At 44.8% G+C, this 444,211-nt stretch overlaps 7 protein-coding genes and 1 long non-coding RNA gene across 24 annotated transcripts; 6 read left to right on the plus strand and 2 right to left on the minus strand.

The window, feature by feature from the left end:
• The first annotated feature begins 21,135 nt into the window (after positions 1-21,135).
• On the plus strand, positions 21,136-133,205 carry CACHD1 (cache domain containing 1). The gene is made up of 27 exons (XM_054834029.1): positions 21,136-21,686; positions 59,433-59,495; positions 71,251-71,399; positions 83,950-84,056; positions 94,421-94,547; positions 96,731-96,875; positions 98,510-98,726; positions 102,217-102,366; positions 103,466-103,699; positions 106,247-106,396; positions 106,946-107,069; positions 107,582-107,699; positions 109,440-109,608; positions 111,660-111,802; positions 112,355-112,536; positions 114,190-114,300; positions 118,174-118,296; positions 120,468-120,567; positions 120,692-120,808; positions 122,181-122,341; positions 123,054-123,140; positions 123,357-123,473; positions 124,423-124,574; positions 124,960-125,121; positions 125,945-126,022; positions 126,985-127,086; positions 131,509-133,205. Exons 1-27 carry the CDS (start codon positions 21,477-21,479, stop codon positions 131,745-131,747), a joined length of 3,837 nt encoding a protein of 1,278 aa, XP_054690004.1. The 5' UTR covers positions 21,136-21,476; the 3' UTR covers positions 131,748-133,205.
• Positions 133,206-143,865: 10,660 nt separating this feature from the next.
• On the plus strand, positions 143,866-211,363 carry RAVER2 (ribonucleoprotein, PTB binding 2). Of its 9 annotated transcripts, none has more exons than XM_054833126.1 (14): positions 143,866-144,151; positions 154,582-154,648; positions 189,101-189,570; positions 193,454-193,645; positions 194,535-194,661; positions 195,606-195,691; positions 199,051-199,155; positions 199,342-199,453; positions 200,615-200,847; positions 203,412-203,523; positions 203,895-204,040; positions 205,826-205,915; positions 206,553-206,681; positions 209,633-211,363. In XM_054833126.1, exons 1-14 carry the CDS (start codon positions 143,978-143,980, stop codon positions 209,777-209,779), a joined length of 2,190 nt encoding a protein of 729 aa, XP_054689101.1. In that variant the 5' UTR covers positions 143,866-143,977; the 3' UTR covers positions 209,780-211,363. The 9 variants fall into 9 exon arrangements, with proteins under 9 accessions (XP_054689101.1, XP_054689103.1, XP_054689102.1 ...); XM_054833128.1 differs by having other exon boundaries at positions 200,618-200,847; XM_054833127.1 differs by having other exon boundaries at positions 195,609-195,691.
• Positions 211,364-211,773: 410 nt separating this feature from the next.
• Positions 211,774-275,507, minus strand: JAK1 (Janus kinase 1). 3 transcript variants are annotated; one of them, XM_054833124.1, is made up of 26 exons: positions 275,277-275,507; positions 258,905-258,974; positions 244,861-244,940; positions 243,803-244,001; positions 241,766-241,889; positions 235,935-236,088; positions 234,195-234,358; positions 233,274-233,616; positions 231,584-231,757; positions 230,694-230,851; positions 229,849-229,972; positions 228,124-228,313; positions 226,031-226,137; positions 224,535-224,681; positions 223,650-223,737; positions 223,013-223,140; positions 219,950-220,085; positions 219,350-219,501; positions 218,233-218,383; positions 217,383-217,477; positions 217,012-217,204; positions 216,225-216,349; positions 215,538-215,710; positions 214,970-215,087; positions 214,486-214,596; positions 211,774-213,506 (listed from the first exon to the last, which is right to left on the minus strand). In XM_054833124.1, the coding sequence occupies exons 3-26, from the start codon at positions 244,864-244,866 to the stop codon at positions 213,405-213,407; spliced, it is 3,462 nt and encodes a 1,153-aa protein (XP_054689099.1). In that variant the 5' UTR covers positions 244,867-244,940; positions 258,905-258,974; positions 275,277-275,507; the 3' UTR covers positions 211,774-213,404. The 3 variants fall into 3 exon arrangements, with proteins under 3 accessions (XP_054689099.1, XP_054689100.1, XP_054689097.1); XM_054833125.1 differs by lacking the exon at positions 258,905-258,974 and having other exon boundaries at positions 228,124-228,310; XM_054833122.1 differs by lacking the exon at positions 258,905-258,974.
• Positions 275,508-288,487: 12,980 nt separating this feature from the next.
• LOC129209399 (uncharacterized) lies at positions 288,488-290,775 on the minus strand. The gene is made up of 2 exons (XR_008578062.1): positions 290,679-290,775; positions 288,488-290,005 (listed from the first exon to the last, which is right to left on the minus strand). It is a non-coding gene; the product is annotated as an uncharacterized LOC129209399 (long non-coding RNA).
• AK4 (adenylate kinase 4) lies at positions 290,397-305,036 on the plus strand. Of its 2 annotated transcripts, none has more exons than XM_054833754.1 (6): positions 290,397-290,754; positions 291,861-292,034; positions 298,128-298,247; positions 300,761-300,933; positions 301,272-301,390; positions 302,285-305,036. In XM_054833754.1, the coding sequence occupies exons 2-6, from the start codon at positions 291,890-291,892 to the stop codon at positions 302,397-302,399; spliced, it is 672 nt and encodes a 223-aa protein (XP_054689729.1). In that variant the 5' UTR covers positions 290,397-290,754; positions 291,861-291,889; the 3' UTR covers positions 302,400-305,036. The 2 variants fall into 2 exon arrangements, with proteins under 2 accessions (XP_054689729.1, XP_054689730.1); XM_054833755.1 differs by lacking the exon at positions 290,397-290,754 and adding an exon at positions 291,249-291,266.
• Positions 305,037-306,984: 1,948 nt separating this feature from the next.
• DNAJC6 (DnaJ heat shock protein family (Hsp40) member C6) lies at positions 306,985-357,790 on the plus strand. 3 transcript variants are annotated; one of them, XM_054833443.1, is made up of 20 exons: positions 306,985-307,190; positions 319,334-319,481; positions 333,630-333,780; positions 334,698-334,747; positions 334,854-335,002; positions 338,939-339,061; positions 341,242-341,375; positions 342,140-342,334; positions 342,740-342,857; positions 343,597-343,676; positions 343,857-344,050; positions 344,145-344,225; positions 345,114-345,560; positions 347,850-348,002; positions 349,336-349,404; positions 350,201-350,335; positions 351,832-352,092; positions 352,461-352,606; positions 354,539-354,715; positions 355,659-357,790. In XM_054833443.1, exons 2-20 carry the CDS (start codon positions 319,469-319,471, stop codon positions 355,758-355,760), a joined length of 2,778 nt encoding a protein of 925 aa, XP_054689418.1. In that variant the 5' UTR covers positions 306,985-307,190; positions 319,334-319,468; the 3' UTR covers positions 355,761-357,790. The 3 variants fall into 3 exon arrangements, with proteins under 3 accessions (XP_054689418.1, XP_054689417.1, XP_054689416.1); XM_054833442.1 differs by lacking the exon at positions 319,334-319,481; XM_054833441.1 differs by lacking the exon at positions 306,985-307,190 and having other exon boundaries at positions 319,259-319,481.
• Positions 357,791-359,064: 1,274 nt separating this feature from the next.
• LEPROT (leptin receptor overlapping transcript) lies at positions 359,065-365,078 on the plus strand. The gene is made up of 4 exons (XM_054833444.1): positions 359,065-359,210; positions 359,450-359,525; positions 360,351-360,537; positions 361,771-365,078. The coding sequence occupies exons 1-4, from the start codon at positions 359,195-359,197 to the stop codon at positions 361,885-361,887; spliced, it is 396 nt and encodes a 131-aa protein (XP_054689419.1). The 5' UTR covers positions 359,065-359,194; the 3' UTR covers positions 361,888-365,078.
• Positions 365,079-389,833: 24,755 nt separating this feature from the next.
• LEPR (leptin receptor) lies at positions 389,834-432,739 on the plus strand. Of its 4 annotated transcripts, none has more exons than XM_054834231.1 (19): positions 389,834-390,005; positions 395,463-395,521; positions 398,197-398,496; positions 399,579-399,696; positions 407,062-407,267; positions 410,028-410,173; positions 410,863-411,007; positions 413,106-413,402; positions 413,578-413,695; positions 416,583-416,782; positions 418,846-418,994; positions 419,244-419,403; positions 419,494-419,576; positions 421,051-421,267; positions 422,444-422,626; positions 423,200-423,295; positions 424,088-424,190; positions 424,927-425,002; positions 429,857-432,739. In XM_054834231.1, the coding sequence occupies exons 1-19, from the start codon at positions 390,001-390,003 to the stop codon at positions 430,682-430,684; spliced, it is 3,489 nt and encodes a 1,162-aa protein (XP_054690206.1). In that variant the 5' UTR covers positions 389,834-390,000; the 3' UTR covers positions 430,685-432,739. The 4 variants fall into 4 exon arrangements, with proteins under 4 accessions (XP_054690206.1, XP_054690207.1, XP_054690208.1 ...); XM_054834232.1 differs by having other exon boundaries at positions 389,840-390,009; XM_054834233.1 differs by lacking the exon at positions 389,834-390,005 and adding an exon at positions 392,967-393,165.
• Positions 432,740-444,211: the final 11,472 nt, after the last annotated feature.

Consider the following 444,211-nt stretch of genomic DNA (forward strand, 5'->3'; position numbering starts at 1 on the left):
CTCCCTGGCAGTGTTCAAGGCCAGGTTGGATGGGGCTTTGGGCAAGCTGGGCTAGTGGAGGGTGTCCCTGCCCATGGCAGGGGTGGCACTGGATGGGCTGTGAGGTCCCTGCCCACCCAAACCAGTCTGGGGTTCTGTGGTTCTATGATTAATTGCACATCGTGCCAATGAGTAGTGTGGAGCCAGAGGAGCGAAACCTGGTGCGTTGCCGCATCCCCCCCGTCTGCCTCTCAGGGCAGGGTTTGCCCTGCCCCGTGCTACAGCTTGTGCCCAGCGTAAGGGGTTTTCACATGCTCAGGTGACTGCTAGTGTTGCCCGAGTTTAAATTTTGTTGTTATTGAAATTCATTGTGGAGTTAAACAGCGGAGTTTGACTATGTGATTTTTTTTTTGTTTTTACTACAGTTGGCAAAGTCAATCGACTAAAATATTTTCCAGTGGAAATGAGATTTTTGCTTGTGTAAGTAATTCAGCAAAATCTGTTTCCTGCCCATTCTTCATTTTTTAAAAGCAAAATCAAAATTTGGTTTTGAATTTAACGGGAAGGTTTTGTTTGGGAAACCCTGCCCCGATCCCTCCTGGGAGCTGCCACTGCCATCTTTCCCATCTTGGTCCTCCTGGTTTGGTCTCCCCCGTCCTGTACCGGTGGTTTTTCAGAGAGGAGACACTGGGGTACCTGGCAGTGGATGCAGTCTGAGCGCAAAGCCCGGCACAAAATAAAAGGGAGAACAGGGATGACGGTGAACTTCGGCCCTTGGAGGGTGACTTGTGATGCTCTGGGCATTCAGAGGACAAATGAGGCTTTGCAAATGGTAGTGGGGTGTGGGGACAAGTTAGGGCCAGGCGGGTTTTTGGCAGAGATAGAAGTGTCAGATGGTACAAAGGGAAGAGCCTGTATCCACTCTGAAGGATGCAGAGAAGTTAATGGCACCAGACAAGCATTGAGTTTGGGGCTGCAAGTGTATATTGACAATAAGAATAGAATAAAATATTAAATGGCTGCTTGCTAAACAAGCACTAAACTAGATGGCGAATGAGTCAATGGTATTTTGAGGAGAAAATATAAATTACAGTGTCACATAAATTAAGTGCCATAATCCGGCAGGGCTCAGCTGAGATTGCACACAGCCTCAGTTCTGGCATTTCCTTCGTTTTGAATATTTATTTTTACAGTCTCAGTTCAATATATGCCGCATGTATCTGGGATGTGCGTACGTGCATAGGTACACAGGCATGAAATATGTATGGATTCATTAATGTATAGACCAATTAGCTTTTTCATAGTGTTTATGTGCTAGAAATTGGCCTCGTTAATCACTACGCCAAGGAGGGGAGTGAGTCAGTATGTTTGGCCAGTCTCCTTCTCCACTTTTTTCTTTTTTATTGAGTAAAAAAAAAGATAATGGTACACCTACTGATATCTACTGATTACCTTTAATAGATGTCTGTCTCACCCATTCTTAAATACCAGTGACGGGATCCACAAGCTCCACATTGTCTACTGCCGTACTTCAGTTGTATTCTATTTGCTATGTTTGTTTCTAGGTATTTAACATAAATCCCTCTTGCTGTGAATTGAACTGATTCCTTCTAGTTTTATTCTTAGTGGACATGGAAAGCAGTTGATAATGGTCTTATGTAAAATAACCTATGAGGATTGTTACTGTCTTTTATCTGTCTTCATTTTTTTTGTAAGCAGCAAAGTCAGTACTTCCCAACTTTCCTTATACATCTTATTTTAGAAATCTCTCAGCATTTCTCTGAACCTTTTCCTGGTTGTCTATTGTGTGGGTGCAGAATAACTATATCAATACGGCTACGACATTCCTCCTAATACCTGTCAGGCCAAGGAAATACTGGAAATACTACAGCAATACTCTGCTCACAATACAATACTCTTAAAAGCAGAACGAATGAGCGGTGGATCTCTGTTGCAAAGCTCCCTCCTCCTCTGCCAAGATACTCGTAGTCGCTTCTGGTCCCTTCATCTGGTGTTTGCTTTTGGGGAAATCTTTGCATATCAGATGCAGCCCAGCAGAGGGGGTGCAGATCTCCTTTTTAAAATAGGGTTAAGAGATGATTTGGATTGAAATGCATTAATTGCTTTTTATTCTTGCACCACCAAAGTTTCACTTTATAAAATAATGTTGGACCTGTATACATGACCAGATGGCTGCTGTCACCCAATGTCACCCACATGAATGTTGGTTGAAATATTTGGTTTGCTGAAGCTTGGAAACAGAGGAGCAGAGGTGCCTCATCAATGTTTAATCAGTGCTTAACGGGGCAATATTCTCTGTGACCTCTGATAGCGCTGCTTGAGCAGGAATTACAAAATTCGACCTTTGGAGAACAGCCTAGTGATGGTGCAGGTTCTTATTACGTGTCAAAGACAGGCAATTTATAAAGCAAGCTGAGAGCAGAGGTGAGCCTGCGAGACAGAAAGAGATTTTGAACTTTTCCCAGAGGCCAGGAAGCCATTTCAGGCTTTGGATACATTCCTCCCAGAGAAGTACCTGCGGCAACAGAGTTCAGGCTCTCGCCTGAAAACAAGTAACGACTAGAAAGAGTGCTCAGGGCTGCTTTTTCCACATATACGCAGCGATGGTGAGCCCGGCAGAAATGGGTACTGTATTAATTATCAAAGGAAATATCCCCTGAACTGAAACAGAAAATGTTTGGTAGAGTCAAATCGGTTCTACCAGAATATCGCAAAACATAAACAGACCTGGATCGTCCTCTGAATACAGTGGCAGACATCAGTGAAATTGTCTGCTGGTGCAAATGAAAAGAGACTGTGGATCATTAGATAAAATAAACCTGGAGTTTGCCTACATTGACGGAGCCCCTGAAGTCCTTGAGATGCTTCCGAGTTAAGTGTGCAGGCTACGAGCTAAATTAACAGTGGGATACACGTGAACTTTGACCGTTCCTCTGAATGGAGAGTTAAGAGAACAAGCGGCCTGACCGGACAGCTTCTCAAGCTGATGCTTGTTAAAAAGGCAGACATGTGCTATAACATGAAACACTCGGCTATAAACTACGGGAGGACCCGTTTGTGCCTTGCAGCTTGTGTCGTCCCTTGTTGCGGTATCTCGGCAGGGCTGGAGCAGCCGGAGGTTGGGAAGTCAGGTCCAGCTCTTCCCTTCCACGTGCAGTCAAGCATCGAGAAGCTGAAGGTTTCTTCTGCAGGGACCCAGTTAAACACGGGGAAACATTTCACCAGGCAGTGAAAGTTTTCACCTTCCTGGTTTTGAAGCTGCATTCCTTTGAATGCAGATGATTTAAAATAAACAACAACTTGGCCCACCTTTGGCATTGAACAAAAGGGGATTTAGCATAAACCAAGAAGCGAGTCCTCAGGACAAGCCAGAACACGCTGCCAACACCCCCGTCCTCACCTGCCCCGGGAGAGCTCAAGCAGCCAAGAAACCGACTGCAGTTTGGAGCACAGATGCTTTATCTTGCCTTATACCCCAATGATGGAAACACATCTCTCAACCTTTTTTTCCACGGCAAGGCAGCTGCTATTGGGCAACTACCGTTCTTGCCAGGCACTCTGCAGGATGATCCCCACGTCCTTCTCGCCTCCGAACTCACCACATCGTTGTCCTCTGTCTTACACAGAGAACCTCAACACTCCAACAAGCTCGATCTACTTTTGCTTTGCCCCGACACAAGTCATCGCGAGATGCATTGCAGGGATGGTTCGCGTCCTCGGCAGAGAAAGCCGAGGTGTATTTGCACACCAAAGCAAGCCGTAGTTGTAGCGCGTGTAAGTGCGTTAGTGTTGTGAAAGCAGGGTTGGAGGGGGGTTCCCTGGGCTGAGAGCGATGCCCCTGCCTCCCACCGCACACGGCAGCCGTCGCTCTTCATCACCGTGCTACACTTGTATGTAAACTCCCCCCATCACCTCTTCTTTTCCAACGCCAAATCAGCATTTTCTAGGGCAAATATAATCTTTCCATGTCACCAACTACGAGTCCCTTATTAGCCAGCAATGAAGGGTCGTGCATCATTCGCGTACCGTGCACTGCAGAGAGCTTGCAATGCTCCAAGATTCAAACAGGTAATAACAAACAAGAATTGACAAGACTAACGAGTCCACCGAAATTGTAAACACTTTGGGTTTTTTAGTGCATTTGATAAAAGTGGACTTTTAGCTCATTATTTATAATGGTTCCTCCATGAAATGGGAATTGCAAGCTTTCTGCAAGCTAGTAATAACTTTTTTCACTTTTATGGCATCTCTCCTCTGAAGATCTTAAAGTATTTTTAAAACATTAGCTAATTACCTGTGACAACACACCTGTCAGATGGGTAGATGAAGGGATAAAGCAGCAGCAACCTTCCCCCAGCGCTGGAATAGTGCTGTGTTTTGGCTGGCGCACGACTGCTGCTGCCAGCCGGGGAAAGAGCAGCTCAGGGAAGGGAACAGAGCAGGGTGTCTAACACGATGGGAAACGTAAATTCCTGAAGATGGAGTTTCTGAGGGGCCGCATGGGGTTACTCCTGTTGAGATTTGTCTGGTGGTATCTGGCACGTGGCTTCGTGACATCTTTAAAGTCGTGTTTGCCACGCTATTTCTTTTCTCCCCAACTAAAAGGAAGAAACTAAAGAGACGGCAGCATGGCATCTCCCAACCCCAGAGGAGGGCTCACAGCTTCAGCTTCCTTTCGTAAGGAAAACTGTTATTTTTGCAGTGCTTTGCACGGAAGAGCCGGCTCCGCTCATCCCCCTGCGTGGCTGAGAGAGGTGAGCTCGACGGATGGCTGAGGGCCTGGGGACTCTCCCCGCCACGGCTCTGCCAACCACAGCTGCTTTTGCTGAGCTCCAGTTTGGAAACCTCCACCAGACCTTTCCTCCTGGCACTAGAACGACCCCGAATATCACGGAGCATGTGGCACGTAGGGACGTGGTTTAGCGGTGGACTTGGCAGTGTTAGGTTTACGGTTGGACTCGATAATCTTAAAGGTCTTTTCCAAGCTGAATGACTCCATGATTCTATGCTTCATGGTGCTCGATTCAGATTCAGGCCCTTTGCCATGCTAATAAGGATTGACTTCTCAAAGACACTTCTTAAAGAAGGTGTTGCCCCAGCTTACAAAACCCCAAATAAGCAGTTTGCAGCTCTCTGTAATGAGATGGTCTGAAATATAGAACACCAAACATAGTGAAAACAAAACAGAAATAAAATCAGTACTGCTCACCCGTAATCATAAACTGTACCAAAACCAACCCCAACCACTGCTCTGCCCCAGCATTTGGTTTCCCTCCACACACAGGCTTAGATTTGACTTCTCCAAAGCACCCCCCACCCCCCAGGCAGCACATACCAGTTCTGCGCTGCGGTTGCCTTGTGGTGGTGTATAATTTTTTATTTGTCCTGCTCGTTGTTGCTAGGACCATAGAAAGGCAGGAAAGGGGGGTTGGGGGGGGGGGCACTCCTCGACTCGGGGCAGCTGAGCTCCTGGTTTTGCAAGGCACCACATCATCCAGCTGCTGTTCTGCACCGAGTGAAAGGTTTTCTTCTCACTATTCTTCCTTTTGGGTAAATGTTCCAAAATACCGGGTCTTGGCGGCTAGAGACGGTCTAACCTCCCGCCCAAATGCCTTTGGTCAATTTTTGCCCTTATGTTCTTTGTGCCAGCGTTGTTCCCGAACACAAATAGCTCTTCTCTCCTGCTCCTTCTCCCTTCCTCAGGTGTCACCTTCCGGATGTTCTTCCTATTTTTATCTGTTGACCTTGTGCAAGTTAGAGCTGAGTATTTTCAATGCGCTTACAGTACCCGCTCATGATGTTTTGGAAACTTCTAGGCTTTTTTGGAGAGGGCCTGGCATTATGCCCCCCATGATGCATGCTTGCAGCTTTGCTGTCTTCATGTGTTGCATCTGTGTCCAGAGCTCTGACAGCGATGGTCATGTGCATTGTCTTATAGCAACACTTCTCCGAGCAGCATTCAGTTTATTTCCACCATTTATTCTAAAATTTGTGCTGTGGGTTGGGTTTTTTTTTCCCATTTGCAAAACTAAACAATTTGTGTGAAAGTCAGACAAATTAACTTACAAGTGCCAAGTCTGTATTCGTTCAGAACTGCCCTTTGGATGCCTCCTGTGCTGGGTTCCCTGTCCGCATCGCAGCTGTCACAGCACAGGTCCCCCTCGGTGCCCAGGTGTCCGGCATGCCGTCGCGTTGCAGCTTGCAATCCTGTTGCAACATTGCCCTCTCATTGCAGCATGGCCATCTCGGTCCGGTGTTGCCGTCTTATTGCAGCTCGCAATCTCACGGCAGCATTGCCGTCTCGGTCAGTAGGTGTGCCGCGGGTGAACCAGGCACCTTTTTTTGATCCTGCCTATTTTCAAGGTCTCTGCAGAACGTATTTTTCTATAACTCTGAAGATTCTGAGGATGACTTCAGGGAGTCACGGAACCTTACCTGGGTCAACAAAACCCTTGATAGTGGCAGGTTCTCGCTGTGGGTGCTGCCACTTGCCCAGCCCAAAATCTACCTTGCAGCCTGGAAAGCACATCCAAAACTGTCTTGTCTTACAGGAAACCCGTACTGTGTGTGTATAAGGCATAGCGAGGATTGACTGAACGGGCTTGTTTTCATCTAGGGAAGTAAAAGCATCCTGAATTTGTTAGATCTCAATGAGTTTGCTTCAACTACCAAGCCACCTTTGAAAAATAAAAGTAGCCAATTTATTCCAATAGAGCAAAGGGTTAAAGCCTCGATTACAAAATCAGAAGTTATATTAAGAATAAATCACAGAAACTAAAAAAAAAAGAGACTTAGAAGGCACTTTGCAGTCATCCCTTGCTGTAGCTGCCACGCAGGGTTTCCCTGCAGCCCTCCGCAGCGCAGAGCAAGGCAGAGCACAGCCTCTGCCCTGGGTTTCTTTGAAGCCTGGCTCAGTCCCTAGGCAGAGCAGCGGCTCAGCACCGCGGCTCAGCACCGCAGCCCCCGCGCGGTCCCGCAGGATGGCCGGGAAGCCCACGCTGGCTGCTCGCAGGGTCCCTGCAGCCGGCACAACCCCTCTCCTCTTCTCGCAGGCAGAGTCACCTCTGCCAGCTGCCTGTAGCTTCCTGCCTCCTCCTTCTTCCTGCCTGTACGCGCAGGCTGTCAGACTCCCAGGCTCTGGTTGTGCAGAGGCAGTGCACAGCAGGCGGGTAAGACGTCCGTGGGCTTTGGGTTGAGAGCCCTGAGTCCATCCCCGCCCCTAATCCCTGCTCAGCTCGTGGCCTTTGGTTTGCTCAGCCCCACGGCTCCGTTTGCTCCGGCACTCAGGAATATTCCCAACCAGTCTACTCCAGTCGAACCAGATGAGCCAGAGATGTGTGGAAACCTCTGGTACCTGCTGCGGCGGAGGCCCGGCCAGGCTGACCGCGTCGTGGCGGTCGGCAGGATGCCCCGGCATGGTGGTGGTGGCTCCTGGGGGGGGGTGCTTTGCTCTCCATGAAAATAGAGCGGGGGGGATGTGGTGGTGTTTGAAGCTGCCAAAGCTCAAAATGCAATCTTCATTTTAATGAAATTATATCATCTTCTGTGCTACATACTTTCACATGTTGTGTCTTTACTAATGTCTTTTAAAATTCATTTCCCCTGCTGTGTCGGAGCCGCTGACCTCCCCTGCCATATTGCCTCCAGATGTCGGGGGGGGGGAGCAGGGCGAGCGATCCCCGCGAGCTCCTCACCCCCCGCTCGGCGGGCACAGCCCCCTACCCCCCCTTGCTCATCTGGTGTTTGTAGTCACTTTAAATGAGCATCATCCACGGAAAGGTGGTCCCCCTGCCTCCACCCCTGGCTACTCTTTCCCTTTCCCATCCTCTTTGAACTGTCTGGGGATGGTCAGGACTGAAATCACCTTTTTTCCCCGCAGCGGTTTAATGCAGACGGGTTGTTTTAATTGGGACCTGGGTCGCTGGGACGAGCTCTGCAGCTGCGGCTCAACGCTGGGGTGGCCGTGGCAGGGACCCACGGGGCGAGGAGGAGCCGTGCGGACCCACGTCCTCGGGGCTGGCGGCCTCTAGAGCTGCATAAAGTGGGAGAAATGTTGGCAGCAGTGCAAAAAGCTTTAAAAAAGTGAAATAACTGGAAGCCAGCAGGTGAGAGAGCCCTGTGCCTGCTCCCAGCCCACGTTGGGCAGCATCCCTGCTCTCCTCGCCGCGTCCCAGATAGCAGAAGTTTGCCAACATGAGGCTTTTCCACGGGCTCTTTATCTGCATCAATATTCCAGGCTGCTTTTTTATTTACTCCAGATGGGCTACGATAGTTTCCTATCTTCCTTCTTTGGTCTTTTTATCTTTTATTTCAATCCAAACAATTTCTGCGCTTCTTGCCAAACTATATATTGTATCACATTCTTTCCTTCTTCAGACACAATATCCTCCTTGACCCAGGCTGGCACGTTTCCACCTGCCCTGTTCTGTCTATTCCTTCTACAAACTCTTATTTCAACATTAAAAGCAAACCCAGACAGACGTGATATCCTGTTGCCTGTCATCCCAGTTACATAAAGTGTCTCTTCGACATCAGGGGGACAAATCCCCATCCCCTAACCTCCTGGAGCCGTCCAGGATGGACCGAGACCATCACTTTAATATACATGTTGGTACATACTTTTGCTGAGCATCCCTTTTAAGTGAATCCTCCGTTTGCACGTACACCCAACCTCTCTTCCAGGTTGACTCCTGCAGTTGCGTACTGCTGCGGGTGCCAAAAAGTACATTCTAAATTTCTAAATTGTTTCCGCTTAGCAAGTCAGGACAGCGTCTAACTGCGTAGATACCCTGCTGTCTCCCAACACCGTCTACTTTAGAGCAAAAAATATTTTTATTTTTTGTTCCAGTTTGTTATTTCTCATCTTCAGCGGCTAGAAAAAAACATTTGCGGAGACCCTTTTGAGTGTTTCTGTGCACGTTTTCAATATTGCCAATGTCATCTCTGCATACTTTAGTCTCTTGAGGGAAAGCTAAGGACAGCCTGCATATAGGAATAAATGAAAGCTACTCCTGCTGATGAAGAGTATTTGAAGTGCTGGTTGTACCATATTGTCATTTCTCAGCACCTCCAAATGCCAGGCAATGGTCCCATATAACCACGGGCACTTAATTTAACAGATTGTGCTGGATTTCCTCTCGACACTTCTGTTTTCTGTAATTTTTTAAAATTTATTTTGCACGGACAATGAAATGAAAAGTAGAAAAATTAATGTCTCCACCAAAAAAAGAGAGAAACTGCTCTACTGATAAGTTCAAACTGATTTGACTAATAAGTCAAATCTAATTCACGCAAATCATAATACTGAGGTAATTTACTATCATTTCAAAGTGGGTGAAAAGGTACCTTTGAGTAGTTAATCTGGTCCACAGGCTCATGAGGGGTTTTTTGAGATTATTGATGTGCAAGGAGGAAGAATCCAGTTTGACTCTTGACATATATGAATATTAATGAGTTTGCACTGGCGTAATTTGGACAATTTAAAATAAATTCAATATCAGCGTGACAAATCCTTAATACAGAGCTAGTCACACTAGGTGAAGACACATTTTAACTGTCTTCTTTTTTTCGGTATAATTTTTTAAAATATACTTTGCACAAATTAAAATTTTCTGCCATAGAAATGGCATTTTAAGCTGGGATAATTTGGGTCTATTTGTAGTTAAGGAAAATATTTTACTGTTGCTATGTGAGCAGCTTTGACTCGACGTTGTATTTTAACAGATACGCTTCCTATAAGAGAAATGCAATTTAAATTTCCTTAATTGCTAAATAATACATAAGAGAAGGGAAAGAATTAAGGCCTTTCCAGGATGAGACCTAGAGAAGTGCCAGCTGAAAGATGGAGTTCTCTGTGGCTTTGCTCTGCTGTAGCTGAGGCTGCTGTATCCATGGCCCCATCTTAATTTGTCATTCACACTGGAAAGCAACTAAAGGGTCTGCTGGGAGATCCTTTCATTGCTGCTGTTAAAAAAGGCCATTTTCTTTGCAAGCCATTTGTCTCTGCCTTGTTTATAACAGCAGGAGGTATGGCTACACATGTCTATCATATTTTAAAGGGCCATTGGTGATAAGATGATCAAAGGAATGTAGGTTCCTTGCAACCATTTCAGTCCAACAAGCTGTATATATCCAATACGGCGAATGGATTATTCTACTTTTCCTTCATTTTAAATATACGGTCATTTCCAATAAGACTGTCGGGTATGAACATATTCTGCAGAATATATACAGTGGCTGTGCAGCGTTATTGAGTGGATAATTAACCGACATGGGTATCAGCGGCATTTTATAAATGGCAAGTATTCCTCCACCTTGATGAATCATTAGCAATAAATTTGCAAGAGGCTTTGTGGAAAGTCCCCACCAATTTTCACAATGCGGTGACATTAATTTCCTATGAATTTGTTAGCAGGTAGAGGTAGACACCTGGAAACTGCCCACGCTTTAATGACTCCTACTAAAGCAACTGCGTGTGTTCGACATTTCATTTTGATTAGGGTAAAGATCACCTCCATCAATGCATGGAGAGCAGTGCGCTATATAGCATTCATCAAACAGTCACATCATGAAATGAGATACTGTTTCAAGCAGGTATTGAGACAAACCCACACCCGATCTAGACTTCATGGTTGCCATAAGGCAACTCAACATCCATGGTGGCAGCGCTCTACAAAAGGGACCCTCTAGACTGCAAAATATGGAGCCTTGCCACTTGCACTAAAGAGGATGCTCTGCTGATTGCTGGCCACACCAAGCCTATATATGCATATGGGTTCCTTGCCGGGAGGGCTAATGGTGCCCATACCCGCTAGCCAAATTACTGTAATATTTCCTGTGGAGTTGTGATCTCATTTGTACGTAGCTATCGTTGTGCCACATGCCTTTGAACTTCTTCCTGCTGCAATGAAGACATGGAAAAACTTTAGATGAGTTCAGTCACATGTTAACAAAGGATTAATTACAAATGTTTGGTTTCCTCCTTAACGCCACGGAGGGCCTTTGTACTTTTACCAGATTTTCAGTCTTTAATGGTCAACTCCCATCTTCCTCTTAAACGAGATATCCTCCAGGGCCTTTGAACACCTCCAGACTGAACATGCTCTCTTGACCACGCTTCCAAAATCTGCCAGCGTAGAGAGAAATTATAAGCAAAGTCAAACTATGATTACATTATGTAATGCATTTGCTGTCACCAGCCAATCTACTAAATGAACCTTTTAAAATGTTATTATCGTTTTTGGCTGCCCTCTGACCCTACTTTTGTCTTCACTCATGAGAAGGACTGCAAATAATGCCCTGAGACATTTAAATGCAATCCCTTAACAAGAGCCTTTTCATATGTGTTAGATTCAACCTTCACGATTAAGGGCATGAATAACCGGAAAATAAAGATCTGGTTCTTTGCCACATCTCAGCTGTTCGTTAGGTGATGGAGCTGAAATCTGTGATAAGAAACGGAAGGCAGAGCCAAACTGATAAGTAGTCTAATCCTGTTGATGGAAGAAGAAAAAGAAAACCAGCTGGGATTTTTCACTCTTTGTTTCTTTAATTAAGTCTAGACTATATGTGTTGTACAGCTTGGAAATATCTGGAAATATTTATCAAATTGCATTCTGATTATGATGTCAATAATCAAATTAAAAGAATGAATTTAGGAAAGAAGAAATATCAGATTTGCAGGTCCGTGTTGCTTAACAGAACATCCCTGAATGTCAAAGAGAGAAATGTTCTTTCTTCCCAGTTTGTAAAATTTATTCTAGCCAGCACTTGCGGTTCCCATGAAACTAGAATTTTGCATCACTCACACCAGAGAAGTGACGTGGATGAGAAGATTTCACTTCTTGCCTGCTCTTTCCATTTAAAAAAATAGAATAACCGTTTCAGCCTTCAAAAGGATTTTTTCAGCAAATCTCAAATAGTGTAAGAAAAAAGCAACTACAGCGTTTTATGATTTCTAGTCTGAGGGTTTAGTCTTCACAGATTGTACACAATTTCAGTCTATTCTTTTATATTTTCTTTTAAAATCCTATCTTTACTAAAACAGCTAAGGCTTCAAACCTATAATGACTTAAACGTGTGTCTAACTTTAGGGTGGAGGAGAATTTCTGATGAGTATCTGTGTATTCTAAATATAGTCAAATAGCGGCTTGATTGGAGTTTTCTGTTGGTACTTGCTATAACAAAGAAGAAATAGCGATGGATAAAGAGTAAGCCAAAAAAAACCCCAAAACTGTGCAGGCATGGAGGAACACATAATATTAATCAGATATGCAGAAATCACTCTTCTCCCTGCTTCTTCATTAGCCACAGCACTTAAACCAACGCCTCGTCTCATCACAAGTCCCATTTTGGAGGAACGTGTCTGTAGGTACCGTCTGTCATCAAAGTTGGCGGTGATAGTTACTGTTTTGTCAAGAAAAATCTTTTAAGAGAAGGTAAGTGACTGGATCCTCTGGATTTATACCCGAGGTGCATGTTTTGACTGTTATTTAATTAGCCATAAATGAGCTGTTTAATTAAGAGGTGGTTTAGAATACACAATCGTATTCCGAATGCAGACTTAAAAACCGCTTTCTTTGATGGCTTCTTTATTTATTTCAGTTCAGGAATACTTAATTAATTGATCCGTCAAAAAATGTTAAGTCTAAAGCGAGTGTGTCATTATCTGCTATTTTCCATCAAACTGGGAAACCTCTCGAAGAATTTTTTTTTTTTTAAATCTTGTAACATTACAAAAATTATAGATTCAAGTGCATTCCAACCTTTTGATTGGCAAACCTCTTTCTCTCACTGTTACTGGTAGCAAAATTAATTTACTATGCTTAAATGTGATCCCAACTCTGCAGATTTTACAATCCTGTCCACAGGATAGCTGCAATTTGCAGTGACAACACAGGTCTAGGATTTTGCAGGAATTCTACTAAGAAAAGTAGATGTCATATGTAACCACAGCGGTGAGATGAGATTATAGGGGATACTGTTCGGAGGGGTTTAAAGAAAAGGAATAGGTCATAAAAATGTAATAAAAGCTGTAACAAAACAAAAGATAGCAATTTGCTCTGGAAAAAACAAACAAACAAACAAACAAATAAATTTCTTAATTTTGGTGCTCGTTTGCACTCTGACACTGACTCACTCTGATAGCATTCCCCAGAAGAATGCAAATTCTACCTTTTCATTCATGTCTGGCAAGATAGCGATATTAGAATCAGTATTTTTCAGCTATTAGAATACACATTTCCGTTACTTCTGTAGGTCTTAATGAGCGGCCAAATTCCGAACCACTGAGCTGGATACACTGAAAACGTAACCACCTGTAGATGGTGTCATTTAGGCATTTATTTAGGTGCACATTAGGTATTCCTAAAAACGTAATAAAAGAAAATTCCACTTATTGACTGCCTAATTTCAGAGACCATAACCAGCTCAAGGTGCTCCTGGAGCACAGGCTACGGTGAGGATCCCGTGGCAGCCCGGCTGCTAAAGGCTAAAGAATTCCAGATGTGCTGGGCCAGAGAAGGAGGATGGGGAGGGTAGAACTCCAGGCACAGAGGAAGGTGTTCATTAGGCAGGAAAGAGCCCGGGATTTTGGCCTTTGTTCTTGGGATGATATTTTAATCAATGGTTGTTGAATGTGAAATGCACGACAGAGCAGAGCCCGGTGCCCAGGCTTGGGAACTTGGCTGCTGAGGGATGTATCCAGTAGACGAAGCTGTTGATGGAGGTGGACACCATCGAGCTGTCTCCTGAGAAGGTGATGATGCACCACAGAGATGACTATCACTCAACGTGGTGAGTGGAGCTCCACCCTGCCGTAACTTCAGAAAGGACTTCCCAGAACGGCGGGAGATGGAGAAAGGGAGACCTGGGTCCTGCTGAACACGCAATCCCGAATCACAGGAACGCTCCTCAGCAACTTCCTCCATGACTGGCTGCATCCCTCATCCAGCCGGGCTGGTGAAACCTGTTAGAGAGCACACTTTCACTGCGTGGCTCTCCTCAGAGTTGCTTACAACTCTTCTTGGGCTTTGATTACATGCTGGAGTTGAGAGATTTAAATTTCATGGCCATGTTTTTGCTCACCCACCAGGGATGACCGTGTTGGCAGGTGGCTCTCGGGGCGCACGGCTTTGCACCCAGGAGCACGCTGGATCCTTTGCATGTTCTTGGAGACAAAGATCTTCTCAGCCTGTTTGCCAAGTGCTCCACAAGCCACATCAGGAGGTCTAGCAGAAGTTGCTGCTCTGCCTTACAAGCCTTGCCTCGCCTGCAGCCGGGCCGTAGGGGACAGCGCTATTAATAGCAGTGCAATACCGCGTTTAAAGTGTCTGCTCAGCGTTTCGAGCGAGGTTCAGACTAGGGACCTCAAGGAATCCCCGTGACAGGGACAGCTGAGGTATATACTGTTTCCCAAGAGTTGGGAGAGACGGATGGCTCTCACGTTCTCCCTGTCACCATTACAAATACTTCCCTCCAACTGATCTTGCTGTGACAAAATGAAACTTGTTTGGTCCCATGGGAGATCATCCTCTGGCGCCCTTAAAAATCGCTGTTCACATCACTGAAAAACTGGCACCCCCCCCGTTATACGGCGGGTTCGTTGTACGTCAGGGAACGACTGCGTAGTGCTCGCTGTTATGTTTATGTTCCGTCCTGTGGCAAGACACGGTCCCCCGGCCAAGAGAGAGGATAACTGCACCTCGTCACAAGGCGGGAGTCTGGGATTGCACGGAAGGTACACCAGAACTTTTGCTTTTTTCAAATAATACAAATGAGGTAATTTTAATTTTGAGAATGAAGCCAAAGGGAAAAAAAAAAAAAACCAAAACCCACACCACATTTTGGTGCTGTGAATTCCATGGCATCAACAGGAAGATAAAAGAAGAGATGCAGGAGGAAGATAAAGAGTTAGAGTATCAGAATTATCACAAATATTGCCGGTAGCAGTGCCTGTTCCCAAGGCTGCCTGCCATTTCTCAACGATAAGATCCAGGTTTTCAGGTTTGGGGTTTTTTTATATTCGTGCTGGAAAGCTCCTAGCTATTTTTCGCTTTAGACTCCAAGCTATTCATGCTGAAGGGTTCAGCCAGTTCTACGACTGAGGTTATAGAAAACTATAAACAAAGCTGTTTCATTGCAAAAAGAGAAAAGTTGGGGTTGTTTAAGTTTTGCCACACTGGCCAAGAGTGTGCCCTTTGATACACCTGTGAAAATCCAGCCAAATTTAGCCAAATTATAAGCCTCTGAAAAACTGTGGCTTGCATATAATCAGTGAGTCTTTGCCAGAGTCAGGCAGCTCCAAGGGTGGGAGCATGCTGTGAAAAGCCAGTGACTCCCATAGCTAAGGTAGAGGTATGGATTGTTCACGTGATGGGTAAGAAGTTTGATGCTGAGTGTAATGAGAGGGCCAATCCTGTACTCTTCGACACCCGAGATGGATGATGTCGGTAGCTGTTCTAGCCTCGTGAAGGTTCCTAGCTGGCATCTGCTGCTGAGGCAGACGGGCGCGCGCTCCGATGCAGGGTACTGCTGATGCAAGATGATATTGAAATTGAAAACAAGTTTAAAAAAAAAAAAAGAGAGAGAGAAAGCATCTGATGCTACTTTTGGACACATTTTTCAGATTATCCTAAAGTTATAGAAAAAGTGCAAGTAACACAATATTTTGATTTTAGCAATAATCTCACAAATAGTATCTTCCCAATCATGTTTGCTCTTTCCATTCGTGGAGTGTAGCTACAGTGTAACACAGAAAGAGAAGAACCATGGAAGAATGAAGAGATCAAGAAATGTGAATTAGAAATGTCTGTCCTGTGTTTCACAGCATGGGCATGTCCTTTTATCCATAAGCATGAAAAATGCTTAATAATTCATACGGTCTTGATTCAGGACAGAACCATGGGTATTCAAAGAATTCCTTAAACATGTTTCAAACGTCGTCTGCCTCTTGTTCACGATTTGCTAGGAATACCACCCGGTGAACTATGTCACTCCTTGATGGATTTCCCTCCTGACCTGGGTGCCACGTTGCTAGATGAGGTTATCCCGGGTACCGAATAGGCAAAGGAGACATGCTGAAGGCATCAGGTTGCTGGGGTGAGGAGAGCTCATCGGCCTCGAGTTAGGATGAGGTGGGGGCCTCAGGTTGAATACTTTGACGTCTAACTGTGGCTGATGAACTATTAACATCTAACAGGTCGGTTCTTTACAGATAATTATGTGATTATGTAAAAGTCATGACTTATAAATTGCCATGGACTGCTGGACAACTGATTAAAAAAAAAAAACCCAAACCAACCAGGTCATCTGCTTTTATGGTTATATTAATTGCTAACCGTTTGACTGCAGCTTTCCTACACTGTCTTCACCGTCTATCACATTGTGATAAATCATGTCTATTATTTTTCCTATATCAGGAACTTCTGTTGTAACACCATGCTCCCACAGTGGCTTTGTTGCAGGAGAAACAAGATGTGCTGAGGTGCTCTTGTGCCCAGACCTCACCCCTGACATGCATTTTCGGACGTATTTTTGCACTTGCTTAAAAATTTCAGCCCTGCAAAGATGATAGTTTGAAGCCTACGAGTTTGTTTTCTTCCTTACATCATCTTTTAGCTAGAATTTAGTATAAAATTAGCTGATCTGAACGGAGACGGCACCAATAACGCCGCGATACAGCTATGCTGCTAGCATCAGGCTTTTTCAGTGCTGAGCCGTACAGCTGGGCACAATGCTCACTTTGAAATCCCACACCACGCACGTGATGGCTTTCATTAAAAATATTATCTGGTGATGATGGTGCCACGGAAAGAACGCTCTCATAGGCACACTTACAGACCCGGGCTGGGGAGGGAGGAGCCCGAGGCATGTTTTCCATTTTCATTACTGGTTGTAATCTATAGGGAATGACTGAATAGGTGGGCAGAGGTTGCACTGACTCCGAGACAAAACTCGGAGTTTAGAGTCTTGTAAGCGCTGCTGTGAAAACGGGCACGTAGAAGGAGAACAGACGTAAGAAGAGGGTTATACAAATGCTCTCCCCATCAGCAGTTAATGAAGGATGCTCCAGGAACAGTTATTTCTGACTTATAACACAGTTTGTAATCTGCATACAAGGAAACAAAGTTTAGAGAAGCCGTTTCCAGATGCATTAATCAATTGCTACTTCAAATATCCTACACTGAATCCAAGAATAAGAGACGCTCCCCTCGGCTTAATCCTAACACGTCAGTATGTTCAACACGTAACTCCCACGAGTCAGCAAAGATCAAACTTATTGAGAAAACGAGAACTGTAGCCAAAACTAACACAAAGATGTAACTTCCAGAGGAGAAAATGTTTAAAAATATAATGGGAGAGATGGGAAACCAAACACGAACACGAGGAAAGTAAGCACTTCAGGCTTGGCTTGTGTATAGCTGCAGCGTAGCAACAGGGCTACGGACTGGGAGAGAGGATCAGGCAGAAAGTATAAAGCTGCCGAGCAAACATTCTGTTTACCTCATAATTTTTTAGAGCGTCTATTGTATCGCTTGCAGGCGTGAAGATTAGTATCGTAAAAGAAGTGCCACTTTCAAGGAGATTTTCCAAAGGTCAGACCATGCCTTTTCAACATACGATGCTCCTGATTTGCTACAAGAGCGCGGGGACTTGCTACAAGGTGAAGCAAGTGCAGCAGCCCAGGGGTACCACAGAAGAGACCTCTGTATTCATACGGATTTGTACCTCTGTATACAGCTAGATCACAGTTTTTACAATAAAAATTAAATATTTATCTGTAAAGGAACGTTAGAAGTTACGTTAATAATGCAATGATCTCTACAGAGGGATATATGCAATTAATAAACTTTGATTTAGTACTTGTTGAATCATACACTACAGAAATAGTGCTTTTGTTTGGTGCCATCACATGTACCAGCTATTCTGGAGACATCTCACTTGCTCTGTTTCCCAGCGTTGCCATATACTGACCTATTCGGCATCTGCGTATGCTGCTGTCAAAAGCATGTTTACTCCCACTGTGGCGCCGGGATTTATATCTGACATGTGTTCCTCCAGCACCCAAACTCCAGATTCATTCTTTTCTTGCTCTTTAAAAAAAAAAGGGATATATTTCTAGTGTGGCCTCATTTTTGCAAATCTTAACGGCTGCATTATTTATGCCAGAATGCTGTTAGCACAGCAGAGGCTTCATCTCTTCTCTGCATCTTACTGGTCCTTTCCCTCTCCAGCCTGCAGCAAGTATACACTCCACTTCTGGGGATGCCAGAACCCTAAAGCACCAAGCAAGGGCTCTTCTTTTCTCCAAGGCTTGTTCTAAAGCAAGTGGAGACAGATTTAATCCATGGCTGTCTCAGCCTGACCATATGAAAGTCCAGCCTGGTTTGAGAGGGTGATAAACATCAGGTTGTCTGGATTGGCAGGTTTGACTGATGTCCCATGACTCCAAAGATCATATACTCTGATTTATTTATTTTTTTATATATATATCCTATTTTAGCTATCCTATTCTTTTTTCCCCATGGCATTTTGGAGAGAGTTGCTTCTTTAAACATTTTGATGTGTGAAAGCGAGCGCGTGCACAACTAATTTAGAAATGTCACCGCTGATGGTTACCTCGGTTGCAATTCTGAGTCGGATCCGCTTTCCAATATCCCGGAGCAGCTCCTGCGTAAATGCAGGAGGCGATGAGGCTGCAGGGTGGAAGGAAGGGTTGCTAACTGCTGCTGGGCTGGAAGCTGGCTGGCTCAACTGGGGAGGCAGCGGTGTAGGCACGAAGCGTATGGGAACTCCAGGAGGAGTCCAGGTTTGCCTCGAGGGCTGTGGCGTAAATGAGTTTAGGTTGTACATGAAAATGTTAAACCTGTTCAGTCGGTTCCCTCGCCATAAGCAGGATCCCGGGGCTTTGGAACCAGAAGGACAATTGCCTCATTCATTTCCTGAGGTTAGTTTTTTTAAAAAAAAAAAAAAAAAAAAAAAAAGACTATTTGTAGCATTCACCTTGTGATTCCATGATCGGGTGCGTGAATTGGATGACTTGGGTAACTGGAACCTGAGTGGTGGTGTTAATGCAGCTACCTACTGACTTAGCTCCAGCTGTGATCCTGATTTGATAAATTTTTATGTAACGAAGTTTACAGAGATGGAGTTTTATTTTCAAATGTGCAGCTAAGGTCAGAAATAAAGTAAAAATATACCAGTAGTTTAGCCAAGATATTTGAAAACCACTTGGCTTTTCACTGTAATTTAAAACCTTTGCGTCCTACATTAGCGAATCTAATAAAAAAACATAAAATGTAATACGAAAATGACTAGTGCTAAGAGCGAATTTGGCTCAGTTTTGCTGCTCTCTCGGGCCCAGGGAAAATATTCCAAAAGAAGTCCAAAAGCTTCAGCACAACGGAAAGACGATTCCTTGTCTTTCAGGTAGCAAATGCTACTTCAGCAACAGAAATACAAGATACCGATTACAGCAGCTTTAAGAGGCGTCCTCTTGGTTTAGATTGCTTTTGCTAAACCAGAAGTCCTCCTCAGGAAAACTGGGTGGTGGTGGGGGGAAAATTAGACCTAGAAATCACCTAAATGAACAAAAGCCAAGGATAAACTGGTACAGCTTTTGCATAGTAAGAATTAAATTTCATTTATTAAAACCAAATGAAAGAGAGTTTTGCTGACGCCCCTTACAAGAACAGTGGGAGGTAAAACCTGCCCGAGAGCTGCCAGCGGACGCTGCCCGGCCGCAGCCCGCTCCCGCAGAAGGGTTTCGGGTCTGACCCCGCTCCCACTCTCAACAAGCAGGATGGGGAATCGTTGCTGGCGCCCAACGCCTTGGAGAAGTCAAAAACCCAACCGTTAAAGCAGATAGAAACCACATTTCAAGAAAATAGAATAGGATTATAGAAAATAATGTGCCGCCGTATTAATTCTTGGATGAATTGTCCACTCGTGGAATTTACTGCTACGGGACACGAGTGGCTTTGGTAGGACTCTGTTAAAAAAATTAGCTAGTGAAGTGGATATCGAAGACATCTAGTCACTACATGTCAGATTTATTTAAAATTTATATAGATTCGCAGGGGGTTGACATAAAGTGCTAATTAGCGAAGAGTAAATCTAGAGGGAATGTATTTTGTACGTGCCTGGTATTTGGCATCTTGGGCTCACTGATTGCTGGGCAGGAACCACTGCCAGGTGCAAAATAAAAGGAGTCTTGCTTTCATTTGGCAAATTTTATTCCCCTGTACGTGTTTTCCTAAAACAACCCAACATGCGCATGAGGCTTCCGGCGTGTTCCTAATGAGGTGCATGGCGAGGAGGGAAGGTGTAAGGTGTGAGGAAGATGAGGGATTGAGAAAGATGCTGCTGTGTATCACCCGGTGCGGGGGGAAGAGGCTTCGAGGGCTGAGGGGGTTATGAGCAGAGGGGGTGGGAAGGGGGTTCTCTGCATCGCCCTACCGTGGCTTTTGTTCCTTCCCCAGCGCTTCCTCACTCGAAGGGGATGTTTCTCCAGGGGTCTCAGCTTGTTACGTTCTCCACGCCGCTCTTCCCGGGAGGACGGCTGTTGTTTGTGTGCCATCCAGTGGGTTAGGCTTTGCGTGCCTTCCTTTCGTTTATTTATTTTCCACCCCTGTTGCACGACAAACATTTTCTCAAGCCTCATGGCTTGACACGAGCCTGTGCTGCGCGGTGCCGCCTGGGGATGGAGGGATGGAGGGAGGGATGGAGGGATGGAAGGAGGGATGGAGGGATGGAGGGATGGAGGGAGGGATGCCTTGGCGCTCCGGGTTGCGAGAGCAGCCAGGAACATTGCACTCTGATTTAAAAGAAAAGAATTTAAAAAAAAAAAAAAAGGGGTAAAGAAAGTTTTTTTTAAAAAGTAAAAAAAAAAAGGTTAAGAGGAAAGTGGGCTGGCTTTTTAGGACCGCGCTCACGGCCGATTAAACAAACGCTTGCGGTTCATGGGCTGGATCTCCCGCCCGTGCCGTGACCCCCGGACGCTGCCCCCCCCCCCCCCGCAGCCCCGCTCCCCCCGCCCGGCTCCGGGGGCAGCGCGGCCTCCCCGCAGGCAGCGGGCGGGGCGGAGGGGCGGGCGGAGGGAGGGGAGGGGAGGGAGCGGGGGGGGCCCGGCCCGGCGTTGCCCCCGCCCGCAGCGCGGCGGCACCAGACGCTTCCCTCTCCCCGCGGCGACTCCGATCCCGGCCCCGCCGCTCCCGCTCCTCCTCCGCTCCGCAGTTTGCGTCTCTCCGCACAGCAGCCGCCGCTCTCAGTCAGCGGCGGGGCCGCGGCACGCAGTGTCCCCGGAGCCGGGCGCGGGGCGCAGCGGCCGCCCGCTGAGCCGCCGCCGTCCCCCTGCATGGCGGCCGCCCCGCAGCCCTAGCCGGCCCCCGGGGCCCGGGGGAAGGCGGCGCGGCAGTCCGGGAGGGTGGGGGGAAGTTGGCCGGAGGCGGTGCCCGCGGCTCTCCCGCCGCGGCAGCATGGCGCGGGGCGGCGGGCGGCAGGAGGCCGCCGCCACCGCCCGGGGCCGCCGCCCGCGGGGCCGGGGGCCGCTCGGCCTCCTCTGCCTGGCGCTGCTCTGCGGGCTGGGGGCCGCCGAGGCGGAGTTCTCCATCCTGGACGAGGCGCAAGTTTTGGCCACCCAGATGAGGAAACTCGCCACCGAGGAGCTGAGGGTCGTCACCATGCAGGTACGGCCCGGCCCGCGCCTCGCCTGGTTTTCCCTTCCTCCTTCTCTCCCTCCTCCACACGGTCTTCCCGATTCCTGTTTTGCCCTTTCTTTCTTCGTTCCTTTCTTTCTCCTCCCCCCCCCCCCCCCCCCGGTTCTTTTCTTCTTCGCAAACTTTCCCCCCCTTGCGCGGGCCGCCCGGCTCCCCCGGCCCCGCTCCCCTCAGCCCCGCTCCCCTCAGCCCCGGGCCGGCTCGGGCGGGCGGGCGGCTCCGCGGCAGGAGCGAGCGGGGCGGGCTGAAGGGGGGGGGTGTGGGGTGTGTGTGAACACGACGGAGGGACTCTTGTTTTATTTGTAATTTACACAATAGAAACGGGCAGAAACCGCTCCCCTTCCCCCGCCGAAGTCCCGAAGGCCGATTTTTCGGAGGGGTCGGTCCCCGGCCTTGGGGCTGAGCCCGCCGTGCTCCGGGGCGGCTGTCGGGCTTGCGGCTCGGTGCTGACCTGCCTCCCGCCCGAGCATCCCTTGCCTGCTGGCAGGGAGCTGTAATGAGTCGAGTCCTGCCCGAAAACGCTCAGGTCGGGGTAGAGAAATGCTTCCCGGCCCGAGCGTGCGTTTGGACAAGTTTATTCAGATGTTGTAATTCATTCCGGGATTTGGGTGAAGGTGGTGATGAGTTATTTGCATCTCGGCCTCAGAGGCTGCATCTTAATGGGGTGTTCTGCGTAGGGACTGGTCGGACTTGCAGAGTGTGCTGGTACCTGCGTTACAGCTATCGGCTACGGACCCTCCCTCGGGGGGGGGAAAGTGAAATCAGATCCCAAGCGGCTTTCAGGGGAAGGTATGGTCAGTAGCAAATGCGGTTTTAAAAGCCTCCCAAATTGAAAAGGAGACACTTTCATAGGATCAGCAGGGGTCTCTACCCAAATGGCCTTTTATCTCCTCTAAACTGGCTTCATTCTCTCACCTCCGAAACATCATTGTGTTGGCCGGCCTCCTAGGGCTGTGTTTTGTCCGGGAAAACGCTGAGCTGTCTCTTGTCCTTGATGCTAAGAAGCCGTGGATTTAAATGACCTCACTTAACAAGGTAGATTATTGATGTACTGAATTCAAGGAAGTCACTTTTTTCCCTATGCTGTGCATATGCATGTATGTATTTCCCCTCAAAGGATACAAGCATAATCCTGTAAATGGTGGAGTCCCTGGTTAATGCAAATTTAAGTCAGTATAATTGTATTGCTAAATCTGTTTCTAGTGTTAAAAAAAAATCTAATAGGGTCACCTCAACATATATGGTCTTTAAAAAAGCAACTCATAAAAATATACATGGTTACTATGCTGCGATACACTAGCTAACCGTAGGATGAGCCAGTTTTTCTTTCCAACAACGGATGATACAAACTCGGGGACAATCTGGATGCCGGTGCACAGGGATGCAAATAATGTTAAAACTGTGTTTACTATTAGCTGGATATTTAAGGCCCCAAGATAATTTAATGCGGTGAAACTGGCGGTTAAACTCTGAAAACCCTTTTCATACTGAGCTCTATTTTTATATGCTTAATATTTTGGCTGCCTTAACTCCCATCAAGCTAACGTACAGCCTGTCCTTTGCTCTCCCCTGTAACATTATTACAGCTGTTTAAGATTAAAAACCGGTGGGAACAAACCTCCCCTGATTTTAGAAGCTTCTTTGCTGACCTCCTACAGTAGAACAAAAAATGTTATGACATGTGTCACTGCAGCCCCTGCTTCTCTCACTTGATTTTAGGGCAGAAATTCCCTAAGCCTGCTCAGGCGGGGCTGGGTGTAGCTGGTGCAGGATTACCATTTTCTCCGCTTGTGCAGGGCTGTTGGCAAGCGGCGGTGCACCGGCAGGTGTCTGGTGCCAGGCGGTGGGTTGCCTGTGCTGCAGGACCGTCAGCGCAGCCGGGATGCTCGGGGTGATGCAAACAGGTGCCTGGGCAGAAAGGAGGGGCGGAGGATTTTGGAAGAAGAGTGAGAATGCTTTGGGGCTTTAATTGAGTATAAATCTAGGGGTGTTTCCCCGGGGTGTTAGAGGGTGATGTGGAGGCAGGCCCAAATCAGGACCTAGCGAGAGGAAGGATTAATATCTAACCATTTGGGAGCTGCGGTTTTGTTTAGTTTCATAAATTGTAGAAAGCGGCAGGATTTAGTTTCGTAAATTGTTTTATTTAGTCTCATAAATTCATAAATTGTAGGAAGCGGCAAGATTTAATGCTTCCCTTGCATGTTCCCTTTGTGCTTTGGTCCTTGCCAGTTGTGGCTCCCAGGTCCGTACATCCTGGTAACAGGCAGGAGGTGGTGTCACCAGCCGCTGGGATGGGACGTGATTGTGGGAGAGGGCTTTGGAGGAAGGCTAGGTCTGAGCTGGAGGTGGGGAGGAAGCATCCAATGAGTGAAGGAGCAGGTGGAAATGCTTAAATAGAGTGAAGGTGAGAGGTTGGTTTGGGTGTGTTTTGAGTCTGGAAAAGAGGAAATTGTAGACGGAGCCTCCATAAATGCAGGAAGGGAGGATAAGGTGGAGCCTCCAGAGCGGACACTAGAGGAGAAATGGAAGAGGTAAGAGGAGAACCACACAATTTCTGAGCCTTAAATGCGTGTGTAATGAATATGGAACTTTTGAGGTAGAAAACAAATTAGATTTCTGCTGGAGCAGCCATCGGTGCTACAAATGAGATCCGTCTCCTCCGTACAGTACCTAATTCCTGCAATACATTCTTCTTCTACCAGTATTTCACATAATTAGTCCAACAGCAATAAGGAATTAGTGTTTTTAATCTAATCGCATTATTTTGCTTTGTTGAGAGAAATGAGTTGCATGTACTGTCTGCATTGTAATATAGGCTGAAGCTATAGGAAGAATGAGGATGAGAGAGATCTCTGATGCCAGCATCAGTCTGACAATTGTTTTTGGCACTCACACCACAGCTTTCTATTTATAGACACTTGCATGAGTGCATCAGTGCACTATTACCTTTAATGCTTTGTTTTCTTGACCATGTAAGTGCTCTGATTTCATATATAAATTGATTCCTGGAATGGTACTGCATAGAGCAGCTGAGGATAATGTAATGTAGGTGACAACTTGGGAGATGCATCATTCACTGAATGTATTGGACAGCAGTTTGATGGATTCTTATTTAAGTTTCAAATTAAAATGTACACGTTTGTATCATACGAGGTGTTCACTTAGTGAGAACGCATGTCGTACGCTGTAGTGCAGAAGGACGTGTGGGTTACTGGGTATCTGTGCCTTACCTTCTTGGGTGTTATTCCTCCAGGAGTGGTTAAATACAGAAAGTTCATCGACTGTCTGACTTCCTCTATTGCACCGACTAATTATTGTTCCTACTCCGTTTGACAGTTCTGCCAAACCCACAGTCAATGACATTGCTGTATCTTAATATCACATGTTTTTCCTTTCGTGCGTCGGGGTATGGGGTGGTGTGTGCGCGTGCATGCCTGCGTCTTTTTTTGCCCTGAGCAATACAGCTGATCTGTTTACGGTTTTCCCCAAAGTTCGTCAATGCTTCTTCCAAATTAACCAGGAACAGCCGCACTGTGATCTCTTACTCTTCCCTCTCCTTCCCATGGGACGGGGAGTCCTGTGCTGTGACAGCGGCAGGAGGACAAGCTGCTGGTTTGCAACGGGTGCTGTGCCGGCAGCAGGACGCAGGTACTGTACCTACAGTCAGCCGTAATCGTTACCTTCCTTTTTGTTAGGCAGAGCGCACGTTGACAGCATCCGTATCGTTACAGGGAGCAGGTTGTGGCAGCAGGCTGCATCCTTGGAAGACAGCGTGCAATCACATCTTGCCAGTCTGAGCAGCTGTATTACTTGTCATTACTCAGTAGACTACGTCTTAAATAGCCCAATGTCATAATTTGCAGAGGGCTGGGGCTCGGTGAATGAGCAGCTCGCATGACAGTCCTGTAATACATTCTCCTGGGCACAGCTGACACTGGAGTAATTTAAAGCTGAGCGGCCCTTTATACTAAAATTATAACTAAATTGGTGGTTGTGGCATGACCTGGGCCGCTGGTGGAGTTTCACCATCTCTGTTTGATCCTGGCTTGTCTGATGTAGTTGGAACTACAGAGTAGGTTGTTGGTTGAAACAGCTGAAATTCTTTGGTTGGGAGGTGAAGGCAGGAAAAGAATAAATAAGAACTTCTGTGAGCATTTTATTTGGTTTTGGCAAGGTTTAACCCTCTAAATCTGCATGAGGCATTCAAGGTGAGGACTATTTTTTGATAGTGTGGGGCAAGGTAACATCTTCGCCTCCAAAATGGGGCTATAATACTTGCAGTGAGAGTTGAAAGGATTAAGCAATGCTTTGAAGATGAAAAGCATTAAGTGTTTCTGTAACTTTCAGAATGCATGTTGATGTTTCTAGCCAGATAGTAACAAAAGTTACAGGCCCAGAGGGCCTTGAATATTTTTGAAAGCAGCTCTGCCATCTTAATCATTTACGCTTACTCCATGAAGGAAGCGGAGCCCTTTCTCATTGTCTATTACTAATCTTGGAGGTTGGAAGGAAAAAAAGGCATTTTGATTCTGAGAACAGCAGTTTGCTGGTCATTTTTTTCCTGTGGGGTTGTTTTTTTTTTTTTTAATATTAATACTTGCTCAGTTGATGTAGTGATGTGTAAAATAATAAAAAGTGTAGTACGAGCTTCTCCAGGTTGATTGGCAAGTGTATTATTTATTTATTTTACTAATAACTTGTCTGGCCATATGTTTTTCAAGAAGAACAGATTGTGTGCAGACCAGAATGACATGGCGACGGGGAGATGTCTGTGCATTTATATAGGGAGGATGCCCTGACACCGTTGTGCTGAAAAAATCCACGTTCTCTGAAGATTTCTGGGTGATGGCAAAGAGTTGCAGTCACCAGATCTGTCCATTTATTTAATCTCTTTAAAAATGAACACTGACAGAATATGGTATTTTTTTTTCTAATGTGATGGTCTTCTGGCTAATGACAGTGGATTTATGAGTTAGAAGAGATAAATCCCATTTTGAGCTGCACTGCACACCAGTTCAAATGCCAGAACCATGGTTCTCCATCTCTGAAATTAGGATTTTCACACATTTCCCCGCTTCTTTCTGTGGGTATTAACAAATAAATGTTGTCCGTGACTGTGAGATACTTGCGTAGCACGTGATGCAAAGCATTGCAAGTCCTCCAGCACTGGGTCTGAAACCTGGACCTCTGTGAACCCTCAGCCAAACGACAGCACAAAAAAATGCTTCCCTTTTTCCCCCTTTATTTTCAGGTTGTTTCCAGCTTGTGAAGCTGAAATACAGTAGAAAAATGTAAGTAAGGAAGGCTGATAAATGCTTGACTATATCTTTTTGAAAAAAACACATTATTTGGCAGTAGTACTTACTTCAGTAATAATTACAGAGTAGAAACCAGTGGAGTAAAACCTCATCTGTTTTACATGATTATGCCTTGGTTTGAATCCAGCTACAGCAGCCTTTTTCAAGGCACTCTGAAAGCCCAAGACTGCAGCAGTTTTTCATCCTGTTCCGCATGGATTCTTTTTTCTTCCAGCATGAAACATTTCAAAAAAGATAGAGAGAGGTCCTGGTGGAAGGGCAGTGAAAATGGCTGCACATAGGAGACCGAATCTGAATTTTTAATTAGGCTTTGAGTTGTTTCTTCAAAGTGTCGGGACATTGTTAGTGATGTAAGTCTTGTTGCATTAGCGAAGACTGACATTTCACTTCAAACAGGGAGAATGCAGCTGTCCTGTGCAGATAAAAGTTGCCGAGTGTGGTGCAGCAAGGTGGGTTGGTAGATAATTACCCGTCCCCTGCACTGCTGCGACGACGGACCCTGCCAGTCGTGGCGGGGACCACAGGGGTTATTAGCAGCAAGAAATCAAAGTACAGCGTAAAGCGACTGGGAATCTCTCAGCTGTGGCAGCGCTGATAACACATATGTTAAGAAGGCACAAGAGTAAATACAGCATGTGTTAGCCAACTTTTTCCTTGGCTTAATTCAGCAGAGGAGGAACAGTTAGTGCCTGGTGATCTGAACGGAGCAGAGAAGCTGCTCTGCTGCTGGTAGCTTGGCCAGGCGCTGGTGAGAAAAATGTGGTGCTTATGGTCAAAATCGAGTGGTTCGCCTTCTTTCCGACAGAAAGGCAAGATATATTTGAGAATGGAAGGAAATGTGAGGTATTAAAAGATTTTTTTTTTATGTGTATGTGTTTACCAGTTGTTATTTTATGGCTGTGGATAAAAGGAAGTATTAAGTATTAATAGATTTTTTTTTTGTTTGTTTAACAATTGTTTTCTGTTCATCAACCATTGGTGAAAAATTGGCAAAGAAATGATTGGAACCTTGTCAGTTTGTGTGTGGAAGTGCCCAGCTATAAGGAATTATCCCAAATTTTTGTATGTCCTTTGTCAGGATGCTGCATAGTTTGAACTGCTCCGGGCTGGTATACAGGGCTCCCTGAGTGCGAGCCTGGCTCTCCGGGAAGCAACAGGTCAGAGCTTATGGGAGCTTTGCTGGGAACTTGAGTGAGGATTGGGTAGTGTCCCAGGAATGATTTATTTGTATGTAGTTGAACTGGAAAATATTAACTTTTGGGTTTTTTCCTGTACGTGGATAATATAGCTTAAAAATTGAAATTTAAGTAACTTATTTGATGCATCAACCTTTGTATGTCAGAAATTCTGCTGAGGTTTTGACTAATAGCTGTACCACCTCTTCTTGTACTGTAGGCTTAATGCAGAATGAAGTATAAAATTACAAAGTACGGAGGGACTGCATTCTGCAGTCATTGCTTTCCTGTAGTTTATTGTTGTTCAGTAACATGCAGTGTTAATGAAATCTGAAAGGATATCCTTGTGCTCTCTTTGCCATGGAAAGCAGAGTTTAATAACACTGATACTTACCCAGTGTCTGTTGTGAAGGCATGCCTTTTCTAATATAGAGTGCATGCTAAGTCATTGCTTGAGTCTTTCGTTAATTGTGTTCTTCCCTGGTACAGATTTCCGTATGATACTATATGCCTAATTTAGCAGAGAAAATCTGAGTTGAATTTCGAAATAATAATGGTGCCACAAGTCAGTAACACTTATTTCCAATCCCATGAAAAGTTTAATGGAGTCACTTTTGTCAGCTGCCTGTAAGGCCTCTGTCGAGTCTCTCAAGTGATTTTGCAAAAGTATATTTGCACAATTACAATCATTAGTAAAACCAAACTGTTATGTCTACTTTTACCAGCTTCTCAGCCAGAAGCAGCTGATAAAACCAGCTTTTCACTAGCGCTGTTTCCCATTGAGCACATGGTTTTGCTCAACTTTGACTGTGATTTGAAGCTGCAACCATTCTACTAGTAGAGCAGAAGCGCCCCAATGACTTTTTGAGAAAAGCTGTAACTTTACTTTCAGGAATTCTGCGGACCTCTCTAGCCAGTGCTCTCTGTCCAGTTTTGGCCATCTTTTGCACATGCTCCTGCAATGCAGTAGGAATTTTTGGCTATCCTTATGATCGTCACAGGTGGGAATGAGGCCAGGGAAAAAAAGGCTTTAAAATAGACACATCTGGAAGTTGCCATAAAGGTTTCTAGAAGCTGGAATGCCTGAAGCAGAATTTCTTGTGTGTTCGCCCTGGTAGGGTTATGAGAGTATTTTTGTGCCATTTTTTGTGGACTTCAGACTAGATTGTGTCTGAAGGTGAGTTCAGCATGACGGTGACGATATGACGGTACCACACCAAAGGGCTGGGGTGCTCCTACGACCTCCCTGTCTCTGGTTCAGTGCCTGCTTCTCTCACTTTCAGCAAAGGAAGTATTAGAAATATTTCCTCTTGGGCCATACTTTCACCTCAGAAGTAATATCGAACAAAACCTGGGGAGGTGTTTGTGGTGATGGGGTGGAGGGGAGAAGGGACAGAGTCCCAGAAATAGCTATAGTGGGAGCCTGTTTGCCTGGAGCAAGTCCAGGCTCTGAGCCAAGGCTGGAGAGGGCTCACCAGCCCTTGGGAAGATTGCGGAGAGAGCCAGGAGGGCTCTTTGCCTTTTTTTTTTTAAATTGGAAAATAAATGAACCCTGAATCGCGTGGGTCAGGAGCGTAAGATTTTGTCATAGCAGGCTTTCCTTTTGTGCGAGAGTAGCATTTGATACTAAAATGAATGGCAAGGTAGCAAAATATCTTGGTTTTAACCAAATAAGCAGCGGTCTTCACCAGTTCTTTCCCAGAAGCCGTGTTAGCACAAGGAAAATCAGCTGTGTGATCACTGCACGCTTGTGATCCTTTCCTCTCCTTCCCCCTAACCACGTGGTGGCAGCTGGATATGAAAACCGATGGAATAGTGCTACAGCCACAGGGAGAGGTGTTCAGCAGCATCCGGATGACGGCGTGGCTGGCGGTGAGGCAGAGACCATTCCATGTCTGCTGCGTATCAGTTCGTGTACTATGGCGTGGGATGGTTCAGCTCACCGATGCATCATCCCAAAGCTGGCTGCTGCTTTGGGAACAGGAAAAAGCCCAAATCCTTGGCAAAGACTGGTTGTGTTTGACTTGCACTGGTACTATTTTGCTTGAAACAGCAAGGAAGAGAAAAACTGGTTGCGTGATGCTTTGCAGGGTGAAGAAGATGCTGAGATGTCGTATGTGTTGGCAAGCATCAGGTGAGGAGTGCTTTTTGGGAATACTGTATGACAGCCACCTTGGTATGGCTGCAGAGGTGTGCACTTTGTGGGAGCAAAATTAAGTTTGCCTGAAGTGTTTGCTTTCAGTGGTAGCCTGTCTATTATAAATCAACAGGTAGGCAACAGTTGATGGAAGGTTGGTATAGAAGGAGGTGGTTTTCAGGATTTTTCTTCTCTTTTGTTCATGGTTAGTGAACAAGGACATTATTTTCCCTTGTTTTTTCTGATACAGAAGTCATATGAGGTTTCTGGCTTTTGATTTTGGAGACCTAAACACTCTTTGCAGGAAAAGAAGGAAACAGGATCCCTCATCGTTGCAAGGAGCAGCATAAAATGGAGGAGTAAAGGCCACTTCAACTAAGCGGATCATTAATTTTAGTTCAGTATGTTGTTAGCAGTGGTGGCTGAAGCGGGCGTGTGGTTTGCAGGTTCAGCTTCCAGTTGACAACAGCCGGCACGGTCAAGCCCTCATGGAGTGACGTATTCGAAAGAGGCCAAACCGACATTTTAGAGACAGATTTTGTGTTGTATGAAAGGCATACAAAGGATAAAATAAAAGGATATTTAATTGAGGATAATACATTTAACAATTTTAACAATGAAAGGATATTTAACTTAAATATGCTACAGCTGTGGTCTGGTAGTTGGACTTCCTTTGGCATATTGTTTGCCCAAAGAATCATGCGTAATGTGAATTTCTTAGCTGTCTCTCATTTATTTTGCCAGTGGCTATCCAGGACTGCCAGGTGTGATGTGGGATTTATTCTCTTGATCTGGCTTGGTGGAGTTCAGCTACAGAAAGCAGTTCAAAGGGAAAAAACTGCCCTTTCTGGTGCAGGCAGGAAGACAGGAATAAGTACTGAGGATGCCTCGTTTGTCACAGCAGTGGTCAGGCATTTGTTTTTAAACTGTAAATTTCAAAGTCTTTGATCTGTTAGATTAAAATTAGAAAATGTTTTTCCTGGATGCACAGTCTCTTGTGTCTTGCTTGTAGGAGGTCATGATTTAAAAAAAAAAAAAATTTGAAAAAAGTTAATATTCAAATACATCATCGGAGGAGGATGAAAATTGCAAACTTTTCAAACTTTTTTCACTTTAGATTAGCTTCACCAATGTCAAGGTCAGAAATATACTTAAGTAGCCTACCTTCTTTTCTGAGTTACTGCTCAGTAGTGTAATTTGGGAAATAAGGAAGTCTATCTTTCTTTTTCACTTTTTATTATTGAAATGAAACTACTATTTTAAATTATAATATTCTGGCTCTTCCTTTTGAATTCTGCTGCTGTTGTATTTTATGTAGCCCTCAATAATTTCAGTAGCTGCTCTGAGGGATGTGCATGAACGTCTTGAAGCTGGTAAAATCAGTTAGCTGCAGATCCAGCTGTTCTTGGCAGAGGTACCCGTGCTGTGCTGGGCTCACTGCTGGGAGTGTGGGGTTTTATTCCAAAATTTGTGTTTGGTTTTTAACGTTTTAGATATCGGCATGCTGATGATAGTGTATTTCCATTAAAACTACTGGATGCAAAGCCAAAATTAAAGTAACCCCAACATAACCATAACGGTAGATAACTAGCTTAATAGAAATGACTAGTCATGTATTTCTGTTTGGTAAGAAATTGAATCTAATGAATTTTAAAATACTAATTCACCATGATGTCACATAAATGTAATTTTACCTCCCCCCTTCGTATTTATGTATTTATTCAGTAAGTTGTTGACTGTAAGTCTAGAAATACATTTAAAAAAATACATTCTGGTAATTGCAACCTCAGACTTTCAAACGCTGCTTTTTCATACATGTCCAAGAATAGAAAGTCAGCCTCCAAAAATAAATGAAACCCAACATACATTGCCATGGTTTTCAGTGTTTGAAATGGAGGATTTCTCTTTGAGGAGCAGAGGTGCAGCAGCTATTTTGAGAAGGGAAGAAGACTTGGAATCAGGACAAAATGAATGCAGACCTGCTATGTGAAGGCTCATTTGAAAAGTAAGACCTGCTGAGTGTGCTCTCTGCTTCGAGTGTGTCGTCTGGATGATTTATTAGAGCCTGAAAATTCATGTTAAAGGGAAAGAGGAAAAAAATAAAGTAGTGAGAAAAGGATAATACAGTCATTAAAAATGTTAGTAGAGAAATGCATTGTTTTGGGATTCTTTGGAAATGTAATGAAAGCTGTTTCCCCCTCTGAGCCAAGTTAGATGAGAGCTGCTTTGCTAGATGTGCATATAGTGTAGGTCAGGCTTATTCCAGGCTCTTGCCTGGTTTTTATTAATCCACATCTTGGTACAGCTTTGATAGAAGAAAATGTTACTGTGTTTTCAGGGCCTTTGGCCCCAAGCCTTGACTCATTGGGAAGTGTAGGGCGTTCCCATGAAGTTGTACTTCAGGCTCTTGTGCAGACTGAAGTTGCAGCACAGCTGGGCTTCTGCTGCCTTCCAGCATCGCCGTCCCTGTCTCTTCAGACAAGCACTTAGACCTCCTCCACGCGGCGTGCGTGGGGCTGAGGTGGTTGGTTCGCAGCTCTGGTATGGCAGACGGACACACCTCATCGGTCAGTGTGAGAAATAACACGATTGTAACAAATCCCCTGAAATTTTGCAGTTGATGGAAGATATCCCTGAAGGACTGGCAGGGAGCTGGATGGACACCTAGAGCTGCAAATGAGTAGACCTGAAGATCTGCAGAGCACTGTCTGCATGACAAAACCCAGCAATTTTTCAATTGTCTGCTTTTCCTCTGTGTTCGCAACAAGAAGCTGGACTGGGGTTTTACTGCTGCTGCTAGGAGATGACATTTCATTTTAATACTGAAAACAGATTCATGGCCTTTTTGGGATTCTTGCTCTGAATTAAGGTTAGAGCCAGTGTTAGCATTGAGCCCTAAGTCTGATTGCCTGCATATCCAAAAAATATATTTAAAATATTTAAACCTTGCTATAGCAAGTCTGTGGGCTGGCAGTGTGGCTAGCTACAGATCCTGCAAAGACCGGTGTGTGAAGCTGGCATGCAGCCATGCCCACGCTGGTGAAGATTGTCAACTTGTAGTCTTGCTTTGATGCAGAAAGAAAAAAGATTCTTTTTTTTTTTTTTTCCTCTTTTTGGTGGACAGCAAATAACTTGCTTTCTCGTGAGGCTGGCAGGACTTTGTATCTACCTGACTTAGTTATTAAAAATCTTGGGAGATGCTGAGTCCCTGTGGGCAAAGGAAAGGGAGGAAAAAGATGTAGAAAAGGCTATAACAGAGAAAGTGGATAAAGTGGCTGTTTACTGCTTTGGTTTTGATGAGAGCAGGAGCAAGCACTCAGGAATGCTCCCCTGTTCATCCTGATGCCATGATGGATCTTTTTGAACCTTCCTGTTGCCAGCCTGCCAGAGCGGAGATGCTGCTCTCCTCTGAGCATCATGTTTGGGGCAGGTACGCCATCAGGGCCTGAATTGACCTTTCATTTTATCCCTGAATGATGCTGAATACGGAGTGGTCATGGTCTGAGGTGCCTACGTGTCACCAGATGAAGAAGTTAAAGCATTAAAACATACAAAGTACACCTCCAGCTGTCGTTATGGGGACCAGACCTATTTGAGTATTACTGCAGAGGAGTTGTGAAGCATTCCCAGCTACTCATTTTAAACCCCAGTTTTCTAGTAATAGACTTAAAAATCTTATTGTGTAGTTGAGTTAGTGACTGAGTCTTCACTTTATAATCGCTTTATAAAAATGTATGCACATTAACAGGACGTATTTAATAGACACACTGCCTAGATGAAAGGGCGCTTTGTGGAAGGAGGCTTTTGTGCGTTTCTGGATCTCTCAGCAATTCCTGCGGAGCTTCCCAAGTCTGGCTGACACCGAGCGGCAGAGGAAAAGACCTTCTCGCTTTCAGCTTGAATGGAGAATAATGGGGAGTGAGATGGGAGTGGGGGAGGGAACCCCGCTCCCCGACACGGGGGCGATTGGTATGGGCACTCACCAGCCGAGCATTTAACACATTTAGTTCTTCCTACCCCCAGCTGGGCTTTGCATTTGCAATGAGCTCTGTGCTACCCTGGCAGCACAAGTGGGTCTGCATCAACAATAGCCGCTTCCCAGCCTGCTGAAATTGAGACAACTTTTCTCAGCCCAGGTAGTCCCTTTATTTGTGGTTTGGTCCACAGATCAGATTTGTCTGTAATGGCTACTTACTAGAATAGCATTTGATTTTTATTTTGTTTATTTTTTTATTTTTTTAAAATTGAGATCTGATTTTTATCTTTCATCTTCTATTTAATCCCTCAGCTGGGTTTTGGTATTTTTTTCTGCCTGTGGTTCACCACAGATTCTTGGCAAGAAAAAGGTTTTTGTTCTCAAAAAAATAAGGCTGCAAGGTCACGGATATGTTCGGTTTGACCTGGCAAACGTCTTCATGACAACAAGAATGTAGTGGATATCTAATTAAGTTTCCACTAGCAAGAAAGAACTAAACTTCAACAAAAAAAGTCCTGAAGTTCTCTGCTAAAGACATCACCTTTTGCATTTTCTACTAATTCACGAGCTCTGTGGGGTTACAAGCAGAGAGAACTTCACCTTTGTCCTATTGCAAGGACCCCAGAAAATGTATTCCAATTTGGAAACATCTAAGTAAAGATGATTCCAAGAAGATTATTACAAAAAAAAAAAAAGCCACACACCTTTAATGAGAATGATGAAGCTGGACAGATGTGATGAGGTCCTTTGGAGTAGAGTTTCTAACTTGGTCAGACAGTCTGTCCCTGGTGGGAAAGGTAGGTGTACTCAGTCTGTGGAGTTACTGCTTGCTGTTGCTGTGCAAATGCTGCTCACGTATTTCTAAGAGAACAGCCAGATAGGAAGAGCCGAGGTGCTGGTGGTTGGGTACCTCCAAACAAATGTATGTTGGTAGCCGTAACTCCTGCGATGTACCTTATCTCTGGTTCTTGCCTTGGACCTCAGCCACCTGTCTTCATCCGATTCCTCATATTTGTCAATGGTTTTTCAGCTGCAGTCACAGCTGGAGACTCCATCACGTCAAGAAAGAGCAAAAGAAGGTCTATGTCTGGCGTGAGTTGAGTGTCTGCAGGTTCCCCCAAGGAGTAAAGCAGTTGGTTGTGTGTTGGCTGAGAGTGAAAGCTGAGGTCTGGGTTACACCCAGGTACCTTCAAAGAGGTAGGAAGGTATTAAATTGGAAAATGTTGCAAGAGGGACGCGCGTGGCCAAAGTTAAAGTGAATCAGGGGTGGAAGGCAGTGGGCTGGGCTCTCTCTGTGTTCCTGTATGACTTGAAAACCCTTCTTGTCTTAGGACAAACTGAGATATTATACATTGGCGTCATTGTTGTGATAGAGAATTTCATCTTAAGAATTGAAAAAAGTTTTTTGAGAGAAATCACTCAACACCTTTTTGCCAGCAGCCCCAGCGCAAGTACATAGCGTTTCTCTGTATAAAACCAAAACGAACAACCAGCCTGTTAATTTTTGGATGAAGGCATAATCCCTTTCCAGGTGTGCTTCTGAACTGATGCATTTCAGCTGCCGCTTTCCTTGATCTCCTCTTGCAGAAGTGATAGTAAGCTCCAAAATCCTTGATTCGGTTCTGCCTCTAAGACGAGGCTATCTGTCTTTCCCTGTTAGCCCCCCCATTTAACTCTGCTTAACGAAGTGCATTATGTGGGTATATGTGGAACCTTATGGTATGTGTTTATTTCTCCGTCTTTTTTCATCAAAACAGAAAATCTGGCAAAGGACTAAGGCATCCCTACGTCACTGAGTGATTTTTATTTCTATTTATTTTAAAATTACCTTTATTTACCACCCATCTTAAGGATAACAGCTTTACTAGTTCGTGAACTTTCCCATATTTTTTAGGTTTGAGTACTGGCCTTGCTTTATTAGATAGAATGAACCTGGAATTTCTAAGAGCATGTGGTTGTACTGTGTTGATTTGAAAAAGAAACGAGGAGTTGTATCCTGCAGGGTTCAGAAACTGGTGATGGCAGCACCGATTGCTGGAATCAGAAATTAGCCATTCCGCCAATAATGCAAATATAAATAAATTGGCATTTTTCTACCTACCATCTGCCCCTGCTCCAAATTTCTTCTGATTACAGTTCATCATAATGATGCAATTATTAAAATGATCAGTGGGATTGAGATTGATCTCGTAGAGAACAATTGTACCTTGCAAGGTGGGGTGAAAGTTTTACGTTCAGAACTTGGGGAATTAAATAATTTCTGATTAACATTGGCAAGGACTTCATCAGGAGCACAGAGCAGGGATTTCCCAGCAGTAACCAGAGTAGTCTATTTTAGCATGTTGCATGTGGGCTTGGGATGAAGGTTGGTGTTAACATCTTGCTAGCTTCAGATGAATAATCAAAAATACATCACTGTACATCTCACCTTTCACTGGGCGTTCCATCCGTGTGGGCTTGTTGCACAGACGTATTGTTACCTGTAACCTCAAGGGGCTGGTTGAAATTGGTCATGTTTGTGAATTTGGTGTCTTTCCAAAAGGTCTTTTGTGGCTTTACCAGTGAAGTGCAACTCTCTTGTAATAATGAAATTCAGCAAGCTTTGAACTGTTGTTGCAAAAGCAAGAGGTAATTGAGATGGTTAGTTTCTAAAAGGAGGTATTTGGAGTAGACAAAAAGCACCTGAAACTTCTGTGGTTTGATAGCAATCCCCTATGTAATCATCTAATGCTTTTCTATCCTACTTGCTCAGTGAAATACTGAGATATATATTTTTTTAAACATTTTTCATTAATGTCGTTGCATATTTGCTGCAGGTTTTGTCGTCTTCACATTTGATCTTTAGCTTCTTCAGGGGAGAGTTGAACATTGAATTGAAAATCAGGTTCCTAGTTTGTCAGGTGAAGATTTCTCATGAAGAATAATATATTTTTTTTAAGAGCTGCTGCATGCTTTGCAGACTGGGATAACAAGGATTCATTTTTTTTATTTAATGAGAAAAAAACCCCAGTATTATTGTTATTACTATTTTATTTTTGGTGACTAAAAACTGAAACAGGAAATGACCTGAGACACAGTTTCCATGACACCCTCTCACTTGAATCCAGTTTTCAAGAAGATGAAAGACCAAAGCAGTCTTTTGATAGTGAGCAGCTAATTGGGTGGCTGATAGAGGCAGGTTTTTCTATGTGGAAAAAAAAAAGGAGAAAAGATGTGGAACAGCTGTGTTTTGGTACATATGTATAATCCCAGATAAAACTCTCCAAGGACAAGGAAATATAGTAGTGTCTTAGGGATAGGAAAATTAAGAATCTTTGAAAACATAAATGTGGCTTTTTGGGAGTAGGTTGTGTTGAAAATAAAAATCTACTGGAATGAAGGTGTTAATAAATGGTGGATTTGTGAAATCAGAACAGAACCTCTTGCTCTGTGCAAAACGTGGTGGTGTTTTTTGTTTCTGTCTAGGCAAATCCCAAGAAAATTGCAACGTGCTCAGGTTTTTTTTGCTGTTTCCTTTGCTCAGTATGTTCCTACCCAGAAAGACGTGTGGTTAGATCGGCATGCAGCCAGGTCTGTTGTTACTGCAGCTCATCTGAGGGCAGTTCACGGACTTCTTCCCTTTTGATCATTGCTTTTCCTCCTCCTCTAATAGGGTATGTTAAAAGTGTCACAGTGCAAAAGTACAGTGTAGAAATAGGTCTTTTTTTTAAATATAGATTTAAATCTGAGAAGTCTCTTGTGCTGATAATGGGGATGCTGATCAGGGCATTAACATACATGTGCTCTCTACAATGAACAATCACCTTCCAAGACATAGCAAAGATGATAAATATCTAAAATAAAGTGAAAAACTTAGCACAAGGACTTCTTTTTTTTTTTTTTTTTTTGATAAATAGTTTGAATCTCTGGTAATAAAGCCAATTAAATGCTAGACAGTTTTAAATGAAGTTATTTTACTGTCTGGGACTTGATGCGATATGAAGTTAGCGCAGGTTCCCTATATCCATATAACTGAATAGAAGAAGAGAGTACAGGTCATACAGTCCTGCCTTGTTCACTTCTTCCTCTGCCATCCCACTTAGTTTGGGAACTCCAGATGTCTGGACAAATTATTTCTCCTCCAAAGTGGTTGTTCTAAGTTTATCAATGTAGGAGCCTGTTACTAATTGGTGTCTGGCGTCTATTTTTGATGGGACAAGTCTGAAGGAATCCTAATGAGTTGAAGAGTGAGATATGACTGATGAGGGTGCAGTTTCTGAGTAAAGTAAGTGTTTACTTCTGCTATAGCATCTGTAGGTGTTGCAGTGCTGTTGTATTTTATATCTCTTAAAACATAGGCAGTGTGCTACAATTGATGACTCATTTTGTTTACAAACTTTGTAAAATTGTTGTATTGAAGCGAGAAGTTTTTGTTTTAATTTCTTGAAAATAGAAAGTGCAAAGGGCATCTTATACTTGCAATCGTATTGAATATGGTTTCAGATTTACTCCAGTGAAGTAGGGAGCAAGTAACTTTGAGTTGTGGATTCAGACATGGGTTGTGGTTAGATGCGCTGGCAGATGACGGCACCAGGCGGCTGGCTGCTGTGCAAGGAGGAGGTCCTTCTCTGGGCACATGCTCCTGCCGTATCAGGCCTAGGGTTGCAGAGCAAGCTCCTGAGAACCCGCTTTATTTTCAGCGAGGATCTGCCTTGTGGCTTAGTTCTAATAGCAAACTATGTATTAAGGAGGGTTACAAAAGCGGTTAAGCTGATCCTGCCTGCTGAGAGGAGAGGGTCTTGCTTGCCTGTCCACTGCCACCAGGCCAGTGGTCCATCCCATGGGCTCTCTGAGCTGGCTGCACCCACCCTTGCAGTAAGACATGACTCCTTTCCCCCACCCTGAGATCAGCCTGGGCTTTCATGAACAGTTAGGTGGATTTTTATGCTTGTTCCTTCAGTAGGTGTTTTTCTGTCCAGATGGAGAAAGTAATTGCCTTAGCTAATATATTTCTTGCTGCTGTATGTGGGTTACCTCTATTTTCCCATGAAGTTCTGAATACCTGGAAGGGAAAGTTGTTGCAGGAATGTTTTGAGGTCACTGTCGCTTTGGGACCTTGTGTGCTCTCCATGGCCTTGTGGTACTTTGTTGGTCCTGGAAATGTTTCCAGCTGGTTAGTGCTATTTCCATGCATTGTTTTCTCTTTTGAACTTTTTATGCGGAATGTGCCATCTAGGTTGGCATACTTCAAACTAAGTGAAATAGTCTGGATTTTATCTCCTGAATATCAAAGCAAGCCTGTTTTGAATGCAGGAGATAAGGATCTCCCCATTGAAAGCTAAGCCAACAGTTGCTAGTCTTTCACAAAGACTTCAGTGGTTCATGAACCTAAAAATCTGCTGCACCGTTGGTAAACACCCAACAGGAGATGGGTCTGGAGGAATCTGGCACAGCTCTGGCTGATTGACATAAGACCTTTTTGCTACACCATCATGCGTTCGCAACTTCTGAAACGGTAAGGAAGCGGCTTACTGTCTGAAAGGGCTGCTTCAACATAAATAAATAAAACCCTCTAAAACCAGCTTGACTGCTAGTGTTGGGCAGCTCCTCTGCCTTCTCATATGAAGATCTTATTAGGCAACAGCTGTGGTCCTGCTGCCAGTTTTCCTCTGCAGATGAAGCCTGGGGGACTGCTCGTTAGCTCCATGCCTGCCTGTGAGAGAGGAGCATGTAAAATTAATACCGGGAGAAAGGGCTGCGGTCTGACACTGCGGGAGTGCAGGTGGGCTGGAGCGATGCGCAGGAATTAAACTAACGTGCTAATCGCGCTCCTCGCAGGAGGCTGGCTGCTCTGTGCAATTTCAGTATTTTCTGGTATAATAATCCCAGTGGGTTTTCACCAACTCTTTCCAGCTCTCTCCGCTGATAAAGCCTTTAATATTGTGGTTTATGTGAGAATTTTGGTGAGCATTTTGTGAGAATTCTGAGAAATAGATAGGTGTTCCCTGCCTTCAGAAACTGGGAAAATATTTATTTATGAACACAGTGTGGTGTTTGCTGCTACTTCTGTGTGACAGTGCAGTGTCAAGCGTGTCATTTCCCAGGAGCAGTGCCTGCAGCTGGCACAAATTTCTGTGCACTTTGAAATTTTGAAATCCAATCTCGTGCTTGTGCTGTCAGTATGGATCTTATGGCACTCCTTTATTCTCTCATTAAAGGCTTAAATTTTAATATCGATTCCAGAGTATATATTCAACGATTTTGCTCAGGAAATAGTCATTACATGTGCACAGTGAGAGGCTGAAATGGAATAAAGTCGATCTGCTGTTGTACGTGGGAGATGGAGGGTAGCACGCTCCCGTGCAGCTGTGACAGTCCTGTGGGTCCTGCGGCCCCGGGGATCATCCATCTTTCCCTGTCCCTTTCTTGTAACCAATCTGTTTTATCTGAGATTAAATGAAATCAACCTGAAAATGAAAAATGGTAGCAAGATGTTCCAGAAGCAGCAATTTAATTATGATTTTGAATTTCAATGTTAAAACAAGTATTTCATATAGATGCTGTTGCCAGAGCCCTGCTAAAATGCATTTATTCTCATGAGTACTTTATATGAAAAATGTTTGGCAGACAGGAAATGTGGAATCTTTTTTGCACCTTTTTTAACATTTATCTTCAGAACAGGGGGAACAATAACTGCTTAATAAGGGTGTTTGTCTTAAATGCAGCTATTCAGGAGGCTATAGAACAAATAAATTGGAGACTAAGCAAAACACAGTTTAGCTACGGGGAAGATAAAGTTGAGAGAAAAAATGGGAACCCAGGTCTCATTTTCACTAGTGCTGGTCTACATCACTGTGATGGTGTGCGTGCCTCAACGGACTTGCAAACACAATTTATTTGGGCTGGAAGGGTCTTGTGTGCTTCCAGCGAAGCACAAAGCAATGAGTAAACGAGCGTTAGGCTTAAAAACTGCCTGATGGACTTTATAGTTCATTAGCTGTACCACTTGGTAAGTATTGGTTTTAGCAGTCATCTTTCTTGCAACACGCTGTGTGATGATTTCTGAATTTCTGCCTGTCCAGTTGCATTATGCTGGTTTCTGGAAGTCAGATTGCACCGTGCCACCTCTATTGCATGCCAGCTCATCTCTTTGTGTAGCGAATTTGGGGTGGAACCTACCACTTTCCACAGTGCTGGCAGCTCAGTGGGAGTTACTGAGTGATTACTACTGAACATACAGTGGTCCGTTCTGTATCGAAGGCTTCACATCCCTCAGGCACTACCAACGTCAGTACGTACCGCATGGGTTTGGTGTTGCAGCTGTAGAACTTCAGAGGTTCCTTCCTTGGCTGTTTGCCCCATCTCTCTGCTGAGGTTTGCCTGACTAATCGTCATGTTAGTGCAGCTCTGTGGGGCTGTAGTATGAACTGGATCCTTGAATTGAATCCCTGGGATTGCAGGGGTTCAGCACAGCCCCAGTAAACAGTGGTGCTGGCACAACAGAAGTGCTAAGGTGGATATCAATTAAGGCAGATTTGCTGCTTATGCCCGCACGTGTATAACTACGGTAAGGTAAAAAAAAAAAAGTGTTTTAAAACTTGTCAGTTTTAAAGACGGGTGATCGCTGTATGCCAGTCTCAAAGCATTCGTCCTTCAGAGGCTCATTCTCATTTCTTTTTGGTATGAAAAGCGCGTTGCCAAGAGGTGCCTCCTTGCCCTGGCTGAGCTGCTGGGATTGAACTTCAGCAATAGTCATTGAGTGGGACTCCTCATACCGGAGTGAAGTGAGTACAGTGACAAAACAGATCTAAAATTGTTGTTTAACTATTTGTGTTCACAAAACATGAATTGGAAGGTTTGCTTATTAGCATTTAATACACAGAGAGATGTAAAAAGACCCTTAAGCCTGATAGCAGAGATTTCTTTGTGCCCCAAATGTGTGTCTAAAAAGTAGTCCGTAGATCTGATGGCATTTCGATTGACTCTGCTCTGCAGAGGTGAAGGAGAACCTTTCAATACTTAAAGGGGGCTTATAAGAAAGATGAGGACAAAGTTTTTAGTAGGGCCTGTTGCAATAGGACAAGGGGTAACGGTTTTAAACTAAAAGAGTTTAGACTAGATATAAGGAAGACCTATTTTACAATGAGGGTGGTGAAACACTGGCACAGGTTGCCCAGAGAGGTGGTAGATGCCCCATCCCTGGAAACATTCAAGGCCAGGTTGGACGGGGCTCTGAGCAACCTGATCGAGTTGAAGATGTCCCTGCTCACTGCAGAGGGATTGGACTCGATGGCCTTTACAGGGCCATCACACTATTGTGTGATTCTATGAGAACATTGCGGAACCCTACCCAGGGCTTGGGGGCAGTTCTGCTTAGTGCTGACCTTAGAAGAGGCAGGTTCCTTCAGAAGAAAGAGCTTGCACCTATCAAATATTTCTGTAGCTGAAAGCTATGTTACAAGCCCCTGGAAGATCCTCTTCAGACTTGGGCTTGTTGCAAGAGCCTACCGTGCCCCAGGTTAGTGCCTGCCTTCTTGCCTGGGAGAGATGGAATAAATGCTCAGAACACTCTTTGGTTTTTTTTAACCAATATATATGTTTACATTAGGGCTTTGTCAGCAGTTGGGTCTTGCAGGGTTGGGTTTTTGTTGTTGTTTTGTTTGAGTTTTGTTTGTTTTTCCTCTATACATCTTTCAGGTCTGTTTTGGTGCTTGACCAGGACATGCCAAACTCTTAAAGTAAAACTAACTTTGCAAGTTGTAAACTTAAAATGGCATTGACACTGTAGAAACCACTCGTCTTTTGTCCACTCTTTCAACAAGGAACACATTGAAAACTAATTCAGGAACCTTCTTTCCCCCAGTTTCTTCTACACTTTATGCATTTGATAGCTTTATTGTGTGAGTCTCCTACTCTTTCTTTGGTCGTGTAAGTGAGAGGAGCACTGATATTTCCCCTATAAAACAATAGATTAGAGTAGGGGGTGGGTGGTACAGCTGAAATTACCTTTTTAATTATCCAGATTAAAGATGACTGCATCTCTTTGCAAATAAAACCCAAAGATGCAATAGGTCATTCACATTATGGCTTCTTTTTTCCATTGCTTTGCAGGGGGCTGCATTTTGTGCAAGCAAAACTAAACCAGAAACTTTCCTGATAACTTTTGGGGGGCTGAGCAAGGAGGGGTGTGTAGAGTGACATAGTAAAAGGTTACGGAGGGTAGGAAGAAGGTACGTGTTTAATTTTGGTTTAGAAAAAAGGCTCTCTGAATTGTTCGCACTCCAGCATCAAGCGACTAAACCTTCCAAAACCCTGTAGAGCTGACAAACCAAACCAGGGCACCATCTGGAAATGATTCTCTGCTTCATTCTCTGTATTGCTAGTGTAATGAAATAAAAAAAAAAAAATCCAACTCCTTGTAATTGTTAAATTTTGTCATGCAAATGTGTTCTAGACTTTGAAAAAGATTGTAAAGGTTTTGCTCTGATTTTCATGCTTTGAAGAAAACTCCTATATCCTTGCTGCTTTGATTGAATAGAGGAGCAGCTTTCAGCCAGACATCAGCTTTTCAAATCACTTTTATATCAATAATAGCTTGTGGTTGTGAATAGGTGGAGATTGGATGCAAATACATGGAAAAAATACTGAATTAACAAAAGCAACTAGTGATTGCTATGTTTATCAAATGGAATGCCTTCATAAATTGTTTTAAACTTCTGTAATGACCACTCATCTTCAGATGGTACACTCGGATATTTCTTGGCTGTCTGCTGCATACTCAAGGAGGATTTGGTTAGTATTCCACTTTTTTGTAGTTTGATGCAAAGGTCACCACCTTGTAATTCTTAACATGTGGAACAGAGCGCATACTGTGGTACATTTTCTGTCCGGATAATTTATGTTTTTATTAGTTAACGCTTGTACTGGAAACTTCACTTTGTGGATGAGAATGGAAGCACAGCGGAGGAGGGAGCAGGCGGGAGCCAGGTCTGGCACGTGGGGGCAAGGGATGCTGCAAAGACAGGGGGGTCGCCTGGAAATGTGGAAGACACAGGTGTGAATTGGTGTGTTTACTTCGTACGTAGAGATACTGCTATAACTGCCACATCATCATTTTTACTTCAAAAAAAAAAAAAAAGTAATATAAAAGTCTGTAAATCCTCCACCGTAAGATACATCTGCTTCATATTGCCACATATTATTCATTGATTTGCAAGCGTAGGGAGAAACAGGAGCACACCATATTGTTTAAAACCCTGAATTAATGTATTACGAGACACTAGAGAAAGGACTTTGCCTTGCATGGAGATAGGGCTTTCAGAATTTTTCTTTTTGAGAAACCCAATATTCCGTGACTTCCTAACCCTGAAATTCATGCCATTACTTTGCATTGCTGTGCTGTATCACATCTATTTTAGGATGGACATGGCTTTTTGGAATCTTTTGAACTTTTATACTGCCCGAAGCTTTCGATTTTGTAACCTTAGCCTTGTGCTTGTATCCTTCTTATATTTAAGAGTGAAAAGACATAGAAAGAATTAAAGTCAAGTTAGGGAGGTGAGACAGAAGTGTTAAGCTGTTTTCAGTGTACGTCTGTCTGCTCCCAGTGTCTCCATGTAGCAAAAACTATATTGTGTAAACACATATTTAAATTGAGTCATGGAAAGCTTTTGGAAATTAAAATACAGATTGCATGCTGAAACAAGGAGGTAAAGTTAATTTGTAGGTATCAGAAATTTATTAATTTATTAAAGTTAAAATGTATTCATTATGATAAATTATCAGTATCAGCATAATGAAAAATTTCCTGTCCAATAAATCTTTTTTTTTCTTTCTTTCACTTTGACTGTCAGATACTGATACCAGTGTAGTAGTAACTGTGTTTGACAACACGAATATTTATTCCCTGAGTAGCATTAATCTACTTCAATTCTGTCTACATTCAAAGTAGCGTTAATGCCTTTATTTCTCCTTGGTGTCTGAACTCGCTAATCCTGATACCAAAGTGGATTACAGTGTCATTTCTGCGTGTTCAGACAGATGTGCAACACACAGATAATTGCACAGAAAAGCAAAAGAAAGGGAATTTATTGAGGTTGCCGAGCTGGAGGTGGTCTTTATACAGCCTTAAATCCTTAATTCAATTTCAGGTTTGCCAGTCAGTCCTGTTGGGCTTGTGTGCCGAATGAGGCTCGGCAAGCGTGTGGCCTTGCTTCGTGCTCGGTTTGAATGCTGGAAGCTGTGCTCCCACCGGAGGAACGTTTCGATGCCTGTTCAGCACGATTCGTCATGTATTCCTAAAGAGCAGAATTATTATATAATGCTTTAAAAGAATTACAGGTTTTAGTAAAATGCTGTTTGTTCTAATGCAGCAGCATGTAGCAAGTGTAGGCTTTCCATTGGCATCTTGTATTTCGGAATTTGGTAAAATTTAGCACGTGAAAGCTTGGGTTATTTACTGAAAATGAAATAAACTCTTATTTTGAGGAAGAGGCTGATATTAAACATTCTAATTTGAAAGCCCCTTCGATTTATACATATTTTATGTGCACTGAAGCATCCTCAAAAATTAAATATGAATGCATGTTAGGAAACCTTGCAGTACTATGAAACATTGAGATTTTATAATTTCAAGTGCAAATGTCTGCCTGGGGATTCTTGATTATTTTTAATGAAGATGACACTGTACACATGATCAGCATGAGTGCTTCTTAAATAAGAGAGTTCGTATAAGTAGTGTCTTCTGAAGGAAATCACAGCAGAGATGTATTTTGAGGAAATGAGCAGTCTTTTCTCCAGAGGTTCCGAAATATTTTATTTATACAAAGTTAAACATGATTTGAGATGAAAAAAAAGGTCAAATAATTCTCTTCTGTTTTGAAACAGAAATTGTTTTAATTGTGTTCATTTACCGGGAGCAATGGAGCTTGCTTCATAGTTTGTAAATGTTTTGTGAAAAAGCAGCTTGTAATAATATTTACTGAAGGAATGAAAAATAGTAATTGCCTCTGTCATTGTTTTAATTCTAACAATGTGTGTGTGCTTGAGTCCTTTTTGATCTTTTTAATAGGTACAACCCAACTGGCAATGACATCATGTCAGAAAAGGAATTAATATTACCATTATAAATTTCCTGGTGGGTTTTTTTTTTTTTTTTCTGAAAAGCTGGTTCCCTCCAGTTTAAATTCCCTTTTTACAGTGGAAATCTGTCCCCACATTCAGTTGTCTGCCTCATTCCTCCTGTCCTCTCAGTGTTGCGCGATGTTGACCATAAATTACAGGATTGTGTGGATGTGCAGGATTCCAGGACTATGCTTGTAAATTCGTAGCAACTATCTTGCATGTTTTCTGTATGTTTTTAGGTTGCAAAACACAAATTTCTTCTCAGTCAATTCTGGATTTTCATTCTGTCCTCTAAAGCTGGGGTAGCGCAGGTTTCAGTCGTCTGCCCTCATCCCCTCTGTGTTTGGAAGGCTGAATCAAGGGGTGAAAACAAGTCAAAATAAAGGGAAAACCTAATGCTATCTTAAAAAAAAAGCTGTTTTTAAACATCTTGAAATCTGTTTTCTTTTTCCATCCTTTTTTATCATTAGTGATCTGCAAATGACAGTGCTTTACAGTTTAACCATGAGCTTTTTCATTTTGACTGCAAAACCAGCGAGCTACAAAAGGTAATTCCTTGCAGCAGGTGATTGAGCACTCTCTCCCTTTGGAAGGTGGATGGTTTATTGCCGTGTTTTGACAAATGATTACGTCTAACCTTAAGGATACTTGTCCACAAAGAGCAGTTGCACAGGGCAGTGTGGTGGTGGGAAGGGACATGGGAGCTGCCTGTGCAGCATCTTCTGGAGCTCTTCTGTCCCCCAGAGTGGTGTTAGACCACTGTGCTGACACCTGGGTGGGCCCACATTAAACTGGTTAAATCCTCTGTCCTATTTGGTTTTTTTAATAATCTGCAGAAGCGGATGAATATTCAGTTAAAGGATTCCAGGTTTTCTTAGAAAAAGAACCTGCTTGCTTCTCTTAACCCAAAACCACGCAGCCAAAAAAACTCCCCATGAAACCATTTGCAACCTGCAGTATTCTTGCTCCTTTTCACGGCGTTTTCACAAAGAAACTGAACTTTGGCCTTTCGAAACTATTCTTATTTATTTCTAAAGGAGCACAGTTATTGAATATTGTCATACCTTTAAGATTAGAGGAGGAATTCAGGAAATGGAGGCCAGGCGATGCTACTCACTGTAGCATGTGTGTCTGCAAACTGAAGTATAAATTAGAAGAATTAGTCACAGAATCCCAGACTGGTTTGGGTGGGCAGGGACCTCACAGCCCATCCAGTCCCACCCCTGCTATGGGCAGGGACACCCTCCACTAGCCCAGGTTGCCCAAAGCCCCATCCAACCTGGCCTTGAACCCTGCCAGGGAGCCAGGGGCAGCCACAGCTTCTCTGGGCAACCTGTGCCAGGGCCTCACCACCCTCACAGGGAAGGATTTCTGCCTCACATCTCATCTCCATCTCCCCTCCTGCAGCTTCAGGCCATTCCCCTTGGCCTGTCACTCCCTGCCCTTGGCACCAGCCCCTCTCCAGCTTTCCTGGAGCCCCTGCAGGGACTGGAAGGGGCTCTAAGGTCTCCCTGGAGCCTTCTCTTCTCCAGGCTTTATAGTCTTTATACATCTTCTTTTAAATAATTATACCTCTTTTCAGTGAATCAAAAGGAATCACACTGAGAAACAAGTAATTGATTTACCTTCAATACCTGTATAGTATTTTTGTTCAGTGTTATGTGTGCATGTGTTTGGTGCTCTCATCAAATGATCAATCTTCATATCCTACAGTGAGTATATTTTGCAAAAGCTTCTTAAAAATAACAGCTTACAGAAGCTCATAGTAGTGCAAGTGTGCTGGAGCTGGAAGTAGTGTGTTTCTCTCTTGAAAACTCCAGGGAAACCAGTGGCAGATCTGGGACAGCCCCAGCAGAAACCTCCTCCTGCAGTGACTCTGAGGGTGTATGGCTTTCATGTGAAACCACAGGAATCTGACCGCATGGCGAAGAGTATCCCATACGTCGAAATAGCTGCAAAAAGCTCTTCCACTGACTAAGGAAAAGGTGCCTATGTGGAAACTAAAAAAAATCCTGCATTGTAATCTGAGATGTCATCTTTTGACAAGTGAAATGCCTTTAGAGATTTTTTTTGGGGGGGGGGGGGGAATTCTTACAGATTTCAACTGCTAATTTGTAGCATCCGTTTTCAAACATAGAAATCATTCAGAGGTTGTTCATCTCAGTATTGTTAATCAGCTGCTCATCAGAAGAGCGCATACTCTGATTTTTAAATTGAAGTTCAGTCTAATTTCTTGCTGTGTTTGAAAGATAAATATATTTATATTAATTTCAGCAAAACTAATTTTTGGAAGGCTGAAATAATTAGTTAGGAAATACTGTAGGCTGTTCACAACAGTGAATGACACTATTTTTTTCATGGTGTGTATTTATTATATTTATTTAAGATGATAAATACTGGTTTGCCAGTATATTTTAGAGCAGCAGATTAGAAATTCTGGTTTGTGTTCATATTTTTTCATAAACCTTTTATTCTACTTAGTCTTCTTTTCTTGAAATATAATTTATGCTAAATTTGCTGTGGTGGCAAGAGAAACAAGCAGAGCTGAGGTTGGTTTTGATGTTTTGAAGCCCTGGTTAAATGACTCCCTGCATAATGACAACATTTGTCAGGAAGCCTTGGAGACCAATATAGCATCTACGTAAATTTGTACTTAAATGTCAAATCATGGGCTCTGAAATAATTGCATATACCTGAATGCCCCTGCCTGAACATGGATAATGTTAAGTGAACTTGAACTGTCTAGTGCTCATATGGAGAAACGGACACATAGGAGATCTGTAGGATGTCTGTACTGGGGAGACCCGGTATAGACATGGAAAAGGGAGGTATGCCAGAGAGCCGTCTCTCTCCTTTTTTGTTAGGAAGACTTTCTTTGTCAAAACAAAGTGAGACCACTAAAAAGCTTGGTGTCCAGCACACCTTGATCTGCGACAGGTCCCTCTGGCCCAAGCCTTCTCCAGCTCAGCATCTGCCTTGGTGGAACTGTCCCATCTTCTAGGATGGGCAGCCAAGGACCCTGGAGCTCCACCCTTGGCTTGCAGCCTCTTCAGTTTGTTAAACAATGAGGGTGCAAGATAAAGGACTTTTCTTTGCAAAACATCTGATAATTTTTTGCTCCCGAAGGCTGGATGTGGAAATTCTCGTGGGACGACTTGGCTGTGGAGTGCTACAGAAAATGCTGAGGCAAGTTTTGCTCTTCTTCAATGCCTTCCCTCATTAAATCTGGAGCTTTCTCTCCCTTTTCTGGGTTGGAATCTACTCTGCTCTTGATTAACACTGGAGGTTTTGTTTGAGTTTTGGTTGTTGGGGTTTTTTTCTACTCACTCCTCTTTTATGTAAATGATGTCGTGCTATTTTGCTTGCTTTTTTTCTTTTTTAATTAGAAGAATAAATGCTTGCATTCATGCACAAATTGCTTTGAAGTGCTGTAGGAATTCAATTCATGAGCCTCCCCTTAGTCTCAATCTTTAATTTTTTTTTTTTCAAACCGATAACATCTAATGGCTCTGCTCTTTCCAGAAGATTACATTTGTTTTCTGTAGGTTGCTCTACCTCCTTCTGTGTCCCAAGATAACAAGTTAAACACAAGGAAGAACAGTTAATCGGCCAGCTCCCATTGAGTGTTCCTGCGAGGTTTTGTTTCGCAGAGGGGTGACTCATGCTGGACCACAGCTCTGTGAAAGAACGAGGGAAAAGTAGTCCTAGGGACTAACTGACCTCCGTTCAGCAGGAGCCAGCTGAAGGTGGGTTGCTGAATGCCGTGGGCCAGCTCTGCTCCTCTGGCCGTGTCCCGCAGAGCATGGGGGTTATTGCCCACCTTGGATGAGCCCTAGCGATCCACCTGCAAAACTGCTTTAGCAGTTTCTTCTAGAGATCATCTTCTTTGCTTTACTGACCTGGCAATTATTTGCTGTTTTGCATCTGTATGTTATTTTTTGGGGTCCATGTTAAAACATTTACTTCTGTTGTAGATCTGTTTAATCTTGTTGATATTGTCAGATGGTCTTCTGGCTCACAAAACATAATGGGGAGAAGTTGTCAGATAATTTAGTCCATTAGTGTACTTGCTCCTTGAGTTCATTCCACCCCTGTTTTGGAAGCAAGAGGAGTTGTGTTGGTTGATGGGTAATTCTCTTTTTCATTAGCAGCTACCTAGAGTGAAATGTTGTTTCCTAAAGCTCAGAGAGAGTACCAGGGGACTGCAGATTTCAAAGTCAGAAAGAGTGCAAATTAAACTAACTCTTCACAGCTTTTGTAAGCATCTGGTGATTGACGCACAGGTTTAGTGTGGGGGTCGTAGCTGTGGGACTGGCACCGTGTCCTCAGAGAACCGGAGAGCAGCTGAGGCGGGACAAGACCTCCTGAGGACCTCGTGCCCTGCTGGGCTGGGGCACCTGTCCTGTTGGGTTTGGATATCTCCAAGGGTGGGACTCCCCCAGCCCCTGGGCCGCTCTTCCAGGAGCACACAGCGTTTCCTGACACGTGAGCGTGCAGGCATAGGGAGAGCTTTGCACGTGTAACGAGTGCTGCTGCGAGAGCCTGTTCCTGCTCGCACGCTCTGGCTGCCGCTGCCCTGGATGCTGTTTCTGCTTACCGTTCGTAGGCAACCGTGGATCCGTTCCCTGTCTGTCTTTGGCTCCCACAGCTGCTTCATAAACGGGGTTTGGTTTGAGTGCTGTTTTGGGAGGCTACATCTGCAGGTGGGATATAGCCCCAGTATGTGCAGCACTTATTTCTTTCTAACCCATAAAATGTGCTAACATTAAACTGGAAGATTTTTTTTTAGTATATATGCTGTCCTGTAAACCTCTGTCAAGAGCTCAATTTTCTAGCCACAGCACCTGTATGAGCTGGTGTGCCAAACCCAGCCGTGTGAAAATGAGTTAACCTGCGCAGCTCAGCAGCTGGAGGTATCATCCTCTGCAGGCATCGCTGCTCCGGGACGTGTGCCTTCGTCGGGTGTGCGGGTCTCAGAGCGCTTTGTCGGGTTTGGTGAGATTTCAGAGCGCTTTGTCGGGTTTGGTGAGGTCTCGCACCTGAGAGTTGGTGCGCCTGAACAAACCTCTGCCTGGGCAGCGTGACAGGGGCAAGTTAAGTCAATTTTAAGCCCTGGGTCAATTTGAAATGTGAGTTATTTTCAAATAGCTTTACATCCAGGTTGGAGAGAATGATTAGGATAATAATTGATGCAAAGTGTTTATCTTCTCAGGTTAATTTTTTAACTTCTTTTAAAATTTATTTGAGAAATTAAACCACCTAAGAAGTAAGGAGCGCAAAGAGTTGCTCCCGCTTCCCTCTGCTCGAAAAAGGAAGGGTGTGGATTACATCAAAGAAAAACAATGCAAAGGAGGTGTGTAAGCAGGTGACCTTAAAACTCTTCTACTTATTAATACAAATAATATTATCATATGAGAGTACTCTTGTACTTTTTATTACAGACACTGACTCATACAGGAAGGTACTTATATACAGACAGTCTCTTTCAGGTTGCTATCTATTATTTTTCTCTTGAAAAAAGTGTTGGTGCCTTGCGTGGAAATGGCTGAGAACTGACTGCAGTGTGTGTTAAAGTTTTCAACTTTCGTGTCTTTCAGAGCGCAAGCAGTATTAGGCAGTTACTGTTAAGAAGCGCTGCGGCAGCAGTTGTAGGGGAAGGCTGTTATCGTGATATTTATCGTGTGTATGTTGATGGTTCCTGCTGAGAGATCCTGAAAAATGATACTCTTGGACATTTAAAGAAAACAGTTCTGTAATTACATTAGCATCAGCCCATTCATTTTATGCACAGAAGTTGAGTGTCGTGATTTATGATCTATAAATTCCTATGTTTAAACTTGTCATTCTTGGATTTTTTTTCTGATTCAGGTAGATCTCTTTAATACGTCACTCCAGCCTTAGCGTTCCTGTGCTGCAGCGTTTCTCCAAACAAAACCTAACAGCTTCTGCCTTGATTGTGTTAAACACATGAAGGGTGTGTGTCCCTTTGTTTTTTGGGGTTTTTTTTTTTACTTTGCTGTAAAATTAAACACTTCTAGCTGGAATGTTACATAAGTTGACCCGTGTTTCTTCTGCATACTTGCTGTATATTGAATTCATGACCAAATTGGACAAGCACAGTAATTGTACTAAAATGATGTCAAGCTCTTCTGGCTATAGAATTGCATCTATTTACATGTATTGGTCTGCTGCTTAAATGTTTCCCCATTTTTTGTTAGTCATTTTGACATGAGCTTGAAAACAAACCAGAAAAATGAAACCCAGAGTTTTCCCAATAGAATGAAGTTTCAGATTGATTTTGCTCCTGCTAAATGCTTAAATTTATGTTCTTTTTAAAGGGAAGATGACCAACAAAATGCACTGAGTTGAAAAATGTCCAGTAATCAAAAAGTTCTCAACCTGAAAAAACCCATATAAATATTTTAACTTTCACATCCTAGAGGCTGGAATGAGGAATAAGTATAGGGAGAAAAAAATCCAATCCTATTGAGAAGACCATCTGCTTTATATTTTAAGGTTGGGTAGCATAACTTTCCTTTTTCTGAAATACTCATGACAATGTATACGGCAGTATAACCTTAGTCAAGTTACATTGGCTAAATGAATAATCTTTTTAACATGTGGAACTAATTTTTCTTAGGATATTTTCCCCTCTCACTCTTTTTTCCTCCCGCTTCTCTGGTCCCTTGAAAAAGACGACAAAAAAATCTGCTGGTTCTTGATTGCATTTTTGGCAGTTACTCAGTTTTCCATAGTTTTCTCTCCTTGCAAATGGCTGAAGTTTTCCAAGGAGACACGTTTCTCAGAATTGTGCTCTACTTTGACTTTTCATGCAATGTCGTACCTACTTACCATCTCCCCTTCCGAATATGACTCTTGAAATGAACCTCCCGCAGGCTAACGGTAGTAGATTAATTGTAAGTGCTAACTGTGATGCTTTCTACTGTCAAAATTAAGATGAAACCTGAATACCAGTTCTTTTGTCATCCTCTGTGTTACACAAAGTGTTTTGCTCTAGTGCTGGCTGCAGAGCAGGGAGCAGAGATGCGATGGGCCAACTCAGCACGTGGCAGAAGGTAGCGACAGCTTGATTTGTAAATAGTTAATTGGTAAGCAACCTTCATTAAGGTGAAAATTGGAGAGAGAGATGATGCTTTCCTGCTTAAAACCTTCTCAAATACTGGGGAATGTATGTACCCATGAAGGTGTGTGTATGAGCACACAGAGATACACGTCTGCAAACGCACGTGTGCTTGCATCTTGAGTGCCAGGAGGTTCTGTGTTCGCTTTGCTTATGGAAAAGCTATGTCTGGTAGCTGCCGCTTTTTCTCACAATGGATTCCCCCCCGCCCCCAATTCCTCCTCATTCCAAGTAATCTTGCATAAATTTTATATGTAAAATAAGCAAAATCCTTTAAATGAAGCTGCCAAAGGAGCCTTTCAAATGATGGTGCGGTTAAACAGCACATGAGCACAGACCAACTTTGTCCATTAGTTACATAGAGAGCTTCTCCAAGCAAAATACAGGTGGTAGGAGATGAACTGGGCCAGGACAGCAGAATCACGAGCTCTATGAGTCTTTGCGTTTCCTCATTTTGTAATTGAAGATGCTGATCATGGTGCCTGCTCTCCAAGGAGAGACTGCCTGCGCTCAGACCCCCACGAAAACACCGACCTGAGCTCAGCTTGTGAGCTCTGCATCACGTTTCTCTTTGCCTGCCTGTCTGACAAAGATACCTGTTGCTGCTTGACAAATAACGCAATGAAAAAAAAAAAAGCATTAACTAGTTAAATCCTTCCTGAAAACTTGTTCTTTTCAGAAAGCCACAGAAAAAGAAAGGAATTTGCAGGGTGATGTTGGGATATTCCTTTTGGATGTGTAGCTGCCGCATCTGTCCCTGGACTGAGCAGGGTCTGTAATACCGGGCTGCTGGTGCCATTCCTCTCATCCAACCAGGTTTACTTTTTGCTATGTTTTCCTCCAATTTACTTTAGTTTCTTATATGTATATTGTAAATTCTTAGAGAAAAAACCATGAAGCATATCCTTGATCTCATGGGAACCCACTATTTAATGTTTCTCGGTTTTAGAAAATGGTAAGAAAACATAACGTGATACGGCTTCAGACACTGCAAAAATAAACTCCAGACAGAAGCCACAGGTTTCCCTCAAAACAATCTCACTCTGCGAGTTCCATCAGAAAAAGGATTTGTTATATATTTGTTTGCTCACCACTTTTTAAAACATTAACCTTTAAAATAAGAAACAGACCCTGGTTAGTAGCAGCTTGAAGTTTAAAAAGTATTGCAGCCCTGCTGAGCTAATACTGTGTATATTTGACACACGTACATTTTGTTACTGCTGTTTTGTGTACTTTTTTAATGTTGTTGAGGTTTTTTCATCCTGTCATTACCCAAATATGACAGGTAACAGCAGTCTACATCCTAAACCTGCTTAAAATCATGGGGTTTTTTTTCTTCTTTTTAAAGTCTTGCAGTATAGATGCTAAACCAACTTCAATATATTTACAGCTCAGTGGATATTTTGCTAATCCTGTATTTGTTTTTCCTGATTCTTTGTCTCTAAAAATGTTATTTTTGTCGGTAGGGAGATGGATTCGTATCTCGTCTGGCAAATAAAGTGATGTGCAAATGGTTGACTGCTCTGTGGAGCAGTTGGCACTTGTATTTGGTTGGGGACCTTGGAGATTTGGGGGTGGTGGCTTTTTTTGTTTATTTTGATGCAGCGCTGACAGACTGGGGGCTTTTGAAGTATTTTCTCACTGCAGTGCATTGCTGCTGAGTTTATTTTAATCTCAAGGACCTGAGGGAACAAGCCAGTTAAATATTTTACTTTTTATGCTAAGCTTGGTTTAGAGTCATCTCCCAGATTTGAAACTTCGTTGCCTTTGGCTTCAAATTGTGAATAAAAGTCTCCTAAGCCTTGTTTAGACACACAGCTAAGCTAAACCCGAGCTACCCCTTATCTCTGGCTTGGTGGGAAACCTGACTCCTTCCTACCGGAGGTGCAGGTTTGGGAGCTGTGCCCATTCATCACTGTCAGACCCCGCTTGTGGGAGGCATTAGCCGGCAGTGGCCCAAATATTCCCCGTCCCAGCCCCAAGGACCTCTGCCCTTGGGTCTTCTCATCGCTTCCCAATTTATCTTGCTTATCAAGTGTTTGTCCTGTTGTTCAGAGCTAAAGGCAAGGCAGGCTGGTGGCACCGACAAACACTTGGTTGCAGCTGAAGTCATTAAAGGATGTATCTAGATACCACAGAAGAATATTTTCTAGGAAGTTGGATGTGTTTTGAACCAGACAGGTACTTAAGAGCTTAGGAAAGCAAGAGTCTCTAATGTGTTGACAATGTGTATTTGTAAAACAAACCCCAGCTTTCTCAGGACTCCATCCAGGCTGCGGTCATCCTCTGCAGGCTCATCGGGACACATTGCTCGGCTCTCCTCGAGTCTGTGTCTCTGGGTCTGGAGCTGTCACGGATGGCCAGAAATCCTGCAGTGGTCCCTGCAGATACCGTGATTTTCTTTTTCTAGGCTTCTGTTTGTGTAGCTAAACGTGAGCACGGTGTTCAATAAAGGAAGGGGAAGGTTAGGAGCATGAGCGATGTGCTGAGCATCGTGCTGCAGGATTCAGGTGTTGCCGGAGGCGTGGGAGCCCCGGGGATGGTGCAGGGCCTTGTGCTCAGCCCCTGCCTGCCCCACAGAGTTTAAATGTGAGTATAAACCAGCCAGACAAGTGTTATTTCTCCCTGAGCATCTCCAATGTTAGAATAATTTGAAAAGAAAATTACAGTTTCACTGACTTGCTAATTTAGACCTGGCTAAATCTGGAATTAATATAATTTCTGAAGTTTGCTTTTGGAGCAAAGTATGGAAGATGCAGATGCTTCAAAACTCATAAGTTTTGATGAAGTTTTTCATTTTGTTTATTTCTGAATGTTGCGTTTGAAAATTGACACTTTGCAGTGGAAATAGCTGAAGTCATTGAAGCAAAGTTTGCTTGCTGTGCTGGGTAAGCCGTGGCAGCACTCAATCCTGCTTTCTAAACCAAATCTTGAAATTTAATTCGGAGTTTAGATTGAAAACCAAAAGTTAGCTTTTGTTTGCATTTTTTCTTTTTAAGTCAAAAACCTTTGTTGGAGTAGTTGAAGCATGGTCTGTGTGTGCAGGTACGCTATGGCACGTGTGGAACACGACTGTGAAACAACTGTTTGCAGCGCAGCACCTGAGATAAGTAGCGGACAGCGTAGAGCACGGAGTTTTGTCCTCTCCCGTGTGCCACAAGAACAAAGCTGGTGTCTTTTAAAGGTGTCGAGTTCAAAGGAATTTGAGAATTCCTGAGAAAATGTGAAATGTGAAAATTCCTTTTTCACATAGTTGACCGATGTTCAACAAGAACCTGAATATTTATGAAGGTTATGATAAACTTAAAATAGCTGATGATAGCACAGAGAGGGGGGCGAATGGAGAAAAATAAAATAAACTGGGCTTGTGGTGGTGTGTGATGAGGAGGGGTTGGAGCGGTGGCGGGGATGCAGATAGCTCTGTGTCTGGCCGAGCACCGCCTTGGCGGGGGGAAGGCTGGAGGCCGAACCGGCGCGGCGGCTGCAGCCTTTGTGCGTTGTGAGAGCGAGTGGTGATGGGTTACGGCAAATAATCCCAGGCGAGCATCTCATTAAACACGTGTGTAATTGTTCCTGTTGGAGTGAACTCAGCCTGCTGCCATCTGCTAAGCAGATTCAATTAAACAACGAGGGGTGGGAAGAATAAACTACAGATGCTAATGTGCTGTGTAAACTATGATGGGCAAGTTCTCCTAAATATTTAGACTATTTTTGTAAGTTTGTGGAGCTGACTTACTCTTGGGTCTGTGAAGTTCCCTTAACTTCATTTGGAGGTTGCTACTTACTCTGCTTTTCTAAATAAAGTCGGATCACTTTTTAAGTTAGCGAAATTAGCTTAAATACAACAGGGAGATGTTCTTGGCTTTGGGTGAAATTCTGCACAGGAGTTCTCGAATAACGAGCAGATATCCCGAGTAACGGGACTGTACCCGGGCAGGGGCTGAGTAGTTAACGCTGCGCCTCGGGGAGCTCGGTGTGTGACGGCTCGCATTTTCCTGGGTGGTTTCTCAATCTTTATTTAGTTTTTTCCTGTTGGTTTAGGCTGTGATGGCAGTTTGACTACCAGGCTCCTGCTCCCCCCTCTCTGACACACACAGAGCTTTTAATGAAAAAAGTGGAAGACACCGTAACGTTTTCAAGAACTTGGTTAAATTATAAATCAAGCAAAAATAGATTAAAAACCTAGCCCAGTGGCCAAATAAATTCCTGCTGGCACTGTGACTCTTATATAGTCATATATAATGTTCTCTGGCATTATTTTGAAAGTTCATAAACACGGCTAGGTGTTACAGGGTGGAGGAAGGGGTCAGCTTTGTGTTAAGGACAGAAAGCTCCATTCTCGGTAGCTGACAGTCTATTTCCTTCTCGCTCCTTTTGATGTCTGGAGACTAAATGCTGCGTGCAGAGAAAAATTCAATTCATTTAAAACATTTTGCATCAAAATGACATGCTTTAATGTATTTTCTTCTGATGTTTAAATTATCTTTTCATCTCATGAGGGGGAAAAAAAAAAAAGCCAACATGTTTGTAGTTAAAGTACCCAAGCAGAACTTTAAACAAAGGTCTGGAAGAAGAGGAAGTCTCAATGTATGGGGGGCTTTTAAGAGTAGATGGCTTTTTTCTTTTTTTTTTTTTTTTTCCTTCCCCCCACCCCCTTGGCTCTCTGAGACTCGTAAACCAAGGAGATTTATTGCTGCCCTTCCAAATGCTTCTTTCGAATTAAGAGTTCGAATTTCTGAAATTCCTGAAGTCCTCAGGAGGGAGAGGGATAAGGGAAAGTGATGATTGTAAGTGGAGCAGAGCACACCGAAGGGTTTTCCAGGCTGGTTTTGCCACTTATAGCTGCATATAGCTGTACTAGGAGGAAATCAGCTAAACCTGCATCAAGAAAACTCTTGGAGTTCTGGACCAATGATTACACTGGATTTGGATGAAATTTAGACTTCTTTAGCAATAATAACTGCAATTACTAATAATTTAGAGAGCTGACTGGCTTATTGTGTTGCTGTGAACGTGTAATTTCGCAACTATTGTGTCAAGGGAGGGACTCAGCAGGGTCTTTGTGAATCAATGTCCTTTGCCAGATGTGGCCATGCCTACAGATGTTCTTGCTGATATTCTGTCATGTGTTTGACTTAACGCCATTAGACATGGAATCCACTCCGTCAGTGAAGTCCCAGCTCCCCTTAAGGCTGGTAGAGAAAAATCCCACTGACTTTTTTTTTTTAATGCCTCCTCCACAATCTAGAAAGGAGTTCACCCTCCGGGTTCTTTCTACTTATATCACTGATTTTTCGGTATATTTGAGCCGACGGGAAGTTTTCCCAGGGGAGGACACAGCACTCTCACTTCTATCTTCTGATACATCCTTCTTTTGCCGTTAGTGATCCCGATTTGGCTGTGCTCAAAAGTGGGTTTCATTTTCCTCTTTTCCAGATACCAACTATGTCTAAATTTGGCTCACGGCCTCTTATGTGTTAGTTGAAAACAACAAGTACTTTTTAAAATAGTTATGTTGGGTTAAATATTTAGTGCTAGACAACAGTCACGGTTTGCGCAGGCAGTAGCTTTCAAATGCGAACTGGTTTTTTTAGCACCTTATGTCAGTTTGGTAAATTAACAGATGTTTTGAAAAAAAACCTGTTACATGTTTGCCTCCAAAACCAAACCCAGCCTCTTCCCGCAGATGCAGAAACAGGTATATGGAGATGTGATTCCCCTGGGGTAAGCCTGGCAACAGGCTCCCCAGGTGAAACGGTCCTTTTCCAACACCGATTTCCTCAACCCGTGCACCTTTTAGGAGCTGCTTTAATGTCATGTGTTAGGACAAAAGGTCTCTTACACATACTTTCTGATTTTTCTTGCAGAGGATATTCAACTCCTTTGTGTACACAGAGAAGATATCAAATGGAGAAAGTGAAGTTCAACAGGTGAGTCCGAAAGCCCCTTCCCACCTCCTGCTGCCCGCTGGCAGCACGACAAGGGCAGAGGCAGCTTAGAAATTACAGTTTGTCTCGATTTATTGTGGCCGCTTTCCTAGTGACCAGCACATCAGATAACGATAAATGGAATAGAATAGAAATGGAGATGGGGTACACGGGCTGATGATGCATTTGAGAGTTTTACATTGCTGTGGAAAGGCTTTCCATCCGCTTTTTGTGGGTCCTTCCCCTAGAAACAAAAGAGCAGAGACAGAGCTGGGGCCCTCATGTAATATCTCACGTTAATTGACTGATTTTCATGTTGAAGTCTCTGTCTTAAATTGTTTTAATTCAAAGCAAAACCACTAATATTGTTTATAAGTGTGGAAATTATGTCGGCTTGTGTAAATATGGGACACTTACAGCTTCATGCATAACAGTTGGGGTTGAGATTTTTGGAATTTTGTGTGGGTTTTTCTTATGGGAACACACTTGAACATTTAACTCTTCGATTTAAGATTGAGATAATATATCTCAACACATGGGCCGTTTGCATTTTAATACATGTATACATTTAGAAAATGAGTTTTGGATCAATTTTAAAACAGATCAAATAGATCTCGTTTTCTTCTTTAAGAAATTAAGGTACTAATTCTGTATGCTCACAGCTGCACCTTCGTAGGCAACCTGGGTGCCTGAACAAAGAACCAGCTTTTCCTTCCAGTTTAAGCATGGACTCACTTGCACTTCAGCGAGTAACCTGACCTTCCTAGACCCCTATCAAACCAGTTTTAATGTTCAGTAAAAACAAAAGTGCCTCAGAGTGGGGCTTTCCCCGGGGAAAAGGGAATCGCTCTTCAGTCACGCAGGTAGCCTGATTTCCGCATGAGCTGCTGTTGCTGGTTTCCAAGAGCGTATCAGTACATTGCATGCTCGTGTGCATTAAAACTGGTCATGTAATATTAACAAGTTAACACCCTAAGCTATGTGTACTGTAAATAGTAAAATTCCCAGACTTCCCCCCCCCCCCCAAGGAAAAAGTCAAAGCAGAACTGGATCAAATGGGATTGTGAATCCCTGCAAAGTATATTTAAACTTTTGGAGAGTTTGCATTGGAGAGCAGGGCTTAGCTCCTCTTCTGTTTCAGAAGTGTGGTGGCTTTTGATGGGATTATCGTCAACGTAGGAACTAAATTAATTTGCAGAAAGCCAAGTGGTTCAGGAAAAGTTCCACTGACACTGGCTTTCTGTTAAACCGAAACCAAGTCTTTGGTGTAGAAGCTTTGTCCCATACTGGCATTAAATTGAAGTGTGCAACAATGTTAACAGAAAAAATTATAAATATAAGAGCATGTGATTAATAATCTAGGATTTAAATGAGACTCTTAGATTGACCTCATACCAATTTTAAGGTGAATATCTTGCATGTGTTATCATAAAAATTACAAGGTTTGTGTTTAGGAAAAAGCAACAAAATTCACCTTTGGCACTGCTTGTGTCTGTGTTAGGTGTTTGTTTGGTGAGATACAGATGTGTGTGGGAAACAATAGAAGAAACCAGAGCAATGCATTCATTCTACTAAATTACCCTAATTGTGGTTTTAACGCTTGCTTGACCCTGCAGATAATAGTATCTCAGCACTGGTAATAGATGTTAGGCTCTACAGGACGTTTTCCCTAGCTCTGCCTGGGTAGAAGACATTTGTTGGAAGCTTTTCCTGAAGCTTGATCATTCTGTGGGAGTCTGTCCTACATACTCAGTTTGGCTGTAGAAACACGTTTCTGATTTTGAATCATCTACCTCACAGTTGAGATTACGTGTAATACAAGAGTAAAAGCGCGTGTAATATGGGAGGGGTAGATGAGCCAGGAGGACATTCCCTCTCTTGGTTTCGATCCCACTGCCCGTATTTGTTACAACACCAAGGTCAGCTTTACCACTTTGCTTCGTGAGTAAATTGTGAAGAAGACTTCCATGCCTCCAATAATTATCCTTATTCTCGCCTGGGTTTGTTTGGCTTCTGCTTTATATATAATTTTTTCCCATTTTTTCTTCTTCTTTTTTTTCCCCCCCCTGTTAAGCAGTCACCAGTATGAATGTCATGAGATGGGGGGCAGCAGATGTGCCCCTAATATTAGAACCCTTCAATTACTTTTTAAAATCTCCTGTCTTCCAAGAAGCCCCTCAAATTATTTTTCTTTTCTTGACAACCTCTAATTGGAGAACGCATAATTAAGAGGAGGTTATATGGAACTGAGTATAATGACATCCTGTTCTCTTCATATAAGTGGTACCTTTTTTCCCCTGGAGCTCCAGATATAGATGCCTGTGTATTTGAGTAGTTCATTTTGTATCATCGTTATTAATTTATACTATTCTGATGTGTGTTCCTGTTACTAATTTGGGCATACTTTTTTTTTTTTTGTTGATGTATCAGTGAAATACTGTAAGTAAAATACAAAAAAAAAAAATTTGAATGCCCAAATTACAATCCCATCAAAGAAATTTCCTGCTTGGAAAGGCATTGTGCTGTTGCTGATGCTAGGTGGTTGGTTCGTGATGCCCGAGGTCGGATGTGCACAAACGGTGATGGTTCAGTGGTGTGGCCAGGAGATGGGTGCTGTGCTTGGCATGATGCTGGAGCCCAAAATCCACCCTCAGGAGTCTTTGGCTTCCCTCTGAGCAGGCACAGGTGGGCACTTGCCTGCAAAGGCACCACAAAAGGGTAATTGTTGTTCGAGTTTAAATCTAAAACCATCCCGACATCTTAAAAGAAGGGTTCGCTGGCTTTGACATCGTGCTGGGGTAAGGTTTTTGTCGAGTATTTCTGGGTGGTCTGCACACCGCGAAAGGGCCATGTGGGCTAGATTATACGTATCGGATGGCTTTTGAAAGCCAAAAGTGTTTTTGGGAAACCAAGAAACTGGATTAAAACTTCTTTGAAGTCTCGACTATCGATTCTCCACTTAGGCAAAGACACTGCTTGTTTCCCAGCCGCAGATGTATGTATTCATCCTAAGTAGATATAAATAACTGTCTAAACACTGAAGGTAGTGTGATGAATTCGGAGCTGTCAGAGGAGAAAAACGAGGCCCTGGTGAAGCATAATTACTGTGGTTAAAAGCTCAACAGTGAAGTGGATAGAAGAATAATTGAGCACTTCTGTTTCATTAATAACCAGGTCTTTTAGCCCTAATGAATCACAAGCAATGTAACTGGAGTTTTATGAGTAAGAGTAGTACATCGAACGGGATCGTCTTGAGCAAATGCAAACAAATGTAAGCAAGTTGAAATCCCCTGTCGCTCATTCCTGGTTTTGTCATTCATTAACATTTTCTTAGCAACTTATACTCAAAGGCAATTAATTACGGTTTTATGTTAGCTGGGATTTTTTTCTGGCAGACCACTGAATTGTTGTGAAGGGTGGGTTTTTTTGGTTTTTGGGTTTTTTTAAATACCAAACTGTGTAAATAATGACTTTCAGTTTGTTGAGAAAGTGAAAAACTACAGCTGTTGGCCTTCAGGCTTAACTATTTAATATGCTTGGCTTTCTTCATGCCACACAAGGAGTGGTTTACCTTTTGACGTTAAACTGCTTACATTTTTAAAATCTACAGTTACAGAATTACTGTTGTACGTAACAAATAAAAGTGTTTTTGCTTTGAATAGGTTATTTAAAAATGGGATGGTGATTGCTCAAAATAACTTGGATTCCTTTCCTGTAAGTTATTTCAATATTGGAGAACTCTCATACGATATGAAAATGTAATGGTCTGAACTGGTGATATAAATAAAGTGGAAGATGGTTAGTTTTATTAGGGGAAAATCTAGATTAGCCGTTTTCAAGGAAGTCAGCGTGTGTTCAGCGTCCTGCCAGACATCTGGTTTCTGTGGTATAGAGAATATGAAAGTGGGCTCCAAGGAGGAGAGAGGATGGTGGCACAGTCTTGAGCAGGAGCATATTTACCAGCTTCTTGCAGAAAAGTCCCGATGTATTGAACTCTGGCAGAGAAGCTGGAGCACAGCAGCAACCGCATCTCTGCAGATAGAAATTCATAATTATTTCTTCAATCTCTGTCTGTCCGTGATTGCTGGGGAGAGAAACAGTAGCAAATAAAGTAATTAAATTAGTTGACATGGTCAGTTGTAAATATGCGTATGTCAGCTGAAAATCTCCTTGTTGGAATATTCCCAGGAATATTCACTCCTGCTTGAAGGCTGGGAAGGACAGGGGCAGAGGGAGGAATTCAGTTTAGAATAAGTGAATGCACGAGCAGTGAGGGACGCTTTTTCTCACTCAGTTTTTCCTTGTTTAATGTATCCTATTTCTAGCTAGAAGACTGTCATTCCTTTTACTTCTAGCTCATTCAGAGCATAATTATCATCCATAAAAATAGCAGTAATAACCTACAGAATCAGTTTTGTATAAATCTGCTCAGAGCTGCTAAGAAGGAAGTTAGCTGGGAGATTCAGGAACAGAATTGTGAGGAAAAACACTGGGTTTTACAGGTATGCATTTTTGTTTCTAACAGAGCCAGGGTACAAAAAGTTGGGTGTTGTTGGGGTTTTTTTGTTTTAGGTTTTTTTTTGGGGGGGGAGGGGTTGGTTTTTTGGGGTTTTTTTTTTTGAGAAATGGGGTGTGTGTGTGTATATATATACACACACACATATATATATATATATATATAAAAAAATCCCTGAAAGCTGAAATCTTCAATGTTTTGGGATTAAGCAAATTGTGTCTGCCACAAAAATGCCTTTTAGACTAATACAAAGCATTCTTCTTGCAATACAATATATTTTTAATTGAGAAGTGCTTATATTTCAGAGTTACAAAAGCTAAGACTTGATCCTAAGGGACTTTTTCCAACCTAAATGATTCTATGATTCTAAATCAGTTAGAAAACATCAGAAATCAAATGATATGTTACCTCATCTAAAGTGAGACTTGTATTTTATTTTTTTTAAACTTTGCTACAAAGAGCACCTACATGTATTTGTTGTCAATCTGCCATAGAACTCTTTATCCAAATTTGGGAATGTATTTTTTTCCATGTCTGACTATAAACTGAAAGAGCCACTGTTCAGACTTTTGCTTTGCATTGCTCTTATACTCCTGATTGACAAAAATTATTTCATACATTGATTTTGCTGTCATATTTGTGCGGTTCAGTGAAGTGTGTGTTATTCATTGGACTTAGAAATTTTTCACAAGTGGGATACAGCTGTTGAGGATTTTTCACCCTGGCAGGACTCATTTTTTAGATACCTTTGAATACATGGCACTGTATGAGTGAAGGGCACATGCTCGTTTGCTTTTGATGACTATTACAAAAGTAGCGTTTATAGACAACATCAGGTTTAGTCCTGAAGATATGGTAAAGGATGGAAGTTGTGCCCTCTAAAGTGAATTGGACACAGGTGCTCACTGAATTTGGGGGAGCTCTCTCTAAAGATCAAATGGCTGTTTTGCAGACTCTGTTGACTTTGTGGCACGTGGAGAGCAGCAGGCTAAGACGAATAAAAATCCCAGGTGGTGGTATTACTATGGGTTTCTTTCATTGGGCTCTTATGCTGTTGGGCTGCTGTCATCTTCTGGGTTTCGGGAGGACTTCCACAGCCCCTGTGAAACTCGTTAGATAATGCACCACTTTTTCTAAGCCTACTTCAAAGCCAGACCTCTCTTGGTTTGGTTTTTGGTTTTTTGCTTCCTCTGTTACCAACTGCCAGGTGATGGGATTCCATTCAGAGCTGTAGCTATTCCTTGTTCTTCTTTGTTTCTGTTTATCAGATGATTTGTATTCTATGAGTTGTGGCTGTTTTATAAGCTGTGAGACAGGACACAGCTACCTCTACTGTGTTTTGCTCTCTGCGTGTTCCTTGCGAAGGCCAGCATCACATCAGGCACCAGCTATGCGCAAGATGTTCTCTGTGTCTTCAGGGAATGTATTTGTTATAAAAATAATTAATGATATGTGAGTTTAAGGAGCTCCTTTGCGGTTGTGCTAAGGAAAGGACTCCTCATCACCTGATTTCTTTTACTTGCTTAGTTTTTTACTAAGATGGGATGTCTTTCTAAAATTACACTATGCCTCAGCCTGGAAGGATAGGCTTGCTGCAGGAACGCTTCTGCTGGTGAAGGACACGGGCCGTCAAAAGCTCACCTGCCTTGACAGCACCGGTACCTGTGGGACAGATGGATGCGTTTGCTCCCTCTGTCACCAAACCAGAAGAAAGCATCTCCCCTGCTGTCCTCCTCCATGGCGGGAGGAAGGATGCTCTTGGCCACTGTGTCATGCGTTAGTGCTCAGTGCCCACGGCTGACAGCTTTGACAGTCACACCGGTTCCTGCAAAAACAGCACAGCAGCCTCGGAGAAACCAAACATCATTCTCCTGAGCAGCATTCTTAGGAGAAACAGAGTCCTGGTGTGTCTGCCCTGGGTGCTGCTCTGCTCACTCAGGTTTTGTGGAAGCGGTAAGAGAAAGCTCTGCACTTGTAATCGCTTTCCTCTCGGCCAGCGAGGTGCAGCGTGGTAAGACCTAGCTGGCATGTCAGCGTGCAGCACGTTAGGCTCGGTTGGGTTTTGTTTGGTTTGGTTGGTTTTGGACTGGGCAAAGAGCTTTTGAACTCTTTTGAGAAAAGAGGGAGCAGGTTTTGTAAACGATCATTGATGAGACTTCGGGGCTCCTCGTACAGAACTGCTGTGCATCCCCGCCAAAGTGGAGGAGACCTTGCAGCACTGCCTGCCGCCCGAGTGCCGATTTAGGGACAGCCACTGCAACCCCTGACCTTTCAATATGTCACTCAAAGTATGGCAGCTGGTGACAGGTCTGGCTCAGATTTCCAGAGGAAATATATCAGCGTGCTGAAAACCCAGATTCTGCTGTTCAGCATGACATCTCCCTGGCCGCGAAAAGTGACATGCTCACACGATGCTGCGTTTTATGTTGATTAATTGTGAGCCTTGTGGTAAAAGGCAATGCAGACTGCGTATAACGTATTTCCAGAATGACTGTCAGGAATTGTGGCCCTTTCTCTGGTTTTTGTTGTGTGTCATGTTTGACGTCTTCCTTGGAGTAAGTCCTGGAAGCCTTGCTAAGGTTACTACCAGCAGAAAGCCTCAAATCAGTGCTGGTCTCTTTGAAGAAACGCATGTTAGAAAGTAGTTTCCCACATCCTGATTGAATGTGCAAGAATTGAATTTTCACCGTCGTCCAGATGATTAGGAATGATTTGAACCTGTTAAGGCAGAGGTGTGGGAAGAAGCTGGTGGCGATTCTATAATCCTTTCTCAAGCCATGTTCCTGCTGACCTCCATGCTCTTCTGGGTTTGTACAGAAGCAGTGGCTTCTTCAAGGTCTAAGCAGGTTAGGAATAAATATGTTAAAAAAATTTCTAGACTAGGAATCTGCAGGCGCACAGTAGCGTTATGATACAACAGGAGGAATGCTGGTGGATGTTGGAGAGAGTTTGTTCCAAGTTCTTCTAGTTCACAGGGGGTTTTAAAATAAAAATACTAACTAAACTCTTCAGTGTGTAAGCAATACTTTTTGAGGGAGCCTGGCAGCATTAAATTCCTGGCAGTGAGTCCGTTATGACATCCATGCCTGTCAGCCTCATTGATACATATTTTATGTACAGTCTCAAAAACATTAAAAATATCTTGGCTTTCAAGATACAGCCAGAAATAAAACCTAACCTTGGAGCTCTGCTTTCCCTCAGTGCTCCCTGAAAAGGGAAGACTTCAGAGCTGTGGAACTTTGAGGGGAACGAAGCTTTATTAAAAAAAAAAAAAAAAAAAGCTCGAGGGAACTATGCAAATGAGGAAAATGTCTCTGGGAAAATTAGAGACTCACTGATGTTGTGATGAAAGGTTGTCAGTGGAGATGGTGACAACCGAAGTGCATTACCCATGGGTGCTGCGGTAATAGAAACAGGTGTTACAGTCCAACCTGTCTGCAAACTGAAATGCTCTGGCTGCATGCCAGCTGCCAAAAAAAAAAACAAACCCAAAAAACCCCAGAGCTAATGGCTGCATTGTTTGGAGTGAGCACTCACTTCTTATTATTCGGTTCTTTAAAATTGCAGAAATCTGAAAAAGGATGAGAGGAATGTAGAGTGAGGCTTTTTTTCCCCCCTCTTTGTTTTTAAAATGAGGTGAAGAGCACTATAAGAATTGACTGGAGGATAATAGCATTTTGTGTCAATCTCGAGGCATCCAGATTTATTTTAGTCTCCATTAAAGCAGTTGAATTTGAGCATTTCTGTGGGAGCAGGAAATGTCTGTCACACTCGGTACCTACCCAAGGGTATACCCGAGTGCAGGATCTGAGCTCCCTGCCTCTATGTGCCTGATTCGGGACACAATTTTCCATTTTCCCTTAAAAATGTTTTAAACAGTAATGTTAGGACGGTTTCATAGTTCAATGCTCTATCCTTTCATTATTTGTTATCTCTTTCTGTACCGTTGAGGTTTTGTAACCAGTGTGGTGTGGGTCTTGCATTCATCAGTATGCAATGGCTGTTCAGCTCTGGGCAGGTGAAAAGAGGCAGGGTATATGTTGGAAAAAATAATGATCTTTTGATTAAAGATTTTAGGGTTTTTATTTAGAAAAATGAGAAGCTAATTTAAGGCTGCAGCTTTTATTCTGACAGGCTCTAGCGCCCGAGCGCATCACTGAATAATGTTTCTGAGCTAATGATGTGAGCGCGCGTGCATGCATGGGCACGCAAGCGTAGATGAGGAGCTAGGAAGTATGTATTATTTTTTGCTGTTGTTTTAATCACTGAGAACTGGAATGCCTGTTCACTGTCGTGGATTTTTGTGCTCCAGTGAAGCCCAGCCATGGAAGAAAAGTTCAGTTAGTTTGGTTAGGCTTCATCTGGATTGTACTTCTCGATTCGACAAATTAGATCCATTTGGTTTTAGTTAATTTTTCAGCTGATTGATGTGTTACCCTTAGTTTCTTAACATGGTTTATTCATTGTAAGCAATTTTCAATGGAAAATTGCTGTTAGATCATCTTGCCATTGGTGACTTTTTTGAGTCAGCTTTTTTTAAAGTGGTTTTGATTGTTGGAAGTATTCTTTTACTATCAGAGGGCGGGCAGTATTTTTAGGGTACTTCAGATCAGACAAACTCAGTTCTTCCAACCATGCTTATGCCTGTGGGCAAGGAATAGATGTCTCTAGCTCCGGGAGGCTTCGGGTCTCTTGTTGCTGCCGTGCACTTGACTCTCTGCCCCGACTGAAGTGTTGGATCCGATTTAATGAAAGTAATGTAATGACTTTGAGCCGTTCAGAGGTTTTTAGATGGGAGATGCAGTTTAGGTGCTAAGCATTTGCTTTTTATCAGCTTCTGAGGTATGGGCTCTTCTGAAAAGCAGATTTGTCAGATCTTCAGACTCCGCACAGCAGGGTAAAATTCAAAGGCTGTGGGGTGCTTTTATCGTTCAACCTAGAAGGTGAAAACCCATCAACACCGAAACCTCATCTTGTACAGCATTCATTTATCAGAGAAAAGTGGTGATTCCAAACAAGAGTCCTTTTGCTGTGATGCTCCATGTTAGTGTCGTTACTGCTAATGATGGTTGTGTGGTCATTTTTTTAAACAAACTTAAGCTGTCTCCCCTTTTTGTGATTTCAGGTAGGGAAACCAAGAAAGAAGCGTATAGATTCAAGTATCTGGTTTACATAGTGCTTAAGCGCAGGTATTTCATTGGCCCAAACTGACAGAGGAACCTTGTAATCATGAAACTTAAAGGCTTCGACTTAGGAAATTTGGCTTGTGTATGTTTGAGACCCTCCAGAAGAACAGACTTCTCAAGGACATGTTTGAGGAGTACAATCGGACAAAAAGAAAGTTTACTGGAAAATAGAAAAGGAATGACCCAGCAGCTTATTATCTAACAACTGGGAGCAATTTAATAGTGTTGGATGCTTAACACGGAGGAGACCATTAGTAGTCCTCTGGTGCCTTGGCAATAAATCATTCTACGAAACTAATTAGGTATAATTCTGCAAGTCATTTGAGCAAGGTCCTATTAAAACCTGTGCTCCTAGGAGACCTGTTGTTGAGCTGCAGCATTTGCTGGGAACAATGGAGCAAAGGCATTGCTGTTATCAGTGTGGGCCTCGTTATTCGCATAACGAAGTAAATCATGATGAAATATCCTGTTAATAATAGTTAGGAAAGACATTTGTCAGTCCAGGGGATCTGGAACAACCAGCGACATTTCTCAGCACACAAATGTAGCGGCACCGTTAAATCACCCTGTAGAGTTTGAAGTGTATGGGGAGCAGGAGAGATGAGTTATGAATTAACGAGCTAACTTCAGCTCTCCAGAAGGTTTGCAGAAAAGCAAAATGCATTGTTTCTGAGTATTCAACACAGCAGTATATTGCTTGGAGATTTTCCCCTTTCATTTAGGATGCATTTGACCAATGATTAAGTGTTACGTTGGTGTGAAAAGGATACCGAGTGTGCCAGAGCAAATCTTGTACACGCCTGATCTGTTTCATTAATTTCTCACTTTGAATGAAAGACCAGGAGCAAAAGTCTCGGTGTTTCTTGTAAAACCTGATGCTTCCTCATAACTGTGTTCACTGTCACGTTTGCTCAAATAACAGCCACAATTTTTTCCCTTCCAATTTTCCCCTGCAAAGTCATTAGTCAGGCTCGTTGTGACGTGCTTAATGAACTAGACACAAGTGAGCTCTTAGCCGACAGCACAGTAGCTTCAATAGGCCTGTGGTGTATCGCAGCAGGCTCTACCCTTGTTAACACCATGTGATTTTTATTTTTTTTTTAATTTTTATTTTTAGAGAAGGACTGAAGTACTCAATTTGCTATTTCTAAAGTTAGGCACTCTAATTTTTTTTAAAAGCCTGAGAATTGCTGGGGAGGGATGACAGTCTGTTTTCTGAAAAGAGAGAAAAACGATCATCTGGTCTTACAAGTAACAGTGTAACCTCTAAACTTAGTCCCGATTTATAAGTGGCTGCCTTCATCAGAGGGACCTCTGACAACAAAAGGCTGGTGGAAGAATTTCACCTGTGCGAGACAGTTGTCATTATTTTCATTCTGTTATAATATAATGTCAGTTACAGAATTTTTATTTTGTTCTTGTTTGAAGTTTGTAGTTAAACTATTGTAGCTTGTGACTAGCCACAGCGAGCTGCTAGCTCGATTAAGAAAATCACTAGGAAGATGCTCAGCTCAGAGCTCGTGGTGTCCCCCAGGAAAGCAGCAGGAGATACAAAGGAAAAAGCAAGAACTGGGATGGCTTATTTTGCCCAAATCACCACGAGGAGAACTACATGAAAGGAGTTGTGAAATACTTCTGTGTAGATCGACCTGACTGAGCAGGCTGTTTATTTTAGTCTTCATCGTGTCCTTGTCAGGCAATGCAAGAGCATCATATTGGAGAGCTTCAGTTGTAAACCAGTAGCAGAGATACCAGCATGCAGGGGTCAGTCCTTAATGAAAGGGAAATTCAATATAATGGAAGATTCACTTTCCATTCATGCAAAACTCGATGTTCAAGTACTCGTTGCTAGATGGTAAATGTATTTTTAGATGGTAAATGTATTTTATCTTACCATATTCTGTGGCCAATATTATTAATTACTTGACTTCACAGCACTTAAGCCACCAAAAGAGAAGTACAATGAACAAAGTAGACAACAGCTGTCTTTAATAAGGACCATGGTAATACAGAGAAACTGGCTTAATTTTCATCATCATCTTTTTTTTTTTTCCAGTTGGCAAAAAAAATTCGTGAGAAGTTTAACCGTTACTTGGATGTTGTGAATCGTAACAAGCAAGTAGTGGAAGCATCGTATACTGCTCATCTCACGTCGCCCCTGACTGCGATCCAAGACTGCTGTACAATTCCACCATCTATGATGGAGTAAGTACTAAATTCTGAAATTACTTATGCTGTCGTTTAATATGTGAAGAAAAAAGGTGCAAGTTTTTCTTTGCAAAATAACCTGTACTTTCTGCCGCTCTAACTCTGAAAAAGCAGGGAAGACAGTGCTCCTTATCTTGTCCTCATACTCGTTTACATTTCTATTAGAGGCATATTTAACGAGGAGCTCTAAACAAGGACTGGGACTCAGCTCTGATGGACTGTAAAATGAAACAGAAAGGAAAAAAGTTTGTTCAACTCTTAATTGCATGGAATAGTCTTTTATACAAACTGAGTCTGTCTATACCCAAGATACCATTTTGTTTACCCTGAATAACTCTTCGGAAGCTGGTCATGGGACTTTTTTTTTTTTTCCTTTGAAGTGCAGTAACCAAAATCACGAGTTGGTCAGTACATCACATGTTAAAAATACTGCATTGCAGTTTAATCAGTTGACATGCTGCTGTTTGATACACAGAAATTGAGTACGTTGCTTGGAAACGGAATTTGTTCATTTTACATTTGTTTTCTTTTTAAATACAGGAGTTTTGAATAGTCTAAATCCAATCTAATTGTCTTCAATCATGTTGTATTACGCTGTGTATTTGCAGGAAGGTGTGATAAAAGGTCTGATTTTTCCAATAACAGTGTAATAAATTCTTTTAAACAATCAAGGTTTTAAACACTTCCATATGTGCTAGAGAAGAACAAGAGTAACTTTCAGTTTATTATACAATGCAAACCTTGATTAGAGAGTATATTTTCATTGTTCATATCTGTCTGATTTAAAAACATTTTAGAGAGAGGAAGGTAATTTGGGTGATAAATATTAAAAGCATTTTCTGCAGTCTAACTATAAGACAGCTCATCTCTTAGTGATGGTGTTCTTTCATCTTTTCTGAAGTATGGCATTAACCTTTGTTTAAATAAGGATTTAAAATATGTGCTGCATTCAAATACGTGGTATGAATCTGCATCTGGAGAGAAAGGCCGCTTGCTTGTTTTGTGTTTGTTTTGATTGGCACGAAAGTAAGAAATCTCAGTAGGGTTAAGCCTCAGGTGGCTCTGAAGAAAGGGGTACGTTGCTGTTGGGGTGCGTGTTGGTTTAGTGGTCTCGGTGCAATTCCTACTGAACAAGGTGCCTACGTAAAATGCTGGCACACCTGGTGCTCACTGGCCAGGCTGTGGGCAGCGTTAGCAGAAAGGTCAAGAATCAGTTGAGGATGAAAACCTTTCTGCTCTCTGATTTCTCCATGCAGTAACACCTTCCAAGCAAGGGGTGAAGAGGAGGAGGAATGAGGAGATTTATCACCCCCTTGTCAGTATTACATCATTTTTCATTAAAAGAAATAAAAAAGAGAGGTCTGCTCTTAGTCTGGAAGCTTTCATGAATTTCCTTTCACTTTGTCCTCCAAAATTACTTAGCTTGGAAGTCCTTTAGAGGTTTCTTTACCGGTGGTGGACTTGCATAAGGATCCTTCACAGTAAGTGGTTTTAAAAAACGAACCGGAGGTCACAGCTGGCATAGCAGAGAGGTGAATTTTCTATTTGCAGAGCTCCTCATTCTGGCTGTACAATATGATTCTCATTATTTAATTACTTGGCTTGAGAATATTAAATCTGCTAAAGTGATTACTAGACCCATCTGTCAGTCTGCAGGATCTTCCAGACAGCGCTTCGGCAAGACCTGGTCGATACGTATGGTTGAAGAGTGGTGGCTTACCAGGCTGTCTTTAGGAAATTGGCTGCGAGGGCCAGCAGGACGAGTGCCTTTGCAGGCAGGCGTGTGGGAAATCACCAGTAGTTTTTGGTTTTGTTTTTTTTCTTTTTGTCCAGAGAAATACATAGACTCAGATATTTGACAGAAAATACCAGAAGTTAAGATACCTATCTTAATGGTCACATTTCGGGGAACTGGAACACAGCTTTGAGTGTTTGACCATGGATTTAGGAATTATTTTTAAAACATAGAACACAAATATATCTCACCTGGATATTGTGATCGAATTTTGAAGGCAACTGATTTACTTGAAGTCTTCCACCTTTAGTTTTTGGACTAACTTGGTCTGGCTATGAGGAGGTCTGCACTAGTGAGGAGTTAAGTTAGGTGTGCTTTTGCTACTCACAGCTTATGCCTGATGTTTAAAAGATGTGTGTTGGTGTTGGGCAGAAGAGTGCTGGAGTTAGAGCCACAATAATTACAAAAAGACACAGATTTGTCCATGCTATTTGCTGTTTTCAGGAGATAATTTGCTCTAGATTGTAACTTGGAAATGCGAGTGTCCTTAGGGCTATGGTTTTTCTTTCAGGAGGGTTGTGAAATATTTGTCTTACAACTGCTTAACTCCGTGTATTCTTTTCCTTGGTGTGGGGAGGTGTTTCATCATGTGGCCTCTCTACTTGAGTAAACATTTGGTGCAAGAACAGTGTCAGAAGCATGTTATCTTCAGGGTATATTTTTAAGGTAGATTTGAAGGCTTGTCCCACAATATTTAAGGTTGTTTATCACACAGTGTTCAGCCTCTAAATGCACGATGACGTTTGTAAATCTGAGGGCACTTTGTATTGTGAGGCGATTCCTCCATCAGCCTTTTACACCGCCGTCTGTCTTGATGATGTTGCTTTAGGAATGCAGCAAGTTGGATTTGTTTGGGAAAAATGACGTGGGAAGGTATTTACACTATCCGTGGAAAGTAGAGATGCTGAACTATTGCATAGAGAGAGAATTCATTTTGAAGGTTTTTTAATGGCTTAGTATCTTTATTTAGTTTGTATTTGTTGTTAGCATTAACAAAATTATCCATGTGTGGCCTTGTATTTGCTTGTATTTATCTTGAATATCTGAGCATTGGCTTAGAAGACAGTTTGCGGTGTCGCTCGAGATAAACTGTGAGAATTCCACACCTGATGACTAGAAACAAATGATAGGAAATATGACTAACAAAGCACGAACTGGGCTGTAAAACGAACCTGGCATTTAAATTGCCGGTTTAGTTCAGTAGTGACATATGACAAGGAAAGCAATATTTATTTTATTGCCGTTATGTGGTGTTGGCTTTTACAGTGAGGAGCCCAAATGAGTAAGTTTCCATGTGACTGTGATTCCTGTCCATAGTGCCTAGTTCTGAATTAAAATTAACAGCCTGGCAGTGATTTCGGTTGCTATGTTGTACCCCACATATATTGGCCTAACTAGTGTAAGTGCTAGCAATCATGTGTTTGTTGTCCCCACCAAGGTAGGTTCATGCAATGGAACTACGTTGTTTTGGAAAGTGGTGAAAAGGAATAAATTAGAATATGCAAAACCAACTTGATGAGGCAGTGCAGCTGGTGGTTATTGAGCGGTTTTGACAAGGAATTTTTCCATAGGCCTTAATTCAACAAACGTATAATCATATGCTTATGCTCACCCAGTTTACCAAAGCATTTAAGCATGTGCTCGTGGAAATGGAAATTAATCACACGTTTAAGTAGATACGCAAGTACTGCTGAGTAGAGGTGGACTGCTAAATTGGAGCAAGAGAGCATGGGGCTGTCTGTTTTTCTTTAGTTTGTGCTGTTCCTTTCTTCAGATACAGCTTTTTGCATTTTCCATTCTACTTAATCAAGACTTGGGAATGGAAAAAACCATGATGGCAGTGGAGGGAGAGACAGCAGTTGAGAAGAGCAACCAGGGAGCACAGACAAGTTCAGAAGTGGATGGTATGAATATCCAGTATCTGCCCTACCATCCAGGCTATATTTGTGTCCGTGGGGTCAGAGACTTGCTCCTGTTCCCAGGGCTTGTGCCGCATTGAGGAAGCGCCCATGGCAGTTGAGAAGAGGCGTCGCTCCAACCAGACGGAGTTAATATGGATAAAGTGCTCTGGGCTCTTAGCAGAACAGATGGGTAAACTGATGGGAGATAAGGAAAATGGTTGCCAAGTGACACACATCTTCTAATCCTCGAAGAAATCCCTGCTGGAAAAATAGGGCTTTGTGTTTCCTCACTGCTGAAGAAGCCATGAGAAACAGATTTCATGCTGTCTCCAGACCTTCCCTATCATGACTGAATTGAGTGGTTATTTACAAGACAATGTTTTAATTAAAGTATCATCTTCCTTGGTAAGAGGATAATACCTTTGTGTACAAGACGGTGTCTCCTGTTTGTCATGCCTGAGATGCTTCGTTCCCGAGAAAGCCTGGGTAGGTCGTTAGGAAGTCTTGGAACTGGAATGGCCTGATGTGCGTGGGGTGCAGATGGGGCTACGGCAGAGTGTCAGCAAGAGCGTAGGGGAAAGAATAAACAGTGTTTATTTATCAGAAGTACTGAGCACCTGCAGCTTCCCTGCACCTTCCGTGGGAACTTATGGGATACGTGTCAGTTGTGAAAAGTGTCTAAATAGGGACTTACTTAGGCAATGAGTTTTGGGAAATGGGTTTGGAAGTATTAGGTTTGTGTGGGGTTGTAATTTTGCAGGTCTGCGTGATCTGACTTATGAATGACAACTGACATAGCCTTCTTCATAAGGATAATGTTGGACTGGATGGCAACATGTAGATCAAATAGGTTTTTTATATTGAATATTTGCAGATAAAAGAAAATCAAACTCTTTCCACACAAAAAGAAGAGTAAGTCTGATAATGTGTGTAATGTTTGAGCATTCAAAATGCTTACCTCAGGAGAAGCTGTGATTGATGTTAGCTGGCTCTTGTAGAAGACTTTCAGAAGTAGGTAAGTTAGTTACGTTTGCATTGTAAGTACACGTGAAGATGCAGCTGCAAGTACGTACTTTACAGAATTGATGCCATAGAGTACGCTCCAGTGATTTTCTCGACATAGCAAAGCCCTGCGCATCTGCAGTGAGAGTACCTTCCAAAAAAAAGAGGCTCTAACTTCCTATTCAGATGCATTTGTGAGGAAACACACAGCTGCCTGTGCAGCTTTTCCAACAAAAAACCCAGAGACGATGCGACCCGCCATGCTCTCCAAGTGCATTGCACGTCCTCGGGTGTCTGTGAGAGAAGGTAGGAAAGGGTTTCCTTGAGTTACCTACGACTGGGACCTGAGTGGGGAGAGAAGGGCACAGTCGCAGCACCAGAAGCCGCCCCGCGTGGTGCCTTGCTGCTGCGAGGGCTGGCGTGGCTGACCGTGGCCCCCATAACCCTACACGTGCAGAGGCGACGTGAATATGCACGCGTGCTGGTGGAAACGTCCTCCTCTCTCTTTACGTCTACCCTGCAGGACAGAAATGAATGTCACTGCTGTTTTTTGTGGAAAGTTGTCATGGGTCTCCAGAAAACATGTGTTTGTGTGGCATTGCCGTTCATGAATGCTCTTGCTTCTGCTGCTAACGTATATGTTTCGAGGCAGCTGGAAATCTATTTTTGTTCTTTATTTAACTGTGCTGATAAGAGCTTAGGGAATGCATTTATCTAAATTTGTGAAAGGAGATGGAATGGAGAAATATTTCTTGGTAAAACATACTACTTGGCAGTGTTGCGTTGCAAACATTAATAGAGCTGTTTGAATAAGTGAGTTTACAAACCTATTTTCGAAAATCATTTACTCCCTGACTGTGATACCGCCTTCAGAAGTGGTCTGTTTTTTTCTTTTTTAAACAGATGGTTAAATATTTGCTAATGCAGTTCAATTTTATCGCAGCTCTTTCTGTGTTTATCTTTCCTCTCTGGAGCAGTTAAGTGGGAGATAACAGGATTCCCATTCACTTCCTTCAGTTGCTGCAATATCTGAAGAGCTGCACTTCCAAAGGAGAAGTGGGTGGGCCACACTAAACGAAATTTAAGATGTATTTGCTGTTCTTGCAGAGTATCGGACTACAGTAACTGCATGTGGGCTTCTAGAAAATGTAGGGAGTGTGCATAGTGCTAGTCTTGGCACGACCTTGTTTTGTCCATAAACTGCAGCAGGTATTTAGGAAATTGCTCTCTTGGACTGTTTCTTTTACTTTGTAAATGTGGCCGAGTTTCTCATGAAAGAGGGGGTTTTGGAATCGTTTGTGTTACTAGGTTGCAGTCCTCCTTCCAATAATACGCTTTCTTTACATCTGAGACCAAGTATACTTTGACTTTTTCAAGCAGTAGTTGAAATAATTGGAACAACTTCTATGCCTTGCCAGGAGAAACGGGTTAACTGAATCATCAGTAATTTTTTTTGCTTGATTTTTGTTCATAAAAAGCGTTGTTTTCCAGCATGCTGTTTTGATGCAGAGGGAGCCATATATTTAAGTATTTATTTATTTATGTAAAGTATGAGTGAAAATTTTGCCTTACAGTCAGGTAAACACGCCTAGTTGTGAATTTCCAAGGAAATGGTGACTTTTCAATGCACTTACATAATTTCATTTGCCTACTGAAATCAGCTTTAAATTTGTAGGAGTGGAAAGGGAAGTAAGAAATGAGTCTTAAAACAATGAGAACCCCTCAGAAGCTGCTCAAGTGTCATTTTTATACTCAGGTCCCTCATTTTTCCCTAAACTGAAACTGTACAAAAGAGGCTGATTTACACTGTAAATTCAGGCCAAACAAAATCCAATTGGAACTCACTTGAGCGCTGTTTTGATGTAAGATTCAAAGCTTCTGCAAATTTATTTTATCTTCTACACTTGCTGATCTCCTGCTTGTAAATCCTGTTGAAGGAGAATAAAAATGAGCGCGGCCTGATGGGAATTTAATGTCTGAAGTTCAAAGCAGTTTGCACATCAGAGCAAACGTCAATCAAATGAACATCTTGCAAGCTAGGCAGGGAGCGCGTTTCTCCGTGGGGAAGAGATCAAAGTGGGAGTCGCAGCTCTGTTTGCTCCCTCGGGATGCAGTTTCGATCGGTTGTTCATTAAAGTGAATCCAGAAGGAAGGGCTTTTTAGAGAGAGGCAGGGAAAGGGGGATGGGGTGAGCGTGTCTGTCTTGAAACTGAATTTCAGCCAATGTCTTTTGCTCTCGTTTAAGTAAGTACAAAAACTAATTGCGTCTAAATACAGGTTTTGGTGTGTTTTTTCTGGTAAGGATTTTGAGGACTTCCTAAGCATTGGCTGTGGTGTTACCGCCTAGAACATTTTGGACCAAATCTTGGAGGAGACCTCAGTCCGATATCGTTGTTGTCATTCCCCTTGTAGTCTTGCTGCCGGCAAAATTGGGAGCCGCTGGTAAAACTTGAGTCTCCTTTGTGCAGAGAAGGCGTGGTGAACAATGCTTGTCTGCAAATCTTAAAATGTTAAAGTTTTTGTGTTTTTTAACTTCTCCCAAAGCAAGCGATGGGAAGATTTGTATGGTTTGAAACTTATGTGGAAAACATGCAAGGTATAAATACATCGTAGGAAAGGTAAACCCGGTAGTTACAGCCAAGAATATATGCATTTACTGTAAATTCCACATGGCAGTGTTGAGGCTTTAGTTTTAATTGTTGCCTTAATGGTGAAGATTGCCAAATAGTTTAATAGTGCATTCTTAATTGAAACGACTTAAAGGCAACCCAAAGAAGCACATGGAAGATTCTTCAGTTAATTAAAATAATTGCGAATATTGCAATGTTAATTTGTCACAGTATTGCCTTTGCCCAGTTTCTGGTCTTGGTTTTCCAAGGACCTAAACTTGCGATGGGAGCTGGTCTCTCTTCAGGGTCCTTGTGTCATGGAACCAGTCACGCTTTAAAAATACACTCCATTGCAAGGGGCAAAAAGTCTGTTTTAAGGCAAACCGCACCTGAAAAGAGATTTGAGGTAGATGTCCCACATAGCTCAGTCCGGAGCAGTCCTTGCTGCAGGATGACAGGTCTGTCTGAGGGCTGGTCTTTAATTTATGGGGTTTAAACCAATTCTTCTTCTGCATATTTTATTTATATCATTTTCCCATTGAGTGTTTTCTCTTTTTGCTACTCGTGTGCTGCAGGAAGAGGAAGGAGGGGTGGGCTGGGCTGCAGCAATGTCTCGCTTTCCTTTTCCAGCTCTGCTGCGGATTATTTAGGCATATATATCTTCATTTTCCTGATGGGTAACATAATACCTGCTTACTAGGAAAAGCTGAGGGACTTAGATTTTTTCCATTAAAGTGCTTTGACATGCTCCAGTAAAAAGTGCAAAGTAAATAGGGTGTTTATAGCTGAAACACTGATCCCCGTGGCGACCAGTTTGGGGCTGCAGGAGCACCCGTGGTGGGGCAGTTGAGGGTGATAACTTTATTTTTGCCTTCCTAGAAGGCATGCCAGAATCAGACCTGGTGTTCATCTGCTTGAAACCCCATGTTAAATTTCTTTCATGACTGAGAGACCTGAAATTCAGTTTGGCAGCTCTGTGTGTGTGAAAAAGCGATGTAGCAATACACTCAACATTTTGAATCAAGGTACGTCCAACTTCTCTGCCAGGTAATTTAAAGCGAGTAGTTTGGGTAGTGCGAGAACTGCATGTCAGGATGCACGTGGTGCTTTGAGTGAGTGTGAGAGGTGGATTTTTGGCATAAAATAAAACTGAGACGAAGATTCCAGATGATTTTGAATTAAACCCCAGCATTTACTGCCCGTGTTCTGAGACATGAGTAATGTTAGTTGTTAACAAGGTATCCTGTTGCCATCACTAATAGATTTTGATGGGAGCACTGGGACAATTAGCTAACATCCTGAAAAGTCATTATCTTTCCCTAAGAGTTTGTTCTTTAGTATTCCTCGGTAATATTTCTTTAGCATGGACATGTTTAATTTGCAGTCTCTAGCTCTTCTCCATCTGGTTTTGCCCAAAGATAAACATGTTTTCTGTGAAACCCATCCTTTATCAATCAATCTTAGTCTTGAGATTCTTTAGCCAACAAAAAATCAACAACATCTTTGCTTGCTTGGTAGGAGCTGTAATTTTTTGAAGTGGTTACGTTTTAATGGGGATAGGAAAAGCCACAGCCTTGATCCAAGAACTATGTTCCTGTGAAATGTCAAGTCTTTTCCTCAATGGAGAGGACTTTGGGGAGTTTTCAGAGAGCAGGTTGCCAATAATTTCAACAAGCAGCTCCCGGCAGAGTGGATGAGCCCATGCAGAGCTCCACGCCGTCATGGTTTGGCTGCTTTCGGTGTCTGACATAGCATCCCTTCTTGATCTTGCAACCTGATGGGTGCGGGGTCTGATCAAGAGGACATGAGGCCTTTCTGTCTGTCTGTCCGTTTCTCTCCTTCCCTTCCTTGCCATGAAGAGCGAGGATAATGCAGAAGGTCATCAAAAGCTCTTTGCCTCTGTCTGAGTCTTGAATCAAAACACCAGCGCTGATGGAGTGCTGTTGATGATGCTGTTTTGGATAAAACACCAAAAACACCAAACATCTGCGTCCAATAAGGAACCCACAGTACTTTTTGTAGAGCAAGGAACTGAGCTGCCTGTTCTTGTTCCCGCTGTATACGGCATTTTTCACTTCGCTCATCGCTGAGTGCTTTTACTATGTTGAGCAGCTGCCACGATTAAAGATGTTTTTCCAGTGACGAGCAAGTTCATAATTGCATGTGTTAGGTGAGGACGGAGGAGAGCAAGCGGAGTTAAACGTTTGTGTTAATGTATGGTAATGTGACTGTGTCAAAAGACTGAGGTACGTAAAATATTTGTAAAGAGAAGAGAGAGAATTTGTGTACAGACTGCTCTGGGACTCCCCGATGCAAAAACTTGCACTCTCCGTGTACATTTGCATCTATATGGTAGACAATTTGCAGCTTAATTTTTTTTTTTCTTCCCCAGAATTGATATTTGTGTATTAAAAATATGCACCAAAATTGATAGAGCTATGTTTAAACTGCATTTATTCTACATAATTAAAAAAATATGTAGAGGGCAGTTAATTATTTCCAAATATACATGACTTTTTTTTTTAAGTCTTGGTTTGAGAAGGGATCAAAAAGTGTTGGTACCTCAGTAACTCTAGCTGTTCACTGGTAGTCTTGTCCATCTCCTTTAAGAATAATACAGTTAAAGATCCATGTAGTGTTTATGAATACAGATTATACTGTAATTTAAAGCATGTCAGTTTAAGGAGACTTTGTTTTCATTGGTACTTCTACGTGGCAGTGAAGATACTAAAATTAAGCAGTTAGTTATCACTAACGGTCACTTCTTGCCTATTGAAAAATTCAATTTGATTAGAGCCTTTCCAAATGGAGCCTCTAAGGCTGATGAGCTCTAGCTATGTAAAATGAGACTTCTTGTGACTCTACGAGAATCCTAAAATTTAATCTGATATTAAGACCAAAAAAGTCAGCGTCTGAGGTTTTGTTATGTATTTGTATAAAAGACTAATTTACTTATGTGTAATTCAGAAAATCATTAAGGAGTTTAATAGTAAGTTCTTGGGAAATGACTCCTATACTGGAAGGGCAAATTTCTAAACTTGTGAGAAGGCTATGATGCTATGCTCTTCACCGATAACAGAAGTTAAACCTCTGCTTTAAATGGGGGGGGAAGAAAAAAAAAAAAGAAAATCAGCCCAACCTTAAATATGATTATACTGACACAAAGCACAAACAAAAGGCAAACTCCTGGCCTGTGCATGCAAGAGCAGCGCTGCTCGCTGCGAGCTCCAGCGCTCCTCTCGGGAGCGCTGGTCTGGTTTTGTGATGCTAAAATTTCTGAAAGTGGATCCAGTCACCTGCAGAAGTGATATTCTTAAGCCTGATAACTAATACTTTTCTTATCCTAAGTTAGTTTTCACAGATTTCTTCTAAGTCATAAAAGCTTCTGCTACACAAAAGGTTCTCCTGCATCCCACGTGCGAGGACCCCATAAAGCGAGAGATGGAGGCGCACCACAGCACATCCTGCAGCTGGCTGGCTGGGGGCAGCTGCAGCTACGTCCCCGTAGGATGAAATTATTTTGAATTGGGCTGAAAGAAAATATATTGGATTAGGAGAGTTTAAGTTTGCTTAAAAAGACTTGCTTCCTGTGGTCATAACTTGAAATTTCCTTGTGGTAACCAATTCCATCTGTTGGTGGTTTTTGTTTCTGCTAATTGTTGTTTTAAGGGGATGATTTAGAAGTGCATTGTTTCATTGTCTGGTTGTGTCTGCGAACCCCAGCCCTTACAGCTAGCTCTCTGAAAGGACAGAACCACCAAATCAGTGGCTTTCCATTCTTACTGGGCACCATGTTTGTTGAAGTAGTTGCGACTTACTGGATTTCAGTTTCTGAATTCAAATCTTCAACCAGAAAAACAATCCTTGTTTTTCATAAAACTTTTCCTTGCAGTATTTTGGGCGCCCACTATGCGATAGCATATATATGTGGGTGTGTTTGTATGTATGTGTATGCATTTTTCTACGTGTATGTGTACATGCGTGTATGAAAATGTAACTTCAGTTTAAGCAGTTAAGTGCAGTTGACAATAAGCAACTAAATAAAGAACCTTAAGGACATACGTAATATACACGTGCATTGAGGTGAGTGCTATACAGATGTAAGCCAGTGATTGATGTGCCATTAATATTAATTAAGTAGGTCAGTATCTTTTGATGTAGCTGGTTTTTGTGTTATTTGCTGTTTTAATCTTGACAGTATTGAACGAAGCCCTACTCTGCCCAGTTTCTCCCCAGGACTTGTTTCCTATCGGCTCTCGTGCCAGAAGGGCTACTGAGGCTCATCTGCCAGGCTGGGGTTTATGCATCCTCACTTGCAGCTTGTTGTCATTTCTTAGGGATAGGTTGATGGTGGAAAAATTCTTTGATAGGAGGTGAACTGGTTTTTGAAGTACTGGAATAATCAGACAGTAAGTCAAATGCCATCAAAATCTTCAAGGTCACAAAAACGTTAGCAAGTATAGTTGACCAATTTAAATCATAAGTCCTTCAAAGCTTCAGAAGAGTTTCCAGTTATTTATAACTCTTTAAAACACTTTTTATTTAAATTTTGTTAAGACATTGGTTTAATGATATTTTATTGTCATTAGAACCATGCACTAGAATACTTTTTTGCATTAGAGTTACAAATGCATTTGAATTATTTAACCTAACCAAAATGTAGCAAAACTTCAGACTGTCAAGTTCCTTCTGCTATTTGGAATGTAAATCCCCAAGTTTTTGTACAGAGAACAGGTTTACAATTGCCCTATTAGATCTTTTTTGTAAAGACATAAGGAGGAAATCCTCTTCGTGCAAGACGCTTGGAATAAAATTTTAAAAGTGGAAGAGGAAATAATAGTACTGGTGAAAGAGTCTCCAGCAAGAAAAAGTTTGGTTCAGCAGCATGATGTTGATGATGGTATGCCTGGGTGCTAGGCACATTTCCCAAGCTGGAACCTCTGCTATTTAAATCTAAATGGAAGAGCACGCTCTCTTATGATCCTGTCTTTCAAGGAATATTGCAGAGGAAAATGCAACATATCATTGGAGAGAGCAGATGCAATCCAGCCGTGATAAGCTTATACCCTCTAGTTTTGGGTTTCAGAATTTTTCCCCTCGACCCTTAAAATATGTATTATGTTGGAGTTTCAAAAAAAATAATTATTTTTCATTGAACCTTCAAAAAAATGTGTTTCCACTGTAAGTGCTATGAAGGTTTAATAGATGTTGGATTGCTAATCCTCTCGTTGTCATTTCAGGTTTGATGGAAATTTTAACACCAACGTTTCTAGAACTATTAGCTGTGACAGACTGTCTACCACTGTCAATAGCAGAGCCTTCAATCCGGGACGTGACTTAAATTCTGGTAAGTAGAATAGTTATGGGTTTTTTCCTTCTGTTGTAGGGTTGTTGGTTTTTTTTTTTTCCATTAGACTTTAACATTTCCTTGGCCTAGAAAATTAGCATTGATTGCCATAGCAACAAGCTTTTATTTTTCCTTGAAACTGTCACACTGCTCTCAAATTGAGATTTCATGATTGAAAGATGATACGTAAAGTAATGCCCTTAGTCTAAGTGCTTTATTAAAAATGTCATGAAGATTTTATTCCAGCCTACCATGGATAATTTTGTTGTGGTTTATGTCCTTTTTTTTTTTTTTTTTCCCTTCTCTCTCTTCTCCCCCCGCCCCCCCAAAGACACTTTCCTTCCTAGGTCTGTCTGCTTTGGCATCAGGAGTGTCAGCTGCCGAAGGGCCCATGCAAAGAAGTTTCTCTGATCTTCTTAGCCAAGTTCAACTAATGTGAGGCTGCGTTTGCAGCGATATGCAAACCCTACAAAATATAAGGACATCCTAAAATATTTCCTTTCTTTGTCTTGTCAGAGCATTTCTATCTTGCCAGTCAGTGTATTTGCTTGACACACTTAAAGAGCTAGAAATACGCTTGGAACCAAAATACACATGACTTATCCCTGAAAAACTCAGCTCTTGGTCCTCCAATGCAGTAAGGTTTTCTTTTTGCATCCTGGTCAACTTGAATGAATACATGGGTTTCAGGTTTTTTAGTCATATTTTGTCCAGCTGTTCCATCTTGCTTTTCAACTTTTTATGACTTCTTAGTGCTCTAATTTAGAGAACACTATAGATTTTGGTTGTGGGTTTCATTTAGCGTAAGTTTTGGGGTTTGATGGTGTTTTGTTCTTTGGGTTTGTGGTTTTTTTTGGGGGGCAAGTGATGCAGACTGGAGAATGTGGTTTGTTTTTTATTTATTTTAATTCTCATGTGTCATGTCTTTTGGAATAAAATAGTGATTTATTTTAACTCGACTGATGAAGTGGCAGACCCACCAGTCTACCTTCACCATGCACCGATGCATTTGCATATCTTTCAACAAATAGGATGAAAGAACCCCAAATTTCTGTCTAGCCTCTCCTACTGTGTCCCTTCGTATAGCTTTGCATTGTTTGTGGTTAATTGCTGTCTTAATTAACTCTAAAAAGAAAAAAGTAAAAACCAAAAGCAAAACAAACCGTCCCCATAGGTTCCTTTCCATCCCATCCGCTGCAGACCACATCTTGAATGCAGGTGCTGGCCAGACAAGCTAATTTCCTGACATACATCTCATCACCATAATTTGTGTAGTGTTTTCCATCCTAAAGACAGGCAGTCTTTGTTCGCTTACTGTGATTTGCTGGGCTTTGTTTTACTCATAAGCTACCTCTTTATTAAAAAAACAAAAAAGCAAACAACTTCTTAAAACAATGGTTAAAATCAGATGCGGTTGTGGATTAATAAAAATAATTTTTGAAAGCAAGTTTTCAGGCACCATTACAAAAGCAAAGCATTGAATTAATCGCTTAAATAAAAAATAATTAAACCCCCCATTCTTTCTACTGCAGAAGATGGATGTGAAAAAAGTATTAAAGAAATACTCCTTCTTGAGTGGTGGAAAACAAATAAGCTATAGTTTCCCTTAAACATTTTTTACATTTCTGGTCTGAATTCTCACAGAAACAAAGCGAGCACATGTTCAGTCTGTTTGCTGTCCTGGCTCGACAGTACGACTCGAGTGCCTCCGCTTCCCTTGCCTCTGGCTTGAAAGCTTCCTGATGAAAGGAGTGTCTTCAAAAAATGGCATTGGCAGAAAAGGGCAGCAGAAGAGAAGAGGGAATTGGAGTGATGGTAGGAACAGGGAAGTGCTTCAGGATGTATTGACAGCAGACTCTCCTCCGGCCTTCCTGTTAGCAGCTCTCAGAAACACAGCCTTGGGGGGAGGTTTTTTATTAGTCAGAAAATGCCTGTAAGAGAACTGGAGTGGAAAGACTGGATTGATGCAGAAAAATGAGATGGAAACAGGTTTATGTGAGAAACAGGAGTTGATACTGGGTACACAGGCTTTCTGGGTGAGCTACAGGGAATACCTTTAGTCCTCCTTGTGCGGAGGAGGTGTTTGAAAGTCCGTGAGATGATGGTTCCCACCTTCCCTTCCCTGGTCATCAGTTGAGAAAATCTAAACCACGTGAGCTCCACCACCCCGGCCACGGAACAGGAGACTGGTGTGGCTTCAGGGAAGGCTCAGTTTTGGTCAGAAGGACGGAGTGCTGTCAGTGCACCAGCATCCTTACAGCTGTGAAGATGGCTGTCGGGTTAGAAATGGTTTTTGAAAGTACTTAGTGTCATTCGTGTCTCAACTCTTTTTTTTTCTTATTTCTGCAGTGACCTAGTTCTGTGAAACCACTTACCTTACGAGGTACACTTAGGGCAGAGCACTTTGTCTGCACAGGAGCTGTTTCTGAATAAATCTACGTGTGTGTATTCATTACCCTAAACTAAAACCACCTTTGAAAGAGGATAAAGATCAAACAAGAAAAAAGTTTCTTTAATCTTGTATTTTTCTTACTTCTCTTGTGTCTTCATGTAGAGCTAGTGAGGAATATCTGTTGCACTTTGAACTCAAACTCTACCTTAGCTTGAATTATTTTTCTGCTCTAAAAGCTGAAGAGTTGGTAGTATATCTGGGTATTTTGATTTGTGTTTTTTCCTCTCCTGCCTTACTCGATTAGACTTAAGGGTAGGGTAGGAAGCCATGGCTTCCCAAAAGTCATGTCATATCGGCTTTCCCACTGGATGCAGCATGATGGGGAAGGACCCCGAGTGCATCAACCTCCTAGAGAAAGGGTTTGAAAGCCCTCTGCTCCTCTAGCCCAGAAGCAGGAGCTCCCATACCTGTACTCTTCGCTAGTTTGCCCACAGTTTCTAAAAACAACCTGGCCTGTCCATCAACCAGGTTGTCTTCTTGAATGGGTTGATCATTTCATTCTCAATGTTAAAAAAAAAAAAAAAAAAAAATCCCCTGAGAGTCTCTCTTTTTCCGCCTGAGTTTTGCAGTTTAAATTGTCCGGCCTATAAAAAGCTCTCAGCAAAACATAAATTTAAGCTCTGCTGCGTTCAACCTCGATCTCAGTTCTTTAAATGTTAATCTTGGCCCGCTCTGCGCACAGCGTAAGAAAGTGGGATTAGAGTGGCAAAGCTGTAGGTGTTGGGAGGGAATGGAATTTGCACCGCAGACTCCGGGCAAGCCACAGGAGCGGAGCTTGGGAGAGCCCTCGGTGCAGGCAACAGCCTCGGCTTCTAGTCTGAACAACGTGTTAAGAAGGGTCATGTAGTCATGAAACTTCCAAAAATAAAGAGTGCTTTTTTTGCAGTGTTCTGTTGGATTTTTATAATATAAAGAGAAAATAAACATTAGTCTTTGGGAAGGGAAGAAGAAGAAAGAAATAGATGTACTTCTCTCTTTCTCAACCCTTAAAAAATAATTATTTGCCTTTTTTTTTTTCCTTGGTATTAGATGACTTTTTTTTTTAATGTCTTGAAAGGTTTTGTTTTATCTTGGCTTGAGTTTTCCATTTGGATTACTTTTAGCCATTACTACAAAATAGATAAGGAGAGAGTCTTTATTCTTCAGATGGAATCACAGGCTTTGGTTAGCTAGATTAAGAGATCTGTCCTCGCTGGTATTAATAGTCCTTTATTTATTAGACGACAAAATCTTACCCAGAGCCAATGCATTATGTTATCAAGATTCCTTGGGGTTTTTTTCCCTTTTTTAATAAACAAGGAACCAGTAAATCTTTCTTCTTCTCGTCCTTCAAAGTGCCGAAATGTCTGTTTGAAGTCAGGCAGCTTTACAGAGTGCTCTTCCCCAGCAGTCTGCGGAGATGGTACCGGGTTGCTCGATACATTTTGTCTGTGCCTTATTTGAGGTGTTGGTCATTTAAAATGTGGAGTGCCTTGGTCATGTTCCTTGTATTGCTATACGTTAAACTGGTAGCTCGGGTGAGTTAAAATAGTTGGGAGGTGTTTGAGCAGATGAGTTAATACCCCCCCTCCAAACCTTTTTAATCAAGGAAGCTGGGCTTATTCCTTAAAATGAAAGGTTTTTTTTAGTTCTTCGCCCTTCAGAGTCAAAACCCAAGGAGCGAGCTGGGTTCCATCCTGGCTCATGCCATCAGCAGAATTTTAATTGAGTTCGAACTGCAGCGCCTTTTATTTCTGGTGAAAACGCGTCAGCCAGAGTACAGTTTGACTCAGAAAAGCCTGGAGGAGATTTGTAGGTCTGGAGAGTTAGAGAATGTCTTCACTGGTAAAATAAACACATTCGCTTTCTGCCGTTGTTTCTGGGGAACGCTAAAGTAGCTTCATGATGATTATTTTTAATGGAAGTATTTGTCGTAGAACCACCGCAGTATGTGTGTTGCACAGAAAATTAAGCTTCTCTTTTTTTTTTTTTTTTTTTTTGCGGGGTGGGAACCGTGAGATCTGCAGCTCAATAAATGTAATGCTAAAGAGGACTATAAGAAACTCTTTTATAATGAGCAATTATGTTCAGTAGTTCCTTCTTTTTTTTTTCACTGACTGTTTGTGCTGTTCTTTGAAGATTAATTAGTTAATGATTTGACTATGCTTTGAAGATGTAAAGTGGTATCTAGAAGTGCTAAGTGTTATCATATCACATTCCCTTTGAAGTTTTATAAACTCTATCACATAGGGCTTTCTTTCTAAAGGTCCTTTCTGCCTTGTGTGATATTTATAATTAGAGAGAATGATCATTTCAAATACTCTCGTGTTAATACTTTCCAACTTTTTCTGTCTGCAGCAGAATTTGGGGTGAGATAGTGCCGCACTGCGAGTGGAGGGGACAGAGGTTCCGGAGTGACTTGGCAGTGCCAGCTCGTGGGCGCTGATATCCCTGATCTGTGTCTGGAATTAAGGGATTCCACCAAGATTTTTGTGTTTGTAAGACTTGGACTCTTGGCTTCCTCCAAGTAGTGTGATATCAAGACTGGGTCTTTATTTAGGAGGGATGCTCGTTTTAGAAAAGCAAAATCATTACATGTACTCAGTAATACAAAATACTTTGTAATTTGTATGAGAACAGGGAGGTGGGTACCTTCTTATACATGCAAAAATCACTTCAACCTGACCAGAAAATGACAAAAAGTAAATTACGTTTTGAGTTAAAATGGGAACCACAGGTCAAGCATGTGGAGCCTAGAAAGCGAGTACCAGTGAGATGCCCTGCATACATGGCTGCTAGTGCTGCCAAGGGTGTAATTTGGACAAATTTAGCCTTAGCTGTAGGCTAGACAGGCAACTTGCCTTACAATATGGTTTTTCTTGGGGTCTTTCGATTGTGTAACCTGTCCAGAGGTTGGCTTTGCTGGAAGGAGGAGGTGAGAAGAAAGTACAGGCAAGCAACTGAGGAAAGTTTGGGGTAAGTGAGGTTTGGCTAAAAAAGAGCATCTGCTGGGTGTCCTGGCAGGGACCAATAAATGAGGAAATACCTGCAGGGTGTTCTTACAGCTTTAGTGGATGGAAAATAAAAGTGCACTTAAAGAGAAAAAGTCCGTATTTTTCAGCCATGGCTTATCTGCTGGGAGATTGTCTACTGTGGTCGTAGGGGGGAAAAAAAAGCAAAACAAAAGCAAGGAGTTACGATAAAATCGATGGTCTCTGGGGAAGGCATTATTGGAGTAGCATACTAGCTGAAGGAAAACATGAGCAGAACTTTGTGAAAAGGAGGAACAGCAGAGAGAGGCACCGAGGCTTTGAGGTTCCAATGGCTTTATGGGGGAAAACAAACACTTCTAAATCCAGATACTCTCGTGGGGAAACAAATACAAATCACCGCCTTATGGGAGTGAGAAGTTTATCTTTAATATAGCAATGATTAAAAAAACCCCCGTTTAATTGTAAAGTCCTTTATTTTATTGCTGCCGGTGAAATTAAACTGGACAAGTTGTTTCATCCAGGCTTTAACTGAGTGTTCAAATACCTGATTTGAAAATACAGGTAGTGAAATACCAGAAATACAGCCTCTTTATACAAAGAAAACAGCGCCATACTTCACCCCCAGAACTATGAAATCCTAGTGGTTAGACATAAAAAGGAGGATTTAAGTGTTCGACACTCTCTTCTCCCTCCGTGCCTGCGAGGCAGTGCAACCCCGTGAAGCAGCAGTTCAGCCGTAGTGGTGGTGTGCCTGGACTTTGGCCTTATTTATGTCAAAGTAGAATTGTATTAGCTTTTTCTAAGTTTTTTTGCGTTGCAGTAGAATGGATAATGTTGATTGTCATACACGGCTAAAAGACAGTGTTGTTTAAAACCAAATATTTTTAAATAGTTATGATTTTTTTTTTTTGTTTTTCTTCCAAAATTTTGATAACTTTTAAAGGATTTTTTTCCAGGCTTCTCTTTGTGGCTTAATAAAAGGTTATCAAATGCTTTTCTGGATTCCCACCACTGTGGCCGTGCAACATGCTCCCACGTATGAGAGCTTGTGTGGGCTGTGAGCACCGGTGCTGCACGTTCTCTGAAGGGTCAGGCTGCCAAACCTCAGCGAGTTCAGAAATGGACCTGGGTTTTCCCAGGCAAGGTCTGAGAGAGGAGAAGAGGATGGGCGCTTTGGAGGGCGATGGGGCGGGGAGGGAGAACATAACGAAAGGCTCATAGGTCGAGATAAGGACAGGGAGATCACTCACCAGTTACTGTCATGGGCAAAATGGACTCAGCTTGGGGAAAATTAATTTATTACCAATCAAATCAGAGTAGGATCATGAGAACTAAACCCCAAATCTTAAAACACCTCTCCCCACCCCTCCCTGCTTCCCAGGCCCAACTTCAGTCCCCATTTCTCTCCCTCCTCCCCTGCAGTGGCACAGGGGGACGGGGAATGGGGGGTTGTGGTCAGTTCCTCACATGGTGTCTCTGCTACTCCGTCCTCCTCAGAGGGAGGACTCCTCACACTCTGCCCCTGCGCCAGCCTGGGGTCCCTCCCATGGGAGACAGTCCTCCACCAACTTCTCCAACGTGAGTCCTTCCCACGGGTACAGTTCTTCACCAACTGCTCCAGCGTGGGGTCCCTCCCATGGGGCCACAAGTCCTGCCAGCAAACCTGCTCTGACGTCGGCTCCTCTCTCCACGGGGCCACAGGTCCTGCCAGGAACTTGCTCCAGCGTGGGCTTTCCATGGGGTCACAGCCTCCTTCAGGTGTCTCCGCCTGCTCCGGCGTGGGGTCCTCCACGGGCTGCAGGTTGAATCTCTACACCCCCTCATCCTTCCTCCATGGGCTGCAGGGGGACAGCCTGCCTCACCATGGTCTTCACCACGGGCTGCAGGGGAATCTGCTCCAGCGCCTGGAGCACCTCCTGCCCCTCCTTCTTCACTGACCTTGGTGTCTGCAGAGTTTCTTACATCTTCTCACTCCCCTCTCCGGCTGCAGTTGGGCAGCAGCTCTTTTCCCCCTTCTTAAATATGTTGTTATCCCAGAGGTGCTACCACCCTTGCTGATGGGCTTGGCCTTGGGTCCATCATGGAGTCAGTTGGCATTGGCTCTATCAGACATGGGAGAAGCTTCTAGCAGTTTCTCTCAGACGCCACCCCTGTAGCCCCCCTGCTAGTAAAACCTTGCCACACAAACCCAATACAAGGACTTAAGAGAGATTTAGGGGGAACTTGAGTGAAACAAACAATATTCACAAATTTATTTGAGTTTTGGTTGCAAGATTATGGGTGGTTTCTATGAAAGTGTGAAAATTCCTGTGAAAAAAAATCCTGTTCCCAAGAGCATCACCAGGTTGAGTTTACCTGTGCACCAGGGAGAGGGAGAAACAGGCTTTGACATCTTTGTTGTGGCTGAACTGGTATTTTTTGGAGAAGGATGAGAAGGTGAGAGGTGTGAGCAGAGGATATCTCTCGTCCCTGACTCAGTCATTAACACAATGAGAAAACCTTCATCAACCATTTCATGTCTTGTTCATGTTTCTTTCTTGGTTCTCCTCATCTCATCCAGTGAGGCACCAAATTCTTCAAAGCCACAATCATGCAAAGCTGCATCTTTGTACGGAGTCCAGCATGGTGTAACCAGGACTTCCACTGGGTCTTTTAGGCACTGTGGAAATGTAAACAACTGTGTCAAAAGAAGGGGAAAAAACCCCCAAGATAATGTTTTTTACAGGGTAATTATCCTGAGGTGAATGTGGAGAGAACATCGTGGCCGCAGCCAGTCTGGGAAACTTGAGAAAGTGCTAAACTGTTGAGGATGTTGAACTTAAACTATACTCTACGTGGGTATTTTGTTGTAGAATGTCTGGCTAAGGCTTGAAATGTGTCCCGTGGTGATTTCCAACCCAAATATTGGTGTATTTGATAATGACTGAGATTTGGGAGATGAAACTGTCTGGCCTATTTTCAGTGTCAATCCTAGGGGAAATGCCAAAAGTTAATGCTCAGCAAAAGGTGAAGCACTGTAAATCAGAGCACCCCTCTGCCAGTTCTGGCAAGTTTTATAATCAAAGAACATAAAAGAAATGGTGAGGAAATACTGTTGTTTTGGGGTTTTTTTTTTAAATGCATTTTAAGCTGATGTGATCCATTTTAACTGTTAGATAAAAACTAAAGAATTCAAACATTGGAGTTTTATTTTAAATTTGCTGCGAGCAGAGACGATGATTTGCCCCGAGTGGAAGATAATCCTGTTACTGCCATGGTGGTGAGAGGGTCTGTGCCTCCCATGCTAACGACTTTCCGTCCCCTCTCTCCTGGGAGTGTTTTTCCCCTTGCCTTCAGGGACTCAGCGAGCTGCCTGATTTCACCGGCGTGGCAAAGCTGGCGAATGCATGGGATGAGCACCGATCCCTTCATCTTGCAGGGACAGCAGTCGAGGTGCACGTGCCGGGTGGCAGGTGGGACGTACCCATCGCATTACGAGGCAGAAATCCCAGTGCCACCTCTACCTCGGGCGACTGAAACATGATTGTCCCCGCCTGGGCTCCAAGTGCTCCAGATTTCCCCAATGTCCCTGCACTCTGTTGGTTTAGCTTGATGTATTAAATATCTTTATAAGTTATTAGTACAGACGGTCTCAACCCTGGGTAGCTGCTTTATTTGGTTGTTGGTTTTGGTCATTTTGTGTTTTTACTAACATAGTTTTGTTAATGTTGCTCAGCTATAGTTTTGGAAAGATTTTTAGTGTTTTAAAGATTAAAATGTGTTTACTTTCCTATTAAAATAAAGAGAATTAATGTGGCCTATAAACTACAAGAGGGTTTGAGATCTGTACCCTACGGTTATGTTCTGACCTCAGTTCCTGCCTGACTACACGATTTGGGAACATGTCATTTACCTTCTTTGTTCTTCACTTTTTGTCCATGCAATGAGTTACTAATAATCACCTGCCACAGAGGAGTTTGAGAGACTTGGAGGAAAGGTGTGATATACCTGCTAAGAACTGTTATTATCATTCTTTCTGAATTTTATGATCTTAAAAAGGGGAACCTGGTGGAGATGCTCACTGTGGGGATGGGGGGAACCAGCATGGAGCCACCACCCACCAGGCAGCGCCTGGGGAGTGTGACCACTGCATAACCCTTTGACGAAAGATGCTGTGTTTTCCCTGAAAAGGGGCTATTTCTCCTAACATGAGGGCACCACAGCTTTGTTAATTATGGCACAGGGATAATGAGAAACTTGGGGAAATTCTTGACTCCCAAGAGTGGGAGCTGTACCTATCTACCCTTATGCAAACAGGAGAGCACGATGAACAAAGAGGAAAGATTCTCCTTTTTTGTTTTAACATTTTCAACTATTTCTGTATGGTGAGTTTTTCCTCGACCTGCATTTGTGTGTAAACCTGTTTTTTGCTCAATGTTCACGTAGACATTTTTAAACAGATGTCACAATAGGTGGTGTTAACAGATGGGGTTACAGAGCCGTAAGCAGCAAACCTAGTTAATATTTTGGACTTATTTCAGTATAAAGAACACATGATTTTTTTTACATTAGGGTTTTTTTTTCTTTATGAAAACTATGTGGACAATGTGTTTATCATTACATATGTATGTATACATATTATATATAATTGCCTTAATCTCTTCCTTCCTTGCTCCTGCCTTGGCTTCTTGGGCCCCAATTAGGCTCTAGAGGTTCAGGAATTATCATCGCATATTAAACAAAATTTGTCAAGTCCGGTATTAAATTTCCAAAAGCCTTTAACTGTTTGCAAATCAGACATGAGGCTCTATCAATCCTCAAATAGAGCTACATGTAGGTGGTGTTGGGACCCAGGTTCTTCTCCAAGCACATCTGAGAGAGGCCTTGAATAAACATACCTCCAAGTTTGACCTCCCTTTGTAACTCTACTTCATTTCTCATTTTTTCTCTCCAACCTTCAGTTCTTGCTGATAATCTGAAGTCTAACCCAGGAATTAAATGGCAGTATTTCAGCTCAGAAGAAGGTATTTTCACTGTTTTCCCAGCCCACAAGTTCCGGTGCAAAGGCAGCTATGAACACCGCAGCAGGTATGATTTGTCTCCTTATAATTTAGTGGGCAAAGCACTAAAATTGGATTCCTCAAGCCCTGATTTCATTTCAGCATTAAGCTTTGCCAAATCGACAACATTCATGAGTAACTTTTAATGGGATCCCTTGGGTTTTCTTAAGTTTGTTTTTTAACACGCCAGTTTTCACTTTTAAGAAACTTTGATGTAAAATGAAATTACATACAGGTTCCTCACCTCTCCCAAATCAAATAAGCTGTAAATAGCAGTAACTTGTAAATTGTAGGTCTACCCATAGGCAAAATTTGACTTGTATTTGACTGATAGTTGACCCCTATTAATAAAGGAGTGAACATGTATTCTACTGATCTGGCAGGTGTATCGCTTTGGGGAGGGAGGTGGAAGGCTGAGAGACTGGAAGGGGCATAGGTAGGAGCATTTTCCCAGTCTCTACCCAAGGTTCAAGTGGCACGTTGTGGATAATGGGGAAGCAGCAACACTGGAAACTTTCTGTTTCTACTAAGAAAACTGTAGAAAAAAGGATCAAATGATGACATGGGGTTTTTTGCTCAGGGAACTATTCCTATTCTGTAGGCATGAAGCAGAGCAGCTGCAGTATTTTCTCCCTAGCCTTTGCTGTCAGTATTATGGGACTGGTCAAGAATCAAGGGTGGAGTCTTCTGAGAAAGTGCAGTGGCATTAGTATCTCTGGTCACACATTAGCTAATTGTACCAGTTAATCAGTCTATGCAGAGGAAATATCAGCACATCCAGGTACGTTTCTATGTAGCTGAGTGTACAGAGACTAAAAAGTGTTTTGGTTACCTGTCCGTGTTGAGCAATCAACTGTTTACAGATCTTATCTTCCATGTGTCATCAAAGCCTGAAGTGTCTGGGCTTGATTAAGTTCTCTGTGGCTTTGGAAAGGTGCGGTCTGAAGACGTGAGAGCCGGGGGTACCTCAGTCTTGGTCAGAATTTTGGCACTAAAACCATTGGTGATTTCATCCAAATGACACAGTCTCGGTCACAGTTTCTCCATGGCTAAATAAGGGATATCTTTTTGCTAGTACTCACTTCAGAGGGTAGTTTGGATGGATTAATTAGTTAATACTTAAGTGCTTTGAAGACCAAAGGCCCTATTTAAGTTCAAGGTATTAATACCAGTGTAGAGCTGCAGGCTGTTTTACAATTAAGAACTGATTTGTGCCAGTTGTTTATTGCAATGCCTTGTCTAAAATCCTCTTCATTTCCTTTGCTCGTAATAAGATTTCTGTGTCTGCCTTTGATATAATAAAATTTAGATCACAAAACTCACACTTGACTCTAACTACTTTTGGGTCTGGACTAAAGAGGGAAGAGTCCTGTTTCTTTTTAGTTCTTCCTCCTTGTTGAAGGTCTTCCTAATTTGCTCCAGGTTGAAACCTTGGTGCGAGAGCTTGTGAAATCTTTCACACACCTCTCACAATATTGAACTGGATCTGAGCACCGCTGCACTGAAAATACGGGTTTTTTTGATGCTAGCACAAATAGACACATGGCAGCACCGAGAGCCTTCACCCGAGTTAACTCAGATTGGCCATGGGGTTTAAAACTGCGCGGTCCAAGGGGTTGTGGAGCACGACCCACATGAAATGCGGTCCAGGGCACCAAGAAAAACCCTTTTCTTGGCCAGAAGCCTTCCCTTACTACAGTAAACCAAACACCCTATGCTAATGCAACTCTGCACAGTTGCACAGGTTTTTACTTGTCACGTAACCAGCAAATACACGCTATTACGCTTTTACGTGTGAGTAAGGTTCCCGGCACCCAAATTCTATTGTGAGGCATTTCTCGCTTGTGAATGCTTAATCCAAAACTTGATGTGAGCTCTTGCAAACAGTAATCCCAAACACTGCTGCTGCATCAGGAAAATTGTTTATTCCTAGCTGAAAGCAGTTGCTGTGGCAGAGGGAGATGGATCTGACACCTGATTTTGGTTAAAAAAATCAGAAAGGGAGTGAAAGTAAGGGCCTTTTCTGTACGTTCAGACTCTCAGCTCGTCTTTCCTAGTAGAAGTTTTCATAAAGGCAGAAATTCCATTCATAATTGGTTGTTTCTTCATGGGGTGTTTTTGTTTTTAATTCTCAACTGTTTTAACTTGTAAACGTTTTAGTGGAAACGACAGATGACTCATGGCAGTGGTTTGGGTTATGTTCTCCTTCAGGCCTGTCTATGTTTCTACTGTTCGACCTCAGTCCAAGCATATCGTTGTCATTGTGGACCATGGGGCTTCGGTCACAGAGACACAGCTTCAGATTGCCAAAGATGCTGCTCAGGTTATTCTGAGCTCCATAGATGAACACGATAAGGTAAGCTTTCTCCAAGCAATGAGGATATTTTTGTTGTTTTCACCCATGCTCAGTGTTCTCAGTTTTCACCCAACGCGGTGTTTTTAACTTGTGGTCCATGGGTTCATGGGGATCTGTGGTCTACCTCTGATGGATGATGAGGACTCGAACTCACTTTTGGAAGCCTGTATTACTGCAGGGGAAACACTTGTGGATCCGCAGGCTGAAAAAAGTGAAACCCACTGATCTAAGGCAAAATCTTGGTTCTGAGTAATCTTTAAAGGCTCCTTCCTCTGGGCAGGGACTTTAGGTGATGGTCAGCAGTGTGATACAGTGTGCAATTAGGAGAACCGTGCTTGGAGCCTGATGACTTCTGAAGTAGTAGATTCCTTTGAGCAAGTCATTTTACTTCTGAGGCTGTCTTTTTTTGCTTCTGAAAATGGAAATTATTCTGTTGCTATACTGAAGTGAGCTGAAACATAATTAGTGTTTGGAAGATTCCCAGACAACCTTGATACTAGCAAGAAAAGGCTAAAGCAACGGGCCAAGAAATCCGAATTGTATTTCTCGCTCTGCCACAGATACTCTACTCAGCAATGAGAAAGTCACTTAACCTGTAGTTGTTTTAAGGAGGGATTACAACCAGGGGCTCACAGGGTGCTTCTGCAGGACCACAAGCTTTGTCTTTACTTCCAGTTTTTCTCTATTAGTGGGACCTTGATCGTTCTTTCTGCTTGGGCTTTTTGTTTTTTTTCTTTCTTGATAGAGAGTTTCAGTCAAATCAAGTTGATTATAGTCTTTGCCTTAAGTCTTCTCATTAATAGTACAGGAAAAAGACTTCTAACTTCTCTGGTTTTGGAGAGTTTTAATACTGTAAAATAATGCTTATAGTTTAGCAGAATTAGTAGTACTTAAATTCAAGTGTCAGAAGTGTTTGTCTCAATGTAGACCTATAATGAAGAAAATAGATAAATAGATTTAAAAGACGTATTACTTGGACAGTAGCTCAGTGGTTATGAAACCTGTTCTACGGGTCATAATTACTGCTTAATTCTATGACTGTCTTGCATCAGTCGTAATTTATAATAAAGTATGCCACTCATTTAATAAGACTAGTATGTAATGTGTATATTAATGCAAGTGTTACCACTACACAGCTTAACTTATTTACAGGATAAAAATTGATGGTAGATTTGGCTCGCTTTGACTGAAGCATTAAAACAACATAAAGCCTTGCCTGTGAAAAGTTCTTAGAGGTTTTGGGTTTTTGGGGGTTTCTTTTTCCATTTTCTGTATGCACTCCGCTTTTCTATAGGCACTCAAGGCTTTCCTGAAAATGCTCTCTGCCAATTTTGTTTTCAGTTAGCTCTAGTTCACTTAGTCTTCTGCCCAGAACAGTATATTAACTATTAAGTACGAGCAGAGTGAAGCTGACTTTGTCTGGGAAACAAAGACTGAAGTCTCTTTTTCTTGAAATCACCATAAGTCTAATCCTTTTCAAATTTGATGTATTTATGCCTCAAGCATTTATTTTTTAACAATTGAATTTTAAATCCACGGAATCTCTTCAGTTAGCTTATCATTGTGTTTTCTATATCGGTGCGTAAAGAATTATAAATGGTAAGGTAATCCAATATAGTTTCTTCTCTTTCAAGATCTCTGTGTTAACCGTGGCAGACACAGTAAGAACCTGCTCGCTGGATCAGTGCTATAAGTCGTTTCTGTCTCCTGCCACTAGTGAGACAAAAAGGAAGATGTCCACCTTCGTTAGCAGTATAAAGTCATCTGACAGCCCTACGCAGCATGCAGTGGGATTTCAAAAGACTTTCCAGTTGATACGAAATACCAACAATGGCACAAAACTCCAAGGAAGTAAGTCTCTTCTTGTGCAATCCTGATTATTTCTGAGGCTTGCAAATGTTTTCTTATTTGAAATTCTCGCTTTGACAGAGGCCAAAGGAGTGCAGTATCTTGAATATTAAATAAAATAAAAAAGGAGGGGGGAAGCACACGTTTTTATTAAGTAGCTTTTACTTGATCTGAAATCTGCATGAGTGACTGTTGAATGCAGCCATTCCCTTTTCATTTATTTCTCTTGTTGGCCTCCTTTTCTTTTGAACTATAATATGACATTTCAGGATTGAATTGCCTGATAGCTGAATTATTTCCCAAATGTGTGCAGGGGGGGGGAGTGTCCTTTTAATGAAAATTGCTGTTGCTGCAGGTTCATTGACTTACTGCTAAAAAATACATGTATGGATAATCTGCCTAACTGGAATCCTACGGAAGCGGCCCTTGCTTCTCAGGGAAAAGGTTTTTTTGAGAATACCAATTATGGGTGATATTTTATGGAATGTGAGGTTGGCCTGGCTAAATTTTCCTTCATCTAAGAATATCCTTCTGAATTTTGGTGTATGAATTATGGGCTTTCTCCTTCCCATTCCCCAGATTGGGAGGGTTTTTCTGGGTTTTTTTGTATTGAGGATGTGGTGAAAGATGTGGAAAAGATGGATGTGAAATTGAGTGGCACGTTTCCTTGCCAGGAAGCCGTGGAAAGCAAATTCTTGAAGCTGTGCTCTGAACGTTCATTGGAGTTGAGTAACATTGCCAGTGCTGTGGCAGGGTGGAGAAAGCAGACCGGTCTCTATCGGTTTAGGCAATTTACGTAACACGGATCCCATGGCTTGGTCCTATGCCTGCTCCAGTGAGTGCAAATTCCTCAGTGTCCCGAAGGGCACCAGCTCAGATGCTGTACAGAACAGAAGAAAGTGAAAAAGGAAAGTCCAAGAAGAAAAGTGCTTTGGAAAAACTAAGGAAATGTGCTTCTACTTCGTGTGACTCCTTGGATTTATAAAATGGTGCTTTTGCTATTAAAGGTTCAGCCAACTTCTGAACTTTAGGCTGTAGATGTAGTGAAACATTGATCTGACTGTACACTGCTTAGCTGAAAGATAGGGTTGTCAAGGGCGGGTTTTTACCATCCTCTGGCAAAGTGATGAAAGGGTTGCAACTTTCTAGAAAATAAAAAAATAAAATCCAGTGCTGCTGAAGCTGGCTGGGATAAGATGCATTAGTCATCAGTAGTTATTCCAAGAACATCAGCTGTAAAGTCTTGCTGCATCCTCCTACATATCTTTAATGTTTGGCACTGTTTTTATATTAGGATTAGAAGGTTTGGGCATAGTATTCATTAATGTGAAAACATGTATTTTTACTAGGTTTCATACCAAACAATTATTTTGGGGCACAAGCACAGAAAGTTAAAAGGCAAATGCTTTGGATTTAGGTTTTCTCTAAGCATGAAAGATTTTGAAGACCTAATGTGTATATAGCAAATTTCAGAATTCACAGAGACACACAATAGGTTTGAGAAAAGGATGTTTATAAAACATGTCTCATTTTCTTGTAAATAATCTTTTCATCTTTTTTAAAAAGAAAAATAAACCTAGAAAAAAATATCATTCATTTCACTGGTGATTTTCTAACATCCTGTTCCCGGAGAACAATGCGTGGGTGTGTCAGGGAAGCTATTGAGATACAGCCTTGCTCCCGAATTCACACTGGAAAAATTAGAAGGGAACTTACTGGTATGAGGTGGAAGAATTGTGCTGTTGAACACGTCTGAATTTCCTGCCTCATGCCGGTTCCTATTGCAGTCCTGCTCAGCAGAACCTCATCCCAAAGTGTAAGAAAATGCTCTGCCACCGAGTACCAACGTTCCCTGAAAACTCTAGGTAAATAGATGGGGGGGGGGGGGTCTGTGTGTGTGTGTATATATATATATATATAAAAAAATAAAATTGCAGTGTAGATATATATATTATATACACGCACACGCTATAGATAGCTGCAGTAACGGTACACTGAATGTAAGGGCCTGGTCCTGCTATCAGAAGTGTAGTGTATCGCACAGCGTAGGGTGATCAGCTAATGAGTAGGATGCCCTGTTAGCACTGATCCCTAATGCAGACTTAGGACTGTCATATGTTACTCCTGCTAGCAAAACTTTTGGACTGCAGCATCATGCTGGGTACAGTATATAATAGCTATGCTACAGCCTAGGAAACACGTGAACAATGTTCCTTAAACTACTGTCAAAGCTGTATTAGTACCTGGCTTTGCTTTTTTTCCTAGTTTTAGCTTCTAAAAAAAAAAAAAAAAAAGGCAGAAATTCCCCCCCAGATTAACAGCACCTCTTAACTTGTTTGTATCAAAAGCGAATTCTGGCTGAAATTCTTCTCAAGTCACGATGACAAAATGTACACATCAAAACATTCATACCTATTCAAAAAAACCCACAGCAAACCCACAAAAAACCCAGGTGAGACAACCAAGTTGGTATATAACCAACTAACCTTGTGTACTTCAGACTATATGGTGGTGTGTGTGTGATCCCTACCAGTGCCTTAACTATATGCGTAAAATACTTTTAATACTGAGATGCAATGTGATGAAACAGGATGGTGTGTAAGCAGTGATTTGCATTTACATGTTCAAAGGCTTTGAGGCAGGCTTTTTGCCGAGAACATACTCAGCTTGAAAAACGTGTTTGACTTCATGTGAAACGAGCCGATGAGGAATGGCGGTGTGCCACGTCGCATTTCTCAAGCATTACGCTCTAACCTACACCATACCAAGCCTCAGGTGCCTTTCATCCTGCGGCGTCCTCTGCCTGGAGGACAAAATCGCAGCAGCGTTAATGCAGGCATGAAGGAGGAGTAGTGGGTGGAAAGGTCTCGTACAGGGATTTTGTGTTTCTCGCGTATGCCTGTTGGGGTGTCCGCCATGGGCAAACCTTACTGGAAGGGAGGAAGAGGAGGGCCCCGTGGTCAGCAGCAACAGCGATGCCGAGCTCCCTGCATGCAGCGGCAATGGTTGGGAAAGCACCATGCGCTTTTCGTGTAGGAAATTCCGTCAGATGCTCTCCCCTGGGATGCAGGTCTGCTGCGCCCTGTAGTATTGCAGGACGAGAGAAGAACGGTGGGTCAGGAGATGAAACTTGCAGGTTTTTTTTTCCTTTTGTTAAGCCCTCTCCATGGAGTTAGAGAAGCTTCTGCAGCACGCTGGGCTGGAAGGTGCCTGTGAGGTCTGCTCAGGAGAAACAAGCCACGGTGCTTCTGGGTAGCTGGTAGGCACCGAAGCAAACAGATGTTTGTTAAATGCCGTGAGCGGAAGTTTAAAAACGAAGGATATAATTTGTAAGACTGCAGCATGTTTATCCATTGTAGATTCCTGTGAATCTACGCAAATGAAGCTGTTGGCAGTGTATGGTTGTGGGCAGATGTAAGGGCTCTTGCCACATGACTTTCCTGAGTTAAAAATCTAATGCGCTTTCTGCATATATATGTGTAATTCTTTTTAGATACTGATATGGTCATAATTTACCTCTCGGCTGGGATTACATCGAAAGATTCATCGGAAGATGATAAAAAAGCTACTCTACGTGTCATCAGTGAAGAAAATAGTTTCCTCAATAACTCAGTAATGATTCTTACTTATGCGCTTATGAATGGTGAGAAATGGTTTTGTGTTTCCCGTGGATGAAAATTCCCTTTCATTGTACAGCTAGTTTATTAAGCTCATCCAAATGTAATTCCATGCCTTATTGGGAGCAGTTTGTTAAGGGGTTTTGGCCTCTGTAATCCAGAGGCTGCATCTAGATGTTACCTCTTTGGCGTATAAAACTGTGTGCCACTATATACTGTATATCTCAGTGCAGCTGCTCAGGATATAAAGCATTGTTGCCTAAATTGTCTAGTGGCAACCAGACTGAATTAAATTTGATAACTATTGCAACTGTAAACCTTCCTGACGCTGCCCCTGTTTCCTGGTCCAGCAAAACGAGAGTGTACGTGACTTCTCTTTCAGTCATTAGCCAAGGAGCATGAATGTAACATCAAACGTAATCTGAAGTGCTTTGATAATTTAGGATCAGCTTAAGAGTGAAGTTAAATATGAAGATCATGCACACGGTAGTTTGGCATCCTGTGCTTTTTCCAGCAAAGTATTTTTAATAAGAAGGCTGTATGTCGTATTACTAAAAATTCCTAGCCAAGGAAGCTAATGCTTAAGCTAATGTGTCATTTGACTGTAAATTTAAATACTCATTTAAAACCTAGTATGTACAAAAGTCTTTGATTTGTCTGCAGGAATTGAGCCCAAGACTTATGTAAAATGTGAAACTTTAATGTTTAAGCTAAAGAACAAAGCCTGTTATCTCCAAGGGTGTATAATATGCTCCTGGTCCTTTATGTGGACTAGCCACCAGTGGAGAACAAAGAGCTATCCTGTGGATTTACGGGTCACATAAGTCTTTGTTAGAAGATCTTTGTTTAAAGCAGTGATGTGAACAGCATGTTGAATTTTTGCAATGTGCAACAGTATGTGAGAGGCAATCTTATTAAATTTTGTACTAGCTAATTACTTTTCCAAAAGCCATACTAGTGTTTTAGCACTTTACCTTATTGCTTAAATAAGTGTATTCAGTCCTACAGTACAGTATATGTGTCATTTTGCTTTTATTGTCAGTACTTTGGAGTAAGATACTGAAGCCTTGATGGAAAGTAAGCTGCTTCTATCTCCTTCCTTCTATTTCTTGCATCTCTTTTCAGAGGGAGTGACAGGTTTGAAGGAACTGGCCTTTCTGCGAGACCTGGCAGAGCAGAACTCGGTGAAGTATGGGGTGCCGGACCGAACAACCTTACCTGTGATCAAGGGAAGCATGATGGTCCTAAACCAGCTGAGTAACCTGGAAACTACGGTTGGCCGATTCTATACAAACCTCCCCAACCGAATGATCGATGAGGCAGTCTTCAGTCTGCCTTTCTCAGATGAAATGGGAGATGGTAAGTGCTTACACTGAATTTAGGTATAAAAATGTAAGAGATTAGGTTCCTTATTGCTTACGTATTCCTAAATATACTGTAGTCTTACAGGGTGATGCTTTTAGGTGTGTTCCGAAGACAAATTTAAAATTAGCCTTTCATGCCAGTAGGTTTTTTGTCTGCAGGAGATCTAGTTATAAAAAAAGTGGTAATAAGACATGGAGTAGGTAGATTCAGATTGGATTCTCAGGGGTGAAATTTGTTCTTATACATGCGTATGTATACAGCATCCATAATTTAATTTGTGGAGAGAAATTCTTTGTATTTGAGAGAAGCAATCTTGTCACGTTGAAATGCCAGCCGTGACCGTGCTGCACCATCGCAGGGTTCGTTATTTCAGTACTTCTGTATGTCTTGAGGTCTTACAGGTAGACTCAGGGGATTGCATAGGCCCCCCCAGTGGAAGAGAGAAAAAGTTATTATCGTTTGAGAGCTGTGGATGTGACTTTGAGTCTTCCTTCCAGCTGGAGTTCCCTTTATCCTGTCTTTGCACCCCGAGCAGTGGCTCTTCACAACTCGTTTAGCACCCGTTCCCCGCTGCTAGGCCATAGAGATGGGGACACCGGACATCAGCAAGCAGACCTCTGTAAGAGGCAACCAGCTTAGCAAATGGCACAAAAAGAGATTATTAATTATTAATTATTGTCCAAAGTTTGCTATCTTTAGCTCTTCCTTTAGCTGCAGCACACTTGGTCTGCCCCCAGCGCTGGGCAGAAGAGGAAGCCTGAGCTGGCCGGTGATGGCCCGGCCAGTCTGGAGCGAGGGACTTGCAGAATTTAGTGGAAACCTGGTGACAGTTTTTCCACAGACCGTGAATGCATCCTGAAGAATATCGTAACACAGGAGATGTCTGCAGTCTGATTCTCCCATCAGTTTCTAATTCATGGTGTCGTGGTGGGAAGGTGCATGGATCTTCCCTTTTACCTTGAAATTAGATGCCATGTTAACAAAAACTGTGTGTTCAACTTTATCTGATCTCACTGCTGCATGCAGTATTGGAGAGACTGAAAGTGTAGATTAGTAATAGAGACTTCTGGGAGTGTACCAGCATGTGTATAAGATGATGCACTTGTAGAAAATGCAGAAATTAGTTCAATTTGTGCTCGGGGTCAGCACCAATGGGTGTGATCCTATTTCAGGAGGTAGGGAGCGGGCTCAGGCTGCTCCCCAGTGCTGGCAGAGCTCCCCCGGCTGGACGTAGACCTGGCCGCGGGTCCCACCGCCTGAGCTAATACTCGCTTAAGGATCATCAGTTGTAAGCTGCCGTGCTGCTGCTCCTTTTACCTTTGGGATCTGGTGCCCCTCCTAAAGCTGAGATACACGCTTGGAAGATCAGAGTTGTAGGGTTTACCCCTGCTAGTTCTTGGGCAGCTCACCTGACGTTACAGGGCACTGGAGCAGTGACAGAGAAAAGAGATGTGATCATCACAGTGATGCTAGGAAATACACTGGTGATTCTTATATTGCTTTGACAGTTCAGCAAATTCTATACTACTTCGTTCAAGACTTTGCATACTCTTAGTGTCGGCTAGTACGTAGGAGTAGTTGAGGGTTATGCTAAATAGTTTTCAAGGGCTGCTGAATTTAGGTTGCACGTTTGCCTTGTCTGTTGAGTCCCAAAACAAATTTAAGACTGTTCCTGAGCAAATCACTTCTGAGTCAGAACGCTCGCTACTTTCAGCATTTCCTAACCTCGGTAGATAAGCTGTGTTATTACTCTCTCACAAAGCCATATCCAAGCATAATGGAACATTTGAGCAACAGAAGGATTAGAAATGGTGCAATAGAGGTTTGTCTTACATAAATATCAAAGTGTACTTAAAAGCTTATGCATGCAAATGAATTTTATATTGCTTTGAAGGAAAAGAGTCACTGAGTTTCCAAATAGCACTGGTGTAGAAAGTAAGAGAAATAAGGTATTACCGAGAGTCCTTACCTCAGGCACAAGATGTGTCTCAAACCATTGTGTAATTATGGGTATGATTCCCACTACAAGTAGCCATACTGGGATTTAGTTAAGCAGAGGAGTTTTAATATTCTGAATATGCAATTATAATTCATCCCTATTGTTGCTTTACAAGTATGAATTCTCATCCTCCCTCCTCCCCCTATTTTTTAAATTGCCTTAAATGATGTTAAAGGAAGAAAATACTATCTTGGCTTTTAATGCAAATGTATTTCTTATCTGTAAGGCATCCACTTGTAGACTGACAAAAACCCCAAAACGTTAGTTGTGCTGTGTATTTTAATAAATTGATTAAATGTACCTTAGGTACTATCGGAAACATAGAAATTAACTAATTAAGGAGAGTGGCTAAAACCAGCCAGACATGACCTGCTCAGCTTCCCCGTGGGACTGCCAATTTTCGTTAATATTCCAGCAAGAAATACTATATAAAATTTAACTGCATAACATGTTGAAATGACAAAGTGCATGTTCTGTTTCCTCTGAAAATAATTAACTATATATTATTGCTGATGGTTTTATGTTATGTCTCTTATTCTAAGGCCTGATAATGACTGTAAGTAAACCGTGTTACTTTGGAAACCTGCTGCTAGGGATTGTTGGAGTAGATGTTAATCTCGCATATATCTTGGAAGATGTCACCTATTATCAAGACTCCTTGGGTTCCTACACGTTCCTCATTGATAATAAAGGTAACTTTTTGGCTCTGATAATCTCTTCTAGTCCCGCTGAGGTCATTAACCATCAAAAGGAAACTCTTAATTCTCATGTCTCTGAGTAGTGTATAAATAATGAATGATAATATTTATTAAAAGATTAATTGCGTGTTGTTTGGTTAGTTTTGCCTGAGAGTTGCTGGAGACTGTAGGTGGATTCATGACTTGAAATTTCCGTTCTGGAGTTTTGACGTGGAAATGCTTACTTGCCGTTGAGATTTTCTACCTGTGTAAGAGCCGAGGTTTTCTAGATTTGTAGGGCAAAAGGCAAAACTGCTGCATGTGTGTGTTCAGCTCTTTTCCTCTGATCCCAACTTCTTTTTATTGCTTGGTTCTTCGAGCTGTCTTTCATTGGCAGCTTACCTAGTTCTTCATCTGCAACTTCTTCGATGATAATGTTGCTTGTTCACTGACATTTTTTAAGCTTTTGCAAAAACTGTATTTACTGTATTCTTTTTTTTCCCCTATAAATATTCATCCTGGGCTAATGCATTCAACATGTGGGTTTGTGTCTTTATTTTTTAGGATACACTCTTATGCACCCATCCCTGACCAGGCCCTACCTGCTGTCCGAACCACCCCTCCACACGGATATTATCCACTATGAGAACATTCCTAAATTTGAGCTGGTGCGCCAGAACATCCTTAGGTAAGGAACAGGACATCAGCAAAATCCTTAGGGCACTAGAAGTATTTCTAGGGGAGTTTTAAGAGAATGTAAGGTAAAGTTCCTTTTCCTACAGTACCTGGATACTTGGATTTATTTTTTTTTCCTCCCCCAACAGTTCTGGTTTGGTTTTTCCTCCAACTTTCTTAATTTTATCATTTGGTGTGCTAAGGAGTGGTTTCCATGGCTGATCTGGGGGATACTCTTTCTAATCTCTCTCTTCCATGTCAGGAAAATTTTCCACTATTTGGTCTGGGTTTTTCTTTAGCCTTCGTCTTATCCGAGCACGTGTTTTAACTCGAAGTGTAATGTTACGTGAGTGCATTTTAATTATACATACACCTTTTCATCACGTAAGACAGATAACAGTTAATCTCTTCATTTCTTATGATATTTTTATGAATGTACAGTAGATGGATTTTGCTTAAGCAAAACCTTCGCTTAAGCTTACTCACTGTTTAACAAACTGCTGGATGTTATATCTGCCATTATAGCATTCCCCTGGGCAGCCAGATCATTACGGTTCCTGTGAACTCCTCACTGTCTTGGCACGTAAACAAACTGAGAGAAGTTGGAAAAGAAGCCTACAATGTCAGCTATGCCTGGAAAATGGTAAGGAATAAAAGTGACGCTGTCGCAGGATGGCATAGAGTAAGTTCATATGTTGAAGAGTACGTTAATGTATTGAATATAGCGAAGCATGAAGTATTGTTTTTGGTTTGAATTACTGGGTTTGAATTACTCAGAAACTGCATGAATGGGGGGGGGGTTGTTACAGCAAGGAGCCATTGAAATTACCATTTCAGGTTAGTTATCATGTCATCTTCGGAGATGTGTCTGTGTGGATACGTGCGTGCTCTTTCTTCATGAAGGCACTCATTTCATAAGGCGAATGTAATGTACGGTCACATAGCGATTACACTCGTGCTTTCCCAATGGAAGTAAGTCTATACTGGTCTGGATGTCATACCGCAAGCCAGGTGACACGTAAATACCTACCAGAGACCACATTTGAATACAGTGCTGTGGCAGTGTATTTAGTATTAAGTCATTCTTCTGCTGAATACTGTTGTTATGTTTGGGGCAGAATAGTATGGTCCATTAATTAATATAATTGGGAAAACACCAGCTTCTTGTTCTGATACTATCTTTTTTTCAGAATTGTATCAGTAGCCAGTAATGATGTTTGCTGTAATCTAACACTTTTCTTACAAACATTAGTTATATCAAAGCTTTCATTGAAAGTGAGTACAATGTGTATGCAACAGGCTATATTACCAGTCGTAAGAGCTTTAAGAGAGCTTCTAGCAGCTGTCTTCCTTTCTTCAGTTTAACTTTTGAACTTATCTGAACACTGATCTTAACCCAGGGGTTAAAATGGAATGTAAAGTTAAATATAATCCAGGTGAATTTCGCCGATGCCAGAAATAACTGGCTACTTTTTTGTGCCAACAAACTTAGGGGAGGGTACTTGTGGATCATTTCACAGTATTAAGTTAAATCCAACCTAAAAGATTAAGCTGAGCAGTTTTAAGAGATTAAATCTGTCATTGTGTGACAGAAATTCACATAGGAGGGTGTCTGGAGCTAATTTTCTAATGTTGTAATGCTACCTTAAATATCAAACACCCTTGCAGAGCAGCTGAGCAACTCCAGGTTTTGCTAGTCTGAGGTACTATAGGATACTTAAAATATACCAACCGGTACAGCATGTGACACATGCAGCACACAATTAAGAGTGGTAATGATAAAATCTTATTTTCAAGAGTTAATTTGTCTGTGTTCTTCGTGATGGCAATACCAGTGTGTTTTTATCAACTGTGAACTTGAAGCCTCTCCTCTGTTAATGACCTTTCAAAAAGTATCCACGAAACAGTGTTAGAAATTATTGCGAATTGAGGAATAAAATGAAGGTCTTGATGCAGTCTTTTTTCCTGAAAATGACGCGTTTTTATTTTGTGCATAGACTGTGGAAAAGTATTTTTTTGTAACACTTAGTGGCTGCAATACGTACAGGATAGTTACAGACTGGAATGCGGCTGTATGGAACGGAGTTGCTGTAGTCACGTCTCTACCCTGCACAGAGACCAATATGGCTTGGAAGTTTTCTCTGCACAGTTCTTCTCTCTGTTTTCTGTAGGATCGAGTCCATTTTAGGGTCTTTGAAAAGGAGTTTTCTGTTTTCAGAGAGAGTGGGAATTGTGATCGTTGAGAGTATGGTGAGGTGCAGTGCTGCCTTCCAGCACTGGCTGAGATGAGCAATTAAAGAAAAGAGAATGAATGCTAAATAGAAAATAAGTTCTGTAACACCTCCGCCTTTTTGTTTCAGTTTGACTTGCCCATGTTTTTCAGGTCCAGGACACATCCTTCATTCTGTGTGTCGTGGTAATACAGCCAGAAATACCTGTTAAACAGCTGAAGAATCTCAACACTGTCCCCAGCAGCAAGCTCCTGTATCATCGACTGGATCTGCTGGGCCAGCCGAACGCCTGCCTGCACTTCAAGCAGCTGGCTACCTTAGGTAAAGCTTTCTTGAAGTTCATCTTGACCACCTCGTGCATGTTTCTGTAGAGTGCAGCAGCAGAGAGTAAAACTCTTCTCACAAAACACTGGAAATACTCTCTTCTTGAGAGGCTTTTATTTCCAGGGCTAATTTTCTAATCAGCTGTTACCTTCTTATAGCTCTTCATTGATCGTAGCTACCCTGCTCGATGGTGAGCACTTGCATGGGTGAACGCAGTGGATCTGCTCAACAGAGTACAAGATACATGCACCCTGAGTCTTGCTCGATCCCAGAAAGTGGAGAGGGGAGAGAGCTAGAGATGTCTCGCCAAGCTTAAAACAAAGTTCTGTTCTCTTGGCTGTAAAGCAGCTTATTGACAAATAACATAAGCAGGATGAAGTCCTGGCCAGCCGTGCAGGACTGCTATTCTTTTGACTTTGGATTTATGCAAGTTTTTCACTGCCATAAGCAGTTAATACCATCGATCCATGTGAAGTCAGAAGTTAAATCTGTTGGGGGAAGTGGAGAACTTCAGTGTGTGATGGTTTCCAGACCCTCCTTACCAGCTGAAAAATTCTCAGGTTACTGACACATTCCTGCTCTTGATAAGCTAAACTGGTTCTACTCCACCTGGCTAATTTCAGTAGTCGCTCAAATGTTACTGAAAAGAGGGAGGGTCTAAGGTGTAGTGTCTGGAAAGGATAGAGAACTTAAAACCCGTAATATATCCTAAAAACATAGAGAAGTTTTTTACATAAGCACCATAAGTTGCGAGCTTTCATATTTAAGTATTAATCTTGAGGGTTTTGCTAAAAGCTGTGCTATATTATAAGAAGTTCTGAATGAAGTGCTTTTTTTTGTAGTAGGATTTGAAGGTCTCATGGTGGATCAGTGGCACAGTCGTGATATTTTCTTAACTATATTGCAGTGCCACAAATAGCTAAGTGAGATTAAACTGGAGGAGTTGTGGAGGAACTTGACAAACCTATGGAAGTTGCTTTGCCCAATTGTTTAAAATACAGGACTTTTTTCTTTCTTTAATGTGGTGCATAGTCTCGATTATCTTATGTCCAGAAAGACAAGATATAAATGGAAAATATCCAAAAAACCACAGTACTAAGCTGACAAGTGGAAAAACTTAATGCAAAGCAAAATGCAATCACATCAGAATATTTCGTCTGGGAAGCAGATGAAGGACTATAATAGAAGTTCGTAAGTGATGACTGCAGTACATATGGCTGCTGGATGTATAGTGATGTGTTTTAGAGGAATGTGAATAAAAGCAGAACGCTTCACATACTCCAGTGAAATTTTTCCTCTGGAAACCATTACATACGGGAAAATCGGGTTCCATGGGTCAAATATTCAGAAAAGGCATTATTCTCAACCTTCAGCCCTGCATCATCATCATTTTTCTTTGAAAAAGAAAAGAAACCTGGTATTGCAATTTCTGCACAATGAAAATTTACTTTCTAGTCTGTTCTGAAAATCACCCCAGACAGCAACACACTTACTGGTAAGCTCCCCCTCTGTGCTTGTAATTCTCCATTTGTTCATTATCTGTGACTGAAGGTGCTCATTTTTGTTTTCCTCTGCTGTATCCAACCTAAACATGGACAACAAATTTGTTGTTCTTTAGCACCAAGTCTTTTCTTAAGGGAAAACAGCCTCTGCAATCTTTCGAAAAGTAGTAATTCGGAAGTTGTTTAGACTTTGAGAACAAGGGCACTGAAGTCTACCAAATAACACGTGGAGATCAGATTAAGTGTCCTAACTTTGGGAGGACTTCTGTGTTTTGAAGCAAGAAAGGTAGTTTCTGTGCAACGTAAGCTTTGTCAGTGCCTGGGGAGGCAGGGTGTGCTGGTAAGTGCTCTGGTTTGGGTGGAAAACTTCACGTTTCCTACCCTTGCTCACAGCCCACCCGTGACCTGAAGGAGCTGTGTGCTTTGCATACTGCCGTGTGGGAGTGGAGGAAGAGGTAGAGGATACCCTTTCGTGGTACGAATGTGTTTCCTATGCCATGTGTGCAATTCATTGTCCTTAACTTGCCCATCTTTTGCTATTTTTAGAAAGCCCTACGGTAATGCTCGCTGCGGGCAGCTTCTCTTCTCCATACGAACATCTCAGCCAGCCCGAGACGAAGCGGATGGTGGAGCATTACACAGCGTACCTCAGCGACAACACGCGCCTGATTGCCAATCCTGGCCTTAAGGTACGTCCTCGGGGCTGACCAGACCCTGGTTTCCTGAAACGTTGATCTCCGGATGCTCGTAGGGTTCTGGAGCGGTGGCTGGGAGTGGTACCCCCGTGCCTGGGGAGGTGGCCGTGGGCTTCAAGGCCCAGAAGAGCGGAGAGAGGAGGGAGAGGGCTTCTTCCCCAAGACGGGGGAGGAGAAAGTCGATAGGCAGCTATTGAAATGAACACTAGCAAAATTAAAGCCGCAGTAAATTCTTAGCGGAGATGCCTTTGTGTTCTTAAGCATATAAATGAGAAAGTTCTATTTTGTGTGCAAGCGGAGCGCTATTTGTATTTACGTGAAGTAAAGAAGCAAACACTAAAAACCGCAGAGATAACGACAACAATATTTCATTATAATCTTTTCCTTTGCTTGGAATGTGCCAGATCCGTCTGGTGTGAGAAGACTTTAAACAAGTAATTGAGTTTAGATGATCTCCGATCGCTCTTTAGGAAACCCCGCGAGCAGCTTATTATCTTTTCGTGCGAGCCTTAGAGGAACCCTGCTAGGTCCGCCTTTGTTTTGCAGTTCTCTGTCAGAAATGAAGTAATGGCTACCAGTCACGTCACAGATGAATGGATGACACAAATGGAAATGAGTAGCCTGAACAGTTATATTGTGCGCCGTTACATAGCAACCCCCAATGGGGTGCTCCGAATTTACCCCGGTTCCCTCATGGACAAAGCATTTGATCCCACCAGGAGACAATGGTGAGTTTTTAGGGTCCTGTTATCAAAGCTTTGGATAATCTGGGAGGGCAATAAGGAAAATATTTGGTATCGATTTCATAGTCTGGGGATTTTTATGGCCAGCTAGAAACTATTAGAAATGTTTTCATCGTGGGTAAAAGGCTCAGTGCTTGAATACAGCTAGTTTAAAACCTTTATTGGTTCTGATTTCAACCCTTTTTATTTTAAGTGATAGTTTGTGTTTCATATCCCTGCTATGGCAGATGGGAATATAAATATTCAGAAAATGAGCATCCCCTTTAGGGATTAGCTAATTCGGGAGTGTTTTCAACTCCCTGTGCCATTTTTGGTTGTTAATATTTTAGTCTGTTTGTTTGTTTACAGCAGATTTCCTTGCTAATTTTGAGTAGGAATTTCTGGCTCCACTGTGCGCTATTAATTATGCACTAGCATCTGATTCGGGAAAATATTTGTATACATTACAAATGAGAGCCTGAGACATGAGAGCGCTCTGGAGTGTGTTTTGACGTGTGTGCTCTGTTGAAAGGAGCCAGCCAGGTGCTGCGACGCTGGGAAAGGCACGAGCCAGCGCCGCGTCCCAACCCTCTCCGGGGAAGGTTCGGAATTGCTCCTGGCCTTGGCCATGCTGTAGCTCTCCTGACCTGTATTTTCACTGAAAAAAATCATTACCACAGCTACTGATTAGCTTTTCTTCAGGTTTTCTTCCTTTTTGTCGTCATTTATGTTTTTGCTGACAGATAAGATGATGGAATTTTGCTCTTTTATTTTGTAGTGAGATAAACAAGGTGCATTCATGTTGTAAATGAACTGAATGCACTTTTACAATCCCTTGCCTCCATTTAAAAAGCTCTGAAATTATTTTCATTACTGGTTGGGTTTTTTTGCTTTTACACTTCACTGATTTTCTCAAACCATGGTATTAAAAAAACCTCCACGTACAACACGCCACAGTGTCTTGGTTTTGATATAAAGCCAAACGGCTGTGTTTTGGAAATAAGATGCAAGTAAAGCACGAGTAATAAAGTAGAATCGAGTCACTCTCACAGTGCAGTCGTGGGTTAGCATTCTGGGGTGGGGGAAAGCAAAGTAATAGATTTTTCGTACACAAAAGTGTTTTCCAACAGTTGGAATGTTTTATAAACTTTCTTATGACAGTAGGAAGATATTTGACATGATTGTGGCTCATTTTATGTTGACAGTAAAAGAGATTGTAGTTTGTAATCACTTTCTGACATCTTTCCAGATTTTCGTGTGTGAATTCTGCCTCTAGGTCGTCCGTTCTCCCGTGTTTGCAACATAATGATTTTGCCAGTGTTTGCTTTGAGTTTGAGACTCCGCTGGCACTGAGTCATATGTTGCTCTCGGGGAAAAATGTCTACAGTGACATTAAATGTATTCTATGCAGAAGTAAACTGAGCTTTTTTAATGCAGTTGTATGTACTGAGGAACCGTTTCCTGAGCAAATCTGGTTCAGGTCTGGATCCTGATCACACTTAGGTACTTGTTTAATATTAAGAAATGTTAATTTGGTAGCACATTGTTCACGGTGAGCAGAATGCAACGTTTGTGTTTCTGCAAAATCAAGGATACTGTCTTAAAGTGTACAGTAACCCTTTTTCACTAATTCTGGGTGTTTCTTCTGGCTGCCCTTAGGTACTTGCATGCAGTGGCTAATCCAGGACTAATTACCTTTACTGGTCCCTACTTAGATGTTGGAGGGGCAGGCTACGTGGTTACCATCAGCCACACGGTCCATTCTTCCAGGTAAGTTGGGGTTTGAGGTTTGCGTCAAGCAAGAATGCTCTCATTTACCAAGATGTGCTTTGGGTAGGAGAGGAATATGCCGAGCGACTCCTCCGTGTTCAAGAACTGAAAGCCAAAGCTGTTTTTAAAGTGCTTTGGATGAAATGTAATACAACCTTGTATAGATTCAGTGGAAATAGCGTATTGAAATACTGTGAAAAATCCATGTTCTGTGAATTTTGTGTTTATATATTTTTATGTATAAAGTTTATATTCTGTAGCTTTATTAATAGACGAATAATAACAGCATATGGAAAAAAAGATTGATCGGTGAGAACGTGCTCCTGGAGGAGCGTGAGATGAGATGTCGTGTATGCAAGACAAGGACCTAGGAGGAGGAGAGGGGTCGCTTTCAGAAGGCAGCTTGGGATACGTTCCCTCGCTGCCGGCAGTCAGACGCGTTTTCATCAGGACAGCTAATCTCTATGTTTCCTGAGGTTACTCACACTTCCACTTCTGAAGTTGTATGTACCAGGGTGATGTTTGGGAGTAAGAGGTGAAAGCAGATGTACGGAGCTGCAAATGGAGGTCAGTTGTAATGAAGGCTCTGCCCGTACTCCAGGAATCGGGGGAGCTCCTGCCTGGGCTGTTTAAATTTGGCATTTCTGGACAGGGGCTTTCAGGAGTAGGAGGAACTTGAGGAGAAGCCTGTAAACCTTCAGCTGCCCTTACAAGATCACAGAAGACAAATCAGAGTGGAAACAGTAGCCCGTGCCTTTGGATCAAACCCAAAATGAACATCATAGCCATATAGGAAGAAGCATTTTCTTTATTAATTATTCTTCTGCGGCTTAAAAAAAGGAAAGGGGAAATTCTAATGTATCTTCATTTGAAGTTGATGAAGAGAATCTCGGTGTTTCCTTTATTCTTAGTACAGTTAACATTACAACCAGGAGAAGTGGAGTCAGGTTCTCTAGGAACATCTTGTACCAGAACGACCCTTTTCCTTGAGGACCAGACTATTTTTTGTTCCCGCTCCCTCCTGGCCAGGCCCCAGCCTAGGGCTGAGGTCTGGTTTAAGATGTAGGCTGTTTAAAGGAGGTCGCCGTATAGAATAGGTACTAAACCTTTGTAGCATAAGCTCTCCCAAGTTTCAGAAACAGTTACTCGTTTTGTTTTTTACATGGAGCCTCTTCCAAGGTGTTCACTGAGCGTGTGGCATCTGCTCACGCTCCATGTAAAACCCCGCCAGTACAAAGGTAACTTCTGACGTTGTGTTGGCAAATACAGATCGCAGAGCCAGCAGAGCTCGGGACGTGGCTTTGCTGCTCTCCTCAGGGACATCTCCGCATGGTTTGGGATTTCCCACCACAGGACATCTGCCTGTCTTTTTTGGCAGGAATATTACCAGGCCTAATGCCTGCCTGGTGCTTCTAACGGAGGAACTTACTCAAGGGAAGTAAGCACTTTTGTAAGAAGACAAGTGCAATTCATCAAAATTCTCATTTTTATCTAGCAAGCGATGGTTCGGTTAGCTTTAAGAACTTAAAGCTCGTGTGGGTTATTAGAACATGATTAAAGAACGGTTAAACAAAGTTTGGCAGATGTGAGTGTGATTCCTGGGTAAATATGACCTCTAAAGCTTACAGTCACATGCGGTTATAATCCCCAAAGAGAAAAAAGAAAAAACCGGAGAGGTGGGGGAGGATTCAGTGGAGTCAGCAGCCATCCTTCTGTTAGAAACTGCCCTGTGGCTTTAAATAACAACCTTAGTTTATCTGGAACTGATGCTTTCCTCTTGTTCCCATTTTATGTATATCTTTCTTCTTTTTTTTTGGTGGCTGGGAATAGAAGAATCATGCAAGAAGTTATTTAATACAGCTTGCATTGGCAAACCAGAAGGATTTAATGCTTAAAAACGAGGCTAAAATATTTACGGCATTCCTAATGGCTTTTTGTCTGTTAGGACGGAGCAGTAACTTCATAGCTTGACGCCTTGTCCCACACAGTTAAACGTGTCTGTGCTGCTTCACTGTCATCCTTTTTTCCCCTTCCTTCTCCCTGGAATGGGTAACGTGAAAAATAAATTAAATGCAGGTTTTTAGAATACGTGTTTATAAATCTACAAATTAGATGTGACCACATCTTCACTGTACCTCTTTAAAAGCCAACAAACTTCAGTCCAGTAAACAGAGTTGGTTTTATATGGATAAGGGCTTGCCAGCAGCCTCTGCTTTGAGTAGTCCAGCTGTGCCATTCAGTATCTTGTTTTTCTAAATGTTTTTATTCCTGTCTTCAGAGATAAAGTTACTTAGAAAAGTAAATTCTAATTTAGATGGAGGCGTGACAGAGAGTCCCTTGTCATTCGGTCCAACCTCAGGCTACTGCACACCACTGCATCATATAATCATTTTCATAACCCGCCCTAACAAGTATTATTTTCCTCTATTATTATATTAGAAGGCTTTTGTTCCAGAACCTCCCTGCTCTAGATGCCCGGTTGCCCAGTGGGGATTCACGCCTCCGTTCAAGTGCTTTGATTCAGGAGGTCTTGACTATCTGCATGTTTCTCCTGAGGGGAAGGTGGGAATTTGTCAGGACAGGAAGTTTTGGAAAAATAACAACATAAATAGAATATAATTTCAATTTGGAGCTTTCAGCATCCAGATGTGCTGAGCCAAATGTCGGGACTGGGCTTTTGCCAGGAGAGCTCTTGCAATTGCTTCATTGATGGCGAGGAAAGTTGAAGCAATATGACTGAGCAAAAGTAGTGCTTTTTTACCTTTATAGAGCTGTAAGAAAATACATCAAAGACTGACAAACCAGTCTCGGGCTGACGTATGAAACATACCAGTTGCTAAGGCAACTGTGTGTATTCCCGAACTGGTGTATAAAAATAGGAACACAAGCGCATTTTCAGGAATATTGCAATTCACTGCTGGTGAGCATCCACAGAGACTCCAGGTTCTGCCCTTTCCCTAAATGTTGCCCTGCGCTGGGGAACAGCACTGAATCAGAACACTTGTGGGGTGATAGGGCTTTAAATGTCACCTGGCACTGCGGAGGCAGGGGCGGCAGTGTCAGGTTGACGGGAATAACGCCTGTTTCATTCCAGCTAGCACGGATAACTGGCCTGTTAGGGGGATGTGATTTGAAGCACTTAACACAGCCCTCATTAACCAGCGCCTAAATAAATACCCCCAGTTGCCCAGTGCAAGGTAACCTCGTTCATTCTGTACCTTGGCCAGCTTTTTTTTTCTGGCTGACATTCAGAATCGCTCCTGCGCTTTGGAATTTCAGGGATTTAGCAAAATGTCTATGGCAGCTTCATATTCAGGTCCCAACGCTGGGGGCTGAGCGAGAGGAGCTCAGAATGTAACACACACACACCCCCCCCCCCCCCCCCAGGGCGGTGGGGGTTCGAGTGCTGGAGATGCAGGGGCTGTGTTCTGCCTTCATTCGTGCGGGTGGGGAATTTTTAATCCTAATTTATGTCGCTAAATATTAAACGTCTGTAGGTGGTAGGGGTGTATGTAAGAGAAGAGCCTGCAGGGAGGAGGGTCGGTTCCTGGGTGTGATCCAGCCCTTGCTGGGTGTCTCCTGTCTCCCCCATGTTCTGGTTGTACGAGGTGCAATTTAAGTGAAGACATGTCAGGATTTGCGGCAAATTTGCGCTGTTTAAGACACTGTTTGCTCCATTTACAGCTGCTGTAACCGTTCGTTTAAACACAAACAGGGTGAGCTGAGCTTCAGCGTGGAGGTGTGGATTTGGGCTGGTCATTCACATGCCAGGGAAGCCAGTCCCCTTTTCAAGTAGGGAACTGAGTAATTAAAACATTAATTATTAATACAGCCATGAAAGCCTTTTTCCCTTTTTTCCTCCCCTCTTTGCAGTGCACAGATGTCTTCAGGACATTCGGTGGCAGTAATGGGCATTGACTTCACCCTGCGATACTTCTACAAAGTTCTCATGGACCTACTGCCAGTTTGTAACCAAGACGGAGGAAACAAAATAAGGTAAGCCCTTCCTTCTGGGAAATAAATACCTAAAGCCTTTATTTTCCCTTTAACCAGAATACCCAGAGGTACATTCCAACTTAACTTATTCTAGGATTCTGTTACTTTCACTGTGTGTTCTCCGATTTCCACTAAAATTTGTGCTTGTTCTTCTCATAAAGATGATGGGGCCTTTTCTGTTACTCACCAGCTAAGTAAACAGTCTGCAGGAATACAAAAATGGAAGATAACTGATTTTATTTTTGGTTATATTTAGACTTCACTGCAATCCTGGGCAAAACCCCCATTCTTTCTTAAACGAACACACTTCCCATTCTCTTCTGTTTGTTTTCATTTTACCTATTCAGTTACTGTGAGCATGAAAGAAAGATGTATTATCTCTAGTTATTTTAACTGTGATCATTAAAATATATTTTTGTTATATTTTTCTCAGAAATACATAGCACAGCACTAGTCAGAAGAAATCTGATTTAATCTGGAGTATCTAATTTTATTTAGACCTATGTGTATCTTAATTGTTCTTCTTTGCTTTACCCTTTTTTGAAAAATCACATGGGGGAGGTGGGGGTAGACTCTGGTTTGGATCTGGAGTAACTTGATAACATGGTTTGGGCATTGTTGGTGTTTCTTTGTTTTTAAGCCTTAAATTTGGGAAGGGAAGTGGTTTTCTGTCATCCTCCCAGTTCTTTTCTGGTTTGGTTTGGGTATATTTTTTTTGTATATTTTATGGTGTATAAAAAAAAAAATAATCGGGATTTCCGGTTTGGCATTCCTTCCCCTCCAGTTAAAAGCTATTAATAATCAGCGGGGTCAGAAGCTTTATTCTGTTTCTACGTTCCTTAAATGAGGAATTTCAAGCCTATTGTTAAATGCTTGGTCAGACCGTTCTAATGTAGAAGCCAGATCTAATGCTTGCAGCCTCTGCGTAAATGCACGCAGGTACTAAGAGACAACTATTCCAGCTCTCTGGCAGGCAGTTGGGGCTTTTTAATGTATCTCTACCAAGCTTTTTCTCTCTGCAGTCATTCTGGGGCTATCACAAGCATACTCGTTCTCCTGTTCCCTATAGCCTCTTTCAGAAAAGAGAGAAAATGCAACACAACACAAATTTCTGATGCAAAACCCGAACAGTTTGAGGCAGTAAAAAAAAAATAATAAATCCAACTACAAGTTTTCCTGACTCCTTTGTATACGTAAATCATACAGTCCCATCCATCCTGCGCTGATTGCTTTAAATTATAGCTGCTCTCTCCCTCCGGGAGGCGATGGAGGTAGAGCTTTACATTGCAGACTTCCATGGGAATCGCAGACTTTAAAGCCGCCCAAAGTGTCCATTGGCCCCAGGCAGGAGGCCGGGGCAGCTGTGGGGCCCAGCCGAAGCCCCGCTGTGCCGGGGGACGTGGCTGCCACCCCGCTGAGCTCTTCGGGAGCGTTGAGCGGCCGCATTAACCTCCTCCCATCTCCCTTCTGCGGCCACCGATTCTCTTGATCTTGATGCCGGCTGGGCCGTCCCCGGTGCCGCTTGCTCCTCCGCCTTCTCCAGCACGGCTGTCTGCGGCTATGGAAACGGGAGATGCCGAAAACATTAGGGATTAAAACCTCGCAGCACACTGGTTTCTAGATAGGGGCGCCGATCCGACATAATTTCCCTGAGATCACACGGGAAACTAATGGGAAGAGCTGAAAAGGGAGAGGGAGGGCTGGGAATGAAACAGGAGTGATCTATCTCCCCATTAAAATTGAATTCTAAGGCAGGGGGTCATTAAAGGAGAGTGTGAAATCTCTGTTTAATTGGCAGCATAGTAGATTAATAAACTCTTAAAGCTTTCCAAGTTCGTTATGCTTCATTTATTTCTGGATCTTCCTCGATCAGACCAGACAGCGCACTGATCGTTTTCCTTTCTGTCTCTAATTGGTTCCATTTTCAGGTCCCTGATGGTCCAGGCTTGCTGTAACAGTAATGGATTTAAAAGCTTATGGAAAATACCCGATATATTCTTTGCAACCATTTTGCAGTGAATTTGTTTAATGGCCTTGTTATTTTAATAAATGGAAGCCTTTAAAAATTCTTCCTCTGGCTGTAAATTTAAGGTCATGTTTTATTTCCCTGTATTTCTCGAGAGCCCGCGGAGGTCTGATGGGAAGCTCTCCGCTTTGTTTGTTGTGGGCAGGTGCTTTATCATGGAGGACAGAGGGTACCTCGTGGCACACCCGACCCTGATCGACCCCAAAGGACACGCGCCGGTGGAGCAGCAGCACATCACGCACAAGGTCCGGCTCCTTTTTTTCCTCAGTTTATTCCTACTTTTTCTAATTGCTGAGGTGGTAAGGACTGTAGAGAAGCTGCTGTTTGTGTCCAATTTAAAAGGCATAAAATCCTCCGTTTTTCACTTAGGAGCCTTTGGTAGCAAATGACATTCTGAACCACCCAAACTTCGTCAAGAAAAACCTCTGCAACAGCTTCAGTGACAGAACAGTTCAGCGGTTTTATAAATTTAATACCAGCTTAGTGGTGAGTGTGTTTTTTCTGTTTTGTTTTGCTTTTGAATGTACTTTGGTTGGGTTGGGTTTCTTTTGGTGGAAACGCGACTTCTTGCCAGGATCAGCAGACGAGGCCTGAAGCCAGCCTTCCGTGTGGATTGGCCTCCGTTTGCCCTCTCCAGCACAACATCGGTGATCTGGACTGCGCAAACTGCGCTCGCACGAGGAGTCACTTGACAAACAAGGGATTATGGATGGGATCGCGGGCCAACTGTGGTTGACGTCTGCAAAATCTCATCCAGCATCATGAAAATAAGTTCTCGGTCGCTGGGTGAGGAGTTTCCAGTAGCAGTTGGGATTTTTTTGCTTTGGATCCTCTCCTGATCTCTGGCTTCCAATGCTGACCAGTGATATGGGCAGGAAGGGTCTCCAATAACTTATCTTTTAGCTGGGCGACCCAATAAATGCATTTACTGGTGCAAGTTGTGCAAGCATTTGCAGAGTATCGTTGTCACACTGCAGTCTTTGGAGATGCGAACGCTCTGCAGTCCCCGCGGGTCGTTTGTGAGCGTCCTCTGGTGCCGAGAGGTCTGAGCCAGGGGCTCGCTGTCGTCTCTCGCTGTGCCGTGGATGCCGATCGCAGCGCCATAGATCCATCCTTGCAAGATCACTGCAGAATTATTCAAAAGATGTTAAGCTCTGTGGGAGAAGCTGCTCTTTAAGTAATACTTTTCAATTATTACTAGGAGGAGAAGGTGGGAAATGAGCATCAAAAATACTTGAAAGTTATGTCAGAATACGTTGATTTATGTCAGGTAGGCTTAAACATTTTTCCCACACTTGAAATGCAAAAGGGAAAGTGTATTACTCTAGAGGAAATTGTGTAGGACAGAGTAAAAACTCAAGACTGCGGCATGCAAATAGGAATCAGGAATGAGTCTGCCTACCAAATAGATCGCAGCTGTACAGTGCTGTGATGTATTTTTTATAGTACGTGTGCCAGGAAGTTTTCGACAAGTCGTGATGGTGCCTCCCGTCAGAGCGGAGCCTCTCGCGGAGGTCACCGCTGGCTGGCACGATGGGGACGGGTCGGTGTGCGATGCGGAGGGGTGAGGTGTCACCTGCTGTCGGCGGGATATCGGACTCAATGCTGCTGCCACGTCTCATAATCTTTACAAGCTAAGCGTATTTCTTCCTATTTTTCCACCCAGCAGTAGCTTGGAAGATGTGCAAAACTCTACAAGTTGATCAACAATTTTATAAACCTCTTTCTTTATGAAGGTGGCGCTCCCATGCATTTGTGTTCCCTCAGCTCAGTAGGTTTCCTTGGAAGGGGGAAAGTCTTCAACTCCCTAAAACCCAGGTTTCTTGCTACAGTGGTAACACGACTTCTTTTTTCCTAGGGTGATCTGACAAACCTTGTGCACGGCAGTCACTGCTCCAAGTACAGGCTGACGAGAATCCCAGGCACCAACGCCTTCGTGGGAATCGTCAACGAGACCTGCGACTCGCTCGCTTTCTGTGCCTGCAGTATGGTGGACAGGCTCTGCCTCAACTGCCACAGGTGAGCAGGAGCTGGGAAGTGAACGGGCCGGTCCAGGTTTTTACTTCTTCCCCCTTTCTTAATTTGAATTTTGTAAAAATACGCTTATTTTATAAGCTAAATGAAAACATGTATTGCAAAACTGAAGTGAAAAAACCCCTTACTTTACCTACGCTGTCTGTAAGGGGCACGGTGACTTGGCATACCTGTGATCCTTTGCCATGTTGCCAGTGTGGTAAAACACAGGGTAGTTTGTTCCGACACGATTTTTTGCTTTGGGTGGACAATGTTAAACACCGTGACAGATTGAGTTTCTCGGGGCGGTTATCTGTGGATCAGGCCCTTTGTGCTGGCACGTTAATACCTGTGATTTTCTGTGGATTGCTGTAGTTTTTCATCGAGGGCGTCCAGGTGCTTGCAGAAGATTTTGCCCGCACCAGCATCATTACGTGTTTGTTGCACGGGCGAGAAGGATCCTTACGTCTAGGCTCGAGACTTGTCCAGGGGCTCATCTGCTTTTTAAATTTCAGAGGTGGTAACAGATGAGAGAGGCTTTGTTATTACATTGTCCTCAGTCCCAGTGCAGAATAGAGTGATCCCTGTGTGCCTGGGGAAGGAGAAAGGTCGCCAAACAGCCTTCTCCGTGGTGAACTGCTGTTCCGGAGCTGCGCTGGGGGGTTAAAATCATGGTGCGATGTCTGATGCGTTTTCTGTGTGTTTTCTGCCCCTGAAGAATGGAACAGAACGAATGTGAGTGCCCTTGCGAGTGCCCTCTGGAGGTAAATGAATGTACCGGCAACCTCACCAACGCCGAAAGCAGGTGAGAACCAACCGCCTCGGCTGGAACTGTGTGTGACAGGCGTTCATGAATGAAATTACTTTTTGTTCACGCTAACTCAGTGTGACACAGGCTAGAATAGACAATATTTTTAGTACAATTAAGCAGACGATATGTAACAGGTAAAAATGATGTTTTTCACTGATTGTGCTTCAACTACTCTTGTAATACAAGGCTTTACTTTTTGCCCCCATATAGGAATCCGAGTTGTGAAGTTCATCAGGAGCCGATGACCTTCACAGCGATCGATCCCAGCCTCCAGGACGCTCTCCCACAGTGTATTAACACTCAGTGCAATCAGAGGACAGAGAGCGGGTAAAGTGGCGTTCTCCATCCCTCAAAATATACTGTCGTCTTGAAATAATTAAGTGAAAATAGCTCTTCCTTACATGTTTTAAAGAAAAAAAAAAAAGGGGGGGGGGGGAGTATGATGCCAGAATGAGATATTATCGGACACGCTGATGATGACATTATGCTGCAGCGCAGAGAGAAGACCTCTGTATTCGCGTTTGAGCCACGTAACACCATTAATAGCAAACAAGTGGCTTTGCTGTCGCACTCTGTGACTCAGAACCGAGAGCTGTGCAAGCGCAAGGTTTGCTGTTGAAAGGATGACAAGTTCTTCCTTTTAGCAAAATGGAGAGCGCTGCTGTGTTTGTCCGGAGGAGTGTGTGGACTAAAGCGTTCGCAGAAAGCAGACAGTACTTTGCGGCAGTGACTTTGGAGCAGGTTAGAGACGGTAGCTGCCCGTCAGCGTCTGGTTTCCTGCTTCTCTGTTCTACTCCTGCCATGACGTAGAGAAGCTTGAGGGCTTATTTTTTTTGCTAGTTATGAGCGGCCTCCGGGGAACTGAGATTGCTGGAACAGATCGTGCTCTGACCAGACTTTCCAAATCCTTTCTTCCGTCTGCCAAAGGATTGCAGAAAAAGGGTGGAACTGTAGTCAGGCTTCACCGTGCTGAGAAAGGCCTTGTTGGAGGAGTTACAAGTAGGAAGTTCTCCCTTTGCTCAGGCTGAATGATGGAGATAAAACCCAAAGCAAACAGACTTGGAAGATGCACGCTGGAGATGCAGCTTCCCAGTATAACTTCCCTTGTGGTACTTGAACATTTTAATGAGAAGTTTTTTGGGGCCAAACGTTACATACGTGAGGGTTTACGGATGATTTTGGCCTCCCTCTGTCTCACAATTCTAAGATAGACTGAGCTGTGCCAAAGGAGAAGTGTTGAAAGTAAATACGGTCTTCTTTCGGTTTTGCTTTCCAGGGATTGCTTTGGCGTGTTGGACTGCGAGTGGTGTATGGTAGACAGTGACGGGAAGACCCATCTGGATAAGTCCTATTGCGCCCCTCAGAAGGAATGCTTCGGTGGCATTGTGGGAGCGAAGAGCCCGTACGTGGATGACCTGGGAGCTATAGGTAACTGCCTTTCTGAACAGATGCTGCGTTTCACTGTTTGCATTCACGAATGTGCATTTTCAGCATCAGACCGTGCTTCACGTAGCACGTTTATCCTTTATGCTAGTGGCAAATTAGCACAAATAGTTCATCAGGCAATAAAGTTGCCTGTTGTGAGCCTTATATTTTTGAAAGTCTTGATGTGTGCTGAGTGTACTGCCCATTCCTGTCCTTAGGATGTACCTCTCTGAATTTCTCCTCCTATATAAAGTGTGCTGCCCTCATATGTGCAGTTAAGCACCTAGAAAGCCTTCAAGATCTTTTCTAATCTTCAGAGATGTTGATTTAATCCTTTCTGCAGAGCACTTACAGGGTGTTTTCCTCCGTTTTGTCCCTTTTGATTTAGGAGATGAGGTAATCACTCTGAACATGATCAAAAGTGCACCAGTTGGCCCAGTGGCTGGGGGCATCATGGGCTGCATTATGGTGCTTGTCCTAGCAGTGTACGCGTATCGGCACCAGATACATCGGAGGAGTCACCAGCACATGTCACCTTTGGCTGCACAGGGTGAGCTGATAACTCTTGAGAGAGAAACAGTAGGGTGGGAATTGGAAAAAAAAAAAAAAGACAAAACCCAAAAAACCAAAACCCCCACAAAACCAACCAAAATAAAAATCCCAAACCTCTTTCCTTGGTTTTGTTTCAAAGCTTCACCCCGGTTTATTTCCCTTTTGCCGACCCTTATGAAAGTCGGGTCTCGTCCAGGGTGCTTGTGTATTGCTGCCCTCTCCTGGGTGCAGCCAGACCTGCTGCCGCCCGAAGACAGTCTGCCCAAAAACCTTCATGTGCAATTCTTGTCAGGAGGCTGAAGCCACGCTTTTTCTAGAGCTAAATCGAGAAGCTCAGCTTCACAGCTGTCTGGACCTCCTCAGAGCACACCCATCGCCTATCTTTAGTGGTGCTTTTGGGAGTATTACAGCTTTCATGCCCTTTCTGCTTGGACGTGTCTTTTTTTAATGTGTGTTCCATAAAACCACTAAAGTCGGAGAGACAAAGCTGTGTTTGGGAGAAATAGTGGTAGAAAGATACAGAGGAGTGTCATCAGGGCTAATTACCTCTTGAGTTGATTATACCCTGGCTCTATTTTGAATCAGTTCACTTTCTTCAAAACTTTCAAGCCTGTTCCTTTCAGGGAGAGGTAGGTGTATCCATTTTCCTGGTATCCCTAGCCCCATCCAGCTGGGAAAAAGAGCACAGCAAGCTCAGACTGCATCTCTTCATGCAGTAACGCAAAGTGCTTCCACTGTATTTCCAGGGTGATGGCTGTTAGTAAGATGATCCAAAATTTTTCTTTTAACAGTTGCATTTTTCTGTTTGTAATGATGTATAGAAATGTCAGTGCGTATGTCGAACCTGGAAAACGATAGGGATGAGAGAGACGATGACAGCCATGAAGACAGAGGAATCAGTAAGTACCAAATCACTTTGCTGTAAAAAAAAAAAAAGATTAAATGAGCCATTTGTTTTCTTAGTACGCTACAATTAAAACCACATGAGGAAGCCCTGTGCTGATTAGCAGCAGAAAATGACAGAACAATGTTTTAACTTAGACTGTAACTTCCAGTGCACCTTTAGTCTCATGCTGAAAAATTACGTTTCTTACTTTTAAAAGGCTAATCTCGATTAGGTGTGGAGGAGGTTTGCCCCTTATGGCCCACCACCATGAGCACTTCCATAAATAGCTCTGATCAGCTTAAAAACTGCAGTCGTGACAGCAGAGGGTATGGAAAACTCCTACCTTTGGTGAGCCTTGGAAAGCAGAGGCCAAGTGTGGCATGTACATTCAGCAAACCTGGCGGTAAACCTCATTTGCATCGATTTGGGATGCTTGTACTTCTTTACCATTCGGTAAAAATGGCACTTTGCATATGCTGCTGGTGTACTGTAAGATGGACCTAAACTCTGGGAGAGCTCCAGAGTCAGACCTGATCCCTGTCTCAGGGCTCTCACCAAAACAGAACTAAAACAATACCCAAGATTTGAAACTGTGTCAACACTTGAAGGTTGAAAAAGAAGCGTATCTGAGTTTCATGGCTTGCACCTACTGCTTCTCCAAGTCCTTTTTACTTTCATTTTGAGTCATCTTTCAGTGCTGCCACAGGTTCTTTAGCATTGACCCAGTAATTCTGTAACTTGCGTTAATCCACGTGGATGAGGTGAATGAATTTGACCGGATCTTGATCTATTCCACATTTAAACACGTCTCTCTACTCCTGCTCCTCTGTCGCTTGACAGTCATCTTAGAAGAAGTAATATTTGAGAAGGATTAGTTTGCAGAAGGCCTGTTCCCCGGTGCCTGATTTGTCCCACTGATATAATTCAGTAAAAGCACTTTCTTTAAACCCAGTTCTGTTTGTTTCTCTCTTCCAGTTAGTAACACTCGGTTTATAGCAGCGGTAATAGAGCGGCACGCCCACAGCCCAGAACGCAGACGCCGGTACTGGGGGCGATCGGGAACGGAGAGTGACCACGGTAAGAGCTTGAATCGCTGCCCTGGCCCCAGGTTAATGATTGTGGTTACTCAGTTTCCTTCAGACATCTGGCACGTTGCAGACGGGGCTGCCAAAACCAAACCAAACCAGAAACCTTTGCTCCTTATTGCTTTGCAGTTAAACAGTGTTGACACCCGTCAGCAGCAGATACTGTCCAGCGAGGGAATTGGTTCTGTCGGAGCGGCACTATAGCAGCAGCTAAATGCCGTGCTCCCCGTCTGATTGTGGGTTCTGCCAGCTTCACGGGGTGACCAGAGTTCAGACTGACACACACAGTACTACATTTACTATGCTCTTTTTCCATCGCCAGCCCTAACAGTCTAGATGTTCAGCTGAGGTAATGGACCTCTCCCACTTCACAAGAGAAAGCAAATCCCTTGCAGTCAATTCGGCATCTCCACTGCTCTGCTCTTTGACATGACACGCACGTCTTCCATGAAATGCTAGCAACGTGTGCTGGGCACCTGCATTTGCTGGGCTGAAGCAAGCATGGATTTAGAGACCAGTGTGTCAGGTGCCTCCTTAGCCTTTCAGCTGCACATTCAGTGCATACCATCACCGCAGAGGACATCTTATGTCACCTTTAAGCGAATAACGATCAACATTAAGTATGTATCTATATAGCAGCAAAGGGTGTTCAGCCATGTGTGTTTGCCACACACATGCGCTTCAACCCTGTTTAGGTTCAGGGAATTTTGATACGTCTCTGAGACTAAGTCGTCTTAACTGTTGAAAGCTGTTAGAAGGGCGTCATGCTGTTGACTCATGAGGAGGCTAGACGGAGGGCTAGACAAGGCAGTCTGGCACAGATGTCAGCTCTGGCTGCGTGTCGTAGCGGCTGGGTATGTTACAGCAGACCTGTTTGATTACTGAGGCAGTGGTTGCACTGATGGAATTGCTGAGGGACAGGAAATCTGATGGCCAAATCCTTGAAACATGGATGAACAGATGTCTGAGAGACAATCTTGCTCTAGGAGGAATTACCCTGGATTTGGGGCCAGATTACCTGTGCTGAGGTAGATTTGCTAAACTAATGCTCCTTTGGCTCCATTTCTTGTAGTCCTAGCAAATCCTTCCCATCTTTCTAGTCGGGGTGAGCAGAGTAACCGTCTACCTATTCCTGAAATGTGCGCTTCTATTTTTAGTTCGTGTCATTCCACCTTCTTCAAAGGGCTGCCTATTCTTCCCCAGTTCCTCTCTGCCAGCTAGAAACCACGACTCAGCCCACGGGAAATGAGAACCAGCTTTGGGTACATAGCCGGGTATTTTTAACACACTTCTTTTAGGTGTCTGAAGTTGGAAACCTGACCGATGCTTAGCTGGAAGTGTCAGTACTATTTGGCTTAATGGACCTGCTGTGTGAAACACTTCCATGTGGATTCAATAGATTTCTTTATCTCTATGGAAAGCTCGCCAGCATTAAAAACACATGCTTGTTTTTTGCAAATAGACCCTCGCAGGTGAAAAGCGCTCTCTTCCTTTTGAAAATAACAACACTGATTATACAACAAGATGATGTGAAGAAGTTCTGCTTCTTCCAGATAGGATAGCCAGCGATCCTTCCTAGGAAGGATGTAGTTGGATAGGAATAGAGGTAACGGTAGTGGATCCCACCTGTTTCTTGTCTGGTTTTAAAAATCCAAGTAATATCTTAAAAGATACCACCCCAAAAAAAATTCAGTTTTGTTTTTAAAATCAGTGCTAGCGATTCTGCCCTAGCAAACTGTTGAATGCATGATTGTTTTGTACTGTTTGGGGTGGTACAGATCAGAGGTCCCCAAAGTTTATACACAAAGACCGTGACAGGGAAAGGGATTGTGGTGGGTTGACCCTGGCTGGGGGCCAGGTGTCCACCAGAGCCGCTCTCTCACTCCCCTCATTCACCAAACAGGGGAGAAAAGGCATAACCAAATGCTTGTAGGTCGAGATAAGGACAGGGAGAGATCACTCACTAATTATCGTCACGAGCAAAACAGACCAAACTTAGAGAGGGAATTCATCTAATTTATTACTAGGCAAAACAGAGTAGAGGAATGAGAAAATAAAATCAACTCTTAAAACACCTCCCCCCACCCCTCCCATCTTCCCGGGCTCAACTTCACTCCCGGCTTCAACCTTCCCCCCCTCAGCGGCACAGGGGGACGGGGAGTGGGGGTTACGGTCAGTTCATCTCACGGTGTTTCTGCCGCTTCTTCATCCTCAGGGGGAGGACTCCTCTCATCGTTCCCCTGCTCCAGCATGGAGTCCCTCTCACGGGGTGCAGACCTTCAGGAGCAAACTGCTCCAGCGTGGGGTCCCCACGGGGTCACAAGTCCTGCCAGCAAACCTGCCCTGGCGTGGGCTCCCCTCTTCACGGGTCCACCGGTCCGGCCAGGAACTTGCTCCAGCGTGGGCTTCCCACGGGCCGCAGCCTCCTTCAGGTGCCTCCACCTGCTCCGGCGTGGGGTCCTCCACGGGCTGCAGGTGGAATCGCTACACCCCCTCATCCTTCCTCCATGGGCTGCAGGGGGACAGCCTGCTTCACCATGGCCTTCACCACGGGCTGCAGGGGGATCTCTGCTCCGGCGCCTGGAGCTCCTCCTCCCCCTCCATCTGCACTGACCTTGGTGTCTGCAGAGTTTCTTACATCTTCTCACTTCTCTCTCCGGCTGCAAAAGCTCTCCCCCTCTAAGTGTTTTTCTACTTCTTAAATATGTTATCACAGAGGCGCTGATTGGCTTGGCCTTGGCCAGCGGCGGGCCCGTCTTGGAGCCGGCTGGCATTGGCTCTGTCAGACACAGGGGGAGCTTCTAGCAGCTTCTCACAGAAGCCACCCCTGTAGCCCCCCCGCTACCAAAACCCTGCCACGCAAACCCAACACATTCCACCCCTCGCCTCTGTGAATCACATATTTAAGAATTATTAAAACATATTCAACAGAAAAACTACACACACACTAATCACATCAACAAGGAAAAAGAAAAAGAATTCCCCCCACCAAAATCAAAGCAACACTATCACAACACTAAACAAGAGTAGACAATACACACAGAATCCACCTCTCGTCCCTTCACCACTATTTCACTCTCAATCTACGTTCAGTCAATGTTTTGCTCGTTACCTCTTCCAATTACTGTCCTTATCTCGATTTTCTTGAGCCCCACGTTGGGCGCCAAAAAGGACTGTGGTGGGTTGACCCTGGCTGGGGGCCAGGTGTCCACCAGAGCCGCTCTCTCACTCCCCTCATTCACCAAACAGGGGAGAAAAGGCATAACCAAATGCTTGTAGGTCGAGATAAGGACAGGGAGAGATCACTCACTAATTATCGTCACGAGCAAAACAGACCAAACTTAGAGAGGGAATTCATCTAATTTATTACTAGGCAAAACAGAGTAGAGGAATGAGAAAATAAAATCAACTCTTAAAACACCTCCCCCCACCCCTCCCATCTTCCCGGGCTCAACTTCACTCCCGGCTTCAACCTTCCCCCCTCAGCGGCACAGGGGGACGGGGAGTGGGGGTTACGGTCAGTTCATCTCACGGTGTTTCTGCCGCTTCTTCATCCTCAGGGGGAGGACTCCTCTCATCGTTCCCCTGCTCCAGCATGGAGTCCCTCTCACGGGGTGCAGACCTTCAGGAGCAAACTGCTCCAGCGTGGGGTCCCCACGGGGTCACAAGTCCTGCCAGCAAACCTGCCCTGGCGTGGGCTCCCCTCTTCACGGGTCCACCGGTCCGGCCAGGAACTTGCTCCAGCGTGGGCTTCCCACGGGCCGCAGCCTCCTTCAGGTGCCTCCACCTGCTCCGGCGTGGGGTCCTCCACGGGCTGCAGGTGGAATCGCTACACCCCCTCATCCTTCCTCCATGGGCTGCAGGGGGACAGCCTGCTTCACCATGGCCTTCACCACGGGCTGCAGGGGGATCTCTGCTCCGGCGCCTGGAGCTCCTCCTCCCCCTCCATCTGCACTGACCTTGGTGTCTGCAGAGTTTCTTACATCTTCTCACTTCTCTCTCCGGCTGCAAAAGCTCTCCCCCTCTAAGTGTTTTTCTACTTCTTAAATATGTTATCACAGAGGCGCTGATTGGCTTGGCCTTGGCCAGCGGCGGGCCCGTCTTGGAGCCGGCTGGCATTGGCTCTGTCAGACACAGGGGGAGCTTCTAGCAGCTTCTCACAGAAGCCACCCCTGTAGCCCCCCCGCTACCAAAACCCTGCCACGCAAACCCAACACAGGGATCCATTATGAACTTCCAGGAGAGGATGGGTTGGTTTGGGGTTTTTTTCTATTAATTAAAGAACATTAATTGCTTTAGTCTCTATAAAGCACAGGCTGTGTCTGATTCCATGAAGGGTGCAGCAGTCAGCACCGTGGAGTATTGACCTTTCAGCCTTGCTCTTAACCCTCAGTCCTGCCCGTTTGTTTTCTAGGCTACAGCACTATGAGTCCTCAGGAAGACAGCGAAAACCCTCCATGCAATAACGACCCACTGTCGGCCGGCGTTGATGTTGGAAACCACGACGAAGACTTAGACCTGGACACGCCGCCACAGACAGCTGCCCTGTTGAGTCACAAGTTTCACCACTACCGGCTGCACCACCCAACTCTTCACCACAGCCACCATTTACAGGCTGCAGTCACGGTACACACTGTGGATGCGGAATGCTAATGAATGACGACAGAAGAAACATAAGTCATGAACAATGTTCCATGCAGCACCGGGCAGCTTTGTTTCTATGCTTTTCACCAGGAATGATTTAACTACCTTCCTGAGTAAACTGTTAGGCATAAAAGCTTTACATTTTTAGAAATGTAAGGTTGGCTCTGAAATGGAAGGGAAATGCGCTTGATGAATGGACTTGCCAAAACATTTAATAAAATGGAGCAGGAGGCACGTTAGACCTCCGAAAACAGGGACGCAAGTTTATATACAGCAGCTGAAGCTTTGGGAGCCCTGTTATGCTGAGCCAAAAGGAGAGAGCGAGCTTGAAAGAGCCAGAGATGATTTGGTTTCCTTAACTGGAAGAGCAGAAATCTGTGCAGCTGAAGACTAAAAAAGTGCCAGATAGAGGCGGGGGGGGAAGGCTGCTGGTTTCTCTGCAGTTTGTTTTGCGCGTAGAAAGTTCACTGCTCCGACAATTGCTGTATGGAACCTGGGACAATGCATCTCAAGATTTTTAAGTAAAGGATTATTTTTCTACTATTTATTGAACTTGAAACTTCGGGGGGAGGGAGGGGAGAAAACACGTTAGCAATTCTCCACAACTACCACATATACTCTGTGATGGTGAAGCGGTTCTTCCGAGGAAGACATCTGTTTCTTATTAGCTGATATTCATCCACTGCCCCGCTCTGCAAAAGGGAAAATGAAGAAGTCGTTTCTGACGTGTTTACATTATGAATGCTTTCTTTTCCACAATTGTTTTCTGTAAATATTACAACCTGATTTATATTACAGTATTTTCTTCCTATTTGCAGAGGAGAAATCCTGCACTCCGTTACAAAAATTCTGAGAATTCTGCCCACAAACCTCCTGTCTTTACCTCTTTGATCATCCTTAAAGGTTTCCTGTGTGGAAGTAATAAAAAATTTATTTAGCATTAGTTACTGGATAATTCCAAATGAAATCTGTGCCATTCTGGTTCCGTAGGACGCTATCAAGATCAGAAGTAGGGCTAAACCAGTGGGTTGTAAAACTTGGGTTACTGTGGAAGGTATCTTTCTGAAATCATAATTTTAAGCTGCTGCTGTTTGGAATTTAACATTGCTTGGTAATTCAAACAAGGATTAATCAATCTGTCTACAACACAAGAGCATCATAATTATAAATTAGTTGTAAATCACAGTGTTGTATTTTTAGATTCACATTTTGTGATTACAATGATATAAAAACATTCTTGCACTGTGCATATGATAAACACCCATTTTATATGTAGTTTTTTTAAAAAAATCACTTGTTTTAATTAATATGGTACTTAATACGGTATTATGTAAAAAATTGGTTTTTAAACAGTACAGTAAAACAACTATATGTGTGATATCAGGATACCCCTTTATACTATGTATAAAATTAAAATCTCTAGTGAAATAAACTGTATATAAAGTATAGTTCTGTGGATAACCGGCTAGATTGAAATTATTCCGTCTCAATTTCCTTGAATTTTCCGTCTGAATGAGTCCTATAACAGGAGTGAAACACTTGGTCAGGTTCCTCTGGTTTTTATAAACAAACTTGAAAGATCTGAACTTTACATATAAATGATGGTATGGGCATGTGTTTTAAAGTTGGGTTTGGTTTTTTTTAGCCTGTTTGTCATTATTTGGGAAATGTTACGTTTTAGTAACAGTTTGTGCAAAACATCCAATGAGATGTTGTGTTGGTTTCCTAGTCCTATAGAACTCATAAAGGTGTTCTCACTAAAATTCAGAGGTAAATGAGATTTGAAGTTGTAGCTAGGACTTTATTTGTTCAAATCTGCGCATGTAACCCATTGAAATTCAGCCAAACGCTGTTACCACATGACAAAAGTGTCTCTGGAAGTTATTGACTTGTAAAGCGGAATTTAAATTGTATTTTGCCCATCTACGTACATATGAAGGAATCTCACTATGCAGCAGAAGTTGTTGAACTTGAGTGTTTGCTCCCCAGCTGTAGTTTTTTATGTCAAGCACCATTAGAATAGTTTCCTTGCATATAAAATAATCCAAACACAAATAAAGAAAAAGCACACCTTTGGCTTGATCTGCACTTGCCTGCCTGTTCTCGTGCTGATGTTAATTTAAACCAGATGAGGCTGCGGAGCACATTTGTAGTGAGAAGCAAGTCATTAAGTCCAGCTCTAATTAAAGTGCAGTGTGTTAACTACAGGTTGTATGTATACACTTATTAACCTACACTGGCATATTCTGTACTACTTATTTATAGTGGCAGAAATAATTTTTTTTCAAAATGTATCAAAGTAACATGAGTATGTTAGAATATGCACATACATTGTGAAATGCAATGATATTAGTTACTCTTTTGACTACAATACTGTTTCAGTGGAGAGATTTTTTTTGTTGTTAAAATTACAAGCCAGGCAGCAACTGCTTGCAGCGTTCTCTGTTGCAGCCGTTGCAGAAATGCAGGTAAGCGTTACGCTGCTCTTTGAACAGCTATCAGAAAGTCACAGCAATCGAAGCCCCTTGCTTTAACCTTTGCAAGCTTTTGTAGAGCTGCACCTCGCTGCTGCTTCATTACCTTTGTTCTAGGACATGCAAACTGTTATTGATTCGTGGGGTCTGGACAACATTGTGTATACTTGAAGTAATGAGAAGAGCCAAAGCTCTTGCTATTAAGGAATAATTAAGGGAAACCACACAGAGGTGTGCCAGATCACGTTGTCAAATGCTGACGGCTAACCTTGTGCTGGCAGGAATAGATGGAATGCTGGTAGAGATACTATTGTTCATTTAGAAAAAACAAACTGATAAAGGAGGGAACATGGATGTTATCAAGGTTCTAAGAAGGTGCATCATAGCTCTTCCACTTTTATTGCCCGTGTTGCTGCTGTGGCCTTCCCTCCCCGTTATTATTTTACTGTGGTGACTGAGGAGCAAGATCACGAGCAGTTAGCTGCCTGACTTGGACTCATGCCATGTATCCTCCCTCCCTCCACCTGGGAGACTTTATGGCCATTCCTTTTCCACTTATTTCTTTTTTGAAATTTAGTTGTATTCATTTCCTGTAGGTTCTCTTTCATTCTTCCAGAACAAGTTTTTTTTGAAATGAAAATGAGTGTTCCCTTTGATTTGTGTTCACTAATATTAAATTGACATATTTGAGAATTGTGAAGTGTATTGATTTTTTCCTGTAACAAGCAAGTCATCCATCCAAGCAACACTGCCCAGAGATAAGAGGCTGTTTACATGTTCAGAATATATTGCTTGAAAATTAATTGAAACAATTTTTTTATTTGTTTACATTATTACCTTGATAAAGAAATGTGACTTGGAAAGAAGAGTATGGTACAATTTGCCCACAAACATTTTATAAGGCCACTTAAGCCATGAAATCATTATCTTTGCCCTTGGCAATGAGAGAGAAGACAGATGAGAATTCATGAGATGTTCACATGTGCAGCAGTAGTTGTGACTATAACTGGTCAAAATGAGGTCTCCAGCTTTCAAATGCTTTATTCTGTAAAGCGCCCCAGAAATGGTGATGAGGACAGAAAGTAGATCTGTCGGAGTACAAATTATGGTAGTAAGCTGGCAACAAACACGGAAAAAGGGGAAAAAATAGGATGCAGAAGTCCTGGATCAAGTTAAGAGAGTGCAGGTAACCTAAAAGGCTGCATGCAAGTGCAGACATCAATTTGCAGTGTTCATAGCTCTTAGTGACACGTTTCATTTGTTTTTAAAAGAGAATCCCAGCTATGGCTGGGATTTTCAAAGGAGCCTGCACTAGGCTTTCAGCAATGTTTGGAATATTAATTCCTACAGCAGTTAATTTGGTAACTGTTGGGTTGTTTTGTTGTACAATCCCCCCTTTGCCATGGAGCCTAACTACGACAAAGTAATAGAAGTGCCATAAAGTATTTCATATTTCTTACTTGCAGCACTTCTGTGTGATGAGAGGTAATTATTTTTTCTATTTTATGTGCTCTGAACTGAGTCACGGAAGGACCTTGGCCCAGAAGGGCTCGCATTTCTGAAGCCAAGGCTACAGTGGAATTTAGACACTCAAGTAGTCCAAGAGTGAAGTCCTCCAACCCCTGCCTTGTTAGTGAAGTGCCAAGCGTAGCTGGTACGTTTGCCAGCGCTCGCGCAGAAACGCTGCCAGTTTCATCTCCGTAGGGAAGCCTGATGCCTCCCTGCCTCCGCACCGTTTATATCGCCTGCGTTGGTCTGTGCTTTTTGAGGTTGGGGTACGCAGATCCTCTGCCTGGGAACCCAAAGGAGCCTGAACTGGCAGAAATTTAGAGCACATCTGACGCTCTGTGTGAACAGGAGTTTCCAAAGTGAGCTGCTGCCTTTGCATGGCAGCCTGCACTACAACATGCACTTACTGGTTGCCTGCACCATTCCAGGCAAAGGTTTAATCACGTCTACCTCTCTTCTGCAAACTTCCAATGAGATTTTCAGTAAACAGTTGATCTAGTAATGCATTAAAGGAAAATAAATGTCTGAAGTACAAAAGTTTCCTTTAAATAATAAGACCTACTTGGTTTAACCATGGCTTTTGTTGTAATGTGACACAATTCTATGCCCATCAGAAAGTGGCAGTCGATACCATTTAGCAATAGTGATGGCCTGAGGAGAGGAGAAGCACGAATTCGATGGCAGAGGCGGAACGTGCATTAGATCTGGAAGTTTCACCTTCAGCTCACAGATGAATCGTAGTGGCCTTGTCTAAGTTCTGTGGAAGAAATTCACTGTTTCATTAGTGGTGGCAGTAGATGGTACTGCTCTCAGAACCTGGGAGCCAGCAGTAACAATTATGTTTTCTTCTATTTTATTCTACATTTTTATAGCTGACACTGGTAAAAACACCAGCTTCTTGGAGCGCTGCCTGAACAAGCGCTCTCTGCTGTTCTTGCCACTAATGGAACAAAAATGGTGATGGCAAGGAAGCTGTTAGCCAAAAAGCATAGTGCAGGATCTTTTCTACCCCACCCTCGACCTGGCAAAGAAACGTGAGGGCACAAGTACAACAGCCCCACGGATAAAGGGAACCACCTCAGCCTCCCAGATTGGCAAGTCAGCACTTTATACAAGTGGTATGTTTGCATGAAAAAAAATGCGCAGAAAGAGGTGGTGCCATGCCAGGCCAAAGCTCTTACGAAACTGGCCATGTCTCCTCTGTAAACTCAGGCAGTATCACACCAGTTGAACAATGGGCCAGCCTTGGATTAGATTGCCAAATATTTCCAGTTTGGTCAATGTTGATGGATTTTTTTCCTAATTTTAAAACTCTTCCACTGCACCTAGAGGTAATGAAACCAGACAGACACTCTGAGATAGGTTGGCACTGAGAAGTGCAGGAAACTGGGAACATGGTCAAATAGTTTTAGTATACTTATTTTCAGTTTTCTAACTTTCTGACACTTCAACAATTAATTTGCTCCCAATATCAATTCTCTTGGCATAATGTATGCATTTCACATGTAATTGTGAGAGATTAAGGGTTGAGTAATTAAACCATGTGATCTAGTTCCTGCAAAACAATATTAACCTTTTTAAGTGTATTTATTTCCATTGCAGTTTAACTGAGGAAATCTCTATAAACAGGTCAAAATGTGTTACTGCTGTAACCTCAGCCAGAGAATCTGGACAGGAGGGAGGGGATGGGTTGTTGGTTTTTTTTTTTTGCTCCCTGTGAAAACAGAACGAACATGTAGAAGCCAGACACTTCGGTAAGTGTGTTTATAGCAAAAAGTCATGTTGCATGACAGTTTCTATGGAAACCTTTTTATAACTGAATGGTAGAACATTTTTAAAGTCTCATAAATTTTTTAAGAATGCATTGGGAAAGTTTAGCTTGCATTACATCCTTTATGCCAGTTTTCCATATTTAACAAGTTACAGCGTTTTTAAGGACAAAATATTGTGGGGGTGTTTCAAATTCCAGCCCCCACTGGCAGGGATAAATCACTGACTGGCTTATCATATCAAAACTAATTGCTGGTAGGATGCCTGTTCACTCCCAGTAGGTACTAGCTATTCACTTAGTCAAAGATTTTCTTCAAGTTTATAGTTGGCCGTATCTGTAGGGGCTGTAAATGAGATAGTAAAGGCGATTTACCCTAGTGAATGCTTTAACTCAGTATTAGGATTTCACTATTTTGTGATGTGAAATGATTTCACAATTTCCTGTGACCTATCAATATTACTTTCCAGTTCCTAGAAAATAAGCCCTTATAGAGAATCCAAGACAGAATGATTTGAAACTACAATTTGCAGCATGTTAACCAGTTAGCCAATAAAAATACTCTGCGTAGGAATGTGGGGTTGTACCTGCTCTTGCTAGAAACCCAAAGAATTTTTTTTTAATACAAGAATTGCCAAAATGTACTTGCTGCCAATAAGTTATTACTAACTTTGAAGTGGACTCTGAATGCGGAAAAATAAAGCCTATGCAAGGAAGAATGGTGATTTAAAAAGCAGGGAGGGCATTGTTTCTGGAGAAGGTATTGCTGAGGTTCCCCTGTGAATACATTGGCCTTTAAGACCATTTATTGAAGTTGTAATTGTTGATTGATCTTATTTTCTTTCGTTCTTCATTATTATTCAGAAAGCTGGATTTGTTTTGTGGTGGTTTGTTTTGAGATTTACTCTTTTTTTGCTGTCTTTAAATATAACTTTCACACGGATTTGCTAATGATAGGCAACAAAGGTTATAAATTCTACCGCAAAGACTACGATTCCCAAAATAGAGCATTACCTTATGTTTCAGTGCAATGATTTCCTCAGAAGAATTACTCACTTTATAACTTATAGCTCTTACCTCTTTTATCTTTTTACTGTTTATTTGCAGACCACTGCGTTACAGAGTGGAAACTGAGGAGAAGTTGCTAACCACTCTGTTACTGAGATGATCCATCATTCCTAATGCACTTAGGAGCAGTGTTACACCAAGTTTAATAGCTATCAGGTTCCACTTAAAAAGAAAGTGTTCAGCTGTGGGCAAAGTCACTTGAAGTGTTTTTGTATCTGTGTGGAAGAACGTTTCAGGGGTAAAGAAACACCCCGTTTTGGTCATACACCTCAGTACCTGACGTATCCCAGTGAATGTGACCTATGTACAGGACATGTACGGCTCCCACAAAGGAGCGCGAGCAAAGTAAAAAAATGACTTTATTGGCAATGCAACTCGGAATGAAGCGTGTGGCTGTTGTGGTGTCTGAAGCAATCTGTTGCCCATCTGGCATCTCTTCAACAAGACGGGCACTGCTGGGATGTGATTTGATGGACCTGAAGTCTGATCCTATATTACTGCAATTCCTAAGTGCCTGCAGAATGAAACATTAATGAAAATCTCTCTAGTACTAAAATGAGCTTAGCAGTTAGTCGCGAGGACTTACTATGTCACAATACCTGTCTCAACAAAACTGCAGTCTAGACATGCTGAGTTATTCTTATGGTTAATTAGTGAATTGTAATCCTAACTGAAGCCTGCAACTATGCGGTAGCTGCACAGAGGGGTTACGAAGTTTTTGCTTCATCAGAATACTGGAGGTACTGGTTGCTCACTGTGCTGCTCTGGGTTGGTCATTTGATATCAAATTCCGTTTGTTTCTTTATGATCCCCACTGCTACTGCACTATGGAATGTTACACTGAGAATGCCAAATATATGTAAATTTTTTTAGAAAAATGGTGAAAGGAACTTCTTTTGGCGCCTCTAGTCTATTTTGGAGGCAATATGCATTTGTGAGGTAAACAAGCATCTAGATGATCATCACTGAACTAATTACTGGTGTTGACAACTGCATCTATATCTTTTGGTTTCAAAATTTCAGTTTCCTAATGAGACAAAAGGAGCGGCTAGAGGTTGAAACAGCGGCCATAAGACAGACTCAAGAGAATGGTATTGTTTACGCTTTGTTCACATCAAGTAGTGCTAGCAATCAGGGATTTTTATGGAAGCTTCGAATTTGCAGCAATTGATGGATTCCACACCCTCATTGCAGGAAAAATACCAATTGCATGCTTTCAGGTTTTAGAAAATTGTTCTGATTTCTCTTTCATATAAGAAAGTGCTTATCTAAAAGTGATACAGATACATTCCTAGTACCTCATATACCTGGGAACATCAGATGGGTCTTTGAGATCCAGCAGATGTTCTCAATCTTGGCTTTTATTTCATCTGCACAGATCTGAACTTGTTTATACTTTTGAACACGGACAATTACGCCTGAGTGCATCTCTAATTAATTCAGAAGGAATGGTTGTGACACAATTCTGTTTTAACACTCTCATCCCATAAAAATGAAAAAAATAGATACGGTTTGTATTAGTTCAAAGCTGCAGAAGCACGGGTAAATTAATCTTCAGCTTAGAAGAGCCAGAAAAGCAACTGCTGTGGATGGGTACATTACTCTTAATTAACAAGGAATTTAGTGAACTAAATTAAATTAAGGCAAAAAGTGGCTTATCTGTATAATAGCATCAAGTCAGCAGTGCAACCAAAGTTACACTTGCAGATCATTATACTTTTCTGCTATTTTTTAAACAGTGCTTTTTGCTTTTGCAGCAGTATTGAAACATAATGAAAGTGCATTAGAAAACTGAGGACTGTTTAGAGTGCAAAGCATAAACGTGTAGGGCTTTGTTTTGACAGCAACATAAAGTGAGTAACAGTGTGCTCCTACAAACATACGCATACAATGTCTGCATATAGAAGGGATGGTTGGTATTCAACAAGATTAAGTTCTTTAAGGAAAATACATACATTGGCTTACTGTCCTCTTCCTCTCCTGAGTGCAGCTGGGTGGAGATTGTTACCACTTGCGTTTCATCCTGAGCTGCACCATCTCAGCATCTCCTCGAAGATGTTTCCCAGTCCTGCAGATTAGAGCAGCAGAGGGTTGTGAAAGGATTCCCTAACCTGTGTCAGTTCTCACAGCATGGGTTAGCAAGGACTGATCAAGCTTACACAAGTTATTGTCACTGTTACAAAGTAGTTAGCAGTTATAAAGAACACAGCTGAGAGCTGAAGGAGGGCTGGCCAAAACCAGCAGAGAGGACAGTAACCTGTGTGACCAGCCTGGTGTTTTGGTACTTCTGGCAGAAGCTGCATGGTAAAATGGGAGAATTCCTGAAGGCAGAAGATGAACTTGGCAAATGAGAACTGCATAGCTAATGCATTGCTGTGTTTGTGGAGGTTCAACAGAGGCTAGATTGCTGGCTTGCAATGTGTGCAATATTTATATTTTAATTATTTTAATTCTCCAGGTACCTGCTTGAGGGTGTATTGTAGCTCAAAGCAGGGATGACATTTGAGTTCAAGAGGGAATATTTCCTCAGGTCAGATTGGTTATTGGTGCTGATGCCCGTTTGGTTGTCATACGAGGTGTTGCGGGGTCTACTTCCTTGTTCGTTTTCATGGACCACCTCCATGGACAATGCTGATACCTTTGATCTTTCCTGCTCCCTTCCCGCAGCACTTTGTAGTTGCCTTTTAGTGCGGGCAATTCCTTAACCTACCTGTGCACAGAATGAAACGTGAACACGAGGGTGAGAAAGATGAATACTTTTACCTACAAAATGCAATCTTTTAAATATGTATCTCTAAGCAAGAAAAATGCTTATATTTCTCTGGAACTATTTACAACTAATACTGCAGTAGTTTTATTGTTGCCATTAATATCAAACTATTTGTTTCTGAACTATTTCTTTTAGCAATGCACTTTAACTTTTAATGACTTTCCTTCAGATACACCTGCAGCCTATAAAAAGAACCCCAAACCAGTGTCCACCTTCAAACTGGAAAAATTAATGGTATAATTAATTACTCTGCTTTCACTACTTCATTAGCTTCACTAAACTGTATGATGTTTGAGCAGATCCATAATTTCTACTGTAACAGTTTAATCTGGTAATTATTTCTGAGGAGATAGTTACATGTTTCAGTATTCCTACCAGAGCAGTCTTTTTCATGGTCCCAGAATAATTTACATCACATAATCCGTGATATGCTTTGGATAGGTTTTGAGGAGACAGTATTTAGTATCTGTACTTCAATTTCATAGCTTGACCTGAAAATCGGTTTGTAAATAGTCACTAGCAGACTTTTCACTCATAATTTCTTTATCTTTTCCAAGGATAATTGTATAGGTAGCATGATTCATATGTTGTGAATCCTTAGGACTTAAGCCTATACCTCACAGCTTGTGCTGGAAAAGATATTTCATAGTTTTAAAATGCAAATCTTCATCTGAAACTTGAAAAAAATAGCAGCTATATACTTATTTTTCAGTTACATTTCTCAAAGAATGTTGACCCATGAAAATCTTGCTTTTCCAAGAATATGAAATTTGCTTTAGATCAGATCTCACACTAATAATTTGTTGTAATAGTTGTTCCTGTTTCTTGATTTAAGTATGAAGGCTAAGCTAATATTGTTCAGGACAGGCTGAATCTGGTTCTCAAATACTCCCATGACACATACATGAACTATTTACAAATGTCCTTCATACCTCTCATTTCCAAAAATTCATTAAACATCATGCAAATATTGAAGGATGAACAACATGACCTGTTTAAAAAAAAAATTAGGGAAAAAGAAGCCCTTGAACAGAAGCTTGTCAGCCCTGACAAATTTTTTAATAATACACAAAACCCAACAGAAAGTACTTTGATTGTTTGCTCAGTAGTTTTTAAATTCATTTTGGGAGTAATGAAGGTCCAAGATTCTTTGTAGTCTAAACTTGCTAGCATTGGTTTGGACCAAAGCAATTTCTAAAACCACTATTGTTTGGTGTTTTGTTTTGTTTTGTTTTTTTTTCTGTAACTGGTAATCCTGTCTCTGAAATGGCACTTTAAACCTAGTCAAGAATTATCATCCAGAATTAGGTTTTCTTGATAAAAATTTATTCACATAGACCCAATTTAACTCAAAGTGTGTTTCCAATTTCCTTTTTAAGACTACTATTTTTCAAGTTTGGATTCTCTTTTGCCTGCTTTTTGTGGTCGGCCTCATATCTAAAAATGGATACAAATATTTAAATTTTTCTTCATTCATTTATAGCAATGATGACAACGTTAAGAGCTAAATTTACTGTGCGGTAAATGACATTGCAAGTAACTATGCTAAGGAGAAATGAATTTTCTAAGAGAATAACCTATTTTACTTAATTAAAAAAATACTAACACAGTGAAACATTTTTACAGAGGGAGCCTTTGTAGAAAGTGAACTTTTATAGTGACCCCCAGAAATACTTTCCTTCTATTGGGATGTTGTGCTCCATTTCTTTGCGTGACAGTCACAAGCCCTGCTCCTACCCGTCTACCATCACACGGTGCTTTGCCAACAAGAAGGTGACTTTTGCTGCCAGCTCAGCACCCAGGCGTTGCTTTACCCATTTGGATGCTTAGTAATTTGTTTGGTATGTTTCTGATGAAGAACAAAATTAGAACGAGATCATCTTGGGCCATCATGCCTGCTAACCTCCGATGGCGCATTTGGGTTCGCTCGAGATCTGCTTTATTTTGTTGTCACTCTGAATTTCAGTCTCTCCGAGTGGACTCGTACCTGCGGAAGGTATTGACAGTGGGACTTTGGGGAACGATACCTTCTGGGAACGATGAGCCACATCCTGCCTCAGCGAGGGAGAGGGCCAGTGTCCAGGCCCTGGCCTCCTTGAGGTGTCTCCATCATGCTGGCTCTCAGGGTGATTTCCCTCATAATGGAGCCTCAAACTCTCCTCAGGAATGCCCAAGTCCTTCCCTAAAATCTGACTCGAGATGGGGTTCATTCACCCTCTGATCCCCATTTATCCCCACACAGGGCTCACAGCCTGAGGCCGTTCCGTGCACTACCGAGCTCCTCTCAAGGTTTCTCCGCTCCCCCAGCCTCGTCCTTCTCTCCTCACAGGAGCTTTGCGCCCCTTTCACCGCCTTTGCGCGGCACCGGGCCGGGGTGCCTCTTTCGGGGCTGGCGCGGAGGCCGAGCCCGCTACCCCCTCACGACGCTTCACAGCGGAGGCTCCGCAGACTTCAGCCTCCCCCGGGAGGGACAGAGAGAGGGCGGCGGGCGCGGCCAGCCAGCGGGGCGGGCCGGGCCGGGCCGAGGGCGGGGAGCGCGGCGGGGCCTGGCGTGGCTCCCCGCGCCCCGCCGTACCGTGCCCCGCGGCTCCCCCGCCGCCCGCCCGCCCACCGCCGCGTCTCCCCCCCGCTCGCTCGGGCGCTCTGCAAGATGGCGGCAGCAGCCGAACGCGGCGCGGGGCTGCCCGCGGAGCCGCCGAGGGGGGCTCGTCCGCCGCCGCTGGGGGCCGAGGAGGTGGCGAGGCGCCTGGCGAGCACTCGCCGGGAGCTAAGCAACAGGCGCAAGATCCTGCTGAGGAACCTGCCGGCCGAGAGCAGCAGCCAGGTACGGCCGCCGCTTCCCCTCAGCCGGCCGGCGGCGTGGCGCGCTCCCGCCGGCGCTTCAGGCGGGCCGTGCCCGGGGGCGGGGGGCCTGTCCCGGGGCGGGGGAGCGCTCGGAGCGGGGCTGGGTGCCATGGGGGAGCCGCTCCCCAGGGCCGACGCGAGGGAGGTGCGGGGCTGCCCGGCGGCCCGCGTTTGCCCTGGTTCCCGGGGGAGTTCGGGGGCTGCATGCAGCTTCCCTTCCTCCTCCCGCGGGTCCGCTCGGGCTTCTCCTCCCGACGCCTTCTTTGGCGGATGGCTTTGTTACCGCGGTGCCTGCGGAGAGCGGCTCCAGCTTGTCCTCCCCGCGGCGGGAACCGTCGCCCTCATCCACGGGGGACAACGTCGGGCTGGCAGGGCACGGCTCCACGGCAGCTTCGTGCCCATGCCCGCGGTTACCTGCCCGCCTGTGGAACCGGGGTCAGGCCCCACGGCGTGAGGGAGCAGCCGCCGTCCCGGGGCAAACCCGGGGGGTACGACAGGCAGCAAGGTGTGCAAATCAGCAAGCTAATGAGCGTGCTAATTGCACTTGTGTGACTAGAAGGGAAGCAACGGCGGGTGTGTGGCCCGTTAGCGGTCCTCACGGCATCCAGGTGGGTAGGGCAACTTTACTGTCCCGCAACTCATCCAGGTTCTGTGCAAGAGCAAAGCTAAAAAACTACAAGCCTGGAGCTTTTTTTGGAGGTGAGCAGTGCGTAGGCAGTGAAAGTGGTTTTCCGCAAGCTGTTGGTGGTTTAGGAAAATTCCGTTCAAATTACTGCAGTCCAGAGGAGAAAATCGGTGAACCCTTAAAACTAATGCATGTGAGTCAGATTTTGAGGTGGTTTAGTTGCAGTCACTTACCAGATCTCTACCAGCTCCAAATAGTCAACTTGATGCACGAGTATAAAAAAATGTAATTACAACTTGTGTTCTAAACCACTCCTTGTGTCTTTTGCCCTCTCCTTCTAAAGCACAGGCAATTTTACTACCCGCAGGTAAGCGCAGCACGTGAAGATGATCGTTTTCTCCATAACTCCGGTAGAAAGGGGCCATTCATTTTAGAGAGAATCTTTCAGCGATCAGTGTAATTTGATCCAGAGTACGGAGCTTGCTTGCCACTGCACTTCTTGGTGTTTTGTTCTCACGTAGGTGATGCCTTTCGATCTGTTCGGCCGTGCTGTAGTGTGATTGTACATAGTAAGGATTTTAGATATGACAGTTTTGCTATGATCCTGCATGGTGGTTTACACACAGAGCCTCACCTCTATTTATAGCAACCTAATGACCTAATAAATAGCAAACTCACAACTTGGAAAACCCTGCTAATCTTCATCATCTCTTCAAGAAGTCATCATGCGTGACTGTGTTGACAGAGGGGGCTTACTGACATATCACAAGATGCTTGCTGTGGATAGCCAGAACAGGATCACTTTGTCCAACACTGAATAATTGTGTTACTTGCTCCTGTTACATACAAGAGCAGGTACTACTTCATGAAATCACAGGTGGACTGGTTAAAAGTACATCTCTCCTATATGGAAGCCATCGGGTTTGGCGTTGCTTGGTCAGCTAAAGAATGCTACAGGAAATACTAGTGTGATGGTCCAATTTGGCAGCCGCAGAGTATTTTGGAAGTTTGCCATTTTGTTTTGATGATGTAAAAGTAGCACTTAGATGTCTTTTTCTCCATATATAAGGCTCTAACATTCACCTGTTAGTAGAACAGTACCACCATGTACAGATCTTGAAATACAGTTTCAAAAGATGTCATTTTAATCTTTAACATCGTTGAGCTATTGGTGTGGGTAGTCGTGCTATAGAGAGGAAGTTTCTGTCCTGGAGCAGTTTTGGAAAGGAGAAGTATGTTTGTGGTCAGACATGTTACATATACCTGTGTGTTTGCCTGTCATGCATTTCCAAAAATTACTGTGAAACTTAACATTTTTTATTTCAAATTAAACGCCCTTGGTAAACACTGTGCAAAGGTGTTTTGTCTGCTGTTTTCTTCTTGAAATGATTGGTTAGGCAAGTAAAATCAGATAAACTATTGCTAACCTGGCCAGTTTGTTCGCCATCAGAAGAGATGAACATTGTTAAAATGCAACAAGTTCTTCCAGAATAGGTTTTCATAAATGTCATAATTCATCTCTAATCATTGGGAAGTTGGGTTTGCTATTGTTCATTGTTATTATGTGAAGAGTGAGGCCAAGATTTACCAAAATAGTTTTCAAGCGAGAAACAGCTCTTCTGCTGATATAGATTGGTGGAGACATTCAGTTTTGTCAGAAGGTTCATCATCTTCAAAATGAGAACAAAGCTCCAATTTTTTTTTCGGGTAAAATTAGGTAACGAACATTTTCCTCTGCCTGTTGTAGCTACCTATTCACTTTTTTATTTATTATTGTTCTTGTAATCTTCTATTACCTTTGGAGTTCCACCTGTGTTAAACTGAAAAAATTACTCTTAAGGCCACAGATGAAATGTACCTTAGCCATGAAGTTTCTAAACCAGAAACAGAGTACCACAGATTTGTAGCCTTAGAAACCAAACAAACAAATCTTTAAGTGTCAGAAGCATTCAGCACTTTAGGTGCTGGGTGGCTATTGTTAAAGGGCAAAGGTTGCCCACATTTGAAATCTTGGCAAGTAGGATTTCTCTTGAATTGCTTTTGGCAACATCTGTGTTCCTAAGGAAATCCAGAGCCTGTTTTCAGGAGGGAGGACAGCCCGAAGGAAGCACTTTGCAGTCTGTCACACCAAGTAAGTCAGCATTCCCTTACGAGCTTTATTCATTGAGCGTCAGTATGAAACAAATCCAGAGGAGGAACAAATTAAGTCAAAATTATGTCAAGAAGATTCTTTCTGCATTGGGCTTTGTAGCTCAATCTGCAAATACGTATTTGCAGATTTAGTATTTCTTCAAGCAATTCTCTTACTACGGCCATGGAGAAAGGTATTTTTGTGACAGATCTGCAGTAAACATTTTTGTTAGTGCCTTCACTGTTCTTGAAGGCAAAGTCTCTGTTTACTGTTTAGTTGGCAAGTCAATCGATTTTGTAGTGACCTGTTGCACTGGAGTTTTCCAGACTTGCCAGTTACAGCCCCATATTCATCCTCGTCTGATTCCTGCAGCACAGTACCTGAACTGTGCACATTACCAAACATGTGGTGTGATAATGACCTAAAAATGGACATATACGCTGTTTCTGTGACTCTCCAAATCTTGAGATGAAGCACCATAGATATCTGTACAGCTATATTTTTGTTACTTTTTAGATTACTGAACCTATAAAATTAGATAGAAATGGACTTGTTACTGCTCTGATTCCTGTTAGTTGGGTCAGTGTTGTAAGACAGCTTACCGTATCAGCTCCTGTCTTAACTGATGTTATATGTTCCCTCCCTCCCTTAATCCGATGTTTTTCTGTCATTGTAGCTATATGTGAACTATACGAAAAATCTACTCAGTATTTTGTTCTGCTTAGTGGCCAAGATTGTCCCATTGGTGTCGGTCTTCTTTTTGAAAAACGTCAGATAGTGGGTCTGTTAGCATTAATATCCTCTGATGCAATGTTGTGGTAAGGCTGATGTTTGTGTCAAGAATCTTTGCAAAGACACTTAAAGGTAACCTTGGTTGTAGTCATTCGTTCGTTTTATTCTGCTTGGTGCTTGGTGATGAATTAGTAGTCTTGCTTGGACATCTCTTGCGATTGCCATGTTCTGTGTGCATCTCCCTGAACCATCATCTTTGATGAACTAACTAATCCATTTCGATAGCAAGGAACACAGTCTTATACGATGTTGAAAGTGCAGTGTTCAAAGGCGTGCATCACAAATGGAAGGTCCTTGGAACTATCATAAAACTGCTCTGAGTGCTCTGGGAGGCAGGAGGACTGCTGTGGGCAGAGGGAGGGAAGGAAGCTAACTTCTCTCCTTTGCTGGTGAAGAGTTGCCAAGAACTTCAGCATGACCAGAATGAAGTGAAATTGTGCCTTACTAAGCGGGAAGTTTTATTTTGCTGGAGTGTTGTATGGCAAGTCAGCTTCTGTTTGTTTTGGGTTTTGTAATTACCCAAATGAATTGTTTTTCGTTTCCCTAAGTCATTGTTTTTTCACTGTTAGTTGTTCCTTATTTATGACTGATTAACTTCCATAGGAGGAGTAGCTCATAAATGTGATGTAATCAGCAGTCTGGTACCCAGACACACCAGTTTGGATCCCGTGGAATTGCTGTTAGAAAGAAGAGACCTTGGGCTATCTTTCTTGCTAATGATTCCTGGGATTTGTAGCAAAATCTCCAGTCTTCACTACTGAGATTAGCTGACCAACAAGGGCTGTCAACTTTTTGATTCCCCTCTTTGCAGCTAAGGAGTCAGTGCTGTGGACAATGCACTTGCTTTCAACCAGCTTGCTTCTGTGCTTGATTATCTTTAAATGCTACCATATTACATTCACATTTCTGCTTTTCTCCTTTAACATCTGAGGCTATAAAATAAATCTTATAGAGGGGATGTTCTACTTTAATGTAGGACATGAAGTAAAGTAGGGCTGATTAATTATTTTAATACCCTGTAGTTTTTCTTTGGCACAACAGAATCTAAAGAAAGATGAAACAGTTAGGTGTTGATAAGGAACTGGTACAGTCCACCCGGGATGGGGATTTATTTTGTGTTTTGGGACCTGACGTACCCGTCCAGATTTTTTCACTGGTGTCTGTTCCTGATCAAAAGACAAATCAGTACTTAACATGATTCTGTTTCTGGTGAGGTTGTTGGTATATTTTTTTCCTTCTTTGTCCCTGGCTTAGCCACAATTTTTCTTTGTTCCTTTCTGATCGAAAGCCTTTAATGAACTGTGATGATTTGAGGAAGTACTCTCTCCCAATCTGTTGTATGCCAGACATTTAAGTAGAAGGGGCCTTTGTGTTTTAGTTAGTCCTCCGTCACACTGACTGAACATGAAAGGCATACTTACTGGATAGTGAGTAGCTCTGATGCCTTAGGATGTAGTGCTTTTTGATTTTCTTTATTGCTTTTCTTTTGCTTTGTGTTCTTGCTCTCTCATGTTACCTCTTCTGTGTCTTCTTCATCTTTCATTTAGCTTGCATATCACCCCGTATATCCAGGATGGTGAAATTAATTTCCTGTCCCATAGTGTTCCTCTTATCAACACACTACTATGTCTCTGGAAGATCACAGAAATATGTTTTTCATTCCATGTCCACCATAAGTTTGATGAGAAACTGTCGTTCTTCTGTCTTAACATTTTCTTATATTACTTTACTAAAGATCTTTGGAGGGTATGATCTTACAAAAGTGAGAGTCAATTCTCAAAGAAAAAGTTTCACTCCAAAGGCAGTTTATAGCCTAGAATTACAGGCATGATTTTATTTCAGGTTTCATAGTTTGTGACTGTGGAAATGAAGAGGGAATGTGCTGAGCAAAAGCTTTATGGCACACCTCAGAGCTCCGTGTTCCTAGATGCCTGGGCAGGTAGACATCTGCTACACCTCCTAGACTTGATCCTACAGCCATTGCTCATCTAAGAACTTTCTTTAATGCAACATTGAAAAAAGCTCGAAAAGTTGTCAAAGAAGAGAAGATACTGTATGGTATGGTAGAAGAGAACATACTATATGGTATGGTGAGCCCAATCTTTGTCTGAAATTTTGCTTGTTAGGAGCAGGGGAGGATTTATCTGGCAGTCGATGCCCAGTTGGTGTAAATCTGAGGACTTCCTACCTCTGTGGTCATTAGTAGACAGGAGATGTTTAAAATTATGCTTTGCATCAGTCCTTGTGCTTTGTTATCTAACCCTTTTGTTGGTGCTATGGCCTCCACTTCTTACTCTCCAACAGATGATTATTTTAAACTGTCTTGATGTTCTCCTGCTTACTACCTTTTTGTTTTTTCTTTTATTTTTTTTTCACAGCAGACTTTTTTTTTAATATCTCTGCAGTGAAATCCATGTGTCATGTCATGGACTCAAAGATTTAGTGGTCTAAAATTTGAATTAAATGAACACCCCATTATATCATTTGTAAATGTAAGGCTTTTTCCTGAGAACTCCTCCTCTCTCCTGCTCTGCCTGCAGAAATGAAAACAAAGTCTTTTTTTAGTTATGAAATGATTTAAAACTTCTTAGTTAGCCAAACATGTTATTTAGTTCAACTACTTAAAACATAATTGATTCCTGTTTCAAGAATATGCATGTGAAGTTTAGGCCTTCAGCTACTTACTGAGAGCCAAGTTATAGACCAGGCTCGTACAGTGTTTATATTGGAAACACCACTAAAGCTTACTGTAGAAATCTGGCCAGGAACCATTATAATTGTTAAATATTTTTGTTGCCAGAATAACACAATTCAGTATTACATCAAGAGAGAGAAAAATACTTTGGTTCAGGCTGCTGTAGGCTTTATCTACATGGTATGTTGTTCCAGGTGATGACTGGGTGTTTCTTGCCTGTTTCTCTTCTTGCACTATGAGATCCTGGGTATGAAAAGCTGATTTTATTAGAAATAGAGCTTTACTAATTTGATGTATAGGGCAAATGGGCCTGTTAATGACTCCCTTTCTTGTTTGCATTTAAAACAATGCAGGTAATAAAGCATAAAGACAGATCCTCTTTAAGGCAGGCATTCTTTCCGTGTTAGAGGTGCAAGTTTCAAATTGATAGTATGTAGTAAAAACTCATGTTGCCGGTTTTTCTACCCAAGACAAGACAGGACAGGCCCAGAACTGAAGTATTTCAAGACCGCATTTCTTTTAGTAGTAAATAATACAATTTTTAATGTCTATTCAGTATATTTACTAGTGGTTTCTCTTAAACTCCCTTTAATATATTTGGGTTTGCTTTTTCTGCTAATTTTAAAGTATGAACTGATTTTTTTCTAGTTAGGGTTTTCATTTTTACTGATGATAAAATTAACTAGCTTTCAAAGTCTGCTTTTAAGAACTTTGAAAGTTTAAGGGGCTGCGTAGTAGTTAGGCATTATTGGTTACATTTCTGTTCCAAGATGTTTAGTTAGAGCTGCTGGCATGGCCCACGTGTTTATGCAACTGCTGTTACTCCAAGCAAGCTCTCTCCTCCATTTTCTCTCCTCCGCTCCCTTTCTGCAGTACGTATCATCCTTGCTTTGACCAGGGACACATCCCCTGGGAGCTGCCTTGCTCAGGTACAACACACCTCCGTGCCCAAGAGTTGGTACAGAGTCTTACGTCTGGTTCAGGAGCCAAGTACAAGTCCATCCTGGGAGAGCAATAATTAAGGGCCAAGATAGGCACCACTATAAACAGTGTTTGTGTTGGAAACTTCATGGGATCCTTGACTGCTGTATGTCTGCCAGATAGCTTTAGAGCTGCTTACAATTTTTGTTGTCAAAATGCTGTAATCTAGCCTGACGTTCACTGCGTGACGCTCGTGGCAGCTATGGACCTTCCGCATGTTAGTGGATGTTGCCATTTGGTTTAGACTTGATACGACACAGTTAAACGATGATTATAGTGGTTATTGTCAGGCACTTTTTTTTAGACTAGTAGAGTCATTCATTTATAAAAGAGGAAAATGTCCTTTAGGAGAAGCAGTTTTGTAAACATTATGTGGAAAAAATACTAATAGTGGCCAGGCTTGGTCAACAGGTGGTTTGTATGTGGATATCGTGAGGTGGGCAGAGTGATGGCGGATGGGGGTGGAAGCCACTGCTCACACGTGGTACCACCACTGGGTTATTACTACTGCTTTGCTAAACCTTGCGTGCTAAATGGTGAGTGCTTGCGTCACCTTTCTCTTGTGGCTGCCCAGCAGAAGGCAATGCCATGGTAAGGCAGACCTGGGGAGGGCAAAAGGTTTTTCTGCTGCAGAGCCTGAGTAGAGGCTGACGGCTTCTCTGTGGGGGTGTGCAGTGGTGGTGGTAGGTCCTGACGCGGGGAGAGAGCTGGCGTAGCTGGGCCGGGGGTGCAGAGGCCGGGCTCCCCGGGTGCATGAGGTCGGGAGGCTGCTGCGAGGTCGGGAACAGGGAACGAACTGCAGCTGTTTGTTTCTGCTGTGCTCAGGGAAACAGCCCTCTGCTTACATTCCTTGCAAGTTAATAGGATCGCACCAGAGAATATACCTGACTTGGATGACCCATTTCTCCTCTCCGTGTAAACACTCCTTTCTGGCCCAAATACTGGCTAACTGCTTACACCACTATGTTCAGTGCTGTTGGTGCAGGGTGTTTGGTGGTGCATGGCTGAACCTGGTTAGGAACAGCAGGTAAAGCGTTCTTGTTGCGTTCCCTGGCAGTTCTACTCTGAGCTGTTGGGAATACAAACTGTTAACAACATTAAAATGGTAGTAGTGCTTGTTCTTTTCTAACAGACGTAAGTGTTGTGAGATGTTGAAAGTAAAGTTTAGAGAATTGCCCAAGTGCAAAAGCCAGCTTAGTAATTCTCAAAGTATTATGAAGAATCTGAGTCTAATGTACACAGATACTTACATATCTGTCTAATTTGAAGGAGTATACATTTGCTTAAGAGTTGGCATGGTGTGTTTTATTTTTGTAAATTGTCACAAACGGTCTTTATGTGAAAAGTACTTTCACTGAAATACTACACAATCCCAGTTCCACAGGTAAAAGTCTCAGCCCTGCCATGGGGGCTGTGAGAGCACAAGAACAAGCACCTTCCCGTTGCACAAACCTGGCACCATTCGCAACAACCTGTGGAAATTGGTGTTAAAACCTTTACAAAAATTCCTTTGCTTAAATTATGTTTTTGTTTTAAATCTTCCTTATGTTCACATCATTTTTTACATGAGACCTCATGATTATCCTCTGAAGATATGTTCACTATAGGCTATTGTCCCTCTCAATTAAAGTTTCAAACAGTTACTGGGAAATGTGGAATCATCTGATTCATAGACAACCTTCAAAAGAGTGTTCAGAGCTGTTTGAAATAATACTTCCTGCTACTTAATCATCATGTAAAACTTTCAGTGTTATTCTTGTAAAATACTATAGGGAAATAGAAAAGGTAAATACGTGCCTCTTTTTCTAAGTGGGACAGAAATCACTTCTTTAGAGTTTTCAGTGCCACAGTACAGCTGAGCTGTACACAACTGTGCAGAAAGTGTCTTCTCAGTCTCTCATGACTGAGAATGAACTACTGTCTAATCCTTGCTGAGAGATGTCCACAGGCAAATCGCCTACCTGACTTGAATCTTTGAATTGTGCCTGGCGTATTTTGCTTTTCAGAAACCATGTCCTTATCACATCTGATTAGATGATGCCTGGTAGCTTGAGAAACACTGCCATATTTTATTAATGTAGTATTTGACAGCTGTTAACCAGTGAAACTAGAGATTGGTGTTCACTTGACTGAGAGATATGCACCTGATACCGGTCACAGAGAACCCAATTAACCTCTAGGCTATATATATTGAATTAGCAAACTGGCAAAAAGACTGGGCTACTGGAAATTGTCTGCATTAAATTTTCAGACAAAGTTGGTTGATTATATTGCCTACTCAAATGGTCTTTCGCTATCGTGTATGGGACTTATCCAAGTAAAAGAATATATATATCCATGTTACTACTCATAGTTTCTTCTTGGGCATAGTTAATGTTCATCTCTGCATTCTCACCACCGAATTGATAATAGTTTGTGGTTTTTTTGTGCGGCACATGCATACACCTTGCTCTTGATGAGGAATAGGTCTAGCAAACTGGCACACACCTCTTAGACTTGCTCCTACCTCACCCCTCGTACACCCCTGTTCTCTCTCCGTTAATTAGCAGGAGCAAATAGTGCTCTTGGGATTGATTTTTCATTGAGCCTCTGTGCAGTAATTGTCAGAGGATACTTCCCAGGGGGTGTTCTGGGCAAAATTATCTGCTGGTTGAAAGAATATTCATTATTAAAAGAGCGAAAATCTGTTAAAGTGAACTTGAGCAGTTACAGGAAACTAAAGCAACTGTTCCATTTTATGACAGCGTTGCCTGCCCTCAGTAAACTGCATGATGTGAGATTGCCAGAATTTCTTGTCTGTGTGGTATTTTAACTATGCTAGCTGTACTTTGAAGAAATCATGGAGATTTTGCTATTTAACGAACTCTGATGTTATTCATCTTTATCAAAAGACAGTCAACAGAACACCCTGTTGTGCTTATGTGACTTGATATAATGAAAAGTAAATTAATGAAAGCCAGTAAGCTCATTTTTTATATGAGATAAAAACATTGCTGCAGTATTATAACCATCTCTTTTAAAAAAAATATTTGATGGTGTTTCTATGGTGAGGTTTTCTGTTTATTGGGAAAGTTTTTGTCGTTTGTGTTTTTTGGTGGGTTTTTTTTTTTTTTTAAAGATGAATTTTTGCACTTTTTTGGTCTGGTGAATTACTTGCCTTACAATACTTGTACTTTTCTCTTTCAGGAAATCCATGACTTATTTAAAGATTATGAAATCAAGTATTGTTATGTGGACAGAAATAAAAGAACAGGTAAGAACTTCAAATCCTCCAGTATCATATGTTTCAATTCTGTGATAAAACTAGTAAGAAACATCATCTGCTATGTATGAAGTCATCAACTTATCTGCTGTCATGTAACTTGATTGTCCCTCAGTGCCTTTTTTGGCTGCATAGTTTGTCACATTCTACTGAAGCCAGTGGGGAGTTGGAAACTTTACTGATGTCAGCCAAAAGTAGATTGGTCCACTGTGGTATCTCTCGGGCATATTCCCTTAGTGAGCGTCTCTTTGGGACAAAGCTAACCTCAACCCTCTGATTTCCTCTGAAAAACTAGTCCTGAGACTTCTCTTAGGACAAACCACATGTGCCGATGACATGATCAGCGGAAAACATAGCTAGCTCAAGATGCATTTCTGTCAGGTAATATAAGCCAGAAGCCATTTATTAAAGGAATACTTCAAGACTTTGCAGAAAATGTTGTCCTGAATTAAATCTTGAATTATTTAAGTCTGATTCTGCATTTACAAATTAATTGGCTAAATAGGGGATTCACAGATTTTTAGCACGTTAGAGGTACAGAAACGGAAAAATATTTCTTTACACATTCCCGTCCTTCCAAATCACCATAACTGCCATAGCCTAGGCTATCTCCTTAGTCGACCTTGGTTTCCAAGTCAAAATCTTAATACAATAGATGTGATAGATTTCTATCAGGATTTTGTGAGGATAATAGTGTTTGTTGACACCTGCCACTAAGGAGCAAAACTTTGTGGTTTATTTATGTTGGAAATCGTATTTGATACGGTGGTTTTTGGGAAGGTCCCGTGTCGACGCCTGTGTGTTCCGTCAAGCTGCTTGTGGACATGGTACACTGGTGGTGGGTGGTGGGTGCTCCCTTTGTCCAAAGCTGTGGACGCTGTTCAGCTGCTTGTGGAACGCAGATATGGTACAGATACGGTGGGTGATGTGGCTCTCTTTGCCTATATCTTCACGCACGTTTTAGGTGGCTGTAAGATTGTGATAAGGTATGGATGTGATGGGGGTTGGGAGCTCCCTTTGTCAAAGAACGTGGTTAGGTGTGAGCTGCGAGCTGCGTGTGGGACCTGGATGGGGTAGAGCTATGGTGGGTGATGCGGCTCTTCTTTGCCCATGTCTTTGGGCATGTTCTGGCTGTCTGTAGGGTAATGGCGGGGAAGAGATCAGGTGGGTGCTGCAGCACTGCAGTAGTCCATGCCTGTGGCCCCCTTTCCGTCTGTCTGTAAGATGATGATGGTGCAGAGAGAAGGTGGTTGTTGCGGTTCCTTTGCTGTCCATGGTTGCGGGCACCTTTTAGCTTGCTGTGGGACCTGGAGGGTGTACAGATATGTTGGGTGGCGCAGCTGCCTTTTGACCATGGCTGTGGGTACCTTCTCTGTGTCTGTGGGATGAGGATGGCGTACAGATACGGTGTGTTTTGCAGAGGTTCCCTGTCGACGGCTGCGTGTTCCTTGCAGCTGGTTGTGGAGGATGGCACGGTGGAGTGGTGGTGGGTGTTGGGTGCTCCCTTTGTCCCTGAATGTGGGTAGGTGTGATCTGCGAGCTGCGTGTGGGACCTGGATGGGGTACAGCTATGGTGGGTGATGTGTCACTCTTTGCCTATGTGTTTGGGCATGTTGTAGGTGGCTTTTGGATCGTGAGAGGGTAGGGATGTGGGGAGTGTTGTGGTGCTACCTTTGTCCAGGAGTGTGGGCCCTTTCCAGCTGTCTGTAGGGTGATGGTGGTGTAGAGAGAAGGTGGTTGTTGCGGTGCTCCCATTGTCCATGGCTGCGTTGCAGCTGCGAGCTGGCTGTGGGACCTGGATATGGTACAGATATGATGGGTGGCGCAGCTGTCTTTTGCCCACGGCGGTGGACACCTTCATGTGTCTGTAGGATGAGGATGGGGTGCAGATACGGTGCGTTTTGCAGAGGTTCCCTGTCGACGGCTGCGTGTTCCTTGCAGCTGGTTGTTGAGGATGGCACGGTGGAGTGGTGGTGGGCGTTGGGTGCTCCCTTTGTCCCTGGATGTGGGTAGGTGTGATCTGCGAGCTGCGTGTGGGACCTGGATGGGGTACAGCTATGGTGGGTGATGTGTCACTCTTTGCCTGTGTGTTTGGGCATGCTGTAGGTGGCTTTTGGATCGTGAGTGGGTAGGGATGTGGGGAGTGTTGTGGTGCTACCTTTGTCCAGGAGTGTGGGCCCTTTCCGGCTGTCTGTAGGGTGATGGTGGTGTAGAGAGAAGGTGGTTGTTGCGGTGCTCCCATGGTCCATGGCTGCGTTGCAGCTGCGAGCTGGCTGTGGGACCTGGATATGGTACAGATATGATGGGTGGTGCAGCTGTCTTTTGCCCACGGTGGTGGATACCTTCATGTGTCTGTAGGATGAGGATGGGGTACAGATACGGTGCGTTTTGCAGAGGTTCCCTGTCGACGGCTGCGTGTTCCTTGCAGCTGGTTGTGGAGGATGGCACGGTGGAGTGGTGGTGGGTGTTGGGTGCTCCCTTTGTCCCTGAATGTGGGTAGGTGTGATCTGCGAGCTGCGTGTGGGACCTGGATGGGGTAGAGCTATGGTGGGTGATGTGTCACTCTTTGCCTGTGTGTTTGGGCATGTTGTAGGTGGCTTTTGGATCGTGAGAGGGTAGGGATGTGGGGAGTGTTGTGGTGCTACCTTTGTCCAGGAGTGTGGGCCCTTTCCGGCTGTCTGTAGGGTGATGGTGGTGTAGAGAGAAGGTGGTTGTTGCGGTGCTCCCATTGTCCATGGCTGCGTTGCAGCTGTGAGCTGGCTGTGGGACCTGGATCTGGTACAGATATGATGGGTGGCGCAGCTGTCTTTTGCCCACGGCGGTGGACACCTTCTCTGTTTCTGTAGGATGAGGATGGGGTACAGATACGGTGCGTTTTGCAGAGGTTCCCTGTCGACGGCTGCGTGTTCCTTGCAGCTGGTTGTGGAGGATGGCACGGTGGAGTGGTGGTGGGTGTTGGGTGCTCCCTTTGTCCCTGAATGTGGGTAGGTGTGATCTGCGAGCTGTGTGTGGGACCTGGATGGGGTACAGCTATGGTGGGTGATGTGTCACTCTTTGCCTGTGTGTTTGGGCATGTTGTAGGTGGCTTTTGGATCGTGAGTGGGTAGGGATGTGGGGAGTGTTGTGGTGCTACCTTTGTCCAGGAGTGTGGGCCCTTTCCGGCTGTCTGTAGGGTGATGGTGGTGTAGAGAGAAGGTGGTTGTTGCGGTGCTCCCATTGTCCATGGCTGCGTTGCAGCTGTGAGCTGGCTGTGGGACCTGGATCTGGTACAGATATGATGGGTGGCGCAGCTGTCTTTTGCCCACGGCGGTGGATACCTTCATGTGCCTGTAGGATGAGGATGGCGTACAGATACGGTGCGTTTTGCAGAGGTTCCCTGTCGACGGCTGCGTGTTCCTTGCAGCTGGTTGTGGAGGATGGCACGGTGGAGTGGTGGTGGGTGTTGGGTGCTCCCTTTGTCCCTGAATGTGGGTAGGTGTGATCTGCGAGCTGCGTGTGGGACCTGGATGGGGTAGAGCTATGGTGGGTGATGCGGTTCTTCTTTGCCCATGTCTTTGGGCATGTTCTGGCTGTCTGTAGGGTAATGGCGGGGAAGAGATCAGGTGGGTGCTGCAGCACTGCAGTAGTCCATGCCTGTGGCCCCGTTTCCGTCTGTCTGTAAGATGATGATGGTGCAGAGAGAAGGTGGTTGTTGCGGTTCCTTTGCTGTCCATGGTTGCGGGCACCTTTTAGCTTGCTGTGGGACCTGGAGGGTGTACAGATATGTTGGGTGGCGCAGCTGCCTTTTGACCATGGCTGTGGGTACCTTCTCTGTGTCTGTAGGATGAGGATGGCGTACAGATACGGTGCGTTTTGCAGAGGTTCCCTGTCGACGGCTGCGTGTTCCTTGCAGCTGGTTGTGGAGGATGGCACGGTGGAGTGGTGGTGGGTGTTGGGTGCTCCCTTTGTCCCTGAATGTGGGTAGGTGTGAGCTGCGAGCTGCGTGTGGGACCTGGATGGGGTACAGCTATGGTGGGTGATGTGTCACTCTTTGCCTATGTGTTTGGGCATGTTGTAGGTGGCTTTTGGATCGTGAGTGGGTAGGGATGTGGGGAGTGTTGTGGTGCTACCTTTGTCCAGGAGTGTGGGCCCTTTCCGGCTGTCTGTAGGGTGATGGTGGTGTAGAGAGAAGGTGGTTGTTGCGGTGCTCCCATTGTCCATGGCTGCGTTGCAGCTGCGAGCTGGCTGTGGGACCTGGATCTGGTACAGATATGATGGGTGGCGCAGCTGTCTTTTGCCCACGGCGGTGGATACCTTCATGTGTCTGTGGGATGAGGATGGGGTACAGATACGGTGCGTTTTGCAGAGGTTCCCTGTCGACGGCTGCGTGTTCCTTGCAGCTGGTTGTGGAGGATGGCACGGTGGAGTGGTGGTGGGTGTTGGGTGCTCCCTTTGTCCCTGAATGTGGGTAGGTGTGATCTGCGAGCTGCGTGTGGGACCTGGATGGGGTACAGCTATGGTGGGTGATGTGTCGCTCTTTGCCTGTGTGTTTGGGCATGTTGTAGGTGGCTTTTGGATCGTGAGAGGGTAGGGATGTGGGGAGTGTTGTGGTGCTACCTTTGTCCAGGAGTGTGGGCCCTTTCCGGCTGTCTGTAGGGTGATGGTGGTGTAGAGAGAAGGTGGTTGTTGCGGTGCTCCCATTGTCCATGGCTGCGTTGCAGCTGCGAGCTGGCTGTGGGACCTGGATATGGTACAGATATGATGGGTGGCGCAGCTGTCTTTTGCCCACGGCGGTGGACACCTTCTCTGTGTCTGTAGGATGAGGATGGGGTACAGATACGGTGCGTTTTGCAGAGGTTCCCTGTCGACAGCTGCGTGTTCCTTGCAGCTGGTTGTGGAGGATGGCACGGTGGAGTGGTGGTGGGTGTTGGGTGCTCCCTTTGTCCCTGAATGTGGGTAGGTGTGATCTGCGAGCTGCGTGTGGGACCTGGATGGGGTACAGCTATGGTGGGTGATGTGTCGCTCTTTGCCTGTGTGTTTGGGCATGTTGTAGGTGGCTTTTGGATCGTGAGAGGGTAGGGATGTGGGGAGTGTTGTGGTGCTACCTTTGTCCAGGAGTGTGGGCTCTTTCCAGCTGTCTGTAGGGTGATGGTAGTGTAGAGAGAAGGTGGTTGTTGTGGTGCTCCCGTTGTCTATGGCTGCGTTGCAGCTGCGAGCTGGCTGTGGGACCTGGATATGGTACAGATATGATGGGTGGCGCAGCTGTCTCTTGCCCACGGCGGTGGACACCTTCATGTGTCTGTGGGATGAGGATGGCGTACAGATACGGTGCGTTTTGCAGAGGTTCCCTGTCGACGGCTGCGTGTTCCTTGCAGCTGGTTGTGGAGGATGGCACGGTGGAGTGGTGGTGGGTGTTGGGTGCTCCCTTTGTCCCTGAATGTGGGTAGGTGTGAGCTGCCAGCTGCGTGTGGGACCTGGATGGGGTACAGCTATGGTGGGTGATGTGTCACTCTTTGCCTATGTGTTTGGGCATGCTGTAGGTGGCTTTTGGATCGTGAGTGGGTAGGGATGTGGGCAGTGTTGTGGTGCTACCTTTGTCCAGGAGGGTGGGCCCTTTCCGGCTGTCTGTAGGGTGATGGTGGTGTAGAGAGAAGGTGGTTGTTGCGGTGCTCCCATGGTCCATGGCTGCGTTGCAGCTGCGAGCTGGCTGTGGGACCTGGATGTGGTACAGATATGATGGGTGGCGCAGCTGTCTTTTGCCCACGGCGGTGAATACCTTCATGTGTGTGTGGGATGAAGATGGGGTACAGATACGGTGCATTTTGCAGAGGTTCCCTGTCGACGGCTGCGTGTTCCTTGCAGCTGGTTGTGGAGGATGGCACGGTGGAGTGGTGGTGGGTGTTGGGTGCTCCCTTTGTCCCTGAATGTGGGTAGGTGTGATCTGCGAGCTGCGTGTGGGACCTGGATGGGGTACAGCTGTGGTGGGTGATGTGTCGCTCTTTGCCTGTGTGTTTGGGCATGTTGTAGGTGGCTTTTGGATCGTGAGAGGGTAGGGATGTGGGGAGTGTTGTGGTGCTACCTTTGTCCAGGAGTGTGGGCCCTTTCCGGCTGTCTGTAGGGTGATGGTGGTGTAGAGAGAAGGTGGTTGTTGCGGTGCTCCCATTGTCCATGGCTGCGTTGCAGCTGCGAGCTGGCTGTGGGACCTGGATATGGTACAGATATGATGGGTGGCGCAGCTGTCTTTTGCCCACGGCGGTGGACACCTTCTCTGTGTCTGTAGGATGAGGATGGGGTACAGATACGGTGCGTTTTGCAGAGGTTCCCTGTCGACGGCTGCGTGTTCCTTGCAGCTGGTTGTGGAGGATGGCACGGTGGAGTGGTGGTGGGTGTTGGGTGCTCCCTTTGTCCCTGAATGTGGGTAGGTGTGATCTGCGAGCTGCGTGTGGGACCTGGATGGGGTACAGCTATGGTGGGTGATGTGTCGCTCTTTGCCTGTGTGTTTGGGCATGTTGTAGGTGGCTTTTGGATCGTGAGTGGGTAGGGATGTGGGGAGTGTTGTGGTGCTACCTTTGTCCAGGAGTGTGGGCCCTTTCCAGCTGTCTGTAGGGTGATGGTGGTGTAGAGAGAAGGTGGTTGTTGCGGTGCTCCCGTTGTCCATGGCTGCGTTGCAGCTGCGAGCTGGCTGTGGGACCTGGATATGGTACAGATATGATGGGTGGCGCAGCTGTCTTTTGCCCACGGCGGTGGACACCTTCATGTGTCTGTGGGATGAGGATGGCGTACAGATACGGTGCGTTTTGCAGAGGTTCCCTGTCGACGGCTGCGTGTTCCTTGCAGCTGGTTGTGGAGGATGGCACGGTGGAGTGGTGGTGGGTGTTGGGTGCTCCCTTTGTCCCTGAATGTGGGTAGGTGTGAGCTGCGAGCTGCGTGTGGGACCTGGATGGGGTACAGCTATGGTGGGTGATGTGTCACTCTTTGCCTATGTGTTTGGGCATTGTGTAGGTGGCTTTTGGATCGTGAGTGGGTAGGGATGTGGGGAGTGTTGTGGTGCTACCTTTGTCCAGGAGTGTGGGCCCTTTCCGGCTGTCTGTAGGGTGATGGTGGTGTAGAGAGAAGGTGGTTGTTGCGGTGCTCCCATTGTCCATGGCTGCGTTGCAGCTGCGAGCTGGCTGTGGGACCTGGATCTGGTACAGATATGATGGGTGGTGCAGCTGTCTTTTGCCCACGGCGGTGGACACCTTCATGTGTCTGTAGGATGAGGATGGCGTACAGATACGGTGCGTTTTGCAGAGGTTCCCTGTCGACGGCTGCGTGTTCCTTGCAGCTGGTTGTGGAGGATGGCACGGTGGAGTGGTGGTGGGTGTTGGGTGCTCCCTTTGTCCCTGAATGTGGGTAGGTGTGATCTGCGAGCTGCGTGTGGGACCTGGATGGGGTAGAGCTATGGTGGGTGATGCGGTTCTTCTTTGGCCATGTCTTTGGGCATGTTCTGGCTGTCTGTAGGGTAATGGTGGTGAAGAGATCAGGTGGGTGCTGCAGCACTGCAGTAGTCCATGCCTGTGGCCCCCTTTCCGTCTGTCTGTAAGATGATGATGGTGCAGAGAGAAGGTGGTTGTTGCGGTTCCTTTGCTGTCCATGGTTGCGGGCACCTTTTAGCTTGCTGTGGGACCTGGAGGGTGTACAGATATGTTGGGTGGCGCAGCTGCCTTTTGACCATGGCTGTGGGTACCTTCTCTGTGTCTGTAGGATGAGGATGGCGTACAGATACGGTGCGTTTTGCAGAGGTTCCCTGTCGACGGCTGCGTGTTCCTTGCAGCTGGTTGTGGAGGATGGCACGGTGGAGTGGTGGTGGGTGTTGGGTGCTCCCTTTGTCCCTGAATGTGGGTAGGTGTGAGCTGCGAGCTGCGTGTGGGACCTGGATGGGGTACAGCTATGGTGGGTGATGTGTCACTCTTTGCTTGTGTGTTTGGGCATGCTGTAGGTGGCTTTTGGATCGTGAGAGGGTAGGGATGTGGGGAGTGTTGTGGTGCTACCTTTGTCCAGGAGTGTGGGCCCTTTCCGGCTGTCTGTAGGGTGATGGTGGTGTAGAGAGAAGGTGGTTGTTGCGGTGCTCCCATGGTCCATGGCTGCGTTGCAGCTGCGAGCTGGCTGTGGGACCTGGATATGGTACAGATATGATGGGTGGCGCAGCTGTCTTTTGCCCACGGCGGTGGATACCTTCATGTGTCTGTGGGATGAGGATGGGGTACAGATACGGTGCATTTTGCAGAGGTTCCCTATCGACGGCTGCGTGTTCCTTGCAGCTGGTTGTGGAGGATGGCACGGTGGAGTGGTGGTGGGTGTTGGGTGCTCCCTTTGTCCCTGAATGTGGGTAGGTGTGAGGTGCGTGTGGGACCTGGATGGGGTACAGCTATGGTGGGTGATGTGTCGCTCTTTGCCTGTGTGTTTGGGCATGTTGTAGGTGGCTTTTGGATCGTGAGAGGGTAGGGATGTGGGGAGTGTTGTGGTGCTACCTTTGTCCAGGAGTGTGGGCCCTTTCCGGCTGTCTGTAGGGTGATGGTGGTGTAGAGAGAAGGTGGTTGTTGCGGTGCTCCCATTGTCCATGGCTGCGTTGCAGCTGTGAGCTGGCTGTGGGACCTGGATATGGTACAGATATGATGGGTGGCGCAGCTGTCTTTTGCCCACGGCGGTGGATACCTTCTCTGTGTCTGTAGGATGAGGATGGCGTACAGATACGGTGCGTTTTGCAGAGGTTCCCTGTCGACGGCTGCGTGTTCCTTGCAGCTGGTTGTGGAGGATGGCACGGTGGAGTGGTGGTGGGTGTTGGGTGCTCCCTTTGTCCCTGAATGTGAGTAGGTGTGAGCTGCGAGCTGCGTGTGGGACCTGGATGGGGTACAGCTATGGTGGGTGATGTTTCACTCTTTGCCTGTGTGTTTGGGCATGTTGTAGGCGGCTTTTGGATCGTGAGAGGGTAGGGATGTGGGGAGTGTTGTGGTGCTACCTTTGTCCAGGAGTGTGGGCCCTTTCCAGCTGTCTGTAGGGTGATGGTGGTGTAGAGAGAAGGTGGTTGTTGCGGCGCTCCCATTGTCCATGGCTGCGTTGCAGCTGCGAGCTGGCTGTGGGACCTGGATATGGTACAGATATGATGGGTGGCGCAGCTGTCTTTTGCCCACGGCGGTGGATACCTTCATGTGTCTGTAGGATGAGGATGGGGTACAGATACGGTGCATTTTGCAGAGGTTCCCTGTCGACGGCTGCGTGTTCCTTGCAGCTGGTTGTGGAGGATGGCACGGTGGAGTGGTGGTGGGCGTTGGGTGCTCCCTTTGTCCCTGAATGTGGGTAGGTGTGATCTGCGAGCTGCGTGTGGGACCTGGATGGGGTACAGCTATGGTGGGTGATGTGTCGCTCTTTGCCTGTGTGTTTGGGCATTGTGTAGGTGGCTTTTGGATCGTGAGAGGGTAGGGATGTGGGGAGTGTTGTGGTGCTACCTTTGTCCAGGAGTGTGGGCCCTTTCCGGCTGTCTGTAGGGTGATGGTGGTGTAGAGAGAAGGTGGTTGTTGCGGTGCTCCCATTGTCCATGGCTGCGTTGCAGCTGCGAGCTGGCTGTGGGACCTGGATATGGTACAGATATGATGGGTGGTGCAGCTGTCTTTTGCCCACGGCGGTGGACACCTTCATGTGTCTGTAGGATGAGGATGGCGTACAGATACGGTGCGTTTTGCAGAGGTTCCCTGTCGACGGCTGCGTGTTCCTTGCAGCTGGTTGTGGAGGATGGCACGGTGGAGTGGTGGTGGGTGTTGGGTGCTCCCTTTGTCCCTGAATGTGGGTAGGTGTGATCTGCGAGCTGCGTGTGGGACCTGGATGGGGTACAGCTATGGTGGGTGATGTGTCACTCTTTGCCTATGTGTTTGGGCATGCTGTAGGCGGCTTTTGGATCGTGAGTGGGTAGGGATGTGGGGAGTGTTGTGGTGCTACCTTTGTCCAGGAGTGTGGGCCCTTTCCGGCTGTCTGTAGGGTGATGGTGGTGTAGAGAGAAGGTGGTTGTTGCGGTGCTCCCATTGTCCATGGCTGCGTTGCAGCTGCAAGCTGGCTGTGGGACCTGGATATGGTACAGATATGATGGGTGGCGCAGCTGTCTTTTGCCCACGGCGGTGAATACCTTCATGTGTCTGTAGGATGAGGATGGCGTACAGATACGGTGCGTTTTGCAGAGGTTCCCTGTCGACGGCTGCGTGTTCCTTGCAGCTGGTTGTGGAGGATGGCACGGTGGAGTGGTGGTGGGTGTTGGGTGCTCCCTTTGTCCCTGAATGTGGGTAGGTGTGAGCTGCGAGCTGCGTGTGGGACCTGGATGGGGTAGAGCTATGGTGGGTGATGCGGTTCTTCTTTGCCCATGTCTTTGGGCATGTTCTGGCTGTCTGTAGGGTAATGGCGGTGAAGAGATCAGGTGGGTGCTGCAGCTCTGCAGTAGTCCATGCCTGTGGCCCCCTTTCCGTCTGTCTGTAAGATGATGATGGTGCAGAGGGATGGTGGTTGTTGCGGTTCCTCTGCTGTCCATGGTTGCGGGCACCTTTTAGCTTGCTGTGGGACCTGGAGGGTGTACAGATACGTTGGGTGGCGCAGCTGCCTTTTGACCATGGCTGTGGGTACCTTCTCTGTGTCTGTAGGATGAGGATGGCGTACAGATACGGTGCGTTTTGCAGAGGTTCCCTGTCGACGGCTGCGTGTTCCTTGCAGCTGGTTGTGGAGGATGGCACGGTGGAGTGGTGGTGGGTGTTGGGTGCTCCCTTTGTCCCTGAATGTGGGTAGGTGTGAGGTGCGAGCTGCGTGTGGGACCTGAATGGGGTACAGCTATGGTGGGTGATGTGTCACTCTTTGCCTGTGTGTTTGGGCATGCTGTAGGTGGCTTTTGGATCGTGAGATGGTAGGGATGTGGGGAGTGTTGTGGTGCTACCTTTGTCCAGGAGGGTGGGCCCTTTCCGGCTGTCTGTAGGGTGATGGTGGTGTAGAGAGAAGGTGGTTGTTGCGGTGCTCCCATTGTCCATGGCTGCGTTGCAGCTGCGAGCTGGCTGTGGGACCTGGATATGGTACAGATATGATGGGTGGCGCAACTGTCTTTTGCCCACGGCGGTGGACACCTTCTCTGTGTCTGTGGGATGAGGATGGCGTACAGATACGGTGCGTTTTGCAGAGGTTCCCTGTCGACGGCTGCGTGTTCCTTGCAGCTGGTTGTGGAGGATGGCACGGTGGAGTGGTGGTGGGTGTTGGGTGCTCCCTTTGTCCCTGAATGTGGGTAGGTGTGATCTGCGAGCTGTGTGTGGGACCTGGATGGGGTACAGCTATGGTGGGTGATGTGTCACTCTTTGCCTATGTGTTTGGGCATGCTGTAGGTGGCTTTTGGATCGTGAGTGGGTAGGGATGTGGGGAGTGTTGTGGTGCTACCTTTGTCCAGGAGTGTGGGCCCTTTCCGGCTGTCTGTAGGGTGATGGTGGTGTAGAGAGAAGGTGGTTGTTGCGGTGCTCCCATTGTCCATGGCTGCGTTACAGCTGTGAGCTGGCTGTGGGACCTGGATATGGTACAGATATGATGGGTGGCGCAGCTGTCTTTTGCCCACGGTGGTGGATACCTTCATGTGTCTGTAGGATGAGGATGGCGTACAGATACGGTGCGTTTTGCAGAGGTTCCCTGTCGACGGCTGCGTGTTCCTTGCAGCTGGTTGTGGAGGATGGCACGGTGGAGTGGTGGTGGGTGTTGGGTGCTCCCTTTGTCCCTGAATGTGAGTAGGTGTGAGCTGCGAGCTGCGTGTGGGACCTGGATGGGGTACAGCTATGGTGGGTGATGTTTCACTCTTTGCCTGTGTGTTTGGGCATGTTGTAGGTGGCTTTTGGATCGTGAGAGGGTAGGGATGTGGGGAGTGTTGTGGTGCTACCTTTGTCCAGGAGTGTGGGCCCTTTCCAGCTGTCTGTAGGGTGATGGTGGTGTAGAGAGAAGGTGGTTGTTGCGGCGCTCCCATTGTCCATGGCTGCGTTGCAGCTGCGAGCTGGCTGTGGGACCTGGATATGGTACAGATATGATGGGTGGCGCAGCTGTCTTTTGCCCACGGCGGTGGATACCTTCATGTGTCTGTAGGATGAGGATGGGGTACAGATACGGTGCATTTTGCAGAGGTTCCCTGTCGACGGCTGCGTGTTCCTTGCAGCTGGTTGTGGAGGATGGCACGGTGGAGTGGTGGTGGGCGTTGGGTGCTCCCTTTGTCCCTGAATGTGGGTAGGTGTGATATGCGAGCTGCGTGTGGGACCTGGATGGGGTACAGCTATGGTGGGTGATGTGTCGCTCTTTGCCTGTGTGTTTGGGCATTGTGTAGGTGGCTTTTGGATCGTGAGATGGTAGGGATGTGGGGAGTGTTGTGGTGCTACCTTTGTCCAGGAGTGTGGGCCCTTTCCGGCTGTCTGTAGGGTGATGGTGGTGTAGAGAGAAGGTGGTTGTTGCGGTGCTCCCATTGTCCATGGCTGCGTTGCAGCTGCGAGCTGGCTGTGGGACCTGGATATGGTACAGATATGATGGGTGGTGCAGCTGTCTTTTGCCCACGGCGGTGGACACCTTCATGTGTCTGTAGGATGAGGATGGCGTACAGATACGGTGCGTTTTGCAGAGGTTCCCTGTCGACGGCTGCGTGTTCCTTGCAGCTGGTTGTGGAGGATGGCACGGTGGAGTGGTGGTGGGTGTTGGGTGCTCCCTTTGTCCCTGAATGTGGGTAGGTGTGATCTGCGAGCTGCGTGTGGGACCTGGATGGGGTACAGCTATGGTGGGTGATGTGTCACTCTTTGCCTATGTGTTTGGGCATGCTGTAGGTGGCTTTTGGATCGTGAGTGGGTAGGGATGTGGGGAGTGTTGTGGTGCTACCTTTGTCCAGGAGTGTGGGCCCTTTCCGGCTGTCTGTAGGGTGATGGTGGTGTAGAGAGAAGGTGGTTGTTGCGGTGCTCCCATTGTCCATGGCTGCGTTGCAGCTGCGAGCTGGCTGTGGGACCTGGATATGGTACAGATATGATGGGTGGCGCAGCTGTCTTTTGCCCACGGCGGTGGACACCTTCATGTGTCTGTAGGATGAGGATGGCGTACAGATACGGTGCGTTTTGCAGAGGTTCCCTGTCGACGGCTGCGTGTTCCTTGCAGCTGGTTGTGGAGGATGGCACGGTGGAGTGGTGGTGGGTGTTGGGTGCTCCCTTTGTCCCTGAATGTGGGTAGGTGTGAGCTGCGAGCTGCGTGTGGGACCTGGATGGGGTACAGCTATGGTGGGTGATGCGGTTCTTCTTTGCCCATGTCTTTGGGCATGTTCTGGCTGTCTGTAGGGTAATGGCGGTGAAGAGATCAGGTGGGTGCTGCAGCTCTGCAGTAGTCCATGAGTGTGGGCCCTTTCCGGCTGTCTGTAGGGTGATGATGGTGTAGAGAGAAGGTGGTTGTTGCGGTGCTCCCATTGTCCATGGCTGCGTTGCAGCTGCGAGCTGGCTGTGGGACCTGGATATGGTACAGATATGATGGGTGGCGCAGCTGTCTTTTGACCACGGCGGTGGACACCTTCTCTGTGTCTGTAGGATGAGGATGGCGTACAGATACGGTGCGTTTTGCAGAGGTTCCCTGTCGACGGCTGCGTGTTCCTTGCAGCTGGTTGTGGAGGATGGCACGGTGGAGTGGTGGTGGGTGTTGGGTGCTCCCTTTGTCCCTGAATGTGGGTAGGTGTGAGCTGCGAGCTGCGTGTGGGACCTGGATGGGGTACAGCTATGGTGGGTGATGTGTCGCTCTTTGCCTGTGTGTTTGGGCATGCTGTAGGTGGCTTTTGGATCGTGAGAGGGTAGGGATGTGGGGAGTGTTGTGGTGCTACCTTTGTCCAGGAGTGTGGGCCCTTTCCGGCTGTCTGTAGGGTGATGGTGGTGTAGAGAGAAGGTGGTTGTTGCGGTGCTCCCATTGTCCATGGCTGCGTTGCAGCTGCGAGCTGGCTGTGGGACCTGGATATGGTACAGATATGATGGGTGGCGCAGCTGTCTTTTGCCCACGGCGGTGGACACCTTCTCTGTGTCTGTGGGATGAGGATGGCGTACAGATACGGTGCGTTTTGCAGAGGTTCCCTGTCGACGGCTGCGTGTTCCTTGCAGCTGGTTGTGGAGGATGGCACGGTGGAGTGGTGGTGGGTGTTGGGTGCTCCCTTTGTCCCTGAATGTGGGTAGGTGTGAGCTGCGAGCTGCGTGTGGGACCTGGATGGGGTACAGCTATGGTGGGTGATGTGTCACTCTTTGCCTATGTGTTTGGGCATGTTGTAGGTGGCTTTTGGATCGTGAGTGGGTAGGGATGTGGGGAGTGTTGTGGTGCTACCTTTGTCCAGGAGTGTGGGCCCTTTCCGGCTGTCTGTAGGGTGATGGTGGTGTAGAGAGAAGGTGGTTGTTGCGGTGCTCCCATTGTCCATGGCTGCGTTGCAGCTGCGAGCTGGCTGTGGGACCTGGATATGGTACAGATATGATGGGTGGCGCAGCTGTCTTTTGCCCACGGCGGTGGATACCTTCATGTGTCTGTAGGATGAGGATGGCGTACAGATACGGTGCGTTTTGCAGAGGTTCCCTGTCGACGGCTGCGTGTTCCTTGCAGCTGGTTGTGGAGGATGGCACGGTGGAGTGGTGGTGGGTGTTGGGTGCTCCCTTTGTCCCTGAATGTGGGTAGGTGTGAGCTGCGAGCTGCGTGTGGGACCTGGATGGGGTACAGCTATGGTGGGTGATGCGGTTCTTCTTTGCCCATGTCTTTGGGCATGTTCTGGCTGTCTGTAGGGTAATGGCGGTGAAGAGATCAGGTGGGTGCTGCAGCACTGCAGTAGTCCATGCCTGTGGCCCCCTTTCCGTCTGTCTGTAAGATGATGATGGTGCAGAGAGAAGGTGGTTGTTGCGGTTCCTTTGCTGTCCATGGTTGCGGGCACCTTTTAGCTTGCTGTGGGACCTGGAGGGTGTACAGATATGTTGGGTGGCGCAGCTGTCTTTTGCCCACGGCGGTGGACACCTTCTCTGTGTCTGTAGGATGAGGATGGCGTACAGATACGGTGCGTTTTGCAGAGGTTCCCTGTCGACGGCTGCGTGTTCCTTGCAGCTGGTTGTGGAGGATGGCACGGTGGAGTGGTGGTGGGTGTTGGGTGCTCCCTTTGTCCCTGAATGTGGGTAGGTGTGAGCTGCGAGCTGCGTGTGGGACCTGGATGGGGTACAGCTATGGTGGGTGATGTGTCACTCTTTGCCTGTGTGTTTGGGCATGTTGTAGGTGGCTTTTGGATCGTGAGAGGGTAGGGATGTGGGGAGTGTTGTGGTGCTACCTTTGTCCAGGAGTGTGGGCCCTTTCCGGCTGTCTGTAGGGTGATGGTGGTGTAGAGAGAAGGTGGTTGTTGCGGTGCTCCCATTGTCCATGGCTGCGTTGCAGCTGCGAGCTGGCTGTGGGACCTGGATATGGTACAGATATGATGGGTGGCGCAGCTGTCTTTTGCCCACGGCGGTGGACACCTTCTCTGTGTCTGTGGGATGAGGATGGCGTACAGATACGGTGCGTTTTGCAGAGGTTCCCTGTCGACGGCTGCGTGTTCCTTGCAGCTGGTTGTGGAGGATGGCACGGTGGAGTGGTGGTGGGTGTTGGGTGCTCCCTTTGTCCCTGAATGTGGGTAGGTGTGATCTGCGAGCTGCGTGTGGGACCTGGATGGGGTACAGCTATGGTGGGTGATGTGTCACTCTTTGCCTGTGTGTTTGGGCATGTTGTAGGTGGCTTTTGGATCGTGAGAGGGTAGGGATGTGGGGAGTGTTGTGGTGCTACCTTTGTCCAGGAGTGTGGGCCCTTTCCGGCTGTCTGTAGGGTGATGGTGGTGTAGAGAGAAGGTGGTTGTTGCGGTGCTCCCATTGTCCATGGCTGCGTTGCAGCTGCGAGCTGGCTGTGGGACCTGGATATGGTACAGATATGATGGGTGGCGCAGCTGTCTTTTGCCCACGGCGGTGGATACCTTCATGTGTCTGTAGGATGAGGATGGCGTACAGATACGGTGCGTTTTGCAGAGGTTCCCTGTCGACGGCTGCGTGTTCCTTGCAGCTGGTTGTGGAGGATGGCACGGTGGAGTGGTGGTGGGTGTTGGGTGCTCCCTTTGTCCCTGAATGTGGGTAGGTGTGAGCTGCGAGCTGCGTGTGGGACCTGGATGGGGTACAGCTATGGTGGGTGATGTGTCACTCTTTGCCTGTGTGTTTGGGCATGTTGTAGGTGGCTTTTGGATCGTGAGAGGGTAGGGATGTGGGGAGTGTTGTGGTGCTACCTTTGTCCAGGAGTGTGGGCCCTTTCCGGCTGTCTGTAGGGTGATGGTGGTGTAGAGAGAAGGTGGTTGTTGCGGTGCTCCCATTGTCCATGGCTGCGTTGCAGCTGCGAGCTGGCTGTGGGACCTGGATATGGTACAGATATGATGGGTGGCGCAGCTGTCTTTTGCCCACGGCGGTGGATACCTTCTCTGTGTCTGTAGGATGAGGATGGGGTACAGATACGGTGCGTTTTGCAGAGGTTCCCTGTCGACGGCTGCGTGTTCCTTGCAGCTGGTTGTGGAGGATGGCACGGTGGAGTGGTGGTGGGCGTTGGGTGCTCCCTTTGTCCCTGAATGTGGGTAGGTGTGAGCTGCGAGCTGCGTGTGGGACCTGGATGGGGTACAGCTATGGTGGGTGATGTGTCACTCTTTGCCTGTGTGTTTGGGCATGTTGTAGGTGGCTTTTGGATCGTGAGAGGGTAGGGATGTGGGGAGTGTTGTGGTGCTACCTTTGTCCAGGAGTGTGGGCCCTTTCCGGCTGTCTGTAGGGTGATGGTGGTGTAGAGAGAAGGTGGTTGTTGCGGTGCTCCCATTGTCCATGGCTGCGTTGCAGCTGCGAGCTGGCTGTGGGACCTGGATATGGTACAGATATGATGGGTGGCGCAGCTGTCTTTTGCCCACGGCGGTGGACACCTTCATGTGTCTGTAGGATGAGGATGGCGTACAGATACGGTGCGTTTTGCAGAGGTTCCCTGTCGACGGCTGCGTGTTCCTTGCAGCTGGTTGTGGAGGATGGCACGGTGGAGTGGTGGTGGGTGTTGGGTGCTCCCTTTGTCCCTGAATGTGGGTAGGTGTGATCTGCGAGCTGCGTGTGGGACCTGGATGGGGTACAGCTATGGTGGGTGATGTGTCACTCTTTGCCTGTGTGTTTGGGCATGTTGTAGGTGGCTTTTGGATCGTGAGAGGGTAGGGATGTGGGGAGTGTTGTGGTGCTACCTTTGTCCAGGAGTGTGGGCCCTTTCCGGCTGTCTGTAGGGTGATGGTGGTGTAGAGAGAAGGTGGTTGTTGCGGTGCTCCCATTGTCCATGGCTGCGTTGCAGCTGCGAGCTGGCTGTGGGACCTGGATATGGTACAGATATGATGGGTGGCGCAGCTGTCTTTTGCCCACGGCGGTGGATACCTTCATGTGTCTGTAGGATGAGGATGGCGTACAGATACGGTGCGTTTTGCAGAGGTTCCCTGTCGACGGCTGCGTGTTCCTTGCAGCTGGTTGTGGAGGATGGCACGGTGGAGTGGTGGTGGGTGTTGGGTGCTCCCTTTGTCCCTGAATGTGGGTAGGTGTGATCTGCGAGCTGCGTGTGGGACCTGGATGGGGTAGAGCTATGGTGGGTGATGCGGTTCTTCTTTGCCCATGTCTTTGGGCATGTTCTGGCTGTCTGTAGGGTAATGGCGGTGAAGAGATCAGGTGGGTGCTGCAGCTCTGCAGTAGTCCATGCCTGTGGCCCCCTTTCCGTCTGTCTGTAAGATGATGATGGTGCAGAGAGAAGGTGGTTGTTGCGGTTCCTTTGCTGTCCATGGTTGCGGGCACCTTTTAGCTTGCTGTGGGACCTGGAGGGTGTACAGATATGATGGGTGGCGCAGCTGCCTTTTGACCATGGCTGTGGGTACCTTCTCTGTGTCTGTAGGATGAGGATGGCGTACAGATACGGTGCGTTTTGCAGAGGTTCCCTGTCGACGGCTGCGTGTTCCTTGCAGCTGGTTGTGGAGGATGGCACGGTGGAGTGGTGGTGGGTGTTGGGTGCTCCCTTTGTCCCTGAATGTGGGTAGGTGTGAGCTGCGAGCTGCGTGTGGGACCTGGATGGGGTACAGCTATGGTGGGTGATGTGTCACTCTTTGCCTGTGTGTTTGGGCATGTTGTAGGTGGCTTTTGGATCGTGAGAGGGTAGGGATGTGGGGAGTGTTGTGGTGCTACCTTTGTCCAGGAGTGTGGGCCCTTTCCGGCTGTCTGTAGGGTGATGGTGGTGTAGAGAGAAGGTGGTTGTTGCGGTGCTCCCATTGTCCATGGCTGCGTTGCAGCTGCGAGCTGGCTGTGGGACCTGGATATGGTACAGATATGATGGGTGGTGCAGCTGTCTTTTGCCCACGGCGGTGGACACCTTCTCTGTGTCTGTAGGATGAGGATGGCGTACAGATACGGTGCGTTTTGCAGAGGTTCCCTGTCGACGGCTGCGTGTTCCTTGCAGCTGGTTGTGGAGGATGGCACGGTGGAGTGGTGGTGGGTGTTGGGTGCTCCCTTTGTCCCTGAATGTGGGTAGGTGTGATCTGCGAGCTGCGTGTGGGACCTGGATGGGGTACAGCTATGGTGGGTGATGTGTCACTCTTTGCCTGTGTGTTTGGGCATGTTGTAGGTGGCTTTTGGATCGTGAGAGGGTAGGGATGTGGGGAGTGTTGTGGTGCTACCTTTGTCCAGGAGTGTGGGCCCTTTCCGGCTGTCTGTAGGGTGATGGTGGTGTAGAGAGAAGGTGGTTGTTGCGGTGCTCCCATTGTCCATGGCTGCGTTGCAGCTGCGAGCTGGCTGTGGGACCTGGATATGGTACAGATATGATGGGTGGCGCAGCTGTCTTTTGCCCACGGCGGTGGACACCTTCTCTGTGTCTGTAGGATGAGGATGGCGTACAGATACGGTGCGTTTTGCAGAGGTTCCCTGTCGACGGCTGCGTGTTCCTTGCAGCTGGTTGTGGAGGATGGCACGGTGGAGTGGTGGTGGGTGTTGGGTGCTCCCTTTGTCCCTGAATGTGGGTAGGTGTGAGCTGCGAGCTGCGTGTGGGACCTGGATGGGGTACAGCTATGGTGGGTGATGTGTCACTCTTTGCCTGTGTGTTTGGGCATGTTGTAGGTGGCTTTTGGATCGTGAGAGGGTAGGGATGTGGGGAGTGTTGTGGTGCTACCTTTGTCCAGGAGTGTGGGCCCTTTCCGGCTGTCTGTAGGGTGATGGTGGTGTAGAGAGAAGGTGGTTGTTGCGGTGCTCCCATTGTCCATGGCTGCGTTGCAGCTGCGAGCTGGCTGTGGGACCTGGATATGGTACAGATATGATGGGTGGCGCAGCTGTCTTTTGCCCACGGCGGTGGACACCTTCATGTGTCTGTAGGATGAGGATGGCGTACAGATACGGTGCGTTTTGCAGAGGTTCCCTGTCGACGGCTGCGTGTTCCTTGCAGCTGGTTGTGGAGGATGGCACGGTGGAGTGGTGGTGGGTGTTGGGTGCTCCCTTTGTCCCTGAATGTGGGTAGGTGTGAGCTGCGAGCTGCGTGTGGGACCTGGATGGGGTACAGCTATGGTGGGTGATGTGTCGCTCTTTGCCTGTGTGTTTGGGCATGTTGTAGGTGGCTTTTGGATCGTGAGAGGGTAGGGATGTGGGGAGTGTTGTGGTGCTACCTTTGTCCAGGAGTGTGGGCCCTTTCCGGCTGTCTGTAGGGTGATGGTGGTGTAGAGAGAAGGTGGTTGTTGCGGTGCTCCCATTGTCCATGGCTGCGTTGCAGCTGCGAGCTGGCTGTGGGACCTGGATATGGTACAGATATGATGGGTGGCGCAGCTGTCTTTTGCCCACGGCGGTGGACACCTTCTCTGTGTCTGTAGGATGAGGATGGCGTACAGATACGGTGCGTTTTGCAGAGGTTCCCTGTCGACGGCTGCGTGTTCCTTGCAGCTGGTTGTGGAGGATGGCACGGTGGAGTGGTGGTGGGTGTTGGGTGCTCCCTTTGTCCCTGAATGTGGGTAGGTGTGAGCTGCGAGCTGCGTGTGGGACCTGGATGGGGTACAGCTATGGTGGGTGATGTGTCACTCTTTGCCTGTGTGTTTGGGCATGTTGTAGGTGGCTTTTGGATCGTGAGAGGGTAGGGATGTGGGGAGTGTTGTGGTGCTACCTTTGTCCAGGAGTGTGGGCCCTTTCCGGCTGTCTGTAGGGTGATGGTGGTGTAGAGAGAAGGTGGTTGTTGCGGTGCTCCCATTGTCCATGGCTGCGTTGCAGCTGCGAGCTGGCTGTGGGACCTGGATATGGTACAGATATGATGGGTGGCGCAGCTGTCTTTTGCCCACGGCGGTGGACACCTTCTCTGTGTCTGTAGGATGAGGATGGGGTACAGATACGGTGCGTTTTGCAGAGGTTCCCTGTCGACGGCTGCGTGTTCCTTGCAGCTGGTTGTGGAGGATGGCACGGTGGAGTGGTGGTGGGCGTTGGGTGCTCCCTTTGTCCCTGAATGTGGGTAGGTGTGAGCTGCGAGCTGCGTGTGGGACCTGGATGGGGTACAGCTATGGTGGGTGATGTGTCACTCTTTGCCTGTGTGTTTGGGCATGTTGTAGGTGGCTTTTGGATCGTGAGAGGGTAGGGATGTGGGGAGTGTTGTGGTGCTACCTTTGTCCAGGAGTGTGGGCCCTTTCCGGCTGTCTGTAGGGTGATGGTGGTGTAGAGAGAAGGTGGTTGTTGCGGTGCTCCCATTGTCCATGGCTGCGTTGCAGCTGTGAGCTGGCTGTGGGACCTGGATATGGTACAGATATGATGGGTGGCGCAGCTGTCTTTTGCCCACGGCGGTGGACACCTTCTCTGTGTCTGTAGGATGAGGATGGGGTACAGATACGGTGCGTTTTGCAGAGGTTCCCTGTCGACGGCTGCGTGTTCCTTGCAGCTGGTTGTGGAGGATGGCACGGTGGAGTGGTGGTGGGTGTTGGGTGCTCCCTTTGTCCCTGAATGTGGGTAGGTGTGATCTGCGAGCTGCGTGTGGGACCTGGATGGGGTACAGCTATGGTGGGTGATGTGTCACTCTTTGCCTGTGTGTTTGGGCATGTTGTAGGTGGCTTTTGGATCGTGAGAGGGTAGGGATGTGGGGAGTGTTGTGGTGCTACCTTTGTCCAGGAGTGTGGGCCCTTTCCGGCTGTCTGTAGGGTGATGGTGGTGTAGAGAGAAGGTGGTTGTTGCGGTGCTCCCATTGTCCATGGCTGCGTTGCAGCTGCGAGCTGGCTGTGGGACCTGGATATGGTACAGATATGATGGGTGGCGCAGCTGTCTTTTGCCCACGGCGGTGGACACCTTCTCTGTGTCTGTAGGATGAGGATGGGGTACAGATACGGTGCGTTTTGCAGAGGTTCCCTGTCGACGGCTGCGTGTTCCTTGCAGCTGGTTGTGGAGGATGGCACGGTGGAGTGGTGGTGGGCGTTGGGTGCTCCCTTTGTCCCTGAATGTGGGTAGGTGTGATCTGCGAGCTGCGTGTGGGACCTGGATGGGGTACAGCTATGGTGGGTGATGTGTCACTCTTTGCCTGTGTGTTTGGGCATGTTGTAGGTGGCTTTTGGATCGTGAGAGGGTAGGGATGTGGGGAGTGTTGTGGTGCTACCTTTGTCCAGGAGTGTGGGCCCTTTCCGGCTGTCTGTAGGGTGATGGTGGTGTAGAGAGAAGGTGGTTGTTGCGGTGCTCCCATTGTCCATGGCTGCGTTGCAGCTGCGAGCTGGCTGTGGGACCTGGATATGGTACAGATATGATGGGTGGCGCAGCTGTCTTTTGCCCACGGCGGTGGACACCTTCTCTGTGTCTGTGGGATGAGGATGGGGTACAGATACGGTGCGTTTTGCAGAGGTTCCCTGTCGACGGCTGCGTGTTCCTTGCAGCTGGTTGTGGAGGATGGCACGGTGGAGTGGTGGTGGGCGTTGGGTGCTCCCTTTGTCCCTGAATGTGGGTAGGTGTGATCTGCGAGCTGCGTGTGGGACCTGGATGGGGTACAGCTATGGTGGGTGATGTGTCACTCTTTGCCTGTGTGTTTGGGCATGTTGTAGGTGGCTTTTGGATCGTGAGAGGGTAGGGATGTGGGGAGTGTTGTGGTGCTACCTTTGTCCAGGAGTGTGGGCCCTTTCCGGCTGTCTGTAGGGTGATGGTGGTGTAGAGAGAAGGTGGTTGTTGCGGTGCTCCCATTGTCCATGGCTGCGTTGCAGCTGCGAGCTGGCTGTGGGACCTGGATATGGTACAGATATGATGGGTGGCGCAGCTGTCTTTTGCCCACGGCGGTGGATACCTTCTCTGTGTCTGTAGGATGAGGATGGCGTACAGATACGGTGCGTTTTGCAGAGGTTCCCTGTCGACGGCTGCGTGTTCCTTGCAGCTGGTTGTGGAGGATGGCACGGTGGAGTGGTGGTGGGTGTTGGGTGCTCCCTTTGTCCCTGAATGTGGGTAGGTGTGAGCTGCGAGCTGCGTGTGGGACCTGGATGGGGTACAGCTATGGTGGGTGATGTGTCACTCTTTGCCTGTGTGTTTGGGCATGTTGTAGGTGGCTTTTGGATCGTGAGAGGGTAGGGATGTGGGGAGTGTTGTGGTGCTACCTTTGTCCAGGAGTGTGGGCCCTTTCCGGCTGTCTGTAGGGTGATGGTGGTGTAGAGAGAAGGTGGTTGTTGCGGTGCTCCCATTGTCCATGGCTGCGTTGCAGCTGCGAGCTGGCTGTGGGACCTGGATATGGTACAGATATGATGGGTGGTGCAGCTGTCTTTTGCCCACGGCGGTGGATACCTTCATGTGTCTGTAGGATGAGGATGGCGTACAGATACGGTGCGTTTTGCAGAGGTTCCCTGTCGACGGCTGCGTGTTCCTTGCAGCTGGTTGTGGAGGATGGCACGGTGGAGTGGTGGTGGGTGTTGGGTGCTCCCTTTGTCCCTGAATGTGGGTAGGTGTGAGCTGCGAGCTGCGTGTGGGACCTGGATGGGGTACAGCTATGGTGGGTGATGTGTCACTCTTTGCCTGTGTGTTTGGGCATGTTGTAGGTGGCTTTTGGATCGTGAGAGGGTAGGGATGTGGGGAGTGTTGTGGTGCTACCTTTGTCCAGGAGTGTGGGCCCTTTCCGGCTGTCTGTAGGGTGATGGTGGTGTAGAGAGAAGGTGGTTGTTGCGGTGCTCCCATTGTCCATGGCTGCGTTGCAGCTGCGAGCTGGCTGTGGGACCTGGATATGGTACAGATATGATGGGTGGCGCAGCTGTCTTTTGCCCACGGCGGTGGACACCTTCATGTGTCTGTAGGATGAGGATGGGGTGCAGATACGGTGCGTTTTGCAGAGGTTCCCTGTCGACGGCTGCGTGTTCCTTGCAGCTGGTTGTGGAGGATGGCACGGTGGAGTGGTGGTGGGCGTTGGGTGCTCCCTTTGTCCCTGAATGTGGGTAGGTGTGAGCTGCGAGCTGCGTGTGGGACCTGGATGGGGTACAGCTATGGTGGGTGATGTGTCGCTCTTTGCCTGTGTGTTTGGGCATTGTGTAGGTGGCTTTTGGATCGTGAGAGGGTAGGGATGTGGGGAGTGTTGTGGTGCTACCTTTGTCCAGGAGTGTGGGCCCTTTCCGGCTGTCTGTAGGGTGATGGTGGTGTAGAGAGAAGGTGGTTGTTGCGGCGCTCCCATTGTCCATGGCTGCGTTGCAGCTGCGAGCTGGCTGTGGGACCTGGATATGGTACAGATATGATGGGTGGCGCAGCTGTCTTTTGCCCACGGCGGTGGACACCTTCATGTGTCTGTAGGATGAGGATGGGGTGCAGATACGGTGCGTTTTGCAGAGGTTCCCTGTCGACGGCTGCGTGTTCCTTGCAGCTGGTTGTGGAGGATGGCACGGTGGAGTGGTGGTGGGCGTTGGGTGCTCCCTTTGTCCCTGAATGTGGGTAGGTGTGAGCTGCGAGCTGCGTGTGGGACCTGGATGGGGTACAGCTATGGTGGGTGATGTGTCGCTCTTTGCCTATGTGTTTGGGCATGTTGTAGGCGGCTTTTGGATCGTGAGTGGGTAGGGATGTGGGGAGTGTTGTGGTGCTACCTTTGTCCAGGAGTGTGGGCCCTTTCCGGCTGTCTGTAGGGTGATGGTGGTGTAGAGAGAAGGTGGTTGTTGCGGTGCTCCCATTGTCCATGGCTGTGTTGCAGCTGCGAGCTGGCTGTGGGACCTGGATCTGGTACAGATATGATGGGTGGCGCAGCTGTCTTTTGCCCACGGCGGTGGACACCTTCTCTGTGTCTGTGGGATGAGGATGGCGTACAGATACGGTGCGTTTTGCAGAGGTTCGCTGTCGACGGCTGCGTGTTCCTTGCAGCTGGTTGTGGAGGATGGCACGGTGGAGTGGTGGTGGGTGTTGGGTGCTCCCTTTGTCCCTGAATGTGGGTAGGTGTGAGGTGCGAGCTGCGTGTGGGACCTGGATGGGGTACAGCTATGGTGGGTGATGTGTCACTCTTTGCCTGTGTGGTTGGGCATGTTGTAGGTGGCTTTTGGATCGTGAGAGGGTAGGGATGTGGGGAGTGTTGTGGTGCTACCTTTGTCCAGGAGTGTGGGCCCTTTCCGGCTGTCTGTAGGGTGATGGTGGTGTAGAGAGAAGGTGGTTGTTGCGGTGCTCCCATTGTCCATGGCTGCGTTGCAGCTGCGAGCTGGCTGTGGGACCTGGATATGGTACAGATATGATGGGTGGCGCAGCTGTCTTTTGCCCACGGCGGTGGACACCTTCATGTGTCTGTAGGATGAGGATGGGGTGCAGATACGGTGCGTTTTGCAGAGGTTCCCTGTCGACGGCTGCGTGTTCCTTGCAGCTGGTTGTGGAGGATGGCACGGTGGAGTGGTGGTGGGCGTTGGGTGCTCCCTTTGTCCCTGAATGTGGGTAGGTGTGAGCTGCGAGCTGCGTGTGGGACCTGGATGGGGTACAGCTATGGTGGGTGATGTGTCGCTCTTTGCCTGTGTGTTTGGGCATTGTGTAGGTGGCTTTTGGATCGTGAGTGGGTAGGGATGTGGGGAGTGTTGTGGTGCTACCTTTGTCCAGGAGTGTGGGCCCTTTCCGGCTGTCTGTAGGGTGATGGTGGTGTAGAGAGAAGGTGGTTGTTGCGGCGCTCCCATTGTCCATGGCTGCGTTGCAGCTGCAAGCTGGCTGTGGGACCTGGATATGGTACAGATATGATGGGTGGCGCAGCTGTCTTTTGCCCACGGCGGTGGACACCTTCTCTGTGTCTGTGGGATGAGGATGGCGTACAGATACGGTGCGTTTTGCAGAGGTTCGCTGTCGACGGCTGCGTGTTCCTTGCAGCTGGTTGTGGAGGATGGCACGGTGGAGTGGTGGTGGGTGTTGGGTGCTCCCTTTGTCCCTGAATGTGGGTAGGTGTGAGCTGCGAGCTGCGTGTGGGACCTGGATGGGGTACAGCTATGGTGGGTGATGTGTCGCTCTTTGCCTATGTGTTTGGGCATGTTGTAGGTGGCTTTTGGATCGTGAGTGGGTAGGGATGTGGGGAGTGTTGTGGTGCTACCTTTGTCCAGGAGTGTGGGCCCTTTCCGGCTGTCTGTAGGGTGATGGTGGTGTAGAGAGAAGGTGGTTGTTGCGGTGCTCCCATTGTCCATGGCTGCGTTGCAGCTGCGAGCTGGCTGTGGGACCTGGATATGGTACAGATATGATGGGTGGCGCAGCTGTCTTTTGCCCACGGCGGTGGACACCTTCATGTGTCTGTAGGATGAGGATGGGGTACAGATACGGTGCGTTTTGCAGAGGTTCCCTGTCGACGGCTGCGTGTTCCTTGCAGCTGGTTGTGGAGGATGGCACGGTGGAGTGGTGGTGGGCGTTGGGTGCTCCCTTTGTCCCTGAATGTGGGTAGGTGTGAGCTGCGAGCTGCGTGTGGGACCTGGATGGGGTACAGCTATGGTGGGTGATGTGTCGCTCTTTGCCTGTGTGTTTGGGCATTGTGTAGGTGGCTTTTGGATCGTGAGTGGGTAGGGATGTGGGGAGTGTTGTGGTGCTACCTTTGTCCAGGAGTGTGGGCCCTTTCCGGCTGTCTGTAGGGTGATGGTGGTGTAGAGAGAAGGTGGTTGTTGCGGCGCTCCCATTGTCCATGGCTGCGTTGCAGCTGCAAGCTGGCTGTGGGACCTGGATATGGTACAGATATGATGGGTGGCGCAGCTGTCTTTTGCCCACGGCGGTGGACACCTTCTCTGTGTCTGTGGGATGAGGATGGGGTACAGATACGGTGCGTTTTGCAGAGGTTCGCTGTCGACGGCTGCGTGTTCCTTGCAGCTGGTTGTGGAGGATGGCACGGTGGAGTGGTGGTGGGTGTTGGGTGCTCCCTTTGTCCCTGAATGTGGGTAGGTGTGAGCTGCGAGCTGCGTGTGGGACCTGGATGGGGTACAGCTATGGTGGGTGATGTGTCGCTCTTTGCCTATGTGTTTGGTCATTGTGTAGGCGGCTTTTGGATCGTGAGAGGGTAGGGATGTGGGGAGTGTTGTGGTGCTACCTTTGTCCAGGAGTGTGGGCCCTTTCCGGCTGTCTGTAGGGTGATGGTGGTGTAGAGAGAAGGTGGTTGTTGCGGTGCTCCCATTGTCCATGGCTGCGTTGCAGCTCTGAGCTGGCTGTGGGACCTGGATATGGTACAGATATGATGGGTGGTGCAGCTGTCTTTTGCCCACGGCGGTGGACACCTTCTCTGTGTCTGTAGGATGAGGATGGGGTACAGATACGGTGCGTTTTGCAGAGGTTCCCTGTCGACGGCTGCGTGTTCCTTGCAGCTGGTTGTGGAGGATGGCACAGTGGAGTGGTGGTGGGCGTTGGGTGCTCCCTTTGTCCCTGAATGTGGGTAGGTGCGAGCTGCGAGCTGCGTGTGGGACCTGGATGGGGTAGAGCTATGGTGGGTGATGCGGTTCTTCTTTGCCCATGTCTTTGGGCATGTTCTGGCTGTCTGTAGGGTAATGGCGGGGAAGAGATCAGGTGGGTGCTGCAGCACTGCAGTAGTCCATGCCTGTGGCCCCCTTTCCGTCTGTCTGTAAGATGATGATGGTGCAGAGAGAAGGTGGTTGTTGCGGTTCCTTTGCTGTCCATGGTTGCGGGCACCTTTTAGCTTGCTGTGGGACCTGGAGGGTGTACAGATATGTTGGGTGGCGCAGCTGCCTTTTGACCATGGCTGTGGGTACCTTCTCTGTGTCTGTAGGATGAGGATGGCGTACAGATACGGTGCGTTTTGCAGAGGTTCCCTGTCGACGGCTGCGTGTTCCTTGCAGCTGGTTGTGGAGGATGGCACGGTGGAGTGGTGGTGGGTGTTGGGTGCTCCCTTTGTCCCTGAATGTGGGTAGGTGTGATCTGCGAGCTGCGTGTGGGACCTGGATGGGGTACAGCTATGGTGGGTGATGTTTCGCTCTTTGCCTGTGTGTTTGGGCATGTTGTAGGTGGCTTTTGGATCGTCAGAGGGTAGGGGTGTGGGGAGTGTTGTGGTGCTATCTTTGTCCAGGAGTGTGGGCCCTTTCCGGCTGTCTGTAGGGTGATGGTGGTGTAGAGAGAAGGTGGTTGTTGCGGTGCTCCCATGGTCCATGGCTGCGTTGCAGCTGTGAGCTGGCTGTGGGACCTGGATCTGGTACAGATATGATGGGTGGCGCAGCTGCCTTTTGACCATGGCTGTGGGTACCTTCTCTGTGTCTGTAGGATGAGGATGGGGTACAGATACGGTGCGTTTTGCAGAGGTTCCCTGTCGACAACTGCGTGTTCCTTGCAGCTGGTTGTGGAGGATGGCACGGTGGAGTGGTGGTGGGTGTTGGGTGCTCCCTTTGTCCCTGAATGTGGGTAGGTGTGAGCTGCGAGCTGCGTGTGGGACCTGGATGGGGTAGAGCTATGGTGGGTGATGCGGTTCTTCTTTGCCCATGTCTTTGGGCATGTTCTGGCTGTCTGTAGGGTAATGGCGGGGAAGAGATCAGGTGGGTGCTGCAGCACTGCAGTAGTCCATGCCTGTGGCCCCGTTTCCGTCTGTCTGTAAGATGATGATGGTGCAGAGAGAAGGTGGTTGTTGCGGTTCCTTTGCTGTCCATGGTTGCGGGCACCTTTTAGCTTGCTGTGGGACCTGGAGGGTGTACAGATATGTTGGGTGGCGCAGCTGCCTTTTGACCATGGCTGTGGGTACCTTCTCTGTGTCTGTAGGATGAGGATGGCGTACAGATACGGTGCGTTTTGCAGAGGTTCCCTGTCGACGGCTGCGTGTTCCTTGCAGCTGGTTGTGGAGGATGGCACGGTGGAGTGGTGGTGGGTGTTGGGTGCTCCCTTTGTCCCTGAATGTGGGTAGGTGTGATCTGCGAGCTGCGTGTGGGACCTGGATGGGGTACAGCTATGGTGGGTGATGTTTCGCTCTTTGCCTGTGTGTTTGGGCATGTTGTAGGTGGCTTTTGGATCGTCAGAGGGTAGGGGTGTGGGGAGTGTTGTGGTGCTACCTTTGTCCAGGAGTGTGGGCCCTTTCCGGCTGTCTGTAGGGTGATGGTGGTGTAGAGAGAAGGTGGTTGTTGCAGTGCTCCCATTGTCCATGGCTGCGTTGCAGCTGCAAGCTGGCTGTGGGACCTGGATATGGTACAGATATGATGGGTGGCGCAGCTGCCTTTTGACCATGGCTGTGGGTACCTTCTCTGTGTCTGTAGGATGAGGATGGGGTACAGATACGGTGCGTTTTGCAGAGGTTCCCTGTCGACGGCTGCGTGTTCCTTGCAGCTGGTTGTGGAGGATGGCACGGTGGAGTGGTGGTGGGTGTTGGGTGCTCCCTTTGTCCATGAATGTGGGTAGGTGTGAGCTGCGTGTGGGACCTGGATGGGGTACAGCTATGGTGGGTGATGTGTCACTCTTTGCCTATATGTTTGGGCATGTTGTAGGTGGCTTTTGGATCGTGAGAGGGTAGGGATGTGGGGAGTGTTGTGGTGCTACCTTTGTCCAGGAGTGTGGGCCCTTTCCGGCTGTCTGTAGGGTGATGGTGGTGCAGAGAGAAGGTGGTTGTTGCAGTGCTCCCATGGTCCATGGCTGCGTTGCAGCTGCGAGCTGGCTGTGGGACCTGGATATGGTACAGATATGATGGGTGGTGCAGCTGTCTTTTGCCCACGGCGGTGGACACCTTCTCTGTGTCTGTAGGATGAGGATGGGGTACAGATACGGTGCGTTTTGCAGAGGTTCCCTGTCGACGGCTGCGTGTTCCTTGCAGCTGGTTGTGGAGGATGGCACGGTGGAGTGGTGGTGGGTGTTGGGTGCTCCCTTTGTCCCTGAATGTGGGTAGGTGTGATCTGCGAGCTGCATGTGGGACCTGCATGGGGTACAGCTATGGTGGGTGATGCGGTTCTTCTTTGCCCATGTCTTTGGGCATTTTCTGGCTGGCTGTAGGGTAATGGCGGGGAAGAGATCAGGTGGGTGCTGCAGCACTGCAGTAGTCCATGCCTGTGGCCCCGTTTCCGTCTGTCTGTAAGATGATGATGGTGCAGAGAGAAGGTGGTTGTTGCGGTTCCTTTGCTGTCCATGGTTGCGGGCACCTTTTAGCTTGCTGTGGGACCTGGAGGGTGTACAGATATGTTGGGTGGCGCAGCTGCCTTTTGACCATGCCTGTAGGTGCCTTCTCTGTGTCTGTAGGATGAGGATGGCGTACAGATACGGTGCGTTTTGCAGAGGTTCCCTGTCGACGGCTGCGTGTTCCTTGCAGCTGGTTGTGGAGGATGGCACGGTGGAGTGGTGGTGGGTGTTGGGTGCTCCCTTTGTCCCTGAATGTGGGTAGGTGTGATCTGCGAGCTGCGTGTGGGACCTGGATGGCGTACAGCTATGGTGGGTGATGTGTCGCTCTTTGCCTGTGTGTTTGGGCATTGTGTAGGTGGCTTTTGGATCATGAGTGGGTAGGGATGTGGGGAGTGTTGTGGTGCTACCTTTGTCCAGGAGGGTGGGCCCTTTCCAGCTGTCTGTAGGGTGATGGTGGTGTAGAGAGAAGGTGGTTGTTGCGGTGCTCCCATTGTCCATGGCTGCGTTGCAGCTGCGAGCTGGCTGTGGGACCTGGATATGGTACAGATATGATGGGTGGCGCAGCTGTCTTTTGCCCACGGCGGTGGACACCTTCATGTGTCTGTAGGATGAGGATGGGGTGCAGATACGGTGCGTTTTGCAGAGGTTCCCTGTCGACGGCTGCGTGTTCCTTGCAGCTGGTTGTGGAGGATGGCACGGTGGAGTGGTGGTGGGTGTTGGGTGCTCCCTTTGTCCCTGAATGTGGGTAGGTGTGAGCTGTGAGCTGCGTGTGGGACCTGGATGGGGTGCAGCTATGGTGGGTGATGTGTCACTCTTTGCCTGTGTGTTTGGGCATGTTGTAGCTGGCTTTTGGATCGTGAGAGGGTAGGGATGTGGGGAGTGTTGTGGTGCTACCTTTGTCCAGGAGTGTGGGCCCTTTCTGGCTGTCTGTAGGGTGATGGTGGTGTAGAGAGAAGGTGGTTGTTGCGGTGCTCCCATTGTCCATGGCTGCGTTGCAGCTGCGAGCTGGTTGTGGGACCTGGATATGGTACAGATATGATGGGTGGTGCAGCTGCCTTTTGACCATGGCTGTGGGTACCTTCTCTGTGTCTGTAGGATGAGGATGGCGTACAGATACGGTGCATTTTGCAGAGGTTCCCTGTCGACGGCTGCGTGTTCCTTGCAGCTGGTTGTGGAGGATGGCACGGTGGAGTAGTGGTGGGTGTTGGGTGCTCCCTTTGTCCCTGAATGTGGGTAGGTGCGAGCTGCGTGTGGGACCTGGATGGGGTACAGCTATGGTGGGTGATGTGTCACTCTTTGCCTGTGTGTTTGGTCATTGTGTAGGTGGCTTTTGGATCGTGAGAGGGTAGGGATGTGGGGAGTGTTGTGGTGCTACCTTTGTCCAGGAGTGTGGGCCCTTTCCAGCTGTCTGTAGGGTGATGGTGGTTGTTGGGTTTGCGTGGCAAGGTTTTGGTAGCGGGGAGCTACCGGGATGGCTTCTGTGAGAGGCTGCTAGAAGGTCCCCCTGTGTCTGATAGAGCCAATGCCAGCCGGCTCGAAGACAGACCCACCACTGGCCAAGGCCAAGCCAATCAGCGCCTCTGTGATAACATATTTAAGAAGTAGAAAAACACTTAGAGAGGGAGAGAGCTTTTGCAGCCGGAGAGAGGAGTCAGAAGATGTAAGAAACTCTTCAGACACCAAGGTCAGTGCAGAAGGAGGGGGAGGAGGAGCTCCAGGCGCCGGAGCAGAGATCCCCCTGCAGCCCATGGTGAAGGCCATGGTGAAGCAGGCTGTCCCCCTGCAGCCCATGGAGGAAGGATGAGGGGGTGTAGCGATTCCACCTGCAGCCCGTGGAGGACCCCACGCCGGAGCAGGTGGAGGCACCTGAAGGAGGCTGTGGCCTGTGGGAAGCCCACGCTGGAGCAGGTTCCTGGCCGGACCGGTGGACCCGTGAAGAGGGGAGCCCACGCCAGGGCAGGTTTGCTGGCAGGACTTGTGACCCCGTGGGGGACCCATGCTGGAGCAGTTTGCTCCTGAAGGTCTGCACCCCGTGAGAGGGCCTCCATGCTGGAGCAGGGGAACGATGAGAGGAGTCCTCCCCCTGAGGATGAAGAAGCGGCAGAAACATCGTGTGATGAACTGACCGTAACCCCTACTCCCCATCCCCCTGTGCCGCTGAGGGGGGGGAAGGTTGAAGCCGGGAGTGAAGTTGAGCCCAGGAAGATGGGAGGGGTGGGGGGAGGTGTTTTAAGAGTTGATTTTATTTTCTCATTCCTCTACTCTGTTTTGCCAACTAATAAATTAGATGAATTCCCTCTCTAAGTTCAGTCTGTTTTTCTTTTTACAATAATTAGTGAGTAATCTCTCCCTGTCCTTATCTCGACCTACAAGCATTTCGTTATGCCTTTTCTCCCCTGTTTGGTGAATGAGGGGAGTGAGAGAGCGGCTCTGGTGGGCACCTGGCCCCCAGCCAGGGTCAACCCACCACAGTGGTGTAGAGAGAAGTGGTTGTTGCGGTGCTCCCATTGTCCATGGCTGCGTTGCAGCTGCGAGCTGGCTGTGGGACCTGGATATGGTACAGATACGATGGGTGGTGCAGCTGTCTTTTGCCCACGGCGGTGGATACCTTCATGTGTCTGTAGGATGAGGATGGCGTACAGATACGGTGCGTTTTGCAGAGGTTCCCTGTCGACGGCTGCGTGTTCTTTCCAGCTGCTTGTCGCGGATGGCATGGTGGAGTGGTCGTGGGTCTTAAGTGTTTCCTTTATCCAGATTTACGGACACCTTCTGTCTGTCTGTAGGATGATCATGGGTTGCAGGTACGTTGCATGTTTTGGTGCTTCTGTTGTCCATAGTCGCAGGTACCGTTGATCTTCCTTGTGGTCTTTTATGTTGTCCAGACATTGTTGGGGTTATGACTCTCCTTTTTCCCACAGCTGTGGTCAGCTGCTGTATGCCTGTAGGAATGTGATGTGCTATAAATATGACTGGTATTACTGCACTCCCTTTTTTCATGGCTGTGGGTAGCTTCTGGGTCTCTGTTGGATCTTGGCATTGCACAGTATGGTGGTTGTGGTGGAGCCTCTAATTCTTTGATTGCCTTTCTCTTCATCTGATAGTGTTGGCTAGTGTAGCCCTTTTTATGCCTTTCTCTGGCCAACTATGTGTGCTACCTCACAGTGACTTTGACCACCTCACGTGGTCTGTGATTGTGACATGGCCATGACATCAGCCGTGCTGGTGCCAGGGTCTTGTTTGGAGCCTAGCCCTCGGCTTTGCAGTTGAGAGGTTTGTGGAGCTTCCTGTGTCCGTGGCTTTGGGATGCTCCTTTGAAAACCAGGACACGGTAGAGGCAAGGACTGTCTTTTCTGTCCTGTAGAGCACTGACAGGTCTCCAGCTGAGTGACAAGGTAAGAGAGGACAGGAGCTGTCATCTGGCTGCGTCTCTTTTGAAAAGAGTCTGGCTGTAATTCTCAGAAGAAACAACAAAAATGAACTCATCCTCTATTGCTGTTGGCAGCCCCAGTCCCCTCCCCTTCCCCTCCGTATCTGCTCCTCTCTGCCCTCGCTCACCGGCCTTACCTGCCAGTCTGGGCTGGCGCAGCCCTTTCTGTACCTGTCTGGGACCAACCATGTCACCAACCCCTTTGTGACATGGACCACCACAAGCAGTCTGCTGATAGTGACATGGCCATGACATCACTGGAGCTGTTGCCTGGAGTTGTGCTGCATCCATGCAATACCACTTTTCCAGTAATCAAATGAGAAGACACTATTACATAAACAATAAAATGAAATAAAAAACAAGAATTGGTAGTGCTGGAGAAGGAAATGAAGTAACTGCATGATCAATGTAAAGAAGAGCAGATCAGCAAAGATTAAAAGAGTCTTAAAAGCAGCATCTCCTGTCCACTGCCCTGTTTTAAATATTTGCATGGTACTTGCTGCTGAGATTTGTGGATTTGAAGGCTATTCTGGAAGAAAGACGCTTGTTGAGTTTTCTGGAGGTGATCTTTCACACCTTTGGCATTGAAGTCATGTTCCAGTGCCCAACCCTGCGCCCATGAGTGGCTGGCAATGCTAAGGGTATCTCCGCATGAACAGCGAGGCTCACGTCTTTCTCTGAAATGAACCGAACTTTTAGCCTAGGACTGCCCTGTGCTGTGCACTTCAGTTGCTTACTGGAAGAAAACACGTGAATTAGCTTCCATCTGCTTGGTTCACTGCAGACTTTTAGATCTTTAATTCACAGGGTATGAGGCAACAAGTGCCAGCTGAATCAGAGATTTTTCCCTCTGAACATCAGGAAACACTTTTTCACTGTGAAGGTCACCAAGAACTGTTACAGGTTGCCCAGAAAGGTTGTAGAGTCTCCATCCTTGGAGATATTAAGAACCCATCTGGACATGGTCCTGTGCAACCAGCTCTGGGTGGCCCTGCTTAAGCAAAGGGTTTGACAAGATGACCTCCAGAGGTCCCTGCCAGCCTCATCCTGTCTGCAATTCTGTGATTGTGTGAAAGCTTTATAGACTGAAGACCTAAAAAAGATCCAGTAACCCCGAAGTGAGATTTTAAAGAAGTTCAATAGAATCAGCAATGTGTTGCCTTCGGTATAAAATGTAATTGCTTTTTGTTTCCCAAATGTAAAATTTTGGTGTGTTACAAGTAGTGAGGTTGTGTGTATCTGTGTTTCTATAGTCACTCTTTGAGTTAATTACTCATGACATCCAGTTGATAATGTCAAATTTTAAAATACCTATTACAGTGTATCTCTCTAGCTATTGCATCTTCAGGGTAAAATCCCAAACTCTTATTTTTCCTTAGACGGGTGGGTTTTGGGGGGAGGGAGAGGTATAGTAATTAGCTCTGTAGCTGGAGAAGAAGCTGTGATGAAGGTGATGTAACTTGTTTTGGTCTCTTACAGCATTCGTTACTCTGTTAAACGGAGAGCAGGCTCAAGATGCGATTCGGAATTTTCACCAACATTCTCTTCGGGGAAAAGAAATATCTGTGCAACTCCAACCAACAGATGCTTTGCTGTGCATTACTAATTTGCCCATTTCATTTACATTAGAAGAGTTTGAAGAACTTGTGCGTGCGTATGGCAATGTTGAGAGGTGTTTTTTGGTCTATAACGAAGTTACTGGCCATTCAAAGGGCTATGGCTTCGTGGAATATATGAAGAAGGACTCTGCTGCAAAGGCAAGACTGGAACTTCTGGGGAAACAGTTAGACGAGAGCATTCTCTTTGCACAGTGGATGGATGTGAACCAGCTGACGACAAATCTTATTCACTCCAAGTGCCTTTGTGTAGATAAATTTCAAAAAGACTACGTTGATTCAAAAGAACTGATCCAAGCTTTCTCACTAAAGTATAAACCTGTTTTCTGCCAGGTATGTTGAATTTGTATCTTTCGGAAGATCATGGTCATGATTTAAGTAGCTCTGTATTTGCATCTTCACTGCTTGCTTTCTTATCCTTTTATTTTTCATTTAAGTAGTGACTGGGTATGCATCTGCATTGCGCTATATGATGTGGTACAGATGCTTTATTGGTGTGAGCTTGCAGTGATTGATCAATGTCATCTGGGAATTCTGCAGGAGACCACTCCTGTGAAGCGTCAATAAAATGTTTATAAAACATTCCCTTCTCATTTTTTATTGAAAATCATTTTAGAGAGCTTTTAAAGTAAACAGTGATGGTTTTATTGCTCAGTAAGCAAAGCTAGAGTGTATGAATACCACAAGTGCAACAGTTTAGATGATGGAGAATACATATGTATGTATATAATTAATGTATTTAAGAAACCTCCAATGTGTTTTTCTCTCACTGAGGAAGATGTAGGCTTGGGATCTCATAGTTGCTGGGCTTGTCAGTGATAGAAGTGGTACATCTTTTGGAAAGCTTGCAGGTACAGAAGAGGTTTCCTTCTCATCTTCGTGGCTTGTGAGATACTAGAACACAAATAACATGTTGCTCGTAGAAGTGGTGCAGACCAGCGTACCATAAACAGGCAGTCAAAAGAAAGCTTTCTGCGTAGTCATGCAGTTGGGTATGATTTCAGTTGTTTTGGTTTGGTTTTTTCCCTTAAGTATTTGGGAAGGCTGCCCAGGGATTAGCTTCAGGGATAAGTAACCAGAGATTTTCAGCATCTAAGATGGGCAGGTCCATCAGGCTGTCTAGTCTGACCACCTGCAGGCCATCACATTTCCCCTAGTGCTCTTTTTGAGCCCCAGTAATTTGTAGTTGGCTAAAGCACATCCTTTATTTGCTTGATCCAAATACACCAGGAGATGCCTAAATTGGAAGTAACTCTTTCCAGTAACAGCCCATCTCTTGTTATTTTGCACTTGTGTCTGTTTTCTCAGTTGAACGTATCTGGCTTCAGCTTCACCTCACTAATGACTAGATTGAGGAGCCTTTGCTTCCCACTGTTTTCTTCCTGTAAGAAGGTATTAAATGCTGTAATCAAGTCACTTGCTCAGTCTTTGTTTAATTAGCTAAACAGATTGATCTTTTAAAAGTCTTTTACTTCAGAGCTTTTTTCCAGCTGTCACATAATCTGGAGGCTGTTATCAGCTCCCCCAACAATTTTTCAACATTCTTTTAAAATTCTGAAGTTCAAAGAATAACAGGCTGCTTTGATAAAGATGGTTTTCACTAACAGTATTCCACTGTGCAGTTAGAGGCACTTAAAAATTGACTTTTGCCTTCCTTCTTAAATCATAGCGATACATGGGTCACACCTGGCGTAGGCGAGGAGGGTCTATTTGTGTATGCATTAGATCAGTAAATGGCACTAAATCTATGTTTCTATAAAATACAGGAATTAAACAGTATGCTTTTGAATTAGGAAATAGGCAGCCAGTCAAAAATATATCCAAGAAAATATTCTTGGCACGTTGTCATATTACCTATCACTTGTATAAACACACTGTGTAATAGACTAATAGGTAGATTGTAGAAATATGGTAGCAGAAGAAAAATAGGTTTACTTATGATAACTCATGATTTATTCTCAGTCACATTTTCACGGGGCATCCAACAGGTACTGACTGGTAAGGGAGGCTCTGCCTCGAGGGGTGGTGGGGGGAGGCAGCAGAGGTGCTGGTTGGAGATGTAATGGGGGAGCGATGGAGGTGAACACCATGGGCTAATGGGAGAAGCAGCCCTCCAGAGCGGGAAGATATGAGGGTGGAGGTAGGTAAACAAGTAGTTCAAATTTTAGATGAAAAAGGGAATACAGTGGATGAATTCTCATCAAAATAGTGCTAATTAATTATGGTTTCATGAGTGAGATGACCTGAAAATTAAGTACAAAGAAAAAGAGAAGGAGGAAAACCCAAGAAAGTGTGGAAAACGCAGGGAGGGGGGTGTGATATGATGGACATAAGTGGAAAACTAGGAGAGGACAGGGTAGCAGAAACCTAGATGGGGAGGGAATTTCAATAAGGAATGACTAGGAGAAGTGCCTCATCTGGAAAACTTCCCCTGGAAGAATGAATACGTTTCAGAACAGCAATTAAAATGTTCATTCACACTCTTCTTATTTTATGTCTTCATGACTACAGTCTCTCTCTTCCTTCCATTTCTTAGTTCTCGGCCAATTCAGCCTTCACACCACTCCTGTGTTCAGATTGTCCTTCCAGTAGGGTCACGTTGGCCATTTTGCCCATCTCCTGGTATGGCTTCTTTAACATAGCTGTCTTGTGCTGCTTTCGTGGCTTAGTTCTGCTGGTAACTCTCATGCAATATTTCATCATGTAAATACAGTCTTTCACCTAAAATCCTTAGTTGAACTCATGAAATAAATGCTGGCTTATTTCATTTTATTCCAAAGTTACTATTTTCTGAAATCAATTTGACTTCTCCTGTATTGACAAAAGAAATGTTCTGTCAGGAAGAGCTGAAGCCAGATACTTAAACATGGGTCTTAGAAAAATGACATTTCCTAGGACTTACGTGAACACGTTTTGTCCTTTGCTTCAACAAAACGGACCAGAAAACTTCATTCCTTTCTTATGTCAACTTTAAATTGTCACTAGGAGGTCTCCACTGTTCTCTAGACAGGGACAGAGGGCTTTTCCTCAGTACCTGCTTACTTGGGAAGGTTAAAAATTCCTGATCTGTTTGCAAGAATACCGGTAGCTGCACTTTCACAGGTTAAGGGAGTTTTTAACTGTGCATGAAACTACAGAAACTACAATATGTCCCATAGCTGCAAACCATTCTTTTCACAAGTTCTTCAGGTCTTTACCGGTGCAGCTAAACTGATGTCAAAATGTAATGCTTCTCCACATAGACACACACACACACGTATACATAACATATGCATATCTATATGTGCATTTATATATCAAAATATATGTGTTCTGCAGAGGCCAGTCTTTAACAGTGACATTAAAGATCTGACCACCCTCTTCTTCTTCTAAATCTTTGAGATTTATATTTCAATTGTTAGTGTAAGTTTGTGGGACCTAATAGTTGGGAATAGGTTGTTTTTATCCAGAGAAATCTAGAGGAGATTTCCTCTCTTCCACATCAGAGCTAGTATCGGTATATCATTTCTGTTCATTTTGGGACCGGAGATTTTTGCCTAAGCTTCATTCCCTCCCATCTCACCCCTTTTTTTGTTTGATTTAAATCTGTTCATTCTGCTATAAAACTCTGCAAACAAAGGACGGAGCATTGTTTGACATGTAAGCCTGTTTCCAGTCTGCTTGATTGATCAGTCTGGCATCTTCTCTTGGCATTAAATACAACCACAGACTTCATATTCTCCTAAAAGGCAGTATGTATCAGTGGAATTTGCATTGTTACATGTTTCAGCAACTATCATGTAGTCTGATGAATGGCATTTTTATTCTTGTAGGCTTAAAAACTAAAAGATAATGAGTTTATAATTCTTATCCTACCAAAAAAAACCCCCAAAAGTTACTGTAGCATGCAGCTGTATTTGCAATTTCCTTCTTGCTCCTTTATTCTGAAAATACGTGTTAAATATGTTTCATAGCTCATGTTCTCCATGAGATTAGAATGAAGTGAAGGCAGTAAGTAAATCAAGTAGATAGAGCACGCACGCCAAATATAATACGAAGCTGATACTCAACTTATTTGAGAACACATTTGAGAAAGAAACATACTGATTTGGGTAGACATTAACATAGAATGTCAACTGTTTGCAAAGTATTTTGCAAGGGATAGGTGAAAATATTGCAAGGCAGTTCCTGAGATTATGCATTTTATTCAGTGTATTGTGAAATGTTGTTCTTTCAGTTTGCTCAGGATGAAGACAGTTGTATCGGTAACTTTGCGGTGGTCGAGTATGAAACTGCAGAGCAGGCTGAGAAAGTACAAGAAGTCACCGATGGCATGACTATCAAAGGAAGGAGAGTCCAGGTGTCATACTGTGCTCCAGGAGCGCCGGGCAGAAGCACATTAGCAGCACTTATAGCAGCGCAAAGGATGGTAAGATATTTGCAAATCTGTTTTCAGAATGAGTTTGATAGACCTTGAGCGGCCTGAGTTGGGTCAGAGGGATTCACCTGCTTTGCATTAGGAAAATGAGCGAAGGTTTTGGAAGCATTAGCCTTTTTTTTGATCTAGTCAGCCCAATTCAGTCTCCTTCCTAGGAAAAGCATGGCCATGTTCTGCAAGGAGGAAGGGTAAAATATGGCCATAAGATATCATAAAGTTATACTTATATAGCTCTGTGATATTAGTAAATTTAATTTTCTGTGTGAGAAATTGTTCCAGTTCAAAACAAAAGTAAGTGGAGTCATTTGACAAGCTAAAACTTGGTTTAAAACAGGCAAGAAATTGTCAATTTTAAGATAAATTTCAAGGTAGGAGAAATAGTTTAATTTCATGCTTGATATAGAAGAAAGCTTTTTACACCCACATGTCTTATCAAATTATTTCCGAGAAAATTGGATGTGATAAGTGTTACATGAAGCTGTCTTAAAAGTAGAAGCAGAACAGTCTCATTACTTCGGCTAGCTTTAGCCCACATCTTTATAAAAGAGATGAGTGGTACTATTATACGATAGTATGTGGCATTCATGCTAACACTGCTTTTCATATTCTCCTTTATTGATAACACTGTCTTGGTTTAAGGGAAAAAAAGAAATGTGTCTCAGGAAAAATGATATGCTTGGAGTTTTGGGAGAATAGATTGTTAGGTGTTTCCTTTGATGGAGAAGGAGCATGGAAAGGAGCGGGAAACAGGGAAGGACACATTGGGATTATTTTCTGTGTAAAATGAAATATGTACTTATCATCACACAAGTTTGAGGGATTTAAATGTATTCTTTGTTTTCTCCTGATTCTAACATTTTTGTATCTCTCTTAATTGGAGATGAGGAACAATAGGAAAGGCTTGCTTCCAGAGCCGAATCCGGTCCAGATTATGAAAAGTTTTAATAATCCAGCAATGCTGCAAATGCTACTGCAGCCCCAGTTGCGTGGACATGCTGTTAAACCTGGTAAGTTGTTTTAAAACAGAGTTAAAAAAAGAAACCCTGGCCTTGGTGATAGGCTTTCACCAAATGAGAGGCAGGAATACTGTTTTAAAATGTATGCAGACACTGTTTCAGTGTGTTTGTGTAGACATTTTCACATTTTATGAAAGCAAAAGCAAGAGGTGGATTGCTATACTATTGTGTTTGGGTAGAATTTAGTGTTACCTATAAAATGTCCTCATATTAACTCTGTGGTCTCCGAATGGTTATATTAGAAATGGGCTTAAAATGAAATGTCTTTTGCAGGCATCATTAAAATGGCAAGTTTAAATCTGATTCTAGATCTGAATTTTGCAGCCTGAGTCTTTCTCCTGTTGATTCCAAAGTAAATCGTTATTCACTTGGACGCTACCATAGTTGTACACAGCATTTCGTAACAGCATTAGCCAAAAACATTTCTCTGTCTTCTCATTAGGATGGATGTGAATAAACATATAAAACCCAATCTTATCACATTTTAAATGGTGAAAGTATTAGGAACGGGAATGAGAACAGATAATTTGTAGAGTCAAGTGGGGGACAGCTAAGAGTTTGTGACATAATCTACGGACAGAAGATACACAGAAATTGTGTGTGAAGTGACCACTTCAGTCAAGATACACTTTAGCTAATGCTGATGTTTCAAAGCGCTTTTGATAATGCTGTGGGCTTGCAATCAACTGCAGGCATTTCTGCGTCTTTGAGTGAAACCCTCAGCTTTAGGGAGCGCCTTGAGAGTACATCTGATCTCTCAGATGCTGTTAATTGCAGATCAAAGCTGGGTGTATTGAAAGGTTTCGTTACAGTGACCTTTAGTACACTGGAAAGTTTCATGGAAACCAAATCTAAAAAATATAGAATAACTCTTATTAAAGTTTTTTACTTGCCTAACTTATAAAACACTGCAACTTTTTCTTGTGTTTCTAAAGCAGTTCTTGGAGCATCTGCAGGTTTACCTCACCTTATCAATTCAGCAGTTGGCCCACCTTTTTTACAGTTGAATAAAGTTCATCAGGTATGTGACAGAATAACTTTTGTCAGAATAGGTATTTGTGGAGATCTTAGCATGAAAAACATTCTCAAAGTTTTAAGAAATTACAACTAAAATCAAGTGTTCTTGTTAAAGCTATCTTTAAGAAAAGCACTCTGTTAGGAGATGCCTATGGGGATGTAAGAGCAGACTGCTTACTGTCCACAAGTGAGTTATTTTATCTTAACTGAGCTTTTGATTTGCTAACACCTGCCAGTGTAGAGACAACTTGCCATTACTGGAAAAAAAAATCCTTTTTAAATTAGAGCTCGAGGAGCATGGCACATCCATTTCTCTTGGAGCTGCTCTACATTTCCTGTAGAGACTTGAATTGTTTTATCTTATTCAAGCCAACAAGCTTAGCATTGTTATCTTCATTTTAAAGCTTGCAGGGACCAAAATGTGCTATATATGCCATAAAAAAATAATGATTTGCAGATGTTACTTCTTAGTCAAGAAAACCCCTAGGTTATAAGCTGTTTAAAGCGTTCTCAGAGTATCTGTAATTCCAGATGGACACCAGAATTTCTGAAAGATACTATGAAGGATATTTGAGATGAGTTTGCCGTAGAAATTGGAGATGAGAATATGCTAGAGTAGCACCCACAACCAGAACTCCTCCCTGCAGCCGTGCACTTGGCCAACAGCCTGCCTGGCCTCCACTTAGTATTGAGGTTCTGTCAGAGAGTTCTCCAGCTCTGCCAGGAGCCAAAATTTGTCTTTAATATTCATGATGGGGATTTTCATAAGTACCTATCAGGGACTGGGGTCAATCGCTTTGACTTACTATTTCTGATGTTTCAGAAATTTTCTTTTAAACAATAAAATCCCCTTAAGTATTAGTTGTTATTTCTGCTGTTCTTTTGGCAAACACAGACTTAGAGATCTTAAAAAAGACCAAATTGAAATGCAGAGATACTCCTTATATTAAGTTTATTTAGCTTTTCTGGTATTTTTCTGCTAAAAACTGGTAGGTGAATATATTAATTTTGAATAAATGCTACTTAATTTTACCCCATCAAATGAGTTCCTTGTGTCCTGTACAATAAAAAAATACATCATTCTTTGCTTGTACTTCTTTTATTTAAATGACATTTTCAATTAGTATATTTAGTTACTGCTTCTTCAGTCTTGAAGAGTCTATGCTTCCTTGGAAGGCAATGTGACTGTTTTCTAATCACAGCTGGAGACAGGCATGTTTTACACAGCTAACAGTGTGATTGATGATGATCCGATGTTTCTTGGCTTAAGAGTGCTGCAGTCAAACAACTTGGAGTTTTCTCTTCAGAGAGACTTACGAGTTTTACTCTCTTCCACGGAGCTTCCTGTCATTTAATTAGCTCCAAGTCTGGTCTAATAGTCTGAATTTTATTGACAGTGATTTGATTATCCCAATTCCTTCTATTAGGCACATTTTTTTTGTTATTCAGTGACTTATTTCAGAGTATTCTCTAAAGCCAGAGAACCAGGTCACTAGTTTTATTGTCTGGAAATTCAGCATTGTCACAAGATAGAGGAACAGACAGTGGCTTGGCTTGACTCCCCGCTCCCCAGTCACACACTGATTCAGCTTCCTGTATATCTTGGTTTTGCTATTTTATATTCAAGGTTTTGTAAAGTAATATCATGAGAAGAAACAATATTTTTAGGATGATTATGCCACAACATTATAAAATAATTGATAAAAAAAGATTCAACAGAGGGGAATTTGAACAAATGGGTTATTCATCCAGTAATCTTTCAACTCTGGAGATTGCATGACTTTTAACTTCTTCCTTTTAATTTCTCTTAGTTACAATTATCGTGTGCCAAAATAATGCATTTTAAACTTTCTCAGTGGTGTATTAACCAACCTGATTTTCCATTCTTGTATTTCCGAACGTTTTGCAATTGAACTAATAGATTTTCTTCGTTGACTTAGCCAAGTTTAGAAGGAACAACCACTGGTATTGGTGACAATAAATAGCCCTGGATAATTTCTACTGGAAATCACACAGACAATTAAAATAGCAGATGCATAACTAATCTAGATATGGCCCTTTTTTGTTTTATATTGCACATTTCTGAGTCCAGAAGACCATGTTATGGGCATAGAGGGTTTTCCCTAGGGAATTTGAGGCTACCACACACAGATACAACCTAGGCTTGAAAATATGTGTGAGGTGTTTTGCAGGAGGCTGCAAAATCTGCAAAGCCATGCATTAGGAGAGCTGCCTTCTTTTTGGGTTCCATCTTCATTACTTGGTTTTGGTGATCTTTCCTGTATAGGAGATTTCGAAAAAATGAGGAAGGCTGTACTCGTTGTGATTTGACACAGTCAGTGTCCCGTGTATCTGTTCTTGCACCGCTGTACAAAAAGATTTGTAGAGCAGCCTATGTTTTGCCTGGCAAATCATGCTCAGGAGCTGCTACCAGAAAGGCAGTTTCAAGCCTATGTTCAGCTAGCATGAATCATAATGTGGTTTTCTGATACAGAGTGGACATAAGGTTTCTTTTAAGCCACCGTTGTAGCCAGAGTGCATACTGCTGAATATACCAGTAGCAGAGTTTGAATGTATGCCCCAAAGTTGTTGATAAGTGGCTCAATTCGGGTGGCAAACTGATCCAGAATTTTCAAATTAAAAATATGAATATTTTATAGACTTTGCAAATCACAGTGCCTACAGATCGTCAGCTTTTTAATGGCTCTGGAACAGAATTTCATGTAGATAGCTGCCACTAAAAAGGGGAAAAAAAACCATATCTAGATATTCCTGTTTGAAAGTAAAGATAACTGTTTGGCAACTTCTAAGTAAGGGATGAGAGTCCCTGCCAGTTACAACCAAGTCCTGTAACTGTATAGATATTTGGCAGAGATTATGTATTAGAATTGCAATGCAAGGCACAATGCAGATGTTAACCAACAATGAAGTCCTTATTCGTACAGCTCATAATCCCCTGAAGTCCTTGTGTCTCGTCTTTCTCGTTGGCACTGTAGGTAACTCTCCTATCTAGTCTGTCTGCGGAGACTTCAAGCACATTTACCTTTCCCTGTTAGCTTGGACACGGGCTGCAATGGAGTCTGGATTGTGTTTGGATCTCTGATCCTTTAAAAGCCGTCAGAAAACATACTTGTGGTTGTGAGGCAAAACAAAAGGGCTAGGAGGAAAAGAGGTTAAAAGAACTTGAAATAACTTTCTGTGAATGAAGCAAAAATTCAGTTCTTTGGAGGAAATAGTTACTTTCCTTTGTTGTACTAATTCAGAAACTAATTTAGATTTCTTTAAGCAGTATCATCTGAAAATGTTTCAAGAACGTACTGTTTTCCATGACTGTCAGCTAACACTTCTGTATTAATTCCACAGAGTTCAATTCTGGGGAATACATCTAACTTACTGCTGCAGAGCCCTGCTCACCTACCATTGCCACAGCAGCAACTGATGAAGATTGAAAACATTCAGGCTAATAGTGTAAAGTCATCACTTCAACTGTCTTTGGACATTCTTATAACTGCTAAAACAACTATTTTTTTTTCATCTAGTACAGTTTAACAGTTTAGTGTATCTAAAAAGATTAACTGAATGTGAAAGTTAAAATAATCTATCTGTAGCTATTTCTTATAATCGTTTACATGATTTTTCTATTCTTCCTTATAGAAACCAGGATTGCTGGGAGAACCTCCGACAATGCTACTTCAGACGGTACTGGGAATAGGGGTAATGCCATCAGTGAGCTCAGGCATGGGAACTCGTGGAGAAGCTCTCAAGTGTAAATGACATTTTATTTCATACCAAATCAGTAGAAATGCTCAGCTTGAAATTATGCACCTCACTTTCTCCCACTGTAGCAAAAGCAGTAATATGTTTGAACCTTATCACTGCACAGTAAGGTAGGCAGAGAGCCGGACAGTAATGCACGTTATATAGCTATATAGTTAAGCAAGATAACAAGTTATACATTTATATAACCAACTGTAACCTCCTGGTTTAAGCAGGAAACAAACTTGCCTTGTTGTCTGGCTTCTCTCAACTGTTTATCAGGGAAGAAAGAGTACACTGTGGCATTGGTTGAATATTTGCAGGTTGTTAAATATTCTGCTTGCTCAATTGCTACCATTTTTAGTACACTTGGAGTATGTTCTTATTTAGGACCAAAATTTGGGGGTTGGTTGTTTCAAAGCAGATAAATCTGAGTAGCTGAAGGGGCACTGCAAATAGGTTTTTTGCATTCATTTCATTAAGCAATAGAGCTTTAACATCCAGTCTGTGATGGACGTCAATAATTTTGAATGCAAATTTCTGTGCCAGGGATGCCCTCAATTTTTATGAGGAAAGATCAGTTGTGATACTGCTTAGTGCATCTTTGTCGTTTCCTTCACTGAGAGATGTACTCTGAGAGCCATGTATTCTGCAGCTGTAGATGTGGTCTGAGTAATGGTAGTAACCAGGAGCAAGGAAAAGCTTGCAGGGTGGTGGGAGCAGGGAAGAAACCTATTCTGAATGTCTAGATTTTAATTTTGGTGAATACTTTGTAGCTCTTTTGTTTGTAAAAAGAATTTTACTAATGCTAGTTGAGGTGGGGTTTTTCCCCTCTATTCCAATACAGGATCCTCTAGGATGCTGTTCACAGGTTTTTTGAGAGTGACAGGAGTCACTTATGGTAACTTACTATCATAGTGAATGTTTAGAAAAGTCAGAGTTTTCTTTTATGGAATTAGCTTGAAAAGAGTTGTTTGCTCCTGGATTGTAAAAGAATAAAAACTATTGTCAGAATCCAGTGTTCTGGGACGGCTGTAAAATAGATCTCTAAATGTTTTTCCCATCACTTAGTAAAAACCACAAACAAAATGTACTGATAAATCTTGTCTAACAGAAAAGTTTCTCCATTTATGGTTGACTGCAGCATCTAATCTGACTCCAATTCAAACAGCAGCGGCAGCAGCAGCAGGGATGGGCATGCTGCCATTCTTTCCGAATCAGCACATTGTTGGACAAGCTATACCAGGGCAAAATAACGCTCCAGATAAACAATCAACGACCGAAGCAGTTGTCTCGGGATCACAGCCTTATCATCAGACCTTAACAAATCTTTCTGCGGGAGCTTTGCGGGCTGGACATGCCAAACAACAAAATCAGCTAAAAAGTACTGATACGAGTTTGGGGGTAAGGAACATTGAATACAAATATTTTCTTTTTTTTTGAGTGTGGATTTTCTCTTTTTTATTTTAACAGGCTTAAGAGTTAACAGCAACTGCTTATTGTAGTCTTCACTATAAAATTTGCTAGATCACAGGATCATTCATGAGACATTTTAAGGTCATTTCAGTTATGAATAATAGGGAGAGAACAATAATGCTCTTTGGTGGTCCAAATGAATTAACAAAGGAATCTTTTTACAATGCTGGAGGGTTGGGTTTTTTCCATGCTTATGCCTCATAGTATTTGATGATGAAATTATCTCAAGGGCAATGTCCCTTCTAAGGACTGAAAATTGAACTTGTGGTTGAATTTCATGACTAATCAGGAGCAATTCTGGTGGTATGTAGGGCCTTTGGGTTTCCAGGTGGTGTCTATGTATGTGTGTGTATGTAAATTTTCCACTTTTAATCCGTACCCTCGTAGCCATAGCTGATGTATTCTTAGTCTGTATCAGTTTTTGTATTTCTTCCCTTGAAGGCAGGGGATGGGAGGATGATGGGATGGGATTTAAGTTGAACCAGAATGGTCTCGTTTTTTCAGAAGTTTTTTCCTGTCATTAACAGAATTTTTTTTTTTTTGTAATATACATAAATACTTTTACATTTATGACGAAACTTTTTCTTAATTCAGATTGAATCTATGTTTTCCTAATGCATTTTCTGAAGCATCTGCAGTGGTTGGATTACATACAGTGTTGGTGTCTGCCTTTGTTAGACAGCTTTAACAGATTCGGTCCTACTTCAGAAAGTACACTTTTTAATTTTTAAACCACTTTTTACTGTAATGAACTGGGATTTTACCTATGTATAGATACACATGGGTAAAATACATAGGGTGTATGTATATACATGTATAAAATCACTGGTTTATTTCAGCTTTTCACTTAGTTAAAAGGAAATGTAATTAAACCATTAGAAGTCTAGATAAATCATTTCTTTCTATGAATATTGTTTATCAGGAAAAGTTCTTTTTTGAGATCTCGGTAGATGCTTTAATTGTTTCCTTTTCTGCATCAGTAGACAGGCATTTGCAAAAATCGCTTCCTTGACAAGACAGCCACAGTCTGTATGCTGATACCGAACGGTCATACTGACTTCAGTTCCTGCTTTTGCATCCAGATGAAGAGTTTCAGCACTCTGATGAAGTTTTTTGTGTTTAAAAACTTGTCTCACTGTTTTTGAAAAGTTGTTGATTAATACTATTTTACCGAGAATAGTATTAATCTATTAAAATAACGGATTTTTTCCTTACTAGGCTTTGAAAAAGTGAATAGAATAGATGTAGAGTAGAATACTATATAAATATCTTTGAGCTATGTATTTTAGACAAGCTATGTAACTTGCTATAGCTTCTTTTTCTTTGTTTCTGATGTTCTTTCTAACATAAGTGTCATGGTTTAACCCGGCACGCAGCTACAACAACCACACAGCTATTCACTCACTCCCCCCAGTCTGTGGGATGGGGGAGAGAATGGAAAAGTAAAAGGTAAAACTTGTGGGTTGAGATAAAGACGGTTTAATAGAACAGAAAAGAAAGATAATAATAATAATAATAATAAAAATATACAAAACAAGTGATGCACAGCACAATTGCTCACCACCCAGAACTGATTGTTAGGTAGTTCCTGAGCTGTGCCTCCTCCCAGCCAACCCCCCAGTTATATATGGAGCATGACGCCGTATGGTATGGAATATCCCTTTGGGCAGTCTGGGAGAGCTGTCCTGGCCGTGTCCCCTCCCAGCTCCTTGGGTGCCCCCAGCCTTCTCCTTGGCAGGCTGATATGAGAAGCTGAAAAGTCCTTGACTGCTTGGCAACAACTAAAATATTAGTGTGTTATCAACATTATTCTCAGCCTAAACCCCAAACACAGTGCTACACCCGCTGCTAGGAAGAAAAATAACTCTGTCCCAGCCGAAACCAGGACAATAAGCTCAGGGGGATGTAAGCTGGCAGTGTACCCTTCCCAGTCCTTCATAGGAAAACACTTCTGGTGGTTTGGAGTGAGTCAGTCCTGACACTTCATTTCCACTCCTAAACATTTTCCCCTTTAAGTAAGGGCTCATAAAGAGAGTGATCAGTAAGATGTGTTATAACGGCAGATTGCAGACAGTGTCGCCTCTCCAGTCCAGGGTTCATCGGTTCTTTATTTGCTTGTGACTCTGGGTGAAAAGAGTTGAGTTTTGTCTTGGCCATGTACTTAATGCTAACTCCCTGCATCTGGGGTCATTATCGAGATTATGATTCATTTACTTGAATGTAAAAGGTTTTCTTTTGTTTGTTTGTTTGCTTGCTTTTTAAAATCCTTTAGTAACTTACAGTCTAAACAGAAACATGCCTACAAAATTATTTGGCAAGAAAAAAGTACAGGCAATGTGTCTGGATAGTTGTCCCCAGTATTTATTTAAAACATTTTCCTGTTCCATTTCACAGGGCTAAGCTTTTTTCAAAATCTGGCTGAGACACTTACCTTATTTCTGACAAATGTTGTGTGAATATAGTGCAAACTGACCTGTCCAATTGTTTCACAGACTCCCTTGAAAAAACAGACTTCGTTGCTAGGAGAACCACCAAAAGAAATACGTCTTAGTACCAACCCCTACTTGAATTTGGCAAGCGTGTTGCCTGGTATATGTCTTCCAGGTAAGCATTTAGTGGTTTTAGTTGCAAGTTTCCTTGACCAGAATGTGGCACATGGTTACTCTGTTTGGCAGGTAATTCCAGTGACCACAACATTTATCTTTAATGAAATACTGTAGTCTGTCTTAAAATTGCAATGTAATCTATCCTTAATGTTTTATTTGGGAAGGGTAAATTGATTTCAGAGTTAATGGGCTTAGTGATGTAGACAAACTTCTAGACAGCCTTTCATTTATTAGTAGCACTGATTAATTTTGAGCACAGCCTAATCTGAAGTAGCAAATTTCTATTTTAATCCCAGAATATTGCTAAACAAGAGTGCAACCTAATTTGTGCAGTTTATGCAAACTGTGTATTCACTGTGTTACAAACAGCAATTGCCAGCAAAGCCTCTAGTCCGCCGCAGCAGACCGGGCTTTCGAACAACATCGTGGATGCTGCCGTGTCTCAGGGAACTACATCACAACATGCAATGGAAAATTATTTTAATTACTCTCAACAGCATGGGGAGTACACACAGGTATGTTGTTTTGCAGCAGTGTCTTCTGAAGCCTGGTTTGTCACTCAGAGCTCTGGCAGCAGAATTTTTGGCAGAGATCTGCTCAGAGATCCCTCCCATAGTTGCTGATTTTTTTCTCTGTGTACTCTTAATGCTCTTCTTGGTACACATGTGGTCTGATAGCCCTGCATGCAGTTGAACAGCACTGCCCAACATCGTGTACCACTCTTCAGCGGTTCCTAGGCTTTCCTACAACAAAGCCCACCCTTCAGATTGAACCTCGTAGGTCCTCTTCACTGATAGTTTATCTCTTTCAGTGGTACAGCATAGATTTAGCACAAAGGACACCTAAAGGCTCAGCACATTCCCTGCTGCAGCATCATAACCATTGAAAGATTGCTTCTTGAGAACCTGAATTCAGTGCAGTCAGCTAAAAAATAACTTCTTACGACTTCTGGCTTGGCTTTTGTCTGTCTTCAAAGCCATGAAGTTTTTCCGTTTCCCTTCCCAAGAAGTTCTGAAGTTTTCTTGAACTTTGGCTAGATCCCAGAGAAGAGTGTGTTCTGTCTACCAGAAGTTCCTGTATAGCTTGGGGAATTTTTGCAGTCTCTGCCAGCTGGTTTCACTTCACCGTATGCCCCATTTGGTGATCAGAGCATGGCTGTTCAGGTGGAGGGCTGCCCTTTGGGAGTGTTTTGTTGTAGCACCGAGAGCAAGTACTGGGTTTCACAGACATTAGGACATTCTGTGAAATAGCATTTCCGTATTTTCATTAGCCATCACTAGTCTGCGTAGAAATATAACTGTATACGAAACAAATACGAGAACTGGATTGTAGTGCTGTCAGGTAATCTGTATAAAAATCTTGGGTCTGTGCTGAGACACCCACCCTGGCTCTGCTGTAGGTCTCCCCGCGCCCTGTCCCCGTCACCTCCTCCTCCCCAGAACTGCCGGATCTCTCCTCCTACAGCAGGAACAAGCTGTGCTCCCCTCTGCTAGGCTGCTGGCAAGGAAATCTCCGTTGCTCTAAAACTCCTGGGGTAGAGCGGGGCTGCCGTGGGAGCCGATTGGGTCTGGAGGACAGAGAGCGGGTGCACGGGTGGGCATGGGGGTGGTTTTGTATTTAGGGGGGTCTTGGCCTGGCCAGGAGGGGTAGAGGGGACGGCGTTGCTGCGGGGTTCGCTGCGGCAGGGACCTTTGCCAGGGGCCAGACCCATCGCCCAGTCAGATGAGATGTGGTGGCAGTTGTGGGTTAGAGAAGCAGGAGAGATGTCCTGTGGGCCGTTGTGCTGCGTGTTTTGTGTAAGCACTAACATAGTCTTGAATATTTTGTTTGAATCTGATTATTGGCTTTAAATTAATTTTGATGTCTCCTGGAGGTAGTTCCTAACCCCAAGTCCTTAAAATACTGTCAAAAAAAACCCCAAACCAGTAGTATTTGTCATATTAGTGTTATTAGTATTATCTTTAGTAACAGGAAGAACTCAAATGATGTCACTGAGGTGCAGAGATGCCGCATGTCATCATTCAGCCATATTTGTACTGTCCGTTGCTTCCGTGCAACAGAAACTGCATTGTACTTCCATCCACTGCCAAGGCAGTGGCGCCTCGTGTAGCTTTTAAGCAGTTAATGTAGTTTTAAATGTTTAGTTTGAACTTTGTCACTGGTGTTAAACATGTTATGATGCTTCTTGGAGAGCTTTGCCTTTTATTCATTCTCATGTCCTGTGAGGCCGTAAGAATTGTTTTCATTTAAAGTGATCTTAGTAGACAGTTAATGGGAAGAGGTTTTTTCCTCCTTTATAGGAGGCTGTTCAGCAGTGGTATCAGCATTATGCTCAGGCATATAACTCTACCCAGGCAAGAATCGATGAATTTGAAAATGAAGCCTCTGAGGTGAGAAATAATTTTATTTTCTTCCTGTCTCCATTGGCTGTTTCTCCCATCAGCTGTAAGGGTGCTTTTGGACTCTGGACACCTGCTTTGTTTGTTGATCGTGGCTGCTGCTGTCGGTACCACAGAAATAAGGGGCTGGAGAGCGTGGGACGAATGGCACTGCATGGTCACCTTCTGCAGGGCGTCCCTGCACGGTTACTCTCCAGGATTCATATTCACGCTTTTGACTATTGTCTGCCATAAATACCCTTCTCTCTAAAATCACACAATCCAAAGTAGTATCCTAGCAAGAAACAGCACACCATAACGTTGTTTCCCAGTGAGCCTATTGAAGGATTGTTTCTCACCCAGGCCTTTATATAGCCTGAGGTTTCTGTGACCAATGAGAAGCACACCTTTTCTTTTTTTTTTTTTTTAAGGAATTGTGTAAACTACACCGTCCCCTAAATCCTACATTTTGCTCAAGAAATTGCTGCATGCCTGAGCTGCTGTGAATTGTACACTCCTTTTGGCAATTGAGCGTGACTCAGATATTTTCATATCTGCTGAGTGCTCATTACTATATCCAGTAAAAATGAATTATTAAACCTATTTTCTTTCAACTTCTGGTTTATCATGGATCCCGTTCTGCATTTAGGAGTCTACAGGTGGATCTTACCCAGACTACAGTACCTGCTTGCAGGTCATGCCTACACTTTACAGTGGAGCCCAGGGATCATACCAGCCAGGCAGCTTGCAGCTTCCTCCACAAACCCCATTAAATAAGGTGAGAGGAGAGACCGAGCAGAGTGGTTGCAGATGCAGCCCGAGCCAGCTGCTGGTGGAAAAGCTTCTTATTTGTCTTATGCTGCCACCGAGTGGACTTCGGACCCATAACAAGCCAAGGCAGAGCTTTTCCACTGCACCCGTGCTCCTCGGGATCCGAGTTGCTCAGGATCACACGCAGTTCCTGGTGATAAATAAAAGCAGTGGTTGGGCAGGCGCGCCAGCACCAGACCCCCCCAGAGCCCTCCAGCACCCTGGAGATCAGGGCTCCTCACTGCCCACAAGGCACCAAAACCCGCAGGCAAAGAAAGGCTGGATGTTTGTGAGGAAACTTCTTGGAAAGATGGTATCTGTGAGGGTGAATGTGCAAAAATGCCCTGAAGGACGCACCTAAAGTAGGAAGTGAACAGAGGAGGAGGAGGAGGTAGTTCACACAGGGTTTAGGTGGGTTTTTTTGCCTGGCTTGTGGATGTTTTGCTGTGAGTGCTGCTGGGATAAAACCTCTGAAGCGGATTTAGCAGGTCATGGCAGCGTCCAGGTTACCTACAACTTGCCACTTCATAATACTGTGAACTGGGAGGAAAACCGTTTAAAAATGGCTTTCACTTGAAACATATAACAGATGTCAGGTGCAACCTGCTTCAGCCAGACTCACTGAGCAAAGCTTCCTTTGTCTGTTGCACCCACTGGACGCTTAGTTTTCCTCAATAAAAGATGCGGGACGGATGGGGAAATGCTACGGAAGCAGTGAGGACCAGCCTAAAGGAGCCTGGAGTCTGGACTAACAGGAGGCCAGTTTAACACAGGCAGAGACGGTGGGGATAAAGGCTTTGTTCAGTCTGAACAAAGGACTTCTCATTTCCCGAGTGCCTTAGAAGTCCTGAGGAATTCATACCCTCATGCCATAGGTAAATCACGTCGCTCCTGGTTTTATGGATGGGAGAGACCTTAAAAGCCAGATTGTCTTCTGTTTTAGAGCAGCTGCAGGCAAGTATGTCCTGCTGCCTTTGGGAGTCCAGCCCCAGCCACGCAGCCAGCAGAGCGATGACAATCTCTCCGAGCGCTGCTGGAGGGACGCTGAGCTGGCTCTCCAGCCTCTCTGGCCCTTTGCTCGGTGTCTGGGCATGCTGAGAGTCAGCGGTCACATCTGGGAGAGCTTAGGGGCCCAGCCTCCTGCACGGCTCTCCTCCATCACGGCGTTAAGTCCCTTTGCTGCGCAGAGGTTAGTAGCCCGATTCAGCGCATGACACTCTGGCATTCAGAAACTCGCATCTCAGGCTTGGCTCGAGATTCCCATTTCTTGGAGGAGCTTTGGAAGGAACGCACAACTGTACCAATTGGTGACTCCTGGATAGGAGACAGTGCCTGGTTGGAGCTGGCTTTGACGTGTCTTTGGATAAAGATGGCCAAGGCCTGAACACAGTGCCACGGGCTGTGAAGCCTCCAGCTGTGCGCAGCAAAAAAATTAAGTTTTCAGGTTCCTAACAGCTCTGTATTGGTTAAGAGTGTGTGCTCGTGTTTGTGTGTGTGCATGTGCCCGCTTGCTTTAACCCTGCAACCCATTTTTCCCCGTGTCTGTGAGCTGTATTTCAGAAGTTCAGGAGGAGCACGGTCAGAGATTTGTATGAACCTTGCAGTGGTGATGCTGCACTCTGCCACGCGAGCCAGGACGTGGTGGAGGGTTACCATGCGCGTGTGACGTCCCTATGGCTGTTAGAAGTGCGGGGGGGGACACACTAAAAGTCGTTCCTCAAGCAGGTTCCTATTTGTGATAATGGCAAGTGGACGCGGTGTTGGACTTAGCAGAGGGTAATCTGAGCGTTCAGCTCAGGGACGTGTGGTCGGCACGGCTGTTCTTTGGATTGAGTTAAGGAATTAGCATCCCGGTTTGTGAAACATGTTAAGGTTTCTGAAGTATTCACTCCAACATGAACCAAAAGCCCAAATCTTCTGATCTAGGGGCCAGACTTAACCCAGGATATGCGGCGTGGTTGAGCTGGATGTGGCGAGAGCAGGTTCAGGTGGTTGTTACAGGACAGATGCTGCAGGCTTTTAGAACAAGGCAACTATTTACACCGTTTGGTAATGAAATTAGTGACACGTGGCGGGAAAGAGAGCGTGATAGAGAGGCACTGATTAGGGTGGTGGGCTCTAATGTGTGTGTACAGCCTCTAGTGCTGTAGGGGCACGGGTAGTGCACCGTCCTGCTCTGATGGATCCCAGAGAGAAGCTGAACCCGAGCCTCATGTGTCAAGGAGCCCTCGGTGGTGGGGCAGCCTTAGGTCACCTGTTCCCCCACCAGAAACCCCTCCTGGGGCGCCTCAGGATTTTCTGTATTGGAGTGAGGCATTTTGGTTGCAGTTTTGATTAAAGAACCATTACTGCGCTCTCCTTCACTTTGGTACCATGTGTAAACTCATGCCTGCGAGCAGCAGATGGTTACCTGTAATCTGCAACACAAACCTGCTTTGGCATGGCTGGAAACCTGGTCCTTCAACATCTGACTTGCACTGATAGCTGTGCCAGGACAGTTTAACACATCCCAGCTCGCCAAGAGAAAAGAAAGCAGACCAAAAGGTGGCCCACTGGTGATTTACTTTAAAGGCTGAACATGTCTGGAGCTGCTGTGGCACTGCAGGGTAATAGCATGGCCATTACACTACTGCTTTTGAACCGTGTGCTGTGGAGCGGGGCCACTGGCCCAGCCAGCCCTTTGTCCTCACAAACTCGTGTGTATGGTGGGGCACCAGTGCATTTACGATTGGGTTTTTTTAGGGAAAGGGCACAAACGCTGACTCATGAGCTGTCTATAGCAGGGCCGTAAAGCCGATGGAGTCGGCCCTTTGGAGTCAATTACAGGCTCCCGATCCTTGGTAATTCCCAGATTGGAGCTTTATTTATTGGCACTGTTTGCTCTGGATCATGTGTCACTTGTTTTCTTCTTGTCCTTAGGTGGCTCCAACAAGAAGCGAGAAGCGAGGCTCTTCGTACCTCATTTCCTCCCCAGAGCCTGGCCCCGTGGAGTACCTTGGCCAGCAGACTCAGGGCTCTGCAGTACGTTACGCAGAATCCTCGCTAAAAAAAAAGCGTGTTTATTGAGACCTAAATAATCACTCCTGCCTTAGGGTGTGAAGGCAGGCTTCTTGTACCTCTGCTATTTATTGCTGCCTTAACTTCAGACAAATAATTCTTCTTTCTGTGTGGGTTATAAGTATCACAAGAGGAGCGACTATCGGGCAAATTTGCCGAGGAAACGGTACGTATCACTATGCAGTTAGCCGTTTCTCAGCAGTCTGACTTACCTTCCGAAAGGATGGGACGGTGTTTCCTTTGTCGTCTGCCACTGAACGTAACCGTGGGCTGAAGCTGACAAAGTCACGTGGTGAGTTTGGTAGCTTACTGGCCGAAAGCAATAAAACACGGAGGAGGGAATGCTGATCCTTTCTCTAGTCCTCAGGCTGAGGAAGTTAAAAGATGAAGTCCTGATAGTAATTTTTTTTTCTTATTTTTTTTTAACTCACAATGTGGGGGGTTTTTTCACCTTTTTTTTTTTTTTCCCCCAGGATTAAGAGTTCTGCATTTACAGCCTTTATATTTTTAGTATTTCTCTTAATCCTGGAATGGAGATATACCAAATGTATTACCAGAGCCTCTGTGACATTTTCAATAAATGTTTGTTAAAAGTAAGATGCTATACTGTGTGCTGCCTTGCAATATTGCATTTGATGCGGATAGGTGATACTTGGACAATGAAGTAACTTTTATCTGCTTTTAGGCCAAGAATCCACAGCTTTTGTTAAGAATAAAGTATTTAGTTTGTGACTCCATCTGTGTAAAACAGCATATGCCTTCCGCAGGCATGTGTGTCAGTAAGGCAGGGCTGCTGGTAGCACCTCTGGGGGCCCCCCACGTTGTTAGAGGTAACTGAAGGCAGCAGAACCCCACTGCCTGACGTAGAGCAGAATGCTGGCTTTAATCCTGCCTTCCTGCTCTTCACTGCAGGTTTGGTTTTGGTTTTTTTTTTTCTTTTTTTCCCAACATCTTAACTTTTGACACATGCTGCACACTGTCTCTGGGCTCCACTTCTCCTCACCTGTTACCTTTTGCACATGACTCTCAGTAGAAGGAAAAGCTATTTACTCACTCACCTGCACCAGGTGTAGGGCAGCAGCCTGCCTGCATGACAGCACAGACCTGGCTGCTCTGCAGCCGAGCAGATGGCACCATACAGACTTTGCTTCCCATAGTTGTAGTTATTTCCTTTTTCTTTTTTTTTAAAAAAGTCTTTGTATTTTTTTTAGCTTATTAAGCAACTCTGGCTAGAGTCCTTCTTTTCTGGTCTCAATCCTTGTAGCTGAAGCCTTAGAAATCATTACTATTGCAATCAATGTTTGTGACAGATAAATTTATGAGCCAGCCCTCTGGGACAGACAGTTGGGTTTGCTGCCTTGGCATCCTGTTGCAAATTCATTTGGACTTAATTCACTTAGCACTGGGGCCAGAACCCAGGTCCTTCAAACTTAAACTTGCTCAGTAAGACTGAAGCCATTTCTCAATACTGATTTAAAAAAAAAAAAAAAAAAAAAAAACCAAACCTTAAACTCTGCCTTTCAAGCTTTGTGATGTGATCAGATACATATTTTCAAAGCTTAAAAAAAAAAAAAAAAAAAAAAAAACACAAAACCAAACCAAGCCAGAATTGCAATCCCTCCTCCCTCAGGGGCCGGGTTGTGGAGCTGGTCACGCTCTCCCCGCAGGCAGCAGCTGCCCACGCAGCCAAATAGCAGCACAGGGTAGAGGAGCTTTTCTGGGATTCTACACATATGCATTGGTAACTCACCTGTAATATTTTGTTCAAACTGTTTGTATATGCAACTTTCTCAACTTGTTATGCTTTTCAATGAAAATAAATTGTTGGTACACATTTAAAGTGGATTTCTGTGGGAGGAAAACATCTCTGGACTACCCTTAAAGTAATTATGTAATGTAGGGAAAGGGTGTTTGAGGACAGCATGTTCTGATCACCATTCCTATGGAAGCCACATTCAAAAATCTTTCTGTTTAACTTTTTAATTAAAACAGCTATGCCCACGGAGAAAAAAAAAAAACAAAACTTTATTAATTTGTTTGTATAAAGAGTAACAAAGTGCTTACAGATTTAAATCATAAGTGACATACAGAAAAAACAAGTAATACTGTAAAAATAAATCTGACCTCTTGCAGCTCATAATTACAATTTTATATATATATTTAAAGACATCTTTCTGTTATTGCCAGAACCATCTCCTCAAAGCATTTTCAAAATCCAGGTGTTGTGGGAAAGCATTATCGCCCAAGTTTTAGGAGGTTTCTAGTTAAACCACTGTTTATCAAAGCCCAACAGGTTTTCAAGACAGGAGCGGAGTGTGCTCGCTTGACTGGCTTACACCTCAACCGCTGAATCTGGTCCTGACAGCAAAACGTGCCAGGTCCCAGCCTGGCCCCGCTGCTTCCCTTTTGCTTAACTGAATCCTGCACCAGCGGATGGTTTGAGTTCGTAAGTCAAATTAAAGAAAGGCCCACGGTGTTATTTAAAGAATCCTCATTGTAGGCCAAATGACCGGCTTTAGCAGTTCTCCTCTAAACTGAACTAACGTGCTGGCCAAAGAAATCATTGACCCGAGAACCAAGTGGGATGTGCCCCCGCTGGTAACGAAAAGACTGTTTGGTGTGGTGGGGGTGGTGGTCTCCCCTCCTCGGGACGCTCCCCCCCTTGCTCACTCCTCTCCCTCACGAATTAGTCTCTTAGGGGAGTGCCCCCCCACATTCTGTACAGATTCATTTTCTTTTCCATCCCCAATGCGTGTAATTAATTTCCCGTGCACATTTCACCGCACCATAGCTCGCTCACGGTGCGAGTGGAAAAGGCTTGTGTTCACAGCTGCAACAGCCCCATAAACGGCAGGAGGTCAGCGGGCAGAAGTGTGTGATGTGGGAGGGGAGGGCCGAGTCAGGGAAGGCAAATATCCAGAAATATCCAAATATCCAGAAACTGGGTTTCTCACCAAAATGCATAACTATACATGCCAACCCATGCTTTTGGGTGGTTGGTTTATTTGAACATGACAGTCAAGCAATTTTTTTTTAAAAATATATCTAAGAGCTCAGAACTGCAGGCTGGTCAAGACGAGCTGATTATTTTATCTTCTCTGGCTTTTTTTTTATGCCAGAGTTGTTGTTTTGTTACTAAAATTTAAGTGCCAAATATAAGGATATTTGTCAGCCAAACTTTTTTTTTTTAAAAACCTCCTCAAAAACTCCCTAAAAAGTATTCAATTACTGTATCAAGTCTTCTTACACTCACTAGTTGAGATACCAAGGAATAAGCGTGCACAGCAGACTTGGTTTAAATGCCACAGATTGCACAGAGAGCTGCAGCAGTTTCTGACATCACTCTTTCAGTTCATGTTCATCAAGGCAGTTCAAATTGTGACGAAACCATCAACAGATAACGATAAAACTGCCTTGCAATAACAGCAGCGAAAGGAGTTGAAGCTATTGTTTCTGCCATACCTTTTAATTAATTTGATCCAACTGTTGACTAAAATTGAAAAGGAAAACTGTTGGAAAAAGAATCCTTTAAACACATTAGCACAGTCAGAGTACAAATTACAGTAGTTAAAAAAAAAACAAAAGGTCTTAGGCATTTGAGACACATTTAAGTACTGACAGATAAAAAAAATAATTACATTTTACTCATAATTGTTTCAAATCCTTGAATAAGATTGTGAAAGGTTGTCCGTTCATCGTGCCTGAATATCCAGCACTTCCTCATCAGCTGGTCCACCTAACAACAAAAACAGAGACATTTTTAAAGGACGCGTGAAACATTTCATCAGTTTTTGCAGTAAATACAGTGGAGCAGGTTGTCACTACCGTGACATGAAGAACGCTGATGGAAACATGCCTCAGCTGTTGATCAGAATTAGCAAGTGGCTGTTACCCGTGGGGTGGGTTGGGTTACGTGAAGGTGTGTGTTTGTCTGGCGGCGCAGACAGTTGATGCAGTAGCGTAGACAGCTTAAAACGATGCGACAGCTTCATCGCAGTTTCAGAAACGGATGTTTTATCAAAATCACTGCTGTGCGCATCTCGGTAATGACTGGTTTAACAGCCCTCACAGCGCCCTTCACTGCTGGATGCCGCACTGGTTCAGAGGCGGGGACAGGCAGCTCCATAGCTCTGCTCTGCCCTGATGCAGAGTCGTGGCAGCTCCGCAGGGCAGGGCTCCTGTCCCACACGTGTCGCTTGCCTTCCTGTCCTCGCAAGTCGCAGCAGCAGCCGCCTGCCCTGCGCCGAGCTGCGCGTGCGAACCGGAATGTCCTGCCCTCGCCTCCCTGCGGGCTTGCGGCTCCGGCAGAGGCTGTGGGTCTGCAGCCCGTGCCCAGGGCACGGTTTGGTCGACTCCCGGATGTGCATTGGGGTCTGCTAACCGAGAGCCTGCTGAGGTGCGTCTGGGTTCCTGCACACGCAGGAATTCTCTGCTTCAAAAACCAGAATGACTCTGAATGAATGTGACACAGATCCAGACACTAAAGCAAAGTTCTTAACCCCTCTGAAGGGACATCATGAACTTGAGAATGTCAATGTCAAAAACCATTCTAAAATAAATAATGCTTTAAAAGCCTGGAAATGCCTTTTTAATAGCACACCTGGAGGTTTTCCTACCAAGATTAGCCAGGCCTACTCAGCCATGAACACGTGGTGCTTTTGCTGCTAATTTAGTGTCCAAGGAAGGAGGACACCATTATCAAATCCATCCCTTACCTCCTCCGGGCAGTTGGGCGGACGTGGCAAACGCTTTTCCTCTTGCAAGACCCGCACCAACCGTGCTACTGTCATCTGTCCCTGCGTGGGGCCGATCATTTTCAAGAACTCCTGTGAAAAGAGAGGAGTCAGCTGCGCACCCCTGACCCTGCGCAAACCCAGGCCCTTCCAATTTGACATTAAGATGACGTTTGAATCTCAGAATGAAAGCAAACAGTAGATGCCTGTCGTACAGAGACCGTGCACCATACCCTCACACGAGAAAACAGACGGTAACGTTTATAAATACAGTTTCCTCACAGGACACGCAGTCACCACAACTTATCTCTGCACAGGGTCTTTAGTGAAAGATAACCAGGAGGGTGGTTTTTATAAGATAAAGAGATTCCTTCCACTTCTTGTTTCCAAAAATACTACTAATAATAAAAAATTTAAAAATCTGATTTAAGCAGTTTGAGCAGCAATTTCTTTCACAACCACTTACTGCCATGGGACTGGACTCGGAATCGCAGTAGGTCAGCAGTTCATACAGCGTCACCCCAAACGACCAGACATCCGAGGCGATATAAAATTTACTCTGAAGCAAGCACTCTGGAGCATACCTGGGGACACAACATAATGGCGTTAAACTTTATTCCGAGACGCACAGATCTACTCATACGTGCACAACCCGTACGCATCTAAAAAAAACCCACTAGAGGCACGTTCTGTGTTTGTAGAGTCCTTGTACATAAACTGATGTGCCCACAGGGCCCGGGGTGCCACAGAAGCAGTAAACAAGGTACAACTGTTCCACAGCAAGTCAACTGTGCAACTAAAGGAGACAAAACCAAGATTGTGGGAAAACGGATCACGAAGCGCAGGAAGAAATAAACAGCACAAGAGCAGATAAGTATAGTCTACCAGGTGCCTCTTCCTTGCTCTGATGTTGTATCTTTGTTTAGGCCTCTAACCAAAACAGGAAAAATCTTCATGAAGCTTAAAAGCCCCAGTCTACAGGAGCAGAGACGTTATCCCGCTGCGCAGTCTGGTTAAAGAAAACAAGTTACTACCAAAAAACAGGGCTGTCGAGGTCGTCTTTGACAGTGTAGTACTCCTTGTCGGTCTCGATCGCTTTGGTGAGACCAAAGTCTCCAATCTTCACTCTGTTCTCGCTTTCAACAAGGACGTTTCTTGCTGCCAAGTCACGGTGTACGTACTGACAGGAGCCCAAATAGTCCATTCCCTGAGAGAGAAGAAAGCCTTTCATGGGAGTTTCGCCAAAACTTAAGTCACAGTTTTTCTCCAACTTCTCCTTCAAATGCTCCCTTGCTCATGTGGTAATGCTCTATCCAGGTTCCCATGGCAGGTTCTCCCTCTGTTGGCACTTTCCAGGGTCCTTTTTCTGTCACCCCCCTTTAACCCAAAGGCTGAGTTTAACTTGCACGTTGCTCCTTCCTCCCCTCTTGCCAGCACACCCTTTCTAAGGGCCATCCCTAATACTTCAAACTCTGCAGTAGGAACAACTTCTTCCCATAGTAAACTTTTATGCAAGGGAAGCTGGTAATTATTCCCTGGCTGATCTTTGTGCCAGTAGCACCTGAAGCACAAGGGAGACTGCTTTAGGATTCAGGTCCTTGGGGACAAAGAAGGGAGAATGGGTTTGTTCATCAAGCAAGCCTCTCTTCCCCTCCCCACCCCATTAAATTAAGTATTAAACTAATCAAAGAGTGCCAGGCTGGCTCTGGTGCCAGGCTCACCTTGCAGATCTGAACAGCGTATTTGAGAAGTTGTTTGAGATTGATTTTGTTCTTGTTCCGTGGGAGATACTCCTTTAGGCTCCCAGAAGGAAGAAATTCCATGATGAGTTTAATCCCACTTCCTCCTGAAAACAGAGGGTGTGTTTCATTTGCAGATACGTCATTAACACAGTAACTTCTGTACAAGCCCACAGCAGCGGTAGCAGTTACAACAGTCAGACACTAGGCTAACTCCCATTATCAGTCACTGCACCAATCCAGGGACAATCTCTTCCTGCCAGCGCAGTTACTGAACTTAAAGGTCTTAAAGTTTTCAAATACTGACTTAGAACAATCACTACTGCAAAGGCAAAACCAGAAGGCAATAGAGCTTTGTTCTATGAACAATACCATACGCCTCCAATAACGACCTCTGGGTTTACAGGGTTACGACCCAGCTGCACCAGCCAGCTCGCTCCTGGATCAGACACCGCCAGCCTGCCCAGGGGCTCGCTCCTTCCAATGGATTTGGTGAGAACATCAACACGGTGCTCACATCTAAGTGAGCTACGCACACAACGGTGCTCACATCTAAGTGAGCTACGCACACAACGGCGCTCACATCTAAGTTAGCTACGCGCACAAACGGGCAGGAGGAGGGACTTGAGAGATACGTTGCTGCTGCTTCCATGGAGACAAAACCTAAACGCCTGAGACCGAACTAAGACCGTTCTGCTTTTTAAAATGCTTCCTTTTCGAAGGAAAACCCTTTTAGCGTACACTATTAATATCATACATGAAGATTTACCATCTTCTGTGCAAATTCCCTTGTATTTGACAATGTTGTCATGATAAAGATTCCTCAAGATTTCTATTTCCTTCTTGAGATCAGCGATGTGATTCCCTCCACTCTCTGGCTTTAGAGATTTAACTGCCACTTGCTCCCCTGTATTGTCGCCTTCTGGGTCATATCTGCAGAGTTCAACCTTGCCAAAGTGGCCCTAATTGTACAAGAAAAAGATAGCATTATTTGTCACAATACTCGCGAACCACAGTGCCGCTGACACACTGTTTTGGGCATTTACGAGTCACATCTTCCTGTTGTGACCCAGGAGGCGCACACAGTGTAAACACCCCCAGGAACACTTAGCGGTGTTCCGTATCTGACGTTACTCTTACCTCTCCCAAATCACGGATTCTTTTCAAGAAACGTTTTTCAAAGAGTGTGGGATCAACCTCTGTAAAGGGCTTCTTCTCTGAGACGATATCGGGATCTGGGAGTGGAAAAAAAAAATAAGTGTGTCCCAGATCAGGCAGATTTCTGTAAGGACATCTTGGCCTTGACACTTCAAGGCATCCTTGCTCATGTTCAGTCTGCCACTGTGAATGTGTTTCTATCCCTATGGTCACAACTTTATTTAAATCCTGCCTGCTTCTTGACAGGGAATTCCTTTGCTTGTGCGTGCCAGTCCATCACGGGCTGATCTCCCTCACTTTGTGGGTTGCTCACTGGGTCTTCTTCCAGGTTCTGATTCTGTTTTCTCTCGACACACTTCCCACCCTGCAGTAGTTATTCAGCTTCTATGATTATTTGTACTAGGTATGGAAGTCAAATTTTGCCCTCACTACACACTGATCACCTGTTAATTGCTCTGTAGTAATTTCAAAGGAAACCGAGTCACCTGTGTTGATGCTCCGATTCAGTAAAAAGACTCCTATGGAAATGTCACGGAGCTCAAAGACTGCCTTGAAACTAACTTAAGCTGTTGTATAAAACACGGACCATTGAATGAAACGGCGGTAACACCAACACAACTTACACCATACATTCGGTATGACTTAAACACTCACATCCTATTTGCACTTATCTACAGAAAGGGTTAGTCCCATTGCTGTAGGGACACAACACGCGCCTGTCAGTACAGCCATACACCCAGAGGAATGCTGCTGCACGGTGCCCAGCTCAGCCAAATAAACCAACCTTCCTTATCCCTCCCTGATCCAGCCGAGAAGCAAAACCAGGCCTTACTTTGTTCCTCCAGTTTGTTGATGTCTCTCATGATTGCTCTGAAGAAGGGTCTCTGATGGGGGTCGTAGTTCATGCACTGTTTCATCAGGTCAGCTAGTTCCTTGCACGATGGCGTTGTCAACACAAAATGCCCCTCGTAGAACCTCTCCTTCTGTAAGGTGCAAATGGAAACTCCCGCGTCAATTTTAGCCTTTAACTTAATAAACCCATGTTCTGCATCAGGAGATGGGACCGTTGTGAACTGTTACTTAACTCTGCCAAGGAAATCCTCCTTTTCAGCAGTAACTAAACCATCTCCTACCAGTAAAGAATTATTATTGTGCTGAATCCGGTGCAGTTCGGAGCAACCACTTAGAACACGTGAAACTTCTAAAATGCGCTGAAGATTTCACCCTTCAGAAGTTATTTTTCTGCCAGGTTTGCCACGTTACTTATGCACTGGGACAAATGGCCACGTGGAAATGCTTTGCCAAGGAAACAACACAATACTGGCTGCTCCTCACAACCCCCGAGAAGGTTCCAGCTTCAGGGCAGATGGGATGAGGGTGGGCTCACGCATTTTCTAAGCTCTGCAGAACTACACCGGCCGCCTGCCATGTGCAGGGAGGGAACTGTAGCCAGGGCAGCAAGTTCCTGTCAGCTACCTCCTGTTAAAACAACTCAGGCAGTGACTCAAGTACTCAGTCACTTCCTTCAGACAAAAAGCAGCTGCCTTGCTCCATCGCTTTCCCAACACAGCAAAACTTCAAGCAAGAAAAAGCACGTTTGGAAGTTAGGCCGAGGTCCTCTTAAGCAGAACTTCAGTCAGTTTATAACTGGACGCGTGGGTTAGAAAAGGATGGGTGCGAGAGCATCAGAAGTTCTGTTTAATTGTTACTATGCTGAGTGTTGAAAATCACCAACAAGGTCAGGTTGAAACAATAACTAGCAATTTTTATAGTAAGGACAAGAATTCCCGCTGCAACCCATGGCAATTTAGGTGGAGCAGCGCCTTATTGAGTCCAGAAGAGCTGGTTTTCATGTAAGTTGAAAGCAACTCAAGCTGGGCATGGAAACTCAAATGCCAAAGCGGATGGATCTGGGATGTCAAGGTAAAGTTTATGTAATGTAGTTTTACCTCTGCTAACGTCTTGTCTTTCAGTGGTATTTCTCCATTATAGCAGATTTCCCACAGTGTTGTGCCAAAACTCCACTTATCTGCTGCAACGCTTAAATTTTTGGAGTCTTCAACACATTCAGGTGCAATCCAGGGGATTCGCTCGACACATTCTTAGATAAAACACAGAATCAAAGCATTTTGGAGTTAATATCAAATGACTAAAAAAGCCAGCCTTCTACCTTAATTATTCTAGCCTAACAGCTGTTTAACTAAAAAAATAAAGCTGCAGTATTTGTCCAGTTTTAGGGAAAACTTGATTCTCAAATCCCTGTTCTCAGAAGGATGTTCTGTGGCTCTTACAAGCTTGTGCCTTGAGCCATCCGGAAACCGAGATTCCCTGTGCACTGTCTCACTAAATTTAACATGACTTTTTAAGAAACACTAATGCAAGCACCCACCATCAGCAACACTCCTTTACTTTCCGTGTACTTTTCAGATTCACAAAAGCTGATTACTTCTATTCTAGAGCCAGTTCTAGCTGGCAGAAATGATACTTCTTCCTTTCCCCTTCCCCACCACACTGACACTGAAGAGAGAAATCTGATTCCTGTCCCGTACCTTGTCTGGTCAGCACAGTCACTGGTATTCCTGGGTCGCTCAGCTTTATGAAAGGACCGTACTCAGTGTCAATTCCTTCTCTTGCCAGTAGGATGTTTTTAGTACACACATTTCCATGTACCAAATCCTTATCCTCCTACAGTAAGGGAGGAAAAGAGTAGTGAGTGCAGTGAGCTAGCAGTGCTCTGCGAGTGCTCTAACGAACCCATAGCATAGGGGATCACTGTACAATACTCCCAAGCTGAAAACCAAGAATACAGCTTGGAAGAAATTATCCTAGAGAAAAACATGGAAAGGAAGAGTAAGGAAACATACTGATCACACTTAAGTATTTGTAGAGCTGAAGCATTTTGGAAAAAACATTGACATTATATTCTTTTTTCACAAAAAGCACACTGCAGAAAGGGGAAGCTGTGACAGATTCCCCAGGCACATACCAGAGCTGGTGGCAAATGCAAGCACATCGACTGTTTGGCGGGCTGGTAAAAGAGGAGCTCATCACCTGCTCCGAGAGCCTTTTTCCTTATTTAAAGCAACATAATGAATATAAAATTGTGTTGGGTTTGCGTGGCAGGGTTTTGGTGGCGGGGGGGGGCTACAGGGGTGGCTTCTGTGAGAAGCTGCTAGAAGCTTCCCCTGTGTCTGATAGAGCCAATGCCAGCCGGCTCTAAGACGGGCCCGCCGCTGGCCAAGGCCAAGCCAATCAGCGCCTCTGTGATAACATATTTAAGAAGAAGAAAAACACTTAAAGAGAGAGAGCTTTTGCAGCCAGAGAGAGGAGTGAGAAGATGTAAGAAACTCTGCAGACACCAAGGTCAGTGCAGATGGAGGGGGAGGAGGAGCTCCAGGCGCCGGAGCAGAGATCCCCCTGCAGCCCGTGGTGAAGGCCATGGTGAAGCAGGCTGTCTCCCTGCAGCCCATGGAGGAAGGATGAGGGGTGTAGAGATTCCACCTGCAGCCCGTGGAGGACCCCACGCCAGAGCAGGTGGAGACACCTGAAGGAGGCTGTGACCCCGTGGGAAGCCCACGCTGGAGCAAGTTCCAGGCCGGACCGGTGGACCCGTGCAGAGGGGAGCCCACGCCAGGGCAGGTTTGCTGGCAGGACTTGTGACCCCGTGGGGGACCCACGCTGGAGCGGTTTGCTCCTGAAGGTCTGCACCCCGTGAGAGGGACTCCATGCTGGAGCAGGGGAACGATGAGAGGAGTCCTCCCCCTGAGGATGAAGAAGCGGCAGAAACATCGTGTGATGAACTGACCGCAACCCCCACTCCCCATCCCCCTGTGCCACTGAGGGGGGGGAAGGTTGAAGCCGGGAGTGAAGTTGAGCCCGGGAAGATGGGAGGGGTGGGGGGAGGTGTTTTAAGAGTTGATTTTATTTTCTCATTCCTCTACTCTGTTTTGCTTAGTAATAAATCAGATGAATTCCCTCTCTAAGTTTGGTCTGTTTTGCTCGTGATGATAATTAGTGAGTGATCTCTCCCTGTCCTTATCTCGACCTACAAGCATTTCGTTATGCCTTTTCTCCCCTGTTTGGTGAATGAGGGGAGTGAGAGAGCGGCTCTGGTGGGCACCTGGCCCCCAGCCAGGGTCAACCCACCAGAGTCCTTTTTGGTGCCCAACATGGGGCATGAGAAAATCAAGATAAGGATAGTAATTGGAGGAGGTAACGGGCAAAACATTGACTGAACTTAGCTTGAGAGCAAAATATTGGTGAAGGGACAAGAGGTGGATTCTGTGTGTATTGTCCAGTCTTGTTTGGTGTTGTGATAGTGTTGCTTTGATTCTGGTGGGGGGAATTCTTATTCTTTTTCCTCGTTGATGAGATTAGTGTGTGTGTAGTTTTTGTGTTGAATGTATATTTTAATAATTCTTAAATATGTGATTCACAGAGGCGAGGGGTGGAATGTGTTGGGTTTGCGTGGCAGGGTTTTGGTAGCGGGGGGGCTACAGGGGTGGCTTCTGTGAGAAGCTGCTAGAAGCTCCCCCTGTGTCTGACAGAGCCAATGCCAGCCGGCTCGAAGACGGACCCGCCGCTGGCCAAGGCCAAGCCAATCAGCGCCTCTGTGATAACATATTTAAGAAGAAGAAAAACACTTAAAGAGAGAGAGCTTTTGCAGCCAGAGAGAGGAGTGAGAAGATGTAAGAAACTCTGCAGACACCAAGGTCAGTGCAGATGGAGGGGGAGGAGGTGCTCCAGGCGCCGGAGCAGAGATCCCCCTGCAGCCCGTGGTGAAGGCCATGGTGAAGCAGGCTGTCCCCCTGCAGCCCATGGAGGAAGGATGAGGGGTGTAGAGATTCCACCTGCAGCCCGTGGAGGACCCCACACCAGAGCAGGTGGAGGCACCTGAAGGAGGCTGTGGCCTGTGGGAAGCCCACGCTGGAGCAAGTTCCAGGCCGGACCGGTGGACCCGTGAAGAGGGGAGCCCACGCCAGGGCAGGTTTGCTGGCAGGACTTGTGACCCCGTGGGGGACCCCACGCTGGAGCAGTTTGCTCCTGAGGGTCTGCACCCCGTGAGAGGGCCTCCATGCTGGAGCAGGGGAACGATGAGAGGAGTCCTCCCCCTGAGGATGAAGAAGCGGCAGAAACACTGTGAGATGAACTGACCGTAACCCCCACTCCCCGTCCCCCTGTGCCGCTGAGGGGGGGAAGGTTGAAGCCGGGAGTGAAGTTGAGCCCGGGAAGATGGGAGGGGTGGGGGGAAGTGTTTTAAGAGTTGATTTTATTTTCTCATTCCTCTACTCTGTTTTGCCTAGTAATAAATCAGATGAATTCCCTCTCTAAGTTCGGTCTGTTTTTCTTGTGACAATAATTAGTGAGTGATCTCTCCCTGTCCTTATCTCGACCTACAAGCATTTCGTTATGCCTTTTCTCCCCTGTTTAGTGAATGAGGGGAGTGAGAGAGCGGCTCTGGTGGGCACCTGGCCTCCAGCCAGGGTCAACCCACCACAAAAATGCACCATCCCACTACCTGAGAAAGGACATTAGTTACTAATGCACATGAAATCTCTGCAGCATTAGATTGCAGCAGCTGTAGGCAATGCTTTTGTCAAGGTGCTTCTTACCAAGTAGCTTAGTGCACTTGCAAGTTGCTTGGCAACTTTGAATTTCCAAGGAGCTGTCAGAACTTCACTCTTCCGACGCATAAACAGATCCAGAGGCCCAGATTCAACAAACTCTTCAACCATGATATCTACAAAGTCAGATGCATAAAGTCAGGATTGCAATAACCAGTGTCTGGAGTGATCGAACAGGCCTGTTACCATCTTCCCCTCCCCTTCAGGCAAGCTGGTTATAACACATCTTTATTTCAGCACTCAGAGACCAAATTAAAAGGCGAAGAAGAGTGGCTTTATGTAGTAAATGAACAATAAACCCGGAACAAAGCATTTCAAAGACCACGGGGCAAAGCCTTCCCAGGAAAATAAGTTCAGCCAGAAGGCCGGTTTGTATTGACACCACCACTATCACTCCAGCATCCCAACCTGAAGGAATCACATCCTGAGAGGCACTTACTCAGAGAGTAGCAAGGACTGCTGCCTTGCTGTTCCAATTCCACTTCTGTCTGCACTGAAAAATCAAGTGGCAGCAGCTGCTAAACCCACCCGCTCCGTGCCAGCACTGAACTGAACAGCTGCCCTGCCCCTGCCAAGCCTGCCGCTTAAGCGTGCTGCTGCCTAGAGAGACGTTCACTGAACTCACTTTCAACGTCACGGACACAGACTCCATGGAGGAGGACAATGTGCTTGTGAGACACCTGTCTCATCATGCTGGCCGTTTCAAAGAACGCCTGTTAGAAAGTGAAAGAGGTTAGCCATTAAACTGCTGGTTGTTGTGGCAGTCACCCAAGTGTTTAACAAATACAGAGCATCAAGTAACAAAAACATTTGCAAAAGATCACTGTGCTTTCCAGTAACATAAAGGGCCAATGATGGTAGGGATGTGCTGTCCCACTGCAGCGGAGTGCTGTCAGAGAAGCTGTTCGCTAGGTAATGTAAGCAACCGCTGCTCTGCCCTGCACTCTCACAGACGTGCGTACGCTAGGTCTTAGCATCCCCTGCGTGACACGTGAGCCTCTCTTACTAGATGACGAGGCAAAACGCAGAACAAGCATCCTGCCTGGGGCCGTGTCAATGACAGAACTGGTGACAGACTCCCAGCTCAACGTGCAAGGCGGAGGTAAGTTCTGGTAGGCGGCCGTACCCTCACTGAACACCATGGCTCTGACACAGCTGCCAGACTGCAGGTGTGGGTATGACGGCACAGAAAGGGCTGGGTCCATCTTCCTTGTGCTTATGGTCTGCGTGCGTGAGGGCTGGAGGTCAGCACTGGCGTGCCCCAGCCAGACCCACTGCTGCTGCCTGACTGATGAGATCATGATGAGATCAGCTTACCAAGTGTCTCAATAATGCTGGTCCATGATGGATTTGACTGCCTAAAACGGTGAGATGTATCTTCAGCATTTCCCCATTCCCTTACACAACCCCCATTTTTTTTTTTTTTTTAAAAGGCTTTTCATAGTTAACCACGTACAGCATGGTGAGGCCCAGTATTTGTAGTACAACAAACAAAAAGGAGAAAACTTGCCAAAGAAATGTCTCTGTGGCTGGGGTCCAAGACTTTGAGGAGAACTTTAATCTCTTTTTCATTTTGATATCCTTCATTCTCATCATCTTTGCAGTTGAGAATCCCTGAGTAAATCTGTGTTCTTGTCCCTCTTCCAAGATGTTCGCCCTAAGATGTAACACACCATATATTTTTCAAACAGGACACGAAGCAAACAAGTGTAGATTTACAAAAATACTTGAATCTGCACTCTATTCTGCTTCTCCAAGTGGAGAGTGGACTTAGCCCTCCACTTGATCTAGCTACATAAAGACTTGAAATTATTACAGCAAGAAACCAAATGACAGCGTGGTTTTTCCTCACTTCAGTGGGCTCTCTGACCACACCACTGTAAACTCATTTGATATTAAAAGGCTATTAGATCTCCATTAACATCAGACAGGTTCACTGTGATTTAACGTCACTAGACTAAACACCAAATGAGTAACTGGCCTCTTATTTACAATAAGCTGCTATTGAGGCAATCTTTAATGTGTTTCCAAAAGTTAGAGGAAGTAATATTTCAATGGAACACTTTGTTTGGGAAAGCAATTTCCTCCTAAATAACAGAGGATTCCGCCTTGGGATACTTTTGCAGGAAGCCTGCATACTGACTGTAAATATACCAATCAAAAAACAATTAATTAATCTGCATCTGTCCTCCCCAGTCAGTGATGCAATTTAAAAAAACAAACAAACAAAAAAAACCACAAACACCCCCCCCCCAAAAAAAAACCCAAAAAAACCCCAAACCCCCCAAAACCAACCAACCCAAAACTTTTTATTTAACTGGAGAAGCTAACTGCATGATTTAAGAGCTCAGGTCTTTTAGAAACATTAAATGTCATTTGTGCATTTGAGCCACTGTGTGTTTTTGAAGTTTATTCAGGTCACCTGCATCACCAACTGCAAACTGTCGGAGAATTTGGGAAAATTTGGATGCTAAACCAGTTTGGAACACAAAACTTTGAATGGTAAGACTCTTCAGAGCTTTTGAATATTTCACTTTTTGGTTTGGTTTTTTTTTAACTGTGGGATATTATCTTAAACCTCAAGTTCCTTGTTTCTCTGGTATAGAATCATAGAATGGTTTGGGTTGGAAGGGAGCTTAAAGATCATCAGGCCTTAAAAGATACAGCCCTGTTTAAGAACAAACCAGGTAGAAAAAGCAGCTCTTAAGACTTTCATGATTTTTTAAGAATGACCTTAGAAGCACCTCTTTCCACAGACTTTAAAAAATTGCTCAAATATCAATCTGATTTCTAGTGAAAGGCATCACTTCCAAGCTTCTCTCCTTTTTCCCCACAAGGATATATAAACATTTAGATTCTGCAATAATTAAGATTCAAATGAAGTTTTGTTGAGGAGAAATGGAAGAACCAGCCAGAATGGGGTGATTTTGTATGACTTGACCGGGTACGGCGGGCTGCCACACTACTTTGATTATAAGAGAGAAACACAGTTAAGCAGCTGTTTACCTGCATGATTTCTTCCTTGAGGATTCGATGGAAAATCAGCTGCCCTAGGTGATAAACGGGCTGCCATTCCTGTGCCTTCTTGGTTGCAACTAGCAAGTTGGAGATTTCTGGAAGGCAGGGAGAGAAAATATTCTTTAAGACTTTGAAGATAACTGCATTCACCCTTTTCAGTCAATAACATCACTCACTGTATATGCTCACTGCAAGGTAAATCCCCAAATGAATGAGGACGAGGGAGAAAAGAAGAAACTTTGACTTAACTTCTGTTCAAGCAACTTCTATCCTGTCATTCAACAGAGAATTCACTAAAGCAGAGCTACGTATTTTATATTCTATACACAATGTTAATGTTAGCCATACTGGGGCTGCTATTAAGAAACTGAACAGTGTTTACTGCACAGAGAAATCCCCGGGACTGAAGGAGGCAATACCTCTGCTGTACATGAAGTACAACACCACACACTCCCTCCTGCCAACAGGTACGTCTCCTTTTCAGCGTGCAGATGGGTAAGGGGTCACTGGAGTCTCATTTCCTCTCTTCATTTCCTTGGAAATTGCTTGCACTCTGGGAAACAGTTCATTTCCAGAGCACTAGAATTAAACTAGGGAGTGGGAAATGAACAGAAAGAAAAGACTCTGAAGTCCGGTGCTTCCTCCCCACTGCTTCTGGCCAGGGAAAGGCATGGTTAGATCCAAAAGTCTTGCACGTGAATTTTGTCTTCCTGTGTTTGACAGCAGGCGTTATTCATTACGATACGATGCTTTCGGATGTCTGTGTGCATCTGGCCTTCCCATTACTAGGAGCACAACACATGCGTCAGGGCTAAATCATGATCTAGCACTCCAACAGCAATTGGTAGTGAACCATACACTGGAAAAACTGCTTTATTTCTGCATCCCCTAAACTTCTTTGTGAATAACCAATTAAATAGATTCAAAAAGAAGAAAAAAAAAAAACAGGGAAGAGAGAACAGGGAACAGCGTAGCTATTACACTGGATCCCATCGTAACTAATGCCAATAAAAAGCTGAAGTGAGCAGTCAACTCCTTGACCCGTTTTATTTTATTGCAAATACAGCTGTCAAAGTGTTATCAAAATGTTTAATCTCTCCATGCTCCGCACAATTACCAATGTTCTTCAAAAGGGTTGATAAGCTCAGTGTCTATCTACAGAGTACTCTCCTCTGAAACTGTCAGAACAAGCAGGTAATTAATGCAGCTCAGTTATTCCCCTTATTCTAACAGGAAACCATTATCTGATCAACACAATCACACCACTTGGTTTCCACTTTCATAGAAAATTCAGCTGCAAGACACGTGTAATTTATAGCAAACAGTTTTGGTTAAGCATTGGCATTAAAAGTTTAACAAATGCACGACTGTCCCAGCCCTCTAAAATCTGACCTCACAGATGGATCTACCGACTGCAAGGCTGTTCTGCTTGCAGTGGTGGACCAAGCCTTCCCTGCTGCTTCGTGAAGGTGAATAAACAACGGCTTGTGATGAGAGCAAAGAAGCTTCAAACCAGAAGCTGCCACACAACTGCAGGTCGCAACCCTCCTTTGCTAGAGGAACGCAACCTGATGCGTGGCGGCACAGCTTGGCATACGTGACTCAGTGGAGCAAAGGAAGAACCTTATATGGTCCCTGCTTCACCGCAGCATTGCGGCCCATGACTCTGAGTCAGCTGTGACATTTTCTTTTTAAACAAATCTAGAGTTCCACCTCTGCCGTCGATAGTGCAGGGCCAGCTGTTTAGCTGCAATAAGGGAAACGAGAACTTTTCTCACTGTCATTTGAAAAGTTCACACAGAAAAGGCTCATGAGAAGCATGGGCCCCTGAGCATCCTGTGCTGAGCTTGTAACATTGAAAGGAAACCCCTAAAACCTTGTTCATGGTGCTTGCTTTTGCTTTTTGACAAGACTCCTCCTCCACGGAAAAGGAAGAAACTTTACATATAATTTTTTAAGTGACAAGAGAGCTTCACACAACAATACAGAACAAACCAGAGACACTAAGAATGCCTCCTATTTCTGGAGTTTTGTTTTCTTTCAACAACAAAGTTTGTTGCTTCTCTTAAAGGCCAGACTACCTCTTGGTTTTGGTTGGCAGCACCTCTTCAGTGTAAAGCTTATGTTGTCTGTTCGAAGTATTTGTCCTTTCAGGTGATCCATCAGTTCTTTTAAGGATGAGAATGACTTGACTGAACCATGTAGGAAGTACCCGCCTTTCTTCACCTCAATCTGGAAGTTCTTGTACTGAACTGAATTATTTATCATCTGCTATTAGGGGGGAGGGGGGGGGAAAAGGCAAAATAACAATCGTTAAAGTGAAAGAATGTTTGTAAAGCCATAAAAGCTCCCCCAAAGCCTTTGAAATTATGCGTTAATCACTTGCTCCTAAGCTAGGGTCCTCTAATCAAATTCCAACAAAGTAGAAAAAGGCCCTAAAATTCCCATAACCTTCAGTCCCAGGAAGGCTCAATAACAACAGAGTGGAAGAAGAGCAACATAAAGATCTAATTGTCCAAGTCCAATTACAGCATCTATGTTTTGCAGAGCCCGAGAGTACGCAGAAGCTCTGACTCTTCAGAAGGAATTTTCTCTTCATTTGGTCAAGAATTGCAGAATCTGGACCCTGCTTACAAAATCTCAACTTAAAAATAGCAAAACTCCCTTTCACAACCCAGATCGTTCAAAAAGTGAAACAGAATTTCAGGCTGTTGTTCAAACCTTCCAGTTTCATTCAGTGGTATGGGGGAAGAATGACTAAATTTTTGTACTTATCTCTCTCAAGCCCATGCCCTTTCAAGTTCTACCCTCCTGCTTCCTCACCTCTACCATACTGCAGCTTTGCATCACCTCCCTCTTTCCTCTCTAAGCCTCGCAATGAGGCCGAACAACTTGAAGACAAAATTAAGTTCTTGCCTCAATGCCTCATTTGCCCGGTCTATTAGAAGGCAGTGTTGATCATATAGGGTTTTTTGCAAATGTCTACAGATTAACCAAATATCAATGCTGAGGGATGACTATTATTTCCAAGAGGTTTTTTCCATCATTTTGTTGTTTCTTGTTTCAAATGTCCCTTCTTGACCTCATAATTGATTCTATTAACATTTTTTTCTAAGAGAAAGAAAACCATTTATATGCTTTTACGCTATTACTGTTCTTGTATGAACACTTTAAATACCTTCCCCAAACTAGCAAGTCAGCTGCCACCTTCCAGCTGAGGTCAGTGAAATTCAAACTTCTGTGCAGTTCCCACATTCTTCTTTTCTACTTCTAACCATTACCATCTGGTTCCCTTCCCTATCCCACCTCATCAGCTTTTGCTTATCACTCATCTTTCAAGAGATACGTTCCACTAGCAAACTGTGTATATTTTCCCTTCTGTGATGCTCTACATGTCCTCATGCGCTATTCTTTTACAGTGTGTCAGTAGAAATACATTCATATAATTAAATCCATGTTCAAGAAACATTAGATAAGTTGCAGTGACAAATTCTGTATGTCATTCTCACACCATATGAATTTAAAAAGCTTAATTTCAATCATGTTCATGCACAGTTTTATTGCTATGAATGGAAGTGTTCTGGATGTGATACATCATATTTGCAGATACAGTATATTTGTAGAGATAGCACAGGAGCCCAGGGGAAATGAAGCTGTGAGTACAAGTATCTACCCTCTGCTGCATCAGCTATCACAGATAAGAGTGTCTGCCCTAAAGAACATAAATATATCAACCCGGATTACCGGGAGCTGCTAGTCTTTAGCTCATTATCAGATTACTGCTGAGAACGCCACACCTGACGTACCTCTGAGCCTTCAAAACAAGTCACTGTCATGAGAATGTGGTTAAAGTTCGTGCAGCTCCATCTCAACACATACATTCCCACTTCGTTCCCTTCCTGTCGCAGTTTGTTGATGGCGTATTCCGTGCTGAAAGAGTCAATGTACACATGAGGAAAACTAACAAATGAGCAGTTACATTCAAAATCTATTATTAGCAAATACACAGGAGAGTAAACCTATATCTGGAACAAAGATGTATAACAACTTAAAAATATTTATTGTTAAAGCATGATTTAATTGTGTGTATTACACATGCTCACATTTAGCTGCAGAAAAGCAAGGGAAGAAAAGTTTTACTAAGCTCTTAGCATGCTTAATGCTGAAATTCTGCATCCAAAACAGTGTGCAAGTAAGTTCTCAAGCTTTCTATACATTGCATCTTTGAATATAAAAGAAAAAGCCAAAAAGGTGAGCAGAAGGGAGAATAATTGCTTAGCTATTTAAAAAAAAAAAGGCAAAGGCTTTTTGCCTCCATCCAAGGACTCCCAGGATCAGCGTAGATACAGTTCAACTTTGTTTACCTAAAATAATCCCATCTGTTCAGCTGACAAGGACCTTTATAGCTATTAGTGAAGTAAGCCTCAAAATACACCCACAATGAGGAAGCACTGGTTTTACAGATGAGTACGTTGATGTGGAGAGAAACAGGGATATTTTTTCCATCTAATCATTAGAAAAAATAAGTTGTTCTACAACCTTGTTAGCTAACAACCTTCCAAATGTCAATTGCCTCAATGGATTCAATATGCAGTAGTATTAGAGGACTAATTATTCAAGTGGAAAAATAAAAAGCAAACATTTTACTAACGAGATGGGTCCATGGCATCCATTTTTTATGTTGTGCTCAATTAGTGGGGGAGCCACATCTGTGCAGAGATAATGGTGGGCATCTGCTGTAAGTCTGAAGTATCCATCTACCAACGATGCAAACGAAAGGGCCTCATCATGTGAGGACAATTTTAATTCCTAAAACAAAAAGATATTTTAGTCAAGAATTCTTATGGTTCCACTTAAACATTTCAGGAATGTTTTAATATCCAGCAATTGTTGCATGAAGTGGCTAAAATATTGTTCAGAAAACTACTGACATCCTCTATCCTCCCCACTCATTACCGGCTAGAAACTTCCATTCTCCAGCATGATTTATATTCTGCTGCAATCCTACATGAGATCTGTAAGGCAAACTCTTGTGCCAGCCTTTGTGAAACACCAGAAATTCTGGACTGGGGCAGTCACGTCGGATTTGAACCCAAGGGCACTGGCGGCTCCTTTCCAGATTCGTACAGCTGGCAGCCCACAGCAAGAAGAATTTGGTCTCTCTAAACAGACTCGACTTTCCCTCCCTCTGCAGTCCTCTCTGCATTTGTCTCCTTTCCCTCTGCCACCCTTGCTGAGCTCCTCTTTCTTGATGCTGCTTTTGGCTATCCAAGTCACGGGCTGAGAAGCATATCAAGGAGGCCACCAGGCACTGGTGGTACGCAGTAACAAGTGCAGAGAAACGACTGTGCCCACCAACTTGCTGCTCTTCTAACTAGCACTTCTGCATCTGTACAGTGCTGAGGACAGCATATTTAACTGTTAAATTTAAAGAGTCCCATTAAAAAATGTCCCTGAAGGAGGTTGTCACCTGTTGCCCAACAACACCATGTCAGTACAGCTTCCCATGGGAGGGGAACCTATCCAAGGTTTGGTTCTTACCATTCTTTTGTTATCCTGCTTGTTAATGCTAACTGTAGACTCTCTGATGACAATGTGGGTGATTTCAGGAAAATAGGAAAAATTGTTCCACGTGTCTCGAATTTTGTGTTTTTCTTCATCCTTCTTGGTTTTGCCATCAGACTTTTTCTTCTTGTCTTTCTCTGTCTGTACAGACTGCAAGTATATTTGGGAAAAAGCATACTAATAAAACCACGGGTTTTTAGCACAGTGTTTTTATGCTAAAACAAAAATTCATGCCAAATTAATCCAGCTATCTTATACTTGAATGCTTTTTGCAATGAATTATCAATTCATTTACAGGTTCAGTGTGTCTGTATTGCGAAGATATACTTCGGTCAAGAACTGTCCATAAGACAGTTTTCATGAGGATAAAAGAAACCAGCCATTTGCTAGGTAACCTACCTCTCTCAGTATGCTAGGAATAATGTTAGCAGTACAGGGCTGAAAGGGTTCTACTGAAATTTCTAAATTATGTACTTCAAATACCCTTTCAGAGCTCAGCCCAAAAGCAAGAGCCACATTCGTCTCGCACTGCACGCCTGAACTGCTGACAGCAGATCAAATTCTGTATGCAGACCACAATGAAGCTGAGCATTTACAGGTCAAAAATTATTGAAAATTATTAGTAACTACTTATTTAAAAAAAAAAAAAAAAACCAACAAAACCACGTTCAGGCTGAGCAAAGCTTCCTGCTAGTCACAAAAAGGTTCTCACTGAGATGAAAGTCTTTGGTTTAGGCATTTGAATAAATACAATCTATAAATCAGCAGAAACAGGAGCCTTACAAGAAACAGGCTGCACTTCTTGCACGCTTTTCTGCTCAAATATCAGTTCTTCCTTCCCTCAGCCCATTAATATTATCATTGAAAACAGAAATTCTCCATCAGAGATAGAGATAGTCAGGTTACATCTAAATGGAGTGAGGCACAATACTTTCTATGTTACAAAAGATAGCTATCAGCAGGGTTCTCATCACTCTGGGGAACTGAGGCAAGCAAAAAGAGGTCTATTTGTTCAAATATTACGTGTGGAGAAAAGCTGCAGAACATGCCATAACCCCTCCAAACCTAGAGTGTATTTAATATTTATGTACACAAAGTACAGAAGAGGTTAAGCAAAGTGATCTCAATTAGCAGCGCTGAAACAAGGAACAACATATAAAATATCACTGACGTGAGAAAGTTTAGCTTTAATGTCCCTGTATTTTATTTTATTCATGAAAAGTCTATGAGTATGAGCAAACAGGGCATCCGGGGCACCATATACAGAAAAAGCATTAACAGACTCTGATACCAAGCCAGAGCACCGAACTTGAAGGGCCTCCACAGACATTAGTCTTTCAAGACTTGTGTCTGGGCTGGCAGATACTGTACGAGCTATTTTCCCGATGAACAGGTTGCTCACAGAGGTTGTGGGATGTCCATCCGTGGAAGCTTTCAAGACCAGGATGGATAAAGCCCTGAACAACCTGGTCTGATCTCAAAGCTAACCCGTTGGACTAGAGAACGTCCTGAGGTCCTTTCCAGCCTGCATAATCCTATAACCCTATGAAAGAAGTCCTTTCAATAAAAAGCTGATCTGCAGTGTCTGAAGATCATGACCATTTTTTACCTGTTGTTATGCCCCCAAAAGCAATCCCCTAATTCCCATTTATCAAGGGATACTTACATTTGGCTTGAGCCTCCACTGAATCCCATTGTTTCCCGTTACGATGACTTCATATAGTGGGAAGATCTCATTGTCTCCACAATTAAATCTATTTATTTCATTCTCAGATGAAATCAGCAAAAATGAAGTCTCAAAAATTTCTGCTCCATAGTATTTAGTCAAGGTCTCCATCGTTGATAAGTATTTAACTTTCAGATCACGTGAAGACACGCTACTGTCGCAAATGGTTTTGTTGTTAAACTCTTTAAGGAAATGCTTGAAAACATTATTTATCCGAATCCTGGTTAAGAAATTCCTCTGTCTGATAGTCTTGTTCAAAGTTTCAGGAATGTAATGCTTATAACTGGAAGGAAAAACAATACTATGCGTTAATACTATTGTCTCCTATGCTTCTAACTCTCTAAAACGTCCAACTGCCTTACTTTGAAAGCTACAGAGAACAAGACGCAGTAAAAACACTGTGCAGTTGGTACTGTGGCATTGATTTACAGCATGAGCACCCAACAGGAATTCAAATAACAACCTCATCTGAAAGCTTTTTCGTCAGATGGATACAGGCCATTCAAATCAATAACACAATTTATTCTAACGGTTTTCTCATGAGGTCGCCACTTAACACCACTGCCATTTCTGAACCTGCTAACCCAGAGCCCTCAATTTACAGCAAGTCAATCGGTATCCAACACATTGGTACACCGGGTGCACTAGCTGCACAGGCTTCAAATACTCTCTGGGTAAGAAAAAATTCAGCTTTTCTAATACATATGCCTACTGACAAGCTTAGAAGACCCACTCAGCAATAGTAGCGTTGGAGCTTGTAACTCCTGTGCAGTCAGACTCTGGAAGTTAAAATGCTTAAAATCCCTTCTGGAAGTGAAGCACAGCAGACCCAGCAGTGACAAAGAAGTTATTCCAACTTACCTAACATCCTTGGGAAGCTCTGGGAGCTTCACGTTTTTCTTGATGGCATAATGAGAGATTGCAAGGACAGCCATTCCCAGACATTCGTTTTCAATTTCGTGAACCTCTTGATCATTTTTAGGATCACGGATCGGTGCCAGACCTTTCACTAAGTCATACTGACCCTTAATAGGAAGCAAAAAAAGAAAGCTACCAGATTTGGTATTTGTCAGAGTTTAGCTCTGAGCAAGCAATATGTCACAAGATCACAGGCTTGATCGAGCAAAAAAAGTCATCCAAAACTGAAAGCCAGGACAGGAAGGGGTAGGGGAAGAAAAGAAGGGAAGAGCTCTGCAACAGATGCAGTCTTCTCTTAGATCAGTGAAACAGAAACACAGGCAAGCACTGGGCACCCCACAAACCCTGCCTAATTAAGAAGAAACACCAACATTTGTGCCTGACAGAAGTCTTTTGAAATGATGATTTGTGGTACAGGTCTGAAAAATATTTGGTTACCCAAGAGCAAAGACATTTCTGTTGCCTTAGACTATCATTAGTGTTCTTCTGTTTGACTTTTTTTTTTTTTAAATATTATTCCCCAAAAGTAAAATCCTGCTTAATGCAGTATTGTCTGACAATATCCATTAGGATCCCTAGTCATTCCACAACTTAAAAGGTGTTTTCATTCTTTTTGGTGGCACTCAAAAAAAGGCGAAACAAAAAAAGACAGGAAACAGTTTTGCAGGATGTTTTCAAAACGTGATTTTGCAAAGTTGTGTATATGAACAGAAATGTTCATACACAATAAGCTGTAAGTTTGATTATGCAGAAAAAAATATTTGCTTATTTTATAAGTTTAGAATGCAGGTGGTACCATTAAAATGCACACATAGTTGTAGCTATGGTATAAATAAATAAAATGTGGTATTTTATTGTGGTTTCACAACAAAACAACAAGTATTCACTGGAGCAGCTTTGTGCTATCTCTTCTGAAGGACACAGCCATATTTCAAATACTGAAAATTCTGCAGTAATTATACTCAGAATTAACAGTAAACATACTTTTCTCTCTCCAGTGCATTTAATTTGTTCATTTCATAAGCCTTCATCAACTTCAATCTTCCCATTTCTTCGGCAAAACCAATTTCTCATTTGCAAAATCATTTGTGTGTATATGAACTTTTTTTTGTACAAGAGCACAAGCCTTCTGAAATAGGGACCTCGCTTACTCGCCATGTCCAGCGTGCTGCGTGTATCACCATCAAGTGGGAGGCACCACAGAAAGAAAGAAAAACTGCACATAAGCAGGCTGTGCGACAGTGGTAGTATCAGTCAGTAACACCACACAGTAAAAAAGACTCACTGAAAGAACACCATACCGTCAGTTTTAATACTGCTGCTGTTCATCTACAGGACTAGAGATGTCAGAGTCACTACATGCAAATGTTTCGCAAAAGAAAAGGTGATAGCGTTTATATCCAAAAATATATAAAAGAAAGTATGCTATAAAAATATAGCCCTTTCTGCACTGTGAGACAGACGGTTTCTTTACAGGTTCTGCATACGGGCAGATTGTTCTTCATGTAGCTAATTCTCTTCTCTCCACCACACAGAAGTATGAAGAAAACACTTATCAATACTAACAGGTAAAGTCAGATATACTTTAAAAAGGTTGAAAATAGGTCTTTAAAGCAGCTTCTACTGGATCAAATAGTTTTTGTGTGACTGCAATGGCAGAGATACTTGCAAGCAACCTCCTACCTGTGCAAAGATGTATTCTAATGAGCTTGCATCAAGTATAGGGGTTCCTTCCGGCACCAGCTTCTTCTCAAAAGAGTTTTTTGCCTTCCTTGGTGAATGCCTCCACACTGTGGGTTCGTTTTCACTAGTCCCATGCCAGTTTGTAAAGTAGTATCTTGCAAGAAGAGAGGAATAGACTTTAAAAACCTTTGGGGAAATCCTCCATTTACATTAGATACGTAATTTAAACTTTTAAAAGAAAATCAGTTACAAGTCAAAATCCATCAATCTTCTGTCCTGAGTTTGCAACTTAAAGTTGCTGAAACTGCACACCTGGCCTGAGGAACTGGGGAAAAAACAGCATGTTAGTTAAAGGCCTTCAGCGTTTCCACTCAACGGTATCTCACTCTTAACTCACGATACCACGACTGACTGCCTGTCCTATCTCTGCACGGTCCACCGAACAAGGCGGCACCACTCAGATGACAAGTACGTTTCCATCACCTCCGTCATAGCTTGAGAGAGTGTAAAGCATCTACCACGCAGTAACCGAAGGCTGGCACTGCTATTCCAAGATAAAACGGCTCAACTAAAGGGTTAACGAGATTTCAGACCTCCTCCTCTACAGGCACAGGGAAGAATTGTGCTATGTGTCACTCCCTGGAATTTTTGCTTCCCTTTGGTTTCCAATGGAGCTGGTGAAAAAGAGGCTAATTTAAATCACACGGTTTTAAAGAGACACAGTCAATCGTCTGTGTATATTACAAACAAGCTTTTTACTCCTACCTGTACACAAAGCTATTTAATTAAAAACCTGCTAAAGGAGTTGGCATCTACTGAAAATTAATAAAATTTTTGAGCTCAAGCTCTGTTAGCACCTTTTGAAGAATCTTTGCCTAAATTATTCCAGAAATTTGTGTTTATCTGGGTTCTAGTAACATTTAAATCAAGTAAAGTTTCGTTAAATCTGGTTTGAATCAAAGTGCCTTTTGCAAAGATTCATGCCTTGCACGTGATCATGAACTACTTACAATTAAAAGGTTACAGGAGAGTAGATTTACCCAACTGCTAAGTAGGAATAATTTCTGTAAAAATACGTCAATCTAATTCCAGAGAAGCATTCATCACTAGCAAGAGCAAACAATGCCGAATTACTGCACTGTGTGTGTATATATACATACATTACTGCATTAACACCAATGGTGGTGTGACATCAGACATTTCTGATGGACAGTGACTACTGAGCATCACATAATTTGTTTCACATCATCGTGACTTCTCAACAGTGAAGCTTTTAATGTCTACCTAAATTTGTGATCAAAGTCATAAAGAATTTTTGTGATCAAAATGAGATCAAACAGCTTTACACAGGAAAAAGACAAATGAACGTGAACATTAATAGACACTGCACATAAAAGAAGTAGTAAAGAAAAAGTGAGTGGAAAACAACTAAAGGGTTTAGGTAGAAAATGTTGAGGCATGTGATGGGTATATCCTACTCCCGAATTGGAAATACACATTCTCTGTATCGAAAGAAAAAGCTGAATAGATAAACTACCTTATAATCTACAAACACATTTTGAGATTACAAATAAGAAATCCGTTTAAGTAACAAATCACTACGCTGCCCAAGCAGTTTCATTTCAAAAATAATGCCATAAAAATTGCAAGAGACGTCCTGGAAGACAGGAAGCCAGTAAGTCGACTGGCAAATGCTTACGAACATTATGGTGGAGAACAACCCATATGCAAAAGTCTGTGTTTTAAAATATGTGCCTATATCCTCATAATTTGTCTCTGACTGGAACAGGAGTTCATGGATTAAGCCCCAGTTCTGCAATGGTTGAGACTGGTACGTATCAGTCTCAGTGCAGAGTCAGGATCTCAAAGAGCAAAACAAAATTAGTAACTTTTAGTTCAGCACCATGTGTTTTAATCACACATTATCTGTACAATAAAGTTGAACATTGAAATGAAGAATTATGTATCAAATTACTCTTTAAGAGATGAGACTTTCTGTACAGCATTTCTGTCCATCCTTTAAGCCCTTTTTAGTCCCCACAAAGCATACATCTATAGCATTAGCAGGAACGCCAACACACAACTATGCCAAAAACTCCTGACACATACTCTAAAATATTGCAGAACTCCTTTGGATGAAGCATAAAAAGCAAAGCAAATCCTTTTGCCTCCAGGAAATGACTTTGTTTCTGTATGCTCCTTTATAAGATGAGTGATAATTAATAACTCCAATTCTTTTGTATTTCCTGTAAATAATTATGGGCAAGGTATTGTGTATTGTTTGTAATTGAGAGGAGAATTTGCTCCTTTCCCTCCTTTCCCTATTAAACTGCACTGATTAAGAAAACACTTCCAAGTTAGAATAAAAATGAGAGGCCCATTGTTTGAGGAACCATATAAATAAAGAAGGGGAGTCTCTGCCTTGAAGAAGCCAATGGACTTGCAGTAAGGAGGAGAGTGATAATTACTGTTCCACTTTCACAAACAGAAAGAGGAGCACAAGCTTTCCAATTCAGAAGTCCCACAGGCGAGCTGGAAAGGAGACGGCATGCTCCCAAAACTCGGGAGCATGACCCACCCCTCCTTTAGAGTGCTTTAGCCCAGGGCAGGCACCTGCAGCATGGGCGAGAGCCCACGGGGGACACTGGGGAGACTGGGTGACCCCGGGAAGGAGCAGTTCTGCACCTCACCCGTTCAATCTGGCCAAGGAGCGGTGGAAATGCTGGAGGGAGACCTGCTGCTCTCTTTTGACCTGTAGCAGCTCTGGTAGTCCTTCTTTGCAGAGTTTCCAGACGCTTTTGTACTAGGTCCCTTCTCCATGCCAAGAAGCACTGCTACCTCTGGCTTAAACACAATCCAGCTATGAAGCAGTTAAACTCCTCCATCAGCTGGTGTGCTAATTACTCCAGGATATTACAAAATACTGTGGTTTCTTATGTTGTAGGCTGTTGGGTTGTTGGTTTGTTGTTTTTTTTAACTTGTGGCAAGTGAAAGATAGATAGGGCTAGTTACAAAGTTCCTAGTGAAAAGCAAGTCCTTTTAAAGTATTACCAAAAGCATACCAGCTGGCACAGATTGGATGGGGAGAGGAGGAGGACAGGAAGTCCACGCAGTTAGAAACCAAACCTAAAGCTTTCAGCAGAGGAAGAAAAATCAAACATCTAAAAGCATTTGAAACTATTCAAGCATTTGCACTATAATAGTTCAAATAACTAGATATATTTGAACTATATCTTCATTCTATACAAATATAATTTTAATAGGACATGACTAAATCAAACCTGTCAATGTCATGAAATTTCAGAAATAAGGTTGTCCACATAAAAATTATTTAGTCTCTAAAATGATTATACACAGTCTCATACACTATTAAATAAGCCCAGACCATTTTCCTTTTTCAAGAGGAATTCTGCCTCTTGCAGAGCTCAGAATAAACAATATTCATCTAGAGAGCTGTTTCACAATCCCATATTGCTCACAATTTTTCAGTCCCCAGCCCTGCGCTCTGTTCAGATGCCCAAGCCAAGACACACAATAGGTCAGAAACGAAAGAAAGGAAAATAGCACTTTACCAACACACTACAGTATTCCTAGGGAGACGGAAATCTTTAGATTTTACCACTTAACTCATATAGTCTCTTCTTAAATGCATGTAAGATTCTTTTAAATACATATTATTGGCCCAATGTCTGCCAGTTTTCATGCATGAAGTACCTCTGACAAAAGAGATGCCCCTGCCAAACTTCAAATCTCAACTCCAAAGCTTAAAAAAAAAAAACCCAAACACCAGAACTTTTAAATATAGAAAGCAGGGCATTTTCCAGCTTCATTCTATACAATGGTAGAACAGAAGAGTTTCCAGAAAATAAAATTCAACACAGAGTAGTTTTGCCCATATACCAAAAATGTGATAGAGTGACGAACAGCCAAAGAAGACTGAGGAGAGGGAGCTGTTCAAGCCATTTTAAAGAAGGTGGTGTTACCCGCAGTGCAGGTAAGGTGCGGTAGGAAGGAGAGAGTACCTGGAGACAGCTCTCATCATTCACCCAAAGCAGAAACATATAAACACCAACACAGCAGAAACTATTTTTTTAAGAATTGAGTTAAAACCATCATCATACTTCTAATCGGAGGACTAAATTCCCAAGGACCACTTATTTAAAATACCACCACCTTTTACTGAGAAAAGCAGACCACAACAAAGAACTTCAGTATCAGGGGAAAACGCCCCAGGTTCACATTATAGCAAGAAATTTTTTTATTATCCAGTATATGGTTAATCTGACTGATCTCTTACAGCAAGAAAGGGCACTTAATGCTCGGTAAGCGGCCATTAGAGTCCTCAGAGCTTCTTTTAGAGAGTCACTCCATTCCATTATGGTATGGTGTTTATCTGCCAAACTTAATCACAGCTGTTTAAAGCTGAGATTAGCCAAGGTTAAGTCATTAATACCACTAATAGACTGTGTTAAAGAAAAAAAGACTATAACATCCTCTTGTTCTTCTAAAAATAGGTATTGGTATTATGATAACTTGAAAAACAAAGACCTTTTTGTTAACTGTCAGTATTAAGTTTTTTCTCCTGAAAGTTCATCCAACAACAAAAAAAATTCCAGTCTGGCACAAATGTATGCAGAATTAAAACACCTTACAGTTCAAAGATCGCATTTTCAAAACTGTCTCTTTGTATCTGCATAAGCAAAGTGGTTGTTATTCTCTAACAAGCCTAGAAAACTGTTTGGATGCAACACCGGAGGTTTATACATGCCAGTTCTTTCATTAGCATGTACAAGCAATACTCATGTTGTCTAACTAGAGATTAGCAGGAAAAAGATGTTAAAGCGCATACAGTTATATTGCCACTTGAAGTTTTGTCTCGACAGCCCAAACTGACCACGTAAGTAAATACTACATTTTAAGGCAAAGAGGGAATATTACGTAGATGCTTATTTTCTTACAGTTGTACCTTGAAGAATCGACAAAAATGATCTGTGGACTTGCTTTAGGAAGATGGATAAAGCTTCTAGACTAGTTATTCCTGGAAGCAAAGCTTATTCCATGTATTTTGCTCCTACTTCACACACTTAAAAACTCATATTGATGCAAGAAGAAAAGTCAGAATAAAAAAAAAATCAAAAAAAGGTGGCAGTATAATGTGCAGAATTAGATTTCCATCAAATCCTATAAGGAGGACATCCTTCCTGTGAGAATGCTTAACAGTTGTCAGCATTACTGCTTTCATTTTCCAGTGGACGAGGGCTGCTGTACCCATTCAGCCCCAGAAATCTCCACAGGCTATGTGCTACACTTTAAGAATGCCACCTGAAGTTCAACCTGATGGTACAGGTCAGATAAAGACCCTGGGAACGATGATTTCTATTTTCTGATGCTTTCTCCAGTCCTAGTGGAGAATTTCAAAAGCAATAGCGTGTTGCTTTTTCAACAACAGTTAATAGCAAAATTCACATTGACTTCAGCAGGAGTACAGTTTACGTTGAAAAAGCGGAACATGCGAAGTACTGACATAATAGAGCAACATTTTTGAGCCATTTTTTTCAATTTAGCTTTTAGCTAGTTCAGTTGCCTACAGCTTTGTGGATACAGGTTTTTGTAGTTTTTCAACTTTTGGAGCTTTTTTCAACATTATATAGCAAGATAAAAAAAATAATCAGGAGACATTTTAAGCTTTTCCTGTTAAACTCTTATCTCTGCTGTGAAAAGCAAACTGCTTCTTTTGGTTTTGCTTTCCTGCTTCTTCAGTGAGTTCAGTAGTAAGAGTCAGAGTATCTACATATGGTTAAGGGATCATTTTTCAGATATTTTGCATTTACCTCATTCGATAATGGAGCCGGTGTGATGATTTTTCATCTACCTTAAAGATCTGGTTTGGCGCATACCAGAGCCTTTTGTTTTCATCATACAGCGCAAAGAGATTATGGCACAGAGGAGATATAGCTGTCAGAGAAAAGTAAACAAATGTATGAATCACAAGGCTACAATACATACGCACACCTCAAAAATACAAATGCATAAAAGCAAATACCTGATCATGCAAAAGAGACCATAAAAAGAAACTGATACTAGGATCAGTTTAAAACAAACATTAAGAAAGTTTGAAACTGCAAACTGTGTGTTGGTTCACTGGTTTTATCGCATATTAAACAGCATATCGTTTCAGTTACTTCTAACATTAAACTTAATCAGAAATCCTGATTTTGCCAAAGGTCTGAACTTAAGAGGAAATGACTTAAAAATCTTCACTTTTTCCAGATCACAGAAATGGGTATTTTAACAAAACCACTCAGAAATACCACAACTTTGTTCTCAGCTTTATTTTATTAATAAATTTTACTCCCATAGTTGAAACAGAAGGTTTTCGTGCAACTATGAAAATCCCCTCCTCATTAGCAAACAAGCAGCAAGCATAACGTATCATTTTTCCATTCTTTGCTAATTCAACAGAGGGTTTTCCGACAAAGAACAGACTTTGACTTGTATGTCTAGGCTGACCTGCTTTAACCTTCGCATTTACATCATCCCAGAGAAAAACAGGCTATGGCATGTTTATAGGTCTACTGTTGTCTGAATTCCTTGCTTCAGTCTGTGGCTCAACAGGAGGCAGTACCTTTTTGCAAAAGCCCTGGTGAGGCAAGCAGCTCTGTTGCAGAGCAGTTTGTTGGGGTCCTGCAGAATTCAGTGAAACTTTTTCTATTGTGAGTTGGGGAGACAGAGCAAAAGGGAAGGAGAAACCAAGGGAATATAAACTGAACAGCCGAACTGCCAAGTTCACAGAAGGTGGGGTTGGGCAGCCACTGCCTTCTGCAGGTCAAGTACGTAGATGCCATCAAGGGTTTCACTACTCAAGTTGTGATTTGCAGCAGAGACCAGCATCGCAGGCTTGCTGAAATGGGTAAGGCTTTTGTACTTCACTACCATGTGCTGTGGACTTCGTGAAAAGTGAGAGAAGGCAGACAGAAGTTCCCTTAAGGAAAGCTCACTTTCAGTCATTTCTTCAAAGGTTTTAAACTTCCACCAGAAATTACACCCATACAAACAGCAGCAGTTCACAGCTCTTACATGCCGACATGAACAGGTGGGTTTCAAGTACTCCACATTTTCATTAAAACTATTCAAAAAAAAGTGAGTGCTTATTCGATGAGGAAACAAAATTTGGAAATGTAAATACAAAAAGTACACTGGGACCCATGTTCATGAGGCTCAAATATAGATTAAATCCACTGAATCGAGTAGAAATTTTTTTTCAAATATTTTGCTGAGCCAAGGTCCACAGTGGCAAAGCAAGAAATCTTCATTATACATTTCCATATTACCACAATTGTGTGCAGTTCAGTTAACCTTAACTGGTGAATTATTAATATTATTGATATTGTAACACTCAGCAAGGAAATGTCAGGTAACAGAAGAGAAAACAGAAACTGGAAAAGTATCAAATGGGTTCTCAGAAGTAGCAAATTTTTTTCTCATTAGCCCTCTCCAAAATGTTTTATAACATGGGACAGATCTTGACAGGCTTACCAACTAGTATACGAGGTAAAAGAGCTTTGTGTTAACATATCTGTATATTGTCTACTCTTCTAAAAGAAGTCTAATCCCATCCCACCAAAATGAAAAAATCAGTACCTGTAACCAGGGTGGGAGATCATTACTTTATAGGAATCTTAAGACAGTCTCTTCCACTCCAAACAGTTTAAGAACTGCCCAAACAGCCCCTTGGCAAAGGTTTCCGTCCTAGACTATGTAACGTGATTTTTTTCTACAAGCATTGACTTACATGCAGAGAAAGATGCATCACTTTCAATACTGACAGGCCTTGCCACTGAGAACTGATATAATATCCATATACTCACAACATCTCTGGGCAGCTTCAATGCACAGCTCCTCCGAGGTAAACTCGCCGCTGGTGTAACAAATTGGATTTTTATCTTGCAGGTAGAAAAGTATTTCTAAACCCTGATGCTGAGCTTCCAGGTTTACTTCGCTCTTCTTTGTGCTCCTCATTTTTGCACAGAAAGCCATGGCTTTGCAATCTTCTTTTACGTTTAGATACTGAAAGCAGAGGAAAAATAGTTAAGCAAAACGTGAAGAAGAGTTTGAGTATTTGTCAGAACGCAAATCTGTTGCTTAATGAGGCTACTGCACACTATGATGGACTAGGCACAGCATTTCTCGAAGTCTTCACATTGGGAACCTGATTATTCAAAATCAGTACTTTTCACAAGTGAGGGGAAAAGCAAAAAATGTCAATGATTATTCTGTTTCTGGTAACTCTGTTCCAAATAATTCCCTTCTGTTCTGGTGGTTCCACAATGATTCTAGAAGGTTTCTGTTCTTACTGTAAAGCAGGAATAACTTTCACATCCTTAAGCACCTAACTGGCTGAAAAACAATACTTGAGGTTGGGTAATATAAACAGTACAATTTATATTTCCTTTAAAAAAAAAAGTTAGCTTCTATTTTTACAATCTGCTTAACAGCTAAATATTTCTGATTGATAGTTTTTTCCCCTCTCACCCTTTGTTTTTAAACTCCTGATACTTAATGTGTCACGGTGAAATGAGCTTTATTGGAGTGTTATTTTTTTATTATTACCTCTCTCTATCTCCAGAAGAAAAGAGTAGCACTAAGTAGGTTTAATGCAATAGCTTTTAGACTGCCAAGAATGCATAAAAGACAGCTCTGACTCAAAAAAAAAAAAAAAAAGTGTGTTGCATTTTATACCCAGTGCTTAAATAGAAAGAGTGGAAAGTAAATAGATGAACACACAGTCCAGGTATTATGGGGTCTGTGTTCCACATTTTACTAAGCTTTAGGTCAATTAATAAAACAAAACCACCAATTCTATAGTTTATGAAACTAATCCTCCCACCAAAAATCAAACAAAACCAAACCTCAAAAGCCAACACACCTGCATTTATGTGACTGACTGATCCTCTACACAACTGAAATGGATTATCTTCACGTTCTCCAAGACCAACTTGACTCCAGCTGAGAAAAAAAAAAATTAATAAAATTGTCAGGAATGGTTTTGTACAGTTTGAGGCACAAAATATGTGGTCAAGCTGATAAAATGCCACTTGCAATCTGAGGAAATCTTTCCATTAATGTAATTGAGAACCAGATCTAGTCTCAAGCAAAGCCAGTCATAGCAAGCATGTAGGAGGCTATGTAAGTCTACTGATTTCTTTTGACCCTTTGGGTGCACTGATTGACATGCAAACAAAAAAACAAGGGGAAAGCCTTGGTTAATTACTGGGTTTTTCATATTTTCAGAGCATCAACCATCAGTTTGGTGTTATATTCATTACAGTCCTTAGGTGTGACACCAAAGGAGCATTCTTCTCTTTGCTTTAGCTCCTTTGTGGCTTCTGAAGTCACTTCATTCTTCACATTTTTAACTACATTTTGCTAATTCCAGTTCTTCCCTAGTCTCTATTGTTTCTTCCTCTTCCAGATTATCAGTGGTTTTCTTCCTTGTTTTATTCTCCTTTACTCTATGAAAGGTGCAGAGCCTTGGGTGGGCGGCAGAGAGTAAGGAAGCTACTCAAGGGAGGATCATTGCAAGGGTCGTATTTCTCTCAAAGGAACCTTGTTCCCAAGAAGTGTGCAGCTGTGCCCAGCAAGATCATGGAGCAGATCCTCCTGGAAACTATTCTGAGGCATGCGGAAAATTAGGAGGTGATTGGTGACAGCCAACATGGCTTCACTAAGGGCAAATCACGCCTGACAAATTTTGTGGCCTTCTACAATAGGGTTACAGTGTTGGTGGATCAGGAGGAACTGATGTCATCTACCTGGACTTGTGCACAGCATTTGACACTGTCCCACATGACATCCTTGTCTTTAAATTGGAAAGACATGGATTTGACGGATAGACCAGTCAGTGGATAAGGAATTGGTTGGATGGTCGCACTCGAAGAGTTGCAGTCAACAGCTCAATCTCCAAGTGCAGACCAGCGATGAGTGGCATTCCTCAGGTGTCAGTACTGGGACCGGCACTGTTTAACATCTTTGTCGGCGACATGGACAGTGGGATTGAGTGCACCGTCAGCAAGTCTGCTGATGACACCAAGCTGTTTGGTGCGGTTGACATGCTGGAGAGAAGGGATGCCATCCAGAGGGACCTTGACAGGCTCGAGAGGTGGGACCGTGCGAACCGCATGATGTTCAATAAGGCCAAGTGCAAAGTCCTGCATATGAGTCAGGGCAATCCCAAGCACAACTACAGGCTGGGTGGAGAATGGATTGAGAGCAGCCCTGAGGAGGACTCTGGTGAGACCACACCTGCAGTATTGCATCCAGCTCTGGGGTCCCCAGGACAAGAAGGACATGGAGCTGTTGGAGTGAGTCCAGAGGAGGCCACAAAGATGATCCAAGGGCTGGAGCACCTCTGCTATGGAGCCAGGCTGAGAGAGTTGGGGTGGTTCAGCCTGGAGAAGAGAAGGCTGCGGGGAGACCTTAGAGCCCTTTCCAGTCCCTGAAGGGGCTCCAGGAAAGCTGGAGAGGGGCTGGTGACAAGGGCAGGGAGTGACAGGCCAAGGGAGAACGGCCTGAAGCTGCAGGAGGGGAGATGGAGATGAAATGTGAGGCAGAAATTCTTCCCTGTGAGGGTGCTGAGGCCCTGGCACAGGTTGCCCAGAGAAGCTGTGGCTGCCCCTGGCTCCCTGGCAGTGTTCAAGGCCAGGCTGGATGGGGCTTTGGGCAACCTGGGCTAGTGGAGGGTGTCCCTGCCCGGGGGTGGAATTAGATGGTCTTTCAGGTCCCTTCCAACCCAAACCATTCTATGATATTTAGGGGAAGGTAGGACAGCTCTGCTTGAGATACCGCTTGGTATCTCCACACCTCAAAAGCTGGTGCATTATAGCCTTTTGAGCAAATGGTTTTCTCTGGTCATTTAAAATCCTGACCACCGTATACACACATACCTGCCACCTTCTGAAAAGTCTGTATTTCAGTTGCAGAGTAACTCAGCCAGCGGCAAAGTGAGCAAATCCCCAGGCCAGCGCACCACCAGCAGAGGGGGACAATGACTCATCCTTCACGCAAGGGTTACAACCACAAAATTGGTGATTTTGGGTGCACACAGGCACAAAAATAAAACCATGCACCCACGATTGCCAAAACTCGCATCTAATTTCTTTGGATGAGGTCAATGAGCAGATCTGGAGCCCACAGAAAGTGGGCTCATGCACAGATGAAGCCCTCACAAAATTTTAGTATCAGAAAGATGAAAAGTTAAAAAATAGGGAGAGGTCATTCTGAAGGCACGTTGTTCAAAATCAGTTTGTTTCTGGTTTAGCTATTAAACCATTAAGACTTAATAAAATATTTGGTAGACAATAATATTTGGTAGACAATAATATTTGGTAAAAACTCAAGTTCCTGCCTATGACTTGCCACAGCCAAGATGTCAGTAAAAGCAGAGTGGTTCAAGCCCAACAGACATGGCATTTCTAAGGAAAAAAACTCTGAATGTATGACACTATTTGTTAAATAACCCTTTTAAACATTTTTATGCCTCAAAAATCAAGGAAAGAAAAGGCACAGGCATAAATTGAATACTTTAGAAACTATCTGCAAATCTTCCATGAACCAGAAGGAAGAAGTTAATCTGCTCTTGTGGAAGGAGCAGCCCAGGAAAGCCCGCCTGGCTCCGAAGCCTCCTGTGAAGCTGGGACATCTGCACCTGGCCCTGCCAAGAGTCCCCATTGACGAAAATACCCAGAAACACAAAAAGAGCTTCTCTTGAATAAGGAAACAGAGGATAAAACTGTCAGCTGGGAGATACGCCAAGATGTCAAATACCAACAGAAACCGGCTACAAGCTCTAACAGGCATTTTTAAGAAAACTTCTCACCTGAGTTCAGACAAGGCTACAGATACCACATCACTTCGACTCCCCACCCAAGCAGACAAAAGGATTGGGTGGGTTTTTACCCCAACTCCATTTTCTTGCTGTCAGCGGGACACAACTACATTTCTCCCAGCAGAGCTGTGGCAATTCCCAAAAGAGGGGCACTGCGACGCGGAGGAGGTGCAAGCAGAGCCACCGTGCCTGTCAGGAGAAATGCCCTCAGGTGCCTGTACATGCTGCCTGTCCCGGCTGGACCCCATGGGCCCAGCACCCTTTGTTTTCCATTAAAAAAAAATTTTAATGGGCAAAGGGAGAACACGAAATCCACACAGGTTTTGAGAAGAAAATCCCCTGCACACGTCCACACTTAACCTGAGGCAAACCTGCACACTGAGACCTGCTCGGATTTAAAATGCAAGTTTTGCTTCCTGCTTGTTTTGGGGAGTTCTGACAGGAAAACGAGACTCTGGCTGGCCCTGCTACACCACCGCCCCTCCGCCGACCACACTTCCACCATAAACAAAGACCATGGAAGCAAAATACAAAGATGGGAGGTCTGTTTCGGGGGCAAAAGTCCCTAAAATGTGAGGAGGGGAAAATCCCAGATAAATTCTGACCAAACCAGAACTCTGTTTGAAACACCATTTGCAAGCTCTTCCTCTTTTTTTTTCCCCTCTCAGCCAATTTAGTTTCTGTTTTCATGACAGGGGATGTTTATGATTGCTTATGCTAAGAAAGTAACAGATAAGCTTTCCTTAAGCACGCAGGGCATGCCATTTTTTTAGTATTCATAGTTTCTGTCAGCCCGAAAGTTCTCAATTATTATTATTTTTCAGCACACTAGGAAAGAAAGTTGTCACAGCCTGTACAGCATGGGGCATGCATCTAATCTAGCAATACCTATTAGGGACTCATTTAAAATAAAACCAGGTGCTCTACTTAACTTGATAAATTTTAATAAGAGAAGATGATACAACCGCAAACAGAGATGAAGCAGCACATTAAAATCCCAAATCACTGAAGGGGCCATGGCACCCCTGCCCGACCACCCTCCTACAGCAGCCCTGCGAAGCCACAACCACCACCACAGTAGACAAGGGTTGGACCACTCTCCATTAACTAAAGTTCGCTGGAAAGAAAAGGGGAAAAACTTTTTGTTGAAGTAGAACATGACCATAACTCAGAGCTCCTTCAGGCCTACAACTCTTGTCCAAGTAAGTCCGAGGACAGCAAAAGGTTCAGCACCTCCCTCCCTGCTGCCGACGGCACCCATGTCTTCTTCTGTCCTCTGCATCTGCTCACTAGCCTAACTCAGCTCTCAACACTCCCATTCGCTAATAACAAATAATTTAAGATTAACTGTAACAACTACCATCGCTGCTCTTTTCTGGGGATGTTTCTTTCCAGTCATACTGAAGGAAAAAAAACTTTTAAAGTATGATTTCTGAAAATTCAAGAACCCAAATGCTACAGGGCAGAACGAGGTTGCCTTTTTAACTGTATTTGAGTCCTTTCTGTGCATATGCAATATTTCATCATCTTTATGTATGTGATCACATGCTATTTTTTTTCCATGGGACTCTCTCACTGAATGTGCAATTCAGTATTTATTTTATTCTTCTATTCAGAGTGATCTCACCACACACTTTTTTACCTCTGCCGCAAAACTAGAATTACTAATTCCCCTTGGGTTTTTTATAGTATTCATTCTGCAACAAGACTGATCTATGCTCTAAAACTTTGTTTTAAAGACTGGGCTGAGAGCGCATATAATGGAAATTTTCAGCAAAAATAGTTAACATGCAAAGTTCTTTAGAGCTGAAAAACAGGGTGCATAGGATCAGGTATGTCAGCCAGCCTTCATTATTCACACGCTTATATTAACGGATGTTATATATCTCCATTTTTAGCAATCTAACTCTGAAAAGCAGAGGAGGCAGACTCCTGTTGCCTGTTGTTACTGACTGCTTCGGACTAGACCCAATACTTTATGAACCCACTCAATTCACCGTCGCACTATGAGAACTAACCGTGCTCGTTTCCTGTGCTTTTCCAATGCAAACTCGACTACTTCTCTGAATTTCGTGACGCGTCACCTATGTGGAAAGAAATTTTTCAGCTTGCTCAGAAAGCTGCGTGTTAATTTACCACCTTTATTGTCTCGTCTGCAACGGCTGGTGCAGATGCATGAGCACGCACACAAAGTCACATTTCCCTCTGTATTACTTGATCTTTCCAGCCTGATGTTACTTTGGATACAGATTGGGCTTCTACAAGAGGAATAGTGATGAACAATTTTTATAGCTTGCTTCTGAGCTATAAATGTGTACTTAATACTTTCTCATTCAGAGTTTCTGGTATAATAACAACTTTAAATGAGACAATTCTTGAGAAGCTTATAGCTGTTACTATATCCTTGTACAGTCAACACTAACCACTTTTCAGCTAAAGCGGTATCAATTTCCCTGAAAGCAAATATATTCACATTCAAATCATCATGGAAACCTACCAAACAATGACATGATTTTTATGTAATTACCATGTAGCCAACACTCCAAACCCTATTACATGCAAACTAGGGGAAAGTTTATTCCCCCCCCCCCCCAGCCAACCATCTAAAAAAAGAGCTTTATTACTAAGACTGATGATAATGGGACCGAAGGGGGATTCCAGCCTTAAAGAGATTTACATGGACAATCTGGTTTTATTCCTGCCTGGGACATGGTATTAATGATCCTTTTCCTTCCTTTATATTCTCCTCCATGCCACTCACCTACATCCCCTCCCTGTGCCTGCACTAGCATGCAGCTAGCGGTTTGCACCCTTCAGATGTGATGGAAGTTCACTGGCAAAGAGCCACGTCATCTTCCCAGCAATGAAGCAGATCTTCAGGAAACGCGGCCTCTTCCTGGTGGCACTGCACTGATTTAAGGGGTTTCCTGAAGTTCAGTTCAGATGTGTGGAAAAACTTTCAGGAAAAACTAATCGGTGTGGCAAAGACCTCCAAATCCACATTTTCTTGGAAGAGAAGGTGTTAAGAATGTGCAAAGTTGTTTCTTCTGGGCTTACCTGGCAAGGGAACCTCATCAGGTCACTGAACTGGACGTGGCAAGACTACGCATGTGCTCTACGTGCCCCAGTTAAAAGCTAAAACTTCAGTGAAAGCTAATGTAATGTGCCTCACAACTGGGGCAGACAGAGTGAACGGGGTCACATACGGCAGCTCCGCTAACGCACGGTAACTCTTTCAACTCAAGAGTCTTTGGTCAAACGCCCAAGCCAGAACTCTGCACAGCATTTAGGTCTACAAGGATGTACTGAAGCCCAGGGAACGGCTCTACCTTTTCCAAGAGAGGAAAACATGCTGTAGTCATTGCACGGATCCATCAGAAAGACAGGGGTGGAAACAAACACAGAAAGAATGGAAAAAAACCCACTACGACACTGCGACATTCTCTGCTGACTGGCAGACTACAGTGGGCTCATGTCACACAACTCACTCTGCCATGGATGTATGTGGCAAGAGCAGCCATCTGGCCAGGATGATGCTGGGATTTAAGAGCAAAAGGGGAATTCAGTCCAACAATGTGCCAGCACTTCTACAAAGCTTCAACACCTACCTTCCTCTTCCACAAAACACCCTAGTAATTCAAGCTCCCTTTACTCCCTGAATATTTAGGAGCTACCAGAAGTTTTCCTGAGCAGGAAAAGTCACCAGGAGGGAGATGAAGCACTTTCATTGTCCATGTCCTCCAGGTGAAGGTCTGGAACTGCAGAACAGCTCCTCTCTTTAACCGGACTGGAGCAAGAAGGGTCACTTTGTCCTGCTCTCCTGACTCTTTAAATCTGAGATGCCACCGTGCTGAAATGTTTGACAAGGAAACTTGATGTCTGGGGACTCACTATGCATCTACAGGCTCTCCTCCAAGTTCTCCTCGCAAGCCAAGAGTTTTATAAGCCACAATCCATTCCATCTCCACCTTATTCATTTAATTGATTTCATCTGCTCAGCAGTCTATGCACGTGGAGAAGAGATGAACCCCAGGTCCTGGACATGCCATCCTTGCACCACACTGTTCCACATTCAACACACTTCTGCTTATTATTTAGAGTGAGAGTGTACCTGGGAGGGGGCGGTTTGTAGCCCCTGTGCAAAACCTCTGCATCACCTTTAGCATAATACAGAGCTGATAAGTCCCATCAGGTATAATGACCATCCCCATGATCCACTGGTGCTCCTCAACAAGGGAATCCTACATTTTACTTGCTTTTAAGACAATAGAAAGCTCAGATTTATTATGACAGCACCCGGATTTCCGATTGTGTCTTAGATCTTTAGTAAGAAACAAACCAAAACAAGCAAACAGCTGATGTCTAGCAAAGTCAAGACTGGTGAGACAGCACAAGAAACATTATCAGCATGTCTCTTCTGCAAATGAGTAGAGAAGAAGGAGAAATTAAATGACTTGCCCACTTACCCAGGAAATCAGCGCCAGTATCAGTAACTAGCCTGGGTCTCCCAAGTCCCACTCTGCAGCCTCTAACATGAGAGGTAGAATTAGAAACAATAGTTCCTCCAAATAGCAACACCCTGAGTAGAAGAACTTCACACACGCTACAGCTTTCTAGTTCAAGCGTATGTAAAACGTGCAAAGGGGCTGGGACTTCTTGGTGACCACAGAGCTACTGCAAAGCTCCCCTCCTCCAAGACTCACCGCCTGTTCACAGACCACTCTAGCAAAGCTCCCAGCATGGTAACCACACACGGTCATTTCCCTCGTGTTCAGCCCTGTAGCCACTTCCTTGAGAGCAGCTACAGATGTTCTTAACCTTTTTCATTTTCATATCATATCACAAAATGGAGACTTTTGTCCCAGTTCTCTTCACCTCCTGCTTCCTCCTCCCCGGAGCACAGGGTGCACGTTACGATGGTGGCAGAAAGCAAGCCCCACACTCCCTCCTCACCCCCTAGGCACTAGCACACCTCTGTGTTTCCCCGCCATCAGCCACCACGTGCATGCAGGTCACCTGGTCTCAGAGAAGAAACGAGTGAGAGAGGAGGTTTTGCTACAGCAAAATTTCTTTATCCCAAAGGAGGAACTTGCCCAGCATCATCCTGCAACAGGGCTGAGCTGCCAAGAAGCGGTTCTGGCACACCAGCACCTCCCAAGGACCAAGAAGTACTGATGGCAAAGAGCAACCTCAAGTTGACCACAGCAGCGCTCCGAAGAACAAACTGAAATACCGGCACCTCTTTGCATTCTACCTTGTTTAAAAAAATAAGTGTCACTAACTTGCTGCCATAAGCAGTTAAACCACTTATAAAGGCCTTAAAGAGTTTTATCGATGTGGTCAACATCTACTCTGCATATGGCAAGGCACCTAAATCCCCTAGATTGCTTTATTCACGAAGATTTCTGGTAGTCGCGTGCTTCCTGTGGTGGCTTTGCACTTTGGTAAGTGTTTTTTGATGGTTTGCCTTTTTCTTTTTTTTCTTTTTTAATGTGGTGAGAAGATATTGTTAAAGTTCACTCTTAAGGACTCACCATTTAAAGTCATAAACAAAAGCAAACAAAACTTTACCAGATATCTTTACCTTTCTGTTCAGAGCAAACCACCAACAAAGACAACCCCTAACCAACAAACATTCTTTCTGTAACACAGTTGCAAACCCATACAATTTCATAGCAAGCTTGGGATTTGCTATCAATAGTAAGAGCAACTTGATCTTCATCTCTTACACCTCCCTGTGGTCTCTGCTCATCTTTTATTAAGTTAAAATCACTCTGCTGTAATGCTGGCAGCCCCAATACTGGAACACCGCATGCAATTCTGGTTGGAGAAAGTACGGCCAGATGGTACAAAAAGTCTTAGGGTTAAAGACAGCATTTCAGTTAAAGCCCTTTCTGTTAGGCACTTCATTCCAACGCAACGAAGTAAAAAGCTGAGATTTGAAGTGCAGAAATCTCTGTAAAGCAGCAGGTGCTCGGTAGCAATGGAGGTGCTAATTGTAGCTGTGTGGTCCCCTAAGTCTCAGTTCAGAAACATCTGTAAAAGCCATCACACGTGGTAAAACAGAACAGGAATGGAGCAACAAGAAAAATTTCAATGGGATTCCAGATCTGAGCACAGATCACTTCTGATCTTACTGACAGGGCTCCAGGTTAATCCAATTCGGCAAAAAACTTTGAGGTACAGCCTTACATACAGCTACCGAACAAAGTCACCAACCTCTTCCTCCTCCACCCGGCCTCACCAAGCTCCTCTAACAGCAGCACACTCCTCTCTCAGCTAGCTCAATCTAACAGATCAGCATGTGGCTATGCTGCAACCAACACAACCACTGAAACCAAGAAAGAAAAATATGCATCGTCAACAGTGATGAACTTTTAGGTGGCACCTCTGTTCTTCAGGCAGAACCTAATTCCTAAAAAACCTGCCACCCAGCAGAGTAAAACTCAGCAACAGAAAGAAACAGAGCTTAGCTTCAGTTTTTCTCTCCCCTTCCTTTCTCCCAGGATCTGCATAACAGAGGAATACAGCAAAACCAACTGCTAGCACTCTCACATGACGTTCTTTCACTGAGAAGGACTCAAAAGGGCTCTAGCAGGTCTCTCTCCACAGTGTGCAGCCCTGCTACCATCAAAGAAAACTCAAACTGAACTCCTGACTGTGCTTCCAGGTCTAGAAAGCTAAAAGCGCTGGTCCGAAAAGCAGCATTACCTCTTCCTCTGCCAGACACAAGCTGCATTATGATTTCTGCTGCATCATGCAAACCACCACCTACATTTGAAAACAGATTGTAGCTCTCCTCTCTGCAACTGTAAGCGGAGCGACTCCAGCTTTCCCTGCCCATCCCACTGGCCACCCCCCACCACCACGCACTGCGTGGGCCACCGGAGCATCCTGGACAATGAGCTACCAATACCTCAGTCTGCAGGGAAACTGCTCCTTCGTATCAATGGATCATTTTTCTTGCTTGCAAGATAATTTATAGGCAGATGTTCTCCTGCAAAAGAGTCAGCAAGCGTTGCCATGGAAAGCCACAGCCATCTGAGACCAATTTAGAGAAACAGATGAGCTCTACAGTAGCTATGCCAACGTAACCCAGAGCTTTGAAAAAATCAAATAGACTGACCTCCAACTAAAACCTATTTGCTGGGAAACAAATTAAGGAGAGTTAGTCAAGGTAACATTTCAACCTTGTCTTACTATACCTATTAACTACTCTATTTTGAAGAAGCTTTTGCTTTCTCGAACACTGTACTTCACTCTTCTCACCATAGGGAATGGCAGTCACCATGTCTGTAAATAAGAGGTGTATTATGGTGCTCACTAGTGCTAAAACAGTCAACAAATTGACAGTAAATGTTCTAATGGTAGTAGATGTAGCAAGAGGAGTTATTACTTAAAAACTGAAAGCATTCAGGTTAATTAACGTTCTAATAAACAGTATGACCAAAAAAAAAATAATAATCCAGATTTAGCCACGTAGGTGCACAAGAGACATGTTCAATGGAAAGTGAATAATATGGAGTTTTCCAAACCAAAAAGTCCCCATGGAAAGTTACTGGACTACACTGGTTCACTGCATATTGAAAAAAATGTTCTAAGCTTGAGGAGAGTGACCAGCTTAGCACTTCACATTAAAAACCAGTTAACCCAAGGAAGGGGTCTCCGACAGTCCCACCTCTGCCTCCACAAGTGACATCTGGGGACAGGACCCGTATGCTGGGACAAGAGAGCTGCAAGCTGTCAGAGGATCCGCTCACCAAACTGCAAGGAGCACAAAGTGGCTCAAACGTTGGATTTGCTTTTAGACCTTTTCTAAAAGGCAAAGGCTGGATGTAGACGTCAGCATACACAAGTCGGTGGGCTTCAGAACGGCAATGGTCTTGGCAGATAGTTCACTGTCATTTTAGCTAACGAGCCCCAACGTCATTTTCCAGACACTGTATTTTGTTATCCGTGCATGCTGAAACAAATTACCAAGGTCTGTTTGGCTCAGTTGTCCACCCTTTGGTGGGTTTTTCTTTGGCTTATGTGAAATCTCACTGAACCACGTTCAAGGGGTTGCACCAGGGACAGGTGTTCAGCAGGGACCAAGGCAGCGCCACGTCGGCAGCCTGATGACTGCTTTCTCACGCTGCACCGCTCCATTAAATGCATTTAAATGGCATTTCCCACTAGTTCCCACCAGCATGACAAAGATTAGAAGGAAGATCAGTCATCAGAAAGGGAAAACAAAGTCAAGTTCTGACATTGCTATTTGAAGCTAATTGTATTTTTAACCTTTAATTTAAGCAACTACTTCTCTACAGTGCAGTACATATCCACTGGCATGCTCATACCTCTGTGTTATTTTTCAAAGTATGCATATGACCAGACATAATAAAGATTTACTGCCATTGAGACATAATTTTTAATACAAGTGGGAAATATAGTTCTTTATTGCCCATCTATTGGGATAAACACACATAGCAATTACTTGTTATTATTGACTAATCACCAGAGCACACCTGTATTAATGGTTAGCTGTAAAGACATTTATCCCTATTAGTCAGAGGAAGGAATTGAGACTAGTTAATTGGCTTGTCTGAAGCAAAATGAGACACAACACCTGAAATCCCTCTTCTAAGTCCATTCGGTCCATTTTGTGGACTTTTTCTGCTCTCCTCACCACTTCACCAAGGCCAGAGCTTCTCGGGGCAGCTCGTCCACAAGGTCCCTTGCAAAGACTGCTGTGCTACACGCTGCAGCCTGACCACCAAGGACTTCTCATGCTTTGTTTCATGCATCCCAGAGGTCACCCAGGGGTGACTGCAAGCATGTGGAAAACAGAAGAGTACAGAGAGTGCTGTATAAAACAACCTTTAGAGAAAAAGGATCACAGTGATAAAACTTGGAACTGGTTTATTTTTAGTTTCTGCCTGAAAAGCTGTGGGGCAGGCACTCATCTTTTCAAAAAGCCAGAGCAGCTACAACTTTTCTCTTCAGCTAACAGCTGAAAAATGAATTTGTACTGACCTTTAGTCATCTTGGTCTCAGAAATGGTTTGTTAAGAAAGAAGCTGTGGTCAAAACAGGTTTCCCAGTTAGAGAGAGATGAGATGGGAGCCCGGCAATACTTGCATGTTGCTTTGTTTCCCATACATCCGGCTAAATGCAGACATCTGCCTTTGAGCTAGACACTCTATGTTCCTCTCAATCGAGACAATTAAGTCCATGATGCGTTTTATCCTGAAAGAGAAATCTGAAGTAGGCTGGATGAGGCTTCTGAGTCTTTGCTTTGACTGAGAAGGGATCTCAGCTGCATCTAAGCTTGTCTCTATAGACTGGAGATTCAAAAGCTGGATGAGCAGACTCTCCCCCAGGATATACGCCAGTTTGCTTGCAATTACTTTTATATTCTCAGGCTTTAATGAATCATTATATTGCCTACCTTACTTTAAAAAGAGGAAGTAAGCCATAAGTACCACTTGTAAAGGTGGTAAAGAAATGACATGGTACAGATCTCAGCCTAAATCCTTTTTCTCTGATCCCAACTGTGACAAAGACTGGAAAAAACATTATCGTTTTTCACAGCTGCAGGCTGTTTTCTTCCTAAAAATCATCAAATACAAGTAAATTGGCAGAAGCCACTTGAAACAAAGGAAGCCCATCACTGAAAGCCAAAGCTATTTAGAAAGTTGTCCGAGTAGCAACTCAAGCTCTGCCAAATGACAAGGATCCTTGTGCCTCCCTTCTGTGACCAAAAAGCAGAGTCTGGACTGCGGTGGCTGTCCGATTATGGGGTCAGCTAACCATTTTGGCCTCCTGTGTCCAACCCCACAGGTGGTGCTTGCTGCTTTTTCACTTACATGCGTGCGCAAACACCCCTAGAGTCATCAACTGCTCCTTTAAATGCAAACACGGTGTCAGTCATATCTTGGATGCCCTCTGGATACTAAGACAGCACACATCCTCCGTAGTTTCATACTGATTCTCCTACAGGACTTCAGGATATGGGATAGCTGTGATGTTACGAAGGCCAGGCTGCCAACTGCTGCAGTTAAAGTCTTATCTAACAGTTGTTTTCTGCTTGAAGTAGAGGAACACCCTGATACTCTTCTAGTATCAGTTTTATCTCCCGAGACAACTAAAGCAACCGACAAATTAGTGTTTAAGCACAGGCAGACTTTGCCACAAGCAGCTTGTTCTGCAGGAACGCCGGGGTGAGAAGGAACCTGTAAATCCAGTCATCGACTCCATCACCACCTATTAACACAGACAGAAGCATTTCCCCAGCTTGCACATACCTGAACTGATAATCTGAGCAAAGCAGTACGGTGTTTCAAGACACTGTACCAGTAATTATGGATTTTTTCAACCAATCAAAGTTCTAACAATTATTTCCAACAAGTTCTCTACTGAATTTCCACTATTCAGTTTAATTGTGAATGCTACGGCTTGACACAGTGTACTTGTTAACAATTAAGAGAACTGCTGGTGCAAGTCTTTTGTCAACTGAGCTATATCCCAGTATCACTCTGTCAAGCAAAATAAATATTTACACTCAATTCATTCAATCTCTTGGACAAATACATACGCTATTTTTAACTAACCAGCTAAACAGGAGTAAATTTTACATGTTTACCTCTGAGAGTTGTGCCAACAGTGGTTCAAAGGTGGTAAGACACGTCAGTGGCCTTAGTGTACAATGGTGAGCAGTGGGACTTTGTTTTTCTTTTCTTAGGGAGTCCTGTTTGGGTTATGGATTTGAGAGTTTGTACTGCAGATTGCATGATTACCCTACTGCTGACGGTTCGGTCCCAAAATGACTAAAGCTGCCCTTTACATTCATCCATACCAGACAGACTCTACTACGCTTAGTGTTTAACACAGAGGTGTGGCAATGCAGAGAATCTCACCCAGCACAATTTCAACCTGTCACTCTAAGTACTCTTCTGCCTAGAAAGTCTTACGCCTCTTCTGGTCTACCAATCCAATTTAACTCTTCTACAAAATTCTGGTAGGGCTGAATCATCTCATGTTTATTTACAGTTCACCAATTTCTCTTTTTAGATAACATTTGCATGTCCTATTTCTGCAGTTCCTACCTGGTAACTTGGTGGTCTTTCCTTTAACAACAAAATGGCCCTCCTGTGAGTCTTATACAACGTATGAAAGCTGGGGGAAAAAAAAAGTGTCAGTAACATTTATATTTCAGAATACTGAGCGGCACTCTTCAAAGCACAACTATAAAGTCTGTCCAAAGTCAAAAATTATAAGAGGTTACATAAACTTTTACATTTTCAGGAGCCTATCTGCATCCCCCGTAGTGTTTTTATATTATGAAAATTTACAGTAGCTCACTGTTTCTCAGTTTCCAGTTTTGGCCAAGAGCAGTTTCATAAAAGTTTATGGCCAATTCACTTTTCAGTCCAGGTATAGTTTTATTGCAGTTCTCTAGAAGCACACAGCAACAGACATTTGCTTAGCTGCAGTTCTGATGCCGCTCTCACAACAGCGGCTTTGGATGCAGGACCATTGCACTGCTGCTGTGACTCAGCATCAACAAATCACGGGGTCTTGCTTTGCTCCCCCACCACTGATGAGTCCCAAGATATTAGCTGTACATGCCACAGATCAGCCTTTCTTCCCAACAGGCTGATAACAAAAGATATCTTGCCTTCAACAGCCCGAGTAGGCCCAGTTTATCCACACTCAACCAAAGAGCCTCTGGTCTGAAGAACTGCGACCCCAATCTCCCTCCCCAGCTCCAAGACGAAGCCCAAGGAACTTGGCTGCGCACCAGGAAATTTTTTCAGCAGCAAGAAAGCAACTTCTAGGCAGCATATTGATCCCACTGCTGCTCCGCAGCAAACACCCCAACCCATGGCTACAGTCGTTTCTGCAACACCTTGCCAAGTGATGGGGAGGGTGGGGGAGAGGCAGGGGCAGACCTGTGTAACAGCGAATCCACAAGCCACACTCTTGCACCTTTCTCTGGCCCGAGCCCAAATCCTCACTCAGCAGCAATAAACAGGAAGCCACCGCTGAACTCCATGACACACACGCACACCCCAAGCAACCTCCTAAACTTCTTCCTCCTTCAAATACAGCTGTCAACATCTGTAAAGAAAAGAATACCTGTATCTGTAAAGAAGGGAGTCAGGGCTGCACCTTACTGGTCATCAGAGCTGCACGAGCTGAACACGCTGCTGTGCTGGGAAGGGCAGCACCCTAAGGATTATGTAAATTGCAAGCAGGGTTTTACAACAGAAAAGCTGTCACTCGCATATTCCGCTGTGGCTAAAACTCCGGAATATTTTTTCAAAATATATTAAATCACATCCCTTATGAACCAGACTTCCACCTGGTGAGGCAGAAAAGCACCTCTAGGTACTACCAAGGTACTCATCACCATCCCTCCTTGCCACTTCAGCTGTGACACTGCTCATCTGGTTGTAAGGTCTGGCCTCGATGCCCATTTATCTGTGTAGGTCTAGATGTAATGCTGCAAAACTGGACTGCAGTACTTCTGGAAGCATCAAGCAGAACAAGAATTATGCTAAGACCTAAAAATCTCAGAAAAGGCAAGACTGAAGACATCAAATCAATAAAATAAGCTGTTCCCATGAAAAGTGGCTTTAAGACCTTACTACAGCTTTTAACTACCTTTCCTGTAAAGGCTTAGTACAGTAATTGTAAGCAAATATTAAAAATAGCTAAGGAGGGACAGTCTTGTTCAATCGCTTTTAGCACTGACTCAAATGCGTATGACTCACCCCACATATCTCCTGCCGTATATATGTCCCCAGTGATGGCTCTAACATCTCTTGCTTTACATACTGGACACCACCACTGCCAATCTCAAGACCTCCAGGACAGAGGGGTCATGTGTCAATACTCCCCACTAAAGTTTCAGAATTTTCTACATGTTTTTTTAACCTTCAATGACCATTTCTAAGCCAATAATCCACAGGATTATGCTACAGGAGGACTGAAAACCAACATTAAAAAGGATGAGAAACTAAGGAGTTGTCACATTTAAATCACTCTTAAAAAGCTTGACAGGCAATTACCAAGCATCTCACTTCAAAAAATACTTTCTTACCCTCTCCTCCTCCTAGGTGCAGCCACACCGAGTTACTGAGTTGCCCTCTAACAGGATCATCCTCCTAGAAATCCTTAAGTTGTGTAGACAGGCTTTCTGAACGCAGTATCTCTGCTGTTCCTTGTTCAAACCACCCAAAAAATCAGAGAAAAACCCTTCTAAAGCAAGCTGTAGTCTTATTTACTGGAGTTTACAGGAACTAGTGGTCACATATAGGGAATTTCCACATAGTTCAGTTTGTAACTTTTATACTTCGACTGTACATTTATGATCGAAACATCAGAGAATGGAAAAGCAATTACAAAACCTTCATAATAGATGTACAATTTAAGCTAATCAGATATCGATTACAATTGTTTACTACTACTTCTACACTATAGGTGGCAACATGTGATCCTGTATATTATATATACGTAAGTAGTCCTCCAGAACTATTTATGTGCTCAAAAATCATATACACCAAAGTCTTTGCCAGATTTGCAGTAATATCCCCCAACCCAAATAACTTAATTTTGACACTCATGCCTTAAAAGAGATCATAAAGAAAATGACAAAGGGGAAAATGACAAAGGGAAGGAGAGGCCAGTGGCAGCAAAGCAACACGATATAGTTAATTAGCATATATATCCATCACAGGTTACATGAAGTTTTTATTACATCTTCACTTCTCACTGACAAAACAACAACAGTATGTCTCTTCTGGGGTTGAGTGGCTTTTTTGGACATCAAGGGAAAAGAAAATGCAGCAGGAGAATCACTAACTTGAAACCTTTAAGAAAAATATTTGGTGTTTTAGGGAAGTCCCAGGTTGCTGAGTCCTCTATTTACACTACTTTATTAGGTTTCTTATGCATTAATTATTCATAGTAACTTTTTTCTCTATATTATGTTATGCCAGCCTTAAAAAGTATCACTTTCTGCTCTTCTTTGCTAGGAAAAGCATAACATGACTAGTTTGGAGGATGTTTTCTGCATAACTTAGAAGAAAGAAAAGATAGATAAATGTTATGCCCAGACTGACCCATCTGCTGAACTATAGAACAGCATTTGCCCGCTTTGGAAACTAACAAAAACTAGCAGTAATAAAGTCCGAGCTCAAACTGTCAAGTCAGAAAAACAGGAACTGTGTTCTAGAATTGGGGTTTCATATTTCCCTTTTTGAACTTGATACCAGAACTAACAATATAATTTGTGTTTAAGAGACCATGAGACACCAAATCTTCTGAATTTAGGGGAGGAGGGTAAACTTAAAATCAATTATTTGCTGCAAGGACTCAGTTCTAACTTCAACTAAACAGAGAGAGTAACTTCACACCCCAGGTACTCCTTTTCATAGGTGTCTCTACGAATCAGAAGACACAAGAGGAGTGAATACAGCTGAAAAGGAAGGGCTACCAGAGAGGTCCTCCTGTGAACCCCCCTGCCAAGAAATTAGGAAAGACTGGGGGGGGGGGGGGGGGGGAAGAGAAGAGAAGAGAAGAGAAGAGAAGAGGAGAGAGGCAAGTCTGAGGAACTTTAAATCACACCTCTCCCCTGTTTTCACACCCTGCGATGAAATTGGATGTTTTATAATTACAATTCCAAAGCCTGGATTTCAAAATGAAAAACTACGGAGAAAAGGAACTTTTAAAAACCAGTTGAGCATTTCATGCTTTGCTCCAGGTCTGCAGCCAGACAATTTGCAAATACCACAGTGCAGCTATTCTGGGCAATAAATATTTAACTGTAGCGGGCAATACTTCCTCCAAATAATACTTAAGGGGGAAAAAAAAAGAATCTTTGGGGAGCAAATCTGTCTGTTAAAGCACATGCATTTCTGTAGAAAATAATGAAAAATAAAACGAGAAGGTGCACAGTGCGTACACAAACTGCCGAGTACACAGCCTGGTAGCTCAGCAGTCTAAGATGGCTACTTAAGCCTCAGTTCTAAATACTCTTAACCATAAAAGTACTTCCTTTTTTCTGCCTTTAAAAGCAACTTTGAAATTTAATTGCAAGTTAACATGCTGGAATCTTAAACAACAAAACTTCTTTCAGATTTCATTATGCTGTCGGTTTGTCCTAATGTACAAACATCCCCAGCCTTAAACTGTTCAACCCCTACAAAAATTAGGGTTACCACACCAGGCATTCCTCATCATTTACAGAAGCCCCGTGGATTTTAGGGGAGGCAAGAAGCTTCACTCCAAACCACTGCTCTGAGTCACCGTAATTGCCAGAAGGCACTGTTATCCCATGAAAAATCGACTCAAAGTGCATAAGCAAATGAAAAGAATCATAATGCTTGACTAGTTTCAGAATTTAGTTAAAAAGCCAGTCAAAAAACCCTATTGATCCATGGCCTAACACACTGTTCTAAATTTTGGGAAGTTTGCTTTTAAAAAGAAAGGGTATTTTAGTAAACATTAAACAAATATTATTGTATTGAAAGGTTAACTAGAGACTTCAGATACAGAACAAACTCACAGAAATTAGTTACAAGTGATTTCTACACTTTACTTTTTTTTTTTAAAGAAAAAATTATCATTAATTCCTGTAGTTACTTGGATGTATCACCCCTCCAGCAGTTTTCTTCAGCAATCTGAGAATTATCATACAAACTTCACAGAGAGGAAATACCCTGTTTTTCAAACAACTAATCAAAACCTTTCCTTGTGTTTTACAACCTAGAGATCTGGCTGTGACCAAGCTGCATTTTTGCCTTGGTGTTTACTTCTATATCGCCAAGTAAAATCAGTTCATTTTCTCAAATGGCTAAATGCACATAAATTGTACTTAACTAGAAATTGCAAAGCCAACACTTCTTTTTATGTGAATTCTGTGCGTATGCAGTGGTTATCTTTAACCTGTAAGGTTATTTGCAGTTAAAAACAGTCTACTGCACTTCTCTATACCATTCTAGAGACAGTCTTTATATGCAAATAGAAAAAAAATATATTTCCCTCATTCTTAAGGGGAAATAAACTCAAAAAAACCCCAACGTGCTGTCAGTCTACAGACATTCAAGTCAGCAGCGCAGAACTTGTCATTCCATGTCTGTGCATCACGATGACTAACACCACCACAACCCACCCAGCGAACATCACCTTTGTATCTCCCTGAACGCACACTAGAGGCTCCTGGCACCATTTCTTGAGTGTTTCGAGGATTACACAGATCACGCTCAAACCCAGCGGATAATCGCACAGCAGTACTCCATCCTCGCAGGCTTCTGAGGCGTAAAGCGGGAGGGAAAGAGGGGATTTCAGTACTCCCCACAATTTCTCCTTTCCACTCCAAAATGTGTCTGGTGCCAGCACTCAGGATGGGAGATCATCTTTGGAGATCTATTTAATAGTTTCTGCTCTGGCAGGATCTTCACCCACACGGAACGAAGATGTTCACACTGTGCCCATTCCACTTGGTGCCGCTTTGCGCAAACCACAGGCTCTTGAGCAGAAAAAGAGGTTCTCAATAATGCTTGTCAAAGGGCTCACGCACAATTTTATTTCTTTCAAATGCATGACACCTACAGTTACGAGAACCTCGAATTTCTCATTTTCTGTTTTCTTACCAAGCCACCAGAAAGCTGACTCTCAGCATCCCCTGTCTTCCAACAAGAACACTTAGCCTTTTTTTTTTCCCTTCAGTGTACAACTAATCTCTTTATCTCTTTTGAAAATCTGAAAGTCTAGTGGAACGAGACATGCAGAAAACACTCTCATGAACAAATTCACCTGAATTTAAGCAAAAAGGCCACAAGCCCTTTCCACAAAATCACCATGAGCAGAATTCAATTCCTAACATCTGCAAAGAGAGATAAATCCGTTTGCCACTATTTCCTTACCATTCCTAACAAGGAAGCAAATGTACACCTAAAGATTCAAGAAAGAGTCAGAAAAATTGCTCTGTATTTTTTTACTTTGATGATAACAGAAGACTTGACTTGTTTTAAACATATCAGAAATACTAGATTTTTTTTCTCCTCCTCCTCAAGAAATTCTGAGCGCTAATGGCTTGTGACCAGCAGCCACTGAAATAAGGGCAAAGGACTCCATTTAGGCTGCTTTAAACTCTGTTTTTGCTAGCTATCATCACATACTTAACCTAGACTCCTGAAAAACACTTTTGACAAAAACTCTGGAAGAGCCACCCTGTCATTTTAGCTAGGAATGATGAAAGCTTAATTGAGAATTACAGAAGCCAAAACCACCATTTTTAAATCTTGTAGATTCTTTTCTGTTTACCGTAACAAGAGAACAAACAGATGTGGCAAGGGAAACACAATAAGCATACTAGATATTCCAATAAAAGCCATTCCTTACTACTTATTATCATTTACTTTTTTTTTTTTTTTTTGAGGACTGAGACACACAGATTTAATCTGGCAATAAATCCAGCTACAGAATGAAATTTAAAATGGACATATCGAGGTGTTAATTTCATTAAACCACAACTTCCATGTCACAGAATGGCTGAGGTGGGAAGGAACCTCTTGCGATGGCTTGCTCAGAGCCCTGCTCCTATCCCGACTTGGGTCGTGAATCTCTCTGCAGACAGAGACTCTGCAACTGGTCCAGGGTTGGACCACCCTCACAGTACTGAAGGGTTACATGGAAGATGCTCCTGCCCCTTGATCATGAAAGAACTGTCTGGTGTACAAACTAAAATTATTTGTTTTCTTAAGCATGATGACATTTTGCTTTATAAAAAAGAAATTATGAGTTTTCTTTACCTAAATCCAGTGCCTTTGACTTAGAACAAGACCACAGCTATAAAATCTGAATATGAAAAAGAAAAGAGCACAGAATTATTGCAAAATTAATTGGCCTGAGCTCCTCCTCCCCTCCCCCTTACATTACTCATGCTTACACATGAAAAAGTACACGAGTTAATTTTTTAAGGTCACAGCTTCTGGAAATGAACAAGATGACATGCAAACTGATTCAAGAAGATATACCTCAGCTGTAAAGTAAGAAAACTTGATCTGGGACTCAGTATGCAAAATCAAGACGACTCTATAACAGCATGCCCAAGCCATCGATTTCTTGCAGAACACTTACTGCTGAAGAACACTCACCACACTCAGCTTCTCCACATTATTTGATTTCCCAGGCCAAATTCCCAATGAGGTACCACTTTCTCCTACCCCTTTGAAAGACATTTTATAGCTCATCCCTAATTATGGATGAGACTGGGGGGAGGGAATTAACCCATTTTAGCACATTTTATAATGGGATGTTCATGCAGTAGACTGCTTGCTGCTCTACAGAGCTATGCCATATCACCTACCCTTAAGAAGAGCTGGATTATAAACTAAGTCCTGAAAAATTAATCTCTGTCAACACAGAGATATAACATACTAAGCTTCTTCTTAAACCTTTGGTTGGGGCTCAGCAAATTATATGTTGTTCGTAGGCTGTGCCCTCTCTATGAGTACACACCATGAGACGCCCCACTAAAACCAGCTAAATAGCTTCGTAGGACCGTAAGTGTGTATTTGCTTACAAGATTAGGATCATGATGTCATTCTTGCCTGCTAATTAAGCCACTCTCAACTTTCCCTGTCTCTTAAACTGAGTAACAATAGGTCTTGAAAAACAAACACCTTGAAATGGTCTAGGAAAACTGCTGATGTCCACTGCTTTTAAAAACTTCTAAACCATAGCTAAGAGGATTTTCTTTTAAAGCATAATTCAGTTATTAGGACATACCCTAAAACATTTCTAAAGTTACTTTGACTGCAAGCAGATATACATGCATTATGCCACCAGCAGAGCCTGATGAAGATATTAATATTTTACTGGTGGTTACCAGTCTTTGCTGGCAAAAAAAGGAAGCGTACATGGTTCAGCTGCAGGGACGGTGGCTGTACCTTCCTACAGAAAGGGAGCAGTAAACATCTCGGGGATGGTACACCTCAAGCAGTCGTGTGCCTGTGTGCAAGCTGTCTTGGCCTTGAAAGCAGACCCAGTGCTGATTAAATTGCTTTAAAAATGTGAGCTGAAATGCGTGGTAAAACTTATTTCCAGCTGGAGCCGCGCAGAGAAGTTGCAGTTGTAACAAAAGCCTTTGCCAGCTTCAGCAAAATTATCAGGAAGAGATAGAGGTTTGCATCTCAGCTGTATTTTAAAGGCTGAACTCCCCACAAAGCTCAGGAGAAATCAACTTTATGTAATTACTCCACTGATATGCACCCATTTGTTTGTGCAAAACTGAACTTGCGCAGAACTCAAGACAAACAGGAGTTAGCAGTGTATATGTACACAAACAAGCATTGCAGTTTACAGTAACTGCTAATCAAACTTTATTAAGTAATTAAGTAACAAAGATATAATGGATTGAAAAAGTTCTAAGGAATTTGTCCATCAGAGAAAGCATGAAACAATCTGTAGGCATGCAATGAGACTGTGCCAAAATAGCAGAGGTGAAGGTAACGCGTGATCCAGATTTCTCTCCCTAAACAGGCAAAGTCCTAACATAGATTTATAGGTTGGCAGGTCCTGCCCTTGTCATGTAAAATTAATTCTCCAAGTATACAGAGCGAGAGGGTGGCTCTATATAAATGCTTCTCCGCACGCTAAATGACGCACAAAGCACGTCAATAGGTATATGCTCTGATGCAAGTCAGGTCTAGAGAAAACTATTTTGTGTACGCTGGGCTATACGAAGAAGTTAAACTGCTTCCACTGAAAAGCATATCGGTGTTTCTTAGGCAGGATTTTCACAGCACAGTGCCCAAGTTCACACATCCCTGCAGAAGGCAGGGGAGGGAGCTGATGAGAAGTCTGCTGAGTTGGAGCAGGTATCCATCAGAGCATGCTAATTGCTCAACCGAAGGGATGACATGCCATGACAAGAGCGCCTTGAGAAAGTCCTGCTGTGATCCACAACATGAAACCACAGCCTGGATGGTACCCCAGCAGCACGGCTTACCTCCTCCCTCTGCACACGCCCCCTAAGCTAAGAAAAACACGGGCTCATTTTTCACTTAATTCGACAGCAAACTTGCGAGAACACTGTTATTAAACCTGGAGATACCACACAGTTTAACTGCAAGGTACTGACTTTCAGTCAATACCAACAAAGGGCAAACAGTTAACTGTACACAGCCAAGCTAATGTGACCGGCATCTTAGGTTTTAGTTGTTTAAGGCTGTGCTAGCATATACTGAGTATTCAGGATTTTAAAGGTGCTTCTTTTTAAGCAAAGTGAGCCCTCTGGTTGCTGCTGTATCTTGCTTATATAGATGTAACTTGGCCATGTTGTAAGTCACGTGTACAGGAAGCTGAAAGGACTGTAAAACCCACAGAACTTTTTTTTTTTTTAAACTTGGCAGAAGATAGCTGTTCTTTTGTAAAAATAAAGCTTTAAGTCAGCTATCCCTATATGTCCTTTCACTTACCACCTGTGGCTTTGACAGTGAAATCAAACCCATGCTCTCCTGCATGAATCAATTCCACACTTAATAAGAGTTCGTGGCCATGAATTACTACTAAAATAAGTGCTGGTATAAAACAATACAAGCTGATTTTTTTCCAGGTGATGCTGGTGGTAAGACAAAGTCTTCCAGGTGAGAATCCCAGTTGGCAATGCTGGTGCTAGCAACTTGCATCTATGTACAACATGTTCACTGGGCTACGGGATCAGACAGGCTCCTTTTCTTTGACTATACCAGCACTTTCCAGAATCTGGATAAACTCTTGACTATTCCCTGTCGTTAGGGGACAGGGCTATTAGGAGACTTTCTAAAAATCAATACATAACAGTCAAATAAAATACATTTAAGCCATTCTCCGCCTAAGCCAGGCACTGCTGTTTCTAATAGAAAAAGAAAAAAGTCACGAGGTTATAACACCATTTCAGAAGAACGTGGTGTCCATTACAGCCTGTAGACCACTCAGACTTCACCATTAGAAACAGTGGAAGGCACCAAGTGCTAGGTTTTGGAATTGCAGCTGTTACTTCAACAATGAAGTCAAACGCACCTTTCTCTTCCTCCACCTTAAGAAAAAGAAAGAACGGTATAAGATTCAAGTAAGGGGAAAAAAATTGCAGTGTGATGCAACACAAATCAATAGCAGGAAAAAGGCAAGCAGTGAATTTGTAATCTTTTATTTTCAGAGGACAGGGTAACTCCTGTAGAACAGGGTGCTCCAGCACAGGTTACAGAGCTGTAAAGGGCGATAACAGGCTGACAGATACAGGTCAGGCTCGCTGATTTAACTGTCTGGTTCCTTTTGAACTTTTACACTCTCTAAATAGATGGGTTCTAGCAATTTCAAAATTATTAGCATCTGTTTTGCCATACTTTTGAGGAAAAGCGAAATACAGAAGTGTTCAGGAAGTGAAAGGTTATTTCTTGTGCATCTTCAGTAAACACGAAAGACACTGAGTGTACAAGAAAACCATATAAAGTGAGCTGCAAATGCCAGCTTATAGTTTTCTTGATCAAAAAAACTCAGAACTGAGGGCGACCACACTTTCCTTCCATGCAGGAGGCCACCAGCTTCAGTTGTGAGTGCTTGACATCCTAGGGACAAAAAAAAAAACCAAAAAAACCCAAAAAACAACCCATGCAAAACAGCAATTTAAATATAAAAGACTGAGCCTAATGCAACACTTAAGCTAGATGGTACGTTTTATACTTTTTTCCTTCCCTTAAACATCTAATGCCCTACAAACTAATATAGCTTTATTAAAAAAAAAAACACACAACAACAAAAAACCCACCAACTCACACAACCCAAAAAAAAACCAAACAAAAAACCTGGTATGAATTTGTTATTATACTCTGGTAAAATCCAGGGGAGTGCACAGACAGGTATTTATGGATGGCAAGCAACAGGAAGTTATTTAGACTGTACAAGGCTTTTAATGTTTGTTTTGTTTAATGTATGTCTTTGTGCTGCTAGTGTCTCAAAATGAGTACAAAAGTTAGTTCTGCCAAATTAATTTCCTGAAAAACTGAGTCCAGATACAAACAAATTTCTTGCAAGTGTTCCCTCTCCTCCCTCACTGCCTTGTCCAAGTCACAGATGTAGCATGGTCGGCTTCATTTTCCTTGTCAAAAAAAAAAAAAAAAAAAAAAAAAAATTAGAAGTGCCCTTCCTCCTGAGATGAAAGGGTTTTTTCCAGAACTGCTCTAGCCAGCACAGCCCTAGGCACGGCAGCTCTCACAGCAGATCTAGGTACAACCTCCTAGGACGAACAAGAATTTTTTCCTGTTCAAAACAGCATGAGTCAATATTACCTCAATCTCAACTTCCAGCCAGTAAAATTAAGTAGTTAAAAAGATCTGAAGTGGAAAACCAACAAAGTTATTTTGACAGAATATGCCTCAGACTGAAGGGTAATTATTAAGAGTACTGCTAATAAAATTAAATATTTCGGTACGCTGCTAAATTCCAACTGGGCCACCTGATGGGCAATCCAGACTCGGCTCAGTCTTCAAATAGCTGGAAACGACAGGAAACGAAACACTCAAGGAACAGTTTAAACAGCACTTGGTGTCCAAAACCGCTAAAAGCTTGCACTATATTCACGTACTGGTGCCTCAACAAGCCCGGGCCCCTCTCGGATCCACTCTGCAAACAAGGGAGACGGCATACCACAGTCTGAGGAACGTGCAGGTTTTCCTTCAGGAGTTTTCTCCTGGAAGTATGAATAGCAGTTGTCACTTCGATTTTGTGTTCAAAGAGAATTAAGCCTTTGGGGACTGGGGAGGGAAGGCAGCACTTCCAGGAGAGAGAGGGGGGAGAAAGGTGTTGAAGGAATAAACAGGCTGTTTAGCCAAAGTCAGGCACTGGCCAGTGACACAGCTGAGATTAAAGCACCCCATCGAATGCTGCATCCTATCCCATCTGCAGGCCAACTCCTTATCTTTGCGAACTTTCCTGTTCGCTCTCCTCCAGCACACACACAGGCAACCAAAGTCTTAACTCACGGTAAATCCTACACGCTTCAAAAGTCATAGAATATACCATTAAATACTGAATTTATTAAATTCATTAGCAGACCTTCCCTTATGTAGCAGACCAGCTTCAAAGGAGTAGAAGTCCAAAATACTTCACAGAGCAAAGCTACCAGATAGGTGCATTTATGATGGATGAATTTCTTGAAGCCAGTTGCCTTGTAAAAGCTTGTTCTTCACTAGCAGAGCCCCCGCTGCTACTTTGGGAGCTCCACAGCTACAGCAGAACAGTGACTTGGTATTTCTGGAAGACAATTTGTTTACTATCAGAACTGCTGAGGAAGCAGATTGAATAGCAACTCTGAGCCACTTACCCTAATACAAACAATTTTCCTATTCTTTGGTAGCTATTAACTGCACTTGTTCAGAATCTTAACTCTGTGGGTAAGTTCCTCCTCAAACAAAAACTTGAATTTGATTTTTCCCAGGCCTGCACCAATACCTTGCTCCATAATTCAGGATGATGTATACATCCTCCGCTTTTCCACTGACTTCCAGTTCTTTTCCTTTATTTCCTATCTTACCTTTCACATCCTGCAGGGACAGGAAAAAAAAGGTCTAACAGAACCATTTTATGGGCCAGCTGTTTTAAAGTGTAATCATAATCAAATAACATGCAGAGAACCATTCATGTCACTATTATCAAACAACTCGTACAGTGTCAGAGGATGGTAAAAGGCAAGTGGTACAGGCTAAGTAGAAGCTGCTCTTCCAGTTCCCTGTAGCTCAGTTTTTCTGTCAGTTATGCAACTTATGTTACATTTATATAACCAGTTCGGGGGGGGGGGGGGGGGGGGGGGGGGGGAGATAATTATTCTAGCCAGCAAAACAGTTTGAAGTTTTATAAGCCCTTCAGCATGAAGAAAAAAGTCAAGACCTGTTCCTTAAAAATCCACCTGTTCTCAACGGGTGAGGAAATTAAAACCACCAAATCACACTTCCTTACTTCCCCCCTCCAATCTGAATCAAGAGAAACTGCAACCAATATGCCCAAGAGAACTATCATCAACTGCTTCTTCCAGTAATCTATTATTTTTTAGCATTGTTTCAGTTTTTTGGAAGGATCGGGTGAATGGGGAAAACAAATACTGGACAGGGTACCTAAAGCGCTGCTAAAGACATCAAGCGACTGAGCAGAATCATCCCCCCCCCATCTGTCACTTCATGTATCGCATGGAAACTATAACTATAGATGGAAGTAACAATTTAGCTGCCAAACACCCCAAAATGCCATTCTTTTGAGAATCCACTTTCCTTCTTGATGAGGTTCAAGCGTATTTGTCTCACCCTACGAGCAAAACTGAGCAGCACCAGTCCACGTAAAGCTTTCTTTGCAAAAGGCAGGCTCTGAGCATTAACTGACTGAATCATGTGCTGAGCTGTAAAAGCCATTTTCTATCAATTCAGCAAGTGTTTGCCATTACCAATACCTGAAATCTAATTGCATTTTAAGTGCTTTAGAGATCCAGAGCAACTCTGTGTTTACAGGAATAATGCCCGGTCTTTAAGAAATTGCAAACTGTTGCACAGGCTACAAAAGAACAACTTGAATATCGCCAGTTTATCGTCCAGAAGAAAATATTTTGTCATTTTAACTGCTGTCGGACATGAGACGAAGCAGGAACCAAGACCCAGCTCAGCCTTCTTTCCATAACCTGGCTTCTCAGCATGCTTTCTGGTTCGTAGGTTCTCATAACAATCGTTTTCGCATCTAAATACAAACCAATCTTAAGGGTTTGGTTTTACGTGTAATAGCTTTACAAAACAATTCAAACACCTTCCTCCTTATGTAAACACAGAACAGCTCACTCTTGTGCAATTCATGCCCAGCGTAGCGTACAGATTCAAGGGTTCTCCATTTGGGTTTGTGCTGTATTTTGAACCTCTCTTCCTCACGCCAAGTCAGGCAGCAGCAAGAAACCCGAGGCCAGTTCTGGTGTTTCACTTCCAAATCAAGGGAGGATGGAGAGGTACGTGGCAGGAAAGAGGTGAAATCTTCCTGCCCGCAATAGCGGGCATCACCGTCAGGATGCTGCCTACGAGAACAGAAAGATTTTTCCCCTCTTCACGAAAAAAGGAAGCTGGTTTCTGTGAATTCAGTCTTTTATTTGCAAGACTGAACTACTACAGAATTGTCCGTCTAAACTTACTGAATTAGTATCACTTATTCTTCTAACCAAGAACCTTGGATTACTTCCAGCCTCCCAAAAGGTAAAAGAACTAAAGTTTAAATTGCAGACTCTGTTTGACTAAGAAAAAAAAAGAATTTTAAAGATATGTTGATTTTACCCACTGAGTCTGTCCAGTGACTGTTCAAGTACGCTTCAGCTTTTTGCTTTGCCATTGATACAGGTTTGCTTTCCAAAGCTTTTGTAGTAGACATTGTCTCCAGGTCTTGCTTCCCATTCATTTTTTAAATAAACACATTGAACAGACAAGTCAATTTGGACATACAGAAAGAGCATATCCCTGAACAGTTTGAGATTTACAAAATCTACCTCTCAAAAAAAGCCACTCTGAAATTAATTCTGAAAGATTTTTGCAGTGCAGAGACTTCCAGGAGTTCACAACGTTGTTCCAGTTCTGTGTTTATATTCTTGTGCAAATTTAAACCCACTCACCCTGGCTTTTTACAAATTTTTCACCTAACCTTTCCCAAAGGTCAAATGTTTACAGTTTTGCTCTGTACAAGCATAGTGCATTCTCTGTTCCACTGGGCTTTGAGGCAAACGGCCTGCAGATACTTCAACAAGTGAGATATTTAAGGATAAGTGAATCATTAAAAATGTATTAACAAAAACGCTTGTAAAACCTGCCTGCGATCGCGAACTTTTAACACTGTGAACGACAGCGAGAGCCTGATGCGATCTGTTGTTTGCTCAGACGCGAGCAGCAGGTCCTTAACCGGCTCTGTGTTTCAAAGCACCTGTCGTGGCGTCACCTAGCACAGACCCAGATCAAGGTGCAACTTCCTGTGTGTTTTAAAAACAAGTGCCAGGAGGAAATGCCTACCACTCCCCATATATGGTCAAAACTGAACTTAATACTGAGCTTCAGCAGCCGTGAATAAAATGGTCCCAATGTACGTACATTCTGCTCAAGAATAAAATTACAGGGAGCAAGAGTTCAATTGGGCTAACTGAAGTTCAAACACCGACGAAACTTTGAATTACTTTCACATACACACGCCTCCAAACAAAACAACAGCAACAAAAAGCTTTTTTGCACTGCACTTAACTGCCCTCCGGGGTCTTTATGCCTCAAAATACACCCCGCATCCCTAATCCAGCAGAACGGCTGCCCTGTTATCCACAGGCTTCCCCAGCACCACCCCATCCTCCTTCCAAGCACAGATTCAATGTCTGGTTCCACAGAGCCGGGTCCAGCCTCCCCTGCCACACCGAGCGACTGCCATGTTGTCTTTCTGCCATCAACCTACACGGTTAGCAGTGGGGCTGACATGCCTCAGGCTTTCATGCCCTGGTTCTCCTCATATATGAGCTTTCTATATGTATTTTGAAAATCACAACTCAACAGCATTATCCAAACACAGAGGTTGTTGTACCACACAGACGCATAAAGCAGAATTGCATTTTTGGGCGTATGGAGAAGGTGGAAAGTAGGCACAACTTGTTGACTGCCCTGTTAGGTGCTCCACAGCCCGGCCCGTCCTTTCGGGCGATGGATATCCAGCCAACAGCTGACCTGCCTGCACGACGGCCGTCACACCTCTCGGGGAAGGAGCACCTACAGAGGGGGATGAAAGATGGCCCACAAGTGTCTCTATCCCTAACAGAGGAACGGATGCCAGACTGACAGCTGGACCCAAACAATTTTTCCAAGCCTTTAATTGGCACAGAAGGGCAAGGCAGCAGTATCTCTAAGCAGCTCCACTGGCAAAGACCGAGGACTCCTGTAAGCTCATGGGGGCAGGGAGGGGGGTCCAACCTCGCTCATGAGCGCCGGGGTATTTTTTAATTTCACCCATTTCCAGCAGCGTACAGAGCCGAAGTTATTTCATTCCGGTTCCTCCTATCACCAAAACCCAGCCGCCCCCGCCGCGGCCGCGCAGGAGACGCCGCTCGATGAAACGTGGCTCCGAAACCCCCTTCACAGCCCGGCGCTGCCCGCACGGGCCCGGCCCCCGTACCCACCTCGGCCCCTCTGCGCTGAGGGGAACCCAGCGGCTCCGCACACCCGAGCCCAGGCGCCCGGCCCCGGGCCCGGCCGCCGCGCTGAGCCCGGGAAAGGGCCGGCGCGGCCGCCGGGGGAAGCCCCGCGTCGCTCCCGCTCCCGGCGCCGCCGGCCATCTCGGGAGCCTCCCTCAGGGGAAGCAACCGCCGCCCGCACCACCCTCCCCGGCTCCCCTCAGCTCAGGGCCTGGCCGGAGGGCGCGGGAGCCCCCTCCGGCCCCACTCACCGCTTCCGTCGCTCCTCGTCGGGCGGCGGGACGGGCGTGAGGCGAGCGCGGGGCGGCCGTGCCGCTCAGCCGCGGCCCCGGGGGGCTGGGGGGCGGCGCGGCTCCGCCCGGCCCGACCGGGCCCGGTGCGTACGAGAGCGAAGCCCACGGACGCTCTGCAGCGGCAGGGCGGCGGTCTCGGCACGGCGGTGGCGGCGGCGTCCGCCCGCGGAGCATGCGCCGGGCAGGACCCGCCCGGGGGGTGGTGTCGCGCCGCGGCCGCCTCCAGCCTCCGGCCGCCCGGGCTGAGGGGGCGGCGGCGGCGGCGGGTGGCTGCGAGGTGTGGGGGCACCGCTCCGCCGCCGAGAGGACTTGCGCCCGGGTGGGCGGCGGGAGGCAGGTCGGGCCCTCAGAGGCCGTCGAGCCCCGGCGGGGGCGGCCCTGCCCAGGCCGCAGCGGTGTGTCCGGAGCCCGGTCAGGGAGAAGGGGAGGGGGTTTACAATGGCTCTGCCTCTTGGCTGGTGTAAAGTGAGATAAAGCCTTTAGCGGGAGGGGTGGGAGGTCAGCACCCTGGGCTTAACGATAGGTAAAAAGGCCCTTCAGCCAACACGTATTGGTGCTGGAGTTGCGGGGTTGTCGTCACCTCAGTGCCGAGGCCATTGCTGGCGTCTCCCCGATGTCCAGTGTCCGCCGTGGCGCGGACTGAGCCACTGGTGTATTTGGATCACCTTTAAAAAACCTACAACCCTATCTCCAGCCTCACGCAGACGTGAATGAGCCGGTATACGCAACTTGGCGTTCACACCAAAAGGAGGAAACACGCACAATCCTCCCGTCTGCACAGAAAAGCGGTTTCTTCATTGCCGTTTCAAACTCTTCTCTAAGTCACAGGAAACAGCAAAAGGGGAAGTAATATCAGCAAGAAAATTATTCAGTTCGATAAAGTGATTCCCCCTTTCACGCACACGCACACGTATTTGGCATTTTCTTCTGAAAGAAGAGCCGCTCTGCTGCTGGCCTTTGAGGGAATTGTCCTCATAGCCGAATCGGTCATCAAACCCAAAAAGCCCTGTTAAACGTGCCCACGTTCGATGTGATGGTACTTTCACGTAATTCAGACTAATCGGAGCAGACTGATAACATCTTTTTGTCAAGGTCTTCTCACGCACGGCAGCACATGGGCGCGCAAGTCCATTTGCCATTACGCAGTGTTTATAGACTGCGCCGATACAGGGCTGATACATCTGCCTTCTGCCTCAGTCATCCTGACTTTTGAACCTATTCGCCAGAAAACCAACCCAAAGCTTTTCATCTCCCGCACGGGAGCTGGGAGACAGGGACTGATTGCGTGTGAATGCACATGCGTGCACGTCCGGGTGGTTGTAGTTTACAAAGTATAGGTAGATAATCGTTGATTATTTTTTCCCCTCTCCCAAGAGGAGACAAGCCAGCTCTTCCCCACCCATTTCCACAGCTGTCGAGGAACAGCGGAGCGTAATTTGGATGGTCTTGCACCGTGTTAAGCCTTTTTCCCCAGCCACAAGGCACGGTTGGGTCTGGATCGACTGCGCTTCGTGGGCACGTGGGAAAGCGCTGGCGTCTTGCTCTGTTTCCATCACCCTGGTCATCTTCACTCAAGTTAGAAAAGAGCCTGAGGTTGGAAGGAGAGAGGACAAACCCTGCAGAGGCGTGTGGCCGTGCCATGGTTCTCAGGCCTGACCTTTTCTTGCTGCCTTGTTCCCTGTCCCCCATAATCTGCCTGCAGGGGCTGTGCGTCCCTTGATGAGCTTTCATTCTTGCTAGCCCTTTCCAGCTTTACCTTTATAATGACAAAATCCGTTTTTCTCGGTGCGTTTTCATGCCCAGTAACATACCAGATCTTTATTATTTGTGCTTTACAGGCAGGGCTCGTTTCCCAGCACAGCAACTGATGCTGCGAATGTCCTTAAATCCTGAAGCTCAGAGCTGCAAATCAAAGCAAAGCCGAGGAGGCGGCTGTGACGGAAGGATTGCATAAGGGGCTTAGCCTGGGCCTGCCTGCGGCTGCCGCAGCTCAGGGAAGAGCAGCTTTACCTCTGCCTCCATCTAAATCGGTGCCCAGAGCCCAAGACCATGTCCAGGAATGACCCAGGCTCCCGAAGGCTACGTCCTTCAGCGAGAATTAAATTCTCACATGCTCACACGCCTCACTTTAAAAAAATGGGGCCAGGCTCCTACGGCACTGAAAGTCTTACAGAAATTGCGTGTTCAGTCTCCTAGTCCTGTCTGCAACGTGAGCTTCTTGCTTTTGCTCCTTAATTTCAGGGTGCTGGTGTCTGCTGATTTCTACTAGTTGTTCTCTGACATACAACTGGGATGAAATCAATGTGCTTCTAAAAATTACTCCAAGAACTATGTTAATAACAGGGCAGGATTTCCAACCTATCCCCAAAGCGGTCTGCTTTTACCACAGCATACCGTCCTATGGGAAGGATGTAATTTGGTATTAAAACCTTTAAAGTAGTTTTCTCTAAGTAATTAATCCCATGTCTTTGTAGCTGAACATGTTTTCTTGCTTACAAAGTGAATAGGCTTGCAAAGAGCTGCAGAAAAGGCCTGTGATGCAATATAAATTTTTCTTCTAAGTACTATACTGGGGTGCAGTGACAGCAGAATTATTTTCTATCCTACATACTTCTTTATTTTGCAACTTCCAGGATGCGCTGATATCCTCCACCAAAAAAAATGGCAACATACAGATGACTAGGCTTGACTGTCTTGGTATCCGTGAGTTAAAAATCAAACTAAATTCGAACATATTCTCTCTTGTAGCCTTCTTTAAATAAGAGGTAGGGAAGGATGCACAAATTATCCCTTACTTGCCTGCTCTGCAGTTTGCTCTTTAAGCTTCCAGAATCCAAACTTCACCTTTGCCTCTGAAATGGTGATGTTTTCACACTACTTTAAACAGTCTAAGTGTTTAGAAAGATTTTTTTCATGGCACTTCAAGCTGCACTGAGCAGCCCTGTATACGATCAAGCGCTTTAAATCACTGAGGCCATCAGCTTGGGGCTGACTGGACCTTTACGTAACTGTGATTTAACACTATCATCTCAGTTGTTGCAGTTTGTCATTGATTTGTTCCTGGCAGTACTTCTGGGGCCTGGTTCTTCTCATACTTACTAGCGAAAATCAGGAGGAGGTAATGAAGTCACAGGTGCTATGTAATGTGTAAAATGGGCCGCTGACTTTCAGTGTCAGCAATTCCTTAAACTGTTAAAGTATTAGAAGGTATTGTGAGACTCATTCTCTGTGCTCTTGTGTGCTTCCGCAGAGTGTCAGGCCATGTTCGGTGCTGCTCAAATTAGAATTTTTTTTTTTATTTTTTTTTCCTGAAAGAGAAACATTCTGCCATTTTTATCTCCAGGAAAAAAAGTAGGAGTTACAAAGGAGAGCAAGTCGAGCATTTTTTCCTCAAGATCAACAAAACTGGTTTTTTCACTCATTTTTTCCGACACCGAGAGCAGAAGCAGTTCTCAGCTGGACCCGTGCTGGGTTTGGTTCACCCTGCGGCCGGAGCGCTGGGAGCAGCCAGGATGCCAAGCCAGGAGGAGCAGGAGGACTGGGCTGACGGTCAGTGCAGAGTTGGACCAGGCAAAGGGGGTCACGCAGTGACAACTTTAGGTGCTCCAAACCATCCGGTGGGTGCCCTGCATTCACCCTGCAGCCTCCTCCCTGCCATGCCTCCCCATCGGCAAAGCGGAGAGCGCTGTATGCTGTCCCCATACAATATCTTGGAGACTGCGAGGCCCCCGGATGCTGCAGTGATGGGGTGGGACTCGCCACAGGAGCTGTATAAATAGATATGCAAGTGCACAAGTTCTTTCATCTGATCTGTTGCTGAATTTATCTTAAACTTCCTGTGCTCGCATGCGTGAAACCGTGTTTGTGACACTGTTTTCAGAGTGCTTGTCTCTGCTTGGAAAAGCAAGTGAGAGAATTTATTTTGAGACATCAGGAATGTGTGAATTGCTTCTCCATAATGAACTACTTGTAAATATGGTGCTCAACCGTTTTTTTTAAGCTAAGTGGGGTTTCTAATAATCTCAGTTTGGGGAAGGAGTGGTACTTCATCTCAGTAGTTGAAATTTACTTTCCAAAAAAAAGGATTACATTTTGTCCATCCATAGCAGTCCTTGTTCTGAAGGTGCCGTGGCAGCTGCTGCTGCAAGCCAAGCTGCGGGGGGATTTCCTGCACAGGGCTGAAGCGAGCTGGCAGAGTGGTGTGTAGGAGGTGTAAAACGTAGCTCCATTTCCCGACTTCCCTGGCCAGGGGGCTGGAGCTCACTTGCTTTGCTCCAAGCTCAGGAGTGTGAAGACACTGCCGCCGTGTCTGTGTCCTGCATCAGGCACATTCGTGTTGCTGCTTGCCTTCATCGTCTGTTTTTTTCCGGTTGCCAGATTTCTGGTTCTTCATTGTCCTCTTAACAAACTGAACCAACAGCATTATTTCCATTTTTTTCCAGATTTCTCTGCTGAAAAATACACCTTAGGTTTACCTGTTGCAAAGCAGAAACTGGGGTTGTGTAAAGAGCTGTAGAGCAGCTGCAAAGATGGAGTTACACCAGTGCCCGCGGCCGAGCAGCTGGCACACTGCAACCAGTGCAGCCTAAATCTGGCTTCTTGGCTCAGCCATCGCTGCTCTGAGACTTAATGGAGCAGTGTGGTAGTGGTGGGGATAGCGGTGGGGATGGTGGTGATGGTGGTGACAGTGGTGGTGGTGATGGTGGCCAGCTCCAAATCCCGCTTCTGATTCCCCCCTCCCCTGAAGTCAGACTCATTCGGTGAGCACCTTTTTATTGTGCTTAAAGCAGACAATACGCAAAGACAAAGCAATACTGTCCAAAACCTGAAATGCATTTTCTTCAGCTCATCTGCTTTCCAGCATGGCTGTCTCCAGAAGGATGAGTTTGGTGCTGGCACAGTTCACAGGTACCCACTTGCAGCCTGGCTGCCCGCCAGCCACACCACTAAAGCTAGACGTGCTTGCTTATATACTAGCTCCATAAATATATATAAAACCCAGAAAAAGCTACATGCACAACAGTTGGCTTTTATAAGGACAAATCTAGCACTAACTGGAACTGGAGATGTCTCTGCTGGTGGGAGGGATGAAGCAGAGCAGTGACCTCAACCAGAGCAATAATTAAATGTTTTAGGATTGGAAATGCCACGTTTATCACCCAAGCATTCGGCTTTCCGTAACGATACACAACATTGATTCACATCCCTCATGGTCCACAGATCACAGAGCTTGTTGACATGGCTGGGGGCGTTTCTCGGGTCAGTGTCCAGCATCCGAGACCAGGTGCCCCGTCTCTTTTGGGAGAACGCACGTAACCTGGAGCACGCAGCATTTCTAAAATCTTTAATGAATTACTAGCAGCCAGGATACACAGCCTTGCTTGGACAACTTCCAAAGCACGTTCTGTTGCTGCTGGTTTTCTCATGTATACTTTTGGAAACTACATTTCCTTGGTCTACATTATAAAGCAGCATTTTTCTGTGGCGTTTGCTGTATTCCCCCTCCCTCTGTCATAGAGAGATAGAGAATTAAGGTCAGGTTTCCAGGAGGGGTGTTGCTCACAATGGCACAGAGGGTTCAGAAATATGAACGAGATAGCAAACAAACTCCAGATCTGGAAAAATGTGGACTTTTTCCCAAGCCCATTAAAGATGAGCAATATCACCGTCAGGAGCTTAGTGCCCCAGTCTTTGCCTTTGTCGGGCTGTGCCGTTTAATGACGTGCATCGTGGATTTGGCAGGACCGTGTGGCTGTTGCGAAGGTGTAGGGGAAGAGAGAACTGAAAGATGCCAGTGATCTTAGGGACAGGGAAAGGCGAGGTTCAGGCTGGTCACCGTCGCCCCAGGTTGCGTTTAAATGGCACGGTCTACAGTAAGAGGATGATTGTTACGGTGCATTTGGTTATTGTTAGCTATGGGTTTCAAATGCACCGAGAGCATTCAGGTTGCAATACAAAAACCTGGTGAAAATAGCTGATTCTGCTTCATTCCATGAAACCTACGGAGGCGAAAAAGCAGTGTAGGATTTTTCTCCCATTTTATGTAACACTTGTTTTTCTTCATTTCCTCTTTAAGTGAAACACGCTGTATTTCATGCAATCGTTTTAAAAGGTTGTGGTGTGTTTCCTTTAACTTAGCTGAGTTAAAGGGGTGAAAAAGTGAAAAATCCTTAGATTAAGAAGGAACTAAATAGATACTGTGTTCCTCTAATAATTTTCAGACAAAACACGCACTGTTGATTACGATTAAAATGAGTTTTCCTTTAATGGGGATGCAAATGCAACTGCAGCAGCATGTCACATTTACATCCAAAATTAATTAGGCTTCATTAGCAATAAGCCTCTGGAAATTTTAATTTTCAGAGTCCCCTGGAGCACTGCAGAACGCAGCAAGGCTTTGGATGCTGGAGGGGCAGCATCACGTGCTGTCTTGAGACATTGTTGTTCTGCACGGGGTGGAAATTTTTCTAAAACAAACATGCGACATTTTTATCACCCTGGGAACATGAAGCCAACACGGTTCAAGAAATTTCTTGTATATGAAGTACACCAAATCAGCAGGTAATCCTGGGCACACATCAGGAACATTGGCATGGAGCCTCTCACGTTGTCTCTGCTGTTCTGTGCCCATCTAAACCAGCGCAGCCTTTATCAGCGCGCTTCCACGGGAAAGGTACTGACTCCTCCTCATCCGCTTCCTTCTGGAAGGATTGCTGCAGCTCTGGTGCTCCAAACCACTGACCCTAAAGGGCAGCTGTGCGTTCACATTTTTCTGTGTTTTTGTTAAAGTCGTACTCTCTCTCTTCAAGAGGTGAGACCCCCAGTTATGGAAAACAGTTACCCCTGTAACTGCAGAGTAATAATTAAAACTGCTGATGTCCAGACCTCACCGACTCCCCTACCAGCCCTTTCTCCAGGGCTCTTTGCTACAAGCCCTTTGCTACCGCCAGCCCAAACCCACCTGTGCTGGTGCTGCCCTGGTGTGTGCAGCCCTTGACTCATTTCCTTGAACTTTCCACCACCATCAGCCCCAGGTTGGTCCCAGCAGCAAGGATGAGACCCGTGGATGGTGCCTTCTTGGGTGGAGCAACACGATGGCCTTGGGATGGGGGCCGTGGCTCTGCTGTCTATCCGCCGACACCTCGAACAGGAATCGTTTGCTCTCTCACAGACTTATTTTTAGGCAGGAAGAATCTGAAGCTTGTGCAAATGTTTAAACACATGTCTCTGTTGAATTATTCACTGCGCTTTGCCTGCTTCTGGAGTTAATTAAAATGGAGGGCAGTCGATAGCAAGCTCTCACATTCACCGTAGGGAGGAGGCAGCAAAGTGTGGCAGAGGGAGCGCCGATAACCACCTGCCCTCTCCACCCGTCCTGCCCCGCAAGCTGCCACGCCGTAACTGCTGTGCTCCCTCAGCAGGACTGACCAGCAGCAGAGCACCAAATCTTGACGAGTTTCCCTTAATTTAAAAAGACTGGTGCGTGCACAGTGCTGGGCATTGACACGACCTGAGCTATGTTTGAGGCTGCGGTGCCTGATTTGAGAGGATTCAGGTGACCACCCAAACCAAGAGCTGTTTCCGTCCCAAACAGCATCACCCCTCTTTTTTTCCCTGTTTTCTGCTCCAGTTGAATGAGGCTTTTTCCAGTATCAGATGCACATCCCTGTGTATCAAAAACCCCGACTGAGCGCAGCTCTCGTCATCTTGAAGTCAATGAGGAACTTGGGCGTGGGACCAGAATTTCACCTATGATCTGAAGAACAGGTCTGAAGCAAGAGGGGTCTTTTCCCTGGCTCCAGCAGCATTTGCTCCCAGAAAGCTTGTAATGTTACCGCAAGATAAATGCACAATCTCGTGTAAGAGTATGTCAATCCACACAAACCTCTGTGCCCCTCTCCTCCTCCTGCGAAACGTTCTGAAGAGCAAATTACGTACCAAGTTGTACAATCTTGACTTTATCATCTGCCGAAATACAGAAATGATAGCAGTCACTTTGATGCTGTACCACACTGAAACATTCAGTTCCTGATGAGTACTTTTGTCCAAATCAGACATCAATTAAAGTCACAGTGTGCCTTTGTGAATCAAACTACCGACAAAAACACAGGGCTTGCATATTATCCAACAACTCAGCTAGCAGGTATCTCCAAAATGTGAGATACAGTCAGAAATATTTTATGCAGCAAGGAGAAATGATCGTGTCACACTCTGTTCACACAATAGTCCTGGGGACAACTTTTCCTGGTTAGAGGCATGTGTAATTGCCATTACTGTTACTGCACAGCGTCTGCGCTCAGCGGAAAAGGACCCCTCACCTGGAAACAGGAGCGAGAACGTAATCACAGCACTCCACTGAGAATAGCTAGAGCGGGAACGCAGCTCTAACACATCGATCCAATTCTACTAAGAAAGTGAAAATATTACCTCAGTTGAGCTGAGCATATTTGTAATGAATGAATAATGTCGAATTCTCCTTAAGCTCATGAAATTTTGCAGGCAAAGTGCCCTAACTGAGCAGTTTTTGAAGCTGGTATGCCAAGAAGATACCTCCACACCTGGCGAAAAATAACGTTGCATGGCTGAGCTGGTAACATTCCTGATCACGCAAACAGACTTCACCAGAGTCTTCATCAGCTTCGTTTCTTCATTCTACTTTGTCCAACAACTCCAGGCTCCCAGTCAGAAATTACTTAACCTGACCTAAAACCGAGTTCGTCATTGTTACATTCTGGTACGTCTAATATTTGCACGTATCGGGACGTTGCAATTAGGCTACCTCATTTGTAAAGATGTTTAATCAAGAAGGCCTGGATTAAAGTTCAAGTGGTCTGCGCTAGCCAGAGATGGTTTGAATGAACAGTAATTAAAACGCAGTCTGATTCATATGGGGCGCTGCTGGACTTTGAAATGACGCCTGCATACTTGAAACTCTGTTGGGAAGGATTCTTTTCATTTCAGTACAACTAAAATGAGGCTTTTTGATACTGACGCTTCACGCTGAACAGTAATAGAAGTCACACTTAAAAATAAAAAAAAGCATTTTGGGGAAAGGCAACATCTTCATACGGTTTCAAGGCTAAGCACTAGCAGACAATGGAGGTCTTTTATCCCGCTGCTGTCAGAAGCCGATAGCAGCTGGCCAGCTTGCTCGGAGCAGAAACTTCGACCCTTAAAAGGATGATTTGTGGATGAGAGCCAGGAACAGAACAGCCGTTCTTGTCTGCAGCCTCGCAGCCCCAAGGAGATGTCGCAGGAGCAGAACTGCTGTTCTTCTCATGCAAAATGTGGACGGGAAGGCAACGGCCTCCAGATGGGAAAAGGGACTTTCCTGATGAAAAAGCCTGAGAACCACTGGGTTAGAACAAATCCATCTGGAATGACAGCTGAGATGTGTCACTAGAAAACTGCTTTGCCTTGGGATCAAACCCATAAATTACAGAAAGTTTTATCAGAAAACGGATGATCCTCGGAGACCTTATTTTTGAGCAGAAAGTGATGCGATGATCACTGTATGCATGTTGTTTACATCTTGCTTTAACGCAGTTCGTGGGAGGAAGTGCTCCACTGCCAAAAAAGACTTGATAGTTGCATTGTTCGCGTGTAGCAATATTTAGACATAGCAAACCCACCAGTATTTATAAGTCTGTCCCATTACGATATCAGTAGGAAGCTACAGGAAAAAGAGATGGACTCTGTGTCCGCTGAGCTAGAGAGAGATAAAGGCTCCCAGTAAATCTGATCGCAGAGGTGTTGTTTTCAGGCACAGACAGTGTTTCAGTTCCTGTCCCATGCCAGAGCTCAAAGCTGTACTTGTTGTAACAGGAAACAAGAATCACGGTCTGAAGCCAGAGGCACATGTCATTCGAACAGGCTCTTTGCTCTCTCCTTCACCAGTACCTGACACGTCCTGCAGTGCACAGCGACCAGCTCTGCTGCACGTCCCACTAAACGAGCCGGGTTGGTCATTAACCCTCAAATCTGACCCAAGGCTCGGGAGGTGAGGAACCTTATTCCTTGGACCTGGTCCATAACAAACCTCGTATCTGCCTCTGAGCAGTTATCTTACTTCCCATGGGAAGGACAAGAACTTTTGGGTTTCTAGTACAAGTTAGCACCCGCAGCTCTGTATTCATCAGCGAACACCCAAAGCTTGGGGCAGCACCGGGAGGACCTGCCTGAACGCCCCGCTACTTCAGCTCCACACCCCGCTGACAGTTGCCTTCTCCCAGGAAAGGGGATGCACATTCCCCGAGCACCCACCGGCTCCTAAAACAACAGCAAAAATAGCTAAAAAGAGATGAAACCCAGGCTCGGCCAGCCTGCAGCCCACAAATGCTCCCACCCCCAAGATCCCACAGCCCCTCTTCCCTCCCGTTCATCCCGTGACCAAGACGTGGCACAGCACATGAAGGAGGATTGCAGGCGTGTTGCTGTCGTGCAGCTGGGGATGGCTGCAGCCGCTGCACCGGAGGAGATGACCACCTCTCCTTTTCGGGACTCCTGCCCAGGTCGAGGGGTCCCTGCAGGCTTTGGAAAGAGGCAGAGAGGAAGCCGAGGGTTGATTCTGCTCAGATTTTAATCTGTCTAGAACTTAAACTCTTGGTAGCAGGATGTCTTTTTTATCATTTGCAGAGTTTCTAGTACAATAGAGTCCTCCTCCAGAAACAGACTCAAGCCGTTATCGTAACACCAGTAATAATTTCCCCCGTTCAAATGACGCACGCTGGCAAAATGTTCCATCACGGCTGTACAGCACCAGCCCCGTCTGGGCCCACAGACATCGCCAGCAGCACGGTCTGGCAGAAACGCTTTCCAGTAAAGAAGATCAGAAAAATAACACAAACCGTGTAATTGCCTTCTTGGAGCAGATCGCTGGTGTAGCTAATCCCCGTCCTCACCCCAGAGCAGTGAGCAGCAGCCAGGACTGTGCAGGGAAGCACAGGGCAAGACTCTGGACAGTCATGAATCATCCAGTCCAGAAGAAAGTTTTCTAAACACTGCTGGGTTAATGACCACTTAACGTCGGTATCAAGAATAAATTGTGACCTCTGGAAATTGTTGTATCAGCCTCCAGCCTCCGCTGCCAGAGGGCTGTATGCCTTCGGGGGGGAAGATCTGGGGAACAGGCACTGCACTAACACATCTGCAAGTCTCTGCTTATTTTATGCAAAACCCCACTCAGATTTCACTTCCCAACACAACCTGGCCCACAGGGCCCCCTCTGCCGTCATGTCCCAGTACTATAGCCCGGCTCTACGCTCCCACACCCAGCACCCACGCAGAGCCACCAAGCAGGGACAGATAAACCCTCAGCCTCCCGGCACACTTTAATTCACATGGCACAAAAATCACAGATAGTAGCTTCAGCCAAGAGCAGGTTCCCTGAAAAACCTTGGTCTTTCCAGGTAGATTGATGAAATTGGTACAAAAATTACCCGGGAAATTTGCAGTCTCCCACTTAGCAGGGTGGAGAAGCCCCAGGCAAACCCTGCAAGGGGCCGTACCAGCTGCATCACTAGTAATGCACCGCGCTTGGTGCCAAGGGCTGCATCACCCCAGTGCAGCCCAGACTGTGACATAACCTGTGTCCCACCAGCTATTTCCATGTATTGAGACACGTGGCAAATGACTTGGGAGACGAGTTAGCCAAGACTGTTATCTTTAATAAGAAGTATTAAAAAGTACCTAAAAAGGGCTTTATTTTCCATATTGCTACGGAGTAATTTCTATTCATTCTGGTACCAAGTATTACCCACTGACCCACTACTTCATACTCCACCACGCTTTCTGAACCATTTTTGAAGATTCCCAGAGCACAGCATTTCTGGAAGATCTTCCCAGGCAAAACAGTCAATTAACAGGCAAAATCTCAACAAAATATAGTATTTTATTCAAATAAAACATAAGTTTTCTTAACCTTTGACTTTTCTGCAAAGGGGTACATTTGAGTACGCTCCGCTTCAGCAGGATGCCGCGCTGTACATACATCAGTCCGTCAGTCCCCGGGACGCGGAGAACTGGTGGCGCGGGGCCCCGTGAAGCTCAGATGGCTGCCATCCTTCAGTTATCACAGTACTGTACCTTTACAAGAGACAGCATCAGCACTGTGATAACTGAGCCAGGGCAGCCTGTCAGTCATTGCGGCCCCTCCGCAACACTGCCGAGCCCAGCAGGCGCGTCCTCCGTCTCCTCATCCTGTACGCGTCTCAAAAAACCCCACCCCAACCTCCAAGAGACACCCGGCTGCCAGGTGAAAGGCTCAGGAGCATTTAACAGAAGTGGCTTTGCATCACAGGTTTCAGTCCAGAAAATTATCTGGATAATTAGTGAAATCTTAGTGATCACAGTGGGTTCTGCAATGCATCTCAGTGTTTTTAAGTAGCAGCTTTTCCTGGCCAAATGCACCAATGCTGGATTTAACGGAGAAAGGGTCACTAGCCACTCTACAGCTATCACTAGAGAACAGGGGCACCCCCTTAAATTCACTGGAGCTAGAAAGAAGCATTTGGTTTATGCTACTCGAGTACTGAATGTCACGAACCAGACAGTCAGTGGGTATAATGGCAGAGAGCCAGGTAAGTTAATGGAGCTACACCGCTTGCAACAGCTGAGGAGCGGGATCAGTAACAGCGTGAATAAGAGGGTAGCACCACACCGTGACCACGCTGTATACTGCACCGAGCCTGCCAAGCTTTCGCCAGCAGAGCGGAATTTTACAGCACTGCGAACACATTCAGCTGGGCTTAATCAGAGTTTGTCACACACACTTCTGGAGCCGGCGTCGCAGACACCCGTTCCTACACCCACCGATGGCTTTGCCAGGAGCAGCGCCCAGCACCAGGCAGCCAGCTCTGATTCCCAGGGACCGCGGCGGGAGTAAGCGGAAGAGGGGCCTAAAGGCTTGAGGTGCTTCAAGCATGCAGCCGGCATTTTTAGGTCATAGGATCCAAATACAAAATTGTGAAATAAACGATTCCACCGCAAACTACTTAAATTATAAGCTTGCATCAACCTTTGTTTTACACATCCTCCCCCTTTTTTTTTTTTTTCCTTCCCTAAAAACAGGCATTGCTGAAAAGATCATTGAACTATTTCCACATACACACCTTTTTGGTTAAGGGAATTACATACATTTGAGTTCTGAAATGAGTTTAAAAACACAGCGGTTTTACATAGTAAAAGTTAATGTGTTATTAAGTTTTTATAAAGAGTTCATTTGTGATGTTGATGGACTTCACAAGTAGAAGTTGCTGTCATGTTTCTACCAGGAGGAAGCAGAAACTCCAGCAGTGGTATAACACTCTAAATAACTTACCTGGCAAAGAGCATGTCCCAAGATGTTGTGCAGACTGTTTTTGAAAGAGAAATATGTAACACTCCACTGGATCCAGCTATCAAAATGGTGTCTTACAAGTTTTTAACTCAAGAGGGCAATGGAGAGACAAATATGAAATATCTGAGGAGAAGCACGCAGTGGAAAAAAAATATTTGTACATTTTAAAACAAACTACAAACATACATTACATAAAAAGGGGACAGTCAACAGATTATGCAATACTGACGTAAGATGACACAGATGACTTAAGCATATATCCTAAAACTCGCAGATTTACCACCATTTGTAGATTAATCATTAAAGAATCTGCTGTTGCTGGGGAAAAAAACAACAAAAAAAACTTGGTAGAAAACACTAACAAATTCTGTGTGTACAATGGTGAGTTTTGAAAAGGAAGCAAGCTGCGTAACTGATGAACCATTTGCTCTCACTTTGAGGTATTTTTACACCACCATTACTATTCCAGTAGAAAAATCCTCCTGATTTTGGTACGGCATAAATGGAGGGTGGGGAATCCTACATTTCACAGGCTGAGGTGATGAGAGAAGAATCGCTATTTTATAGTTCAAGTATGCCTTGACCGCTGTTTCAAAATTTTAATCCATTCTCCAGCAGTTACTATGACGCTGTTCAGAGGGAGAAGATACATGTCTGCAAAGGTGAATAATCCCCAACACCCTCTGGCACAAAGACCATGTGGGTTACATGCATACTCTAAGGGGGGATGCCATTTTCTCCAGCGAGGATCTAGCTCTTAGTCCAACACAAATATGGTTTGTCTCCTCGCATCTAACACGCACGTGATTTTTGCTTTGCTTCAGTCAGGCTACAGATACGCAGACTTGATGCAAAAAGTCTCCGTAGGTTCCCCATTATCATCTGAAGAACCCTGTTTTTAAGCAAAACCCACATTAGTCTTGGAGTCTAGCACACATTTTTTTTTTGTCCTTGTTATTGCTAAGACGCTGCATATTTCCATATGCTTTAAAAAAACTCTCTGGTTTCCAGTGTTTGCTGCCAGTTCTCGTTTTTGAAAGCCTTGTAAGTTTGTCTGGCTGTTTCTTAAACTCTGGTTCCACCACCTGCCCCTTCAGGGCTACAATTCTATGTATTTTTCACTTGTTTCCTATGAACCAAAATCCTTCTAGCATCGCACCGACGGAATTACTCGTGTGCCCTGACTACAACCCACAAGGCTTCCAACTCCCCGCTCTTACGCACAGGTCAAGTATTTTCTAGTACTACAAGCCACTCTCACTCTGCCTCTGCAGCAGCTTATGAGGTGCACAGGTAGCAAACCTGATTTCCATCTTGATTAGCACGATACTAACAAAAAATCTGCAGAAGTCTAAAGGGGAAAGAAAATAAGACAGCAAGTTATGACAATAGAAGGGTCTGAAGAGCGATGACATGGCTTCGATGACGGGGACAGAGGCTGTGTGTGAGGAGGAGGAGGAGGGCTGGGACAAGGGCCGGTCCCTGGCGGGTCCCGGGGCCGCCACAGCTGCTCCCTCCCAACTTTCCTTCGACGACGCTTCCCCAGACGCGTTACCTGAAACCAGGGGGCAGGCGGCAGCCTTGGCAACACAGCCGCGGGCCGGGCCGGGCAGGCACGGCCGGCAAACCGCTCTCTCAGAGCCCTCCCCAGCCCCCGCGCCCGCCCGCTCGCCCCCGCCGCGGCGGGACGCCGGGAGCCCGGCCCAGGCCCCCCCCCCCCCCCGGCTTCGCCCTCCCCGCTCCCCTCGCCCCACTCGCCGTCCGTCCGGAGCGCTGGAAGCCACCCGGGGAAAGGTCGGCGGCGACGGCCCCGCTCCTCCCGCGGTCTCGGCGGGGCCCGGCGGGCTGCCGCACCCCCGCGACGGCGGCAGGCCCCGCCCGCGTAAACATCGCCGCCCGGAAAATAATAGTGCGCAACGGGGGAGCGCCGCGCCCCGGCCCCGCGCCGCCCCCCGGCGCCGCCGCCTCCCTCTCCCCCCCCTTCGCCGGCGGGCGGCGCGGAGCCCGGGCCGGGCCGGACCCACCTGCGGGCGCGGCGCTCGGCGGGGCCGGGGGCGGCATGACGCAGCACGGGCTGGCGGCGTGAGGGCCGCCATCTTGGTGTGTTTATGGCAGCGCCGCGCGGCCATGTGACGGGCGCTTCCGGGGGCGGGTGCGGCGGCGCGCGGGCGGGGAGGGGGAGAGAGAGAGAGAGAGGGAGAGAGAGAGACACCGCGCGCGGCGTGGGGCACGCACACGCGCGCCCGCGCGCCCAGCTAGGCGGTGTGGGGCACACGCGAGGGGAAGGACGCAGGCGTGTGCGCGCAGGACCACGCGTACGCGTAGGCACGCGGTCTTGCACACCAGCGGGCACAGGCGCACCGCCCGCGCCCCCGTGGGCCCTCAGCCCTGTCGCATCTCGCGGGGTTCTGGTGCCCTCCGGGGGTGTCTCGCCGTGGGTGCGAGAGAGCTGCCCTCGGCAGCAGAGTCACGCGTGCGCGCGCACACGTGTGCACACGCACGCACATACCCACAGCAGCACCTCCCTCCGCGGCAGCGCAAGGAGCGTCCCCACCCGGCTGTCACTAGCTCCGAGCACCGCGTGAACACGGCGGGCTGCGCGTCTGCGAGCCGTGCGTGTGCAAGCTGCGTGTGCACGCCGTGCGTTTGCGGGTCGTGCGTTTTTCAGGCTGTGCGGTCGCTGCCCCTGCCCCTGCACTTGCGGCCGTGGCCGCAGCCCCCCCGTGGCCACCCGGGCTCTGCGTGGGCGCAGCCACGGGCGCTTGGGGTCATTACCCATCCCCACGCCCACCGCAGTGCCGGCGTGCTGGCCGTGCAGGACGTGCAGGGGCCGCCCGAAGAGCCGCCGGTCCCGCCGGGTGTTTCCGTACAACCCCCAGCCCGGCTTCGGGGCCCCCAGCGACGCCCCCCCCCCTCCCCCCGCCGCTCCTTGCCGGGGAACCCCGGCGCCGTGCCGTGCCGTGCCGTGCCGTGCCCTGGGGGCCCCGTCGGGCCGCGTCCCGGCGCGGGTGGGCTGCAAGACTACAAGTCCCAGGGTGCCGCGGCCCGAGGGGGCGGGCGGGCGGGCGGTGCGGCCTGCCGGTGCTCCCCCCGCCCTGCTGATGTGTACGGGCCGCGGCGGCGGCTGGATGCGGGGGGAGCGGCGCGGCTCGGCACGGCGCGGCGGGGGGGGCCGGGGCCGTCTGACGCGCTGTCCTGACCCGCAGGGACCCGGGCCGGGCTCCGGCAACCGGCCATGGCCTCGAAGCTGCTGCGGGCGGTGGTGCTGGGACCCCCCGGCTCGGGTAAGGGGACGGTGTGCGAGAGGATCGCCCGCAGCTTCGGGCTCCAGCACCTCTCCAGCGGCCAATTCCTGCGAGAGAGCCTCGGCGGCGGCGGCGGTGAGTGCCCGCGGGGCCGCCCCGTCGGGGCGAGGGGGGCGGCGGGGACCGGAGCCGGGTCGGGGGTGGGGGGGTTAGCAGCCCCGGGGCATCTTCAGCGGGGCGGGGATGAGGACGGGGATGGGGATGGGGAACTCCTCCCTGGATAGCCACAGCTCATTCATCGCCCTCTCCCTCCGGCCAGAGCTCACGGAGCTCCCCGACAAAAGTGGGGTCCGATGCCGCGATGGCTGTGGGGTGGTCAGCAGTTTCATCCCTGTGCCGGGTGGGTACGGCTCTGGAGGCACCGGTGTGAATAACCCGCCTGGTCGCGCACCAGCGGTTAACGGCGGCGTGCGGGGACGTAGGTCGTGTGTTAATAGTAACTTCATCCTGCCTCAGGTGGCTGTACAGGAACGGGGTAAAAACTGCAAAGTGGTGGACGGCAGATGGCTGACACGCTGGTGCATGCTGTGCCTGTGCGACACCCACGGTGGGAGGGATGGATTGGGAACGTGCGTTCGTCCACGGAGGAAACCCTGCTGGGAAGATTGCTGCGGGTCACAGGGTGCTGTGCCGTGCCGTGCTGTGCCGTGCCGTGCTGTGACAGCCCCCGTGGCAAAGCCGGTTACAGGGTGCCAGCGTGTGTCCCCCAGTCCTTAGGAAAGTCCTTTCCAGAAAGCGGGGAGGTGGGTGGCAGCACCCACCCCTCACAGGTCACCCCCCCACCCCAAGACCCAGCTTTTCGGGCTTGTGGCAGAGAGTGCAGCGGGCAGCCCCCGGGCAGGGCGATCCTGCCTGCAGGAGCACGGCCTCACCACAGCGGCTCTCTGCTCCTGCCCGTCCCGTGTTTGACATCCAGGGCCAAAGCCCCTGGGAGAACTGATGGTCTTTGCTGTGTCTGCGCCCCGGGCAGCGCTGTCGGCTGGCGAGATGCTCCCTGGCCCTGGCGAGGCTCGGGAGTGAGTGCTGCACCCCGGTTTGCGCTCGGGTTCCTCTGCAGCTGCCATTAGGCAATCCCAGCGTATTTCTTTTTCCAACAGTTCCTTCTCTCCTCTGCTAATGTGTGAAAGACTGACCCAGAGGGGAAGCTGACTCACCGGGCAGAGGAACGGTAAACGGCATCGATACAAAACAAGCCGAGAGAACCTACAAGTGATTTCCCTTTTTGGAAGGGTAACAAAAAGGGGGAGAAAAAAAAGGGAGGGTAAAGTTTTGGAGAGCTGAGCGTTCTGGCAAGGGTGTTGCACACAGCCCTGCACTGGTCACTCATTTAAAAATATCCAGATTTCCTTTTATAAATATAAAGGACAATAATATTTCCTTTGGAGAGAGGCTCAAAATTAGGAAAATCCCAATCACTGCTTTGGCCGGAGGACAGAAGGCCTGGGTGAAAAGCAAGCAGAGGTGCAGCGTGCGGGAGCGCGGCAGCATGGTGAGACTGCGTGCCCACCCAGGAACTTGCACGATCCAGGTCTAAACAAGTGGCTTTCCTGGATTTTATATTTCGGTTCATACTTTTGCTGTAGAGTTGCTCTGGGGACTCCGGAGAAGGAAGAAGGGGCTGTGAACGGAGTCAGCTGAAGGTATTTCCCGAAGCGTGTGGGGTAAAGTCAGCTCCCCGAAGGAAGCAGCACTGAGAAATGTTTGTAAAATTACTCAGGAGTAAACCAGCCTTAGTTTGGTACAGCTGGCATGACACTCAGGTCCCACCTTTGACTCAGCCTCTGGTTACAGCTCTCAGTAAGCTGCAACTATTTGCTATTTTTTTTTTTTTTTTTTGCTGTTTGCTTTGGACAAGCTGTTACACGACGGCGCTGCGGTGTGCCAGCTCCGGGGGAAACCAGGTGGAAGTAGACTCTCCGCCCGAGTTTATCATCTGCGCCACTGGCTTTGCATTTCAGGGGAGCCGGGGCCCTTCGATACAAGCAGAACCATTACAGAATTGCCGTTCCAAAGGGACCCGTCAGTCCCGTGGTTTTAGCGTAATCTCGGTCCGAGGACAGCAGGCAGGCATCGATGCACAGGGGGTTTTCCCGCTTGCCACTGCGAGACGTCAAGATCTTGGAAGATTTAGAAACTGCGTTTTTGGTGCTAGGCGGGGGTGTCAGAAGGTGGTGAGTGATTTCCTTGGCCAGTACTTGCCCCGGCACCCAGGTGGTTGTCTCTGGCATTGGCAGCATCCCGAGGTCTTAGCAGGACTCAGCAGTTGATTTGCAATACGACTTAATTTCTTTTCCAGGCGGCTTTGGCTGAAGGTCTGCATCCCCCCCAGAGACATGTGGGTCATCTGTCCCACCGCTCCCTTTAATGTGCTTCGTGATGGGCTGGGAGCGAGGGTCCTGGATGACACATCCGTGTCGGGAAAGAGGTCCTGGGGTCCCAAAACCGGGGTGACATCTGGCCCCGGCTGGCCGGGGTTGTTGCAGCTTAACTGTGCTGGTGCACAGGCGGCTGCGGTCAGTGCCCCGTTAACCACCCGGCGCTTCTCCTCTCCGTTAACTCCAGATCGTGTTGCTGGAGCCTAAATAAAAAAAAAAATCATGTAGAAAGTTGTGCCGTGGGGGAGAAAGTCCGGGGTTACGGTGCAGGGTCTGGAGGCTGCCCAGCGCAGTGTTTGGGAACAGCTTCTCCTCCAGCCTGGTCCTGGGTGGCTGGTTTGTTGCTCCTGGCCTCAGGGGAGGGAGACGTCCCTCGGGGGTGGAACTCCGTGTTGCTTTGATAAGGAGGGGTGGCTGCAGATCTGGGTCTCCTTGGGGAAGCCACAGAGAGCCTGAAGTCCTGGGTGGATTAAACTCACGGTCATTAGATTAATGGGATTAAGCCCATGAGTCAAGAGGACTTTTTGCGCGGAGCTCAGCACTGCCAGGAGCACCCACTGCTCGCCGGGCTCAGGCAGCACGAGCACCGGCTAAGCAGCCCCTTGCTACCTGTAGTAACTGCAGAGCAATGCATGCAACCCCTTTCTGCACCCGGCCATGGCAAAGGGGATTTTGGTGCTTGCACCGACGCCGTGCAGCGCGGTAGGGGTGAGCCCAGCTCCTCACGCGGGGGGACCGGGATCTTCCACCCTGCTCGGGAAGGGCTGCCCAAACCCTGCTCCCCTTTGGCTCGGGGCTGGGGAGCGCCGCACCGGGGGAGCTTCTGTGGAGCAGGGTGGGCTCTGGGGCTGATGGCCGGCGCGTCTGGGAAGGGGATGGCAGATGTAAAAACTGGAGGTGAAGACTGCCTTGAAGAAACCCCGCGGGAGCAGGGCTGCGCTGCAGGGGTGATGCGCTCCGGCGCATCCGGGGTGTCGGGGGTCCAGGGACCAGGCAGCTCTACAGGTCCCTCATGCAAAATACATGCCCGTTCCTCCTCGGTGAGAGGAGCCACGTGTGCTTTGGAGGAGAGGCTGGAGGGGCTCCGGTAGCTGTCTGGAAGCAGTCAGCGCCCTGTGCTGGTGCGTGGACCCCCATGGTAGAGCATTCCCCCCCGTGCTGGTGTCAGCCCCCACATTGCTATGTGCACCCCACGCCAGTGTCTGCACCCCCATGCTGGTGCACGCTCCCTGTGCTGGTGCACGTCCCCCATGCTGGTGTGTCCCCCCGCCTGGCACGCGTGGCGGGCACAGAGGAGCAGCATCCCCGGCAGCAGGAGTCCTCCATCGCTGAGCAGTGGAGAGTTGCTGCCCGTATCGGGGGCGTGGGAAAACTGCAGCCTCTGTGATGCAGAGCTGTGGGCCTCCGCTGTATTTCCAGATTTCACAACTGTGGCTCGGTGTATTTTTGGTTTGCAGCACCAGGTCCAGCTCCAGCAGCCCTGCAGAGCCGCAGCCGGTCCCTTGGATGTCCTCGGGGCGGCCGCAGGACCTTCTGCTGCAGCTCCAGCCTCATCGCCGCTGGGCTCTGCCCTGGGAGCAGCTCTGCCCCGCCGGCCAGCGCGTTCCCTGCAAGCCTCTGGCAATGTGCAGACCATGTGGATAAATATTAAAAAATGTAGGCGGATGTTATAATATTTATGCCCTAGCAGGTCTCCGTGCTGGTTGCATAAGACATCGTGTATTATTTCCATCCCCGTGTCCTTTGCCTTCCCAGGCGGGAAGAACTGCCAGCAGCGCTGACGACGTATGGGCAGCAACAAAAACCTTGTCCCTGAAAAAAGGTATTTTCTGCTCTTGCTGCTTGGCAGCCACCGTGGCTCTGAGCAAAGAGCTGCTCAGCGGAGGGGGACGCGGTCATCGTCCCTGCGGTGACTCAACCCCGCGGGCTGGTGAGTCAGCGCCTGCCGCCTGCCCCGTTTCGGAGGCAGGTTTCCAAGTGGGGAGCGTGGCTCGGCTGGCAGCCCCGACCTGCCCCGCTTTCCTGCCAGGCATCCTCTGCAGATTGTTTCGGGAGCCTGTGAGGTTTCCTGCGCACGCCCCGACCCTGCGCTCCCAGGGCGATCCGTGCTGGCTGCATCAGGTTCCCCCCGTTAGATCAGATGAACTCTCTCCACGAACTGTATATCTTGCAAAAACCCCCTCCTGCAGCTCAGGAATTCAGCCCGCGCCCAGGTGCACGCGCCTGCCTGCTTCGCCATCTTGCCGCAGTCTGGAAAACCAGAGCCTGCTCCAAATGAAGGATCCTGTGGGGTTTTTTTAGAGAGGACTCATACTTTGGGAGGGCTAAAATGCGCTGTCCTCACCAGAAATCTTGCAAAAATTGATTGCAAAATTGTTCATTTCTGGTGACAAATGCTATTTCAGCTGCTGTGGGAGGAGAGCAGAAGAGGTCCTGGTCCAAGAGGAAAAGGCTGGACCTCTCCTGATAGCAGGATCAGGACTTGTCACACGCAGTGGCAAAGAATATTTGCATTTTCCAAACAGTTTCTTTGTGTCTCCGAGTGGCTAAAAGAAAATCGCAGGCAAACTGTCGTGTAAGAAAGAACTGACTTTATTGCATCTCTCCTTGAAGTAACATCTGCGTTACCCCAGCTGCAATAAAAATACAAGCAGCATAAACCCTTATTACATTGGTCGCTGGCAGCGGCTGCCCGGGTGATGCCAGGCTGCCACGAAGGTGGGTCCAGACCCGGTGTTACCTGTGCAGAAACCGCGGCTGGCTTCTCCTCCAGCGCCGTCGGCTCCAGCTGAGCGCTGCGGGGGAGAGCCAGGCAGGAGCCTGGTAAGGTATATTTACCTTGCAGTTACACCGCAATTATCTTCTCAAGGATTTGGTCTTGGAAATAATTTTCTTATCAGAACGTATCTGAAGTTTTAAAGCTCTTTGGATGGGAAACGGTCTTGTGCTTTCGGCAGCGATTTAACGAACACTTTGAGGTTTGGGGTTTGCGTGAGCTCGCTGGCGATGCCTGTTTACTGCCACGTTTTTGCACGTGCGATGGTGAATTTGTACCTCTGCAGATCATTTATAAATGATGACGCCAGCTTTTCCCCGTGGTGGTTGTACGTGGAAACTTTCTGCTTATGAGCCAAACGCTGCCAGATCTGCAAGCGTTGCTCAAACGCATCATTTGTCCTCAGGGTTTTACTGGAAACCTCCTCTGAGGCACAAGGTTTTGTAGCTGTGGCTCAGTGCACGTAGAAATAGGCATTATTAGCATCCTGTGTTTGGCTCTGACGTCGCTTTAAAACAAGCGGTGAGCCAGGCAGCAGGATGTTGGCCAGATCTGCGGTCCGGGATGGGGTGAGCATCCCATCGTCGCACGTACGGGGAGGTTGGCTGCATCCCTTGTTGCTGCTCCAGTGTCTTTGCGACATTTAATATCCATGCCAGTGTCACCCATAACCACACCGGTACCTTGTCCGAAACCGAAGGAGCTTCGTGCGTAGCACGTGGTGCGCGTGTCCGGCGTGGGCCCCTTGCTGTCAGCTGGCTGGCAGGGCTCGCGGGCTTGGCTGGTGCTCGCTGTGTCCCTGCACTCGGGTATTTTGGGCATTTCCATTTCTGCAGCACCAAAAGGACCGCGTGGCCCCTGGCTATCAGGAGCAGCAGCCAGGAGCAGAGGGATGCTACCGAAAGGCTCCTCGATCAGTAATTTGGGAGGAAAGGCAGAATTTGAGGGGGAGCGATATTTTTTAAGCGGAAATGTCATGCTTTTCTTTTTTTTTTTTTTTTTTCTTCTCTTGAACAGAAGTTGGCGTCTTGGCAAAGCAGTACCTTGAGCGAGGCCTTCTGGTGCCGGACCACGTCATCACGCGCGTGATGATGACGGAGCTGGAGAAGCGTCGAGAGCAGCATTGGCTGCTCGATGGTGAGTGCGCTGCCGGCGTCCCCTCTGAACGGGAAAATCCCAGCCCCCTTTAAAATGTTATTTTGCTATTAATGGTTTGGCAGCACCAGGAGAGAGAAAAAACAGAAGGTGCCTTTGTTGGTCATGGGAGGAGAGGCAGGAGCCGACCTGCTGGCAGAGGCATCTGCCCACGGGTCTTTCTTCCCTCTGCCCTGAGCAGCAGCACGTGCGCGTCCAGCTGAGCCCCTGGCACGTGTCCGGGAGAGGGAAAGGCAGGGAAAGGAGATGGGTGTTTCATAAAGCAGAGCCAGCGAGCAGAGCGGGGCTGGAGGCAAGCCAAGAAAAACCTCTTACCGCCTCTGTATGTGTGCGAAGGAGCTGCTCCTCCCGAGCCCGAAAGCCACCTGAGGTGCGGGTGGAGAAGATGCTGAGAGCAAACCAGCAAGGCAGGCGGCGAGAGGAGCAGCAGCACGTGCGCCCGGAGCTCCTGCAGCCCTCGGCGGTGACCCTGCGTGCCAGCAGCCGTGGTGCATCGCTGCCGGTGGCCCGGGAGCTGGCAAGTGCCGATGGCAGCTCTGGAAGTCGCTTTGGGGCTTGGTTAGGGGATGGGACAGGGCTCAGCAGGTCACGCTTACCTGCGGTGTTGGACACAGGCAAGTGTGACGTACGGGGACGAGCGGCCGTGGCTGTTGCAGGGGGAGAAACCCTCCCTTGCCAGTCTGCTGAAGCTCTTTCAAAGAGTCGGTGAATACGTAAATAAGACCAAGCCAGTTGATTTATAACAGACTTGGGCTTCCAGAGAGCTCTGAGGCTCCTGATAGGGAAAATACAAAATAGTTTACAACTAAAATAAGTCTGCAGTTTAGTGCCACGGACTGGAGGGCTGCTGGAGCCGGACTTCTTCCTCACGGGGCCCTGGGTGGCTCCAGAGGAGGTGTGGCTTGTGCTGGGGTTGGGGTCCGGCCGAGCTCTTCTCACCCCAGCGGGCACCAGGGGTCCGGCAGCGTTGGCACCAGGGGTCCGGCAGCGTTGGCACCAGGGGTCCGGCAGCGTTGGCACCAGGGGTCCGGCAGTGTTGGCGCCGGGGGTCTGGCAGTGTCACCCCACTGGGCTCGTGGGGAGGATGTCAGAGACCTCAAGCCCTGTAGGTTCAGGCTGCCTTGAAGATGCCTGTGAGTCCCCACTATTAAAATTTCATTATTCTTACCATAATGCCACTTAATTCATCTGGGAACATGGCGATTCACAAATGCTACAGCAACGAGCGCTGTGTAAACACGTACATATTTCGTCGTATTAAAACTCTGGCATTTCAACACATTGATGGGGGTTTGTGTCGACACGCTCAGATCTGGGTTTTTGCAGCTCGGGATGTCGATTTATCACGGTACGACCCCCAGCAGCCTGGCCTGGGGACCAGCTCCCGTTTTGTGCTGACTGTGTGTTGAGGGTGCTGCAAGGGTGAAGCAATTCCAGCTGTAGGCTGGTAACGAGGATTTCGGGAGGCACCTGCTTTGTGTGCTGACCTCTGCTTATACCAAGATGTTCGAGGGATGCGTTGACCCTGAAGCTAAAATCTGAATTCAGGCAGCAGCGATGCTGGCAGCCCTGCTCCATCACATTCTTCCTTTTAATTTTGGGGGAATTCACCTGCCTGGGGGTGCGAGCGGTGGCCGCAGTCAGAGCCCCAGTCCAGCAGTACGGTGACAAGAAGCGTATTTATTTCAAGTGGTCAGTTTGATAACATGAATAAGATAAATAACAGACTTCACTTGGTAAGACAGACTAAATGTATTCTCCCTCATAATGGCCGATTAATTCCCTGTGCTGATGTCCTGACAAGCTCTTGGCTAATAATACTCTGCTTGGAAAAAGCTTGGGAGGTCTTAGAGGATTTTATGGATGTAAAAAAAGGTTAAAAAAATGAAAAAAGGGTGTTGTCAGCAGAGGAAACTGGAGAGGGGACTGGCTCGGAGTCACCTGTGGTTGGGGGGTCTGGCAGCGAGAGCGGATGCTCCCACCGCTCGCTGGCTTTTCTGAAGAAATGTACCGCCCGGTACCTTCGGGGGACGGGGGTTTCGGAGAGCTGGGTGATGGCCCTACAAACCATTTTATTGCAGTATCCTTGATGTCCTCCATGTTAACCAGCAGTGTGTTACCCATCTGTGCACAGTGCTTTGCTTCCTTCAGGTTTTTCTTTGTAATTCCAGCATTTATCCCCATTTTGCTGTTGCCTGTGCCCTCTTTCTTGCCTCCAGCCCCTGTGCAGGGACGCCAGCCCTGCACCAGACGCGACTTTGCAGGAAAAAATGAGCCCACGGCGACCCGTGTGTTGTATTTTGGGAGTCGGTGCTGTAGGAGCTATTTTTTATTGTAGCCATATGGTGGATGCTTGCCTTTCACACCGCTTGCGCTATAGCGAGGAGCTGCGCCGGTTCTGTAGCTCCAGGGTTGCGGGACTGGTGGTTTTGACTCCGTCGGTGCTGCTTTCCTGCCTCTCCTGACAGCCCCTTTCTGCTGTGGTGCCTGCACAGGTTTCCCTCGGACGTTGGGGCAAGCCGAGGCGCTGGACAGGATCTGCGAGCTGGACCTGGTGATCAGCTTGAACATACCCTTCGAGACGCTGAAGGATCGCCTGAGCGCCCGCTGGGTCCACCCGGCCAGCGGGAGGGTGTACAACATGGACTTCAACCCCCCCCACGTCCACGTAAGAGCCCGTAGCGTCGCGGTAGTGCCGGCTGGGAGCAATTCACAGAGGGAAGAGATCAGAGAAGCTTTTCTCTGCATGAGCTCAGGTTGTAAAAAAGCGTTGGGGAAGAAGTCCCAGGTAGTAAGCACGGAGCACCGGCGGGCTTTGCCCTCGGGAGCCAGCCTGAAGGAGTTGTGCTAATTAGGAAAATGGGATTTATGTTAAATGCCGTCTGAGGATGCTCGATCGATGCGGAGCAGGACGAGGCATTTGGCAGCGGTTGTGTGGCAGGGAACTGCAACGTGGGCGATGGGGCCGGTGGCTGCATCCCCTTGATGGTGTTTGCCTTCCCGCAGGGCGTCGATGACCTGACGGGCGAGCCGCTGGTCCAGCGCGAGGACGACAAACCTGAGGCCGTTGCTGCCAGGCTGAGAAAATACAAAGATGCTGCAAAGCCAGTAATAGAGTTGTACAAGTGAGTTGGACCACGCGAATAAATCACGGCGTGCCCGTAAAAACAGGCACGAGAGCTGTTTCCACTAACCGCATCCCGACAGCCCGAGGAGCCCCGGCACTCTGCTCTGCCCACGCAGAGCTGTCGCTGAGCGAGCCGAGGGTCTGCGGGCGGCTGGGGACCGTGCCCTTGCGGAGACCGGCTCCGCTCCTGCATGCACCCAGGTGCCGATTGAAATAAACTCGTTTGCCCTGTGCTGTGCAGGTCCAGGGCAGCACGTGCTGTGCAGTCACCCTGCAAAAAATCGGTCCGGGGCCCTGAGGTGTTTACGTACGGGGTGAGTGGCAGGAGGGCAGGAGAAGGGCGAGACCCCGGGGCTGGCTTGGACGGGTCTGCTGTGGACCTTGGAAAGGTCACCTGGGCTAGTGGAGGGTGTCCCTGCCCATGGCAGGGGTGGGACTGGATGGGCTGTGAGGTCCCTGCCCACCCAAACCGGTCTGGGCTCCTGGGATTCTGTGCTGTGAGCACAGACACGTTTCAAGGCTCGTCCCTTCTGCGCTGCTGTTAGTTTGGGGCAGTTGTCCCCTGGCCAAGTTGGGAACGGCTGGATCGCCGTAGGGGGGCAATCCACTGCTGAAAGGGGGTGAGCGCCCGGGAGCGCTTTTAAAAGCAGAAGTGGTCGATGGGGGGGCCAAAAGCAGTCTCATATGGGAGGGGGGAGAACTGGGGCCCTGATTTTCCCACTCACTTCATCACACGAATAAATCCTGCTGATTTATGTCTCTAAACTGCTTTAGAGAGCGAGCGGTCCTTAGGGGTGCGAGGCTGAGCTGTTCTCCTGGGTAACGTGATTATTCGTGGTTATAGGGGTTTGGCTTACCCCAGTACTGACTTCTCCTTCCGTCTCTCTGCCAGGAGCAGGGGCATCCTTCACTCCTTCTCGGGGACAGAGACCAACAAGATCTGGCCGTACGTGTACACCCTGCTTTCCAGCAAGATCCCACCCGTTCTCTCGGACGAGGAGAACTAAACAGCTTGTGCCAAGGACCAAGAGTTAACGCCGTCACGGATTTGGTTTCTCTGCGCGGTGCTGGGGCTGCGCTCGGATTAGGCGATCGTGCGGTATCTAAAGTCCCTTCCCTGGGTGTACTGGGTGACATTGTTGGATACACAGTTATAGCCAGTATCAGGGCGAAAAGATCTTTGCTTATGAGGTCAAGTCTGCTAGAATAAGGGGTTTTTTTTTCTCTTCTGAGGCTATAAAGTATTCCTGCCTGCGGTCCAAGTACACGCACAGGGTAATGATCATACCAGGTTTACGCAGCTTGCCGTCGTGTCCTTGCCACCCCCTCACAAACCCCGGTCTCTGTTTGAACCTACAATGTGCCATCCCGTTGCTCCACAGTACCATTTACTGCAGATTACTCTCTAGGTTGGGGGGTTTTTATCTATAAATTATTTTCTATTAAATTTATTTCTCAGAGAAATAAAGCTCTAAAAAGCAAGACCTGGCCAAGTGGGAATTGGTGAGCGGCATGGAAAATGCGTACACTGCGAAGCTCAGAAATGTGAAGATCTCATTTCCGGCATTTAATACACATAAAAGAGGGAAAAGTTTGGAGGTAAAACACGCTCTTGTGCATCTTCCATGGAGAGAGATGAACCCCCAGTTATAAAAAGCTGCTGTACAGTCTAGTTTTTGTGAGCTGCTGTGACACTGAGCAGGATCTGTGCTGGGGATGAGTTGCACTCCTTTGTGCTTACCTTGTTTATAGCTTTTAATACTACGAGATACAGTCATGTTCTAAGAGCTTCTCCCAAAGATTTATTTTAATGCGTGCTTCAGTTTTGGGGAGAAATCAAGTCATTCCATCTTCTGTGCTGCCTTTGTCCCCGAGGTCCCCTGGAGATGGGGGGTGTTCCCTGAGCGGTTCCCGCTGCGGCTGCAGCATCCCTGGCAGAAGCGGCTCCCTCCCCACGAAACCCCCGGAGGGATGAGAGCCTCCCCTTACTCGGGACGCGTGCAGGGGCTGCCGAGGGCCGTGCCCAGGCATCTCCCCAAGATTTACAGCATCACCTGAGCGTGTCGCTCCTCTTCTTGTGCGCAGGAGCTTTGCGGCCGGGTGGAGTGGTTTTTCTCAACTGGAAGTACTGTAGCCCGCTTTAGTGGTAGGATGCAGTACCTAAGCAATGGGGATGTTTTTGTCTCCTTGAGTTGCCTTATTTTATAGACTACATATTTAAGAAAAAAAGCAAGATGTGTATTTTTAAAGGTTTTAAAAAAAAAAAAAAAGGCGCTGAATTTTAGCATCGAGTTTTGGGAACTCTGCACGAAGCTCTCGCTTTCGCAGAGCGTGCTGCAGTCTGCCATGGGTGGCTCAGCAGGAGGGCAGAAAACCTGTCGCTCCCCGACACCCGTTTGATTAATTACAGCAGCCTGGGCAAATTTCTGTGCCGAAATGTCACTGGTTTTATTTTTTCTTGGAGAGTGGCCCTGTGGCAGGGGAGGGGGAGCCGACTGGCTTTTCTAGGGGTGCCCGGGCTCCGTGTGCGAAACTTCAGGGCATCCCCGGGAGTCTTTTATCCCTGCTGAGCCACCCGTGTCCTCATGCTGTCAGAGGAGCCGCTGGTGTTTGCTCTCTCCGTCAGCGGCAGCTCTGCCCCGGCGCTCTCCTGATAAGGGAGCCAGAAGCCGTCGGGCATCTGCCGAGCGAGATCTCTGCCCGCGTGCTGCCTGCTCGTCGCCTGCCTGCGGGTGAAAGCGATGATGCACCGGGGAGGGCTGCGCATCCCGCTCTGCATGGGAATTTCCCGAGTGGGAGTGGAGGGACCGTGGGGTTTCGCTGCTGTCCCTGAGGCCCTTTCCGTCCCCCCGGAGCTCCCGGGCTGGGAGGACGCAAATCTTCCACCCTGCAATGAAATCCTATTTAAGAAAGATTTTAGATTTTCCCATGACCCTCAGATGAAGGTCTGGGCTGTTTTTAACCACAAATCTAGAAACAGCAAAAATTTGCGTGCTCTTTTCTTTCTAACAGTGTTGGGCAGGAGGGGAGGAGATGATGGGGGGGGTGTTTAGGCTATAAAAGCAGCCTGGCCGCGGCGGGCGGCTCTGCCGGGGCTGAGTGCCGGGCAGGGGGGCTGCTCCCTGCTTTCCCTTGCCTGACTCTTGTGTCTCATCCTCTGCTGCTGCAAAATGCCTCCTGCAGAGCGGCTGTCCCCGGCATCGCCCAGCGGCAGGACAGGGCTTGCAGATGTCTTTGCCCCCCAGCGCTTGTTTTAAAGGCTTTGAGCCCTGTAGTAGATGTAGAAGTCCCACGACTGTGCATGCGTCGAGCCCTTGAGATGGATTTTTCTACAGTTGTTGTCGTATGGTGCATTTTCATAGACCAAATACCGGCAGGGATGAGGTCCTGGAGCGACACGTGTCCCTCGCCTTTCCTCCCTGCCGCGCTCCCCTTTGGTACTTTACTGTGAATCTCACGCCTTTTCTAAAGTGACAGCAATTTTGTACCGACCCAAGATACTGTGTGGTGGGAGGAGGGTCTTCCCGCGCGCGGGGCACCGCTAGCATGTCACGCCGAGTTTTCTTCCTGGAGTTTCTTCCCGGTGAATCGCCGCAGCTGTGTTACTGCTCGAAAGATGTAAATAAATTTTTTTTTTCTCCTGCTTATCCCTGTGCTGGCGGTGTCTGTGTGTGAGTTATACCCGATCTCTGCCGAAAGCCGGGCTCTGCACGAGCCGAGGCTGCGGTATGTGCCTGCAGGTAGCAGGTCATTTTTGACCTGGGGTTTCTTTGCAGGAGCCAAGGAGGAAGAGGAGGAGGGAGGAAGCAGAGGAGTCAGAACATCCCCACTTGAACCCAAGAGAAAAATCTCTCAGTAAAGGGGATCCCTCAGTTTTTGGGCTGGGACACAGTACTGCTGTTTGGGTCCTGTCTTACAGCCAGCTCCGTTATTCCATATAATCCAAAGTACCGATTAAAAAGCCAGTTCTGACAGTGCGGATGAAGCCGGTTGCTCCTGCCCTCCCATCCTGGTTGCACGTAAAGTGGTTTTTATTTTCCTATTTAACTTCCCCCAGTAAAAGCATCAGGCACAGCAAGGCTCTGGCTATTGCCTGTGCCTGGGTAATCCACCACGTGGGTTTTGGCAGAGGGAATTAAAAGCCGTAAGCTGAAGTGCCTCCTCCCGTCGCTACCGGCTTGCAGATCCAATCGTTCTTTGCTTTTTTCTTTAATTCCCAAATAGCAGCTCGGGGCCCTCGGTCCCATGTTTGGAGTAAGCAGAGACTCAGCAATTATTAGGAGAAATGAAAAAAAAAAAAAAAAGGGTGATAAGCAGCGAAAGCACTGCCCGGGAGGTGAGAAAGCAGAGGGTCAGCCTCGGCACCCGTGGGCAAAGGAGCCAAACCCTGCGGGAGGGGTGCGGGTGATGCCGGGGTTCAGCGTCGCGGCAATCCGGAGGCAGGGAAGGGATGTATTCCCTCCGCGCGGCTCCGTCTGAGGGGGCAAGGGCAGATAAATACAAGGAGGAAAATGCTACGTAAGCTAGAAAAGGAACCCAGTCTGAACCTGCAAGTTCGCAGGTCAAAAAGCAGAGGAATACGTGAGGAGTGCCAAAATCAAACCGAGACCAAAGCCTTGGCTTTCCCCGAGTGCCATCAGCGGAGCTGGGGTGGCACGAGGGTCGGCGTCCCCGTCCCTACGGCCTGGCCGCCGGCGCGTGCCGGGGTGCCTCCGGCCCCCCCCAAACCGGGGGGCTTCTCCCCAGCTTGCAGGGGACGCGTGCCCAAAGCCGGCGCGGCAAACAAACCGCCCCGGCACCCGCAGGGCAGCACGTCCCTGCGGGGCTGCTCCGTATTTCTTTGAATTTCAGAACAACACTGGAAGCATTAAAATTCCAACCTTCCTCTTATAATTGTATATATTGTGTAATACCGATCCCGTCCTGTAAGGTTTGTAATATAATGCTTTTTATTTGCTTTCTGCACTCCACACCGCTTATTTGCAGCCCGGTTATTTTAACCTGTCCTTTCGCGTCCCTGCCCCCCGGGGACCTGTGCCTTGAACCCCTCTGTCACCTCCCCGTCAGTCATTACGCCGCTCCGCTTCCCCTGGGCGTCGTGCGGAGAGATTAAAGCTTCTGGGATGCTCCGATACGGTGGGGATGGGGGATACCCAAGGAAGATAACTGGAATTACCGATGACTGCTTGGAAGAAATGGCACCGATAGCTAGCTCGTAACCCCATTGCATCTGCAGTTATGCTGTGATAAAGATTTGGGGGCAATTAATCATGTTTATAGCGTCGGGTGGCGCTAGCCATCCTGGATACTCAGGGATGTGCCCCAGGAGTGCCTCCACCAGCACGCTGCCCCGGTCCCAGCTCCGCAAAACTTTGACACGCCGCATCCCCGCTGGGCCCGTCCAAAGGATTTAACCTTCTCCGAAAAGCAAAAAATCAGGGAAGAAGAAAATAAATAAATAAATAAATAAATAAATAAATAAGATCCCTTTGGTTTGCACTCGATGGATCAGACCTGCAGACTCCAGATCCCACTCCATGCCACATTTTAGAAGATGTGATATGTCTGCCTCCATCCTCATCCTTTCCTGAGCCTCTGTAATCCCAAATATATCCCGGCAGGGCCCGGAGCGGCACGCAGTTCCCAGGCAGCGGCGCCCCAGCCCATGGCCGTCGCCCCGTGACCCGGGACCGCCGCCGAATGACGAGCGGAAAGCCGGCGTGCGGGAGCGCAGCCAGGTTCCCTGCTGCTCTGCCGCAGGAGCCGGGAGAGGAGGATGCACGGATCTGAAAAGCAAGGTAAGGAAAGCCGAGCCATGAGCGGGGAGGCGAGGAAAGAAGAGCGAGACGGTGCGCGATCCAATATGGGATGTTGTTTACGGCAAATTTGTGCTGAGTAATCACTGGGAAGGCACGCTCGGATCCTGCAGCTTGGCATAAAGCAAAAATTCCTGCTTTAAAACCTTGTTATATAATAGGTCGGAGGGAAGGAATCGCACCGAAAACCGCTTCCCTTGGCAGCGTGGCACCTATTTCTGTCTGATGGCAAGTTAAGGTGCTGAAATTCGGCGATGCGTACCTGGGCATATAGCGTGTAACATCCTCGAGCTGCCTCCTGCTCTGGCTACCTCAGCAACTCCAGCCAGAACACGAGCATCTCTGCTTGCACCCCAAAATAGGTGTTTGTGTATTTTAGGACTGTAAAAGCTATTGGGGCATATTACCTTCAGTGGAGAAAAACCAAGTGATTTTCAGGCTTTAAATAACAGTTGTAGGTTATACCTGAACATAGCTGTACTTCCCACGGGAAGGGTAATTGGGTGTGCATGTGAGAATATAAACGCTGCTACGGAATACCCATATCCAGCCTTTTGCAGCGCATCCACTGCGAAGCTGACCTTCAAACCCCCCCGTTTTATTATGCTGAGACAAACACGGACCTGCATCCCCTTTAAAATCCCTACTCCAGGCCAGAAAAGAGAAAAAAAAAAATAAAAATATACAGCTAAATGCATACACCATTGCATTTGCTTCAGTCCTGCTGAGGCAGCCCCGGCCGGGTGCTCCGGGAGGGGACGGCAGGGACGGGCACCCACGGCACCGCTGCTTCAGGTAGGTGTTTATCCCCCCTTGGCATCACCTCGGGATCGCCGTGACTTTAAATCAGGAAATATTTCATGTCTTGCTGATGTATTTGTGGCTGTCATTACTATAGTCGTATTTTAGATACTGCCGAGGAGAGGAGGAGGAGAGGGAGGAGGAGGAGGGTGAGGAGTATTTTGGATGGGCCCCCACGTCTGCAAACTACAGACTTTATTCACCTTCGGCATTTGGACTAGGGCCTCCATCTTCTGCTAGCCCTTCAACCATGGATTTCTCTTAGTCATAGCTTTCCCTGAGAGGGGAAAAAAAAATTAAAAAAAAAATTAAATAAAATAAACCCAGCGTACCAAGTAATTCAGATGGCACAGGCAGCACGAAGGCAACCCAGGCTGCACTATATTTAGCCAGCCGTGACACAGCCGGCTTGTTTATGGTCCCAGAAACGCTCCCAGCTGATAGATGCAGCATTTCGGAGCGGCCGCAGCCTTTAAGGAGGAACCGCATTTTGTCCTTGAGCGCTGGCAGCACAAAGCGCCAACGTTTAATTGCTGACCCAACTAATCCGCCCCGCGGACGGCTTTGCCCTGCTGCGGATTAATCCCGGGGCCTCCCGCTGCACCCGCTGCGTTGCTTTCTGTGAGTCCTCAAAGCTGGATTTTATTTTGGGGGGGGCAGGATTTGCTAAAATCCGGCCCTCTTCGCTGCTGGAATATGGTGGCAGAGCCCGGGGGCCGCGTGGAAAAGGGAATCGCCGGACCGTAGTGGTGGAGAGTTTGGTACCCAGGTGTGCCGCCCAGGTTTTGGGATCAAAATTGGGCTGGCGGGCTCGGTGCCGACCCATGGGGTCGTGTTTTTACCACAGCCCCGGCTCTGCTGGGGTGGCTGAAATTGGCCTTGCGAAGGCAATCAGCATCACCAGCGCGCGAGGGATGTCGCGACGCGAGGGATGTCGCGAAGGACGTAACCCGAGCGTCTATAACGAACGGCCGGCCCCAGAGGGGTGGCTGCTCCTCTCCCGGGATGCTCCGGAGATGGGGAGATGTCTGAAACCGCTGCGGGGGCTGGTCTTCGCTGGGTGCGTGGCGTCCCGCGGCGCTCAGATTTGGAGAAGAAAGATCTCTGGCTGTAGGGAACATGGTCTGGAAATCCCAGCTGTGACCGTACCGGGCTGAGATACTGTAATTTCCATCCACCATAAAAATTAGATTATAGATGCTTTTTCAGGGGTGGATAAAGCAGCCGTGGGAACCTCTCAACATTAAATTGCTATAAATATTACTTTTTATTATTTATACTAAATTATAAATAATATTTTATGAACTCTTACGGTAGTTTACATGCCAATAGTGTATGAGGCCCCATTTGGATAGGCACTGGAAATGATATATAGACTTCTTTCTCCTGAATTAGTTCTTGTTTTCAGTTATCAGAAATAATAAGGACGGGAAATGGTATCATTTACATCCCTGAATCACGGCTGGGAGGCAGAGAGATGGAGAAAGTGGCCGTGCAGAACAAAATCACGCAGGGAGACTGAGGCAAGAGCCAGCATTTTCTCCAAATCCTCTGAAATGGGGGTTTTGCCACGCAGGAAACTTGTCAAGTTTATTCCCTTCCCCAGACCATGTTTTGAAGCAGGAAAAAAAAAAAAAAAAATGACCCAAACACTTGAATTCCTTTTCCAAGTAATAGTTTTCATGGGAAACTTTACAGAAGGAGCAATTTGCTTTCTAGCTAGCCGAGGTTTCTCTGCAGTACGCTGCCTGTGCATGGGTCTCTGCCCCGGTGCGGGGGCACTTGCCCAGACACCACGGGGTGGGATGCAGGCAGGTTCTCCAACTCTGCACGCATTTACTCCTGGCATTCATTTTCCACCCCGACAGATTTTTTTTTTTTTTTTTTTTTTTAAGGTATTTAAGCTGAAACCCATCCACACAAAACTCCCAGCCTGGGAGCCACACGGCGTAATTATTTTAAAGCCACGTGGTATAGACTAGCCCCGGCAATACTACTTTCCGAGTTAACGTACGCGATGATAAATTCTTTCCTGCCCTGAAAGATACGGAAAAGGAGGGCTGGATCGGGGTTGGGCCGTGAATTTCCCCCAGCTCCATCACCCGCCCCACGCTCAGGGCTGTTGGCAGCCTCGGGGAGAGCATCCCACGGCGCGGAGCAGCTCTCCCTGAACTCTTCCAGCAGCGCGGGAGGCATCGCCGAGAGAGGAAGATTGCTTTGAATCCTTTCTGCTGAGTCAAGCGCGTTTCGGCTGGATGTTCGCGGAGCTTTTCTATTGCCTGGAGTCTTGAAGGCATCCCAGCGATGCGTTCCCAGGCAAGCGCCCGAGCCGCGGGATCCACAGGAGGCTGATTCAGTTAGCGTCGTAGGGAACAGGGAGGTGGGGTTTACACCTTTCGTGGTGGAAATGGGTCACCTGGAGAAGGATTGGGGCGTTCACAGCCAGCTTTGCTCCCTGCCCTGCTTGAAGGGGCTGTAACGTCGCTGAGGACCAGACTTCTGGCTCCTGCGCCACGGAATTTACAGCCTGCATCCAAGGTCACGATGATCCGCTGCAAGCTACTCCCACGCCGCTGCGACTGGGTGTCTCTCCCCTTGAGTTACATCCAAGCTGTTCTTCCACAACCGCAGACCGCCGTGCGGATTGAAAACAGCAGCGTGGGAGAGAGCGTCCGCAGCCTTGTAGGCTCTGCTTGAGTATTTGGAAATGATGAGCGGTTATAAATCCGAACCCAAACCGCATCAGTCAGGTGTGATGCAGGACCTGTAAGCCGGTAGATGCTGTGAGCTGGGACAGACCTCATTTTTCATGTTTTATAAAGCAGCCAGAACAACCAGGCTCTAATAGTAACATTTTTCCTAATAGTATCATTTTTCCTATTAGTATTAGGTAAAAAATACGCTACCAAAATCTGTAAGAAGGTAGAACCACTTTAATGGGGATGTGTTGGGTTTCTGGCAGACCTTCCTGTGCTGGCAGACCCACCTGTATCTTCCTCCCCTTCGTCAGCTGGACCTCACTTACCTCTTCATCCAAGGAAAAAACCCCATCATTTTGAAGCTTGTAGTGAGGATACTCATCCCCTGGGCCAGAATCCCAAAGGAAACCCTCATCCTAAAACGAAGTAGCGATGGGAGTGGGCGAGGTGTGCAACAGCCATCGCCACGGGCTGGCAGCGCCGCCTGTAATTTCCCTTCTGTTTTCATGGAAAGACTCGCGGCGTCGAGGGGTCCTCGGTCAGAGCTACCCGAGAGCAACGGCCCGACTATTTTCGTTATATTCTTTGCTGCTGGCGTCTGACCCCGCGCATAGCGGCAGTAGCTGAAGTTACCCCGTGATGAATTGCTGGTATAGTTTTTCCTTGTTTTTTACCACCAGCCATTTTCCAATGCAAACGAGAAGAAATTCAAAATTACACTGTAGATTTTTGCTATGTGTTTAAAAAACTACGAAAATCTGGGCATCGTGTTGTTTTAAACACAGTGGAACAAAGCGCTAATGCACTCTGCATTATAATTGCATGCACTGAGTAATTCAGCTTTGCAACTCGTTGCAAGTTGCAAGCAGCCGGGTTTAATATCAAGCTGAGAATTTTTCTGAGGTACCAATTACGGGCCCACCTCTGTCTCGGTTAATGAATACAGAACTTCTCTCGTTGCTAATGGCAATGTTTGTGCGTTTCTGAACTCGTGCCTCTCGTTCTAGTGGGGATTACACATATTTGTATTTTGCAGGCTCACAAACGGAGGGCTATGCCCAGATTTTTCTTGGTATTTAGCCACTTACCTCACAGCGAAAGGGAAAGTAAACAGTAAAGAATTTCTGCCTCACATCCCATCTCCATCTCCCCTCCTGCAGCTCCAGGCCGTTCCCCTTGGCCTGTCACTCCCTGCCCTTGTCACCAGCCCCTCCCCAGCTTTCCGATTTTCTGATTTTCACCGAAACAATCTGATTTGGGCCTGAGGAATCGGACGGATGGCTGTACAGTCTCCAATCCGCCAACACTTTGCGGGCTGGGGACTTCCCGAGCGAACAGCGGTACGCTCCTGTTCAACGGCCCCTTACGGATGCGTTTTTCCCATACATTTCCCCACTCTCCCCGGGAAGCGTGTACATTTTTAGCATCTCCGGCGGGCTTTGGCAAGCAGCTCCACAGCTCGGCGTTGCCGAGGAGCCAGTCGAATCCTTGAATATTCTGAAACAAAGTCTCGGGCTGAACTGAGTGAGTTGTGTGCCATCCCTGACGGCACTTTAACAAGACTAAAAAGGCAAGGAATAAAAAATACGCAGACACAGCAATACGCTTAATGGCACGTGCTGTCACAGAGAGGAAAGGATGGGACAGAAGATAATAGCAGAGTCAAACACCAGTCACGTCCCAAGGCACTGGAAAACAAAATAGCGATAAGCGGCCGTGCGGGCTCACCGGCGTGCCCCCGTCGATGCAGCAGATGAGCAAAGCGGAGCGTATCAGCTACGTTTCACCACAGAAGAGGCTCAAGGCTTCCTGTGATGAGGGAAAGCAAAGGTTTAATTGACGAGCCCTGTGTCTAACACTTAAAAACAACTCTGAGACTTTCTCAGGACCACATTCGCTTTTCATTAGCGATGAAGACGACAGGAACGGCCAGTTTGGAAGGTCCTGAATATCAGGGGGGCTTAACAAAGGGTTAGATCATTCGAGTCCTTTCTCTCCACCTGGATCCCCCCCCAAACCAGCCCTGTTTGCCCGTGGCACACTGCATCCCACACCTGTACCGTAGGCTACGCCACCCCGCGTAACCACTGCTCACGGACAGGCTGCGACAGCTCCGTATGTCTCCACCAGACGCGGGCACGGCCATTCCCACACCCAGAAAAAGGAACCACACGGCTACCCTTGATTCCAGGCCAAATACCACTTATTTATCCTCAGCACAAGTCCAGACACCGCTTTGAAATCATATTTCTGGCTCCGTACCGAGAGCCCGTACCCATTTTGCTATCACGTGCCCCTTCCCAGAGCAGCGCACGGGAATCGATGCTCCTGGCCAGCCCACGGCACTGCCGGAGTAATGAATGAGGAGAGGAGAGGGCGAGAGGCGTGATCCTTGCTAGACAGGTCACATACGCCCCAAAGTCCTTTGTGCTTGACCCACATCTCACCTGAACGTGGAGATGTGAAGAGCTTATTCTACAGGAGTAGGAATTGCAACGGGATGGCTTCTGGGGTTTTATTTTGTCAGCTATCACCACCGCCGTGACAACGAGCTGTCAGGAAAGAAACCCTTACGCGTCCTCCCTGATTGCCTCCATACATTGAGAGCATGCATGAGTGGAGGCTGGTGCCTATGGATAACGCAGAAGAGCGATGGGAAGGCTCCTGCTAGAGGGAGGGTAGGACTCAACCTAAGTTCAAGGCAGTCCCAGACTGAGGATCTGGCTGGTTTTAGAGAAAATGATTGTGCAGAAGACACTGGTTTTTTCTAAGTTGGCCTCAGGGATGAGTTGTGAGGTAAATCCTTTGGCTGTAAATGTAAAAGTTTATTCGTTGCCTCTTGTAAAGGCTGACACTGGTTTGACAACTGCTGTTTTGATGGGGAGGCAGGAGGAGGTATTTTGCTTCTGGTTTTCCTAGGACAAGAAGTAAAGCAAAAAGTGTGCTACCACATAGTCTCCTGATGACCTTAGTTACCTGATGTGATTTCTGAATCAGTGTCTTTAAAAAAAAAAAAAGCCAACCAAAAACCACAACAAAAACCCTATCACCCTCTTCTGGGGTGGAATTGTTTTGGCTGTCACCACAGCTTTGCTTTTGTTCCTCACCACAGTAAGCCTTCACCAGGAGGGAGATGCAATACTCTTCTAAGGTGACACGAACCAGGTGAGTTGAATGCAGAGCAGCAGATGCAATCAAGAGGTAACACCTTCTTGAAGCTAATTCACATGGTGCTATATGGCTTTTATAAGATATTTGGTTTATGTTTGAACACACCAGGCCAAAAATAAAACAGAAGAATTAAGATTTTTTTTTATCTGTGGCAGTAATGATCCACAATGCAGCAGCATTATTTCTTACAGTTCATGCACGCTGCTCGCTGATGGTAACTGGGGTGGTCCTAGCCCAGCCAAGGAGCTTGCTGGTTGTAATCTGTTCAATCAGGTTTGCTTAACTGGGGTTAAAAAAGTGGCTCTTATTTAAAGTGTTGGCAGCTGTGGAGGCCTTGAGCATCCTGGAGGTGAAGATGTTGGTGTCAGTGCTCCCTGGAGAGGTGGGCAGTGGGACAGACCCTTCTCCTAAGAGTAGAGGGAATGGGTACTCACCAGGGTGAAATTGCTATGGGGTAGGTCCAGGAGGAAAGGCCCAAGAGAAAAATGTGGTGTTGCTCTTTCTTTCCTGCTGGAAGAGTGCTGTAGGCACTGGGGTCAAAGCTGGCTCCTGTGGACCACGGTCTTCCCTGCCTGGTGGGGCTGAGCTGCTGTGAGCAGGGTTGTGACCCCATGGCTCAGTGTGGTGGCTGGGAAGGGCTTTGGGCTTAGGTTTGGTCTGTGATTTTATCAGGATGTGAGACTTCTGGAGGTAAAAGTGGTGCTGGGATAGTCCCAGCTGTCAGTTCTACACCCAACTAGTTTTTAGGGTGGGAAAGATGCCCGTACTACACCAAATTTTTTGATGCCTAACTAGATTAAGTGTCAAAATCCCAAGCAACACCTAATGCGTAAGGCAATGACTGTGCTGTAGGTCTGCGTACTGAACAAACAAAAAAGGTGGTGGTGGTTATTTTTTCCGGCCCAAAATTGAAAGTTTATCAAATTGCTTCAGTTTATACAGGTGTTTAAGCCTCCTCCTGCTGGCAGGATGGCTCGTAGCACAGCTCAAGTCCCTGATAACGTGGGAGTGTGTGATGGGGTGGGTCGCTGGGTTGCTAAATAGGTCTCCAGAAGGTAACTGTGGCTGAATGCCATGGGTGCTCCTTGCAAGCTTTCCAGGAAGGCAAGAAGAGTTAAAGAGCTTGTGCTGGTTTGTTGGGTTTGGTTTTTTTGGTTTTTGAAAGCTCATTTTATAGAGTACTTGTTATAGGAATGTTGAAGGTAGACTGAATTCAGGAGTCTGTGAATTCAGGGTATTTGATTAGGATTTTAGTGCTTTGAGGAAGGAAAAAGCAAAAATGTTAATTCTCTAGAGTATGTTTTGATGGCCCAGTGTCCCACTGCAAGGAGTGAGGTGCAGGTAAGCACGAGGCAAGAGAAAAGAAATTATTGTAGCTTGGGCTGCAGAGAAGGAGCTGCTCTGTGCAGCAGTATGAGCAGTATGAAAATGGAAATATGAAATCTGCTTGAGAAATATGAAAACTGATTGAGCAAGTTTTGTTTTTTCTTATAAACACATGCAGCTTTTTCAGGCAGTGATAGCAGTCCATATCATATGGCACAGCTGGTACCTCCCATATACTTACCTATGTACGTACACCTGGGTTTGGACTTCTCGCAGGGAGAGTTCATTGTTCACGGTGGAGTAACTTTGGAAAAAATATTTAGTATATGGAGTTTTACAGGTGTTGCTCTAGATACTAAATTAATTTCCAAGCTGTATTCACAACCCTCCACATCTTGAATGCGTTCATGAAGAATTAAGAGTATAATATTTCACCTTAGCTGTCCATCTAGTTGGAGGAGAGGTGGAAAAAACGCAATTGTACCTCGGTATAGTTGGTGCTTGATTACAACTATGAAAAGAGACTTTACCCAGGAGAGGCTGCAACCCAGACAGAGAAAAACAGACAGAGAGTTAGAGGTTAGCAAATCAATTGACTTTTCCAAGGTCAGTAATGGGGAGAGAGTTTTTATCTCTCGAATCTTGAGCAACATACAATCCTCTTTAGCATGTCGTTAACATCTCCCACAGCCTTAATGGCACCTGCCAGCCTTACCATTCAACCAGCAGACAAACATCTATATCGTTGTGTAGTATCACTAGCCACCACTCAATAAATCTTCAAGGATGTTAAGGAATCTTTCTAAGTAGCTGTTTCCCTAGATCCTTCTTCTGTACTCTCGTTTTTGAAAGTCATGTGCAATTTAACACGTTACTTGATTTGGAGGTTCTGTATACAGCATTCTTCATACTGTAGACCTCCAAAAGAGAGAAAACATGTGGCCCTTCATTAGCCCAACTCATTGGGGGAGTGTTGAATATTACTTTATACATTCTCTTCAGCTGAACTTCCCATAGGGCTGGAAAATGCATGGATAAGTGCAGCTTCAACTGAATCCCACACAACGTACTTCCCTAATCCCATCCCTTTGCGTTTGTAGCAATGGTAATTACAGGCAAGGATGGGACTTTGAAGTCTGTTTCCTCCTCCCTCCTCTGCCCCAAGATCCCCTGGAGAGGCTGCACTGTCCCTACTCCCTGCCTGCGCTGATGCTTTGCAGAAGCCTCCTTGTACAGGCTGGAGCTTTGGGCTACGGTGGTGATTCCCCTTTGGGACTCCTTGGAGGGAAAGAAAGCTATGATCCTCCAAACTCTGGGACAAATGTGGGGAGAAATGAATTAATAATGGATTCAACAAAGAGAAGTAATTTTTTTCTTTTGAAGTATGACTGTACTCTGCCTGCTGCAGACACAACAGCAGCGTCAATGCTAGGTAGGAACTCTACAACTACTTGGAAGGAGGTTGTAGCCAGGTGGGTGTTGGTCTCTTGTCCCAAGTAACAAGCAATAGGATGAGAGACAACAGCCTCAAGTTGTGCCAGGGGAGGTTTAGATTGGATGTTAGGAAAAATTTCTTCACTGAAAAGGTTGTTGAGCACTGGAACAGGCTGCCCAGGGCAGTGGTTGGGTCACCATCCCTGGAGGGATTTAAAAGATGTGCAGATGTGGTGCTTAGGGACATGGTTTAGTGGTGGACTTGGCAGTGCTATGTCTACAGTTGGACTTGATGATCTTAAAGGTCTTTTCAAACCTAAACAATTCTGTGATTCTATGAAATGTTGAGCCAAAGACATGCTGTGAGGCTCCAGTGGGCAGCAGCTATGAGACAGTACCTGGGAAGTATAAATTCTGGACCTGCTCCAGTAGTCAGAGAAGGGCGAGCTATAATTCCTGCTGGAGTGAACCTCTCCTGTTGTTTGTACCCTTTTTCCATGAGAACATTTTCAGTAAGGGGCTTTCCTTTTGCTGCCTAATGCAGACAGACCCTTGCTCTCACTGGTGAGAGACGACTCCTGGAGTTAGGGTATGAAGTTTCGTCCAAGCTGAGCTACTGGAATTGATGGATGAAGGCAGCAGAAGCAGGCTAGAGACCACAGGTGACAGTTTAAGTCAGGGATAGGCTGTGTAGGGTCTTGTGTTGTGCCAGGTTTCCCAGCTCGTTCCCTCTAACAGGCTGCAGATGCCTCCAGCGTGAGCGTGCTTGAGGACTCATGGAAATGTTACACAGCCTTAATGTCCTCCTTCACCCGAGAGCCTGGTTTCTCATGTTTGGGCTGTTAGCTGAGCAAGCAAAATAAACGAACATCCACTTTGACCTCCCCCAAATTTCCCATTTTTTTTATCCCAGGAATTGTTGTATCCTAGGTTGAGTAGGAGAGACTAACAGATGTGATCCCTAGTAAAAACACCTGTGCTTTTATTTTTCCTTTACTAAGTTGCTGCATATGGGTGCCAAGAGGGAGGGGCACCCATTCCTCCTGGCGAGCATTGCAATCCGTATATTGCTCCGTACAGACAGATGTATCAAGAGCCTAGTAATGAGGGGGTATAAAACACACAGTTCTAACCTTGAGTTCAAGCTGTTACCGCTGCTAACTGCAAACCATTTACGTCAGGTTAGTTCATTTTAGTTTGCTGCTTATAAATCTGCTTGGATTTTTCTGAGAAAATTCTGGGTCACAGATGTACCTTGTCTGCACTGTAATATAAAATTGCAGGAGTTATATAAACAATAGCGCATGGCAAGGTATGGCTCTACCAGATGCCCACTGCCCTGCAGTGCTGAGCAGGAAAGTTTAAGCCAAGTGTCAGTAATATTTCAAGTTATGGTTATTGCTACCGAAGTGCTTATTGATGTTATTGCTTTAGAAGCAAACCCACACTATTTTTCTAAGCAGAGTACTTTGTGTCCTTTCTGTAAGAGATTGAAGGCATACTTGTGTCTGGATGCTATGGCTTCTTTTTGCCTTTGTTTTTCCTTAAAATAAAAATAAATCCATTTAGAAGAGTTTAATAATGATCATTTCCTTTGGAGCATCCCTCAGTTCCTCTGCTCCATGTAAAATGAAATTACAGTCTATTAGCCGTGGCTGCAAAATGTGTGGAGTGAGGTATGGCTTATTGGTTGCTCGAGGACACACTTTGTGTTGGTCTAAAGTCCTGTTTACATGTGAACAGCTGCAAATACATTGGTAAGACCTAGCAACAAAAATGGCTTAGCAATCAGTGGTAGTGCTGCTTCAGCTGGGCACCACGACTTTTAAGCCAGCAGTCATACAGGCAGGGGTCTGGGATGCTTCTGCATCCCACTGTGACACAGCGCTGCGGTGCGGGACCTCGCCAGTTACTTGCCCGCAGACAGACACGGCGTTACACTGAACCAGAGATGCTGTTGAGGTTTTGGAGGCTCGGTGCAGAACTGCTGTGCCATCTCTTCTCCTTTAGGCTGCAGGATGGGCTGTGTCAGCCCATCACTCAGTGACCTTGGCCCGTTCCCAAGGAATGCACCTTTCAGTGGTGTGATAGGAAGATTTTAATGTCGATTGCTATTTCGAGAACCTCTTCATGCCAGCTGTACAGCCTAAGCCTCTGAGCTGAAGGACCTCTTTTGGGAGAGGGATGCGTTTGCCGGAATACATGAATAACAGCCCGGGAGAAGGAAATGGTGTGGATCCAGCACTTTTTGCTAACTAATAGCTCTCAGAGCTGACGGTCGGGGGGAGCCTCCCCTGCCAAAGCCGCTCTGACCGCCACCGCTCCGCGGCCGCTGCGGCGTTTCCAGCACGGTGGCACCTAATTTATTTGAAGATGCTTCTACCGGCGGCCTGAAACCCCGCCAGCCCCGCCGTTTGGGCTGCGGCCTCCGCGATTGCTTCCGGGCCCCGGAGGGGCGGGAGGAGGCGGCACCGGGTACGGGGAAGGGAGGAGGAGGAAGGCGGGGGGGGGGGGGGGGGGGGGGAAGGAAGGCGGCCGCCCCGTCCCGCCCTTCCCCTCCCCTCGGGGCGGCCGGAGCACTTGTCTTCCCCTCCTGCCCGCGGCGTCAGAGGAGGTTCTCCGCCCGGTTCACCCATGAGCCTGCTCGGGAGCTACCGGAAAAAGCCGGGCAGTGATGGCTATGAATCTTTGCAGCTGGTGGACAGCAGCGCTGACGGCGGCGGGGCCAAGCCCGGGGCCAGCGCGGCGGCGGGGGCGGGCGGCCGGAGCCCGGCGCGGCAGCAGCAGCAGCCGCAGCAGCAGCAGCACCGCGCCGAGGGCGGCAGCACCATGGACAGCTCAGGTAGGGGCGGGCCCGCCGCCTCCACGGGGGTCCCCGCGACACGCGTGGGGTGTGTGTGGGGGGGTGGGGGGCTGTGCGGGGCGGGGGGCTGTCTGCCGTGGAGGGTCTGCTGCGCGATGGTGGAGTTGTGGTGGTGGTGGTTGTTGTTGCGTGGGGATGGGGAGCCTTTGTGGCCGGGGACAATAGCGGCCCTTTGTCCAAGCACGGGCGGTGGGGAGGGCGGTGGGATGAAGGAAATCCAGCCGAGGCTGGGGGGGCCGGGTGGGTAGCGCCACAGAAATCGGCGGCTAGTAAGTCCTGGCAGCTCCTGTTTTCAGCCCCAAAGAGGAAAAGGTTGTTCTGCAGCTAAAATGGATGGAGTGGTTTGGGATCTTTCCCCAACTGACTTATTTCCCGGAATCATCGTTACTTTTTTTACCCTCCCCCCTTCTCTAAAAACCACTCATCAAACTGAATTGGATTAATTCTGATAGATGATGCACTGCATGCACCATTTTTTTTTTAATCAGGGAGTAGGGGACCAGATGGTCTTTATGACTGGTAATGGGATAGAGAGCTCTTCACCTCTAAACCACAGGTTCAAATTTGCCTGGATCACCAGTAATCGACAGTACTCATCTGATGGCTTTTAAGGCATCTCTTGAAATGAATTGGCTCTGGTTCTGGTTGGTTAGATGTGCCCATCGCAATGAACATCTACAGCCTTTGCAGGGAACTTCTAAAGCTCAAACTTGTGCAGGGAAATGCCTTGTTCAGTTGTGGGGGACCAAATTTGATGTCTGCCTGTTATAGCAGGGTGGTCTTGCAGCAATACCTGTGCTGTTCCATGAAAGAAAGGGGTGGGCCCAAGGCACTAAGCAAGTACTTAAAACACATCACCTTTGTTTTAATGTGGTAACCTCTTCTCAAGGGGGGAAAAACCCCTAATGACCTATGTCTGGACTTGGGTGGGGAGAGTCTTACCTTGATTTCCCCCCCCCCCCATTTTCTCTGATGTATTGAGTCATGTATTCCTCCTCTCCCTTGCCATTTACATTTGCTTTCAAGAGTTCTTTTGGAGGTTGGCTTTGTCTTTTTCACTTTTTTTTTTTTACTCCTGGACTTTAGAAATGTATTTGAATTTGCTTCTGTGATATGTCTGCTACAGTTGCTTGTAATCATAGCATGTGTCAGTAGATACTTACTCACAGCAGGCTGCTGTGTAACACTTATGTGGATTCTTACATCAGCATCTGCTGAAACGGTTAGATATTGCGGTCAGTTTAATACCTATGATTAAAGCAATTACCTGAATGACTTTCCTAGAACTTTAAGAACCAAAGGCATTAGTTTTGTGGAAGGTGGCGTTCGCATCCAGCCAGGTGTGGGAGCGTGCCGCAGCTCGTGTCAAGTCACGGCTTTTGTCTAGAGTCAGCTCAGTCTATTATTTGAGTGTTGCTGTTGCAATCCTTCCCTTCGCGTTCTTCGAGCTGGCGTGCTCCCTGCCGAGCAAAAAAAAGTGCTCACGGATAGCTAGACAATACCTTTATTTACGGGTTTTGTGCAATATTCGGCCATTTCAACAATTCGGCTACTAACTATGATGAAGACATCCCAGAGCATTAATTGTATTAATGCCCTCTATCAGTTTCTAGGATGTTCTGCCCTTAAACACGTGGGCTTGGAAAAGGGCCGTCTCTGGGATTTGGAAGCTAACGGTTAAGAGATTTGTGTTAACCAGAGTTTACTTCCTTTAGTTCATTTTGCTACTCTCACTGCCTACATTTTACAGGCGCTGTAAATGACACACCTGACATGCAGTAACAAACCTCAGGCCTTAATATGGTCCTTGAATTGAGTTTATAGGATTTTGTTTTAAAATACCTTATCTGTTTATTAACACCTTTTGGCGGGTGTTTCTAAATCTTTGCATGAAATTAAAAAAAAAGCTGTATTGAGTGTGATGCTCTGTTCTAAACCCGAAGTCCATACTTGTATCTGCCTTGTTCATTTGAACACTTCATGCTGATAAATGCCTAATTTTTATCAGTTCATTGCAAAGTCATTTTTCTTTGCCAAGTATGAAATTATAAAAGCTTAAAGAACCATCCCCACCCCTCAGGTGTGCTTGTGATTTCTAGTGGTTTGATAATTGAAGCTGCTCGTGAATTGTGGGACGTGATTTCTCTGTAATGCAGAGTGAAGATGGGTAGTTATGTGGGGAGAGGGAATTAGGGAGCAGTGTAAGAGAAAGATGGGAAAATAAGATGCCTGGGGTTTTGGCTTAATAGGAGCAAGGAAAAAACCACCACCCACCTTCTCCGTTTTGGTTTTTTTAATTAGAGAGTATATTCATATTATAAGTATTTGAGACTCCTCCCAGTAACGATGCCAAAGTCTAAATTCCCAAGATGGGCAGCGGTAGAGCGTATTTCATTTGGGAAAAGAGACCTGAATTCCTCAGGAAGGAGAAAGAAGAAATAAATCGGTGACGTGTTACAGCGCAAGGGAGGTGTGCTGCTGGGTCTTGGTGGGGCAGGGGAGTCTCTCCTCTGCATAATTAGGTGGCAGACCCTTGAAGGTGAAATCCCTCAGCTGCCCTGACCAAATCGGAGCTCGTTATGTACTTCCCACATGCCTGACCTCCCTTACCTTTTAGGTTTTTTCTTTTTTTCCTTTCCCCCCCCCCCCCCCCGGTTTTAAATAAGGGCTTCATGTGTGGCGGAACAGCTGCTGCCTGAGTTATCAAAATGGCTGTTTGCCATTGAGGAGCGAAACAGTCCTGAGGTACAACTCCGTGTCACCGGGCAATTTGGGACCCTCGGTGCAGCCGGCGTCGGCTGGCTGGCAGGGTTACTGCTGCGCTCGAGCTGAGCCTCTCTGGGCGCAGTTAAATAGCATCTTCGATGCAGTTAAATAATCGGAGCATCAAACCTTCCTCTTCTCTCCCCACGTGTTAAGTTTCATCCGCACCAGGGCAGTGTGCTCTGGGCATAGAAAAACGGCTTTTGCTCTCTGGAAGATGTGTGTGTAGATGAATATTAAGCAATTATAGAAGTTAGATGGGTGAGGATCTGTGCTGAAAGCAAAGTGCTGGCAATTCTGGGGCAAATTGCCATTGTATTTGCTATTGCTGCAATGACATTAACTCACATGAGTTGGGAAAGCGGGCCCCTGTTGGGTTTTTCTATTAATTTTTTTAAACTAATTCAAAGTATCAGATTTTAAAGTATCATCATCTCTTAATGTAGGCTTGCAATCTCATAAACAGCTTCTTGCAATGAAAATGATCAGCGGTTACAGCTTTGCTGTAACTTCCGAGTACTTATGATTATTGGCTTAATATTTTTTTGGACTGCTATTGCTTAGTGTCAAAAGGGGAAAAAAAGGGGGGGGGGGGGGGAAGGCAGGACCCAAGAGCACAGTGTGTGTAGGAGGGGGTTGCTGTTGGAAGGCAGGATCTGATCGTGGCTGGAAAGGGAGCTGGGACAGGGGGGCTCCCGAGGGGCTCTTTGACCCCTCCATGCCGGGGCGCTGGGGGTGCAAGCACTGGGATGGAGGGCCTGGCCAGGCTGTGTCCAGTGGCTGAGCCTGGGAAAATAAGATTTTCAAAGTCTCTGGGACTGGTAAACACTTCTTGGTTCGGCTGGTTAAAAATTCTTCTGCCACCATCACCCATGCCATGCAGAGGAGCGCTAACGTGAGCTGTTTACCTGAAGCAGTGACAGCTGAAGTTGCTCCGAGTATAGCTTGGGTACCCGCCGCAGGCAGTGGAAATGGAAACTCCTGCACGCAGCGATGCCGAGTGCCCCCCTCTTAGGCTTGGGTTTAGCTCAAAGGAGCCGAGAGCAGAAATTTTTTTCCAGGTAGGGCGGCTGTGTCAGTGACTGCTGGTATCTGATGACGCCCGTATGATGACCTTGTCTTTGGTTGCTTTAAACTGTGCCAGTCAGAATGAAGTGTTGGTCAGGGTGTGGTTTAAACCTCAGATTTAAACCTCAGTGCGGTCTGTTCGTGCAGGGTTACGCTTAAGTTCTGCGATGCCTCGAGCGGGCGTTAAAGCTCTGTGCAACTTTAGCACATGCCCTTAACTGCTGAATGTTCAACTCCTGATGTAATGTTTTAAACAACTCCTACGGAATACGCTAGATGCAATAGAGTACCATGATGGTAGCGCATAAGTCTAACGGGACCTACGCGTTGCTGCCAACTGCCAGTTCCTCCAGAAAGTGTGCTGGACTTGGGTTGGAAGCTTGAGGATGAAGGGGAGACTTGAGCTGAAGCTGGCAGGACACAAACCGTTGCCAGTTCAAAAACCAGATTCCAAGAAGAGTAGCTATGTAGTACTCCTTCTGTCTATTTTTAAGTTGCTGAAAGTGCTCACAAGATGAGCAGCAGGCAGTGAAGAAGCAATTTATTTAGGTTTCTGCTGTGGTGTTCAATAATGCTTTCTTAGCAGCTGGATGAACACTGAAAGAAGAAGAGGTGCTAGGAAATAAGATATAAAAGTAACAGCAATGATACATGGTATGAAAGGAAAAAACTCTTTCTATGCTCTTCTGTGTTGTTTATAAACTAACTAATCCACACAATAGCTTCGAAACACTCAGACTGGCTTGTGCTACGTGCTTCCTCAGGCAGAGTAACCGCAAAAGAAAAGCGTTTTAAATAAATTGCAAGTGCCGAAGCTGAGATTTCTCGAACTGTTTTACACTTGTAAACATAATCTCTTGTACTCTGGTGATTCCTTTTCACTGAGTCAGAAGAGAGACATCTCCATGTCACTGGCACAGGGACAAAGACCATTGCTGACAATGTTGTCTTGTATTCTCTTCTCGCTGCATTTTCAAATGGGGAGGTTAGGTTTAATAACTCCTTTGTTTGGTGTTTTTTTGGACACTTGAATGGTTTGGTGTTGGCAGCCGTGCTTTTCTTTCTTTTCGTTGTTTTGACAGGGAGGAGAAGCGGAGAGAATGTCAATCAACTTTAAAGACCAATTTCATGGTTTGTGTAGTAGTTCAGTATTCCAGCCTCACACGCGTTTTGTTCGCTGTAGTACGAGCTCCGTAAGGGAAAATATAAAACAAATGAAACAAATTTGGCATAGCACTGCGGGGTGATCACCCTTCCTCCCCCCCATATCACTACTATTCTGAAAAAGGAAGCAAACCCCCCTTTTTGTGGAAAGCCTCCATATTACTTAGTTGACAGTGCAAGCAGCATTCTTTAGTTACTATTTCTCAAGCAAAAGCAGAAATATCTTAATTCTTCAAATTTCCTTGAAGTTTACATTTAGGCAGTCTCAAATGAACCTTCGAATAAAAAGTCTCGGGCTCATACAATATTAGTTCTAGCATTTTATCATAGAAAACTGCAAAAAGAAGATTCTTGAGCTTCTCTACCCTACGGCGCACTACGTGCTGCCAGCGGCTAAGAGTGCTTCTTGGGGGGCGGTCAGGGACCCTGTCCCAGCCCACACACGGGAAGGGACCGTGACTTCGAGTCAGAGCAGTACTCGAGGAGGGAGGCGACGCTGCCTGCCCAGATGTGCGTTATCCAGCAGCAGCACGAGTACACGGAAATCACCCTGCGATTCCTTAAGGTGTGAACCCAAACCTATTCCTACGCAAAGCATCTCCATGAGGATTTCCTTGGTTCCTCCTATCTCCTCTCCTTCCTCCCAGTGTCTATAGTATACGAGTCCCTTATAACGGCTTTATCTTCCCAGCCTAACGTCATCTGAAAAGGATGCTCGTACCTTTTAGGAGCGAGAAGGACAGAACACCACGGGGTGACCTCTCTGTTAGAGGTAAAGCGGCCAAGAGCTTCTTGAGCTGGTAGCAATGCAATCTGAGTCTTGAGGCAGTTTCTAGCTACTCCGGACAAAAGGTCTGGATAGGTGAGGTGCCAGCCAATTGCTGGAAAGTTGCAGGAAAAACCCCAAAGAAACAAAACCACCCCAAAGAAACAAAACCACCCCAACTACCCTCTTGCTTGAATAAATTATTGACGATGTCTTAATGCTCGGGATGTCTGTGCCACAAGATGGGTCTGTGCTGAGCCCTCCGTGCACTGAACCAGTCCTTACGATGGAAGGGGCAGATATTGACTGGGAAGCAGTGGTTTTGGCAGCTGCCTGCGCTGCCTGTCCTTGCCTCCTGAAAGCTGGAAACTTTTCCTGTGCTCACCTCCCGCAGCCCATCCTCTCCCAACCTCGCCTAGTATTGCTCATACAGGCGCAGTTTGTGTCGCTGCCTCCGTCTGCGTCTTATGCTAATTGCCTACTTAGGAAAGAAATATTCTGGCTTTCCCCCCCCGTGTTTCGGAGCTGGCCATGCTCTGGGGGAGCTCCCTGCGGCCGTGTTTCCTCTCTGGGTAGTCAGCCCCCAGCTCGCCTCTGGTGAATCCAGCTTTTACCCCCCAGCTCGAGAACCGCTGGGTTTTGTCTTGAGCAGTCTCATCGTTAATACGCTTACTGCAAAATAGCTGAACTGCGCGGTTTTGGGGGTGAGGGATAATACTGGTTTGTAATCCGTGTGATTTGTGCTCTGATGAGCCCTTATCTTGCATTAGGCTCCTTGGCTCGTGGTGCATCTCCTTCTGCTTCCCTGTGCCCTTGGACAGTCTGGGCATCCTTACAGCCTGATCTCAAACTTCCCTTTGGCCATGCTGAAGTCATTCCCATGGGCTTTAACCTCTTTCCTTGGGGATCACACTTGCTAAAGCAGCCTTCTGCTTGCATGCCTCCACTATAGGTCGTAAGGCATGAGGATGAGTGAAACTTGGGTTTGGGGGTCTCAGCGATGGTGTTATCAAATGGTAGGAGCCTGTTCTGCTGCTGTTGTGCCGCAGTTCCGCTCGGTGCAGGTTTTGCTGTTTATTTTTACAGAATAACACTGTAAGATATCTGTGCTCAGCCTTGTAGGGAATCTAACTCTGCCAGGAATCTGGGACAGCGGTGGAGGAGGGCACAGATGAGACTGGTACCAAAAAAAAAAAAAAAAAGAAAAAACAAATCAGTCTTCAGGGTCTGTGTGAATCTGAAGAACTTCCCAAGTAATTTCTGCAGGTAGAAGTGCTCTCCTTTCCTGCGAATGCCCCTTTATCGCTGCTTTAGCTGCTGCCGCTGCTGCTGATTTTCTCCCCAGCCCCTTTGCAAGCCACCGCTCGGTGCCTCTTAAAAAGCTGATGTAATTACGACACTTGAGCTACGTCTGATCTAAGAGAGGATCTAAGTGCATATAATAACATAGATGTTTCAGAATCTTTGCTTAAATGTGATAAATAAAGCTCAGCTGTCCAGAAGAGTGCTACGTGCTGGAAGGAACAGTTAGGGAGGGTCGGGCTTCAGGGCGCTGAGATTGTGCTCTCAAAAGGTAGTGGGTGTATGAAGCACTCGGATCTAAACGCTATCGATTATCACTGGATGCAAAGGAGCCGTCTGCCCAGAGATTTTTTTCGCTTGGAAATACCTGCAACCCTCCCGCTTGAAACAGGACTTTAAACTCTTCCAGTAGCGTCTGCCAATGGATTTGCGATCCCCTGAAAGGCAAAGCGCTGAGCATGGACGGTAGGCTCGGTGCAGGGGACGGCAGGAGCTGCGGATGCCGGGGGTACCCAGGGACGTGGGGACTCTGCTCTGCCTGGATGGGTTTGGCTGCCTGGCTGGTTTCGGCACACGTGTGCCCCTCCATATGTGATGTACCTATACGAAAATGCTCTAATAATGTTGTGGCAGGGGTACCCGCACCTGCGCTGCTCCTCCCCTCTGCACGCCGCGTGGGCTCTCCTGCAACGCCGAGGTGAAGCTCGTAAATGTGACGGCGGGGGCACGGCAGCCTGGCTTCGTATCCCTTAACGCCGGTGGGAAATCGCGTCCCGCCTTGCCTGGGCTTTGCTGGGAGAGCTGCGTGTGGGAGGAACGTGAGCTGGCGGGGCTGCCGGGGCGGGGGAGGCAGAAGCACAAATAGCATCATTTTTTGCTGAGTGTTCCTTAAAAACAATTCGGGCTTTGTTGCTGAAGCCACAACAACAGCGGCTCGACTCCTTTCAGTTCGGGAACCTTTAAAAGGGCCCTTTCTGCCACGGCGCAGGGCAGCCACGTCCCTTGCTCCCCTTTCTTGCCAGGCCCCGGTAATAGTCTGGGGGGGGAAAGACAAGCAAACAACCCTCCTCCCCCCAAAATACTTTGTGGAGAGGAAGGTGGCTGTGGTGAGTGGCCAAAAACTTCAAAAAATGTGGAATTTGGGACATGTATGCAGCAGCTAACAATTTTTTTTTCTCATAATAGTGTCAGGCTCTCGTGGTACCGTAGAAGAAGAATACAGAGGAGCATTTAATACTCCCAAGCTAACCCTTTGTTTTGGGATGGTGGGAGATGAAAGCTTCAGTGCTTTTCTAGAGAAGAACCGTGGTGAGGAACGGGGAAGGTCTAGCTCTTTCCTTGCTCCATCTCTAAAGAAAGCACAGGCAGTAGCTCTCTAAACAAAAAAAAAATAATAGTTTGACATTAAAGATGCTATTACATATAGTTTGGGCAGACTGAGGTAAACCCGCTTCCTTTCCTATGGTTTCATGTCTGCTTTTTGTCTGCCCTTTACAGGCAAAAAGGGTCTGTTTACTCTTGCTAAGTAACCTACGAAGCGCAGTACTTCACTGCCCGATCTTCAATTTCTAGACATCTTGCTTTCACCTCCCCGCTCTCAAGCTAAGTATTGCTTGATCAGCATAAATATTCAGACTGACACAGCCTTAAATGCCTCTTAAATGTCGGCTCATTTCCCTCCTAATTCTCTGGAGAGGTGGAATTCATGCCCTGTGGTTTGTAGGGTTTGTGGGTTGCCTAGGGGGTTGGGCTGGTGCTTAGAGACCCCCCAGGCAGATGAGGGCCATGACGTGCGGATCTTGCAGGGAAAGCTTCCAAATCGGACATTTCTTGCTTGTCCCAACCAGTGAGCATCTCCATCGGGTGGTGGTAGTGTGGTACCCTCTGCTGCTGGCTCTTCCCTGGTTCCGTCAAACCTCTGGCTGCCGGTGATGGTGGCTGGTGTCCCCATCACGCAGGGTCACACCCGCTGCACTCGCCTGTTTCTGGCCCCAAACCCCAGCCTTTAAGACAGCACTGGCTTAAGTGTCTTCGCTTTTGGCACTCGGCATGAACGCTGCTTGCGGGACTGCAGCAAGAGGAGTTGAGGCGAGTGGCCCTTCGTAGGGGTATGGGAGGAGGGAGGTAGCTTCCTTCTGGATACAGCGCGGTTTCTTTGTCTGGCCACGTGCAGAAGACGAGTTTCCTAGTTTGGCTAATATATATGCTTTGATGGCTTTGCTCTACTAAGGGAAGACAGATGACAGTGGGTCTCTTGACAATATCAATGAGTATCAGGCTCCTGCAAGCTCCCAACACCCCAAAGCCATCCTGCTAAAGCATTTCACGTCGCTCTGGTGTAACGCCTGTGCCTTTGGTGAGCAGGTGATGGTGGGGCAGCAGGCAGAGGAGCCGTGCTCAGCCGTTCCTGCACGAGTGCATCCTTCCGAACTTCCCTGGTGATCACAGCGTTCTCCTCCAAAGCTGTGGTGGGATGTGTCTGTAGGGATGCAGCGTTTGCTGCGCTGTCTCGGCAGTCTGTCTGCCTTGGGAGAAGTTGTCCTGCGCTACACGTTCTTTTCTGATACTCTGTAAAATTAGCTAGAGAGCAAGGAGAGAGCTTAAGTGTTTTAATTAAGATTTCTATACTCTGTAGCTTCCATCCTGTACAGCACGAGGCTGGTGCTGTTACAACAGGCTCCTTCAGTTGTAGTCTGTCCAGAGAAATCCCACCCTTCCGCTGATGATGAGAAAGAACTGAGATAGGAACACTACTATACGACGTATTTTAGTTTCGTAAGGAGATGCAGCAGGTTGACGCTTTATTTGGTGACTGCTGGGGGTTTATTCTGAAGGCAGAATAGTTTTTTCTCAGAGCAGGCATTAACTCAGAGCAAATACCTTCAGCCAGAACAAATAGAGACTTCACCTTGTCAGCCTTATGGATGAAGTTGTCTCCTTTTCACGCTGCTCCGTTGACTTGAAGCACTTCAGTGAGGAGATCATCGTTGCCATCACCTGACGGAGCTATTCAAGAAGAGCTGTCCCATGCATCTCGGGCACGCAGCAGTAAAACCGCTACATTAAAAGTTCCTTTATTAGGAAATGAAAAGGCTGCTGTGAGCAAGCCATCCCTCTGAAACCTGCACTACGAATACAGGTCAGAAACACGTCTCTGAAGCGCACTAAGCCTTTCGGGGAATATCCAATAACTGGGTTAATAAGGAGTTCTTGCTGTGTAAGGAATAGGATGCATCTCATATATGTCAATTCTCCAAATGAGACTTCTAGACAGCAACTCCAAGCCATGGTCAACGTTACCTGAGCCGCTACGTGACAACGTGCCGAAAGCTGGGATCCGAGCCGCGGGGCAGGCTCCTGGGTTGCTGTGCTGGTTTTGGCTGGGATACAGTTAATTTTCTTCATAGTAGCTGGTATGGGGCTGCGGTTTGGGTATGTGCTGGAAACAGTGTTCATAACACAGGGATGTTAAACCAGGACAGTTGCTCGCTTGCAACAAACTATTTGTACACAGAGAAGCTTGCGACTCCTGTTTCTGCTGTAGCAGAAGATGCTTCTGGAGCGTGGGGTTTGTGAGCGTTAATTTTGGCTTTGGCTGTGGCGTGAGCAAATGTGCGCACAGGATACAGTTCCTGGCGGGATGGAGGGGGTGCGATGTGCCCCGGGCACTTCATTTTAATACAGAAAGTGCCTTTTGCCTTTGTGTTAGAGAACTATTTCTCTTCTGAATTTACCACCCAACATGGGTAGGAAGATCGTTCCGAGCAGGGAAATGCCATTATGCTGCTAACTCAATATCCTGACCAAGCTAGTGGTGATCATCTTATCTGCATGCTGAAAGCTGAACCTCCTTCCCGCTGGGCTCCGAGAGGGACCAACGATGGGATCATCCCTTCAGACTCAGCAAGTGTCCCTGGTCGTCCTTCTACTGCAGAATGGGTCGTAGTCCTCTGCCCATTGCTTGAGGGAAAAACTCAACTGCTCTTTTCTCGGGACTTGTATGTTGAAGAAAAGCAAACCTATGAAGACAGCTGTCTCCGAGCATGGTTCAGGGCAGCGGTAGGTGATGCCTGGCCAGGTGGCTGATTTTCACAGGAGACTGGTAGGACCTCCCTGTGCTGGTGCCCCGTTCTGGTGGCTGTTGCACGCGGCCCAGGGAACCGCAGCCGTCCTTTGGAAAGGTCTGCAGTAGCTCTGAAGGTCTCCATCTACAAGAGGGACTTAGCACAGAAATGGTTTATTCAGCAAATGCAGGGGCAGGCTACCTTTTCTTTATCAACATTTTTTTGGCTGTTCTTGAGGCTTTCTGTATATATTGTCAGATTTTTGTGTTAATGCGTTAACCTTTTCTGCTCCTTTATACATCTTTACGTTTTGTAGGACATGCTGCTTAGCAGAGGAGCCTTTGAATGTATTTACTGCATTCTATAATGAACAGTCTGTGGAGACTGTATCGTTCCTAGTAACTGCGAAAGACTGTCTTTGTCAGCACTGAGGATGTCGCTCTGATCCCGAGCGAATTACCGCACCTGGTGTAGCACCAAACGCCGCTACGTCATAAGCTTCCTCAATAGCTACACAATAGCTAAGTAATACTTGCTGCACATTAAATCTTAAATACTGGTTTTGTGCTCTTGGTTAAGTAGCACCAGGCTGCATTTCTTCATTAGCCATCCTTTCTGTCTCTATTTTAGTGTACATCGTAAACTTGGAATTAACTGCTGCTGTGGCTTCTTTCAGAAATATAGTGAAATTCTCTTTCTCTCTCTCCCCAACTCCCTCGAGTTGATTTCTAAAGATTCTAGTTTTTCCATACTCCTGAAGCCTTCCTGTTGCTCTCCGACAGCATTTCCAACAATAAAACTTGTCCAGTACCATTGGTGCTTTGATCCGTTCGCCCCCCTTTCCTTGTTCCAAGTTACCACCTTTCTGCCTTCCTTTTTTCCAAAAGTTGACCTGCAGAACTGAAAGTACCTTTTGAACATTACCCCCTCCTTCCACCCCTGGCTCTCCTAGCACAGAGTAATACGAAAGCAAAGTTTTTGAAGAGAAATCAAACACTGATTCCATACTTGGAAGTCAATAAGCTGCTTTGATTTTTTTTTTTTTATCATACTTGAAGTAGATACTTGCAAGTGGTTTGGGAAAAGAAATATTCCTGCACCTTGAGAAAGCATCTTTTCTTCTGAAGCTGGCAGAGTGCAGAGGAGAAGATATGGCCCCTTATTTTACCGGTCTAGCACATGGATCATGTGCATGTGGCTCATGACCACATCAGAGTGCATTAAGCACCCTCTGTGCATAAGGGAATAAATAGCATCACTTTACCAATAGTCTCCAGTTTAAAAATATATATTATATTTATTGATAGCTCACTCCAGGTTTCAAAGACTGAATGCCAGTTAAATGGGTTTGGTAATCTACAGAGTAAATCAGTAGGAGCTTTTTTAGATGTAGGTTTGTTCATGTTTCTTTATAGTCTGAACGCCTCTAGAATATTTCTTCTGGTAATGATGATTATGTGAGCAATATTTCAGAAGCGTGTATCTAACGCCGCTCATGGCCGTGCTATAGAACCAGAGAAGTGCTGGCTGTAAGGTCTCTTTGTCAAAATATATAATGAACACTGGCAATGCCACCAGCCTGCCTTAACCATGATAAATCTTCCCCGTTTCTGGGTGCTGGACTAATTAATAATGACCAGCGTGTTCATTTTACAGATCAGCTGTCCCATGGCTCTACAGCAGGACAAATGTTCTCAGACTTGCCGGGTGCTCCGGGAAAGGCAACTCTTAGCAGATGCCATCTCGATTATGAGACTACCTGAGAGCGTGACGTGCATTTACATAGGTTGCTTGTTCCTTAATTTGCTGTGCTAAGAGGATCTAGGTCTTCCGAATAATCTGACATAAGGAGGTAACAAATATATATTTACAGAAATGTAGTTTGTTTGCTAAGATCAAAATAGTTGAGGCCTAGTGAACAGAAAGCAATTTAAGTTGTGAAGAGCTTAATTTGTAGCTAATAAGCAGTTAAATTATTTTACCAGGTTTGTGTCTAACAACTCAATTCTGCAGTAAAACAAACCCATATTTACTCAAGTCTACGGCCAATTTATTATGCTTCTAATCATCTAAGAATGATGCTATTAACACAGCCCTGCTATAATGAGGAAGGCTGTAACAAATTGGTTCTTGGATAAGACAGTGCAATAATTATTCTATTAGAATTGCAGAATGCAGACACCTGAGGTGTAAGGCCATCTCACAGTCCACCAAAATAACACCTTAAATGGCTCTTGCTCTACGTTCATCTCCTATTGACTTTGCAGCTTTGAGCCATTTCAAGCTGTGAAGGAAAAGCGTACCCAGGAGGTCAGCCCCACTCCGCTTTAGCCGTAGCAATTTGCCCAGTCCTGTACCAAGGCTGCAAACGTACAAATAGCCAAAAAGGTTCTCAGTCTCAGCTGGAAATTTTAATTTCTTAACTTCCTTCTTTTCTCACCAAACCCCAAACTTTTATCTTCTTCCACTCATGCAAATCTAACTGGACTCTTAAGTGACTTAAAATCACTCTGACTTCTCCTAGATCCATAGGAATCGATAGTCCTAAGACAACCTTCAGCCATCTAACCGCAGTCAAACTGGTAGCTGTGCCAGTGAGGCTGAAGAGCTGCTGTTTGTTCTCGGGCCTTTTTTTTACCCCTCTGGAGGTGGTTGTTGATTTGGTCTTGGTGCTGATCACCAAATTAGCTGCATGCTGAAGAGCTGGTCTTGCTTTGGGTTGGGTTGAGAGGTGAGGGAGCTTATATGGTGGTTGTCCATGTTGTACCGATACTAAAGTCAACCTACGTACGACGCTGAGAGTCAGTGATGGTTTCTGAGCTCAACCAGCAAGAACGTGCCATCTCTCATCTCTGGAAAGTGATGGCTTTACTTTTCCCCTGTGCTTGACGTGCAGCAGCGCATGTGAATAATGTTCGGTCTGATAGAACAGTGGTTTTGTTGGCTCTGTGGATTTGTTCCAACTAAGTGATGTTTGCTTTGGTTTTGTTGTACTTGAAGGTGCCTCGTCACCAGACATGGAGTCCAGCTATGGAGGAGGCTTGCTAGATATGGTGAAAGGAGGAGCAGGGAGACTCTTCAGCAATTTGAAGGATAACCTGAAGGATACCCTGAAGGATACATCTTCAAAGGTCATGCAATCTGTTGCCAGGTACAGTACAGCTGAAGCTGCCTTAACGCCGGTAAAATCACTAACTGCAAAGTGCCCGGCTGAGCTGCCTCCTTAGCTAGCACAGCGCAACTTCCAGCTAACCCCACGAAGGAGGTGAAAACCACAAGTGACTTCTCTGATTCTGTCTCGTAATTGGTATTTGGCCTCAAGGAAGCAGGAAAAACAAAGTAAAAAAAAAAAAAAAAATCTAAGCTTTGTAGTAAGCGAGGATCAACATCCTGAAATCTGGAAAAGCCCCCCCACCCCCCAGTGAAAGTGGAGCACTTGGTCTCTGGTTCCTTCATTGACCCCTGTGGGGTCCTTCTACTCAGCCACCACTAAACTATTTTGTCACTGAAAATTGGCTCATGTTGCATGCCTTCCCTTTGCTGTGCAAGGAGGCTCTTCTTGCTGATACAACTGTTCCCTTTGCTCCAGCCACCTTTTGAGTAGAAGAAAGAGCTGAGGTGACTTTGCTTTGGTTACCTCTGCTGGGGTTGTCCTCCATGCTCAGCACTCTATCCGCCTCTGAGTGATATAGGGCTGCAATAAATTTAAGAAATTTAATGCAGGTAAGACCTCAGAGGCTTTGAGGCATCTGCAAAGTGGCAAACTATTAGAGATTTCTCCTGAAAACTGGCATTGAAAATTAATGACAAAAGGGAAAAGGGACCTTTTTTGCAAGCTTCTGCATCCAGTTAATTGAGTATGTCGAAGGGAAGGCTGGGTCACTGTCTGCAGGAAGCTATTTGCACCCTTTTCTTAAGGCATAAGGACAAAGAATCAGTTTTAAGATCGTTCTTTCCTTGTGTCACAAGCAGATCTTTGTGGGAAAACACTCTTCCCCTGGGTCCCCTAAAGTGCTGTCTTCTGTAAACATGTGCATAATGTCTGTCTCCTACTTTGTCTTCTTTTAGTTACACCAAGGGAGAGCTAGATATTTCGTACATTACCTCAAGAATCATAGGTAAGTACTGCTTATTGGATAAATAAAACTTGTAGTATCCCAGGGTCCAGAAGTCCCTAAACTCATCATGGTGCACGCTCAGCCTGGCTTCTTCTTACGTTTCTAGTGATGTCTTTTCCGGCTGAAGGCGTTGAGCTGGGATTCAGGAACCACATTGAAGATGTAAGGACGTTTTTGGATTCCAGGCATCCTGACCACTACACCGTCTTCAACTTGTCACCCAAGTATTATCGCAGTGCCAAGTTTCACAACCGGGTGAGTGTCTTCCGCGAGGTTAACAAGAGCAGGGGGTAAAACTTTTGGGGGAAAAGGGCCCTGTTTCTGGCTATTCTGAGTGTGGCAGAACGTAAGAAGATGAAAAAGGAATTGTAGGTGTTTCTAAGCTGCTGTGGTCGTTTCTGGGTTTAGGCTGATGCCTGGGACCACGGGGATTAAAGGGGTGGAAAGTTCAGGGCATAATACTTGTGTTAGGAGCCTGTGAGAGCATGTGGCGTTGCACTAAGTTGAGCCCGTGCTGCTCTTGGCTCCTACGTCGCTGTTAGAAGCTGCTGCAGAGAAATGAGGAGTAAAATGAAAGTGCTTTGGAAGAAATTACTGAGAAGATAGATTATTTTCACGTTGAACCATCCTTCAGTTGTGCTTTAATCAAGCAGGAGCCCTTAGCAGCAAAGCACAGGGCTGGAAACTGGATCTAAGGGACGTTTTGGCTCTTCCATTGGCATATGACTTTAAAAACCAGCCTCCAGTCTCTGCCCCAGTTTCCTTCCCTAAAACCAGAACAGGATACGGGAGCATCGCAAGGCTCTGGTTCATTAATGGCTTTTAGAGGAAATCTCTATGAAATACTGCTGTTGAAATGCAAGATTAGATCTAATCTTTCAGAAAACTTCCTGTTCTTTCCCTCTCCCGCAAGGGAGTGATGATTTTTTTTTTCTTTAATTTCTTATTTTTCATTGCCTTCAACAAAAAAAGGCAACAGCAGTTGCCAGGCTTAACCCTCAGTCAGGGTGAGCGAATCTCATGCTGCATAAGCCTCATTTCATTTTAATTTGAGGTATCGCTGAATCTATCTTCAGCAATTGCTCTGCTCACCAGAAATCACTGACACTTGAAGCGAATTTCTCAGTGGCAATCGGTAACCAGCCATGACCTCAAATATGAGTAAATGAACGGGAAATACTAATTAAAAGATATCGAGGGCTCTGCATCTTCCATTTCACATGGTTCTGTTGTATCACTGTTGCTGTTGGTGGGAGGAAGAAGACAGATCTACTTTGAAAGCCCAGCATTAAACATCTGTTGGTACATTGCTTGACCTGGTCATAACTCCTCCACCCCCTGGGCTTTATCTCCTACCCTATCCAATGGCTAGACAGACGACTTCGCATCTCGCACTCGAAGCATGACTGGGTGCTTTGTAAGCTATTGCCTTGACATGCACAGGAAGAAAATGATGCCTCTTTGATTAAAATATTGTACTTTCAGGTTATGGGCTAGGAAATACTGACTCCAGGCATTTTTCAGGAAAATGAAATGTGCAGAACAGAATATGTGAGATCAGATGAAACATGAAACAATTACAAATATGAGGTTGAACTTCATATATATTGGAAAAAAATAGTAACAGGCTATCAAGGAGGTAAAAATCACATTAAGAGTATCTTCTGGATGCAGATGCCAGATGAGCTGAAGTTTTGAGATGCAGACTTGTTCTTTGAAGTGAAAGGCTTTTCAATTTCTATCTTGTTTAAAACTTGGGCCATTTTCCTGCCCTGACATGGCAGTGCGGGGCATGAAGCCCCAGGCGCCCAACTTCTTGTGGAGAAGAGGGGACTATGAACACTAAAACCTGCTGCTCAAATCTATTTGTGCTCTGCTCTCCCCCCTGCCTCGCTGCTCCGGCCGGAGAGGAGAGCTCACGGCTGCTCGAAGAAGTGTGAGCAGTTTGAAAACATGTAACTCAAATACAGTGTTAAACAACAAAACCAAACTTCAAAGTCTCTGACGGGTCACATTCTTGGCTGTTGCTGCCCTACTGCTCAAGTAAAACAAGCGCTGGCTGCTTGTCTCCAAAGCTCTAGAAGAATTCCTGTTGCTCTTCTGTACAGTTGTCCTTTCATGAGTGGTGGCGAGGTTGTTTGAAATAAATGGAATGCTACATAGCGCGTATTTAATTTCCTAATTGTGAACCAGCAGGCAGAGGTGTAATTACAGGCAAAGTAAATATATAATTATGTACTGTTGGGAAATGTATATTATTTACTTGATAAGTGATAATGGCTTTTCCAGATGCTTGAAAGTGTGTTGTCATGAGGTCTGTTCAGAAGATCGTCAGTGAAAGGGTCACTGGTCATATTAATTTTAACAGCCACTTGGAATGTGAATTGTGTTTTAGTGATCTAATTGCGAGTAGATCTTGTGCCTTCAGAAACCTGGTGCAAATGTATTTGGGGTTCAGAGGAGAAGACTTTCACTTGATATAGAAATAATAAAATAATCTGCATGATAATATAAAATATGTGATTTACAGTATTGGTACTCTGGCTTTATAAAAGAATTGAATACATGTTTCTGATCACTCTGTAATTTGGATTTTACGATGGTCCTGTGGCAGTGCCAGGTCCGTGGGACAGGAAGGTAACGCTGGCCGTTCCTGCACCGGGGGTTACCACACAGGGAACCTTTGGGTGTTTGGTGCCCCCTCGGCCCTTCCTGAAAATGCACAGAAAAGGCAGAGGAAGGGGAAAATCAAGTGTATACAACAGGAGCAATGAGATAAACTACAGCTCTCGAGACAGGAGAAGATGGGGGATGAGAATGATGCTGTAGAGAGGTAAACAGGGAATGGTTCTTCACTGCCTTCCAAAGCTTGAGCATGGATTGACTCGTTGGGTAGCTTCTACAATGCAAACCTGCACCGGCTCACCAAGCGCACAACTGAATTCCAGGATTTTGTGGAGATGACAAACTTTCCTGAGCCTAAAAAGCAATTAGACAAATATCTAATTAGATATTAGATTTGACCAAAAACCTCCTAAACGTTCTGCAGAGGCAGGCAGGAGGACGGATGCGCTGGGTTAGGCAGCGCTGCCGGTGCGTTCCATCCCTGGATCCTCCATGCGTCACTGGAGCCAGCGCTTGAGACAAACCATGGCTTGGTAATTCCCTGGTTTGAGTCAGGATTCCCGTTTCTGCTGTAAGATGTTGTGCAGGTGTATGTAAGAGAGAACCTTACATACAAGTTTTATGAAACCTGGAGCACTTGCTTCTGCTGAGAGATGAAAGGTCAGGTGTGGAAATCGTATGGCTATTTAAGAACAGCTGGGTAAAGCATCTCCTTCCTGCCCCCGGTTCTCACTAAGCAGGATCCAAATGTCAGCCGAGAGAGAGAACCAATTCTTTGTCTGAGGACAAGCTTCATGATGTTTCTCCTTTAAATTTCTTCTAACCAGAAACGCCTTTTTAAAAAAAAATAAAAAAAAATAATTAAATTAAATTAAACCCAGATGAAACGGCGATGTCCGTAGAAGGCTGCTTGATGTGCTGTTTCAGACTGCAAGGACTGTTCTTGAGAGAAGTGTTCTGACTCAGAACTAGTACATTGATGAACAGTAACTAGACATACTTTAGGATTTGTGTTTTTTCAGCTCTAAGAAGTAATTAATTTTTCTGGCTCATATGTTAACTATACTCAGATATGATTTTTGTTTCCTTTAGCAGAAGTTTCCCTTTAATCAGTCTAATATCTGTTGAATAGAGCTTGAAAATCCTGTGACACAATGACTGAGAACAACAGATGCTCAGTATCCTTTGAAAATCAGAGCCATAGTTTTTAGGGACAAGTTGTACAAAGGCATTAGACACAGCAGAAATCAATGCGCTGCTGCGAGACTGGAGTGTTACGAAAGGCCGCTCAAGATAATCTGACTTGGAATGTAAATTTTTTAAAAATGTATAGTCAGTGACAATACATCAATATAATGTTATTTAACTGAGGAATTTTTTTTTGTTTCCTCGTAATTCATGAAAGTCACAGAGCAGAATTATGCATGAGAAGAGATGGAGTAGGTTTCAAGCACGTAACTCTAGGTTGTAAGAGAAGTACGTTTCTTGGCAGAAGGTGTTTATAAAAGCATGCCTTGCTTAATGCTCTTATGAAGCTGCCTTTTGTTCACTGTGCGATTCCTGCAGGTATCCGAATGTAGCTGGCCAGTACGACAAGCGCCCAGTCTGCACAACCTCTACGCTGTCTGTAAGAACATGCACAACTGGCTACAGCAGAACCCAAAAAATGTGTGTGTCATCCACTGCATGGTAAGTACACCGGAAAGGAACCATGTTTTTAGAGCTATGAGTCATAAGTCATATTGCACGTTGCGTGTCTGGAGTCTGCATACAAGGATGGTGGCAATTTCTAATCCAAAAAGAAATGTAATAAAACTGACCCCGTGGAAAGGGGCTTCATCTGCCATGTGCAGGTACATAGCTAAGCTGGAAGACCTAACGCTGAATGAGAAGCAGGAACGCAAAGCAAGAGAGGTCACAATCGTTCTAGCAGTGAACTGCTAGAGGTGACGAGGAGCAAAAAGGTTTGAACTTCACCCGAGCTGTCAGCCCGCTACGGCTTTGCATTTTATTGTAAGTAGTCACAGGACAAAATGCAGCCTCTAGACTGAAGGTTGCTGATGGAAGTTGGGGAGAAAACACGTAGTTGGGAATTCTGTTGAACTGTGAAACTGAGGTTGTTAAAGTCTCTTGCGGTCGCTACTTGCCAGGCCTGGCTGAAGAAGTCCAGTTGCCTTCTGCTCCTCTTTGTGCACCACAGCTGAAATGGTTGCTAAATCCCCTGTAAGGGTTACTCGGTGCTGAGCAACGTGTAGATAGGATGGACGCAGGACAATGCTGTAATTCTGTATGACTAACTTGTAATTTACCCCATACAACCTTTAATATTGACAGCAATGCCCAAAAGGAGAGCTGTAGTTTGCTCCGGGAGCCTAAATTAAATCCAGGAGGCTGTCAGCCCTGATCGGCATAAACTGGAAGGAATGGGGGAAATGACTGATCCCAAACTGCATAGACCTTACGTACGAGCCAGGCGTTTCTGCCTTGCGTAGGACAGCCAGCGGCTACAGGATATAAATTCCATTCAGAGACGAAGATGCAATTGATGCCTCCAGTCCTGGAAATCTAGCTCAAGAATCAAATTCCTTTTCTGTCCTTTGAGCAGTGAGTGTCTGAATAATGTTGTGAAGGACAAGGAGCCCTTTTTAACACTCTCCAAGGAGTCTGCAGAAGCCCGCTTAGTTTACATCAACTTGAGACATCTTTCCAGAGCAATTGGCAGGGGCTAAACCTTAAAAAACCCAAATATCCTGTTAACCTCGAGCATGTGCTGAGGCTCAGCAGGTTACTGGGGTCTGGGTCAGCTCTGGTATGGCAAATCCTACAGTATGGCTGGAGTGCCTAAGAGGTGCCTGAAATAAGTACTTGCAAGGAGCCTGTGTAACTTTTAACTTGTGTTTCAGACGTTGAGGGTGACTGCCTGCCTGATGGGGCAGTAGGTTTCCCACTCCTTCTTGTAAATGACTTCTGGGATCTTCTGTCACCCTCCGACAAGCAGGCGATGAGCTGGGTGGCATGGTGCTTCGGCAGCACCGAGCAGGCTCTCGTACCCGTCGCTGTGCCAGGAACGTGCATCCAAAACTTAGCAGGCGTCAGACCCAAATTTTGGTGGAAGCTGGTGGAAGGGCTTTTTGTTCGGCTCAGCAGAGTTGGGGTATGGTCCGTATGGCTCATTGCCTCATACGTTCCTGGGTATAGCAGGGACCCGGGGCACTGGGGACACTTTGATTCTTGTTTGCTTTTTTTCTGTATTTTTGGTCTTTTTGTATCGGTTTGACTCAGCAAGCATGCTGCCCTTCGTTATCGCCCTAAATAAAATGTAGACTTGTCCAGGAGCAATCTGTAGGTTGAGGGCTGTGGAGCTGTTTGGGTGAGGGAGCCTTGAGCTGGATTTTTGTTGTTGTTCGTGGACTCTCCTAGGTTAAATTTCTATTAGATGACTGCCTGCAGCTGTGGGACAGGTGTACTCTGACCCCTGTGGTCAGTACCAGGCCTATGTTTGAAATAATTAGAATATTACAGCTTGGGAGCAGCCATGAAACATCAACATTTGTAGACAAAATGTACTTCTGGGCTTTCAAAACCATCGTCAAAACCATCTTCAGCTTTTGCTGCTTACTGGATCTTGTCTTAGCTTTGATCCAGGCCAGTGCCACTCACTGAAGTCCTAGGTATTAAACAAATGACACAGCACTGGAAACTCCTCATTCTCATGTGATCTCATTCGTAGTCTTTCTGGAGAAATTATTTTATGTGATTTAAGGACGTGCGGAAGGTGTTCTGCTGAAATTTAAAGGATGTCTCTGGTACTTATACATTTTCTTTTTTTTTTTTTTTTTTTTTCCTCCCCCCGCCTCTTTCCTTAACAGGATGGCCGTGCAGCCTCAGCCGTTCTGGTCAGTGCGATGTTCTGTTTCTGTCACCTCTTCTCTAATCCAGGCCCTGCTATGCAGCTGCTGAACACAAAGAGACCTGGAATTGTCCTGTGGCCATCTCACAGGAGGTACAGTATGGCTGAACACTACACAAGCGAGCTGTATCCCTCACGCTACAAACTGCCCAAGCAGTAGTCATGCGTTAGCTGTCGTACTTAGCGTTGACAGCTCTTAACTGATGTTTGTGGCCACCTCCATTTTACCCACGTTGATATAACAGTAACGGAGGAACAAAATCAAATATTAAAATAGCTTTGCTCCCTAGTTCAGGAGAGCTGACAAACCTGTAGTTAACAGGGTGAATCCCTGTAGTTAACCTGGGTGAATCCCTCTCCCTATTGCAACTTCATCCTTGCAAGAATTTACACTGTAAAAATGTCTTTTTTTTTTTTTTTTTTTACAATTTCCATTAAGCAGAGGAAAAACCGCCTGTCAGAGCAAACCAAAGATATGGTGTTACGTGTGTAATAATAATGGTCCTTCAGCACATGACTAACAAAGTGATTCATCCGCTATGTGTGTGTAAAATAGAAGGGAAACTTCTACTGGTAAACCAGAAAAAGCGTTGCTCAGTACCTTTGCTCCTAAAAGGTGAGGAGAAATGATCTTCAGCTCAGAGCTAAAGGCCAGCCTCCTTCCTCTTCAGCTCCAGTTCCTGTAATTAAACAGAAATAGAAGTGTAGATTTTGTGCTAGCTGCAAGGATGCTGGAGTACGTGGAAACTCCAGCCCTGGAACACAGAAAGAATCGCACTTTCACTGGATTTCATGGTACAGAATGAAAATTGCTCACCTGGGATGGAGATTTTAGTAATGGCTTTCTTTGTCTGCAGATACATAGGATACATTTGTGATCTAATAGCGGACAAGCCCGTCATTCCTCACTGCAAACCACTTACTATCAAGTCAGTCACCCTCAGTCCAGTCCCTTGTTTCAACAAGCAACGAAACGGCTGCCGGCCCTTCTGCGACGTTCTCAGCGGAGAAACCAGAATCCTTACCACTTCCCAGGAGTATGAAAGAATGAAGTGAGTTTCTGGGATCTCCTACCATCCTTAGGAGCTTAATGCGAGGAGGCTTTTGTTTGGCTGTGACGTGTCTAATATCCATGCTGTGGTCATTGCTGGACTGCCCGATAAATGAAGGACTGCATATATTAATTGAAAACTAGTGCCTAGTGTTGAAATAAACTGCCAGAATGAGTCTGAAGTTGTGATGCGGTGCGATACCTTCACAGAGATAGTTCAGTGCCGTGTTGGTTTCCTCTGAAATGTTGCTGTTTCAACTAAGCCCGACACTAAGCAGAGCGCTGAACGCAACTTCTGTTTGCTTGGCCTGAACAAGATGACAGCTGTTATGTTGACGTTGTTGATGGGTGGTAATGGCATTGTGGAAGGGACCTTAACTGGATTTCCTTCTCTTCCCCCTCAAAGAGAATACCGTGTGCAAGAAGGGAAAGTCCTGATTCCACTGGGAGCCACTGTCCATGGAGACGTCGTCGTTTCTGTCTACCATATGAGATCGACCATCGGGGGACGCCTTCAAGCAAAAGTAGGAGTTTAACTTCTCTTGCACAGTAGAGGCAATGCAGCTAACTAAGAGATGGCTAAATATGGGGTCTAAGAATACACATGGCATTTGTGATGGAAGTTTCCTTACTTGATAGCAGACATAACACAAAGTTGAGCAGTGTCAAGTGACAATGAAGAACCTCATATGGAGAAGTCCATAATGCCGCTGATACTTTAATCCAAGATCTCAATAATTTTCCTGATTACATGTTTGAAACCTTAATATTCAAGTTGCAGAGTATCCAATTAATGTTTTTTTGCTGCTCAATTTGTTATTGGCACTGCTTGCTGTATAGATGATGCTCTACTGCAAGGGAAATGGTCTTATATTTTCCTGGGGTACAAACCTGTTGCTCCAATGTATTCAGTGGAAACAGATAATCGATTTCATTTAACTGCTAAGGTGTCAAGTAGATCCCAGAAATAAAGACAAGCAGGGAAAGAAGGCATATTCCTGCACGCTGTGAAGGCACTCTGCTGTAGGCACCAGCAGCAGGGTTTCAGGCAGATGGAAATACCTGGGTTTGAGAAGGAAAAGCTCTGCTTTCTGTAGAACGAGCAGAACGAATCAGCTTATATAGCAGTTATGATGAGTCTATATAGTAACTGGTAGTAAGGTAGACTTAACTGTCTGCATGTGCTATAAATATTTCATTAATTTAAGCACTTGTACAGTCTGGTGCTCTGTGGTTTTGTTTTGTTTGGTTTTTTTTTTTTAGATGACCAACACACAAATATTCCAAATTCAATTCCATACTGGATTCATAGCCCTGGGAACAACCACACTAAAATTCACCAAGTAAGTATTTTATGCTGAACATTAATCAAACCTCAAGCATAAAAACCTTATGAAGGCTGAAGGAGAATGTTCATAGATGAAATGTGAAGAGTCTCTGTGCATGCCTATCTTGAAAGAATTTATATAGCTTTGCAGAAATATCCTTTCTTTTGTAACTGAACAACTCTTGTCTCAATTTAGGCCTGAACTGGATGCCTGTGACTCTCCAGACAAATATCCTCAGCTCTTTCATGTTATACTGGAGATAGAAATACAGTCTACTGATAGACAAACTGAATTAACTCCCCCGTGGGAGAACTTCACAACAAAAGACATCAATCCCACCATTCTCTTCTCCTCTCATCAGGAGCATCAGGACACTCTTGCTTTGGCGGGTAAGAGCTGCATAGATTTATTCAATTTACATGCCCACCTGCATGCTGAACTTTATTTTGCTTGATTTTATTTATTTGGTGCTCTCTACTGCAGGTAGAGGTCCCACTGATTCACCCCAGGATAACATAAGAAATGTTGGACAGAGTGCATTCTTCTCATCTCTCAGCTGGCAAGGTATGCAGACTTGGTCTTCCAAGTAAAATTTGCTTCAAACAAGACAAACAACTTTTTTTTTTTCCTTTTCCCCCCCCCCCCCCCTCCTCCCTGGAGCACAGAGTCACGCTGAAGGATCTGATTGTAACATATCTTTCCCATTATATCACAGCGTACTGCTGGTCACACCCTTATGTTGCAATTGAGTGGGAATTAATTTCCTGCAACGTCCTCTTCAAACATTGCCTGCTTGTGCCATAAATGATAATTATCGACATCGTTCTAGCGTAAAGCTTTGCCATAGGTCTACTTGACACTAAAACCAAATTTAAGCCGCTTTTCCCTAATATTGCACTTTATAAAAGTGCTATGAGAACATAGCACTGAGAGTTTGTCGGAGAGGCCATTTAATAGCGCGGAAAGCCTCAAAAACGGCACTGCCGAATGCAGCATCCCTCCTCCGGCACTGGCGCCGCGTTAGGCAGGAGCCTGGTGTAAGAGGTCCCTGCAGGCACAGCTGGGAGGGTGGTTTATGTCCCTACTCCTTTACAACGAGCCTCGTTTGGCCTGGATTTTGAGGTATGGCTGGAGAACGTCCTGGATGCTTGGTCCTGACCCAGAAACTTGTTCAGTTTGTATCTGCGGGCGTTACGCTTGCTGGCTCTTCAGGCTTGAGGAGAGTCAATTAACCTCCGTCTGTGTTTCCTGATCAATAAATCTGGCTCCTTATGATACAGGGTAACAAAAACTTTAGGTTAATCTTTGCAAAGGACTGTCATTCTAAAATCCAGCAAAATGCGCCTGTAGGTTTCTCAGTAGCTTTTTGTTCTGCGTGTAAGCTGATTTTTATGGGACCTTTGTGATGACAAAACTAACAGCTACCTAATTTTATCTTTAATCATCATTTAGATCAGAAATCTGACAAAAGTAGCTCTCACCCCACCTCAGAGGATCGAGCAGCGTTGGTGCATGAGGAAAGCGAACAGTCAGATGACGAACTCTTGTCCCTTTCCAGTCAGCACAGTAATGCCAGTGGTGACAAGCCTCACGGGACACCAAAACACAGCAAAAAGCAGCAAGAGCCTCCAGCACCGCCTCCACCTGAAGACGTGGACCTGCTGGGCCTGGATGGTAGCCCTATGAGCAAGAGTTTTCCCTCGCAGCCCACTGCTGCCCCCTCCAACTCAGACTTGCTGAATGATTTGTTTGGGGTTGGTGGGCCAAGTTCCCAGAGTCAAAGTGGACAGCCTGCTGCTGAGGAGGTCTTCCATGTGGGAGGACCTGGATCTGTGCAGTCAACGCCTCGGCGTTCCGCAGCTTCGGCATCCCCATCCCCGTCCCCAAGGGTAGGAGAAGGTAATAGTGGCTACACCGAGTGTGTGGCTTGGGGCGTGTACTTTGAGCATCCCACCTGGGTGAGCTGCTCTGGGCTGTTGGGTTCCTCTTGGGTACACTCATTTCATGAAAATTAAGAGCTGTGAGGGATCCCAAGAGGCCAGCCAGCTCCTCAGGTGTTGGTGCATCTTCACACTGATGCAAGAACACAAACCAGATTACCTAGTTTGTTCCCTAAAGTCTGTACTGGAGCTCACCCAGGTGTTTGGCTCGTTATGTTGACAGCCACTGGAGATCATCAGTTTTGCTCTTACTATGTGTCCAATAATGCATATGAGAGGAATAGGTATTCATTTAAAAAAGAAAAAAGCCTCTTAGGTTTTGGCTAGACTGATAGCAGTTTGGATTTATTTTCTCTTTTAATTTTAGAGGGTTTGGAGCTATGATACTGATCCTGGTTTACGAAATATGGCTGTGCGGTTCTGTTGTTTCTGATCTTTCTGCAGACAAGATAGGCAATATGAGAAGATCTTCTGTTTCTTCAAAGACGGATGGAGATCAGGCTGGCAGGAGTGGTTGCATAGATATTAGAAAGAGGGATCGTTTGGAAGGTTAAGTGAACAGAGGAGAGCAAGTGAAACAGGTGAAGAGCCCAAGTTGCTCAGACTCACTGAGGGCCTCTGGAATAGAGGGTCAGTTTGGCCAAAGGCAAAATGCGAACAAGTGGCCACATCTGACAGTGGGTCTCTGTGCAGTGCACCAAGCTGCACAGCGTTCCTGTGTTTGGTTTGGCCTAATCCTTTACGTTACAGCGTAAGAGCTGGCATTGTCAACGTGTACCTGATTCAAGGAGAACAGTATGCTTACTTAACTCTTTCTCAGCAATAAAGCATTTGCAGCGCCTGCCAACTTTCATGTACAGAAAGAGTATTTATTTGATTTTGTTAAGGAGGCGCAGGCTTGGGCAATGCTGGGGCTGACGCTGGTAGCACCTACCACAAGATGGCCATGCAGCCAATTTCTGAAGCCTTTTCTTGAGTCCTCCTTTCTTGGCTAGAATAAAAAACCTGTGGGCTTGGGGAGGTTTGTCTACTAATACTCTCAAAGACCAGGTTTACCTATGGTGTTTTTCAAAGCAAAAGGGACAGGAGCAGTTATCATCTCCTTGTACAAGACTTGTGAAGGGAGGGAAGAGGAGAACGAGGACTTGGACACAGGAGACGGGAGAAGAATAGAAGTTTCAGTGGAAGAAATTGGGCCAGTTGTATATGGAGAAGGTTCATCTTGCTGTGGCTGTGGTATGCTCAGCCCGAGAGCTTTCGCCCGGGCGTGGGAAGGATGTGCAGACATGCACCTCACCAGGCAGAAGATGCAGCACCAGTATCAGGAAAAGATTTCTGGATGTTATTGGTGAGCAGCATAACAACAGGAGTTGTATGATGCTGCTTTGCAAAGGCCAGATTGGTGCTTGAAAGGGAGAGGGAAGGTATTGCACAGCTAAATTGTCCCAAACGAGGGAAGCAAGAATAAGAGCTTGCAAGAAAAGTGAAGACTAGTAATATTTTGAGTATCCTAAACAATAACATAAGTAATGAGTAGCATCACTAACAATGCATAGTGTCTCAGGATTGTAACTCTCTTACAGTAGTATATATTGCATCTCTGTTCAAGATGCTCTTTACCTTAAAATTGTTGGCAAATAAGAATTTGCGTGACTTCGTGGGGGTTTCTTCTGGCTAGGTTTGTTGGTTTTTTACATGAAAGACAGTAGGCTAAACAAATTGATCAAAAATGGAGTTTGAGAATGAACTGAATTTTCGTAACAAGCAATAGTATATAGGAAAGATACTGGTTATTTTCTAAAGCTGTTTCTAAAAGACAGTCCTTTTACCCTCAACATATATAACCTTTGACAGCCTAAAATCATCTTGGTCTGCATTCAGCTCTTGAGAGGAAGCAGGAATTGTGCCAGGGTGCTAACTGCAAGCTCCAGGCTGCCCCTCACCATCCATTTATGTATTGGCAGTACCTTGAAACTTCATCTGAAGTATCTAAATACTCACTTTGCTCTGAAATTCAGCCCCTCTCTTTGGCAAAGACGGATGGGATCAACAAGTGCGTTGCCACGACCGAGTCGTGTGGCGCTCTGTCCCGTAGCGTTTGACTAGGGCCCTCACACTTTCCAGATGCTGTCTCCTATTTGGTATCTGCAGGTATCAGGTTTTCTTCTCTGCACACCAGTGTCTTTTCCCCTGAAGCACATTCATTGTACAAGTTAATGATTTAGTTTTCCCAAATATGTTTTCACAGCAACTGCCTTTGATCCATTTGGAAGTAGCCCTAAGCAAACTGGTCCAGACCTCCTGGGTTCCTTTCTTGGTTCATCAGCTGTCTCTGGTGATCCTTTTCTTCAAGCAACAAGAAGTCCTTCACCAACTGTGCACAGCGATCCCTTTCACATGGGTAAGAAAGTGAGGCTCTTCTAGTGCATTTAAGTAAACATGGAATGCCGCTTTTAAATAGCGAAGGAGCTATGGAGTACAAACTGATGCTTACCATAAAATGACTCTAAACCACAGAAACCCCACTAAACAGGAAAGAGCTTTTTGTCTCTAGACTTAAAGCATATTCATAATTTGCAGTGTGGCAGGATGGGACTTGTTTTGCTCAAGTCTTATACTTAATTAATAAGCTATTTGTATGCAAGAGAAAAAGAGACCGTGAAGGATGTCTGCCTGCATGTTCCTGTGGTTATGAGGTCTCATTTGAACCAAACTACCATTAATTGAGGTAAATAGAGCATGGCATGTTAAGCTTGCTAGAGAAAACACACGTCCTTTGGTGATTTTAGCTACAGGCATCTGCTTTCTTTAGATCTGAAGGTAATCCTGGCCAAATTCACAACTGAATTTGAAGAGAAGGGATTTTTTTCTTTATATGACTTTTTTCTTCTCTTACTTTGTTTGAAATGTCCCTTAGTTGTCCCCTTCTCCCCCGGTGCCAAAACTTAATGTTGTAACTTTCTCTGAAATGCGTTGAGGTACAAATTCGTTTGTGTCTGATCATCTAATGCATGTCCCTTGGGTGCAACAGTCTTGCTGGAAAGCCAAAACAACAAAGGAGGGAACTAGTGTGCTGCTGGCACTGCTCACATCCTTCCTTTGCCAAACTCGGGTATTGGATATTAACTCTGTGAATAAGGCGGTTGGGTCCCACTTGGAGCTGGCCGCACTAATGAGAGGAATTTAAATGGTATCCCAGCGTGATGAGGTATTAAATTACAGTGCTAGTGTCTCTGGATAATGAACTGCTGGCAGGGTGAACTGCGTAGATGTACGGGCTTTATTTGATACAGGATTAAAGGAAGGACTGTGTGTGTTCTTTCTGGTTTACATCTGTGTGGGCTGTTTCACTGTGGTTTTCTTCTCTCCATCCTTGCCCTTTGCATGTAGAGTATTTCCTTGGGTTGAGATGTATTCAGAAACCCCAAACCCCACGTGTTATTCTGGTGGTAAGGCTTTTATAAATAAGTATATAAAGCCTCTGACCAAAGCCACCATAAAATGAACACTGTAAATCTGCGTCCTTCCCAATTACTTCTGTACAGTATGAGATCAGAAATAAACATTAAATTTGTAATGCCCATTGTGGTGGTGAGGTTCACTTCTAATTAGCAAATAGCGGTTGGACACAATACTGTCTCTCCTGCTGCTTGCCCCCTACCCTTCCTAGACACTGGATGATGTTGGTTTTGCTCTGTTAGTTTGAGATATTTCTATGTAATCATTCTGCTTAGCTTCTAGCACACCAACGGTTTCCATACAGCCAGATGTTTCCGGTGGTTGGGACTGGCCCAACAAACCAGGTATGTATCATAAAAATTCAGGACACTTAGCAAAAAAAAAAAACCCCTTAAGGAGCCCTGAGAGAGGAGATGCAGATGGAAGATGTTACCAATGACTGTAGAGAACAGGTTCCCTCCTGCTGCTGCTTGGCATTTTGACTAATCCGACAAAACTTCCATCGGGATGTTAGTTAGTCTCATCTCAGCAGCAGCAGGTATGCAGCCTGACATCCTGGTCTCCCAGTCATCCAAGTGAGGATCTGGCTAGAGATTACCAAACTCTTTCTGTTCAAAAATCTGGGTTTCCTTCCTCAAGAAACCAGGGCCTGCGGTGGGACAGAGGCTCAGTGAGGGTGTATATACTCGTGTTTCATTCCAGTGTAGAGCCAAGAGAAGAACCTGGGATGTGTTATGTTTTCCTGGGATGCCACTGAACAATAGCATGATTCTTTCTAATCTTGGGAAAGTATGTATGTCCTACCAAAAGTTGCTTCCTGAAGGCTTCTAGTTCTTAAAATAAAGGCTTCTGGTTCTTAAAATATATCCATTTATCACAATTACTCTGTCATCATAGACAGTCTGGGGAACATTTTTGTTGCTGAGTCTAATTGTGAGTGGGTGTGCAACTAGTCTGGGCCAACGCTGAGTTGAGACTGCTTAGGAACCTGACAATAGTACACTTAATTTTAACAGCAGTCTTCTAACATCATGTGACTGAGCACTGGGTAAGAGCTGCACTCATGTAAAACAGGGATAAAAACTGAATTATTTTTTCCTTTTCTCCTTTTTTTTTTTTCCTTCTTCCCCAATGTTTAAGGTGGCCTAGGTGTGGGAAGTAAGTCAGCTGCCACCAGTCCTACTGGATCCCTCCATAGCACTCCCACTCATCAGCCTAAACCCCAAACACTGGATCCATTTGCTGATCTGGGAACTCTTGGAGCAAGTTTAGCAGGTTTGCATCCCTTTTTTTAAAAAAAAAAAAAAAAAAAAGTACCAGCTCTGTTTTAGAGAAATAGGATGAACAGCCTGATATGTGACAGAGCTCTGTGGGTCCTCTCAGCCTACCTGCATGCCAGTGCTGCTTTCCAGCTTTCCTTTCTACCTGATTCTCTGTAAGCTCTCACAAATCTGTGCTTTTACTGCTCCTCTATCAAAAAGCTGCTAAGAACTTGTTAGGACCTCTGTAGCCTGTACGGATTGCAAAGCATGTCTCGTAAGTCTGAAGAGTCTCTGGCTAAGGATGCGCTGGGTCTAACTCTGACTGGAGAACCGTTGCTACAGACCTTGGAGCAGTGCTTGGGAGCAGACTTTGGGTCTTCCAAACCACTGAGGTCCCTGAGGAATTGTTTCCTTCTAGACTTGACTCATTTTTGTCCTTTGTGAGGAAACCTGTAGAACCTCACTGGTCTGCCTCTAATTTGCAGCACTATCTAAGGGTGCAGCCTGAACCCATTTTCATTTGCACCTGGCTACAAAGGACTGTTTGCTTGACTGCTTAGACAAGCATTTTCTCCTTGTTTTATCTCAGAAAAGGATCAGCAAACCCTTGACCCCTGTGTTAAAAAGGCATGTCTGACAAATTATTTAAGTTTTCCTTAAAACCCAGCATGTCAGCTTCTCTGACTCTGGTAAATAGATTTTTCTTCCCTTTGTCACTGCCCTCAGCTCTTTGCAAGCTTTGTGGTTTTAGCTGATGTTTGTTTTCTCCTTTGCGTCAGTACCAGCATGGTTCTGGAATTAGGTATCCCAGTTCCCTCTGCTGGATCACTAGCTGCTCTGCAGGAGCAAAATAAAAAGTATGCCAAGACCCATGTCAGAGCCATGAAGGTGTTTTTAAAACATGCGTTCTGTAGCAAAGTTATGGAGCTTAAAAACAAATGACTTGGCATCCACAGGATACTTAACCATGTTTTTGTTGTTCATGACTAAGTTAAAAGCACTTCATTCAGTTTCCATGATGTGTCTCAGAGCTCAAAGTTGAGTGTGGATGTTAGTCTCAAATAATAAAGCATTAACACTGCGTACCTCCCACCACAAACACAGAGGAGTATCTCCTAAATAAGATGCTGGAACACACAGCTCTGTGGGATAGTGTTACATCAGCACAGCATAAGGAAATACTATTTCAACATATGTCAACCTGATGCTGCCACCACAGCACACAGGAGCTGTAGTTCCCAGTTAGCTGCACGTAGCTTTCCCTGTGTTTCCCCGACGAGCTGCTACTCCAATTCCTGTGCAATCCTCAAAGGCAGGTTCTGTCTTTTAAGCAGCTTACGGAGCAGTGACGGGAAAGTTGAAGGGCTTTGCTTGATGTTGCAAAAATAAGTTTGTGGCAGAGCTGAAAATAGAAGCCAGCTGCCTGGGGGATTTTATTTAGGTTCCCTTTTTGGAAGGCAAGTCCTGTTTGCTAATGCACACCGTCATTCCTTTCCCCCTGCCCTGCAGGTGGCCCTTCGTTTGCCAGTAAACCAACCACGCCAACAGGCATGGGCGGAGGATTCCCCCCCTCGCCGCAGAAACCCTCTCCCCAGCCCATGGGCGGCAGTGGCTGGCAGCAAGGAGCCGGCTATGGCTGGCAGCAGGCGCAACCCAAAGCCCAGCCAAGCATGCCTCATGCCTCGCCCCAGAACAAGCCCAATTACAATGTGAGTTTCTCAGCAATGCCGGGAGCACAAAACGAACGCGGAAAAGGACCAGCTAATGTTGGTAAGCTTTTCAGAGTTCAGCATCCAAAAGGTTGGCTCCTAATATTGCTTCAATGTTCAAACACCCTAAGGGGGGGGGTGTCAAAGCAAGGAAGTCATGCTGATCATTTGATGATATATCAAGTTCAACACTAATTGTCCAGTCCTAGACTCTAATATTTAGGAAATCCTGTATTCCAAATAGGCTTCAATAATAATAATAATAATTCAAAAGTAACATTAGCCCAAACCTCTTTTTTGAGAACCTGCACGCTCATTAGCACTAGGAGATTGTTACAGTTGTAAGTGTGTGTGGGTGGCTTGGGTAGAAAAACAGCATTAAATAAACCTGTATTGTGGGAATAACTTCAAATCTTCTTGTTTTTCAAGATTCAAAACCAAAAGTGTCTGCAGATTTTGAAGATCTACTATCTGGTCAAGGTTTTAATGCCCATAAGGACAAGAAGGGCCCCAAAACAATAGCTGAGATGAGAAAAGAAGAAATGGCTAAGGAGATGGACCCTGAAAAACTCAAAGTAAGCAATATTTTTGTTTATGCTCTTAACAATTCACTGTCTTTTGTTCTCATCATGCCGGAGGCTGCTTGAAGCACTGTCCGGGAAAGGTGGAGGGGGCAGGAAGCCACTAGCCATCCTGTGTGTGAGGCAGCTGAGCAAATCTTTCAGGTCACATAGTGCCAGAAGCTATCCTCCTGTTTTAGCACTCACTTTCGTGCGGAGCCTCCACAGCGTTGCTGCGTCCCAGAGACCACGTGCTCTCTCTCATGCTTGCTCTCCAGAAAGTAGGTGTCTGAACTTGATGGCATCATCAACCACTGTGCTCCCCAGTTGTGTGCAATGAGCTAGTGTGACCAGAAAGACAAAGTCAAACACTGCAGGTGTTGGGAATATCTGGAAGAATCTCCACTATCTCATCAAAATGAGAGATGCTACTTAGCAAAAGTGGTGAGTTTGTGAAAACTCTCTTCTGAAATAGCTTCTCACGAATACACCAGGTAAGAGCAGTGACCGGCTCTGCCAGTCCTGCTGCCAAACCCAGGTTTTGGTGAAATGAGGATGTTCTCCCCATGATGAGATTGCCTTGGGGCAGACAGTGATTAACTTCCTACTATTTGTTCATATAGTAAGTTCTCCTGCCTTCCCTGGAGATGTGAACTTCCTTTGGAATAGATTTAAAATGCCAAGGTTACATTTCTGTCCTAAACCAGACTCTGGAAAAACAGTGGCTTGCTCAGCATTACTGTCAGGGCTGCTGGTCTTCCACATCAGTCCAGCCCTGATTAGCAGGCACAGCTAATTGAACTAATCCTCTGTCTCATTAATCCTGCCTGCTTTGGAATTCTCTCATCTCACCTCAATAAATTCCCAGACTACATATCTATTATGAAGGGAAAGAAATTCAGTCTGTCCTGCTCTACATTTGCAGTGTGAAGCCACAAATTACAATTACAGAAGGATACAGAGCTGAGAGGAAAAGCCCAAGCAAAAGCCAAGAAAACTTCCAGAAAACAGAATGAGTGATTTTTTTTTTTAATTTATTATTATATTTTTTTAATCTTGTGGAAAAGCTTTAACCTTTGGAAAGCATGTGCCAGCAACCACACTGGACACAGACGTCAGCCACTCGTAACCAAGCTGGACAGCTGTTGGGCCATGAAGCAGGCAATACTTTTTCCCAATTCATAAGCTAAACAACTTCAGCGATTTCTGTGGTACTACTTAATGTGTGCAACACCCCCCAGCACACTGAAGCACCCAGCTGATTGTCCCTTCCCTCTGATGCATTTTATTTCGAGTCACTTCTTCAGCCTGGAACTGTTAAATCTATTTATGCTTTGGTTTTCACATTTACTTCCCTTTCCTCCTCCCTTTCCCCAGCTGTAGGCTATGATGACAACCACTAAGGGGAACTAAATCATCTAGGCAAGTGCCCTACCTGTTGCTTTATTTAACTGCTGGATTGCAGGTAGCAAATAGGCATGTGGAGAGAATTGAGGCTTCTGACTTAGAACTTAAAAAAGATTTGTATTGGAGCCAACCTTCAATGTGAGTCTTTAGAAGGCTTAACTCTAGAGATGCACAGAAGATACACTTCCACAGCAGAGTTCTAGTTGACCTTACTTTAGGTGTGCAATTAAGCTTGCTAAAGAGCCCTACAGTTAAACATTTCATCTATCTTTTCACTGTTCCATCTAATGACTGTTCATAAGCGTTACCAACTCAGTATTTTTAGCAGGGATGTTGCTCAAGGTGTGTCTTAACTTTCAAGCAGTGTTATAAAAATTAATGACAAAGTAGAGACTGACAAATATCATCCAAAGGTTTTCTAAAGCTTGGAAAGAAATGTAAGATGCTCCTCAGAGTCATTTGCTATTCAAATGAAGAAGCTTTTTCCTACTGGAATATCTAATGTAAGGCATAAATTGAGACTCACATTCTTCTCTCCAGGTCCTGGAATGGATTGAAGGGAAGGAGAGAAATATAAGAGCCCTGCTGTCCACAATGCATACAGTCTTATGGGCAGGGGAGACCAAGTGGAAACCTGTTAGTATGGCAGATCTTGTCACGCCAGAGCAAGTGAAGAAGGTCTACCGGCGGGCAGTGCTTGTCGTTCATCCTGACAAGGTAAGGTTCTCCTAGTTTCACGTTGTTCAGAAATTGTCACTGTTCTCTTAATTATAGTGTTGAATGTGATTGCTTAATGTATTGGTGCAAACAGCTTTGTAGAAGGTAGTAGGTCAAGTTTTTTTTTGCCAGTTTCTGTGAGAACTCTAACCACTCCCAGCCCCAAGACTATGCTTAGTATGTGCTGCTCCAAGCAACAGCAATTCAGATCTTCAGCTTTTGTCACCCTCACTTTGACTGTAAGCCATACTGGTAGGGAACAACAGCCCAGAATATTGTGCCTGCTAATGGAGATGAGGGTGCGATAAAGGTATATGAAGGGACAGGGGTCTTAAATTCAAACTTCTAAAATGGAAGAATCAGGTTATCTGATTATCCAACTTGTGGCTTGTGGTCTCGCTGCTTACGCTTGCCAACCAGAGCGCAATGACGCTGTCTGGGAAAGCCCTGTGGTGGTGATGATGCTTCCGCTTTGAAGGGAATGGAGGCCCTGAGAATTTCAGGGCAGTGGGCAAGGCTTGAGAAGACGTGCGCTGCCCAGAGGCTTGCAGGAGTACCGCTTTTATCAGGTAACTGTGTCAGGTGGCAGCTCTTCCCCTTCAGTGCAGGTAAAATGCCTCTTACAAAGCCTAGGTTAGATATTTTTAAATTTTTTTTTTGCCCTTGGGACCACAGTGCTTTATCACATTTGGGGGTTATCACTTCTGAGGAGCAGAAGAGCTGAAGAACCAAGAAATTCTTAAGCTGTAAGCAAGGTAAGCAGCCCTCAACTGTAGCTTATTCCTGTGAAAGAATAAGTGAAAACCATTCATGGAAAGTCAATGATAACTGCTTGAGAACCTAGCTGCTCAAATGTCAACTTTTTGTAGTCTGATTTGGTAGATGTGTGGTTTTATAGTCTGGTTTGGTAGATGTGATATCTCTCTTTCTCTTTTTATTCCAGGCTACTGGGCAGCCATATGAACAATATGCAAAGATGATATTTATGGAGCTAAATGATGCCTGGTCAGAATTTGAAAACCAAGGACAAAAACCCTTGTATTAACTACTTTCTCAGTCTCCACTACAGACCTGTGCTAGTGCTTATATAGTCTCTTGTCACAAATGTCACAGATCAACCAAACTCTGGCTGGAAATTCAGAAGTTTTGTAAAACTAAGAGCCTAATACTTATCATGGAGAACAAGAGAAAGGTTTCCTTATACTTGTAGCAAGAATTCTGAGCTCAGAGGAACTCTAGCCACCTGGCTTGCCATGTGAGAGCCACGGGGTTACAGTTTCTTGGAACTTTTCTATTTTTCTTTGGATTCAAGTGGGGCGAGAGAGGACACATTCTAGGAAAAGGCGGAATTGTTCTGTCTCTGACACAGTGTAGCTAGTGAATTTCCTATTTATTTTTTTTTGTGTGTGTGATATGGCAACACTTCAGTTGAGTTCAATAACTGGTGGTGAAGCCCAAACTTTGATGTACTTTCTTTCTAGGTTTGGATCAACCTTTATCAAATTTAAGTGCTCAGATGTGGTTTAGGCGCACTTCTAACAGTCACCATTTGCTGCTTAATTGCTCCTACAGTGTAGTATGCCTGAATAGAGACAAAGCTGAATCCTGGGTTAGATCAGTGTGGCAGCTGACTGCTGCTGCTTTATGCATTAGTACTGTACTTCACCTCACAGAACAGGGAATTGGAGGGGAAGAGTGAACCCAGATTTGTAAAAGTGAAGAATGATCATGTACCCATGCAGTTCTCATCAGTAGCTTGAAACCATCAAACAAAAGAAATACCGACAAACTAAATCTCTGCTGTTTTAGAAACTTCCCAGTCTATAGGTAACAATTCCCCTCCTGAGGATTCGGAAGACTTTTTCCAGCCCACTTGTATCACCTCTATGCCTTTATCAGCTCCAGAGCACTTGGCAAAGGCTCTTGGCAGGATGCAACCTGTTGCAACTTCACTTTTCAGACCATGGTGTGCAAGCTGTCATGTAGGCATCTGTGGACCAGGTCTGATTTTTGAGGTAAATACAGTACAAATTGATTATCTTAAAAGTTTATATTGGACCAAAGCAATAATATCACAGAGAAATATCTCTGATGCTACAGCTGGAAGCATCTTTCCTAGTTAAACGAGTTACGTTCTTCACCCCAAATTCTGGCATTCTCCTTTTGTAGAATAATAAAAGCTAGCAGTTTCTTTACCAACACGTTGTATCTGTATTTGAGCTTTGAAAGGGCGGGTATGTTCAGAAGATGGGCAGGAAATCATTTGTATTTACTGCTTGAGGAATAGGTTGCCATCCAATCCGAGTCTTTAAAGCTGGTGGTTTTTAAAGACAATCCACTTGTCGTTGCACTTATGTTTTCAAGTGGCAAAACTTTTACTGCAAAGACAGTGTGTCAAAGTACACTGCTTTCTGTATAAAAGTCATCCTTTTGTTGTATTGGTCCATTATTTACTACCATTAATTGAAAATGTGAAACCAACACATAGGTCTCCTTTTGTATAAAAGACCTTAAGATAATAGTAACAAACTGGATGTTATTTATTAATGTTTTGATCCAGTATGTGCTTGTCTTATTTAAAGAGATAACTGGAATGTGAATCATGTTCCTGTGATTTGTTGGTTTATTGTTTCTCATTCACATTTGTAGATATTGTGACCTATGCCTATATAATAAAAAGGATCTCATTACTATACTGTACTTTTTTAATGATGAAAACTACATTAGCTTTGTATCAAGTTTGTCATGGCACATAACTCTGAATACTCATACCTTCACAAAATACAACTCCATCGTTAAACTTTATCTACCAAAAGAAACCCTACCCCACTTAAGCTTTGATTACTTCCATCCCTAATGTTTTTATGGATGCATGAAAGTATTAGGATGTATGTATATCAAAATAGTTAACTAAAAAAAATTAAAAAATTTCTTGTCATATCTGGTAGTGACAGAGGTTATCAATGTTCAGGTTTACTGTTTGACTAAATTATTGTAATTTTTGTAAATACAGTATATACTCAATGAAATTGTGACTGGTCTAAAACATTTGTATATACATTAAAAAGCTCAAATTAACATATTCAGGGTGGTTTTTTTGTGCTTGTGGGGAAAAACCTCTACCTTCTTCCTTTAAACACAGTTCAGACTAATTTCTCTGCAAATGCTGGGTAAACAGCGACGAATCCATGTGTGTTAAATGGAAACTTCTTTTGTCTGCAACATCTTCTGCGCATGACGAACGCCTCTGTTGTTGCTCTAGTGCGGGGTTAGGTGAGACCTATGATATCCACAAAGGTAACACGAAATTACTTGCTGGAGAGACAAATACTTTCTTTTACTACAACTCATTTCCTCAAGAGCAAACACTTCCGTTCCCATTACTGCGAGCAGATTGTAAGAACAGTAAGGGTTTAATTTAGACAACTTTTTTGCAATGGAAAAAGATGCAGCCTTTCATGTGTAAGAGCAAAATCCTTCGACTCAGCTGAAACAGAAAACAGTAACTTGCTTCTGCCTTCTGCTTGCTTAGACAAGGTAATTCACAGGTCAGCATTCCAGGTGCTTTTCCCAAATTAAGACATTTTGGAAATAATTTGTCGCTACCTATTCTTATGCCACTATGCCAAGCAAGTCAGCACATGCTAAATGCCTCAGGTGAACACTTTATTGACTTAAACCCTGCTGGTTTAATTGGGCATTCTTTTTGGTACTAAATTATTTAAAAAAATTATTAAATTGGGGGAAAAAAAGCTGTATCAGAGGGTATGAAGCAAGATGATCTGATAGGTAGAGATGGGAGATATCTAAAGAAAACCTATCTGGGCAGGTATAGCGAAAGGTATGTGCAAAATTTCCCTCAAAAAGGCTGGTTTTGGGTCAAAAAGGGGGTCCCAAAAATCTGAGGCTTGAAAAATACCGCTCAATTAAAAAAAAAAAAAAAAGGTGCCCTTCTTGCCACAGATTAGCAGAAGACCATCCTGATCCTGAGAAGGTACCACATGAAGTGAGCAGGCAGCTGGGCCTGGTTTTGGGGTGAAAAAATGGCTTTTAAGGGCCAGCCTGTAAAATGGCAGTGACTGATGGGTGGGGGCTCTTTAAATCAGTGTTTATGTATTTAAATCGTGCCTGTGCGCACATATATACATCTATATACACACCTTGCGCATAGACATGGACGTATATTTGTGTGTATATACGTTAAACACCCGCCCCAAGGCCTGACTCGGCGAAACACCGCCCCGTAACCATGGCGACGGCCCAGCCTCTTCCCCACAGCGAGGCGCCGCTCGCGCCTTCAAGTGCGCACCGCCCCCTTTTTCCCGCCCGAGGGCGGGGCAGCCGGTTCAATCGCCTCAGAGGTGACTCTGGCCCTTTAAGGCGTCCGCTTACGTGCTGTAGGAGTGGGTGGGGTAAAAGGGCCGGTAGGCGGAAGTCGCTCGTCGCCACCTCAGCTCGGCGTCGTTCAGAGCCCCGGACATGGCGGGGATCAAAGGTACCGAGGGACCCCGACCCGCGGGCGGGGAGCGGCTCGGAGCTGCCCTTCGGCAGCTCCGAGCCGCTCCCCGCCCGCGGGTCGGGGTCCTTCTTCTTCTAAGAGGAGCGCGACTGGGTTGTGCTTCCACTTCCCAGGCATCTCCTCAGCGGGGGGGAGCGGGTGGGCGTCGCGGGGAGGGGTAACCGGTAAAGCGGTGAGGTGGTTCCCGCCTCACCGCCTGCCTTGTGCCGTTGCAGCTCTTGTGGGGCTGTCCTTCAGCGGAGCCATCGGGCTGACGTTCCTCATGCTGGGCTGCGCCCTGGAGTACTACGGGTGAGCGGGCTGGCTTCGTCTGCAAAACTTCCCCTTGTTTTTGTCTGTTAATTGAGGTGTTAATCTCATTTAATTGAGCTGTTTGGCTCTAGATATCTTCCAGCAGTCACCTGTTTTCTGGTTCTTGACACACGGCAGTTTGTTGTGATTAAATCCCACCTCCCTAGCCACTACTTGCGTTTCCGTTAAAAAATGACTGAAAACAGCTCTACGCTTTCTCAGGAAAAGCGGTGCCATCTTGCTAAACAGTCATTTTTAACCTTGCACAGTTCTTGTCCTTACTTCCCTGTTTGTTTAAGCAACCCTCCTACTGCAAGACTCCAACTGGGACGTCTGTTACGCTTAAAAATCCAGGTGATGCTATGGGAGCATTCATAAAGAGGTGAGCGTGCAAGGGTGTGCCTTCCCAGTCGGCTTGTGTATACTCCAGAATCCCTCTAATTTGGGAAAGCTCTTGGTTCCTGTCCTGCTTGCGTGCATTTCCTGTTCCCTGTGTGGTGACTGTTGGTTTTGTGAGGCGGTGGCGTGAGCTCAATCAGTGAGGCAATGCAAACGTAAAATAAATTAACGCTTGGTCGTGTGAGAGAGTGGATCCGAGAGTGGATCCTGCTCTGCATGAGGCCGTGCGAGTGCTTGTGCCAGCGTGCAGGGAAAATGAGGTAGGATTGCCCCTTTGGGTGGAAGGTTTGTGGTTAAATCACGTAATCCACTCTTCAAACCGTGAAGTAAGATTACAGCAATTGCAATTACTTTTTCTAAACAGAAGATACTTTTTTATTGAGGCATCTGTGTAAACTGATGATATATTTCCTTTTTCCTCCCCAGTGTATACTGGCCTCTGTTTGTCTTAATATTTTACTTCATCTGCCCCATTCCCCACTTCATTGCAAAAAGAGTAAGTGACGACAGTGATGCAGCCAGCAGTGCCTGCAGGGAATTGGCTTATTTCTTCACAACTGGAATTGTCGTTTCTGCCTTTGGATTTCCTATAATCCTTGCACGGGTTGAAGCGGTAAGTTCTGCTTGCTAATTTTTATTTTAAGACGCCAGTTACTGAGTATAATCTCTAAGTGCACTGTTGCTGTTTGTAAATCCTGTCTTTAATTCCACTATTGTGATGTTTCTAGATTCTGATGAAAATAATCACTCTGCTGAAATTTTGTCTGTCAGTGCTGCTTTTTGACCTGAACAAAGGACTTGCATAACTGAAAAGTTTTTTAGCTGTTTTTTTTCCCCAGCTTTGTTTTGGTCCTGTACGGGATATTATCTCCACCTACATCTCATGCCTCTCTGTCTCATCAACTTCTGTACTGCTTCTTGCACCACCTTCCTTATTTTTCATCTCAGAATGTCTGCCTTCTCCATTTAGGATGCTGAAAACTCAGTGACTGGAGCACGTTATCAGTTAAAAGATAAAAGGCCACAGTTCCAGAGCTGTCCTTCTGGTTTTCAAAGCATTTCCCAAGCTCATGCTTTGTCCCCTCAAAGTCTGAGGAAATTCTGCTAGCTTCTTTTCTGTTTGCTTTCTGAACTGCTCTTCGGTGGTGAGGTTTTTGTCACGTTTGTTTGCAAGGCAAAGAACTCTTTCATCCCATCTCCCGAAATACCCAATGACGTTTTTATGTTGCGTTGTTTTTCCCCTTCAGTCTTTCAGTTTTGCTTAAAACTTGTGTGCTTAGTTTTAATTTATTTGTAATGTGCAATTTCCCTGACGCTGCATTTTTGGGTTAGTGGACCTGACAGTAGGCAGAACCAGAAGTGACCACGCGGGGGAACTCTAATTCATAGCTCTGTCTTTTAAGAGTGCTTGTCGCTTCTTTGAGTAAACTTTGTTGGGCAGATCGTTAAAGCAAGCTCTTTACCTGTAAGACCACGTACTGTTTTCCATGCTTGTTACTGGCGTTTATTTGAAAAGCGATCTTTTATTTTTGTTGCATAGCAGTTAAAGGAGAGCGCTAGTTTCACTAGATTTTTTTTTCTGTGACTTAGTGACTTGTATGGCAAGGTAATTATTTTGTTCTAAAACATAGCATTATTAGCCTGTCTGTTGAAGACTTGTAATAATAATAAGAGTGTTGCTAATTGAATAATTAGTCACATAAATTGAATTATTTACTGTCTTTTATCTTTATGCTTTTGGCACCTTTCTGCAGTACTTAGTTTAGTTTATCTAATGCATATAAATAACTGGCCTGAACCTGTCTTATAAGAACTGCTTTGATTGTTTCATTTCCTTGCATTTCAGATCAAATGGGGAGCCTGTGGTCTGGTGCTGGCTGGCAATGCAGTCATTTTCCTTACTATTTTAGGCTTTTTTCTTGTGTTTGGTAGAGGAGATGACTTTAGCTGGGAACAGTGGTAGGACATCGCTCTGATGCTGGTAATACTTTACAGCATGTATCACCATATGTATACTCTGTGTGTGTATATGTGTATATATTATAACATATGTGTGTGTGCGCACGCTGAGATGTATGTATGTGCATCTGCATGTAGTTTTACATTCTCAGATCATAACATGCTTTTTTTAAAATGCATTTCAGCCAAAGGGAAAAGGCCCTTGTGACAGCTGTCCTCACGTATTCAGTAAAAGCTGGAATCACCATTGCAAATTTGTCCCTGAATAAGTTTACAAAACATAAGCTGTTTTACTCATTTTTTCACTATATACACATTAACTTTTGGTTTAGTCACAGTAGTATCATTGATACATGTGATACCGGTCAGCATGCCTGTTGGGTTTTTTTAACCATGTAATCAAAATAGGCTAATATAAAGATTATCTTACTTGGTATTGTTCAACTTGATTGATCTTTCTGCTTTGGTTAGGGATGAATGAGTACTTGCTTTTCATTTGGGTAATTGTAATTTTAGTATTTTTTCTTGATAACATAAAATCAAACATAGGTTATGCCAACTCTTTTACTACCTAATGAAAGAAAAAGAAAATAACCCTGGTTAAAAATCCTTCCTTTCACTTACGGTGTTCATTTAAAACAAAATTCTCCCCCAAGATACTCAAGCTTTGTCCTTATTCAACTTACCAGCTGTGGATATATTTTGAGAATAATATACTTTAATGCCTCTTCAATGCTTAGAGCTGACATTACTTCTCTTATGAAGGTTCACAAAAGAAGAAACTAGCTGAGGACACTCACAATCACAATGTAGTATATAACTTTGTATTCTTATGTGTGAAATGCCTGAATTGCAAAGAAGTGAGTGTTCTGCTGGGTAGGACTTGTTATCTCCTCAGTTCTCATTGCTTTTAAAACATACTTAATCAACTACTATTTTTTTTGTCTGTAAGAAGAGATTGTTACAGTAAAACACTATATTTTTAAATAGCATTATCCTAGTAAACGTTCACATAATTGCACTTATAAAAGTAACCTTTATCACTCTTTTGACTTGTTGAATCCTGCAAATTGTGGAGGTCTGTAATTTTGTCAGAATGCATTCTGATACAACCCTAACTCTAGAAGACGTTTCAGTAATCTGCAAAGGGGTGAAGGAAGAGACGCCTTAGTTTATTCTTTCATAGAAAAATGGACATAAAGAGAGGTTTCTGCTCTGTGAAGTAAGAAGCTCTTTTCCTGCATAGGGTATGGTTTACTATTGCAAGTTCTTCAGTAGATTGCAAATGAGTGTTATAGTTGTGTGAGTTAGTTCACAGCTGACTGCTGTTGCCCTGTATAGCTTTGAGGGACATTGTGTAAGGAGGTAATAGAATCTGCCCTACACAATGTGGCAGCTTCACCAACACAGTGCTTTTTGCCCCCTAAGTTGTATGGAACTACTTTTGCTGCTCTCCAAACCCTCTCAGTACTTGTGTACTGCAGAATGGTGTCCTGCGGATTGCTGGGCAGAGCAAAGGTTCAAACAGGAATGAATGTTACATGAGCGCTCTGATACTGGGTACAGAAATCATTCTGTGGTCCAAGTAATGTAATATCACTTAAGTAGGAATGGAATATCGGGTTTCAGGAAGGTTAATTACATGTTTTAAATTTAAACTCAGATGTGTGTAAGGTGAACAGGTCAGTGCTGAGGAATGCTGAGTAGCTCGAGTTTAGACTGAAGTGTGTCTAGGCTGTCATTCTTGTAAAAGAAGATTTACCATTAAAGGACAGTTTTTTCTGGATGTTAATGCTTCATCAAAGACATAGCAGGAATATACTTGTAAAGATGCTGTGCGTAAGCAAGTTCTCTTACAGTGTCGTCTTCTTGACTTTAGATGAAGTCTGTTGGATCCTACGGATTTGTAAAGTACTACCGTGGAAATTACTTGTTCTTATTATGAGCCAAGTTGTTTAGAGTAAACATAGTTTCCATGTATAAGTCCTGATTTGATGTTTGAAGAAGTTGCTTTTTTTCCTACACGGTGGCATTTTTTCATTCAAATTAGGGAAGTAAAACAGCAACAATAATACACAATTTAAGTTCCTGATCCTGTAAATGCCTAAAGTCATTGCTAACAGTTCTGTTTAACTCCTGTTAAAATACTCATGTGCTTGCAGGGTTAGGTTCTTGAGTTCATTTTTATTCCTTAGAATTTATGTCCCGAAGTCTGCAAAACTACTCAATTACTGATGAAATTTTACTTTCAAGACAGTGGCGTGAAAAATAGCTGAGATCAATTTTTCTTTAAATTAAAGAATCATTTTTTTTATAGAATCTGTTCTAGATCTATTGGTAAATAGTGCGCTTGTGGCAGATTGGGAGACAGGCAGTAAAGATATGACAATCTAAAATGAAAAGGAGGACTAGAAAGTACAGTCTTGAAGAGAGGTTGCTTCCCTGACAAATTATTCTATTGTACTGTATTTCCTTTGGTATTACTGTGGTTGGTGGGTACCTCATGAAATGGCAGGTAAATGTTGAATGGAGAAAGTCAATGCGCTTTTTTTTCTTCTTTTGAAGCAGCTACATGCACTAATCCTTAATGTGAACTTCACGCGGTTTTCACCATGGACTTTTATTTTTAAATGTTTAACTTTAAAAATTGTGTTTAACAGTGTTTAAATCATGGAAATCTTCCTTGACCTCTTCAAATTTGCTTGAATGAGTCTTCGATATCAAATAGTCAGGGTAAAAAAAAAAAAAATTCAGTGCTTTTTTTTTTTTATCAAGAGCTTCACTCATTCACACAAACCTGGTGCTTTGTTGGCCAGTACTGGGCATACTGTCACTATCTCCCAGTAGCAGTTTACTGTGGTTTCTCTGGAATTGTTTTTCTATATGGAAGTGAATACTATGTATCCAAAGTGCCTTAATTTCAATACTATGCTGATTTTGTGAACGCATATACATGGTAATATCACTATGTTTCATAATCAGCTGAAAATCTGTTACTGCATTTTATAAAGCTTCCTTGTCAACTAACCGTGTTTTCTGTAATTTGGAATGCAGTGCAGCTTTTGTAACTTTTGTAAACACTATTTTTATTTTCTGTGATTGCCTGGTTAAAACATGGAAATTAAAACATATTTTACTTTTTGTCTAATAAAACTGACTTTTGGAATTGTCTAATAAACATATCTGATGCTTAAATATTTGTCTGTCTTAAATTTCAAGAGGTGACAACACACTTGTGTAAGCAGAAAGATAAGAGAAATAACATATCCAGTGGTGCTTTTGTAATGGTATTGTAGCTGTTGGGCATGGCCACAGCAGGAGGTTAATGAGCAGTTCAAGTGTCTCTTGTACTGGTGTTGATATTTCTTAATTGCTTTGTAGTGAATTGGTGTCTTCAAGTGGATTCTCAGTATTGGGACCCTTGGGGTCTATTTTGCCACGTGTTCTTTCTCCCAGAGCTCCTTCACATCTTTTTCGGGAGATACGTAGTAAGTGCTTGCGGTTCTTGGCTCTGCAGAGGCTTTGGTACCTGGCTTCTGGAAGGTCAGTCAGCGCTGACGAGGTCAAAACATGGGAGAACGAATTTCAGAAGCCATGATCTAATTGCAATAGGTGGAATTACTGTTAGATCATGCATTATCGTAGAGGTTGCATTCAAATACGCAGGTAAATTATCATCACTTAGCTCTTATGTACATGGTAAATCTGTGAGCTTTTTAAAGGCATTCAGAAAAAGATGGTATGTTTTGTGAAAGCACCCACCATCAGGAGAAGGTGGCTATAGTCTTTGTTCTGAATAGCTGGTGTTGTCTGTTCACAGCACTGATTTGAGCAACTGAGCTTTGGAGAAGGTGAGTATATTTGCGCTTTGAATCAGTTAGCTGCTGGCTTTGCCCTGTTTTGCAAAATGACTGTACTGCCTAGCCCAACTCATGCTTTGCACCTAAAGTAACTTTAAGCTTGGGTCCTGAGTTCCCTTATTTAATCTGGTTCTGGATTTGCTAGTATTATCTCGTATAAATTTTATTTCCTATCCCTCCCACCCTTGTTCTTGTAGCTGCTCCTTTTGTAGTTAACAGAGCAGTTCCCTGTCAACTTATACTTAGCTGGAAGAGAAAAATAAAATATGCATAAGGGGTCTGGAGCAGGGGGCACTGGTCACAGTCTTGCGCTGGTTTCGTAGTCTGTTCTGGCCTTTAAGAAAGCTAGTAATCTTTCTAACTGGTTATGACCTTGGGTAACTTTCTAAAAACTTTAAACAGACTTTAATCCCATGAAATCAATGTAAGCTAATTAATACCCAGGAGTTAACCAAATAAACATGTAGATTTTTATTGTTAAACTGCAAATTATGTGAAGCTCTAAAATGATCTCTATAACCCCAATCTCAATTGTTAACACAGCATGACTTTTAAGATACTGCATCATTTACTCTGCAGGGATTGTTTCTGATCTATGATAATGGATGAAAAGACTATTTCATGAAGCTGGATACATACCAGGTGCTAATGACTAATTGATTTGTGTAAGTGGCCCCTGCAAATACATGACCAGTATGTACTGGAGGGCTTTACAGGGAAGTGTCTTCTGATAAAACATGTGAGGAAGCATTGACTGGTGAATTGTGATTAAATTTTAAGAATCAGCTGGATGCTCTTAGAGAAACATCTTCTCCAATGGCCTGTTCCTATATTTATCTCTTGTTTTATTGTTTTGCTTTTGCTCTTTATGTTGAGGTTTATTTCAGCTGTGTCTCTGAGTTATTTTCAAAAATTGGTTACAGTTGTTTATGCCCCGTGACTAACACTTCAGCTGGAGGTACTTCACTTAATTTTTTGGAAGTACTACTTCCCGTAGACTAGTTCTAGCTTTTTTAACAAATGTTCTGGATACAGCTTCTTTCTAATGCCTCATTTTAACTGGGCTGGTTGATTGTTCCCTGCTTCCTCACCCACGAGGGTGATCATCCCTTGTCTGCCTGTGCAGATGGCTCTCTTCTGCTGGCCCTCAACACTCGCAGGTCCGTATGGCCATCTATGAGGCAGGTACTGCTGCGGAGAGGATGGGTTATAAAAAGGTACCTTCCCTGCAAAAAAAATCCTTAGATGATAGGAGGAAGATTGTTTTCAAAGTGAGGATAAACCTATGGCTTTGTTTAATGAAGTAATTACATATAATGAACGTAATTGTGCAAAAGTGCACATCATATAGTCTTGCTTTGGAGTCTTTGCATACAGGGAAGACTTCTTCTGTGAAACATGCTTATAACATTGCTGTCTAGTAAAATGAAAAATTTGAAGTATGCAGTTACGGCAGTCCTCCCAGATGGTGTGATCTGAAACCCTGGTGTTTTCTCTGTTAGCTGTTTGCTTGCTGTGGAAGTTGCCTGTGTTACATTGTATTTTTAATTGCATGTTTTCCTGGGGAATGATTTTATAACCGCTTGCTTTTGTGGAGTTTGGAAAAAAACCAATGCACACAAACCCCCCAAAAAACCATATTCAAGCTCAGGTTGTATATAGTTCATTTGAAACCCTTAAATGGAGAATAGAGTGCTGAGGCTCAGACAGAGCTCAAGGCAAAAAGGGATGTTGATGTCTCCTGGTAGGTCCAGGCTGAGGCTATCCCTGTCTCTGAATTTTGTTTGTATCACCTGCTTTGAGCTTCATTTTCTAGTATACTGGCTAAGTTGCTTTCATTTTCTTGGTCAAGATGAATAAATGACAGATGCTGCTTGGATGTTTTTGTTTGCTTGAGGATTTGGGGAGAAGTTAATGGTATTTATCGTGCTTTACAAAGCATATGCTTGGCGTAACAGGATTGATTGTGACATTTATGTGTCTTGCTTACCCTTTGTTGTGACTGTTTGATCTGGGCTTGTGATTTTGTTCTTCATTTGATTCCTGCCTAATACTGGTATTTCACAATATAATAGGAGCCTTTGTTACCAGTATTCCATCTTAAGGAGAAGAAAAAAAAAAAAGCCTTTACACAACATAGAAACAAAAGCTGCAATAGTTGTAACTGGCTACTGATCAACTTCTCCCTTTTTGAAGCTGGTGGGAATTTGCTGTTGGGGTCGATGGGGTAGGAAGGAGAGATGAAAGAGGCCTCATCCCATTAGATGCCGAATCCCTTCACGTCTGCGGGCAATGCGTGAGCGTGCCGATGAGTCACTGCTATGGAATAGTCTGTTCGTCTTGTCTGAGCGTCTGTTTCTTCTGGCTGTGCTACACAGGATACGGGGGGTGACGATGGCTACAAAAATCCGTATGCCTGTATTTCAACAGAGGGCACTTCACTCCGGGAGAGGATTTAACAGCTTGTCCTTGTTTCCAGTAACATGGCTGAGTGTCACCCTGCGTGGCCAATCTTTCTGTGATATTCTGGGTTTTTTCTAACTAAATGTTAATGATCACAATGAGACATTAGGATGTTTTAAACAACTCCGTGATGCTAAAACAATTTCCCATATATTAAGTCTTGAAAGAGCTCTGCTCGTAGTTTAATCTTAAAATATGAAGACATGCAGAGTATTTCTCCTATGCATACATAAAGTAAATTTTACCTTTTGAATCGGATAATACAAAATAATACACCTTAGGCAGTCCAGAGCATGCTATCTCTCTTCTGCGTTCCTTCAAAGAATATCGCACTCTTAACAAATATTTTGCTGTTTAATTAAAATCTACAGCAGAAAATATATTAGTTTACAAGGATCTTTTAACAGTTAGACAGACACTTATTAGAAACAATTTAAAATGTGTAGTCTTTGTCTGGTAGTCCCGTAAGCGAGCAATGTGTAAAGTCAATTAGGATTCAGCAAATATCCTCAGCGAGGATGCAGGTTATTCAAACCCCTTCAGACACCTAAAGATCGATGCAGGTGTCTCTCTGCTCCTTTCCTGTTTCACAGTGTCTGTACCCCATCGTTACTCTGTTCTCTGCATCTTTCCTTAGCCCTCTTCCCTCAGGGCCCAGCCCGGCAAGGAAAGCACAGAAGATCCCAGCTCCAAATCGGTGTTGAACCGCAGGTCTGTCCTGACTCCAGCCCTCATCCTTACTCTTGGGGTTGCTCAGAGGACCTCAGATCCCTTACCTAAACCTAGCCTAAAGTAGAGCCTAGGGGATCCCGTCCCTGCTCCACATGTGCCTTTAGCTACAGTTCCATTAAAACCAACCAACCAAAACCAACCCTAAAGGCAACCCTCTTCCAGTTCCTGGCAGTTCCAAGTTCTCCAGAATAAGAAAGTGAATTTTAAACTCCTATGGTCAGTAATTGCAACCAGTTCTTGCTTCCCTGCCCTGATGGGACTGAGCTATTGTCAGCTCTGGGTGTCACGAGAAGCTGAGCCAAAAGCAAGTCACGCATTCAAAACAACTTCACACATGCTGATTTATGGATAATATTAACAAGATGGAAAGAGGGGCAGGCAAGTGGCAATTTAGAAAGAACTAAGTCATGAAACACTAATTGGTTCTGGATGTGAATTGATGGCTCTGACTTCCAGTTTCTAATTACTTAAAACTCATGTTTAACAGAAAGACGCTAAAAATACTTAGTGCCCTTCTGTAAGGACTGCCTTTCTCAGATACACCAAGAAACCATTCTGAGATGACAGTTTCTTTAACCAGAGAGAAACAGCTTGGGCAATTATACTTCCTCATTTGAGTGCTATTGTCTTGATTGTCCTCGCCCTATTTTCCTTCATTTGCCTTTTGGTGTCTTTGCTATTAAAGACAGAATTTGTTGTATAGCTTGCAATAGCAACATGCCTATAAAAAAAAAGCGATTTTTTTTTTTTTAATAGCACAACCTCGTTTAAGGAAAAATTTGAGTTTGCATTTTGTAACCCCCACACTGGCTAACTTTTAAAACATCTTGTCTATTGAAGGTGGATGCTTGGCTTTGAATTTGAGAGCTGTGGAACAGTTTGTGTTGAGGTGCTGAATGCTAACTCCTGTTGTAGTCACTTTTCTGTCAAATGCATTAATGAACCAGAGGGCTTGGGTAGCAGAACAAAGTTCATTGCCCAGAAGGTCCCTTGGGGTGTAATGAGGGTTATCCAGAGCCACTTTTTAGATGCAGTAAGACTAAGTAGAACAGATGTATGGGTAGCCTTGAGATCGAGTCCTTATTTTCAGAGAAATGAGCACATGGTCTTAAAAAATGTGCTTTTTGAGCATCATGTATTACTACATGATACAAATCCATCATTACTAGACAAGGCCAGTAATCACAATACCAGGATGCATTTCATTAACCTTACTCCAGTACAACTGGCACAGCAGATGCGTCTAGATTATATCCCTGATCATATATATATATAAAGGGATATATTATATCCCTTTATAGAGAAAAACTTTTTTTGTTAAAAGTTCACCGTTTATCTTCACTTAAAAGCTGAACCCAAAATCCCCTAAAAATCAGTGGAAAGCCTCCTGGTGGTTTCAGTGAATTCTGTATGAGATCCTGGCAGAAACAGTTTTACGTACGTATTTCCAACAACGCTTCCACCTCTGGGATCCCACTACTGGGTTTGCCACAGAATATCTGGCAACCACAGTCCTACGGTAGGTCAGGACTTGCGCTTTTCTGGCACTATGTAAAGGTATATTTGCACAAACACCGCTGGGACGCACCATGGTAACGGGGAAAAATGGTGGCGCTCTGGTACAATTCCTGTTATTTGGGTAAGTACATGTATATATATATTCATATATATATATATACACATATATTCCCATGCAGACTTTTGTAGATATAATTGCTTTCTAAATCACAGAATATTATGCATAATGACTCCAGGATGGAGAAAGGGTCTACTCTGTCACTACGACAGAACTCAGATTTGAACAAGGAACAAAATATCTGACTGAAAATAAAATCATAGTGTATACATCAAAAAGAAAAATCTGATTTCCTACAGCAAGTCACCTGAAAGAAAAGGGAAAAAAAAATCTTATGGAAGAACTTTTCTCTTCCAAGTCAGTGAGTTGTCTGGGGGTTGAATTGGACGAAACGGTGGTAGATTGATTATTAACTAGTGAGAGGATTGCAGCATGGATGAGTCAATCCTGCTCTTCTCAGAGCTGGATTCAGCTTCTGTTGGAAATCACGGGGTTTCAGGTTAGGCCTAAATTTTCCGTCCCCTCAGTGAGCAGTACATAGTTTGATACCTCCTTAGTCCAATCTAATTTCAGTGGAAATCTTTTTATTAAACTTAAGAGAAAGAGTGAAGTAGATTACTGTCACGTTTGGTGGCTTTTGAGAAGGCAAAATGCAGTGGAGTCCAGTGCAAATGAAAAGGTGCAGCTCCACGTGATACCATCAGTAGCTGTGATGCTACACCGGTATCTACAGACAGGTTGAAGTTTACAATTTTTCTTAAGATGTAGCGTTGATGTTTCTGATTAAAAAAACCTCTTACTCATGTCCTAAGCTGCGTACAGAAGGGAAGAATTTTTATTAAGTATAAAAACCTAATGTATGTTTTATAGTTCTTGGAAGTATATGCTCTGGCAGTGTTTGATTTACTGCATTTCACTGTGTGAAGTCTGTTCAAAAATGGTTTCTCAAACTTTGTGGGCTGTAAAGTATTTTTAAAATCAATACCTCTTTAATTTGGTATGAAAAATGGCCCAATTAACTTAATTTTAGCTTCATCTTCTGTTATGAAATGAATGCTTCTGACAGGTGATGGGAGTCATAGTTAATGACAGCACTGATACCTAGGTATACTCCTTTTTCTTCAGTGACAAGAATAATTACACTGATAGACAGAAATAAACATAAAGTTGATTTTTGTGGATCACTTACAAATAGATCCTGAACTTTCTGATTCTTCATAAAAGGCTTTGTATAAGTAAATCAAAGGGTAAAACCATCATTCTTCCATCTGTTTGTCTGACATGTAGGTGCCCATTTTTATTGTACACAACTCTTTCTCAGTTATGGTGTAAGGTATTACAAATTACTCCAGCTAATTGTATTCTCAGCACTAAATCTCTTCTGTAATGTGCAGGTAATGAGGGAGTCTGTAGGTAAACTCATTATGAGGATCAATCAATATGTGTTTTCCTGTAGCGCTTTTAGTAATCACATTAACTTGATAGCATTTCCCTGGCCTTCTGAAAACTTTTAAATTGCAGTAATAGGCTGTTCGTTATTACCGTATTTTTATTTGGAGACTGTGGGAACAGGATTTAGGCTATTTTGTTCCCATTTAACATCAAAACTTCCTACCCAAAATGAAACCTTTTGAAGTTAGTTTTATTAACCATGTTCAATAGTCAATTTTATCTCTCTCCAACCCACGTACAAAGAAACCGGAGTGGTGGAGGTGAAAAGTGGCACAGTGGAGGGAAAGGCAAGCGGTGCTTAGCTGGGGTTAGCCATGGGTGCCACAGTACCAGCAGCCATTCAGATGGCCTGCAGTCAGATGCATGGTGGAATAATGCTGCATTAAATATGACCTTTCTGAAGGGAAAACCTGTCTGAATTGAATAATCAAATTAGATTTGTGATTGATACACTTCAAGTGGAGACCTTTTGGCTAAAATACCTAATCAATAAGGGAGAACCTTGATGTTTGGAGATGCAGAGTACCTCTAAATGTGCAAAACAACTGACTGTGACATTTTAAACAGGATGGAAGGCGTGGGATACAGGTGAAAGACTGGAGTACGTTCTGAACCTGAATCTTCTTGTCTGCTCTAATCTAGTCTTGTACGAACAAGGTCTGTACACAGCACAGCATTCTTGTCTGCGTGTGGAAGGACAGAAATTCCTGTCCGCTCTCCTTGTGATCCAGGTTTCAGGGTTCACTGGTGTTTGTGTGAGTCCTTGGCAATAGAAATCAGCATGAGAGGGCTGACTCCTTCCCTGCCCATTCTTTTGGTCTTCTCCAGCATCAGCAGTGGCTTAGCCTTTACCTCCTCGTGCAGAAGCAAGAGCCCTTGGCGAAGAGAGGTGATACTGTCTGAGGGAACGTTTCCCATGTGGGTTCACGTGGGAATGAAACACGCCGTACAGATCACCTCCCTCCCCACACGCCTCCATCCATGCGTCAGCGTACTCTGAGCCTGGTCTGCACGGCACCGAGAACTGGGGCAGTTACAATAGGAAACAGCTGTCCAAGTCAGCGCTTGCTGGTTTGGTGCCCATGCCTTACTGATCCAATTTTTGCTGCCAAGTATACAGGGCAAAAATTTCAAAACCCAGTGTCACAGCAGTGCTTGCACCAGCCCCTAAGTAGGAGGACATAGCACCCTTCCTGCTGGTAGTATGAGCCCCTTCACAGGGACTTCACCCCCCACTTTTGTTGGGGCTCTTTCTCCCTGTTGACCCTTTCATATCAGAGTCCCATGGTCTTCCCTTTGGTCACACCTCCTCTGTGCCAGGGTTATCTGTACACATCATTTCCGCCCCAGCGGGATCCATCTGCTGCTTGTTCTTGCTTCTTCCCATATCTGGTCCTTTCTAGCCCATTTTCCTTGTCTTCCCACCACACACTCTTTCTATACCCTTATGTTTGGGTTTTTTTTTTCTCATGATGTTTTCCCATGCTGTGCCTTCCTTCTCACCCATTATTGTTTGTCTAAGAAAGTAAGTCATGCGGAATATCAACATCTCAGCAGAGAAAGGGGTCCACCCATTCCCTACTTTTTTTCCCCACTCCATTTTTCTGATTTCCTTCCAAGACTAGTCGTCACTTATGTTGGAATATTCCCTGATGTTTTGAAATTGTCAGATGTGGCTCTGAAAAGTTACAGAGACAGAAATGTCTTCACTGCTGCGCATAATGTCTCAGCAACCCAGTACATCTGTTTTTGAGATGCGTGTAAGATACGCTTTCTAATAGGTCTTGATCACGGTGTGTCTTAATATGGATGAAACACTGCCAGATTTTGGAGACTGAGACCCAGATCTATCCTCAAGGACAGATGATGAGTCGCCCCTAAAATTAGTGCCTAAAGATGTGGTTTGGAGCAATACTGAAAAACTAGTAGCTGAAAACTGGGCACAGTATGGTAGGACTTTGCTCAATATTTAGGTAAAATAACCTGATTTTTAGATTTTTCATAGATTTTTTCATTGTTGCAGCTACTTTGGGGCAAATTACACAATTTTCCAGAAGTTAGGAGAAAAAAGCGTGTTCTCAGTAGACAATTATGAAACAGATCCAAACATGATGCACTGAAGAGGATTCTAAGGCTGAGATAGCTCAGCAAAGGGCTGTTGCTAAAAAGCCCTATGAAATTAATAATTAGTTGCTTGACAAACCACTCAAAATAGCAATTGTCGCTAAACCGGAGCGGCAAACGTGGGATGGTGCTTTTAAGATACCTGGTATCTTCGGTGAGTTGAATTCCTGTGCAAACCGAGTCGTGTGTAACAACAGGACCACGGTACGTGCTGGCTGGTGCGTTGAAGGCGAGTTCTGCCTGCCCTGCAAATACAGTGTATTCATCGTGGCATTATAAAACACTCTGCGGCTATTCCTAGGATTTGAACCATATTCTAGAGGTGATTATGATCAGAAGTAGGTGTTACTGATATGCCATGAATGCATGCAGTGTTTGTACTAGCAGTTCATATATTGCGACAATCTCCATTTACTTCTGACCCCGACGCTCACCCATTCCAAATGCATAGCAAAGAAATAATTTCCATGTATAGTGTATTCTAGTCACATAGGTATACTAGCTTACACTTTAACCACTGCATTTACATGGCGTTGACTCAATATTGTACAAGTCATGTAAACCAAATGGGTTTCTCCTGGAGGAATTTACAGTCTCAGAGACTCCCCAGTGCGACAGTCCATCCGAACACTCGAAATTTTAAGTTAATCTCTTCCTCCTCCTCTGTTTTAAAATACTTCTGTTTACATATTAATTTAGACAGAGGTGTTCTTCCTTCCTACTCTGGTGTTACATGAGAGGTCGGAATTGATTTTGGAGAAAACAAATTTTGAGGTGGTCTTTAAGCAGTTGGGGGTCCCAGGTAGTGGGCTAGAGAAGATCTGTACGTGGCGCAGCTTGGCAGAAGGTAACGTAGGGAGCGGGAGAAGAGGCAGAATTAAGGCTTGTGAGCAGAGGCACTGCGGTCTTGCAGGCACTTACGGGGCAGGAGATGAGTGATAGGACTGGCTGGAGTCCTGTGAGACTAATGATGTGAAATATGCCTTGATAGATTAGGAATTGGTCTGGTTAGGAATTGCCGGTGTAGTTGTGTGGCTTCTGTTTTGCAGAATAAAGTTGGATAAGCGGTTTATGAAAGCCCTGGCAATATTAATAAAGGGATTCTAACTACAAAGAGAGCGTACAAATGAAATGATGGTCAGCTCCTTTCAGTCTTCACGTGCATTGATGTGAAAATGTTTTCAGTCTCTGAAGGTCTGGCACTCTTAGATAGTGGCACGTCCAGAATCTCTGCTCCGGTTACATTTGGCAGAGGATGTTGATGGGTTTGCTGCTTTTCCACGCTGCCTTTTCTGTCCTCCTGTAAAACCACCTCTTAAGCTGTAGTGAATGGGCGTATGATCCTTTCCTTCTTCAAAGAAGAGTAATGCATCTGAAAAGAACTATGAAAGACGAGTGTGATGTTCTCTCTTATTTAGGAATTTTTTTTTCCCTTTTGGGATGGTGGGACAAGGTGGGTGAGGATCCTTGCACCCATTCTCTAACTTCCCCTGGTTTCATGAAAAAATTGCGTCATTTTTGTTTGTTGTGGGCATGACGTAGGTGGGGTTTCTGTTCTGTGTTGGATGAAGCTCATCACTGATACAAAAACATCTAAAGTAAAATAAATCCTGCTTCCATTGCCAAAACCACAAAAGTGGCCTCAATTTGGATTAGACCATTGTTTCATTTGGTATTTTTTTCTCTGTACTATCGAGTGCATGAATGTCGTACTGGGCAACAGGCTAAACTTCTGCCAGGTTTAGAAATGTCTAAGTTGCTAAAAGGCATAGATTTTTTTCATGAAGGTATTTATTCAAAATAACCTTTTCATTTTCTCCACACTTCTCTCTCTGGCCAGTTATATTCTGTGAATTCGTATCCTCTGTGCTAGATGACACACTTGAGAAAGACAGGTGCCAGATTTTATAAAGCGCTTCTGGAGATAGATTTCCACCACCACGCCTTCAGGGAAAAAGTAGTGGCAGTGACTTTCTTTTCACCAAAATGTAGTTGAGTAGTGCTCTCATCCTGGCAGGGATTCTGGGGATAATAGACTAAACAATGCTTGTCTTCTGAACCAAAAGCAAATCATGGCTTTTTCATGGCTGTAGCATCAGCAAACAGTAAGTTTACACGACCAGCAGTGTTTTGGCTGTGCTACAGTCCCATTCATGCATGTTCTCGCTACAGTCTGAATTGAGCGTATATACATCAGGAAGAAAAATGGAAGGAAAAAGCAAGTCTGCCCAATGGAGAGGTGTCTGATAGCTCTATGCAAGTTACCTTCACTCTTTCCATTATCCTCTGCTCTCTCTATTTTCTAGCTGCTAATTCCTGTTAGGTAAATGCACGATCAAGAAGTGTTTTTACTGGAATCAAGAACCCTTGCTAAAGCACCAATGATCTTTTACTTTGTTGAGCTGCATTTTTTTAATTCCCCTTTTCTGATCCACTCCTGTCCCACCAAATGCATTTCCCTAGTAAGGGTTTAAGCACATCTTTGCAGAGGAGGGAAATTAGGGAGGATCTCATTCTGCTACTGTAAGGTGGGAACGTATCAGATCACACAGATCTATAAACTGATCTCTAGGTAAATGCTGTAAGATGAAGAGTTCAGGGAGGGAATTCGACACATAAGAACATGCGGAGAGCTTGTTTCTGTTTTCCCCACCATAGGGACGCACGAGAGGAGGCTTTCAATAATTGCTTTTATTGTAGCTTGGTCTTCCTAAGCTGGCTGAGCAAGGTTGTCTATGTTCTGTCTTGTGATTACTAACTGTAACGTTAATAAACTGATAGGTATGTAGGGATGCAAATATAGCAGACATAGAAAAGCACTTGAAAATGATAACAAATCAACTGACAAGAGGCTGGGAAAATAGTGGAAAGGACAGAAGAGGCAGAGCTCAGAATGGGTCGTGCTGCTTTTCTATTCTAACAAGCTAAAATAAAAGCTACAGAGGAGAAGACTATTTGTCCAAAGAAATAATAATCTGTCATTTTACCATGATTTCTACAAAGGAAACTAAATTACAGAAGGACTAGAAAAGCAAGATTTGTCTTATTTCCCCATACTGCAGTTTTCTTTCTATGTACATTCTCCTCCTTCTCCCTAGAACCAGGTTTCATGTTCCCACACACGAGCCTTAGTCATTTATAAGAAAATTAGACCAAATGTATTTTAATTTATAATCTGAGGAGTAAAATAGAGAAAAAGACAATTTATTAGAAACCAGGTTTGTCATTTAAAATATTGCAGAAGTGAAGGACAAAGGTTAACATAGCAGATTGGTTTTCTGTATCTCAGAGGCAGCAGAAGTACAACCTATGATGTAAATGTTACTATAGTAACTAGTGTTTTTATTTAAAAGCCCAGTAAATAGACATATCAAACACATATAACTTGTCAAAATGTAAGTTAAACTGCAGAGCCTGCTACATGAAAGAATGCCTTTTTTGCCAAACTTATATTTTTGCTGCAATTTTCCCCCCAAATGCGCTCAGTATTTTCTTCTTGCCAAATTGCATTTTGGCACTTGGAAATCGACTTTGCTAATGGTGACAGCATTAATTACTTGGGACCTCTCACACAGCCGTGTGAAGGCTTAAAAAGGGATGAAGATTCCTTCTAGTCAATTTTCTATAGAGCATTCCCTTCTGCCTCCCCTGAAACCTTATTCCTAACAGCTAGAGCTACCTAACTATAAAAAGAAGATGTTATAAAATATTATATATTCCTCCTTCCTGTTCCTATATTCCTATTGATTCAGCTGAATGGGAGAGAAGCGTCCGTTGAGAAGCCCAGTGTGTTTGGTGTCGCTCTGTTTTCCTCTCTTCCTTTCTCCTGCCCCATCTGAGCAGCCGGTGCGACTCTGTGCCCCGACCCTGTGCTGGCCACAGCTGCCAGCAGAGCCGACTGTCCCCTGAGGTGTTGCATTGTATGCTTTTTTATAAAGTAATTACAGATTTGTATAAACGAAGAGTCATGTCTTAGGAATATAAAGATTACATGCTTTTTGTGCTCATCTTGTCCATTTTGAAAACTTTGTGTGCTTGCTAGCATAAACTCATGTTAGTCGCTTGCCTGAAGGATGATAAGAGTGGGTCCTTGCTGTTTAACCTCTTGGTATTATGTATTTTGTGTTGGACAGTGAGGCTTTTGTGACTAGGCCATTGATGCGTTTAAGTCTGCCAGGAGGAAACCCATGTTGTGCTGTATTTGACATAGTTGGTTTCCTAAAAGATCATGCTCAGAAGCATTTGGGAACATCACAAGCTTAGAAGGTTCTTGTAAAGAGGTCGGGATGCAACCTTTGCATCTGCAAGCTCCAAGTTCTCAGAGGGGTTTTGGCACCCGTCAGGCTTTAAACATGTGGGCTATGTCCTGCAGGGTTCCTGTCTTCTGGGAAGGATGGGATTTGGGGAGGAGACATGAAGGGAACAAGCCTCCTAGATAAGCTTTTCGAATGGTTGCCAACAGGATCTGAGCCCCTAGGCAGGCTGAAGGAAAATCCTAACAAAGATTGAGAGCCAAGAGGGAGGAGCAAATGGGCGCAAAGCCTGTTTATAAATGGAAAGACTGAGCTTGAAGCTAGGGAAGGAGGCTCAAATATGTTATAAGATTGTCACCTGGGGAAAGAAGGCAGTAGCAAACAGAAAACTGGAGAATCTGGATGCGACTCATCTGGCCAGGACAGAGAGGGAAAGGCTCTGCAATGGGATGGAGGGAGACCGAGGTGCTTCTCCAGGTAGGAACACAGCAAGGTACAGCGTGCTGTGCTGTCTGGTTAGATTCCTGGCTATGGCAAGGAGACCAATTGTATGCACAGTATCTGTAATCTGACCCAGCCCACAGAAAAATCAATGTTACTGTGCAACAGTGCACCTGGGGTTATGACGTACATGCAGCTTAAGTCTCGCTTGCTATCAGTGGTCATCTTTCTCAAGCTGCTAGTTAAAACTCTGTTTTGATATTCCTGATTAGCTGAGATCAGAACTCACTGTGATGGGCAACGAATGAGTGTTTCCAAGAGAAATCACTTGCCCTGAGGAGATTATACTTTAACAGGCAAGATGAGAAGAATTACCAGTATTAGCAATGAATACCCAATGGGCTGAGACCAGTTCCAGTGACTCACTTACCATCAAACTAATCAAATTGACAGAAACGTGGTGCAAGTGGTGAAGGCCTGGGCTGACAAGTCCATACAGCCAGCAGGACACCATGCACATTTACAGTCTAGATCCAGGACCACCACAGACCTGTTCTCCTGGGGCTGCATGTGAGGTGGTAGGCTCAGCTTGCAGAGCCGCAGTGACTTGCTCCCCAGTGCTTACAAGACCAGTTAGCATGGCCAGAGTTGGCCTTTTGGGCTGTGCTCAGGCTGTCCCACCAGTGAGCAATCACAGCTACAGACTCAGCTTAAACCTTGTAAGCTTGGCTGCCTTAGGAAGGAGAAAAACTTTCTTCAGGATAACACAGAATATCAAATGCATCTCTGCATGTGTACAGATACCGGAATGCATTCATAAGGGAGAACTTAAATATTCAGTTTTTTATTTATAATCTCTTTCCCAGTTTTTTTTTTTAAAGCATATATAGACTAAGTTATCATTAATTTCTCTTGATGATGAGATACAACTCCCACAGGATGATGGGATTGCTGGGTATTTAAGGTTAGAAGGGACCTTGGGAACTCTCTAAAACAACCCTCTACTCAAGCAGAGCCAGCTGTGAGATGAGGCCAGGTGGCTCACGCTTTTATCCATCCTGGTCTTGAAAACCTCTATGGATGGAGACTGCTCTTCTTGTTCCACTGCTTGACTGTCCTCATGGGGAAAAAGGTTTTATTTCTGTCATTTCTGAACCTTCTCATTTCAATTTATGCCTGTTGTCTGTTGTCTTGTGTCTTCAGACCACACACCACGTTGAAGAGCCTGGTTCTGTCTTCTTGATAACCTCCCCATAGGACTTTGTGCACTGCTCACCAATTTGTGAACAAGTTGGCACCGATACATCCAAGAGATGACATGGTTTTTTTCCTGCAAAAATGCCTGCCGTTCGTAAGTATTTTTAGAATTGTTTGTATAGATGCTTCAGGCAGACTTATTTGGTAAACTCTGAGGTAGTTAACAGATGTCACACAGAAGCTTAAAAGCACAAGGAAACATAAAAATGTAGAAACCTGATGTGTCTATCGACTTGAATTATTAATGTGTGGAAAAAAAGCATGATGCAAAAGTGGGCAATTTGTTGCATATGAATCAAACTTTTTACACTTCTCTTATGAATAATTTTCAAAGTCTCTATTATCCTCAGAGACTTACCAGCTCTGTGTAATTTCTATCTATCTGACTCACTGAATTACTTCATCCTCTCCAACTATTCTCTTGCTTCAAAAACTCCCATGTAAGATAGCAATAGTAGTTTATATCACAATCTACATATATTGAGGTGTCTCTCCAGTTTTTTTTCTCTGTACATTAGGAATGGAGTATTTGAATGTACACATTTCTGAGCATCTCGAATATGCAGCTGAGCATAAATGTCCTGAGGACAACACTTCTTACATTAGCCTGGCAGTGATTTCTTCCCTTCGCTTCCGTGTGTTTCCATCGAGCGTTTAGCAACATGCTAGTAGAGTCAATATGGATTGCTCCATCCGTCTTGGGACACTGACCTCCGTCAGCCAGGGCAGGAGTACTTATGCTAGGGAAAAGCCACACAGCTCTAAATCAAAGCTTTGTGGAATATTAGCCTATTTTTTCTTAAGGTTTTCATCTGTCTATTGGTATCCTTTTGTTCTTTCCTCTATGCTTTTTGGGACAGGGAGCATCTTCTCATGGTGCATTGGTAAAGTGTCTAAAACATGAAGTTCCTTGAAGAAAGGGTTTAAGGTTAATCCAATTCTGCAGAGAGAGGCAGGTTTTTAATGAATATTAAATTTAACCCCAAAGACAGAACTTGTTAACTCTTTGTCAATAATTTCACCTGGATTTGTTTCTCACAGGAGAAGGATCTACTTCCTTTGAGGTGGTTGTCCAGTGTGTCAGAGAGACACAAACTTTATTCTTTCATATAAAGGCACGGATTTGGAATCCCATGTCTCTTTTTCCCAGTGGGCACATTAATAGCATGTTACCAGGACACCCTGTGAGAGCTGCTCTACGGGCACGACGGCTCTGCTGTGCCACTGTTCACAGACAAACTGGTCTTACCCTGCCATCGTGTGAGACAAAGATACGAGTTTTACAGATCTTAAAAAAAAAAAAAAAAAAAAAAGAAAAGATCTAGTCATACTATGCTGTTGTTCAAAAGCTTCTCTTGATGCTGGCAGAAATGTCTGAGAGTGAGTCAACATTTTAAGCTCGTTATTTTGCTGCTAGCATCTCTGCTGTTAACAGATGTGATTCATTCCTGTATGCCCCTGAGGTGAATCACTGTCAATGAAGTTTAGGGGATGAATGATTCTGTGCTGGAAGGTAAACGTATCTGCTCCCAGAGCTGCAATTGCTTCTCTGGTCCAAAGCAACACTTTAACTTTTTGTCCTATAACCAAATGAATCAACAGGGGACTTCTGAATAATAGGAAGAAATTTCCTCTGGAGAGGAAGTTTGAGCATGCAGTTACTAAGGGTCTCCAGCTGTCGTGGTTTAACCCAGCTGGCAGCTAAACCACCCACACAGTCCTTCACTCACTGCCACCATGGTGGGATGGGGGAGAGAAATGGGGGGAAAAAAGTAAAACTTGTGGGTTGAGATAAAGACAGTTTAATAGAACAGAAAAGAAAGAGAATAATAATAATAATAATGATAAAAGAATATATAAAACAAGTGATGCACAGCACAGTTGCTCGCCCCCCACAGACCGCCAATGCCCCACGAGTTCCCAAGGTGTGATCTAATCCCCTGGCCAGTTTCCGCAAGGTATATGCTGAGTGTGACGCCACATGGTATGGACTATGCCTTCAGGCAGCCGGGGTCAGTGTCCCAGCCGTGTCCCCTCCCAGCTCCTTGTGCACCCCCAGGCTCCTTGCTGGTGGGGCAGCGGGAGAAGCTGAAAAGTCCTTGACTTGGTGTAAACACCATCCAGCAATAACCAGAACATCAGTGTGTTATCCACAGTATTCTCATCCCAAATCCAAAACACAGCACTATACCTGCTGCTAGAAGAAAATTAACTCTATCCTAGCTGAAACCAGGACACCAGCAAAGGAGGAACATATATTTAATTACCTGGTTGTCTTTGATAATGGTATGTCCAATGAGTTTTAATGTCTATTAAATTATTCTTTCTTCTGGTTATTAGATGACTCAATGTTTTTTGATTATGCAGCTAAAATTTTAGTTTATTAGTGTGTTTGCTGATTTATTGTATCAAAGTACAAGACTGTGATGTGTATACAGCCATGGGAAACAAATGAATCTTTCAGGGGAAAACATATTTTATGCACAGAACATGTTTAATCACCACCCCTGCTATTTTTTATTTACAATGCAGATTGCAGAGAGCATTTCTCTGGGTGCGCATAAAGTAAAGTTTGATTTTGTTGGTGGTCTTAATGCAGTAGCAAGCTTTTGGCTGGCTGGTTAGAGGTGGCTGCTGGTAAAGAGGTGCAGAGAGATTAAATGCAAAACATTCTTGCAGCAGCAAAAATGAATTGCTTTCAAAAACATCCCCTTGTAGGGGCAGAGCCCATCTTTGCATTAACTTCATAATGAAAACAGACTTTTCACTTCTGGTGGTCATTAAATGATTTAGAAAAAATTCTGATACGTACATACATGTGATTTGTTTTTATATAGAATACAGTATTTGATTTTTCTGTAGCAGTACCATAGTTAGTCTCTTCTACCTGTTTAAATAGAAATTGGTTAACCTGGCATGAATCAAATTGGATGGATTAGAAGGGAAAAAACCCGACAAAAATGTTGAAATTCATGCTAAAAACCCAGCAGGAGCTCAGCTGTACTCGGCAATGAGACATTTAACCTGGTAGAACTGAAGCTGAATTTCTAACACTTGTTCTAGCTCTTTCAGGTGCATAATCACTCAATTTGCACTAAGTAGCTGAGGTTAGCATGCTTCAGATTTCTGCATCTTTTTTCAGAACTGGAAACCTCAGAAAAGTACTTCTGTTTAGACTTGTTATGTTGTCACTAACCCGTTACTGTTGGGGCAATGGCCGTAGTGTTTTTCCTCGCTACAGGAGGAAAATAACTTTTTTTCCCCTTTCTTTTCTCTTAAGCGGGAAGTTTGCAGGTCTTTCTATGAGCCTAGAAGATACTTGGTTGCAATATTACTTGGCAGTAAGGTTAGCATCTCAATGAATATCTCTATGGATCTAAAGCTGTGCAGGGGATTATAGGCATTTTTGTTTGTAAGAGGTCAGGGTATTATCATTGACTGCCGGCACAGTGGCTGTATGACCCTATCCAGCATGAGTGGTGGAAAGGGAGCAATTGTTTTCACGTTGTATTTTAAAAATCAACAAATAAACAAACCTTCAAGGCTAAATAACATTAAGTACTTTTGTTCTGTCAGTGAAACTTCATCTACAGTTACGTTTCTTGCTCTCAGTCAATTGCAAAGCATGTGCGTAGGTCACTGAAGTCTTCTCACGTGCTTTGCAAAAACACCTGGGACTTGGTATTTTATGGTATTTTGTTGTTCTTCAACGTGTAGCTCTTTGAAAGGCTTCTGGACCTTTGTTATTTTTGTAATGCTTCAAGGGAGAAAGTCTGAGGTGAAATGTGGAGGCTGAGAGAATAATAAATTTCCTTCTTGGTTGTGTTTATAAAAAGACACTCTCCAAAAAATGTTCTGCTTCCACAAAGGGTGAAGTCCTAAGAGGGGATGCTGAGCTGAGGCTGGAGAGCATCGTCCTTGGTTCCAGGCCTGCTAAATTAATTCTGTCTAGTACTGGTGTGGATTCCTTTGAATTCAGCCTGGCAGGGGCCAACGTCAGAGGCCCAATGGTTAAGTATAAACTCTGGTAACATGGAAAAGGTGCAAAAGTTGGGGAGCTTGCTCAAGACACAGTTACAGGAGCAAAAGAAGGAAATCATGGGTCAGTTTGCTTAACATCCTGGATGTCTGTATGCTAATGCATAAAGTATGGAGAAACTGAAAATCTTTGTATTGAGTCAAAATAATAAGTGCACTGGCAAAATAGAAACTTCGTGAGAGAATTCAGGCATGAAAGGAAAGACTCGTTCCGAGAGGTCTGAAGGAATGGGAGGAGTGGAGTCTTTATTGCAAGAGCACAGATGATTTTTGCTGAGATCCAGCATATGTAGGAGGTGAAGTAACGGAAAGTCTTTGGGCAAAGATATGAAGAAAAGATCAAGTTTGTTGTGTATTGCCAAAGCAGTCAGGTGGATGAGGACCTTTTCAAACAGAGCTGGTTAACATCTTGAGCAAAGAGTCTTCTAGATTTTATTTTTTTTTCCTGGACTGAGAAAGAGGAACCATTTGAGAATGTGAAGATGTAAGGAAACAGCAGAACAGAGAGGAAAGTATTTGAGAAAGAAAACTTCAATAAACTCAATTACGGTGAATATCAAATGGAAAGTAAATCTAAAGAGAAGAGTTATCTAGAAGAATTGGCATTTTCTTGAAAAAAAAAATATACATGAAAGGCAGGAAAGCACCTGCTCCAATGTCAATTAAAGGTAGGAAAGTTAGTAGAGGAGCAAATAATGTCTTCCTCAGTAATGGGAAACTTTAATTGGAATTGAAGGCTAGGTTAAGTTATTGAAGAGGACTTGTAAAAGAATAACACAAGCATGTAGGGGTAAATCAGAAAGACAAAGGACAGAATGGATAGAACCCAAAGGGTCCCTCAGGGTGACCAAGAAAATGTTCTTGGTAGTGAGGGGAATTCCAATATACGGAGAACTTATAACATCATAGCGTAGTATCTTTAGTGATGTTTTTTGATGCCATCTCATGTGATCTTCTCTGAAGTAAGCTAGGGAAGTCTAGTCCACATTAAATGACTGTAAAGTATTCAGTTGGACAGAAAGGAACTTTCTGAGGAAAAAAAAAAAAAAGAGCAGTCAACAAGTCACAGATTGGAAGACTGTATGTGGGGTGGTTGTTCAGGGGTACACCCGAAGTCTGAAATGATTTGATGTTTTCAGTAAAAGTGCATGTTATAGTCAATCTTTGGATAACAAAACAACAGCAACAGTTGCAAACGCTGTAGAGAACAAGATTAGAATTCAAAGTGATCTTGACAAATTGCTGAAGCGGTCTGAAATAAGCAGGCTGTAATTCAGTAAAGACAAGCGCAGGGTACTTAACTGGGAAATAATCAACTGCACAAACACAAGTTCTGCAGGAAGGATCCGAGGGTTAGGGAGAGGGTTAGGGAGATGTGCAAACCCAGCCTGAGTCAACACAGGCGCGCTGTGGGGAGGAAAAAAAGCAAACATCCTTATGGGATGTGAAAACAGTGTTGTCTCATGTAAAAAGTGAGATTTTTCTTCCCCCTAAATGGCACTACCAAGACTTTGGTTGGAGGACTTTGGGCATTGCTCTTCAGAAAAGAGCAAGAGTAGCAGGACTAAGTCAAAGGAGATCAGTAAGCCTTAGCGGGTCTCTAGAAAAGATGATCCATAAAGACAGACTGAAAGAACTGGAACTTTAGTTTATACAAGGATGATCAGTATGAGACAACAACGTAACATACATCAAAGGACTTCTGAAAGGTGGAATTACCTGTCTTCTGCCTTTCTCAAGTGTATGAAAAAGTAAGAGGATTAAACTTCAGGAAGATTTAGTTTAGATATTAAGGTAGGAAAAAAAACCAACCCACTTTAAAAGAAATAAATAAATATGCACTAGTGTAGGTTACATAGAGGATTTTATTCTTCTGGTTCACTGAAGTGAAAGAAAACTTACTCTGTCAAATGTTTATCTCAAGATGTTCTAGCCTAAACAGAACATGATTTTCTAGTGGTTTCTAGTGATTTCCCTCTTTGGATCTCGCCTAGCAGAGACGTGGCAGACTAGGCAGCTTGTGACAGCTTTCGTTTACGCTATGAAAGTCTGGGATGCAAAAACTTCAACAGCTTCCTAACCTCAGACACAAATTGTGTCGGATTTCCCAAACTGTCATCTTAGAACACAGAAATATTTTAAAAATAGAATTTATCAATTGGAGATAGTGGTTACTTTAATAAGGAGAGAAACTGGCTGATGCTACTTTGAGGAAATGGATCATGAATTACGGAAAGTCAATAAAGAAATAAAGGGCAATCACTAGGTTTTTTATACAGCCACAGTAGGACTATTTACACAATACCAAAGCTGGTGTGATTATCACGTTAAGTCTGTTTACTGAGAAGAGCTTGCAGTAGGTAAATAAAAATATTTTTCTTCGTACCTTATGAAACAGAGATACTGGTTTTGTTTTTATTTTAAAATAATATTGCTGAAAAAAAACCATTGTAAAAAAACCTCAGTTGCACGTATCTGGGAGTTATCAGTCTCCGGTACCTTGTTTCTGAACTCTTGCTGCCTTCTCCAAGAAAAAGGATGAGCACAAGCAGGATTAAAGGTGCATCTTTTCTAGCAGGGCTCAGTCCTCGCTTTTAGTTCCTTGACATAATTTCTGGGTTTTGTTTTTTAAGTGGAAGTGCCTGTTAAATATGCGGTGTTGTTTTACATGTGCGTCAGCCCTTGTCTCAAAGAGCTCTTTATTCATGAGGACAAACGCTGAAGTACAAAAGGGTCAAAATGTGATTTATTCCACTACTTGTGAGATAAAGTGTAGCTTCATTTCAAGCAGCGGTGTGATTAAAGGGAGGGAGAGATAATTGGCTGTCAGGTAGTGTAAGAATTTAAATCTGCCTGTGTGAAAGGCGAGTGGTAGTGGGTGGTCTGAGAGGTGGGTGAAATGGGTAGGCGCTCAAGGAGCTCACATCGGTAGCAAAGAAACATGAAGCTACAATAGCCTGTCTAGATTATTTTACTGAGTTTTCTTTTTATTAGAGGCACCAACCTCTATAATCATTGTTTTCATAAACTTATTAACCCCTCACTTAACCAGTTTCTTTTTTGTCCTGTTATTCCCATTAGAAGATTGTTCCAGAAATGAGTCTTCTATTGCCAAGACTTGGATTTTAATAACAGGCCTAAATGTTTCTGTGGCAGGTTCATAACCATCTGACTTAGTGCCAGCACCTTCCTTTGCTTTAAATAGTTCATCATTCCTTCTCCTTGGGCTTTACTCCCCAACTGTTCAACTCCACATCCCCAATTTGTTCTAAAGTCCTGTATGTTTTAGAAATCAGACATCATCACATTCTGGTTTGGTGTTTGTTTGTTTGTTTTTTTTTCTTCTTTGCTCTTATTGTACTACTACTTAACAGATTTGGTTAAAATACCGGTGCCTGGGTCTTGCAATTTCATGTGCTAATTTTTCATAACTCCGTTTTCATGTATTGAACTCTTTCAGTGTTCTCCCTATTGTGGCTATAATCATTTTAGTTCCCTTGCCCCCTTGTTAGCCTTCCTGCTCCTAATGCTATGGTCAACATTCTTATCTTTATGGCAAACTGCGTAGATTCTGTATCTAATGTGGGGTTATAGCAACTCTGTAATCTCTATTTTTGCTGTTTGTTTTAAGAGGGTTATCTCTAATCTGTAATTTAATCTCTATTTTCGCTGTTTGTTTTAGTATTTTTTCCAAGTCTCCTTTGATTGGGTTTCTTGCCAGATCTTCAGTGGCACCTGGCACGCACTGGTTTTGGCTAGGATATGGTTAATTTTCTTCCCAGTAGCTGGTATGGGGCTGCGTTTTGGATTTGTGCTGGAAACAGTGTTGATAATATAGAGATGTTCTCGTTATCACTGAGCAGTGATTACACGGAGTCGAGGCCTTTTCTGCTCCTCACCCCACCCCAGCGAGTGGCTGGGGGTGCACGAGGACTTGGGGGGGGAACACGGCCAGGACAGTTGCCCCCACTGGCCCAAGGGATATTCCATACCATACGGCGTCATGCTTAGCATATAAAGCTGGGGGAAGGTTGGCCGGGGGGGCCGCTGCTCAGGGACGGGCTGGGCATCGGTTGGTTGGTTTTCATTTGCATCGCTTGTGTGTCTTGGGTTTTATTTCCCTCTGTTATTTTCCTTTTCATTACAATTTTTTATAATAATAATAATTATTATTATAATTATTTTATTTCAATTATTAACATGTTCTTATCTCAACCCACGAGTTTTCTCATTTTAACCCTTCCAGTTCTCTTCCCCCCATCCTGCTGGGGGGATGTGAGCGAGCGGCTGTGTGGGGCTGAGCTGCTGCCTGGGGTTCAACCACGGTAGCCGCTGGCTGTCAGGGACAAGGTGCTCTTGGTGCGTATTCTACTGATCCAAACTGGAAACTCATTGGCGGAACTGGGCCCACAGCCATGTGGTAGAAGAAAGAACAAACCTACAAGAAAGTGGCATTTTTTTAATCTCAGTAACTGGATTTCTGACTTCCACCTGAAGGTAGCTTCTAAGCTACACCTGGCATAGCGTTTTGGAGACGTACAGATTGCTGTGGTGCATTCCTGTTCATTTTAGGAGCATTTCGTGTAGCCTGGGGATGTGCACTTTCCCAATTTCAGACCTGGTCTTCACAAATTTAATACTTGAAAAACTCATTTTAACAATTAAAGCTCAGGGTTTAAATTTAGTTCTAGTTATTAATGTTCGCTGTCCATTTCTTTGGTATTGCTCAGGATTTTTAAGTTAAACAAAATCTTTTTAATACCAGCTATGTATGGATTGTTATAACAACATCATCAGCTATAGAAGAGTAGTCTGGTAAAGAAGAGATGAAAATAGTCTCTCTGCACCCAGGTTCCTCACAGAAATGTGTAGTTTTTAAAATGATGGGAAATAATTATCTGCGTCAACAAATCGTCAAAACCGAATCGCATAGCGCTGCTTAATGTGCCATTTAAAAGAAGTGTATCTGAATCAGATTATTTTTTAAACACTAATCTTTGTCCTTCTACTGACAAGTAGGCATGTTTGTGTTATGAGTAATAATTCACAGCATTTATGTTTGTAATTTTGTGAAAATTCAGAGATCCTTGGGACATACAATGAATGGGTGTAATAGCCAGGAAGCATTCCCTCTGCTTCTGGTTTATGTCACCTTTTACAGTAAGAATTGCCTATTTTGTACAGCGCCCATTGTCAAAAACCACTAACTAGGACACGTAAGCTGAACGCTAATTAAATTCTTAACAAATGTCTGTAGGATCCAGATAGCACCGATTGTTCCCTGAAGGTTCTCTGTGTAGGTGAAATAGAACCACTCGGCATTAAAAGAAGAAAGAAAAAAAAAAAAAAAAAAAAAAGGTTTAACGCGCAAGGCTGCGCGGGAACTTTTCGGTGAATGCCGCTCTACCTGCACGCCTTACAGCCGGGAGAAGCCATGCCGGGTTCTCGGGGCGACGCGCTCCAGCTTAACGCCCCGACAAGCGAGGAGCGAGAGCAGGAACGGCGGGGGGGCTCTGGGCAGGGCCGCTCGGCTCGGCTCGGTGCAGGGGGGCTCACCTGATCTGCCCCGCCGGGGCCTATGTCCCCCGTACCCAACGGGTGCGGGTCGTTTATGAGGAGAAGCCGGAGCCGGGCTCGGCCCCGGCCCCCGGGGGGTGACGGACCGGCCTCTCACGGTGAGGTGGGGCGGGGGGAGCGGGCGGGGCGGGCCGAGGCGGGGCCGTGGCCAGCACCGTCAGGCAGCGGCGCGGGCGCTGCGGGGCCGCTGAGGGGAGCGGGCTCTGCCCGGGGCCGCTGAGGGGAGCGGCGGCGGGGGCCCCGCTGCTCCCCGGCCGGGGTTTGTCAGCGGGCGAAGGCGCCGGCCGAAGCGGCGAGACATGACCACCGCGGCGTAACTTCGGCTGCCGGTTAAGACTCCGGGAATGAAGTAGGTCGGTGAATTTACTTTCTCTTCTTTCTTTTTTTTTTTTTTCCTTTTCCTTTCCGCTTGTTTCTTAAATTTAGGTTTCTAGACAGCGGCGGGGCTGGGGGCCCCTGCCCGCTTCCCTCCGTCCCTCCCTCCCTTCCCTGCCGGCCGGCTTGGCGGGACGCTGCCTTCCTTCCACCCGTGGCCGGTCCGTGGGGGCGAAGCGCTCGTCCGCCCGGGGGGAGCGGGGAAAGGGGCGAGTGGGGATGTCACACGTGAAAACCAGGTGCCTGTTGCTGAAATACGCGCCGGGAGCGGAACGCAGTTGCCTGGTCCTTTGGAAAGCTGATCTGTGGTGAGTGTGGTCTTCTGCCTCACGGGCCGGCTCTGGAAGGGACCAGGCAACTTTGGAGGTGGCTGTGATGTGTCAAAAGCAGACTTTGTTGTTGTTGGTTGTTTTTGTCTTGAGGCTTAGTGTCTGAAGCAAAAGAAATCTCCGTGACTGTGGGTTGTGAGTCACTGATGCTGCAGAAGCCATTCTAGTCTGTTCTGATGGAAGAGCACTTTGGAAATTTAATGTTAATTATTGACACAGCGTTTATAAATAGACTTTATAATGAAAACACTGAGAGCCCTTAACGGCCAAGTGTGGCTATAATATGAAGGAGCTTTAAGTGCCAGATAATTACAGGAGCTAAGCTTACCGCTGCATGTAAGGAAAAACAAATGTATGTTCATCAGGGACAAACAATGAGGGAAAGTGTTTATTAAAGGCGCTTTTCTCTATTGCTGACTTAAAATCAGAAATATTTATGAAACTTAAGTCTCTCAAATTGCGCGTCACGAGCGTGCACAAACTTCAGTGCTGGAGGCAATGCTGTGGTGGTGGAGATGCAGAGGAAATGCAACTGCGGTGCTGCTGGATCCCCTGCCTTCTGTCGCTGGTGAAGGGAACCTGTCTTGGAGCAGCGTGGATGTGTGTGGAATGAGGGGCTAGTTTCAGTACCATCAAGAGAAATTGTACCGTCTCCCAAACTCTCTGGCGTTTGGGAGGTTTTGCTGGTGAGTTTCAGAAGAGAGGCTCCATCAGCACGCTCGGAGCCTGGTTTTGGAGCTGTGCTTTTGGCCAGGAGCCGTGCAGGCGTGAGACCAGGGTAGCTCTGCTGCTCCTTCTACTGTACTGAGTGCGTGGGGAGATATGCAGCTTGGGTTGCCCTGGATAAAGCTTTGGTATTAGAAAGGAAAATTATGCAATGCAAGTCATATTCATTGCTACTTCATAGGTTCCGTTTACTGAGAACTCTTTATTAATAATAACATTTACTAATATACTGAATGATGAACAAATGCAATGAAATTCCATGCCCAAGAGGGCTGACTGAGAACCACTGGTTTTGCCAAAACTAACAGGACTGGAAAGCCCTCGGCACCCTTAAAGAGCAGGCTAGAAGGCACTGTGTGTAGGCATTATTACTAAAATATTTTTATGCTTTATAGAGATCTTTTAAATATTTAAAAACAGCTGTAGTGGAGTGCTTGCAAAGGGACAGTTTGTATGCTTGCGGTATTATGTTCCTGTTTCCCATTAACTAGCAGCTGTTGTTTTTTTGGGAGGGTGGGAATAAGGAAAATTTAAAAAAGAACTCCAGACCCTGTATGTGTGTGGAGTACATTACTGGAGGAAAATATGAGACCCTGGCAACTGAGTTTCTATAAATTGCTGTAGGCTTTGAAATTGCTCGTTGGAAATCATTAATACGTAAGGCACTGATCTTGCAACATTTGCTCATCTAGTCTCTTTGTCCCTGTAAAAGCGGGTGAGAATTTTACGGTTGAGTTTAGCGGTGTCAGGGTTGTGCTACTCTGCTGGGTCCGGGGCAGGTTGTAGAGACTTGGCACTCTTAGTCACCAGTGCCACCCTCTGTTCACTGATGTTCAAACTGGACAGGTGGACCCACCTCATACTGCAGCCTTCTTTTCTCGTCAACCCTTTTTTTTGTAGTTCAGAAAGGAGACATGCAGAAATGTAAGTTGTCAAGACAAGAAGCTGGGCGGGGGGGGGAGGCAGCTCCAGAAGGAAAAAGAAAACTTTCAGTGCATTTTCCGTGCCCAGTGAGCAGGTGTTTGTGGATCACCAACCATGCTTGCTTCAGGCTGTGCTGAAAATGTTTCCCATGCTGATATGCCAGTGGATTGTATGGCTTCTCAGCCAGCCTGTAAAGGAAAGAAAAATAAATCTTACTTTTCATTGTTGTCCTCCTTGCTTGTCATATCTGCTGGGTTTTATTTTAAATCGGGTGTTTTTGTCATGAGACGGACCCTCTTTACTAAAGTTTTTTGTACAGTGTACATGGAGAGGGACATACTATTTACACATGAAATTGGAAAATTTCCTGTACGCAGCAGCAGCAAAGTTGATGGTTTCAGAACACGGGGTCTTAAGATAGATGCATTAAAATGGGCCCTGATTCCTTCCATTTGTATGGATACTTCCCCAGCCAGGCGTAAAACCATTTGTCCTTGCTGTATTAACGTACTCTCTCCGGGCTAGAGCTATAGTTACAAATTTTAATTATTCTCCTTTATTTAACTTCCTGTTGCCTGTAACTGTTCTTATAAAACTTGTATTCTTTCTTACAATGAAGTAAGGAAATCTGGTAAGTTCAATATTCTCGCTAGTAAAAATATTGGGTAGTCCTGTCTGGTACGTTCATCTTGTCCTGGGGGTTATCTGCAGGATATCTCTTTTTGCCCAATTCCTGTGTAAAGTTTACACAAGCGGTACTGAACTTTGAACAGAAAAGGAGCTAACGCTGGTGACATGTAGCTTGTGTGGCTTTTTGATCATGTACGGCACTATTTTTTGTTCATGAATATTGTTGGAACCAGGATTGAAAAATAACACCTTTGTAAAAATCAGCCTAGATCGATGCAATAGAAACAGGAAAAGAGGATGTCTCGAGGTGCTCTGAACTGTATTTTTGCCTTCTGGTCCAGATATTGTTAATTATGGTTAAACTAGTGCGGATATCAGAATCTCTATGATTGCTCTATCTGGACACTTATATGGCAGCAAGAAGTGAAAATGCTTTTATCTTCAGTAGAGTATGTAATTATAACTTTCCTTCTCTGAGGTGTATGTGGTTCTGGGGATCTGTGGTTGCTTTCCATGCAGTCTGCGGTAGGTATCACATGGGTGAAACCAACACTGAAGCTGCTGTTAACACGATTTAACTATTTGTCTTCTTACTTGCAGGAACAAATGAGAGATGGTGTGTCACATTCTGCTTTGATATAGTACAATGAAATAATGTACAGTTACCAAAATAGTGGTTCTTTCCTTCAAACATTTAGGAGCAATCGGGCTAAGATGCCCGAGTGACAGCTTTTACTTCTTGCAGTGCCTATGGTGGGAGGGCAAGTGATGGGCCATAACTTTATGGATCATTTAGAGCTTTTAATGGTGGACATATTTTACTTGTTTTGAAAGCGAGAGCTTTAAAGCATTTTCAATAACATCTATGACATATGGATAACTTTATAAGCCTTTGAAATACATGTCTAGTTTTCTTGTACAACATATGGAAGTGATCTCTGCCGGTTTCCTACTGAGAAGTGGTTGAGCTATGAACAGCGAATTTTTGTTGCACCTGTAAAAGACGAACATGGACTGTTTTTCATTAAACCATATGTTTAATAGTATGAATAGTGTACGCTTATGTCAAGTAAATTATTTTAAAAGGGTTTTTTTTTCCTTCTTTCAGTCAGAAACTTGGGAAAAAAACTAGGTAACTTTGATCATAGGCTTTTGGAAATAATCCCAGCCTGTATCGTTGTGAAATGATAGACTTAATAGAAGGCTGTAGCTAGATAATTCCTCTGGCCTTCATGGCTCACCTATTAAGAACTAGACTAATGGAAGAGGTACAGGTAAGGTTGGCCTCCTAACAGCGGTGCTGAGAGGCAAATTTTCCTCTGAAGTAGCGGTTGTGAAGCACTGCCTTTGAAATTTTGAGCTTTCCTCTTTAATTGCTCAAAATGTAGCTTAAAATGTACTCTGATTATAACCTGGGTGAATGGGGAGAAAAGTGGATGGGACTGACTCATCTTGCAGACCAGAATGAAGATGGTCTGTGCTGAAGAAATGGCTTGGCTCCGGCTCCAGCCCCAGCTAAATTTGCAAGGGCTTTCCTTATGGGAGAGCTTGCAAGGAGACAAGAATACTGAAATCCTGTAACATCGCTGCTCAGTTGTCTGCTGCTCCAGGTAGACAGCTATGCCTATGGAATTGCCTTTGCTTTAAGCCATGGTCAAGGTTTAAAGTAGCGTCAGGGTCACTGGGTGATCATATCAAAGTCTCTGGTGAGGACAAAAGGGAGAGGAGGCATAGCTCTGAGCAGAGGGTGACTTTCCTTATTGTAACCAAATTCTTTGGTTTTATTAGCAGCTACTGGTTCTTCTGCGGGCTCACCCTCTTCTTGAGGCGCTGCCCTGGGCAAGACAAGGCGGATGTACTCAGGCCGTGCGCTGATAGGAGTGGTAAAAACCAGGAAGGAATTACTCTGTTGTCTGATCTCCTGTGTCCACATACGCTTTCCTTCAGGCTGCAGAGCCAACTGCCGTGTAGCCGGTACAGAGACTCTCGGCCGCGGTAGTCTGTATGTATCATACAGTGCGTGCGGATGCATAGTACAGTACCTGCACCCCCAAACTGAAAGGCCAGTGGATTACACAGCATTGGCACCAGTTCTGTTGGCAACATAGATGTTCTCAAGGAACTTGTTCTCAGAAATATTTAAGGAATGAGAATACTCTGGGGGGACTCCCCAAATCTTTTTTCTTGCCTCAGCATTCTCGGTCTGACTTGATATGTAAATTTTACTAATCATCCAGTTCTGGTTAACTACAAAGGCAATCAAACTCCATATGTTTTCCTCTGATATCCTCTGTTGAGTCCTTTTTAAAATATAAAAATGCCTGTATTTGGGGTTTAACAGAGTTTATGTAACTGTAGGATGAAAATAAAAAAGAACAAAGTATCTCAAATGAAAGAACAGTATTGAAATATTGCTGTAAAGTGCAGTGAAGTCTTCACTGTTGAAATGGGTGCCCGCGGGCTTTTGTCTATGCTGCACTTTGAAAATTGAGTATCTCTTGGGCGTTTTCATTGTTCGGATTTGTAGTGCCTTTCAGATGAGCAAACCTAGAAGGTGAACTATGATCAGCAAAAGCCTGGATAAATGAGGTACTATATAGTTGTAATGATGAAAGAAGAGCCTTATTGGTATCTAATTGATATTCTAAGCAATGTGGTTTTTTTGTTTTTTTTTTTCTCAAATGACATTCTGATTTTGTTCTTCCTTTCTGCTTACAAAGGTGTGAGTATCAAATTAACTGAAGTGCACCAAAATGGAACCCTAATGAAATAATAGGCTGATAATTATCAGCTCTCAGTTACTTTTTCTATATGTTTTTCAGATCAGCTCTACAAAACAAGATGTATCAGCAAAGCATTCTGACCATGTTTGTGCTATTGGGTAAGTTACTACAAAAATAAGTTGGAAATTATGTGGAATGAAGAGTAATCACCATTTGTTTTTCAGTGGTGTTTCAAGTCATGCCACTGGATTAGTATCTTATGACAGCATGCAACTGGAATATGCAAAGGATCCGATGTTATTATTGCGCGGAATTGAAATGTGGACACTCTCGGGCTTGTGCCTATGTGTCTTATCCCAAAAAGCAGTGCAACTGACTTTTAAGATCAGGAAACATCAGTAGAAAGTATATGGTGAGTCAAGACACGTTCAAATAAATGCCCCAGTCAAAATTTGAGAAGACAGAAGTTCATGGGCAATTTGTTTTGTTCCCCTAATAGGTCCAAAAGTGGAAGGGAAAATCCTGGTTCCATCAGAACTGCAAAGTTTCTGGTTAGTTCGGTGTAGCCAGGGTGTCACTTTGAGTTTGAGCTCTGCTTTTTTAGGTAGCTGACATTCCTGCTTTCATGTGCACAGTCCTGTGAAAGGGTGCTCAATTAACTGCAAATGTTGAATATAATAAACTGGCTTTCTAAATGGGAAATGTCTGTAACAATATTGGTGTATGGTGTTCAGGGACAGCTGGTATTTGCCTTTCATTTTTGTTATTAAAATAAGAACTATTTAAAGACTTTCGGTCATGATGCTTAGGGAGAAAGCAGATGCTGTAATCCAATGAAATTAGTTTCAAAATTTGTGTCGTCTTGTATCTTCACAAAAGATGAATAAATCATTAGATTTCTGTATCTTTTCTATATACATATACATCTTTATCTACATATGTACCTTTACCTGCTTAGTATCAAACATTGCGTTGTTGACATTCTTCTTTTAAATACCTTACGTAATCTAACCGATGTGTACCTTTTAATGAGAAAACCTGGATGTGTCGGGGAGTCTTCCTTAGGCTTCAGAGCAGTTTGTCACTGTCTGATGGCCTGTAATGACTGAAAGTCAGTGTATCTATTGAGTAGCCACCTTGGCCTGTTTCCAAATAAACTAATAGCCGTGGCTGGCATCTTTGTAGCCCTGTTAACCCCGACATGAAGCAAGCCGCTATTTGAGGGACAGAACTGTAAGTGATGGCCTCTGGCGTGTCTGTGTCACAGGCAAACTGCTGCATTTGTATCAGGAAAACATTCTTAATGCCCGTTAATAAAGCGCAGCGTGCATTTGAGAGCTATAGCAATCCTATGCTAAATGTTCTGTATTGTAATGCAGTATCTTTTTTTAACACTTCTGCAGAAGCGGTAAGTAGCTGCACACATTTTGACTTTATAGGATTTAATTAATCCTGTGAGATGGTCTGGTGTGACATGCGAGGGGGGAGTCTGTTTTTTAGGAAAAGAGACGACTGGCAGGAATCTCTGCCTACCCTGCGATTGTCCCTGTGAATTGAGTAGTATGTTAGTTATCTGTCCTGCTTCATAGGCAGTCATGTCACTTACTCATTTGTCCTTTTTAAATCATGTATTATGGACTAATAGTCTGTTCGGTCAGCTGAATCCTCCGCATGGAGCCAGGAGGCCTAATGAAGCTGATATTTACAGAGGCACAAGCTCGGTTAAATGAGAGACGAGGAAAGAGCAGAACCCTTCAGGAGTCTGGCACGACAAAATCTGTGTAAAGAGAAAACAAAACACTTTAACACACTGCACAGTAACACAGTGTCTGCTTTTAAGGTAGCATGCACCTACTTTTTAAAAAAGCTTTCATTTTGTGTTTTTATATTATTTAGCTTATGCTTATGTGCTCTTAATCGAACAGTGCTAGAGAAATTCTTTTTTTCTTATTTTGGCTATTGCAAGGCATAGAGCATGAATTAATTTCTATCTAATGAACTGCTTAAAATATTTATGGCCTTACTGAGCGAAAAGCTAAATGCAAAGTGCACAAATGACCCACATGCTTTTCTGTAACTAGAGCTTTAATCTTTGAAATTCATGCAGTGTTTTACAGTAAGCTATTTCCAAAACCGACATGCTTATCATTCTCAAAATCATTGTTAGCGTAATTCAAGCTATGACTTACCAACAAGAGCTACAAATGTGGTCAGAATAATTTTATTTTGAAGAATCTAAGTCTGATGGAAAAGATTATTCTTTTCCTACATCTCATTTCCCAAATAATGCCCTGGGGTTGCATAGTTACGTCCAGTCGTGTATTCTGGTAATACTGTTCTTTGGTATTTAACAGTTACAATGTGACTATGTGTTATATTTACAAGGGGATTATTTTTTCTACAGTAATGGAGCTGTGTTATAAGAGCTGGATTGCAAGTTTCCCAGCACTGCAGGGGGAGATGAGACTCATACCTGTATAGTCTGTGGACTTGGATTTAGGATTCACTGTATTTTGAATTAATATAAGCCAATTTACCCCAAAGAGATGTTTCCCCTACAGTCTTTGTCTTGACCTATTTCAAGAGGTCGAGAAAACACAACGTTAGGTGTAGTGACTCTGGGGGAGAGGCTGGCATCTGTCAGTTGTGACACCAGTGCAGAGGGAATGTTTTTAGTAATTTTGTCTCCAGCTCAGAGGAGAACAGCCCCTGGAAGCAGTCTGATTTTTATGTCATGAATTTGTTTCTGTATAACATTGGCCACTCTCTTTTCATTGTCAAGTAATATGAACTTTTTCTTTCATTTCTGATATCTTTGCCCTTGTGTTTGCAGACCTTCTTCAAATGGCAGTTGCCCACTGTATGGTCCATCAGATTCCTCCCAGGAACTTCACGTTACCCTGTATGCTGCTGAATGAGACGTTTTTGAGTCCTTTCTCTGCTGGCATTGTAGAGAGCTGGTCTGGTTTGAGGAGAGCACCCGAAACCAAGCCTTCCTTGCTAATGAATGAAGAAAGCTTTTTATGTTGCCTTTGGAGTGATAACAACATTGATTGTTCTTTGTACAGAGCAAGCATGCAAGCAAGGAAGTTTATTCCTTCAGAAATAAGTATCTCTGCTTCTCAGGAAATAGGTAAGTTTTCCATTCAAGGGTGTAAGAAGCTACTTCTTCAAAAGATGATTGGGGTTTTTTGTTGTTTGGAGGGCAGGTGGGTGGGTTGTATTAATGTGTATTTGTTTTTATCCAGAGCAGACAACATAGCATGGTAAAATCCTTCTTCACAGAAGTCTGTAGTGGAAGGCAAAAGAAATTGTGTAGCACAGATTCAAAGGCGAAAAAAAAATAGCTGGCTGTCTGTCTAGGGGAATGCTGAATAAAATATGTAGCACTGTGTATGAGGACATAAGCCCGGATCTTCAAAGGTGTTTAGACGCTGTGAGAAATATTTAAAATATTTTTGTGGATATGGGCTTCAAACTCCCTCAGGAGGCGGGAGAGATGGAGAGCAAGTGCCATCTTTTCTGCCTGGATTGTGATGCCTTAGTAAATATCTCTACATGGATTAGATTGAATTCTTTTTTCCTAGGCTGTTTTCTCCTCCTGTAAACCGCAGTCTCGGAGCGGCATACTGGCCTGCTGGCATGCTGCTGTCAGTGGCAGGAATCTCGTTGACCTCAGTAGAGTAGAATTTCATTTTACAAGAACTGTCCCATGGAACAAATAAATCTCTGTTAAAGACTGCCACACTAAATTTGCTGCTGTTGTGTATGCAGTGCAGCTGCGTATGTGTGCACAAAGTGTGCGCAGTACAGCCACGTAGACGCTGTACCGGTTAACAGTAGCAAAACCTTCAGCCAGCAGCAGCTTAATTTCTTTCTTCCCCTTGTGGCCTTGTCTGAAAGCCAGGTAAAATATATTCCTTCTTTAGTAATTAGGATGCAGCAGTATCACATAGGTTGTTAGCCTTTTAAGTGTTGAAGGGCATATATTGGTGTCCAACTCAGCACGAATTATTCACAATCATTTGCACACTTGGGCTCCAACCTCACCTTGTCCTCTCTATGACTGAATTTTATCCTGGCTCTTTAGCTGGGTTGGTTGTTTGTTTGTTTTGGGTTTTTTGGTTGGGTTTTTTTTGTTTGTTTTTGTTTTGGTGGGGGTTTTTTGTTGTTTTAATATAGTTCAGAAATGTTTGATCTGTTTCTTTTGTTTAGATTCAAATTGGAACATTGAATGTTGGATTGAAGGCAAGTTGGACCTGTTAGTTTGTAGCCTGCAGTTTGTGAAGTTGCACTTGAGAGCCAACTTGAAGGTTAATCTTTTATATGCTGTGTAAGTACAGACTCTGTTAAATCTGTCACTTAGCATTAGAAATCTGAAAGCGTTTTCTAAAACATCGACACTGGCCTCTCAAGCTTGCACACAGTGGTAGCATTAGCTTCGCAACCAGATGATATGTTATGTACCTTTGTCTCAGTTAAAAGTAGTCTTGGACAGTGTGGAACGTTTATGATTCTGTTTTTGAATGAGAAGTGGTTGGAATGGAGAGTCCCTCTCCTCTGTCCTTTCCATGTTTCTTAAAGTGCTTTAATGAAATTAGCGTTGACTTACTGAAATATCTTTGCTGTGACAATTGCTTAATGTTAAAGCTGCGATCTTGGTTCTGCCTTTTTTATGCTTTTGACCATCACATTCTCTCTCTTGAAGTAATTATGTTACTTAACATTTAATAGAATGCCAAATGCTACTCTAATCACATTGTTGCCTCTGAAAGGCACCTGCCTGTGCAGTTGCTAGCGTGGTGAATATTCTCTGGAGGGGTAATAGATGGTAATCCTGACTGTGGGCTGGGCAGGTCTGGTATACATGACCTGCCTGATTTGATCCTAAAAAGGTCTATTTGGTTCCACTTCTGAAAGCACACTGTTTGGTTTTTTCTTCTGTATTACTGACAGCTTGGAAGGAATGGCATGAACACAAAGACTTAATTTCTGTAGGAAACAGGCTAAACATAAATAGTTGAATTAGCTGAATTTACAGGTGATGACTTCTACTTAAAAAGCCAGAACTGGATGACAGATAATCACTTGCCACAAGTTATCCCTGTAGTCAGGGTTGAAAGCAAGTGTATTAACTGGTAGTAAACATGGTTGTTTAGTTGACATAATACTTTAAAGCTGGAATCAGATTTTGAGTGGGTTCCCATTGCCAGTGTTCCTTATGACTTTGATTTCTGAAATACCATTACATGTGTGTTTGTGGGAGAAGTAGATCTGACTTTGCCTCTGTTCCATCCAGTCTCACGTGCAATAGAAAAATCTTTGCCAGTAATCCTAGTGTAGTAATCTCTATATTGAATTTTTTGGCTATGCCTAACATCCGTGGAACAACAGATTCAAGTCCCAGCTGGAATGAAGAGGTTCTTTGTATTGCAAAGGGAATTCAGTAAGTGTCATGCAATTTATGAGAGCAGGCCCTATAGACTCACTAAAGTCCTTGTGGCATTTCTGTACTTGATTACTTTTTGCTGCAAAGGCGAGATGCAGTGCAGTCCCTGACATTGGAGAACTTGTTTCACTCTCCAGATTTCATATTAATATTTTTCTTGTAGGGTCCCTACGTTCTGGGGGAACAGCTAGCAAAGCATTTCAGATTTTGGTAAGGTGACAGCTTTCCCTGTTGGCTTGCCGATACCTTAACATTTTATTCACATGAGCCAAAATACCTTGAAAACATTCCCAGTTTTAAAAATATGCATTCCTGGCATGTGTTACTCCCTGGGAGTCTGGAGATTGAGCCAGAATTCTCACATATAGGACAGGCAATGTACAAAAATAATGACCTAGAAGAATCTACAGCAAAAAAGCTTGGGTCCTCAACAGCTTTTAAAATTTTCAGCATTAAAGAAGTATCCTCTTATTTTACACATCCACAGTTTGCCTGCTTGTAAATGATATCAAGTTGCTTTGAATAGAAAATGTTCTGTTCTGTCCAAAACAGTGCTACGACAGTATTCTGTAAGAGGCTCAAGCAAGGGTAATAATAGGGCTTTTACCTTTCCTAGCAGCATGTCTTTGGGAGGAGAAGGATTATTCTGAAACTTAATTAGACAAATTAGGTTAATTGTCTACCAAAAGTGAATGATCTTTCCAGTTGTATGTATTCTAGGAATGCTGTAAACCCTGATGGTTAATTACATTAACTGAAATCACTTAGCCTTAGGGATCCTTTTGTAGTGACACAGATGAATGCCCCCTATTTAATTTTGGGCACTGATTATAATTTGCCCTTTCAGCAGATGGTGATGTATAGGATGTACTCATATTTCTGACCTATTTGAAGTACCTGTGAGGCGGCTCTTTAGTTCTGGGCCTAGGCTCCCATGTTTTTAAGGATAAATCATGCAGTTTGCCTCAAGACTGGTGGTTTAGTTGAGTGCATTCGTTATACCTTGAGCCTTCTTCAGCTGGAGAACATTAACCTTTCATTAGAGGCTTATCCTCTCCTGAGCTAAGCAGCCATCAGAGGTTCTGCAGTGTAAAGGGGCAGCTTGTTCAAGTAAGTATTGTCCTAGAGCTACTATATATCAAATACATTGAGATATAATTATTGAAAATCCTTAGAACCCCAGACAACTTTGCTCTGTCAATTCCTAATCAAGGTAGCACTTGCACAAATACAGGATATAGAAATATTGAAAGCAGAGTTAAAGTGCTGACCTTATTTCTAATATGCCTCAACATAGCTACCTAATTGTGATGATGTACCTTTCCTGGAATTAGAGGAATTCTAGAAGTTCATGTATCTCTTCCTAAAACAATGTTGACCTTTTGGTTTTGGTTAGGTGCTCCAATTGCAAAGAATTGTTTAAATTCAATAAAGACAGTCTGCAACTTCTAATTTGAAGTCTAAAAGTTCACCACGGGGTCACAGATTAATTTAGCATAAATAACAGCACCTTCTGAAGTAAGGTTGAATTGTGCATGAAAATACAAAACATTTAAGAGGTGTTAACTTACGCTGTTGACTAAAAGAACTATCTGTGCACAGCTGAGAAGTGCAGTGTTCGGAGAGGAAAAGAAAAGCAAGCTTTGGACACATGCCCTTGCTGCAATGTTAATTACTTCTGTGGTTCAGGGCATGCAGTATTTATTTTTTCCCCCCCTTCTGCACTTTGTTATGCTTTAGTCCCATGTTTCCAGCCTAAAGTCACATTGCCTTTGCACAGTCTCCCTCCCTTCTCTGCCAGCCATTAAAACTTAAGTCCAGTTCACTAGTTTTCTGTTGAATCTCAGAGGTGGGCTCCAGTAATCCGTTCAGAGAAGTTCATATGCTTAGTACCTATCTGGTTTTTACTTACCTCTCTCTGCCAAGGCAAACCTCTCCAATTCCAGCAGCCAGCACTATAAAGCCAAATGGGGACATAGTATATACTCATGTATTTTATAAGCCCTCTGTCTTTCCTTCCTTTCCCCCTCCAATTTGGATGTGGCTTAGATCTGATCACTGTTGCGTGATGTAAAGTGCTTGTTGAACCAGGATTTATAGCTTCTCTCAGCGTGCTGCAAGTCTGATGGAAAACTGCAGGTTTTAATAGCCCGTTGCTTTGTTTTATGTTTACCCAAAATTTCTCTTCTCATTCTACTGAATGAAGGCACTGAGCTCTTCTGAACTTGTGAGGGCTTTATAAGCATCAGCTCCTCTAAAGTCCATAGCTACAGTTTGGGAACAATGGTTATTCTGTGACTGGATCCATCTGCAGCCAAACTGAAGATGACAGGCTGCTTATGCAATCCCAGGCTGCGGCAGTTCTCCAAAATACTTTGGCTTTCCGTTGTTTTGCTTGTAGTCAGGTCTCGTACATTTAGCCCAGGCTTGGCAATTTCGAATAAGTTGATGTGGGGGCCCCTCGTGACCATGTCCTCCGTTAATCTGTTCTCTTATCCCAAACTCAATTTTGTGAGAGAGTCCCTGTGTCTTGCCAGTTCATGGAAATGCGAAGCTCATTACCCTGTTCCTTAGTATCAGGATATCTTCCTCCAGGCGCGGACCTGGCATCTGATAACGTACCTTGCTCTTTCCCCTTGCCTTGCCCTAGTTGCTTGCAGAGGTGGTGCCTGTAAGAGGAATCTGCAGCACAGAAGTGAGATACCGGTAATTCAATTCTCTGTCACAAGGGGTGGAAGTGGAATGAAGCCATAGCGTTTTCCTCCAGTTATCTTGGGTCATCTTCTGGGTGCAAATGAGCTCAATTTGGTTACAAATTGAAGTAATTATTTGGAATGATTAGGAGAAAGATGGGGTGTGCTGGTGTGGTGGTCACTGCTTTCCAGATAGATCAGATTAAAGACGTGGTTTGATGAAAAGACTACATCCTTATGGATCGATTGTGGGGTTTTTGAGACTAATAAAATCTGTGAGCAACAATAGAAGGCAGGGAAACTTAAAGGAAGATTCTACAAAGTCTTTAAAAGGAAATTCAGGAGAAAGAAGTGGAACCACAACTATAAAAACAAAAATATTCCAAGTAATTTAGAAGTGGTGTGTCTGCCAGATACCATCAGCATAAGGTTCCATAATTCTTGTGTCCTAAAGTCTATGAGTCCTGGTAAAAATTATTTTAGGAATGTCAGTATTGACCAACTGTAAGACTAATAAACTACATATGCATATGAACCTGCATAGCTTATGGGGTCATTACTGCAGAGTACAAGTGCTGTGAGGGCATAGTGTTATTGAAAACCCTTGTGTTACCAGCTGCAAAGAGTATCCTAAAAACAAGGTGGATGTATAACGTGTGTGTGTTGATCAGTGAACGATGAGGGGAGTGGGGCCCCGATTCGAGGAGATCCATGTGTGCACATTGCCCTGAGCAGAAGGACTTGGGGGTGTTGGTGGATGAGAAGCTCAACATGAGCCAGCAATGTGTGCTTGCAGCCCAGGAAGCCAACCATGTCCTGGGCTGCATCCAAAGCAGTGTGACCAGCAGGTCGAGGGAGGGGATTTTCCCCCTCTGCTCTGCTCTGGTGAGACCCCCTGCAGTGCTGTGTTCAGCTCTGGGGTCCCCAGGACAAGAAGGACATGGAGCTGCTGGAGCAAGTCCAGAGGAGGCCACAAAGATGATCCAAGGGCTGGAGCACCTCTGCTATGGAGCCAGGCTGAGAGAGTTGGGATTGTTCAGCCTGGAGAAGAGAAGGCTCCAGGGAGACCTTAGAGCCCCTTCCAGTCCCTGCAGGGGCTCCAGGAAAGCTGGAGAGGGGCTGGTGCCAAGGGCAGGGAGTGACAGGCCAAGGGGAACGGCCTGAAGCTGCAGGAGGGGAGATGGAGATGGGATGTGAGGCAGAAATCCTTCCCTGTGAGGGTGCTGAGGCCCTGGCACAGGTTGCCCAGAGAAGCTGTGGCTGCCCCTGGCTCCCTGGCAGGGTTCAAGGCCAGGTTGGATGGGGCTTTGGGCAACCTGGGCTAGTGGAGGGTGTCCCTGCCCATGGCAGGGGTGGGACTGGATGGGCTGTGAGGTCCCTGCCCACCCAAACCAGTCTGGGGTTCTATGATTGTGGGTTCCTTCGCAGTCCCAGTCAGCGTGATTTGCACATGCTCTTCCCTGTAATTCATCAGCCCTTTGTTCACTTCCAAATTCTCCTCAGTTTCTGACCTTTTCTTTTTTAAGTAGGGCAGATTGCGGTAAGGGGATCAGTGAATCATGCCCATTTCCCCTGTGCTCTGGAGCGATTAAATGTACTAGATCCCAAATTGACTAAAAACAAAGCAGAAAATCCTGTCCTTTCTTCTCCTCCAAGGTTTAGTTCTTTCCCCTCCCTGAATTCAAGTGTTACCATGAGTCATACCAACTATAAAACTATTTAAAACTTTTACAGAAAGGTTCTTATTCTATTCACTTCAATTTCTTTCTCTGAATTAGTAAAACAAACCCCTTACTATACAGAAATAATTCCAAAATTACTTCAGAACAATTCAAAACATAAGCTTTTATTGTAAGGATGAAATGTCAAAAGCAGGAAAGAATCCAGGATGGTTTAACTGTCAGATTTTGTCTTGGCTTTTCTGCTGTGAGAAGTTTGGCCACAAAGTATTGAGACTATTAAATTCACTACCTTAAGGAGGCCTGTGGCACTGAATACCTGCAGTACACCATAAACGTGGTAAATGTGTGTTTGAAAGAGCCTAAAGAATATCTGTGGAATAGAAATGAGAAGGAAGAATACTTTGGGAACTGCTGGTTGCTCTCAGAATAGAAGCAGCTTTGTGCCCACTTGTGCTATATTTATTTCATAAATCGAGAATAGTTTGACTAAAGTCAATAGAGATTGAAAGCATTTATAAGAGTAATCATACACATGAGAATTGCTCTAAAAATGCCTTTAAAACATACTTTAAAAGCATCTGTGTACTAATGTGTATATGGGAAACAGTATGGGTCTTCTTCGTGCTGCTTCTTGAAGTTGACCCAAAGAAAATGTTATATTTTAGAGATATAAACTAAATGGGATGGTCTGTATTTCAGTATGAATGCGCATGATTTTTTTGTATGTTTTACACATTTGTTAGCATCAAGAGACATAACGCATGACTGCTTGTATCAGTATATGCTACTTTGTCATTTATTTGAAGTATATTGAAATATTACTAGAAAATCTGATTAAACTGTTTATGAAACATATATTATGCCCATGCAGCTATTAGTTGTTTAAAACTTTAAAAGTTTATCTTAGACCATACAATTTTTGCAGTGGATTATGCAATCAGAAGCTGTGTATGTTAAACTTTCAAGGAAAGAATGTTAATAGAAAGAAAATAAAGGCAAAAAATACCCCTTGAAATGAAATCTGAACGTTCAGTCAAAAATAGTCCCATGAGCTTTACTCTGAGAAGCAATAAAAGCAAAATGCAGTAAGTTACTTAATAAATACTTTCCACGAACCTGTCCAAGACAATAGTAGCAATGCGTGTGAATAAATAATTTGCTTTCCTAGGAAACATCAGACACTCTAATAGACAAACATGCTGTGCATAAACATAATTAAAGCCTTTTCTTGGAATTAACTGCACAAAGGTAAGACAGGTGTCTATTTTTTTCAAATCCTACAAGTTGTTAAAAATGAGTACTAAAATGTGTTCTGATGGTGGAGTTCTTTAGCCTTTTGTTATTCCAAAACTTGTTTGTCACTTGAATAGTTGGTGTTGATTATTATATTACTTGTAATGCTTAATTGTAGCAGAAGCTGGAAGGAATGATAAATTGTTTGGATTTTATTTCAGTGCCTCATGAATAGGAATCAGAACGTAATCTCCATGGGGGTGGCAGAGAGGGCTGCCAATTAGTCCACTGTAAAGTAAACTAACTTTGTGTGCCTAAGAAGTATCTAGTAATAGTTACCATCAGGAATCGGAAACTAGTCTGATTAAACTACAGGTGTCATACTGTAACACATCTGTTTTAAAGTCAAACCTTAGGAATATTTTCATGAAATCATCTTAACTACTTGGAAACCATTTAAAAAGGGAGAAGCGGCAAACTAAAAACAATTGGTTACAATTACTGCCTTTTTTACTTTTTTCATTATTTTTTTTTTTTTTTGTAAATAAACCTTATCCAGATGGACAAACCTGCTCTATTGAGATAGAGTATACAAAGAAATACTGGTTTGTTTTGGTTTGTGGTTGTTTTTTCCCCTGTAGAACAGAGCTGTCGCTGGGAGATGTACCTACGAGCTCTCTAAAGGGGACTGTCATGGTTGCTCGGTGTGACTGTAGTGAGTATGACAAGTGCAAGTGCTGCGTGCCTTCTCTGAGACTCAACTACACTTACATCATGTGGCTGAAGATGACGATGGGTGTAACACCTCTGTGGTCACCTTTGATGTCAGTCAAGCCCATAGACATAGGTAAGTTTGACCTACGTTTTAAACCTTTGTTCATGGAGAACAGCAGCCGGATGTCTCTTGTGGAGAAGGAGGGCGCAGGCAGAACAGGCAAAGGCTCCCTGGGGCTGTCTCACTTGCTCAGGGTGGTGCTGTACGCATTTCTCAGCCACCTAACGCCTGTCTGGGCTCTACTGCAAAACCGTACTGAGCAAAGGCCAGGCTCTCAACAGACGTGAGCTTTGGACCGCTCTGTGCCTGAGTCTGGAGCAGTGGTGGAGCTTATTTGTCTATGTCTATTGCTGAGGACTTAAATTTAAAAGTGAGTGGAAAAAAAAGCTGTTCCTGAAGTTACTTAGCAAATAAAACTACCTCTTTTCTCAGGCAGCTCTGTTGTCCTGATGCTTTCTTCCTTACACACACAGTTCCAGCATTTTCCAAGTTGGAAAACATTCCTCTGTATTTAATCAAGTTAAAACTGTACTGACATTATGAATTTGATATGTGTTGCTATCCAATATGCACAGTTGCTGCAGATCTTGGCAAATTTCAAAAAGGCAGGGACTCTGGCAGCTGTGGGGAACAAAATAGACGTTTTATGAACTTTCTAACTGATGTGCTTTGCAGACAGAATCAGTTAAAAGTCTCTGGGTGGGCTAGTTTTGAAGATGAGAGGTTGCATGTATCATCATGCTGCTTTTAATGTATGCTGCAGGAAAAACCTAAAAATTCAGAGTTGCATCTGCCAGTGTTTAAAATGACATAATTAGTTTGTTCTGCTTAATAAAGTTTATTTTTAAAATGCATAATATTAGTATATATTCTGCCAAGATTTAGCTCAATTAAAAATTATTCTGAAAGTAAAATTACGAATACTTGTGTAATGTAGAGTTGTACTTGCTTATAGATGATACTGTTGGTGGAACAGACATCATTGTCTGTATTTTAAGGTTCATGAAAGTGTGATGTAGAAGTTACTGACTTTTGTTTTAAAAGCTATGCCTCCTCCCAAATCACTTCCTGCTGGTCTTTGTTAAGTTAATTGCTTTGAGATGGTGTATAAGTAATATTATAATAAGATCTGACTTAGTGTAGTGAATCTATGCTGAAAATAATAGGTTTTTGGTAAACTGAGTGAGATTCCAGTAATACCACTTAAATGAGACACCTTGAGCTGAGAGATCAATGAAAGGCCATTTTATATTTAATCTGGTATTGATAGAGGCAGACTCTCACTTGAGTGGACCCCAGGGGAGTTGCAGGAGGTTCTGGGTAAGACTGATGTGTTGTGTGACCATGTGGTTCAACTGATAGGAGACAATTCTTCTGGTTCTCCGTGGCACAAGCTAAGGGCCGCTGGAAAAGGCTGGGAACATCCAGTGCAGATGGGACTCGAATGTGTGCCCACTGCCTAAGGCCCTTGGAAATGTTTTCTCTTCAGCTTTGGCACGTGCTGTTTACTCTGCAGTGGTTTTTAACGGGGTGTTACTCTTGCACAGGAGAAACTCAGAGCTGTGAATGAGGACAAGGTCACCCAAAAGACACTGTGCTTACACAGTGATTTGAAAAGGTCTCAGTAACAGGTAGAAGTAGGATCTAGGTGCCTTGCCTTTGTTTGAGGAAGAGTGAATGTAATCCTAATCATCATTCTAAATTGCCCATCCATTTCCCTCTCCAGAAAGTTCTCTTCATCATAGAATCATAGAGTGGTTTGGGTTGGAAGGGACCTTAAAGATCACCTAGTTCCAACCCCCCTGATATGGGCAGGGACACCCTCCAGTAGACCACATTGCCCAAAGCCTCATCCAACCTGGCCCTGAACACTTCCAGGGATGGGGCCTCCACAACCTCTCTGGGCAACCTGTGCCAGTACCTCACCACCCTCACAGTAAAGAATTTCTTTCTAACATCTAATCTAAATCAACCCTCCTTCAGCTTAAACCCATTCCCCCTTGTCCTGTCACTACACTCCCTGATAAACAGTCCCTCACCAGCTTTCCTGTAGGCCCCTTCAGGTACTGGTAAGCCACAATTAGATCTTCCCTGGAGCCGCCTTTTCTCCAGGCTGAACAATCCCAACTCTCTCAGCCTGTCCTCATAGGAGAGGTGCTCCAGCCCTCTGATCAGCTTCGTGGCCTCCTCTGGACTCGCTCCAACAGCTCCATGTCTCTCTCGTACTGGGGCCCCCAGAGCTGGATGCAGTGCTCCAGGTGGGGTCTCACAAGAGCGGAGTAGAGGGGCAGGATCCCCTCCCTCGACCTGCTGGTCGCATCCTTGTGGGAAATTTCTGAAACCTTCCACTTTCACTTTGCCCTAATGTAGCTCTCCCGGAGACCTTTCATAGACATAATCACTCTGGAAGGGATGGGAATATTTAGAAAATCTTTGTGTACAGTATGAGGACATTATCTTCTGTTTCTTAAGGAGCCGAGCAAATTGCTTTGCTCAGCACTTCCATCCCTGTCAATCCTCTTTTCAGCAAAACAGGTCAGTTAGTTCTTGGTTACTGGGAATAATCCCAAGGCAAGAAATTCATGTGGTTTTAAGGCAAGTGTTAGGTCAAACAGCACGTCCTGATAAATAATTGTATGACAGTGCCAGGGTGCACTTTTCCAGTGGTATTACACAACATTACTCCGTCATACATGAGCTGTAGAGCAGTTCTTGAAAACTGAATTTAAAGAAAAGGTGTGAAAGAGACTTCTGAATCAGTAAAAACCCATTACTGCCAGCAGTCACAGGCAGTATAGTTAGTGATAAACTTGTCAATTAATTTGTCCACAGTAAAGCCTGAACCTCCTTTGAACCTGCACCCAGAAATGACAGAGAAAGGTCAAGTGAAGATCTGCTGGTCTGACCCAGTGCTGATGCCATACCCGCTTCAGTATGAAGTGAAGATCTCCGCAAATTCAGGTCAACGTGGTTGGCAGGTGCGTCAGCTCTACTTGCTTTGTTTTACGATGGAGCAGTGCAGGTCAGTGGGTCTCTTCCAGATCTCAGGATTTCTTACCTCCCTCCTTGTCCTTGGGCAGTGGGTCTGTTGAGTCGAGCCACATGGCTGGTCTGGTGGAGCTGGGCACAGCATACTGGTTTCTCCTGAGCTGGTGTGTCCAGAAGACCCTGGTAAACGTCAGCAGAGTGTGTGGTAAAGCTGGCAAGCTGGGCTTTACATCTGTTACACAATGATGAAAGGCCTGTCTCCTGTTGGGTCTTACAAACAAACTCCCATCTTTCTTTTTGGATAAGATGCTAGATTCTGTGAAGTCTAAAGGCAAAGCTCTCTCCTTTCAGCAAACCCCAAATTCCATGATACATGGGTATATGTTTAATATGTACAGCTTTTATTAGTGAATTGTTTTTTCTGTTGCTACCACGCAGCTGACTCTGGAGTAAAAAGCAACTGTTAATTAGCAGTCCATAATGAAATAACATGTTTTCCACAGAGGTACGCAACCTCTACCATATTGAAATGTACAGTAAATTTAAAGAAGAAAGCTTTTTTTTTTTACCCAACTTGCTACCTAAAATCTACTTTCTAGATGATTTGTTTTGGTTCCCTCTGTCTCTTTCTTTTTCGTGTTTCATTATACAACAATAATGGCTTCTGATAATCCAACAGATGATTCAAGTTGCTCTAGAAACCTCACTGGCCATAGAGAATACACTACTTGATTCTTCGTACTCAGTTCAAGTGCGGTGCAGGAATCGTCATGGTCCAGGGTTCTGGAGTGACTGGAGCACACCGTACAACCTCAACTTGGGAGGTAGGTCACGTGCAGCCACTTGCAGGCAGTACGTGCTCTTTTGGAATAGAGCAGGTTTCCCAGTTTTTTTGTAGAACGTATTTGAGAGCATATGTTATCCAGGGAGGTACAGTATGCATGAGTTTGGGCTGAAAATGCCCGTGGAAGTTCTTTCTCCTTCTGCTTCTCTTTCTGCATGGCTTTGCCTGAGATTCTGCTCTTTCCTTCGGACAAGACTTGGAATAAAAGAGTTCTGGACTAGTGCATGTAGACCGCACCGTCAGCTCCATGACACCTCCTTGCCTGGCCCTGTTGCTTGCTTACCAAGCACCTGTTCAGACCCAGAAAAAGCGCTTTTTCTCAAGAGTTTTTCCATTTCAAAAGACAGTTGGCAGTGTTTAACCCCCACTGAATACCAGATTTTTCTCCTAATGCTTTCTCTAACTTTTACTTTAGCATGGGGTTTTGTAGCAGAAGTAAAAGCATGGAACACAGTTTGGGGTTTGTAGATTTAACATCCATCTTGTTTTGTAGTGCTGAGCCCCATTCATGAACTGTGTAATAGCCCCAGTCAGCCAGTTTTGATGCATGTGGCTTCAGTGTTAAGTGTATAATCTTACGTACTGTAATCAGTTTAGTACCCAAATAGGGCAAGTTCCTGACATGTCACTCTCCTGGACTTCTGATTTAATGAGGTCCCTTGTATCAACATAGCTCCTGCTAAAATGATAGAACGTAATGGCTCTTTATTTCATGGTCAGAGTACATAGGAAGGGAAAGAAATTTTGTTTGGCAAATCCTTGGTCAGTTATCAGGATTGCTGATTTGCTTTGCAGATTGAGTTGTTTTGGTCAGCCAAAAGAATTCACGATTTTTTGCGTTGTATTTTTCCATGCTCAGCTTATGGTTAGCTGGAAATGTTTTGATTGCTGTTGTCACAGGTTTCCTCTGAACTATTACTTGACAGTACTACTGCTTTACCTAGGCACGTACACGTATGCCTGCTTACTGTATACACACACACACAAAGAGGTGCAGTAGACACTGTCAGATTATTTTTTATTAATCCTGTTATGGGATATGTAATTGTGTTATACGTCTCATTGGCAAATAATCCCGTTGTGACAAACCCGATGGCAACGTAGAGGGATTAATTTCTCCGCTGCAGGAAGCTCAGATTGGCGTTTTCTCCCAGTGGCCAATGTTAGTATGAGCTGATGGAGGAACAGCGGGGAGAGCAGCAAAGCAGCCGGTACAGAACACTGCCTTGCTTTCAGGGAGGCACGTTAACACTGGAAGAGTAAATGCTGAAATCAGGCAGTTGTATTTTTGTACTTTTTGAGGCTGAGCTTATGCACATTTAAATGCTTTGCAAAATCAGTGTCTTTATTGATTTTTAAATATGTTTTTTAAATTTTTTTTTTTCACTCCCTTCTCCCCCAGTTCTAAATAGTAATTCTCTCAAAATCTGTGTTCCAGTATTACAGCAATGCTTCAGCTAATACACAATTTCAACATCCTTGCAGGGTTCAAAGGGTTAGATTGTTTGGGAAAAAAACATCACTCTTCTCTTATTTGGATCTTCGCTCACTTTTACCTGAGGACAATTTTATGATTTCAGAATTTGTTGTGTATGTGTCTGTGACCAGTTACAGAAGCTAACCCTTTCTAGATCACACGTACTTGTTGCAGTATTTAAATAGGTTGACCTGATGCCTTAAAAAAGTGGGCTGAGTAAAAAGCAGCGGTGTTCATCTAATTTTCCAAGATTTAATTTACAGGAGCCCGTATGATTCCCTGTTTCCCATGTGCTGCTGTGTATTGCTTTCACTGTACCCTCCGGTGATTTTCTGCTCATTTAATTCCTGTTTGCCTGGGGATATTAGAGATCATTTTTATCAGAATTTACAAACGTCAGTTATGGAGGGAGACAGTCAAAGGCTTGTTTCTGCCCCTCTCCCCTATAGCTGTTAATACTAATTAAGAAGTAGGGAATTTAGAAATACAACTGGATGATAATAATAATAATATTTTCTATTGACATATGCTTTTATGGGTTTTTTTGTTCAGATTCTAATCTCAATGGATTTTTTTTTCCTTTTTTCCACCTTCTGTGTAGCTGAAGTCCTGTACTTCCCTCCTAAGATACTGACCAGTGTTGGTTCTAATGTTTCCTTTCATTGCATCTATAAAAACAAAACCAAGATTGTAGTATCCAAGAAGATTGTTTGGTGGCTGAATTTAGCAGAAGAAATCCCAGAAAGTCAGTATACACTTGTGAATGATCGCGTAAGCAAAGTTACTCTTTTCAACTTGAAAGCAACAAAACCTAGAGGAAGTTTCTTCTATAACGCATTATACTGTTGTCATCAAAATAGGGAATGTCATCATAGATACGCTGAATTATATGTAGTAGGTAAGATTCCAGATGATTTTAAATTATAATTTTGGTGCATTTTAATAGTAAGGTCAGAATATTTCCATTTTAAACTCCACTTAGCTTTTATTGAGCAGTCATGACTTGTAATGCATGGTGTTTTTGTATAAACAATTATATCTTTATTAATAAACTTTCAATGTGTTTTAATTAGATGTGAATATTAATATCACATGTGAAACGGATGGGTACTTAACTAAAATGACTTGCAGATGGTCTGCAAACCCAAACACATTGCTCCTGGGGAGTTCCTTGCAGTTAAGATACTCTAGGTATGTATAACTTTTAATGTGCTCTTTATGCTTGGAAAGGGTTGCTCTGGAAATACTATTATAGCAAAGAATTCTGAATAGATGTAATTGTAAAACGTGCTCAGTTTCTGTAAGCTGGACTTTGCCTCAGCTGGAACTCCAGAGGTATTAACTACGTGTGCAGAAAGAGGACCGTAGGTACCCGAGTATGTAACATTTACAATGTCTTTCAGCGTTTGTAAAACCTGTAGATGCCGTTTGGAAGGCAGATGCGTTTGCATCTATGAGTTATAAAAATTATTCCTCTAGTTGCTCATATCCACAAATTGTAAGGAAATAATGAGAAAACCCACCTTCACAGTGAGAGTGACTGAGCACTGGAGCAGTGGCCCAGAGAGGCTGTAGAATCTCTGTCCTTGGAGACTTTGAGATCTCGACTGGACAGGACCCTGGGCAACTTCATCTGACTTTGAATTTAACCCTGCTTTGAGTTGGAGGTAGGACTTGAGCCCTCCTGAGGTCTCCATTCAATCTTTGATTTTTCTATAATTCTGTATCTTTTTTCTATACACAGACAGTAGATAAAAATGCAGGGATGGAATTTAACTCATTCCAGATGAAAAAATCTTGGTTATAAAAAGAGACTCAAATCTTAGTTCATAAAGGGAACGCTGCTTTATGAAGGTAGCATCTTTGGTGGCTAAAGCAATTCTCAGTTTTCATGGTTTTGGTCAGGTGTTTTGGCCTAGGTTGTGTTCAGAGAATTGGTTTAATTTTGTCTGTCTTTTGGGCAGAGCAGAACTGGGGTGTGGTGTGGAACAAACGTTATTGTTTGCAAAATAGAAAACTGTTTATTAACTCAGTGGTATGATCATCCTTATCTTCATTCATGTGCACAAATATTGGCTGTGATAGTATTGTTATATTATGAAACTTAAAAAAATCCCTTTGAGTTACTAATACTTGAGAGTTTCCTAGAACTGTGTTAGTCTTTATATAAACAAGATAGACAGACAACCCTTCCTGAGAAAAAAATCTTTAGTTTTACTGCTCTGTTGGACTGGATATGCAAAAGTTTTGGCAAACAAGCTTAAATCAGCCCTGAGGGCCTAATCCTTTGGAAAGCTGGGCTGTCTTCTCTGTTGGAGGTGGATTGAAGTTTGAACTATCATAGTACCAAGGTGAATATTTCTCAGGATTTTGTGGGCTAAAGTAATAGCTGGAATGCTTGAGATTTCAAGTGGAGGCTTTTAGGGCAGGATTAGTGACTAGCTGACTGCTAAGGTAGGTTTTATTTCGACTATCTTCACGAATATGAATACAATGAGTGTCCTGCTGAGCAGGAAGCTTGAAATAAAAACCATGCTGCTCTTGGCATGTGTTTTATTCCCACTTTTTCACTCTTCAGGTTTAGCTAAAAATGTTGTTTTCTAATACGAAATGATACTCTGTACATTTGTTACAGTGCTCCTGCTAAATCAAAGAGTGAACATTAATACAGACTGAAAATGCTTCCCAGCTGATAGTATTTATTGTGATCTATCTTTTTATTCTTTTTTTTGTTGTTGTTTTTGGTTTGCTAACAGTAAGGTCTGAAAGAGGGGAAGGGGAAATCATGAAGGACCACATGAATGTACTGACTACCAAAAACTTGAAGCATAAGATGTTTAAAAATTTATAGTTATGAAAACACATTTGCATAAGATTTTATTGCATATTGGGGACTAAAATACAAAATGAACTCAGATGTTTACAAGCTTGAAACCAAATGAAAAGGTCGGCTTTTTTGATTGCCCGAGCTTGATTGTACAAGGCACCATAAAGACGCTGGAGTTGCTGGTATTTACTTAGACAAGTCCACAGGATGAAAGTTGGAAGTTAGATGTGTTGCATCGATATCAGGCACGTCAGATTTTCCAGGAGCGCGCAGCCATTCCTCTTAGTTACTGATGCAATCCCATTTTACAGATGAAATCCAATGCTCTGTAGTAATGTGGTGTGATAGCGTTGCTGTTGGTGTTTTGTTTTGGTTGGGTTGTTACTACATCTTCCTCTACAGTCAGTGCTGCCAACAGAAACAGCACAGAAATGATCATCCTGTAAAAACAGAGAATGCTCAGCGAAACCTTCAAAGCACAAGGCGAGAGTTTAATCGGTGTTAGCTGCGTTGACAGGAAGAGGAGAGGTTCAGCTAAGCGTAACTTTTGTGGTTCAGTTGAATAACCAGTACCCTATCTGGCCACTCTCACCACACGTCTGAGCTGTGCGGAAGCTTAGGAGAAATTTGAAAACTTTCCTTTCCATCACTGAAAAGACATCCAGTGCCATTTTATCCTGAGTCCAGGTCTCCTCACTTCTGTTGTCAGATGCGATACCGATTACATGTGGGGTTTTAATACCACCCTCCAGAACTGATACTTTTATGGGATTTCCATCTCCTGGAGACTTCACTGTACGTGTCTCATTGGTCCACGTGGCAGCTTTCCCCTGGACGCCAGTTGGTATTTTGAAAGCCATATTCTTGGCTGGAGATCTGCCTTGCTATGTCTATTGCTAATACATAGCACTCAAGTAACATGATTTATGAGTATTTGGAGATGCCTGATCTTGTCGTACCTGTTTCTTCCTGTTATTAGTCTCTTATCAAAAGGTTTTGCACTGGGGAGGGCCTTCACGTCCTGCTTTTTTCAGGCTAAGAGCCAAAGCTTTGAGGAGTAAGACTGCAGTGTTATTTATCCATTTAGTGCAGATTCAAGTTCGAGATCTGTCCAAATAATCATCAAAAACCCCCAGATGGTTCCAGTGACACCATTTGCTTTAATTGCCTTCAGAGTTCTATTTTACTGATGCCATGAGCAGCTTATAGTTGCAGTGTATTAACTGAATGGTTTTTTTTTCCTCTCTTAAGGAGCAGAATTTATTGTTCTGACTTTCCAAGTACTTCTCCAAAATCAGAGGTGAAAGAATGCCGTTTACAGAAGAATCATTCTTATGAGTGCACATTTCAGCCTATTTTTCTTTTATCTGGATATACCATGTGGATAGAGTTTAAGCACTTACTAGGAACACTTGAGTCCTCACCAACTTGTGTCGTTCCAGCAGATGTGGGTAGGTCAAGATTCGTGCACGTCTTTCTTCACTTGTGACCTTGGATTTCATTCCTTATATGGTGTAGGTAAAGTACTTCTTCATAGCATTTTAAATAAATTAGATTGTGGAAAGAACATAAAAACATAAGAGCTTTGATATTCTCTTCTAAAAGACATTGGATTAAGTGTTATTTCCATACGTTTTGTTTGGCAAAGGAGCAGATTGCAACTGCAGCTAATACCTATAAAATGAAACATCCAGTTTTGCATGTTTAACCTCTCAGGTGCTTTGCAAAGACATCTGCAGAAAATGCAAGTATTGTATTTTAAAAGGCAGTCTCATTTTTAAGGTTCTGGGTTATCTAATTTTTCTGAAGTCTTCAATTAGTTGTTAAGTTTATACTTTGATACAGTGTAGCACCATGTATTACTTACACAGTTATATATTTGTTTAAAATCATAGGGACTGTTCATGCTCTGGCATGCTTTTGCAAAGTTTCTTTTGTGACATTATAGAGCACTTAAATTTGTGTATAAGCAAGAGGCAGGAACAGTGAGTGTTTTCAAACACTGCAAAATGTGCAAATCATGTCTTATCAGGTCTGTGACTCAGAGCGTTCATTGGACTGGGTATTTTTTGGACACAAATGTGAACATATGTAGAGAGAAAACATGGCAGCTAAACCACAGAAGTGCTACATGAAATAAAGCAGAATAATAAAATACATCTATTATGTGTGTGGGGAAGCATGCATACAGAGAACATAAATGAAACCAAACGACCCTTTGCCTTTCAAAGTTTATAAATAGAGTAAGCAAAAAAAAAATTCAGTGCATTATAGCAAAGTGGAGTACGGGAATTATTATTATTATTACTATTAATTTGGTGGCCTTGTGGTTTTCGTGGTTGCTCCCGTCTAGTTCAAAGAGGGCTGTCTGTGCCTTTTTGACAAGCAATTTTGTTGATTATCAGAGAACTCTTGGCAGCCTTGGGCATCAGAAAGGAGGGTGGTGTGAGGGATGGCGGGTGGAGACCCTGCGCTTCTGCTGCTTGGACAGTTTGCCAGGAGAACCTGGCACCTGGTCAGCACGGCAGCCGTAGTGTTGGTCGGTGTCAGGCACGCCTGTGCTCGCACTTGGCAGCGCTCCCTTGGGGAAAGGTGGCGGCTTTAGATGATGCTGCCCAGTGAGGGATTCGAGCAGAACTTTGGAAGTCTGAATTATTCAAGTCATTGCTTTAAATAAAAAGCAATGAATAGAATTGACCTATACTGGATGAAAGGTGTTCTGTATCATAGTAAAATAAAACATACTTGTTCTAGCACCACCCAGAATTTAAAGGTTATTTTATTTTTTTGTTATTGTTTTCTCCTCACTCACCATCTGATTTGTCAAAACAAGTTTATTGTAACTTTGCTTTGTTAACAAACTAGGGCTTTGTGACAGTTATGTGCAGTCTGCTGGAGAAGCTCAATTTTGGTGGAATTTCCTATTAGTAAAATAAAAAATTCACATAATACTGCCATTACTCATTACATAATGTCTGTCACTGTCCTTGATAGGAGCTGCCTTTCTGGGCCATGTGTGCCGCTACTTTCCACAGCGGTGCACCCCATTAGTGCCAGGCTACGTCTTTTGCTGTCTGTACCTGGGGAGGTCCCGGGTGCTGGCACCAATGTAAGCTATTGTGGTTTAAATTAAAATGAAATGTACTGAAACTTGCCCAAGGATTTATTTTTTTTTAAATAAAATGTTTATTCTGTAAGAAACTTTGATTTTGAGATTTCAACTTAAGATTTTTTTTCTTTTTTGGTGATTTTTAGCTTGGGTCAAAATTGGAATGAATTTCCCGTTAGACAAACATTGCCTTTGTCAGTCAGCAGTACTTTTGTCTGCAGTGAATGGGCCAGCCTGGAGCGGTGAATTGTTATGTTTGCGTTACAGTCTAGCTTGACTTGGAGTAGCAGAGGCCCCAGTGTGTTACCTGCCACCCTCAGGACAGGAGTAAACCATGATGACTGGGTTTAATGAGAAATGTCACTGCAGACGTTATCATAATTTTTTTTTCTTTCCATTTTCTAGTGAAGCCGCTTCCTCCCTCCAATGTTAAAGCAGAAATCACCAGGAATGTTGGGCTGCTGAACGTGAGCTGGACAAACCCAGTATTTACCAACAACGATCTGAAATTTCAGATTCGGTATGCTGTGAACAGGAAAGAAATTACATGGGAGGTATTGTCTGGTTTAATTATCTAGATCGAAGCATGAATTGTTGCAGTGTCGTCATTTAGCGTGTTAGCTCAGTGTTGTGGAATTTGTGGCGGGCAATGAGTCACAGTTTTAAGCATTTGCATTATCCAGAAAAAAGCGTATGACTGATTAGGCCGCTTTCTCATTGGATTCATTTTCAGGAGTTTTGACTGTAACAGATGCCTAAACAGACTTCTGTTCTTACTCTAAATAATTTGACTTCCATTACAGCTCTATGAAGTTTCAAATGCACCAACAAGATCAGCTGTGATAAAAGTTCAGAAGCTTTGTGTCGAGTACGTTGTTCAGGTCCGGTGCAGAGAACTGGATGGATCAGGCTACTGGAGCAACTGGAGCAGATCAGCCTACACGCTTGTAAAAGATATCAGAGGTACGTGGGCTTTCTGAGTGCGCTCTGATGGTCTGTCCGGTTTCAGACTGAGGTGTGACACTGTTCTTTCAAAACTGTCTAATCTTGCAGCTCCTGTACAAGGCCCTGAATTTTGGAGAATTATTATTGAAGATCCTGTGAGGAGGCAGAAGAATGTTACACTCTTGTGGAAGGTGAGAATGATTACATTTTGGTCTTTCCCTTTGATCCAAAACCCATTGGTAGAATTGCCAAAAAGGGAGTATGGTAAGGAGGCGCTGCCCTGGGAGGCAAACTTGGGTTGTCACTGTTTATGGGACTTCGTACGCAAGGCACTTGGGCTGTGACTTCTTTTGTGTTCCTGCCTCTTGTTTGGCTCTTTGAGGCACGTAGAGATTGCTGGTGAATGTTGGAGTACTGTGATAGAGCGGGAGATGGTTCTGCCGCCTTTGCTCCGTCAGCCTGTTGCACTTTGCTCCCTTCCGTTGCAGTCACTTCACCCCTTCTGTTTTTATTCTCTTTAATAATCTGTCCTGCAGCTAGCTGGCACATGTCAAGCTGGTTTTGTACCCTACTCATTACTGAGTTTATAGTAATGTAGTAGGACAACGCCTTTCCTAGCGCTGTGTGGTTGCTCTGGATAGTTGAGTGGCCGGTGAGGCTCAGCACGGACATACGCTGGCTGCGGGGATGTTGCCAGGCTTAGGACGCTCATAGGCCAGCCGTTGGAAGCGAGCCGAGTTTTGCACAGCGGACCTGTCCGAGGTCAAACTGTTCTTGCGCAGGGCCAGTTGCATGCACTGCAGCCATGTGGAACTGCAGGTGGGGCTGCACCGCTGCCGTGTGGAACATATTTGTTTATCCTGTTATTCCCAAAGTCTTACAGTCCTTGCTGCTTTAGGAGAGCCCTCAGATCTCTGGGCAGGCTGCAAGCCTCCTTGCTTATGTGCAGGGACCAGACCTGCTGTCTGAGCTGTACTAAGGCAGCTGAAGCGTCGATGCTGCATGACATGTGCGTGGCAGCCTACACTTCGAGTGTCAGTTGCTCAAAACTGCTACGAAACAGAGACTTAAAATGCAATTTGGTCTAAAACTCAGAAAAAAAGACTAACATGGAATCAAAGACTGTAAGTTTTAATGAGATGCAGTCTTCAGCTGCCAAGTTCTGCTGACCAAGATCTCGGAGCAGAATGTGCCACTGACTCCTAGACAGCCGCCTGTATAAACACCGCCGCATCTGCCTGTGGGCTGGGCAAAGCTACGGTAAAAGGTTAATGCAGGACAGAGGAAAAAAACTACACCAGAAGCTGCCCACCCCTGTTTGCCCACAGTTAGTATGCAAACAGTCGTCTGTTCCGGTTTTTCAATCCTGAAAAATACTAACATAAACCTGTGAGTTACTAGAGGAGTCTGAGAATTTGTATTTCCTTGTCCCCCCTGCCCTCCCTTCACTGGAAAGATTGCGAGTAACTGTGTCAGCTTTCAGAGAGAGAAGAAATTCAGTCTTTAAATGGATACAGTGCCTTTGTGAAAAGGACAGTAGCCAGTCTGTAGAATATCTTTATTGGGTCATGTTTTCTTAAAATTGGAACAGTGCCTTCTGCCCAAATAACAATTGCTTTTGAAATCAAAGACTGAGAAATTAATTAATGCCAATGTTTGCTGCAGCCACTGACGAAGAATCACTCATTGTGCAGTGTGAGCCGATATGTTATAAAGCATCAGACATCAGGAAACACCACGTGGTCAGAGTATGTTGATAATGGCACTACCTGTTCATTTCCATGGATCGAGCACACACATACCGTTACAGTTTTAGCCATGAATTCAATTGGAGTTTCTTCAATTAATTTTAATTTAACTCTGTCACAGCAAATGAGCACAGGTAAGAACACCAATTAGTAACCATTGTGAGATGTGCAAAATGCTAGGAATCCTTGTGATGCTTTTGGACAAAGCTTTCTCTGTAATAAAATTCCCTTGGTTAGAATTAGAAATGTTTTGTGATGATATGTTCGGAGACATATTCTGTATCTCGCCAACAGAACTATTTGAAAAATGAAATTTCCATCGCATGAAAATCTTAATGATCTTTGGGTTGGGAAAAGAGTTGTCTTTAACTGGTCTGTCTTGTTCCCACTAAGAGAATATAAAGTAATTAATCAAAGAAAAATAAAATCTTACTGTAGAACTGATCTTTCATCTGCTTTGTCCTGGGAACACCCAGCATTCCTGCTGGGGAATGTGGTGTCGTTTCCAACATGAAATACGGTCTTGTTTCTCTGGCTGCTCACCTGACGGGCTGCCAGAGTACATAGTTTTCAGAGGTTTGGCTTTACTTCCTAGGCAGCCTTTTCATTGATTCGGCTGCACGCTGCTTTATTAATAACGTTTTTATTAATAAAATGAAGGCTATTGCTTTTGAATACTTCAATTGTGTAACGTTCCTATGCAAATCAATGCTGTGGAAACATTACTGCTGTCTATTCTTGGAACTTTCCTGCTGTAATGCAATTTTTAAAGCATTTTTATGGATAAAATGCTTTCCGATATTGTGTGTAAGCGTATTCTGGAAACCCTGTGGTTGGTAGCAGATGTAATGGGAAGTGTCTGACTGGATTGTTATCTTGGTATATTACTTAGAGAGATTCAATAGGATTTAGCTTACAAAACTCCCAATGCGTGCTTTACTAGCTAAGTGTTGACAGTTCAGTAGCTGTTGATAAATTTTTGGTTAAGGAGTGATAATTAAGGAGGTGCATGTGAGAATCAGGATACTTGATTGATGTCTGCTAAGAAACTTGATCTATTTAGTGTTGGGGACTAGTTGGTGTAAAGCAAGCTTTGCTGGCTTAGAGAGAAATACATTTGCTTATGTCAGCTAAAGATCAGGCTTTATTATATAGAAGATAAAAATTAAATTGGTAAATGATAAAGTGCTAAAAACATAGCAGTCATTCATGTGCATGTAGTTCGTAGTATTCACCTCTCCTGCTAACCCAGCTCTCATCTCACCTCTGAGCTCATGTAAGTCACGGCTGTTTTCTCCTTGTTCTGCCAGTGAACGTTGTGCAGTCGCTCAGCGCGTACCCAGTGAACAGCACTTGTGTGATTTTGATTTGGACGCTTTCACCTCAAATATATGTGATAACATCTTTTATTATTGAATGGAAGAACCTTAACAAAGAAGAGGAGATGAAATGGGTGCGAGTTCCTCCAAATATTAGTAAATATTATATTTATGGTGAGTGTGCACTTAAAAATGTAATACATTATGTTAATTGTTATGGAACAGAAAAATGTAGCATTACTGAGCTCTCGGATTGCTTTTTCCTCCCCTCTCTGTTTCTGATGGCTTTCATGGTAAGGACCAGGAGAGCAATTCTTGATTACATCATTAGAGGACTGACTGTAAAGGATTGACTCTTGCATTAATAATCAGGTTAACAAAGAATGAAGCTCAGGAGTACGTTCTTTTTCTGACAGTGCAATAAAATTAATTCTGGAATATTGACTACACCGGCTAATTATCTAAGTTAATATGTGCATTCTGTTTGCATTTTGGCTTTAATCTTAGATATGTTTACAGTAGCTCCAAAAAGGTGTTAATTCCATGTCAGAATAATGCTAGATTATCCATTATAGATTAATAGTTTTATTCTTCTGATATTAAAGTATGTATCTATAAGAGATGGCTTTCGTTATTCCTCTCTCTGGGCTGATCTGAACTCTGATATGTGACCAGAGCGTCTGTGGGGGTAATTGTTTAAAAGCAGGATAATACTTTTGATTCAAAAGGCCAATTTCCTCTTTCCAGATCACTTTATTCTGATTGAGAAGTACCAATTCACCGTGTACCCTGTGTTTGCTGGAGGAGTTGGCAAATCCAGAGCAACGGATCACTTTACCAGAGGTGACTTACAGCATCTTTCTCCATGTTACTTTATGAAATAGGAGCTTGTAAAAATAAAATTTAAATGCAGGAGAAGTCTGTATCTCACCAGAAAAAAATGTCAGTAATAAAGTAATTGTAATATAACTCTAAACAGTGATCTAGACTTCAGTTGCTTTAATTTGAAAACTCTTTGTGGGATTAGTTGAGTGAGGGACCTGAATTCCCAGGTATCGCACTTAATAGCTGAGAGCCTGGGTCCCGTGATTCTTCATTCTCCAGTTGTGGACTATTCTCTTATTTACTGTGCTCTGGTTTAATTTCTTAATAGCAAGGGGGTGGAGGAGTCACCTCAGTATTTAAAATAATTCCTTCCTTTTTGTCTGTCTGTTCTTAAGGTAAAGGTTTGTTAATATAATGTAATGGGGAATGGCCTGAAGCTGCAGGAGGGGAGATGGAGATGGGATGTGAGGCAGAAATCCTTCCCTGTGAGGGTGCTGAGGCCCTGGCACAGGTTGCCCAGAGAAGCTGTGGCTGCCCCTGGCTCCCTGGCAGGGTTCAAGGCCAGGTTGGATGGGGCTTTGGGCAAGCTGGGCTAGTGGAGGGTGTCCCTGCCCATGGCAGGGGTGGCACTGGATGGGCTGTGAGGTCCCTGCCCACCCAAACCAGTCTGGGATTCCGTGTGCAATAAAACTGTTTATCAAGGGTTTTTGTGTCTGAGCTGTTGCTTCTACTGTTTGTTATTTTCCTATTGCAAACCGTTTGTTCACAGACAAATTACTGCATTATTACCTGACTTCCTTTTATTTCCAGGTGGATATGAAAATGAGAATAATGCCAGCCTCTACGTGGTTCTGCCAATAGTTATTTCAACTTCAGTTTTGTTGCTTGGAGCATTGCTGGTTTCGCACCAAAGGTAGGTTGTTCATTGTCATGTAAGCCCCAGGAGGCCTTTACGAGAAGGTGATGCAGCGTCGATGCTGCCTGTCTGCGGAACTGGTGGGCAGGTCTCCCTGGGGAAAGCGAGGAATTATTTTTATCGTGTATTTGATGTACTGTACTGAAAGGCAGTGGACTCTGTGGAATACAGCACCAAGAATTAAAGTGTCTTGAGTGCGCAGGCTCGTTTCCTTGTGAAAGGCAGACCGTTGTCCTTTCGGGTGTGGTGTCCTTGCAGTAAGCCGAGGATCAGTGCTGTTCGCTTTCGCTGGGAAGTATCGCTGCAGCCTGCACCACTTACTCCTTACATCTACAGAGTGATTTGTGGGCAAGTTAACGAGTGTCACATGCTTTGAATTTGTAAAGCACTCAGAGTTCCACATTTTAATTGTCGTTACAAACTAAGGTCTGAAGTAAAAGCTAATTGGAAAAAAAAAAAATCCCTCTGAGTTCTCTGCGAGGTGGGTTGGGGTCATATTCAGCAAAGACTGCCTGTATCTGTTTTATTTTGCAAAAGTGCCACCTTCTTATCTCACTTCTTTTCTTCTATTAAATTTTGGCCATCTATAATATCCAAAATGATTGTTTCATTGTCTTGGTGTTCTGGATAAATAAAATTGCACAGATTCCTTTTCTGATATAGCAAAGGTGAATGACGACAGTACGGAATATATGAGAACAGTACCAACTCCCGAATTTACCTAATATTTCAGAATGAAGAAACTGTTTTGGGAAGATGTTCCAAACCCCAAGAATTGCTCCTGGGCGCAAGGAGTTAATTTTCAGAAGGTGTGTATTTCCCTGGCGATGCCTCTTCCCCCGCCCCAGGGCTCTGACTGCTGTTTGCTCAGTGCTGAGCTCTACCTGTGGGTTAGACCAGACCCTTCCTGAACTGCTGAACGAAGCAACTCGGAGCCTCTGAAGTTAGCGACACAGCGGTTCTCTCAGCTGTAGAAAGCAAATATCGGGAAATGGGCCAGGACCAGAGACCGACACCTCTTTTGAACGTAGCGGGTGTTTAAATTTCAGGGCAATTAGTAGATCAGTTGCAGAATCCCTTAGGTGTAATGCTCGTGCACCTCAGCGGGTGCCACGTGTGTATCAAAGGCCGACTTCTTTGCTGGGGTGAACTGCCTTCCCGTTTGGCGTGTGGATCGGGAGCTGTGATGGGATGAGCTGTGACAAGGAAGAGTCTTTACGCTGGCTTGGCCAGTTTGCACCAGCAAAGTCTCTCATGGTGCCGGAGTTTGACAGTGTGTAATCATTGCGGCAGTAATCTCAATTCAGGCCTGTTATTTCTGAAAGAAAGAGTGTCTAACGGCAGAAGATTTTTCAGGTATTTAATTTGCATTCCCAGTGAAGGTTTCTTTTCTCATCGTTTATTTTATTTCATTTTATTTAAACAGAGAATGGACATTCTTTGAAGTCTAATCATGGTCACTGCCTGCTGAACCATTGGGCCAGCTCCCAGGCTTCCTTTACAGAATTGTTACAAGATTTTTCTATTTATATGCAGAAGACAGGAAGCACAGATACAATACAATGCTGATTTGTTTAAATATAATGAATCCTGGAAGTAGCTCTGTTAAAAATCTAAAATGCCCTCGCAGGAATTAGGAGCAAGTGCCGTGTTACAGACCAAAACCTGGTTTGTCGCTTGCACAGGCAGCAGCACTTACCTTAGATTTGGTGGATTTAACTTTTGTTCATTGCCCTACTGACTCAAGGCTGTGACTGGCAAAGGGCTGAACACTTTCAAGCCCTGGCTTTCAAAAGGAGTTGAAAGCCCAGCCCTTCCCAGGATGCAGCCGTGGAAGCAGAGACATCGGACTGCTTTGGGACTTATCCAGCTTGAGTGCAAGATCTGCCCAGTTATTGACTTCACTTGAAAGTGGGTTTTAATTCTAATTGAGTATTTGCTCTAATTGAGAGCTAGCTTGGGAGTTTCCACTGACTCCAGGCACATCAAAGGGATCAAGTCTCTTATTTGCACAAGTCCTTGGTTGTCCCATTATGGTCTTTTGAACTTTTTACATGCAGTTGGGTGCAGCAGCAACTCAGAAAATGCAGAAACTGGGTGTGTGTTGTGCCTTACTGTTTTTTGCTTGCTTGCTTTTTCCTGAAAATACCGATGTGCACGTTATTTATATGGCTTCTTCATTTGTTATCATTTGAACGTGCAGCCACATCAGTGCAGATGCTTGAATAATCTCTAACATTAGATCTGTGTTTGACAAAAGAAGCCAGAAATCCTTAAGGAAAACCTGATTTCAGTGGCGTTAGGGCAGTTTCTGCTTATTTTTTTTTTCCTGATAATTTTTGTGTCTTTTTAATGTGCTAAAGTCCATATTTCTCTGATGCACCATGCCGTATGTTCTAAAGTGAAACAAAGCTCCTGGAAATCCTTCTGTTGGGGAAGGTGCAGTCGTGGTCAGGTGAAGAGCGGGTGCTCTCCAGCCTCATGGTAGCAGTTGCGCTGCCTGGCATTAGCAGAGCCTGCACCTCTGGCTTGGTATAGAAAGCTGAAGTGCGTTTTAATTGAACAGGTCATTAAATCCCAGACCAGTCTGACATGTCTGCTTCCAGGGCTGCATCCTGGGAAGGGCTGGGCTCCTTGGATAGCTGCTGATTGCAGGAGTATCCGTTGCACCGGTGCGCCTGTATTTTCTATTTAATCTTTTCATCTATAGCAAAAGGAGCTCGTGACAATCCTCATTCCCCCAATTGCAAAGGTGTATGAAATTTGCATATTGGATTTAGCACACTGGAAATGATTCTCCTTGCCGACTGGTAGAGCTGAAATAAGTGTATGAAAGGTGATGAAGTTTTACCTAGGAAAGGAGGGTAAAGCTGAGACCCTGCTGTTGCTGCGCTGTATTCATATGCCTTGTTCCAGAATTGATGGCAAAGAAACGATGTATGCAAGTATGAAAGAAATTGAAGTTTGACAGCTCGTTATGCAGCAGAAAGCATGCCCCCTCAGTACGTTGTACTAATCTTACCGGGAATTGTTGCTTCATGTTAATTGCACTGAAGGTGCATGGCCTGTCCTCGGATTAGCATGATCATCTCTCACTCACCTCAGGAGTGTCCAAAGCCAGAACACATTTTGAAATTGTGTTGTGTTTAGGGTCAAATCCTCCTTTTCCATGTGTGCATGAAATTTCCAGTAGAAAAAGCCGTGTACAGTACTTGTATGGTATTTTCCCTTAGTTGTGATAAGCGTTGATTACACAAATAGCCTATATACCACAACTGGAAAGTTCTGATCTCTTTCTGATGGCATTAGATGTAGAACTCCTGTCTTGTCCTGGTACATATCAACATCAAATCCTTGAGTTTACATCTGATCATTACTTTGTATATTCAGTGTAGCACATTTGGTACTCCAGAACTGCACTTACAGAGTATTATTTTATCCTGATTGTATTGCTCACAGCAGCAAGATGTTAAAATTGTAATCTGAAACAGGCAAGTCTTGCACTTAGACTCTGTCTTGCAAGCCTTTACATGTATGCGTAATGTCAAAATCATAAAAATTCCTCTTATTTGCTCAATAAAATAGTAAATAAAAATTAAAAAAAGCCTTAGGGACCTAATATTGGAGAAATGAGTTAAGCACAGCTACAGATATTTTACAGGGAAATTGATGTTCATCTTGCAAATGCTCATGCAATTCTAAATTACCCTACTACGTCCACGGGGTTATTTGCAATATGTAAAGTTAAATTTATGTGAATGTCAAAATCTGGTCATGGCAGAATTAGGCCAATAGCATATTTTGATTTATCTGTGTTTAGCAACTAGATTGCAAAAGCAATTTCCACTTTAACCTGTCACGGGCATGGAAACCGGCTGAGAGCTCGGGGCAGCCTGTTGCTTATGAGACAAATAGAACCTAAAACCTGGAGGGAACAGGAGAGCAGAACACGACCTTGCTTGAAGTGATGCCTTGGGGTTTTGGATCTCATTTCATCTGGTCAGCAGAGTCTGGGAACTGCTGACCTGAGACTATGAGTTTTCTCCTGAGTTTTATGGAACTACTTTGCCTGTTGTTTAACACAGTTTGTGCCAAATTATACCACACATGCATATTCTGTGGAAATACAGCACTATTCTCCCGGCTTACTCTGTAATTGCTGATGTGCTGTAGTTTCACATTTGCCCAGGACGTTGGATTATGCATTGTTTTTGATTAAATAGCTGACATGTTTTAATAAGTGATGTGTCTGAGTTGACAGATGGTGCCCTTTGCCAAACAACATACCTGTCTTTGAATGTGATGTGTATATAAATACAAACCATCTCTGTTCAGGACAAACCAGCCGCTGGTTGTAGGAGGGCAGGTGCATCAGGAGGAAACATGGTTTTTTGGTTGTTCCAAAGATAATACGTGTCTCCCGTGGGCGATACATGCTGAACGGACTGTTGGTCTGCTTTGGCACAGCGGTGCCCGTGCTCCTGTGCAGCTCTCAGCAAACCTGTGAGAGGGAAGACAGCTTTCATCGGGCAAGATAAGTTACGATGATTATGGCTTGATGTATACAGTGTAGTAGCAGCCTACAGCCCATTCCGATAGCCGGTTAATTTAATCTGTGGTTATTGATATTATTTTGAAGACTAGGCGAGAATCTGGTGCGCAGGTTGGTTTCAGCGTGGGAAGGTGATGGATTTGTGTGGGGCAAGTACCGAAGCAGTTAGAAACCAGCTTGCAGCTTTGCCACGAGGGCATAGGCGTTACTGATAGCTAGTCCAGACTAAAGTCGTAGCCTAAGATATGCAAGTTAGTATACGCTTTTCTGTAATTGTATACTAGTCGAAGTATTTTGACATGTTCCTAGTTGTTTTGGCAGCTTTCCTGCTGTAAAATATGGTTTGCTAATATACACAAAGTCTGTTTTTATCTATTTGTTTTGTCTTGAATTCATTAGGAAATACATGTTTTTCAAGTGAATTTCCCTTTGTAGCTAGGAGTTCCAGTTCTGCTGTTCTGTCGGTTCGTGCTGTTGTGTATTTTACATGCATATATATTAGGTGGTAGTAAAGCATACATTTCTTCAAAATAAATGTGTGTTTCTCTTCATGCAGTTCAAACATACAGGTGCTATTCAGATGGGAATGCTCTAAAAGTACTACGGAAAGGCTGAATTTGACCCTAAATAATACAATCCTAGCAGGGAAAGTTACTGTAGTTGACATGTAAATGATAAAGACTGCTTTTTATACAATCTAAATAAAAAAGCCAAGGAAATTTAAGGGCAGAAGACCTTTGCCTTGCCAAGCACTCGCGTGTGTCTTTAACAGCACGTGCATGTTTGTTAACGTTGACACGAACGGGACCATTCAGCTGCTCCTGTTTCAGCTTGAACGATGCGCTGCCTTGGCTGGAGCACTGAGCACTGCACGGAGCGCTTGCTTTGCCGCACTTGACACACAAACCGGTTCTTGCTTTTTTGTCTTGTCCCTCCATCTTTACCTACGCGCAGACATAAAGAAAAGAGGAACTGTGTTTTAGAGGATTTTCAACATATACTCTTACTAAAACTATGGGGTTTTAGTCTGCGATTCGTAAAACCTGTAGCTTCATACTGAAATAAAGCTATTAAATAAGAGATGAGCATTAAAATATATCTTTTTTTCTAGCCTGAAACTTTTGAGCATCTTTTTATCAAGCACCCCGAAGCAATGTCATTTGAGCCTCTTCTTCTGGAGCCAGAAATAGTGCTGGAAGACATCAGTGTTACTAGAGCCTTGAAAAAAGAAGACACACAGGATTTTTTAGTAATTGATTCAATGTTTACAAAACTGCCAGACCCTGAACACGACTCTGCGTGCTCGAGCAGCCATTTCAATAGTAGCAGCTTCTCTGAGAGCTCCCGTGATGACCAAATCAGTGGAGAAACGACAAGGCAGTCCGATATAAAATACGCTACTATTATCAGTAACTCCAGATCTGGGCTTTACGACCAGAAGGTGAATCTGAGAAGTTGTTTCGATAGCTGCTGCTTAGCTGAAGATTCCCTAGTTGCAGGCACCTTCTCAGGTGGCTCCTGGGAGGTGGGAAATGGGACGTTCCTCATCTTGCCTGACCCGCCGGGCAGGCAGCCCAGCGCGACTCTTTCCCTTTCCCTTGTTTCTTCAGAGGGATTTTCAGAGCCTTCAGATCAGGATGACGCTTTTGCAGATGGAGATAGTCCTGAGCGGAGCCTGTGTTACCTGGGGATAACATCGTTGGAAAAAAGAGAAAGTGACATTTTTTTAACAGAAAGTTCCGGGGTGATGTGTCAGTTCCATACGACCGATCTACTCAAAGATGTGGGGTTTCTTCAGCACGCCCCTCCTAATTTAAATGCGTTTATCCAAAGTAGCCTTAAGTATAAAGCCGTTGTGCCATACGTGCCGCAGTTTCAGATGACTGCTGCCAAGGTGCAGGAGACCACGGAGAAAACCTCTTCAGCCATCACACCATAATTTAATACTCTTAATGTTGGGTTTTTTCAGGTGTTGCTACGTTCCCCTGTCTTTCCCTCTCCTGACTTCTCTCAGGAGCTCTCCTGTTTTGAAGCTGGGTAACTGGTTCTATATTTGAGTGCCGGGATTTTAGCAGGAAGAAATTCCATTTCTTGTCAGACAGGACCACAGTTTCCACAGGGGTAAGCGCAGGGTGTCCCTTGGCAGTACAGACCCATACGCACATTTCTTCTCTCTCTTCAGGAGCGAAGTATCTCTTCTCTTCCAACACGTCAGCAAACTGTGTCCAAAGAGCTTGTTCTTGGTTTAGGGTTTGTTTGGGGACCCCAAGAGCGAGATAGAAAGGAGTGGCCCAATATGTAGATTGAAATATGTACAGGTGTGGTGTTTTGGGGGGGGGGAAGCTCCAGTGTGTCGTTTCGCTGGGAATGATTTGGGACACTTGAGTGCTACAGACCAAGTGGGCCTGGATGCGGTGCGGCCACCGGACCTCAGAAAGACTGCCGGGTTACGATGCATCGGTGTCCGCTTGGCCCGGTGGTAAGTGGATGCGCCGTACAAATGCCAAATATATTTGTTGGGCTTTTTTGTCTCCAAAATCCTGATGTATTTATTGCTTAACTGACAGCTGTGTTAAATTGAGCCTGGGAATACACAGATGGGCCACGTGAAAGAGCAGTCGGAACGCTGTAGTTCAGTTGTTGAGAGGGACACCCTGACCAGTGATGTACTTGGAAGTAAAATGTCCACGCTTCTGTTGTTGAGATTCTAGTACAAACGGTCCTGCCGTAAAACTAACATCTGCTCCAACCCCTTTTCAGAAGAGCCCGCAGTAGAAAAGCATCAGTTTGGTCCGAGGATCCTGTATTTTTGATCCTGTGTCTGTGCAGACTCGGAGAAGTCGGTTTGCTGTCACAAGCCCTGCTCCGCTCAGCTGAAATGCTTCAGGTGGGAGGAGAATGAGATCTTGCATCTCAGCTGTATCTTCTGGGATAAGCAGGCAAAGAAACCCACACTTACTTGCAAGCCAAATATATTTTTTCTACTTCATAGTTAGTAAATATTTTTGTATATGTGCCTTTTCAAAGAACTATTTTGAGGAGCTAAGGAAGATGAATATATTGTGTATTCCAAAGCTAAATTTATGTAAAACTTACATAGGCAATTAAAAACAAAAGGGCAAAACCCAGCAACAATAGTAAAAGGTAGGAGAGGTGTGGAAACACTTTAATTACATTAGTGATAAGGAATCCTATGGAGGAGAAGGGACCAAAGCAAGTATTTATCTGCACTTTGAATTTAAGTCAAGCTTTACAAAAAACCCCACTGCTTTTTTTCAACCGAGCTGCTAACCTGGCTCTTGCTGGGTCTCCCCGTTTCTGGATGTTAAACACGACACAAATCTAATGTACTTGTTTCACAAATACTGTGTATGGCAGGGGGAATTAAAACATGTTTCGTGTAAGTATCCAAAGCTCCTTGTCACTTGAAAATGTGATCGAAGGCTGCAAGGACAAACCTGAAGTCTTGAAAAGGTTCCTGCAGAGTTCTGGGGGTGAAGCTGTGATAAGCACTCAGGCGAATGCCAAACCTAGAATTCATCTGAAAAAAGAAATTCACTCCCGCCAGCACATGAACTTGGTGTGGCACAACATCCTTAGAGTGCCCCGGGAACGCGCTTGGGTCTTGGATTCTGCCTCTCCTGACAATTTGGTCACCAGATTCAGCACCCCCCGATACTGCAGGCTGAAGATGGGGGAGGCCGGTGTGGGTCTGCCGCCCCTCAAACCCGCCCCGGGGATCCCTCACGTGGTGCAGTGGAATTTGGGGTGGAAGACCTAGATTAGATCAACGTTCTCTTCCTGTTCACCTCGGCACCCCAGGCTCTGTGAACTGTTGACGTGCAGTTTTGTGACAGCTGCCGTAGTGCAACCGTGTCAGCTTCCCTTCGGAGGAGAGCCTCCCGTCCCGCTGCCCCTGCAGCTCACCCCTCTGCTGGAACTTCTTCCTGTTGGGAAGGGGAAAGGGTAGCGCAGTTTTCTGTAGACGGGAATAATAAACGCATGGTTCATCATGAGGTTTCGGCTTCTTTAATTACCGTGTCCAGACACATTCTTTAGTTGCGTTTGAAGATTGTCTTTCTCAAGAAATGAAAAGCTCACATTGATTTTATCATGTAAAGTCCTCATCCGGTAACTCCGTAAGGAGAGGAGGCCGAGTGACCCAGTGAAGGCTTTCCTGGGAACACGGGGAAAGGCTGGAGCTGATCTGCGCCCGTTGTGCAGGGCTCTGCCGTGCTCCGAGCGGGCGGCAGCAGAGCGTTTGCAGCCCGGGCTCCCTGTGATGCCTGCGCCGTGCCAGAGGGTCATCTCTTAATGAAGTGCAGAACACCTTCCCTCGAGGGAGGCTGGTAGGTATCGAGCTGTCGCCAGCCTGTCCTCCATGGGAGCCTCTCTGCCACCCCGATCAATGGCCAGAGCTAGTGGTGCTCCATAGAGAAACACACCCATGTGGTGGTTACAAAAATCCCTGCTGACAGTGTAAGAAATACTGCAAATATGAGCTGATCTGCTTCAGCCATAAGAAAATATTTTAAGAATAATTACTGTAGATCCAAGCAATTTAATCCTTTAGTGTAGGTGTGCCTTTTCTGAACAACCTCCACCCCATGTCTCCAGTCCCTGAGTTTTGGGGAGTGCAGGTAAACCAGGGCCGTGACACGCAGCGAAGGGCAGGATGCTGCCGTCCGAGCTTAGTCAATAAATGCTGCCTAACCCTGGCGCTCAGGTGTGTTTTCATCCCCATCAAATGGACGTTCAGTCCTGCTCTTCACCTTTCTTCCCTCTTGTGTAAAGCCAAAATGTGCATGTCCTGGCCCCACCACCTTCTGCCTTCTACCCCCTGCCCTGGTCTCCGGTTGCGGTTTCAGCTCTGGCCGCTCCTGTGGGCAGCGTCTGCCTTTGGGGGAGGAAACCGAGAGCTGAGGCCAGTTGCCACCTTCCTTTCTCGCTGTTATTTTGACTTTAGGTTACTTTTTGTCTGTTTAACAAAGCTGAGTATTTCCCAGCCAGGTGAGATCACAGTGCTGCCTTCTCGGTGGCTTCGTGCCTGGCGCTCCGTGTCACGAGAGGGGCTGGAGCAGCAGGCGCCTGGCCGGCCGTGTGAGTCAAGCAGCTGGTCTTACGTCAGGGTTGGAGACCTGGGGCTCAGTTCCCCCTCGATGTTCTGGAGACACGCTCCACTCGCTGCAACGGAGCTTTGTGAGTTCGAGCGCTGATTTTTAAGAGCAGTTACATCATTAAGTACACAGGAACTCTAAATGCTATACAGCAATGACATCTGCAAGCACAACCCTCTTTCAGGCGCATTTCTTATGAAAGACAGTGATGTTTAAACATGCTATTGCACACTTAGAATTAAAGTCATCAGAGGAGAAGAACTTGCATGTTAACCCCCCAAGGAAGATTTTTGCTGACAAGCGGGACTGTCGCAGCCAGAACAGGAGCTCCTGTTCACATCAAAATGACCGTCTGCTGAGGCAGCGGGTGCCGAGGGACCGGCGAAGGGCTGGAAGGAGAGGGTCACCCTCGGGAGCTGGGTACCCAAAGCTGCCTGAAACAGAACGGAGCCAGGAGTCCAGGCTCGGTGCCTCTCCTGGGTCCCCGCCACACGTTGGCAAGAGACCCGGGAAGCCCCTGCCAAGAAACGGAGAGAAATCAGGGAAGAGAGTGAGGCTGTGATCTGCATTAGCGGCAGAGGGCTGCTGGGGCAAAGCGGGTTTCAGCTCACGACCTTCATCAGGACCAAGCCCTGGTCTGATGTGGTCCCCTCCAGGCAGAGCTGCTCCAGGGCTGGGTGCCTGCGAGAGCTGATGGGCCCCAGCGAGGGAAGGGAAACGCATTTCGGAGTCCCAAGAGCACCGTGCCACCGTGAGCGCAGGGCTTGGCTGTGGGGGTAACCCACGCAGTTTCCATTTCCTTCTAGTAGTGCAGCAGTTAATGCTTCCCCATAAACATACAGATGCCTTTGCTACAAATAATTCCGTGTTAATTCCCAGTAAACTTGCTCATTTTGCAGAGAGATGGGGTGGGGTGTTTTTTTTTTTTTGTCATGGCTCCATATCCAGCAGGAAAGGCCTTTTCAGTTTAAACTGGCCAAGCAATGAGGAGGAACCATGTGCAGCTTCTGAAGTACATATTAAGCCCTAATATTAAGCTCTTGCAAATTAATTTTTAAGAGCATTCAAGAGTATAGCTCATTTCCCTATGAAAATTAATCAAATGTGTCATTATTCCCTTTACATGTCACTTAGTTAAATGTTTTTTTTTTTTTTTTTTAAGCTGCAATTGATGTTTGAAGCAGCAAGAAGCTGGTTTTCACATTTTGTACACGTGTAGGTTGTCTTTGAGCAATCAGCCTTGGGTTTGAAAGTCTGCAGTAAATTGGGATTTGTGGCTTTTTTTCCCCCTTGCATAAATTGGGAACTGATTTCTGTATGTGGCTTTTACTTCTGCAGCATTTACGGTAATTATTTCCCGCTCATGAGAGTGTAACCTGAAACACCACTTTCTAACAGCGTCAGAGTAATTTTGTAATTAGTTTTGTGAATAAAATGTTCTTTGTCGGTGTTCCTGTTGACGAGGTGTTTGCCTGTTGTAGCCAGCCTTTGTCTAGCATGGGAGCCAGCAGTCTGCGAGAGGCAGTCCTGCCCCCCCCAGGATTCCCCACCCATGCACTCCATCACTGACATGTTTTGGTTGGGGTTTGTTTTTTTTTTTTTTTTTTAAAATTGGGAAAATCTTCAGAGTTTCACTTTGCAGTTTGCTGGAACCGGAGCTTGCAGAGGCCAGAGTTGCTGTCTAATGCATGATTTCTATCAGCTGGCTCTTGAAACGTGACATACTGTTGCCCTGCAGTGCCCCACGCTGCGCAGCCGGATGCGGGGCAGAGCTCAGAGGAACCAGGGGCTTTGGCTGGGATGGAAGAGCTCACGGGTCTCTTCCAACCCAATTCTATCAGTCCATGAGCTGGCTCATTTGTTGCACACACACCCCCCCCCCCCCCCCCCCCGGTCCTTCTGCATCTGCGCTCGCAGGCACAGGACTAACTGGTGTACAAAGCAGACTTCTTGTCCATGTCCCTGCCCGAATCTCTCCGTCGTTAGCACGGCTGGCACAGCCCACGTAACCTGCTCAGTGGCTGCTCTGGGTTCTGGCATCTCCCTCCCTGCGTTGAGCGGACTGTTCTCCTGTGAGGAGGCGCTGCAAGGCGTCTGTTCCTTTGAGCTGACAAGGCATCGCTCTGAGCAGCTGGTGAGCGGCTCCCTCGACCCACAGTCACAGAGTTCAGGTTGATTTGGGACAGAAATGGCAACGTGAAGCCCTCGAGCGCCCTGAAAAGCCACCAAGTCCCCATGTCCCCTTGCCTTTCACCTGAGGAGCCATTGCCACATGCCAGCTGCTGCCCGGCGTGGGGCTGCATGGGGAAGGAGCCCCCGTGCCCCCACCCTGAGTTATTTTCCTTTACAAGCCCCTGGCCGTTTCTTTGCCTTGCGCACCCTTTCTTTGCCCTGCTGCTGTGTCCTCGTGGGCACCACAGAGCCTGGGGGGGCACGCCGGGCAGGATCAGTCCGGGCAGCACCTCCCTGCCCCGGGAAGCATGGGGATCAATGGCTTACCGATGGCCGGACATGTAAGGAAAAGCCCTGTGACACAAGCAGGATTTGCAGCTGGATGCTGGAGGGGAAGAGGGACCAATGGAGGACCATGGAGACATGGAAAGTTGTTTTTTTCCATAGCTTTTTCAATAGCTTGTTGTGGGCCAGGGGGTTTTTTTGCCTTTAAATAAGCACGGAAGAGGTAAAATAACCTCTTCAGGTTTTTCTTTTATAGCCACTGTCTCGCTGACAGCCCCATGGGAGAGGACTGACACCCACACCTCCCTCCTCTGCATCACCTGCTGCTGTGCTCGCCCAGAGCAGCGCCCGGGGAACCTGCTCTGAACTAGGTAGCCAGTGGCTAGAGGGGTGGGGAGGCAGGGCAGACGGGACGCGCTCCTATTTTGTGTCTCTCTGTAAAAAAATAACGACCACACCCAATGTGTGTGCTGGGGGAGGAGTAGTCATTTTTGGGGATTTCTGGATGGAGGTTTCCATCCCCTGGGAAGTTAGGCAAATTAACCTGTGGGTACCAGGGGAGACCTCCCCACCCCTCGCCGAGCATCCCCGCGTCTCTCTGGGACCCGGGGGCCGACACTTTCTGCTGCTGCTACCAGTGAGATCTGTTCTGTCCTGTTAGATCTCAGTGTGCCACCTCAGTGAGTGTTTTATGACAATAACACAAAACTACTTCCATCTAATAAAATCACTGGCCTCATAGGACATTCCAAGAGCCTTTAGCCCGTCAGTGAGCTACCAGCCCCCCAAATCTGTGCAGGCCAGGACAGACCCCGTTTCTCTCTGTCTGCAAGAGCTCAGCAGCTCCATTGTATGACCTGGTCTCCCACCGAATGCGCGCTCAGGGGCGGAGGAGTGCCTGACACACTGGACAGGCTGGAGGAGCAACGGGAACCTCGTGAAGTTCACAAAGACGACTGCAAAGTCCTGCACTGGGGAGGAATCATCCCCAGCACAAGCACCAGTACAGGATAGGTGCCAACAGGCTGGAAAGCAGCTCTGCAGAGAAGGACCTGGGTGTCCCGGGGGACACCGAGCTGACGGTGAGCCATCTGTGCACTCCTGGGGCAAAGAAATCCCCCGGCACCCTGGGCTGCATTCAGAGCACTGCCAGCGGGTCGAGGGAGGTGATTTAAAAATACAGAAGTGATTGTGTTCCCTATCGCAGAAGAAGTAATTAAAATGCAAGTTTCTGCTGTGAACTTCTGCAAGAGAAAGGATCCCATTCCTCCAATCTTCCTTCTGCTGGGAAAGCAACAGGAATTAATTTTGTCAAAGCTTGAATGAAATCCATCGGCCCCGGTGTGCATACAGATTTTTCCGACACACAACAATAAACCGCTGAGGTTTCAGCCCTTGACCCGGTGGCCAGATGCTGCTGTTCACAAAGCCTTGGTGGCAGCTCTGCAGCTCTCACAATAGAGCCCTGCGCCACTGGCACACAGCCCCAGGAAGACCAAAAGGACCCACAAAAATAATTTCCTTTCAAGAAGAGCCAAACTGGAAATATGCAGCACCCTCGCGGATGGAAAAACCACTTGGTTTTGGCAGGTGTCATTCTGTTCGCTAATTACCCTAAACAAAAGAAAAGTGAATTGTCTGTGTGAGATTCTAATTAATTACTACCCATCAGGAGCTTCTTATGCAAGAGCTGTCATCAGCAGAGCAGGGAAAGGCACTGAGAAACTCTCACTGGGAGATCTGAAAATCAGTCTTGATGGTTTATGAAACAACGCAGTGTCCTGCTGTTAGGGAATGAATGGAAAAACAAATGGTGACGAGAGCTGGAGGAAAGGAGATCCGGGGGGGCTTTTAATGTTGATGAAAAGCCTCGGACAGTAGGTCTCTGGGCTGTGTGGAGCCTGCGTATGATAAAGGTCACAGCAGCGCACACCTCTGTATTTCAGCTGTAATTAGAGTGTCTTGTCTCACCTTTCTTACCACCAGCAATGCACAGCGCCTCTTTGCATAGTCCTAGGTGGGTCCTTTCTGAATGCAAATGACACTCATTTCCTATCCCTGAAAATGACTTTTAAAACATCCATTTATGTCTTTAAACCTGAACGCAGCTTAAGGACAGATAACAAACGCAAAACTTTCTGGTGCTACTTTTACAAAGCTGCTTCTCAGCAGAGAAACTCATTTCAATATTGAAACCAACAGCTTGTCGGCTGTGTCACTTTGTGAGGAAGAATGGATGTGATGGGAAAGCCAAGGAACAGATTCACTGTTAATTCTCCCAAATCAATGCTGGCAAAGCGGTGTGGGGAGACATACACATAGGTGGGCTGGAGACACAGCGCAGGCTGGAACTTGTGCTGGAAAGAAACAGTCAGAGACTTATTTCAAGCTTCAAATGATGATTAAAGATCTGGGCCAGAAGAGCCTGGCAGTGAAATAATTATTTAGTCTTCTGCCTGCCTAATGTCAAAAGCGAGTTGCAGAGACCTGATGCTGTTTTGCTAGAACAGCTTGCCATCCCTCTGCTTTCAGTTGTGTGGCCATGAAAACACCAGCTGAAGAGCTGTGCAGCCGCTGCTTCTGAGTGGGGACCGACTCGCTGCTCAGCTCTGGGACCAGGAGAGTGTCCTGCTGGGGGGCTCGGGCCTGCTGCGCACCATTCCACACGCTCCGGCAATTTCTTCTGGCTGGAGCAGGAGAAAAGATGGCCACAGAGAGATTTCTTCCTCCAACCATATCTAAGAGATGTTTGCTGGATTTCTTTTTGTTTTCGATCCATAGGATTATGAAATCCACTCTGAAAATGCAAGCGACATTTTATTTGCATCTTGTCTTGTAACTGTGGGTCCCTTTTGCTCTTTTTCCGATCAGTTGGATACGAAAATAGATGTTGAATTAGGAGCCCTGTCCTTATCGCTCTATGATGACTAACATCCAATTTCCTATCTGGGGTTTTAATAGATTGCTCTCTAAACCACTTGGAGCTATCTAGCTGAAGCAGCCGCTCCTACGTTGTTGCATTAGCAAGGTTAAAACTGCACGAGCTTTTGCAGAGATCTAAATTCAGCATATCTGAAGATTTATTTCAGCGCCAGTGCTGCTTTGTGACACCTTCACGGTGCTGCCCAGAATCAGCGAGTAGCGACAGCGACCAGAAACACAAGCCAGGCGAGCGTCAGTGGCTGAGGCAGACGAGAAGGGCCAAATGCCAGCAAGAAGCGAGCTCTTCACAGCCTGCCCGGCTGTCATGAGCAAAGGAAGGAACAATTCTGCTCTGATGATGATGAAGCAGATAGCATGGGTTTGGAAGAACAGATGTTGCCCCATGTTTTCTAAGCTGATCATGCACCTTCAGCATCCATTGCTAAAACCCTCCGTCCTGCTTCCTCCATCACCAGCAGACATAAACCAGCTGGCCCGGCATTTAGCACTCCACTCTGCCACTGTTAAATCTATGGAAAAACACAGGGGGTCTTCAGAGAGCAAATATTTCCACTGCTGCTACATATGTTAGCAAAACAAATCATTAGAATGGAGTTTAATGCACACCACTTGGATCACAACCTGAATCTTGTCTTGCCTGCCATTAAAGTGGTCAGAGATACAGCTGACATTCATTGCTGTAAACAAGCTGTTTACTTCATCTTCTTGTGTTCTAACTTCTTCTTCTTGCATCAGTTATTGTCAGGCTAAAACATAGAAGGTTTTCTTGTTTTAAAAATTTGCTCTATTTTTTTGTAGGCAAAATGTAGTGTGTGAAAGACAGTGGGACTTTTCTTGCCAATTTGGGATCCTTTTTCATACTCCAAAAAAAAAAAAATCACAGGATTAGGGTCTAAAGTCTAAATGGGTACTGCTTTGGTATGTTTTTAGAGAAGTGACGTTAATTAACTGAGCCTAGTAAATTATTTGTTTTGTAAAATGGGTTACGGAGCTGTACCCTGACTGAATTAGACACATTTTTGGACATGATTTTCTAAATCTAGTGAAAAACCTAACTGCAAACAAGAAAGCTAAATAAGACCTTATCTTTGTAAGCTTCCTTACGTGGAGAAAAATGACTTCCCCGTGCATTTACCAGATTAATCCTACAGACGTGTAGCTGCCTCCTTTAGCCAGCGTGTTAGAGCCGGAGCACTTGTTCAGCCGTGTTAGAGCCGGAGCACTTGTTCAGGCTTGCTCGCTGTGCTGACACAGAGCAGTCACCCAAGAGAAGGTGGCTGGGCTACAGTGGCTGACGTTGCTGTGCAGACGCTGTGTGCCCACACACACCGGCAGCTGTGCGTTATCGAGGGCTTCACACGTTTGTGCACGAGATGCAGCTTACCTGGTCTGCGCTCTGGATGTGTGAGTTTGTGTTTGTATGCATGTGCGTGCACACCACAGGCAATGGCAATAAAACCTCGTACTGCAGACCAAGCTGGAGATGAGCTGCAGAAAAGGAGTGAAGGAAAACACCTTGTGAAGAACGTTGGGTGATAGTGATGGGTGCTGGCAGTCTGCATACAGCACTGAACAAGCCAGAGGACACGGGTTACAGCTACAACTGTTCTGAGCCCTATTTACAACGTATAGTGACCTGGAACAGAAAAAGCAGAAGGTTGGCTCAAATCATCAAAAGACTATGATTCCTAAGGAGAATGATGTCATCAGTCAAGATGAACAACTGGGAGAAGGGACGAGAAGCATGGGAACACTAATAGCCAGGATAAAGGGACATGTTCGCCCTGCTGCTGAACTTCTCTCAAGAAAAACACTGCGATGTACAAATGGAATTGTAGCCCTTAACAGGCAGTTCAGAGCCATCCATCCTTCAGGGCTGACCAAAACACATCGAGAGCTGAAGGAAAGAAGTGTGACGTGGTAGGGACCTGCCATCTATGTCTAGTCCACCGTAGGGACTTCCAAGACACAGTGTCACAGGCCAGTTTACAGACATTTGTCTAGACTCAGACTTGCAAATCAAGACCAGAAAAAGGTGAGGTCCATGTTAGAACCAAGCAGGCATAAATCTCATAAAATGCAAGAGCTGGGGTTTTTTTTGACCATTTTAAATGCTTTCTCCTAAGCAGCTGTAAGGAAATAGTATGCAGAATAGATTATTTGGATGAGCATATATCCAGCTTGGCTTGGTGATTTGCAAATATCCTGCCAGAAAAACTACAGCGTGAAGAGAATCATGGAATAATGGAGGTGGGCAGGGACCTCTGGAGATTGTCTAGTCCAAGCCGCTGCTCACAGCAGGGTCAGCTACGGCAGGCTGCCCAGGACCGCGTCCAGTTGGGTTTTGATAGCTGAACAAGTCTAAGGTATAATTTGCAAAAGCATTATTTTCCTCTGTGGAGAATGGGTTGTGCGGGACTCATCATTGGGATTTCCACAGTTGATGTGGGAAGAGGAAGGCCCGCTGAGAGAACGGCTTAAACCTTCATTGAAATTTGTGGCTGTAAGTATCTGTTAAGGATAAATGATCTTAAACCTGTATTTCATAGTAGTGTTGAGCCTTTAATATTTCTTTCAAACTAAACCTATTTTCCTGTTCCATGTTTAATTAAGTGGCTGGATTACTGGCACTTTATGAAATCAAGCATTTCCCAACAGATGAAGAATGCTAGTTTTAATGTCAGGACTTAATTTCTTGTATTTGTTGCATGTATTACTTGTAATCAGATCGTTTTATTCGATGGAACTTTAGCTAGTTTCTTCGTAAAATACAAGGACTTTCCAGCCTTAGCTGTTATGTAAGACGAGAGCTGAAAAATATTGTTAGCGGCTATTTTTTCACAGAATTCATCAACATCTAGCCAACTGACTAGCCCTCCCTCCTACAGTTTTATAAACTGGGCTGGATGCATCAACACTTGGGTTTTAGGCTGCCAGCCAGTAAGCCCTCATGGTGAGGATCGGAATTATTCACCAGCAGGTTTCTCTGCAAGTGTCAGCTGTGACCCTGACCACCACTTTCCACTTTGACCCTCTCAGGGATTTAGAGATTCATAAAAGGCTCGGTCGAATGAATCAGCTCTGTGTCTGACAGCCTTGTCAACTAATACTGGGTGGCTGAGGGGGAGGAAGAGGAGTGAAGTGCATGTACTGAGCAGTGTACACAGCCGAGGCTGCGGAGAAGCTACAGCGCACTAGCTAAGTGACATAAGCTCCTTCCTTTCCAAATACTTTGCCTGAAAGAAACAGCCTTGTCCTGTCCTCCCTGCTAAAACCAGTGCCTGATCCCTTGGGGGCAGGGTTAAGGCAGTATCTTTTGAGCCCGTTATGAAAACTCTTGAACCTTGAACAGAATCAACGGGAACACACAGCTTTTCCAAAACAGGGCATAAAATAATCCACCTTCCTGCTGATATTTTTTCTGCTCTGTTACATATATTTTACATGGCTTCCAGCACTTCCCAGCTAATGTCTGTGATGATGCCCCAGGGCTCAGAATTCCCCTGATGCCCAGCCTCCCCCTTACAGCCTGATCTACAGAGAGAAAGGGGAATCTGAGCCACCTCAGCCTCACATCCCAGGAAGTGCTGCCACGTTACTTCTGCTTGCTGTTGTCTTTAACCAAAATATTCTGTTTTTCAAACTTATTTCAGAAGGAGAAATCATCCATGGAATTATCCTTATTGGCTTTAGACTATGACAAAACCTTTCATGCCACCACCACTTCCCATCTCCTGACATTCTGACAGCTGCAAACTACATTTGCGTGCTGGTTTATAAATGAGAAATTCCCATGGTTGCATACCATCCTCGGCTTTGCTTTGGGGTTGTGTAGAAGTAGGCTATGTTTAAAAACTCAACTGCATTTTAGAAGATTTTAAAATTAGTAAAATGAGCTTCAGTGGTCTAGTAAGCAACTGCCCTTCTCATATGGAAAGGTAGCTGATCTTTTCTAGGGAAGCTAGTCTGTTAGGTGGTGGGGCTGCCTGGATTGCTGTATTTATCTATTTACATGCTTGATTTGGGAATCAATAGCAGTCTTCTCATCCATTCGTGAGAGTGAAAAGACTTATTAACAGCCTCCCAAATGAACTTTTGACGTTCATCCTTCATAGCACAGCTGTTTCATGCATTTCTCACAACTAATAACACTACAAGGAAGCTAAGCAGGGACAGAGTGCCTGCCCTGCACCTCATCCCTCGTTGCTCAGTCTATCTTCTCTCAGCTCTTGAAAGCAAAAACAACAGTTCTACTTCTGGTATTAAACATGGAGGGTAAATTTCATTGCCTGATCACGGGAGCACAGACAGCATCTGTTATACCCCATTTAACTCCCCTCTATTTGATATATATGAGCTTCTTCAGCTATTCCAGCTGCAGAGGAAGGACAGAGATGGGAGCACAAACATTCATTAATTCTGCCCAATGAATTAATTCATTGATCTCTTACAGTATTCAGGGTATTTGTTTCCTTCCTCTATTTCCACACTGTCCTATTAATTTCCTAGCAGTCTGCAGCCTCCCATGTTCTCACCTGAATTCCTTTTTCTGGTACCAAGGCCTTTATAGAAAAGGAGAGGAAATGACAAAGCCATTTGGGTTACATGAACTGAGGGCATAGAGGAAAGAAGACAATTGTGGGGAGAGGTACCAGCTGCCTTCTCTGCTTGGTGTTGGCAGTACCAAGAAATTTCCTCCTGATCCTCTCTGCAAAGAGGAAATTGGGGGGGGGGGGGACGGACACACGCGAGCAGAAACAAACCAAGAACAAACCCAGAAGATCGTGCAAAATACCACAAAACAGCAACCAATGGAAGTTCTGGGACAGCACTGCCTGTTGGGGGAGTGGTGGAGGGCATAGGAACTGCAGGAACCGGGAAACCTTTCTGCCAGTGATGTCCTTCATGGTGCAATCCCAACTAGCTCACCAGCAAGGAAGAGATTGGGG

This window comes from Grus americana, chromosome 8, assembly GCF_028858705.1.
Source record: "Grus americana isolate bGruAme1 chromosome 8, bGruAme1.mat, whole genome shotgun sequence".
In the NCBI taxonomy this organism is placed as follows: domain Eukaryota; kingdom Metazoa; phylum Chordata; class Aves; order Gruiformes; family Gruidae; genus Grus; species Grus americana.

Excerpts from the sequence above, each read along its gene's own strand:
- CACHD1 (XM_054834029.1), top strand. The coding sequence starts at position 21,477 with ATGGCGCGGGGCGGCGGGCGGCAGGAGGCCGCCGCCACCGCCCGGGGC. Across the intron at positions 71,400-83,949 it reads ATTCCACCATCTATGATGGA|GTTTGATGGAAATTTTAACA; the intron begins GTAAGTACTAAA and ends TTGTCATTTCAG. Across the intron at positions 109,609-111,659 it reads CAAGCAGCTGGCTACCTTAG|AAAGCCCTACGGTAATGCTC; the intron begins GTAAAGCTTTCT and ends TGCTATTTTTAG.
- RAVER2 (XM_054833126.1), top strand. The coding sequence starts at position 143,978 with ATGGCGGCAGCAGCCGAACGCGGCGCGGGGCTGCCCGCGGAGCCGCCG. Across the intron at positions 194,662-195,605 it reads TGGACATGCTGTTAAACCTG|CAGTTCTTGGAGCATCTGCA; the intron begins GTAAGTTGTTTT and ends GTGTTTCTAAAG. Across the intron at positions 205,916-206,552 it reads TTGAAAATGAAGCCTCTGAG|GAGTCTACAGGTGGATCTTA; the intron begins GTGAGAAATAAT and ends TTCTGCATTTAG.
- JAK1 (XM_054833122.1), bottom strand. Across the intron at positions 224,682-226,030 it reads TCAAGGAAGAAATCATGCAG|GGCGAACATCTTGGAAGAGG; the intron begins GTAAACAGCTGC and ends GTTACATCTTAG. Across the intron at positions 213,507-214,485 it reads CGCCCAACTGCCCGGAGGAG|GTGGACCAGCTGATGAGGAA; the intron begins GTAAGGGATGGA and ends TTTTGTTGTTAG.
- AK4 (XM_054833754.1), top strand. The coding sequence starts at position 291,890 with ATGGCCTCGAAGCTGCTGCGGGCGGTGGTGCTGGGACCCCCCGGCTCG. Across the intron at positions 292,035-298,127 it reads GAGCCTCGGCGGCGGCGGCG|AAGTTGGCGTCTTGGCAAAG; the intron begins GTGAGTGCCCGC and ends TCTCTTGAACAG. Across the intron at positions 300,934-301,271 it reads TCAACCCCCCCCACGTCCAC|GGCGTCGATGACCTGACGGG; the intron begins GTAAGAGCCCGT and ends GCCTTCCCGCAG.
- DNAJC6 (XM_054833441.1), top strand. The coding sequence starts at position 319,274 with ATGAGCCTGCTCGGGAGCTACCGGAAAAAGCCGGGCAGTGATGGCTAT. Across the intron at positions 319,482-333,629 it reads CAGCACCATGGACAGCTCAG|GTGCCTCGTCACCAGACATG; the intron begins GTAGGGGCGGGC and ends TTGTACTTGAAG. Across the intron at positions 348,003-349,335 it reads CAGCGATCCCTTTCACATGG|CTTCTAGCACACCAACGGTT; the intron begins GTAAGAAAGTGA and ends CATTCTGCTTAG.
- LEPROT (XM_054833444.1), top strand. Across the intron at positions 359,526-360,350 it reads TGCGCCCTGGAGTACTACGG|TGTATACTGGCCTCTGTTTG; the intron begins GTGAGCGGGCTG and ends TTTCCTCCCCAG. Across the intron at positions 360,538-361,770 it reads TCCTTGCACGGGTTGAAGCG|ATCAAATGGGGAGCCTGTGG; the intron begins GTAAGTTCTGCT and ends CTTGCATTTCAG.
- LEPR (XM_054834231.1), top strand. Across the intron at positions 395,522-398,196 it reads GACCATGTTTGTGCTATTGG|ACCTTCTTCAAATGGCAGTT; the intron begins GTAAGTTACTAC and ends TTGTGTTTGCAG. Across the intron at positions 416,783-418,845 it reads TGTCGTTCCAGCAGATGTGG|TGAAGCCGCTTCCTCCCTCC; the intron begins GTAGGTCAAGAT and ends TCCATTTTCTAG.